This window comes from Chlorocebus sabaeus, chromosome 24 (genome assembly GCF_047675955.1).
Source record: "Chlorocebus sabaeus isolate Y175 chromosome 24, mChlSab1.0.hap1, whole genome shotgun sequence".
Taxonomy (NCBI): Eukaryota; Metazoa; Chordata; class Mammalia; order Primates; family Cercopithecidae; genus Chlorocebus; species Chlorocebus sabaeus.
The window spans coordinates 41,708,338-42,285,053 of record NC_132927.1 but is presented as its reverse complement, the minus strand read 5'-3'; the positions used below and the strand labels follow the sequence as shown (position 1 = coordinate 42,285,053).

At 39.5% G+C, this 576,716-nt stretch overlaps 1 protein-coding gene and 2 pseudogenes across 6 annotated transcripts; 2 read left to right on the top strand and 1 right to left on the bottom strand.

The window, feature by feature from the left end:
• The first annotated feature begins 25,741 nt into the window (after positions 1-25,741).
• LOC103229187 (ferritin heavy chain-like) lies at positions 25,742-26,976 on the top strand (annotated as a pseudogene).
• Positions 26,977-40,026: 13,050 nt separating this feature from the next.
• LOC103229188 (nuclear receptor coactivator 4 pseudogene) lies at positions 40,027-42,131 on the top strand (annotated as a pseudogene).
• A 137,299-nt stretch (positions 42,132-179,430) lies between these two features.
• FUT8 (fucosyltransferase 8) lies at positions 179,431-453,853 on the bottom strand. 6 transcript variants are annotated; one of them, XM_073011082.1, is made up of 11 exons: positions 453,790-453,808; positions 434,692-434,796; positions 359,050-359,479; positions 299,782-299,897; positions 299,502-299,664; positions 285,235-285,349; positions 245,038-245,275; positions 199,648-199,894; positions 197,322-197,498; positions 187,999-188,149; positions 179,431-180,566 (listed from the first exon to the last, which is right to left on the bottom strand). In XM_073011082.1, exons 3-11 carry the CDS (start codon positions 359,250-359,252, stop codon positions 180,249-180,251), a joined length of 1,728 nt encoding a protein of 575 aa, XP_072867183.1. In that variant the 5' UTR covers positions 359,253-359,479; positions 434,692-434,796; positions 453,790-453,808; the 3' UTR covers positions 179,431-180,248. The 6 variants fall into 6 exon arrangements, with proteins under 6 accessions (XP_072867183.1, XP_072867184.1, XP_072867186.1 ...); XM_073011083.1 differs by lacking the exon at positions 434,692-434,796 and having other exon boundaries at positions 453,790-453,853; XM_073011085.1 differs by lacking the exons at positions 434,692-434,796; positions 453,790-453,808 and adding an exon at positions 434,499-434,521.
• Positions 453,854-576,716: the final 122,863 nt, after the last annotated feature.

The window sequence follows — 576,716 nt, the reverse complement described above, 5'->3', positions numbered from 1 at the left end:
TGTATCTGTATTGATGAATGAATATCTTTTGTCTTTACAGATACTTTAAAAAATGCACAGTCAACAGAGAACTGCATGCTATTTGGGAAACAGATTTACCTTCTTAATTATATTTTTACTTGCCCTTGGATTAAAATTAGTTTGCCTTGCCTGAGCCAACACTGCCTTGGGTGGTGAGAGATGATTAGAGAGAGCCCTGGGGAGAGGAAACGCTGATCTGATATGAAACATCTGGGGCCAAGGTCCTGTAGGGGGATGGTCTTTGAGGACTCCAAGAGCTGAGGGTTACTTGGGGCTCCTTTCCTTTCCTTTCTTACAGAAGGTACTTCTGGCTGGCAAAGATGTCACTGATCAGTTTTCAGGGGGAATTATTGTGGCTCACTGAAGAAGATGTCTCTCCAAACTCACAGATCCTAATGATCACTTTATCAACAGAGAAATGAAATCTAGGATGGGGTCTCTGTGCTTGGCCGGAGACCTCCCATCCTCTTTAGCCAGGATTCTCTTGTGGAGATGAGGAGCTTTGTCAATAATTGTGGATCTTACCAACTCCACCCAGCTAAGACTTGAAGTTCTGGCCTAAAGGAGCAACAAACATTGAGGTTGGTGGGGTTTTACAAGCCCTCCCAGCTCTTGTGCTGGCAAAAGAGGAAGCCTGTGCATGAAAGTCGAACTTTGCCATAGCAATGATACGGCTCCGATGAGTGGAAGAACAGCAGGGTTCTTCGTCTCTAGTCGAATTAGATAAAACAACACTGACACACGTGGAGTGGTTTTAAGGATTCCGGAGTTTAATAGGCAAGAAAGAAGAGAAAAGAAACAAAGAAGCAGCTCCCCTGTACAGAGAAGGCGGAGTGGGGGGCGGTTCCAAAGCCGAGAGACCAGACCCCAAGTGCGCAGAAACCAGCCAGGTATATGGAGAGGCTGGAGGAAGCAGTGTCTGATTTGCATAGGGCTCAGAGGATTGGTTTGACCAGGCATGTCATTCACGTAGCCCTGGAAAAAACTGGCTCTCCCACCCTAGCCTTTTAATATGCAAATACAGGGCGCCATGATGTTCTACACACGTGGGGATATGTGGGGGCAGCCATATTGCCAGGAACGTGTGGGGCAAGGGGAAGAAGGCGGCAGGAATGGCCTTGTTTCCTTGGACCCAGTTTCTAATGACCAACATTTGCATATCAAAGGTTGCCTGCCCGGCTCTAAGAACCAGGGCTTTCCTGCTAGACAAGAAACGTTTCTGGAAATGCTTTAAAAGAGATGAAAACTTTCCAAGGACCCCTTTTCCTCTCTATCTGCCTAGAATAATTTTTAATAAGTCCCATCGCAGCAAGTCCCCATGTAGTGGAACAGGTTGCAGAGAGTGTGTTCAGCAAGAAAGAGGTGCTGTGCCTTACTTCCAGCCTCACCTGTGCAAACCTTCTGCTCTAGCCTTCATTCTCTCTTATCCAATGTGCTGGCCTATTAGAAGATCTAACAGGTAGAGACACTAAAGAAGGTTCTTTTGTGTATGCAAGATTGATTATGGAAAGCCTCTCGTGAAACACAAGGTGTGAGCAAAAAATAAACTTCTGTTGTGTTAAACCACTGATATTTGGGAATTTGTCTGCTACAACAGCTAGCATTACTTAACTAATAAATCTTCATATTTAAGAAGTAATACGGGACAGGTTTCTCTAAGTTATAGTTTCTTCCTCCCTTCCAATGACCCATATATTGTATATACAAAGATGTCTTTGGAATGAATGGAAATTAGTTCATTAGTTTTAGAAAACACACAAGTTAAGTGAGAGAGAAGGTTCTCTCTTCCAAGAATATGTTGAGAAAAGCAAAGCAGATGAAAAGCATCTTGAAAGAGATTTTAAGCTTCTTAGTTGGTAAGAGTGATTTTATAAGCCTCTTCTTTATAGTGCTTCCAGTATGTTTGGAAAGTGATGAGTGGTGAGAAGTGGCATTACCATCTTATAAAGGAGTAACTGAGGCATAGTGAATGCTTTGCTGAGAAATCCTTCAAATCAGGGCTGCTGGTTTTGTGACCCCCATTCTACCAGCTTAATGAGACTGTGCAAATAAGACCAGTGCTATTGCCACCGCCGGGCGTGGTGACTCACACCTGTAATCCCAGCACTTTGGGAGGCTGAGGTGGGCAGACCACGAGGTCAGGAGATCGAGACCATCCTGGCTAACACGGTGAAACACCATCTCTACGAAAAATACAAAAAAATTAGCCAGGCATTGTGGCGCGCACCTGTAGTCCCAGCTACTCGGGAGGCTGAAGCAGGAGAATCGCTTGAACCTGGGAGGTGGAGGTTGCAGTGAGCCGAGATTGCGCCACTGCACTCCAGCCTGGGTGTCAGAGCAAGACTCTGTCTAAAAAACAAAAACAAAAAAAAGGAAGTAGGTGAAAAACAAACAACAAAAAAAGAAGTAGGAATCAGGTTCTCCTCTACAGCAATCCCCCTTATCCATGGCGTATATGTTCCAAGACCCCCATATCCTGGGGGTGTGAAGTGCCTAAGTTTTAGTCTGGATGACTGAAACCATGGATAGTATTGAAACCTCTCTCTATATATAAATATATATTTTATTTATAAATATATTTATTTATTTATTTATTTGTATATAATATATAAATTAAATATATATAAATTAAATAAATATATATTTATTTAAATATATATTTATTTATAAATATATATATTTTTATATATATATATAAAATGCATGAATTTCACTTTCCTTTTTCACAATTTCAGATAGAAGATTCATTCCTATTTAATGTCTAAGCAACCCCAGGATATTATTTTTAAAATTTTAAAATTTCCTTATAAGTCAACAACCTTTTCACTTAAAGTAGGCACTTCACAGCTTCTCTTTGGCATATCCTAATTGCCAGCATCACACGTCTTGTGCTTTGAGGCCATTATTAAGTAAAATAAGGGTGATTTGAGCACAAGCTGTATGATACCTTGACACTTGATCAGATAACAGCCAGCTCCTAAGTGACTTATAGGAGGGGCATGTACAGCATGGATGTGCTAGATAAAGAAATGATTCAAGTCCCAGGCGGGACAGAGAGGGAAAGTGAGAGATTTCATCACACTCTTGGAATGGCCTGCAATTTAAAACTTATGAATTGTTTTTTTCGAGAATTTTTCATTTCATATTTTCAGACAATGACCAAAGGTAACTGAAACTTGGGAAAGTGAAACTGTGGATAAGGGGGGACTACTGTATCTTGAAACACACAAAGAGAAAAGGCACACTGAAATCACCACTTTTCCTATAATCCTTTCCTAATTTAAATTCTAATTAGATAAATCCAGAAGTAGGGGAGATTACAGAGGATGGGAACAAAGCACCACGCTGAGAGAATAATTAGAGGCGTTGTGAAGAAATGGGTAGGAGGAGTGGAAGAGGAAGAACAGGATTCCACAGAAAGAATGCTCCTTTTTCTTGCATTGACCATCCCTTGAGAATCATCATGAGGTCCAGAGACTGTGTTGGGGGCACTGGAGACATGCTCAATGCTCTGAGCAAACAGGCCTTGAGCGGGCACTTTCCATACCTGGAGCCTGCTAAGATTTAGAAGGGTTAGTGGGGAAGGTTGGAGGGTGTCAGAAGGGTAGATCCCAGGTTGGTTGTTGCCTTGTTTTACAAAATTAACCCACCATAGGCCAGGTGTGGTGGCTCATGCCTGTAATCCCAGCACTTTGGGAGGCCAAGGCAGGTGGATCACTTGAGGTCAGGAGTTCGAGACCAGCCTGACCAATGTGGTGAAACCTGGTCTGTACTAAAAATATAAAAGTTAGCCGGGTGTGGTGGCATGTGCCTGTAGTCCCAGCTACTCAGGAGGTTGAGACAGGAGAATCGCTTGAACCCCAAAGGCGGAGTTTGAAGTGAGCTGAGATCACGCCACTGCACTCCAGCCTGGGTGACACAGCAAGACTGCATCTCAAAAAAAAATAAATAACCCACTGTCATCTAGGCTGTGCTTTTAGGGCAGATTTAACCCTTCACAGGCAGTCACAGTGCTGTCCAATGACATTTGCATAATAATGGAAATGTTCTCAAATTCTGTGGTAGCCACTAGCTACATGTGGCTACAGAGCATCTGAAATGTGACTATTGCAACTAAGAAATGGAATTTTAGATTTTGCTTAATTTTAGTTAATTAAAAAAAACAATGGGTTTGGAAAAGTATCCAAACATGGCCCTTAAACCCTTTGTGCTGGCATAGGAATAAGCATTATTTAATCTTTACCAACAACCCTATGAGATAGCTAGAATTCCCATTTTCCAGATGAACAAACTAAGGTTCAGAAGTTTTAAAAACTTGCCAGAAACACTCAGCAGAAGAAAGGATTTTTACCCAGATCTATCTGATTTCATTATATCCTTAACCACACACATGAACGTTCCATAATTCAAGCCACAAATGTACTTTTCTCCTCCTGTTTCTTGCACACAAAGCATCTGGCCTCCAGATTGTTTTTTTGTTTTTGTTTTTGTTTTTCCATTTCCCTTTCATTACTGGCTTGATGTTAGAAATGCTAAGTAAAAGTGCCTGGAACCACTGAATATTAATACCTGGCATTTGCACAGCACTTTACAGTTTACAAAACATCCTGACATTTGTTATTTCATTTAATCCCCACTCCCATCAACCATATGGGAAATTATTACCATCTCTTTTTAATGAGGTGGGGGGAATGGAAACTCATAGAAGCTAAGTGAGCCCCCAGTTAGACCGAAATGGACCCAAGGTTCAGACCCAGGCCTTCTGACTGGGAGGCCTGGGCTCTGTCTTCTGCTCAAAGCTTTTGCCTCAGTTCCTAAGAGGCAGCAGATAGATGCAGACAGGCAATCTCAACCTTTCCATGCCTTGAACTCCTATGACCGCTTATAGAATAATGGGTTTTTTTGAGACAGTGTCTCGCTCTGTTACCCAGGCTGAAGTACAGTGGTGCAATCATGGCTCACTGCAGCCTCAACCTCATGGATCCAAGCCACCCTCCCACCTCAACCTCCCTAGTAGCTGGGACTACAGGCACGTGTCGCCATGCTCAGCTAATTTTATTTTTTAATTTTTTTGCGGAGACAGGGTCTCCCTATGTTGCCCAAGCTGGTCACAAACTCCTAGGCTCAAGCAATCCTCCCGCTTCAGCCTCCCACAGTGCTGGGATTATAAGCGTGAGCCACTGCACACAGCCAGAGTAATGTTTTTAGATACACAAAGTCAAATACATAGGGTTTCAATGGAAACCAATTATATTGAATTTAAAAATATTTTAAATCAAATGTGTGAAATACAGTTACACATGTGCCTCTTTATTAACCCGATCTAGCAGCTGGTCTAATAACTTTTGCAGTTTCAAAGCAGTGATTGGTGTAAATGATACTTGAAGGTATGTGCAACAATAGTAATGCCATGAAAATATCTTCAATTTCTGACAGTGAGAGAGACATAGGTACTGCTAATACTCTTGTGGGGTTTTTTTTGGCCTACATTTATAGTAACAGAAAAATACTTAATTTCAGTTAAAAGCTAGTAAAAATAAAGACATTTTTTTCCAAGTTCACAAACCATTTAATTTTATCCATAGAATCCATGGGACCACCCACGAAGACCTCTCAGTCTAGAGGCTTCAAAACTCCTCAGGACTGAATCATATCTCCCTCCTCCATGACCAATGAAGAAATTTGAGATTGCTGGCTTGGATTAAGTAAGGAAAATTAGAAACATTTTGATGGCCACGATGGTCAACTTGGGAACTCTACTTCTAGTGTGTTCTCACTACAGTGCCCTGGAGTCAGTGAGTTTTCTGTGTACCCGTGCTAATGACCATGAGCATCCCCACCATCTACCTTGTGTCTGTCTATGTGGCACTTTCCTGCCCAGGACTCAGGGGATTACATCCAGGAATATCCAAGAGAGTCAGGAACTTGTGGCTTCTTCCTTTCATTTTAAACATTCACTTCCAAAACTGATTGTCAAAACACCTCATTTTGGTTGTTCAAGAGCAGAATGATTATCCCTGTTTTATAGCTGGAAACAACAATGAAGTACCAAGTGATTGAGTGACCGTCCCAAGGTCACACAGCAATACTGCAGAGAAGGTAACTTGGTGCTCACGACATTCAAAATCCTATTCAGTATTTAGAAATTGTGGGTGAGGAGGGGTCAATGACATGGAAGGGTGCGGAAGGCAGACACACACAGAAATAAGGCCAGGTAAATCAGGCTAGTGACTGTGTTTTTAGCAGGTACGTGCTCAAAGTTCTTAAAGTAAACACTTTAATTCTATTTCCATTACTGAAAAAGAGAAAAGAGAGAAAGGTGACCCCGATGATTTGTCATCTCAAATTTCAAGGATCGCGTTGCAGATGGCGGCATGCCCAGACCTAGCAGCAGCTCTTGGCTAAAGGGAGATGTTGAATCTCTAAGCTCCTGCGGACAGATTTATAGTAATTTCTTGATGTACCCAAGCAGAGTGATTGGCTGTCGCAAATCATTCCAGAACTCACGTACAAGAACAAATAGGGGAAATGACATTTATACGGACTCACCCTCAAGTAAATAACTTTACTGTTTTTCTCGCCTATCATATGATGGCGAGAAAATCACTGAAAGCCTGTTTTTCCTTTGGTCATTAGTTTTAGCCCATTAACTGCATGATAAACAAGGATTTAATTAAAAGCCACTGTCATGTTTAAAACTCATGGCACATACCAGGAATAAGCTCATGTTGTTGAAAGGATCACAGTATAGAGTAGCAGGAGGAATTCTAAGAAAGTTATTAAACTGGAAATTCATTCGCTCCAGTGAAGAAACCCCAAACACTTGAATTTTAACCTGTCAAGGATCCTTAATTTGCTTTTCATCTAGTGAGGAATTTGGAGGTTCTTGAGTATTTGAAGCAATTTATCACTCCCTGTCCTTTTTCTTATCTCTCTGGGCATTTACCAAAGAAAGTCTGGAGCTAAAATATGAACATATAATTTGTGGGAGATATATATATATATCCCCCAAAATGTCTTTCCCATGCCTGGCACAACTGTCACCAGTGCCACTACTGAAATTTCCTCAGGATTTTACAGATCTAGGGAAGATATGCCTGTTCCTAAGCTTTAATTTTAACAAAGGACCACAAGAGGTGGGAGGGAGATGGGGTGGAAGGGATACTAAGGACTGGCCTTGCTGCCTGAGAGGCCCTTGTCATGCTTGCCGCAGTGCATAGGGGGCCAAAGTTCATGGAAATTCTTCCTCCTGGGCTGGTGGAGACAGAAATGGACACTTGTGAGTCTCGCTGTTGCTTGCCTCTTCCTGGGGGAGCAGTTTAAGAAAAGGGACTAGGGCAAGTGGAAATGGAGTTGATTAGGAAACCACCCTACACTTTGCTTATGCTTATGTCAAATACATGAGGGTGACCATCATCCTCATCAATAGATCATGATGTTCTTGCTCGTTAAGCCCAGACACAGCCCCAAAATGCCTCTCTACAGGGAGCCTCCGCCAATCAGAGTTGGTATAAGAGATAGAATCCCCTTACCATGTTCAACCTTTGCCCGTCTTTGCCCATGCAACAAATAGTTGCATTTGTTGTTGTTTTAGCCTTCTCAGTATCCTGCATAGTGAACGGTGAAATGCCTATCTTGGATCATTAGGCCTCCCTGTCCGACGGATGCTACTCACACACATCGGACACCTAGTATGCTAGTTATGACTCAACTACCCTCTCGTATGCCAGAAAGCATATTCAAATATGGGTAAATGTCAGGGGCAATATTCTAGGGACAACAAGGAAAACATTTCTTAAGTAAACAATCAACAAATTTCATTATAAATGTTATAAGAAATTAGTTGCCACACATCTTACAGCTGTGGAGCAGTGAGGTACCTTAAGCACTGCCTTAGACACTGGAAAGCAGCTTCAGGGTCCAGGACAAGATGACAGTCCAGCCCTCATCCTGCAAATCTGAGGGTGCCGGCAGGAGTCAGCCTGGCATCCATGCCACACCCTGACAGTGTTGGTCTGTTCATTTTGATCAGTTACCTGTAGGCAAACTTTCAGCCCCTGCTTCAGAGAGAAGCTGAAGGACCTAGGGGCAGCTTTGTCTACTAATGGCTCCCCATGAAGTGCCTCAAATTAGTCTTGGGGTTGTAATAAAAGAGAAGCCAGGACCTGCCAATTTGTCCCACCCTATATTCCCTCCCTAGACCTTCACACACACACCACCCACACCGAATCCCCACATCCCCACATCTAGCATTAAACATATGGAAGTCTTGAGCAAAAGTCAAAGAAACAACAAGAAAAGTTTGAAATCAGTGAATGGCTTTATTGCTCCATGTTTAACCTCAGCGTCTTCCAGGCAGGAAACTCTCCTTCCCCATTTGCTGTTTACCTTGAGGAATCTGAAGTTTAATGAACTTAATGCAAGAAATATTCATGAGACCACACTGCCCTGTGAATCCCTCCTACTGAGGGGGTGGGCAGGACAGGGAATTTGACTAGAGGCATTGCCAGAGCCCTTGGAAATAGGGAGGCTTAAGTAACCTGGCTTCCCGTCTTTGTTTCCTTTTAATGGCTCCAGTGGCCTCCTCAGTTACAGCTCTTGGTGAGTAGGGAAGCGTCCTGGATAAGGCTGCACTTTGCATGATGCAGCTCATCACTGAACTCCACCAAAGTCAGCTCTGGGATCACAACATTTCCAGGTAGTGTTCACGCAGTGAGGCCAGCTGCCCTCTAACCAGAACTGATGGAGCCTCCCAGAGGAGGCCCCCTAGAAGGTGAGAAGAAATATTAATTAGAAATTCAAAAATAAGATTTTCACCCTCCCAGTGGGCTACACTGGGCTGCAGCCCTTGCAGAATAATTGAAAAAAATATTATGTCAACAACTCCCAGGGAAGAGAGACATGACCTCTTTGAGGCCCTGAGCCTTTAGTTTTCAGAGATTCAGGAAGGCCCTCAGCTTGGCAGTGGGAGAAATTAAATCCCTTCATTGATGCCACATTTGGAGGCATGCCTGAGTTCATCACAGGGTGGTTTATTTCATGGTTAAGGATAGAGGGAGGTAAAATCAGAGATGGTAGACCCAGCAAAACATTTGACTGACTGAATTTGGGTTTCAGACTCTGCTGCTGTAGACGACCGCCAGCTCGGGTCGCCATGAGAGCTCATGAGTGCTTGCTTGGTGACTGAGGGCTTTGCTGTGGTTCCTGAGAAAAAGAGGGAGTTGGAGCCAGGGGGTGGGGGGAGGAGATTCAAGTAAAAGGAAGGCCAGGGAAAGGTGTGATGCCCTTTCTGGCTCAGAGGTTTTGTACTTAGAATGTGATACAAATCTGACAGGCCAAGAGATATTTGAGATGATCAGCATTATCTTTTTGACAGGAAAAAAAAAAAAAGAGGAAACAGAGATAGTCAGTATAGGCCCGAGAGTGCTGCTGGTGGAAGGAAAGTCTCAAACCATCAGCTGTTACTCACACAGCTGGGAATGACTCCACCACTGCCTCCAGTTCCTCCTCTCCAAGCTGGGAGATCACCCATTCACCACCCTCTTAAAACTCATTTAAAAAATCATTTCATAATGCTGACAAATACACTGGGGACCCAACTTAAAAAGAAACTTTAATTTCTATGATTAATTTTTAATAATGATTGTGATATGGAGATTTATTGAAAAAAATTAAAATGAATTACCAGCAAGCTATTAAATGCACATTTCTGACCTGGCACCTTTTTAAAAGCCTGATGTTGCAGTGCTGAGATGCACTCCTGTGACCAACAGCCTCACCCTCTCCCTCCTTGAAGTGGTGTCAAGGCCACCTGTGGTGAGCTAAGCTGGGCTTCTGTTCCGGGGATCTATTGAACTGTCACACCAGCAAGCCCACCCCAACATCATCCCTAACAAACATCAACCTCACTTTTCTTCCTATTATTCTAAGAGTTTTTATGACCAGCTTTAGGAATGCATGAAGCATTAAAAGCAATGAATGGTAAAGCAACATTTTCCCCCTACAGACATCTTGGTCTTGACATACACTGTTTTACATTAGATTCCTAAACTCTCTTTTTCTCCCCCAGATTACCATGACTCTTTCCCTTCTCTGCCACCTCATCACTTCTTTTCTTGTTCTCTCTTAATTCCACAGAATATTCTTATTATGGTCACAAATAAGATTTGGATTAGATTATACTTTGGCGGCAGCACATCAGGGCCAGATGTGTTTGTTTTGTAATTCCAGAGCCAAGGTATGTGGTTTCCTGTGTCTAAAATGATGAAGTGCCAGTGTCATAGTGGGCAGAATCTAAAAAGTGCTTGACCAGGGGGACCACATCATTCACTTGACAAATTTGGTATCCATGCAAAAGGCACTTGACCTGGGAGATTCCAGGAACCACAAGATGATAGTCATGTCTAATGGATGGCCTGGCCGTAGGACCCCCTCGCTCTGTCCTTTTGATTAGAGCAAAACATTAGGAAGAAAATACAGGAATGAATCTTTCTGGAATTCTGATAAGCACTTGTCCTTGGTCAAGTGCAGAAAGCAGAACTTAGCATAATGCTGACCTGTGGACTTTTAGCTATCGAAAAGTTGAAGAAAGCTAATGGGTTAAGGAGATGAGCCAGGACACTCTTTGCAAAACTGGTGAGAACAATGGGAAAGACTTAACAGAAGGTAATGTGAGATTTGCAGAAGACTAGTAAATAGATAGCATTTTCTATTGAATCCATCACAGTGAAGAAGCAAGGGGAAGATACCAAGAAGAAAAGGAGAAAATGTGGCTGCCTGGAGAAGGAGAACACTGTGGGTCAAAAAAGTTTACCCTGGAACTGGGGGCAAAAGGGAAACAGCAGCTTGAGAGAAAAGAGAAGTAAGATGTCAAGATAAAAAAGAGGGAGCCCATGCTAGCCTAGCCTCCCATCTCCAGTCTCCCCCAGCTCTGCAGCCTACAGAGCCACTTGGTCCTCAGATGCACACGGTTGATGCATACCTCCAGGCTTTGTTCACACTGCTCTCTCTGTCTCTCTGTCTCTCTGCAATGCCCCTTTCTTCTGTCCACCTGGCAAATGCCTACATATCCTTTTAGAATTCACCACTCTGCCATTTTCTCTGATCAGTACTCCCTCAACACCCAGCTGTCAAAAAAAGTTTACATATCCCTTATTTCTACCAAGAACATGTTTTGAGATGTCTATATCACCTCACTTTACATTGGTTAATTGGTTTCACCTGTTTCTGTTACCAGATCAACTATCTCTTGGCCAGTCAGATTTGTATCACATTTCTTGATCATAAGGAATACCAGAGATTCCTCAAGAATCTCTTCCTAAGTTTCTTTAGGAAGAGAACTATGTCCAAGTAATCTTTGTATTCCAGATACTTAGCACAGTTTCTAACACATGATAGACCTCAATAAATATTGGTAAACTAGTTAAGACAGCAGAACCCACAGCAGAGAGACATAGGCCTCAATAGATGGGTGTTTTTGCTTGATTTACATGAATCTTCAATGATGGGTAAAATCTGAGTAAGTTTACAGCAGGGATCAGCAAACTAGAGCCTACAGGTCAAATAAAGCCTGCCATCTGTTTGTTTGTTTGTTTGTGACAGCTTTTAAAATTATAATTTAGATACCACACAATTCACCATTTAAAGTATAAAATTCAGTCTTTTAGTAAATACACACAGTTGTGCAACCATCACCACAGTCTAATTTTGGTATTTTCATTGACTATACAAGAAACCTCATTAGAAGTCAGTCCCCATTTCTCTCTTTCCCCTTTCGTCCCCCCACATCCGTCCTAGGAAACCGCTAGTCTACTTTCTATCTCTATAAATTTGCCTATTCTGAAAATTTAAAAATTTGAATTGAAGAATGAACAAAAATGGAATCATACAATAGGTAGCCCTTGTTACTGACTTCTTTCATTTAGCATAATTTCTAAAAATCCACCCATGTTATACATGTATCAGTACTGCTTTTTAAAGCCAAATCATATTCCGTTATATAAAGACACTACACTTTGTTTATTCATTTATCATTTGATGGATATTGGGTGTTTTATCTTTTTGCTATTACGAATAACGCTACTATGAAATTCTATGTGCAAGTATTTGCGTGAACATATATTTTCATTTCTCTTGAGTATATATGAGTATATACCTAGAAGTGGAATTCCTAAATCATATGTAACTCTCTGTTAATTATTTGAGGAGCTGTCAGACTCTTCCAAAAAGGCTGCACCATTTTATTTTTCCACCAGCCCTGTAAGAGGATTCAAATTTCTCCATATCCTTGCCATCACTTGTTATTGTCTTTTTCAATCTAGCCATCCCAGTGGGTGTGAAATGGTATCTCATTGTGGTTTTCACCTGCATTTCCCTTAACGACTCATGATGTTAAACATCTTCTCTTGTGGTTGTTGGTCATATGTATATCTTCTATGGAGAAATGTCTATCAAATCCTTTGCCCATTTTATTCATTGGATTACTTGTCTTTTTATTGTTGACTTGTTAAGAGTTCTTCATATATTCTAGATGCAGGTTCTATATCAGATATATGATTTGCAAATATTCTGTATCCTTCTGGGGATTGTCTTTTTACTTTCTTGATAGTACCTTTTGAAGCACAAAGCTTTTAGCTTTGATGACATCCAATTTATCTTTTTTTTCCTTTGTTGCTTGTGCTTTTGGTGTCATGTCTAAGAATACACTGCTAAATCCAAGGTCATGCAGATTTACCCCTGTGTTTTCTTCTAAGAGTTTTGTAGTTTCAGCTGTGACATTTATATCTTTGATCCATTTAGTATTAACTTTTGTATATGGTTAGAGGTAAGGGTCCAACTTCAACCTTTGCATGTGGTTATCCAAGTTGTTCCAGCACCATTTGTTTAGAAGACTTTTCATTCTCTATTAATTGGTCTTGCCACTCTTGTTAAAAATTAGTTGACTATAGACACATGGTTTTATTTCTAGATTCTCAATTCTATTGTATGTCAGTACCACACTGCCTTGGTTATTATAGCTTTGTAGTAAGTTTTGAAATCAGAAAGTGTAAGTCCTCCAACTCAGTTTTTCTTCAAGATTGTTTTACCTACCTGGTATAAATTTTAAGATCACTCTTAAAATTTCCATATAAATTTTAAGATTTCCATATAAATTTTAAGATCACTCTGTCAATTTCTGAAAATAAACAAAAAAAGCTGTCTGGTATTTTGACAGAGATTGCTTTGAATCTGTAGATCAATTTGGGAAGTATTGCCATCTTCACAATATTAAGTCTTTCAATTCATACATATGAACTGTCTTTCAATTTATTTGGATCTTCTGAATTTTTTCAACAATGTTTTGCAGTTTTCAGAAGTCCTAGACTTACTTTGTTAAATTTATTCCTAAGCATTTTATCCTCTGTTATGCTGTTGTAAATGAAATTGGTTTTGGAATGTCATTGTTAGTGTATAGAAATACAGTTCATTTCTGTAAATTGATCTTGTATGCCACAACCTTGCTAAATTTATGTATTAATTCTAATCATGTTTAATTAATTCTTTAGGATATTCTATATGCAAATGTCATGTCTCTATTTACTATGTCATCTACAAATAGAGATAGTTTTATTTCTTCTTTTTTGGTCTGGATGCCTTTTACTTATTGTTCTTGCATAACTGCCCAGGCAGAATCTTCCAGTGCAATGTTGAACCAAAGTGGTGAGAACAGACATCTTACTCTGGTTTCTCATCTTTTCTGATCTTAGAAGAAAAGCATAAGCAAGATGTTAGCTGTGGTTTTTTTGTAGATGCTCGTTATCAAGTTAAAGTTTTCTTCTATCCCTGGTTTGCTGAACATTTTTATTACTACTACCTGTTTTTGTATAAAGTTTTATTGGAGCACAGCCATGTTCATGCATTACATATTGTCTACAGCTGCTTTTGCACTATTAGCAGCAGAGCTAAGCAGTTGTAACAGAATCTATACAACCACAAAACCTATATATTTACTATCTGGCCCTTTATAGAAAAAATGTAGTGGCCATTGGTTTAGAAAAGAAAGGGGTAGGCCTGCTGGAAGAAGAGCATCAATCAAGCTTGCAAAGGGATATTAAAGTAAAGAGAAATAGAGGAATCAGATTATGGAGGCTGAGGAAACCTGACACAAAAGAAATAAATAAATGAGCCATTATAGGACACCCGGAAGAGAGTGACATCAGGAATATGGAAGGCAAGGAGAGGCGTGAAGAAAAGAACAGCCTGGGAGGGTTTGGAAACCATCCTGGTGGAGGTGATGTGGGTCTGGACTGGACAGGGAGGGGAGCCTGCAGGTGACCTTCCAAGGAACCCCACAGCTGGTGCTGGGAAAGGGCTGTGGGCAAGGAGTCAGGAGCCCTGGTTCCAGTCTTGACTCAGGCTCTCCTTTGGGCAGCTCCTTCCATCAACCTGGCCTCAGCTTTCTCAGGAAGTGAAATAAGGGAGTTAGGTTCCATAACTGAAGGTTCCTTCCACCTCTGCTTTCCGTAGTTTGAAGCTGTAATTTCAAGGACAATGAGAAACAGCATTTCCTGCTTCTCCTTTCTATCCTCCTATGAAAGGCAGACTTGATATTTCCCATCACATCCTCATTTTAAGGCCAGCACACCCTCCGAGTCCCTTTCAGCTACTTTACAGGGTGGTCGTAAAAGTCACCCATGCGCTGACACATGGTTTCCCATGTTCATGGATCAGAATCCCCTGAAAAGCTTGTTGAAACAAGCTGCTGGGCCCCACACACAGAGTCTCTTGAATCAGTGGGCTGCAGTGGGGCCCAGGAATGTGCATTTCTAAGTACCCAGGTGCTGCTGATGCTGAGACCACACTCTGAGACCACTGGGCAAACACTCTTCCTCCAATCCATCCCACTGTTAAAACATGAGAGTCCGATTTTCTCTCCTTCTCTTGGCTCTTACTGTCCAGCCACATCTTCCTTCATCAACATGTATTTCATGCATAGAGGACTCCTGGAACTCTTCTTGAGATCCTCCCAAGCCAAGTAATCTTCAGAGAACCCCAGGGCTCCAGCACCTCTTTAGACCTGTTTTTAACATAGCCCTAGTGGGAGTCACTTACCCTCCACTTACTGTTTGGGAAATCAAGGTAATTCAACAACACAGGATGCCATGAGAATTGATCATTAAGAGTTTGCCAAATGCTCTAGAGGGCATTCTATAATAGATAGTGATGAGAATGGCAAAGTACTGAATTTGAAAGAATCTTGATAGAAGAGTGTGCACAGAGTAAGGAAATGGACTCATAAAATCCCTCTGACAAACATGTAAGATACAAAAATTGAGATTTAGAGATTTACAGCTATTTGGAGAGAGGAATTGAATACTTTTGCTCTGAGGCATTAGCAATATACATTTCAAAACACTCTTCAAAAACTTTTTTTACATTTTCCAGTGATGGACTGAAAGTAGCCTGCCTCTCCTCGTTGGGGACTGGCTGCTTTCCCTAGCTGTTGGCTGGGCTCATGCTCCAAGGCTCCTAATTTCAGCTTCTTTAGAGCACATCATGACCAACAGGCACATCCCAGTTTGTGTTTGTTTGTTTGTTTGTTTGTTTTATAAGTCCCCATTATTCCCCACCAGCTCTTAATGTTTCATTTGCTCAGCTCTGACCTCCCACCACTAACATTTCTGATTGTGAGGTTTCTCAGCCTAATTCCAGTCCACTCGATGCCTTAAGAAAGGAGAGCCCAGCCCAGTTTTCTATTCTCTGTGCTGGCTTCTTGGCTGATGAATAATGCCAGTATTGAAATTATTGCGTTGTTGCTGTTGGTGGCGGTGGTAGTGTTGTCACTGTTACTGAGAACCACATGATAGATCTCTATTTTTCTCCCTCCTATCTTGCTCACAACCATGTTTTCCCCCAACCTTCCTCTTAAAACAAAAGTAAAAGTTAGCCAGCTGACCCTGGGGATCTGGGAGAGCCTCAGATTTGACAGCCAAAGTTGGATGTGTACTTAGTGGGTAATAAGTACCAGGCTAAGCATGTAAGATGCATTATCTCATACAGTCCTTAAAGCCCCAGGAGCTAGAAGTAGATACTGGTATTCCCATTTTACAGAAAAGGAAATCAAGGCTTAGAGTGGGTAAGCAGCATGTCCTTAGACATACAATTTGTGAGGAACAGAGCCAGGAACACTGGTGGTCTCACTCTGGAGCCTGGGGCTCTTAGCCTCTCATCATATCACACTAGTGGGAAAGACAGATAAGTGAGATGAGATGATAGATGATAGATAGATAGATAGATAGATAGATAGATAGATAGATAGATGATAGATAGATAGATAGATAGATAGGATAGACAGATGACCTTTAAACTGTAATTAAAGAGTGGAACATACAACATTCAACCAGAAACATGTGGAGTCTACTGCCCTGGCTATACTTCCTGTCATGGGTATTTTTAACCCCCAATGCAACAGTATTGAGAGGTGGGGCCTAATAAGAGGTGTTTTGGTCATGAGGGCTCTTCCCTACTGAGTGGATCAATGTCGCTATAAAAAGGATGTATGGGAGTGAGTTCTCTCTCTCCTGCTCTCCTGCCATGTGAGGTCACAATGTCCCTCCTCCCCAGAGGGTGCAGCGATAAGGCACCATCTTGGAACTAGAGGCTGGCACCTGGATCTTGGACTTTCAAACCTCTAGAACTGAGAAAATAAAGTTCTGTTCTTTATAAATTACCCTATCTGTGGTATTCTGTTATAGCGTACAAAATGGACTAAGACAGGCATCATCTTTCATCAGCTACTAAACGATTACACCATGAGGGCAGTGATGATGTCTCGTCATCACCATGTCCCCATAGTCTAGTTCTGTGCTGGGCACATGATAAAGAATTGTTAACTGGATATACAATTGTTATCTAGGCCTCTGAAAGAACAATAAGAGAATTCTGTGGTATCACAGAGGTAGCAACTGCAGAAAGCAGTCCTGCTAGGTGCCCAACTGGCTGGGATAACCCTGATAGGAAAAAGAACCAGCAGAAAGTAAGTAAAAGCAAGTCCCCTGCCTCCTCAGCATCACAGTCTCCCTGTAGCACCCCCTGTTGCAAAGTACAGTAGAGAGCCGTCCAGCAAAGCAGAAGTGTGCTTTGCAGAATCTCACCTTCAGTATCACAAAATATTATGTAGGGAGTGGGTTTGGGGTGAGAGATAATATCTGAATAATTGGAAAGCTCATTGTAGTGGGTTAAAAGAGTATACACTTTCTACTTTTGCTAAAACAAGAAATTAATTGGGGTATTTCTCTTAGCCTATAATAGTTAGTTTATGCCTTTTTCTTTCCCCTGCAGCATCCCTTCTCAGGGATGACTCAGAAGCAACTACTCTGTAATGTTTGCCAGGGAAACCCTACAGAGACTGCCTGTTTCCATCCGGACGTGATGCAAACAATTCTAGGAGCTGCCAAAGGGAAGTCATGGAGCCTTGAGTTATGAATAAACTCTTTTTCAGGAATGGCTAGTTGAGAGAGATTTAAGCACTTGCCTCCAAACTGAAGTGTGTTTTTCCCCCTAAACATCATAACTCTTTAGTAAAACAACCAAAACAACCGTGTTGGGTATTATCTCCCGAACTCATAAGCAAAAAATTTATATCTATATCTATATCTGTCTATATGTATATATAGATCTATATATATATATATACATATAGACAGATATAGATATATATACTATTTGACTCTACTGCTGTTGACTCTCAGAACAAAGTAATATGTGAACAGGTAAATCACAGGTGCCTCCTGGAAGGAGCCCACCTTCATTCAGCAAGAGATATAAAGTCTTAACTAGAGGTTTCTGGAACCTAAATCCCTGAGCCCAAGGTTTTGTGCACATAGGTTTTTCATCCTGTTCTCCAAAGCTTTCTGGGTGTTTTTTTTTCTTTTCCCGGAGTTTATTCTTGCCTCTCTACTCAATAAAAGCTAGACAGCGAAAAAGCAATGTGTCATTTATGTAAGGCACTGCTTTTGTTTAAAAGTGAATTATACCTCAAGCCCTGGAAAACACCACCTCCTACTGCGTCGTGTTTGCTTTGTTCTATACACTGTTTTTTGTTTTTTGTTTTTTCTGTCTCTTGCAATTTTGGGTGGAGTCACACGGTGTTTTTCGCCACCTCCCTCCCTACTTCATCCTGGCTGCCCACCCTGTTCTTCCTATATGCCTTCCATAAGGTGTCACACTCTGGGCTATAAATACCTGAATTTGCATTGGCTATAAGAGGGCCGACACTGTGTACAAATATCCAAAAAGAAAATAGGCCTTAGGGAGCTTTTTTTCTTTATCACTGAAAGGGAAGTCCTGACCCAATAAAGCTTAACTTCCTCTAGAATAGTATTATGTATGCAAGATGCTGTTGGCATAAGATATTTTCTAAAATACCATGGATTGTAGGAGTTTTCCTTTTTTATAATGCAAAGACAATTTAAGCAATAAAATATGTGGTGGTGTCACATGGAAGCATACAATATACATGCCATCACTGAATACTGTCTATGCTTCTAAGGTCTGATACGAATGATTATGGAATGGAGAAAGAAGGTCCCCCAAAGGGATGCTGTGAAGAACTAAGCAATTTGTTCACTGTACTTTTCAAATTGGCCACAATTTTTTTAAAGATGAAACTCAGTGCTGGTGAGGGTGTGGAAGGACATAGACTGCTGATTGAAGTACACTATTACTGTGGTTCGAAAAAGCAACTTAGAACCATATATGACGAGACTTAACAGTGATAACATACTGTGTCCCAGTAATTCCAATTTCAAGAATCTATACTAGGAAACAATTAGTAATGCTATTAAAGATTTATATAAAAGAAAGTTTATGAAAATTACTATTGCTAATAGTAATGACTATTTAAGTAAACTAAATATAGAAAAGCTCCAATAAACCATGGCATATTCATATAATGAAATATTACTTGGTACTTAACAATCACATTATTGAGAAAAACTTAGTAACACGAAAAGGGGCTAGTGATGTAAGGCTATATTTAAAAAATAGCAGAACTCAGTACTGTGTATATAGTTTGCAACCTGTTGTTGCAAAAAATGAGTATAATATATGCAATATATGCACATATATATACATATATACATGTGTGTATCTATGTGTATTCCCTGAATGTTTGGTGGGTTACAGGTAAGTTTCACTTTTTTGTTAGATCCTATATAATTTCCAAATCATTTTTAAATGAGATAAAGACTATTTTAGAGACATATCTAAATTATTGATAATAGAAAATGATACCACCATATTTATCATATTCCTTAAAAATACAGTCTTAGTTGGGTTAGCAAGAACAATTCTCACAGCGGGCTTTCCTTTTCTTTCCTGACACCTAAAATCCACTGACTTGTGAGTTTTAGAAATGTCTCCATTTTTCTTCTTTTCCAGCGCTGATATATTATGACTGGACAAAGTTCTAGTGTCAGCAGCTAGGACAGCATGATTGATGTTAACAGTAGGTTAGGCAGTTCTGAGATGCACCTCAGAGACATTTGAAAACCTTGGAAAAGGGCTAATTTAGTTTTTGAGGTTGAAAGACAAAATTATGTGTATTAATACATGTTCCTTTTGAAAAAGGTAACTAAAGTAACATAAAAGCTATTATGTTTTTTCTCACATCTCTTGGAGTAAAATGGCTCCTTGGAATTTTTACTATAGCTCCCTTTTTTTCTTTCTATCCAGCAAACTGGACTGATGGGTGGATAGGAAGAAGAAATTATATTCTAAGACACTGCTTAGATATATTAATAACTGAAGTAAGGGGTACTTTATTTTTCCGTGGTTCTTTTATGCATAGCCATCTCATTTGACCAGCAAAACAACCCCATAAGCGTTAGAACAGAAATTATTAAACCAAGTTGTGGAAATTAAGCACAGGATGAGAACATTCACCTACAGACTCTGGTGATTGTCTCTGAAGTCCTTTAACCCGTTGTTGCCCGAGGCTTCTGCTCAGTCCTTGGCCACGCAGAAACTAGTGTTATATTAGAGTTCACTCTCAACATGCCCATGTGACTGTCCAAAGCACAAAAGCCCTCCCCAACCCACACCACACTCACCTGCAATCGCCAGAGCAGCAGGTTGACTGGGCTGTCAGTTCCAACTGTGGATCTCAACTTTCCTGGGACTCTCACATCCTACCTAGCCCTAGACTGAACTCATTTGGCTTGGGTTTCCCAGCTCTGACCCCTACCCTGCTTATGCCACACACATACACACACACACACACACACACACACACACATCACCATCACTACCACCACTGCCTCCATTAAGACACTGAATTGTTTGCAGGTTGAGTCCTTACAGGTCATCACGGATCCCAAACCCATGGAGTTGTCAAAGCTATAACAGAAGCAGTGTATGTCTCCAGATTCTTCCAGCCTTGTTTCCTCCTTTCTTCCCTCCTTCTTCCTCACTCCCTTCTTTCCTTCCTTTCTTCCTTCTCCCTCCTTCTGTCCCTCACCTTCCCTCCCTTTCTCCTTTCTATCCTTTCTTCCTTCCTTCTCTCTCCCTCTTTTCCGTCGCCCTCCCTCCCTTCCTCCCTTTCTTCTTTCCTTCCTTCTATTTTCCTCCCTTCTTTTCTCCCATCTTTCCCTCTCTCCCTCCTTCCCTTCCCTTCCTTTCCTCCTTCCTTCCTTCCTTCCCAGTTGTTACTTTGTTGTCCTTGGACCTTAGGTGCTGTCAGTTAAAGTCCTCAGTTGTTATCACTTTATCGCAGTATCTTCATCTGTCCATGAGAAGCCTCTCCATTATCTTATTTATTAATTGAGTCACTCTTAGTTCCCAAAGCCACTCCCTTTGTCTTCCCTCACAAGGCAATTTTAATGTGTTCAATGTGTATCTTTGTGCTTATAAAGTGGTATAAAAGATGCAAATTGTTGATTTGCATGCATATATTTGTAATTGACATAAATGGTTTGGCATTGTAGATCTCATTTTGTTTCCTACTTTTTTCATTCAACATTTTGTTTTTATGATCCATTCATGTAGTAGCTAGGTGTTGATCACATCAAGTGCTTCTAATTGCTGCCTCCATGGGCCTGAATCCATGACATTTTCCATCCCCTTTCACAGTGACTGCTATTCAGTTGCCCAAGAAAAGCAGATGCGGGAGGAACCTGCTCCGCCTTTAATCACTGCTGAATTGCATCATTCATTCTGCCTCGTGTGTACAGCTATAAAGCATGAGCTCTCCTAGAAAAAGTACACACTAAGTTTTGTCAAGGTTCAATCCTAAACTGGCCACCAGTCTATGTGGCCCTAAGTTTCTCCTGCCTACCAATCCCTACTGAGAAATGTTTAGTTCTGGATGTGTTCAGATGACATATTGAACCCATCCTTGCTCTATGTAAGCTCATAACAAGACTCAGTAAATTTGTTTTTGTTTTTGTTTTTGTTTGTTTGTTTGTTTGTTTTTGGGATGGAGTCTTGCTCTGTTGCACAGGCTGGAGTGCAGTGGTGCGATCTTGGCTCACTGCAAGCTCTGCCTCCTGGGTTCACGCCATTCTCCTGCCTCAGCTTCCTGAGTAGCTGGGACTACAGGCACCCGCCACCACACTCGGCTAATTTTTTGTATTTTCAGTGGAGACGGGGTTTCACCATGTTAGCCAGGATGGTCTAGATCTCCTGACCTCGTGATGCACCCACCTCGGCCTCCCAAAGTGCTGGGATTACAGGTGTGAGCCACCGCACCCAGCCAGGACTCAGTAAACTTTTTCCATCGGTGGCTAGGGAATAAATATCTTAGGCTTTGAGAGCCATACAGTTGTGATTTCAACTATTCAACTCTGCCATTTTAGTGTGAATGCAGCCATAGACAATATGTAAGCAAATGTATGTGACTGCAGTTCAATAAAATTTTATTCATAAAAGGATGCAGTGAACTAGAGTGACCATGAGCTGGATTTGTTTGTGAGTCAGATTTGGCCATAGGAGGTAGTTTGCCCATCCCTGGTTTATAATAACTGGTCTCACAGAAAAGAAATGAGAGCGATTAATTCTGGGACTCCTCCTTGTCTTACTGCCATATTGCTTGCCTACTGGTGAGAAGCTGAGGTTATAAAACTCTCTCCTCCCTGATATGCTTTTTCTTCCCATCCTTCTCCAAACACTGATAAATCAAAGCCCATGGTACTGGCTTACAGTACACAGCCACTAAAAGCTTGTTGAAGGAAAAAATTTCATATATACAGACATTTAAGTTTGGTCTTAAAGATCACCGGAGACCAACCCCTGCAAACCAGGAGCATTTCAAGCTTAAAGTAAGAGGAAGCCATTTTCTCTCTGGGTGTTTTCTGCCTGCTCTGAGGCACAGCCCACTCCTTAGTGAGGCAGCCTCCTGTGCTAAGCCACCAGGGATCAGCTACGGAAAAGCATTTCTGAGGCTGTACAGGATGTTTTCCGGTACCTGTTTGGGAAACCCTCACTTCTGTCTCCTTGTTGTCTATTTGCACACTTCTGCAGTGCTGAGTAATGCTCCCAGAGACATCATCCCAGCACAGCAGGCTCCCAACCACAGTTGCTGCTGACAGCCAGGGAAACACAGTCAACATCCTAGAAACACACAGTTGACCTTGATTGAGGGCAGCAGCTTCTGAATTCATTCCTCTGCTAATTTCTTTTCTTTTCTTTTGGAGACAGGGTCTTGCTCTGTCGCCCAGGCTGGAGTGCCATGGCACAATCATGGCTCACAGCAGCCATGACCTCCTGGGCTCAAGCAATCCTCCCACCTCAGCTCCCAAGTAGCTGGGACTACAGGTGTGTATTACCATGCCTGGCTAATTTTTGTATTTTCTGTAGAGACAGGATTTTTCCATGTTGCCTAAGCTGGTCTTCTCCACTAATTTCTTAAAGTGAAACTAGATTCTCTGGATTTCCCATTCTGTGAAGAAGGCTCCTGGGGAAGTAGGGCACTTCCTCACGCTGTGGTGGCTATGGCTAAGGTAGCCAGAGGACTGGTTTCATCATCAGTCTTCTTAGGTCTTGACAGCCAGTTCCAGGAGGTCAGAGTCTTGGAAAAATCCCTGGATGGATTCTGTTAAAGAGCCAGGGGGCCACGGCCCAGTCCAGATAAAGGGTGGAGTGTATTATGTTTCTTAAATTGCAATATTTGCTGTAAGCCATTGTAACCCCCCCATTAGGCACAAAATGTTAAAAGGAAAAAGGAAGAGAGAATTAGAAGAGAGAAAATTAGGTGGAGGGGAAAGGACCAGAAAATCTAAATATAAACCAAAAAGATAAGTCAGTTCTATGAATTTTCATATCCAGTATACTCATTCAACAAATATTTATTTTAATTAACATTTTAAAAATAGGAATGTAATACATTCACATGGTCAAAATTTCAAATAAAGGTAAATAATGAAAGAGAAGACTTCCTCTCATCTGAGCCCCTAGGGAAACACTGTATATTCTTCCAGGGATACTCACAGAATTGACAAACCTATTAAAATAATTTCTTTTTTTTTTTTTTTTTGACAGATTTATGCTCCTGTCACCCAGGCTAGAGTGCAATAGTACAACCTCGGCTCACTGCAACCTCTACCTTCTGGGTTCAATCTATCCTCCAGCCTCAGCCTCCTGTGTAGCTGGGATTACAGTTGCCACAACCATGCCCAGCAAATTTTTGTATTTTTAGTAGAGATGGGGTTTCCCCATGTTGGTCAGGCTGTTCTTGAACTCCTGCGGTGATCTGCCCACCTCAGCCTCCCAAAATGCTGGGATTATAGGCATGAGCTACCACACATGGTCTGAAATAATTTCTTAGATGATGTAGAGTTCAGCCTCTTGCTTTATTCACTTCATTCCATGTCTTGGGTTGAAATCTACCATTTTTCTAATTTTGCTACCTTTCTATTTTATCCTACCTGTTTTCTGTTTCTTTTTCTGTTCTCTTTTGCCCTCTTTAGGACTAATCAAGTTTTTGTTTGTTTGTTACCATTCCGCTGGCCTCCTTCATTAGTCTGTTAGTTATGTAATCTGTTATTTTTTATTTTTTTGAAGAGTTCCCTAAATGTGCAACATTAATTCCAAGAATGGTTGTGATTACCTTAGGCCCACACAGATAATTCAGGATAATCTCCTTATCTCAAAGGCCTTAACTTAATCGCATCTGTAAAATCCCTTTGCCGTGTAAGGTAACATGTTGATGAGAGCATGGACATCTTTGAGGAGTGGGGGACATTTTTCCATCTACCACAACTAGAAATTCAAGGATTGTAGCCTTGAATTACTAGATGTGGAAATACTGTGTAAGGAAAAGCTATCTCTTCTCTCCTATTTACTTATTCAATTATTTATTTAGATCAGTATGGACTCATGGATATTTGTTTCAGTCTATAGGTTATAACTCAATTGTACTATTATTTTTTTCTTGCTCAAATTGTTTAGATTTGACCATTGGTTGCTCCTTCAGATGGGTTCCTGTATCATTTTGACATATCCCTATCCTTTGGAAACACTTCCTTCTTTTCTGGTACCATACAATGTTCCAAGCTCATTTTGTATTTTCTACGCCCAAACCCTGGAATCTACCATTTTTCCTGTGGAACTCTGGTTCCTTTTACTGGAGAAACCAAGGTCTGGAAATCAGGCATGTTCATTGCTATTAAGTTCCACTCAGTGGACAGTTAGAATTAAACCACACACACAATCGCTTCTCGGCCTTTTGGCTAAGATCAAGTGTAAACCCCCCCCCCCCACACACACACACACATTCTATACCTGTGTATCCATTGAAAAAAACATGAGTTCACACCAATACGTCTGATTCCAGTCCAACAACACAAAGCTTATTCCAGGATTTCTCCTTTCCTTATTTGTGGCTTCTTTCACAGTGAGAAACCTGGTTCTCATTAGCCATACTTATTTGTTCCTAGTATAAACATAAAGTAGTTACAGAACCGCTCACCTATGCCCTGTGTGCAGGTTCTTGTGTCTTTGATCATATAAGATCTAGTCAAAGTAACTGTTTTTCAAAATAACTTAGGTCAGTTCTTTCCTTCCCCATCCTCTTCAATGTTTTTCATTTTTAAAGAAATTCGCAGCCGGGCGCAGTGGCTCATGCCTGTAATCCCAGCACTTTGGGAGGCCAAGGTGGGCGGATCACCTGAGATCAGGAGTTCGACACCAGCCTGACCAATATGATGAAATCCAATCTCTACTAAAAATACAAAAGTTAGCTGGATGTGGTGGCGTGTGCCTGTAGTCCCAGCTACTTGGCAGGCTGAGGCAGGAGAATCGCTTGAACCCAGGAGGTGGAGGTTGCAGTGAGCCAAGATCACACCATTGCAGTCCAGCCTGGGCAACAAGAGCGAAACTCCATCTGAAAAAAAAAAAAAAAAAAAAATCGCTTGTTCTGTTTTTATTTCATTTTGATTCTCCTTACATACTGCTTGCTTTGAAGTCTTTGTTTATATTTGGGTGTAAGTGTTAAGATGCTGATTCTAAGAGTCAAGGCTATACAAAACGGTGTACTCAACAATGTATCTAGACTTTCTTCACTGGCAGTCTACGAGGTTTCCTGCTTCACCAGTGTTTGGATGTAACCCGGTGCTGGTCCTCCACCCCCACCTCCCCACCCCACCCCCATGGCTCACAGTCAGCCCTCTGCGGCCTCCTCACCGAGCCCTCAGACAGCCCCAAGGTCCCTGCCACTCCAGTGCCACGCAGTCACCTCCACCTCTCCTTAGCCTCCATGATAACCACATCCCCCTTGCGGGTGAGCCAGCACTACCATACTGTTGGAGGGTCCTGACTGGAAGTCATTCAGATTCTTGGCATTTTGAACAAATAATTGGACAAAATGCACAAGCACAGAAACTAAAGGATGAAGCAAGGAAAGGACAGATTTACTGAGACAAAAGTACACTCCACAGAGAGCAGAAGCAGACTGGAGCAAGTGGTTCAAGAGTGCTGGTTACAGAGTTTTCTGGGGTTTAAATACTCTCTAGAGGTTTCCCATTGGCTACTTGGTTACACCCTATGTAAAGGAACATTTGGCCCCCATCCACTCTAATTGGTTGTGGAAGGGGACGAGCAGCTGAAGTGAAGTTACAAAGGTACTTTCCATTTTTCATCCGCAAGGCAGCACAAAGGGAGTAGCCTCTGATCTTTTTGTTACTTGGGCATGGAGAGGTGGGGTTTTCCTTTTGATTCAGTTCTAGTACATCAGTGCAAATCGGTCTTAGGTTCCCAGCCTCCAGACCCTATTCTCCTGCCTCACCACCAGGACACAGAGGCTGCCATCAACTGCCAGATCAACCCAGAGCTCTACGCCTCCTATCTCTTCCTGTCCATATCTTACTACTTTGACTGTGATGATGTGTCTTTGAAGAACTTTGCCAAGTACTTTCTTCACCAATCTCATGAAGAGAGGGAACATGCCGAGAAACTGAAGAAGCTACAGAACCAGCAAGGTGGCTGAATCTTCCTTCAGGATATCAAGAAACCATACTGTAATGACTGGGAGAGTGGGCTGAATGCAATGGAGGGTGCATTACATTTGACCAAAAAAAACATGAATCAGTCACTACCGGAACTGTACAAACTGGCCACTGACAAAAATGACCCCTACTGTGTTGACTTCATTGAGACACGTTGCCTGAATGAGCAGGTGAAATCCATCAAAGAATTGGGTGACCATGTTACCAACTCACACAACATGGGAGCCCCTGAATCTGGCTTGGAAGACTATCTCTTTGACAAGCTCACCCTGGGAGAGAGCAATAATGAGAGCTAAGCTTTAGGCTAATTTTCCCATAGCCATGGGTGACTTCCCTGGTCACCAAGGCAGTGCATGGATGTTGGGATTTCCTTTACCTTTTCTATGAGTTGTACCAAAACATCCACTTAAGTTCTTCGATTTGTACCATTCCTTCAAATAAGGAACTTTAGTATGCACCCCCCCCCCAAAAAAATCACTCCTCTTCATCACTATCAGCACAGCCCCATTCCCATTACTTCCCACCCACCCCTAAGATAATCTCATTTATCCTTCCTGAATTTTTTTGTGCAAACAAGCAGATATGTGTGTTTTATCCTTTTTTTCTTATATAAGGAATAGCGTACTATAGATATTCTTTTGTTCTTTGCTTTTTTTCTCTTAACAGTATATTCTGGAAATCATTCCAAGTTGGTTCTTATAGATCTTCTTTATTCTTCTATATAGCTATATAATGCTCCATTTTGTAGATGTCGTATAGTTTATTCAATCACTTCGCTATGTACGGGCATTTAGGTTGTTTCCAATACTTTGCAATTCTAAATAATGCTGCAACAAATAAACATGTACATATGCAATGTGTTAGTTTATTTGCATTGCTAAAAAGGAATACTGGAGACTGGGTAATTTATGAAGAAAAAAGATTTATTTGGTTCACAGTTCTACAGGCTGTACATGAAGCCTAGTGCCACATCTGCTTCTGGTAAGTGCGTAAGGAAGCTTACAATAATCTTGGAAGGTGAGGGGAAGAGAGAGAGCAAGAGAGAGACAAAGAAGGTGCCAGACTCTTTTAAACAACGGTATCTTACATGAACTCATAGAGTGAGAGCTAACTCATTACTGTGAGGACTGCACCAAGCCATTCATGAGTGATCCGTCTCCATGACCCAAACACCTCCCACTAGGCCCACCTCCAACGCTGGAGGGCACATTTCAACACGAAATTTGGAAGGCACAAAACATCCAAAGTATATCATGAATTTTTGTGTTCTTGGAGGTATGTCTTCAAGGTATTTCCTAGAGGTAGAATTCCTGAATCAAAAGTGAGTGAATATGTTGTTTTGCTAGGTATTGCCAAATTTTTCTCCAGAAGAGTTAGTATATTTTTAAATATTCTGTGTGACAAAATACAAAGTATACATAAAGCACTTTTGCTTCATTCCAAAGTATAATGGCTGCCTTGAAGAAAAGGCACTTGTGCAAGTATTTGAGTTGTGAGCTAAACTATCGATTTTTTAAAAAGACACAGCAGTTTGTAGTTGAAAAAACAAACTGACATCAGCAATAGTTATTCAGACTTAGGAATCTGGCAGATATTTACTCAAACATTAACAAAGTAAGCCTGGGAAAAAAAATGACAGGATTTGTTGCCAATTATGAAATCTGAGCTTTCACAAGAAAATTAGAATATTTGAAAACTGGTCCCACCACTATGAGTTTTCCAAAACTTAAAGAATCTTCAGATGAGATTGGTGGCAATTTTAACTGTTGGAATTTTTAAAATATTGCATAATAAAATATATCAACATTCAGAAGATATGTATAATTCATGAGCCAACATATTTGAAATGACCAATGCATAATGTTATAAAATCATACTTAAGTAACAAGATCCACTCAAAGAGCAAGATAGACAAAACTATATGGTTTCAGATTCCACGTTCAAAAAATTCTTAGGAAACTACGATTTATCAAATTCTGGCATAATATCAAAGAAGAATGCCCACAATTACCTTCAAAATATATTAAACTACTCCTCCCTTTTCCAGCTGCATAATTGTGTGAAACTAGATTTCCTTCAGATACTTCAACCAAACCAAAGTATTACAACACATCAATGCAAAATCCAATGTAAATTCAACTGTCTTCTCTTAAACCACACATTAAAGACATGAAAAACAATGCCACTCTTCTAATTAATTTCTTATTTTGGAAACTACAGTTATTTTTCATGAAAATATGTAACTTATTGTTGTTAAGACTAAGACAGTTCAGATCGCTTTTATAACAAAATACCATAAGTTAGGTAGCATATAAAAACAGAAACATTTCTCTGATTTCTGGAGGCTGAAAAGTCCAAGATCGAGGCGCTGGGAGATTTGGTGTCTGGTGAAGAGTTGCTTTCTGGTTCATAGACAGTGTCTTCTCCCTGAGTCCTCACATAGGGGAAGGGGCAAGGGAGCTCCCTTAAGCCCTTTTATAAGGGCATTAATCTGATTCATGAGGGCTCTGCCTCATTACTGTTAACAGTAATGGTTTTATTATCATTATTTTTGTTCCTGTTTGTTTTATTATGCTAAAATATATATAACATAAAATTTGCCATTTTAAGACTTTTTAAGTGCGCAATTCAATGGTGTCTATTTATATCACCATAAACCAAAACACTATGTTCTTGAAGTAGTAACTCCCATTCCTTCCCTCTCCTAAGTCCTGGAAACCTTTAATCTACTTTCTGTCTCTATGAATTTGCCTATTCTACACATTTTGTATAATGTAATTATACAATATTTGTCCTTTTATATCTGGCTTATTTCACCTAGCATACTGTTTTTCACATTCATCCATGTTGCAGCAGAAGTTCATTCTCGTTTATGGCTGTATAATTCTCCATTATATGTATATACCACATTTTGATGGTATTTAGCATTGCACTGATGGACATTTGGGTTGTTTGCTCCTTTTGGCTATTGTGGAAAATGCTGCAATAAACATTGGTGCATAAGCATCTGTTTGTGTTCCCACTTTCCAGGAGTGGAACTGCTGGATTATACAGTAATTCTAGATTTATCATATATCCAATACCTTTTTGAAGTATTAATGTTATTTCTAACGAATCAACAAATATTTCTAGATTTCCATTTTAATTTCTAATGCACTAAACACTGATAGATATAACCCATATAAACAAAAGGTACTTGCGCTTCCCAATAATTGTTAACAGTGCAAAGGGGTTCTGAGAGCAAAAAGTTTTGAGAACACTGCTATATAGCAATAAAACTTAGCAAATTAGTTTTGCTAAGCAAAACTTAGCAAAATTAATTTTTCCAGCAACATGAATGAATCTCACAAATACAGTGTTGAGTGAAGGAAGCAACTTAAGTTCAGAACAGCCATAACGGCAAAATTTTCAGATGAATATATAGGTGGTAAAACCCTGACGAAAAGGCTAGATGGAATTAGCACAGTATCAAGGTAGTGATTGTCTCTGGAAATAAGAAAGGGGCCACAATCAGGCAAAGACACGTGGGCAGACTGGAGGATGCTCACAATTTCCTAGTCTATTCCCTGCATGATAGTTACATGGATGGTCATTTTATTAAAAGCTGTTTTTTTGCTTTTCGTTTTGTATGCTTTTCACTGTGTGTGTGTATGTGTTTTCACAATTAATTTTAAATGAATTAATTTGTAATTAAGTTCACAATTAAACAGGTTAACAGAAAGAAAATGATTTGGAGAATGGTAACACTAAAGAGAGATATTAGTGCCAGAAACAGAGTAATTTCAGCAGTAATGGAGAGAAAGACACGGAGAATAGAATTACTGTGATGGGCTTTGACCATAGCCTGGGACTAGGGGAAGAGCCCTCCTTCCCTCACACTTTAAGCCCCTCTATACCAGAAAAAAAATTAAGAGCCAGATCTCAAAAAAGCAGTGAAGCATAGTAAGTCAGCAACCAACAATATCTTCTATACCACCTTATTTAGTCAGTTATATTTCCTCGGCACCATTCTCTTTTACTGAACTCAATTTATTTTGCTGATTGCATATCAGTACCTAACTAAAATTTTTTTTTCTTTGTTTTTGTACACCATGATGAAATGGGATGTACGTCCCATGAAGGTTTGGCCCAAATCTCCCCTCTTCTCAGTGATCCAATCACTTAACACGGTGCTATCACCTACTAAACAGCAAGGGGACCTTCATAGATTCTAGGCACTTTCACTTTCTTTTTAATATTCCATTCCACATCAAATCAAAGATAGTAAAATGTGCCTGTGGCCCACATTTAATATAACTGTTTTGCTGTAAAATTGGTGTGATTTTTATCATTATACTTTTGAGCCTTGTTTGTAAAAGACTTTGAAATGGACCAAAACAAACGAACAAAAGGACAAGAGTATATCTTCAATGGAAATCTATATGTTCTCTAAAGCACACCCCTTTAGGTTTTCTGCTCTATGGGGTTTTCATCTTTCATAGTCTTTGAGCTATTTTACAACTCCGTAAATTGTAGATAGCTGGTGGCAATGCAAATCATCCTGATCTATAAACATGAAAACACATTTTGTCAGGTGGGGAGACAATTGATTTCCCTTCCCCCTCTCACTATGGAAAAAGCAGATTTTACATTTATTTGTAAATTCTTATATGTAACTCCGAGTTCAGGGCACATTGCCCCAAAATATGCCACCCACCTTGGCATACTGAGTATTTTACAGCTGAAGGAATTTGAGAAATAGAATGTACAGAAAGATCTCTGACTTTCCCCTGCCCTGCTCCCATGAAGGAGATCATAAACCTCTCATGTGAGAGGTGCCCTCCCTACCTTCGTCTGGAGGAAAGAAGTATTCTTGCCTCTGAAGATGGAGGGACAGCGGGAGGAGTGTGAGTGAACAGGCCTTGCCAAGTTTCCCCTGATTTACTCATTCCCTTTGTCCTACCATCTTCTACAACTTTCCCTTCTTCATCAAACCTGGCATCAAAACACAGGTTCAACTGTTTCTTTAGGGTTTTCTTTCCTTAAGAAGTCCCCAGTGTTACAAAAAAGTTATATTAAATAAATGTGTTAGCATTTCTGTTGTTCCTGTCTTTTGTTACAAGGGTCCCAGCCTACAACTCTAAGACCAGTAGAAGGAAAAGCCATTTTTCCTCCCTGCATGCCTGCATGTGTCTCTGCTCTTTGAAATCTCTTTCGAATCCATCATAACATCATACTATTTCTTGTATTAAGTTAAATAAAATTATTGACATGTTCATTTTATATTTGTATAAGTTATGTTTACCTTTCTTAAAAAAATTTTTTTTTAGCAGCTTTAGACATCTTCCAGCGATGTGCAGAGTGGACTCACCTGACAGACCAAGAGAAACTGCACTCCCGGAGAAGAGAAATGCATCTCCAGGAAGCTGAAGCCCCAGTATGTAAATTCTTGGCTCCTGGAGAGGAACCTGAGGTAGTGTAATGGTTAATATTGAGTGTCAGTTTGATTGTATTGAAGAATGCAAAGTATTGTCCCCGGGTGTGTCACTGAGGCTGTTGCCAAAGGAGATTAACACTTGAATCAATGGACTGGGAGAGGCAGACCCACTCTCAATCTGGGTGGACACCATCTAATCAGCAGCCAGCACAGCTAGGATAAAAGCAGGCAGAGGAACGTGGAAGGGCTAGACTGGCTGAGTCTACTGGGCTTCATCTTTCTTCTGTGCTGGATGCTTCTTGCCCTCCAACATGGGACTCCAAGTCCCTCAGCTTTTGGACTCTTGGACTTAGACCAGTGGTTTGCCAGGGACTCTCGGTGGCCACAGACTGAAGGCTGAACTGTCGGTTTCCCAACTTTTTTTTTTTTTTTGAGAGGGAGTCTCTCTCTCTCTCACCAGGCTGGAGTGCAGTGGCACGATCTCGGCTCACTTCAAGCTCCGCCTCCCGGGTTCAAGTGATTCTCCTGCCTCAGCCTCCCGAGTAACTGGGACTACAGGCACGCGCCACGGGGTTTCACCATGTTGGCCAGGATGGTCTTGATCGCTTGACCTCGTGATCCGCCCACCTCAGCCTCCCAAAGTGTTGGGATTACAGGCGTGAGCCACCGTGCCCTGCCGGCTTCCCTCCTTTTGAGGTTTTGGGACTTGGACTGGCTTCCTTGCTCCTCAGCTTGCAGACGGCCTATTGTGGGACTTCACCTTGTGATCATGTGAGTCAATTCTCCTTAATAAACTCCCTTTCATATATACATCTATCCTATTAGTCCTGTCCCTCTAGAGAGCCCTGACTAGTACGGGTAGCAATAGAACATTGTTGACTGTTTCTCTAGTTTTTTTTCCCCCATCTCCACCAATTCTGTGTTTTGTTTTGTTTTGTTTTGTTTCGTTTCATTTGTTTCTTTTGCATGTGGCTGAGAAGTCATCCCCCAGTGGTGGCAACAACAAGCAGGAATTTGGTTTTACAGTCTGATCATTTAACGGTTTCTATAAATGGATTAATATGTTATATAAATCTGTTTTCTGTTAAATCAAAAGATGACAGAGAATCTGGTTGGTTAGTCGTATTTGTTTATCGATTTGTCTATTTTGAGCTCAAAGACGTTTGTGCCCATCGGGAAGGAGAGTAGCCCTTTGATATCTGTGCCAGTGAGTTTTTGTGTTTCTGTGCCTCCTGTCTCTTAACCTGAGGCTAAAACTGTAGAATTGAAGCTCTAAGCTCCTTTGTGGCTAGACATCTATTTCTGCAGTTCAAGCCTTTACCTCTTGTTGTGTGAATATAAAATCTTTTCCTACCTCAAGAGAGTATTAATAAATTAAATTTTGGTTTCTTAAAAAAGCTCTATTCTGATTGACTTAAAGACATAAATAAGCGCGTTTATAAATTGAGTATTCCTAAAATTTTAATAAACTGAGGAGACTGGATTTCTAATACTTTAAATGTACTACACTAAAATATGCTTGCAGAAACAAATTCAGAAACCCTTTAAGAATCCAAGTAATTTTTTTTTTTTTTTTTTTTTTTTTTTTTTTTTTTTTTTTTTGAAACAGGGTCTTGCTCTGTCCCTCAGGCTGGAGTGAGTGCAGTGGCACAACCATGGCTCACTCCAGCCTCACCCCTGGGTTCAAGTGATCTTCCCATCTCAGCCTCCTGAGTACCTGGGACTACATGTGCATGCCAACTACACCCAGTTTTGTTTTAATATTTAGTAAAAATAGGTCTCTCTGTGTTGCTTAGGCTGCTCTCAAACTCCTGGCCTCAAGCCATCCTCCTGCCTCAACTTCCCAAAGTGCTAGGATTACAGGCAGGAGCCACCCTGACCACCTTCCATCTTTTTTTTTTTTTCTTTGAGAGACAGGGTCCCATTTTGTCACCCAGGTTGGAGTTCAGTGACATAATCATAGCTCTCTGCAGACTTGAACACCTGAGCTCAAGCCATCCTTCCGTTCTGGCCTCCCAAAACACTGAGATTATAGGTGTGAGTCACTGCACCCTGCCCAAGTTCACATAATTACAGCAAATCTTTGGCAAATAAGGCTACAGACAGTTCCCGATTTACCATGGTTTGATTTGGGATTTTTCAACTTTACAATGGTGCAAAAGTGATATTCATTCAGTACACTCCTCAGTTTCAATGGAGTTACATCCAAATAAACTCATCTCAAACTGAAAATATTGGCTGAGTGCTGTGGCTCATGCCTGTATTCCAGCAGTTTGGGAGGCCAAGGTGGGCAGATTGTTTGAGCCGTAGAGCTCAAAACTAGCCTTAGCAATATGGACAAGCCCCATATCTACAAAAAATACAAAAATTAGCCAGGCATGGTGGCATGTGCCTGCAGTCCCAGCTACTCAGGAGGCTAAGGTGGGAGGATCCATTGAGCCCAGGAGGTCAAGGCTGCAGTGAGATGATTGCACCACTGCACTCAGCCTGGGCAACACAGCAAGACCCTGTCTCAAAAAAAAAAAAAAAAAAAAGAAAGAAAGAAAAAAGAAAGTATCGTACATTGGAAGTGTTTTTGGCTTACAGTACTTTCAATTTACAATGGGTTTATTAGGACATAACTCCACCATAAATCAAGGAGCACTTGTAGTTTAATATGTTTTGTTTAATAAAACAGTTATGTCTTCTCTGATATATCTGTGTTGACTATAATAGAAGCATACATTTTATTCTACTTGGCTTTGCTTTGTCCCATAGTTATCAGGTTACTGATCAAACACACAAACATTATTTGTACATAATGTAAATTGGTGTCCAACAAAATTGAATCATGATTTCCAAAACTTTATTTCAAGAATAATTATGTTTCATAGCCTGCCAACTTAAAGATAATTTCCAAGATCCTTAGGTAGCTGAAAAACCTTGAACTGGTATTAAATTGAGTTATTTATTAGATATGTAGAGAATATCCACATAATTTCTAAGCAAGATAGACTACTGTACCATATAATAAATTAATTATAAGCTCTAGAGGGGCTATATCTATGAGTAATATTAATGAACATGTTCACTTTTGCCACTTTAAGAACATGTAAAAGAGATGTCCATGGCTGTAGAAAATTGTTTCAAGCTTTTCTAGTTTGCTGTAATGCTGGTGTATTGTAGGAAGTTCTCAATTATCCATCCCACACTGACTTTTCTCTGTAAGTGAGAAGTTAGTTACTTTGTTTAAAAGTTATGATTAATGAGTGGTTGCCACTAAGAAGCAATAGTGACAGGGAGATCCAACTGCATATGTGTTTTTTTTTATTTTTTTATTTTTTTATTTTTTATTTTTTATTTTTATTTTTTTGAGACGGAGTCTCGCTCTGTCACCCAGGCTGGAGTGCAGTGACGCAATCTCGGCTCACTGCAAGCTCCGCCTCCCGGGTTCACGCCATTCTCCTACCTCAGCCTCCCGAGTAGCTGGGACTACAGGCGCCCGCCACTGCGCCCGGCTAATTTTTTTCTGTTTTTTAGTAGAGACGGGGTTTCACCATGATCTCGATCTCCTGACCTTGTGATCCACCCGCCTCGGCCTCCCAAAGTCCTGGGATTACAGGCGTGAGCCACCGCGCCCGGCTGCATATGTGTTTTGATATTTCATGGAAAAAGAGCAGCTGTCCTCAAATTTTTTGGTCTCCAAACCATTTTACACCCTTGGGACTTGTTACAGATCTCAAAGGTTATCTATGTATGTTGATTATAACTATCGATATCATGTTAGAAATTAGGCAGATCACGAGGTCAGGAGATCGAGACCATCCTGGCTAACACCGCGAAACCCCGTCTCTACTAAAAAAATACAAAAAACTAGCTGGGCGAGGTGGCGGGCACCTGTAGTCCCAGCTACTCGGGAGGCTGAGGCTGGAGAATGGCGTAAACCCGGGAGGCGGAGCTTGCAGTGAGCTGAGATACGGCCACTGCACTCCAGCCTGGGGGACAGAGCTAGACTCTGTCTCAAAAAAAAAAAAAAAAAAAAAAAAAAAAAAAAAAAAAAAAAATTAGAGCTGAGAATTTTTTAAATATTGGTTTATTGTCTGATTTGAGAATAGCAGTGATTAACAAATTGCATGTTTATATAAGTAACGTGATAGAATTATTTTAAAAATTTGTTTTGAACTTTTGGACCTGAGATTGGTCTTTATGTCGTGTGTCAGTTTGTCCCAGAATACGAAAGAGCATAAGGAAAGACCACAGTTGGAATGTGGATTCAGCTTGGCCTTTGTGGATGATAGCTCAGTCTGAAAAGAAGTGATGAAATGTGTTAAAATCTTAGGAAAGTTCATTCTATTTTGATGGGTTTGCTTCCCTGGTTTACTGATGAATGCCTTTGTTTACAATATGAATGGTAATTCTTCACTTTCTGTGAAGAATACTATGCTTACTTTACAAAATTAAAGTGAAGAATTCTTTCTGCCTAGAGAGAAAACATTCTGTGTCTTACCAGAATAATTTTCTGTCTTTTATGATGACTTTATAATGTCTTTGGTTATTTAAAGAGAAAAAAAACCTCATTTATGAAAGAGGTAAGAGTTTTTTCTTGCTGTTAGTATACATTTTTAAATGTTTTATTGTCACTTTAATTAAATAGGTAACCGAATATTGCTTCTTAGGTATCCATAGCCTCTCTTAAGCAAGTGTCTACACTTTTCTGACAACTTTTAAAAATTTTGCCTTCCCCAAATAGGATCCTAAATGTAGGAAAAAAACCCATAAAACTTTCAAGATACTTTTTACACCTGAAACCATCTTTGAGATTTCCCAGAAAGCTCCTGGGAAAAAAAAAAATGACAAGGTTTTCTCTTTTACTTTATAAAAAGAGAAGTATTAGAAATAAGTGGGTTTGTTTGATGTGAGTTTCCTGGGAAGAGATATCAGAAGAGACATTCAGCCTGCCCCAGGTGAAATCTGTATAAGTTAAATGAATACTTTAGAAATTGTATGATTTGTGGGAAGTCCCTGAGGATTTGTCAATGTTCTTACTTTTTTAGCCTATGTTTTCACCTCAGGGAAAACACTGATCAAAACTCTTAAGAAATGGTTTCTTTCAAGTTTTTCTGTATTTATTAGTATCCTGGCAATGTTTTGCCTGATATTCGACAATAGCAGTATAGCGTATAGTATTATTAGTTGTAAACTCAGTTATTATTTGAAATGCTAACTTAGCCAAAACCTTACTTCTTTAATTTGAATCTAGAGGATTCTAGATAATTAATTCTCAGCTGGAGATATACATCAGTCTTACCTATGGAGTATGTTTAAAAATATAAAATAGAAGAATTTAAGCAAGAGGACCAACTAGACCGATAAGTCAATGAAGAAATTAAGAAGGAAATTTTAAAATTTCATGAATCATGAAAATAGAAACACAACATGCCAAAGCCTATGGAATATAGCAAAAGCAGTATTAAGAGGGAAGTTTATAGCAATAAATGCCATAGATTTCAAATAAACAAGCTAATCTACATCTCAAGGAAGCAGAAAAGCAAAAACAAAGCAAACCCAAAGTTAGTAGAAGAAAAGACATAATAAAAATCAGAGGAGAAGTGAACAAAATTGAGACAAAAAAATACACAAGATCAATAAAATGAAAAGTTAATTTCTTGAAAAATAAATAAAATCAACAATCCATTAGCTAGACTATCCAAGAAAAAAAGAGAAAAGACCCAAATAAATAAATAAAATCAGGAATGAAAGAGAAGACCTCACAACTGATACCACAGAAATAACAAAGGATAACTTGAGACTATATGAACAACTATATGTCAACGAATTGGAAAACCTAGCAGAAATGGATAAATTCTGGGTCACAAGCAACCTACCAAGATTGAACCAAGAAGAAATAGAAAACTTGAACAGATCAATTAAAAGTAATGAGATTGAATCAGTAATAAAAAGTCTCCCATGAAAGCAAGCCCAGGACCTGATGGCCTCACTGCTGAATTCTACTAAACATTTAAAGAACTAATACTAATTCTTCTTAAACTCTTGCAGAAAATTGAAGAGGAGAGAATTATTTCAAACTCAATGTATGAAGTCAGCATTATCATGATACCAAAACCAGACAAATATACAATAGGAAAAGAAAACTGTAGGCCAATATCCCTGATGAACATAGATGCAGAAATTCTCAAAAAAAAAAAAAAAAAAAAAAAAAAAGAACTACCAGCACATTAAAAGATCATCCACCCTGATCAAGTGGGATTTAACCCAGGGATGCATGGATGATTCAACATACACAAATCAATAAATGTGATACAACACACGAATAGAATGAAAGACAAAAACTGATCATCTCAATTAGATGTAAAAGACACATTTGATGACCTTCAACATACCTTCATGATTAAAAAAAAAAAAACTCTCAACAAACTAGTTATAGAAGGATCATACCTCAACACAATAAAGGGCATATATGACAAGCCCATAGCTGTACAGAATGGGGAAAAGCTGAAAGCTTTTCCTCTAAGACCTAGAACAAGACAAAGATGCCCACTTCATCCTAGTAATGAAAGTCCTAATGCAATTAGGCAAGAGAAAAAAAATATTCATCACAGTAGTGAAAGTCCAGGGCAACTAGGCAAGAGAAAAAAATAACAGGCACTTTAATTGAAAAGAAAGAAGTAAAATGATCCTATTTGCAAACAACATAATTTTACATATAGAAAACCCTGAAAGTTTCACCAAGAAAACCTCTTAGAACTAATAAACAAATTCAGGAAAGTTTCAGGATACAAAATAAACACACAAAATCAGTCACATTTCTATATACCAAAAGCAAACCAACTGAGAAAGAAATTAAGAATGCAGTCACATTTAAAATAGCTATTAAAAAATTAAAATATCCAGAAATAAATTTAACCAAGGAGGTGAACTATCTCTATAAGGAAAAGTATAAAACATCAATGGAAGATATTAAAGAGAATACAAATAAATTGAAAAACGTACCATGTTCATGGACTGGAAGGATTAATGTTGTGAAAATGACCATGCTACCAAAAGTGTTCTACAGATTCAATGCAATCTCCTTCAAAATTCCAATGGCATTGTTTACAGAAATATAAAAGGCAATTTTAAAATTTATATGGAACCACAAAAGACCCCAAATAGCCAAAGCAATCCTGAGCAAAAAGAACAAAACTGGAGGCAACATGCTACTTGACTTCAAAATACACTACAAAGCTATAGTAACCAAAAGGGCATGGTGTGACATAAAAAGATACATATGGAACAAAATAGAGATCCCAGAAATAAATCCATGTATTTACAACCAACTGATTTTCAACAAAGGTGCTGAGAACATTCAGTGGGAAAAAGATAGCCTCTTCAGTAAAGAGAGAAAACTGAGTATCTATACGCAGAAAAATGAAACTAGACTCCTATCTCTCAATAAATCCATCTACAGTAAAGCAACTCAAAATTGATTAAAGATGTACATGTAAGATGAAAAACTATGAAACTACTAGAAGAAAACATGGGGGAATTGTTTCGAGACATTGATGTGTACAAAAATTTTATGGAAAATACATCAAAAGCACAAGTAACAAAAGTAAAAATAGACAAATGGAATTATATCAAACTAAAAAGATTCTGCATAGCAAAGAAAACAACCGAGTGAAAAGAGAACTTGCAGAATGGGAGAAAATATTTGCAAACTATTCACCTGACAAGGGATTAATATTCAGAATATACAAGGAACTCAGACAACTTAGCAAACAAATCAGATTTAAAAATAGATTTTAAAATGTGATGAATAGATATCTCTCAAAAGAAGACATACAAACAGCCAGTAGGTGTATGAAGAAATGTTCAACATCACTAATCATCAGAGAAATGCAAATTAAAACCACAATAAGATATCATCTCATCCCAGTTAGAATGACTGTTATCAAAGACAAAAAATAACAAATGCTGGAGATGATATGAAGAAAGGGGAACTCACATATACACACTGTTGCTGGGAATGTAAACTAGTATAGCCATTATGGAAAACAGTATGGAGATTGCTCAAAAAACTAAAAATAAAACTACCATATGAGCCAGTAATTCCACTGCTGGGTATATGTTCACAAGAAAGGAAATCAGTATATCAAAGAGATATCTGCACTACTGTGTTTATTGCAGCACTATTCACACTAACCAAAGTTTGGAAGCAAGGTAAGTATCCATCAACAGATGAATGTATAAAGAAAATGTGGTACATATACACAATGGGATATTAGTCAGCCATAAGAAATAATAAAATTCTATCATTTAAAGCAACATGGATGGAACTGGGAGACATTATGTTAAGCAAAATAGCCCAGGCACAGAAAGACAAATATTCCATGTTCTCACTCATATATGAGAGTGAAAAAAGTGGATCTCATAGCAGTAGACAGTGGAATGATGGTTGCCAGAGGCCAAGAAGAGTGGGAAGAGGAGATAAAAAGAGGTTGACTAATGGGTACAAAAATACAGTTAGATAATAGGAATAAGTTCTAGCATTTGATAGCACAGTAGGGTGACTATAATTAAGAATAATTGATTAGAGTGTACCCAAAACAAAGATCTAGCCAATCAAGTCTCTGTGTGCCTGGAGAGACTGGGCAGTTTGACCCTTAAGCCTGAATATTCAACCATCCTACTCTTTGAAGCAGACACAACTGCTCTGCATCAGACTGTCACCACATTTGGGTCTTTCAAAACCATTCAAATTCCTGAGCACTTGATGGCTCATGCTAGTTCATCAAATATTGAGCCTTTCCTGGAGAAAAGAGGCTATATCCCAATGCAAGAGCAGAATCCAGCCTCACAGCTGTCCCTCTCAGCAAATGGCTCCTTGGAATCAAATCTGCCAGTGGTTGTCTGGACTGGCTCACCCAAAAGCAGACCTTGGAGAATAGTCAGACTTCTATCAGAGCCTGCAATTTCTTCAGTAATGTCTGGGAAAACCTAAAGGGCTTAGAAAACTGGCTCCTCAAGAGTCAGCAACAGGAAGTTCCTGAAAAACCAAGTTATCAAAAGTGTAATAGCCATTCCACTACCAGTTCTTTCTCCATTGAAACTGAAGATCAAGAGCTTCCTGATCAAGATGGGACAGACCCATCAGATTGGTTGGTGACTCCCTAGGAACCCCAGAAGCTGGAGAAGCTTGAGAATGGCAGTCATGAAACCAATGAGAAGTTTAAGCACTTGTGCCAGTCCTACAATGTGAATGATTGACTTGTCAAGACCAACTCCCATACCAACTGTCAGGGCAACAAGCCCAAGGGGATGGAGATTGAAAACCTGGGCAATCTGAAGTGCCTGAATGACCACTTGGAGGCCAAGAAACCATTGTCCACCTCAGCATGGTTACTGAAGATTGGCGTGTCCAGAAGCATCAGGATCCATGTAAGGTAGAGGAGATGTGCAAAGCCAATGAGCCCTGCACAAGCTTTGCAGAGTGTGTGTGTAACGAGAATTGTGAGAAGGAAGCTCTGTGCAAGTGGCTTCTGAAGAAAGAAGGAAAAGATAAAACTGTGATGCCTGAGGAACCAAAACCTGAGCCTGAGAGGCATAAAGATTTCCTGAATATGTGGCTCTGTCCTTCTAGAAAACAAGTAACAGAACAAAGGCACTAAAGGTAATGGTTCCTTCTAGAATTTCTGATTCCTTCCAAGTTATAAAGAAGAGCTCTTTGTCAGAGTGGCTTATCTGGCCGCCATACAAAGAAGGAAGTCCCAAGGAAGACAGAGCTGGCAAACCAAAGCTTAAAAGCCCCATGACCACTTCCTGGTGTCCCTTTAACACAGCTGACTGGGTCCTGCCAGGACAGAAGATGGGCAACCTCAGCCAGTTATCCTCTGCTGAAGACAAGTGGCTGCTTGGAAAGAAGGCCCAGGAAGTATTACTTAATTCACCTCTACAGGAGGAACATAACTTCCTCCTAGACCATTTCGGCCTCCCTGCAGTTTGTGACCTTTTTGCCTGTAGGCAGCTTAAATTTGATAAAGAGAAGTGGTTACATCAAATTCCTCTGCAGATGTGAAGGAATGGACAGCAAGAGTTGAACAGCTTTCTGCCGATCATCACACATCATGAGCTGAATGACTACAGGTTGCCAAATCATTGTTTCTGGGTCTGACCAGTGAGCTCAGTTATTCTCCTGCCTAATTTTGTACTAGTGAAGTGAAGTGAGTCATGAGATTGAGTTACTGTTTAAAAGAAAAACGCCATTTAGCAATGCTGAGGTGATTCAGTTCCTTCCTTCTTACAGAAGTATTAATCCATCCTACACTAGAAATGCAGCATCTTGGTGGACTGGTCTTTTTCACAAGCCTCCAAGTCTCCTTAGATTGGGTTGTTACTAAAAGTATATTAAAGCACTCTAGTCTTAAAAATGAAATATTTCTGTAATTGAAGTATATTGATGTATTCTAAAGGTAGTAAACTTCCCTAACTTTTAATTTCCCTATAGATGCTTCTCTTGCTGTGGGTTTTCTTCTGTTAGTGGTCTAAAATAATGATTTTTCTGTTCTGTTAACATATTGTATATTTTACACAAAAAATTAACCTGGCCAATAGCAATTACCAAAAATATATATTAACAATCTTGGCAATTTTTGACATCAACTACCAAACATTTTGGCCTACACGCTAGTTCTACGTTATTTTTCATCTTCACTTGAAAGAAACTCAGCTATTGTCTTTATTTCTTTATGTAAATGTTATTAAAGTATCCAGTGAGCTCTTTTAGAAGGGCTCTGTATTATTTCAAGACTATTTTCAGGGTAGTTCTGGCCTTTCAAAATATTCTACAGACCTACAGGGTTTAAAAGAACCTCAGTACCGGGAGCAAGATGGCCAAATAGGAACAGCTCCAGTCGCCAACTCCCAGCGCGAGTGACACAGAAGACCGGTGATTTCTGCATTTTCAACTGAGGTACTGGGTTAATCTCACTAGGGAGTGCCGGACAATCGGTGCTGATCAGCTGCTGCAGCCCGACAAGCTAGAGCTGAAGCAAGGCGAGGCATCGCCTCACCTGGGAAGCGCAAGGGGAAAGGGAATCCCTTTTCCTAACCAGGGGAACTGAGACACACAACACCTGGAAAATCGGGTAATTCCCACCCCAATACTGCGCTTTAAGCAAACAGGCACACCAGGAGAATATATCCCACACCTGGCCGGGAGGGTCCCACACCCACGGAGCCTCCCTCATTGCTAGCACAGCAGTTTGCGATCTCGCAGCAAGGCAGCAGCGAGGCTGGGGGAGGGGCGCCCGCCATTGCTGAGGCTTAAGTAGGTAAACAAAGCCGCTGGGAAGCTCGAACTGGGTGGAGCTCACAGCAGCTCAAGGAAACCTGCCTGTCTCTGTAGACTCCACCTCTGGGGACAGGGCACAGTAAACAAAAGCAGCAGAAACCTCTGCAGACGCAAACGACTCTGTCTGACAGCTTTGAAGAGAGCAGTGGATCTCCCAACACGGAGGTTGAGATCTGAGAAGGGACAGACTGACTGCTCAAGTGGGTCCCTGACCCCTGAGTAGCCTAACTGGGAGACATCCCCCACTAGGGGCAGTCTGACACCCCACACCTCACAGGGTGGAGTACACCCCTGAGAGGAAGCCTCCAAAGCAAGAATCAGACAGGTACACTCGCGGTTCAGCAATATTCTATCTTCTGAAGCCTCTGCTGCTGACACCCAGGCAAACAGGGTCTGGAGTGGACCTCAAGCAATCTCCAACAGACCTACAGCTGAGGGTCCTGACTGTTAGAAGGAAAACTATCAAACAGGAAGGACACCTACACCAAAACCCCATCAGTACGTCACCATCTTTATCAAAGACCAGAGGCAGATAAAACCACAAAGATGGGGAAAAAGCAGGGCAGAAAAGCTGGAAATTCAAAAAATAAGAATGCATCTCCCCCGGCAAAGGAGCGCAGCTCATCGCCAGCATCGGATCAAAGCTTGACGGAGAATGACTTCGACGAGATGAGAGAAGAAGGCTTCAGTCCATCAAACTTCTCAGAGCTAAAGGAGGAATTACGTACCCAGCGCAAAGAAACTAAAAATCTTGAAAAAAAAGTGGAAGAATTGATGGCTAGAGTAATTAATGCAGAGAAAGTCATAAACGAAATAAAAGAGATGAAAACCATGACACGAGAAATATGTGACAAATGCACAAGCTTCAGTAACCGACTTGATCAACTGGAAGAAAGAGTATCAGCGATTGAGGATCAAATGAACGAAATGAAGCGAGAAGAGAAACCAAAAGAAAAAAGAAGAAAAAGAAATGAACAAAGCCTGCAAGAAGTATGGGATTATGTAAAAAGACCAAATCTACGTCTGATTGGGGTGCCTGAAAGTGAGGGGGAAAATGGAACCAAGTTGGAAAACACTCTTCAGGATATCATCCAGGAGAATTTCCCCAACCTAGTAGGGCAGGCCAACATTCAAATCCAGGAAATACAGAGAATGCCACAAAGATACTCCTCGAGAAAAGCAACTCCAAGACACATAATTGCTAGATTCACCAAAGTTGAAATGAAGGAAAAAATCTTATGGGCAGCCAGAGAGAAGGTCGGGTTACCCACAAATGGAAGCCCATCAGACTAACAGCAGATCTCTCGGCAGAAACTCTACAAGCCAGAAGAGAGTGGGGGCCAATATTCAACATTCTTAAAGAAAAGAATTTTAAACCCAGAATTTCATATCCAGCCAGACTAAGTTTCATAAGTGAAGGAGAAATAAAATCCTTTACAGATATGCAAATGGTTAGAGATTTTGTCACCACTAGGCCTGCCTTACAAGAGACCCTGAAGGAAGCACTAAACATGGAAAGGAACAACCGGTACCAGCCATTGCAAAAACATGCCAAAATGTAAAGACCATTTAGGCTAGGAAGAAACTGCATCAACTAACGAGCAAAATAACCAGTTAATATCATAATGGCAGGATCAAGTTCACACATAACAATCTTAACCTTAAATGTAAATGGACTAAATGCTCCAATTAAAAGACACAGACTGGCAAACTGGATAAAGAGTCAAGACCCATCAGTCTGCTGTATTCAGGAGACCCATCTCACACACAGAGACATACATAGGCTCAAAATAAAGGGATGGAGGAAGATTTACCAAGCAAATGGAGAACAAAAAAAAGCAGGGGTTGCAATACTAGTCTCTGATAAAACAGACTTTAAACCATCAAAGATCAAAAGAGACAAAGAAGGCCATTACATAATGGTAAAAGGATCAATTCAACAGGAAGAGCTAACTATCCTAAATTATATATGCACCCAATACAGGAGCACCCAGATTCATAAAGCAAGTCCTTAGAGACTTACAAAGAGACTTAGACTCCCATACAATAATCATGGGAGACTTCAACACTCCACTGTCAACATTAGACAGATCAACGAGACAGAAAGTTAACAAGGATATCCAGGAATTGAACTCATCTCTGCAGCAAGCAGACCTAATAGACATCTACAGAACTCTCCACCCCAAATCAACAGAATATACATTCTTCTCAGCACCACATCGCACTTATTCCAAAATTGACCATATAATTGGAAGTAAAGCACTCCTCAGCAAATGTACAAGAACAGAAATTGTAACAAACTGTCTCTCAGACCACAGTGCAATCAAACTAGAACTCAGGACTAAGAAACTCAATCAAAACCGCTCAACTACATGGAAACTGAACAACCTGCTCCTGAATGACTACTGGGTACATAACGAAATGAAGGCAGAAATAAAGATGTTCTTTGAAACCAATGAGAACAAAGATACAACATACCAGAATCTCTGGGACACATTTAAAGCAGTGTGTAGAGGGAAATTTATAGCACTAAATGCCCACAAGAGAAAGCAGGAAAGATCTAAAATTGACACTCTAACATCGCAGTTAAAAGAACTAGAGAAGCAAGAGCAAACACATTCAAAAGCTAGCAGAAGGCAAGAAATAACTAAGATCAGAGCAGAACTTAAGGAGATAGAAACACAAAAAACCCTCCAAAAAATCAATGAATCCAGGAGTTGGTTTTTTGAAAAGATCAACAAAATTGACAGACCGCTAGCAAGACTAATAAAGAAGAAAAGAGAGAAGAATCAAATTGACGCAATAAAAAATGATAAAGGGGATATCACCACTGACCCCACAGAAATACAAACTACCATCAGAGAATACTATAAACACCTCTATGCAAATAAACTGGAAAATCTAGAAGAAATGGATAATTTCCTGGACACTTGCACTCTTCCAAGACTAAACCAGGAAGAAGTTGAATCCCTGAATAGACCAATAGCAGGCTCTGAAATTGAGGCAATAATTAATAGCCTACCAACCAAAAAAAGTCCAGGGCCAGATGGATTCACAGCCGAATTCTACCAGAGGTACAAGGAGGAGCTGGTACCATTCCTTCTGACATTATTCCAAACAATAGAAAAAGAGGGAATCCTCCCTAACTCATTTTATGAGGCCAACATCATCCTGATACCAAAGCCTGGCAGAGACACAACAAAAAAAGAGAATTTTAGACCAATATCCCTGATGAACATCAATGCAAAAATCCTCAATAAAATACTGGCAAACCGGATTCAGCAACACATCAAAAAGCTTATCCACCATGATCAAGTGGGATTCATCCCTGGGATGCAAGGCTGGTTCAACATTTGCAAATCAATAAACATAATCCAGCATATAAACAGAACCAAAGACAAGAACCACATGATTATCTCAATAGATGCAGAAAAGGCTTTTGACAAAATTCAACAGCCCTTCATGCTAAAAACGCTCAAGAAATTCGGTATTGATGGAACGTACCTCAAAATAATAAGAGCTATTTATGACAAACCCACAGCCAATATCATACTGAATGGGCAAAAACTGGAAAAATTCCCTTTGAAAACTGGCACAAGACAGGGATGCCCTCTCTCACCACTCCTATTCAACATAGTGTTGGAAGTTCTGGCTAGGGCAATCAGGCAAGAGAAAGAAATCAAGGGGATTCAGTTAGGAAAAGAAGAAGTCAAATTGTCCCTGTTTGCAGATGACATGATTGTATATTTAGAAAACCCCATTGTCTCAGCCCAAAATCTCCTTAAGCTGATAAGCAACTTCAGCAAAGTCTCAGGATACAAAATTAATGTGCAAAAATCACAAGCATTCTTATACACCAGTAACACACAAACAGAGAGCCAAATCATGAATGAACTTCCATTCACAATTGCTTCAAAGAGAATAAAATACCTAGGAATCCAACTTACAAGGGATGTAAAGGACCTCTTCAAGGAGAACTACAAACCACTGCTCAGTGAAATCAAAGAGGACACAAACAAATGGAAGAACATACCATGCTCATGGATAGGAAGAATCAATATCGTGAAAATGGCCATACTGCCCAAGGTTATTTATAGATTCAATGCCATCCCCATCAAGCTACCAATGAGTTTCTTCACAGAATTGGAAAAAACTGCTTTAAAGTTCATATGGAATCAAAAAAGAGCCGCATCTCCAAGACAATCCTAAGTCGAAAGAACAAAGCTGGAGGCATCATGCTACCTGACTTCAAACTATACTATAAGGCTACAGTAACCAAAAAAGCATGGTACTGGTACCAAAACAGAGATATAGACCAATGGAACAGAACAGAGTCCTCAGAAATGATACCACACATCTACAGCCATCTGATCTTTGACAAACCTGAGAGAAACAAGAAATGGGGAAAGGATTCCCTATTTAATAAATGGTGCTGGGAAAATTGGCTAGCCATAAGTAGAAAGCTGAAACTGGATCCTTTCCTTACTCCTTATACGAAAATTAATTCAAGATGGATTAGAGACTTAAATGTTAGACCTAATACCATAAAAACCCTAGAGGAAAACCTAGGTAGTACCATTCAGGACATAGGCATGGGCAAAGACTTCATGTCTAAAACACCAAAAGCAACGGCAGCAAAAGCTAAAATTGACAAATGGGATCTCATTAAACTAAAGAGCTTCTGCACAGCAAAAGAAACTACCATCAGAGTGAACAGGCAACCTACAGAATGGGAGAAAATGTTTGCAATCTACTCATCTGACAAAGGGCTAATATCCAGAACCTACAAAGAACTCAAACAAATTTACAACAAAAAAACAAACAACCCCATCAAAAAGTGGGCAAAGGATATGAACAGACATTTCTCAAAAGAAGACATTCATACAGCCAACAGACACATGAAAAAATGCTCATCATCACTGGCCATCAGAGAAATGCAAATCAAAACCACAATGAGATACCATCTCACACCAGTTAGAATGGCGATCATTCAAAAGTCAGGAAACAACAGGTGCTGGAGAGGATGTGGAGAAATAGGAACACTTTTACACTGTTGGTGGGATTGTAAACTAGTTCAACCATTATGGAAAACAGTATGGCGATTCCTCAAGGATCTAGAACCAGATGTACCATATGACCCAGCCATCCCATTACTGGGTATATACCCAAATGATTCTAAATCATGCTGCTATAAAGACACATGCACACGTATGTTTATTGCAGCACTATTAACAATAGCAAAGACTTGGAATCAACCCAAATGTCCATCAGTGACAGACTGGATTAAGAAAATGTGGCACATATACACCATGGAATACTATGCAGCCATAAAAAAGGATGAGTTTGTGTCCTTTGTAGGGACATGGATGCAGCTGGAAACCATCATTCTTAGCAAACTATCACAAGAACAGAAAACCAAACACCGCATGTTCTCACTCATAGGTGGGAACTGAACAATGAGATCACTTGGACTCGGGAAGGGGAACATCACACACCGGGGCCTATCATGGGGAGGGGGGAGGGGGGAGGGATTGCATTGGGAGTTATACCTGATGTAAATGACGAGTTGATGGGTGCAGCACAGCAAGATGGCACAAGTATACATATGTAACAAACCTGCACGTTATGCACATGTACCCTAGAACTTAAAGTATAATAATAAATAAATAAATAAATAAATAAATAAATAAATAAATAAAATAAAAGAACCTCAGTACCAACTAAGCAAATAGGTAAGACGTTGGAAATGTGGTCTAGTACTTGAACCATTCACTATCGTAGGGATCTGGGGTACACCCTGTGTAAATGGAAGCTAAGCTTGACACATCTGGTGCTTTTACCTAGGAATAAAGTTGTCCTCTCACTGTAAGTACAGTATACCTGTACCTCCAAAAGTACAACACAGTGACATTTTTGTGAACAGACCATTTTCAACACTTGTGCCTTGGGGTGTTCATTGAAGCTTTATGAAAACTACTGATGTTTTTTCAATATCCTTAAAGTTATGTCCATGCTTTAAAATGTCTCTGTAAGAGAGAAGAGGGGTTTATAATGTTTTTAAATTCTCTAAGATAGTTTTGCTGCTTTCCAGACTTTGAAACTATTAAGCTTCTTAACTGTCTACGTTATTAGAAATACTCCTGGGGAAACTTCATGGTCCCACAATGTCATTGCCATACAGCTTCACTAGAGTTCTTTGAACCACAGCTGGAAAGAGCTTTGTATTATTTTTTAATCCCCTCCCCAGATATAATTTAGAACTATTATAATAAAGGTGGTGGGCAAAAACAACTTAAGGAGCCTTTCTAGTTACCTTAAGTTGCAGCTAACTCTGTAGTTTCTTTTTTGAGGCCTAACAAACATACTGTATTTTGCATTATCAAAATGTAATTTACATTACTCACTATGTTAATGAGTACATAAAACATTCTTTTGCATTGATGCATTTTGTATCTGCCTTCATTAAAAGCAAAACAGCCCTTAAAAAAAGAAAAAAAGGAAGAAATTAACCACAGCCATATGTCTTTGTTACCTACAAATGGTTTTTGTTTTACTCTAATACATCCCTGAGGTGATGCTATAAAGTGAAGGCCAGAGTTTATGTCTTAAATAAAGCTTCCCAGAAAAGGACTATACTAGGTACTTCAAACTATTGACATTTCAAAGAATAGACTCTTGGGTACAGTCTTTTGATGTAACATAACTTACACAACTTTCAGACTGCACCTGTGGGGTAAGGCATGATTTCTAGAACTCTTTTTAGTTGAGAAGCAGACAGCTTCACGAGATTGCTAACCCAAGATCCAGAGGAACAAGAATTAATTATAGGACTGAATATACTGATAAGGGAAATTTTATTGGGATTATCTGGAATATTGTTGTTTTTGTTTTAATGCTCTGTTTTCTGAGTCTATAAGAAAGCCATTTCCCTCTCTTCTCACACTTCTTTAACCCATGACAATTAAGTAAACTCTGCTTTTGTAAACTGAAATGAAACAGATTTTAGACAATTCCTGCTTACAGAGCACAGAGAAGTCACACAGACCTGTGCCCACCAGCGTCCTACCCCAAGCCAAAACCACCACCAGTGTGACTGCTCACACATTTGCCAGCAGGGTCCTCAACAGCTGCATTGCCTCTGCCACTGTGGTGAACACCTGCAGGGAGGCAGGCACCCCAGCACCTGTGAGCACCCTGCCACAGCTGCCACTACTGATGCTGCTGGCATGTGTGAATGAGGAAGGATCCTGTTGTCACTGCACTAAGAAATGCTTTGGTTGACACCACCCATTGGAGTGCAGTGACCAGCAGTGTCGGAGCACCTTGCTCCCCACCCCCAACCAGCAAAGTAGATTCCTAACCTCAAGGAGCCAGAGAACAAATTTGGGGCCCAATACAAGTCCCCCAGAGTTAGAGTGTGCAATCTCAAAGTTAGGATCTGAGTGTTGGCCACCTAAAATCTTCCAGAAACAAAGCCAGTTGTCTGAATCCACCTTACACCAAAATCAAACCCTCAATGTCATCAAATAGGATAGAGGAAAGAACAAAAATCCAAAGGTCAGCAACCTCAAAGATGGAAGGAACATAAGCCCACAAAGATGAGAAAGAATCAACACAAGAACCCTGACAACTAAAAAAGCCAGAGTGTCTTCTTTCCTCTAAACAACTATATCACCTCTCTAGTAAGGGTTTTGAACCAGGCTGAGATGATTGAAATAACAGAAATAGAATTCAGAATATGGACAGGAATGAAGATCATTGAGCTACAGGAGTACACTGAAACCTAATCCAAGGAAGCTAAGAATCATGATAAAACAATGCAGTAGCTGACAGATAAAATAGCCAGTATCGAAGAGAATGTAACTTGCTTGACAGAGTTGAAAAACACACTACAATAATTTTATAATGCAATCACAAGTGTTAATAGCAGAATAGATCAAGTAGAGAAAAGAATCTCAGTGCTTGAAGCCTGGCTTTCTGATAATAGACAATCAGACAAAAATAGAGAAAAAAGAATGAAAGGGAACAAACAAAACCTCCAATAAACATGAAATTATGTAAAGAGATCAAATCTATGACTTATTTGTGTCCCTTAAAGAAATAGGGAGAGTGTAAGCAGCTTGAAAAACGTATTTCAGGATATCATTCATGAGAACCTCCCCAACCTAGCTAGGGAGGCCAATGTTCGAATTCAGGTAATGCAGAAAGCCCCCTAAGATACTTCACAAAAAGATCATCCCCAAGATACATAATCATCAGATTCTCCAAGGCTGAAATGAAAGAAAAATTGTTAAAGACAGCTAGAGAGAAAGGTCAGGTCACCTACAAAAGGAAGTCTATCAGACTAATGGTGGACCTTTCAATAGAAACCTCCAAACCAGAAGAAATTGGAGGCCAATATTCAGCATTCCTAAAGAAAGAATGCCAACCAAGAATTTCACATCCAGTCAAATAAAGCTTCATAAGCAAGGAGAAATAAGATTTGTTAACAACTTCAGTAAAGTTTTTAAACAACTTTAGTAAAGTCTCAGGATACCAAATTAATGTACAAAAATCACTATCTTTCCTGTACAAGCAAATGCTGAGGGACAAGCAAATGTTGAGGGAATTTATTACCACCAGACCTACCTTACAAGAGCTCCTGAAGGAAGCACTGAATATGGAAAGACTGTTACAAGCCACTACAAAAACACACCGAAGTACACAGACTAGTGATACTATAAAGTAACCACATAAACAAGTCTGCAGAGTAGCCAGCTAACATCATGATGACAGGATCAAATCCACACATATCAATAATAACCTTGAATTTAAATGGGCTAAATGCCTCAATGAAAAGACATAAATGGCAAGCTGGATAAAGAACCAAGACCCATTGGTATGCTGTCTTCAAGAGCCCCACCTCACATGCAATGACAACACAGGCTAAAAATAAAGGGATGGAAACAAATCTACCAAGCAAATGGAAAACAGAAAAAGACAGGGGTTGCAGTCCTAATTTCAGACAAAACAGACTTTAAACCAACAAAGATTAAAAAAAGACAAAGAAGGGCATTACATAATGGTAAAGGGTTCAATTCAACAAGAATACCTAACTATCCTCAATATATATGCACCTAACACAGGAGTAGCCAGATTCATAAAGCAAGCTCTTAGAGGCCTTCAAAGAGACTTAGACTTCCACACAATAATAGTGGGAGACTTTAACATACCACCACCAATATTTGACATATTATTGAGACAGAAAATTAACATAGATATTCAGGACCTGAGCTCAGCACTGGATGAAATAGACCTGACAGACATCAACAGAACTCCCCAAAACAACAGAATATATATTCTTCACATCACCACATGGCACATACTCTAAAATAGATTACATTATTGGAAGTAAAACACTCCTCAGCAAATGCAAAAGAACTGAAATCACAACAAACAACCTCCCAGACCATAATACAATCAAATTAGAAATCAAGACTAAGAAATTCACTCAAAACCATACAATTACATGGAAATTGAATAACTGCCTCTGAATGACATTTAGGTAAATAATGAAATTAAAGCAGAAATCAAGAAGTTCTTTGAAACTAATGAGAACAAAGATGCAACATACCAGAATCTCTGGGACACAACTAAGGCAGTGTTAAGAGGGAAATTTATAGCACTAAAAGCCTACCTCAAAGAGTTAGGAAGATCTCTATTTAACAACCTAACATCATAACTAAAAGAACTAGAGAACAAAGAGCAAACCAATCTGAAAGCTAGCAGAAGACAAGCAATAACCAAAATCAAATCTAAACTGAAGAAGACTGAGATGCAGAAAATCATTCAAAGATCAACAAATCCAGGAGCTGTTTTTTTGAAAAAATTAATAGAATAGATAGACCACTAGCACACTAATAAAGGAGAAAAGAGAGAAGATCCAAATAAATACAATCAGAAATGAGAAAGGGGATATTACCACTGAGTCCACAGAAATATAATAATCATCAGAGAATATTATGAGCACTTCTATGCACATAAACTAGAAAATCTAGAAGAAATAAATACATTCCTGGACACATACATCCTCCCAAGACTGAGCCAGAAAGATATTAAATCCCTGAACAGACCAATAATGAGCTCTGAAATTAAGTCAGTAATGGCCCACCAACCAAAAAAAGCCCAGGACCAGATGAATTCACAACTGAATTCTACCAGATTCTACAAAGAATTCTACAAAGAAAAGCTGGTACCATTCCTACTAAAACTATTTCAAACAATTGTGGAGGAGGGACTCCTCCCTAACTTATTCTATGAGTCCAGCCTCACCTTGATTCCAAAACCTAGCAGAAACACAACAAAAAAAGAAAACTTCAGGCCAGTATCTTTGATGAACATTAATGCAAAAATCCTTAGCAAAATACTGGCAAACTAAATCTAGCAGCTCATCAAAAAGCTTATCCACCACAATCAAGTAAGCTTTATTCCTGGGATGCAAGGTTGGTTCAACATACACAAATTAATAAACGTGATTCACCACATAAATGGAACCAAAACCAAAAACCACATGATTATCTCAGATAATCAGATGCAGAAAAGGCTTTCAATAAAATTCAACACCCCTTCATGTTAAAAACTCTCAATAAATAGGTATTGAAGAAACATGTGTTGTACACATGTACCCTAGAACTTAAAGTACAATTAAAAATAGTTTTTTTGAGTGGGGGCCAGGCGCAGTGGCTCATGCCTGTAATCCCAGCACTTTGGAAGACCGAGGCGGGTGGATCATGAGGTCAGGAGTTCAAGACCAGCCTGGCCAAGATGGTGAAACCTCCTCTCTACTAAAAATACAAAAATTAGCTGGGCATTGTGGCAGATGCCTGGAATCCCAGCTACTCAGGAGGCTGAGGCAGAGAACTGCCTGAACCCAGGAGACGGAGGTTGCAGTGAGCCGGGACTGCACCACTGTAATCCAGCCTGGGTGACAGAGTAAAACTGTCTCAAAAAAAAAAAAAATTTTTTTTTCAAGAAACAGATTTGAAATATCTGATTCTCATTCAGTTCCCAGAATTCAGAAACTCTTAAAGAACCTCCTTACTTTTCATGGCAATATAGCTATTTGCATAATTTTGGTAGGAATTGGTCCTGCTTTTCACCAGAATATAATTAAACAAATTGACAGTGAAATCAAGGCCTTGTCTGAAGTGTCATATCTGAGAATGGTGCTCATTTAATCAGATATGCCCACCAGTTTGCTTTAAGAAACAGAAATTGGTTATACTTAGAGAATCAGTGCCTACAAAGCCCTCCCAGGAAAGCTGGCCTGGTACCTGGCTGACAGAGTCCCTAGCTTTCAGAGGGTTAGAGAGGTCATTTTCTAGTAGACCAGTAACTTTAGAATATTCAGGGACCGTAAGAAAAACGGATTTCACCCAAATTCATAGGTTACTGCGGTGAAATTTGGTATAGAGAGTTTCTTGGAATTGATTTCCTAGCCTCAAGATAGTAAATAGTAGAGGCTTTTAAACCCGTCTGAGATTTTTATGAAAACTCCCAGACATAAGTTAATTTTGTGGCATTAGTTGTTGCTCAGTACTATATAGCTCAAGATTTGCAAAGATTGGCAAACTTAAGAGAAATGATATGCTAATTAACATCCTTGCTGCATCTATGTAAACAATCAGGCTAAACCTAATTGAAATCAGCCTTATTTTGTGATCAAGAAGTCTTTCTTTGAGATTATGTAATCACAAGGGGGGGAAGGAGATTGTTAGAAAAAAATTGTGAAAGACTTTGAAATGTACTAAAAGCTACCAAAGCGATTACTGGATGTTTTTACTGAAAAACTATGCGTTGTCTAGAGTATACCACTTTGGCTTACCTAATGCTATGTGGTTTAGACCTCTCATATCTTTGAGCTATTTTATGACTCTGTAAGTTATAAAAATAAAATGATAACAAAGCAAACAATTTTTGTCTATAAACATGCAAATTAGTTCTGTCTGGTGGGGGAACAATTGATTCCCACTCCACCCCAACAATTATGGAAAAAGCCAATTTTGCATTTATTTGTAAGTTCATTTCATGACCTACATATAGCTCTGCTCTTTGAATTCTCCTTTGAACTACTTGTAACATCTTACTGATGTCCTCATGAATTAATAAGTTAAATAAAATATTTGACAAATGTTCACTTTGTATATGTATTTGACAGTCATGGTTTTATCTTAAAACTTTAAAAAGTATCCATTAATAAGTTAAATTTGCTTTGTTTTTGTGGTGTAAACTCTATTATATTTCTTATTTATATATAATTATAAAAGCATTGCATTGTCAACAGTTAACTGGTTGACATAATGTTAGTTTAATAGACACTCAATTGAGTATTTATGAAATTTTGCTTTCTATCTTGGAATTAATAATTTAATTTTAGGTTTCTAACACTCTTGCAGGTACTTGAAAAGTTCTTAAGCTGTAAGCACTGTAACTGTGGGGTAAAAATCAATAAAATAACTATGTAGTCACTCAATAAATACTTGTTGAATAAACGATTGGATTACGAATAATATCTATCATTTTGGCAGCATTTCCCAAGTGCCGTACATTCATATATACACCAGAAATAAAAAATACAAGATGAAAAATAAACTAGATAGTAAGATTTGTTGGAAATTATTATTGTTATTATTATTATTGCAACAATGGCAATATGGCAATAATAATGGGCTAAAACAGGTTGAATATCTTACCTGCAATTGCACAGTTCTAAGTGCCAGAAGCAATATTTGAACCCAGTTTTCTGACCATCGAGTTCATACCTTTTCACTACCCAGGATATGGTCTTGAGTCTTGTGCCTCTTTGAGGAAGTCCCATCATGGTGATTCATATTTTCTTGGTTGTTTTTGTTGTTGTTGTTCTTCTACTCTCAAGCCCCATTATCCTTGTTCTTGGCTAAGGAGACATCTCACTGGAAAGCACAGCACTCACAGGCCTTGGGTTTCCAGTTCTGCCAGCAGGAGAACGTAGCCCTTTCAGAAGCTACGTATTCTTGAGCAAGTTACTTAATATCTCTATTAAAATAAGAATATTAATAATTCTTACCCTAAGGGTATTGAGAAGGAAAATGAGACAATGAAGTAACAAGCTTGGCACCGTTCCTGGCACAGAGTAAGTGCTCAGTAAGCAGTGATCCAGGTCATAGTTGCTTCCAGATTCCTGCTCCTCTCTGGCTACTCTAAAGCCTCTGAACTTCAGCCAAGGGCGGCAGGGATTAGGTTAGGAAGGAAGAAATGGTAGTGAGAGGACACAATTTGCATAAGCCTTTACATTTTATGAAAACTCTTTTTATTCCACAATGGAACAAGTCTTTTGAAGCAAGGCAGTACAACCTAGAGACAATTTAAACAAATTCCAATTGGAGAGTTACAAGGGAGATTGCAGAAGGAAACTGGAGTCAAGCCTTAATGGGTCCAAATCCCAGTGGCCCTGAGCCAAGCAGGCTCCTGATTGCACTGAGCTCAAATCCTCCAGGCCACAGAAATAAAAGGGAAGTGAGGAGAGGAGACCACAGGGCATTTGGGGGCCCAACTTAGGCCAAGCCAAAAACTCGGATCTGGGTCCCAGTCTTTATTCTTGAGGAAGTTATTTGTCAGCAAATGGAGGAAAACCTGGGAGGGGCTTGTGTTGTTGGAAAAATACGTTAGTTTCTAATGCACACAAAGTCCCGAAATAAAGCTGAGCAAAGCAGCCACTGTGTCTCCCATTGCTTTCGGAGATCCCCATGGCCTTCATCACTGAGTTCTGCACAAAGGGGGCTCTAGGTATGTGCCGATTTCCTAAGGAAGATATACCAGACTGAAGCAAGAAAAGCAGGGTAGGTAGGGGTCTTAACTTACTTCTGAATGAGTGTGATTGTGATCTGCACTGTCAAAGCATGGGTCTTGCTCCATTCAATAACCACCTCCAAAGACAGTTTGGGGCTGTGCAGGAGGGGCTGTGGAGAGGCAGGAAAAGTCATCATTACAGGTACAGAACTGGACTCTAACTTTAATCACAACTTCCAGTGAGGTCTTCCAGACCCGCCAAATCTCACAACTTCAGTTGAGACTTGGTCTTGAAAATGTGTCCCTGGCAGCTACAGTGTGGCACAGAGAAGGAGCCTGGGCTTTGTTTGCCTTTAACAAAACACCGGGTTGAAACCAGCCACTTACCCGCAGAGTAACTTCATTTGCTTAACATCTCTAAGCCTCAGTTTCTTTGTTTCTAAATTAAGGTTAATAGCATAGATCCCATAAGGTTGTCGTAAGGATTAAATGAGATAAGTGGGAATTAAAAACACTTGCCTTGCAAGGTGTTTTAAGATTAAATAAGATGACGTATGAAAATCCAAGCCTGGCACTAACAGGCCCTTAATTGTGGCTGGGTTGGTTTGGAGGGGGGGCTATAAATCACCCCCTCTCCTTTTCATGATCTGCGCAAGTGAGATACAGAAAGAAAACGGAGTCTAAAAGATTAGCTTTGGAACCAGTAGAGACAGATAAGAGAAGAGGCATTGGCCTGCAGACAAGGGGCTTCCTAACATTTTACCTTGGAATCAGCAGTGTCTCTCCAGTGCTGTTTCCTCCTAAGGAGTAGAGCTAACATTTCTTCATGGAAGCATCAGGACTGGGGAGTTAGAGTTTTCCTGGCAATAAGTATATAATACCTCTTCAACAGATGGCACATATTATTAAAAACATCCCACTGTTATATACAGGTATGAACTTGCCTTCTTAATTCAAGTCCTAACCCTTCAGCTTGTGGTCTTGAAATATTTACATCACTTATCCATGTGTTAACATCTTAACAAGGAATTCTTCACAGATCAGATTTTCAGAGAAGCACAGGATCCCTGAGTGATCAATTTCTTTTCCCCACACTTAAGCCACATCCACAGATTTTCTATTTTCATCACAACACTATAAATATCACAGTAACATTTTAAGTATATCCTTAGGTTTTTCTCTCCTCATCTGCTATCCCTAAGGAGCAGGTGGGGTGCTAGAGAAAAGATGGAAACCACGCTCAAGGAGCCCCAGCCTCCTCTGCTCTCTTCGATAAATGCTGATGTCCTGCCCATAAGCCTGGCACTGGACTGGAACTGACTCCTGGTTCTATCAATTTCAACTTTCTACTTAATACTATATTATGTCAAATCTTCTAGGCTTCTTTTAAAACTCTGGATGAGCATGGGAGCTCAGACACACACATACACACTTGTGCATGCATATGCATGCTCACATCCACTCACATTCACCCCACAGTCTCAGCAGGTGATGTCTAGATGATGTTTCATGTTTCGTATAGACAATAGGAATCACCATCTGGAAAGTCCTTCAGAGTCACACATTCAGAGCTACAATCCACCCACATCCACGTGCATTCTCTCTTACTTTCCCTCTCCTATAATAAAGAAGTTCAATCAAAGCAATCTGAGGCAAGTTCTCTTACCTATTTTTGGACGCCATCATCCCCTCTTTCTCAGGAATCTTTACTTTCAGGGATCCTTTTTCTCTTTTGTACATGCAAGCTCTATATTTCCATTGAATTTTCATGAAGAATATACTCCCATTTAAAAAAAAAACTTTCTCACCGCATCCTCGTCAGTCAACTAGCACCCAGCCTCTCTCCTCCCTGTCGCAGCCAAGTGTCTCAAAAGTGTTGTCCAGCCACACTGACAACATCTGGTCACCACTCACTCAGTCCTCAGACCACCCCAATCTGACTCTTTGCTCCACCAAAAAAAAAAAAAAAAAAACCAAGGCTACCAATGATCTCCAAGTTGCTAAATCCAGCAATTTCCAGTCCTTGCCTCAGTTATGCTCCCAGCAGCGTTTCAGAATTTGAAGACTCCCTTGGATACCTCAAGGCAACCAATGTCACAGCCTTTTCCCTGAATTGATCCTGACTTGGTTCTCCAAGCTCAAGAGGGTTTCCATCATCTAACCAGCTACCAGAATTCATCTGGAGTCACCCACAACACCTCTTTCCCTCTTACCCTCTATATCCAATTTGCTAGCAAGTACACTGTTTTGCTTTTGAAATATTTAAGTTGATCTATTTCCCTCCATTTCACTGCTATCCCTCTCCAAGCTACCATTTTCTTTCACTTGGTCAACAACACTGACTTCTTAAGCAGTTTTCCTCACAGAGCCTTCTGTCCTGAATGAACAGAAGGTGAGTGGTATTTTTTTAATGCAAATTTGATTTCCTCTCTCTCTCTCTACTCCCTCCCATCCCACCCTTCTTAAAACTCTTCAGTGGTTTTTTTATTGCTCTTAGAATCTAGATCCAAATCCTTAACATGGCTCATAAGATCCAACAAGTTCTGGCCCCTGCAGGGCCTCCATTTGTCTCACAGTTTGTGTGGAGCTCCGCTTGAAGTTGTGCAGTGCACAGCTTGCACAGCTGTATACCTAGGATCTGGGCCCTGACCTATCTGTCGAGTCTCATTTCTACCGCTCTGGCCCTCTACTGTATACTCAGCCACATTCTCATTTCTCAAATGTGTCCTGCTCACTCCAGCCAACAATGTTCTTCATTACCTAGTACACTCTCTTCCTCTCTCCCAAATTCTTCTCTCGGATAATTTTCAACCAAAAGTCACTTCCTCAGGGTAGCTGTTAGTATTGATCACAGTCCCAGCAAGAAACAGACAGCATACTCCAAGAGGGAGAGTGAAGGGAGTTTAATGAAGGGGCATGTAACAGCGTCTGGACAGGGTCAATGGAGACCAGCAAGAGCTGGAGAAGTACCCTCAGCTGGACCCTGTTGCCACCCCTGGGTCTGAAGGAGCAAGAGGAGGACATTGCAGCTGTAGGAGAGGGGTCTTCTGACAGCAGCTGTGACCCCCAGAAGAGGAACACAACACTGCTAAACTGTAGCCCAACGGGGAGGAGGCTGGGCTAGAAACACTTCCACCCCTCCCCTTCCACTCTCTGATCTCCCGCTGGTGTCTCCCATTGGCTAAACCCACGCGAAAGCCAGAGGGCAAGGGAACCCACTGTGGCTCTCTAGGGGTCAGAGTAACTAGAAGAGGTTGCTGTGACCTGGAGAGCAAGTGGAGCATATTGTGCCTACCTTCTCTCTTCCCCCTCATTCAGCTCTCTTTGATATATGCTGCTTTAACACAGTACTGTCTTCCTTCATAGTTATTCTCTCCATTTGTAATTATGTTTCCTATGTTTCCTATTAACATCAAATTATTATCAAGTAATTCTTAATTATTTGATACAGATAGTTCTTCATATCAGATGATGGGCACGATGCGTTCATAAGCTCATGAGGGTAGGCACCACTTGGATTCCCAGTGCCTGGCACAGTGTCTAGTGTGGAGCTCTGCAAACATCTGTTGAATGAATAAACATCTTCATCAACTGCTGATTTTAGAATGTTTATATACTTTGGCCCACGTTTGTGAAGACTAAGGAAAGCCTGGTGTTAATGGGAAGGGCACGGACCTGGGCGAGGCAGACAGCACAGATGAGGATCCTCATTATAGTGTCAGGGAGGTCCAGAACCTTCACTCCACATTCAGTCAAAAGTCTTAATGAAGCCTCTGGACCAAAGCTCCGGCTTTTCTCCTGCCCCATAGACAGAAATAGTGAGAGGTTCCAACTGGACAAGGGGCCAGATGGGGCAATAAATGGAAATACAAAACAAATGAAATACATCAGAACTTAGAGTTAAGCAATCCATGTCCTCCCCTGCTCTGATGCTTACTTTGCTCTGACACTTACTTTGCTGTGTAACTTTGAGTAATCATGCAACTCCCTGGCTCTCAGTTTCCTCGACTGTCAAACAGGAATAATGACTAAACTTTCCATTATGGTTGCTGGGAGTACCATATGAGGACATGTGTTCTGTGAAACGTAGTTTATAAATTCTTAAGCACTGAACAATTCATCCCATGGTTTCAGAGGCACATAAGATGATTCTAATAAAGCTCATTTTCTAATTTTTGTTTGGGGAGGGCACTCATTCTGGAAGCAAAATATTCACCACAGATACTCCCAAGCCTCATGGAACCTCCATTCACCAGGGCGGTTCCTCAGAGTGGCCCTGCCTAGTGACAGTTGGAATAATTATTGTAAGCACATAAACCTCTCCCTCCAAAATCAGAAAAGTCTCTTGCTGCTTCTCACCCACTTCTTCAGCCTGAGAGAAGCTCCCAATGGCCAATCAGAATCATCACCCCTAGTTTTCTATAAGTACACACATGAGAAATATACACAGTGACTCATGCCTGTAATCCCAGCACTTCGGGAGGTTGAGACAGGCAGATCATGAGGTCAGGAGTCTGAGACCAGCCTGGCCAACATGGTGAAACCCCATCTCTACTAAAGACACAAAAAATTAGCCGGGCATGGTGGTACATGCCTGTAATCCCAAGTACTCAGGAGGCTGAGGCAGGAGAATCACTAGAACCCAGAAGGCAGAGGTTGCAGTGAGCTGAGATGGCACCATTGCACTCTAGCCTGGGTGATAAGAGCAAAACTCCATTGAGAAAGAAAGAAAAAAAGAAAGAAACAAAGAAAAGAAAGAAAAGAAAGAAAAGAAAGGAAGAAAGGAAGGAAAGAAGGAAGGAAGGAAGGAAACCTTGCCTCAGTTTCCCCATGGATCACTTGCTACACATTTACGAATGTGTAGTTAGGAATGTGTGATGTCATTATTTCCAATTATGTGGTTTTAGCTTGCAACAATGACACATTACCCTAATGTGTGCTTCCTTCTAATGGATAATTATCCTTGATCCCTGTAATCATGACATAATATCTCTGAGGCAGAAGTGTTCTTATTTTCCTTTTCTTCTTCCTTTTTCCTCCTTAGGTTCATCCTTCCTGTGGATTTCTGATATCTCCTAAACTCATTGTGGATTTCCTTACCTCTCCAAATGGATGGCTCAGTGCCATTAGCTTTGTAATTTCATCTTTGAAAAATCTAATCTTTATACTCCCTTCTCTGTTTTCCTTAACTTTTTAATAACACAGACTTGTCAGAACAGAAATTGCTTCTGGCCTGGAACAGGCTGTGCTATCAATGGCATGTATATTGCTGAGGCTGGGGTGGCTTCACTTTGACTTGACACAAACCCAATCAGGATATGAGACCTCTGAAGATTTTCATCTTTATCTGAGGTCTCACAGTTGTTAGGCAAGTGGGAACGATATTGATGTCTATATACCGCCTTGTCATTCACACCAAAAAGAGAGAGAAAAAGAGAGAGATTCCTGACATTTATCTCTTAAACAAGACATGTGAGCAGTCAGACACTGTCTGACAGGACAAATATTTACTGTGCCTGCAAACAGCGGGCACAGTAAATATGCCCAGATGAATATGAATATGGCTGCACTGAATGCCAGTCCAGCCAAGGCAAAGACTGACCCGAGCTGATCGACGTTCAACGGAGACACCAGGTCCCAAAGGCTGAGGATTAAGGACATTATTTAACACTGAACCATGCACAAGATTTGTCTTGTTGGCCCTAGATCAAAACTGGGCATTTTATTTTCATTTCCTGGATTCTCCGTGGGCTCATGTTCTTTAGGGCAAGTAGCTGTGGGACCTTTTCATTCCTGCAAACTCTGTCTCCAGGCCGATCTTTCACCCGGCAGTCAGAAGGATTATAGGACTGCGGAGTTCTTCTGAAGATTTGCTAGCTCTCCTCCAAAAGGAAAATTAGACTCCTGAAGATCCACATCGCCGCTAAAAGTAAGCAAGGAGATGAGAGACCCGTCTGGAGATTGTGGCTAGAAAAAGCACTCGAGGCATTTTTGCAGCAGAGTCCTGAACAAACCACTGAGGAAAAGGAGGGGCGAGAATTTCCACTAACAAGCTTGACAGTTTTTCTGTAGCTCGTAGAGAAGTCGTGCTTACTTCAGCAGCATTATTTTTTTAGACACGTCTGATTAGCAACCTCCTAGAGTGATGGTGCTTAATTGACACTGACCACAAAGGCGTTTGAGAAGTTTTATCCCCTGCCTTTCATATAAAATACTTAAAGTTCTGCTGGTGCAGGCAATATTTGGGAATAAGTCTTTATCTCTCCGCTCCGCTAGCTTCCCAGGTGACCCTTTCCAGGGAAGCCATATGCTGCTTGCTTCTGATGCTCCCTGGTTTGATTCCATTGAGTAAGCTGTTTAAACTCTCATGCCTCAGTCTCCTCAACTACCTGAGATGTTGGGGAGGAATTAAATGAGAACATGTGTCTAAAGCTTTTCTACGGCCTGAGATTTTTGAAGCAGGCACTTATTACATGTTAACTCTCATAGTTATTATCATTTTAACAAATGTCAGGCTTGTCTCAGCTAAGCTGAGGAGTTGAGGCTTTCTCCCTGCCTTGGTCAGGATAATGAGGGCTGGGTGTGGCAGACACGATAATAGCCCCCAAAAGATGTTCATGTCCTAATCCCCAGAACCTGTGAACATTACCTTATATAACAAAAGGGTCTTTGCAGATGTGATTTAGATGGGGGAGGGGGGGTGATCCTGGATTACCCGAGTGTGTCTAGCGTCATCACAGGGTCCTCACAAGAGGAGGGAGCAGGGGTCAGAGTCAGAAGACAGGATGACAAAGCAGAACTCAGAGAGGAGAGATGATCTTACACTGCTGGCTTTGAAGACAGAGCAGGGGGACACAAGCCAAGGAATGCAGGAAACCTCCAGGAACTGGAAGAGGCAAGGAAACGGAATCTCCTCTACGGCTTCCAGAAGGAACACAGCCCTGCCAAGACCTTTATTTTAGACCAGTAAGACATCTGACCTCCAGAACTGTAAGATAATAAATTTGCATTATTTTAAGACACTAAGTGTATGGCAATTTATTCCAGCAGCCCGAGGAAACCAATGCACTGGGTAACAGTAGAGACCTGTGGGTCCCATCAGGAACAGAGGCAAGAACACAAAGGAAACTCTAGAGGGATGGCCTTGGGGACATGGACTCCACCCCACAAGAGGGCTCCTTGCAGAGGCCTCAGCCCTGCAGGGAAGAGAAACTACTATCCCTCCTGGAAAGCCTTGGCATCAATGACGCTTGCCTCAAGGCCTTGAGGGGTGAACAGAGGGGCTGGAGGACACGCTCTCCATAGGGAGATTCCAAGGTGGAAGATGGGAAGTGAGAATGAATGGCTATTGGAGGACAGGGCTGCTGGCTGCTGTCTCCTCAGAGAACTGCAGAGGAAGGGGCATGATGGAAAGGTGTGGCCACAGCGGCGGGCTCGGTTTCCACAATCTGCTTAGGCCCTCCTGCAATAAGGATGCTATTTTCACACAGGGCTTATGAGACTCTGTCTCATCTTTCCATAGACTCTGTGCTTTTTTCATTTCCCCTACAGGCTGGCACTCAAAAATACATAATGGATGAATAAATGAATGAATGAATGAACCAACAAGTAAAAAGAGCCCAGATGTTATGACAAAATATCACCATTTCTCTTGGCTTGGAGGTGGGAGTAGGGGGTTGGGAATGGGAAAGAGACTGGGAAAAGATCCTTTTCTTCCTTTTAATCTTCCTAGGAAGGACCTGACTGAGCAAATCCCTTCCCTGCAGTCAGACACACTGGCAGGTGTTCTTAGGCCCAGATTAGAAAGGTGGCTCCGGGCCCTAGGTGCTGCTGCTGTCGTTGGTATGCAGGCAAACGCTCCCAGCACATTCGAAATCTGAGGGGGTGGATGCTAATAACCCATAATCAATGTTGCATTTGCCAACAGCCAAAAGAAAAATGAACCTTTAATTGAGCAAGATTTGGCATCAATCAATGATGTGACTTTAGTCAGGCAAAACCGACAGATTACTGAGCCGGACACCCAACTGTGAGAATTGCTCTCTACTGGGGTGAAGAATGCAAAATGTGGATAAACAGCCCATCTTGCCAGGCCCGGGATCATAACTCACTGGGAAAAAACACCTCTTTATATCTGTTTGTAAATCTTTTTCACTTTTCTCTTTTTTATGTTCTAAGAGCTTAACTTACTTTGTACCTCTGAGCTCCTTCACAGAAGTTTTGTGTTCTTATACACTAATGATAGTTTCTAAGAACCCATTGGACACAATGGAATCAGCAGATTCCCAGCACCCACCCAGAGAGCTGATAGAAGAGGAGCTTGAAGAAGCAACAGTCGGAGGCCAGAGAATTCTGGCAAGATGGTGGGGACGACGGCCACACAGGTTTTGGATCTTCCTAAATCCCCACCTAAAAACACAGATACTAAGTAGCAACACCAAAAAACCTGGCCATGGACAAGATTTTTCACACAGCTGATGGAGGATCCCCATGAACCCCAAATACAAGCAGGTCAGGATAAACTACCAACTAAGTCCTGAGCACCCTCAGTATCTGTGAGGGAGCAGAGGGAAGTCCTGGGCAGCTACAGACCCAGCACAGGAGAACTCCAAACACCAACAGATGGGAAGCGCTGCAGGCCTGAGACCAGCAGCTGTTATTGGGAGGGGCTTTGCTCAAGCCAGTAGGGGCGTGCAAGGGATCTGTGGTCTGCTCTGAACTATGAACTTTTGAAACTGACCAGCCAGGGTTCCCCTCCAGCACAGGGCCCCAGAACAAGAAAACTACTAGGAGGGAAATCAAAACTGAGCCGGCGTGGGCTGCAGACTGATGAAAATCAGCTTGTGTGTGTGTGTGTGTGTGTGTGTGTGTGTGTGTGTGTGTGCGCGTGTGTGTGCGTGTGTGTACATGTGCATGTGCACTGGTAGCCTCCCGCCAACCTGCTGAAATGCCTGGAAGGCTCTTTCCTTCCCAGGCCCTCCTGTTGCTCTCAGTCATTGCTTTGATGACCTGTGTGGACACAGTTCTGCAGCTCCAGCACTTCTCAATCCTTTCAGACATGGTTCTGCATTCACCCTCTGGCTTCATGCATAATTCCAATCGATTAGTCCTAATTCTGCCCCCGAGAGTTACAAAGAAATCTCCTCTCTCTTCCATATGACAGGTTTCAAATATTTGACAACTGCTATCAGGGACCCTCTAAGGAACCTCTTTTTCAGGCCAAGCATCTCCAGTTTCTTCAAAAGCTCCCTCTACAGTGTGACTTTCTGAAGCCTCAGTCCTGGCCACCTGCCTTTGGGCTTTTTGCAGTGCAGAGAAGCAGTACGGTATAGCGTAAAAAACACCAGTCCTGGTGCTAGAGAGCTTGTGTTTTAACTTCTAGAATTTCTACCTCCTGGCCTCAGTTTTTTATCCTCTCTGAACCTCAGGTTTTTTCATCTGCAATATGGGGATAATATGAAATCCTGGGTTTGTCGTGAGGCTCAGGGAGTTAATAAATGTATCTTCTTTGAGAGCCCTAGAGCATGGTAAAAACATATATATATACACACACACACACATACACACACACACACATATACATACATGTTTGTGTATTATTTCTCCAAGTTGTAACATCAGTGGCACTTCAAGAGCCTGGAATAGACCACTCCAGAAGTGATCTGTTTAGAGGAGGGCACAATGGGACTATTCTATCCCTATTCTAGTCCAAGGCTTTTCGTAATGTAGTTTAAGTTACACAAACTTGGCAGATCCTTATTGAGCCGGCAGTCAACTAAGCAAGAGCCACTCCATTTACTTTAGACTCGTAATTGTCTCAGACAAGGTTATACATAATGTTACATGTCACCTTAATAAAAAGAGCTGCTTTCAGCCCCATATAAAGGGCCTCCTATGTTGAATTAGATGGGCCCATCATTCTTTTCCCAACTTGGTCCCAAGGAATATTTTATCTGGGAGGAGAGTGCAGAGATTATCCTTTCTCATTAAAAAACTTTACAGTCATATACATCTAAAATTCATTTTCCTCAATATCCTTTCATTGATCTTCAACCCTGGAACCAATCTAAAGATTTAAGTTATTCCCATCTTCAGTATAATCTGCCTCTTCTGGATAATAAACTCCATATACCCACTGTAGGACATAGCACATCCTTTTACTCGACCTAGATTTATGTCTTTCAAGTTTCCCAGGATATCTTCACCAATATGCCAAGATTTGTTCAACAGCTTCACCACATGGCCCATGGGTTCTTGATTATCTCCTTAAATACTGCCCTAAAATCCAGCCATCTTTTAAAGTCGGCAGTAAAGTTTTAGAAAATGCATGTGATTCGCTGTTTTAATGAAAGTGTACCTTAAAAAATAAGAGGCAAAGCATGTTATTCACCTTGGGTAAGTAAGCAGAATCTCCTGGGAGCCCGGCAGCTTGGCTTGTGAGGCCTGAATCAATGAGCCTATGTCCACGTGGTGTCAGTTACCTTGGATTGCCAGCCAAGAACATAGGAAGAAATAAACAGCCTCATGGGGACTAATGTTGGAAATCAAAACATTCACACTTTATTGGAATCATTTGTCCTTTCACATGCTGTGAGTGCACATACGCTTTCAAATATATACCCTTCTCCATGCACCTACTTCCAGATATAGGACTGCCCTTACATCCAACAAGAATACTAACTTCACATACATTATTGGTGAAAGGGTGATGGCAATATATAGGTGTGTAATGATATTATCCCGTGACAGCAAGGCAAGGAATAAATTCTCACCTCATAAGACTTCAAAAGGAAAAGAAGCTGGTGACTAACCAACACCGGGCTCTGGTTAATAGTCCCACTGGTAACAATTCCCAAGTGACGTTGATCAGCCAAACCGCCATAGGCATTTGAGTAGCTAAGTACATCAAAGGCCCCTGTGATATTTACATCCATGTGGCTAGATCTGGGACTTAGTTGGATGTATATTAACAAAAAATGTGTTTGTCAAATATCCCAGACAAGATGGGTGGATTTTCACTGTTTCAGTCCCTCCCCTCCCTGGTGCCCCTTAGGCCATTTGTATTTTGTAGTTTATGATTTCCAAGAACTACCTCTAAGTTGTTGACCTCAGGATATCTCCCAGTGAGATCGCAAACTCTGTGAATACAAGAACCAGGTCTTCAGATCCCTTTCTCTCCCCACTCAGGTCTTAATCCCAAGCCTTTTATAAAGCAAACACCCAATAGGTATTGCTTCACCAAATGGCCTCATGTGGTCTCAGAGATATCAACGTGACGTCAGTCTTGAATTGCATTGCACTGCATGACAAGAACTGTAAAGAGGGAGGAACTAGGGCCAGGCGCGGTGGCTCAAGCCTGTAATCCCAGCACTTCGGGAGGCCGAGACGGGCGGATCATGAGATCAGGAGATTGAGACAATCCTGGCTAACACGGTGAAACCCCATCTCTACTAAAAAAAAAAAAAAATACAAAAAACTAACCGAGTGTGGTGGCGGGCGCCTGTAGTCCCAGCTACTCGGGAGGCTGAGGCAGGAGAATGGCGTAAACCAGGGAGGCGGAGCTTGCAGTGAGCTGAGATCCGGCCACACTCCAGCTTGGGTGACAGAGCGAGATTCTGTCTCAAAAAAAAAAAAAAAAAAAAAAGAGGGAGGAATTGGGGCTTGGAAACTGTCCTGCAAAACCATCTCTCCCCACTCCTACTACAGATCCAATGATTTGTTGGTCCTTTGATGTATTTTTGCCTTGGTTGTATTTTTTTAAATCATGCTATTAGGGTTTTGTTTTCTTTCAGGTAGTGAGTTGAAGAGATAACCCTTTCTAAATTGCCAGCATTCCAAAGAGTCACAGGTACGAGGCCAAAGGCACTCGTAACAAGAAAGGTCAAGTGTGGTCACTCACCCGAGAAGCAGAGCAGGGCAAGCCACTTGCCCCCAATCAGACAGTGCCTCCGTGTGAAATGCCAAGAAGCCTGCTTTTGATTTGTGGCAGCCTATAACCTGGCCATTGCTTGAGGTCTGAGTCTTAATACATTTTCTCCACTTTCCAAGTGTATACTTACTTAAATTTTAGAATCATCTGGTTATAAAGTCCTGGGGGTTTTGAGGAATAAAACAACAGGTCAGCATGAAGTTAAAGAAGATAAATGAACACAGACCATGGGAACAAGGGCTGATGCCTGCTGGAAACTCAGCTAACCTGGTGTCGCAGAGGCACTGGCCTGATTGCTTGAGGCAGCTGAGTCTGAATTAAAACTGGACATACCTGGAAATGATCATTTTGCGGTTTGCTTGGCCTCTTCCCTATGGGTGGACCTGGCCGCCTTGTCTTATGTAAACAACAAAGTCACACATTTCTGGCCAAAGAGGTTGATCGAACTGGCCTAGCACATTCATGGCAGGGACTTCACTGTCAGGAACAGATCACCAAGTACAGAAGGAACACACTAGACAGGGAGACAAGTTCATCACCCACAGTCAGTGTCTCCTAATGTGCCTCTGGCCAAATACAGTATGACAATAGACATGCTGCTTCACCCGAGTCCCTCTTAAGGCAGACCAGCAGCTCCCCAGTGCCCCAGTGGCCCATACAGGACTGTCTCCAAGCAGCTAACAGATAGTGGTCACTGGTTGAGCCAAGAAGAGCTTGGTCTCAGAGGTCCTAAGTCTAGAGCCTGGAATGAGGGCGAGGAGTCATGTTCCTGATCTCCCTTGCCATCCTATGTAGGGAATGTTGAAGGTCATTTTCATCAGACCCACAGAGCTAACCATCCCTTTTATAAAGACTGAGTCCAATGGGCTCCTGGCACACACTCTGGCAGGCAGGTTGGTTTGAAATTTTTGAAAAAATAAATAAGCAAAAGCAAGCAAACCAAAGAAATAAAACCAAAAGGACTGACTTCTCCAGCTGACAGGGCATATCCTATACCCACCTCCAGGAGCTCTGTGCCTGAGCCCAGCTGCCTCCTCATTGGAGGACTATCCATGTCCCAAGCTACCTCTGTTATGAGAAGCGCTGCTTCTCTCTATTTTAAACCACCTTATAGTAAAGTCAAGACAATCAAGCAGTACAGTCAGTAGCCAACCCAACTGGTATGATGACCCCAATATCGCTGACTGAATAAGCCCAAGACACAGAAGGTCAGTCTCTTCAGCATGGTCCCGTTGGCAACTGGAGGAAAAAACAATGATGTCATGGTTTTAAGACTCAAGCAACGTGATCTACGCTAGTGGGTAGAGCACAGGTGAGGGGCATCCAGATATGGTCCCACTCCATTCATGACTGAATCTGACTGTGGTGCTGGCTCAGGAATGATTTGCCTGGCACAGTGGTGGGCATCTGACATTTCAGGATTTGGCGGCTAGTTATGGTCAAGGCAGTGACATGGTTTCTGTGACTTTCCTTTAATGAAGAAAGTAGAGTAAGGGTTGCACCAGAGGGGAACCATTTTACTTACAGAAACCACTTGTGCAAATTTAAATAAAGGGATATTTATTCTAAAGATCTGGATTAAGTGGATCCAAGGAGAAGGTGACCAAGTAGACCCTGGAGCTGGGCCCATTTGGAGACCCCTGCAGCAAGCGTGCCTGGACCTTCACCCTAGCACCTGTGCATTGATCCCACTCAGCAGCCTGATTCCTTCCTCTTCATTTTCCAAGACAGGGAATCTGATTGGCTTCTGGCCAGTCAGAATTGGTCCCTTTTTAGTCAATGAGATTGGGATAGAAAGGGGACATGATGAAAGGATTCCCCTTGTCTGATTAGAGTAAATGTAAGTCCTCTAGGAAGAGGGTGCAGGGACAGGAGGAGACTGGTGGGCAGTTCTGCCGCAGAAGTCACCTCCTATTTGACCCCTTAGCAATGGGGCAGGATTCTTCTTTGTATCCCAGCATTATGACTCAGAAGAGTAGACCTGGAGCAGGGAAAACCCTTCCAACCTGGCCATCAAGGCTGATTAAAGGGAAAACAGGTGCCTTCAGCTCAGTACATAGATCATTCGGGAAAGTTGGGATGGGGGTGGGAGGGAAAGGGCAAGATGATATGCACGTTGCAGATTAATTAAATGTCTGCATAGAGTGGACTCCCCTGCCTCCCTCAGACCCTGTCTCCTCTGTGCTCCCACCCAGAGGAATGGTTAATTGGCAGAAGGTCAGTGCAGTTACCTAAACTCATTCCAATCCGTCCGAGAGGCAGGAAGGGCAAGGAAGGAGTGGCTGGATGACACACTTTTATGCAATCATCTGGAAATCTAATTTGTGGAACAAGTAGCCATCTGTTCCATGGGTGATGTGCCAAGGTACCTGCCAACAACAGAACAAGCTTTCTGCTGTTCGGGTAACTAATTGCATCTATGGGACCAACACAGCATGAAACTCAACCCGTGGAATATGATCTTCCACTAAATTACCGCTTTTGCTTTGGCTTTTTTTGGGGAGCCAGTATGCATACTACAGAGTCTCTGAAACAGCAGCAGAGAAACAGAGAGTTGGGCAGCCCCGTGACCCCCAAAACGGAATAGGACAGCAGGTGTCAAGGGTAGCACGTTCCCGGAGCTGTGCAGGAGACTGTGGCTTTGCTCTAGTTTCTTTTTCCCTTCTGAGAAACACGGAAGTTTGACTCAGTATGAAGCTGGGGAGGGTAATCAGGGCCTAGAAGTGTTAGGTTGCTATCAGTGATTCCTTTTATACCTTTTTCTTTTCTAAGATACCTCGTTTAGAAACTAGAGGGAGTAGGATGTACTGGAGGTACGAAATCTACGTCTTCACCCCTATCACCATGGATGGCATGGTGGCCAACAGTTGCCTTTTTTAAAGTTTCAATGGTAGTTTCATCCAGTGTCATAAACTCCTCATAGAAGATGACCTCTTATTGTTTGGTATCCCCTACGACAAGCATCACCCTGCAGGAAGCAAGCCAATAGCAGGTGGATTCTCTTTCACCTTCCACACCCGCTATCCCCAGAGCCCCGTCCATAGGCAAGAGAGTCTCAAAGAGCCAAAGCAGACTTGACCCTAGGTTTTTGTACTGCTTGATTAGTTATCAAGAATGGATGGCTGGATCCATATCTATTCTGCCTCAAGAAACTTAACCCCAAACTCTTAGTGACAGTACATTTTTTCATCTCTGTTTTTTTTTTTTTTAAAGAATATATCAGCATCTTCAAAAGTGTACCAAGAATACCAGTTGTCATATGGGCCTTAGTATCGGCTGCTTTGGACTTCCAGTGGACTGGGAACAGGTCTCTCATCATATACCTGGCTGTCTGCTGGGCTCTTTCCAGCCTCTCATTAAATCCATATCATGCTGGATTGGCTCTGAGCATCAGTGAAAAAAAACCTTCCTGTTTTCCTGACAAAGCAGAACCTAGCACACTGCCCTTGTGTAATGAATACTTAGCGATTATCTTAGTGCAACCAAGAGGAAAAAACAAGGGATTTAACCAGCAGGGGGGAGTATGTTTAGCACTCAAGATGCTAAGCTGCTAATAATCAGCATGAACCAAAGGTACTTCTGGCTCTCTGGTCCTCCAGGGGTGGGTGAAAGGTGTTGCATCAGAGCGGCTGCGGAAGGCAGCTCCCTAACAGGCAGAACAGCCATTCGGCTGGGCCCACTATGAAAAATAAATAAGAAGTACTCAAAAGGATGAAATCAGCCTTATAGAGATGTCTCCATTAGCCACGGGAATAGAGGTTTCAGTTGGAAACCTCAGAATAATCCCACAAAACAAAATATGATACCTAACAGTCAGTTATGAAATGCATTTTATGAGGTTTTTGGTGTTTCATTTTTTTTAATTTAAGAAGCGACTATAGAGTACCTTCTTTCTGACTGTCTTTTGCTTAGAACTGGGAACCCATGAGCCAGATGGCGGAAGGAATGTTGGCCAGGATTCACAATTCAGTGTCACCTCAGAGGTGACACGAGCCCCAGGAGCGTGTTGGTAAATGTCTAACAACTGGCTCTCCCATAAAAGCCCTGAGTTGTAGTGTTTGCCATTTTTAGTGGTGTAAATGCTCCTGCCACAGCTGGTTTCATGGTATCAACATAATGTTACCGAACAGACTGTTGGAAGAGATGCACACAGATAGTAGCATTTCCAGACAGATTCACCAGGTGTAACAAAGAAAACCCAAGAGCATAGACAGTAGTAAAATATAGCCAAATCGTTAGGAAGTCATGAATTTTGAGTACTGATTAGCTTTGTTTTAAATGTAATTTATTGAAGTGTGAGTTTATATCATTTAATTTTGAATACTCTTTCTGGTTCACAAAATGCCTGACTATTGAACAGACCTTTGCAGGCTTGTATGAGACAGACCCCACACACCACTGTATCCACTAGAACAGAGGCTGACTTCAGGTGACAGAAACCAGGAGACCCACCAACTTTGATGGGGCCTGGACTCTTATGACTATATTCAAAGAAAGTAATCACTTTTCATAAAAATTGATATATCAAAAAAAAAAAAAAAAACCCAGTGTCAAGGAACACCTAAACTGCACTTGTATGGCTTAGTCTACCATTTGAAACAAAACATTTGTCAAGCCTGTAATCCCAGCACTTTGGGAGGCCGAGGCAGGTGGATCACAAGGTCAGAAATTCAAGACCAGCCTGGTCAACATAGTGAAACCCCGTCTCTACTAAAAACAAAAAAAGTAGCCGGGTGTGGTGGCACACGCCTGTAGCCCCAGCTACTCGGGAGGCTGAGCCTGGAGAATCACTTGAACCTGGGAGGCGGAAGTTGCAGTGAGCCGAGACCGTGCCATTGCACTCCAGCCTGGGTGACACAGTGAGACTCCATCTCAAAAACAAACAAACAAACAAACAAAAAATTTGTCAGTAAATTTCTCGTATTGGCACAATATTGATATCTAAAGGCTTTCCATGAAATTCAATATGTAATAGAAATTACAGTACTGGAAAATTGTGCTCAAGTGACCAATCATTAACAAAACTCTAATCTTAATTCAACTAAACTTAAAACCTTAGGAGAGTTTAAGAATAATAAAAAAAATTTTTTAGGATCTCTTAACTTATATCTCATTCTCAATTTTATTGACTAGTTTTTTTTTTTTTAAACGATGCCTTTTCGATGCCTCAGAGGATCTGATCATTGTTTTTGTACAAAGGGGAAAGGTAGGAGGCAGTTTCCTCTCCAGGAGACACTGGGCACAGATATGTAATAATTAAACCACAAGGCAGAATTGTCTGTTGCTTTAGATTCTACGTATTTGAACTGTAAAGTGTCTTTCAACTTCAGAACTTTGGGATCTACGTTTCTATCTGAAGGGCCAAGAAATTCTTTCTGTCATGTGTGAGCTGGAAGAGTTTGCTTTGGAAACTCTTTCTGTCAGTGATGAATTGTGCTTCCTCTGTCTGGTTCTACTGGGTGCTGGAGATGTGCATATACAAGTCCATGGCAAGGTCTACAAAATTCTCATACACCAGGAGAAATTCACCCAAAAAGTTCATTTCAGCGTGTTCATAATAGCTAAAAAACGAAAACAACTTAAGTGCATGGTAAGGTACTCGAAAAGCTCAAAACAAGCCCCGCCCTGGGCCTGCTTCCCGCAATAGCCTCAAGGTCTTTCCTCTTCCGCTCAGTCATCCTCAGAGGTGGAGGAAGTGGTGAGAGATCTAGAAAGAAACGATCAGGCAAAGGCTGAGTTTTCTGTGCCAGGAAACATATGATGCACAGTCTCTTGGAGACAAAGTAGAAGCAGAAATGTCTCTGGGGACAAAGTAGAAGCTGGTGATACGAAGCAAGTCTCCAGGAATAATGTGCAAATGACAAATTTCCCAACCCTGTACCTGTAAGAACTCCAAAATGTCCTGGACCAGGTGTGGCTAGGGAATTATTCAATTCCATAATTTCCATGTAGGGTTCTGTTGTCCCCCTACCCCCACACTTTCCTTGAGTCTGTCTTTTGCCTCTTCAGTCACCACTGCCCACCACACCCCCGTCCCCCCCACTCCAGAGAAAAATTAGGTGTCCAAGTCCCTAAATCTGGTGCCACTTCCATTTCCACACATCCACCTTTGTTAAGTTCTGGTGAAGGAAACTACTTTAGATCTTTGTTCAAAAGTCATATATTTCAAATACAGTTTTATGTGGTGAAATTCTACCTTAAGCTGGCATTTATTTGACTCATTTTTCTAACAGAAAGGTCTGGTTCAAAACAGCAGAGTTAGCTGATTCTCAGCTAGTAATGGTTGCTAGGAAACCATTCTGTGGCAAATCAGAATCACAGAAACTCTGACTTCCCCATCTTGTGAACTCCTATGGAATTAATGCAGGCTCGACTCGTTCAGTGATGAATCAGTACTGCCCAGGGATATCTCTTCTCTCTTACTATTAAATTGTTATTTAATAATTAACTCTTATCTATAGTTTATGTCTTAGCTTTCCAGTTAGTTTTTAAACTTCAGAGGACAAGTCTCTTGGCCTGTGTACTTTGAGTCCTCCACTTGCAAATGCCTAGTCGGCAGGGCTTAACCAATATGCACTGATTGTATTTGAAGGCAGGTGGTCACATGGAAGAAATGCCTCCAGATTGGAAAAAGAACAGTCTGGTACTTTCTACCAATAATTGAGTTTTCAAAGCTATTTTGTTTCTTTGGCTTGTATGTCTGTTTTCTGCTCTTAAATTTGAGGCCACAGAAAACTTGGTGGAATAGTCAAGAAACAGTTATATGAATTGATGCAATTTCTTTAGAGAACAATTTGGTAATATTTGTTAAAGCTGGAGATACATGTAGGCAAGTCTATTGCTAGGTGCATAAAATTCTCATACACCAGGAGAAATTCACCAAAAGAGCTCATTTCAGCAGTGTTCATAATAGTTTTTTAAAAATGAAAACAAATGTTAATAAAGAAGAATAGATTTAAAATGGTGGGATGAGTGTGGTGGCTCACGCCTGTAATCCCAGCACTGTGGGAGACTGAGGCAAGAGAATCACTTGAGGTCAGGAGTTTGAGACCTGCTTGCCCAACATGATGAACCTCGTTTCTACTAAAAATACAAAAATTAGCCAGGTATGGTGGCATGCGCCTGTAATCCCAGCTACATGGGAGACTGAGATGGTAGAATTGCTTGAACCTGGTAGGCAGAGGTTGCAGTGAGCCAAGATCTCACCACTACACTCCAGGCTGGGCAACAGAGCAAGACTCTGTCTCAGAAAAAAAAAAAAAAAAAAATGGTGCCAGATTCCTACAACAGCACACTACACTAATATCATTCTATGCTACACAATGCTATATCACACTAGGCCATACTAACAGTTAAAATGAGCTGGAGTTACATATGTCAACATGGTAAATCATTGGACAAAACAAACCTATTTGCAGAGAAATGCATATCATATGATATTATTTAGATAAAGTTTAAGATGTGTTATACCAAATTGTGTGTATGAATATAATATATAGTAAAAACTTACAAATACTATATTATGGTAATAAAATCACTAAATTCAGTAAAGTGGTTGCCTTTGGGAAAGGGGGAAAGAGGATGCGTTTGGGGACTATACAATTTTTCCTATAATGTTTTATGAAAAAGTATATTTGAAGAAAGCATTAGCTGGGTGTATAATGGTTATATTATTCACCATAGGTTTTTTATGTTTTATGTATTCATTTTCTTTCTGGGAATTTGTTTTAGGGTAACAAAAGGCCCATGATTCTTTCACTTGGGCAGATCACTGCACAAAGCTGGCACAGGAGAAGATAGTTAATTTCGGTTCAGGTATTTGATTCCTGCCGAGTTAGATGGATTCTTTTGAAGTTCTATCTACACACTAGAAAGCTCACATGAATTAGGTCTTTTAAATATCAGTTATAAAACAAAGGAAGGTCAGACAATGAGGCATGATTTTTTAAATATAGTAAATAATAACCTTTCTTTGTTTTGTCTTGTCTGAATAAAGTTAATTATAAAAGCAGTATATCACTTTGGCAACTAACAATGCCTAGAGCGATGGCTCCAAAGCTTTAATAAGCGTAAAAATCACCTGGGACGCTTGTTAAAATGCAGATTCCCAAGTCCCACTCCCTCCCTCACCATGATGTTGAGTCAGTATAGCAGGGTTGAGGCCCTGTCATTTCCATCTTTAGCAACCTCCCCGGCTAGTTCTGGTGGGTGAACAGGGTAACCTTCGAGTAAACTGGGACTCTCTCAGGCAGATAGTCCTAACCATGAACCAGAGAACGTTAGTGATTCTGATTACAAGAACACACTGCGAGCATTGCAGGTATAATATTAATATTAGCCAATAATTATCTGCTTGAAAATTCAAATCTACAAATTATCACATACGGCATCCATTCATTCACCAAATATTTATTGAATGTCTATTATGTGCACAGTACTCCTTTGCTCTTCCTTCATTCTACTCTGTGACTCTCTTTACACATATCCATATGTATATTTTCACATAAATGTGGTCAAAAAATTCATCATCTTGGCTTTCATTTTTTTTTTTTTTTTTTTTTTTTTTTTGCCCCTAAAGTCACACTGATGTGCCAGGAATACTTTTTTCCCATGAGGTTGGCAGGTAAGTGCAGTATTTTTGTGCATAACCACCCTTTCCTATTCTCCTGCTTCTTCCATCTATATTAGCCACCCCTCACCCAGATAATCTATGTTAACACCTTAATATGTACCCTTCAATATATTTCTTTATGCTCATAACATCTTATAAATACATAAGCACAGCATATTTATGTGTGCGGATGACTCAGTGTAATAACATATACGGTCTCTCTTCTGGGAGCTGACCATATTTCGAAGGAGACAATACACATTTACAAGACAAAGCAGGGAAGCTTACACACATGGCACAGTGCCATAGCAATACAGTGAAAAACTAGATGGAAAAGACCTATCAGCATGAGAGTTGCAGCTTATGAGAGGCAGAAAATAGAAGGTGTAAGGGGTCATCAAGAAAATCCTCACTGTCATGGTCTCCACATGGACCACTTGGATCAAAATTAGCTCAAAACCCAGATGCTATGTGTACTAGAGACACGTCTGCCAAGTCAAGAAGGAAATGTCTCTCCCTCAGAGGATGGAGCTGAGGGGAGCATCCCTCCCTAAGGTGGGGTTCCTGGACCCCAGGAATATCGTGGGCCTGGAGCCAGGGGAAGGTCAGGTGAGCAGAGGCACCGTATTCAACTGAGCAAATGCCACGGTGATATTTGCGGGCACAATCATGTAAATGTTATTTACTGTGAGAAATGCCTTTCCCAGGCAGATGCTTCCCACCATCTATTCACTTGGCTGCCTCAGAAAGAAGCGAGTCTTTGCTCAGCCTCCCAGGTGGGTGTTGGTGTGTCAGGGGTCCTGTGATTGAGACTTGGCAGGCAACTTACAGGTGTAGCTAAAATCCTCCTCTTGGCTGGTGAAATGGGCTTCTGCCCCAGGAGTGGCAGGGCCTGAACTTGTAGCCTTTGAAGGACACGTCAATCTCCTCCTTCCAGGTCAGCCCTGTGACTTCACTGAGAAGGGAAGTGAGGCTTTGGGTAGAAGCTGCTGCCTTGGTGAAACCAGCATCAGAACTCAGGGATGCAGCAGGGTTACAAAAAGATGAGAAAGTGACACAGAGACAAACAAAGCAGCCAAACAACAAGCAGCCAGGGTCTGTGAGGCGAAAGGAGATTGCTGCCTGTTCAAAAGCCCTCGCTTCTCATTGCCTACTGGGCAGCCCTATTCATCCAGCATGGCTTTTATGTTTTCAGTCCTCTTGGCAGAACAGAAATGTAGGGTCAGAGGCTCTCCAGTCCTTGGCTGGACCAGGTATCAGGTGGAAAAATAAAGTCTGCTAAACAAAGAAATCCACAGCATGACTTTCAATGCTACGGGCTGGCCCCATACCACTCAATGGAAACAACCAGAACCCACTAGAATCCTCTAAGAAATAAATTTGTTGCAGTTCTACCAAAGTAAGGTGATAAAGTTTAAAAGCCACTGCACCTGGAATTGAATACCTAGAAAGGCAGCACAGTAGAAAGAAAATGAGACATCAGTGGTTGATATTCCAGCCCCACCACTTGCCTACAGGTCCCTTAACCTTGCTGAGCCTCCATTTCTTCATTTGTAGCATGAGGATATTAACATCCTCCTGCTTAACTCCCCTGATGGATGTAGGGATTGTGCGCGGCGATGACCACTACAGCATTTTTGAAATAGTAAAGGTTATATCATGCTAAGGTATTTATGGCACTGTTTCAGATCTTCTGCTACTGAAGATTTGAGAGACCCTGATCATGAGGCCTCAGGAGACATGTACAACCTAGGGACATTTAGTGAGGACACCCAGGCAGTGCCTAATTACCTGCTAAACGTGGTAGAGAAGAAATGGCCACAGCCATTCAGAAAATCAAGTGATGACTCTGGTCTATAGGGTATAGTTTCAGAGAGGGGTTGGGAGTTGAGTCAGTTCTTGCAAATTTACATAATGGTACAGTTAAGGAACCCAGGTAAACACAAAACATATAGTGGGTTTATTAGAGGGTAGAGGGAAGTTATCTGTGCCCCCAAGTTGGCAGGGTATCTGTGAAGCTAAGCCTACATCTCCCCCTTATGAAATGGCCTGTAGGTGTCCTCTGCTGACCCCACCTACCTTTTAGATGAGAGAGAATGAACTACAAAGAGCCCTCCAACCCTTCATTTCCTCATACTCCTTTCGTTACGTTTTTCCCCCAAGGCCCCAGTGTTAGGAAAAATTTTCTACAATTAAAATTTCAAGCAGTAATCCACGCACTCCAATCTACTTTGTAGGGCAGAGTGTAAATGATAGAAAAATAAGTGTATGTCCTTACCTTTTCCCTACTTATTACTTATTCAAAATATAGATGGCTGCCAATCAGCTCTTCAGATTAGCATGAGATCACCAGTGTCACTGCACTGAACTAATAGGATAATCCTTTCTTTAAAATTTTATTTTTGTAGAGACGGGGTCCCACTGTGTTGCCCAGGCTGGTCTCAAATTCCTGGGCTCAAGTGATCCCCCCACCTCGGCCTCTCGAAGTGCTGGGATTAGAGGCGTGAATCATCACACCAAATTAATAGCATAATTTTAACTAAAGAGCCGCGAAACTTGGCATTTTTGTTAGTACATACGTTATTATCTGTGTAAATGTACAATTTACAAGAGACTTTCTGAAATACTGAAAAGAGTTCAATTATCTGATGGGACCTGAAACCTCGGATTTCTAGGTTGGCAATCACTTTTCTAGAAGGTAGTTTATAATCCAACTGCCATGACAAGGAAGTTAAAAATAAATTGCCTTGATCAACTTTGAGGCTTAGAAGTGAAATGAAGGTGACCAGAAGAGCATCCACACTGTTCATCTTGGATCTTCCTCCTTATTTTCCACATACTTCAGAGCGGGACCCTCTGCCATCAGCCCAGTGGGTTTCTTCCAAACGGGACTCGGTGGTGGACCCTCGGCCACGAAAATCTCTTCACTCAGAAGCAGCCTGGACGCGTACTCGGTTGTCAGGAACTGTTCAATTCCCCCTCCCCCACCATGAGCCCTGCTCCCCTCATTCCCCAGCCACATGCCTCAGTCGTCTCTTCTTCATCCCAGCCCCAGACGGGAGTCCACGCTGAGCTTCTTCCAGGCCAGGGCATCTGGGCAGGAAGGGAAATGGCTGGACCAACCCTAGTCCAACCCGTTCACTGGGCTGACTTGCCCAAAACCACAAGGCTCACTGGGGCTGAACTGAGCCTGGCACCGGGTTTTCCTGCCTCCTAATCCATTTCCCTTTCTGTTTCTTCTTTGAAAGGCAGAATTTGTAATGTATTGGTGTGAAATAAAACTAATCTCAGAAATTCCACCATGGTTTTCACAAAGCAGTGTTGTAACAACAGAAGGTTTAAGGCCTAAGGAGGAATATTGGAAAATAAAAGTTGGTGAGTAAGAATGCATTGGACCATCTCCAATAAACATCAAAACAGAAAGTACTCGGAATTCCAAAGACTGGTATCCACAAACCAGGCAGAGAGATCTCTAGAGAAGAGAAGAGTTGTTTGCTGGTGGAAATGTCTTTTGAGCAACTTCCCTATCTGCCATGTCGGTTGGTCTCCTGGGCAGACCACCTGCCAGAAGGGATTACCATGCAGGCAGCTGGAACGAGTCCCCGTGTGCAGTAACATCTGCATGTGGAGGTCTTGAATCCTCTTGTGAGATCAATAAGCATTCTTTCCCTGGGATCAATCCCCCATACATACACCAATAACAGAGCTTCTGAATCCCCAGCACCAAGACCCAGCCCTGACGAGCAAACTCGAGAATGGGGTCAAGGCAGCCCTTCAGCCGCTGTCTTCTGCAAGCTTTGTCTGCACTGGGAGGTCCTTAGCACCAAGGACTGGGGAGGGAGGCAGCAGACTGCAGGGGGTAAGGGCGTGAGCCTTGGTGCTGGGAGCCTGGCGATAGCTGTGTGATCCAGCAAGTAGCTCAGCCTCTCTCAGTCTCGGGGTCCCCATCTACAAAGCATTGGTGGGGGTATAATAATAACACCTACTTCTGAGGGTCATTGTGAGGATTAAATGGTGCTTAGCATGGCAGCTGGCACATTGTAAACGCTCCATAAATGTTTGCTGTTGCTATTAATACCAGGCAGGCTTCCACCACGTTGCTTTGGCAAGGACGCTGCATTGTGCTTTGCAGTACTCAGAGACAGACTTCTCTTTTTAACACTCTGTCCTTCAGCACCCTGGCCTGGGACCCCTGGAGCCCCGGGGAGGTCATTTGCCTAGACTCTACAGGACAGAATCAAAGGACATCCTGCTAGCACAGTGGTATGAAACCCACATGACCAGCCCATGGGCTTGCCTGTCTCAATGGGGGACTGGAAGCTTAGAACTTCAATCACTTATAAATGGCAAAAGATCAGGAAAGAAAACCAAAGCACCCTCTGTCACTGGTTATTCCAAGAAAAGGAAGTCCTTTGATGGCCAAGGGGGAGTCCTTGATGCTAACCTCTGTTCTGCCAAATCCCAGGGTGCGGGGAATCAATGCGTTGGAGACCCAAGATGTAATGAGAGAAGAAGTGTGATTGAGGACTGACCCAGGCTCTCCCGTCTCTTCCTCTCCTCTCCCAGAGGGAATTTGGGTTGGAAAACATTGATTGAGCATCAAAACGCTGGTTTAATGAAGGTTCTTAGAGACAGCTAGGGCAGCTGTGACTCCACAGCCCTCTCATAGAAAGGGGAGCTGACAAAAGGCCCCAGAGCATTATTTCAAGTTACTTTCTGGAAGCTTCCAAAATAGTCAAGCAATAATTTATTTGCAAAACCCAGAAAAAAACAGAGAAAGAGAATGTCTGAGAAAACAGGATTCCTTCTGCAGAAAAGCAGGAACAAGATGAACTAAGAGCATGGAGGGTACAATTGGAATAGATGATCTGTACTTTACAGAGGAGGAAACTGAGGTTGAGAAAGACAAGGCATGTTTCCCAAGATCACAGCCAACCAGAGGCAGACATGAACTAATAATAGAAATAACAGCAGTCACATCTGTCCAGAGCTTCACACATTTCAGTCTTGGCATTCAGGGCTTTACACGGACCTTGAGCATGTTATTTAATCTCTCTGTGCTTCAGTTTCCCCGTCTATAAAATGGGGATGATAATAATAATGCCTATTCAACCTTGTAGGGTTATCATAAGGATTTAAAGAGTCCACCTTGTGAGGATCTTAGAATAGGGCCTGGCACATGGTGAGTACGATCTGTGTTGGTTCTTGCTATTACTATGACCATGAAAATCTTTGTCATTACTACCTGCCTAGGTCGATGCTGGGGAGGAGTGAAGATGTTGTAGTCCCTCAGAGCGCAAACCCTGTGCCTAATTCAAGGATGAAGGCAGTGCCTTCACCAGCTAAAGTAAGCGTGGTTGACATCTCTGGTGAGAAAGCCACCATGACCTCCCCAAGAGGGCAGGAATGTCACCTGCCAAGAAGCAGGGGGCCTCAGCCATGCAGCAGCCACCCCGAAGCCACTGTAGGCAGAGGAGAAGCCCTGCCTGGCCAGACGGAGCCGGCAGACAAGGAGGCGATGAATGTGAGAAAGGCCAAGGCAGATCCTGCAAAGAGCAGAGCAAAGAGGAGGAGCCAGAGGACTAAGACGTAGAAGACGGACAGTGGGGAGGAAGTGCTGGTGACCACTTCCCTCTGGAGACAGAGGGACCAGAATTCTTGCTGGGAATGTGGCCAGTGAGGAATCTGGATGCTGAAAGTTTCTGCAAAGATGGCCAAGGTGCATTTTAAAGGAAATTCGGGCATTCAGTATTGGAGTCCGCCTTTGTCTGTGAATGTATATAGTGCTATTGCGTTTATTAGGATGTTGCTTTCAGCACACATCTCTGCAGAATGTTGCTCCTGCTATCTGTTTCAGCAGCCTGCTTGGGGATGCATTGAGGTGCTAACCGGGTTAAACACTGGGTGGGGTTGATTGGTCCCTGAGACCCAAAGCACTCTGCATCTGTGGCTGTGGGAGGCCTCATGTTTCAGGATCAAGCCTGGCTGTGTGGCCCATTTCAGTCTTCAAGCCATGGAAGATGCTCTAGCAAGTAGATAAGCCCTTTGCACCAAGGTTCTGTACCAGAAACTTTCCTCTGACACTATAACACCACCTGGTCGCCTGGCAGGGACTAGGCTGGCCCTGGAGAACCCTCCCTTGCTCTTTCATCTAGGCTACATTGGCAGTTAAGGGGCATTTTAAGGAAAACAATGCACAGGGCTCCAGACCGCAGGAGGGGATTTCTTGAGCACATCTGCATAGGCCATGTTTACATGTCTGCGTCCACATACCAACAAAAAGCTAGTGTCCACAGAGATAAATCATGGATGTTTTTTAACTGGTACCTGGGTTTTAGGTCTTTTCCTGAACTTGGTAAATTGGGTTGGGGAGAGGGTCCTACATTCACCAGAGTCTTTTAATGCGTGAAAGTAGATATTTTCAAACAGTCAGGAAACAACTACACTTAGGAGGATAAAGACAAGCACCGTTTGTCCTGTGACAGGTTCAATACACAGGCTGCCCTTGTCTTCTGCCTTCCTTCCTGTGCTCTCCTCCTCTGATTCCTCTACAGACCTTCCCTGGATGATTTATCTACTCCCACCATCACCTGTAGGTCCATGACTCCCAAAGGGACATTTCTAGCTCCTCTTCTTTGCTGATCTTGGTCCCACACTTCCCAACTTCTCCTGACCATCCCCCAACATGGTGCTGGCTTCTTTAGCTCAGTATTCCAGAACTAAATTCATCCAGTACCCCTCTAAAGCCTGCTTCTCCTGAGCTCCCTTCCTCCACCGGGGCACCATCATATCTCAGCTATGAAATTCAAGCCATCTGATCTCTGCCACCCCCCAGCCGCCAATATTCCAGGAGCTTCCCAGCCCCTCCAGTTCTCCCCTCCAAGGGGCCCTTGCTTCTGTCCTCTCCTTCCTGCTCCCTCTGTCACTGCTGCCTCCCTAAGTGAGGGCTTCCTCATTTCCCACCAAACAGCTGTAATCCTCTCGTCGCTGGCCTCGCAGGCTCACCTATTCCCTGCCCCATCCCAGTTCTTTTCAGATTCTGTTGGCAGATTAACCATCCAGAAGATCTTGTTTGATTATATCACCCCTTCAAATGGGAAAAAGAAGACTGTTTTCTCCAGTCATTGTCTCCAGAATAAAATGCTAATTCTTAGCCTCCATGTGGGGGAAGGGTTTGGAGAAGGAGTTTTCCTCACGAGCCAGCTCCAAAGCATTATTGGTGGCTGTGGAGTGCGCTGTGTGGAAAAGGATCCCAAGGCTCTCTGCAGAGTGAGTGGAAAAGATGGCCAGGATCACTGGCCATGTCCAGAAGCATGGGACACCCATGCTGTCTACAGGCCACCCCACCTCTCAGCCTGCCATCCTTCAATCTCCCATTCCCCCTTTTTCACCCTGAGAGCTCTCCAATCTTCTGTGCTAAAATAACAGAATGCAGCACTGCTCTCCAAACCTATCCCACACCGCTGCGGCCGTGTGTGGTCTTTCCTCCTCCCCCGAATGTACTTGCTGTCACCTTAAGCTACACAACCAATTTCTCAAGTCTAATCTGCTCCCTAAAAATGACCTTATGTTTCCTGAGCTGAACAATATTCCCTTAAACCCCTTAACTGGTGGCCCCTCGCTGATGTTACCCCTCCCTTTCCATAAGCAACTTAAAAGCAGACGCTGTGTGGTTTGTCCAGTGTTTCGCACGTGGTAGATAAATACCTGTCAAATGAATGAATGGATATTCAGTTGTGATATGTGTCCCTAAGAAAGGCACCATCTATCAGTTATTTTTTCAACTAGGTTAATAATGCAAGTATCACAACCAAACCATTGACCAATTATCAGCAATCAAAGCTATAACAGAATTGCAATCAAGTTCTGGCTTACCTGCCCCTCCCCGTATTCGAAACCCTGGGAACTTGATTGTTGAACATTCCAGTCTCTTCTCTTGCCTGGCTCCCTAGGAGCACATGTGTGGAGGATAATTGAACCTCTCCAGGGCTTGTAATCTACTGAGGCAGAGAGCGGAGCCTTGGAGAGTTGTCTTGGCAGCACGATGCCATTTGGGGAATTTATGCTGATTTTGTTGCAGACGGCATGTTGTTTTAGTTTGCCTCCTACAAGTTCACGTTCATTGTCCTCCCTCTGGGTTTCAAAGACTCAAGAATTAGTTGACTCAGAGCGCCCCCAAAATAAAAGGAAAAAACACATATCCTGGGTGAATACACTCCAAGGCTGGTGGTGGATTTGGATTCTTGAGCACTGAGTTACGAATGAGTCACCTATTGGTGTCCTCTGCGTATGACCCTGATCGGCAGAGCCCAGTGGTCCCCTCATCTGACTGGGCATCAAAGATTACTCGAGAGTGTTTTTTGTTGTTGTTGTTGTTGTTTTTCTAAAATTACATGTTGATTTCTGGGCCCTGTCCTGTGAGATTTTGATTTAGTTAATCTGGGAGGGGGCCTTGAAATACATATTTAGGAAAAACATTTCCGGGCAATGCTGGTGTGCAGGTATGTTTGGAAGCCACTGGAAGAGAAGAGGAAACGTGTGCAGAACGGGGTGGTTTCAAGGCCCGAGGGAGCACTGTACTTGCCCTCGGGCCTTGGAGCCTGCACATGAGGCCTCCTGCTGGTCCTCCTGGGCTGGGGTAATTTCCTTCAGGGTGGTTGTTCTCCAAGTTAGTGTGCTAGAAGCATCCAGGGCAGATTGCTAGACCCGTAGATTCCCAGACCCAGGCCCCCTCGTTCTGAGGTGGTGGGTTTGCAGACCCAGGAGTCTACATGTCCAACGAGCCCCCCATGGAAACTTGATGCAGGAGGCCAAGCACCACTGAGAGGAAACCCTGCCTCTATAGACTTGAGTCCAAGCCTAGCTTTGGGGTGTCCCATACCAGCACTATGAGCCTTTGAGGATGGCCCATGTACCCCACCTCCTGCTTCAGCACACAGAGCAGCCTTCCTAACTGACGGTGTCTTGGTTTCTTGGCATTTACAGGCACCAGGCACACAGTGAGCTCTCTGTTCTGAAATGTATAGGAATTCCTTTGCCTAAAAGGACAAATAATGAGACCAGCAGCAACAGTCTCTCTCACACGCTCATCAGAGGCTGCACAGCCCATAGGCCTCACCAGGAGGTGGTGAAGATGAGGGAGTGAGGGACCAGCAATGGGACCTCCTGCGTCCTCAAAGCCAGACCAGCGCTCCCTCATCCACACGGCCAGCTCTCTTCACCACCACCACAAGTGGGCGCTCCTTACTTTGCACACCTGAAAATGAGTTATCCTCTCCTTAGAGTCTTTGCATTACCTTAATAATGGTGGGTATTCACCTAGCCAGTCAGTTTGGGGCATCACTTTAGGCAAAACCAGGCCTGTCTTGCCTGATATGCCCAGCCCTCTGCCTCGCCTCACCCTCACCCTGGGCCCGCTGTGGACAACAGTCATTGAACCCCACCACCATGAGCATCAGGTAGCACAGCGAGGGTATGCTGGTCGTCATGACAACTCTCCCCCTCCCCATTTCTAAAAGCCTGGCTGCAGTTGGAACCAGCCCATTTCAGCTATCCAAAGTGAGTTGGCTTTCCAGCGATGATGACACAGTCTCCTTTAGCTTCCATGGCCCTGCAGATGGACAAGGAATCTTGGAATCCCTAGTAACCACAGACTCCTCCAGGGACAGTGGACAGATTGTGCGTGCCCATTGCTGAGAATGCACTTGGTGTGCTTGGTGGGAAACTTAGCACTTGGTTCTATATTCCCACCAAAGTGGAAATTCCACTGATGCATGCTCCTTCTCTGTGTGCATGAGTATCTTAGCTATTGCTGTGTAACAAACCATCCCCAAACAGTGATTTGAAACAGTAAGCACTGATTATTGTTCACAAGGCTACATGTGTCTGCAGTCAGCTGAAGGTTGCAGTCAGCAGCATTTATTACCTGGGCTGGTCTCACACAGGTCAGGGGTGGCAGGCTGTAAGAGGATCTATGATGTCCTCAAGCTGGGACAGTCGGACTCACCTCCATTCTCTATTCTTCCAACTGAGAACAGCACTGTACTGGGCCTGCTCTGAGGTGGCAGGATTCTGAAAGAGTGAGAGCAGAAGTGGGCCAGGCCTCCTGAGGCCCTGGCTCCAAACCATCCTTCCTGCCATGCCTGCTGGATCCAAGAAGGTAACAAGACCAGCCTCGATTCAAAGGCAGGAGAAACAGATTCCTTCTCTTCCATGGAGAAAACTGCAAAGCCATATTTTTAAAAAGTGGATATAGGGAGGAATCATCAAGGCCACTTTTGGCCAAAAATTTATCACAGTGTGGAAAGATGAAAAGGCACAGGGTCTCACTTTGTAGTATGTTGCATTACAGGAACTAATTTTCAATTATATTAATGCCTTTTAAGTGAGTGGGTGAATGAGTGAATGAATGAATGAATTTTAGCCCCTTAGACTTGGAGTTAAGTGCTGCCATTCTGTCCCCACCCCTGCATAGTACAGGACTTCAGCTGAGAAGCCCGAGCCGCTCTGTTTCTCTGTCATAGATCTCCGTCACAATTGACAGTCGTTTGATTCAGGGCTTTCCCAAGGCCAGCAGGGTGAATTGAGGTCAGCGGAATGAGGTCCAGACATTGTAACCCAATGCCAGCAAGATGCTGCAAACAACACAGAGCCCAGCAGCATAACAGGACTCCTCCCTGGGGCTTTGTAACCCAGAAGTTGCTGAGCTTGAGAATACACAGCGATGTCCTTTTTTAAAACAAGCAGCACCAATGAGCCAACAAGGGAACATAGGATATAAATATGAATTGTACCTGGGAACATAATCCTAACGCTGGCCCCAGGAGGAACGCTGTCTTGAGTTGCCAAGCCAGCAGGTCAGGGACAGGGAGGGGCTCAGGACACTTCTGCACTCTGCCTCTCCCCTCAACCACAGAACCAGAGACTCACAGCATGTGGTTTCTAGTTTGCACGCTTTCATGCCTGACTTTTGAACGGTTCCCTCTGTATTTTGGGTTAGAACTTGAAACGTCCCTTGTTCCCAATGTGGATGAAGGTTTTTAATCCTGGGGACACAAGATGGCTCCATCTAAAAGAAACAATTTCTTAGTGTGCTGAGCGGCAGGCCTCAGGGGCCCTGCAGCCAGCACACCCTCCTGTATGCTTGGAAGCGAGCTCTTCTGCTCACCCACTGTGCTCTTTCACCCAGAGCCCAGCTCAACATCTAATGGAACCCAACAGTGGGAATCGCTTCATTGCGTGTTTCACCGGCACCCCCGTAGCTTCCTTAGGATCTACACAGCTCTGAGTCTAGGCTCCTTCTCTTTTTCCTTTCTAAAAAGCCAGCAGGGGGAGCAGCAAAGCTCCCAGCCTTGTGTTTATTTTTAACATGGGCCTCCTGCATACATTATACATAATCCCCTCACCCCCATGTTACTGTGATCAATTCGTTCTTCTCGGAAGCGAGACTGTGGAAAAAAGAAAACCTAAATACTAAATAATTAACTTGAGGACATCTTCCAAGAAAAATACAAGAATTCAAAAGAGTAAACTTCCACTTGAACGATTTGGGCCTCTATTAATTATAACTTTTATTCACTGTGATTAATGATTGCTAGGATGACATTTAGAAAAGAAAGTTGAGAAAGAATAACAAGAGGAAACTCATCCTTGTGATCAGATGTAACCATGGAATAGCCTTTCCCCAGGGACGGGGCAGGACTTCATTTCAAGATCCTTTTAAAACCAGGCCTACCAAAGCCTGGGAGAACATGCTAGAAGAAGCAATTGTCCTCCAGAGAGAGATTATAAATGACCCAAATAGCTACTTACACCTCTGCTTTCTGAAGTAATTGACAGCTTGCAATAATGAGGATGACAACAGCAATAACAAATACTGCACATGTTCTGAGAGAAGATTTAATTATTTTTAAAATAAATTATTGCTACCTGCTTAACAACCTGATAGAAAGAAGACATTGATGAGCAGGCAGTAATCGTGTTTCATGCTGGGAAGCCTTTCTTCCATATTTCTTTCCATATTTCTTTTTGTTGTTGTTTTTGTTTGTTTGTTTTGAGACGGAGTCTCGCTCTGTCGCCCAGGCTGGAGTGCAGTGGCACAATCTCAGCTCACCGCAACCTCTGCCTCCTGGGTTCAAGTGATTCTCCTGCCTCAGGCTCCTGAGTAGCTGGGATTGCAAGCATCCGCCACCATGCCTCGCTAATTTTTTGTATTTTTAGTAGAGAAGGGTTTTCACCATGTTGGCCAGGCTGGTCTCGAACTCCTGACCTCAAGTGATCCACCCACCTCGGCCTCCCAAAGTGCTGGGATTACAGGCATAAGCCACCATGACCGGCTCCATATTTCTTATTTTAATCTATTTTCTTTCTCTATGGCTACATTAATGCATAATGTGGATCACCTGCTAAACCCAATGCCAAATGTACCACATGATTCAGATAACAGCCTATAATTTAGGAGGAAATCCCCCAGACACAATCTTCGTTATCTGTTAGAACATGTTACCATTCCATGCCTTACCCAGAATGGTGAGGAACCGTTGGTATCTCAATGCCACTGAGAATGAGATGCACCAGATACATCTGGCATTTAACAACAACCATTGCAAATAAACAACAATATTTACATGACCATCCCAGTGCTCAGCAGCTCCAACTCCCACCCAGTTTCCTGCAGGGTCTCCAGGCTTCGCCTGGTTTCTGAGGGTCCCTTGCCCTACGGCAGCCTGCTGAAGAGCCAAGACCCCAGGCGGGTCCCTTAAGGATACATGCCCCAGCCCTGCACCACCAGCCCCTCCTGAGGAATTCACTTACTTAGGCACCACCCCTGCCCAGCCGGAAAAGAAGCCAGGGTGTTTGGAGACAGGAGCAGTGTTCAGGGCCATGGCTTGCTCAGAACCATGGCTTACCAGCCGCCTAGCCCAGCCTTCCCAGGTTTAGCCTCTGCCATTGCAGTCCAGGCTGCAGAAGCCTCCACCAAGGGCTCAGGATGCACCCCCATCACGCATAGCTCCTTCTACTCAACATCCGCAACCATCAGCCTGGGTCACTGAGCACGGCCACTCCAATCTGTCAATGTGGAGGGGGATCCACATTTTGGATCACCTGCTAAACTTACCATGGCACATGCCACCATTCACTAGGCTTGGCCAGTAGAGGCACCACCCCCTCCCTGGAAGGATTTCTACTCAGAGGCCTTGCTGTCATTTCCTGGTTAAGTCAGCCCAAACTGTCAGATCTGGCACTTTTTCTTTCTTGCCTTGTACTTTAGCGCGTGTGTGCACATGTGCATGTGTGTGCTCATGGTGATAGTGATGATGATGGTAAGGGAGTGAGAGCAACCAGAGCACTCTCAGGACCTTGATCTCATTTTTCCCAGGCTTCTCTGCCTGCTTGTAACCAGGTAGATGCAGAGAGAGGCACTTTCACCAAGCCCTGAATGCAAACGGGGTATGTGTGGAATAACTTACTGAGAGAGTAATTTGTGTTGGTTTTGCTTCCGTGGGAGTCAAAGAATGAGAGGCATTTATCCCTCTCTCATCCTAACAGGCCTTTGTGATGGACATCTGAGCTCCTCAGTCTTGAGGAGTTCCTGCCATTTGCAGTTCAGAGTTTAGCCAGAAGTTGCAAATGCACAGAAGATAGCCGTGCTTATGCACATGTGCCCTCATTCACCCCCAAAACACACCCCATATTGGAGGACCAGGACATTTCTGGAAGGCTGGTGCAGGGATCAAGTCAGGGGACTGGCTTATTCCAGGATGAGAGATGGGTGATTTCCTCAACGCCAGAGAGCAGGAAGGGATGACAGACAGTGTCCATAAGTGGCATGGACTTGTGCCCCCTCCCCCTCCCACACAGCACCCAGAGGTGGCTGACCCTCTCTCTGAAGGGTGCCATGTGTAGGTGGCCAGGAGATGGACACCAGACCTGGAAGTTTGGGAGCCTCTGCCAAGATCCTACTCGACCCAGAAGGAGTGGGCACGCCCTTCCTCCTGTCTTCTCAGTATCGACCCTAAGCGGGTGGCGACCAGGGGCTCTGCCCCAGAACATAATACCCCGCCTAGGTTCCCTGGGATTTCTGCAAGATCGTCAGGGAGAAGTGGGGCTAACCCATAACCAATCTTGACTTCTTATCATTGGTGCCTGGGAGCTCAGAGACGTATTTGATTTTTCTTTAGAACAAATTAAATGGTGTGACAGCCGTTATTTCTGAATGTAGTAGAGAAATTAGGGGAGATATGATACTTATTGTCATCCACCCATGGAGTCTGAATCCCAGACCTGAGTACAGTCAACACATCCCATTGCACAATGACAGATGACCTTCTCCTAGATTCTAATTATTATTTAGAACCGATACTGTTAGGGGTCAGAAACCAGTACCCCAAAATCTGGCACCATGACATGCTGAACTGAAGAAGTGGCCTCTAGGTTTCTCTGGCCTTCGCCTCCCTCCTGTCTCTCAATCCTCTGTCTCTCCCAAACCATGGGAGGAAGCTGCTCTCTGAAGTTCCCTTGTCTGCTATATTAGTCCATTTTCATGATGCCAATAAAGACATAACCGAGACTGGGAAGAAAAAGAGGTTTAATTGGACTTACAGTTCCACATGGCTAGGGAGACCTCAGAATCATGGCGGGAGGTGAAAGGTACTTCTTACATGGCAGCAGCAAGAGAAAATGAGGAAGATGCAAAAGCAGAAACCCCTGATAAACCCATCAAATCTCATGAGACTTATTCACTACCACGAGAATAGTATGGGGGAAACTGCCCCCGTGATTCAACTATCTCCCACCAGGTCCCTCCAACAACACCTGGGAATTATGGGAGTACAATTCAAGATGAGATTTGGGTGGGGACACAGAGCCAAACCATATCATCTGCCTAATGTCCAGAGCCACCAAAGAAGAAAACAGTTACTTCCAGTCCCTTCCCTGAGTCTTCATTAACTTAACTCATATCATGGGAAGAAAGACTGAAGTCTAACAGACTTGGACAGATTTGTCACAAACCACGGTCTTCTCTGTGGGTCCAACAGACTTTGTCCCAGGTCACCGCATGTTCTTCAAGCCCATTGAATTCCCCTAAAAATCATTTACTACCCCCTCTAAAATCAACCACACGTCCCCATGTCCCTTCCTCCTAAGAAAGAGGGTATACAACCATCTGTACCCCTTTGTGAGGCAGACATAGGACAGTCCCTCCGCGATTCCCCCCAATGCATGTTAATACATTTATATGTCATTTCTCCCATTGATCTGCCTTTTGTGAGTTGATTTTTCAGTGAAATTTCAGAGGATGAAGGGGAAGCTTTCTCTTGGTCACTATGGGAATCATGCAGCAGGTGAAAATTTGACTCTGCCTTCCTGACCCTGCTGCCTTCCCTCCCCACCTCCTGTCCTCCTGGGTGGTCCTCAGCTGGGTCTGGGTGATGGTGGCTGGAGAGGCCCTGTTTCGGCAGAATCAAGAGATACATTCTGGCTTGAACTCCAATCCTTCCTGCCAAGTCTTGCCCAGAGTGGGCTCTCAGTGGGTACTGAGTGATGTCTTAGCCAATTTTTCTCTTTCCATCTTTAGAACCTAAATCAAGCCCCTGCCCTACGCCCTCCAGAGGACTAGCCCAACTCCATCTTTTCTTTGTTGCGTCTGCATCTCCAACTGCCCAGGTCCCTTGTTGGGCTATCTAGGCTACATTAACTGATAGTTGCTCTTATCCCAGTTAATAGGAACATTTCTAGGTATTCTTGCCATGGTTTGTTATTTGTTGCTTGTTTGCTCCGGAAGGGCAAGAACCTGTCTTCTACTCCTCTAGCATCTCCAGCTGATGCCAGTTTAAAGGCAGGGCTCTAAAGTCCCAGGGCCACTTTATGTACACGGCAGCCCCCTTGCAAGAATATGGTATCTAGAGAATGGAGCTAAACCCTCACTGACTCCTCATGCCCTCCTCATTCCATCTGCCTTTCCACCTGCTTACAGCCAAGGTTATACCATCTCCTGATCCAGGTTTGAGAGGAGTTTGTGAAGTCAAAAGTGCTTTAAATCAGTATTTGGAGGGCAGAACCAAATTCAGGATTGGAAGCAGCCAACCAGCTTTAGTCTATTAAGGCCCGACTTGCTTGGTTTGGTTCTGTAAGTAAACAGTTTGCTCAGCTGAGATGGATTTATTGCCCTGCCAATGACTTCCACAGCTAACTAGACCAACCTCTGAATCTCTTTCTGCTTTTGGGTCCCTCCAAGGGCAAAGTTCTTCCTATGAAAAAGATGAGATTATCTCCTTTACCCCCCAGAATCATAGCTCTCCTCTGAAGCCAGGCATCTCCTTTCCCTTTAATTCAATTCTCAGACTGGGATTTCTTCCCATCCCGTTTCTCCAAGGCCACGTGCTACAGGGAGGAGAGATGAGTCTAAAGTAACACCCAGGATCCCTAAAGATGCTTTCAGTGCTTCAAACACTGGCATCGCAGGGAAGGGAGAGGCAAACTAGAAACTTCAGTAATTAGATTTCCTGGAATTAACTCACACATTCCATGCTGAGCAGTCAGGGTAAGCAATGCATCTTCAGCTCATCAGCATTAATTAACGGCCGTTCTTTTACACCTGACCCATTGATGGGAGTAAATCCCAGGTGATACCATGTAGCCACCACACACCTGTGCCTTTTTAAAAGGCTCCTAGGCCTCCAGGAAAGGCATCTACAGCTAAGTGAGCCCACCCTCCTTTCTCACAATAGTCAAACCAAGAGAAAGAGAAACACACACAAAAGGGAGAGAAAAACAAAATGCCACCAGCAAGTTTCACATCCTATGTGCTCAGGAGGACACCGCCACCCCAGCTGAGCAGATGTAGGATGGCTGGTTGGTGCTTCTCACCTCATCCTCCTCTTTGCCGTCCGCCCTAGACCACCTTGAACTGCTTTGCCAGCTGCCTGCTCTGATTCCATTTCAGGAGCTGGCTCAGCAACCAAAATGTGCGTTGCTTTGGTGCTGCCCTGCGTGCACAGCAGACGCTCTGTGCATGTCCGGTGTCTCAGCAGCCAGTGGGTTGCATGACTGACCTGTTATCTTCCGGCCGCCTCTGTTGCTGCTTCATAGTTTCTGATCTGCTTTGCCTGTTCCTTGTATTCTGCGTTCAATCTTCCCTTCATCACAAGTTTTATCTTCTCCCAAAGAGGTGGGGATTGGTAGGGGTCATCCTTCTCCCATTTCTGTGGCAAAAATCCGGCTTGTGCAGTGAGAAAGTAGCTCCACCTCCAGGTCAGGCCTAGAGCAAGTGTGACCAAGTGGAGCACCCACATCTCTGGACTCAGTGATTAGTTCACTTTGGGGGTGATGTGGATGTCAGGGCAGGAAGGGGCATTTTCCTTCTGCTTTGTGGAAACTAAGAAATTTGCAAGCTCGAAGCTCTTCAGGTGGGGTGGGGTGCCAGGCGGCAGGTATTTGCCATGTGTAGAGAGAGCCCCCCTGGGAAGAAAACTAACACTGGGGAAGACAGATGGGGCAGAGGGTTGGAGAAAAAGTGGTGCAGGGGAGCAAAAAGTAGTTTCCTTCCACCCTTCTAGGTTCATTGGCTGGGCTATGAATTAAACTGACATAAGACAGTGTAACAGGAGAAAAGCCACATTTAATTAGGTACATATGCATGGGAGTCCTGCAGAATAAACCTTGAAGACGGGCCAGGTGATTGAAGTTTATGCGGCATCCTGAGCTACAGAAAGGAATAGGGACTTGGGGCTTCTGGGGTAGTGGGGACACAAGTTATGGGAGCATGAGGGGAGGAAATGTGTGCTGAATAAAGGCTGTCTTTTTATGCAGATAAAAGTCTCTCTGGTAACAAATATGTCTCAGGAGCAGAGGTGACAATCTGCCTGGGCTGGTGCCAACCTCTGTGAGCTGAGTTAATCTTCCCCAGTTGAGAAGATTCCCAGGAGGGGATTCATGACAATAGAGTTCCTTTTGGAGGATCCGTCTTTAGGCAGATAAGGGGGCTCAGAGAAAGTCTCTGCCTGCATGGCTGTTGCCCAAGTCCCCTGACTTCAAAGTCATCAGCACACCACAGCGGCATATTTGGGGCTGGCATTTCCAAAATGCCTTCAGTGGGATCCTGAAGATATCATTTGAGTGCTGGAATCCAGGGGAACCTAAAATGAAAGGCTTTCCTGAACATTTCTGTTCCACAAGCCAATCCTTTATTTTTTATGCTTAAGCTAATTGAAGATGGAATTTTGTCACTTGCAACCGCTGCCTCACTAATGTGTCTTCCGACGTAAATCCTGGAGTCGTTTGTGTATTATTTAAGGTTCTTTCACTTGCAAGTAACAGAAACTCTATTCAAGTTAACTTATGCCAAAAAGGGGAGAAAATCCTAAGCTGCAAAGAAAGAATATGGGTGCAACTGGGGACGGCGGCACTGGGGCATTCTTTCTTAGGCAGCCACTCCTGCCTCTTCCCTTGGTCTGCACATCCTGGAAAGGCCGCTTCCTCAGCCACCAGAGAGCTGGACTTGTGCCCTTACAGACTCATGAAGAAAGCACAGTCTCAGGGAAGGACTCTGCCTTGCTTTGTGTCTGTCCCTGGACTCACCCCTGTAGCTGGGGATGAGACCAGCTGTGACTGGTCTCTTCTGGGTCACACATGCACCCAACAGGGAGGAAGGAGAGGTCTGTTGCCAGAAGAAGGTAAAGGAAAAAGTATAAGCAGTGGAAACAATACTCAGCTCCAACTTCCTATCTCAGAGGTCCAGTGAAACTCCTCCCGAAAGCATCCCTGACAAGCCCCATTCAGATTACGGGCATCTGGTCATTTCATTCATGCGGCAATAAAGCACCCTTGCAATTTGTGTCATTGAACTTTTTGGAGCATACTTTTGGAGTGTTAAAATAGGATTGACTTTCTATTGAAAACTGTAAACATTTTTATTTGTAGCTTAATTTTTATTCTTGTGTTGTTTGACAGTTTCTCCTCAAGAGGGGAAGAAGCAATAGGAGTCTGTCGGCAAAGCACTCCTTATTGCTGAGCGGCAAGTAAACCAGCAAGCATGGCGATCCCAGCTGCACACCGTCTCCTCTGAGACCCAGCTACAGCCATCCAACTGAACGACTTCTTGCCTTTTGGCCATCAGAGTGCACGTGTGCCCGTGTGTGTGCACGGGTGTGCATGGCGCCATGTGTGCATCTCTAGACAATGAGGAGTGTGGAGGGACAGGTGAAGGATCAAGGCAGGAGGTAGAGCCAACTCAAGAAATGAGGCAAGAGAACAATGCACAGTTCCCCTTCTCACTGTGCACACTGACCTATTTGTCACAGGCTGAAAAGAGCTGGGAACATGGTGGAAGGCTCTTACTTGTAAATATCATTCAGACTTTTGAATGGATCTTGTAAGATCAGGAAATGGGATCCATAGTTTACAGGCTTTGTTAGTAGCCTATTTGTTTTACTTGGTCCAGAGCATTTAGGCAACACTACCAAAGAATCTCCTACTAATGAGTTGTGAGTGTTCTTGTCAATATTTTACACATTAACAAGGGTCCTAGCTAGAATATGAAGTTAGACGCGTTTCTTTCAAGGGAACACATTACAATGACTGAGGGATAAATATAGATATATAGATATGTCTATATATTAAAGAAGGCAACATAGGACTAATTAAATATTATTTGTAATCACTATATGATTTAATGCATCAATCTATTAATAGTACCAAAATAAAATTTTAATCCTTCAAGTAATTTGGAATAATATTTAGTAATTGACAGCATTCCAAGTAAAGTAGTAATTAATTTTTTTAATGAATCATGTGTTAGTTAATTTAATAGGCCTTATACCTCAAAAATAATTATGCTTGTTTGTAATTAAAACATTTCAATTAATTACAAAGACTTCTTATGTGATTTAAGTCTATTAAAGACCATTTAATTACCAGACTTTGAATGTGTTATCATTCCAATCACAAAACGATTTTAAAGACTTTTCTTAATATCCAGGTCTTTATATTAGTCATTTACTCCTGCTGATATAAAAAGCATCCTAATTTGGTCTTGATGACAGCTGCTGATATCAAGAAATAGGGGGGTAATTAGAACAAATAATAGTGAACATGGTGGATGGTATAGTATGCATGCAGCCTTTCTGCGGGGCACACATGCAATAACTAAAGGTGGACACTAGAGGGAGGTAGACAGAGAGGGTGAGGGAAAAAAAAGATGAGCTATACAAGAGCTGGACTTGAATGAAGACTGTGTTTTGCTTGGACCTCTTTGATGCTCATTTTCTGGAGGTCACACCCAGAAACCTAATTAGAAATATGGTTGATGATTCACACACCATGAACTTACTTTATCTGGGAAGAGACCTGAGCAAATCATGCTCACCTCTGAGGAAAGCAAGCTCATTATAATTCTCTCTCCACACTCAACACCTGTGTAATGCATCTCCGTTTTCAAAGTGATTTCATATACATTATCTTATTTTGCAGTCAATATGGTGTAGCAGAAAGAAAATTAGACTTGAGTCAGGGAATCTGAATTGTAGTCTGGTCTCTTTCACTAGATGCCTGTGACCTTGGATGAGGGACTTAACCTGTCTGGCAGAAGTTTCCTCATAGGTAACATGCTGGTGTTAGAACAGATGATCTCTAAGGTCCCTTCAATTCCAAAACTCTGTGATTTTATGATGCAGCCTATACAAGAGAGACTGTGTGTGCATGTGTGTGCACTTGGAATGTGTGTGCCTTGCCTTAAATGAGAATTATTTCAAATAAAACACTATTCTAGCTTCAGTGCAAGCATTTTCTCCTTCTGCCTTGCAGGGATAATGCAAACACAAGGGAACTCCCAAGTAGTGAAACAGCCCCTCTGGGACCCAGCAAGTACCAAGATTGGGTTACAAAACCTAATGTGTATATGAAATGTTTCCATCAACTTATAAAATAAAAGTCCAATAAAAGCAGTGGCTTTTTATTATGCTTTAGATTTAAATCATCCCCTGCAGTGTTGAAAACCCAAGGGCAACCTTCCAAATTTAGTAGGATCTCAGAATGAAATGGAAATAGAATGTAGCAAGGGAAATAGATGCATCAGACATCATCGTCCTACCTAAGAGGCAATTCTTGTTCTTTGTTTCTTGTGTTTCTTTAAGCCCAGCAAACGGCACAAATGTTGAAAGCTTATTAGAATTTTAAAGAATTCTCAGCATACTGATAAATTCTAACTTTTAGAATCTCTGAATTATTTTTTGTCTTAACACTGGCTCTTCTGTGTCATTTTCATTAAATGAACACACAGCAATTTTCATCCCCAGCCTTGAAGACATTCTTACCTGGCTGTATTTAAGGCTCCTCAAATGTACTCCCTATTTCTCATCCATGCCGTTACCTCTCTGTTGCCAAGCTTCTGGCTCAGAGGGAAAAAAAGCAGAGCCACACTCTAGGAGAACTAGGAATGTGCACTCAGGGACAGGAGGGATTCCGTTTCACGGACTGTCAGGTCAGGGCTTGGGTAAGGGACCCAGGAGGCCCAGAAAGCCCATGCTAAGAGATACCATTCCAGGGTTCCCAGAGTGGCAGTATGACCTGGCTAAGGTGAGCTCCAAAGGGCAGTTCACCAGATCAGCACAACCTAATCTGGAAAGCAGAGAAAACAGGCAAGGCAGGGAATCTCAGATGCTATGGCTGCCCAAAGATTAAACGGACAGCGACCATACTGAAAGAAGGGCTAGCAAGTAGAGACATGAGACGCATCAGAAAGCACTTCGGTGAGATCCCTAGAGCTTCTTTCCCCCCAACGAATTCCAACTTAAGGGGAATATTTCATTCAACAGTATGTGTTAAGCTCCTATTGGCACTGTTTTAAATACTAGAGCTGCACCACCAGACAAGTCAGACAAAAATCTCTGCTCTCATGGAGCTTATGTCCTTGTGAGGAGAAAGAGGCTAAATGTATGTAATAAATACATGATTGGGTATGTTAGATACTGGTGGTAACTGCTGTGGAAAATATGCAGTAAGGTGAAGAGGATAAGAAGTATCAGGGATCAGGGAAGATCTGTTTGCCCTCTAGGGTGGTCAGGGTGGGCCTGGCTGAAAAGATGATGTTTCAGCAAAGATTTTTAAAACGTGAGGCAGAGAGCCACACAGATATGTAGGGAAGACGCATTCTAGCCAGAGGAGCAGCCAGTGCATGGGCCCTGAGGGGGCCACAGTATATGGGAAGACAGGAACGTAGCTGGAGCAGAGTGAATGACAGGAGTCATATAAGAAGGTGAGGTCAGAGAAGTCATCATAGCCAAAATAGGCAGAGCATGTGATGCCATTGTGAGGACTTTGGGTTTTACTTTGAGTGAAATGGGGAACCATTGGAAGGTTTTGAGCAGAGGGTTTCAGTGTAATGATCTGATTTATACTTTAATTGAACCACTCCAGCACCTGTGTTGAGATTAGCCTGCAAGGGGCAAAGGGGGAAATAGAGAACACAGTTAGGAAGCCATCGCCACATTTGCGTAGCGGCTGATGACGATGCGGACCAGGAATGGAGCAGTAGCGGTGACGAGAAGTGCCGGGAGCGCAAGTGAGATGTTGAAGGAAGCGTCAGCAGGGCGTGCCAATGTGTTAAATACGGGTGTGAGAAAGAGGAATCAAGGATGACTGACCACCAAGTCACAGAGTGGCCATCAGCTGAGATGGGGAGAGCCGCAAGTCATGTGGAGGTTTTGGGAAAAGATCAGAAGTTTCCACTGGATGTGTCAAGTTTGAGAAATCCAGTGGACATCTAGTGAGGTTGCCGAGTAGATCCAGCCTGAAGATATAACTTGGGAGTCCTCAGCAAACAGAAGGTAATCAAAGCTGTGAGACCAGAAAAGATCACCAAGGTCACCAGGGCAGTGAGTAGAGATGGAGGAGAGAAGTAAGGACAGAGCACCGGAGCACTGAGTGTTCAAATGTCTGGATTGTATGGGGACTGGATTTCAGTTAGGTCAGATTTAAGAAATTACTTAGAGACTCAAACTTGAAGAAGGTGCCTGGTGTGGTGAGAGGGAGGGCAGGTGTACCCACGGCTGACTTTTCCCTGGGGATCACTTCCCCAACCATCCTCCATTGCCATGGCCCTTGTAAATCTACATCCAGGAGACACTTTGACACCAGGGGCATCCAAGTGTCTTCTATGTGCTTAGGCATCTCAGGCAAGCATCCAATCCTAAAAAGCCTGGATTGCTAAGTCTCTTTGTTTTCACTGGGCCTCCTGTTGCTTTCAGTCAAAAGCATATAACTACTTTATGAATTTATGCAAAAGTAAATGCAGTATTCCCTGCCTAGGGCCTAGCAAGGGCTGTTTACCTACGCAGGCTTCTGAGCTGCTGTTCACTGGGGCCAGTGCATCTGCCGCCTTGAGCTATAAACCTCCCATGCTCCTGGATCCTCCAATCCACGTTCCTTCCTTTATGACTCTGTCCCTGGTGTTTCCTTCCCTGCAGCACCTCCTTAGGATGGTCAGCCACAGTTCCCGCACATACTCCCAGGTTTCATACCCAGGGCATCACTACCAGCCCATAGCTGCCCTGCACCACCCGATCAGCAGGCTGTGGGAAAGCACCCAACCTCACCACAGCTGGTTTCTCACCATGGCCCAGGAGCAGCAGGCTTAGCTGGGTCCATCCACCACCCTACCATACCATGTGGGCCCCACACCTGCCTTCTCTCTTGAGGAATGACTGATTTTCTTTAAAATTTACATGAGAAAAGACACAGGTTTCCATAGCACCTCCATGGTCAACTTCCCCTGGTACATCCTAGACAAGGTGAGGGGTTTGAATTAGCCTGATAAGCTCATACTGCATTGCATATAACTCAATGTTAAGTGTGGCTTTCTCCCCGAAATGCCCTCCCAAAGGGAGCATCTTCCTAAATCCCTCGTGCCAGTGTTGCAGTTCTACCATGGCCCACTCTTGGAGGTGTCCTCTGTGCCACAGCAGGCCCACAGAGCCTTTATGAGGTGAAGAGGGCTGCCTCCAGTCCCTTCTTGGCTGGAGCCATTGCAAGGTGGTTCAGAAGCACTGTGGTCCCTTCCCAGAGCACTTTCTGCCTACTGGACCTTTCCCAGGTCAAGCCCAGAGCAGACTATAGTCTCCAAGAGTAGCAGGCCATGAGAAAGCAGAATGACTATTACTTTAACTTACAAAGGAGAGGCTTCCTAAGCTTGAGCCTTCAAACAAAGCTTCCTTTCCCCAGATCTCCGTCTCTCTCCCTTTCTCAGTCTCTACACCTTTCATGCAGCCCCTCTCCTTCAGGGGCCCCACCCAGCCCTCCTCTTTACAGTGGAAACTCCACCCCTTTCCACAAATACAGAGGAGGGGTGCTGTCCCCTCCCTTCCCACCTCCTCCTACTCCAGCATCTCATGTCCTCTGGTTGGTTCCCAAGTAGAGTGGGAAGATTTGGAAATGGAGGGAGTGTTGGGGACAGCCACAGTGACTGAGGCACACTATTGGCATTTAGTGCTGCAGGGCCAGGAATGCCAAACATCCAGCAAGGGTTGAGACGGTCTTTTTCCAGCCAAAGCACCAACTAATCCCAATAAGAATCACTCAGGCACCGAGAGTGAGAGCAGAGACGGAGACCACAACCCAGCTTATTCCCACCAGCGAGGCTCACAGCTGATTTTCTCACTACTTTGTCTAGGAATTAATGTTCATGTTGGAGAAACTGTTCACTGGGGTTCATGTTTCTCCAACATGAACATTAATATTCCTTATAGAAAATGTAGTCCAGTCTCCTATGAAGAAGCTTATTTCTCCTGATGGTGTGTGTGTCTTTGACCTTGTCCCTTGATGACAGTAAGCCCCAGCCTCACTGTGCTGGATGGCATCCTTATACCTCAGTAGGTGGGAGCACAGGTTCTGGAGTTGAACTCCCTGGGTTTGAGTCCTGATGCTACCACGTTTAGCAGCATTACTCTGAGTACCTGAGGAGGCTACTTGACTCTGTTTTCACCTGCAAAACAGAGAGAATAACAGCATCTAATTTGTGAGGCTGTCATAAGAGAATGTGGTAAGGTGCTAAGCCCAATAGTACTCAAGAAATTAAATTCTCTCCTTGGAAAAGGGTGTGCTCCAGTTCATCCTGCCTCCACCCCAAAGATCACTACATGGGATGAAATATACCTGTAAAAAGACTGTGTGTGTTTTTTACGTTGCTGGTTAGTGACTGGTCCAAAAGCATAATTCAATACGAATCTAAACAAGTTGCTATTTTGCCAAAGCTCGTGGGGCTTAACAAGGGCAGATGACTGGCAGCTCTGACACATCCCAAGAGTTCCTCCGTCATCACATAATATACACTCAAGGCATTCTGAAGAAAAAAATGCTCATGCAGTTTGAAGGTGATGCTGCTAGTGTGTGCTTATCTCTCGCAGCAAGCCCATCCAAGGAGAACAGGAGCCAACTTGAACCTAGCTGTGAAAAGAAGAGACGAATCATCACCCCAAATCCTTACATGTTTCCAGGCAATAGTTTTGACCTGCTGTTCCCCAAGATCCTTTTGCCAGAACTACAACCAAAAAGTTGATGGATTTTTTATTAGCCTTTTTATTAATCTCTCCCCAAATTGTCACTTTGTTCTTTCCCTCCATTTACTTTCTTGAACCTCTCCAGTGGAATGGCGAAATTGCATCCCTTTTTCTCAAAGTGAAATCAACATGGCCTTTAAGATGTTCAAAGCATAGCAGAGATTCTCCTTTCTCACTAGGTCAGCTGGGAGAATGAGAAAGGAGCCTAAAGTGTGTGTGTGTGTGTGTGTGTGTGTATGTGTGTTTGTGTGTCATGTGTATATGTTTGTGTATGGTGTCACATTGTATGTTTGTGCAAGGTCTGTGATATATGTATAATGTATGTGTATGATATATGCATGTGTGTATATTTTGGCAGTGTGTGTGTGGTGTGTGTGTGGTGTATGTACATGTGTGCAGTGTGTATGTGTGTTGTGTGTCTATGTGTTTATGTGGTGTAGTGTGTGTGTGTGCATGGTGTGTGGTATGTGTGATGTGAGTCTATATGTAGTGTGTGTATTTATATGTAGTATATGTGTGTGTGGTATGAGTGCAGTATGTGTGTGTTGTGCTTATGTTTATGTTTACTGTGGCGTTGCATATGTGTGTGGCATGTGTGTACATGTGTGTTTGTGTGTATGTGTGTGATATGTGGCTGTGTGAATGTGTGTGGTGTGTGTGTGTATGTGTGTGGTATGTGTATGTGTTTGTGTGTGCGTGGTGTGTATGTGGTGTGTATGGTATATGTGTATCATGCATGTGTGTGTCGTGTGTGTATGGTGTGTGTATGTGGTCTGTGTGGTGGTGTGTGCAGTGTGTATGTGTGTGTGGTGTAGTGCTGTGTTTGAGTGTAGGGTGTGTATGGGGTGTGGGGGGTGTGTGTGTTTATGGTATGTGTTTATGGTATGTGTGTAACGTGTGTGGTGTGTATGGTGTGTGTGGTGTGTGTGTGTGGTTCGTATGCAGTATGTATGTGTATGTGTTCGTACAGTATAGTGTGTTTGTGTGGGGTGTGTGTGGGGACGGTGGGGGTATGTGTGTATAGTGTGTGTGGTGTGTGTATAGTGTGTGTGTGTGGTGTGTGTGCAGTGTGCATGTGTATGTGCTTGTATGGTATAGTGTGCTTGTGTGTTAGGTGTGGGCGTGTGTAGTATGTATAGTGTATGTGTGTGGTGTGTATGGTGTATGTGTGGGGTGTGTGCAGTGTGTGTTTGTGTGGTATAGTATTGTATTTGTGTGTGAGGGTGTGAGGTGTGTGGTGTGTGTGTGTGGTGTGTGCAGTGTGTATGGTATGTGTATGGAATGTGTGTGGTGTGTGTGCAGTGTTTATGTGTGTGTGTTTGTATAGTATAGTGTTGTGTCTGTGTGTGGGGGGTGTGTGTGGTGTGGGGGGTATGTGTGTGTGGTATGTGCATACTCTGTGCGTGTGGTGTGTGTATGGTGTGTATTGTGTGTGTGCAGTGTGCATGTGTGTGGCATAGTGTTGTGTTTGTGTGTGAAGTGTGTATGGTGTGTGTGTGGTATGTATGGTGTGTGTATGGAATGTGTAGTGTGTGTGCAGTATGTGTTTGTATGGTATAGTGTGTTTGTGTGTGCGTGTGTGAGGTGTGTGTGTGTGTGTATGGTGTGTGTATGGAATGTGTAGTGTGTGTGCAGTGTGTATGTGTTTGTATGGTATAGTGTGTGTTGTGTGTGTGTGTGTGTATGGTGTGTGTATGGAATGTGTAGTGTGTGTGCAGTGTGTATGTGTTTGTATGGTATAGTGTTGTGTGTTGTGTGTGTGTGTATGGTGTGTGTATGGAATGTGTAGTGTGTGTGCAGTGTGTATGTGTTTGTATGGTATAGTGTGTGGTGTGTGTGTGTGTGTATGGTGTGTGTATGGAATGTGTAGTGTGTGTGCAGTGTGTATGTGTTTGTATGGTATAGTGTTGTGTGGTGTGTGTGTGTGTATGGTGTGTGTATGGAATGTGTAATGTGTGTGCAGTGTGTATGTGTTTGTATGGTATAGTGTGTGGTGTGTGTGTGTGTGTATGGTGTGTGTATGGAATGTGTAGTGTGTGTGCAGTGTGTATGTGTTTGTATGGTATAGTGTTGTGTGTTGTGTGTGTGTGTATGGTGTGTGTATGGAATGTGTAGTGTGTGTGCAGTGTGTATGTGTTTGTATGGTATAGTGTTGTGTGGTGTGTGTGTGTGTATGGTGTGTGTATGGAATGTGTAGTGTGTGTGCAGTGTGTATGTGTTTGTATGGTATAGTGTTGTGTGTTGTGTGTGTGTGTATGGTGTGTGTATGGAATGTGTAGTGTGTGTGCAGTGTGTATGTGTTTGTATGGTATAGTGTTGTGTGGTGTGTGTGTGTGTATGGTGTGTGTATGGAATGTGTAGTGTGTGTGCAGTGTGTATGTGTTTGTATGGTATAGTGTTGTGTGGTGTGTGTGTGTGTATGGTGTGTGTATGGAATGTGTAGTGTGTGTGCAGTGTGTATGTGTTTGTATGGTATAGTGTTGTGTGTTGTGTGTGTGTGTGTATGGTATGTGTATGAAATGTGTAGTGTGTGTGCAGTGTGTATGTGTTTGTATGGTATAGTGTTGTGTTTGTGTGTGAGATGTGGTGTCTGTATGTATGCACTGGGCAGGGCAGTGAGCAAGGAATGGAGGGTGCCCCAAGTCAGGCCCTGTCCTAGCTTTGGTAAGAGCAGTGCCTGCTCTTTGAGTAATTTATACACATTATCTCTAAACTGCACTGCAACCCCACAAGGGTTGTTCCCAAGTGAGGAAACTCAATCTTAAACAGGTTAAGGTCAGGCAACTTGTCTGAGGACACATAGCCAGTGTGGAGGAACTGGGATTCAAATGGGCCTGGAAAATTCCACAAGCATGCATTCTTTCCATTGCATCAGGTAGTCTGCCATATAACAGTTTAGGGAAAACAAACATCAATAGATACGATCAGTATTTCTTTGCTTTTCATGGTACCTTTCTGCCAAAGTTCTCTCTACCCATTAAATGTGTTCCAGTATCAGGATTTACCTGTCAGGGTGAATTTAAGAGAAGGGAAATCGAGCTGGGTCTTACAATCCTGGTTATTCTGGGAACTAATCAACAATTCTCTACTCTGGACCTTAAGCATGAGAAAGAGAGAACAAAAGAGAAAGAGAAGAAACAATTCAAAATGGCCATCTTCAAGGAATTTGTTGGAGGAGGAATTGGGCACAAAGCCATTATGTTTGGTCTTTATTCATTTGTAAAACAGTAATCATGAAACACTGGTCCAAAAGAATATAGAATGGAGAATTTATGGGAAAGGACATAAGCGTAAGAGGTTAGGGGTTTGAAATGAAATGAAGGGATTAGAAACAGAATGGTTACAAGGTGGGAGACGCCTGCCAGGTGTTCGATGGATTCAGTTGGCCCCGCATCTCCCACAGGTGAAAAACTGAGACTATTCTGGCTCCATAACTTATCCAAATTCGAGGGCTGAGATTCCGTCCAGAACAGGACTTTGGAAGACATGCAGTTAGTGAAGGGTATTGACTGAGTGGCTCTACTCCTATCCAGCTCTGCCATGGGCTGTCATTTGGCCCCAGAGACCGTGGGACTATCTGGGCTGTGGGAATGCAGACTCCGGGGACAAGCACTGCAGCACATGTGAACAGACATTGGAAGGACTTAAAATCTCTAGGAAATACAGGGAAAAAAGGCATTAGATACAACTTCGGATTCTAAGAGGCATGAGACGTCATAATCTGTCACTATTGAATGAAAAAAACACATGCTAAAAAGTACTGAACATATTTTTGAGTTTAACAGAAATGCTAATAGGATTATCTCCCCCAAAGAAACCCATGGTAGATTGGTTCAATTCATTTACTCATCCAACAAATATTTACTGAATGCCTGCTAGGCTAAGTATGATATCAAGGCTGGAAGTACAATTGTGAACAAGGACTGGTCTTTGCTCTCTATGTAACTGATATGTTAATTGCAAGAGATAGAAAACAAGCCAGCCAATAAATAAAATAATCCTAGGCTGCGATAAGTGATGTAAGTAGAAAAAGCAGTGACGTGCAGGTGAGCCACCAGAGGTAGGAGGAGGCAAGCTCCATCTGATGGGGTCTGCAGTCAGTTGGGGTTGGGTTCAAACCCAGCTTCACCACCCGCTAGCCACATGGCCTTGGGCAAGTTACCCTCGTGTCTTGGTTTCCTCATCTCTAAAATGGCTAATACCTGCTTTGTGAAGTACTATTCAATGTCTCTGCTTAAACAGGAGTGGATTCTGTTGTTTGTGACCAACAACTCCATCCAAACTCTCACTCTTTGAGGTCTTTATATTTGCCAGTGTCTCCCACACAAATCTCTAACAAGTACTGTATAAGACCTGTAAAGCAGACATATGACATAAAACAAATTTGGAACGTGAAGAATGAGGCGCCGTGTGGGTTCTAGTCTGGAGGAGGGGTAGAGAGACATCTGCTGTATCTGCTCTTATCTCTAAGACATACTTAGAGATTGTGTGGGAAACGCTGGCAAATATAAAGACCTCAATAAAGGAGAGTTTGGATGGGGTTCTTGGTCACAAACAGAATCCACTCCAGTTTAAGCAGAAAGGTATTGAATAAAGGACAGCTCAGAGAACATCTAAGAGGGTCAGGGAAGAAGGCTTGCCTACTGGAATGGTGCACAGCTGCACTCTGGACTGCTCTGGGGAACACACCATCACAGCAGCTATCATAGCTGAGCATGGCTCCAGGATGCCACCTTCAGGAGCTCCACCACTGTGACCTCCGAAAGTAGATGTCCCTCTACCCCTTCTCCAAACAAGACCCATACAATACAGCACCTCATTCTTCATGTTCCAAATTTGCTTTATGTGGGTATGTCTGCTTGCAGGTCATAAGCTCTGCCTAAAATCCTGTTCCTTGGGCGGCTAGTGAAGTGAGTTTCTGGTTTCTACCTAGGGAGGCAGGACACATGATATGGGAAATTCTTCCAGCATAGGAGGGGTGGTCAGCAGTACTGAGTGCTATGCACCTCAAGCATCCACGGTACAGAGCAAAAAAACCACATGGCTACTCAATAAAACCTATACCCAGTGTTCCTCCTTCTCCCTTCATAGGCAACAAATCAGCACACAGAGACATCTTTGCAGACTGTGGCAGCTCTTCTGAATTCATTAAAGAAAGTAGGGGAAAGGAATGGGGAAAACACCAATGATATGCCATTTTACACCATCAAATCAGCAAAATGTAAAATTCTAACAATGTTGTGCAGTGATGAGCATGCAGAGAAATGAAAACTCATATGTGGCTAAGAGGAGTGTGGATTGATGTGGGCATTTTGGCATGCAATTCAGAAATAATCAATGAAACTGAAGATGCTTGTGCTCTATGACCCAGAAATCCCACTCCTAGAGATATTCTCAAATGTGTGTACAGAGACACACAGAAACATGTTCATTGCAGCACCATTTGTAATACTGGAAAATTGGAAATAACCAGGATGCACATCAACCAGAAAATGGATAAATAAAATGTGGCTTATCAAATAATAAAACATGATTCCGCAGTTAATAAATGAACTAGAACTAGACACACAAAGCATGGGTAAATATCTAAGACATAAAAGTTGAGTAAAACACAAGTTACAGAAGGAAAAAGAGTAAGTCACAGTCTGATACCAATTGTAAACCAAAAATAAAATTCTAAGCCTCCCAACCAATTGGATGAACCCCTCCTGTCTGCGAAGGGCATTCATTCCTAAGTTGATCTGAAATGCTAGTTCAGGCCGTGATGGGAAGTAGGGGTCAGACATGCCTCATTACACCCTCCTCCCTTTGGAATTTGGGCACAGCTGACCAGCATTTAACATTAAAACAGAGGCCTTAAGACTGACAAAGCAGACTGTTTGTAGAAGTAAGGTACCAACATGACAGATAGCAGACACTAAAAGGAAATGACCCTGCAAAGTTGTCTCTCATGAGGAAAATGTAGATTTTCCCTTTCCTTTCCAGATCTTTTTCCTGATCCAGGAGAGAATTAACTAAGAGTCTGGCACCTTTTTAAGTCTGATAAGAAACATTTACTATTTATTCTCTCTGAAGCCTGCCACCTGGAGGCTTCATCTGCATAATAAAAACCTTGGTCTCTACAACCCCTTATCTTAACCCAGATACTCCTTTCTATTGATTCTAGGTCTTTAGATAAACTCTTTCATCCAACAGCCAATCAAGAAATCTTTGAATCCACCCATAACCTGGAAGCTCTCCTCTCTCCCCACCACTTCAAGTTGTCCTGCCTTTCCAGACAGAACCAGTGTACAGCACATGTATTAATTGATGTCTTATTAAAACAAATAAAAGCAAGTTGTAGCCTGACCACCTTGGGCACACATTTTCAGGACTTCTTGAGGCTGCATCACAGGCATATCCTTAACCTTAGCAAAATAAACTTCTAAATTGATTGAGACTTGTCTCAGATACTTTTTTATTTACTCAAATAAAAGTTAAAAATGAAAAACACTGCAATCACATGTCCACGGGTACATTTACGTGGAGTAACAGTGTAAATCATGCGTGGGGCTATTGCAGACCTAAGTGGCATGGTGCATTTCTCTGGGAGAGAGGAAGTAAGGAAGACTTCAACTCTATATGAATATGATGTCTATGTATACTCTGCTTCTTTGGGTGATTAAAAATGTTACAACATTTTTAAAACTAAAGAAAAGAGTGGGACTTAGAACCACTCAACCCTGGGTAGAAACTCTGACTCTTGTACATACTAGAAAAAAATGTTAAACCTCCATGGCCAGGCATGGTGGCTCACACCTGTAATCCCAGCACTTTGGGAGACTGAGGTGGGCGAATCACTTGAGGTCGGGAGTTCGAGACCAGCCTGGCCAACACGGAGAAACCCCGTGTCTACTAAAAATACAAAATTAGCTGGGCGTAGTGGCGCACGCCTGTAGTCCCAGCTACTCGGGAGGTTGAGGCAGGAGAATCACTTGAACCTGGGAGGCAGAGGTTGCAGTGAGCTGAGATTGCGCCATTGCACTCCGGCCTAGGCAACAAAAGTGAAACTCTGGCTTAAAAAAAAGAAAAAACATTAAATCTCTCTGAGCCCTAATGCCTTCATCTGGAAAATGGGGCTAATAATACCTATTAGGTTAAACCACATAAAATTGCCTGTTTTGCAGGACACACGCATTTGCATCAGCAACTTCATGGTTCAGCCTAACTTTGCCCAGCAGAGCTGTGCTGAGAGCTCATGTTAAGAAACACTCATCTGGCACTCAATGGATAGTTGCCCTTACAAAAAGGAGAGGCTGGTATGGTGGCTCATGCCTCTAATTCCAGCACTTTAGGAGGCTGAGGCAGTGGAACACTTGAGCCCAGGAGTTCAAGACAAACCTGGGCAACATGGCAAAACCACGTCTCTACAAAAAAATGCAAAAAAATTAGCCAGGCATGGTGGCACACAACTGTAGTCCAATAACTGGGAGGCTGAGGTGGGAGGATTATTTCAGCCTGGGAGGTCAAGGCTGCAGTGAGCCATGATCCCATTACTGCACTCCAGCTTGAGCAACATAGTGAGACCCTGTCTCAAAAAAAAAAAAAAAAAAAAAAATACTGGGCACAGTGGCTCATATCTGTAATCCTAGGACTTTGGGAGGCTGAGGTGGGTGGATCACCTGAGGTCAGAATTCCAGACCAGCCTGACCAATATGGTGAAACCCTGTCTCCACTAAAAATACAAAAATTAGCCAGGCATGGTGGAGGACGCCTGTAGTCCCAGCTACTTGGGAGGCTGAGACAGAATTGCTTGAACCTGGGAGGCAGAGGTTGCAATAAACCAAGATCATGCCACTATACTCCAGCCTGGGTGACACAGCGAGACTCCATCTTAAAAAAAAGAAAAGAAAAGCAGATACGTTTCATTGGAAGGTTGAGGGTATCCCTGCCTGGAAGCAAAGGAGGAGCTGGATGACCTCTTGGGGGCTCCTCTTTCTAGGCAACCACGGTCTTACCAGGTGAGCCCAGAGTCACTCAAACCATTGGAAGAGCGGGCTCTAGGATGAGGGAAAGATACTTGCCCATGTCAATTCTTACAGCACAGCATTTCCAGTGTTATTTCAAAACAAGAGTATGGATTGGGGGAGACCTTTCAAAGACAGATGAGGCTTTCTCTGGCTCGTGTCTGATGAGAGGCCTGCAGAGATACATCTGTTTGGCTCAAGTGCAGGAGAGCACCAGCCAGAGACCAGACTGTGAGGTCAAAGCCAATCAATATGGCCAACCTGGAAAAGGGACTCTGAACAAGCTCTACACAGATCTTAAGCTGAACAGACCGGCACATTCTCCCTAGAATCAGCCTTCAAAACATTGAATGCATATCTTCATTATACTCGAGATGGAACAAATTGCCTAGTAAATGTTTGCAGTGAGTGCCAGAAATGGCAGCACATGGCTGTTGGGGTTTTTGGGGAAGGAGGGGATGGTGAGGGAAGGAAAGAGCTGAAGACGATTAATGACCAAACCCTAGAGGAAAAGACACTCTAGCCAATTTGTGCTGATTTTCTTGTCTGAAAATGGGGAAAACCGATAGATTATTCAAGTTTAATTGATGCTTTTGCAGCAAAGGAAATGAAAGGTGCTTAATTCATATATATACTCTCCGAGGTCCATTACTAAGCTGTCACCTCCATCAGCCAAGCCACTAGGTTTTCTTCTAGCTCTCCTGTCTATGCACACACAGCTGTGCACCCAGCAGTACATCAATCCCTGGCAACTGGCCGGTCGGGTTGTTTAAGAGGAGAAAGGAGAATGGGAAAGAGCTGAAAAAAATCTGGACAGAGAAGCAACACCTTTGGTCTTTGCAGTTTAACAATCTAATTTGTTCTCTTCAAGTTGCAATCTTTCTGGTCTTATCCCTGAAATAGTATTTAAGGACTTATCCAAAGTCACAGCAACTTCGCTGGCCAAACTTGAAATTGTTGGGCAAGTATTTACCCTCTCTGAGTCCGTTTGTTCATCCATACTACAGGGACATTTGTAAACTAGGAACAACATTTTCCTCACAGAGTTGTGGTGGAAGATACATGAGTGACATAGACTGGATGTTCATAAATGTTACCTCCCCCCACTGGCATTTATCAGAACAGGTGGTTTTCATGTATAGGATCCTACAGTACATAACAGGTTCAGGAAGAGGAAGAGAGTACAAGAAAATGTGTAGCATGTAATAGATTTTAACTACCTAATTTTTCCTACTTTGACCAAGTGAATATAAATGTAATACCCTCACATACTCAGAAACCTAAGAGTTAAACCAGTTAAACCAGGACACGAATGAACAAGATTTTATATAAATGAGTTAGCCCTTCAAATCACATGTCCAAAGGAAAGCATGATAGAAGTACATAGCAAAGCCCTGGTGAGACCATATTTTCTGGTAAGTGAATGCCTTTTAATTCCAGCTGTTGTTAAAAGCAGGTTGAAAAAAGAGGGGGAAAAAAAAACAATGAGAGGGGCAGGATGTTTGCACAATGAGGAGTTGTCCAGGCAGCACTCAGCTGTGAACAGTCCTTTTCCTCCGGAAACCCTTTCCCCAGCAAAGACTGCTTAGGATGCATTTGCATTCAAGGAGAGTTGCCCCTCCAGCATCTCCCAAATTGCCCAGATGGGCATTCATAGGAAATGCAAATTTAAAATAAAAGCTGGAGAAAATTAATTGAGTTCTACAATGGGCATGTATTTCTTTTGTAATCAGAAGACAATAGATCTCATAAAAAAGAAATAAAGGAAGCCAAATTGATTAAGCCTATACAATTGAGGCAGAAAGTCTGTGTACATTAAAGCCTAATCTTTGTAAACAGTTGCAGACAGAGAGATTAAGAGTATACAACAATCTGTCTATAAACTTTGAGGTAAGGGAGCAACCAATATAGTGTTGAGCAGCAGGAGCCAGCAAGGGACATGGGTCAATAGCGTTCATCAGCAAACAACAGCTAAAGAGAAGGCAAAGAAAGGAAAGGTCTGGACCCAGAATGAAACCACTTTAGCACTGCTCATACCTGTAGAGGACAGAGGAGATTGGTAGTTGTCAACAGAATTGCCTTACTGGAACAATTATAAAGCAAAATATCCCTTAGGTCCTACCATAGGAAAGTTGTTTTAATAGTTGCTCTAGATAATGTCCCCCACCTACCAAGGTGCAGGATTTCAGTCCTGCTTCCTTGTGTCTCCTTAAAAGCTCCAAAGGCTGGGTGTGGAAGCTTATGCCTGTAATCCCAACACTTTGGGAGACTGAGGCAGGAAGATCACTTGAAATCAGGAGTTTGAAACCAGCTTGGGCAACATAGCAAGACTTTGTCTCTCCAAAAATTTAAAAGTTATCTGGGTGTGGTGGCACACACCTATGATCCCAGCTACTTGAGAAGCTGAGGTGAGAAGATCACTTGAGCTCAGCAGGTTGAGGCTGCAGTGAGCCAAGATCACACCACTGCACTCCAGCCTGGGTGATAGAGTACCTGTCTCTTAAAAAAAAATCTCCAAAGGAAGGGAGGGTGATTTCCATTTACAGAGTCTCTGTCCCCACTCCAGTCTCTGTCTACAATTCTACTCCACTCTCTGCTGTTACTTTGCCAGCCCTAGTTGGTGGCCCATGCCTGGTGCACCTCATTCTCCCAGGCTACTGATCTGGATGCTTTTCTTGGCTGTTGCTTCTGCCAATTGTCTCCAGGCAGCTAGTCTCTGCTGTGCTATGTGCTACCACAGACAAACTGCTACAGTCCAAAACCATGGATGCTCCTGACACCATGCCCAGTCCACCCTTCCCAGCGCCCTAATCTTCTGTGACCTCCAAACTGCTCAGAGTCTGTGCCACCCAGTGCTGGTCCTCAGCTTACCCTCCACAGCTGCACTGCTTGCCTTTTTTTTCCACCATGTGTTCCCAGTGCTTGGTAAGTAATTGTTGACTGAATGAGTCAATGAACATGAAAGTGATAGTGGCAAGAGGCAGACAAATGCCTAGGCAGATAGGGGCAAGTACCTGGTAAAACCCCACCTCCAAGCCAAAGACAGTTTAAAGCCTGAAAGCCAAGCTACAAGTCAAATCCATGGACCAGATTAAGAACCTGTCTTCCCATTTGGCATGCTTTCCTCTGATTGATCCCCACCCTTCAACTATTTTACATATACCTACCCTTTCCTAATTGGTTTTCTACACTGCCATACTAACCTTTGAGTGGTACATTTGCTTTAGCCTTTCTCTGCATACTCACAAACCAGTCAGCATGCACTCGCCTATTCTGAGCCCATAAAAGCCCCGGACTCAGCCATACTGAGACAGAAATCGCCCGACTGTGGGAGTAGGGGACCCCCTCAGTTCTCAGTGTGCCCTGGAACAGCTCTCAGCATGCCCTCTCCACTGAGAGCTGTTTCATCGCTCAATAAAATTCTTCCCCATCCTCTTCACCCTTCAATTGTCAGCATATTCTCATTCTTCTTGGACATGGGACAAGAGCTCAGGAACCACCACACATGGGTACAAGCTATAACACAGGTAGGCTGGGGCATGCCTGGCCCAGCCACAGGCTGAGCCATTGCACAAGCTGACTCAGCATGGGTGGGCTGAGTGAACAGGGTGCCTCCTGTGTCAGGTGGTGTGCCTAAGCAAGGCCTGGGGTGGGGTGTCGTCAGCTAGAGGTCTTCAGCTGGCAAAGTGATTGAGCAAAATCCTAAGTCAAAAGGAGGAGGAAGAGATATTTCAGATGGTTCTTGAAGGACAAGGAGGTGAAACATATCGAACACTCACATAGCTACACATTGATACCAGGTTTTTCTTCAAGGGAAACAGCCCAGAGGCTGTATTTACCACTCTAGTCAATTTTCCCACAATCCAGAATCTGACCCTCAATCTTCTAAACCAGAAACCCAGTTTTCACATTCTCTGAAGAATCAGGCTCACAGTAACCAAATAATAAACTCAGAAAACCCACTTACTTCCTCATACACACACACACACACAAACGGTAAACAAAAACACCTGTTATTTGGATGAGAAGAGCCTACGAACATAAGTGATCAGTACATTTACTCCCTCTGGAAAGACCCACTTGAAAAATCAACAATAATCAGAAGGCAACTTGGTGATAATGAAATCAAGGAAAGTGAGAGGAAGCAAATGTGTAATTGCCATTAGGCTTAGATGGTCTGATGTGTGAGTGGTCATTAGAATTCTTATGTTTGCAAATGACAAAAAACCCAACCCAACTGGCTTAGGCAAAAAAGGGTTCATACAATTGAGAAAAACAGAAGCAGAGCTGATCCCAGGCATGACTTAATAAAAGAACCCAAAGGGATCTAGTTCCTCTCTTTACATCTCTTGTCCTAGTTCCTCTTGGTTAACTCTATCCCAGACAAGTTCTCTCCACCATGACAGCAATGTGGCTGCAGTAGCTCCAGCATCACACTCTAAACTCCAAAACTAGGTTAGGACATAACTTCTTTTCTAGTAGATCTGCAGAAGTCCTAAGATTCACACAGTATAGTCAGGGGAATGAAAAGTGCTTGCTAGTCTAGGCTTATCCCATGCTCCAGCCCTTGAACTGGGGGTTGGACCATGCCTAAAATATGTGGCCTTAGAATGAGGAAGGGTAAATCACAACATTAATTGGAGACTATTAATAAAAATAGGATGAACAGAAACTATGAAGAAAAATTAACATCTTTCACAGCCTACAATTTATGATGATATGCTCTTGTGAATACAGCGGGAAAACTTAGTTTGCTGTGCATACTCCTGCACCCAGTCTCCACATTATGCACACCCTCATCAGTATGCCTGGAAGTTTAGTAGTCAAGACTCTCGCCTTCCTGGTTAGTGCGTGGACATGCACTTCTTTTCCTGGGGCTCCACTGCTGACCAACTGCAGCTAATATAACACATTTACTCCATCACAGCTGAGGCCTCCTGGTTGGGAGCTCTTTATTCTCTCTCCTACAGATGCCTTCACATGCCTGTACTCTTATCCAAAGCAATTCAGATCCTTTGTGGAAAAAACAAATATGTGCCCCATAGAAAGTTGGGGGTATAGTCTAACAAAACTCCTACAGACACATTTACTTTAAAGTCTTCAGTGCCACCTTAATATGTAATATAGATTTTTTTCATTCTATGCTATACTATTTTTCCTACCTGCCAGGACAAATGGGATCCCCAGGACTATATGTCATGCTCCACACACTGAGCCCTGATTTACCCAAGTCATCAGTCCACATATAGACTTGGATGGAATGCGAGCCCATAAGGTATGGAATCTGGCTCCCTGAGTGGCCACTAAGGGGCTGGGTGATGAACCTGGAAGCACAGAGAAGCCAATTTGGTGTGGGGTAAATAACTAGGGACAGAGAGAAGGGAAGGAGTTGGGCAGGTGAGTTTCTTTGGTTCTCCTTTCCAGGGGCTGTCCTGCAATGTGGCTTCCCCTTGCTACCCTTGCCTGCCAGGTGACCTGTTGTGTCTCCATGGCTTGCAGTGCTGTTGGGTAGTGCCTCACATCACTTCCCATTCCCCCTTTTCTCACCACCATTTTTTCCCTCACCTTCATCCCCTGCCTTCTACCTCTCCCATAAAGCAGCAGCACATTAATCTTGGCTTCAGGCTCTGCTTTCTAGAGGAGCCCACGCTAAACTATGCTCCATTCTTGCATAACTCTCAAGAAAGCAATCTTGTTTCCAACTTTATGAGACATCTCAATATAGCCCGCAAGATCTGGCAACAAGCAGGGTAGAAAGAAAGGAAATACCAAGCCTAGAGAACAGCACGGCCAGAGGCACAGAGCTGCCAGAGTCCATTATGGAGTAGGATGATGAGAGGAAGTAGCAAGAAACATGTCCCAGACTCAGGAGGGGCTTATGGGCCAGGCCCTCCAGGGAGATGTTTACTATCCCTGCCTCCATCACAGATTCTGAACGCCGACCTAGGAGGCTCCCTCCCCCGATCCTCAGTAAGTATTACTAAAGTAATGAGTCACTGTTACCGATCCCTTGGGTGTCATTGGGCAAGAAAAAGGCTGAGAGACACTGGCACAGGTGGGAAATGCAGGTCAAAGTGTGACAGGCATGCTAACGGGCTTAGTCTTCCTCCTACAAACCATGGAGGGCCTTAAGAGGTTTCTGAGCAATGGAAAGATAGAAACTCTGATGGTTAATTTTGATTGTCAACTTGATTGAATTGAAGGAAGCAAAGTATTGATCTTGGGTGTATCTGTGAGGTAGTTGCCAAAGGAGATTAACATTTTCGTCAGTGGACTGGGAGAGGCAGACCCACCCTCAGTCTTGGTGGGCACCATCTAATCAGCTGCCAGAGAGGCCAAAATAAAAGCAGGCAGAAGAACGTGGAAGGACTAGACTGGCTGAGTCTTCTGGCCTCCATGTTTCTCCCATGCCAAATGCTTCCTGCCCTCGAACATCAGACTCCAAGTTCCTCAGCTTTTAGACTCTTGGACTTACATCAGTGATTTGTCAGGGGCTCTTGGGCCTTTGGCCACAGGCTGAAGGCTGCCCTGTTGATTTCTCTACTTTTGAGGTTTGGGGACTCGGATTGGCTTCTTTGCTTCTCAGCTTGCAGATGGCCTATTGTGGCACTTCACCTTGTGATCATGTGAATCAATACTCCTTAATAAACTTCCCTTCATATATTCTTCTATCCTATTAGTGCTGTCCCTTTAGAGAACTCTGACTAATAGAGAAACAGAGCTGGTTTTTAACGATACGATCCTGGTGACAATGTCGAAGATGAGTAGTAAGGAAATGAGCTTGGGGGCTTTTTTTTTCTAATCTAATGACTGGTGAGATGAGAAGGAAGTTGTTTCAAAAATGATCTCCAGTTGAGTGATGATGCTATAAAACAAGTCAGGAAATAGAGGAAAAATTGTTTTACCAAAATGTAGAATAAACAATGAGTTTGGTCTGAGATGCTCTGAGCGTGAGGTCATATGGGATATTACAATGAACCCATCTTAGCAGGCAACTGGAAATACAGACACAGAGCTCAGGAAAGAAGTGGGGATTGGAGATAGAAACTCACATAGCATCAACATGATGTGAGGGTGGAAACCAAGGCAGTGGGTGGCATTGCCTCTGGAGAGAAAGGACTGCAGTGAAGCTCTGAGTGCAGCCAACCCAGCTGAGCGATGGCGAAGGAAATGGGACCAGGAGGTGGAATCAGGATAATTTGTCAAAAGGCAGTCTCAAAGACTTCAAGCAAGCACCCAAAAGAGGGGCAAATCAAGCTTTGATGTTGGATAATTTGAAGTTTCCTGAGCCAGTGCAAAGCACTACCCAGTACTTAGGGCAATCTAACAAACAAAGATTTACTGCCTGCTCGGCACAGAACCCACGACACTAAATTACCCCATTCATCATGGAGTTCAGGGCTGGCAGGACTACTTGGCATCACCTTCAGTCCTCAGCAATGCAGCTGCTGGACCACATAGGGGCCCCCTTAGCCTGGACAGGAGCTGAGCCACGTATGGGAGGCAGATTCCTGAGGTTCCTCACTGCTGGCCTCACGCCCTTTGTCACCTACTCCCCGTTTGCCTTCAGAGGCCCAGAAAGGAGGAAGGGATGGTCAGGGTGGGCTGCTGCCTACAAACTCAGTTTGCTAAGGTGCTTGAGCTGTCTTTGTAAAGATGTCTGTCTGTTTGTGAACTGCTGGACTGAACAGGTGGACCAAAGCTGTTTTAATTCTTAGATCCTCTCCAGAGGCGACAGTTACCAGTTACCAGAGTGTTTACAATGGAGACTTTTGCTGGCAGCTTCAAATTTTCCCTACGACTGAGCTTTGTAACTTAGCAGAACCACTGGAGAAAGAGGAGGAACAAACGTGGATTCTCTAGGCTGGGAGCCTGCCACCATATTGAACACTCCACACACATCGCCTCATTTAACCTTCAAAATGCCCCTGAATGGTACGTGTTGTAATCGATTATCTCCATCTTACAGACAAGGAAACAAGGCTCAAAGAATTAGTAAGCCAGGAAGCTGCATCAGACATGTTCAGTTTTCAGTAACAACTTCAGAGTTTCAAAATTCTTCCACATAGAACATTTCTTTTTGATTCAGAAACTCACACTGACTGTGAGAATTAACCCCATTTTACAAATAAGAAAACTGAGAACCTGAAAATTTAAGTGGCTTGTCCAAGATCCAAAGCTTGGGCCATCTGGACTTTGAGTTCAGTGTGCTTTCCACAATGCCTGCTGCTTCCTGCCCATTCCAGGAGAAAGTCTGGATGATACAAATAGGTGATTTTTTCCTATCGTTGGTAAAGACTTTCCTAAACCAGAGGCCTCTTTCTTGAAAGACTTATTAGGAGATCTCAAAATCTGCCAAGTTCCCGAGTAAATCCTGCAACGTAGAGATACAAGACAGCATCAGTGTAGGGGGAGATGGCCTCTCTGTGTTTAACAAAGCCCCAACGGTCACATTCTGGAGGTGCCTAGGAAGTATGGCCTTCCCGAGAAGTATGCCGCCTCCCTTCTTCATCTGCCACCCTGGGCCTCCTCTGCTTCTGTAGGAACCAGCAAGGCTGCAGTCTTGGCCACTCACTGTGTGTTCTTAAACCTCAGACTCCATGAACTTGGCTCCCACTAATGTCTCTGTTCTAGCCCCCACAGGCCACTCTGTGCCACTCATTCACCAACTCACCTTGGAACAACCCCCGAATCGCATGTGTTTGCCCTATGTTCTCATTTAACTTACCCTTATTAAAAGCTTCAGGCGCAGATGGCCGCCTCCCCAACACAAATGCAAGGGACCTTGTCTCGCTCCTCTTTGCACCTCTCCTCAGTTCAAACTTAGAAGATTTGTTTTTTATTCTAGCCAAAAGTCAGATTAACTTTTTTATGACAATAACCTATTTCTTAGCAAAGGTATCTTTTTTGCTGTCAAATGAGTTTCAGCAACTTGTAAGAGGGAGACAGTGGCAATTTCCTTTACAATTCCCTTTGCCATGGAGTCCTCCTTTCCAAGCAGGCTGTCGTGACATTGTTCCCCAGGGAAGACGCCCTGACCAGTCATGAGTCCTGGATTGCCTCACTCCCTTCCCTAAGCACTGACCAGTGGAGAATAGCAGGCTGTTAGGTACCTTAGCACAATCTTTACTTTACCATTTGGAATAATGGTAATAATAACAAGTATAGTATTTTTATCATAATTTCTCATTTGATTTTAGAGCTGGAAGGGCTGAGAGATTGAGTCTATCTCTCACTCACAGGTGAGGAAACAGATGAAGCTCAAAGCATCTAATATCCTGGACAAACCTCACAATCCTGTTCAAGGGTAGGCCAGCACCCATCTCACCAATAAGGAAACTGAGACATAGACAGTAATTTATCCCAGTGGACTCAGCCAAACCCCCATAGAGTGGGACCAGACTTTCTGTTTCCTGATTCCAGGTCTGGCACTCTTTTCCCGCAGTTGCAGGGTCTCTCCTTTGGCCAGAAAACCATTGGAAGAGATACGAAGTAAATTGGAGCATTTGTGACACTGGACCTGACCTTGGCCCATCCCAGCTTGGAGCACTGCTTCCAAAGGCCTCCCTGCTCCTAGGGGGTCTTTCGTCCATGCTCCAAGCAGCTGTGTGTGCTCCCACTCCAACCCCCCTTCCTTCTCAGTCTGCCTTGAGTCATGAAGTGTGGAAACTCCGAATACCAAATCATCTGTTAGATAGAAATTTCAGCTGAGTGCCAAATAGCTCACTGCCATTATAATTAATGTAAAGTGCACTGTCTGAAGCTCCCTACAGCAGCAGGTCCCATTTGTTGAAAGATGTTTTAGCTCTAAGTGATGTGAATCATTATGCAGCCCTGTTTGGCTGGAACAGCTGAGGAGGATCAGGGACCACTCAGGAAGCGAGCCCAGCTAGGACTGCAGTGACAGCCCCCAATCAGAAAGACAGTGAGGGCAGCCCCTGAGAAAAAGGTACAAGGTGCTTGCTATCCTTGGGGCACAAAGAGAAAGCCAAGAAGAGGGACAAAGGTGGCTGGACTTCCAGAGCAATTCCTCAGTCTCTTCTCAGGTCAGTCTGCATTGACAGCCACTTCCCAGCTGGTCATGCACAGCAGCTGGACAGACAGGCGGCCCCTGCAGCAGGTGTTTAAGGCGGGCTACCCCTTGTTATGGGGAAGGCAAGATGAATTGAAGACCCAGGTTTCAAGTTCAAGGAACTTAGATCTTGCTGGGAATTCAGGAGGTAAAACTCTGCTATCATTTGTGCCTGCCTGGCAACCTGTTCCCTTCCTTCTGGCAACAGCATCAGATTTCCCATGAGCATCCTTTCCCTCCCTCCCAGTCTGTGTTGGCACGGCCCATCTCCAAGGGCTTTACAACCTGGACTGCCCCAGGAGCACTTAGGAGTCCCTTAAGACCAGATAAACTATCTCCATCGTCTTCTAGAATGACCCTTAAGAACAGTTATTCACTTTGTCCTGTGACATCCCTCACCTCCATCTTTGCACTTATCACACTGAACTATGACTGTGTATTCATGTGCTGGTCTTCTCTCCCAGACCCTGGGCTTTTAAGGGCTGGGGTGTCTTTTAATTATTTTCATATCAGCATGTATTAGTCTGCTCTTCACATGGCTGGGGAGGCCTCACAATCATGGTGGAAGGTGAAGCAAGAGCAAAGTCACGTCTTACATGGTGGCAGGCAAGAGAGCTTGTGCAAGGGAACTGCCCTTTATAAAACCATCAGATCTCATGAGACTTATTAACTATCACAAGAATAGCATGGGAAAAACCCACCCCCAGATTCAATTACTGCCCACCAGGTCCTTCCCACGACACATGGGGATTATGAGAGCTACAATTCAAGATGAGATTTGGGTAGGAACACAGTCAAACCATATCAAGCGGCTTCTAGGACAGTGCCTGGCACATGGTACGTTCTCAGTTGATGTTGGATAGATAGATGAGTGACAAAACACACATAAACTATAAGTAATATAAAAATACCATAAGGGCAAGCGCAGATATACAGACTTGTTGATGTTTTGTCAACCCTGAGTGCTACAAATCATGACACGCAGAGGCTTTATTGCATTTATTAGTGAGGCAAGATAAACCCCATCTGACAGAGCCTCCTAGTCATATATCAGGCAGACAGTGCAAGATTAAACAATCAGCCCTGGCAGCAACCTGGAGGTCATGCTGCATCTGGTGCTAAGAGGCTGGGCAAGAAAGCTTCCACCCCAGAACCAGAGTGTTCTTTAAAGCCATGCCTTGGATCAGAGATGGGCTGGAGGAAGGGAGCCTGCAGAGGAGAAGGTTGTACATTTGCCCTGAATTCTCCTGGTGTCTAGTTTAGAAAACCAAAATACTTAATACTTGCCTGAAGCAGCTGAGGACCACCAGGCCACGTGGAGCGAGGCTTCAAAAGAAAACATTTTGCTATAAAAAACAGTTAGGCCACAAGTCAGGTTCAGAGAAATACAGGGCATTTCTCCCCTTCTAAAATGCATGAACTTAATCAATAAACATCCTTCTTTCACAGCCCAGGTGCTCCAGGACAATCTTGCCTCAGTGGAAGAATTTTACCTTTGAAGGAAAGGAGGTGAACTTGACTATGTTCTCAAGATAAACAAATTCCAACTGAGATGCTATTTTCCTTCTCTTTTTCTCTCCACCCCCAACTTAAAAGAACTGGTATATCTGCTTGTTCCCCAAGTTAGTATTAAGGGTAAGGTAAACTAAAACTTATTTCTTCGTTGAGCCACAATATGCCTCTAAATCCAATTTTTGTTGGCCCCAAGCAAAAACCAGTTATCTGATGGAAAGAAAATGTTTCCCTTTTACAAGATTTGTATTCAGTAAACCCATGCATTCTACTGATTGTCATTATATTCCTGTCCTTCAGTTGTTTTCAGAATGAGTCTACTGACCCAGCCATCTCCCAGGTTTTGGGGCTCATGGAAAAGGACATCTCCCTTGCCTTGCCCATTCCTGCTGTTCCTGTGCACTGTCCTGGTACAGCCATGTAGAAGGGTTGCCATGCTTATTTCCTGTCCTTCCCATTCCCCTTCAGATGAGGACCAATCGCCAATAATCTTTTGATACCTTCCAGGTACAACTTCAGACACCAAGTTGGCCCCAGGGTTTGCTGAGCTGAACAAGCCTGAGTGTAACTGTCCCTCCTGCCTGCTGTTGAAGCTGTTCCCTTAAATAAATAAGTGGCCATTTCCTGGGTCCTCTCTGCACAGGCAGCAGGTACAGCAGGGCACCCTGCATTATGAACACCTCTGCTTTGTGGTTAAGCTTTACAACCTCCCAGTGAGGGTAGGAGAGCAGGTGCTACATTTCACATGGGCAAGAACTGGGCTTTGTATCCAGTGACTCTGGAGATGGCAGGGCTGGGATTAAGCCACGGCTCTAGCTCCAGACCCAGGGCTCTTTCCTTTCTGCCTCCTCCTCGTGTCCCCTTCAAGCACCATTCCACCGCAGACAGTGCAATCCCTCCATTGCTTAAGCAGAATCTTGGCTCTGCCACTCAGGCGCTGTGGTACTTTGAGAAAATTACTCTGTCATTCTAAGCCTCCATTTCTTCATCTGTTCTCTGGAGCTAAGAAGAACCCAGTTAATATTCCTCCAGGTTATTTCAAGAGAAAAATGAAATGAGGTAGATGGAGCTCCTGGCACAGCGGACACCTCAGAGTAAGTGCCCAATAGGCGTTATTGTTTTAATTATTGATATTATTGTTACTTGGCTGTAACTGTTCGGTTTCGGAGCCAAAGCAAACCACTCAACTAGTAGGTCTTAACTCAGTCTCGGTCTTGGCATCATTGTTCCTGCATCCACCTCGCTTTCTTATTCTATAAACTAATGAATCCGTCCCTTTTAACCAGAACATTTGTGGAATGTTGCTTGAACTTCTAAGATACTTAGACAGCTTCCTCCAGGGAGTATTCTTAGAGACACAGTGAGGAGAGAAAGATTCAGGCCAGACACCTATCCTCTGAGGAAGTCAGGCCTCTGGCCGGATGACCCTTCCCTTGTCCTCCCTTGTGGAGCAGAAACTTCACTAGAGGCCACGTATCAGGCTGGCTACCTGGTCCAGATGTGGCCCCAACCACCCTCTGTCTCCTCCCCATCCATTTGGGCACCGTGTCCTGCTGACTCTGCTCCAGTGACATACGCAGACTCTCTTGCCACACCCACTGCCACCATCACAAGCCAGGCACCTCTTTCATGGACAGTTGACTAGCCACTAATGAGCCTCTTTGCCTTCAGACTTTCCTCTCTGAGGAGCTCAGCAGACAGAAGTCACCTCCCAATGGTGTCCCTTCTCAGCTACCCCCGACTTCACAAAGCAAACGGCTCGGCCCCAGGTCCCAGGCCACATGCCATCTGGCTATGCCCTGCATCACCTTACTGTCCACATGGTGCCACGCTAATGCTCCAAATATCTGCCCAAGGGCCAGACTCACCCAGGTGTTTTATAAACGTGGGGATTCCCAGGCCTGACCCCGCCTTACTTACTGACCCTCTCTTGGGGCGGACACCAGAACTCTGTATTTGTAAAAAGCTCTCCAGGTGACCGAAGCACAGTGGTGTATCCTGCATGCCTGCCAAAGAGAACTTGGCCAGCCCCCCACATTCGCCACATATGTTCACCTCAGTGTCGCTCTTTCTGCCAACAGCTCCAGTCTCTGCCTACTACAGCCTCCTCATCCTCCCAGGCCCACGTCAAACATCCACTCTTCCAGTAAGTCTGTCCCAACTCCTCCAGCCAGAAGGATGCTCTCCGTCCTCATTTCCTAGCCCTTCCTCACACACCCAGCCCTCATTTCCGTATCTCCCAACCCAGGCTAACCTGAGAGGTATCCTTGCCTGGTTGCTCTCTAGCCCCTCTCTCCATCCATGCAGGGATGATAGCAGCGCTTACTTAACAGGATTATTTTAGGAATTAATGAGTTATTTCATGTGGAGTACTTGAAATTGTGCCAATAAATGTAAGCCATTGTAATTATCGTTGCCATCCTGTCATCCTTGTTTGTGTTTTTATGGTGACTTGTGTGTATGTTTCCTCCCTCGGGTCCCCGTTGAGAGCGAGGACTACACCTGTATCATCTTCATATCCCACATGGCAACTAACACAGTGTGGGCCACCTGCAGCACCTTCACTAAACATTTGCTGAACGGACAGCAAGCAGAGCCATCTCAATGCTTCCCCTCATTCCTCTGCTCTCCACCTGCCACTGCTACTGTCATTCAACCTTGAACAATCTGTCACCATCGGTATATGTAATTATTTATTTATTGTTTTGCAATTATTTGATTATCATCTGACATGTCTACCAAACTCTAAGTTCCCTGAAGGCAGGAATCTTTTTTTTTTTTGAGATGGAGTTTCACTCTTATTGCCCAGGCTGGAGTGTGATGGTGCAATCTTGGCTCACTGCAACCTCCACCTCCCAGGTTCAAGTGGTTCTACTGCCTCAGCCTCCTGAGTAGCTGGGACTACCACAACTGGCTAATTTTTGTATTTTTAGTAGAGATGGGGGTTTCACCATGTTGTCCAGGCTGGTCTTGAACTCCCGACCTCAGGTGATCCACCTGCCTCAGCCTCCCAAAGTGCTGGGATTACAGGCGTGAGCCACTGCGCCCGGCTGGGATCTTTTTTTTTTTTTTAATCTCACTATTGTGTCCACAGACCTAGCACATATGGGAAACAGCTTCCCCAAAAATATTTTCAATGAATTAATTAGCAAACTCTAATCAAAAACTGATTCATTCATTTACCAATGGATTTCTTTTTTAGTTCTTTTATTATTCTAATATAATAGACAGTTCTGAATATTACAGTGGTTCTGGTCAATAAGTGTTCCTAGCAGCTAGACCTAGTCAGGGGTCATGTCAGGGTCCAGGGCGGTGAGTATTAATAGTCGGATTGTTGCCTGCAGTCCAGTGCTAAGCAGGTATTCAGAGTGTGGGCTCTGCCATCAACTGGGCTAGTGTAGAACACCTTATCACCTGCATGACTGTAAACAGGTAACTTTTCTCAACTGTTAAGCGGAGATAATAGGAGATCTACTTCATGGGGTTACTATGCATGTAAAATGCTTACTCAAAAGTTGGTTACTATGGGGATAATAATATTGGCTTCCAAATAACATTACAGACTAGCTTAATTAAACTTTTATGAGCTAGATCATGTGCTTCAATTTTCTTATCTATAAAATACGACACTCAAGTTCTTATTTTATGATAAAAATGATGAGCTATTACAAGGGAACAATAATAATAGAAATTTAGGGCCCATCTAAGTGCATCCTAACCCCTGACCAGAAATAATTTCTAGAAAATAAAGCCATCACAGGTTCTGCTTCCTTAAGGAAAGTTCGAGCAAATTTTAAACACTCCTCAGGGAAAAACTAAAATGAGTAATTCTAGAACCAGGACAGAGAAAAGAAAGAATGGATCAACTCAACCACATTCTATAAGCCCTTACAGCCCCTCACTTCCCAAGAATGTTGATGACAAACACTAACCATCATTGTGACCCTAATAAAATGTAGGCCCTGCACGATCAGTCTGTGCACATTCAAAATTGCACAATACAGGGGCCACATGTAATTAAAGGGAACTGCTCATCTTAACTTGTAGCTCACAAAGTACATTCAAAGAGATTCCATTCCTAACTCAGCACAACACGCACCTCCTCTCTGTGCGATGCTGTCTGGGAGATCCTCCAAACTCCAAATTCTTCCTTCAGCCCCAGCACCTGAGAAGGGAGACAGACCTTTCTCGTGTCTCCTCCCCAGTCACTCTCTGTATTGACTGATTTGTTCCTCTGTCACCCCACCTCCAACTCTTTTTACTTATCCCCCTCTCTCCACTCACAAAAGATCCTGGACCAGGGCTGGCAAAATGTCTCCTTTCCTGGAGGACTGAATGGAGGCAAGTAGTCTGGGTAGAAGGCGGTCATTGTCTTCCCAGCATCCATCGCCGCCTCTTTCAGTAGCTGCAAATTTTGTTTTCCTTTGCTGACTTCGGGTCATTTTAGTGGAACTGCCAATGAGTACCTGGCCAAGGGGAGAGCGCGTGACTCAGGCAAGGTAAGGCCAACCCTCCCCATTCATTCTCATGGCAGTCCCTGGTGCTACCTCTCACTAGCTGGTTCCTGCCTCTCACTAGCTCTAGTTGCCCAGATCATTGTCATCATTTTCCCAGCCTCATTCTTCCATCTTCCCTTAGACCCTGTGAGCTGTCTGAAGTACTTCTAACAAATTTGTCTGCTTAACTTCCCCAAGTTGATTCTTATTGTTTGCAACCAAAGAACACAAGCTGATACCTAAAACTCACTTTTTAATTTTTATTTACTTATTTATTTATTTATTTATTTATTTATTTTTAGACAGGGTCTCACTCTGTCACCTAGGGTGGAGTGCAGTGGCACAATCTCAGCTCCCTTGCAGCCTTGACCTCCTCAGGCTCAGGTGATCCTCCCACTTGAGTCTCAGAAGTAGGAACTACAGGCACACGCCACCTCGCCCAGCTAATTTTTTATTTTTTGTAGAGATGGGGTTTTGCCATGTTCCCCAGGCTGGTCTCAAACTCCTGGGCTCAAGCGATCCTCCCACCTTGACCTCCCAAAGTGCTGGGATTACGGGCGTGAGCCACTGCACCTGGCCTAAAACTCACATATTAATAAATCTTGTCGTCACCTCAGTTTGGAAGAATATGGTGCAGCCTGGACCAATGAACCTAATCTTAACTGACACAGTTTATTACAACTCCAGTCAAAAGTTAGCCTTTATGAAACCTGCTTTTTACTGCGTATGTCTATCCCCCACCAAAATCATTTGGGTATGTTCAAAATTCCTAGTGAAGAAAGGAATCATGGCTACTCATTTTGTAAAACCTACATTTACCCTCTAGAGGCTACTCAGAGTAATAAAAACCACACAGGGCAAGGTGTCAACATATTTGGCTTCTCTCATTTACTGGCCGTGTATCTGCAGCTCAATCATTTAATCTCCCTGACCTTCATTTGTCTTGTGTATAAAAATACAGATAATAATATCAGCTCTTTCCACTTCTCAAGGAGGTTGTGAGGTCCAAATTAGAAAATCAAATGAAAAAAAAAAAATGCCTTGGGAATCATTAAGTTTGGGCCTGTGGCCCAGGCAAAAATTAAAGCCAACGATGGGTACTGTCTTCTCCTAACTGGTTCTTACCTCCTGGCTTGGCTATTCTCGTCACTGCTTCTTCCTCCCTTCCTGCTGTTATAGTCCCTGTAAGTTAAATTGCCCTTTCTCAGCCACCATCACAGTCTGGATGAAATACACCAGATGAAATATGGGTATGTCAGGATCAGTAGTATCATCCTTTTACAATGTGAATTCCTAATTAGACTGTGTCCATCTCAGGTTTTTAAAAAATAAATTTGTACACAGTACCTAACCTCAGACCATAGCATGGAGGCACACACTCAATACAACCCACTCAGAGTGGAGTCCCCTGGGCTTATGGGAACCGAGATCCCCTCTGAGCTTTGCTTTTGTTTTTTTCTATTAGAAATCAAGATGGAAGAAAAACGTTCCTCATTCTGCACTCTTGAAAGTAAGAAATTGTTACTTTATTGCAACGTGGTTAGCTAGAGATCTTAACCAAAACCTATAGTTACAAATGGTTTCTACTCAAATTTCTGTTAAAAACAAACCACATTCTAAGAAGAGGAGAGAAGTGCCTGATGGAGAGAAAAGCGGAGGCAGAAACCCTGAAGATGTGGACAGCAAAGGACAAGATGCCCAGAATCTAGAGGCCACGGCTGAGGAGTGTGGGGAGTTGGGGGCAGAATTCTGTGGTCACCATGGGGCTTATGTTCAGAGCAAGCCATGGGCTCCACTGCCTCTTCTGCCCCATAGTGATAGACTACTTAATGAGAGCCACTGGAGCTTTTCCTAGGGACTATCAGCAAGTTGCTTTCCAGGGCACTGTAGCCTGTTAGTAATAGGAACAGCAATCATCACTGAGCTCTCGCCAACTGCCAAGATGCCGCACTAAAGCTTTTTAAACTCTTGCAGGTAGGGACTGGGGTCGATTGTATTGTCTGAATATTTACTGCCCTTCCAAGGGAGAGGGTTATACTCTTTTCCCCATTGATTTGGACATAATCAATGATCCCCCCACCCCACCTTCTGCCACTGAAATGGCAAGGTACCCAGACAGGTGCTCCTGTGTCAGCCAGGACCAGAGAGAAGATGACAGGGAGTGGCAGAGCTGCAACTGCTCCACCATGAACATGAGCAGGAACAAGAAATAAACCTTCGTGCTTGTTTAACACCGCACAATGTATTTAAGCTGACATTATCACTGGGCTGTTGGAGGCTGAGAGAGAGTAACAGCCCAAGGTCACACTGCCAGCAGGTGGCGGTGTCCTTCTGAGTGAGCATGGCACCTTGTCCTTCCTGAACACCCTCTCCCTGTTGCCCCTCTCCAGCCACCTGCCCTCATGGGCATCTTACCTGGCTTTGGCTCTCCATGAAAGCCAACGACAAAGGCAGCCCTCACTTCTCACCTCGGCTGGCTTCTCTTTAGCACAGGCACTGCTAACCATTTCCTCTTTCCTCAAATGCTCCTGTGGGAACCTCCATGACCTTGCCTCTCTCCAGATCTCTTTTGGCATTTCTTTATCCCCCACCCCAGGCAGCCTTGACTTTGTAGTTACGGCAGAGGCTTTACAATCAGACAGACTCCTCAAGGTCAAATCTACAGTCTTTCTTCCACCAGCTGTGTGATCGCGGGCAAGTCTCTGAGCCCCAGGATCGTAAATAGAAAACTGGAATAAAAACACCTCCCTTGGCTGGGCACGGTGGCTCACGCCTGTAATCCCAGCATTGTGGGAGGCCAAGGCGGGTGGATCACCTGAGGTCAGGAGTTCAAGACCAGCCTGGCCAACATGGCAGAACCCCGTCTCTACTAAAACTACAAAAATTTAGCTGGGCCTGGTGGCAGGCACCTGGAATTCCAGCTACTTGGAAGGCTGAGGCAGGAGAATTTCTTGAACCCGGGAGGCAGAGGTTGCAGTGAGCCAAGATTGCACCACTACACTCCAGCCTGGGTGACAGAGTAAGACACTGTCTCAGGAAAAAAAAAAAAAAAATCTCCCTCGCAGGCTGTGGTGAGCATCACTAAATGGGCTGGCATGAGAATGGGAACATGCCAACCAGGGACTACCCAGGCCCTGTATGTGGGAGTCTTTCCTCACTCATTTGCCTGAGGAGCTGCTTTGTACTTCCTGACCCTACCCTTCTCCCTCTGGTCAGTCAATTCATAGGCTGTGCTGGACCCGTAAGATTCTCTTAAAGAGTCGAACTGTAAGATCCAGAAGCAAATCGGTTAGATCCATCTGCAGTTGTATCTGCGCAATCTTCAAATCTGTCCATAATCTGAACTTTTCTGTCACCTCCTCGGTTCCTGCCCTAGTCCAGATCATCACGTGTCACGCAGATGGCTGCGACAGTCTCCTACCTGCTCTCCTGGCTGCACCCTCCCTCCCAACTTCTGTCTCCACACAGTGCCCGGAGCTGTGTGGAAGTGGCACCATGTCCCTCCACCACACCTGTCTCGCTCCTCTTGTGGCTTTGCATGACTTGTTCCCGTGTTATCTCTTGGAATTCAAGTCCGATGGCTCCCTGTCGCCACTCCACCCAAAGCACATGGGTCTGCTGGCTGCTCTGTGGACACCTCAGACAATGCCCCACCTCAGGGGCTTTGCCCAGATCCTCCCGTTTCAGCTGCTGCACCCGCATCCTTCGGGTCTCTGCTCTGATGTCACTGGGGCAGAGAGGCCTCCCAGGTCAGCAGTGATCAAGACAGCCCCAGCCCACACCTCTCAGCTGCTTTCCAGACCCTCTGTTAGCTTCCTTTTTCCTCACAGCAGGATTGCAACCTGAAATATCTCTTTTTCTGTTGGATATCTGTCTCTTCCACAGGGATGTCACCTCCTGAGATCAGGGACTTAGCTTTGATATTCACTGCATCCCCAGTGCCAAAAAATACCTCCTGACATACATTTGTATTGCATGAGTGATTGGAAGAATAATGCTGAACTCTTGAACTAAAAAGCCACAGTAGGGCCATGGGGAAGCAAGGAAGGCGTCAGCAGAGAGAAGCAGGGAGAGGAAGCAGACACATTGCTCCTGGAGAGCGGAGATGCCAGAGAGAGGGGAGAAGCACTGCTTCTGATGGCCAAGGCCAAGTCCCAGGGGGTCCAGCTGTTTCCTGCCTGTGATATGACAGCACCACAGACATATACGCACCATGCACACACAGACCACACACACTTCATACACACTGTATACCCACAGACTACAGACACCGCACCCACACACAGACCACACATACTTCACACCTCACACACTATATACCCGCAGACCACACACACCTCACACATACCTCACATACCCACAGACCACACACACCTCACACACACTGTATACCCACAGACTACAGACACCGCACACACACACAGACCACACATACTTCACACCTCACACATTATATACCCACAGACCACACACACCTCACACATACCTCACATACCCACAGACCACACACACATCATACACACTGTATACCCACAGACTACAGACACCTCACACACACACAGACCACACACACCTCATACACACTGTATACCCACAGACTACAGACACCTCACACACACACAGACCACACACACCTCATACACACTGTATACCCACAGACTACAGACACCTCACACACACACAGACCACACACACCTCATACACACTGTATACCCACAGACTACAGACACCTCACACACACACAGACCACACACACTTCACACCTCACACCTCACACACTATATACCCACAGACCACACACACCTCATACACACACTATATACCCACAGACTACAGACACCTCACACACACACTATAGACACACAGACCACACACACCTCACACACACACTATAGACCCACAGACCACACACACCTCACACACACACTATAGATCCACAGACCACACACACCTCATACACACACTATAGACCCACAGACCACACACACCTCATACACACACACCACACACGCACACTATAATCCCACAGACCACACCTCACATACACACACCACACACACACAGTCTATGCATAACATGCACACATCACTCATCACACACACCACAGTCCCACACCTTACACCACACCTACATGCATACCACACAGACAACACCTCCCCACACCACACATGTACATACACGTCACACACATGCACCTTACACCCCCCATCTCCCTACCCACACACTTTCTGGAAAGCCTCGAGCAGGTTCCCGAGTCCTGCTGCTGCTGAGCCCACACAGTGGTGGTGCATCCAACGCAGACCCAGAGCACAGCAGGCTCCTTTAGTGCGAGTTCCCCCTCTCCCATCTAATGCCTTCACCATGAGCAGCTCTCACGCTTGAGAACTTACTCCAGTCTCCACTTCCCTAGAGTCTTGTTTCCTGTAGAGTCACAGCAGCAAATAGGCCCTCGCCCGGGCCCAGCCCCGCACAGCGCTTCTGGTCTATCGGTGGGTCCATGGAGCTCGGCATGTTCCAGGCTACTTGCCGTGCAAAATTGGCTCCCCACCCCATCTGTCCTGTCTGATAGCAGCGCCTTTGATTTTGTTATTCTGGTCAGAACCCGGAAAGTCATATTTAACATCTATCTCCTTCACCCCTATATCTGTCCACACAGCTTGTCGATTCTTTCCAAACACTTCCTGGGGTCAACCTTTTTTTCCATTTCCACAATTAGAGATTATAGCCCTTCACCCGGAAATCCTTCTCTAACCCCAGAAGAAATCAGGTCCCCATTTATACTCGAATAGCCCCTGTACTTTTATAGAATTGGCCATGGCTTATAACAACATACTTTTCATAGTATTTAATTAATGTCCCTCTCTCCCATTGCACTATAAACTCCCCTGTGGGAGTTTACATTCTGGTCATTTACAATAGTATTTGTAAATACATAGTTACAAATACCATCGGACCATTCCCAATAAATGCCATTGGGTGAATGAATGGTGCAATTTTATTTTTCCTCTGTTTCTTTTGCCCTCGCCCCCAGCTATAATGTAAGTTTCCCAAAGGATGGCGCTGTGTGTTGTTACTGCTTGCATCTGTGTCCCCAGCCCCTGAGCTTAGCACAAAACCAGGAGCACACTAAGTGCTCAGGAAATAAGGACTTACTGATCTCTATGTCCTGTCAATCATTCAGATGTTGAGTTTGTTTGGGGAAAGGCAAGTTCTCACTCCCAAGTGACCAGGCAGGCAGCAGCCAGGCCCTACCAGCCCCAGCTACCCGACAATCAGGAATGTCAGTGTTTCCTCAGTGGCCCACCAGGCTGGCTCCTACCTCTGCCTCCTGATAGGGCAGTAATTAGAAACAGCAGTCATCACCATGTCACATTTCCCGGAGCACCCTGCTGCAAGCACGGAACACGTGTAGCTGTGAGACCACCTGCCAGGAAGAGAATAGAAGAGTCATTTGCTGAACATGCAGAGGTGAGGGCTAAGGGGATGAGCTGCTGCATAGCAAATAGCTGCCCCCTCTTCCCTAAAGCCCTAAATAATTTCTCCACTTAAAAAAAAAAGGAAAAAAAAAACACAATTAATTTTTCATGTAGATCATCCCACTTGGAAGCTTAGGAAGGGCTGTGCATACTAACAGCCATGCTTGAAATGCCACACAGTTGGTCTGGCTTAAACAAAACCAGGGAGGGAAAGAGTGGAGAAAAATCCCAGTGGCCCTGGCCTGTGGCCCTCACTGAGGGCACTGACAGACTGGAGGGTCTCTGCTGATTCTCTCTTGTCCTTAAGGGCCTGCTTCAGGCCACGTGGGGTCACCTTCACTGCCATGTTTACCAGAATGACACTGGGAGGTAGGATTCATTGTCCTCATTTTATAGACAAGGAAACTGAGGCAAGGGGAAGTTAGGCTCCTCAGCCAAGGTCACCCAGCCGATGGGAGGCAAAAATCAGGATTCCACGTCCAGCACTCAGCCCCTCTGGCCACCCGCGCACAGCACTGTTTCCCAACAGGCATTTAGGCAGACGCTGGGTGACCATCTGTCTGCAACAGAGGCAGGCTCTTCCTTTCTGGGAGGGAGGGCGGGCTCCAGCAGAGAAGCCCAATCCAGATTTTCCTGCACACTTGTTAACTGTTTAACTCCCTGCCTTCGCCCCAGAGTGAGGGAGAGGAGAGGTGCGTAGGGGAGGAGGTGAAGAGGGGCTCCACACTCCTCGTGGCTCTTCGCTGGCAATTTGATCAGGGGCCCTTCCCACACTCCTCCAGCACTGCCACAGCGAGGGGGCCCAAAACATCACCCCTGGCCAGACTCCCCCGGCCTGCGTCCTCTCTGTCGCCCAACTGGCTGTGTGACCATGAGCACACGGCTTAACAGCTCTACATTGCTGCCTAGGGCTGCCGTCCCAAAGTACCAGAGACCGGGTGGCTGAAAACAACAGAAAAGTAATCTTTCACAGTTCAGGAGGCCAGAAGCCCGACATGCGGGTGGTTTCGGTGTTGGCTCCTTCTGAGGGCTCTGAGGGAAGCTGCCCCAGCCTCTCTCCTGGCTTCTGGGGGCTGCCAGCCATCTTTGGTGTCCTTGACTTGTAGCTGCCTCACCCAGCCTCGGCCTCTGTCCACACAGCATTCTCTGTGACTCTAACTCTCCTGTTCTCATGAGGACATCAATCACAACAGGTTATGAACCCAACTCTACTATGACCTCATTTCCACTAACTATGGCTGCAACAACCCTTTATCCAGATAAGGTCACATGCTGAGGTACTGGGGGGTTAGGACATCAACGTATCTTTTCCAGGGGACACAAGTCAACCCCTATCTATCTCTGTGTCTCTCTTTGGCCTAAAGGAAGAGAACAATAGTACATACAGTCATGCGTTGCTTAAAAACGGGCTTCCAATCTGAGCAATCTGTCATTAGGCGATTTTGTTGTTGTGCAAACATCACTGAGTGTACTTACACAAACCGAGATGGCATAGCCTACTACACACCTAGTCTATATGGTGTAGCCTATTCCTCCTAGGCTACAAACCCACACAGCATGTTACTGTCCTGAATGCTGTAGACAATTGTAACACAATAGTATTTGTGTATCTAAACACATCTGAAGATAGAAAGGGTGCAGTAAAAATGTGGTATTATAATCTTACAGGACCACTGTCATATATGCAGTCTGTCATTGACTGAAACGTTGCTATGTAGCACATGGCTGTACTTCATAGGGTGTTTGTGAGGACTGAATAATTTAGTACATGGAGAGGGCTTAGAACACTGTCTGGTGTAGAGTAAGAGCCTGATAAAGTTGTAGGTGATTAATAATGTTGTCATTATAATTGTCTGCAGAAGAGAAGGAATTGTCCCCCCCACCCCTTTTTTTTTTAAGCGCTTGCTGAAGAGACTCTATTTTCTTATAGAAACAAATGACTAGGCCCAATGTGGTGGCTCACACCTGCAATCCGAGCACTTCCGGAGGCCAAGGCAGACGGATTACCTGAGGCCAGGAGACCAGTCTGGGCAACAGGGAGAAACCCTGTCTCTACTAAAAATACAAAAATTAGCCAGGTGTGGTGGCAGGCGCCTGTAATCCCAGCAACTCAGGAGGCTGAGGCAGGAGAATGGTGTGAACCCGGGAGGTGGAGCTTGCAGTGAGCCTGATCATCCCACTTCACTCCAGCCTGGGAAACAGGGAGACGCTCCTTCTCAAAAGAGAAAAAAAAGAAAAGAAACAAGTGACTAGATGTTTAGATATTCACTCCCTAGGACTCTTGGTGGACTATAGCAGAAATCTACTCAGGCCAGCATTGGCAGAAAGAGCAAGTCAATGCTATAGACTGAATGTTTGTGTGCCCTCAAAATCCATATTTTGAAACCTAACCCCCAAGGTGATGGTATTTGGAGGTAGGGCCTTGGGGTAATTAGATTAAGAGGGTGGAGCCCGCATGAGTGAAATTGGTGATACAGTTAGGAACTCAGGGAGTTTGCTTTTCCTTCTGCCATGTGAGGACACAGCAAGAAGACAGCCACCTATGAACGAGGATGTGGGCCCTCACCAGACACCACATCTGCTAGTGCCTTGATCTTGGACTTCTCAGCCTCTAGGACTGTGAGAAATAAATTCCCATTGCTTAAAAGCCACCCAGTCTGTGGTATTCTGTTACAGCAGCCTGAATGGACTGAGACAGTGAGTAAAAGGGAGGAACAAAAGCAGGAATCCCAAGAAGCCTTGAAAACCATTATCTGGATGACTATGGGGAATTCAGGAAGCCTCATTCTCTATGTTGTCTCCCTGCACACCCACTACGCTCTTCAGCCTAACAGGATATAAATCCCCCTTACCTGTGTGATTTGGGACAAATTAACCTCTCTATACCTCAGTTTCCTTATCTGTGAATGGGGATGAGAATAGAGTTGCTGTGAGGGTAAATGAGTTAATACATATAAAGTGTGTAGCATGGCTTAGAGGAAGACAGTATGTGAGTGCTAACTGTTAGTATTAGTCTCCCTGCATGGCTTCTCCTGCTATTCTGTCCACAAGGTAGAAGACACAGCTGCTGACTACTCCAGAGTTTTCCCAAATCCTCTCTTCAAGAGAGCTACTTGGGCTGTGGCTGAACCTCTTCTTGGTGACTGCACGTTGCTGGAGAAGCATCTTCTGGCCAGACTGGGTGGGGAGCCTACCCTTGTGGCCATGTGGATAGAGGAGGAGGCCTGGGAAAGAGGCCTGAGGGGCAGCCTGACTCATGTCCAAGGCCATCGCATCCTGTTCTAGATTTTTTTCTTCTGCTGGAAAGGTCTCTATAAGCACCAGATGTAAGTTTGCTGCCTAGACTTTCAGTGAAGCCAGATCACATCCTTCCCCATTTTCACTGGTTTCCCATGACACCTAGTAAGATCCACATGTGTTAGCTTTGTTTACAAGTCCAGCCCAGATCTAGCCCCTGCCTGCTCCTCAGACCTTCCCCAGGCCTCTCACCCATGCTGACATGCTGGCTTGCTTTCTGCTTCTTAAGCATGGCAGGCTTGTGGCCTTCTCAGGACCTTTGCATGTGTCATTCTTGCTGCCCATAAAAAGTCTTCCCCCAAGATTTCCACATGACCAAATCCTTAGATCTATTTAGAGCTCTGCTCAAATGCCACTCACCTTCCGAGAGAGACCTTCCCTGACCTCCTTATCCAACAACTTCCCTGATCCCCACCTCCCATCATTCTCAGTACATCACATAATTTTCCTTCTTCCAAGCAGTGCTCACCCTCTGATTTTATCTTGTCTGTCTCTGGGCTTACTTGTTTACTTTCCATCTACCTCGCTCCATAGAACATCAGCCTCTTAATAGTAATGACCTTGTTGCTCTTGTTTACCCTGATGTCCCCTGTGTCCAATGCAAAGCCTGATAGATACTAACTTTTTATTTATTCATGGAATGAACAAGTCCATGAATAAATACATTCTGAACCTAGTAACATAGGGTCCCCTGAGGGATAGGGTCAGAAATTTCTCCCTGTGTTGCCATTAGGGAGTCATTCCGATCTTGCACCACCAGTATGCCAACATGACATCTTTAGGCTCTGCACTGCTGGCTTCTCAGACCTTCCCACAGTATGCAAGGTGTATGAACTGTCTTTTAAAAATACATACCAGGCTTTTTTCCCATTGCCCTGGATTTACTTGATTTATCCAACTGCCAGTAGTAGAGTTCTTCAGTTATGATTTTAGACATCACTAACAACATTTATTGAAGATCAAAGCCAAGCTAGCTATTTTCCCCCTTTAGTCCTTTGCAACCATTGAAGTTCTCCAATTCTACAGTTTGTCTGATTTTATTATCACCCAAGGATGCAAGATGATTTATTTGTTTACATAGGTTCAGATTATTCAAATATTCTTTTATCTACTCTGTAATAACCATTCTTTTTCTATTGCCTTAATTGTATCTTATTAGACATCTTGGTTTTGTTTTATGCTGTGTGGCCTTAGGATATACTGATGTGCTTAAACATTCTCACACATACTTTAATATATTTTAAGTCACTTAAACTCATTGTAACTTGTCTTCGCGCTAAGAAAGCATCATGGATTGCTCTCTTGGGAAGAAACACTAAACCAAGTGATCTTTTCCTGCATTCTAACGTGAATACACCCAGGCTTTGGAACACTCTTGCCTTGCTCTCCTCCACATGCTGGGCATATCCCAGCACCTTCAAGAGAAACAGAAGAGAAAGCAGAAAGCCCCTCAACTATCAAAAGAGGTTCTCAGTAGCATAGAGGCCAGAAGTGTCCAGGTACCAAAAAATACCTCAGAAAGGGTTTTATAAAATCTTTTGACTACAAAGATAAATTAGTCTCTGGTCCTCATAGCATGCAAAAAAAAGAAGCAGTCTAAGTAATGACACCGGCCTGTCCCAGTTGGACTCCAGCTTGCTTTCCTTTGCTGCTTCTTGGAGTCTGAATTCCGTGTTTGCTTAGCTAATGTTTCCTCTCTGTGACCCACAAGTTGCTGGGTAATCCATCTGCAAAGTTAGAGATTGAGCTGAGGTTGGATTGCAGCCAGCCCCACCAAAGTCTTGGAGGTCTCCAGTGTCCTCTGTCTCGATCCCTTTGTGGCTCATCAGAAGCAGTCCTGTCCCTGTGAGTTCCTCTTCACTTCTCTACAGCTGAGGGCATGGCTATGGGGCCCTTGGCTCAGAAACTCTTCAGAATGGAGTCACATCCCTGAATTACATGTGGAATGGGTGGGGCCCAGAGTAATTGCCTCATTTTATCAGAGAAGACCTGAAATTAATTCCTCTCTTTAATAAATTACCCAGGGAACTTCCCTTTTCCAATTTTCCTTCTGGTTTTAGGTTCTCTTTTGTTTCCTTTCCTTCATTGTTCCCCCAATCCCTCCTGGGGCTGGAGCTCATAAAATTGTTTCTTTTCCTGCTGAACCCTCACGGTTTATGGTCATTGGTACTGGAGCTTCCCTGTGGCTCCTGAATTCCCCAATCATTTCCTTCCTAATAGGAAGCAGCAGGTTTAGAGTGGTTGCCTTGTCTTCTTTTCAAGTCATAAAATGTTCTTTCTTCCTTGTGATTTAAGAACCTCTAGGATGCTCCATGGGTCCCCCAGCAGTCAACAGTAGTTAAACTCCTACGAGTGTCCTGCTACTAGATTCTGTGTTTATGGTGACCTGTGTGACCACAGCAGCCAAGCCATCATCAGTTGGTGGGTGAAATTTTCAGAACATTTAAAAATGTCCAGCTCCCACTACACACCAATGAGGTGTTGATTAATATAGCTAACTTTAACGTAGTCAATGAAGGCCATAAAAGCCATCTGCAGATCTGTGTGACTGACCCAGGGCCCCCTCGCAAAGCCCAAAGAGAGATCACTTGGCTGTACTAAAAGCACTGCAGGAGGAGGAAACAGAAGCTTTATGCTCTCTGTCCTTGTGCCTCATGGGGAAAACTCCCCTTGCTCCACTCCCCCCACCCACTACCCCACCTGCCCCACACACCCCATTGATATACATTTAGCAATTGTGTCTAACCAAAGAGGAACACAGACATGGATGCAGTGGTTTTTACTTGAAGACTTCTGTCCCACAAGGAATGCAAGGCCTTTTACAAAAATGGCCATTTCCTGATACAGGAGAATTGCTTATAAAAATGGAAAAACGAAGACAGATAGAAGATAGCCCAAAGTCACGTTTGAGAGTCAGGAGTGGAATGAGTGTGGCCCTTGCTCTTTTCCAGAGTCAGGAGTGGAATGAGTGTGGCCCTTGCTCGTTTCCAGAGTTGTGTTGTATGCAGCACTGTGGACAGTGACGCTCTCAGAGCAGCTGCTGCAGGGCAGGCAGTAGTTTGAGCAGTCAATGCAAGTTCCTGGCCTGGGAATCTGTGTGACTTTTTATTTTCTCAGGATTCTTGGGGCTGATGGGACCTTTTCCCAGTCCAGGTCCACACAGTCAGTTTTCAAGAATTATTCACAGATTCCTATGTGTAGACTGAACTGCCAAGTCACCACCTACCCTTGGCTCACAACACTGAAATCATAATTACACTGACACAGGCTACCATAGGGGGCCCAAACTAGGACACTTGACATTTACAGATAGGAAGAGCATGACTGCTTATGTAAATTACATCATAAAATGGAAAGGAATTTAATTATTTTCTGTTGATTTGGCAGCAAAACAAAATGACTTTTAACAAAATATTTAACAAGGATTTTTTTCATATTGACTCTTAGGAGATTTATGTTCTGGAGCAGCTATCCATTCACAAACAGTTAAAAGGCAACATATATAAATACAACCTAATACTTAGCATTAAATTGAGTTAAATGTTGAATTTTAAAATTTCCTTTTTAGTGTGTGTAAGCAATGTGTAGTGGTATGTGGAAAATAGCTTCTATGTGCCTTTTGTTGAAACTTCGCATCACAGTTGTATAATGAATGGTGTGAGGTGAAGGTGGCTTAGTGTAGTGGTATGAATCCAGGCTTTGGAGTCAGTCCAGCTTCCTGGGATCAAATCCCAATTCTGCCACTTGTTAATTATGAGATGCTGGATGGTAACGTGGCCTTTCTGAACCTTGGTTTTTCATATGTAAAATGGCAATGATCACCCTCTACTCTATAAAGTGGAGGCTGAAGCCAGTTAATTTATATGAATCTCTTAGTTCCATGCCTGCTACATAAATAAGCCCTTGAGAAACAGTAATAATTATTATGAAGGGACTGTTATAAATTTCAAACATGCCCATGTGAACCATGACAGGGCTGGAGAGTGGCTGCAGGGAGGCTCTCGAGGGAAAGATCACCAGCTATGCTTCGCTTCCACAGCTGGAAGAGGGAATATTTCACCTAGGAAAGGTAGGAGGTGAAAGCTAAAGATGGCTATTAAGTTAGAAGAAGGAGCCATTCAGTAGAGTTAGAGAGAGAAACTACTGAATTCTTTGAAAGACACAACCATAGACCTACGGAGAAGACTCTAATCATGTAAAAGTGAGAGGGAGAGAGAGTGGAAGTCATTGCTCAGATCACTCCAGCTTTTCACTGGTGCCCCCAATATTTGTGTTCTAGAGTATACTGTGTCCACTGGGGGACACTAAATGGCCCTGGGCACCACGGTTGGTATTTTGAATAAACCATCACTGAGCTGGCATCTTAGCTTAAGCAAACATTCTGGCGGAGGACTATAATCAGAGGTAAAGGCCTCAAGTAAAAAGCAGAAAGAAATGTGCAAAATGAGTTTAAATGGGGGGAAAAAACTAAAGGAAACCTGAAATCAAATATAAAGCCAGAAAGGGAAAAAGAGAATTGATTTTATGATAGACCCAAGATTTTTAAAATCTCCTCTGCCAAGAGGGACTCAGACTTCAACCCTCCTCCTACTCACTAAGCAATGGCAGCCCAGATTACGCATCCATCCTGAATGACTCAAGAATAACGCCTGATCTGACCCACATACCATCAAGGGGGCCCTGCCAGAATGAGAGCCAAAGGGACCCTTTTGAGGAGAAGCTTTGATACTGGGGGTATGAAACCCAAAGGTGGAGTTAAGGCATTGCTAAGCATCAATGGATTCTGGGAATCGCTTATCCCAGGGCTTCCGAATGCTCTGGAATCAGGTGGATATCTTGGTTAGACAGTTCTCAGACCAGAGTCTCACTATTTGCCTTCAAAGATGCAAATCTTCATGCTGGCCCAGGGATCGCACTGTTTGAAATTAAATCAGAAAATGTCAGCTCAGAGTATGGATCACTGTTTTTCAGGCAATTGAGGAACAGAATGTCCAGGTCATGCATGTTCTGCCCATTAGATCCTGAAAATGGCCAGGGGATTTCTCAGGCTCAACAGTTTCACAGGGCATATGTGGAAGACCGATGTTCATTGATCTCCTTTCTGAACCCCTTTAGGATGGTAGAATATTAGGTATTTACAAGGTCCAGCTTTGTGAAGACCAAAAAACTGGTCCAAGAGATAAGGAAACAGCTAAAGAGGTTGATGGTCTATATATTGATCAAGCTGAAGTCAAGGTCATCTTGACTGAGGAAAAGTCCCCTGTTCCTCTGCCTAAGAAAGCCCATGGGCTCTCCTGGGGCATGGGAATGGCCTAGAGGATTCCTAAGACAAGTCAGTCCTGGTCCTTAAGGACACCCACACTGTTAGGCTCAGCAGAAGAACATGCCTTCTTGGAAGAAGCAAAGCCCAGGAACCAAGTCTGCCACATAGAAGCCTGGAAGACTCCACTGTTTTATTTTTTCCATCTACACAATGAGGATAATAGCGGCACACACCTCGGAGGAGTAGTTCAAAGATTCAATGAAATGAGTATCTACAGTGCTTAGAACAGTGTCTAGCACATTCAATTAATGTCAACAAATAAATCTCAATAAATAGCACTCAATAAATGTCAGTGATGAGGACAATGAAGAAGGGGAGGAGGAGGAGGAGGAAGGACATGTCATTCAATGTCAATTAAAGCCAAATCCGTCAAGAGATCAGTCTTTTAGCATTTAGTAGGAGAAAAAAATGTTTTCTCCAAGGGAAACTGATGAGAATATATATATTTTTCCCCATGTGCAAGATTCTTAAAGTTAAGTTTTAATCTTCAGTTGCCACTATGTTAACTCTTGTGTTTAGAATATTTTCTTTTTTCTCTCCTTGGTCTTGATCTTCTATTTTATTGCTCTTGTCTTTTATGTCCTTGGTTGTAAGCTGCCTGAAATTCCTGTTGGAAAAGGTGGGATATAAACAATAAAATAAAAATAAAGAGAAGACACTCCATAAAAGTTTGCTGAATTTATTGAATTGTCAAATCTTTCCACATAAACCAGACTGCTTCTGAAAAATGAGTAAGTGCAAGAGAGAGCAATAACAGAAAAACATTCTCCTTATTTTCTTGTTTATGTATCAAAATTCTACCTGGGAGAGCAATCCCATTTCTCTTACTTCCTGGAGCCATAATGCAAATCCCCTTTCCCTTGTATGAGGATCTGAGGACCTGCGTGAGGGCAGCTGCCTCAAGAGGCTGATAGTCCAAGTTACACGCCATCTGTTCATCCTCTGCCTCGAGGCATGTGCCATTTCTTGTTGGAGTGGACAACTTCAACTGCTGATTCAAGCCCTCTCTTTTATCATCCTTCCACCTCTGCCTTGCTCTGACTCACAGAGGAAAAAAGAAAGAAAAGCACACCTGCATCCTCAAGGATCACAGATCCCATTCTTGAGGTTACTATGGTGATGGACAATTTTAAGCATCAGGGTGCAGGAGTCACTGGTGCTGAGCAAATCATTGGGTTACAGAGTTACAGATGGATGGGTGCAGAGAGCGCCCCAGAGTGCCTCCCAGTTTGAGAAAATGACTGGCTTATCCAGCTCGCTCTCCATACTCCGGCAAAGTCTTTCTGATGGAAAGGCAGCCACTTCACACACAGATTAATCACTATCTGGCCCTTCTCACACTCCTGGTGTGCTCTTGTGGAGTTCTTTTTCCATTATGCTCTAATGGGCTCTACAATAATGTGCTAAGGAGTAAGCAATTTGCTCTGAGGGCTCCAAGTCCAGGTGATGCTAAGAGAAGCCCAATTTCTCCTCTGATGAATACTTGGGAAATGGCCTTTCCCTCTGTGCCCCTAAACCTATAAGCTTCTGAGCTTGGTTCATGCCAGGACTGGCTTTCAGCAGTTTGGGAGTGACAATAATGTATTTTAGGCTGATGCAGTCCCAAGTCTGACTGCACTCTGACGGCATCCTCCTCCAAAGCTTTTTCTTGCTCAGCTTTCTTTGCACACTCCTGTCCCCTACACAACTGGGCACTTCTCTCATTTTGCAAAAGGTTAAGTCCATTGGAGAAAATCCATAGGGTCTAAAACCCAAGCTGTCTGTGCTGACTAAATGGCAAGGAGAACAATGCCCCACAGCTGACAGTCAACAGAGGATGTCTCAGACCCAAAGTTGTGGACCCTGGTGGAGACTGAAGGTGGGTGGAGACAGGACACATTTCCAGACCCCATTTTTGACAAACTCTCCTATGAGGTGGGGAAGGCAAAACTCTTGTTTTCCCAGTCTCCCGTTTTTAGGAATGGCCATATGACACCATCTTGCCAATAATGCCTGCTGGGGCCTCCAGGCAGGTTTTTGTTTTTCCCAATATAAAACTACTACTCTTTTGTTCCTTCTGCCTTCTTTTTTCCTTGAATAAAGACATGATAGCTGGAGCTCCAGCAGTCATGTGGCAACCCTGAGAGAAATGCAAAGGTCCCTAGGGCCTCAGCCCTGGTATCATTTAACCTCTGAACAAAGACTGGCAATGGCCTATCTGGAGACATCTTGTTTGAGAGAAAAACAATTATTATTTATTTAGACCATTTTTGTTAGATTTCCTTTTACTAGCAGCTCAGTGTTTTCCTCATTGATATAGGTCCTCTTGTTTCCATATTCTGACTCTTTCTCAAAATGTAGAGGTGTAGGAAGAAGCAGACACCAAAACCAAGGAAGGGACACTTCTTGGAGATTTTACACGGTCAAATTATCTGATTTAAATCATTTGGCAGTTCCCAGTGGTCTTCCATGCACCATTTCTACTATTTCTAAAAGTTGGCCAAACAGATATGAAAAAAATGCCCAACATTTCTAATCATTAGAGAAATGCAAAGTAAAACCACGGTAAGATTTCACCTCACACCTGTTGGATTGGCTACTATCAAAAAGATAAAAGATAACAAGTATGGGCGAGGATGTGGAGAAAAAGGAACTCTTGTGTACTGTTGGTGGGATTGTAAATTAGTACAGCTATTATGGAAAATGGACTGGAGCTTCCTCAAAAAACTACAAATAGAATTACCATATGATCTAGCGATCCCACTTTTGGGTATATATTCAAAGAAATTAAAATTGATATGTCAAAGAGCTGTTTGTACTCACATTCACTGCAGCATTATTCACAGTAGCCAAGAAATGGAACAACCAAAGTGCCCGTCAATGGATACATAGTTTTTGTTAATTGCTATTTATACACGATGAAATATTCTTCCATTTTTAAAAAGCAGGAAATTCTGTCATTTGCAACAACATGAATGAACTTAGAGGAGGATATTATGCTAAACGAAATAAGCGAGGCACAAAGAGACAAATACCACATGATCTCACTTAAATATAGAATCTAAAAAGTCAAGCCCATAGAAGTAGAGAAAAGAACGGTGGTTAATAGAGGCTGGGGGCAGCAGTAGATGAGGCAAGGGGAGATCACTGGCCAAAGGGTATAAAGTTTCCATTAGGAAGAATAAGTTCTGGTGATCTCTTGCACAACACGATAACTGAAGTTAATAATAATTTATATCTCAAAACAGCTAAAGAACAGACAGGCATGATGGCTAATGCCTGTAATCCCAGTACTTTGGGAGGCCAAGGGGGGAGGATTGCTTGAGCCCAGGAGTTTGAGAATAGCCTGGGCAACATGGTGAGACCCTCTTTCTACAAAAAAATTTTTTAAATAGCTGGGTCTGGTGGCATGCACCTATAGTCCTAGCTACTTGGGAGGCTGAGGTGGGAGGGTCACTTGAGCCCAGGAGTTCAAGGCTGCAGTGAACCATGATTGCACCACTGCACTCCCCCCTGGGTGACAGAGTGAGACCCTGTTTCAAATAATAATAATAATAATAATAATAATAATAATAATAATAATGAAAAGAGAGTATTTTACATGTTTTCACCACAAAGAAGTGATAAATATTTTAAGAAATTGATATGTTAATTACCCTAATTTGATTATTCCACAATGTATACATGTATCAAAAATCATATTGAACCTCATAAAATATATACAATTATTATCTATCAATTGAAAATAAAATAAAACTTAAAAAACAAAAATAAAATAGAAGTGGCCCAGGTCAGGGTTTTCTTAGAGCTTCAGAAATTCTGTATGCTATGACAAACGCAGAAATATTCCTATTTTTTCTGAGCAAACCATTTTGAAACAAAGGAAGGGAAAAGATAGCACAGCAGAATTATAAAGTAACTTAGCCCTGTAATTTTCCGCAGGCATAGATGAAAGGACTCTTCAATAAGCAAAATTTTTAAATGCCTCAAATGGGAGCACAACAATAAAGACAGAAATGGGACCCTGATTTCCTTTTTCCTTTTCATATGACAAGCCTCAATCCCAACAACTCAATCTGCTGTCCCTTTAAGAAATTTTCCCCAAAGAAGAAAACTGGAGATGGCACAAGGATAAGTCCAGCTCCTGAATATGGCAATGAACGATTTACAATATGAATTTTTCCGAATCATTTTCATTCAGTTTGTGTGTGCTAGTGATGTTAGCAAATGTTCTGAACACTCTGTTCCACCTCCTGGACTCTGTATCCATAGTTCATTCAAAAGTAGAGCCTGGCTGGGCGTGGTGGCTCATGCTTGAATCCCAGCACTTCGGGAAGCTGAGGCAGTTGGATCACCTGAGGTCAGGAGTTTGAGACTAGCCTGGCCAACATGGTGAAACCCTGTCTCTACTAAAAATATAAAAATTAGCCGGGCGTGGTGGCGGGCACCTGTAATCCCAGCTACTCAGGAGGCTGGGACATGAGAATCACTTGAACCTGGGAGGCCAAGGTTGCAGTGAGCCGAGATCGTGCCACTGCACTCCAGCCTAGGCAACAGAGTGAGACTCTGTCTCAAAAAAAGAAAAAGAAAAGAAGTAGGGACCATTTCTTCCAAAGTGGGAAGAAAGCAGGAGACCCAAGCACCTACTCTCCTCTTACATCAGGCCTCTACCAGGTCCTCAGATCATGTAAAAATAAGGTGAATAAAACTCCCATTCTCCAGGTTTGTCATCAATTTCCTGTTTCTCCAAAAGTTCTTCTTCAGCTTTCTTCCAGGGCCTTTCTCTCTCAGAAGTCACATAGGTTCCTCAGGAGACTCCAGTTTTTTTGTGGCTCTTGTTGCCCTCTATCTAATCCAAGGGTCTGAGAGAATTCCGAGAAGACACAGAGCACCTGCCAGAATCTTCTTTGTCCTCGGACCTAGAGGAAAATCTTTTAATGCATGACATCATACACATCCTTGTGCTTTAGACAAAGACTTGCTACCTTGGGACTGAAGAGCCAGAAAGCCTGAGGACTGTGGCCGCCAGGATGAACCTTCATAGAGGATCCCCAGGAACTGCTATGGACAGACTTCACTTTGTGTTGCCTCTAGATAAAGGAAAACTTTAGCCCCAAATATACTTGAGAAATTGTCCTATGACCTGTTCATAAAAGGAAAAGATAACTTTTCAAATTATTTAATAAGAGATATTAATCCATTCTTTCATTTAACAAAACATATTGAATGACGGCTGTGTGCCAGGCACTAGCATACTAATGAACAAGATGCACCCTGCTCTCATGTAGTTTACAAAATGATGCAAGACAATGTAATAGAAACATCGTAATATGGGATGATAAGCACTAAAGAAGAGCATGCAAGCCGCAAGCGTGCAGAGTAAAGTGAATTAACCAAAGGAGGGACTCCAGATGTAAGAGGGTCAGAGGGGCTCAATGTCATCACTCCAAGCATAAAAAGAATTTTAAGGGTGTGTAACACATGTTTTTCCAAAGCAGCTGCACTCCTGTGCTGCCTGACTCCTGTGTGTGGACTCACAGGTCCACGTCTTCATAGACTCCCAGAGCTAGATGGTTAGATTTCCCTCATTTGTCCTCAATCTCTTCGTGTCCTTATTCAACAGAGAAACAGGGAAGGAAATAGGCTTACCGCCTAAGAGAATGCCCCAATTTCCCTCTCTTCTTGGCAACTTCAGCTTCCTGTCCTTGGTTAATAGGTCATTCCTCCAAAATGAAAAGCTAAATTGATGTTGAAGAATGATATTTATTTATTTATTTATTTATTTATTTATTTATTTATTTTTGAGACGGCGTCTCGCTCTGTCGCCCAGGCTGAAGCGCGGTGGCCGGATCTCAGCTCACTGCAAGCTCCGCCTCCCGGGTTTACACCATTCTCCTGCCTCAGCCTTCCGAGTAGCTGGGACTACAGGTGCCCGCCACCATGCCCGGCTAATGTTTTGTATTTTTAGTAGAGACGGAGTTTCACTGTGTTAACCAGGATAGTCTCGATTTCCCAACCTCGTGATCCGCCTGTCTCGGCCTCCCAAAATGCCGGGATTACAGGCTTGAGCCACCACGCCCGGTCAAAGAATGATTTTTAAAAGGGTAAAATCATGACTCATAAAGATAAAAAACACACACATTAAAGAATTTATTTAACTTATTACTAATGCAGGAACCAGGTAGAAGGTACAACTAGTTCAAAGGAAAATGTAAAAAAACAGAGACATCAGGAATATTGAAATTTTCAAATGGAGGCAAAACTGGCTTTCTTCACATTTGAGAAATTAAATGAATCTCCATCTGATGGAATTTATTTGTATATCTATAGACAAGAGTTATCTTGCATTACTATCAGTTATCTACAACTTAGAGAGTCTGATAGCATCTTGGAGGGGAAAGTAAAGTCTGATTTGTTGAGACCTTGCCTTGAAATTTGCCATAAAGCCTGTCTTTCAATGGGGAGGAAAGGTAAAAGAAGATTAGGTGAGGTTAATGATTGGTGGACACAGCAAGATGAGGATGTTGAGGGAAGGGATATCTTGGGATATCTGTTGATGTTTTCTGTTCAAGAGTTGAAAGGCCTTCTAAGAAGTTCCCGTAATGAACTGTGTTGGTCATGCTTCTCCAGGGAAACAGAAACAGAGAGGTGTTTCTTTTTAAGGAACCATCTCATGCCATTGTGGAGGCTTGGAAGTCCACAATCTACAGAGCAGGCTGGAAGGCTGGAAATTTCAGCAGACATTCATGTTAAAGTCTTGAGTCTGCATGCAGTCTGGAAGCATTTTTTTCTCTTCAGGACCTCAGTCCTTTTTTCTTTAGGCCTTTAATGAATGAGATGAGGCAGAACCACACTATGGAGGGTAATCTGATTTTCTCAAAATCTACTGACTTAAAAGTTAATCCCATCTAAAAAGTACCTTTCACTGCAACACTAGACTGGTGTTTGACCCAACAACAAGGTACCATAACATAGCCACACTGAAACTTAACACTTATGATCACATAGACAATAAAGCCGCTTGCAGTTTTTATCTTCCTGAACATGAGTCCTCTGGAGCAGTAAAGCTATGCTAATAAAGACAATGGGATAGGAAAGTCATGCTAATATACACAGTTGGCTGTGTGCAAGTAGATGATTTTGGTTCTCAACTTTTTTTACATTACAGCTTACGTATTGTCTATCATATCTTTATTATCATGGCATCTACATTGTTTGCATCCATGTTTACAATCATTATTTAGATTAATTCTCTGATTTCATCCAGTCTTTTCTGTAATTTCAGTTGGCACATAGTGTCTCTACCCTTTCCCTCCGGGAGGCTCTCACAGCAAAGGCCTCATGTACCTATGATAAGGAGTTTGAACTTTTTCCAATAGGGATCTGTGGAAAACATCTTAGGTCGCTTTGGCCTGCAAGTAACACCAGAAGGCCCAAGTAAAAGTGGCTTACATGATAAGAACATTGAATATTCTTACATAATAAAAAGTCCAGTGGTAGAAAGCTTCAGGAACTCATCAAAATAGGGCTCTGGGTCACTGTCTCCCCATGACCACGGCTTAAGCACACAAAGCCCCAAACAAGGAAAAGGGATGTTTCTTTCGATGTGTCTTTTATATGAAGAAGGGATATATTTATCTGAAACCCTCAGAAGTCTTCCCCTCAGGTTCAGTTGGTCAGAACCAGGTCATGTCCCCATGCCCTAGCTTTAAGGGAATCTAAGAGGGCACATATTTGGCACTTTCAGCATCTTTAATGGGGGTCCAGCTCTACCACTGACCTGGATAGGATAGCACTGGGGATTGCTGAGGAACAAGCAACTAATAGTGTATGCCACAGATGGGCTTTGAGCAGGAGAATATGTGGTGAGATCTGCACTTGGAAGACATCCCTGCTGGCAACATGGAAGAAGGACTGAAGGAGGCAATAAAGAGGTGACAGAGGGTAGATGGAAAGGCAGATTAAAAGTAGGTAAGGGGAGATGGTGGAGCATTAGTGGCCCCAGATGAGCAAAGTTCTCCATGCACCCAAGTGAGACACCTCTTGAAACTCACAAAAGTAGTAGAGGGACGCTTTCAGGAGTCATGATGCTACATGAGCCAGTGACTTCTGTGTTACTACAGTGCCTAGTTACTACAGTTACTACAGTGCCAGAACCCCTTCTCAGCCTGCCAGCTGAAGAGGCCTGGGAAAGTTAGGGCTATAGCAGACACGCTGGCATTCATTTCCCTTAAACTTACAATGACAGTTAATACTGAGCTGCTTTATGTTGGAAACCTCAAAAAGGCTTCCTCAGGGCCAATTGACGTAAATATTTGAACAGGTTTATAGAACAGGATTTCCAGAAAGCCTTTCAGCCTAACCTTTCAACAGCTGTCATATCTACAAGCTACCTGGAAAGATTTTTCAAAAGACCTAGACATTAATCTCTGGCCTTTGAGAGTCTGTTCCTGGTTTGAGGAACAAGACTTATACACGTGCAGACTGTAAAAGATAATGTTCTGATTAGGGAAGTTGTGGTTGTAAGGGACTAAAGCCAATACAAATAAAGGGTAGGAGATAGGAGATTGTAAAAATCCATGCCGGCCAAGGGTAAGAAAGGAAGTTTAGCAGAGCCTCATGATACCAGAAATTGCCAGGAGCTGAAGCCCTTCTTTCCACCTCAGGGGAACATGGTGGTTTAGGCCCATATTTCTCTGTATGGATTCTACCCTCCTGCTTCTTTAAAAAGAAAAACAAAAAACAAAACAAAACAAAAAACTCCAGCCTTTTCTGCTTACTATTCCTGCACAAGGCCCAAGGTGACCACCCTAGTACCTGGATCTATGTAACACCTACTTCTATCCAGCACTCAACAGCCGACAAACCACAATGTCTGTGTCCCTGAGTTCAGCCAGGAGCTAGGCCATGTTGTTGGCAGATAATCAGCCTCTGAATGGGGCTCCCCAGGGTCAGATGCTGCTCTCTGCTGCAATCAGCTATATTTGGGGTCTCAATCAGTGCGGGCAGGGAGCGGATATCAGACATGCCTAGTTAAACAGCCAAGATGCAGTACATACTGAAACGGATACCCAGACAGCTTAAGAAACTAAGGGTGGAGGGTCTGTGGAGTCAGAGAGGGCATATGAGGGCGTTTCCTGATTATGAGACTCTGAAGTAGACATGTTACTCATTTTTTTAACATCATCTCCTTGCTTTGTGGATGTTTTTCCAAGAAGATGGAGTCAGATACCAAAAATAGAAAGGTGAAGAGCATGCAACTCTTCCCAGGCCGCAGAGGAGGAGCAGCAGGTCACTGGGAACTGGGTGTCTCAGACCATGTTTTCCGGGTGTCCTGAGGGCCCAAGTCTCCTCACCTCTCTGAACCTCATTCCCTCATCTGGAAACTGAAGGAAAAGATGTAAAGCGGCTGAATTAAATCATTTCTAACATCCCTTCCAGCTGTGTCATTCTGTGACTGTGGCCTTTTTCCTTAAAGGAGGTGTTGTAAAAATAAACAAGTGAGAAGCAAGTCTTATCCTAGAAAGAGGGCCTCATTACTTTTTGCTGTGGTACACTGTTGTCAGCATTAATCACTTCTCATTTTTAGAAAATAATGTGCGATAGAAGGAACCAAGATCTTAACTGTGAGGTATAGTTGAAAAAATAAAATAGGCTAGGCATGCTGGCTCATAACTGTAATCTCAGCACTTTGGGAGGCCAAGGCAGGAGGATCACTTGAGGACCAGGAGCTCAAGACCACCATGGACAACAAAACAAAACCCTGTCTCTACAAAAAAAAAAAAAAAAATTAAATTAAATTAGCAGGGAATGTGGGAGGGTGCACCTATGGTCCCAGATACCCAGGAGGAGGCAGAGGTGGGAGGATCACTTGAGCCCAGGAGGTCAAAGCTGTAGTGAGCTTTGATTGAGCTACTGCACTCCAGCCTGGGCTAAAGAGCAAGACCCTGTTTTTAAATAAATAAATATAAAAATAACTCACAGAAGGAGACCTCCATTCTCTGCTGCAGTCTGTTCTGACAGCAATGGAAGCAAGGACGCAGGTACACCCTTTGCTTGCCACAGCTGAAATGCCACTAGCCAGGAAAATCTGAGTGTGGCTCCAGCGAACTGCCACTAATGTGCCTGGGCTGCTCCCCAGTGACTCTGGGGGCTAATGGAAGAACTGAGGACTGAAAGGATGGGGGTGCAGTAAATTGATAATTAGGAGGTTTATGGAGGGGCCTCTGAACTTCCAACCTGACTCAATTTCTCAGCTTGAAGCAGCCGCGGCCCCCTTGGCTGCTCACCTAGAAGAGGCAGGTTCCTGCCTTGGAGTTACTGCAGCCACTTGGCATCCCTCAGAGCCCAGCTGCCGTGCGTGACCAGCATGCAGGGCTCCCTCATATGGGAATAAATTTAGCTTGACCTTTAGGAGAAAAGGGAAAAATGTCACCTTCCTAGCACAGGTGGTAGGAAGGTGGCCTCTGTGATGAAGAATAACCTCACTGTACAGCTTTTCAAGGAGGTAGAGAAAGGCTCTAAAAAAGAGCTGGGAGTGAAGAAATGAGGCCACAGCAAAGCCACACAGCATAAAGTTTAACTCCTCCCCATGATGGTCCCATAAGTCCCATTTTCTCGGGATCTGATTTCTCTCCTTTCCTTCCAACCATTTTTGGAAATCTCACTGACTTAGAAAAACAGCCAGGGCCTTTGTGTCATTAAACTGGACTTGGCAAGGAGGCTGGCAGCACTTACCAGGTGATGCCATTTTAAGGGGTGGGATCCAAAGGGATAGATTTCTGTCCAAGCAGGTGACCAGGACAGCTTCGTTGGTGGGACTTTGAGGGGATGAGGATAAGCAGGAGGGATTCAAGTGCTTTCAGTATCCTTCACCCACAAATGGGCACCATCCTTCAGAGAGAACTATGGGACCCAACGCTGGTTAGAAGCCTTGGTCCTGTTTTTAAGACATTCCCTCCAGTCTGAGAGATATCGGTTCCATTGACCTGGACAGTGCTTAGTTGATAATGACAAATGGAAAGCAATCCTCTGACCAGAAAAAAGACTGTGTCAGGTAGCTGGGTCTTGAAGCAGGTGATGTTTCAGTTAGGGCACACCACAGCTTGAGGCTTTGCTGGTCCCCTTGGTGTGTCTGATGGTGTCTTGGAGTGAGAAGGAAGGCTGGGACTCCCTGGAGAGATGTTCATCTGGCCTGAGTGGACCCAGAACAGTCACCAGCTGTCAGGTTGGAGTTTATGGGACACAGGAGCTAGAAGGTGACTTCTTCCTCCCTTCAGCCCACACAGAGCCTCCCAGGTTCACCTCTTCTATGAAACCCTCTCTGATTACTTCAATCTCCATTGATTTGTTCCCCCTTTGAACTCCTAATGGAATTATTGTTCCAACACTTAATGGGATCATAGAGTTGGGTGGATGTTACTTAGAGACCATCCATTGTATTGAGGGTTGAGATGAAGGTATTTCACAGATAAGGAAATGATATCACAATATTATGAGGGAAATACTATGTAATACCCCCATTTTATGGCTGGGAAAATTCCCTAACTCATTCTTAGGGAGGTTAAATAACTTGACCCAGAGTCCACAGGCAGTGAGAGTCACAGCCTCTGCTCTAAGCATGGCCATCGTATCCGCCTCCTCCTGAGCAGCATGCATAAGCCTGGTGGCTCGGCAGGGAGGGTGAAAAGTCCCAGAGATTCAGAACCTTCCCTCTTTCTTTCCTTTCTTTCTTTCTCTCTTTCTCTTTCTCTTTCTCTCTCTCCCTCTCTCCCTTCCCTTCCCTTCCCTTCCTTTTCCTTCCCTTCCCTTTCTTCCTTTCCTTCCTTCCTTCCTTTCTTCCTTCCTTCCTTCTTTCCTTCCTTCCTTTCTTTTTTGAGATGGAGTTTTGCTCTTGTTGCCCAGGCTGGAGTGCCATGAAATCTTGGCTCACTGCAACCTCCACCTCCCGGGTTCAAGCACTTCTCTAGCCTCAGCCTCCCAAATAGCTAGATTACAGGCACCTGCCACCATGCCCAGCTAATTTTTTGTATTTTTAATAGAGACGGGGTTTCACCATGTTGGCCAGGCTGGTCTTGAACTCCTGACCTCAGGTGATCAACCCACCTTGGCCTCCCAAAGTGCTGGGATTACAGGTGTAAGCCACTGCACCCAGCCCAGAACCATCTTTCGTAAGACCGCTGCCCTTCTCCAATTCGTTGATTTGTTCCATCCACTTTCTCATTGGTTACACAACAGGAGGTACAGTGAAGTTCAGCATCAACTATATCGGTGGGCCTCATTCCAGTCATGACTATGACCTTGGACAGCATAATGAGCCAAGAAGACAGAACTGATTCAGCAGGGATGGGCAGAGTCCAAGAGTAATTCTCTTTTGGCTGTGATTCATTGCAGGTGGGCGGAAGGGAAAGCAGCGAGGCAGGGAGTGGTGGAAAAGTACAAGGATTCTGGAGCCAGATGCCTTGGGTTCTAAACCCAGGATTCTCTACTTACTAGCTGTCTGACCTTGGGAAAATTATATAATCTCTTTATGCTTCTGTTTTCTCATTTATAACATGGAATGATAAAAATATGTACCTCATAAGATTTTTACAAGGATAAAATGATGTTGTATTTATAAAGCTTTTAAAATCATATCTGGAATACATTAAGTGCTATACTATGTTTGTTAAATAAGGATTAACAGGAGGACAGCAAGAGAAACTGTTAACAGAGTGAACAGACAACCTACAGTATGGGAGAAAATGTATGCATCTGATAAAGGTCTAATATCCAGAATTTATAAGCAATTTAAATCAATACGCAAAAGACAAATGATCCCATTTAAAAATGCGCAAACAACATGAACAGACACTTCTCGAAAGAAGACACACACGCAGCCAACAAGCATATGAAAAAATTCTCAATATCACTAATCATTAGGGAAATGCAAATCAAAAGTACCATGAGATACCATCTCATGCCAGTCAGAATGGCTATTATTCAAAAGTCAAAAAATAACAGATGCTGGTGAGGCTGTGAAAGAAAGGGAATTCCACACTACTGGCAGAAATGTAAATTAGTTCAGTCATCATGGAAAGCAGTCTGGAGATTTTTCAAAGAACTTAAAATAGAACTACCATTTGACCCAACAATCCCATTACTGGGTATATACCCAAAGGAATATAAATTGTTCTACCATAAAGACATATACATGTGTATTTTCATTGCAGTACTATTCAGAATTGTGAAGACACGGAATTAACCTACTTGCCCACCAGTGGTGGACTGGATAAAGAAAATGTGGTACATATACACCATGGAATACTACACAGCCATAGAAAAAAGAATAAGATCATGTTGTTTGCAGCACCATGGATGGAGCTAGAGGCCATTATCCTAAGCAAACTAAGACAGGAACCGAAAACCAAAAATCACATGTTCTCACTTACAAGTGGGAGGTAAACACTGAGTGCACAGGGACACAAAGAAGGGAACAACAGACACTGGGTCTTACTTGAGGGTGAAGGGTGGGAGGAGAGTGAGGATTGAAAAACTACATATCAAGTATTATACTGATTACCTGGGTGACAAAATTATTTCTACAACAAATTCCTAGGACACACAATTTATTCATGTAACAAACTTGTACATGTACCCCTTGAACCTAAAAGTTGGAAAGAAAAAAACAAAAAAACAAAAAAACAAAGGATGGACAGCAGACTACACCTTACCTTAAAACTTTAAACCTCTATCCTTGGTGGTATTGGTTGGAAGTGGGGACTGTTCACAGGTGCTGAGTTGGGGAGCAGTTGGGAGTAAACTAGCTTGTGCTTGTGCCATGAGGCCATAAAGGGCAAGTGCTCAGGAAGGACAAGCTTTCCCTTGCCTGATTCACCCCTCAAGTCATATTCCAAGCACCTAGTAGGCAAGAATTGTGTTGCTTTTGAGTTTCCACCCCCATAGCGACTGACACAACTGGGGAATAGAATAGATACATAATAAATACCTGTTGAATGACTCTCCCACACATTCCTTACACTCGTCAGCCTCTGGCCTTGCTTAATCCCACATTACGTTTTACCTAGATGGTGGCAGGTCTTCTAACTGGCCTTCTCATCTCTATCCCCTGTTGCATCTGATGCAGGCTGCACACAGCTTCTCAAATAGCCTTCCCAGGGCACATGCCACTCCAGTGCTCAGAAACCTTTGATGACTTGCCCTTATCATAAGGGTCTTGGCCTACAATTCAGGCTCTGTATAATCTGTTCTCAGGTGACAGTTCTAAAACTGTTTCCCTCTACTTTCAGTAGCTGTGCCGTCACCACTACTTCCCCACTATGGACATCTCCTACTTCTCCACGTTTGATCTGTCCCTCATCTCCATATGTTCAAATTATGCCCCACCTTGAAGATTTACTCAAATGCTCCTTGATCCCTCCAGCTAGAAGGGATTTCCCTTCCTCTGAATTCCATAGTCCTTTGTACCTACCCTGCTTATCATCATATTCTGGTCTGTCTTATAATTATTTAGGAAGACAAATTACCTTCTCTTCTGTAAGAATGCAAGCTCTTCAGGGCAAGTTGTGTGTAATCTATCTTTGTATCTACTACAGGATCTAGAAGTGTTCCTCACAAATGCTAGGCACTAAACAACTATTTTCTGGATAGATGGATGAGTGGACAGATAAGCCCGCTTGATGCTGAATAAAGTTTCCGTGGGGAATCTTTCTTCTTACTTTATCAGAAGACATATTAGTCCCAGGATCCATATTCACTCATGAAGTAAGGGATCGAACTGGGACTCTAAAGCCCTAATTTTGCTTGACTTGACAAATGTGTTAGATGACCTTCAAATTTCAAGATGGTACCCTAGAAGGCAGAGAAGTGAAAGAGGGAAAGCCCAAGTCCAAGCCCTAAAGGAAATCCCTCTCTCCTGGTCATATTCAAATTCACTCACCAGGATGCTTATGACAATATGAATTGTCCTTTGCCATTAGAAATTGGAAAATACCACTCAAGAGGCGAAATGCCCCCCAAAATTGAAATTACTTACCAGTCACTGGAGGTGCTGAGCATAGAATTCACAGCTGAGAGGAAAAGGAGGGAAATATCATCAAGTATCAGTTATGATGTTATATAAATAAATATCTGTCCACAAAAGAATTTTGTGAGATAGGCATTACTTTCCCCATTTTACATGAGAAAACTAAAAAAGATAAAGTAATTGCTCAAGATCACATAGCTGGAAGTGGTGAAGCCTGGATTTAAATCAACTCTGACATCCAAATCCCTGCTCTTTGCCCAAAGCAATAATGTCATACTCTTTGTTAATTCTCATTGCAGTGTCACCCAAGTTAGATGATGTGCTTTCTTATGTTTATGCCTTGGATGCTTCGTTGTTCTTGGTGGCCTCTTCTTTAACATCTCCACTGTATTAGTCACGGTAATTAACCCTAATTGCTGTAAAAAATCACCCTCAGAATCTTAGTGGCATGACACAGTAAAGGCTCATTTTTCACTCATATCATAGTTGGACACAGTTGGGCAATTCTCCTCCAAGCAGCAACTTAGGCATCCAAGCTTCTTCCAGCTGGAGATAATGGCAACCTTAAACATATGGCTTCCACTGTTACCATGGAAGAGGAAGAGGGTGGGCTCAAGTGCACAGGGGGTTTCATGATCAGGTTTGGAGGTGTTGTTATCATCTCATTGGCTATGACTGAGTAATACAGCCTCAACCTACTGCAAGGGAGAATGGAAAATGTAATCTTCCTGTGTGTCCAGGAAAAGGAATTAGAGTTGGTAAACATTCATCAGTCCCTGATATACCTATTGTATCAACCAGGGTTCTCCCAGAAACAGAAGGCATGTCTAGCAGGGATTTTGAATTTAATGGAGGTAATATTTACAGCCGTGTGAACAGGGTTAAGGTTGGAACCTATTAAAGATGTTGAGGCATCCAAGGACTAGAAAAACAAGAAGTTTATACCACTGCTAGTCTTAGTAGAGGGAACCATGCTATCAGAGCCCAGTAAGAGCTGGAGCCATGGAAGAAGGGCCTTCTGACAGGAACAATGGCTGTAGAGGGATACACCCACTGTCAGCACTGCAACACTTAAGCAGAAAGGGAGTGGAGGAAGAAATACCCTGACCTCTGTCTCCTTCTACCTCAGTCTCCTGCCGATGCCTCCCTACGGTTAAAGCCAACTGGAAGCCTCAGAGTAAGAGAGCCTGGGTGATGCAGTCCACAATGGTCAGCCTCTGTGGCACAGAGAATAGCAGACAATGAATCTTGGGGATGCAGAGTCAAAGAATAAACAGCACACTGAACCATTCCATCTAACCTCCCCTCCCTGAGAAGCATCATTGTCCCTTGGGTCTTTCCCTGTGTGCTAAAACTGGAACTTTCTATGAGGAGAGGTCCAGGGCTGAAACGACCCCTGTTCTGAGAGATCTTGACACGCTAGGCCCTGAATCACAGCCCTCCACTCCTTTCCAGTGTCACTCCCTCTGTCCTTCTCCACCTTCAGCAACCAGCCCCTGGAACATACATCGAGTTGGTTCTGTGTTGATTGTGATTAACTGTGCAGATACACTCACAGGAACTCAGTGCTCTTGCAGGGCCTGGAGAAGCAGCTGCAGTAATTACTGTGAATTTCTGAAATGGAGACTAATGGTGCAGGTTCACATCTAAAATGCTTTTGATCCTCTTCATCATTAAAAGGCCATTAAAGGTACAACACATATATTACCAGACACCAATCTACATTGATGTGAAAAGAAATTAGGCCAATAATTGTTCCCAAAGCCATTATCTCCAGTGAGTAAGGGCACATGGCACCCTTTGTGGTTTTACGGAAGGGCTTTCATTGACCCTGATCGGTTTAAGCTAGACAGCATTGATTAAGTACGTACTATGTGCCAGCCTAATCAGATATCTACTTCTGTGACTACCTGATTTGAACTGTGACTTTTAAGAACTTGCCCTCTGGCTTACAGGCTGAACCTGGGGGAAAAAACTCACAGACCTTGAAAGACTACAAAAGTTTGTGGCAATAGCAATGAAAAGGTCTGCATAAAATAGTGACCCCAGCAAGACAGGCAAAACCATAATGTGTAAAATGATAAAACAGAGACTGCAGAACCATCCAATAGAATGCTTTGCATGTAATAGGTATTCAATTCATATCAGTTTAATTAAGAAATTAACCAATTACTCAAAAGAGTCTTTCTTTACAGGCTTAATATAAGGATAGAAATTAAGTCATTCTTATTGGCTTAGGTCCTAACTACTTTCTCTTAACTACCACCAAAGAGATTCTCCACCCAGAAGACTTACTCTAGGGTAAGCTCTCCTCAGCTAATCCCCACATCCATATTCCTAATCATCTGTCAGCACCCGGAAGACTCATCTACCACCCCATCTGTGTCACCATTGCACCTTCGGTCTGGTTTCTCATTGTCACCACACTCCATTTGTCACCCAGGTGAGGTTAGAGGACAACAACGTGGTCCTTACGTTTCCAGGTCTTCCAAGATGGGAAAGAGGATGAGGAAAGGATTCAGACAGGAGAGGGAACTCTGGGATTCACGGGGCACTGACTTCTCCAGAGAAAAGACTGGGGGCAGAAAACAGTGCAGAAGTAAACAGTGATAGAGAAAGAGAGCCTCACAGAGGGAACATCATTAAACACGGGGCACATGGCTTATCAGCTCTTAGAGCCTTCATAAGGATATCTTTGGAACGATGGCAGACCCAGTCACTGTCAACAAAACGGGTAAAAAGAAATAGGTATGGGTTTGAGCTCAGCCTTGGTCTCCTGGAGCCCCTCAGCCTCAGAAGCTGAGGCCTAGATATGACTGGAGCCTATGGAGAGGGTGATGACTGCAGACCCAGAAGAGACCAGGGACAGAGAAGTCATTCCTAAAGTACAGATCATTCTTGTATCTGAGGCTACCTTCACTATCAATGGGCTTAAATGTCCACTAATAGGGGGCTGGTTAAGTAAATGATGGTTCAGCTATTTATTCTAATTCTGTGTATACCGATACAGAAAGATCACCCAAAAAAGGAGTATAAAAGAAAAATACAAAGGGGCACAAAAGGTAGTATAATATGTTGTACTACCATCTATGTAAAAAAGGAGTAAAAGAATACATGTTTGCTTATATAGGCACACATTTTCTCTAAAAGATATGTAAGAAGCTAATAACATTGGTTGCCTGTGGGAAAATGAAGCGAGTGGCTGGAGGTCTGAGGCAAGTGGGAGAACTTTCACTTTTATATTTTAAAAAATTTGAATGTGGCTGGGCATAGTGGCTCACGTCTGTGATCCAGGCACTTTCAGAGGCCGAGGCTGGCAGATCACGAGGTCAGGAGATCGAGACCATTCTGGCTAACACGGTGAAACCCTGTCTCTACTAAAAATACAAAAAATTAGCTGGGCGTGGTGGCACGTGCCTGTAGTCGCAGCTACTTGGCAGGCTAAGGCAGGAGAATCACTTGAACCCGGGAGGCAGAAGTGGCAGTGAGCCAAGATCGTGCCACTGCACTCCACCTGGGTGACAAGAGTGAGACTCCATCTCAAAAAAAAAAAAAAAAAAAAAAAAAAATTGAATGTGACTATTATTTATTCAAAATATAAAATGAAGTAAAATTATTTTTAAGTGACTGGGGAAAGGAACTATCATTTATTGAAAGTGTATTAGGTACTTTGCCTATGTTGTCTAGTTTACTTCTCTTAATAATCTTATGAGGTTTTTATTTGTATATAATTTTTTTAAACTCACAAAAGTAATACATAAGCAGCAAATCACACCCATTTGCAAAAAACCACTTTTAATTCCCATTACCCTCAGAAATAACTATTGTCAACATGTTGGTGTAGTCTTTTTATAGTTTTATAGTTGTTTTTATAAAAACTGATTTGCAGTGTTCATACTGTTTTTTAACTTGTTTTTCTCATTCTCCCCATATCATGAACATCTTCCCTTGTCAACGTTATTCTTCTACAAGGTAATTTTAAGAGGGTGCATGATATTATTTCATATGGATGCATCACAATTTTTCAATGAACTCAGCATTTTAAAATACCGTTATGAACATTCTTTTATACATATTTTATATAGCTCTGATTATTTTATAATCACTTTTTCCCAGAAAGATTAAATAACTGCTTAAGTTCACATGGCTAATAAGGAGTACAGCTGAGATTAGCACTTGGTATGTCTGCCCCCAAAACTGGAGTTCTTTCTACTACCTGGGCCTGCTTACTAAATGGTGAGTTTTTAAGATGTGGTTGAAGGGAAATGTTCTAAGTATTGTTGCACTGCTCCTGCAGGAAGATGTTTCAAGTGAATATGACAGCTTCCTAGAGGTGGGGAAAGTAAAGCTCACTGTTACCAGAGCTGTGCAAGCCTCCCTTCTCACAGATGAGACTTCAGGGAGGTCATCCATGCTGGGCTGTTTGTTGTTCATTTAGCATTACCATCCCCCCTCTCCTAAAATCTCTGCATTTCAGGAGAGAAGCCTGGAACTACATTTCTGAAGATCTCTCTTCCTATATGGTACTGGGTTATATTCTGTCATTGACAAGCACATATTTGAGATTTAAAGCAGAAGAGATGTCATATTTCTCTGGTGGCAACTGGGGGCAAATATATAGGCAGATGGCAGAACTGAAGTTTGCATTGATTTCTGGGTAAGATTCTGCAAATCACCTGCTTTGGTAGTGCAAGCAGCTGAGACTGAAGTGGCTTCTTTGAGATCCCAGTATGTTTCAGTTTTTTAACCCATAGCAGTGGCTTCCCTGACCTTCACTCCCCCAGCTTATCCAATGTTTGTCTAAGTCAGACTCCATATTAAATTATTTCTACTTGAAACACCAAAATGGCTTCCATCTTCTGACCATCCATTACCAATCCATTACCAAGATTTTAGATGAGAAATATTGTCTTTCTGAAAATCAGTGAAAATATTTGTTGAGCCTCCAAAAATGATTTACAAGGTCAGTGTGCTGTGTGGTTTCTTCATCTGTTCAGGTCACTTTTTTTCAGATATGCTGCACTTACTCAATAAACATTAAAGGAGCAGATATCATGTGTCAGGTATCTGGATAGTGCTGGGATCAGACATACACACACAGTCTAGTAGGAAAGGCAGCCAGAACAATCAACAATACAAGTCATTGGCCAGTGTGGTTAAAGCCAGTTGAGCTAAGTCTCATCTGTGCCCTATCTAAAGGGTATGGAAAATTGCTCATGTATAAGAAGAATCAATATCACAAAATGGTCATACTGCCCAAAGTAATTTACAGATTCAATGCTATTCCCATCAAACTACTATTGACATCCTTCATAGAATTAGAAAAAGCTATTTTAAATTTCATATGGAACCAAAAAAGAGCCCATAGAGCCAAGACAATCCTAAGCAAAAAGAACAAAGCTGCGGGCATCATGCTACCCGACTTCAAACTATACTATAACTACAGTAGTATTTGGCTACAGTAGTGGTAGTTTTGGCTACAGTAACCAAAACATCATGGTGCTGGTACAAAAACAGACACATGGACCAATGGAACAGAATAGAGAACTCAGAAATAAGACCACACATCTACAACCATCTGATCTTCAACAAACCTGACGAAAACAAGCAATAGGGAAAGGATTCCCCATTTAATAACTGTTGGTGGGAGAACTGGCTAGCCATATGCAGAAAACTGAAACTGGACCCCTTCCTTACACCTTATACAAAAATTAACTCAAGATGGATTAAAGACTTAAATGTAAAACCCAAAATTATAAAAACCCTAGAAGAAAATATAGGCAATACCATCAAGGACACAGGCACAGGCAAAGATTTCATGATGAAAATATCAAAAGCAATTGTAACAAAAGCAAAAATTGACAAATGGGATCTAATTAAACTAAAAAGGTCTGCACAGCAAAAGAAACTGTCATCAGAGCGAAGAGACAACCTACAAAGTGGGAGAAAATTTTTGCAACCTATCCATCTGACAAAGGTCTAATATCCAGAGTCTACAAGGAACTTAAACAAATTTACAAGAAAAAAAACAACCCCATTAAAAAGTTGGCTAAGGATATGAACAGATACTTCCCAAAAGGAGACATTTATGTGGCTCACAAACATATGAAAAAAAAGCTCAACATCACTGATCATTAGAGAAATGCAAATAAAAACCACAATGATTTACCATCTCACGCCAATCAGAATGGCAATTATTAGAAAGTCAAGAAACAACAGATGCTGGAGAGGCTGTGGAGAGATAAGAACGCTTTTATACTGTTGTTGGGAATGTAAATTAGTTCAACTATTGTGGAAGACAGTGTGGAGATTCCTCAGAGACCTAGAACCAGAAATACCATTTGACCCAGCAATCCCATTACTGGGTATATACCCAAAGGAGTATCAATCATTCTGTTATAAAGATACATACATGCATATGTTCATTGCAGCACTATTCACAATAGCAAAGACATGGAATCAATCCAAATGCCCATTAGTGATAGACTAGATAAAAAAAATGTGGTACATGTACACCATGGAATACTATGCAGCCATTAAAAGGAACAAGATCATGTCCTTTGCAGGGACATGGATGGAGCTGGAAACCATTATCCTTAGCAAACTAACACAGGAACAGAAAATCAAACACTGCATGTTCTTACTCATAAGAGCTGAACAATGAGAACACATGGACGCAGGGAGGCAAACAACACACACTAGGGCCTGCTGGTAGGGGTGGTGGTGTGGGGAGAGGGAGAGTATCAGGAAAAATTGCTAATGCATGCTAGGCTTAATATTAAAGTGATGGGTTGACAGCTACAGCAAACCACTATGGCACACGTTTACCTATGCAACAAACCTGCACATCCTGCACACGTACCCTGGAACTTTAAAATAAAATAAAATAAAACAAAATAAAATAAAATAAAATAAAATAAAATAAAATAAAATAAAATAAAATAAAATAAAAGGTGTGGAAAATAAGCTTCATCTGTCCAGATGTCTCTTCTCTTTGGAAGCCTCCCTATTTCCATAAGCAGAGTTAAGTGTATGCTCCATGGTGCTTCCAAGGTAACTTGTACATATATATATATATATATATATATATGTATATGTACCTCCAGTATAACTCTCAATTGTAGTGATTTGATCTGCCCCCATAAGACTGTGATCTCCTTGAAATAAGATGTGATGTACTTACCAATCTATATGGGCTCACTTGATAAAAGGACTGTATGCTTCATCTCAAAATGGGGAATTCTGTGCCCTGCTTATATCCTAGAGTATAAATGGTATTGAGCACATTAATTTCTTTAACATTTAACCAATGAGCCCTTGCTAGAGTCATGAAGTGCCATATACTTATCTTTTTTAGATTATAACATTATGTTGATGCAATTATAATTACTTACAAATCATGCATGCTATGAATAATGCTGCAATGATCATGAGAATGCTGATACCTCAAGATATTGATTTCATTTCCTTTGGAAATATACCTAGAAATGGGATTGCTAGATTATATGGTGGTCCTGTTTTTAATTTTTTGAGGAAACTCCATACTATTTTCCATAATTGCTGTACCAATTTACATTCCCAGTATACAAGGGTTTCCTTTTCTCCACATCCACACCAACACTTATGGTTTACTTTTTTGGTCATAGTCCCCTTAAAAGGTGTGAGATGACATCTCATTGTGGTTTTGATTTGCATTTCCCTGATGATTACTGATGTTGAGCACCTTTTCATATATCTGTTGGCCATTTGTATGTCTTCTTTGGAAAACGTCCTGTGTCCATTTTTAAATCGGGCTATTTGTTTTTTGACTATTGAGTCATGAGTTTCTTATGGATTTTGGATATTAGCTCTCCGTCAGACTCATGGTTTGCAAATATTTTCTCCCACTCCATAGGCTGCCTTTTCATTTTGTTGATTGCTTCCTTTGCTATGCAGAAATTCACAGCAGCATTATTCACAATAGCTCAGATACAGAATCAACGTAAGTGAATGGAAAAAGAAAATGTAGTATATATAAAAAATATATACACGATGGAATATTAGTCAGCCTTAAATATATACAATTTTTTATTTGTTAATTCTACCTCAATAAAGCTGAAAAATAAAATAGATTTTAAAAAATCATGCATGCATAAAGATAAGAACTGAAGGGAATAGATTAAAATGAAAATAGTTGATTACCTAGGGATTTGTACGTTAGACCATGAGTGGCCTTGTTCTTTGATTTCTGTTCATGTTTAGCAACAAGTACTCCTTAAAACTTATTTGTTACAATGGTGGCCTTAGCTGTGCTCAGTATCCTCAACTATAATATGAATGTGGTGCATTTAGACCCCTCTCTTTTCATTCTACACATCCAATCTGTCAGCAAATCCTGTTGGCTCTACCTTCAAAACAGTCCTCAAATATGATCACTTTTCTCCCACTATTATTGCTCTGGCCTGACTCACCATCATCTCTTACTCAGACAATAATAACAACAGTAACAATAACACCAAACACACAAACGGCCTTTGTTATGTACTAGTCTAAGTGTTTCAACTCCTCACAACAATCCTGTGTTCTAAGTGTTTCACATTTATTAACTCATTACATCATTACAAAAATCCTATGAGGTGGGCACAATTATTTTCTCCATTCAACAGATGAAGAAACAGACACAGAGAGATTGGTTATGATGTTTGCCCAAGGTGATGCTGCTAGTAAGGGCATAGCTGAGATTTGAATCCAGGCAGTCTGGCTTCAGAGACTCTGCTCTTAATACCTAAGCCTTATCACCCCTCCAGATGAGTGGAGTATCTCCTAACTAGTCCCCCTGTGTTTACCTCTAAGTTATTCTCAAGGCAGTCACCGGCATAATCACTTTTATTACATAAGTCAGATCATGTCATTCCACTGCTCCAAACCATTCAAAAACTTTTCATTTCATTTAGGTTAAGTCCTAAGGATGGTCTGCAAGGCTCTATGCTATTCAGACCTTCACGATCTCTCACCTTCTCTCCTTTCTGGTCACACCAGCCTCCTTGCTATTCTCTGAACAGCCATGCTCCTGCCTCAGGTCCTTTTGTTTGCCATTCCCTCTGTGTGGAATACTCTTCCCCTAGCTAGCTATATTCCTCATCCTCTTGTCTCCTTCAGCTCTTTGCTAACAGGCCACCTTCTAAGTGAGGCCTTCTCTGACTACCCTATTTAAAATATTAACCCTTGGTAGCACTCTTTATACCCTTCTGTCTCATTAGCAATTCTTACTGTTTCACATACCATAAATTTCATAGATTTATTCATTTTCTGTCTCCCTACTTGATCATAAGCTCCATGAAGGTAGAAACTTCTTCTGTCTTCTGCTTTAAGACTCAGAACAGTGTCTGGAAAATAAAACATGCACAGTAAGTATTTGTGGAATAAATAATCTCTAAGGTCCTTCCAGCTACCACTGTGTTCCTTGGTAACATCACAGAAAGAATCCAGTGAGCACTACTTTGCTGCTCACTGGGCATATACACTGGCAGTGGGAATTGCCAGTTACCAACTTGCTTGTATTGAAAGAAAGAGAAACAAGGGAGAGAGAAGGAGGGGAACAGTGTGACAAGCTCTGAGTATAGCCTGTCTCACCTACAGCCTTATTAATACTTGGCCCTGCATTATTTAACCACCTCAATCTATTAAGGTTTTAAGGAAGAAAAAAAAAAGACCAATTGTTCTATCAAAGCTTTTTACTTTTTTATTGAGGGCTGCTTCCACAAGATGCTTGGGATAGGTTTTCCTGAGCTACATGGCTTAGCCCAAATCTCTGAATTGGACCAGTGTTGGGTTCTGGGAGATCCTTAGAAGGAGGGACCACCTCCAGGGTAACTGACAACATTTCAGATAGCCTAAAATTTAAAAAAGAAAACAAATATATGTAAACAAAATCCAATAGCCTGGTTTTCTTAAGAATTGGCTTTGTGTCACGACTCAGAGGGAACTGTCTTGGAATACTTGTTAGAGGGGCTCCAAATTGATTTCAAATGCTTGAGCCCAGGAAGCCACGAGATTGAAATGAGAGGCTAAAGAAGGAAAAGAGGTGAGAAAGCCGATAGAAAAGAACAGTCTTGGGAGAGAACAATCAATCAGCTGGGCAGACATCGTTTTAGAGGAGCTCTTGTGGTGTCCACTGGAAAGGTAAAGTGTCTTGGTCCAGGAAGTATAAAGCATGATGGTCTTTATCCTCTTCCTGAGGATAAAGTGCCCCCGGTCCCTGAACCACCTCTGCTAGTTTGGAAGTCTCCTTGGAAGAGATGAGAGCATCAATCTTTGGGGCCCAGGGATCCTTCTTTCCCAGGTAGGCCATGAGGTGAGCTGCTGGGAGGGGGGCTTTCAGTTGTTCCCATACTCTGCCAGCTCACTTGGGCAGCTGCTCAGACAGGGGCAGCTTAAAGAGGCCTACTCTGACGTCAATTGCTCCTCACTCCAACTCCTCTTCCTTTTCAGGCCTTTCTGCCATTTCTCTTTGTTATGTCACTTGCTAGTTGTGTGAGCTTGAACGGTTACTTACACTCTCTGAGGTACAGCTTCCTCATCTATAAAATGCAGTACATTAGCATCTAGCTCATGGGATTGTTGATGGATGAGACTAAATGTGTGTAAAGCACATAGTAGGTGCTCAGGAAGTGAAGGGTTACTATTGATGCTGCTGCTGACATTAGCCATAGGAATAAGATGGAAGGGGGTTCTGTTAGAAATAACCTGAGGATTTTCCTGGAGGTTCACAGCTCCAAGTCACAAGCAGGGCAATGTCGAGTTAAGGTTAAGTAGCAAGGGAGAAGTTCCTGGTGGTGTTTTTACTCTGCTCCCCACTTTGGTCCCTCCTTTACCATGCATATGCTGCACACTGCCCTGTACTGCCCATCTCGCATCCTTTCCTCTCCACCCCATTTCCCTATGAAAGCAGCTTTCTCCATGAAGATGCAGATGTTATGGCCCCTTTGAGCTCAGTCTAACTGCAGAGCTCGTAAGTGCTCAGCACCGTGCTGGCAAACGAGGCAGTAGGGATGCATAATGTTTAAGCTCTGGTTATATTAATAAGAAGACATGGCCAAGTGATAAATAAGCCAACTCAGGAAGGAAAATAATATTAGAAGGCTAATATGGAAGAACAAAGATAAGACCAAGGAGAGAAGAGAGGTGGGGTGGAACAGGGAGGTGGGATGGGGTGCAGATCTTGGCTTGGCTTCAGTGGGAGCCAGTGAGTGGAAAGAGCACAGGCTGAGAAGGCAGACTCAGGTTTGAATTTTGCCTCAGGCAGATGTGACCTTGTGAAAATTGTTAAACTCAAGTTTCTTTATGTGTAAAAATGGGACTAACAAGAATATACCTCCACTGAACTGCTGTGAGAATTAAGTGTGATAAAGAGCCCAGCAAATGTTATTTTCTTCTGTGTGCCCTGAATTCCCATAGCCTCACAGCCAAGCCTAGGAGAGATGCCCTGCACCCAGCCCAGACTCTTCACCTCATCCTCATGTTGGGGCAGAGAAAGGAAATGAGCCTTTGGGATGCAAAGTGGATAGGAAGGCCAGGAGGAAATGGCCAAGATTCTCCCAACTAAAGACAAATGCCAATGCTTCTCATTCATTCAATCAAACTGCAGTGAGCGCTTATAGTATACCAGGTGCTTGGGATATAAAGATGAATAAAATGTGGAACATTTCCCCAAGGAGCCAGATGTTAAGAGGGAGAGACAGATATGTAACCACAAGTGCTATGATGGGAGTAAGGACTTAATTTATGATATCTATGCATCCTGATTTCAAAGAATCTGCTTTATTGAGCAAACTGCTAAAAAGTGTGGAGGAGAATACTGAATACTGCTTGGAAGAATCAGAGGAAGGCGTTTGAACAGGGTAACAACAATAATGAGGGCTAACATTTGCTAATGTTTACTGACACTAACACGGCAGGCACCAAGTAACCAAGTATTTTACATGTATTAATTTATTTAATCCTCATGACAGAAACATTATTATTCTCATTGCAAGGGTATTCATATTTATAAGAATAAGGTCACATAGTTTGAAGTGGCAGAGCCAGGATTTGAAGCCAGAGTCTGATTCTAGATCTCATATTCTCAATGTCTATGCCAAATTGCCTCTCTGCATGTTGAAGAATGAATCTTGTGGCCATTCTGAGATCTAAGGCCAATCCCGTCCCCTCTTTCCAAACCTCCAGAATGATCTAGAATAATAGAGATTGGATCATTCATCCAGTCATACTATGTTCATTTAAAAATCTACTCTATGCAAAGATATGTAAGATTCAGAACTGTAGGACTTGTTGGGGAAGGAGCAACCCACACCCCTTACTACATCCATGAGTTCTGCTTTGTTGTAATTCTCCTTGGCTCTGGAGCCTAGAAACTGGGTTGTTAGGAGTTGGGAGTGTCTGCTGGGCTGGTGTTTCCTACCTCTGCTCCTGGTGGGCAGGAATGGTGGAACCTAAGAGGTTCAAGAAATATAGGGGCTCAAAGGTTTGGCAATCCAAAGGATCTTCCAAAATAAGGGGTTTCTCTCTCTCTTTCAAGGATGGAACAATTCTCCAAATGCAATCTAATGTGAAGCAGATAAAGTGGAACTGCCATGACAGAAGTGGAGTTGGGGATGTAGAGCCCCATTCATTCAATGCTCATGTATCTTCTTCTCAGATGGTTCTCATAGCCTCTTCAGGGGATGCAGTTTGAAAAATTCTGCCCTAGGTAGTGCGCTGACAAAAAGCTTGATGGTGGCCCCCTCCTCAGCTCTACTGGCTGTTGAAGATAGGTAGCGTCTGCAGCAGGCAAGTGAGGTCAAAAAGCAAGGGAGTAATTAATCACTGTTGTCACTTGGAGGCTTTATGAGCATTTATATGACTCTCTGCCCTAATATGTGCTCTGAGTTGCTTGAAAAAGGAGAGAAATAGGCTCTGGCTTGGGATCAGGGAGGGGGGGGGGTCATGAAGGGTGGGTAAGGAAGGGGGTGTAGAAGAGTGGCAGATACAGGGGGACAAATATTTCCCCCTGCGGCAAATGCACAGGGTTGAGTGGAGAGAATCAAAGAAGAATCGGTCAGAGTGGATGACACACTCACACTTGGTTTTATCCCGGATCATACCATTGTTAAACTCTGCTCACTAGAATGCCCTTTACGGGGCAGTGGAACGGCAGACTTTGGACCTTCTCCCGTTCTGTGTATCCCTCCCTAGAATGGGAGTCCAGCACTGCTTCTGTAGGTGACATTATGTGTTCAGATATTGTTTTATGCCAGGACTCAACTCCCATGGCAAAGTCCAAAATATTGAGGAAGTATTGTGGGCTGGTGGAGGCAGAGCTTGGGAGGAAAACTTCCTGGATCTGAATCTGGACTTTGCCACTTACAGTCTGTTTGACTTAGGCAAGTTATTTAGTCTCCCAGTTTCTTCCTCTATAAAATTAGAACAATACTAGTTTCTCCCTCATAGGGTTGTTGTGAGAATGAAATTAGTTAATACATAGACAGCACTTAAAACAGTGCCTGACATATAGTGGCTATTCAAAAGATGCTAGTTTTTTATTATCATCATCTTCAGAGGTATTTAATTATAGCTCTAGATTCTCTAAAACGTCAAGTAACTACTGAGAGTCTCCTCCCATGTCTGAAATAGGTAGGCCGAAAACCTGGTTTGCAAGATTATGGGCAATTCAATACTGTACTTACAACAACAACAACAACAAGAAGAAAGGCTTATCTCAGTCACCTTATAGTCTATTATAGATTCATCAGTAGAAGACAGAAGATGGTTTTGCTCCATGAAATCATTCGGGTATCTAGGCTCTTTCACTGCCTGGGAGCTTGGAGCTCTTCACTGATTTCCTACATACAGACTGGAGGCAAGTGAAGAGAGAATGCTTAAGAGGATCATTCAGAATAATGGTCATACTTGGAAGAGGCTTACGTCAGTTCTGTCCACATTCTATTGGCCAGAACTTTAATTATGTGGCCTGACTACAAAATGCAACCCAGCTATGTGCTTAGCAAAAAGATGAGACTGTTTGGAGAGCACTAGGCCAGTCTTTGCCATATCCTTCAACATTCTGTTATACTTAATACAGATATTAATAAAAAAACCTGTTTATTGTGGAAAACATTGAACAAATACAAAACTAGAAAAAATAGTAACAAATCCCCACAACATATCACTCAGACTAAAAAGTTTTCATCTCATGGTCCATCTTGTTTCATCTATACTTACACTTAATTCCTCCTCCCACTCATATTACTTTGAAGCAAATCTGAGACACTGCATCTTTAAATCTGTAATTATTTCAGCACAGTACATTCTCAACCACTTAGTATGTGCCCGTCACTGTGTGTGCACTAGGAATACAATAAGATAGACTTTTCGTCTTTAAGGAGATGCAGCTGAGGAGCTTACAGACTACAGCTTATTGAGATATATCAGACTGAATCGTAATGACAACAGAAAACAGAACTCTTCTCTTAAACACACACACACACACACACACATCCTTGCAACAGCCAAAATGGCCATACTAATTAATAACCTTATTTTTCCTGACCTCCCTAAATCACTAATGAGCTTTCTTAAGCGTCTTCACTCTTTGAGTAGCGGCTCCTGGGAGAGCCATTTTAGCTTAGGAGCTCTATATCACAGAGGATGAGCTTACCTGTCAGTAGAGGAACCTGATAATGGAGCAGCTGCTGAGAGAGGCTAAGAGAGGCCCTTTCTGGTCTAGTCAGCTCCTGGGGCTTCTACTACGCGATGACCTAAGGCTTTAATTCTATCTTTTCTTGAAAGTGGGAGGGGTAAAATGGTCTCCAGGGGTTAAGAGGCAGCATCTCAATCAAAAAGAAACTGTTGACAGCTCTGCTGGCTCCAAGTTCTCTCTAATCAGAGCCCAGGACACCTTAATGGGTCACCAACCTTGCCTCAGATGTCCTGCCACGTATCACCACCGGCACATCAGCCATTCAGCTAGCCAGACAAAGCAACGAAAAAAAAATAACATCTGTGTATTTCTTCTACTTCCTTTGGCATTCTCTACCCTGCAGAAGCCTGGAGTGAATTTCAGACGCAAGTGGACTTGGAAATTAGACAAGCCATAATTGGGTAAAACACAAGCAATACCAGACTTCATATTAAAACAATGTGCTCTCATGTACATAAATAACTCAAATGTCAAATTCAGCCACAGAATATTAACCTGCATCAGACAGTGGATTCTCTGAAGCACACACAGGGAAATTGTTTCTGCTCTGAGATGTTATCTTGTTAAGCACAGAAGGTGCATAGAATCACACGTGGAGTTCCTCCTGCACTTAGGGGCTGGGAAAATGATAGCTTAAGTAGCCACTTACTATAATTTAGTGTCTCTATGTAAACACAACTGGCTGAGCTGGGAATGGACACTTTCAGGGCTCACCTTCCGATGGATGCAAGTAAGCAGAAGTCCAGAGAGAGAGTGTGACCAAGCAGATGACTCCAGAGCCCAGGGGCAGTCTGTTATCAATTCAAAGAATTTTCACGTGGCCCACCTGCCCACCTAGTTCCTGTTATGGATATGGGTAGAGTGAGATTGCTTTTGCAGAGCTGATAGCCTTTACAAAGCAATTATATGTCTGTTATTTCTCAAAGTAACAACTAGAAGCTACCTCCATTTTAAAGGTAAGAAAAACCGAGGCCTATCAGCAGGTCAGTTTCAGAGCTAGAAGCAGAACTTAAGTCTAAAAAAGTACAGTGTTCTTTTTAACAGATCACACCTACAGCGGTGAAACTCCTGCATGTGGTTGCACGGGGGAGTGCAATTCATATTGTAGACACTGATGATTTGTATATTTATTGAGCAATCTGGTGGATGGCAGTAAGAGTTTTACTGAATTTGTTAAAAATCAATAGATTATAGTAACTGTCTTAGGAGCATCTTTATCCAATTTTCACAAAGGCACCATACAGATTAGCGGAGGCCCTACTATACTACCCCCACTATCAAATTTTTCTCTGATGACTGTCAGTGTTTTGTGACGTTGGGCCTTTGTGGATTATCAGTTTGGATCTAAAAGACAGGACTACTTATAGCAGGGGTCAGCAATCATCTTTTGTAAAAGGCCAGACAGTAAATACTTTATGTTTTGTAGGCCATACATTTAGGCTTTGTGGTAACTACTCAAGTGTGCTGCTGTAGCCCCCAAAGTGGCCACAGTCAATATGTAAGTGAATGGGTGTGGTTATGTTTCAATAAAACTTACAAAAACAAGCAGTGGGTACAGCTCCCCAGTGGCTGACTTACAGAATGCTGGTCATTTGAATTATCAAGAGGAGTTTCTTGAACGAGCACAGCTTGTTAGAATCTGTTGAGCTCAAAAGGTGTGAAGCCAAAACTTGAAATTAGAGCTGATTTCAAACCCCTTGTTCTTTAAACTCAACACCTGTAAGATGTTCTCATTCTTGGTGGTGTGACCTGCCACTATGTGGCAATCAATTGTGCAGTATGTTTGCGAAGAAATTCCAGTGTTTTTGAATATCACTTAAAAAATAATGGAATAGACTAGATGGGATGCATCATGGTGGGTACTCATTCACACTTCTTTTGATTTCCTGAACAGTATGGGAAAGTCCGATCTGGTCCAGAGTGGGATATCGTCTCCACTCTTTGGCCTCTTAGGAGACGCTGACACCTCAGTTGTCTTGGCTTTTATGTCCACAAATCCCTCTTCTCTTAGTTGAGACAAAGCTGTGATTCTGTGAATGAAACTTTACTAGGAAACAAAGGTGGGAAAGAAAGCAAACAACAAAAAGAGTTTCTAAATATAACCAGGTGAGTTTGAACAGCCTGTTAATTAGGTCAGGAATTAAGTTACTCTATTTTTACTGAGGTCTAGAAAAAGACATAGTCAGCTGCTCTAGCAAAATGACCCTTGTTCCTCTTGCAACCAGATCCAGCCACCCAGGTTCCTAATCCAGACAGGTGCACCCTGGCACCACATATGACCTTGTTACAATCTCAGGCTCCACCATGACCGTCTTAGAAATTTAGGGCTGGAAGAGAACTTAGAAGTTATCTAACACTTGTTACACACTTGAGGTCCTCAAGGCCAAGTCTGAGAGGGGCCCAGCCTATGAGCTTCATAGAATATTGTTATGAATATGCTATGAATGGGCTATTCTGAGCCCAGGATGACAGCCAGCTAAGCAGGTATTTCTAAGGAATTGGGACACGTGCAGCAACTGAACTTGAAAGCATTATGCAGCTGTTACCCTCTTTCCAATCCTTTCCAGAGATATAATCTTAATTTTATTTAAAAAAAATTTTTAATGGGTAATTTTCATGTTATTTAACCCAATGTAACAAAAAGATATTTTACATTTTTTATACTTTTATACTAACCAACCTGATGCATAATTTATATTTACAGCACATATCAATTTGCTTTAAATTAATTTTTATCTCAATAGCTTTTAGGGTACAGTGGTTTGTTACATGGATGAATTATATAGTGGTGAATTCTGAGATTTTAGTAGGCTCATCACCCAAGTAGTGTACATTGTACCTAATATGTAGTTTTTCATCCTTAGCCCCCCTCCCACCCTCCTCTTTCTGAGTCTTGAAAGTCCATTATACCACTCCATATGCCTCTCCATACTAATCGACAACTTGAAGAATCAGGAGATTAAAGTTATTCCCCTACATTCTTTCAGTGCAGGGGAATAACTTAGCTCCCACTTTTAAGTGAGACTATATCGTTTTTGGTTTTCCGCTCCTGTGTTACTTCACTTACAATAATGACCTCCAGCTCCACTGAAGTTGCTGCAAAAGACATTATTTTGTTCTTTTTAATGGCTAAGTAGTATCCATGGTATATATATACCAAAATTTCTTTATCCACTCATTAGTCAATGGGCACTTAAGTTGGTTCCACATCTTTACAATTGTCAATTGTGTCAACTACGTATGCAAGTGTGTTTTTCATATAATGACCTCTTTTCCTTTGAGCAGATACCTAGTAGTGGAATTGCTGGATCGAATGGTAGGTCCACTTTTAGCTAGAGATATAATCTTGAACTTAGAAAAGAGCTTTCCCAATGTAGTCCAGAGGTTATAAACTAATGGGCCATGGGCCCACAGGAGCCACAGATATTTATTTGGACCCCTTAGTATTTTATATATCTTTTAATTAGTTGCTGATACTTCAAAATCTGAAGATTTTGCACAGAAAGATCCATCAGATTTTGCTTGTCTCAAAAAACATAAATATCTGTCCACATTATGTCCTTAGAACAATCAGCTGAGGCTGAGTAGAAGCTACTGCCTTGAGACATGTGAAACTGAACCAGTCAACCAAATTTGCAAACCCTGAATAAATCCAACCAATTCATTTCACTTACAAAGAAAATGAAGTTCTGAGAAAACTGGCCTGTCCCCATTTAATGACAATATCAAAATCAGAAGCCAGATACTCTGAATTTCAGTCAGTGATCTTCAATGAGAACTGTTGCTTTTCCCCTAAAGAACCTGAAATACAGGGATATTACGTGCTTGTGGGCACTATGATGAGGAAAAACAAAACTGAAAACTGGGTCTTCTGCTTCTGCACTCAATATGTTCCATTTCCTTACTGGGCCAGAAATTCTCATGCAAATCAATAGGGAGGTAAGACTAGCCAGGAACTCAAAGCCCAAACTTTCCAAGGCTTGTGATCCTGGAACAGCTCTTCCATGTGTCCATGAGAGAGATTGGTGCTAGGAACCAGTCAGTATAGAGGCAAATTCTTTTTGCTCCTTTCTGAGCAGTGCACTTTAAAAATTCCATACAGTCTGTATCTGACATAAATTAAGGTATTGTAGCCAAGTTCCCAATTTCACCAATCCTCAAGCCACATGTATTTCTGTACAGGTCTATGGAACCTACTTGCACAGTCTCCTGAGAGCATAAATGAAGTATTGGGCAATTGGCTATGGCCAAAGGGGACTTGTGTTTTTCCCCTGAGAGATTTGCTCTCACTGAGGCAGAAGAGATACTTCTAGATGCACCATTTAGACCCCAACACTTTTCCTGCTCACTGAATGTATAGTGACTGTATTCTTTCAGAACTGAATAATAAAGACAATAATCATTGTATGAAGTGGCTTTTAAAATGTGCTTTCTCTTTTAACTCTCAACTCCCTTAGAAGTTAGGGCTGTTCATCTTCTCAACTTTATGAAGAGGGAACCCAGTAAACAGGATTGGCTCTATATAGCAATAATAACAACAACCTAAAGCTTGGACAGAAAAGGAACTAGTCTGTTATTCATTTTGGTACAGTGAAACCCTGGATTAGGGCTTTCACAACAGGCATGAATTCGTTTAAGTGCCCAGCTGAGCACTAAATCAGACTTGAGTGGAAGAACTAGGAAAGCCTTGGTGAGATCTTTCGTAATTGCTTTGTCATTAATAAGCAGGATTCTGTTACCCACATTCAATGAGCCCATGCTAATAATTTAATAACAGGCAAGTCTCTCAGAAATAGGTCTTTCAACAAGGAAAAGACCCAAATCCTAACCTCGCACTGGTTACTCAATTCAAAATCATGCAGGATTTTTTAAGTACCAGGGCTTTATGGAGAAATTACAATAGTGGTAAAGAAAAATGTCAGCCTTCTCAACATGGCAACTTGTATAGAATGAATCACCATCACGTACATGATTATTTACAAAAAAAAAAAAGTGGTTCTGAAAGGCTATTCAGAAAGATGTGGTCAACAGTATTCATCAGCCCTTCACAAGTGCAGGTTTAACAGTTTGGTTACTTCATCTTCTTACATAAGGCTACTGGCTACTTGGCTATTGAGGCCAGAGTCTCGACAGGGGTTTCACAAGACTAGACCTTTCCTCTCCCTTGCTGTTTTTTTCATTTTAAGTTAATGGTGGAGTAAGCACCCCCTGAACCAATATTCCAACGAATAACAACTATAAACTCAATAAAATACAAAAAATACCATGAGGGTAGGAGACTGAATACAAACAGAGGCAAGTTCTGAAAAGAGGTTAAATTTTAAAGAAGGGAATGGCACAAGGTGAGTTTCACATTGTATAGCTTTTGGGCTGAAAGAAACCTGCAGTCTTTCTGGTCTAAGAATCAGAGCAACCACAGCTGCTGGAAAGTGAGGGGAGAAATCTCAGAAGAAATGGAGCCAAAGAAAAAGCACCACAAATTCTGTGCATAAATTCTATCCATCTCTCTGGCTGAGCCCTGAACTACACATGGCATAGACTCCAGCTAAATGAATTGAGATTTTCAGCTGCTGCCCAAGACAGTTTACAATTTGAGTCCAATAAAGTTAAATGCCTGCTAACACAAGCAAAAGAAAAATATATACACACACACATATGTATGTATATAGATATATCACATCACTTTTCAGAGTAATATAATAGAATCTACAACATAAACGTTTACAATGTTCAGGACACAATGTAAATCACTCAGTATATGAGGGACCTCCCCCAAAAATCTGACCATTCTGTAAAGATAAACAATGGAGACCAATTCTAAAATTATCCAGATGTCAAATTTACCAGAAAATAATTTTAAAGCCTGTAATCCCAGCACTTAGGGAGGCCGAGATGGGCGGATCACGAGGTCGGAGATCGAGACCATCCTGGCTAACACGGTGAAACCCCGTCTCTACTAAAAATACAAAAAACTAGCCGGGCGAGGTGGCGGGCGCCTGTAGTCCCAGCTACTCCGGAGGCTGAGGCAGGAGAATGGCGTGAACCCGGGAGGCGGAGCTTGCAGTGAGCTGAGATCCGGCCACTGCACTCCAGCCCGGGCTACAGAGCAAGACTCCGTCTCAAAAAAAAAAAAAAAAAAAAAAAAAAAAAAAAAAAAAAATAATAATAATAATAATTTTAAAGCGTAATTTAAACACGCTTGTAGTGAATAAAAAAACTCAGTAGAGAAATACAAATAATTAAGTAGAAATTCTAGAACTAAATGATAAAATGTCAAAAATTAAGTCTTCAACTCCCTTTGGGAAATATTCCTTAATTTATTTCCTTCATATCTCTGTTCTTTGGTCCTTTCACCCCTGGAACTGGGTCAATTTAGAAGGAAAAGAGACTAACTTAATTTACCTTTGGATCTTCTATAAGGGCACAAATCAGATCCACAGTTGCTGATGTTCCGATGACATGTGACATGCGAGTTGCAAAATAACTCATAATCTGAATTACCTCCACTCAGTTGGAGATTGTTTCAAATGACTTTTATTTGTACCAAAACTAAATGGAAAATTGCTTGCTGACACTGTAGGAAGTTAATTTCTTTTTTCTTTGGGAGGCTTGACTTGAGAAAAAGAATTTAGTTAAATTTGGTGGTGAGATTTTATATACAGTATTTTCATTTGGTGAAGATATGAAGGCCAGGACTAACAGTTTCTGCCTAGGATCCCTGATATTTAACATCAAGCCTGAAAGTCATTCCTACAAAGATATTTTTCTTTTAGAATGTAGTAACTCCTGCCAGGCCTCTGTAGGAGGCAGGCTACATACAATAAGGAAGTGTTTTTATGAGGACAAAAGTGATGTTCAAAGACAAAACATCAAAGTCTTATTTTCTGAAGTGATTCTAACATGGAAGTATTTGGAAGAGATAATCCCAAGACTCAATCCACTGTGGGTCTCCCACTGGTCCCTCTTCTCCCTTGGTCACCAGGTTCTACATACTATGAGACATATACTTCAGAAACAGCCAGTTTCCCAATGCCTAAGACACCTGGTACTCTCAAAAGCAGGGCATGATAGGCCAGGGCAGAAATTGGTTCCTGGATAAAACAGGACCCTACTCACAAAAAGCGATAATAAATACATTAAGAAAGACTATCAAACAAACCTGTAATCGTTTTAGAAATGGAGGTGACAGCTTCTCTGGGAGCAAGGAGTTATGATTATTTCACTCAATTAAAACAATGTCCAAAATAAGAGAATGAAAGCTCCCAAAGAGTGTTCTTAGTAATTTTGTAATGAGTACCAATGAAAATTGGTTTTCAGTATTAAAATCGACCAATGTCTCTGAGTTAAGAATTAGTTACTGTATCAGAAACAGGAAAAAAACAAAGTAAATAAGCTGAAAAACTAAAAAGCTCCTCTTTTTATCACAGTTCTTCCACATAAGGCTGATCATCATAACATCCAATGATACAAAATTCTAGAAACTTTACAAAATTCCTTTTTAAAATTTATTTTTTGTTATCAAAGAGAATGTCCAGAAACACTGAGTACTAAAGAATTTGTTCATGGCATTGTTTTACAAAATTTTCTAATGGAGAGTGAATATTTTATTTTCCGATGTATTCTTCACTTATTAATGATGAGGTCAATGAACTGATGCAATTATTTAAAAAAAAAAAACAGATAACCTTATAAAGGAAAAAAATAAAAACAAAAACAAAACCAAACGTCCATTCTCATTCTGAATCTGTTGACTGGAGTGAATGCAGTGGTCACAATACCACCACCAAATAAGAATCAACTTGGTCAGAGTAAGGAGCTGTTCAGGTCTTCTCAATAGTTCACATAGGTCTCTCAGATATAGGCACCATGTTTTAAGTCTCACACAAAATGTCTGTGTCACTTAAATTACACAATATGGCAGTGTTTGTCTTATGGGGACACACTGAAAGAAAGGGACAAAGTAGAAAACAACCTGTTTGCATGTTATATGTGAGTACATTATTGAACTGTGCATGGGTTTGAGGGCATTGCGGCCCTTGTTAAAGAGGAATTCCACCAATTGAAGCCTCTGTCAGTTCCCAGCTGCTCTTGGTGCTGAGGGTATCTACTCATATAACCTTATTTTGTTAGATCAGAGCCCTCTTCATCTACAGTTTGGCTCAAATGGTTTGAACTGAGTTTGGTTGTTTATCTCTTCCATCTGAGCTTTATTTCTCAGCCTCAGGATATGTGGGGTACTTGACCGTTTCTATCTTCTCTTGAACTTTGTAGGAGGGATATAGGCCCGTCCTTCCCAGTTTTCTGTTGACACCTTTAGAATAGCCATCCCAGTGATTTCCAGCCACACCAATGATATCACCAGGTTCCATGGGAATTTCATCTGCAGTTCGAGGTTGGTGAGCATAAATGGCAATTTGGTTGTGGGCATTCTGGCCCCCAAAATAGTAGATGTCATCTAAAGAATGGAAGTTTGCAGAGGCATCAGGATGTAGTGTTTGCATAATTTCATAAGCAACTCGACAGACCTTTGGAAAGAATTAAAAAAAAATTGTTAGTATATAAATGCTCTCCTTTCCTTCACAGCAATCTAAACGCCCTTGGCCAAAAGGATGGGGAGTAAGAAGTTGAAAAGTAGGTGGATTCTAGCCACAAGCTTTCAGTCCATTTGCTCTCAGAAGATGGTACAAGTCATTCTTCATCTCTGTGTCTGGATCCTTTTTCAAATTAAAAAAAAAAAAAAAAAACCCACGAAAGATTATTACAATTAAAATCTCTCTATAGTACAAAATAATTTAAGAATATGAATTAGTTAATTTTATCAAACATTTATTAAGAGCTACACACACGTGGTCCAAGCTAGGCACTCATGATACCAAAATGAGTAAGACATAGTTTGTGCCCTTAAAGAATTTGAAGTTTAGGATTAGGATAAAAAAAAAACACAAATGCTGATGGTCCCTTTCCTTCATACAATGTTAATCAATCACACATTCTCATCTGATAATTAGACAGTATTTTTAATTTTGCAGATAGGCAACTAAAACACAAGGAGATTAAGTGATTTGTGCAAATTTCTGTGACAGAATTTCAACTAGATCTAGAACCAAAATAATAAAAACTTTGCTTTCAGATTTAGTACTTCAACAAAGGTTATATTGGCAATGTCATTTTACAATTGAGATCATTGGTAGAATACTGAGACTATAATAAAATAGGGATCAAAAAGATTTGGAACTTTTGAACTTCAAATTCAGCCAAAGGCTCATAGAAGGCAAGCAAAATTAAGAGGGACTCAGGAAAAGAAGAAACTAAATAATTAAAGCAGCTCCAATAATAGCAAACTACAATAACAATGATAGATGCTAATATTTACTGAGATTTTGCTAACTGTCAGACATTGTTTTTAGATATTATCTAATGTAATTAGATTCCTTTCAGCATCCCCATAAAATTCTATCATTATGTTCATTTTACAGATGTCAAAGCGAAGTTAAGGCATTGCTTAAGGTTATACTGATAAGTGGTAGATTCAGGTTGGAACCCAGGCAGTCTACATATGCCTGTAACCGCTATATATATTTTCTCTTGTAAATCTTATTCTCCATGTTCATATTGTAACAGCAGAAAGATATAGCATAAGACCAAAGACAGCCTTGGGTAAACCTGACAGTCTTTTCAGAGTGTCTTCACCCACTCTTCAGTCATCCCTAGCCAGGAATGCAGGACCTTGTGTTACCCTTAGGATGACCACAACCTCTACTGTGACAATGAGCCGTGATGTGTTTCCTCCTTTCCACTCTTAAATGTCTTACTCTCATAAAAACAGTATCGCACCCCGTCCCACACCCTTAGAGACCTGTTTCTTCTGGGGATAATCCTAATAATTAGTGTATGTTTTGCTATCAAGAGTTGTTCATGTGTTAACCTTGATGGATAATGCAACTGTTTTATTAAAACAAAGAAATAACTATTATAATAGCAGAGCTTTCAGACACTGAGGTGGCCCATTATAAAAATGACAAATGTGACTGTAGGCCTCTGCAAGCATACCAGTGCCACACAGGTGTGGCACTTTATTTTTCTCGTAAGAATGACTGCTAAGGATAGCAGCTGAGCTTAATGAGCACTAATTATGTCCCAGGCAATGCTATAATAGTGTGCTCTTCCCTCACCTTGTCTCAACTCATTTAACTATTATGACAAACCTATGAAGTACTATTATTATTCATATTTTACAGATGAAGAAGCTAAGCCACAGAAAGATTAAATTTCAAAAAATAAAAATAAAAATCCAAAAGGAACTAGTTAATGGCAGAGTCGCAATTAGAACTCTTTCAGGCTCTTGAGTATATATTCCCTTAGGATAAACACCTAGAACAATGCCTGCCACATAGTAGGTGCTCAATGAGTATCTATCTGTTGAATGAATATTGCTCCAGGCATAATACCAGCCCAGTAATGGAGACATAAGTCCATGGGTGATATTTAACCCTTAAGATCCATATATAACATTAAGAGGAAGTAATTTTAAAACTATCTATATCAACCATAGGGCAATTTACTGCAAAAGGCTAAAAAGATTACGATAGTGTTAATGTTTGCATTTAGTCACTCTATGCTGCTTCTCTTCTTTCCTTACCTACCACATGGTTTACAAGTTCAAATCACATGGCAGGTAAATGAAGGCTTGTAGCTGATGTCCATACTCAGGTTTGATGCTTGACAGGTGGCATGACTGAGAGCAGTCTATGGTTTGCAAAGCAGAGGCTGGCTACATGTAGTATGTTTAACTTTATTCTGTGTTGACATGGCACTGCATCATTTTTAGTACATCGTAAAGCACAGAGTAATGGGTAACAGCAAAAATCCTGCCAAAGGATAAAACAGATATGACTGTATTAAAAAAAAATTTAAGAAGAGGGAGGAATCCATTAGTCTGAATTTCATCCCTTAGAAGTAGCCTGAGTTTACATAAGCTTCCAAAGCTTTCTCAGAGTAGATGCGATCTTATTTTTGTCAAAACAGATAAGGGCAGGAGGATCTCCTAGTGTGAGAAGTTGGAAGTGGCTGAGAGATCTGTGCACTTTTCCTGTAAACCACTTTGTTTTACTACAGAATAAGAGAATAAGAACCAGGTCTTTTCTTTGTTGTGAGAAATGCCAGAAGGATTAATGCAGTAACAGCTGCACTGTACAGCACTCAGCATTGTAAGCTAGATAGAGCCCCTGTGGATGCAAATACTTTTCTTGTCTTCTGCTCTAGGAAGTAGTCACAGAGTTCACACCTTGGGATTTCACCCTGTGCTTTCCTCCATGGTACTCTCAACAGGTATCCACTGTTGTTTCACGAGCCACATCTCAATGGAAATTCTAATCCAGAGCCTTCTGTCTAGAATAGTTAATGTAGTTTTCGGTTTTGCCCTCTGGGCTCCCAAAACCTGATTCAAAGTGTAACAAGGGGAGTAGAGTTCCATGCGGACTTGGAATGAGACCACAGAGAGGCTCATAAGAGTACTGTAATAATCGCCATAAAGCGAGGTGTCATGGGGGAAAAAAGTGATTTTGTATTATGATGACTTTCAATGGCTGAAACAACTGAGTAATGTTCACTGCTCTTTAAACAATGTCTTTAACAATGTTAGTCTTTAAAGTGAGCACCTGCAACCATTTTTGTAAGTCAGATTTCAGAATAAAAATTGATCCCAGAACCTGATAAGCAATATTTTCAGAAAACCTTTCTGATACTGTGCCTATCTACAGCTGGGCTGTCAACTGCTGTTATTCTCGAACTATAAATTCTTTGCTTCAGATTTAAGATTCAAATAAGAAAATAAGTGACAAATGACATGCTTTGCACATAGGCGATATCCAGTAACACAGAATAGGATTAATGTATTTGGTAGAATGTTTTAGAGTATGGTTGCATAGCTTTCAAAATTCACTTGATGCACTTGAAAAAATGCTAATATTGCCTCCAATTTTCATATTAAATCCTGAGGACTGTGCTATTCAATTTATGAGGCTTTTAGGACAAACTTGGCTTTGAGAAACAGATCTGATGAAGGAATTCAGAAAGCTAAGAGTAATAATCGTAACAAAATTAGAGAGCAGAGCCACAGTGTTGGCTTTTAACAACTTTTCATTGAAGAAGAGAGAATTCCCCTACCTCACTTAAGGACATAAAAGAAAGATTAGAAGCCTGAGACTGAGGGAGATGGGTATAAAAACTTCTGAGAAATCTCGATTAAGGTGCCATGACAGTTTTGCCTGCAGTTTTCCAAACACGTAGCCTTGCATTTTTCCTTCTAGTATGGCATTTCATTCCTGCAGTATTGTCTACAATAGCTCATGGTCAACAGGTCAACTCTTTCCCACTACTGTTATACGGTATTCCTCAAAGGATAGTGTATAGGAGACAGAAAGTTTACATGAATAAAACTTAAAGATTGTCAAATAATTATGAAGGGGATATTAAACTTGTATCACTTCCTAACATCTCTTGGCACATGAAATAATCATCGAAGAAGGTTGAGAGTTGGTTATCCATGTTTTTATTCTGGGCTGAACATATTCTCAATGTTTATCTTTTGTCACTCTTCTGGATGTATGGCTTTAGTCTTCCTCCATTTTCCAGAACGCTTATGACATATATAGGAAAGTCTGAAAATTAATTTCACTAAGGTCAACACACACACATTTACTTGAAATACTAGGTCTTCATTCACCTTTTGGGAATGAAGAACTTTTGTTTCTGAAAAATCACATCATATGGCAATATTCTCTTTCAATAAGCTAAACAAAATGAAGTTGAGGTGGTACACTGGCCCAGAGAAATGTACATGCTGAATGTTAACAGTTCCTCTTCTTTACGGACCCTAAGCATTGCCCATGACCACAAGTAGAGCTAATGGAGTCCTTGAAAAGCTCGTTTCATGCTCCTTCTAAAATGTGAGAGCTTTTGATATGAAAGCCATGTGAAATGAAGAAAGCCATGTCTGAAATGAAGCCATGTGAAAAAGAGCTGCAAAATAAATACTATAGAGTCTAACAGGCAGAGATATTCCTATAAGTATTCATATATATAATAATAGCAGCTAATGTGTTTAATACTGTATTGCTAGGTACTATTCACAGTGCTTTACTTTTTATAACTTTTTATAACTCCTTAATCCTTACAAAAACTTTATACTATAGGTACTATTATTTTTTCACATGTAGAAAAATAAACCAGTTAAGAGATAGGCTAAGTAATTTGTTCAAGGACACACAGCCACTAATTGGTCAAAGTTGGACTCAAATACAGATATCCCGACTCTATACCACAGGTTGTCTCTTTCTTGATCTGTGATCAGTGGTCAATGGTTTGGCATTTTATCCCATCAGTGACTTTTTCTCACCCTCTATTGGCAATGACGACAAGATATTTCTAGGGCATTTTCAAACAATTCCAATTTTGGTTTTGGTAAGGGAATCTATATAATAATCCTGCAAACAATTTCATTCACACTACAAAAACATTAAACTTTACTAAATACTTCTTTACTAAAAATATCTGAAAAAAATCCTGAGGTAAGCCCAAAGATTTATCACTGAATATGGAATTATTCTACAATTTCAAATGCTACAGTGGTTAGTCATCAAATAAGGTACATGCTAAGGAGGTAATCACATTAGGCAAACTGCTACTCACTATAAAAATGGAAGGTATTTTTACTGTTAAACTTTTATTGTGAACCCTAACATAAAATATTTTGAGTTATTCAAGTCTATTTTGGGTTATGAAATATTATTTTAATTTTGCTTAGGTTCAAATGAGTGAAATTATGCAAACTTTGACTGCCAAGAGTTTTTAGGAACAACATGATATATAAGTATGAGCCTTATTCCTTTGGATACAGAAAGTCTTCTCAGCACCACTCCTACTTCATATGAATTGCTTCTCTGGACCCAAGGTCTGAATATACTGAGGTCGACATTATGCATAAAACCAAACAAAGTCATAGAACAATATTCTCCTCAAGCCTAGACAGAATTCTACCATCATGAAGTGACAGAGATCCTGATTTCTAGGTCAAAATTGGAGTTATGAGGATCCAAAATTCTAAAGTACAACTTCAAAAAGGAAAAAAAAGAGTAAAGAAAAAAATTTTCTATTCCAGAATAAGCCTAATGGTATTACTAAGGAGGGTTGGAAGAAGAAAAGTAAAACATGAGTACAACCCTGTAAGTCTCCGTGCCTGCCTACATGTGAGACTGGTAAACATTTAGACATGTGTAAATTTATTTAATTTTAGAATCTTGTGACTAGAACAGTGACTCTCAACCAGGGCAATTTTGCTCCACAGGGGACATCTGGCAATGTCTGGAGACATTTTTGGTTGTCATAATTTGAAGTGAAGGTCTTACTGGCCAGGGAGGCTGCTAAATATCCTACAATGCACAATATGGCTCCTCACAACAAAGAATTATCGGGTCTAAAATAGTGCCTTGGTTGAGAAACCTGGACTAGAGGAGTTGACTTCAGGCAGGCCTAAAATCCAGGCCTACAAGAAGGTGGCATACCTGGGGAAGTGACTCTTGATTCACTCATTCTAACAATAAGCATCAAGAATGTTTGGAGGTTGTTACCAGTTACATGTACCTGTTGATCAGGCAGATGCATAGTCAAGACTCTCAAAAACAGTTGGAAGGAATCAAGAAGTTATAAACCTTGCACCTTTCTTGCAATAAGAATGGAAATGAGAGTTTCTTAAAAGATAGGATCCGCACCCCAATTAGGGAGAAACATCAATAGTGGATGCCTTCATGGGAACTTGAAGACATTTTCCCTTCTGATTAAGATTGCTGCTGTGTGTTCTGTGCAGCTATCTTTGGGTAGTAAGTTGTGTTCTTATTCCATATTAAAGGAATCCGTAACCTTTGCCTGGCTAGGTATCTTTCCAAAAATCGTATCGCCATCCCATGACAATGTATATTGTCATATAAGAAGAAAGTATCCGTTTCCTTTTACTCTCCGAAGTATACTCTCGTAAAAATGATGTGGCTTTCCTTTTTTCACATTTTCTTTTCTCTGCCTCTTCTCGACATTTAAGCATACACTTATCTTATACCAATTTGTATGTTCTGTTAATTATTCTCCAGTTATTTCATGTGTGTATTTTGCTTATTAGATTCTGGACCAGGGCAAGAACTGGATCTTCAATCTCCTTTGAAATCTCCTCTGCATCTAGTATAATTTTGAGTGTATTTAACAGCTGGTTGAATGAACTAACCATTAATATGTGCATAAATGAGAGAACAGAATAAAATCCACTATAAATATTGTTATTCTGATATTCCATAGGGCATATAAAGCTGGTTGGACCCTCATAAAAACACATACACCACACCCATAAAATATAATCATCTGCAACAATTAAATACAAACTGATTGTGATATTGTGTTTCTTAAATTTAACATACAGTTTCTCACTTGGTAGAAATGTAGTAGAACTTGAAAGGGAATTACATTTACTCTCTTTTCTATAAAGCAATCAACTGAGGCAAAATTTAGGACATTTAAGCCTCTCAGTATCAGTGCACTAATGTGTAGAAATGGATGGATTCTGGTTACATATTGACTATATGCAAAATTAGAAAGTATTAAGTAAGCTTAATTACTTGTTGTTTCTGTTAAATGCTGTGAACAAGCCAAGTACTTTAAACAACTCCAGTAACTGGCTTCAGTGGAGATGCAGTCAGCCATTACTTGCAAACAACTAAATATTCAGTGCACATGAATGGGTATTTTATGGGATCTTTTCATTCTTCCACAAAAGGGATCATTACTGAGTATCAGAAAAATTGCACCTGAGTCACAATAATGAACATTAACAATACACAAACACACAAATAATTTTTCTGACTCCTATACAACCAAAAAGTATTGGTTATTTTAAAATGCCCTACTGACACTTACCTGGGATGAAAAAGTACACACTAGGAAGTCTGCCTGAGAGAGAAAATGTATATCCAGGATTACTCCACGAAGTGAATTTTCTGTGTATCGGTTGTGCAGTCCAGCTGACCAGGAAATAGAGTTATCACTAATAAATTCATAATTGGGGTACCTGAAAAAATAAATTAATTTATAGATGGTCATAGATACCACAGTATCCTATCAGAAGGTAGACTTGCTGCTTGGACTAAGCGCTTTCTAACAGAAAGGAGACCTTTAATTATGGCATTTAACAGTATAGTTGATGAGACATCTTTGAAGTTCATCAGTGGGGCAGAAACCATTCTGGAATGCCCTGTATATTAAACTTTATTGGCATATCATATAAAACACATACACATATCAAAATGTTCTTTATCAACTCATGAAATAGTCGAAAATTGAAATCTCCTTTTTCTTTTTGTAATGAGTGACTTTTAAGAGTTTATTCAAACTTCTTTCATATTTGGTCACTGAGCTTTTCCTTTAGAATATAAATGTTGTGATAAAACCTCATTAAAATTTTTAATTTAGAATTTTTGATCATTCAGATTTGGATTAGACTTTGTAAATGTCTTCTTCATTGACATTACAAGTTAATAATAAAAAGAAGAGACGAATATTTTAAAAATTTGTGAGAAGTAACGGTCTCCCTTAACCTGCATCCTTCTTGAAGAATCATCTACTCTTACCTAATGACAGTAATAGCCCATTCTAATATTTATGGAAGCAAATTCCATAGATGCCCACCAAGTCATATTTTGGTAGTCTTGCTAGAGATAGAGTGTGTGTTTAAAAGTATTCATACAGGATGTCTTTTGAAGAGAATCTGGAATATAACAGAGGAGGAATAAATATTTTCTGGAGGAATAATAGTTCCTATATAGAAACCCTGAAGCATCAGGAGTCAGTTTACATGTTTGTCTTTCAAACAGTATTCCAAAAAAGGTTAGGACCATGAGTTTTTTTTTTTCTCTGCATCACAGCATCTAGCACTCCACACAATGCTGTGTGAATAAATACATGAACAAGTGAGTGCTACCTATGCCTGGGACTTTCCCTAATCCCCTAAGAGCTGTTTCAGTTTCTCTTCATTTCATGGCCACCAAGGAGCTTTCCCTCATTGCCTCTGTAATAATGATTGTAAAGGCAAAGTCTCTGAGCACTGTTTCAGACTGCTAATCAGTGTTCAAATCCATTTGGCCTCATTATTTTTGACAGTTTGCCCTCTTCAGCTCAAAATCAAGGAGATGAAGAAAATGTCACATTTGTTCTGAAAAGAAAACAACCAGAAATAGTTTTAATGTGATTCTTGTGAAGCTGCATACCCAGGCATGGAGCAGAAACAACAACAAAGAAATATGAAATGCTAGAGGGAGAAAGAAAGGGGGGAACTGATAAAACCAGTACAGGTTTTATTCTTGAATAAAGACTAACTTTGTCAGCATGGTTTGGATGTTCAGTGAAACAAAGGAGTGATCAATTTACCAAGAAGTAACACTAACATTAATGGTCTTCCTAACTAAAAGAGCCCTCTCTGGAACCAAATAAAAAGGGTACCTACGGCTGGGTGTGGTGGCTCATCCCAGAACTTTGGGAGGCTGAGGCAGGCAGACTGCTTGAGCTCAGGAGTTTGAGACCAGCCTGGGCAACACAGTGAAACCCCATCACTATTAAAATAAAAAAATTAAAAAAAAAAAAAGGTACCTAAGCTCCTCAGGCCCATCTCTACATGCAAAAGAATTCTCAGGCCTATCGCTATGGCTTCATAAATGATACCTAAGTGTAAAACAAAACAAAACACACACAAACGAAACAGTAAATAATGGAAGAAGGAAACTTTACACCTTTCATAATGCGCATGAAACTTTTTGCACAAACATGCTTCTTGTCTTTTGCCCTCAAGTATGTCAGTGGAGGAATTCTTCTACCCTGAGGTTTCAGATTCTAGGAATTTTTTTTTCTTTTTCTGCTGTATAAAAATTTATTTTTATATCATCCACGAAGGACTAGCTTCCAGTTATAAACTAATATCTGGTGTTGTTTTCTGAAGTCCTTCCCTTGACTGAGGAAGATACTTCTCTTTGTGACTTCACCGTACCTGGTACGTAAACTCCTTCAGGAGACTTATCTAACTATACTGTAATTACGTGTTACATGTATATTGTCTACCTGTTGGTTACTCCCTGAGATAAGGAGCCACACATTATATTTTGACTTTGTATTCCTAGTGCTCTGTGCTGTGTCCAGCATGTTATAGGAGTTCAACAAAATAGTGAACAAATATACCACTCATTGCTGATTCTTCATTTTACAGGGCAACCAAATACTTTACAAAAAACTTTTAACAAATGACAAGAACATTTCAATGTATCTACTTTTAGAAAGAACTCAACCAGCATTTTAAAAATAAAGAATAAACTCAATTTGTAAATATTTTACCTGGGAGACTTTTAAAGGCTTGTTTTTCTTCCTGGTTTAACCCCATCCCTAATCTCCACAATCCTTAGAATGTAATATTGGGTAGCCAACTTTAATAGTTCTTATTTCTTTGACTGTCAATGATTCTGTGATTCAAACACTGTAATACTGAACTACTTAAGAGATTGCCACAACAGCAATGGCTGCCACAGTCACTGGGATGCTGGTGGTAAAATCTTGTGGATGAACTCAATTTTTTTTTTTTTTTTTTTGAGATGGAGTCTCACTCTGTTGCCCAGACTGGAGTACAGTGGCACCATCTTGGCTCACTGCAACCTCTGCCTCCCGGGTTCACACCATTCTCCTGCCTCAGCCTCCTGAGTAGCTGGGACCACAGGCGCCCACCACTATGCCTGGCTAATTTTTTGTATTTTTAGTAGAGATGGGGTTTTACCGTGTTAGCCAGGATGGTCTCGACCTCCTGACCTAGTGATCCGCCCACCTCAGCCTCCCAAAGTGCTGGGATTACAGGCAGGAGCCACTGCGCCTGGCCAAACTCAATCTTAACATGGAGAAATCTGAAGTGTAATACCAAGCCACAAAGCATTAACTAAGCATCTTCACACAGAAGCTATATGCATAAAGCTAATTTTAACCCCTTTTCAAAGAATAAGCAACACAGAAAATGGATTCTCCTCTGACTGTGTGAACACTATACATCATTTAAGTTTAATTTTTCATCTCTTCACCCTCTTAAAGCAGAAAAGTCTTACAATGATTACCTTGCACACTATATACTTTGTTAATAGACTAATTCATGCTTTTGGTCTCCTAAAACAATGGCAGAAGTTTTATGATTTGCTTAGGTATCAAAACCAATCCTGAGTGGTTTAAAGTAGAATTAAATCAGAGTAGAAAAACATTTAAGTAAAAGAGTAAATAAAAAAACCCCATCATTTAAATCCCCAAGAAATGACTCAAGTCGAAAATAAAAATAAAAGGATTTACAAAGAGAAAAAAATTACGCATAAAAGGCTACTACTATATTTATAACAGAACATGGAGAAAATTGCTGCCTGGACCACCACTGGGAGGGGAGTTACAGCTGTTGGCTACAAGGAGGAAATTCTGGTTTTACTACTCGTGCAGTTCAAGTAGACACTGCCAACTGTACTATAAGGGTTGTTTGGTATAAAACTGTCATGCTGTGCTATGGATCAAAGCTGTAAAATGTTTATATCTAGTCGAGTGTGGTGGCATGTGCCTGTAGTCCCAGCTACTTAGGTGGCTGAGGTGGGAGGATCATTGAGCCCAGGAGGTCAAGGCTGCAGTGAGCTGAGATTGCGCTACTGCACTCCAACCTGGACCCTGTATTTAAAAAAAAAAAAAAAAAAAAAGTTTATATCCTTGCATCTAAATACTTCCAAGTCCAGAAACCTAAGGAAATAATGTGGATAATTTTAGGCATATGTCATAGCATTACTTGTAAGAATGAAACATTGGAAATAACCTGACTGCCAAATATTCGGAGAATGGTTGGTCAAAAAACAATGACATATCCGTACAATGTATATGTATGTAGTCATTAAAAAAGATGTGGCTGGGCGCAGTGGCTCATGCCTATAATCCCAGCATTTTGGGAGGCCGAGGTGGGCGGATTACCTGAGGTCGGGAGTTTGAGACCAGCCCGACCAACATGGAGAAACCCCGTCTCTACTAAAAATACAAAATTAGCCAGGAGTGGGGCCACATGCCTGTAATCCCAGCTACTAAGGAGGCTGAGGCAGGAGAATCGCTTGAACCTGGAGGGCAGAGATTTCAGTGAGCCGATATCGCGCCATGGCACTCCAGCCTGGACAACAAGAGTGAAACTCTGTCTCAAAAAAAAAAAAAGATGTTTAGGCTGGGCATGGTGGCTCACGTCAGTAATCCCAGCACTTTGGAGGACAAGGTGGGAGGACTGCTTGAGCCCAGGAGGTCAAGACCAGCCTCAGCAACATGCGATCCTGTCTCTACCCACAAAAAATTAGCTGGGCATGATGACACATGCCAATGGTCCCAGCTACTCGGGAAGCTGAGGAAGGAGGATCTCTTGAGCCCAGGAGGTTGAGGCTGCAGTGAGCCACGCTTGCACCAATGCACTCCAGCCTGGGTGACAAAGCAAAAAAAAACTAAACAAACAAACAAAAAAGATGTTTACAATGACTGTTTTAGCAACCTGGCAGAATGGATCTATTGTTGTATTAAGTGAAAAGGGTTTATATTATAAAGAATTCAATTAACTACAGTAATGCTCCAGTTAACAACGAGGATATGTTCTGAGAAATACATCATTAGGCAATGTTATCACCACGCGAACATCATAGAGTGTATTTACAAAAACCTGGATGGCACAGCCAACTATACCACACCTAAGCTATACATATATACCCACCTAGAATATATGGAATGCTTATTGCTCCCAAGCTACAAACCTGTACAGCATGTTATTATATTGAATACTGAGGGTAGCTGTAACACAATGGTAACTATTTGTGTATCTAAACATAGAAAAGGTACAGTAAAAGTACAGTTTTATAATCTGTGGGACCACCATCACACAGGTGCTTCATCACTGACTGAAATGTGGTACATGACTGTATTAAAAAATGAGACTACATAAATGGGATTGAGGATAATACTTTTTCCTTGCTTTGGTAATGATATGGTTTGGCTGGGTCCCCAAACCTTGCCTGTGCTGTTCTCATGGTAGTGAATAAGTCTTACGAGATTCGATGGTTTTAAAAACGGGAGTTTCCCTGCACCAGCTCTCTTCTCTTGTCTGCCACCACGTAAGTCACGCCTTTCACCTTCCATCATAATTGTGAGGCCTCCCCAGCTCTGTGGAACTGTAAGTCCATTAAACTTCTTTCTTTTGTAAATTGCCCAGTCTCGAGTATGTCTTAATTAGCAGTGTGAAAATGGACTAATAGGGTAAACTGGTACAAGAATTGGAGTGCTGCTGAAAAGATAACTGAAAATGTGGAAGTGACTTTGGAATTGGGTAACAGGCAGAGGGTGGAACAGTTTGGAGGGCTCAGAAGAAGACAGGAAAATGTGGGAAAGTTTGGAACTTCCTAGCGACTTGTTGAATGGCTTTGCCCAAAATGCTGATAGTGATATGGACAATAAAGTCCAGCTGAGGTGGTCTCAGATGGAGATGAGGAACTGGAACAAAGGTGATTCTTGTTATGTTTTAGCAAAAAGACTGGCAGCATTTTGTCCCTGCCCTAGAGATCTGTGGAACTTTGAACTTGACAGAGATGATTTAGGGTATCTGGATTATAGGTATCTAAGCAGCAAAGATTTCAAGAGGTGACTTGGGTGCTGTTAAAGGCATTCAGTTTTATAAGGGGAGCAGAGCATAAAAGTTTGGAAAATTTGCAGCCTGACAATGTGACAGAAAAGAAAATCCCATTTTCTAAGGAGAAATTCAAGCCAGCTGCAGAAACTTGCACAAGTCATGAGGAGCCGAGTGTTAATCACCAATACAACGGGAAAAATGTCTCCAGGACATGTCAGAGACCTTTGCAGCAGTCCCTCACATCAGATGCCCGGACATTTAGGAGGAAAAAATGATTCTGTGGGCTGGGCCCAGGGTCCCTCTGCTGTGTTCAGTCTAGGGACCTGGTACCCTGCGTCCCAGCTGCTTCTGTCATGATAAAAAGGGACTAAAGTACAGCTCAGGATATTGCTTCAGAGGGTGGAAGCCCCAAGCCTTGGCAGCTTCCATGTGGTGTTGGGCCTGTGGGTGTACAGAAGTCAGGAACTGAGGTTTGGGAATCTCTGCCTGGATTTCAGAGGATGCATAAAAACACCTGGATGCCCACGCAGAAGTTTGCTGCAGGAATGGGGCTCTCATGGAGAACCTCTGCCAGGGGAGTGCAGAAGTGAAATGTGGGGTCAAAGCCTCCACACTGAGTCCCCACTGGGGCACCACCTAGTGGAGCTGTTAGAAGAGGGCCACTGTCCTCCAGACCCCAGAATGGTAGATCCACCAACAGCTTGCATCATGCACCTGGAAAAGCCGCAGACGCTTAGTGACAGCCCATGAAAGCAGCGGGGAGGGGGGTTATACACTGCAAAGCCATAGGGGTGGAGTTGCCCAAGGCCAAGGGAGCACACCTCTTGCATCAGTGTGACCTGTATGTGAGACATGGAGTCAAAGGAGATCATTTTGCAGCTTTAAGATTTGACTGCCCCACTGGATTTTGGAATTGCATGGGGCCCGTAGCCTCTTTGTTTTGGCCAATTTCTCTCTTTTGGAATGGGTGTATTTATCCAATGCCTGTATCCCCACTGTATACAGGAAGTAACTAACTTGCTTTTGATTTTATAGGCTCATAGGTGGAAGGGACTTACCTTGTCTTGAATGAGACTTTGGACTGTGGACTTTTGAGTTAATGCTTAAATGAGTTAAGACTTTGGGGGACTGTTGTAAAAGTATGACTGGTTTTGAAATGTGAGGACATGAGATTTGGGAGTGGCCAGGGGTAGAATGATATGGTTTGGCTGTGTCTCCACCCAAATCTCATCTTGAGTTCTCACGTGTTGTGGGAAGGACCCAGTGGGAGGTAACTGAATCATGGGGGCAAATCTTTCCCCTGGTGTTCTCGTGATAGTGAATAGTCTCACAAGATCTAATGGTTTTAAAAATGGGAGTTTCCCTGCACAAGCTCTCTTCTCTTGTCTGCTGCCATGTAAAACATGCCTTTCACCTTCTACCATGATTGTGAGTGCCCCCCCCCCCCCCGCCCCACCAGGGATGTGGAACTGTAAGTCCATTAAACCTCTTCCTTTTGTAAATTGCCCATTCTGGGGCATGTCTTTATCAGCAGCATGAAAATGAATAGGGTATTTACCAACTTGCATATTTTTAAGTGAGCATGAATTAATTTGCTCACCAAGAAAACAAGAAAAAAAGCTTGTGATGCATTCAAGAACAAGTGAAAGAGCAGACAAAATTAGTATCTTTTTCTTCAACCAAGCTACAAATTCAGTTTGGTGTTTTAAATTGAAGAAACATGGCAAACCATACTTTTTTTTAAATTGTGTTTTGTGCCCAAATGTTCATTTAATCCCTCTTACATTAACTCATTCATATGCCTGGCTGATTATTTGCCCTTTGTTTACATATATACATATCTCAGTGTGTGTGTGTGTGTGTGCGCGCGCGCACACACACATGCACGCATGTGTATGGTAGTGTGTATACGTTCTCAAGAGAGGGAGCCTTGAATAAAAAAGGCAATTTTCTTCAGGTTCATTTGGATTCTTCAGAGGTAGAAAAAGGATTTAAATTATTATCTAATGACTTAGATTAATACCTGCATTATAGTCCTCATTCTAAATTTATTTATTTTCCTCACTCCCATTTGAAACATGGGGGACAATAAATACATTAATTAAATAGCCAAAAAGCTTAAATGATTAACTGTTAATGTTTCCAAACTGATGGGATTGAAATCAACACTATTTAATATTTACTGGGCATTTAACTACAGCTAGGTATTATATCCAAAGTACTTATAATCTAATGAAGGAGACAGAAGTAAGCAAGTGCTAAACACTACAACAGAGGACTGCACAGAGTGGGGGACACAGACCAGTCAAGGGTTCAGGGATGACTTCTGGAGGAGATAGTATCGGAGCAGAACTAAGACTAGAATTTTCTTCTCCTTAATTTCCTACTTTCACATACATTTAATACATCCTTCATTTATTGATAGTAAATAAAGACCAACTCCAGGTTTACCCAGATCCTATAAGAAGTATCCAATTAGGATTTGTGCTTTATCTGTGTGTTTTCAGAATACCCCATGTTAACCCTGTAATAGTGTTACTCACACTGTAGGGTAACTGCTTATTCCCCTATTAGATTTGGGAATTCCTTGACAGCAGGGTGTATCTTGTTTATCATGAAATCCCCAGCACCCAGCACAGTGCCTGAAATACAGGCAAGCTCAAAAAATAATTGTTACTGTTCCATACATACTAGTAGTCTTTATTCCTCAACTTATAAAACTTACTTTTTGATTCCTTACCTTTCTTTAGTATAACTTTCAAATTCCAGAAATTATTATGAGACAAAACTCTACATATGTGTTCAGTTGCCTGTAATTGTTAATAAAGACAGTGAAATCAAAACGGTAAGCACCTGGTTTTATTGCTAACAGTCTGTATAGCTGGCTAGTGTTACTGACTGAAAGTTTACATTTGCACAAATTCCTATGTTGAATCCCTAACCCCAATGTGATGGTGTTTGGAAATAGGACCATTGAGAAATAATTAGGCTTAGATGAGGTCATGAGAGTGGGGCCCTCATGAGATTAGTGTCCTTATACGTAGAGACATCAGAACACTTCCTCTCCTGGTCACAGAGCACAGACTGAAATAGTGGCTGCTTACAAGCCAAGAGAAAATGAAATCTACCTTGCCAGCATCTTGATCTTGAACTTCCCAGTCCCAGAACAGGGAGAAATAAATTTCTGTAATTTAAGCCACTCAGTCTATGTTATTTGTTATGATAGCTCCAACAGAGTAATGAAGATTTTAGTACCAAGAAGTAGGGTGATACTTTTAATGATGATAATGATTATTGCTGGTGACAATGCATAAGTCAGTGGTCCAGTTCATTTTAGACTTCTTATAAGGCATTATTGGATATGGCTAATAAAAATGCTTTGATTAGACTGACAGTTATACAAGTATATAGTCACTTGAATTTTTAAAACCCTAATAATTTGCAAAAATAATATACAAAAATCATAAGTCATGGGAAGTAAGAATTCTTTTAAACTGAAAGAGACAGCCCCACTCTAGAATCACCAGTTGGTCTAACTTACTTTGTTTTTGCCTCCTTTAATAAAGAAGGGTCATCTGTGGCCAAATACACTCTTTTTTTGTCCACTTGCATTCTGCGTGCAAGAAGCTGAAAATGTTCTTCAACATGCACCATGTACTCTTCAATGGGATGGAAGGCAGCTTCTGTTCCCACTTTGTCCGTGCGTCTGACATGGACTCTGGGGGAGAAATTCAGATTCTGCTGGTAATGTACGGACACTGGGTGCTTTCAGGGTACTTAGTTTATACCCCTACTTATGGTGGCATTATAGGCATTTTTAACAGCTTTTTCTTTCATTTTAACCATTAGAAAAAGTAAAACACATAGTATTTTAAAAACTCAAAAATACATATTCTAAATATATTTGCAGGCTAAACAATACAAGTGGAATTAGAAAGTAAGTAAAGCCTTTGAAGAATGATTTCTTATAGAAAAAATAATTCATATCTTAGGAATAAATGGGAGATTCCAGAGTTGCATTTCATACTAGGCAGCAACCAGCTGTCTGGAAAAAAACTGAATATAACTTAAGACTTTTGTTACCAGGATGATACCAGGATTCACAGTTGTTACTAAAGAACATTAGAGATATTATTTGTAAAGTTCTGATGCCAAGGGTTTTCCTCTTTATTTTACCCTGTAGAGTCACCATAACTGCCAGCTTGTAGAACTTAGAGTTATCCCAGGAAAACACTAACCTGGATGAACTTTTATAGCACCGTTAAGACCGGCAAACCTTTTAATATTTTAAGTAAATGAAGCCGATTCCAGCCCTTCTGTTGTGGGCATAATGAATTTCCTTTCTCTGTTTTTCACCATATCAAATGAGTGCAGATACTGATTTCATCTGTCATATTTAAGAAAAGCCCCAAAACTGTAAAATTGGGGAAACAGATTCACACTGCTCTGTACTGAATAAGGCACTGACTCCCACAGTATTCTCTCTCCTCCCATCTTAGTGTTTCCAAAGTCACTTTTTTTTTTTTTTTTTTTAAAGACAAGGTCTTGCTCTGTGGCACACATTTTCAGAACATTTTCAGCAGTGGCGTGATTACGGCTGACTACAATCTCTGCCTCCCAGGCTCAAGTGATCCTCCCACCTCAGCCTCCTGAACAGCTGGGACTACAGGCATGTGCCACCATGCCTGGCTAATTTTTGCTTTTTTTTTTTTTTTTTTGATATTGATGGGGTTTCAACCATGTTGCCTAGGTTGAGTTTTCTCAAACTTCTGGGCTCAAGTGATCCACCTGCCTCAGCCTCCCAAAGTGTTGTGATTATAGGCATGAGCCACTACGCCTGGCCCCAAAGTAATATTAATAGAAATAAAAATAATACTTTATTTTCATAAATTAAAAGATCCTCCTGAAATCTTGCCTTCCCCTCCCCAAAAATTACTAAATCACTATTCATATGTAGAAAAAGGTAGATTTATATGCCTTTAGGTCACAGTATATGGGTATGCCTTAGGCCAAGCCTAAGGCCAGTTTTTTATTATGAATCTGGAGTGAAGGTTTGATTTCACTAGAGTTACTCTGCCATCTTCATGGCTATTCTTTGCTTTGCATTCCAGACTATAACCCACATGTGGATACAATCATATGGACATCTATTCTATCATCTTTTCCTTCCCACATCCTTCATAATCACCCTTTCTCTGGGGAAACTGGAATTGTTCAGTGTGCTCTACAGAGATGAAGTGGGCAGAACAAATGATTCCACTGAATTTCAATCAAAAGTTACATGAGAAGAAATACGATTTGATATTCTGACTTCACATGTACCTTCTTTAGGTCTAACACTTAGAATGGGGTCAATAACTTCTCTACATATGAAGACTAAGACACAAGGAAAGATGTGGGGTGGGAAATATGAAAATAAAAATAAAAAGAAGCTGGACATGGTGGTACATGCCTGCAGACCCAGCTATTATACTTGCGAGGCTGAGGTAGGAGGATCACTTGAGGCCAGGGTGGTCAAGGCTGCAGTGAGCCACTACACTTCAGCCTGGGTGACAGAGTGAGACCCTATCTCAAAAATAACAACAACAAAAGCCAAAAGAGAGCTGTGATAACAGGAGAAAGAAGCAAAGGAAGAGGAGCACTGGAGACAGTAATAGAGCACTACCAAGAAACTTTCTCAGCTATTCTAAGTAAACAAACAAAACAAAAGAATAGTCTCCATGTGCCCTTAGGATAGCTCTAGAACCTCTGTTCTTTGGTGGGACTATAAAAATTGAACCATATATTGTAAAATTCACAATATGTTGTAAAGATACATAACCCTAACTACTACATATCACAGTTTGAAGAAAAAATCAGATTCTTACCCAATAACTGGGTGTTTGAAGCCAAGCTTCTTGGTGGCTTCTTCTATTTCTTTTTCTAGCCAAGGCTGTGGGCGGATCAAGTATTTGACAAACTGAGACACCCACCACACTGCAGGGTCACCATGCACTCGTATAAGTCGATCTGCGAGGTCTTCTGGTACAGCCAAGGGTAAATATGGAGGACGGGGATGAAGACTGTCTACAATAGGAAGCTCGACCACTTGAACATTTTTGTCCTTCACTTCACCTGAAAATATCAAAACACATAATTGTTACCACTTGGTATTCCTTATACATCTACCATTCAACAAGAACTTATTCTGAGTGCTTTCATCCTCATAGCAACTCTAAAGAAGTATAATCTTCACTTTACAAAGGAAGTTAAATAACTTGCTCAAAATACCAGAGCAAAAGTGACGGAGGTGAATTTCACATGCAGGTTAGTCTACCGCTCAAGTCTCTGGTCTTTTCTAAAAATTTCTATCATAACATGCTGTCATATCAACACCTCATGGTATCCAGAACTCAAAGTATCTCATCAAAGAATTACAGTAGACACAGCCAGCTAGCAAAGTTCTATTTTTTATTATTGTTTTGGAATTAGAAAATAAAGTGTTCTCAAAGCTTCTAGCTTTTCATTACAGCAAATTGCTGTTGCATTACTTTCATGACAGAACACAATGACTCTGGAAACACCTGAAGATTATAATTAAAACCCAATCATCTATATCTTTTAAAGAAAAAAATTAGATAATTCTAAAGTCTTTTTTTTTTTTAATCTATTGGAGGGAGATGAAGCAAGATGGCTGAATAGAAGCCTCAACCAATCGCTGCCCCCACCACAGAACACCAAATTTAACAACTATCTACACAAAAAAGCACCTTCACAAGAACCAAAAATCAGGTGAGTGATCACAGTACCTGGTTTTAACTTCGTATTGCTGAAAGAAGCACTGAAGAGAGTAGGAAAGACAGTTTTGGATTGTCTATGCCACCCCTTCCCCACCCCCATGCAGTGGCCATGTGGTGCAAAGAATCTGTGTGCTTGGGGGAGGGAGAGTGCAGTGATTGTGGGACTTTGCACTGAAATTCAGTGTTGCCATGTCACAGCGGAAAGCAACACCAAGCCAACTGGCAAGCAACACCCAGGCTATTAGCAAAGAACTCAGCCAATGCCTATGGAGGGAGAATTTAGATGTGCCCTCGCTAGAGGAGAAATGTCCATCCCAGTGGTTGGAGCCTGTGTTTCAACAAGCCTTACCACTATAGGCTAAAGTGTCCTGGGCCCTAAATAAACTTGAAAAGCAGTCTAGGACATAGGAACTGCAATTTCTAGGCAAGTTTTAGTACTGGGCTGGGCTCGAAAGCCAATAGACCTATGGGGCATGTAACCTAGTGAGATACCAGCTGAGGTGGCCAAGGCAGTGCTTATGCCACCATTTCCCTAATCTAAGACAGCACAGTTCACAGCTCCAAAAGAGACTCCTTCCTTCTACTTGAGCAGTGGAGAGGGAAGAGTAGAGGACTTTATCTTGCAACTTGGATACCAGCTCAGCCACAATGGAACAGAGCACCAAGTGGGCTCTTGGGGGTCCCTGATTCCAGGCCTTGGCTCTTGTAGGGTATTCCTGGACGTGCCTGGGCCAGAGGGGAGCCCAATGCCCTGAAGGGCAAGTCCCAGGCCTGGCAGCATTCACCACAAGCTGACTGAAGAGCCCTTGGGCCTTAAGTGAACATGAAAAATAGCCTGGCAATAATAACCTTGGGCCTGCAGTGGCCACAGGGAGAGACTCTTTTGCCTATGCAAAGAGGAGTGAAAAGTGGGAAGCACTTTGTCTTGTGGTTTGGGTGCCAGCTCAGCTGCAGGAGAACAGAGGACCAGGTAGGGTTCTAAGGTTATCAACTCCAGATGCTGGCTCCCAGATGGCATCTCTGGACCTGCCAGGGGCCCAGAGGAACTCGCTGTCCTAAAGCGATGGATAAAAGCCTAACTGGCTTTGCCACCTGCTCATTGTAGAGCCCTAGAACTTTGGGCCAACACAGGAGGTAGCCAGGTAGTGGTTACACTGGACCTTGGGTGAGATCCAGTGCTATGCTGGTTTCAGGTCTGACCTAGTGCAGTTCCAGTGGTGACAGCCACAGAAGGGCTTGTGTCACCACTCTCCCAGCTACAAGAGGCTTGGAGCACAGAATCAGAGACTCCATTTGTCTGGGACAACGTAAGGGAAGAGAATAAGAGTCTCTGCCTGGTAATCCAGAGAATTCTTCTAGACCTTATCTAAGACCACCAAGGTAGTACCTCTGCAAGTCTGTAAGAACCACAGCATTATTGGGCTTGGGGTGCCCCCAAATGTAGATATGGCTGCAATGACCAAAATCGGATCACAACACCCAATTCCCTTCAAATACCTAGAAAGCCTTCCCAAGACAGGTACAAAAAAGGCCAGATTGTGAAGACTACAATAAATGCCTTCAATGCCCAGACACCAGTGAACATACACAAGCATCAAGACCATCCAGGAAAACATGACCTTAAGAAACAAACTAAGTAAGGGACCAGGGACCAGAAATCCTGAGGAGACAGAGAGATATGTGACCTTTCAGACAGAGAATTCAAGAGAGCTATTTTGAGGAAATGCAAAGAAGTTCAAGATAACACAAAGAAGGAATTCAAAATTCTATCAGATAAAGTTAACAAAGAGGTTGAAACAATTAAAAGGAATCAAGCAGAAATTCTGGAGTTGAAAAATGCAACTGACATACTGAGTCTCTTAATAAAAGTCAACAAGCAGGAGAAAGAATTGGTAAGCTTAAAGACAGGCTATTTGAAAATACACTGTCAACAGAGACAAAAGAAAAAAGAATGAAAAACAATGAAGTATGCCTATAAGATCTAAATAATAGTTTCAAAAGGGCAAATCTAACAGTTATTGGCCTTAAGGAGGAGGCAGAGAGAGATAGGAACAGAACGTTTATTCAAAGGGATAATAACAGAGAACATCCCAATTCTAGATAAAGATACCAATATTCAAGTACAAGAAAGTTATACATCAACCAGAGTTAACCCAAAGAGGACTACCATTCAAGGCATTTAATAACCAAACTTCCAAGGTCAAGGATGAAGGATCCTATAAGCAGCAAAATAAATAAATAAATAAATAAATAAATAAATAAATAAATAAATAACATACCATGGAGCTCCAGTATGTCCGATGGCGCAGACTTTTCAGTGGAAACATTACAGGCCAGAAGAGAGTGGTACGACATAAACTACTGAGGGAAAAAAAACTTTTACCCTAGAATAGTATATCCAGTGAAAACATCCTTCAAGCTTTAAGAAGAAATAAAGACTTTCCCAGATGAACAAAAAATGAGACATTTCATCAACTCAGACCTGTTCTACAAGAAATGCTAAAGGGAATACTTCAATTTTAAAGAAAAAAGATGTTAATGGGCAATTAAAAAATGATCTGAAGGTACAAAACTCACTGGTAATACTAAGTACACAAAAAAACCACATAATATTATAACACTGTAATTGTGATAGGTAACCTACTGATATCTTAAGTAAAAGACTAAAAGATGAACCAATCAAAAATAACTACAGCAACTTTTCAAGACATACTTGGTACCATAAGATATAAATAGAAATAACAGAAAGTTAAAAAGTTGGGGGGACAAAGTACAGAGTATTTATTAGACTTCTTTTCAATTGCATGTTTGTTTACCCAATCAGTGCCAAATTGTCATCAGTTTAAAATAACAAGCTATAAGTTATTTGCAAGCCTCATAACCTTAAATCAAAAAACATACAATGAATACACAAAAAATAAAAAGCAAGAAATTAAAACATACCACCAGAGAAAATCACCTTCACTAAAAGGAAAATAGAAAGGAAAGAAAGAAGGAAGAGAAGACCACAAAACAACCAGAAAACAAATAACAAAATGGCAGCAGTAAGACCTTACTTATTAATAATAACACTGAATGTAAATAAGCTGAATTATCTAATCAAAAGACATAGAGTGGCTGAATAGATAAGAAACACAAAATTCAATGACCTGTTACCTACAAGAAACATACTTCACCTATAAAGACATGTGGACTAAAAATAAAGGGATGGAAAAAGATATTTCACGCCAATGAAAACCAAAAAAGAGCAGGAGTGGCTATACCTATAACAGACAAAATAGATTTCAAGAAAAAAACTACAAAAAGGGACAAAGAAGGTCATTATATAATGATAAAGGTATCAATTCATCAAGAGGATATAATAATTGTAAATATATATGTACTCAACATTGGAGCACCCAGATACATAAAGAAAATATTATTACAGCTAACAAGAGAGGTAGACCCCAATACAGTAATAGCTGGAGATTTCAACATCCCACTTTCAGAACTGGACAGACAGAAAATCCACAAAGAAACATCAGACTTAATCTGTACCACAAACCAAATGGACCTAATAAATACTTATGGAACATTTCATCCAATGGCTGCAGAATACACATTCTTCTCCTCAGCACATAGATAGTATGACAAGGACAGACCATAAATTAGGTCACAAAACAAGTCTTAAAACATTCACAAAATTGAAATACTATCAAGTTTTGTTTTTTTGTTTTTTTGGTTTTTTTTTTTGAGACAGGGTCTCACTCTTGCCTAGGCTGGAGTACAGTGGTGTGACCTCAGCTCACTGCAGCCTCTGCCTCCCAGGCTCAAGTGATCCTCCCACCTCAGCCTCCTGAGTAGTCAGGACCACAGATATGTGCCACTGCACCCAGCCTCAAGTATCTTCTCAGATCACAATGAAATAAAACAAGAAATCAGTAACAAGAGAAACTTTGGAAACTATACAAACACATGGAAATTAAACAATATGCTCCTTAAATACCAGTGGATCAATGAAGAAATTAAGAGGGAAATTTAAAAAATTTCTTGAAACAAATGATCATGGAAACACAACATACCAAGACCTATGGGATACAGTGAAAGCAGTACTGACAGAGAAGTTTATAGCAGTAAATGTCTACATCAAAAAAGCAGAAAAACTTCAAATAAATGTCCTAATGATGCATTTTAACCAGAAAACTATAGCAAATCAAACCCAAAATTAGTAAAAGAGAAGAATAAAGATCAGAGTAGAAATAAATGAAACTGAAACAATCATTCATGACCAAATGGGATTTATCCCAGAGATGCAAGGATGGTTGGGCATATGCAAATCAATCAATGAGACACATCATATCAACAGAATGAAGAACAAAAGCCATGTGATCATTTCAATTGATGCCGAAAAAGCATTTGACAAAATTCAACATCCCTTCATGATAAAAACCCTTAAAAAACTGAGTATAAAAGCAACGTATCTCAACATAATAAAAGCCATACACATAGATCCACAGCTAATATCACACTGAGTGGGGAAAAGCTGAAAACCATTTCTCTAAGATCTGGAACACAACAAAGATGCTCTCTGTCACCACTGTTATTCAACATAGTACTGGACGTTCTAGCTACAGCAATCAGACAAGAGAAAGAAATAAAGAGTGTCCAAAATGAAAAGAAAGAAATCAAATTCTTGTTGTTTGCACACGATATGACACTACATTTGGAAAAACCTAAAGATTCTACCAAAAAAAAATTTAGAACTGAAAAATTCAGTAAAGTTGCAGGATACAAAATCAACATATAAAAACCAGTAGCATTTCTATATGTCAACAGTGAACAACCTGAAAAAGAAATCCAAAACATAATCCAATTTGTAATAGTTACGAATAAAGTTAAATACCTAGGAATTAAACCAAAGATGTGAAAGATCTCTACAATGAAAACTATAAAACACTGATGAAAGAAATTGGAGAGGACACCAAAAAATGGAAAGGTATTCCACGTTCACAGACTGGAAGAATCAGTATTTTTAAAATGCCCATACTATCCAAAGCAATCTACAGATTCAATGCAATTCCTATGAAAATACCAATGACTTTTTCACAGAAATAGAAAAAAAAAAAATCCTGAAACTTAAATGGGGATGTGGTGGCTTACGCCTATAATCCTAACGCTTTGGAAGACCAAACCGGGAGGATGGCTTGAGGCCAAGGGTTTGAGGCCAACCTTGTAAAGATAATGAGACTCTGTGGCTACTAAATAAATAAATAAATAACATTTACATGGAACCACAAAAGACACAGGGTAACCAAAGTTGTCCTAGGCAGAAAGCACAAAACCAGAGAATCACATTACCTGACTTCAAATTATACTATGGAGCTACAGTAACCAAAACAGCATGGCACTAGCATAGAAACAGACACACACAGACCAATGGAATGAAATTGAGAACCCAGAAACAAATCTATACATTGACACTGACATTGACTCATTTTCAACAAAGGTGCCAAGAACATACATTGGGGAAAGGAAACTCTCTTCAATAAATGATGCTGGGAAAACTGGATATCCATATGCTCAGGAATGAAACTAGGCCCCTATCTCTCACCATATACACAAATCAAATCAAAATGGATTAAAGGCTTAAATCTAAGACCTCAAACTACGAAACCACTAAAATAATACATTGGGGAAGCTCTCCAGGACATTGGAGTGGGTAAAGATTTCTTGAATAATACTCCATAAACACAGGCAACAAAGCAAAAATGGACAAATGGGACCAACTCAAGTCTGCACAGCAAAGAAAACAATCAACAAAATGAAGAGACAACCCACAGAATGGGAGAAAATATTTGCAAACTACCCATGTGACAGGGGATGAATAACCAGAATATAAAAGAAGCTCAAACAACTCTACAGGAAAAAATTAATAATCCAATCAAAAATGGGCAAAAGATCTGAATAGACATTTCTCAAAAGAAGACATACAAATGGCAAACAGGTATATGAAGAGGTGCTCAGCATCAATGATCATCAGAGAAATGCAAATTTTAAAAACTACAATGAGGTATCATTTAACCCCAGAAAAAATGGTAAAATTCAGGCAATAACAAATGCTGGCAAGTATGTGCAGAAAAGGGAACCCTCATACACTATTGGTGGGAATGTAAATTAGTACAACCACTATGGAGAACAGTTTGGACATTCCTCAAAAAGCTAAAAATTGAGCTACCATATGATCCAGCAATCCCACTGCTGGGTATATATCCAAAAGAAAAGAAATGGGTTTATCAAAGAGATACCTGAACTCCCATGTTTACTGCAGCACTGTTCACAATAGCCAAGATTTGAAAGCAACCTAAGTGTACAGATGAATAAAGAAAATATGGTAAATATACACAATGGAGTACTATTCAGTCATAAAAAAGAATGAGAGCCTGTCATTTGCAACAACATGGATGGAACTGGAGGTCACTGTGTTAAATGAAAAAAGCCAGGCACAGAAAGACAAACTTGACATGTTCTCACTTATTTGTGGGAGCTAAAAATTAATACAATTGAAATCATGGAGATAGAGTGTATGACAGTGACCAGAGACTGGAAAAGGTAGTGGGAGGTAGGGGGTAAGGTGGGATGGTTAATGGGTACAAAAAGTTGAAAAAATAAGACCTAGCATTTCACAGCACAGCAGGGTGACTACAGTCAATGACAATTTAACTATACATTTTAAAACAAGTGAAAGTCTATAATTGGATTGCTTGTAACATAAAGGATAAATGCTTGAGGTGATGGATACCCCATTTATCCTGATGTGATTATTATGCATTGTATGGCTGAATCAAAATATTTCATGTACCCCATATATATATACCTACTATGTACCCACAAAATTTTTTCAAAAATTAAAAACAAAAAAAACCTATATTTTCACCAGGCGCAGTGGCTCATGCCTGTAATCCCAGCACTTTGGGAGGCCGAGGCAGGAGGATCACCTGAGGTCAGAAGTTTGAGACCAGCCTGACCAACGTGGAGAAACTCCGCCTCTACTAAAAATACAAAAATCAGCCGGACATGGTGGCACATGCCTGTAATCCCAGTTACTCGGGAGACTGAGGCAGCAGAATTGCTTGAACCCGGGAGGCAGAGGTTGCAGTGAGCCGAGATCATGCCACTGCACTCCAGACTGGGCAGTAAGAGCGAAACTCTGTCTCAAAAACAAAACCACCAACACCACCAGCACCAGAACACCAAAATGCAAATATGATAATAGAATGTGTATTGCTTTTTACCTTGAACTCTAAAGTTCAAACAGAGCCTAGATGCTAATTTTTGCAGATTATGATTACTTTCAGAATTAAATTTCCATAAATTAATGTTACTGATGTTCTATCACCTTTATAATCCAATAAGTATAACCCAAAATGTGATAGCCAGCACCCCTACAGTTTATTTTACATATTAAAGACCATGTAGTAGTAACTACAAGACCCTAAGATACCAGAAATATTTTGCTATCATAAAATGTACTACTGAGTTAAATTTCTGATAACAAAAAATATTAACCTGAACATACAAAATAACTCCAGTTTAGATGTCTCTGACTATAATGAATTAGAATAAAAATCACTGTACCATTAAAGAAATAATGTACTTGTAAAGAATAAACCTAGAATATGTTTGAAATGTATTCACCAGAACAAAACATAGTCTTTCAAATTCTGTTTTCCTGTATATATGCAAAATGTTTAAAATAAAAGAAATGATCTGGGAATAAAATATAGTCAATCAAGCCAACGACATGGTTATTAGAAAGTCAGTTTGGCTAATAACCTCTACTTAATATTCTCTCCCTCTGATATGTAAAACTCATTTTAAGATTCTTAGAACAAAACCTTTGAAACATGACATTTGTTGCTTGAATAAATGGTAGTAAAAAAATTCACCATCAGTACTGCAGTTCATCTAGGGTGTCAGTTGAGAGTTGGGCACCTTTATCAGACAAGAAACTATAATTAAGAGTATAAGAGTAAATAATTAGCTGCATTTTAAATTAAGCTATAATAGTCTCCCCTAAAGTAAGGAAAACTGGGGTGCTTTCCTCGAGGTGAGGATGATCAGAAATATAGTACATGCATGTAAGAAAAAGAAGAATGAAAGAGCAAGGAGGAGAATTTTTTTGTTATACAAAAGAGAGAAAGGAAGGAAAACCCTAGTCTCTTATATATGACCATAAATTCAGCTTCCTATAAGCAAAAGCAAAATTAGTAGGGCTGCCTTCCTTTTCCAACTTCTTCCTAACAAGGTTATTCTAAATGTTCAGTGTAACTAGCTCTAAATTTTACTTATATGAAAGTGTTATCCTCTGATTAACCCAAGGCCTCAGCTTCCTTACAGATTGCTCCATTAACAGCTTTCAGAAAGAAATAAAAACTGCCCACATATTCAAGACAGAGAACTCAGTTATTTTTTTATTCTTTATTCATTCATTTATTCATTCACTTGTTTAAATATTTAGTGAACATTACTGTTACAGTTTGGACATTTGCCCCCTCCTAATCTCATGTAGAAATTAGATTCCCAGTGTTGGAGGTGGGGCGTGGGGCCTGGTCCTGGTGGGAGGTGTGTGGGTTATAGGGGCAGATCCCTCATGAACGACTTGGTGCTGTTCTAGAGGTAATGAGTGAGTTCTTGCTCTATTAGTTCTCAGCAGAACTGATTGTTAAAAAGAGCCCAGCACCTTCCTCACCCCTCTCTCTCTTCCCTCCTCTCTTGCCATGCAATGCCTGTCCCCACCCCCTTCACCGTCTGCCATGAGTGGAAGCTTTCAGAAGTCGTCACCAGAGGCAGATGCTGGCATCATGCTTCTTACACAGCCTGCAGAGCCATGAACCAAATAAACCTTTTTTTGTTAAAAATGACTCAGCCTTTAGTATTACTTTATAGCAATGCAAAACGAGCTAAAACAACTACTGTGTGCTGAACACTGTGCTAGGAAGTGTATACAGTGATTCTTCACCTCTAAGTAATAACTACTCAAGACTTCCAGTTCAAAACTCTCATCCAGACTAGACTGCATTCAATGAAAGAAAAATAGATGAATTTAAAAAGACATCATCACCAACAAATATGTTATAAAAAAGATACACTCTACTGTCTAGTAAACTACTAAGAAAAAGATATTTACACTTACAGAAGAAAACTGGCATGGAACAAAAGCTTAACTTCCTCAATAACAACATATTTCAAAATGAAAGAAAATAACATAGTACATGCTATGTTAGAAAGCCCTTCTTTTACTTGGTTTACCATATAACATTTTATATTCTATTCAAATATACATGCAAAAGAATTTTAATCTAAAAGAAATCTTAGAAATAATCTTGTTCAGTATTTTTCTAAATTTTAGTCATTTGTGTACCATCTTTATGATTTTTATATCCATGTACTGTATGTATTATTTAATATTTTAAAAGCCAATTCATTTTTTAAAACTTAAATGAGTTCCCTTTATAGATGTTAACCATAAATATAAATTCACTGAAAACAAAACCATGTTATGAAATTCTATATGAATACCATTGCTTATGGAAAACTCTAAGCCCAAACTGGACTTCTGTTAAAAAGGGAGATTATTAGTGAAGTTTTAAAGGGTAATAATTGCTTTTCCTCTTACATTTCCTAAGAGTTTGAAACCAACTGAAAAACAGAGAGAGAAATAAAATGACAATCAAAATACCAGCTTGATAACCAATATCAATGAATTGCAGAAACTGGATTTATGGCTTCGTGGAGGACTTTCTAATAGTTACTGTCCTGTCCTAAGCATAGTTTCTCAACCAAAGCCTATTACATGGTGGAAGAGAAGTGCCTTGAGTATGGGCTACACCATGAGAAAAGTCGGAAAGGGCTATTCCTCACATGTTTGGTTCCTCCTCCCAAACTTGCCAGTTGGATAACACATTGATTTCATTCCAAGTTCAAGGGAAACGAGGTCAACAGAAAGAGCAAAAAAGCATTTCTGTACTTTTTCCTTCTAAGGAATGGAATTAATTTCGCATCTGTAAAACTTTTTTTTCCTACTTTCATTGTTCTGTGTGACTCTTACGTGGAAACTCTTGAGGAGTATAAAGTTCACAGTACCTGTTCACCCTCACCCCTACCCTACCCTCACAACCAAACAACTATCCAGTGTTAGAGAACTATTAAAGATATCTTAATACCAAACTGAGACTTTCTTTTTGACGTAATCAGAAAGATTTAAAAAGGAATAACTTTCTCACTATGTGATTCAATGTTTATTTTAATGTTTTATCAAGGCACTGCCTAAAGTAATCTCATATCCCACCTAAAATCATCTCTAGTAATCTTTCAGAGTTTGGGAAACAAAGATTTATTCAAACTTTCATTTTACAGAGGAAATAGACTAAGAGAGATTAAAATAAATTATCAAAGGTAATATTGTTAATAAAATGGCTGAGATCAGACCCTAGTGTTTACTCATTACTTATACTAAATCCTACTTTATGAAACCTACATATTTGTTTTAATTTATTTTGAATTGAAAATTAATAATTGTGTATGTATTTTTATGGGGTTCAATGTGGTGTTCTGATATTTGTATATGCATTGTAGAAAGATTACATCAAGCTAATTAACATATCCATTATTTCACCAACTTTTCCTTCTTTTGTAATCAGAACATTAAAAATAAATTCTTTTAGCAATTTCGAAATATACATTAACTGTGGTAACCATGCAGTACCACAGACCACTAAAACTTATTCCTACAGTTTATAACTGAAACTGTGTACCTTTTCATCAATATCTCTCCCCTTTCCCCATCCCCTCCCACACAATCCCCCCACCCCAGCAGACACTGGTTATCACCTTTCTACTCTGTTTCTATGAGACCAACATTTTTAGATATCACATGTAATTGAGATTATACAGTATTTGTTTTCCTGTGACTGGCTTATTTAACTATCAGAACTGATGAACAAATTCAGTAAAGTTGCCGGTTATAAAATCAATGTACAAAAATCAATAGTGTTTCCCTACACTAACAACAACTATCCCAAAAGGAAATTAAGGAAACAATCCCATTTACAATAGCATCAAAAAATGAAACAGGAGGAAATTTAACCAAGGAGGTGAAAATCCATACACTGAAAACTTATAAAATATTGACAAAAGATATTAAAAAGATAAATAAGTAAAAAAAGATGTACCATGTTCATGGATTGGAAGAACTAATATTATTAAGATGTCCACACTATCTGTATTAGTCCATTTTCACACTGCTATCAAGAACTGCCAAAGACTGGGTAATTTATAAAGGAAAAAGGTTTAATTGACTCACAGTTCAGCATGGCTGGGGAGGCATCAGGAAACCTATAATCCTGGAAGAACGTGAAGGGAAAGCAAGGCACCTTCTACACAAGGTGGCAGTAAAGAGAAGTGCCAAGTGAAGAGGGAAGAGCCCCTGATAAAACCATCATATCTCGTGATAACCCACTATCATTAGAACAGCATGGGGGAAACCACCCTCATGATTCAACTACATCCACCAGGACTCTTGACATGTGGGGATTATGGGAACTACAATTCAAGATGAGATTTGGGTAAGGATGCAAAGTCTAACCATATCACTATCCAAAGCAATCTACAGATTCAATACAATCCCTATCAAAATTCCAATGTCATTTTTCACAGAAATAGAAAAAACAATCCTAACGTATGTATGAATTCACTAAAAAATCCAAAAAGCCAAAGCAATCTCGAACAAAAAGAGCAAAGCTGGAGGCACCAGACTCATTTGATTTGAAAATATAAAGCTACTATAATCAAAACAGCATGGTACTGGCATAAAAACAGACATATCGACCAATGGAACAGAACTGAAAGCCCAGAAATAAACCCAAGTATTTATGGTCAATTGATTTTTGACAAAGGTGCCGACACACAATGCAAAAAGGCTCATCTCTTCAATAAATAGTATTGGGAAAACTGAATATGCAGAGGAATGAATCTTATATGGTAATCTTATACCACATACAAAAATCAACTCAAAATGTTTATAAGACTTTAAGATCTGAAGCTATACAATTATAGGAAGAAAAGATGGGAAAAGCTTCATGACAGTGGTCTGGGCAACAATTTCTTGGAAAGAACTCCAAAAGCACAGGCAGCAAAAACAAAAATAGACAAATGGAATTGCATCAAAATAAAAGGTTCTGTACAGCAAAGAAAACAAGAGTGAAGAGATAATCCATGAATTGGAAAAAAATATTTGCAAGCCATACACCCAACAAAGGGCTAATACCTATAATAATAAGGAACTCAAACAACAACAGCAAGAAAGCAAATAATCCAATTAAAAAATGGGCAAAGGATCTGAATAGATATTTCTCAAAAGAAGAGAACAATGGTTCAACATATATATGAAAAAAATGCTCTTTTATCACGAGAGAAATGCAAATTAAAACTGCAATGAGATATCACCTCACACCTGTTAGAATGGCTATTACCAAAAAGACAGTAACAAGAGGTGGCGAGGATGTGGAGGAAAGGGAACCTTTGTACACTATTGGTGGGAATGTAAATTAGTTCAGCCATTTTGAAATCTATACTTAAAAAAAAAAAAATTTAAGTATGGCCAGTTTAATCAAGAGAGCCCTGTCATTACATCAAGACTTTAAGGCTCTAAAAGAATACACTGTACCAACCTTCCAGCAAGAAAATGTTTTATATGTAAAAATCATACATAAGTTAACACTATACATTTATAAAGAATCAGTACAAACTAACCCAGTTCAACATCAATTAATATGGTTATTACTGATTATTTCAGGAACCCATTTTCAAGTCTATCTCCATGCTATGGTCTGAATGTTTATTTTCCTCTCAAATTCATATGTTGAAATCCCTACTTCCCAAGGTGATGGTATTAGGAGGTCTCTGAGAGGTGATTAAGTCATAAGAGCAGGCAAAACCCTCATGAATGGGATTAATAACCTTTTAAAGGAGATCCCAGAGAACTTGTTTGCCCCTTCTACCATGTGAGGATACAGCAAAAAGTTATCACCCATGGGGAAGCAGGCCCTCATCAGACACTGAATCTGTTGGTGCCAACATTCTTTAGAACTGCAAGAAATAAACTGTTGTTGTTTATAGGCCACCCAGTTTATAGTGTTTTGTTATAGCAGCCCAAACGGACTATGACATTCCTCTGGTTAATAATCCTGTTTTATAAGGTCATTCATTCTCTTTGCTAAGGATAGGTAACACTCTTATCTGCCCTCAGCAAAGGGGAGATCGCTGAAACCCATAGTCTTGCTGCAGGCTGGAGCAGAGAGGCACATCAAGCAAAATATTCTAAGGCAAATGCCTATGCATGCAGTCTTTGACTGTAGCATGTAGTGGCTGAGAGTATGGGCTTTGGAATAAAAAAACTGGTGTCCAAATCCTCTATCACTTACCAGTTGTGTGACCTTGAAGAAGTTATATTTAACTGGGGTTTCTTCATCTGGAAAATGGCATTAATATTAGCACCATACTCATCTATAAAATGGGACTGATAATAGTATCTTACTCATCAAGTTATTTTAAGGATGAAATAAAATGTTACATGTAGAAAGCTTAGCACAATGGCTGACACAAAGTAATTCTCAAAAAATGTTAGTTCTTTATTTTGGGGTCGATTCTGCTGAAGAATTCTCAAGAGGCCAGCTACAGTTTGATCTAGGAAGAGACTGTTCGCCAAAATGTCATATTATCTGAAAGATATATGAAAGGACCCCATTTCAGTGAGCACTTTATGCCCAAAGTATATCTAATTCATGCTGCTTACCACAGACAATAAAACAGTGAGCAGCCTTTTCAAAACATTCAACAAATGACTACAATGAAGAGGAGAGACTCCTAGCTACTGTAAAGTTCTGACATTCTGTCATCACTACCTTGATTTGACCAAAACTCTGTTCTGTACTGAAACACAGAATAGCAGCTACTTGTCTAAAACAGCAACACTTTCTGCCCATATTATAGCAAGCAATTTGTATGTTTAATTTATATCTACAAAGACTATCTGGAATTCTAGGATACACATTTTCTTTAACAGTGTATGGTCAAGTATGACTCTGATTAGGTTCTTAGAGAACTATCTAAGACTTTTTAAAAGAGGAGGCAAGAGTAAAAGGAGTTCAAGGCTGAAAGCTAACTAGCTATAGTGAGACCTTTAGAGGGATGGGGGAGCTTTTTAAATTTAACTTGGACACAAAAGACAGCCATTTAAAATGAACACAGAAATGTGTAAGGTCTATTCTTTGGGATTTCAACAACGATGACATAAATATTTATATCCTCACTTAATGACAGAGATCTTTTTTCCCTTAAAATAGGGAGGATATATGATACTATTAAAAAGTGAACATCTAGGCTACTTTCCTTTTGTTTTTCAGCCACTGTGGCCTCTAGAGATCTCGAACTTGAATGAGCAACTATGGCCTGTCATATGAATTCTATCACTGCTACTGAGGCGACAACTCGAAAGACTATTATCACTGTCAACTTGAAGCCTTCAACCAATTGAATAAAAAAATTCTAAACTGAATCATATGAAACATAGTGCAGTGTTAGCAACATTCTTAAGAATTGGCTTATGATACTCTGGGAATGACTGGGCAGCATTCTTATGAGGTACCTGCTGCTTTTACTATCAACAGACATGCCTTGCAAAGGCAACTAAACTCATGGTTAACTGATCTCAATGATATTCTGACAGACTTAACTCTGGGTTGGGAGTTAAAAGAATGGCTAATGGAAAACAGGTAATATCTTAGTGAGTTAAGAAGTTCAGGATAAGGCAGGCAGGACAGTATCAAAAGAAAAAAGACAAAAGAGGTTTGTTTGCTTCATGCTACTAAACAGAAGGCTCCCTGAAGCCACTCTTAATGTTTCTAAAACAAAGTTAGCCATTTAACTTATACATATATAAAAGTTGCTTTGTCAAGAGATTGCAGACTACAGACAACTTGCTGATAAAGGGGATACTGCCAACAGCCTCTCTGATGATTCATAAGGCCCTGTAAGTCCATGGCCAGATGTTTGAGGGAGTTTTTTTGTTTGTTCTATTTTTTTTTTAATAAGTTAGTACTTTCTCCTAACTTAGAACCTCCTTTCGGCTCAAAGGATCCCAAAGATACTAGAACAGCTTCTCTTCAGTAGCAAGAAACAAGAATATAGGAACAGAAAGCAGTAGGAAGACAAGGCTTAATTTCATCAAATTTACCCAAGAGCTAAACTCCAGCCTCACTTTCCTCCATTGCCCTATTAAAAAAAAAAAAATCACAATTCCACTCTTGTTACTCTTATTCCTTCACTACATGTCATGCCCCTTGAAAGAAATAGCCAGTGGGGAGGATCTCAAGGCCTTTTATTACTTGAGAATCCCTGAAAGAGACAACTAGAATAAGCAGGTATGCCATCAGGATCTCGCAGGATGAAGCTGTCAGTTAGTACACTGGATTCCCTTTTCTCTGGATGAATTTTACAGCTGCCTCTGTAATTAGCATACTTGAGGAGTTACGAATGAGATGTTTCACAATGGATTTAAGGCTATTTGTAATTTTTCTGCTAAATTATCATCCATTTACATTAAATCAGGGAGACCTATTGGGTTTCTTCATTATAGGGTAAAGGTCAATCCTAATACCCTAAGATACAAGAATTATTAACTAGAAATTCTGGCCACACCATAAGAGAAGAAAATGAAAATGCAGAGTCATGTTAAAGGAAGCAAAAACAAAACACTTAAGACTTCTGTGGAACATGAGGAAAGAGGGCAGTTAGTTTAACACTGTATAGCTTAATTTAGTATTGTATAGCTAAAGTGCTGTACAAATTGCTGATAGAAGAGACATATATCTTAGCCTACTAAAACAGGAACTGGAGCAGCAAATCTCCCTAGTATCATAAATTCCACCAATCTAAAAGGTACCAGTAGCTCCAATGGTCACCCTACCATCACACTCCCATCTTTTAACTCTTGTGCTGCCATCTCAGACTGCAGAATGTATCTTTTCCCCAGCTGCCCCTGCTTCCATAGTGGAGGAAAGAAGATGGGGTGTGGAGTACGGTCTTATGTGCCAAACTACAGCTGCTACTGTCGCTGCTGCTGATGATCTGACATAGGTCACTTCACTCTCCCTTCCTTTTGGGCCATGTAAAATCTCTAGAAAGAGAGCTAATTAATACTTTACAATCTATAGCTTCTGGTGGCATAGCTGAAACAAATAGTGTAAAGGTATTACTCAAAAAAAATGGCTATATTTTACCCTTTTGGGTTTAACTGGGAAGAGGAGGGGATATCCATAAATGAAGAATAAAGAACTATGAGGCAAAAGGCATGAAACCTTAACTAACAGTGCATGCAAGTGAGAAGAGGGAAGAAGATATATGTAGCAAACCGGGTAAGGAGGAGATGTCTGATATGGTGGGAAGGAGTCTTTGGCTTGTTACTGCTTTAAAAGACAATGCTTTGTACAGATTTGATACTTGATATTATGTTTCTCATATAATTTCTCATTTGAGCTTAAAACAAAGACAGTATCACCATAACTTTCTTTAGAACCTGTACTAGAATTTACAAAGGAAGACTTCTGCCACTTCCTTGTCTAGAAGGTTACTTAAAATTTTCTACCCTAAGCTGGGTGCGGTGGCTCACGCCTGTAATTACAGCACTTTGGGAGGCCAAGGCGGGCAGATCATGAGGTCAAGAGATCGAGACCATCCTAGCCAGCATGGTGAAACCCCGTTTCTACTAAAAATACAAAAATTAGCTGGGTGTGGTGGTGTGCGCCTGTAGTGCCAGCTACTTGGGAGGCTGAGGCAGCAGAATCACTTGAACCCGGGAGGCGAAGGTTGCAGTGAGCCAAGATTGTGCCACTGCACTCCAGTCTGGCGACAGACTGAGACTCTGTTAAAAAAAAAAAAAAAAAAAAAAAATTCTACCCTATGTAACATGCGTCTCAACCTGTAGACAGTTATTTACCAATAGGGCCACAACATCTTACCTGATAGCTCCAAATCATTTTACCATACTCCTATATTCATCTGAGGTCATAAAGATTCTGGCAGGGATGAAGGGCCAGACTCTTTTTTTTTCCATATACTACTTTACCTTTTCTCAATGAGCCATGCTATAAGATGCTTCTAACACAGCCACTGCATTTATATCTCCTTGTCCCCGCTCTCTATTAGTAAACTGGAATTAAGAGCTAACAGTTATTGAGAACCAACTGTATGCAAGGTACTACATACACTAAATGTTTCCAATGCATTATCTCAATTAATCCACAAAGTTGTGATGAGGTACTTTCTTGTTCCCTTTTTTTTTTTTGAGATGGAGTTTCACTCTTGCTGCCCAGGTTGGAGTGCAACGCCGCGATCTCAGCTCACAGCAACCTGTGCTTCCTGGGTTCTTCTCCTGCCTCAGCCTCCCGAGTAGCTGGGACTACAGGCGTGTGCCACCATGATCAGCCAATCCTGCATTTCTAGTAGAGACAGGGTTTCTCCATGTTGGCCAGGCTGGTCTCGAACTCCCAACCTCAGGTGATCTGCCCGCCTCAGCCTCCCAAAGTGCTGGGATTACAGGCGTGAGCCACCACGCCTAGCCTCTTGGTCCCATTTTATAGCTGAAGTTAAGCACCTTATTTAAGGTCACTTAGCTAGGAGTCAGAGACAGGAGTTGAACCCAGACATTCTGATTCCAGAATCTTTAGTCCTATTCCATTTCTACTCCATCATCATAGTTTCAGTGAGAATCAAAATGACACTTCATGGAATAACAAAGGGAGAGGTGGGGTGGTTACTCCAGGTGTGAGTTTAAATAGCATGGTAAAAGGAGGGGCTCTAGAGAAGTTCCTATGGGTAAGGTACAAATTTCTCTCTATAATGTGTACTAGATCTAGGAAATTACATAAATGATATGAACTTCAAACATGCATCATCATGTATATCCATATAAAGCAATCAGTGGATGTGAATTGTGGCTTAACAACTTCACAAGTTGTCATTTTAGGATTCCCAAAGAAAGAAAAAGAATAGTGTCAGGCCTCTGAGCCCAAGCTAAGCCTGTGACCTGTGCGTATACATCCAGATGGCCTGAAACAACTGAAGATCCACAAAAGAAGCGAAAATAGCCTTAACTAATGATATTCTATCGTTGTGATTTGCTTCTGCACCACCCTAACAGATCAATGTACTTTGTAATCTCCCCCACGCTTAAGAAGGTTCTTTATAATTCTCCCCACCCTTGAGAATGTACTTTGTGAGATCCATCCCCTGGATCAATGGAGAACATTGCTCCAAACTCTGCTGCCTATCCCAAAACCTATAAGCACTAATGATAATCCACCACCCTTTGCTGACTCTTTTTTTTAAGTTTCACTCCTCAGCCCGCCTGCACCCAGGTGAAATAAACAGCCATGTTGCTCACACAAAGCCTGTTTGGTGGTCTCTTCACATGGACATGTGAGACAAATAGCTAAAGACAGCTTATCTCAAATTTACTTTATTTGTATGACACATTTAGGGTGCATTTTAGTTATTTTGAAGTTCATGGTTAAGAGTTAATAATACCCTCAGAGAATGAGAATCAGCTATCCTGTGACAGCCCTATTTTCTAATAATTATGTAAAATTACACAATAAGCTTTCCATGAAGGAAAAATAGCCTACTTCAGAACTGAAAACCCAGGAGCAAATTTATTATAAAGAGGTTTATTAAACTTGTAAACCACTCTTCCTATTATCTATTTAAACACTTACTTCTAACTATTAAACATTAAAGCACACATATTTTGCTTCCATCTTTAAATATATTTCCTCCTTTAATTTCTTAAGTGACACAATTAGGGATAAAAAATTTCAGTTTACTCATGAAGACCTTAAAAATTAAAGTATCTACTCTTGAGGATATGATTCAAAATTTGGGATATAATAACTGATGGTATCCAAAATGAATCACAAGATGAATACAAATATTTTATGTTTTCAGAAATAAATTGATTTAGAGGAAATAAATCATACACAAGTTATGTTCTATGTAGCCCTGATTATTATTAAAATTAACATGATTCTTGTCAGTGAAATTTATAAAAGATTAAGATTAGAGAAAGAACTTTTAGAGGGGACGCGAAATCATTTTTAAGTTAATTCAACAGATCACTAAGTCGGACATACGTACATGAATAGGGACAATCATGATGTGTTATGTATAAATTTGTGTGGTTCAACCACTGCAGCTCAAAGAATGGTCTAATAAAGAAGACAAATCATTTTATTTAAGAGAGTGGGGATCTCTCAAATGACAATAGGATGATTCTCTTCTATCTAAAAAGATGAATGCTGAGAGGCAGTATGTTCAAAGCTTACAAAAATCCAAATATTTGGATGGGGGTTCAAATCTTAGAATTAGTACCCTTTCATTGCAAGGCCAGACATGGTGGCTCATGCCTGTAATCCCAAGCACTTTGGGAGGCCGAGGTGGGCAGATCACGAGGTCAGGAGATTGAGAACATCCTGGCTAACATAGTGAAGCCCCGTCTCTACTTAACAAAAAAAAAAAAAAAAAAAAAAAAAAAAAAAAAAAAAAAACTAGCCAGGTGTGGTGGCAGGTGCCTGTAGTCCCAGCTACTCGGGAGGCTGAGGCAGGAGAATGCCATGAACCCGGGAGGTGGAGCTTGCAGTGAGCCAAGATTGCACCACTGCACTCCAGCCTGGACAAGAGAGCAAGGTTCCGTCTCAAAAAAAAAGAAAAGAAAAGAAAAGAAAGCAGTTTAAGAGCATGTAAAATAAAACATAGTTTTATACAAAATGTAAAATTCTTACAGAACTAATGATCACAACAGAATATGAAAGTCTGAGATGATATGTTTGGGGGAAAATATGAATATTCAGGCCTTGATGTCATGGATGGCAACCATATGTCCTACAAAGTCACTGAGAATCACTGTTAATCAGAGTAGTGAATGGAATGAATCAGTGATATGACCCAAAATGCTCTTAGGCTTCAATGCACAGGAAACAACATATACAACATAATCAGATTATGTTACATTTTGGCTCTAAAGGATGCATTTTCTTTGTGTACCAACAAATTATTTCTTTTCCTTGCCATATTGGAGATAAGAGGTAGATACACTACAGAAACCAGAAAAGGATAAGAAGAGGAAGAACAGAATATTACTTATGCCTGATAATGCTACCTGCTGGGTTAGACCAGAATATATAACTCATAAAGAATATTGGAGTTCAGAAGTTAGTACTACATAGAACATAACTTGTGTATGATTATCTCCTCTAAACTCTATAAAAAACCAGTAAATATATTTTGAGAACGGTGTTAGTCAAGGATACTGGTTGTAAGGAATAAAAACCTAGACAAATTAGCTCAAATGAAAAGAAAGATTACTGAAAGAATACAATGGAATTGCCAAGAGATGAAGAGCAGAAAGTATAACTGATCTTTCTGCAATGAGAAATCTGCAATTCTTACCCATTTCTCTGTGGCTGTGGGGTCTGGGTGTTTCTGCTATACTCTCCTTTCTGCTAAGTGACTTATCTCTTGCTCAGAGCCCATCTTGTAGATATCAGCATCAGTCTACAAGATTTTACAGCTTAGTCTCACCTCCATGTAAACTAGAGTCCCTATCTTGTAATAATTCTAACACTAAGACCATGTGCTGAGCAGTGTGCTACGTGCTTAGAAATATTTCTTTTAATCACCAGAACAATCCTGTAGAGCAAGTACACTTATAGATGATCAGTGAAGGAGTAGTCAGAATCCAGACTAGTCAGACTCCAGAGTTGGAGAGCTCACTACCAGGTTACATTACCTCTAAACAGGGAATTTTATTGGCAGAGCCCGGCCTAAAGGTTTAGTTGCCCAGGGTTAGGAACAGCTGTGAATGGGCATGTGTTTCTGCATGGGCCCGTGTGTGTGTGTGTGTGTGTGTGTGTGTGTGTGTGTGTTTAGAAGGGAGGGAGTGTTTACATGACATACACAAGAGAGCGAGGGGTGTATTCCTCAAACAGATTCTATTAGATGGGCTGTGGAGAGTTAATAGTTTGTATCCCTGGTCCCAACATTTGATAGGCACTCCACACAGAAGTGGTACAGTAAACCTTTGGCTTTCAGGAATTAAATTTTTCAGAAATTTAACTCTTAGAGGTATCTCAATCACTGCATTTAGCAAACTGTATGTTTTTGTGTGTATCTGTCTCCCCTGTAAGTCTGGAACAAGGACATAAACATAAACCTATTCATTTTGTTGCCTTAGTAACTACCACTATTGCAGGCACACAAAAAGCACAAAATAAATGCATAATTGATTAAATGAACTTAATAATATAACGTGCCGTACCTAACAGGGATTCCACAGTTTGCTATAGGAAATAATCACTTACCTAGACAGCAGATGAACCTACCATCCAGCATCACAACTGCATCATTCTTGGTAATTTTTGAGATTTGCAAATGCCAGTTTTATTACTTTACGATGCAAAACAGTTAATATTACTCAGGTTCTACCTTTAAGAACTTTACCAGTTTCTTAGATAATAGTTTAAGACCTCAAATACCTACAAAAAGGGAATATAAATACTTGCTAAGCTACATGGACACTTCTATTCTTCTTACTGCTTGCACAATACTTCAGAAATACATAGGTCTTGTGCCTTAGACCCATCAACTATTTCATAAATATCTACTACCAAAATAGTACATGACAGGAAAAGAGATACTATTCTTGCTTTTGTTAATTTTATTATTTTACTGTGCACTTTTCCAGGCAGTTGACTCTGATTTCCTGAACCCAAAGAATGATCTTTGGGGGTTTTGATAAAGAGTATAGAATCTATATTTTAGTTATTAAATAATGTAAGAAATTATGGTTAATTTTTATATGAAGTGCAGAGCCAGATGAAATTATGCTACGCATGTATTATTGCTAGAATGTCTGTCCCTCCATTCAGAATTTTGTAGGTTTCATATTGAAATAAATAATGAAATTCATTTATAAGAATCTCACTTGGAGTACTTCTACACATTATAATAACAGAAGTTACAAAAATTAAACATTACATTTAAAACCAACTTATTTTCATATTCCCTTTTTTCTTTTTGAGATGGAGTTTCACTCTTATTGTCCAAGCTGGAATGGAATGGCATGATCTCAGAATGGCGTGATCTCAGCTCACTGCAACCTCCACCTCCTGGGTTCAAGTGATTTTCCTGCCTCAGCCTCTGGAGTAGCTGGGATTACAGGCGTGCACCACCACGCCCAGCTAATTTTTTGTATTTTTTCATAGAAATGGGGTTTCACCATGTTAGCCGGATGGTCTCGAATTCCTGACCTCAGGTGATCCACCCGCCTCACTCCTGACCTCACGTGATCTACCCACCTCGGCCTCCCAAAGTGCTGGGATTACAGGCAACAGGCGTGAGCCACCATGCCCAGCCTCATATTCCTTTTTATAGCTGTTTGTGATCATTACTATCATTATAATAAAACATAATTGTACTTTTCTTGAGTTCCAGATAATTTTCATGTAGTAGTTCAATTTATACTTCACAGAACTCTTTGTTCTCCTTAACAATGCATGGCCTAAAGGAAAACTAGTTTACCAGAGCTTAATCTACTGGGGTTTTATCAAAGCCTAACCCATCAGCGGGAAGAGAAATACCCAATTCGGGTTTACTAAAAGACTGAGAACTAATCATATTACTACAGAATACTTCCTCCTCCCCACAAACCGTACCATCATATCAATAAGGCTGATGAACAATAATGAGAAATTACAGCTAAAAGAACTGCCTATTTCAAGAATCTCTAAGAAGTCTAAAGACAAGGGAGACCAAAACAAGGATGCTAGAAGAAATTTTAGCATCTGATACCACAGCTATGGCTAACAGTAAGCACACCCCAACTCCTAGCCAGATAAACAGAAAACTTCATGCAGCCTATCTACTTCAGTTCCTTTTTATCCAATACTTCACATCTGGCTTTCAATAAAAAAATTACAAGGCATGCTAAAAGGCAAAAAATATAGTCTGAAGAGATAAACTGTCAGAACCAGACTCTGATATTGCAGAGATTTTGCAAGTAACAGACTGGGAATTTAACTATGAATAATATGTTAAAAACTCTAATAATAAACAAATGGGCAACATGCAAGAACAGATGAGTAATGTAGGCAGAGACATGGAAACTCCAAGGAAAAAAAATTTTTTTTAATGCTAGAAATAAAAAAATACCATAACAGAAATGAAGAATGCCTTTAATGGCCTCAGTAGTAGGTTGGATATGACCAAGGAAAGAATCAGCTTAAAGATATGTGAACATAAACTTACAAAACTGAATTAAAAGGATGGAACAGAATATCCAAGAACTGTGGGACAATTTACAAAAGGTGGACATACATGTAATGAGAGTACCAGAGGAGAAGAAACAAAAAGAAAAAATTTCTGAAATAATAATGCTTGAGAATTTTCCAAAATTAATGAGAGACACTAACCCACAAATCTATAAAACCTAGAGAACATCAAGTATCCATACAAAAAACAAACAAACAACAACAAAGAAACCCCAAAGAAATAAAACTACACCTAAGAATAACATATTCAAACTGTAGAAAGTCAGAAAAAAATTTTGAAAACCGCTGGGCTGGAGGAACCTTATCTAGAGAGGAACAAGAATTACGTTTCTTCTTTTCAAGAAATCATGCAAGCAAGAAGAGAGTAGAATAGAATAAAGACGTTTTAATTCTTTTGAAAGAATAAAACCACCCATTTAGAATTCTGCATTCAGCAATATTTCTCCTTCACTCTTGAAGGATAATTAAGAATTTCTCAGACAAACAAAACAGGAAATTTGTTGCTAGCTTCAGAGAGGAGGAAAATTATATAGATCATAAACTCAAATATGTATAAAGAAGAGTGTTAGGGAAGTATAAATGAAATCTTAAGTTCTTAACTTATCTACAGTGTATTCAAAATAATACTAGCAACAATGTATTTGGTGATCACAGCTTACGGATAACTGATGTGAATGACAGCAATGCTTTAAGGGATGGGAGAGAGAAATTAGGAATACTCTAAGGTTTTGGCATTATATAGCCCATGAAGAGATATATAAAGTTAAGTGAAAGTGGACTTGGATTAGTTGTAAATATATATTGCAAGCTCTGGGGCAACCACTAAAAGAAGTTATAATTGATATGCTAAGACATAATAAAAACCGGAATCATTATAAAATGGTCCATTAAAACCAGAGAAGGCAGAAAACCAGAGGAAGATTAAAAAAGGAAACAAAAATAGGGCAACAAATAGGAAACAGCCACAATTATAGAAACAATCCAACTATATCAATAATTGCTTTAAAAGTAAATAGCCCAAAATATACCAGTTAAGAGACAGAGACTGTTCAAATGGATTTAAAAAAAAAAAAAAGAAGCAAGACCCAACTACATGTTAGGTACAAAAACCCACTTTAAATATGAAGACATACCCAGGGTTAAAAGTAAAAGGCTGGAGAAAAATATAACATGCTATACAAATCAAAAGAAAGCTAGAATAGCTCTATGAATTTCAGATAAAGTAGACTTCAGAGCAAGGAAAATTATCAGCAATATCTTACCTGAGCTCTGATATTAAAAAACAAAGTTTTTTTAAAAAATGAATAAAAATCAAATTATCAGCAATAAACAGCATTATACAATGATAGAGGGTTAATTATTGAAGATGACATAACTATCTCTAATATGTATAATGCACCTAACAACTGACTGTCAAACTATATAAGGTAAAAACTTACAGAATTGCAATGAGAATATACAAATTCACTATTATACTTGGAGACTTCAATAGCTGTCTATCAGTAATTGACATAGCCAGCAGGGAGAATATTGGTAAAGATATAGTTGAACTGAGCAGCACCATCAATCTAACTTATTTATAGAATACTTCATCTGGCCACAGTAGAACGCACATTATTCTCAAGTTCACAGGGAACATTTCACCAAGATAAACAATATTCTGGCCTGCAAAACATACCTTAACAAATTTAAAAGGACAGATATCATACAAAGTATGCTCTCAGACCACAATGGAATTAACTAGAAATCATTAACAAAAAGATAGCTGAAGCACTTTGTGTTATTTATAACACAAGAATCAAAGAAATGTCAAGAAATAAAAAATATTTTAAACTAAATGAAAACAAAACATAACAATTCATGGAACATTGCAAAAGTGGTACTTTAATGTAAATTCATAGCACTGAATACATATAATGAAAAGGAAGAAAAAGCTAAACCCAATTATCTAAGTTTCCATATTAGTAAACTAGAAAAAAGTACAAATTAAATCCAAAGTAAGCAGAAGAAATCAATGAAACTGAAAATAGAAAAACAACAGAGAAAATTAACAAACTGTAAAGCTAGTTCTTTGAAAATGTCAGTAAGATGAGTAAACAGGTCCTAGTGAGGCTAACCGAGAAAGAAGGGGAGAAGACCCAAATTACTCATATTAGAAATAAAAGACAGGCCACAACAACTAATCACATGGACATTAAAACGATAATAAGGGAATATTATGGATAACACTGTACCCACAAATTCAACAGCTAACATGAATTGAACCAATTCTCTGAAAGATCCAATCTACCAAAATTCACACAAGGAGAATCTGGTAATCTGAATAGGTCTCTATATATTGATCAAATAAACCGAATGAACAATAATTTTCCAAAACAGAAAGTACCACACTGAAATTGTTTCACTGGTGAATTCTACCAAACATTTAAGGAACAAATGATGCCAATTCTGTGTAATCTCTTCCAGAAAATAGAAACAGAAGGAATCCTTCCTAAATCATTCTATGAGGCTAACATTACACTGATACCAAAACCACATAAAGACATCACAAGAAAGGAAACAAACTAATAGCTCTCATTAATGTAGATGCAAAATCCTCAACAAAATATTAGCAAATCAAACCTAACAATGTATAAAAAGAATTATACACCATGACCAGTTGGAATTTATTTCAGACATCTAGTGCTAGTTCATCATTGAAAAGTCAATTACGATAGTCCATCAAATCAACAAGCTAAAGAAGAGAAATAATTTAATAATATCAAGAGATACAAGAAAAGTAGTCCACCAATTCCAACGCCTATTCCTGATTAAAAACTCTAAGCAAGAAAAAACATCTACAAACAACCTACAGCTAACAAACTGCATAATGGTGAGAAACTGGATACCTTCTTCCTAAGTTGGGAACAACACAAGGATGGCCCCTCTCACCATTCCTATGTAACACTAAAAATAAAAGAAGCCAGTCAGTAGTGGAAGTCAATGGAATAAGACAAAAGAAGAAAGAAAAGGTACACAGATTGGGGAGGAAGACATAAAACTATTTCTGTTTACAGATGATATGGCCATTTATGTAGGAAATCCCAAGAGTTGGCAACTCGCCCCTGTCCCTGCCAACCCCCAACCCCCTCCCCCAAAAAAACAGCAAAAAAAACCCCTGCTGGAACTAATAAGTAACTATATCAAGGCTGTAGGATACAAGGTTGATATGCAAAAGTCAAATGTGCCCAACGCAGTGGCTTACGCCTGTAATCCCAACACTTTGGGAGGCCAAGGTGGGTGGATCACCTGAAGTCAGGAGTTTGAGACTAGCCTGGCCAACAGGGTGAAACCGCATCCCTACTAAAAACATGAAAATCAGTTGGGTGTGGTGGCACGCGCCTGTAATCCTAGCTACTCAGGAGGCTGAGGCAGGAGAATCGGCTTGCACCCAGGAGGCGGAGGTTGCAGTGAACCGAGATCACTCCACTCCACTCCCACCTCAGTGACAGAGCAAGACTCTGTCTCAAAAAAAAAAAAAAAACACACAAAGAGAGCATTCTACTAAATCTAAGGCCTTTTCAGTTCAACTGAAAGGCCATATGAAGAAATAGTTTTAATTAAAGCATGAGTCACAGGTTACCTAAGACTTCTCAACCTGGGAAGAAACTTGTTCTGTTTGAATGGACAGAATAACGGTCCTTCAATATAGATGTTTTCAAGTTTGTAACTAAGAATTTTCTGGTTAATATTGACATAAAGGTTCTAATTTGATAAAAGTGGAAATACAGCTTCTCTAAAGTTCTCTTTCATGGTAAATAGATACATAAAATTTGCCCTCTTAAAAAAACAGTTTCTTGTTCTTTGCTAATTGATGAACTTTTAAGACTTAAACTGACAAGCTCCTCTCCCTACCTGTATTTGATGGCATTTTCAGTTCTTTAACAAAATCAATCATTGTACAAACTGTTCTTAACAAAAAAAAAAACTCTTAACACTAACAACTTTAATCCTTCATTGAGAATGGCTTTAATGTAATAATATGGCATATCCATTAATAGGCTTCAACTATTAACCTACCTAAGTAGCTTTCAGGAACCATACTTCCATGATAATGTGTGCTTTCTTTCATTTCAGCAGAGATTTATTTCATATTGAACTTATTATTTTAAAAAGAATCGATTCAAGAACAGGTGTCTCAGGCTAGATTTGGTATTGCATAAGTAAGCTTTGTGTTAGAGGATGATAAGAATAAATTTAAAATTTTAATTGAACAATTCCAGGCACCATAGGCAAACTTAAAGCTTAAATTGCTAAATAAAGCTAGCTGCCAAAAAGGGCAAGCTGGAGGTTACAGCTGCAACAAAAATATAAAATCTCTCCATTTCTGCGGTGTCTTCTCCACATGGTAGACTGTGGCCTCTGCTCATCATTTCTGGTAGCCTCTGTTCACCATTTCTCTACTCTGGAGTTGTGAGAGGCATCTGAACCAGAGCAACTCCAACTTAAATAGGGGCTGGGTAAAATTAGGCTAAGACCTACTGGGCTGCATTCCCAGGAGGTTAGGCATTCTAAATCACAGTCTTAAGACAGAAGGTCAGCACAAGATACAGGTCATAAAGACCTTGCTGATAAAACAACTTGCCTGAAGAAGCCAGCCAAAACCCACCAAAACCAAGATGGTGAGGAAAGTAACCTCTGGCGATCCTCACTGCTTATTATATGCTAATTATAATACATTAGCATGCTAAGAGGCACTCCCACCAGCATCACTGACAGTTTACAAATGCCATGGCAACATCAAAAAGTTACCCTATATGGTCTAAAATGGGAAGGAACCCTCAGTTCCGTGAACTGCCCATCCCTTTCCCAGAAAATTCATGAACAATCTACCTTCTGTTTAGCATAAGAAATAATCATAAAAATGGGCAAGCAGCAGCCCTCGGGGCTGCTCTGCCTATGGAGTAGCCATTCTTTATTCCTTTACTTTCCTAATAAACTTGCTTTCACTTTACTCTATGGACTTGCTCCAAACTGTTGTGTGAGATCCAAGAACCCTCTCTTGGGGTCTGGATTGGGACCCCCTTTCCGGTAATAGGGTTAACCTACAATAGCATAGCATAGAACTGTCCAAAGTGAAGGAAAATTAATTTTTTGAATAATTACCATTTCAAACTATCTACAATTACATTTCTTTAAATTAATTTAGAAGAGAGTTGACTGCATTATTCTCACTGATCTACATGGCCACTGACAGAAAGCAAATTCTTCTTTCAGTGGTACCAGGGAAAACTGTCCAAATCTCCTTTTTGAATTAGGAAATGGGGTGGTACTTTGCAAAAATGTGTTGTCTCATACTCCATTGATAAAAGACTGTAAAATAAGTTTTTTTGTTTTTTTGTTTTTTTTTAAAGTCTGAGCTTTTACCTTCCTATTTCTTGTCACTGGCCTAAATATAGAGGAGGCAGGAAAGGAGACAGAGCAAGGGCCTTTAAAAATCCACAGATTCAATAATCTTTTTCTGTGAGTTTCTCTTATCTGTGGCCCCTAATACAAAATGGCATTTGATTAATTTAAATTAAACTAATTCAACATGAAACTGGATAATAACATACTGTTTTACCAAAAAAGCATGTAAGAGTCCATTTTCACGCTGCTATGAAGACATACTCGAGACTAGGTAATTTATAAAGAAAAGAGGTTTAATTGACTCACAGTTTCACATGACTAGGGAGGCCTCAGGAAACTAAAAATCATAGTGGAAGGCAAAACAGGCATGTCTTACATGGTTGCAGGTGAGAGAAGTGAGAGAGGGAAAATGCCAGATGCGCTTACCAAGCTCTTGAGAACTCACAATCACAAGAACAGCACAGGAGAAACCGCCCCCATGATTCAGTTACCTCCCCTCAGATTCTTTCCTTAACACCTGGGGGTTAGAATTCAAGATGAGGTTTGGGTGGAGACACAAAACTAAACCATATCAAAGCAATAGTTTTAAAATGCTAGTTTGCCCTTGACAATAGATAATATCTTCAAAATATAGCTTTTGGAACCATTTCTTTCCATTATTTTTAAAGAATGATATGAGTAGATAGAGGGTTCAGACTATTTTTTAGCCACAACTCAAAGACTACATTCAAATCTTTTGAGAAGGATTATTTCTTCTCTTTTTGTCATTTTTGCATATTCTAAAGACCTACTGGTAATTCATTTCCATGAAACAGAATTGCAAGCCAGTCTTTAATAAAAGATGGCAAATGTAATAATTTACAGATGTGTTTTTTTATGCATCTGTGGTTATTCCTGTTTTCACTCAATTACATAGATAATTCCAATACTAAAATACAGAGGAATATGTACTGATAAATATTTAAGGGTATATTATAGTTATTATAGAAGCCTTTTTATCAAACTGAAAATGCCATTAAATATATATTTTAATATAATATAATATCAATGCCAACCAAAATATCTGCATCAATGTATAACACAGAAACCAAAGTTGCTACTTATCATTAATGTATATTCTTTTCAGGCTAAGAAAAATGTTCCAAGAAGAGATTTCATTTATTCAAATGAGAAACATTTAATTTAAATTATATATCCACAATAGAATAGGGAACAGTGATTTGCCCACATACACATTAATTAGTTCAATGATTATATATTAATATTAATGATATTCAGAAAAAGAAATAGCTTGAAGCTATTATCAGATTTTTAAAAAATGTCACAAATATAGACATAATATTCATTACTCATACAATGGATGCTATTCTACACAAACTGTAAAATCAGGGAATCTTTATGCCTCCTCTGCTTTTATTTTTGGTGTTTGGAACATTTTTCAATCCACATAAAGTAATTTATCCTTTTTTCTCTTTGAGAATAAAATTCCTCAATATCTAAATATTTGATTATTTAACTGTCACACTCTAAATTATGCTGACAGAAAACGCATCTCCCAATGTACTTTAATATTTTTCTGTGTGCTTAATTTACAAAATATAAATCGTTCATGGTAGTGTTCATTCTATCTTTGGCACTGTTTACAACCAAGGGTTGAGTAATAACAATGCCGATCTTGTGTCATTTCCTCAATTCAATTAAAAAGTTTCCTAACAAGCAATTCTATATTAACTTGACAACTTTTGCCAATTTTCTTCAAAAGCATGGTTTCATTTTTTTCGCCCAAATTAATGCAATTATATTATAAAATTACATGCTGAATTCCTAAAAATAAGAAACTTGGCCAGGCGTAGTGGCTCACACCTGTAATCCCAGCACTTATGGAGGCCCAGGCAGGCAGATCACAAGGTCAGGAGTTCGAGACCAGTCTGGCCAACATAGTGAAACCCTATCTACACTAAAAATACAAAAAATTAGCTGGGTGTGGTGGTGGGCGCCTGTAATTCCAGCTACTCGGGAGGCTGAGGCAGGAGAATCACTTGAACCTGGGAGGCGGAGGTTGCAGTGAGCCGAGACGGTGCCATTGCACTCCAGCCTGGGCGACAAGAGTAAAACTCCGTCTCAAAAAAAAAAAAAAAAAAAAAATTAAATAAATAAATAAATTGCAATTACTGTGAATGTAAACATTGGTTTTCAGTTTTGCCAATCCAATGACAGCTAAGACGGAATACAAAATGCAAGGTTTATTTAATTAAAGCACTACTATTTTCACATTTTTACAGCTTAAAAAATACTTGCACTGAAGCACCCTCTATCAGATTTGTTTTTGATTCACTTGAAAAATACAAGATAACTATCAGAACCAATTTTTTATTCACAACTGACTAAAGGGTAAACTAAGAAGCAGATGTTTTGATGCACTCTTCTACATAATTCAGCAAATAAGAAGTAGAAGGAGAAATAATGCCCAGGAGTTCTGGTATCCTGGAATGTCACGGGCAAGTATTTTTATCATCACCTGTCAAGTACTCCAGGTGTGCAGATTTGTATACCTAAGATTTCTGGTCACTTTACAACTTTTTCAAAAGCAATTCAAATGCCATTTCTTCTAAGTTTTCTGGCTGGAATGACTACAACCTCCAATCCCTTTGGGTTCCTTTTTTTTGTTTCTGAGACAGGGTCTTGCTCTATTGCCCAGGCTGGAGGGTCTTGCTCTATTGCCCAGGCTGGAGTGCAATAGCATGATCCTAATTCACTGTAGCTTTGAACTCCTGGGCTCATGCAATCCTACCTCAGCTTCCCAAGTAGCTGGGACTACAGGCATGTGCCACCATGCCGAGCTAATTAAAAAAAAAATTTTTTTCAGAGACCAGGTCTCACTATGTTGATGAGCTGGTCTTAAACTCCTAGTCTGAAGCGATCCTCCTGCATCAACCTCCCAAAGTGTTGGGATTACAAGCGTGAGCCACCATGCCTGGCGCCTTCGGGATTCTTGTTTAAATCTTAATAATAACATCACTAACCAAATTTTGCCTCATGAGGCAGACTTTTAAAATGTTTGTGTTTATTTCCTATTTGGATTGGGAGCTTCTGGAGTTACAGGGACTCTCTTTAACCATCTTGAGGTTGGCAAACATGTTCTGTAAAGGGCCGGATAGTAAATATTTTATGCTCTGCAGGCCACATACGTCTCTGTCATATCTTCTTTTTAAAACAACCTGTTAAAAATATAGCAAGCCTTACAAAACCAGGCTGTGGGTGTTGTAGTTTGCTGATCCCCGAGCACAACACTGAAAAGTCAGATTTTGAAGTCAGACTGGGTTTCTGTATCTTAGTGGCTGTACTACCTCTGGCAAGTTACTTACCTATATAAAATGTGAATAACAAGGGTTATTGTGAATATTAAATGAGATAATATATGTAATGTTCTTAGCACCGTAACACAGTATGGTTCACTAAATATTAGCTACTACTGTAATGTGATCACGATCATAGTGCCTGAACTGAGCAGTACTCAATATGTTTATTGAATCAAAGATATCCAAAAACACACTCACATACACACATACAACTGAGATTTTATAAAGAAAATGCCTTAATTAGTCTATAGTTTTAAATGCAAAAGTATTTTTTAACTTAAGTTATTTTCAGTTTTACTGAAAACATTAGAAATAAAAATCTTTAAAGTCTTAATATTAGGATAATTTTAACCAATGCAAAAAATGAAGGTAAGGTTCCACCATAATAAAGCTTGTAAGAAACCAAGAGGATTAATTCTAGTGAAATTTTGTTATAAACAACAAGGCTATCACATTTTTAAAACATTCTTCAAACATTTCCATGCCTATTACTTCATTTGCTCTTCACCAGAAACCTTTGCATCACATAGATAAGGTGGTATGTTCTTTATTTGATAGATTCAGAAGGAGATTAAAATTTTTCAAGAACCATTCTGCTTATCATAGACTATTCAATTTAAGAAAACCAAGGAGCAAGTATTGGCCAGTATTAGGCAATGAGGAGACAAAAATAAATAGGACAAACTTCTTAAAGAACTCACAACATAGTCAAAGAAACATGTAAACAAACTGTTTAAATACAGTGAAAACATTGGGTCAACTGGAGGGAAATATCACAAAGGGAATGATACTAAAAGATAAATAGGATTTCATGGGATGAAGTGGAAGAAATATATTCTCTAGAGAGAAAGAATTACATATTCCCAGTATAGCAGTAAAAGTACACAAAACTTTCATTTCAAGGAATACAGTTGTAGGTGGACTAGTGAATTATGGAGTGCAGGGCACATTTTGAAAAGCAGGCTGTTTATGTGAAGGGGCTTATATCCTATATTCTAAGCAAGGAGTTTCTATACACTAAGCAGCCATGGAAGGCTTTAGGAAAGGACAGAAAGTCATATTTGGTTTTGAAAATATCATTCTGATGGCATTGTGGAAGACAGATTAAAAGGAGATGGATTCTGAGAGCAGAGGAGATATTGAAATAATTTTTCCATAGAGGGAATGGGCATATGTAGGCAAGTTAAAGAAATGGATACTTTCCTATGACCTAACAATACCACTTCTACGCACATGTACAGCTTTCTAATCAACATGCTGTGAAATATTTGATGGCTGATAAAAATTTAAAGTGTAAGGATAGACATAAATAGAGCAGCTAAACAGGATGGAGAAACCAGAAATAGATCCATATATTACTGATTGACTTTAGACAAAGACACCAAGGCAATTCAAATAGGAAAAGTTTTCAACAGATAAGGTTGGAACAACTGAATAAAAATATGGAAAACAATGGCCTTACCCCTTATGCGACACGTGAAAATTAACACTGGAGGGATCATAGACATATATGCAAAAGCTAAAACTATAAAGTTTCTGGAAGAAAATACAAGAGAATATCTTTAGGTAATCTATCTTCTGCCACTGGTACTCCTGGTTCTCAAGCCTTCAGACTGGAACTGGAATCTACACCATCAGCCCTCCAGCTCGCTGTCTGGCCTTTTAACTATAATACAGTACTGGCTTTCCTGGGTCTCCAGCTTGCAGATGGCAGATGGTGGAACTTCTCAGACTTGATAATTGTGTGAGCTAATGATAACGTACTGATCTTATAATAAATCTTTCAGGCTCTATCTCACTATATATCCTATTGGTTCAGTTTGTCTGAAGAACCCTGACTAATACAGTGGGCCATGTAGTCTCTGTTGCAACCATTCAACTCTGCCACTGTGGTGTAAAAGCAGCCACAGACAACACACTAACTAACTAATGGGCATGAATGTATTCTAATAAAACCGTATTTACAAACATAGGTAGGGAGCTAAATTTGGTCTGAGGACCATAGCTTGTCAAGCCCTTTTTTAGAGAATAAGATTTTACATGTAACACGCTGTCAGAGACCTCTGTAGCTTTGCCACCATCCCCCAGATGATAATATGGGCAGTAAAAATAATTTTTACATATAGTATAATGTGATAAAGTTTGTAAGCACTGCCCTAGGAAAATTAATATATATGCACAAACAGATATGCATAAAGATACTCACTGTCACTGTTTATAATGGCAAAAACTTGAAATAATTTATATGTTCATCAATGAGGCAATACATAAATCATGATACAGATGTACAAAAATTACAATAGTTGAATGAACTCAATTTCCATTATTAATGCATACATGAAACAAATGGGTGCCTCTAAGATGGTCATTTATGACAGGCCATAAAATAATAATCTTCCCTCTGAAATAGAGACATCACATAACTTTTAAAATGTAGATATCCTATTCTGAATTCAATCTAGGTATTATATTTCCAAAGAACGCAGAAAGATTGCTGTATAGATTCTAATATCTCAGTTTGGGTGGCCCCATGGTTGGTACTGGATCTAATCTAGAAAAGAAGAACATATAGTATAATGCCTATTTTTGTCAATGTCATATTATTAATTCTAAATTATATGGATCGAGATTTGCCAGATGTAGCAGCAGAGGCAGCTATTTAACCTACTCCCCAACTCCTACACTTGATTTCAGTGAACACAGCAAGATGGACAGCGGCAGCAAAGAAAGAAAAATACTGGTGATTTACTCATTCATCAACTACTTTTTTCACCATGCCTTAAAATCCCACTGAAGTGTTCTAGTTCATTCCTAGCCAGAACCTAGATGTACTATATTCTCCTAGAATAATAGCTTCAAAGATAATATACAAGACCCAAAACCTAGAGAGGACGGGATCATGCTACAGTGCTTCAATACTACGTTTTTGATTGCTTACATAATCTCTGCTGGTCTGGCATTATGTAGCTCCTTCTATTCAATAGAGAGGTACCAAGGGGATGTTTTCTCAGTCAAAGGCCCTTACTTTTATGTATTTCTAATATTCAGATCCTTAGGATTTGTACAATTCCATTGCTAGTGTTTAGAAAAAAAAAACACTTTTAACTGAAAAACCCCTCTCTACTTTTAGGTAAAAGTACTTGTAAATTCCCACCTGGGGTATGTTCAGATTCCTAAGCATTAGCTCCCACAGAATAGAGCCTTCCCAGGGGCCTATTTTTGCTTCTCTTAGTATTATACACATATTAGAGTTCCAAGACAAAATGGTTTATTCCTAGTATCCCCCTTTACTCCCAGCCATCATCCTATCAACTTGCAGACCTTAAGAAGACTAACTGAAGACTGTACTGAAGACTGTTTTGTCAGGAGAGCTCTCTGACTGGGGTCAGCGAAGGCTCTATCTAAGAAGGCAACCCTACCCCAGAAAGTAAGAGAAACTGGTCAGCTCCTTGATTAGGAGCATATTTTTGATGTCTAATCAGTCTAGACACTGAGATTTTTACAGGGCAATCTAAATAAAACCCAACAGAAGTGGAGAATGATCCTCATGTGGGCTGGGGGAGCTAGGCAGTCAAAGCTGGCTCTCCTTGAGAGGATGGCTACACAAAAAGTCATCAAGTAGCTGAGTTTCATTAATGTTGGCTGTTAAAGTCAAAAGAAGTCCTGCTGAAACTCTATAACCCAATTATGCTATTATTATAATTTTGCTTTGTTCCCATAAAACTAAAGTGGTAATAATAACATATGGTGATTTAGAATATATAAAGCACTGTAAAATATATTATCACTCTGAATGCTCGTAACAACTCTGTAACGCACACAGAACAGGGAGGTTAAGGGACACTACCCAAAGACACACAGTTAATAACTTCTGACTCCAAATCAATGACACAGATCTGTCCCGGTAGATGATGTTCTTCTTCATTCTTTAAGAGCTCAGCTCATGGATCTAGTGAAGTCTCTAATTCCTTCAGCCAGAAACAGTTTTTCAATTCTCTGGTGGCCCACAGGACTTTATACCTCTCTTATGACAGTACCTTTTTCCTTTTTTACATTTACAGATGTATGGGTCTCATGATACTCAATGACAAATTCCTGAAGAGTCATCTTTATACTCCCCATGTCATTTAGAAACATTCAAATTTTTACTGAATGACTAATGCACTTCCCTGTTTATGACAGTGATCCATTTTTTTAAAGAAACTTTGTAATTAAAAACATTATAAATATAAATGTGTCCATTACTTATACCTAATACAGTACTTGTTGGCAGCTGTACTTTTTCAAAAGTAAAGTTAGATATCAAAATCTGAACAAGAATGATAACTCTAATTGTAATATATCTTTTGGGAAAATCAATATGACTTACAGTATCACTAGTTGCAATTTCTTGCTTCCAGGGAATATAACCTGAATTAAGTTTAATGGCTACTTATAATAGGAGACTAAACTTAAATTGAATCAAAAGGAGGACCTCTTTAGGAAGAGGTGGACTCGACTCTTAATTATTTTCAATAACTGCTAAGAATATTTTTGATCTCTGTATTCTGGGAACCAAACAAAAGAAAGAAGCCCGATACCAAAGTATCATCTAAGAAGGTTTATGATTCTGTATCTGCTTCTGACCTTCTGCTAAGGCAACAAAAATGCATGTGGAATAAAGTCTATTAGTTACACACACACACACACACACACACACACACACACACAAATATGTCTTTCTTTCCAATGGAACCTAATGTATAAACCACTATAGAACTTTCTTACTGAGCAACATCCTTTTGGAGGGGAAAAACATATGTATAATTCCACTAAAGATCACGGACTTTATTATTTCCTATTCCAAGAAATTAGCCTACAATTTATATAACCCTGAGAAAGGGAGACAAAGAAATTATAGATTCACATCATACTCAGAGTTCTGGCATATAAAACTAACCAAAAGGGATAGGATGCATTCTTGACTTTCTTCAAAATTTCAACAATTACCTTGTTTGTAGAATCACTCTAATGTGATCCACATGTTTTAAGCAAATAAGACTCTGTTATCAAAATACTACTAAAAGATTGCAATCTTCTTTTTCTATACTTTGATGTTTGAGTTGAAGGTCAACTGTGACTGAGACTCAAAGATTCACATAAGTATGTCTGAGGAAAACAGAAAAACCCAAATACTTACAAAAGGAAGAAAGGAAGGCAAGGAGGGAAGGAAGAAGGAAGGAAGGATGGGGGGTGAATCAGGCAACTGACTACTAGCTCCTATTAGAAAAAAGATTATTTACTTTGTAATCTAGCTCCACTAGAATGTTTAAAACATGACTCAATTTGTAATAATTTATGCCAAACCTTTAAGGAATACACCTATCATAATAGGTATGTCAGTACTTATAAAAACATTGATAATTTCTGAGACAGTTATCAAGGCTATGTGGCCCAGACACCCCACAGGAAATTAAGAACACCTGGATTCTATCTCTAGCTCTAACAACCTTTGATAGGTTCTAACTAGACTTTAGGGGATTTTTCAGAAACTTTTCCAATGAAATAGTTTGCGCTCCACAGTGAGGTGGATGCTACTAAATAGGTATTGCTTTTTCCTAAATCACACCTCTTTTTACGTCTGAACTCATTCTGCCAGACCTTTTCCAAAAAGGGGAGAATAAATTGCTAAAAAGATTCATTCTTAGTTAACAGACTTTTTTCAAAACAAAATCTACATCTTAATAAAAGTGCCTCACACAGCGTGAAGGGTAATGTTTTGAAATTTGGATGGGGATCTGGGGAGAGAGGTTTTATTTGTTTATTACATTTATTTTTTATTTATTTATTTTTTTGAAACAGAGGCTTGCTCTGTCGCCCAGGCTGGAGTGCAGTGGCTCGATCTCTGCTCACTATAAGCTCCGCCTCTCAGGTTCAAGCGATTCTTCCGTCTCAGCCTCCTGAGTAGCTGGTATTACAGGCTTCCGCCACCACGCCCGGCTAATTTTTTTTTGTAATTTTAGTAGAAATGGGGTTTCAACACGTTGGCCAGGCTGGTCTTGAACTCCTGACTTCTGGTGATCGGCCTGCCTCAGCCTTCCAATGTGCTGGGATTACAGGCATGAGCCACCGCGCCCGGCCTCTTTTTTTACATTTAATGTGCTCTGGTCAAACGCTTAGCAGTGTAAATAACCTAGAAGGTAAACAACCTAGAAGTGCCTTGCTGCCATATGGAGTCTCTGTCAAGGTAAAACAAACAGCTAAAAAAACCTCACAGAATGGTGTTTCTTAAAATTTTCCACCAAAATGCTAACAGCAGTGGAGGGTAAACTCATACTACTGAGAATATGAAGACTGGCCTCAATCAATGGACTGGAGTTTGATCAAATTTTCATTTTATACCATTAGAGATCTTGTTTTATTGTATGAAAATGATTTAGCTTATCTACCAGTAAATAAAATTAATAGTCCAAGAAAAGGTACCATGTTTTATCCTGGTAGGTTGCAAATCTCTAATTCACTTTCCCCAGGTTTACTCACAACTCAATTTGAGCACAGGATAAATATGAAAATAAATATCTATAATTGTAAGAGTGTAGGCTCACAAGGGTCAAGGCTATAATGTGGACAAAGCTTTATTTCCCTATTCCCATATTTCCTGATGATCTCAATGAGATTTTAATGAGACACCATAGACTTCTATCTCCTCAAGTGGGAAATGAAAGAAGATGTCATGGTGAAAAGCAGTATGACTTCTTCTGAGACATAAGTATATTCTAACTGATATTTTAAATTCCTGAAACAAAGATCTTTCTTTCTTTTATGGCCCATAAGTAATAAAACAAAAAAGTTTTATAGCAGTTGAATCAAAAGTCCTATGTACCTGCAATTATACTTGTTTAGGTTAATGATTCTAAAAGGAGTCAGGTAAAGGGCAGAGAAACCTACTAGAATCTTGGAGAGGAGACATCTAGCTTTTCAACTATATGTGGTATCAACTCACTCTTCAAATTGCCTCCCTGCACAACCACATCTTTCCTGCAACAAAGCCAGTTTCACTAACTACACAGAATAACCACTACAAGCAAGAGTATACCTTCTATCTCAGGTATGTTGAGATTAAAAAAATACTCAGAACTGCTGAAGGCTTAAGGTAGCTGCAGAGAGACACTATGAGTGGCCCAGAAATTTATTTTGATTAAATGGTGGGTTTATTAAGCATAGAGATATTCTGAATGTCTAGAAGTTATTATCAGAAGTTATCTTGCTTCTATGTATTTCTTTCAACTTTTCCATTTAACTTAAAAAAAATACATATGAAGCTCTTAAAAAGGCATGATTTTCATCTCAGAATAAAAGGATAACTTTCCTATTGTTGCAGCTTATAACCCAATAACATATTCCAGGTGGACAGGGAGGTAGGTAATAATATCATGAGTTTTTTTAAAGAGCTAAATAAACTGAGGTTCAGAAGCTAAAGTTAATTCACAAAGTTCAGAAAGCTAAAAACAACAGAACCAGATCAGACTCACAGTCCAATATCCTTCCCCTCTCTCAGATCACCTAAACAGAGAAATCAAGATTTTTTGCAGCATAAGGGATCAAAAATAGTAAATGTACTTGTTTTAAGTTTCTATTAATACATTTATCAAAGACTGAAAATACTACTGTAAAAAGACTTAACAGACACATATCTATAGCCTAATACATATATTATACCTATATATTCTTAATCACATTATTGCTTAATATCAGTTTATAAATTGGCCTACCTGACGTCAATCATTATTAAGGATACAACTTGGTTAGAATATTTAGATGATTCCAATAGACATCTTAGTAGTTTTGTAAAGGTTAAAATATCAGTTTCAAAGGAAAGATTGAAAGTATAATTTCATTTGTGTTCTACTTGCTAAAGATTTTCCTTCTGACCTGAGTGAGATATTTGAATAAACAGTTTAATAGTTATGAGATAATAAAAAAAGGCACCTGAAATCAACTTCTTATAACTCTGTCTACTCTCTAAACCAAAATCAAAAAAAGAGCTTTGAATCTCAAACTAAAACCTATCAGTTTTAGTGAAGAACAAAAATATACAACCATCAAAATGGAAATCCTATTAAGTGATGCTTGTTTTTAAAATGAAACATTAGCTAGTCTCTCAGCATTCAAGCTTTACAATGAACTACTACTAGTTCCCCTAGTGACTCCATGTTCTCTTGCCTCTCTTTCTACATGTGCCCACTGACAGAAAATTCTTCCACCATGTCCCTACCTGGTTGACTCGTACGCATAATTTAGGTCTCAGATTAAAAATCATTTCTTCCAAAAGAACCCCAAATATGTATCAGATATTTGCTTCAGGATAGTCTTAACTTACCCATACTACCACATTAGCACAACATATTTTAATTGTTTATTTAGTTGTCTACCTTTCCCCCTTGACTGCCCTTTACAGGAAAGAGACTGTGTCTGTCTTCATGTAGTCCAGCATAGGTATCTAGCAAACAGCAAATACTTTAACTGAATTACTTTTATTTTAAGGCTGCCGCCACATAAACCTTCAAGATGTCAAATAAAACTCTTCGACTAAAACCTTTTGGAAATGAGGCATGGAGAGAAGGTTACCATTCAGTTTAGGTAAGTGAATATACCAAATGGTCATCTACCTAGACATGTATTTAAACCAGGCACCTCGCCTCCAGGGCATCAAACTTCATCATATTTATAAATTATTTTTTTACTAGTCATTATTTTCATTTACAAATAAAATTTTTCAATTACATTTATCATATTAAGAATTCAGTTTAACTTATTTATTTTTTAAGATAGTGGGAAAAGACAAGAGGAGGAAAGACAAAACAGTCTAGGTTAACTGTTAAGGGGAATAATTTTTAATTTTTACAAGGAAAAAGTTTGAAGTGAGGAACTGAATTTAAATGGAGTTCTCTATCACTAAACCATCTATTCAATGGTATTTACATAAGCTAGAACTGTTTTTTGAAAGCTAGTCATCATATATAGCCTAAAATAGTCAATATCTTTTTAAAAACCAAATTTTAAATTGTTGAGGCCAGGCACAGTGGCTCATGCCTATAATCCCAGCACTTTGGGAGGCTGAGGCGGAAGAACTGCTTGAGACCAGGAGTTTAAGATCAGCCTGGGCAATATAGTGAGACCTTATTTCTAACAAAAAATAAAATAACTAGCTGGGCATGATGGAGCATGCCTGTAGTCCCAGGTGCTGTGGAGGCTGAAGTGAGAGGACTGCTTAAGCCCACAAGTTTGAGGCTGCAGTGAGCTAGGATCATGTCCCTGCACTCCAGCCTGGGTGTCAGAGCAAGACTCTGTCTCTAAAAACAAAACACAACAAAACAAAAATAAATAAATAAATAAATACATAAATATTGTTGAAAGGTACTTCAAATCATTAAACATAAAGGCAAGATTCCCATTTTAAATTATCACAAGCAATCTATGTGGAAGAATTGGGTCTAGTATGCGTAGTTAGTTCAGGTTGAGGAAACATCTTGTGGTGTAAAAAACTAAATTGATCATTTCATCATCAACCTTAGGACATGTAAACTATTAGGAATAGACATGGCATGTACAGGTGATGGGAAATATTTTGATTACTTTTTACTGGAAGCATCACCTTTAGTATTTCCCTTCACTTAACCATTTTACTTGGTACAAAGGATATAGTTTCACACACAAACATAAAATAATGCAGAAGAAAAAGAGACGTCAACCTATAATAAGGTATGATATAGCTATGAAAGGATCAATGTGCAAACTAATTCCTGCACTGGTGGACAGACTTGAACAAGAATTACTAAATTCCATCTATAGGGACATCATGTCAAGTTATGTATGAACAATAATAATTTCACAGTAATGGTGACAAAGGAACTATCCCAAGATTTACAACTCAGAATGGCAACAGACATAGTTGATTTATAACTAACTAAAGGATTAATGTCAAGGAGCTTATTAAAATTCACTATTTCCTTTAATTCTTGGAAATACATTCAATAGTTTCTCTAAAGGGTACATATATAATGTAAATAAGCAGACAGAAATCTATGGCAGTTATACTCTTCATAAAAACAAAAATACTCTAATCTTAAAAGAAATCTCTTTTCAGATATAAGATTGGTATCTAAATTATTAAAATTATTTTATTTAATTTCTAGTTATTCCAGGCAGTTTCTGTGCCTCTAATCATCATTCTGCTAGGTAAAGTGTTTGGCATGAGTCTACTGATAAGGACTTAGATGGGGGGTATGGAGAAGTAATGTGCTAACCAGAGTTCTGGCATTTATAAGCTGTATGACCCTAGGTAAGTCATTTAGCCTTTACTAGGCCTTTGATTCCAGATGAATAAAGAAAGGATGATTTCTACATCCTCTTTACTTGTAACATTAAGAAATTCTGAGTGCTTGAAATTCAAGCCATTTAAAATTTTCATACCCTGTGGTTGCCACTACAGACTACAAAATGTACAAGTAAGAATTAAAAATCAAACAAACCAATAACCACTTATAGCATACAAGCAGGGCTAAACTGTATATTAAACCTGATAAATCTGGTAATTTCACTTTTCTGACTACCATCCAAAAAGTTTTCTCTCCCTAGAACCAGAGAAGCAAAGTTTGGCCCTGACTATTATTTCCACAATCAAGGAAGTTTAAACTGAACTAAGTCCATGAAATGAAAAAAGTTAGCCATAGTGGGGCTGGCAGAGTTTCTTTTCCTGAATGATAGATTTAGTATCTTCCTAACCTTTATAACTGATCTGTTGGCACTAGCTGTTAAAAGTACAGACCAGATCAGGAGAAGATGAAACTTTAAAACTAAAGCTCAACTAGGTTCTAGATAAAGAGGTTCACCTTAAAATCTGAAGTGAGTTAAAAATAAAAAATCAGTTGATATATAAAATGAGGTTTCTACCCTATAGAAGACAAAAATCACAAAATACTTTTAATCCAGACAGGACTTCTTGCAGAGCAACTCAAAAATATTTTATAGAAAGTACTCAATTAAGTTTCATGACACTTCTGCAAAGAGTCAGATATTACTGATTTTTTTTCAAAGGAGGCAAAAGAAATGAAGGAACCAAATTTACTTTGCTGATGACATAGCTCCTTATTTTGTATCTAGTGTTGTAGCTTGTGAAAAAAGGTGCTTAGCCCCATAATAAATGATATTAACTGAAATGCCTCAGTTTTTTGAAAAATGTTGGAATTCCCACAAGATGTGAGTGCAGAGGATGTATATTGTCTTGCTTAGCATTTATCCTGATTACTTAATTCAGTATCTGTCACACTGTAGGCACTCATTATACATTTGTTTAATGAATAAAGGCTATTCGTAGTAGCTAAAAATTACTAGATATGAGTTCATATATCAGGTAGTAAGTGCATTACATATATTATTTCATTTAATCTAGCAACAATTCAATAAAGTAAGTTATTACTCTTCATTTTACTGATAAGGAAACTAAGACCTAGGTTAAGTAACTTGTCCAAGATTACAAAACAATAAAGCCACAATTTAAACAAGGTAGCCCAACTTTAGATCTTAAAGATCATGATTATAGAAAGAAAAGCACTAGGCTAGCAGTAAGAAACTCTTTTCTATATTCTACACCATCACCACTTCCTTGGAGAGAAAGGAAATTTCTTAGTGATCTATCTGCTTATAATGCCTAGTATAGTACCTTAGTCACATTACTATTAATTAAATGTTTCCTGAATACAATTAAAATCACACAAATTAGGCTTCATTTGAAGATAAAGTTACCAGCAAGGTCCACCTCAGTGGTTCTCAAAGCACGGTCCCTAAACCTAAAACTTTCGTCAGAAATTAAAACTCTCAGGCTGCACCCCAGACCTTCCTTATCAGAAAATGGACTTTTATGAAGACTTCCAGGTGATTCTCATGCATGTTCATGCTACTCATATATAGTAGTCCATATAAACTGGACTACTTTATATGATGATTATTTCATATTAAAATGAGTTCAATAATGTGAAATCATCCTACAGAATGAAAGGCATATCATTATAATTAAAATATTAAATTATGCTCCCTGAAAAAAACTCAGTGATTTTTGCTAAATTCACATAAAAATGAGCATCAGAAATGAAATACATAATAAAATACTTTTAAAATAAAATACTGTTCTTCTAGATTTTATCTGGATATTGTATAGTATTCATGGATCCAGAGGAAAAGACAAGTATGTTCCATGAAGGACTACCTAGAAATCTAATAATCTGGTAATTGAGTGAATCAGCCCAGAGATCTCATATGCTGCACAAGCTCCTTACCTGACCAGTGTCCAGTGGAGATGCCAGATCTGTCTGTGCATGTCTCACTTACAGGCCTGAATACAGTCTCCCATCCACCAGTAGCATAGCGCCAATTCTGAGATTCTAAGATGAGTGTTCGCTGTGTGCCATATGCAATCATGAAGCAGTAGACCACATGATGGAGTTGACAGCCATAGCCACAGCCTTTGTTGATATTACACACCAGCTTCTTGGCTTTGCTGCAGTCCTTGGGATTCTGTCAGGGAGAAAGAGAAACAAAAATAAAGACAAGTTGTACAGAGAGGTCAATTTCTCTTTTTTTTTTTTGCTTTCAGCTTCAGGGACACATGTGCAGGTTTGTTCTATAAATTGTGTGTCGTGGGGGTTTGGTATACACCCCAAGTAATCAGCATAGTAAGTTATATGTGGTTTTTTGATCTTCACCCTCCTCCCACCTTTCACCCTCAAGTAGGCCCCAATGTCTATAATTCTCTTGTGTCCATATGTACTCAACGTTTAGCTCACACTTTTAATAAGAATATGAAGTGTTTGGTTTTCTGTTCCCGCATTAGTTTGCTTAGGATAGCGACCTCTAGCTTCATCCATGTTGCTGCAAAGGACATGGTCTCATTCTTTTTTAAGGCTTCATACTATTCCATGATATATATGTGCCACATCTTTTTTCTAGTCTACCACTGATGGGTATCTAGGTTTATTCCATGTCTTTGCAATTGCAAATAGTGCTGTGATTAACATATAAGTGCATGTGTCTTTATAGCAGAATAATTTATATTCCTTTGGTTATATACCCAATAATGGGATTGCTGGGTCAAATGGTAGCTCTCTGAGTTCTTTGAGAAACTACCAAACTACTTTCCAATGGTTGAACTAATTTACATTTCCATTGGCAATGTATAAATGTCCCTTTCTCCGTAGCCTCACCAGCATGTTATTTTTTGACTTTTTAATAACAACATTCTGACTATTATCTCATTCTGATGGTATATCACTGTGATTCTGATTTGCATTTCTCTAATGATTAGTGATGTTTCATACTTATTGACTGTGTATATGTCCTTTGAAAAGTATCTGTCATGTCCTTTGCCTTTGTAATAATGTTGCTTTTTGCTTGTTAAGTTCCTTATAGATTCTAGATATTAGACCTTTCATGGCTTGCAAATATTTTCTCCTATTCTGTTGGTTGTCTGTTTACTCTGTTGATAATTTCTTTTACTGTTCAGAAGCTCTTTAATTAGGTTCCATTTGCCAATTTTTGATTCTGTTGCAACTGTTTTTGGCATCTGCATCATGCAATCTTTCCCAGGGCCTATATCCATAATGGTATTTCCTAGGTTTTCTTCTAGAGTTTTTATGGTTTTAGGTTTTACATTTAAGTCTTTTATCTATCTTGACTTAATTTTTGTATACAGTGAAAGAAAGGGGTCCAGTTTCAATCTTCTGCATACAGCTAGCCAGTTATCCCAGCACAATTTATTGAATAGGGAGTCCTTTCTCCTTGGCTTGTTTTTGTCAGCTTTGTCAAAGATTAGAAAGTTGTAGGTGTATGACTTTATTTCCAGATTCTCCATTCTGTACCATTGGTCTATATGTCTGTTTTTGTGCCAGTACCACGCTGTTTGGTATGGTGATACATGGTATGGGTACCATGGTGTTTGGTACCAATGGTTACTGTAGCCTTGTAGTATAGTTTGAATTTGGGTAATGCGATGCTTCCAGCTTTGTTCTTTTTGCTTAGGATTGCTTGGGCTATTCAGGCTCTTTTCTGAGTCTATATGAATTTTAAATCAGTTTTCTAGTTCTGTGAAGAATGTCACTGGTAGTTTGATGGGAATAGCATAGAATCTGTAAATTGCTTTGGGCACTATGGCCATTTTAATGATATTGATTCTTCCCACCCATGAGCCTGGAGTGTTTTTCCATTTGTTTGTGTCATCTCTGATTTCTTTGAGCAGTGTTTTGTAATTCTCCTGGTAGAGATCTTGCACCTCCCTAGTTAGCAGTATTCTTAGGTATTTCATTATTTTTGTGGCAATTGTGACTAGGATGCCATTCTTGACTGAGCTCTCACCTTGGACATTACTGGTGTATAGAAATGCTACTGATTTTTGTACAGTGATTTTGTGGCATGAAACTTTGCTGAAGTTGTTTTTCAGATCTAGGAGCTTTTGGGTAGGGACTATGGGATTTTCTAGCTGTAGGATCATACTGCTTGCAAAGAGAGGTAGTTTGACTTCCTTTCTTCCTATTTGGATGCCTTTAATTTTTTTCTCTTGCCTGCCTGTCTGCTCTGGCTAGGACTTTTAGAACTATGTTAAATAGCAATGGTGAGAGTGGGCATCCTTGTCTTGTTTCAGGTCTCAAGAGAAAGGCTTCCAGCTTTTGTCCACTCAGTATGGTGTTGTCTGTGGGTTCGTCATAGATGGGTCTTACTATTTATAGGTATGTTCCTTCGATGGCTAGTCTGTTGAGGATTTTTAACATGAAGAGATTCTGAATTTTACTGAAAGCCTTTTCTGCATCTATTGAGATAATCTTTTTGTTTTTAATTCTGCCTATGTGATGAATCACATTTATGGATTTGTGTATGTTGAACCAATCTTGCATCCCAGGGATAAAGCCTATTTGATTGTGGTGAATTAGCTTTTTGATATGCTGCTGGATTTGGCTTGCTATTATTTTGTTGAGGATTTTTACTTCTATGTTCATCAAGGATATTGGCCTGATGTTTTCTTTTTGTTCTTGTGTCTTTGCCAGGTTTTGGTATCAGAATGATGCTGCCCTCATAGAATGAGTTAGGGAGGAGTCTCTCCTCAATTTTTTGGAACAGTTTCAGTAGGAATGGTGCCAGGTCTTCTTAAATGTGTGGTAGAATTTGGTTGTCTATCCCTGGGCCTTTTCTGGATGGCAGGCTTTTTATTACTGATTAAATTTCAGAACTTGTTACTGGTCTGTTCAGGGTATGAATTTCTTCCTGGTTCAGTCTTGGGAGGTTGTATGTTTCCAGGAATTATTTATTGTAGGTTTTCTAATTTGTGCTCACAGAGATGTTCATAATAGTCTCTGATGGTATTTTTGTGGAGTTGGGGTGATGTTCCCTTAACTTCTCTTTACAGGTGACAAATACCAAAATTCATAAAATAGGTCGGAACTGATCCAGTACGTTTCTTATTTAGGAAAGAATCCTGCTGGATTGGATTTCAATGAATCCAATGAAAACTATATGTACATATTTAAGGAGACTGCAGTGAAAAGCAAGTTTCTTGGGAAGAACTCTAAACAAATGTGAAATTAAGCAGTTACATTTAAAAAATTCTTTCACTTCTCATTTTTAACACTGCATTTTGTTTTTTATTTTTTAATTTTAAGTATAGGGATACATGTGCAGGTTTGTATACAGGTAAACTTGTGTCACGGGGGGTTTGTTGTACAGATTATTTAGTCACCCAGGTTTTAAGTCTAGTATTCATTAGTTATTTCTCCAGATCCTCTCCCTCCTCCCACTGTCCACCCTTTGATAGGCCCCAGTGTCTGTGGTTCCCCTCTATGTGTCCATGTGTTCTCATCATTTAGTTCCTACTTATAAGTGAAAACATGCAGCATTTGGTTTTCTGTTTCTGCATTAGTTTGCTAAGAATAATGGCCTCCATCTCCATCCATGCCCCTGCAAAGGACATGATCTCATTCTTTTTTATGGTTGCATAGTATTCATTCCATAGTATATACGTACCACACTTTCTTTACCCAGTCTACCACTGATGGGCATTTAGGTTGATTCCATGTCGTTGCTATCGTGAATAGTGCTGCAATGAACATATGCATGCATGTATCTTTATAGTAGAATGATTTATATTCCTTTGCGTACATATCCAGTAATGGGATTGCTGGGTCAAATGGTTTTTGGTTGAGTAATTTCCACACTGCTTTCTACAATGGCTGAACTAATTTACATTCCCACCAGCAGTGTATAGGTTCTTTCTTTCACTTCTTTATTACTCAGTTTCTTACTTCTTTCACTTCTTCATCACTCAGAACATGCAAATGGAATTATCTCTGAATTAAAAGTTGCATACATCAGTATCTTTATGAAAAAGGTAAAACAGTTCATTTATTCCAGCAGCACTTCAGCATTCTGAGCTTACCTTCTATGATGAAACTCAAATTATCTTAAAAGACAAATTCTAATTTCTCTGTTAATTCCATCTATCTCCACAATTTTATATATTACAACAAAATCTACTTTTTCATTATGAAGTAAAAGCCACTGAGTAAAGGGATATCTGATTTCAACAATTACAAAATATCAGGCATGGAACATTTAAAAAAATCATACTTGATGATAGCTACCAGCCATTTTTACAACGGAATGTAGAATGTGTTCTATACTGGCTAACTTGAGATGTAGTATGCCACTTTTTAATCAGGAGATCCAGAAAGCAAATGTTTAGCTAACATGATAATTTCTTTTTCTTCCATTCTAAAGTTCAACTTTGCTTTAATTTGGATGAGCTATTGCTAAATTATTCCTAGGCATCTTAGTTCTTCATATAACAAAATTAGTCTGAGAAGTTCTCCTAGCTGTTTTGTCTATGAGAGAGAGGATGAGTGACTCTAAGAACAGAATCTTTTATCCTACATAGCAAGAGGCAATGTAACCAGTTCTCAATTTATATGAGCCTTGAATAATGCAGTCACCAAACATCAACTCTAAAACCATTTTCCAGGGATATCATCGGTCCTGTCAAGCAGAGCCCTAGAAACAAAAGCTGCAGTTTGTAAAATGATTCCAAAGGAAAAACTGAGAAGGGAAAATACAAGTTACCTCCAGAAGAGGTACCTTTCATATTCAAATGTGTCACAGCAAGCTGGTCTTTTTTTAGATCAAAGCAGAAATACCATCAAGAAACTGAGGAAGAGTTAAGAGCCTTTTTGAATCTGAGAGAACCCTGATAAAATTCAGCAAGATTTGGTCAATATTGCTTCCACAATCAAGTAGTAGAGTTGGTGATTCTTTGAAACTATGAACTCATGGCAGACTCCTAAAGCAATAAGCATTCTCACACTTTTGCTATAGCCACAAAAGATCTGAGAGGAACAGAGAAGTGTGGTAACATGTGGGAATGGGAGATCTGCATCATTTAATTTCTGTGCAATATTGTATAAGGATCCTGGGAATAAATAATATTCTCAAACTGATCCAAAGGTTTATTATTGACTCCATTTATCAAAAGAATGGACAAATAACATTGACATTTGTCAGATTTTCATGAGAAATAGAATACTTGAATATCACTAAAATTCATATGAATGAAAAAGGAAATGTCCTTCATATTTTCTTCAATAAACCTTTTCTTTTAGAACAGTTTTTAGATGTACTAAATTACTGCAAGATAGCACAGAGAATTCCCATATACCTCACACCCAATTTCCCCTACTATTATATCTTACGTTAGTCGTCGTCTTTTTTTTTTTTTTTTTTAAGGAAAAAAAGAGTGAAGGAACATAATAATTGAAACATCTGACCTTTAGTATGGAAACTATAGATTTTCTATTTAAAAGAAGACTCACATCTACATTTAAGAAAGTATATTCACTGTGTTAAGAACAGAGTTTGACTAGAACCTAACGCTTTGAGCACAAGAGCTGAGACCTAAAAGGGCAATCTGTACAAGTGGTTTAATGAATGATGCTTAGTGTATCTCAAATCAAGCTGAAGACAGACTATATTAATTCTTTTCTGTTTATGTCATAGAGGACACAAAGAAAGAGGTAAAATCCATTATGCTTGATTCTGAAATGAGAAATGTCTATACATATAAGGTGATGAATGGAAGACTCGAAGGGTGATACGAGAAAATGAATGACTGTACTGATAACAGTAAATGAAACACTGAAAAAGCTCAGAGTCATAGCCCAATTTTTTTGTCCAAATATTTAGAAGTCTGGAAAATTCAAAATAACTTGCTCATGAAAGTTCCAGAAAAAGGCAGAGGACACTAAAGAAAAGGTATTTATGTTCCTAACACAAGATTAGGTTTATCAGAGTACATATCTAGAAAAAAAATAAAGCAACAACTCTGAAATGAACAGGAATTTATCCTCATGAAAAGGAATTTTATAGAAAACCCCTATTCTAAGCTAAGCCTTTGTTATCCAGCATTGTTACAGAATAGCAACAAATATAAAGAGATTTATGGGACTCTATAAAAGGGATACAGAGCCATAGTTTCGTAGTTTTCAAATTTCTTACCAAACAGCTCTTATCAGTTACCACCCATCCTAGTTTTATACTATCCAGTTGATGTCTGCAAAAGACTAGAAAATGTGTCATATCCATAAGCAAGATATATAGAAGGGTCTCATTACTAAAAGAAGCTTTACTCTAAACTATAAACACAATAAATTATGTTTTATAATATGAGATTTTTGTATATGGGATCTACTTAAAAGTCAGACTCACCAATAGGCAGATACATTCTAGCTCCTTGCAATAATGATAATTCAAGTTTTAGAAATACAAGGTACATTTGTGAAAATTACCTAAGACAACAATGAAAAGGCTTGGATAGACAGGTTAAAGATATGATTTTGGTCCAATGAAGGTTCTGCTATGAACTCAATTGTGTGATTTGGTTTCAACTGGTTAGTTTAAAATAGACACAAAAATTACCTCCCTACACAGCCTCTCCCTGTTCACTCACCCTTCTTTCTCAGAGCTACTATGAGGCTAAATAAATGAGATGGTATATGTACAAAATTAATTTGAACATACTTCTTATTTATCCTCATGGTTTCAAGAGACATTATTTCACACTGAATAAATCCAGTTTTGTGTGTGTGTGTGTTCTTTTTGAGTATTAGTTAGTGTTGCAAGGTAGCCCAATCACGGGTCTTTATATGCTAACAATGTTATGTAACATTTTTGTAATTATAATTCATCAGCAAAGCTGTCACCATAGTACATATAAATCAAGAAATAAGGATTTAAGATATAACAGGATTCTTCTGAATTCAGTTCCCTTTTTATTTTCTTCAATTATTATTTTTGAGACAAGTTCTGGCTCTATTGCCCAGGCTGGAGTGCAGTGGCACAATCATGGTTCACCACAACCTCAACCTCCTGGGCTCAAGCCATCCTCCCACCTCAGCCCCCCAAGTAGCCCAGCTAATTTTTGTATTTTTTGGTAGAGACGGGTTTTCCCATGTTGCCCAGGCTGATTTCGAACTTGTGAACTTAAGCCATCCTCCCACCTCAGGCTTCCAAAGTGCTGGGATTACAGGCATGAGCCACCACTCCTGGCCCATTATTTTCTTTTACACTATCTGAGGCATTTCATCTGACACCATTAGTTTCCAAGAATGACCCTGCTTCAACAGAGCTGAAAGCTGTGTTATTTCTCTCTGCCCTATAAATCAACAATTGGGAACAATACTTGAATTAATAAGCCTCTAACCAAAATGGTATTTGAAGGAAAACAGCAGTCCTTAGAAATAAACGATTACTAATTCAGTAAGGTGCCATCATAACGCTGACATATTTTACTTAGGTTAAAATATAAAAATAGTCACTATTAGACATATTTCAAATTAGGATACCAGGTTAATTTCCCCTTTGCAAAAAGAGAACAATTTTCAATCAACTAGTAAACCATAGGCGTTATTCTATTACTTAGGATTTATGGGTTTCCACTGACTCCACTTAGGAAATTAGTAGCATTGTGAATTATAAAATATTACCAAATAGTACTGATTTTGTGGCTTTTAATAATTTTTTTCTATGACTTTTAATAAAGATTTTTCCTACACACCAATAAAAGCAACTTCAGAGTACAAATTTTCCAGCCACAATGTAATATCCCTCACCCGCCCAGAGTTACTACTGACCAAAAACACTGCAGAAAAAGGCTAAATTAACAACAAAGAAAACATTTAGTCAATATAAACTGCACATAATATCTCCAGCCACCTCTTGCAAACAGTAAATGCTCAATAACCATTAGTTCAACTGAATTACATTTACAGAGACAAAGGTGATGTCAAGTCCATAGTCATAAAAATAAATTAACAGGTGGCAAACCCTCTCAGGTTCAAGAGACCTGCACGGTCTCTTTATCCACTGTCCACTGCCCTTATCTATTTCACCATGATATCTTCAATACGAGATGCAGCAAGAAGTCCAGGCTCAAAACACATATCTAGCTATTTCTGTAAACTGAAAATTAAGAATCAGAACCCCAGGAGATCCTTTCAACTCCTCTCTAAGAAATCCCTTCTATTGGAAGGAGTTAAGTCAAAGATAGCTCCTATTTCCAGTGAAGACAGTTCAGTAAAAACCAAAAAAATGGGTCAGGTCAGGTGAGTTAAATTGTACTGTGCTCTTTGTCTGCTCTAATAAGAAGACTAAACAGTTTTTAATTTGTTTGTTTAAAAAGATTTGCAATATCTAGCTTTGTGTTGCTAATGAAGAAAGAATTCATTAATAGGGTGTTGAAAGCATTTCATTATATTAGAAACAATCTGATTTTATTTCTCGAACATTATTTTCAAAACCAAGGAGAAAAGGTAATGAAGCAAATAAGAGAACTGAAGTATTCCATGTGGTAATTAAAATGAAGACTCTGGCATAGTTAATAACCATGAAAGAGACAGTTAAAAAGCATGCTCACTTTTAAAAGCCAAGACTGGAAATTATTGTCTCTTAACATATTAAACAAGAATATTTTCCATAGCAAAGTTAAGACTGTACTAAGGCATCCTTTCCACCCCTCTAGCAACCCAAACGATCTGTTCCAGGTAGTAAGGACAACACAATCGCTCAGGCCCAAGTAGTTTACCAAGTGCTTCGGGAAATTTCCCTATGGGTATTCTGTAAAATCTAAGAGTGGAAACTTAAGGGAGGAAAGATACCAAGATACAGAGTTTATAGACTAAAAGACTACAGTAAAGGCAGATCGTTACTATACAGTCATTAAAGAGGAAAGCTTGTCTTGGTAAGTAAAGCCACAGTTAGCTTACTTTAAATAATACATTTTAAAAACTTTTGCTCTTTACCTGTAAGTCTCTACTAAATGCTTTAAAGTCATTTTTAAAAGATGGAAATTCCGTAAATCCAATAGAAAGCAACAAGCAAATGTGGGAAATTTCTTCCATCGAGGCTTTCAAGACAGTATTCTGTTATCTCTGGGAGTTCCAGGTGGTCTCTAGAAAACCCTCAACTTAGATTCAAGAGACTTCCACGCCAGAATAACCTTGGTAATATTTTTCTGCTACCAGAAGGGCCACAAAGGAAAGACAGATAATTAATGATTCATATTCTCATTCAAGAATATAATGTAAATAAAACTATCTCCAAGGATACAGAAGAAAAGCTGAGTTATACAAGGAGCCAGAATCTGACAATCCTATATAAATGCACAGAAAATGTATCTTCTCAAGCACCTCAACTTTTCTCTGTAAGTTTATACCCTAATTCCCAGGTCTCAGAATCAATTGAGCTATTGAGGTTATAAAGAGCATGCTTACAAAAATTAAGACTGAATTTCAGAAAGGTCCTCCATCATCATTTTAGTTGACAGAATTCATTTAGGGACTCTTTCCTCAAAACATATCATCAAGTATGATATGACAGGTACTCTTTTTAAAAAGAGAGTGAGAAGGGAAAAGAGGAGAGGAGGAAGTAAGATAGAAAAAAGGGGAGTTGGGAGGAGAATAGAGGGGAAGAAAGGTGGACAAGAGAAGAGGACAGAAAGGGGAAGAGGAAGAGGAAGAGGGTAGAAGGGGGAAAGGAGTAAAAAGCATGCCTATGAATAGTCAGCCCTGTCTTATTACACAGGAGTAAAAAGATAAAGTATCAATTCTCAGCATTTTGGCTAAGATCAAGTGTAAAAGATGAAGTACTGGCAAAAGGAAAACAATGGTTGAAACTGTTCCTGTGCAAAAGCTGCTCCAAATGTTTTGTTTTAAATAAAAGTCAGGGTTTAAGTTATACAGTTTTGCTAGGTTTTCCATTCTGCAAAGTACCATTCCTCTGGGTAGTACTGGTACTTACAGCACTTGTCTATTTACTGGCTTTAAAACCAAACCATCAACAACAATTAGACCAGATGTCAAATCTGGATACCTCTTCTCCAAGACCGAGTATTTGTCTCATTTCTCCATGCAGCTAGCCATACATGAAAAATACACTGTTAGCTGAGCATGAATTTCTTTGGAATCCCCAGCTATTATTGTTTTTTTTAATGAAAAACAAAAAACAAAACAAAACAAAACCTCAAGACCACTTTTCTCAAACTACCTCAATGAACAGTACTGTAACCAGTTCACATTTTATTCTCTTTATGCCTCAAAAATTTTTAACACTGTATTTATTTTACTTTTATTTTGAAATAATTTAAGATCCATAATAAACTGCCAAAATAGTACAGAGAGCTACTGTACTTACGGTGTACCTTCCAAAAAGCTTTCCCCAAGAAGAACATATTACTTAACCATAGTACATTATCAAAATCAGGAAACTGTTTTTTAGATTTTACCAGTTTTCACATGCACTCTAACATGTATACACTCATGCAACTACCACCAAAATTAGGATACAAGCTGTACCATCAAAACAAAACAAAAACCCTTTATACTTCCAATTTAGAGGTACACTCTTCCCCAAACCTTAATCTCTGGAACCCACTGAACTGTTCTCCATCACTACAATTTACTTACTTTAAGAGCATTATAAATGGAATTTAGATAGTTGTTAATCTTTTGAGACTGGCTTTTTATCATTCAGCACAATGCTTTTGAGATCCATCCAACTTGTGTGTAATAGTTGATTTGTTCTTATTACTAGGTAGTATTCTATTATGTGGATTATATCACGGTTTATTTACTCACTGAAGGACACTTGGGTTCTTTCCACTTTTTGGTGATTACAAACTAAGATGCTATGCACATGAGTGTACAACTTTCTGTGTGGACATGGTTTTTCTCTAGGATATACAGGAATGTGATTGTTGGATCATATTGGTAATGGTACGTTTATGGGGAACTACCAAACTGTTTCCTAGAATGGCCGTACCATTTTACATTCTCATAAGCAATGCATGAAAGAGCTCGTTGTTCCACATTCCTGGCATTTTTTATTTTAGCCATTCTGACAGGTAATTGTATCTCATCATGTCTTTTGCATTTCCCTAATAACTAATGATTTTTGAACATTTTTTATGTGCTTATTTGTCATCTGTATATGTCTTTTGTATAGCTGTCTGTACAAGACTTTGCCTATTTTCTAATTAGATTGTTTCTTACTATTGAGATTAGAAAGTTCTTAATACATTCTCTATACATGCCTTTGTTGGACATGTGATTTGCAGATTTCTCCCAGTCTATGGCTTCTCTTTCATCCTCTTTAACAAGGTCGCTGGTAAATAAAAAGTTCTTTTTTTTTTTTTAGCTTTTTCTTTTTTTTTTTTTTGAGCACATAGTACGTATATATATTTATGGGATACATCAAGTATTTTTACATAGGTATACAATGCATGAAAAATCACATCAGGGTAAATGGGGTAGCCACCCTTTGTGTTACAAACAATCCAGTTATCCTCTTTTAGTTATTTTTAAATGTACAATTAAATTATTATTGACTGTTACCCTGCTGTGCTGTGAAATACTGGGACTTATTCTTTCTAACTATTTTTTGTATCCATTAACTATATCCCTTTACTCGCCCCCACAACTACATTTCCCAGCCTCTGGTAACCATCATTCTGTCTCTATCTCCATGAGTTCAATTTGTTTTAATTTTTAGCTCCCACAAATAAGTGAGAACATGCCAAGTTTGTCTTTCTGTGCCTGGTTTATTTCACTTAAGATAATGATCTGCAGTCTCATCCATGTTGTTGCAAATGACAGGATCTCATTTTTTTTTATGGCTGCATAGTACTCCATTGTGTATAGGTATTACATATTTTCTTTGTTCATTCATCTGCTGATGGGCACTTAGGTTGCTTTCAAATTCTGGCTATTGTGGAAAGTGCTGCAGTAAACATGGGAGTGCAAATATTTCTTTAATACACTGATTTCCTTTCTTTTCATTATATACCCAGCAGCTGCGTTGCTGGATCATATGGTAGTTCAATTTTTAGTTTTATGAGGAACGTCCTAACTGTTCTTCATAGTGGTTGTACTAATTTACATTCCCACTAACAGTGTATGAGGGTTCCCTTTTCTCCACATTTGTTATTTGTTTCTCAGCATTTGCTATTGCCTGTCTTTTGGGTAAAAGCCATTTTAACTGGGGTGAGATGGTATCTCATTGTCGGTTTTTAAAATTTGCATTTATCTGATATCATTGATGCTGAGCACCTTTTCATATGACTGCCATTTGTATGTCTTCTTTTGAGAAACATCTATTCAGATCTTTTGCCTACTTTTTGATCACATTTAGTCGTTTGAGCTCCTTTTATATTCTGGTTATTCATCCCTTGTCAGGTGGGCAGTTTGCAAATATTTCCTCCCATTCTGTGGGTTGTCTCTTCACTTTGTTGACTACTTCCTTTGCTGTGCAGGCAGAAGGTTTTTAACCTGATAAGATCCCATTTGTCCATTTTTGCTTTGGTTGCCTGTGCTTATCGGGTATTACTTAAGAAAACTTTACCCACTCAAACCAATGTCCTGGAGAGTTTCCCCAATGTTTCCTTTTAGTAGTTTTATAGTGTGAGGTCTCAGATTTAAGTCTTTAATCCATTTTGATTTGTGGATATGGTAAGATTGAGGTCTAGTATCATTCCTGAGCATAAGGATATTCAGTTTTCTCAGCACCATTTATTGAAGAGACTTTCCTTTCCCCAGTGTAAGTTTGTGACTTATGTAGAAAATGAGTTTACTATAGATGTACAGATTTGTTTCTGGGTTCTCTATCCTGTTCCATTGGTCTATGGTCTATATGCCAGTACCATGCTGTTTTGGTTACTATAGTTCTGTAGTATATAATTTGAAGTCAGGCAGTGTGATTCCTCCAGTTTTGATTCCTCCAGTTTTGAGGTTTGTGTTCAGGATAGCTTTGACTATTCTGTTTTTTGTGTGTGTGTGTGTGATTCCATACAAGTTTTAGATTCTTTTTTCTATTTCTGTGAAGAGTGTCATTGGTATTTTGAAAGAGATTACACTGAATCTACAGATTACTTTGGATAGTATAAACATTTTAACAATATTTATTCTTCCAATCCATGCACATACAATATCTTTCCATTTTTTACGTTCTCTTCAATTTCCTTCATTAGTGTTTTATAGTTAGCATTGTAGAGATCCTTTACTTCTTTGGATAATTTCTTGTTACTTAATTTTATCTGTAGCTATTGTAAATGGGATTACTTTTTAAAATTTCTTTGTCAGATTGCTCACTGTTGGCATATAGAAACAATACTGATATTTGTGTGTTGACTTTGTACTTGCAACTTCACTGAATTCATCACTTCTAGTTTTTTTGGTAGTCTTTAGATTTTTCCAAATATTGAACCATATAGTCTGCAAACAAGAATAAATTGATTTCTTCCTTTCTAATTTAGATGTTGGTTATTTCCTTCTCTTGTCTGATTACTCTAGCTAGAGTAATCAGCACTGCGTTGAATAACAGTGGTAAAAGTGGGCCTCCTTGCCATGCTCCAGATCTTAGAGAAAAGTCTTTCAGTTTTTCCCCATTATGATACTAGTTGTGGGTCTGCTGTATATGGCTTTTATTATGTTGAGGTGTATTCCCCCTTTATACCCAGTTTTTTGAGGGTTTTTATCATGAAGGTAAGTTAAGTTGTATTAAATGCTTTTCAGCATCAATTGAAATGACCATACAGTTTTTGTCTTTCATTCTGTTGACATAACATATCACATTGGTTGATTTGTGTATGTTGAACCATTCTTGTGTCCCAGGGATAAATCCCACTTGGTCATGATGAATGACCTTGTTTGTTTTTGGTTTAATGCTTCCATCAATTATTGAAAGAGGGGTTTTAAAGTCTCCAACTATATTTGTCTGTTCTCCTTTCAGTTCTGTCAGTTTTTGCTTCATGTATTTTGAAAACCTGTTAAGTGTACACGTTTAGAATTACATTTTTTGGTAAATTGATCATTTTATTATTATTGTATCTTCCTTTGTCTCTGCTAGTTTTCTTTGCTCTGAAGTCTATTCTGTCTGAGATTAATAGTCACTGTATTTGTTTTGTTTTGGAGACGGAGTCTTGTGCTGTTGCCCAGGCTAAAGCGCAGTGGCACAATCTCGCCTCACTGCAAGCTCCGCCTCCCGGGTTCATGCCATTCTCCTGCCTCAGCCTCCCAAGTAGCTGGGACAACAGGTGCTCACCACCATGCCCGGCTAATTTTGTTTTTGTATTTTTAGTAGAGATGGGGTTTCACTGCGTTAGCCAGAATGGTTTCGATCTCCTGACCTCGTGATCCGCCTGCCTCAGCCTCCCAAAGTGCTGAGATTACAGGCGTGAGCCACCGCACCCAGCCCAGTCACTCTTTCTTTTGATTATTGTTTGCATGGTATATCTGCCCATCATTTTACTTTTAATCTACCTATGTCGTTATATGTGAAGTTAGTTTCTTGGGGGGACAGCATATAGTTGGATCATTAAAATAAAAAACAGGCTGGGCACAGTGGCTCGCACCTGTAATCCCAGCACTTTGGGAGGCCGAGGTGGGTGCATCACCTGAGGTTGGGAGTTCGAGATCAGCCTGACCAACATGGAAAAACCCCATCTCTACTAAAAATACAAAGTTAGCCAGGCGTGGCAGCACATGCCTGTAATCCCAGTTACTTAGCAGGCTGAGGTAGAAGAATCACTTGAACCCAGGAGGCAGAGGTTGCAGTGAGCCGAGATCATGCCATTGCACTCCAGCCTGGGCAACAAGAGCGAAACTCTGTATCAAAAACAAGCAAACAAACAAACAAACAAAAAGCATTCTGCCAGTCTCTGTCCTGTATTTTTTTTTCCTCTTTCTTAACTGGTATGTTTAGGTCATTTGTATTTATATTTCATGCAATTACTGACATGTTGGGATTTAAGTATGCCACTTTATTGTTTTTTATTTGCTCCTTTTGTTTTTTGTTTCCATTTCTCCTTGCCTGTGCATACTCTGAACTTTTTTTAGTATTTAATTTTGATTTATCTATAGTGTTTTAAGGAACTACAAAAATCAGAAATGGTTCCTGTAAAGTATGGTGTTCTACAGTGTTTTAAAATATCTCTTTATAGAGCCTTTTATTTTTGAGACAGAATCTTGAGTGGCACGAACTCGGCTCACTGCAACCTCCGCCTCCCAGGTTCAAGCAATTCTCCTGCCTCAGCCTCCCGAATAGCTGGGATTACAGGCACACGCCACCATGCTCAGCTAATTTTTGTATTTTAGTAGAGATGGGGTTTCACCATGTTGGCCAGGCTGGTCTAACTCCTGACCTCAGGTGATCCCCCTGCCTCGGCCTCCCAAAGTGTGGGGGATTACAGGCGTGCTCCACTACGCCTGGCCTATAGAGCATTTTTAGTAGTTACTCTAGGGATAATTATATCTATATACAACAGTTATTACAGTCTACTCATCTCAACATTTTACCATTTGAAATGGAATGCAGAAACCTTCCTACTTTTTAGGTTCCTTTACTCTCCCCACTTTTATGATATAGTTGTTTTAAAAATCACCTTCATATACATTGAGAACCATATCGGACATTGTCAGAAATTTTATTTCTAACCAAACGTTTTAAAAACTCAACAGGAGATTAGGCAATTCCCTGTATTTATTAATTTGTACTTTCTTCATTCTGATGTTCCAGCAGAATTCTCTTGTCATCATTTTCTGTCTGAAGAACTTCCTCTTTTACACAAGTCTGCTGGCAATGAATTCTCTGAGTTTTCTTTCATCCAAAAATGTCTTTTTCTCACTTCATTGTATTTTCCCTAGGTGAAAAATTCTGGGTTGAGAATTCTTTCCTTTCAGCACCACAAAAATGTTTTAAATCTGGTTTAAAGCCTATAATCCTAGCACTTTGGGAGGCTAAGACAGGAGGATTGTTTGAGACCAGAATGGGCAAAATAGCAAGATGTTAGCTCAAAACAAACAAAACAGTTTTGCTACTTCTCTTGGCCTCCATGTTTTTTGATAAGAAACCCAGAGTCATTCAAATTGCTCCTCTATAACTAATGCGCTGCTTCTCTCTGGCTGCTCTCAAGATTTTTTTCATTGTCTTTAGTTTTTAGCAAATTACTTAAAAAGTATCTGGGAATGGATCTGAGTTTTTCCTGTTAGGAGTTTGCTCAGCTTCTTGAATATTTAGGTTTGCCAAATTTAAGAAGTTTTCTGTCATTTCTTCAATTTCTTTTCTTCAAAATAAGGTATTTATTAAACATATCTTTATAAAAGTATCACAGATACTAAAGTTAATAAATCACAGACTAAAACTTCCAGATGCTTGCATCCTTCAGTCAGAAGGATAGACATGAAAGACATGAATGACATCAAGATGGTCAATATGATAACAGAGGTGTGTATAAGGCGCTGTAGCAGACTAGATTTAAAAAAAAAAAAAAAAAAAAAAAAACAAAGCAAAAAGGCCCCGGGCAGTATTTCCAGTTCCACATGCTTTTCTACAACCAGCCCCTTCCCATCAAGAGAGGAGATCTCTACCTCTCCTCTTCCAACTAGTGGAGCTCATGACTGCTCTAACCAATACAGTAAAGCAGAAGTGATGCTATGTGACTTCTGAGGCTAGGTTACATCAAGGACACACATTCCTCCTGGCTTGTTCTCCCTCTATCTCTGCCTCTTGAAGTGACCACCTTTGGAGCCCTCAGCTGCCATGTAAAAAATCCTACTACCTTGAAGTTGCAATGCTGAAAAGACCAATACAGAGAGAGATGGCCAATGATCTCCTGCTATTCCACGTTCCAGATATTTGGCTCTTTCCAGCATCAGCCAAGTGAGGGAATGGGTTCTCAGATGATTCCAGCTCAGCCTTCAAGTATTCCAGATGAGGTCCTGTTAACAGAGACAGCTGGAGTAGAGGTAGGTATGGTAGAAGTTTCATTCATTCTTTCTCTTATTCCTTTATCCAATATTGAATCCCATTGTGTCAGGCACCTGGCTTGTACATCAGTTAGGACTGCTTTTGGCTGTATTTCCAAAAAAAAAAAAAAAAAGTGCTTAAACACTAAGAACACATTGTTTACTTAATGAGAAAACCAGAGGACAGTCCCAGGAATGTTTTGCTGTTTCCAGCCAGTCTCTTCTTCACCAGCCTCAGAATGTTAGCTTTTTATCTGAATGCCTCGTGGTCACAAGATGGCTGTAATAGCTCCAAAGCATCACATCCTCTGAAGCTTCTCACACCATATCCAAAGGCCGGAAGAAGAAGTATACTAGGAGCTTTTTTGTAATGTGCTCTCCATTTTTATCAGAAAGAAAAACATTTCTCTGACGTTCCCACCAGCCAACTTCCTCTTATATTGAATCAACCAGGTAGGTGCAAATCACACAGTCATCCTAGCAGAGGGCGTACAAGACAGGGAGGGTGCTAGGAAAGCGAGTATCTGGCCTTTCCAGCTTCTGGTCCACTGAAGGCTCTCACAAAGTGTTGATTCTCATCCTGTCTTTTGGTTTCTTGGCAGTTCTGGAAGCCAGAAATACAAAATCAAGGTGTTGGCACAGTTGGCTCCTTCTGGAGGCCCTAAGGAAGAAGTTGTTCTATGTCTCTCTCCCGGCTTCAGGTGGTTGCCAGCCATCCCTGTCATTCCTTGGCTTGTAGATACAACACTTCAATCACTACCTGACTTCACTGGCTCTTTCCCTGTGTCTCTCTGTTCTTCAAATATGTTCTTCAATCTCTCACTCCTACTTTTCTTCTTCTGGGATTTCAATGATACAAATATGAAGATGTTTCTGTAACTGTCTCAGAGGTCCCCATAAGACTCTCTTCACCTTTTTTAAATCTTTATTCTCTCTGTTGTTCAGATTGGATAATTTACATTGTTCTAAATTTAAGTGCACCATTTCTTTCCTCTGTCATCTCTATTTTACTACTGAGCTAATTTTTAATTTATTTTATTTATCAGATCTAAAATTTCCATTTGTTTCCCCCTTATATCATCTATTTCTTTGCTGAGACTTGCTATTTTTTTCATTTGTTTCAAGACTGTAATTGCGATTGGAGTATATTTATTATTATAGCTTCTTTAAAATCCTTGTCAGACAATTCCAACATCTGTGTCATCTTGGTGTAGCGTCAGCTGATTATCTTTTGTTATTTGAATTGAGATTTTCTTGGTTCTTGATAGGATGAATATTATGTTAGGAGACTTTGCTGTTTAAATTTTCTATTTTGATAGGCAATCAAATTGTTTAGATTCACAATGCACGTCTTAGTCAACTTTTATAGCCTGTGAATCAAATGTCAATTTAATTAGTGTTGTTCTGTTCTGCTCCACTGGGCTACCCAGAGGCCAGTCTGAAACCTAGGTGGTATAACACAGCAAAGCCCAATTCTAAAACCTTTTTCTGTATTGATTCTAATCAGTTTCATGCAAAGGATGCTAAGGAGTCTGCCCAGGATTTCAAACACAGATTTTTTTAAGTCTCAGTTTCTCTAACTCCCTCCTCTTTTTAATCTTCCCTCTGCACTCTAGTTGGGAGGCTTAGGGGATGGAAATGGTGGTCAGGGCTTTGCCCACAGTCTCTGTGGCTGTAACATCCATTGGGGAGGGCTGCCAACTTGTTATTGCAGTTCTATCCACAGTTTCCATGGCTGCAGTGCCCAGTGGGAGTGGCAGGAACAGTGTTCAGTCGGAGTGGGAGGGGTACCCTCATTATTGCAGGACAAACATGGGGGACAGGGCTATACGCACAATCTCCATAGCTACAGCACCTGGGGAAGGGAGGGAGGCAACTTTTAAAATGACTTGCCTTCAACTGGATATATATCATTAAAATGGGGCTTTTTTACCCCCCTCTCTGTCCACTGGGGTTTCTAGCTGCAGGCTGCTGCTAGTACCCTTGGCTGGGATATATAGGAAGTAAAACAAATAAGTAAACACACAAAAAACAGGAAATTACAAGTTTTTTGTTGTTGTTGTAATTAGCAGGAAGCACAGTGATCTGGTTTAGATCTGCGTCCCCACCCAAATCTCAAGTTGAAATGCAATCCCCAGTGCTGGAGGTGGGGCCTGGTGGAAGGTGACTGGATCATGGGGGCAGTTTTTCACAAATGGCTTAGCACCGCCCCCCCCCAGTGTTTTTCTCACAATAGAGTCCTCAGGAGATCTGATTGTTTAAAAGTGTGTAGCACCGCCCTGCCCTCTCTCTTGCTCCTGGCTCCACCATGTAAGACATCTCACATCCCCTTCTGCCATGATTGTAAGTTTCCTGAGGCCTCCCCAGAAGCCACTATGTTTCTTGCACAACCTATAGAACAGTGAACCAATTAAGCCTCCTTTCTTTATAAATTACCCAGTTTCAGGTATTTCTTTACAGTAGTACAAGAATAGACGAATATATATATAGTGTATGATGTGTTTACTACATCTTTTCCAGAAATAGAAGCCTGAAACTGTATTTTAAGCCCAATATATTCTCATTTAATGCACATTTAACTCACAACTGTAACATTACTCATTTAATGGCAAACTAATAACTATTTTCAGAGGCATTTGCTAATATGTTTCTTTTAAAAATGGTAAACCCACTTTTTTTTTCCAACAGTCTCTCGATCTTGAGAACAGTATCATTGTATCTTCTTATTTAAAAGGAAAATATAACAGTTACTTGAAATGAACTCTAGTAGTGAAAATTTAAGGAAATTATTCAAAGCCTCTGTAGTGTGTAGACTTTGAATACAGGATGGACTCTTTTAGATTTAAAAACTTTTCCTTAGAGTTCAGCTTTATTTCCATTTTCAGCCATTATTTAAGTACAAAAGGCAGGGCACTAGGTCCTTTGGTTGCAAAGCCAAACACACAGTATCTATCTTTTCCTTAGCCCTTTAAACATAATCAACCATCTCACATGGGACACAATAGCAACTTTTCTATTTCAAATGTGACTGTGGCTTCAGGATATCTTCTATCCCTGATACTCACAAACTCAGCAAGTTCGGCTACCACTTCAAGGGAAGAAGATTCAGATTAAAAATAAAATAAAACAAACCCATCCCACCAAAAAACCCCCAACTAAACAAACAAAAAATCACCAACCTCAGGTAGATGTGAGCAAGAGTATGTCCAAAACTTAGGGTTGTTTTATTGGCCGAATGTTAACTAGAATTCTAACAATCTTAGACAGCTTCTGATATGCTTCATCTTTATCTAAGAAATGGTAGTCCATGGGCATGCAAAAGTGTCAGATTTTTATAGGTGATATATTTTGTTTAACAATGAACAATGTTTATATCAATGAAAAGAAAGGAATAAAAGGTGTGAGAATTACGGAAAACACATGGAATAGTTGAGAGAAGATAAGAAGCAATGGTAAAATAATGACGTCTCTTTCCATTCAAATATAGTCAGAGACTCCCTACTTCTCCAAATTGAAATCTGTATGGTTCCTTTTGCATTTGCATCTTAATCTTTCTGGTTGTTAGACCCTAGAGCCTCTTGTGATAGTGAGAGGTGACAACGTGCTAGCAGCCCTGGCTCTCGGCGCCTCCTCGGCGTCGTCGGCGCCCACTCTGGCAGTGCTTGAGGCCCTCAGCCCACCACGGCACTGTGGGAGCCCCTCTCTGGGCTGGCTGAGGCCAAGAGTCACCTCCCTCTGCTTGCGGGGAGGTGTGGAGGGTGAGGCGCAGGCGGGAACCGGTAGTATCATAGCCCAGTGTGAGTTCCCGCAGGCGCAGGCATGGGCTTTGCGGGCCTCCCTCCTGGCAGGAGAGGCCAGCTGGCGCCCCCTGCCCAGGGCAGTGAGGGGCTTAGCACCCGGGCCAGCAGCTGCGGAGGTTGCGCCAGGTCCCCTAGCACTGCCTGCCCGCATGCACCGTGCTCGAATTCTCTCCCAGCCTCAGCAGCCTCCCCACGGGGCAGGGCAAGGGACCTGCAGCCCACCATATCCGAGGCCCCGCTCCACAGTGGGCTCCCGCGTGGCCCAAGCCTCCTGGACGGGTGCCGCCCACTGTTCCATGGCACCCGGTCCCGTCAACCGCCCAAGGGCTGAGGAGTGCAGGCCCGGCTGGGGACTGGCGGGCAGCTCCGCCCGCAGCCCAGATGCAGGGTCCACTGGGAGAAGCCAGCTGGGCTCCTGAGTCTAGTGGGGACTTGGAGAACCTTTATGTCTAGCTAAGGGATTATAAATACACCAATCAGCACTCTGTGTCTAGCTCAGGGTTTGTAAATACTGACCAATCAGTACTCCGTATCTAGCTAACCTAGTGGGGACTTGGAGAACTTTTCTGTCTAGCACTCTGTGTCTAGCTCAAGAATTGTAAACGCACCAATCAGCACTCTGTGTCTAGCTCAGGGTTTGTAAATACACCACTCAGTACTCTGTGTCTAGCTCAAGAATTGTAAACGCACCAATCAGCACTCTGTGTCTAGCTCAGGGTTTATAAATACACCAATCAGTACTCTGTGTCTAGCTCAAGAATTGTAAATGCACCAATCAGCACTCTGTGTCTAGCTCAGGGTTTGTAAATACACCAATCAGTACTCTGTGTCTAGCTCAAGGTTTGTAAATACACCAATTGGTACTCTGTATCTAGCTAACCTAGTGAGGACTTGGAGAACTTTTCTGACCAGCACTCTGCGTCTAGCTCAAGGATTGTAAACGCACCAATCAGCACTCTGTCAAAACAGACCAATCAGCTCTCTGTAAAATGGACCAATCAGTAGGATGTGGGTGGGGTCAGATAAGGGAATAAAAGCAGGCTGCCGGAGCAAGAAGTGGCAACCCATTCCGGACCCCTTCCATGCTGTAGAAGCTTTGTTTTTTCGCCCTTTGCAATAAACCTTGCTGCCAGTCACTCTTTGGGTCCACGCAACCTTTATGAGCCCTGACACTCACCACGAAGGTCTGCAGCTTCACTCCTGCCAGCGAGACCACGAACCCACCGGGAAGAACGAACAACTCCAGACACACCGCCTTTAAGAGCTGTAACACTCACCACAAAGGTCTGCAACTTCACTCCTGACAGCGAGACCACGAACCCACCAGAAGGAAGAAGCTCCAGACACATCTGAACGTCTGAAGGAACAATCTTTAAGGAACAGCATCTTTAAGGACTGTAACACTCAGCACGAGCGTCCACAGCTTCATTCTTTAAGTCAGTAAGACCAAGAACCCACCAATTCCGGACACAATAGCATGACCATAATAGCTCCAATATACCATTAGAATTTTATTGTAGAGTAGAACAGAAGAAAATTAAGAACTAAATGAAAAGTGTTACCCTAATTCCCTCCTCACCTCCAACATGCAAAAAAATCAAAGATAAATTAAAATGAAAACTGATTTCATTAGCAGAGATGCTTCAAATTCCCTCTTGTGGAACCTGATATTAGTCAGAATAAATTGGGATTTGGTCCCAATATTTAAAAAGACATCACTGTACACATTTGAAATCTTTATCATCGGTAACACTACTACATTTTAAGAAGATCACCGTGGGCTGGGTGCGGTGGCTCACGCCTGTAATCCCAGCACTTTGGGAGGCCAAGGCGGGCAGATCACAAGGTCAGGAGATCGAGACCATCCTGGCTAACACGGTGAAACTCTGTCTCTACTAAAAATACAGAAAAATTAGCTGGGCATGGTGGCGGTCGCCTGTAGCCCCAGCTACTTGGGAGGCTGAGGCAGGAGAATGGCATGAACCCGGAAGGCAGAGCTTGCAGTGAGCCAAGATCACGCCACTGCACTCCCGCCTGGGTGACAGAGCGAGACTCCATCTCAAAAAAATATCACTGTGCTCTTCAAAAGGCAAACAAAATGGTGGTCAATCTGTAACATAGCAAGGGGTATACTCTTGAGTACTTACATAACTCCTGATGTCTAGTCCTGTCACTCTAACCAGGAAAAATCCTTAGCCTCAAAAATGGAAAAAAATAACTGTTGGAGGTGGGAACCTCAACAGGAGGCAGACAAAGGCATATGCTCAGAAAGCTGACACCTGGAATACCGACAAGAGTTCATATATAGCTAAAGGAATAGAAGGAACAGGAAGAGGAAGAAAAGGAAAATAGGAGGAAAAACATTTAAGAATTATTTTCATCACTGTCTAGGCCATGGTCAGTAAAGTTCTTCTGTAAAAGAGGAGACAGTAAATATCTTTGGCTTTGCAGGCTGTACATTTTCTGTAAAAATTATTCAACTTTGCAACTATAGCCTGAAAGTAGGTGATATATAAACAAATGAGCATAGTTATGCTCCAACAAAACTTTATGTACAAGAACAGTTGGGTGGATTTGGCCTAAGGGTAGTAGTTTGCTGACCTCTGGTCTAGGCCAATAAAATCCGTAAAAACATGGTGGCAAAGAGGAAAAGCAACCTCCAACTAAGTGGGCAGAAATATATGCTCCCTAAGCAAAGCCCCAGGGTCTTGTTCCATTTTGTATTTTGCTTTAATATAACCTCTGAGACTTCTTTTTTTATTTTTTTCTTTTACGTTTAATGAGACACATAGATTTAGGTCCTCAGTAAACCTAAGGAAATTCTCCAATGTCCACATTACTTTCTATTCATACTAGTAGCAATATTTTCCTAATGTCTGATCTGCTAAAACTGACATTTTCCTGACAACATTTACTTAGTCCATAAATATATTTTGAATCTTCCAGGATACTTCTAGTATACATGGAACAAAATTTAAGAGCAACTATTACTCATTTCCTACAAGCTGGAAAGAAGATGTCCCATAGATGTAATGGACAGGTTAGGATGTGTTTAATATTTCAACTGTAAAATGTCAGGCTTTTTACCCATACTTCTGATTATCAGAGTTTTAATCTACTTAGCACATAATTCTACATTCTATCACTATTAAGTTCAAGTTTTTATAATCTAGAGAAAGAAGAATCACCTCTCATACTATCATTAAAGACAAAGATAAGTACAAACCTCTCTAAGTCTCAATTTACTCTCCTGCACATTGAACATTACAACACCTGCATCATAAGAGTTACTTTGCATAGTACTAAGCATACAGAAAGTGCTCAGAAATGGCAGCTTACAAATGTTCTTCAATCTCATAGCTTCCTTTAATGTACTTTAACGTACTAGAGGAACAAGAAGAAACACCTGCTCCCTATCACAATCAAAGGACTTTAATAAAACCTTGAGTTATCTGGGTATTTTATCATCTATTAAATACCATTGACCTAAGCCTTGAGCCTAGTATAAGATCACTGTAATGACATTTTCTATAGAAATGTGCAAACCTTTCACAGAGAGGTCAAGTGACATAAGCTATGCAAATCACATACATCACTCCTGTTAAAATTTTTTATCACAATTGGTATTTTAGGTTTAGATAGGTCAAATTTATGATACATGAATTTGCATAATCCAAGTACACAAACATCCAAATACTTTTTTAGACAACCTACCACAGAACAATATTTAATGTGTGAGAACTATCATGTTCATTTTTCAGGGTCAGAGCATATCCATATGTTTTAATTGATTGCAAAGATATGTAATTGTATGCATATATGACTTATCAATGAGCCATATCTACGACTTACCTGATCTTGGATTCTCATTTGGTAATCTATCATTAGCTAAGCAATCAGAGGGGAGGGGGTAGAGGAAGAGGAGGCAGTGAAGGTTACTGAACAGAGACCAAAAAAAAAAGTCATTGGAAAGGCTGCTCAGTTATGGTCTGCCATCACCAAGACTCACACCTAGGGTATGGCTGACTTACACAAAGGTTCTTGGCAGTTAGTAAACAAGCAGTTGATACACAATTGTAGGCTGGTCAATTTGAGAAAGTGTTGCAGGTTCTAAGGAGAGATGGCAAGTGAGTCCTAGTCAGAGGCTAGCACTTTTTAATGGAAAGCTGCTGTTCTAATATTAAAGTAAAACAAAATTTTAACTAGAGGCAATCTGGACATTCTCTTATATCTGTGTATTAGAGATAGAACTCACTCAGTCTTAAAGGGTCAGCATCTGTTACTTTTCATCTAATTTTGCAGTATATCTTTCTCTATTTCAGGTTTCTTAATGCTGGTTTCTCAAGAATCTCCTATCTTGGAAGCAGGACTGAGAATCCCTTAGGAACTTGGGGTGCCCTCCTAGTTTAATGAGAAGAGCTTCCTTAGGAGTAGATTTGCTGAAATGTAAGCTTAAGGGACCCTTGCTTGCACAGATCCCTTCAAAGTCCCTGGGAGAGGCTTGTGCTATGTTACCTGGATGCGTTTTTGTAAAATTTCACCAACATGAGTTAAATGAGTTAAGTTAAATAAGTTAAGATATCTGTCTCTCAGAATTCGGTGCCATCTCACTTTCCCAGGGTTGGTATTAGTGTTGGGTAGCAAACAAAGTGGCCATCTGCATTTCTGGGATCCTGTGATGGAGAAATTAAGCTGGGAATTATTTAGTTTGGATTTAGAGATATATTTATGTAGTTCACAGTCGCTTTTGTGCACAGATATTTTTGTGACATAAATAGGTACAGGGTAAGAGAATGCACTGTGATATCAATGTGTCCCATGGTTCCTAGCATGACAAGTACAAAGTACTAACAGAATTGAAGAAGGCATTTCTCAATGATGCCTAGTCAAAACAGAAGTTCTCTTCTGTCACTAATAGTCTTGAAACTGTAGTATACACAATTAAAAATGTAGCATAAGCAATTATATGAACCATTTTTTCCTTTTCTGATGAAAATCACATAAAATAAAATTATCTGAATTCTTCTGTCTATAAGGCACAAGCTTGTAGCAGTACTACAAATATGAAGTATGTATGTGAAGTTGCAAATGTTACGTACCACAAATATTAATAACTTTAAAACATTTTAAATCAACCATGCTAGAGAAAAAAATCTATTCAGATTTTCCATTCTCTTTATAGACAATATTAATATTACAAAATCACTCTCAATTCTCTTTTCAGGAAACATTACAGATCACTGTCATACAAACAAAGGGTATGCAGCTAAGAAATGTAAGGGAAAACAGTATTACAAAGAGTATCAAGCAGTTAATTAAAAAATTATTTTTCTGGGGTTTAGTATTTGTGGCATTTGTCAGCTTTACACAATTGTAATTTGTTAGTTCTTTTTTCAACGTGGAGTCAATCCTCACTATTCAGAGATTCCATGTGAATTTACCTACTAAAATTTATTTGTAATGCCCAAATCAGTACTTGTGGTGCTTTCACGGTCATTCATGGACAAATGCAATGAAAATTTTGAGTTCTCCAAGGCACATAATTTCAGCCAAGGTGATTTTCTGCCTTCTTGTTTCAAATCTCTTACAATAAACAAATGTCCTTTCTGCAGTATATTTAGTGTTGTTTTTCCCATTTTTGTGCTTTTTTTCCCAGTGGTTTCACTGTGGAAAATGGCCCCCAAACACAGTAGTGAAGTGCTGTCCAGTGTTCCTAAGGGCAAGAAAGCTGTGTGTGCTTTACAGAGAAAGTATGTATGTTGGATAAGCTTTGTTCACATATGAGTTATCAATGTTAAGGAATCAACAATATAAATTAAATAAGGTTTCTTTAAATAGAAACACACATAAAACAAGGTGATATATGTTAATCAGCTGATGAAAATGTTGATCTCACAGGAACCTAACTCTGTATTTCCCCTAGAATAGTGGTTCACTATTGCTAATTCAGTGTTTGTGATGACATTAAAGAATATAACTGGCCAGGCGCGGTGGCTCACGCTTGTAATCCCAGCACCTTGGGAGGCAGAGGCGGGGGCATCACGAGGTCAGAAGATCGAGACCATCCTGGCTAACATGATGAAACCCTATCTCTACTAAAAAATACAAAAAAATTAGCCAGGTGTGGTGGCGGGCATCTGTAGTCCCAGCTACTCGGGAGGCTGATGCAGGAGAATGGCGTGAACCCGGGAGGCGGTGGCAGGCACCTGTAGTCCCAGCTACTCGGGAGGTTGAGGCAGGAGAACGGCTTGAACCCGGGAAGCAGAGCTTGCAGTGAGTGGAGAGCGCGACACTGCACTCCAGACGGGGGCAGAGCGAGACTCCATCTCACAAAAAAAAAAAAAAAAAACAACGAATACAATGAATAATAATTGTAAACATTTAATATTTTGTATTCCTTTTCATAAAGACAGCACCAGAAGTTGAATAGGTTTCAGGTGTATCCCCCAAACCTGAATCTGCCTCTGCTCAAGAGCCTACATATTCCCCTTATAGGCATCTTGCTACTCCACAATTCTTGCTTCCCTGGAACTCATACCAGGATTGTGGAAGAAGAACTTTCATCTTGAGACTTGGTAGTTACAATCAGAACTCCCATTATTACTCTACTTATATGTGGAAATCAGACCTGCTTTAAGATTTGGAAAATTGTTTTTGGATCTGTATTGTGACTTAGGTCAGAGTCAAACTATAGCGAAACCCGCCATTTCTTGAAAAAAATGAGGCGTATTTCTAGAAAGAGAAAATTACTTTAGAAATAACTTTAAAACAAGTACACATTGGGCTGATACACCTAAGTTAAAGAAATTATAATTTAAGTTCAATGTATATTCAAGAAAGTTGAAAGGATAAAACCTCTCTTCTACTAGGTGTTGCTACTCTCAAAGATTAAATGAGTTAGGGAGTAGCATCTATAATGGAATCTGTTTTATTTTATTTATTTATTTAAGACGGAGTCTCGCTCTGTCGCCCAGGCTGGAGTGCAGTGGCGCGATCTTGGCTCATTGTAAGCTCCGCCTCCCAGGTTCACGCCATTCTCCTGCCTCAGCCTCTGGAGTAGCTGGGACTACAGGCACCCGCCACCACGCCCAGCTAAGTTTTTGTATTTTTAGTAGAGACGGAGTTTCACCGTGTTAGCCAGGATGGTCTCGATTTCCTGACCTTGTGATCCCCCTGCCTCAGCCTTCCAAAGTGCTGGGATTACAGGCGTGAGCCGACGCGCCCTGCTGGAATCTATTAATTTTATTTCCAGGTCACAGATGTTAATTACCTAAATATGTATTCCCTTATATACTCTTAATAAGGAATGATGTTGTGAAAGCCTTTTATTATTGATAATTAGGAGAATTTGAATATATAAAAATATGTAAACTGAAAAATGTCAAAATGCTGGCAGTTTAGTGAGTGTACTCTAAGGAATTTAAAAAATTCCTTCATTACCATTAGGAATCTAAAAATGTTTTAAAACTCTTGCTAAGAAAACCTAAAAGCTGAAATTTGGACTTCGGTAAGGATTTTAGTTTTAAATGAAGGACGAATTAATTTGTGGCTTACTGTAAGTTATCCTAATAGTAAATTGTACTATTTAATTAAGATTAATGACTCAAAGAGACTACTGCCAACTGGAATCCATATTGGAAATGAAGAAGTAAGTGTATCTATTTGGAGATAACATGAAACTTTATGTAGAAATTCTGATGAAATCTACAAAAAAGCACCAAGTGAGTTTGGCAAAGTGGCAAGATGCAAGATCAATATACAAAAAATCAATTGCATTTCTATGTGCTAGCAACACTCAGACAAGTTGATTCTAAAATTTAAATGAAAAAGGAAAGAACATATAATGAACAACATTTCAAAAAAAGAAGGATAAGTCACACTACCTAGTTGGAACACTTACTACAAAGCCAGTAACCAAGACAGTGTGGTACTAACAGAAAGACAGACACACATGTATGGTCTATTTATTTATTTATTTATTTATTTATTTAGAGACAGAGTCTCACTCCGTCACCCAGGCTGGAGTGCAGTGGCACCATCTTGGCTCACTGCAGCCTCTGCCTCCTGGGTTCAAGGGATTCTCCTGCCTCAGCCTCCCAAGTAGCTGGGATTATAGGTGTGCACCACCATGCCTGGCTAATTTTTGTGTTTTTAGTAGAGATGGGGTTTTACCATGTTGGCCGGGCTGGTCTCGAACTCCTGGCCTCAAGTGATCTGCCCACTTGGGACTCCCAAAATGCTGGGATTACAGGCATGAGCCACTGCGCCCAGCAGTCAGTTGATTTTTGATAAAAGTTCTAAAGCAATTAATAGGAAAGAGATAATCTTTGAAAAAATGATTCTAGATCAATTGAATAGCTATATGCAAAAAAATGAACCTCAACTTTTAGCTTACATCCTTCTTAAAAATGGATCATAGTCCTAAATGTAAGAGCTAAAATTATAAAATTCCTAGAAGAAACCAGAAAAAAATTCCAGTCACCTTAGGCTTCATAAAAATTTCGTAAATACAAAATACAAAAGCATAAATTTAAAATTTAATAAACTGGACTTTATCAAAATTAAAAACTTTTGCCCTTCAAAAGGCACTGTTAAGAAAATTAAAAGGCAAGCTGCAAACTAGAATTTCCAAACAAAAATTTCCAAAACACGTATCAGACAAAGGACTCATATCTAGAATACATATAAAGAACCTTAACTCCGTAAGAAAGCAAACATCCCAATTAAAAAATAGGCAGAAGATTTAAGTAGACATTTCACCAAAGACGATATGCCAATGAAAATATGCATATGAAAAGATATTCAACAATACTTACAGGGAAATGAAAAAAACAACCACATACACACACAAAAAACCATGACATACCCCTACACATACACTAAAATAGCTAAAATTTAAAAGATAACCATACCAAGTGTTACTGAGGGTATATGAGAACTAAAACTCTCAAACAATGCTGGTTGTAAATATAAAATGGTACAATCACTTTTGAAAACAGTTCAGTTTCTTAAAAAGTTAAACCTACACTGTTATATGACCCAGTCATTCCACTCCTAGGTATTTACCCAAGAAAAATGGAAGTATATGCTCACAGAAAGAGTTGTACATAGATATTCACAACAGTTTATTTATAACAGCCCCAAAGTGGAAACAACCAAGTGTTCATCAACAGGCACATAAATAAATTTTGGCATAACCATATAATAGAATACCAATTAGTAATTAAGAATAACAAATTATTAACACATACACTATAGATGTCAGAATAATTATGCTGAGTAAAAGAAGCCAGACAAAATAGTACGTACTATATGACTCCATTTATATACAATTCTATGAAACACAAACTAATCTATAATGATAGAAAGCAGATCTGTGTTAAACCTGGGGATGAAGGTGGGGAGTGGTGGAAGAAACACAAAGGGACATAAGCACACTTCAGAGTATTGAATAAGTTCACTATCTTGATTGTGGTGATGGTTTCATGGGTGTATGTACATGTCAAAACAACAAATTGTATACTCTAAATATGTGCAGTTTATTATATGTCAACTATATTTCAATAAGGCTATAAAAGAAAAAAAGAAAAAGAAACTACTGCCAAACAATAAAGAGATTACCCTTGAATTTAAGTCATCAGTAAGCCTTCCTATTTGTGTTAAACATCTGGTTCTATTTTTCTTTTGTTTTAAATTCTTTTCTATAGTCAATTCAGGCTAGGTTTTTAATTTATTCATACAAAAATATTTATGGAGTATTTATAATTATGGTAGGCACTGTTCCAGGCTCTGGAGTATAGCACAGAACCAAAGGTACCATAATATATCAGTTCTCTTAGTGTTACACTGATAATTCACTTACTCATTAACTCATTTATTTATATCCATTCTACGTTAATATTCTCTAATGCAGCACTTTGTTTTGGAGGAAATTCTTCAAAGCTAAATGAAATATTATGTTAGAGAACACAGATATGATATGTTATTCTTTCAAGCTCTTATCTTCAAATTAAATAAAATAATATGAGTAAATACTGTTGACAGATTCTACTTTTGTATGAAGGTCAATAAAGAGTTTAAGTTCACATTATCATTATTTAGGAAGGCAATAAGCAACAATTACATTAAAAAATGTTCCAAAAATATTGTGTATTTTGACCAAGAATGTTAAACGCTTAAGAGAAATAGAAGCTGTTAGTTGCAGAAATTCAACCAAGAAATGATTTAAAAAACCAATATGATAACTATAATTTTATAAAATTGGCTCTACTATTTACCATCTGCTTTCTCACTTGAGATGACGTAGCAATTTTTTCTTTTCTTCTTAGATCCATTGGTTTGGTCCTTTTATTTTTCTTCATCTTAATTTTGCTTTTAGTTTTTGCATTCTTCTAAGTTATTCTATCATCATTTGCTTATATTTATTTCTTTATTACTTTATTTTCTTTATTTCAAGTCAGGCCACACTCATTTTTCTTCTGACCATTTACTTCTCTCATTTTTCCATTCCAGGAAGAAAAAGTATATGCAGAGCTTAAAATCAAATTGCTTTTGTGATGACTGATAATCATTTTTTAAATGGCACATTAAAATGTATTTGGCAGTTGGGGAAACTTGATCAACAACTGGTTATTTGATGATTTTAAACAATGATTCTTAATGTACTTAGGTGTAAAATAGAATGTGGTTATGTTTTGAAAAACTATCTTTTAGAAATTCATACTGAAATAAATACAAATGAAATTATAAAATGTCTGGGATTTGCTTCAAAATGAACCTGGAGATGGTAAGGAGCACTGGTAGTACAGATGACACAAAACTGATCATAAAGCTGGGTGATGAGGACAAAAGGGGCCACCAGCTCTTATTTTTATATATGTTAAAGTTTTTCATAATAAAAGTTTTCTAAAAGGGAATGATGAAGGAGCCCATAGGAAAACTTAGTGTACCAGAGATATGGGAAATAGCAGAAAGATCCAAAAAAAGGATCAGAAATATAACTTATCAAAACAAAGAATTGTAAGGAGTTTCAAAAGTGTGTGTGTGTGTGTGTGTGTGTGTGTGTGTGTGTGTATGTGTGTGTGTGTGTGTGTGTGTCTGGATTTGAAGACAATCCAGGAATACTCTCAGGAAGTTTAAGTTACTAGGACTTTAAACTTCCTAAGGGCAGACACCATGTCTATTTGATTTATGACTATATCCCCAGCAATGTACCTAATGCCCAGCACATCCAAATACTTAAGGAATGAATGCACCAATGAACTATTCAATTGCACCCTAAGCTCCCACAAGCAAGGGCTCTGTAAAATCTGTGAGAATTCAAAATAAAGTTGTTTTTAATAATGCTTAGAAAACTTCCTTCAATAAATTTTCTTTACTTCCTATCACCAGCCTATGTCCTTAGTCAGCTTCCAGTACAGCAATCCCCTCTGTTACTTCATGAAATCTACCCATGCCACCATATCCACTACCACTTCTTGTTCTGTCCTTAGTCAAGTTCATTTTTTTTTTTTTATCTTGGAAAACGTATTTTCTTTCTCAGTATACTCTTAGGTTTTAGTTCTGAGAAACTGTCTTCTTTTTCCTAGATGGTCTCTTCTTAAACTAAAAATTTCTTTCAAATAGGGAAAAGCTCTGAAAGTTTCTGCCCATCCCAGTTGTATTAAATATTTAGCAAATATTTTAATGTAGTTAAGCTGACAACTTTTTCTAATGAGTTACAGATATTACCACTTCTGGCTTTATTCTGGTTAGGCAGAAATACAAATGCAATCTGAATTACTTGGTAGAACACAATTCACAACTCTAAAAACATGATGATTAATTTGATCTCAGAGTCAGTATACAAGCGAATAAATAATGTCTATAGTTATATTCTGGCTTTAAATCTATCTTAATGAATTAGTCCTCTCAAAGAAAAATGGGATCAAGAAAATCCTGTGTCAGAGTGAGCGGTGCCATAAGCTGAAATGTATGTTTAATAGCCTCAATAATGCATCCCCAGCATTAATATTCCCCTTTTTCCAAAGGATCATATACTGTCACTGGAGTTTTCTATTTCACCAACAAAACTTATTTTTGAATGGAAAAAAAACTCTATCTTCATTTAGAAAGTGAAATAGTAATTTTCCATTTTCATACCTTTTTTCCTCTCTCTCTCAAAAAAAAAGAAAAATAATCTACCAATTTCCAGTAAGAGTCCTATTCAAAACATAAACCAATGCAAGCAAAACATGGAAGCAAACCAAAAATTCTTTTTGGCCGGACACAGTGGCTCATGCCTGTGATTCTGACACACTGGGAGGCCGAGGCAGGAGGACTGCTTGAGCGCACGAGTTTGAGACCAGTATGGGCAACACAGTGAGAGAGGAGGCAGTTAGGGGCTGGTTAGGTAGACAGAGAGGGAGGGTCTTGGGAGAAGGACAATGTTCACAGGAACAACTGTAGGACAGCACCTACACTGCTTCTGCAGCTAACAGGAAGAAATGTGGTTAAAAACTTCCCCTTGTGCCAGGGTGTTGCTCAGAAACAACTGTCCCAACTTAGGCACAGGTGCAATAAATCAACCTAAATATTCTTAACTTGACGGAGCTCATTATGTCATTAACATGACATTAACATTGTGGTTTTACCACCTGTCAGTTTGGCTTAGGCACACATGAGTAATAACCAAGATGGAGTCACTCTGGCCAACCCCAAGCATGTGCAGATGCAACACCCCTAGGAGGGAGCTTTGCCTCTCCTATTTGGGCAAAACCCACAGACAACTTACTGGCTTCTGCCACATAAAAGACCCAGAAGTCAGTCCCGCTTCTGGCAACCTGCTTTCAGGGCACCTCTCTTTGCCAAGAGCTTTCCTTTTGCTTAATAAATCCTACTCTACTCACTCTCCACATGTCCACATGCCTCATTCTTCTTGGTTGTGGAACAAGAACTCAGACCTAGCTGAACTAGGGACTAAGCGGACAGCAACAATAGGGAGATCCCATCTTCACAAAATAAATAAATAAATATAAATAAATCTTTACTGTTGTTTCTTTTTACATACTTTATTCACCTGAAATGGGCTTAATTTTGCTTAAAATATCAACTTTGGGGCTACGCAGAAAACAAAATCCATTTTTATATACCAGAAGACCGATAATTTCAAGTTAAACTGGGAGATATCCTTCCCCAGAAGCTATTTGCCCTAACTAGCAGCACTTTTCATGAGAACTGCCAACTTCCAACCGCTCCAAACAAGTTAAAAAACTAAGGCATTGAAGTATACAGATCTCACTCATCGTGCCTATTTAATATAAGTTGATGAGAAATCACAACATAAATTTTCTAAAGATAATCTTTTCCATGTAAAATCACCCAAAAGTCTAGGAAAATGACTTACATTATGGCAAAATGTGGACTCATAATGAATATATATCAGCAACATGCAGTTTTAAAAATGGACTTCATCAGAAACTACAGAAATAGAAACAATAGCATTTTTTCAATGTTATGATTTATGTAACACAAGAGTAAGACCAGGACAAAATGGCATTTAATACAACCCAATATTATATGTTCATTTTGTGAGAAAAAACTTTTTAGATAAACATATGTAGTAAAAGGCTAAAGTCCTTAGGAGATTTGCTTGATCCATTCTATTTGAGCCTAATAGCATACTTGGGGTTGTCTTCAATCCGATTATTATAATCTTTTCATCAGTTTAATCTTTGTAAACCATGCCATACAGCCTTCAACTCTGAAGAGAAAATGATTTTGACAACCATGGACTTTGTCCCACTAAACTCTAGTTGCCCAAAGTGCCTTTTTAATTTTCCATTATGTCCTGTGAAATTGCTCCTCTCAAGTAAACCAATATACAGGTTACTAAAATTGAGACCAAACTTCTTGTCATAACTGAGCTATATATTACTATAAACTAGAAATCAACTCCAACTGGAACCTTTAAAACCAGGCAAACACATGAAAATTAAATTACCTGCTCCTGAATGCACTGGACCAAAAACAAAATCAAGATGGAAATTAAAAAATTATTCGAACTGAAAGACAGTAACGACAAATCCTATCATAACCTCTGGGATATGGCAAAGGTGGTGCTAAGAGGAAAGTTCATAGCCCTAAACGCCCACATCAAAAAGACTGAAAGAGCACAAACTGACATTCTAACGTCACACCTCAAGGAACTAGAGAAACAAGAACAAACCAAACCCAAACCCAGCAGAAAAAACTAAATAACCAAAATCAGAGCAAAACTAAATGACATTGAAACAAACAAACAAACAAAATACAAAAGATAAACAAAAAGCAGGTTCTTTGAAAAGATAAATAAAATTGATAGCTCACTGGCAAGATTAGCCAAAAAAAGAAGAGAAAAAAATCCAAATAACCTCAATAAGAAACGAAAGAGGAGATATTAAAACTGACACCACAGAAATACAAAAGATCATTCAAGGCTACTATGAGCACCTTTATGCATATAAACTAGAAAACCTAGAGGAGATGGATAAATTCCTGGAAAAATACAACCCTCCTAGCTTAAATCAGAAAGAATTAGATACCCTGAACAGAATAATAACAAGCAGCGAGATTGAAATGGTAATTAAACAAGTTAACAACAAACAAAAAAAGAGTCCAGGACCAAATGGATTCACAGCTGAATTCTATAAGACATTCAAAGGAAGAATTGGTACCAATCCTTTTGATACTAGTCTACAAGACAGAGAAAGAGGGAACCCTCCCTAATTCATTCTATGAAGCCAGCATCACCCTAATACCAAACCGGAAAGGACATAACCGAAAAAGAAAACTACAGACTGATATCTCTGATGAAAATAGACACTACAATCCTTAACAAAATACTAGCTAACCAAATCCAAAAACATATCAAAAAGATAATCCACCATGTTCAAGTAGGTTTCATACCAGGGATGCAGGGATGGTTTAACATACACAAGTCAATACATGTCACACAGCACATAAACAGAATTGAAAACAAAAATCGCTTGACCATTTCAACAGATGCAGAAAAGGCATTCAACGAAATCCAGCATCCCTTTATGATTAAAACTCTCAGCAAAGTTGGCATGCAAGGGACATACCTCAATGTAATAAAAGCTATGACAAACCCACAGCCAATATAATACTAAATGGGCAAAAGTTGAAAGCATTCCCTCTGATAACTAGTATAAGACAAGGATGCCCACCCTCACCACTCCTCTTTGGCACAGTACTGGAAGACCTAGCCAGAGCAATCAGACAAGAGAAAGAAATAAAGGGCATCCAAACAGGTAAAGAGGAAGTCGAACTGTTGCTGACACTATGATCGTTCACCTCAAAAACCCTAAAGACTCCTCCAAAAAGCTGCTAGAAACTGATAAAGAATTCAGTAAAGTTTACGGAAACAACATTAACATACCCAAATCAATAGCTCTTCTCTATATACCAACAGCGACCAAGCAGAGACTCAATTCAAGAACTCAACCCCTTTTACAATAGCCGCAAAAAATAAAAATAAAATAACTTAGGAATATACCTAACCAAGGAGGCAAAAGACCTCTACAAGGAAAACTACAAAATAGTGCTGAAAGAAATCATAGATGACACAAACAAATGGAAACTCATCCCATGTTCATGGATGGGTAGAATCAACACTGTGAAAATGACCATATTGCTAAACACAATCTACAAATTCAACGCAATCCCCATCAAAATACCACCATCATTCATCACAGAATTAGCAAAAAACAATTCTAAAATTCATATGGAACCAAAAAAGTGTCCACATGGCCAAAGCAACACTAAGCAAAAAGAATAAATCCGGAGGTATCACACTACCTGATTTCAAACTATACTATCTGGCCATAGTCACAAAAACGGCATGGTACTGGTATAAAAATAGGCACATAGACCAATGCAACAGAATACAGAACCCAGACATTTATTTACAGCCAAAAGCTTACAGCCAACTGATCTTCAACAAAGCAAAGAAGTGGGGAAAGGACACCCTTTTCAACAAATGGTGCCGGGATAACTGGCTAGCCACATGTAGGAGAATGAAACTGGATCCTCATCTCTCACCCTATACAAAAATCAACTCAAGATGGAATAAGGACTTAGCTAAAACCTGAAACTATATAAATTCTAGAAGATAACACTGGAAGAACCCTTTTAGACACTGACATAGCCAAAGATTTCATAACCAAGAACCCAAAAGCAAATGCAATAAAAACAAAGATAAATAGTTCAGACGTAATTAAACTAAAGAGCTTTTGCACAGCAAAAGGAACAGTCAGCAGAGTAAACACACAACCCACAGAGCAGGAGAAAATCTTTGCAAAGTTTACATCTGACAAAGGACTAATACACAGAATCTACAAAGAACTCAAACCAGTAAGAAAAAAAAAATCCCATCAAAAAGTGGGCTAAGGATATGAATAAACAACTCTCAAAAGAAGATATACAAATGGCCAACAAACATGAAAAAAATGCTCAACATCACTAATAATCAGGGAAATGCAAATCAAAACCACAGAGCAATACCACCTTACTCCTGCAAGAATGGCTGTTATCAAAAAAATCAAAAAACAGTAGATGTTGGCCTGGATGCGGTGATCAGGGAACATTTTTACACTGCTGGTGGGAATGTAATTAGTACAGCCACTAGGGAAAACAGTGTGGAGATTCCTTGAAGAACTAAAAGTAGAGCTATCATTTGATCCAGCAATCCCACTACTGGGTATCTACCCAGTAAAAGGAGTTGTTACATGAAAAAAGATACTTGCACATGCATGTTTATAGCAGCACAGTTCGCAATTGCAAAATTGTGGAACCAACCTAAATGCCCGTCAACCAACGAGTGAATAAAGAAACTATGGTACATGTGTATGTATATGCAGAGTGGAATACTATTCAGCCATAAAAAGGAATGAATTAACGGCATTTGCAGTGACTTGGATGAGATTGGAGACTATTATTCTAAGTGAAGTAACTCAGGAATAGAAAACCAAACACCATATGTTCTCACTGATATGTGGGAACTAAGCTAATGAGCACACAAAGGCATAAGAATGGATAAAATGGACTTTGGGGACTTGGAGGAATGGGTGGGAGGGGAGTGAGCGATGAAAGACTACAAATAGGGTGCAGTGTATACTGCTCAGGTGATGAGCGCACAGAAATCTCACAAAGCACCACTAAAGAAATGTAATCAAATACCACCTGTACCCCAATAACCTATGAAAAAAAAAGAAAAATATTTTTCCAAAGCATTTTTTCTCTACTGAGATTGTCCCCATCTCCTTGAATATTAAAATCACCTTTTTCTCCCAATGCGGGGGGAGGGGGGGGTGGGGGGGGAGGAAAAGCATTAAAGTAATAACTTGTTAAATAGCAATATCTGAAACTGAAGGTAAGGTCCAAGTAAAGTGCTAGATTTTGCTATACTTTAAAAAGCCAGTGTAGCTTTACATTATTAGCATGATTTGCAGATGAAATTCTCTAATACAGAACCACAAAAATCGGCATATGGAGGATCAAATTAGCACTACAGGTGAAAGCACTTGGCCACCTAAAAACCACGCGGGGGGGGGGGGAAGAAACTAAAACAGGTGGCAGGTACTTGTTACAGTTTAGGGGTAGCTGAACTATCACCAGATCATAGTTTAGAACTATCACCAGATATAGTTGGTGAAAATTTAATGAATATGAGGAAATGAAGGAAGCTCAGAAACCACAGTTATTTCCATTTTAAATAAGGATGATAGTTCTGCACCACCAGCTGTTTATAGTTCACTGAGTGAGGTTCTAGTTGATAGGAGATAATGACCTCTTCCCTACAGGAGGTGAAGTGTTTCTCATTCTACAGACACCTCTGATGAATGGCCATGTGGGTATGAGACCAAGATAGCATGCCAAGATCAGTTTGGTTTTTAATGATCTCTTTAAACACTTGATTTTCTATTTTTTCCTATTTAAGTGTAGAAAAATATGCAACTTAAAATATATAGAACCATATTACTGGCTGTCATTTTGCTTTTACACAACACTTTAACTTTACAGGGAAAGTAGAGCATACACAGATAGCATGCCATCCACAGCATTAGAAAAGATGAGGGTGGAGGATGTTCCATGGTCATTTCAACTTCAAACATTTTGAGATTTGAAGACTCTACTGATTCATTGTTTTCCCCTGAAAATGATTCTCTCTCAGTGCCTTATCAGGTAAGGATGTTCCCACTATCCCAGCCATTTCAGTTCTTTCATCTACTTGGAAAGGCCTATCAATTTTATCTTCCCAATCTCTCTCAAATTTGTCTCTTCACTTCCAATGCAAACTGCCACATACCTTAATACTTCTTACCTGCACTATGGCCCTCTTATCTTGTCTCCCTGCTTCTAATCTCTTCAAATAATCAAGTTCAACTAAAATACTACTTTCAGATTAATATCACTTAAGTACCACTCTCATCATACCACTTTTGTATGTAAAACCTTTCAAAAGCAGGTTGTGACTCCAAAACAGAAAAATGCTTATGGCACATTAAGCAGAAAAACAAAATCAAAAATAAATTATTTCCTTACAAATATGTAAGACGGTGTGTACATATTAATAAGAACTAGAAAAGAACACAAAAAGTTAAGAGAAATTAGTTTTAAAGGGGCTGAGAATTGATGTTTACCAATACTTTCTGTTACAGTAACATTTGTAAAACAAATAAGTAAAATCTTTCAGTGACCACTTACTGCTTATGTACGATAAAACTTAACCTCTGTAATCTGTAATTCCAAGCCTACCTTTCCAACTTATTTTCCATCCCTCCTTTCACACAATCTAAAATTCCAGACAAACTGAACTGCCACACTTATCATATTTTCCTGTACTGTTCTTTCCCAGTTACGAGCCACAGCTTACATGATAACCTCCAGCTGGTACATTCTTTTCCTTCATTTCTGTGTGTCCAAATCCTATTTAACTATCTTTTATAATTCAGTTCAAACAATACATTCTCCACAAAACTATCCCTGATGTCTCCTTACTCAAAACCCCAATAAGCATTTCATCTATTTCTCTCCTATAAATGTAACATGCTATATTTGTATTGTATTGCGTGTGTGTGTGTGTACATGTGTAAGAAGTAGCTCCCTTTAGGACAGGGTCTTTCTTTTAGCCATCTTTGTATTCCACTCAAGGAGTAACATAGTGTTTTTCTGAATAAATATGTAAAATATGTGAGTACTTATTTTCAAAAGGCAAGGGCCAGGAAGACTAAAAACTAACTGAAATTATTACTCTTAGTTATATCATGATCCTTTTTTTCACTCAAATTTATTCTTAACTCAACCTTCTTACCTGAAGATATGTTATTCTCCGCTGGACCAGTTCTGTCAGATCTTTGGCCTCTTTTTCCCGCCAATCACCTGCTCCATCTGTTTGACTGAGGTAGTATAGATCTGTCATTATAGACCTGTTAAAACAAACAACATTGGAGGTCTTATTAGTACTGCTACACTGGATTACACAAAGTCTTAAGATGAATGCCAAATTCCTCATAAAGATTGATGCTCATATCGATGCTGGTACTCATCTTTTATTTTCTATCAAGGTTGTGCAATTCAAAAATTAGTCTCTTAAAATCCAATATTCATTCCTATAGTAAATTTTCACTGTTGAGAAAATACACTTTTTTTGTTCAAGCTAGTCAGCTGCAGTTGTTTCCTAACATAAAGCACTACAGAGATCTGGAGGAAAGTGAATGCGCAAAGCAAACAAATGAGTAAATTAACATAGAGAAAGAAGTTGATGTTAGTATTTGTTAGTACCTCTTGGTTCTCTCTACTATCATTTCATGTCACCTTTTAATTTTTCTCTTCAAAGGTAAACACTCTGAGTGACTGGAAAAAGATCAGAGGAAAATTTTTACACAACTCTTAACAGTATAAACCAAGGGTCAGCAAACTTTTTCATTAAAGGCCCAGATAGTAAATATTTTCGTCTCTATGGATCTCTAAGATCCTTTGCCTTTGTAGCAGAAAGCCGCCATAGATAACACGCAAATGAATAGGTGTGGCTGTGTTTGAATAAAACTTTATTTACAAAAACAGGCAATGAGTCAGCTTTGGTCTCTGGGCCATAATTTGCTGAGTCCTGGTCTAAACTAATAAAATGACTGTTTAGCATCAGAATTCCCACTCTGTTTAGCATCAGTAATTTCAATTACAACATGCTGGATTACCTGCAGAGTAAAGTAAAATCTCCAGTAAGCTAAAAAGAGAAACTTTAGGGCTGCTACAAATGGTTTTATTTATATTGCATTAAATAAAAATTATGACTTGCATTTAGCAAGAAAGAAAAGTAAAAAGCAAGAGTCTCTGTTTGTCTAACATCCTCTACAAATCTGTCGGCAAATTTATAGCTAATTTCTAATTTTTCACATATCACCACCAGCACTTTTACCAACTGAGACACCATCTTCTCTCACCTGGATTACAACAACCTCCTAACAAGGTCTCCCTGCTTCCACGATTGCCTATGTCTAAAGTCTATTCTCAATATATCAGACAGATCCTGTTACAACATCAGGCAAATAATGTTACTACTTTGTTCTTACCATGAATTGGCTCCTCAGCTCACGCAGAGTCAAAGCCAAAATTACTACTTTGACCTAGAAGACCCCACCCAATATGGCTCACTTTGATCTCATCCTTGTGTTTGATCTCATCTCCCACTACCATCCTCTTTGATTTTTCTATTTCAGTCACACTGGTCTTGTTGCTAACCCCTGACAGTGTCAGGTATATTCCTACTCCAGAGCTTTTCTATTTGTTCTTCCCTGCCCTGGAATGCTCTTTTGTCAGGTATCTATTCACATGGCTCACCTAAATGACCTTGAAATCTTTGCTCAAATGTCACCATCTTCATAAGGTATTCCCAGGTTATCCCACTTAAAAATCCAACACTCTCTCCCGTCACCCTCATCCCTTGGTTTTCCCTCTCCTTCTGTTTGAGTAGGTAACTAGGCAGACATGAGAGGGCAGGGGAAGGCACCCTCTTAACCCCCAAGCAATGTCAGGTGACTATCAGATGATGGTCAGGCAGTTGTTAAACTCTCTCTCTAAAATAATTTAACTGGTCGCAGCTGGTGCCAGGGAAAGGCAGTCTCCTAAATAGACAGAAAACAACTGAAGCTGATCATCAGCAGCTTCTTGATAAGTTTTCAAGAGTTGTGTGAGCTGGCTCAAGCATGTGTACTAAGAAGCAAAATGGCAGACTTTAACTGTTATATGACCTTCCTCTAGGATCACTCAACTGGTAAGGAAAAAAAGCCTCAAATGAGCGTGTGCACAACTTCAGTAAACAGACTGCATAAGCGATCTCTCCCAAGTGCTGGCAGGCCACTGCTCCTGCAGACAGCCTGCCCCAAGGAAAAATCAGGTAAGAAGAAATGCAAACCCTGGAACCACAGCAATATATACAGGCACATGTCAATGGTCAGACAGCGCACTTGATCCTCTCAAGTCGCCTGCTTGGCCCTCTTACAAGTGTACTTTACTTCCTTTCATTCCTGCTCTAAAACATTTTAATGAACTCTCATTCCTGCTCTAAAACTTGCCTCGATCTCTCACTCTGCCTTATGTTCCCCCGGCCAAATTCTTTCCTCCAAGGAGGCAAGAATCGAGTTGCTGCAGGCCTGTGTGGATTCACTGCTGCTAACACTCCTTCCCTGCTTATTATATATTTTTCTAAGCAGTTATCATTTTCCAATATACAATATCACTTACTTCTTATCTTTCATGCCCTACTAGAATTTAAGCTCCAAAAGAGTGAACTTTTTTTTGGTTGCTTATTTTATTTTTTTTGTTTTCTTTTTGTTTAAAATGGAACAGCACATGTCACAGACAAAATATTCAATAAGTATCTTTAGATGAATGAAAAAGTAGGAAAAGAAAAACTTTCAAGAGTTTATATAATGAGATAACGGTGATAATTTTTATCTTTTACAAATCCAGTTTGATGGTAGAGAGGTTTGGGGAATAATCCTCACCCAGGTGTAGCTCCAGCTTCATCCCTTCTCAACACTTTGTATTAACTCCTCTGTTCAAGGCATGCTTAAGAGTATGGATTATTTGCTTATGAAAATTATAAAGTTAGAAACGTATATTGTCAGAAAAATTACACATCTAGAAATCACTTACAATGATTGTATTAACTAAAAACATAAAGCATTATCTGGAGATTCCAAGAGTACTTAGAGAAAACTGATGTATTACAATAAATAAAAAACAACAACAATAAATAGGTACACCTATTCTAAGTGCTTTACATTATTTCACTTAATTCTCACAATAATCTTACAAACTAGGTAAGAAATGGCAGGCATTGAGAGGTTAAATAATTTGCTCAAAGTCACAAACCTGAGAAATGTCAGAGTAGGAAATCAAATCCAAGCAATAAATTTTAAAGTCGAGGCTTCTAACTACTACACTAACAAATATCAAAGTAGGAGGTTCAGAGCACAATAATGTGTACTCTGCTCAATGTAAATATCCAAAAATTAAAGTCTGAATCAGAGGAGAGAGCTTTGGGAGCCAGACATACCAATTTCTCAATTTTGGTTCTACCTCCTACTTTGTGTCCTAGGAAAATTATTTTGACATCTCTGAGACAAAGTATCAAAATACCTTCCATATAGCTCTTTAAAAAAATGCATAGTGATAAGACACACGAACCACATGTTACTGTTACCCACATCTAATGGCTCCTTCCTCTTGGTAGTAGAATTATTAGTAGATGCTCTTCAGACACAATGGAAAAGCTCAGAAACAACTCTCTGAGGGTCTCTAGCTTTTAAAAAAAAAAAAAAAAAAAAAAGCAGCTACCACATGTATTACTATTTTGTGTGTCTTGGCCGGGCGCGGTGGCTCAAGCCTGTAATCCCAGCACTTTGGGAGGCCGAGACGGGCGGATCACGACGTCAGGAGATCAAGACCATCCTGGCTAACACGGTGAAACCCCGTCTCTACTAAAAAAAAAACAACAAAAAGCTAGCTGGGCGAGGTGGCGGGCGCCTGTAGTCCCAGCTACTCGGGAGGCTGAGGCAGGAGAATGGCGTGAACCCGGGAGGCGGAGCTTGCAGTGAGCTGAGATCCGGCCACTGCACTCCAGCCTGGGCGACAGAGCGAGACTCCGTCTCAAAAAAAAAAAAAAAAAAAAAAAAATGATCCAATACTGAGTTCCCTATAACACCCTGAAGAAGGGGATTGATCAATGAGAAGAAATCACTTAAGAGACAGAGAAACATGCCCTCAACAATTGTAATTTGCCTAAGAGTATGTGACACAGTCTTAGTACTCTTTTATTCCTGATTCTTAACTAGATGCTAAACTATTTAGTAAAAATGCAATGGCAGCCCACAGGAAAGTCTTATTTACTATCACAGAAAGCCATTAGAAGTACACATGATTAACAGAGAATCCGTGATAATAGCCCTATTCATCCTAAATTAATAGTGGAACAACTTTGAACCATGCTTTGGAACAACAGTTCCATTTGTGAAGCACTTTAGACATCTGTTTCATGTGTCAACATTAATCACATACAGGACATTTTGCAGCTTATCTACTTCCATTTTCACCCTTTTAAAACAGGGCAAGAGGCCAATATGTAATGCCTTGTCCATTTTCTTATTTGTTATTCTCATCTAGGATTCAAAACATTTTCTTTTCATTAAAGAGATTTTGGCTGCAAAAACCAAACCTACAATGCCAGAAATTAACCTGAAGTCTTATAGACTAGGCAAAGTTTCAACTTTTAAGTTTTTTCATACTATAAAACTGAGTCCTCTATGGACTATTATGTAGACTACAGTATTTTTTTTTTTTTTTTTTTTTTTTTTTTTTTTGAGGCAGAGTCTCTCTCTGTCACCCAGGCTGGAGTGCAGTGACCGGATCTCAGCTCACTGTAAGCTCCGCCTCCTGGGTTCACGCCATTCTCCTGCCTCAGCCTCCCGAGTAGCTGGGACTACAGGCGCCCGCCACCTCGCCCGGCTAATTTTTTGTATTTTTTAGTAGAGACGGGGTTTCACCGTGTTAGCCAGGATGGTCTCGATCTCCTAACCTCGTGATCGCCCGTCTCGGCCTCCCAAAGTGCTGGGATTACAGGCTTGAGCCACGGCGCCCGGCCCCAGTATTTTTTTTTTATAGTTACTGAGGGGGAAAGTCACTATCTGTATGAAACTGTGAGTTGCTTATGGAAACACAGAAGTCTTTAACTATAATAGGGTTACGGGGCTCAGCTAAAAGTTCAATTTTTTTTTTTTTTTTTTTTTTTTTAAGATGGAGTCTTGCTCATCGCCCAGGCTGGAGTGCAGTGGCACCATCTCGGCTCACTGCAAGCTCCGCCTCCCAGGTTCACGCCATTTTCCTGTCTCAGCCTCCGAGTTAGCTCTACAGGCGCCCACCACCACACCCGGCTAATTTTTTGTATTTTCAGCAGAGACAGGGCTTCACCGTGTTAGCCAGGATGGTCTTGATCTCCTGACCTCGTGATCCGCCCGCCTCAGCCTCCCAAAGTGCTGGGATTGTGAGCCACCGCGCCCGGCCTAAAAGTTCATTTAAAACATATTCTCAGTTTCATAAGCCTCTTTCCCATCACCCTCATCACACTTATTATTCTTTATATTTCATAGGTTTCATCATAATAGAATGTGGTCATTTGTTTTTTCCTACCTATCAAATAGGAGTAATCACAAAACTTGTTGCAAGTCTCAACTTCACATTATTTATTTATTTATTTATTTATTTATTTATTTATTTGAGACAGAGTTTCACTCTTGTTGCCCAGGCTGGAGTGCAGTGGCACAATCTCAGCTCACTGCAACCTCCGCCTCCTCCCAGGTTCAAGCGATTCTCCTGCCTCAGCCTCCCAAGTAGCTAAGATTACAAGCATGCACCACCACACCTGGCTAATTTTTTGTATTTATAGTATTGACAGTGTTTCACCATGTTGGTCAGGCTTGTCTTGAACTCCTGACCTCAGGTGATCAGCCTTCCAAAGTGCTATGATTACAGGTGTGAGCCACTGCACCGGCACAAGTCTGTTTTAAATAACAGTATCGTTCTGGAGATGTCATACAGTGGAATAACCAGTTTATCAGCAAATATCTGTCGAAGGAAAAAAGGAAATTCAATATGCTCTTAGTTTTATGTTAAACATGTCACTACACATATGCACATGGGTGCATGCATGCACATGAACACATAGAGAAACAAAAAGCATTACATTTCATTGACAACCATCATATAGCCTCAAGGAGGTAAAAACGGCATTAGGTCTAATTTAAAGAGAAGAGTCCCTTGAAATATAAGCATTAGCATGGTTTATACTTTCTTGTCATAAGAATCAAGACATTCCTTTACCATTGAGAATGAAAACTGATCTCTACTTTTTAAAATAAATTAGTTTATGTCAATGTTTTTACCAAGTTTACATCAGTACTAAGTCTTGGCAATTAATTAATCACATTCATCTGTCTCTATCTAGAAAGCAGAATAACCAAGCAACTAGAAAACCAAACATCAAAGAAAAAAAAAAAGAGTACACTAATTTTTTGTGATAATGCAGTCAGGGTATCAATATAAGTTACTGTAACTTCATGGTCCACTAAAATTAAGCTTGTTTTTAAAAACTTTTGTTTCTTGGCCTCTCTGTTGGAGACCATGGAGGGAAGACAATGAAGTCCAGGATACAACCTTAAATTCAAACTAGTTCTTTACTGTTTCAATTATTTTTGAAAGTTATCATCCTGCAGTATGTATTTTTTGGCCACAGACAAGAGGACAATCAAAGCAGCAAGGGAATCATGGTGACTCAAAACCATTCTGCAGAAGCCCTGGGTTTTCAGTAACTGTACCCTGAAACCAAATCTCCTAGAAGAGTCCCAGAAATCAGGGAATCTGGCTGTTGTGGTTTTGACTATGAACATATCAAGAAATCTAGTAAGTGGGCATACTAAAGATCTAGTATGAGAACAGGTCAAGGTTTGGGAAATAACAAACTTAGGCAAGGGACCAGCAAAATAGTCCTGGCCATTTGAGGATACAATAAAGTTGCCTGAAGACACTGAGTAGAATAGAATTTTGTTTGTTTGCTTTTTGTTTTTTGAGATAGAGTCTCGCTCTGTCACCCAGACTGGAGTGCAGTGGCGCGATCTCAGCTCACTGCAACCTCCACCTCCTGGGTTGAAGCAGTTCTCCTGTCTCAGCTTCCTGAGTAGCTGGGATTATAGACATGAGCTATATGCCTGATGAGTTTTCTTTTTTTGTACTTTTGTAGAGATGGGATTTCACCATGTTGGCCAGGGTGATCTCAAACTCCCGGCCTCATGTGATCCACCCTCATCGGCCTCCCAAAGTGCTAGGATTATAGGCGTGAGCCACCGTGCCCAGCCGAGTAGAATAGAATTTATGACTCTGAAAGCAAGTCACCTATGGCAGGTATTAAGACCTCTATTTCAAAAATTGGTTATGTTTTATGTTCTTTGTATTTTCTGCTAATTTCTCTATTTTTCTATTTTAATAGTCACAAAACTATTTTTTTAAAAAAAGACTTCTAGTCTGCCTCTATGCCACTGAGGAACGAAACACAAAGAGGGCTTTTTGTTTACACCTGATTCAAAATGTTAAAGAGAGAAGTTCGGTCCGGCGTGGTGGCTCACGCCTATAATCCCAGCAATTTGGGAAGCTAAGGCAGAAGGATCACTTGAGCACAGGAGTTCAAGACCGAGTTGGGCACCATAGCAAGTCCTCCTCTCCACAAAAATAAAAAATCTAGCTGGGCGTAGGGACACATGCCTATAGTCCCAGCTACTCAGGAGGCCGAGGCAGGAGGATCGCTTTAGCCCAGGTCGTTTTTGCACCACTGTGCTCCAGCCTGGGTAACGGAGAGAGACCTTGACTCAAAAAAAAAAAAAAAAGAGAGAGAGAGAGAGAGAAGTTCCCTCTAAGGGCCAGCACAGAGATGGAATCCAGGCAAGAAGGTGAAGGAATTAACACTTATGAGGGTAAATGTGACTAAGATTTACTCTCAAAGTCAAATCCATGGGCAAATCTGCATCATGGGCAAGAAAAATTACTTGAGTTTTGTCCAAAACTGTTTTTACTTCAGTTTGCTCCTGCAGCAAAAATAAGCAATGCTAAGGATGAAAACATGACCAGGAGAGAGGCAAGAAAACAAAGCTCCTTGCTGTCTCCCTTATCTGGAGGAGGAACTTTAGGATGCCACCATCTTGACCACTGACACGGGTGGGGAAAATTCCAGACAGATGACAACAAAAATAGCTTATACTGTCATATATAAGACAACAATTATGCTACTTTGGTGAGTGATGTCCACTAGGCTTACATTTAGTTTCCAGGCCTTAACATTTTTCCTACTGAGTCTTTCAATAATCTGCCTTTATCTCTGCCAGTTCTGCAGAGTCTAAGAGTTAAGTTTTCCTAATGTATTAATAGGTCTGACCAGAGCCTACTAGAATCTACAGTGTGTCAAGCACTATGTGAAGTATTTTATATATTTTCCCTCATGTAATCATCACAATGCTGTGCTACAGGAATTATATCCCAGTATGTGGAAGAGAAAAAGCTCAGAAAAGCTAAGTATTTAGCAATTAAGAGAAAGGATTTTGGAGTAAAACCATTCTGCTACTTGGCCTGTGTTAAGCCACCTAATTTCTCTAGAACTGAATATAACTTTAGTTATAAAAAAGGAAATAAGCCAGGTGCAGTGGCTCACGCCTGTAATCCCAGCAATTTGGGAGGCCGGAGTGGGCAGATCATTGAGGTCAGGAGTTTGAGACCAGCCTGGCCAACATGGTGAAATCCCATCTCTACTAAAAATATGAAAATTAGCCGGGTGTGGTGGCACATGTCTGTAGTACCAGCTACCCGGAGGCTGTGGCATGAGAATCACTTGAACCTGGGAGGCGGAGGTTGCAGTGAGCCAAGATCGTGCCACTGCACTTCAGCCTGGATGACAGAGCGAGACTCTGTCTCAAAAATAAAAAGGAACAACTTTGGGAGGCCAAGGTAGGCGGATCACCTGAGGTCAGGAGTTCGAGACCAGCCCGGCCAACATGGAGAAACCCCGTCTCTACTAAAAATACAAAATTAGCCAGGTGTAGTGACGGGCGACTGTAATCCCAGCTACTCAGGAGGCTGAGACAGGATAACAGCTTGAACTCGGGAGGCGGAGGTTGCAGCGAGCCGAGATCATGCCATGGAACTCAGGAGGCGAAGGTTGCAGTGAGCTGAGATTGTGCCATTGCACTCTAGCCTGGGTAACAAGAGCGAAACTCTATCTCAAAAAAATAAATAAATAAATAAATAAATAAAGGAACAAATAGCCCAGGCATGGTGGCTCACGCCTGTCATCCTAGCACTTTGGGAGGCCGAGGTGGACGGATCACGAGGTTAAAAGATCAAAACCATCCTGGCCAACATGGTGAAACCCCGTCTGTACTAAAAATACAAAAATTAGCTGGGCATGGTGGCATGCGCCTGTAGTCCCAGTTACTAGGGAGGCTGAGGCAGGAGAATCGCTTGAATCCAGGAGGCGGAGGTTGCAGTAAGCCGAGATCGCACCACTGCACTCCAGCCTGGCAACAGAGCGAGACTCTGTCTCAAACAAGCAAGCAAACAAACAAACAAAAGGAACAAATAATGTATACCTTGTAGGACTACTGTGCTGATAAAATAACATAATGAATGCAGAACCTTTATCATAGTGACTGGCATATAAGAAATCCTTAGTAAGTGATTATTTTTAATGTAAAATCATTCCTAAGTTTGGAAATCACACCCAAAAGATGTGTGGTAGTAGGAAGCAAAACAGGATTAGAGCCAGTAGATGAAAAACACCCTTTTCCACCTGGAGATTCTTCTTCTAATGCAAACTTTATTTTAGGAGACAGTGTTCCATTACAGGAGATGAAAAATCATTATCTGGCTGATAGAGACTACGTGATGAGCAGAATAAGGATGACTTCATAAAGATATGTATCCCTTTGCACATGAATATTAGGATTAATGTTCTAGCACCACTTGAAAATAGCTTGGATTCCTTAGAAGAAAGACAATCATACAAAAACATTTTGTTCAAAGAAATCCAAAATTCAAGAAAGAATATCCACATTCCAACTTAATATAATCTCAACTTAGTAAGATCTTCCTTCCTCCCTTCCTCTCTCTCTTTCTCTGTGTGTTTGTGTGTGTATAAAACAAAACACAAAGAATAGAAGGTTTGAAGGTTCACCAAACTCAACTTTTCAAGAGTGGGAATATCAATTATTGGACCTTCCAAAGAGAATGAAAATACAAGCTATTGGGCAACAACAACTATGATCATAAACTTAAAAAAATCATAAACTTAAAAAAATCTGTAAGCTATTAACCTATCAATCTTTCCTACTGTACCCCTTATTTGAGTCAAAGTCATTTCCTTTGTTACATAATCCCCCACAATGTTTTTTTGGACATTAGCAAATCAGCATAATTAACATAAGTATCGTTCACTTTTTGGAGAACACCATTTAGTCTAAGCAAAGCTGCCCTATATGTTACTGATAATGAGATGATGCAAACTAGGTAGGGGAGATGAGATTGCTACTTTATCAGATTGTTTTTTAATAGTTTCGGTCAACACAGTTGAAAAATGGCTCATCTCCTGTATTTTAGTTTGAAGTTTTATAATTGTTATAAATTACCATAAACAGGACTTGGTAAAAGAAATAATAAAATAAATGAATAAATTTTTTAAAACTGTGGTAATTTAAAAAGCAGAAAGCAGCAGCTTTGGTACCCTTTTCATAAACTGGTATCTGGTAATATGAAGATGACAAAAATAATCAGAGCAGCAGTGATTAAGTTAAACATGTGTCTCTCTGCATCGGCCTGAAAGGTTGATAAGACTCCATGATATGCTTAGAGGTTGAGGTACACATCTAAACTGCCATAAATCCAAGCACTGAACCTACAATACTACATAAATAATAAAACCACAATGGCAAAAATACTTACTCTAAACCACTTAATTCTCTCTACTGCAAAGAGGTAGGCTAGGGTCAATTCATGGTCAATGATATCAAAAGCTACAAATATATTTAACTGTATTACTGGGAAGAATGGTCATATGCAATCACTAGAATGAAATCATCATTTAAAAATCTAGTGATGCTAAAAATTGATATCAATATAGCAGACAATAATTACTATGCTACTCTATATTTATTATACCATCAACACCTCTAAATTCTTAAACAGCCTGTAAAAGCTTATAAAAGCCCAAGAATATTACTAATTACTATGAGTTGATTAACCAACTGTGGTTGCAGGCAGATAAGGCTCTACTAGTTATTAGCTATCAAGGTCAATCAGGGAAATAAAGTGTTTTGCTAAAAATCTCAGGTGAGTTGAATCTTAGAACCAATATGATATTTGGCCCCCAGGCTGCATTTTAATGCCCGGTAATGCAAGTGATGAACAACAGGAGCCAGATTCCAGAAGAGAAAACATGGTGCCCTGACTACCAGGAAACAGCTTCAAGTGGGCAACAAAGGAGTCGTCTTCCCCCCACAGCTCACTGATGGGGTCACTAACCTACAGAGAAATGTGATTTTTTACCAGGAAACACAGGCATCGGTAGTGAACTCACAAACAGAAACAGGGAGTCTGTAGTTGTAGTTCTCAAAGACCAGCAACTTTGGCATCACTTAGTATTACTACTACTATTATGATCCATTTTTCACCACAGAACACTTCTGACACCAAATGCATGCGTTTTCCACATCAGATAATTCTCCAAATCTCTGTGGACACCTACTAGGTAGTGACACGAACTACCCAGAATTAGCCCAGACCTCTCAGTTCCATAATACTACACCCTACTTCAGATGCCATCGCAAGTACAAAGTGGCCAGGGTACCCACACTCTGTCAAATTTGGCTACAAACCAGGGGCTCCCACAACGAACTACTCAAGTTCAATAATCTGCTAATAATCTTCTAACATAGGTAGAAGGCTGCAAAACCCTAATAGAGCCCAAGACTCAGGAGGGCTCTTTAAGAAGGCAGGCCCATACCCAGGTGGCAGCCTCACTGACTATGGTCCCAGCTACAGACCTAGAAACCTATACACTATAATTTGAGCCCATGTAAAAATAAAATGGACTTTTGTATCATATAAAAATTAACAGAGGCGAACACAAAAGTTTGTTTTAATTCTTATACTTAAGTATCTTGAAAATCCTCAGTAAAAGGGTATATTCTACATAATAAAAATCCTTTCTATTTGTACATCCATCAGTTTAAGGGTTATTTCTCTAATGTTTGATTGTGTTTTGCTCATTATTTGTATTACTGGATTCTAATCTGGCTTCCTGGAGTTAAATTACTACCCTATGAAGTTATGTCCCAGGTTGATTGTCATTTCTGTTTAAGACAGGAAAATAAACTGACTTGGGTACCTTTACTTACCATTTTTGTTTTCAATGAACTACCATTATTTAACATATGCTAAATGGCACTGTAAGGAATCATAATAATTCAACAAGAACAAAAAAAAATGGAAAATTGATTTATATCAGTTTCTCAGGGGCCCACTTACTATATTCATTTTTCATTTGTACATATGGTCACAAAACATATGCGAGTTATAAACACAAATTATATTAATATTTACAAAATAATTCCTTAAAGAATTATTTCAATTCAGCTGGACATGGTAGCCCATGCCTGTAATCCCAGCTACTTAGGAGGCTGAGGAAGGAGGATCACTGGAGACCAGGAGTTCAAGACTGGCCTGGGCAACGTAGAAAGACCTCCACATCTTAAAAAATATATATATATACACACATACACACACACACACACACATATATATACACACACATATATATACACACACATATGAATTATGTTAGTTTTTAAAAAGACTGGAAAATTGAATTCTCAAGTTATCTGATTACTCAAATCTTTTTTTTGGGACAGACTCTTGCTCTGTTGCCCAGGTTGGAGTACAGTGGCATGATCTCCGCTCACCACAACCTCTGCCTCCCAGGTTCAAGTGATTCTCGAGCCTCAGCCTCCCGAGTAGCTGGGCTCACAGGTATGCGCCACCATGCCTGGCTAATTTTTGTATTTTTAGTAGAGACAGGGTTTTTGGTAGACATGGGGTATCGCCATGTTGGCCAGGCTGGTCTCAAACTCCTGGCCTCAAGAGATCTGCTTATCTCAGCCTCCCAAAGTGCTGGGATTACAGGCATGAGCCACCACGCCCAGCCCAATTGCTCAAATCTTAAAATTAAAGTTTCCATCAGAAGTCAGTGGCCAAAATTCTCCTTTACATACAGCATAGTCCACCTAAGTCAAATGCTCTTCAGATCTGAATTGTCCTACAAAACTGTGATAAGCAAAGAACACAAGCACAAAATTCCTTTTAAGAGAAGCTTCATGCCTAGAATCAGCTTTAGGGTAGAGAAATATTAAGGACAGAGTTAGTCAGCATTTGGTTTAGTGGTCTAAGTATGGCGTGACTGCAAGCGGGGCTAAATGTATCAAAGAGTCTGTCCAATGTGTGGCCTAATAATTCACTGCCCCTTGAAATCCATGCTATCATATTTCTGTAGATTCATTAATGCTAAAATGATTCCAATAGACAGATTTTTATTCATAATTTCACCTAAAACAACCAAGCAATTTTTCAAAATCATTATAATATTGCTGCTGCTGTTAATAAATATGAAATCTCTTACTTGTATGGGGTAATTCTTTTCCTCTTCACAGTAGTAGGTTGTGCTAATACAACAATTTTTCTTTTATTGTTCACTAATGAGACAGTAATTGCCATCAGAATCCTACTGGGAACACAGACTTTAAATATAATAGGCCTAAAGACAGGTTTCACTGTATTTATAATGATTTTCAGATATATTTTGTTCTGCATGAACACAACACCACCAAAATGTTTTCTTTTCTGTGGAAGATAAACTTCGTATTATTTAGCAATGTGTGCATAGGAGAAACAAATTTAACCAGGCAGATCTCAGGTTCCTCTTTCCAGCAACTAATGAATAAACAATGAACAGAATGCTCCTTTTTACTTAAAGAAAAAAACAAAAAAACCCGTTAACCTTTCATTAGAATAATGCTATTTTAAAGTTTTTTATGTTTGAATTAGAAATGTAACCATTGGACTCACTCAGTATGAGTTCCAACGTACCGGAATGCAAAACTGCATACTCCACTTCAAATACTGATTATATATAAAGAACATTTATAGAAAGATGTTTTAATGTATTGTTGGCTGGCATCACTACCTTCAGAATTTATTTAGAATATAAAGATTTCTAGAAATACATTTTAATTAATACTTTCTGGTGGTATATTTTGGTTGATGAACTGCACGTGGCAATTACCATCCTTTGGGACCTCAGGTACTCTTCTCCTCTTAAATATTGTAGGTGCTATTAATATTTACCACTCAACAGATGGATTAACAAGTCTGTTTCTCATTCTTAGATTATAATCTTTTCTAAAGCCCAAATAAAATGTGAAAGGAGAATTGTACCTTTCATGATGTCCTAAATCCAAAAGAAATTCATCTGCATGTCTTTGGAGTTCATTTCCTTCTAAGTTCTTTAATTTCTTCAATTCACTCTGTAGGAAAAACCAGAGCTCTTTAGCTCCATTTTCAATCCTCCTCCTCAGGATTTCATGATCCTTCCCCAGACCTGCAGTCAAAGAACAGAGGGTCGTAGCATTTCCAACATTTTGATAAAAGGAAACTTTCGATTATTTGTGCTAAAGCCTATATACTGAGGAGGGAAAAACAATGTATAATCACTTACCATTTCTGGTCTGTTTCTTGTAATTTTCAATCTGTTCTTTGGCCTTAACAAGCTGCTCTTCTAAAACGCGTACTCTTCCTATAGCTGGCCCCTGATCAATGGGGCCTTCTGGTATCCTGTAGTTTAGGCAAGAAAATGTAAACATTTAGCTTTTAAACAAACTGTGCAACAAAATACAAGCTCACTTTGCTAAAACATTTATACTGTAAACTCCGTAAGTTGCTGAGCCATACAGCACAAAAGAAGTACCAAATGGATTTTTTTCTTCAAAGGTATAGGATTAACCAATGAAATGACAATAAAGAAAAACAGAAAATAATAATCTACGATCTTCTAGGAGTTAACAAACCTCTAGAGCTGTTTCCTAGAATCTTTCATCCCATTACTTAGAGTACCACCATCAGTGGCAAAGCAGTCAATTTTTCATTAGCATTGAGAGTAACAAAAGTGAAGGAAAACATACAGAAAAGGCTTAAAGGGAATAAGGAAGCATATCTGAACACATATCTAAGGACATGCTGAAACATCAAATATAATGTATTTCTAAATTACTTACAATATCAGACTATGTAAATATGTCTTTCTATTCATGACATTAGACTACTAAGCATTGGTCTTATATAGAAAAAAGAAAGACAAGAGTAGAAGATAAAACATATCAGAAAAAAAATTGGGCCAGGTGTAGTAGCTCATGCCTGTAATCCCAGCACTTTGGGAGGCCCAGGTAGGAGGATCACTTGAGCCCAGGAGTTCATGGCCAGCCTGGGCAACACAGCAATCCCCTGTCGTTACAAAAATTAAAAACATTAGCTGGGCACATGGTGGTGTGTGCCTGTAATCCCAGCTACTCAGGAGGCTAAGGCAGGAGGATGGCTTGAACCATCCTTGAACCATAGTTCAAGATTACAATGAACTATGATCATGTCACTGCATTCTAGCATAGGCAGCAGAGTGAAACCCTGTCTCAAAAAAATAAAAATAAAAAAAAAATAAAAATAAAAAATTGAAGATTATTGTTCATTTCCATCAGCAACAAAAACAATCAGTCAATAATATAAAGTGTTGGAACACGGAACAGCAACCCAAGATCTTTTACATAATTATCGACCTCTCTGTTCAACTTAATTCCAAACTGTGCTTGTTCCTGTTTTGTTTTTATGTGACTTACGGCAGTATATCGTACTCCACTTTGATGTACATAATACAATTTTGTGCTAGACTAAACAAAGGTCTCCTAAAGATATCCATAACCTAATCATGAAACCTGTGAATATTACTTCGTATGGCAAAAAAAAAAAAAAAAAAAAAAAAAAACTCTGAACATGTAATTAAGGATTTTGAGATCGGATTATCTAGGTGAGCCATTTTGTAATAACAAATGTCTTCATAAGAGGAAGGTAGAAGAAGATTTTACTACAAAAGAGGAAAAGGTTATGTGGCTGTTAGCTTTGAAGATGGAAGAAGCAACCATGAGCAACGAACTCATTTTCAGAAACTGGAAAAGGCAAACAAACCAACAAACGAACGAAAAAAAAAACCCTAGATGCTCCTCTAGAGCTTCTCTAGGGAATCCAGCCCTCCTGACATCTTGGTTTCTGCCCAGTGAAACTCATTTCAGATCTCTGGCCTCCAAAACTCTAAGAGAATAAATTTATGTTGTTTTAAGTCATAAAGTTTGTGGTATTTGTCAAAGTAGCAGTAGGAAATTAATACATACATATATTGATCCTTTTACAAAATTGTCCTAAAGATTAAATCACTGATTTTTCTTTCAAAGTCTGTTTAAATGAGGAAACGTCTGTAAAAGTATTTAGCACAGTGTCTGGTAATAAATTTTATGAAGGCTACTATTATATCTGAGCTTTGTCATTTTAGAGATGAGCTGTAATCTCAAAAAGTCTGGGCTATCTATTCTTACCATCATGACCAGTTTAAGGGAACTTAAGTTTTAAATTATAGTTGGCAGAACCTAAATTCAGATGTCAACAGAGTCTTTTTTTTTTTTTTTTTTTTTTTTTTTTGACAGTCTCAATTTGTCACCCAGGCTGGAGTATGGTGATGGGATCTTGGCTTGCCACAACCTCTGCCTCCCAGATTCAAATGCTTCTCGTGCCTCAGTCTCCTGAGCAGATGGGATTACAGGCATGTACCACCATCCCTGGCTAATTTTTTTACATTTTTAGTAGAGACAGGGTTTCATTAGGTTGGCCAGGCTGGTCTCAAACTCCTGGCCTCAAGTGATCCGCCCACCTCAGCCTCACAAAGTGCTGGGATTACAGGCATGAGCCACCGCGCCCAGCCAACATAGCCTTTTGATGCAAACACTCTGATACAAAAGGTTTTTTTAATAGCTTCTTTAACATTTTTTATATAACCTGATAAAGCCAAATTAACTGTCAATTACCTACACTACTTCAGAAAACATGTTTAATAAAGTAGCTATTGTTACAGCTATACCAAAGTAAGTGGAGACATTTTATAATTTCCTGTAAAATTGTATGCATTAACACTGAACAGGAGCATAAAAAGTAACTATCTTCCAATCAGGAGTGTACAAGGCTACAGAATATGAATGAAAAAGCCTTCATTTGTATAAGCACAAAGTGAATAATAAAATGAATACAGTAGTTAGGTGCACAATTACCCAATTTATGAGCACGCATACATACACAAATGAGGCATGTCCTGGATATAGTTTTTAAAAGTTATGTTGCTAAGATTTGGCTCTTAATCTCTTTCTGAATTAGGTGGCTGGTTTCTAGGAAACAATTTGAAACTAGAATAAAACTTCAATCTCTTGGGATTTATTTTGGCAGCAATATGCCATAGGACAGGAATGTCCTTTTTCAGAACATATTTTAGTGATAGAAAAATTGACAATAGAAAGATTATGTCTAGGTTCTCCTTTTTATCTCTTTCTTCAAATATTGGTGGAATAAACATCAGAGGCAAAACAGTCATGAAAAAAATGGCATATGATCTTCTCAGTAGCTTTCCACAAAGATTTCCGATCTAATTCTAATAAAACATAACAGAATTAGTAATCTATATTACCTAATAATCTAATCCAACTGTGAAAAAAAAAACTGTACAAAAGAAAAGTACTGGAAAAATCACTCTAAAAAAAAAACAATACAGAAGAACTATTCTTTCCAAACTCCATCCAGAAAAGAGTTAATAGGCACGAACAGTCTCTTTTCTGAATACTTAGGGAACAGAATGCTTTCTTATCATATTCACCATGCCAAAGATACAGATACATCCACTTCTAGCCAAGATATTTACTATCCTGCCTGAAACAAGTCAAAATCCAGATGAAATGTATTAAACAATGACCTAACAAAACTGCAATCAAGCAACAAAGGGCAGTGATCGCCAGAGAAGGAAAACAAATGATGACAACCCTATGACTGTTCCAGCTTACTGCATTCAGAGAGTTTCCAGACCACAGTGTATGGAGGGGAAATGCAGATGGAGCCAGTACATTCACTGAGTTGAAGAAATGGAGCTAAGAGTCTAAAAAGACCAACACAGAGTTTGAATAAGAGAACCGTAGAGGAGAGAGAACTCCAGAAATCTGCAAAGGTTCCATTTTGGAATCAGCAGAGTACTCATCAGCACACACATATAAGGAACTACTCAGGCTGGGGAAAGAACTCTCTAAAAGGATTAGATGAAGTAGTACCTGGCATTCATACAGATTAGGTAGAAACAGTTCCTGATCCTACCAAACTAGAAAACCGTAATTCATGGGATGCTGGGTAAAATGCTCAGAAAGATTTGGCCTCAAAAGTAGGAAAATGTGCCCCAGACCAAATATTGCTTAGGTCCTGCTTAACAATCATTAAAAAACAAAATAGGATAAAATTATTTTTAAATAACATAACTACATCCCATAACAAAATTTAAGAATATTTGCAAATTATACAAAAGCTTCTAGTAACCAACAAAGTAAAATTCATGATGTCTGGAATCCACTTACCAGGCTTGCAAAAAAAACAAGAAAAGATGACCCATAAAGAAGAGTGAAATCAATCTATCAAAACCAACTCAAAACTGACACAGATGTTAGAATCACCATAGAAATAACAGTTATTATGACTGTATTTCACATGTTGAAAAGTTAGAGACAGGGAAGATACAAAAAAGATGTTAAAATTTTAATAGATAGGCTGGGTGCGGTGGCTCACACCTGTAATCCCAGCACTTTGGGAGGCTGAGGCAGGCGGATCACCTGAGGTCGGGAGTTCAAGACTAGCCTGGCCAAAATGGTGAAATCCCGTCTCTATGAAAAACACGAAAATTAGCCAGGCATGGTGGCAGACGTCTAGGTTCTCCTTTTTATCTCTTTCTTCAAATATTCGTGGAATAAACATCAGAGGCAAAACAGCCATGGAAAAAAATAGCATATGATCTTTTCAGTAGCTTTGCACAAAGATTTCCAATTTAATTCTAATAAAACATAATAGAATTAGTAATCTACATTACCTAATAATCTAATCCAACTGTGGAAAAAAAAAAAAAATCCCAGCTACTCAGGAGGCTGAGGCAGGAGAACTGCTTGAACCCAAGAGGCAGAGATTGCAGTGAGCCAAGATCACACCTCTGCACTCCAGCCTGGGGGGCAAAGTGAGACAGAAAGAAAAGAAAGAAAAGAGAGGGGAGGGAAGGGGAGGGGAGGGGAGGGGAGGGGAGGAAAAAATTTTAATAGATACCCAAGTTGAACTACTACAGATGAAAACTATAATGTCTGAAACGAAAAATATAAAGAATGAGATTTACTGCAGATTATATATTGTAGCATCTACTCTAAGAAACTAAGAAACAAACAGCAATGACACTCCAATTAAGTGGAAGAAACAAAGTAATAAAGATCAGAGAGGACATCAATGAAATGGAGAAAAAGAAAAATAGATAAAAACCAATGAAAACTAAAATATGGTTCTTTTAAAAAAAAAAGTCAATTAAACTGGCAAACTTTCTCCTAATAAATATTTTCAGTTTTATGGTCCAACCAGCAAAATCAAGGCTATTACTTAGGTGTATATATATATACACACAACACTTAAAATGTAACAACTTAACAATGGAAAATCATTCTTAGCTTGCGGGCCATGAAAAAAAGAGGTGGTTGGTAGAATGTGACCCATGAGCTATAGTTTGCCAATCTCTATTCTAGCCACACTAAGCAAAAAACATGGAGGGACTAAAAGCTAGTATTATCCAGATATCAAAACCAGAGAAAGATATAGTAAGAAAAAAATTACAGAACAGTATCTTTCATGAACACCAATATAATAATTATAAAAAATTTTAGCAAACCAAACCCAACCATATGTAATGTAGACAGTAAATCATGATTAATTAAGGTATCCTAGAAATGCAACATTGGCTTACCATTAAAAAATAAATCAACGTAATTCTTCCTATAAACAAAAAATTTTTTTTAAACAAAATTTTACAGAACACATTATCTGAATATACTCAGAAAAAGGACTTAAGAAAAGTCTAATGTAAATTCCTGATAAAAAGTGTCAGAAATGGCCGGGTGCAGTGGTTCACGCCTGCAATCCCAGCACTTTGGGAGGCCGAGGCGGGTGGATCACCTGAGGTCAGGAGCTCGAGACCAACCTGACCAACATGGAGAAACCCTGTCTCTACTAAAAATACAAAATTAGCCAGGCGTGGTGGTGCATGCCTGTAATCCCAGCTACTCGGGAAGCTGAGGCAGGAGAATTGCTTGAACCTGGGAGGCAGAGGTTGTGGTGAGCTGAGATTGTGCCATTGCATTCCAGCCGGGGCAACAAGAGCAAAACTTTGTCTCAAAAAAAAAAAAAAAGGGTCAGAAACTAGGAAATTAAGGAAATTTCCTCAACCTGATATCAATCATCTATTAAAAACTTACTGTTAACACCATAGGTTAATGGTGAAAGCATATTTTCCCTAAATCAGAAACAAAACAAGGATGTGTCTCTCACCACTTCTATTCACCACTATATTGAAAATTCTAGCCAGTAGACCAAGGCAAGAAAAAGAAACAAAGGCATTCAAATTGGAATGAAAGAAGCAAAGCTATCCTTGTTCACATGACATGATAATCTATGTTGAAAATCTGATGTTGTTTAACAAGGTTACAGAATGTAACATCAACATACAAAATTCAATTATATTTCTATATTCCTGCAAAAAACAATTGGAAATTAATATTTAAAACCACATTATTAGTTACAATAGCGTCAAAAAAAATGAAAAAAATTAAGTATCAATCTGGCAAAAGATGGGCATGACTTATAAATTTAAAATTATAAAACAACATTGAATTTGTTTAGAAATTGACAAGCCAGTACTAAAATTCATATGGAAATACAAACATCTAGAACACTCAATATAAATCAGAAAAAGATAAAACTAAAAGGCAAACACCATCTGATATCAAGACCTATTGTATCTGGCGTGAGTTGGTGTTTGAATGACTGACTGAACGAACGAATGAATGAATGAATGAACAAAAATTTTAAAAATAAAAAAATGTTTTTAAAGGCCTATTATAAAACTACATACAATAATCAAGACAGTGAGGTACTGGTATAAAGACAGATGACAAAGAGCATAATGAAATAGAAGAGAGTCCAAGAATAAGCCCACACATAAATGGACACTCAATTCATTTTTTTAATAAAGTCACAAAGATAATTTATCAGACAAAGGACAGTTTTTACAAGAGGAAAGCAAGAAATTACCTTTCTGACCCTCAGTTCAGCAAAGTTATCTTAGCTATGACAGAAAGGTGTGATCCATAAAAGAAAAAATTGATAAACTGGATTTCACTAAAATTGAAAGCTCTTCTTTTAGAAAGACACAGTTAAGAGAATGAAAATATAATCCACAGACTAGAGGGAAAAAAAATTTTTTTTTTGAGACAGAGTCTCACTCTGTCGCCCAGGCTGGAGTGCAGTGGCGCGATCTCGGCTCACCACAACCTCCACCTCCCGGGTTCAAGTGATTCTTCCGCCTGAGCCTCCCAAGTAGCTGGGATTACAGAAGCGCGTCACCACGCCCGGCTAATTTTTATATTTTTAGTAGAGACGGAGTTTCGCCATGTTGGCCAGGCTGGTCTTCAACTCCTGACCTCAGGTGATTCACCCACCTTGGCCTCCGAAAGTGCTGGGATTACAGGCATGAGCCACCGCACCTGGCCAAGAAAATATTTTTAAATCCTACATCTGTTAAAGGACTTGTATCCAGACTACACAAAGAACCAAATCATCAGGAAAAAAAGAAAAAAAACTCCTAAGCAAAAAGATTCAAATAAATGTTTGAACAAAAAAGACAAATAGGCGAATTAAGCACATTAAAAGATATTAGACATCATTAGTTATTAGGTAAATCCAAGAAAGCTCGACTGTGTAGCTGCAGCAATAGCTATATAGGCTGGCCTGGTTTACTGCTTGCATCTGACATCACAAAACAGGAAACAGCAAATCACTAGGGTTTCCTGTAGATGATCCTCATTCCTATTTTAAAAGCCTTTAAGGATGCCTATATGTTAGGTTTTTCTGAGATTTGACATATATTTCAAAAATTATTCTCTTGAATAAAAATTTGATGAAAATCTTTATTCAAACAAGAAGGTACCCTTTTAATACCCAAACATTAGCCCCACTCTAAAGGAATTCAACGCTTATAAAACATAACATGAAAACCAGTAAATTACTGGTTTGCAATCAGAATATGAAAAAATAGTGAGTTGCAGCCTAAATGAAATGATTACACAGCTCTCTGAGAAATTAAACTTTTCTCATTAAAAATGCACTTAATAATTCATGTAAAACAGGTTGCCTTTCTTAAACACTTTCAACAATTATGCCATGAATATTGGAAAGAATAAAGATCTTAATTAAGAAAAAGAACGTAGGCACAAATAAACAATATTAGGAAAGAACAGAGAATCATAAACACAGATAAAGAATTTTAAAACATATCAAAAAATACTATGAATATTTTCAGGCACTTGCTTTAAAAACATGAAAAAAATAACTTCTAGAGGAATTAAACTACAAAATGAACTCAAAAATATACAGAAATTTTCAGCGGTCAAAAATCGATTGAATTTTTTGAAACTTTACATTCAAGTATTTTTTTTTCTTTGTTTTGAGATGGAGTCTCAAATGAAAATACAAACAATACATTAATAAATATAGCAATGTATTTTAAAATACATTCGTCACCAGGCTGGAGTGCAGTGGCACAATCTCGGCTCACTGCAACCTTCACCTCCCGGGTTCAACTGACTCTCCTGCCTCAGCCTCCCAAGTAGTTAGCATTACAGGCACGCGCCACCACGCCCAACTACTTTTTTTAAATTTTTAGAAGAGACGGGATTTCACCATGTTGGCCAGAATGGTCTCGATCTCCTGACCTCATGATCTGCCCACCACAGCCTCCCAAAGTGCTGGGATTACAGGCATGAGCTACCGTGGCTGGCCAGGTTCAAGTATTTTTATACGAGTTTTACAAATATTCATAAAACATCTGAATCAAAATCTAGGAAATATAAAAAGAGAGGAAATTCTAAAATTCCATTCTTGAGATTAGTATAAGATCAATATAAAAGTAGACTAGGATAACAAAAAAAGACTAATTCAAATATAAGCTTATTTTCAAACTCTCAAATGACACATTAGTAAATATAGCAATATATTTAAAAATACATGACTATCTCAACTTTATCCTAAGAATACTACATTGGTTTACGATTAGAAAAGCTATTAATTTAAATTGATTGCATTAACAAATTAAAGCAAAATAAAATTACAATCTCAATTGAAACAAAAAGTCATTAGATAAAATTTACCACTTATTCATTATGAACACCTTAGCAAGAAAGAATGAATGGAAGGTAAACTCTTTAATTCAGTAAGCAATATTAGAAATTCATAAATAAATACCACATTCTATGGACCAACTCATCAGTAGCATTCCTTTAAAGCTAAGAACAATAGAAGACAGGCCTGCCATCTATGCTTCTATTCATCACAGTACTGAAGGCCTTAGACAAGGCAATAAGATAAAGAAGAAGACTTACAAGTGTAGAAAATGAAGAAACAAATGTTATTCAGATAATATAAACTTTTAATACAGAAAATCCAAGATAATCTACAAATTGTACTAATAAGAAAGTTCAGGGGCATTACTATATACAATATCAATGTACAGAAATTAAAGTTCCTATACAACGACTACCAGAAATTACTAAATGTGTTTTTTAAAAATATCACATTTACAATAGTAACGACAGAATCATAATCTTTCAAGGAATAAATCTAACAAAGAGCAATATACTTAATACATTAAAAAATTATAAATTTTCTGAAGTAGTTGTTTCCCAAATTGATCTATAAATTAAATGCACTTCTAATAAAAATTCCAAAAGGATTTTTTACTTAAATTTAGCAAAGTGATCCTAAAATACGTATGAAAAAGCAAACTCTCCAAAATAAGCGAGTTCATTTTGCAAAATAAGGGAAAAAAATAGGATTTCTCTCCCATCAGAAAACAAAACAAAGTTTTAGTAATGGAAATAGTGTGGTATTGGCACAAAGTCAGATAAGTAAGACTAACAGAACAGAATTAAGCACCTAGAAAGAGATCTCAGCATATATGACACAGGTATCATTCTAAATTACTATGGAAAGGATAAATAATTCAACAAACTAAGAGATAGTTTCACAAAAAATTCAAACAATCTTACAACTAAAATTTTAAAATTTTAGAAGAAATTCGGCATTCTTCACGATCTTGGGAGAGAAAAGAATTTCTTAGAAGTTTAGAGAAAAAAAGTAAAAAGAAACGAACAAAGCCTCCAAGAAATATGGGACTATGTGAAAAGACCAAATCTACATCTGATTCGTGTACTTGAAAGTGATGGGGAGAATGGAACCAAGATGGAAAACACTCTTCAGGATATTATCCAGGAAAACTTCCCCAACCTAGCAAGGCAGGCCAACATTCAAATTCAGGAAATATAGAGAATGCCACAAAGATACTCCTCGAGAAGAGCAACTCCAAGACACATAATTGTCAGATTCACCAAAGTTGAAAAGAAGGAAAAATGTTAACGGCAGCCAGAGAAAATGTTGGGTTAGCCACAAAGGGAAACCCATCAGACTAACAACAGATCTCTGGGCAGAAACTCTACAAGCCAGAAGAGAGTGGGGGCCAATATTCAACATTCTTAAAGAAAAGAATTTTCAACCCAGAATTTCATATCCAGCCAAACTAAGCTTCATAAGTGAAGGAAAAATAAAATCCTTTACAAACAAGAAAATGCTGAGAGATTTTGTCACCACCAGGTCTGCCCTACAAGAGCTCCTGAAGGAAGCATTAAACATGGAAAGGAACAACTGGTACCAGCCACTGCAAAAACATGACAAATTGTAAAGAGCATCAATGCTAGGAAGAAACTGCATCAACTAACGAGCAAAATAACCAGCTAACATCATAATGACAGGATCAAATTCACACATAACAATATTAACCTTAAATGTAAATGAGCTAAATGCTCCTTGCTAGGAAGAAACTGCATCAATTAACGAGTAAAATAACCAGCTAACATCATAATGACAGCATCGAATTCACACATAACAGTATTAACCTTAAATGTAAATGGGCTAAATGCACCAATTAAAAGACACAGACTGGCAAATTGGATAAAAAGTCAAGACCCATCAGTGTGCTGTATTCAAGAGACCCAGCTCACATGCAGAGATACACATAGGTTCAAAATAAAGGGATGGAGGAAGATCTACCAAGCAAACGGAAAACAAAAAAAGGCAGGGGTTGCAATCCTAGTCTCTGATAAAACAGACTTTAAACCATCAACGATCAAAAGAGACAAAGAAGGCCATTACATAATATTAAAGGGATCAATTCTACAAGAAGAGCTAACTATCCTAAATATATATGCACCCAATACAGAAGAACCCAGATTCATAAAGCAAGTCCTTACAGACTTACAAAGAGACTTAGACTCCCATACAATAATAATGGGAGACTTCAACACCCCACTGTCAACATTAGACAGATCAACAAGACAAAGTTAACAAGAATATCCAGGAATTGAACTCAGCTCTGCACCAAGCAGACCTAATAGACATCTACAGAACTCTCCACTCCAAATCAACAGAATATATATTCTTCTCAGCTCCACATTGCACTTATTCCAAAACTGACCACATAGTTGGAAATAAAGCATTCCTCAGCAAATGTAAAAGAACAGAAATTATAACAAACTGTCTCTCAGACCACAGTGCAATCAAACCAGAACTCAGGATTAGGAAACTCACTCAAAACCGCTCAACTACATGGAAACTGAACAACCTGCTCCTGAATGACTACTGGGTACCTAACGAAATGAAGGCAGAAATAAAGACGTTCTTTGAAACCAATGAGAATGAAGACACAACATACCACAATCTCTGGGACACATTTAAAGTAGTGTGTAGAGGGAAATTTGTAGCACTAAATGCCCACAAGAGAAAGCAGGAAAGATCTAAAATCGACACCCTAACATCACAATTAAAAGAACTAGAGAAGCAAGAGCAAACACATTCAAAAGCTAGCAGAAGGCAAGAAATATGTAAGATCAGAGCAGAACTGAAGGAGATAAGAGACACAAAAAATCCTTCAAAAAAAATCAATGAATCCAGGAGCTGGTTTTTTGAAAAGATCAACAAAAATTGATAGACCACTAACAAGACTAATAAAGAAGAAAAGAGAGAAGAATCAAATAGATGCGATAAAAAATGATAAGGGGATATCACCACGGATCCCACAGAAATACAAACTACCATCAGAGAATAAACACCTCAATGCAAATAAACTACAAAATCTAGAAGAAATGGATAAATTCCTGAACACATACACCCTTCCAAGACTAAACCAGGAAGAAGTTGAATCCCTGAATTGATCAGTAACAGGTTCTGAAATTGAGGCAATAATTAATAGCCTACCAACCAAAAAAAGTCCAGTACCAGACGGATTCACAGCCAAATTCTACCAGACGTACAAGGAGGAGCTGGTACGATTCCTTCTGAAACTATTCCAATCAATAGAAAAAGAGGGAATCCTCCCTAACTCATTTTATGAGGCCAGCATCATCCTGATACCAAAGCCTAACAGAAACACAATAAAAAAAGAGAACTTTAGACCAGTATCCCTGATGAACATCGATGCAAAAATCCTCAATAAAATACTGGCAAACCAAATCCAGCTGCACATCAAAAAGCTTATCCACCATGATCAAGTGGGCTTCATCCCTGGGATGCAAGGCTGGTTCAACATACGCAAATCAATAAACGTAACCCAGCATATAAACAGAACCAAAGACAAAAACCACATGATTATCTCAATAGATAAAGAAAAGGCCTTTGACAAAATTCAACAGCCAGTCACACTAAAAACTCTCAATAAATTAGTATTGATGGGACGTATCTCAAAATAATAACAGCTATTTATGACAAACCCACAGCCAATATCATACTGAATGGGCAAAAACTGGAAGCATTCCCTTTGAAAACTGGTGCAAGACAAGGATGTCCTCCTCTCACCACTCCCATTCAACATAGTGTTGGAAGTTCTGGCCAGGGCAATCAGGTGGGAGAAACAAATAAAGGGTATTCCATTAGGAAAAGGGGAAGTCAAATTGTCCCTGTTTGCAGATGACATGATTGTATATTTAGAAAACCCCATCATCTCAGCCCAAAACCTCCTTAAGCTGATAAGAAACTTCAGCAAAGTCTCAGGATACAAAATCAATGTGCAAAAATCACAAGCATTCTTATACACCAAAAACAGACAAACAGAGAGCCAAATCATGAATGAACTCCCATTCACAATTGCTTCAAAGAGAATAAAATACCTAGGAATCCACCTTACAAGGGATGTGAAGGACCTCTTCAAGGAGAACTATAAACCACTGTTCAATGAAATAAAAGAGGACACAAACAAATGGAAGAACATTCCATGCTCGTGGATAGGAAGAATCAATTATCATGAAAATGGCCATACTGCCCAAGGTAATTTATAGATTCAATGCCATCGCCATCAAGCTACCAATGACTTTCTTCACATAATTGGAAAAAAATACTTTAAAGTTCACATGGAACCAAAAAAGAGCCCGCATTGCCAAGTTAATCCTAAGCCAAAAGTACAAAGCTGGAGGCATCACGCTACCTGACTTCAAACTATACTACAAGGCTACAGTAACCAAAACAGCATGATACTGGTACCAAAACAGAGATATAGACCAATGGAACAGAACAGAGCCCTCAGAAATAATATCACACATCTACAACCATTTGGTCTTTGACAAACCTAACAAAAACAAGAAATGGGGAAAGGATTCCCTATTTAATAAATGGTGCTGGGAAAACTGGCTAGCCATATGTAGAAAGCTGAAACTGGATCCCTTCCTTACACCTTATATAAAAATTAATTCAAGATGGATTAAAGACTTAAATGTTAGACCTAAAACCATAAAAACCCTAGCAGAAAACCTAGGCAATACCATTCAGGACATAGGCATGGGCAAGGACTTCATGTCTAAAACACCAAAAGCAATGGCAACAAAAGCCAAAATTGACAAATGGGATCTAATTAAAGAGCTTCTGCACAGCAAAAGAAACTACTATCAGAGTGAACAGGCAACCTACAGAATGGGAGAAAATTTTTGCAATCTACTCATCTGACAAAGGGCTAATATCGAGAATCTACAAACAACTCAAATCAATTTTCAAGAAAAAAACAACCCCATCAAAAAGTGGGCAAAGGATATGAACAGACACTTCTCAAAAGAAGACATTTATGCAGCCAACAGACACATGAAAAAATGCTCATCATCACTTGCCATCAGAGAAATGCAAATCAAAACCACAAATGAGATATCATCTCACACCAGTTAGAATGGCAATCATTAAAAAGTCAGGACACAACAGGTGCTGGAGAGGATGTGGAGAAATAGGAACACTTGTACACTGTTGGTGGGAGTGTAAACTAGTTCAACCATGGTGGAAGACAGTGTGGCGATTCCTCAAGGATCTAGAACTAGAAATACCAGTTGATCCAGCCATTCCATTCATTACTGGGTATATACCCAAAGGATTATAAATCATGCTACTATAAAGACAAATGCACACGTATGTTTATTGCAGCACTATTCACAATAGCAAAGACTTGGAACCAACCCAAATGTCCATCAATGACAGAGTGGATTAAGCAAATGTGCCACATATACACCATGGAATATTATGCAGCCACAAAAAAGGATGAGTTCATGTCCTTTGCAGGGACACGAATGAAGCTGGAAACCATCATTCTCAGCAAACTATCCCAAGGACGAAAAACCAAACACTGCATGTTCTCACTCATATGTGGGAACTGAACAATGAGAACACTTGGACACAGGAAGGGGAACATCACACACCGGGGCCTGTTGTGTGGTGGGGGAGAGGGATAGCATTAGGAGATATACCTAATGTGAATGACGAGTTAATGGGTGCAGCACACCAACATGGCACATGTATACAAATGTAACAAACCTGCACGTTGTGCACATGTACCCTAGAACTTAAAGTATAACAAAACAAAAACTAAAAAACTTAAAAGTTATAGAAAACTGTGGTAGGACTGAAAAAACATAATTATCTTCTCCCAGGTAAAATAAAATCATTTTGTTACTCTAGAATTTCAAACAGATATTATGTAATTGTGAAACAATGCCAGTTACCTCACAACCTGTACCTGCGTATTTAACTGTGAAGAGTTACTCATAACCAACCATAATATTCAATCATTATTTACCATTTATTTGTTATATCAGTCAAGTTTTAGCCATAATTTTTATTGTATATGCACACAGGTAGAAAATTTTAAAAAGTAAAGCCGTTATGGGAAAATGACACACACAAAAAAGAATTTCTTAAATAAGATTTTTTTTAAAAGCCCAAAACATAAAAAGAAAGACTAATAAATCTGACTGCCTTAAAAGTTAAAAATTTGGGGGCCAGGCGCAGTGGCTCACGCCTGTAATCCCAGCAATTTGGGAGGCTGAGGGGGGGCGGATCACAAGGTCAAGAGATCGAGAGCATCCTGGCTAACACAGTGAAACCCCGTTTCTACTAAAAATACAAAAAAAAAAAAAAAAGAAATTAGCCGGGGTTGGTGGCAGGAGCCTGTAGTCCTAGCTACTTGGGAGGTTGAGGCAGGAGAATCACTTGAACCTGGGAGGTGGAGGTTGCAGTGAGCTGAGATTGCACCACTGCACTCCAACCTGGGCGACAGAGCAAGACATTGTCTCAAAAAAAAAAAAAAAAATTAAAAATTTTTGTGCAATAAAATCAATAGACAAGTCACAGGTGGAGAGAAGAGAATGGAAATATATACAATTAATATACGATTATTATATAGATTTTATAAAGAACTCCTTCAAATCTATAAGAAAAGGCACGGCAATGTAATAGAAAAATGTACAAAGTATATGAACTAGCAGTTCATAGAGGAGGACTTTATTCATCAGTAATCCTGAGAAATGATCAGCATTTTTTGGTAACCAGGATATTCAAATTGAAACAGAGATACTCTCTCCTCTATTAGAACACTGACAACTAAAAAGTGTGATACTGAGTGAGGTGAGGATGCACAGAAACTGGAACTCTCACATATTAAATTAGTTTTTAAGGGCTGCCATAACAGAATACCATAAAACGGGTGGCTTAAACAATAGAAATTTATTTTGTCACAGTTCTGGAGGCTAGAGGTCCATGATTAAGATATTGGCAGGTTTGGTTTCTTCTGAGGACTCACTCATTGGGTTGCAGAAGTCTGCCTCTTCTCACTGTATCCTCAATATGTCTTTCATCTGTTTGCAAGCCTCCCCTCTTGTTTGCCCAAATTCCCCCTTCTTAAAAGGATACCATCAGATTGGATTAGGGTCCACCTTAATGACCTGGTTTTAACTTCATCATCTATTTAAAGGCACTATCTCCAAATATAATCACATCTGAGGGACTGGGGGTTAGGGCTTCAACATATGAATTTGGATGGGTGGGGGAAGCAATTAAGCCCGTAACATACATTAAAGGTAGCCCATACATACATTAAAGGTAGGAACGTAATATTAGAATAATTTGTTTAGAAAATATTGCTGAATTGTTCCAAAGTTGAAAATGCACATATAAGAAGACCCAGAATGTATCCTTCTAAGATTACCCTGAATAAATGTTAGCACATTTCCACAAAGAGACACTAGATGTCCATTAATAGAGAATAGATAGTAAATCGTGGTTATTCACATATAGTAATTTATTCTACAGGTAAAATGAACAAAGTATACCTATGAGTATCAATCATGTATAATCTTACATGAATTTCACAATGTTGAGTGAAAAAAGTTGCAAAACATACATATATGTAGTATGATACACTCTTACAAATTTTAAAGATATAAAAACATACTTTCATGCACACTTATTTACATAATATAAGAATAAAAATGTGGACAGGAGGTATACACAACACTCAGAATAAAAATTCCTCTGGAAAGTGATGAAGGAAAGTGGGAATAAGAAGTTATATATGCTTCATTTATCTTTTGTGTTGTTTTTGTTTCCATTTCATTTAGTTCTGCTCTAATCTTGGTCATTTCCTTTCTTCTGCTGGGTTTGGGTCTGGTTTGTTCTTGTTCTTGTCTGTTCTTGTTTCTCTAGTTCCTTGAGGTGTGACCTTAGATTGTCTATTTGTGCTCTTTCAGACTTTTTGATGTAGGCATGTAAGGCTAAGAACTTTCCTCTTTGTGCTGCCTTTGCTGTATCCCAGAGGTTTTGATAGGCTGTATCACTATTATTGTTCAGTCTGAAGAATTTTTTAGTTTTCATTTGATTTCACTGTTGACCCAATGATCATTCAGGAGCAGGTTATTTAATTTCCATACACTTGCATGGTTTTAAAGGTACCTTTTGGAGTTGATTTCCAGTGTTATCCCACTGTTGTCTAAGAGAGTACTTGATATAATTTCAGTTTTCTTAAATTTATTGAGACTTGTTTTGTGGACTATCAAATGGTCTGTCTTGGAGAAAGTTCCATGCGCTGAGGAATAGAATGTATACTCTGTGGTAGCTGGGTAGAATGTTCTATAAATACCTGTTAAGTTCATTTGCTCCAGAGTAGAGTTTAAATCCATTGTTTCTTTGTTGACTTTCTGTGTTGATGACCTGTCTAGTGCTGTCAGTGGAGTTATTATTATTATTTATTTTGTTGCTGTCTATCTCATTACTTAGGTCTAGTAGTAATTGTTTTATAAATTTGGGAGCTCCAGTGTTAGGTGTGTATATGTTTAGGACTGTTACAATGCCTTGTATATATTTAGGATAGTAAAAGGCCTTGTCCAACAAGGCCTTTTGTCTTTTTTAATTGCTGTTGCTTTTTGTTTTGTCTGATGTAAGAATAGCTACTCCTCCTCGCTTTGGGTGTCCATTTGCAAGGAATGTCTTTTTCCACCCCTGTACCTTAAGTTTATGTCAGTCCTTATGTTTTAGGTGAGTCTCTCAAAAGCAGCAGATGCTTGGTTTGTGAATTCAAATCCATTCTGCAATTCTGTATCTTTTAAGTGGAGCATTTATTTACATTCAACATTAACACTGAGATGTGAGGTACTATTCCATTTATCGTTCTATCAGTTGCCTGTATACCTTGGATTTTTTTTTTAACTGTATTTTTGTTCTTTTGAAAAGATAAATAAAATTGATAGACCATTAGCAAGATTCACCAAGAAAAGAAGAGAGAAGATCCAAAGAAGCTCAATTAGAAAACGAGCTTATGGTCATTGTGAAAATTACCATACTGCCAAAAGCAATCTACAAATTCAGTGCAATCCCCATCAAAATACTGCCATCATTCTTCACAGAATTAGGAAAAAAAAAAATTCTAAAATTCACATGGAACCAAAAAAGAGCCCGCACAGCCAAAGCCATGACTGAGCAAAAAGAACAAATCTGGAGGCATCACACTACCTGATTTCAAACTACAAGGCCATAAGTCATCAAAACAGTATGGTACTGGTATAAAAATAGCCACACAGACCAACTGAACAGAATAGGGAACCCAGAAATAAACACAAATACTTACAGCCAACTGATCTTCGACAAAGCAAACAAAAACATAAAAGTGGGGAAAGGACACCCTTTTCAATATGGTGCCGGGATAATTGGCTAGCCACATGTAGGAGAATAAAACCTCATCTTTCACCTTACACAAAAATCAACTCAAGATGGATCAAGGACTTAAATCTAAGACCTGAAACTATAAAAAAATCTAGAAAATAACATTGGAAAAAAACCCTTCTAGACACTGGCTTAGGCAAAGACTTCAAAAGCAAACGTAACAAAAACAAAGATAAACAGGTGGGACTTAATTAAACCAAAAAGCTTTTGCACAGCAAAAGGAACAGTCAGCAGAGTAAACACAACCCAGAGTGGGAAAAAAATCTTTGCAAACTATGCATCTGACGAAGGACTAATATACAGAATCCACATGGAACTCAAACAAACCAGCCAGAAAAAAAACAATCTCATCAAAAAATGGGCTCAGGACATGAATAGACAATTCTCAAAAGAAGATATACAAATGACCAAAAGGCATATGAAAAAATGCTCAACATCACTAATAACCAGGAAAATGCAAATCAAAACCACAATGTGATACCATCTTACTCCCACAAGAATGGCCATTATCAAAAAATAAAAAAATAATAGATGTTGGCGTGCATGTGGTGATCAGGGAACACTTCTACACTGCTGGTGGGAATGTAAACTAGTACAGCCACCATGGAAAACAGTGTGGAGATTTCTTAAAGAACTAAAAGTAGAACTACCATTTGATCCAGCAATCCCACTACTGGGTATCTGCACAGAGGAAAAGAAGTCATTATATGAAAAAGATACTTGCACATGCATGTTTATAGCAGCACAATTCGCAATTGCAAAAATGTGGAACCAAATGCCCATCAATCAATGAGTGGATAAAGAAACTGTATGTGTGTGTCTGTGTGTATGATGGAACACTACTCAGCCATAAAAAGGAATGAATTAATGGCATTCACAGCATCTTGGATGGGATTGGAGACTATTATTCTAAGTGAAGTAACTCAGAAATGGAAAACCAAACATCCTATGCTCTCATTCATAAGTGGGAGCTAAGCTATGAGGATACAAAGGCATAGGAAGGATACTAGACTTTGGGGACTTGGGGGAAATGGCGGGAAGCGGGTGAGGGATAAAATAGTACAAATTGGGTTCAGTGAATACTGCTCAGGTGATGAGTATATCAAAATCTATAAATCACCACTAAAGAACTTATATAACGGAATACCACCTGTCCTCCAAAAACTTACGGAAGTAAAAACTTTTGGGAAAAAACCATCAAAACTTCAAAAGATAAAAACAAAAAGTTGCATCTGTATTTTATTCTAGCAATCTGAAGCAAATATGGCAAAATATCAATACTTGTTCAATCTGAGTGAGATACATGGGGTTATATTATTTTCTGAGCTTTGCATATATATTTGAAGTATTCTTTAACAGCAGAAACATGCTTTAATAACGTTAAATAAAAAATAAGTAGTTGCTCATCATTAATATTTGATTCTGATCTTCTGGCATCATATAGTACTACATTATTAGAATGTTGCTATAAAAATATCATATAGAATATCTTTTATTCAGAAGAAATTAACCAACACCATTGCCTATCACCTACTAAATTTTTAGTCATTGTTACATAGTAGTTGAGCTGCTAAAATAAGATCATTTTGTTTCACACAATAAGAAAAAATTTTTAAACAATCTATAAAGAAAATCTGTAATAGTGGCATTAACAAACTACTAAGATTAACATAATTTGGACAACTTCTAAATATAAACTAAAATGGCTGAAAGGTGGAGTTATACTCAGTAACCATAGGACTAAAATATTCCCAGCAAAAGCACAAGAAATAATTGTATTTATTCAAATGTCAAGCTTTGCAAGAGTTTGTCAGATTCGATACATGGAGAAGCCAGTTTCCCTACTGAAAGAAAATATCACTTTGTTCAAACAAACAGCTTCTTATGACTATACATATCCATTTTACCTAATGTGCAAAAGTGTGAATTTATTTATTTATAATTTTCAAAATTGACTATAACTTTCAGACTCAAACGCAAACCAAGAAGGGGTAAACAAGTCAAGCAACAATATCAGTTTTAACAGAATAATCACATAGGATAATCTGTATCTAAATTCAGCTCTAAGATACTATGATATCAACATTAAAAAGGTTTCTGGCTCAATTCTCCAAGGAAATCTGTGTCCATATTTACTTTGACAAGTGTATACTAGACTACTGTTGTATCATCCAGCAGCTAACAACAGAACAATGTAGAATGAATAGTTGTCTGTGTTCAATTCAAATGTGTTAAAAGAGGGGAATTTGGAGAAAATATACAAATCAGGGCAATGAGTGATTAATAATTCAATGTTTTGTCTCCAGATTTTTTTAATAGAAATATAATTGCTTATTTCCTCATTCCATATGCTGCTAATTTTCTTTAAACCTTATTAGAGTTCAGTTGAAAATACATGAATAAATTTTTTTAAGGTACAAGATTATACATAATAACAAGTCTAGTCCCCATGAACCCCATGTTACTACTGATAATGTCTTAGGCATTATTATTTACAAATGTTTTATATATTTTAACAGCTGCAGAATATTCATCCCATGGAGACATCATAATCTCTTAACCCATCCCCTACTGATATTTAAATTTGTTTCTGTAACTACTTATTTAAAGTAAGTGCTTATTTGTCACTCTTCCCTGCCACAATCAAATCTGTGAGGGTACTATTCTATACCTAGCATATGACACATTCTCTGACACATAGTAGTTGCTTCATTAATATTTTTTGCATAAATGAAATAACACAAACAAATCACTGACTACTTAGAGCCAGGAGGAAAAAGAAGTATGAAGTGGTAAAGGCAGGACAAAATAACAAAGCTCTGTCACATGAACCAGCTACAGATCAGTAAAGTGAAAATAGAGCATTTGTAAACTGAAATACAAGTAAATGGAAAATTCAATTGACACACCTTTTACAAAGAGGTTTTGCATTAAGAGATGAGTATCTTTAAAGAAAGAAAACATCCAAAATATGGACTGTTGTGGGGAATTTAGACACATTATTCTAAGTTCACTTGGTTAAAGTATACAATACTAATCCTGTTTACCAAGTTACCCTACTATTAAAATCTATCAGTTTTCTGAAAAAATTTTCTAGACTACAACATTTCTCTCAACAGTAATATTTACTTTTCTTCATGTACTCAAAAGAGCAAGAATTTTTGGTGAGAATATCTTATGGCACTGGATTTACAGGAGATTACTGAATTTTTGTTAGAGCATATGTATTAAGCAGACCTAATAAAATTAACGATTATTGTAAATCTCTTTTTCCAAATAAAGACGGCAGTTAATGGCTTTATTAAGAAATGGAAAGACCTTGGTTATGTGCCAATTCACACTACTGCAAGTCTTTTAAATATAAGGTTCAAAGGTAGGGTAAACGATAATAACACTACAATTACTAGTTTATGAAGTGAAGCAGAATACTTAGGACAAAATGTTGAAAACAGACTTGTAAACCTTGCATACAAAAGAGTATCTCTAGATGTCCGGCCCAGGAATGTATCCTGGAATTCTAAGTATGGGCTTCCTGAAACAGAGCTGTAAAGTCTTTATATGACATAGGTCCAAACTCAAGCAGCTTCCTTATCACCCTGTACCAGCCATTCCCTAGCATAAGTAAGAATTTAAAATATTTCTAAAAATACTCATACCTAAACCAAGAAATAAATCAATTTCCAAAAAGGAACTTTTGCCTCCTTTCAAGCACGTCTTCAATTTTTAAGAAATTCTTTAAGATAAAGATGAAGAAGAGGTGAACCACTGTTAAAAGTGTGGGGAGATGGGGGGAAACATGGTAATGCTCAATGAGTTTCAGTTTTCTCCTCTTTCTTTTCAGAAAAATAATTACCTTATTTATATGCCTGATACTGATACTATATTCTGAAAATAATTTTTTTGTTTACTTTAAAGCCGATGACTGAGGCTGTTTGCTTATTTCTCATTTATAAAGTAGGAAACAAGTTTCAGGCAGAAATTAAATTTTATGTTCAGAGACTTATTAAAAAATGTTCTGGGCTGGGCACAGTGACTCACGCCTGTAATTCTAGCACTTTGGGAGGCCAAGGTGAGCAGATCACGAGGTCAGGAGATAAGACCATCCTGGCCAACATGGTGAAACCCTGTCTTCACTAAAATACAAAAAATTAGCCAGGTGTAGTGGCATGTGCCTGTAGTCCCAGCTACTCGGGAGGGTGAGGCAGGGCAATTGCTTGAACCCCAGAGGCAGAGGTTGCACTGAGCCAAGATTGTGCCACTGCACTCCAGCCTGGCAACAGACAGAGACTCCACCTCAGGCAAAAAAAAAAAAAAAAAAAAGGTTCTAAGAACCATCAAAGTATTTGTAAATTTTTACTTAATTTCAGTCTTTGGAATAGTAATTATACTACTATGAAAACACATTATTTTCCTCCACAACTCAGTAATTAAAACAAACTAAGTTGAACTGGAGAAATGAGAAAAGTCAAAAAACACTCAAAGCTAAATTAGTAAATAGATGTATACAGAGTAAATAGAGTCAAACCACATCGCTATTACTTAACAGAATAAAAAAAGTGTGGCCAGGTGCAGTGGCTCACGCCTATAATCCCAGCACTTTGGGAGGCTGAGGCAGGTGGATCACAAGGTCAGGAGCTCGAGACCAGCCTGGCCAATATGGCAAAACCCCGTCTCTACTAAAAATACAAAACTTAGCTGGGGGTGGTGGCATGCGCCTGTAGTCCCAGCTACTCAGGAGGCTGAGGCAGGAGAATCGCTTGAACCTGGGAGGCAGAAGTTGCAGTGAGCCGAGATCACACCACTACACTCCAGCCTGGGCGACAGACTGAGACTCTGTCTCAAAAAAAAAAAATTTTTTTTTTAGTAAATAGAGCAAAACCCTATCACTATTATATAATAGAATAATAAAATTTTTGAGACAGGGTCTCTTTCTGTTGCCCAGGCGGCTGCAAATACAGCTTAATGTGTACCCTTGACTTCTTGGCTCAAGCCGTCCTCCTACCTCAGCTTCCAGAGTAGCTGGAAACTACATGTGGACACCATCATGCCCGGTTAATTGTATTTTTTACTTTTTGTAGAAACAAGATCTCACTACGTAGACCAGACTGGTTTCCAACTTCTGCGCTCAAGCAATCCTCTCATCTCAGCCTCCCAAAGTGCTGGGATTACAGGCATGAGCCACCATGTCTGGCCAACAGTTTAAATTAAAACACATTAAGAACAAATTCATTGTGAGATGGCATGAGCCACAAATACCTGGCTCAATGTTAAACTGATTTAGTTGTCCATATTAGTCAGTGTTACTAGAGCTACTGTCCTCAGTGTTATATGACAGATATTTAGAGTTTCCAAGCCTCCAAAAAAAAAAATTCTGTTACACTATCATGGACTTTATTCCAAGTCAAGCCATTCTGTGATATGCACCATTCTTCTGTGGATAAATCAGATTAATTCACTACCATCACTGAAAAGATCATTCAAATCAGCGCCTTTTAAACTGCTGGTTAGGTGCATTATCTAGAAAAACAGTATAGAAATTTAAACTATAGTTTTTTTACAGAAGACAGATTTTAGTAAGAGTTTTACCATTTCTTAGCTGTGTGACTCTGGGCAAGTTATTTAACCTATCTAAGGTCTGTTTCCTTATTTGTACCATGAAAATAACAATAGTACCACCAAGACTTATTTTGAGGACTAAATGTTCCGAAATAGTAGGGGCTCAATAAATGTTACCTGTCAACATTATTTAACACAATAATAAATAATGGAATGGAATAATGTTCTATTGTGGAACAGCACAGATTACTGGTAAACAATTTCATGGTATAGCCCTCAAATTTTAAAAGGATTATAAAGAATATGATGACAGCTTACTGTTATGAATCAGGCTGCTGAGCTAACTAGGATGTCTACAGTCTCGAGAAAATTTAAGAAAATTCTACGTATCACAGTAAGTGTTTAAATAGACCAGGCTTGGAAAACTCAATAGACTAGAATACAGCAAGTCCTATGAGAGAAAACAACCATGCATTTTAAACTATTATTTCATTTTTTAAAAAAAAAATGTGTTATATCATCAAAGAATTCTGCAGTTGATATTCTTGAGGTTGGACATGTGTATATTTGGTTTCTTATTATGCTACCCTAAAGGTATGAGTTGAAAATTATCTAAAAAATAACTCCCCTAACTTTTTCGTAAATCCATACCATCATCTCCTTCAAAAACCTGAAGAATGAAAGAAAAATGGCTCTTAAAAACTTCAGTAACATTAAAATAGCTGATCATGTAAGAAAGGAAGACATTCCTCCTACAGAACAATAGTTTGGATAACTGCTATAAATGAATTAACAATTTTGGAAAGAATACTGTAAAAATTATATGACAATATCAAGAGTTCTAAGTGAATATTGCTGCTATCAAAGCAATGATTAATAAGTATGTTTAATCTTCAAACTATGCACATTCACATCCAAGTAAAAAGATGTAGTTTTTATTATAGCAAATCTATATTTAAAATCAAAACACATCAAAATTACAACTTTCCATTTTGCATATGTATGTGCATGTGTTCATCTCCGTGTGTACTTTCTCTAACCCAGTTAAAATAATCATTCCAAAAGGGTTAAAAAAAAACCCAGAGCCTGAAGAGGACAAAAATTAATCTTCAATTCTACTGACAAAGGATTCAGAATCCAGATTACCAGTTTGTCAGCTCATTTTACAAACTTCATTTCTACTGTTATTAAATAAATTTATATTTTCTAGCCCAGGTGATACTATTTATGCTGATACTTTCAGAAACAAAGGCAGTCATAGTAACTATTTGTCAGCCACAGCAGAATGTTTTAGGCTAGAAATAATATAAGAGAATGGTGTGGAAAATAAATCGTCAAGTTATTTGATAAAAAATATATGTCAATTCTACTTAATTCAAAGTGAACTTTCTTCTCAAAATCAAGTAAGTGGTTTTAGTTCTAATCCAGACTGAGGTATATATCACCAGAGTGAGGAAATAAAATACTTTACTTTTAAAGAGGATGAAGTGAACCCTGGAAACAAGTTTTCTTTATTATTTCACCTCAAACAAGAAATGCTAATATTTTAGTTCATATTAAAATAGTCAAATAGACACAACAGGATTCAAGAAAACATTTCTGAAATTATGCTAGTTAATGGCATTCTGATTATTACATCCTTTCAGGAGACTTAGGAATCGTTAATTAATAAATACAATAAATATAAGGTGCCAGATAAATGCCATTTACAAAGATTAAATATTCTAGTGCATAAGATGAAACTTTAAGAATACACATTTGAAAGTGGTTTTGATAGCAATAGGAGGCAGAGGAGGCAGAGAAATGCTAGGCAGACAGGGGCGAGTCCCTGGCAAAATCCCACCTTCAAGCAGAAAAGTCTGAAACCGAGGCCCAAAGTGAAAACTTCTATCCCTGTGTGCTCGCTCTCTCCCAGTTGGTTGTTTCTCAATAATATCTTTTTACCAATCAAATGCTGCCTTTTCCAAAACTACCTACAGCCCGTCCCAACCCCCATCCTGTGCCTATAAAGACCTCAGACTCAGCCAGCAGAGGGGAGACATGGCTGGATATCGAAGAGAGGGGACTTAACTTCAGAGGAGACAGCAGCTGGATGAGGCAACTTGACTTCAGAAGACAGAGGCAGAGAGGTGGCTTGACTTCAGGGGAGAGCAACCTGCCCTTCCCATCCCCTTTCTTGCTCCCCTTTCCACTGAGAACTACTTTCATGACTCAATAAAATTCTCTACATTTACCATCCTTCAGTCCATCTGCATGACCTCATTCCTCTTGGGTACCAGACAAGAATTTGGGATGTACCACATGCGAGTACCCAAAAAGTCTGTCATACTGGCCCTCTGCCCTCGCTGGCAGAGGGCAGCCACCCAACACGATGAGGCAAAGGACACACTGAGCTGATAACACACTGGATGTCTGCAGACAATGGAGCTAAGACAGCATTGCAACATGCCCCCTGGGGCCTTGGGGTCGCAGACACCCCTACCTGGATGCTGCCGCAGGGCCTGCAGGGAGTTTGCTCCTGCCATCGCTGAAGCAGCTGGCAGTCCCTGAACTCACTCACTTGCATGCTCCCTCCTGCGAGGGGTGGAGCCTGGCAGACCCAAGTAAACAGTAAGTTTACCCAAGTAAACTGCCCGGCCGCAGGCCAGTTCCTGCTGGTACTGACTCAGGTTCCTGCACTTGTTCGTACACTCCCTCCCCTTAAGGGGGGCACACTGAGTAAATGAGGTACCCCTGTCGTACACCCTGCAAAGGGGTCAAGAAAATACCCTGCATCAGTTTTTCACTATTTTCTGACTAGTTTTAATGGAGATTTACTAAAAGTCAAATTTGGCACTGTGAAATTTGTTAGAAAAGCACATCTTAGGCCAGGAGCGGTGGCACATGCCTGTAATCCCAGCACTTTGGGAGGCCAAGGCGGTGGATCACCTGAGGTTGGGAGTTTGAGACCAGCCTGACCAACATGGCAAAACCCCATCTCTACTAAAAATACAAAATTAGCTGGATGTGGTGGCGCATGCCTGTAATCCCAGCTACTCAGGAAGGCTAAGGCAGGAGAATTGCTTGAACCCAGGAGGTGGAGGTTGCGATGAGCCGAGATAGCACCACTGCACTCCAGCCTGGGCGAAAAGTGGAAGGAAGGAATGGAGGGGAGGGGAGGGGAGGGGAGGGGAGGAAGGAGGGAAGGAAAGGAAGGAAGGAAGGAAGGAAGGAAGGAAGGAAGGAAGGAAGGAAGGAAGGAAGGAAGGAAGGAAGGAAGGAAGGAAGGAAGGAGAAAGAAAGAGAAAGAAAGAAAGAAAAGAAAGAAAGAAAAAGAAAGAAAGAAAGAAAGAAAGAAAGAAAGAAAGAAAGAAAGAAAGAAAGAAAGAGAAAAAAGAAAAGCACATCTTAGAGAAGCTCATCATTTCACAGCTATTTTAATTTCTGTATTAATATCACATTACCTTACATGGGTATTCTACAGACAATATTAATCTGTATCTATACACTAGGAAACATAGAATCTGTAATGTTCATGATAAATTTTGAACATATGAAGAACAAAAGAAAATCTGGTTTGATTGCTATTGAAATTTTTCCTATTTCAAAATGAATGCAGTAGATTCCCCTCTTAACTTTATATTCATTTAAGTTATATTATTCTTTTTTACAACTATTAAACTACTCTTTATCACTTAAAGTAAGTAAAAGGCATAAAAATACTGACACAAAGACTCACAAAAGGAGTGAGGTGCAAGTGATTATGTTGTACAGTGATTCAAGGAAATAATTCAGAAAATAAGGTAAAATCAACAATCTAGGATTATACTGGAAATCCTATAGAATTATGTTGGGGATTATAAACATTACTGGAGCCTAGAAGGACTGACTAATTGCCTAAAGACTAATACTATAGAAAGAAACTAAACTGGATACATTACATGATCTCAGAGGATGTGAAGAAAATGTAAAAGAAATTACCAAATTACCAAAACCACACCAATACCATGTATAGAACATGCCTTGGTCCAGCCCAGATGCTGACATATAGTGAGTATCCAAGAAATATCTACTGATTGAATGATGCATTAAAGAATGACTTGAGATAGTAGTTTCCCAACAAGTAGAACAGAAGAATATCTTCCACAAAAGACAGAAATACATGAGATGCACTGTTTCCAATGCTGACAACACATGCCGGTTCAAATAAACTTTCAATAACTCAACAGACTGCAGATCAATAGGGATTATTTTAAGGGGAGAAGGAGATTGAATATGCATGAAAACTTCTAAGGATATTCTAGAAGATAAACTGTCCTACTCAGAATGAAATGTCTTTTAGTATCATTAGACAGAACTAGGCTATTTACTTAAAAGAATAAAATACCTTAAATGTAAGCTTAGTATCAGATCCTCTGGTAGAGTCCTCTTTGGTCTTCCACCAACGGCTGAAGTTTGAACAGCTCCTTTAATATATCTGTCTATCTAATACAGATAAATAGATATGAAGGTAGGTAGATAGGAAGGTAGGTAGGTAGGTAGCAAGCAGACCTCACCACTTAGGTATTCTCTGAGAGAACACAATTAATTCCTCTATAAGAAGCCACTTTTTGAATGAAGGAAAAAAAAATAGATGATAGGTCAGTTCTCCCCCACCACCTAAATATAGTCATTCTTTTGTACAGAATTTACAAATATATACTTTATTTCAAGTAACACTCAAACAACAATTTTTTCATGAACTACTTTACACCAGAGGAACAATTATAACACAAAACCAAAGTGAAAGCTCTCATATATATCCAAAGGGATTCAGTGCCTGTTTTAAAAATGAAACTGACAAAAAACTAATTGTATATACAGCCGCAAATGCAAAGTTGCAGAAAAATCTTCATAATCCCTCAGTTAATAAGAAACTTCCTGAAGAACTAGGAGGTGAGATCTAGAAGCAATGTCTTTTTGTTTATTCTTAGTTTTTTTAAAAAAAATCTTGCAATAGAGTTTACTTTTTTTTTTAGTTACAACAAACTCATACAAAGAATTGTTACAATATGTGACTTGCCTGTGGTGTTAATCACATCAGTAAAGTATGCTGTTACTAGATTATATATGACATACACCCCCCCAAAAAAAAAAAGTCTGCTTAAATGCTTCAATAGTGCACATTTCTCTTGGTTTATATGCCACAATACTTTTAAGAGAAAGGTAACAACTAATTTTCAGCTGAGATATTAAACATGGAGCTCCTTCATAAAGCATTCTAGCTTCAAACTATACTACCTGAGATCCAAGATAAAGATTCTCTTCAGCTTCCCCTCATGTCACCAATGAAAAACAAGATTATCTGTTTGCAAAAGCACAATCATAACTCTATTTTACCTCTAATAACTGCCTTTCATCCAACAGTATCAAGCTGCTTTGCCAATGCTAATTAAGCTACACAAAACCCCAGGGAGGTAAGTTACCAACTGAAAGTTAATCCTTTCAAAGAAAGACTTGGATTTTTCTTGTATATTATCTTGCTGCCTGGCTGATGTGTAACATACTTGTCAGAACAAGGGAGTTGAATTTCAAAGATACAATGTCTTATAAGCTTTCAGAAGTAGAATCTCATGCCCCTTTCATGTTCTTAAATACTTCAATCTAAACCTGAACTACTGCTTTTGCCTTTTATTGAAAACATTGACAAGTGACAGGCCAAGAGAAACCCATACCGACCATTAATACCAACTCCAAGAGTAAATCCGAGTTTCTCCATATTAAAATGGAAAAATTTTAAACTAACTTCACATTCATTTAAGTAACTTAAATGTATTCACACTATTTTTTGTGTGAGGGAAGAATTAACCTTTTGCACAAATACTTCTAGGCTTTGTTTCCAAAGTGTTGACAAAGTAGTTTCTGTTTTCTTCCATTACTGTAGAAAAACATATGTTTTATATGTGTGTGTATGTGTATTTCTCAAATAAAGTATAGGTAAAAGAACACAAACTAAAGGCCATAACATTTTGCCAAGTCAAAACCAGAAATCTTGTTTTTCCCCAACAATGAAATGACAAATGTCTAAAATTCCCAAAATACAGAAATACCACCACCTACTTTCCCCATGGAGAATTTTATCCAGGGAGATGGAGTGCCAGAAGGTGAAAGAACACTACTATCCTTCGCCCTTAGACATATATCACCTTGAAGTATGAAGCCTATTTCCAATAAATACCAGGAGACTAGAAAAACAATTGTTTATCCAGGATTTCTCTAAGTTACTGAATCCTTAAGTTATATGGTAGTATTTTAGAACCCTTTATTTTCTACGGAGGTAAGAATCACCCTGTATTGTGATTCTTACCTAATGTATTCCAGATACTAATCCACATTTAGGTAATAGATGAATGGCACATTGGGTTCTATCACACTCCCATCTAGGCAATTAAACCTTTTTCATTATTAGTATCCCCCATAGTGTGGTCAAGAGGAGAAACAGTGAGGTATCATAAGGGATTTTCCCAATGGTACCTACTCTTTAGCTCCATGATGCAAAGGCATAAAAACAATTCTGCAGGTTAAGTCAAGATGTTTGGATTTCAGCATAAACTCATCCCCTTCCATTAAGTTTCTTTTTATACAATGTGATAAATGAACTGGATATGCTGGGTGAAAACATACTCATTGCAAAGTTTCTAATTTCAAAGATTGAGAACGAATGTTTTTCCTGTTTTAAACAGTTATTAAAATACTTGATTTTCCGCCATGAACTCATGGTCATCAAATGATTCTTATTTTGTACAAGGTTATGAAGAAAAAAAATGTTAACTTATAAGGACAAAATCAAGTAATCAGAGCTCTCAACAACAACAAAAAAATGCTAGGAAATTAGCATTGGTAATTTCCTATGGGTAACAGATGGAGTTACCCATTAGTATGTCATATCTTTCTGTTTCTTCCCCCCAAGATAGGGAGGATATCTTTGAAAGGAAGCATAAGAAAGTAATAGAAGATGCTGCCTCTAGAAAGAAGAACTGAGGGGCTGGGTTTGTGGCAGAAATATCATGCCAATGTATACCCCTTTTTTACTCTTTGGATGCTTTACCATGTCTATATATCATCATTTAAAAAATGAAAATCTCTTGTTGTGTCAAAAATTTAATTAAAGTAAGTTTATTACTGTGAAGAGAAAGAAATGAGAAGAGAGGTCTTTAAACTGAGTGAGTGAAGTTGAACCAGTTTGAATCAAAACATTTAAGGCAAGGTCCTTAACAAGCAAAGGGTGAATATCAAAGCAAAGGTCTGGGAAGTGCCATGGTGTTCTCTGTAGAATTCTAAGTCTCTATGCCAAGTTCTTATTTTCAAGTTTACATAGGCCCATGATCCTTTATTTCTTCTATATGGATTTCATTAAATAATGCTATTGTAGATTTTGATATTTAAAAGAGAAGTTTCTACTGAAATCAGAATTCCTTTCCTAAATATTTCATCATAAATAAATCTACCTAGATTATAAGTGAAAACAAAGAAACTGCACCCGTTGGATTTTTTTTTTTTGAGATGGAGTCTCGCTCTGTCGCCCAGACTGGAGTGCAGTGGCACAATCTCGGCTTACTGCAAGCTCCGCCTCCCGGGTTCACGCCATTCTCCTGCCTCAGCCTCCCGAGTAGCTGGGACTATAGGCGCCGGCCACCAAGCCCAGCCAATTTTTTGTATTTTTAGTAGAGACGGGATTTCACTGTGTTAGCCAGGATGGTCTCGATCTCCTGACCTCGTGATCTGCCCGCCTCTGTTGGTGGATTTTATAACACTCTTTTCCTGGCAAACACTTCTAAAAATGCCTGTCTTTTGTGTAACACTGAAGAAAAGAACTAAGTTGAAAAGGAGGGAGTAGGGGAAAGAGGAGAGAAGTAAAAGAGATTGAGAGCGACAAGAAAAAGGAGCGAAATAAAGGGACTAGGAAAGAAAAGGAAAATGTGACATAGTAGTTCCCTCTTATTTGTGGGGATACTTTTCAAGACCCCTAGTGGATGCCTGAATTGCAGATAGTACTGAATCCTACATATACTGTTTTCTCCTATACATACATACTTACTATAAAGATGACTTTATAAATTAGGCACAGCTAAGAGATTAACAAGAATAATAATAGAATAAAATATAACAAGATAATGTAAAAGATGTTATGTGAATGTGGTCTGTCTTTCTGTTGCATTCTCTCTCTCTCAAAATATCTTATTTTCAGACCACAAGTATACTGAAACTGCAGAAAGCAAAACCATGGATAAAGGGGACCATGGTAATATGATCTCTGTGGGACTAAGAGTCACAACTCATGTTTAAAAAATTGCCAAGTACTTGTTATGTGCCAAGTACTTAAGGACACAAACATGAAACAAACACAGCCACTATCCTCAAATACTTTACAATCTGGAAATGTCAGATTCATAATTTGTGGAAAAGTCAAACACAAATTATGAATTGCAGCACATGTAATAATAACAGCGATAATTTGGTATGAGAGTTTAGACCATAGCAAGAAGAGACAATAAATGCTTAATATAATTAAGAACTTTAAAAAGACAGCCACAGTGAACCATGTCACGGAAAAGTCTGCTGGGTGATGAAGGAAAAGACATTTCAAACAGAAGGAAGAGCATGTGCAAAGGAATGAAAGTGTGAAAGAGCACGCCACATTCAGTAAAGATGAACTTATTTTATATGGCTAGAGCATAGGGTACAGGGGAGAATAGGAAGTGAGGATGAAAAGGGAGGTTAAGGTGGGAGGAGGAGTAGTGGAAAATGAAGCTAAAACAATGAGTAGCGTCAGTTTTCTTAAACTCTAAAATAATGTTTGTTTTAAAAGTAAATTGTGTAAATATTTGCTGGGGTGAAGGTTGGTGGCAGTGTTATAAAAGCAAATTTCTTCACAACACAAATAAATACATTAATTATCAGTAAAAATGGATGGCACTATTTACCAATTACCCTCATCTATTAATTATATCAGGTTCAGTGGGCTGTCCACTTGGAAACAGTGAAGCATTATTTTGGTTTACATGAACCTGAAAGCCACAAAGCTGTATTTATTATCAAATGCTACAGAATTCACATTTGTCATTAATTCAGATTGATTACCAACCACACAACTAATATGTGGATGCATTTGCCTTTATAAAATCAGGCATGCATACATTCAAAGTAATTGTGCAACTCTAAGCCCCAGAAATATTTATATTTAGCAATATTTTAATAGTCCAAGTGTCCCTGAGATTCAGTGTCCTGAATCTCAGATTGACTGTGTTGCCATCTTTATGCCTAAAAGTTACCTAGACAATATAAGTGTATTCATAAAATACTAATAGCACAGGTACTATATAGACGTTTGTCTTGGTAAAATTTTTCAGCCTACACACACACACACACGTACTATTAGTTCTCTTTGTGACACACTGTGGCTACTACATATGGCACTGCTCTAGAAACATATTAATTCCTAACTATTACCAGTTGTATAACGCAGTTAACAGATCAGTAACCAAAGATTCAAAAGACTTGGACTACTGGCCTGCTTATAAAACTAACTAAATATTTGACTTAAGTCGTATCATTTCTGAACTTCACTTTTTCTCATCTGTGAGGATCATAACTATTTCCTGGATATAGAAAAATTGTCTTTTACAGTGAATAATATTTTCCTAAACGTACAAAAAATTTGCTATTTTTGTAAAAATTAGTACATACTCTTTTTTTTTTTTTTGAGACACAGTCTCACTCTGTCACCCAGGCTGGAGTGCAGTGGCGCGATCTCGGCTCACTGCAAGCTCCGCCTCCCGGGTTCACACCATTCTCCTGCCTCAGCCTCCCGAGTAGCTGGGACCACAGTTGCCCGCCACCACTCCCGACTAACTTTTTGTTCTTTAGTAGAGACAGGGTTTCACCGCGCTAGCCAGGATGGTCTCCATCTCCTGACCTCATGATCCGCCCGCCTCCGCCTCCGCCTCCCAAAGTGCTGGGATTACAGGCGTGACTCACCGCACCTGGCACATGCTCTTTAAAAGAATAAAAGAGATGAAAACATGTAAAAGAATAAAAGAGATGAAAACATGTAGGGGGAAAAACCCCTCAAATATGTCAAAATAGGTTTAAAAGCTTTTACAAAATTAGAGGAAATTATTTGTCCTTTTAAAATATAGTACATTTAATTTTACTTTTATTTAATAGAAGCACAAATTCAGTGAAAGTGCATGAATTCCTCAATTTCAAATGGATATTTTTAAAAAGATCTAAGGTTAAAAAACTGTCAAAAACATTAATAGACTGGACTGTCTTTATAAATATATTTTAAATTTTAGATGTTATTAACAGAAACATGAAAATACTTCCAACTCCAAATTTTGTTGGCATGTTATTCTTCACAGTGAAACTTTATATCAAATACATTAGATTCCAAAATCATAACTTACATAAATGTCTAGCATTAAATGATGTCATTGCCAATTTTATCAATTTATCTTTTAAATGGTTCAATATCCTAATCAAATGGTATGTTTTTCAAGAGAGACTGAGGGTATTTGGGAATGTCTGCCTGTTGAATCTACACTTGGCTGGTGTCTTAGCTAAGAACAGCATTCCTAGATCACATTTTCTTTATTTCAAAAGAGTAAAAAGATTGCTACATTCATCTCCAGCACTGACTGTTCCTAGGAAGAAGCTTAGCAAGAGCCTGATTTCCCCCTTTGAAATGATATATTCTTCTTTCTGGATACCTGGAGAAATATCAGTTTTATCATTTAACCTAGATATGTCAAGCAATCAAAATCCACAGGACCCAAAATATTATTTTGACCCAAGGATGTGTTTCTTCTTTTCAGGGAAAGTGTCTTTATTATATTTTTGAATAATTTCTCTCTTTCATTATTTTCTATTCTCTATGCAATTATTTTAATGCTGGATCTTCACTGGTTATTCATATCTATTTCATTCTCTAAGTTTTAATCTCTTGTCTATATTCTCTCTGATTATGTCAAGTCTTTCTTCAATTTCAATATTTAATTTTTAGGCAAGTTTCCTTCTGGGCAAGGCAGCCTGACTTCCACATTCTGAGTTGTGTCAGCTCTGAGGAAATCAAACGCCAATATTTCCAAAGGAAACTATGCTAATTAGACATGCCCACCAATCTCCAATCTTCACTGTTGTTTAACAATTTATGAAAAAACATTTTATTTATATATACTTTTTTTATTCCTTGTCTAAAATTATATTTTAAAACACAAGTAATCATAGTTGCATCGAAAGAGCAAACAGCTTAAAATATCCATACTTTTAGAAGTACATGTTTATGTTACTTCCTGTTATTTCATATTACATATAGACAGAACTTTACCCTGGCTATCATTTCAAATCAATCATTCCAGCTGGGTGCAGTGGCTCACACCTGTAATCCCAACACTTTGGGAGGTCAAGTTGGGAGGACTGCTTGAGACTAGCAGCTTGAGACCAGCCTGAGCGACATGGCAAGACCTTGCCTGTACAAAAAATTTAAAAATTAGCCAGCCATGGTGGCTCAATGCCTGTCCTCCAGCTGCTTGGGAGGCTGAGATGGGAGGATCACTTGAGCCCAGGAGGCTGCAGTGAGCCATGTTCATGCCACTGCACTCCAGCCTGGGCAACAGAGTGAAACCCTGTCTTTAAAGAAAACTTTTTAATTTAAAAATTAAAAATAAATAAATGATATAGAAATCAATCATTCTGCAGGTTAGAGAATTATAAAATGGGGAGGGGGCAAATGCAAACCCATGAAAGCGTGCATGAGCAACATCCTAACAGTTGAGCTGGGAGGTAAATGAAACAGATCTGTTTGTAAATAAATTAGTTTAATCAAAAAATGTATAAAAAATTAGGAATATCTATTTAAAAAGTATTTAGGTTACTTATATTTCCAAAATGCAGTATGTACTACTGTCTTATTTTAAGAAATTGTCACAGCCAATATAGAATATAAATTAGATCTGTCTGACTACAAAGCCTGAATGAAGAACTACACGAATGTGGCCGGGCGCGGTGGCTCAAGCCTGTAATCCCAGCACTTTGGGAGGCTGAGACGGGCGGATCACGAGGTCAGGAGATCGAGACCATCCTGGCTAACACGGTGAAACCCCGTCTCTACTAAAAATACAAAAAACTAGCCGGGCGAGGTGGCGGGCGCCTGTAGTCCCAGCTACTCGGGAGGCTGAGGCAGGAGAATGGCGTAAACCCGGGAGGCGGAGCTTGCAGTGAGCTGAGATCCGGCCACTGCAGTCCAGCCCGGGATACAGAGCAAGACTCCGTCTCAAAAAAAAAAAAAAAAAAAAAAAAAGAACTACACGAATGTATGAAGTCTTACAAACCAGTATGCGAAACACAAACATATACAAACTAAGGAGTTAAATACTGAAAGATGTGAAAGAAGAACCTAAGGCAAAACAAACTAATTTTCACTTGATATTAAATTACAAGTAATATATGTGAAAGTACTTGGATCCTAACACAGACACATTAAAATATTAGAACTTGACTCTGAATCTACATGTCTTCAATCTCTTGAATTTCTCTACTTCCCTCTGTTACCAACTGATCTATTTCTATCTTTATCCTATTTTTTATGTCCCTAATAAGCAAACAGCAACAGTGAAGAACAGTAATTCACTTTCTTTAATCTTTTAAATAAAGAGTTTCAAAGTTTGACGTTAAGAGGTAAACAGACAGGGTGCAGTGGCTCACGCTTGTAATCCCAGCACTTCGGGAGGCCGGGGTGGGCAGATGAACTGAGGTCAGGAGTTTGAGACCAGCCTGGCCAACATGGCAAAATCCTGTCTCTACTAAAAATATGAAAAATCAGCTAGGCGTGGTGGTGGGTGCCTGTAATCCCAGCTACTCAGGAGGCTGAGGCAGGAGAATCGCTTGAACCTGGGAGGCGGAGGCTGCAGTGAGCCAAGATCGTGCCACCGCACTCCAGCCTAGGTGACCAGAGTGAAATTCTGTCTCAAACAAACAAAAAAAAGGGCCAAGTGCGGTGACTCACACCTGTAATCCCAGCACTTTGGGAGGTGGAGGCAGAGGCGGGCAGATCACAAGGTCAGGAGATTGAGACCATCCTGGCTAACATGGTGAAATCCTAACTCTACTAAAAATACAAAAACTTAGCCAGGCGTGGTGGCATGCTCCTGTAGTCCCAGCTACTCTGGAAGCTGAGGCAAGAGAATGGCCTGAATCCAGGAGGCGGAGCTTGCAGTGAGCTGAGAGTGCACCATTGCACTTCAGCCTGTGAACAAAGAGAGACTCCGTCTCACAAAAAAAAAAAAAAAAAAGTAAACAGACTCTTAGCTGGCTAATTCAGATATTTTAATGGAAATAAATGCTGTCTTCCTAAACATTTGCCTACTCTACACAACAAAGATGAGATCCTTAATATCAAAATATAGCGTTGGGAAGAGCAAACAGCTTCCATGCACTTTCTAATTAATCATTAAAATTACTAAAACCAAGTTATTATAGATGCTAAATTAATTGTATTTGACTCAGCATTCTCCTTTTATTTTTTGCTTATTACTTTCAGCAATCTAAATAAATTGTCGCTTATGTTGCCCAAAGCCCATAAGGTACTTATCAGTTTTACCAGATCTTCCTGTTTATGAATGGCAGTGTACACTTTTATATTTTATCACAGTGGTAACTGTGATTGTGGCCTGACCTACAAAAAAAATTATCTCTAATACCTTTCACAATGACATGAAAATGCAAAATTTCAGACGAAACTACTGTATAATATTGACAAGAATTATATGGCTGGACAACAACAAAAAAAGTCAAATGTTATGCAATGAAACCCAAAAATTTGCCAGGCTGGATGGCATGTGCCTGTGGTCTCAGCTGGCTTAGGAGGCTGAGCCAAGAGGATCACTTGAGCCCAGGTGGTCAAGGCTGCAGTGAGCATGCCAGTGATTACACCACTGCACTCAGCCTGGGTAACAGAGTGAGATCCTGTCTAAAAACAAAAAAACAAAAGAAAAGGAAATAAAATCATGAATCCAAAAGGTGTACTTTGATCAAAGTGGTAAAAGGCAGATCAATAAAATCTTTTTTTTAAAAAAAGATGGCATCTAAAGATATTGAGTTTTAATTATAAAATAATTAAATCCACAGATGAAAATGTTTATGATTTATATAAAATACAATCCTTAATTCCAATACATTCATGCAGCATTCACTATGCCAAAGGTACTGGACTAAGTAATAGGTGGGATCAAAGACATAACAGGCATAGATCAGCATATCTAAGATGACCATTATCTGCTGAGAATACAAAGAATGATTTTTAATCAGGTAAGATGCTCCCCAAATCAATTGGGCTCATTCATTCATTCATTCAATGAGCATTTTATTAAAGACGCCAGATTCTAAACACTATGATACAAAGATGAATAAGATATAATCCGTTCCATCAAGATACTCACTTAAGATTCAGTTAAAAGACAAACGCATTAAAAGTTATCACACTGTGGAGAGTACAAGGACAGGAGCAGGCCATAGCTGCTAGGTGAACATACAGAAAGGGCACCTAATTCAGATGAATGAGGTCAAGAAAGAAATCTCAGAGGAAGACATGCTTGGGTTGAGTTTTAAAGAACCACCAACACTTACTAAAAATGCTTAGGACAGCTGGGGATGGAGCTGAATCAGTAAAATAGTAAAATATATAAAGGCATAGACAGGAAGCACAGTGGGTTGTTCAGCATAAAGGCTTAAGTTTAGGATGCAAATTAGAAAGTATTAAGAGCAAACATTAATGAGGTGAAGAGAGATTACGAAATGCCAACATTATAAATTTGTCTAAACACAATGAAGTAAATAAATTTTTATATCTAAATATTTCAGAATAGTATAACATTTCCAGGAAAAAATAAACAAACACATAAATTTAAAATGAAAGAAATCATGTGTTCATCACAAATAGAATATGGATATACAACCACAACTGGATATTCGTGACCTTATATATTATTTTAATTGGATGGAAAAAAAAATGCTGGCTCAACTCATCATGCTGACACTTATCCTCCTTTCAAGCTATGTCTCTATGCTGCAGAGTATATTCAAGTACACTGTTCTACTTTCTGTATCTCAAAGGCAAATTCAACACCGTGACTTACAGTTATAGCAACAAGATTCTACTGTCTTCATCCAGATGTAATAAGACAAAATAAGTTGCATCCTGCCAGGACTAAGAAAATTAAAATCTGTCAAAATGTCGATGTGTATCTTTCTTAAACCACAATTTATACGCAAATATGCAAAAGTCCTCTTAGAAAATAGAAAAGTCATAAATATCTTCTTGCTAATTTGGCAATAGTGGTATCATTCGAGGCAGAAAATTATGGGTAGAACAAAAAAGGTAAAAATGGTTGACATCTATTAAAAATAAAATATACTAACTCATGTATTACACATGGATAAACTATGAAAAAAAAAAAGATTCCAGTAGGTTTTAACTGGACAAGACTGGAATGGATAAAGTTATATTTAAAATTTACATGTGTCAGTTTATATTCTTTGACACAAACAAGCATAGCAATATTCTATTTATATTCTTCTTTCAAGGCTCTTGTGACCAAAAGCTCTGGCTGTATAAATGAGTTAAGTCTTACAAAAGCAACAGTATCCTAAAATGAATAAATAGAAGGTGCTAAATAGTTTTTGAACTGAACCTCACTCCCATCATAATGCATGATATTCTATACTTAACAGGACACAAGATATAAATGTTTACTTCACGGGTGAATACCAGGTACCTGAGACTAACTGGTTATAATAAAATCCCAAAGATGACTCATTGTTAGTAACAGTTTTCTTTTTCTGTTATGTATTTTCTCTGTCGGTAATTTAAATATCAAAATGTTATTATACTTTAGGACAGTGGTTCTCAAATTTTAGTGTGCATCAGATGCACATTGAGGGCTTGTTAAAATACAGATTACTGAGCCTCATCACCGAGTTTATGACTCAATGGGTCTGGGAATTAACACTTTGGGATTAATTATTACATCATCGAACGCCTACATCCCAAAGGCAGCAGCAATATCAAGCTGTTCAGTAAGCTTTATTTCCTATCAAAACCAGGAAGTTTATTATAAGCTAAATAGACTCTAGAAATACTATTTTGCTGGGTAAAATTAACTTCTGTGAAGTACCTTGAAATATTATAGAAGCACTACCAACTTTGAGAACAACATGTAAGAATTTAGTAAATCCAGTAGCCAATACTCTTTGGAATGATGTCCTAGGCTTAGATTCCAATCCACACTGTGTCTAGGGGCTGATTCAGATTATTATCTGATGCCTGAACAGAAGGATGATCAAATCCTGTTGTTGGAATAATGCTACAAGTTTCTCAAGAGAATCTTTAATATAAGATTGCAGGAACACCTAAAAAGATGGAGTACGAACTTCCCCTTTAAGTCTTATCTTCACTGTAAGACATTAAATGTTAGAATTATGGGGGAGGAAGCCTATATTTTTCACTGACCTCTAGTTATTGGAAGCTACCAATAGCTATCAAAAACAATCAAATAATAATGAGTGATCAGCCGACTTAAGTTGGTTTTCAACAAGCTTCCATGTGTGTTTATATGTGCGTGTCTGTGTATACACAGTGTGTGTATATACACACACATAACATATATTTTCTACAAGATAGATGCACCACATAACAATGGACCACATATACAATAGTAAGTCCATAAGATTATATTTTTACTGTACCTTTTTCTATGTTTAGATATGTTTAGATACACAAATACTTAACCATCATGTTACAACTGCCTACAGTATTCAGTACAGTAACATGCTGTATAAGTTTGTAGCCGAGGAGCAACAGCCTATATCATATACCCCAGGTATGTAGTACACACTAGCCTAGCCTAGCCTACTACACTCTATGATGTAAGTATACTCTATGATGTTCATAGTCACAAAAAATCACCTAATGATGTATTTCTCAGAATGTAACCCCTCCCTTAAGCAACACATGACTATATATATATATATATATATATGGCACTATCAGTATTTTGAAGAGATGCACTTTTCATAGTGCAGGGAAGCCAAAGGTGTTTTTATTATTGAGATACCTTGAAATGACTTTTGCTTTCTTCTCAAGGATCAGAATAGGGTTATTACTGACACAGGTTTGATTTAAGAACTAATAGATCCTAGAAGCCTGTACACATTCCTTTAAATGGAAGTATATAAATTGTGCATATTTTTGTAGAAAGGTGAAATTAGCTCCAGGTATAAAAGGATTACAGCACAGCAAGAAATGAGCTTAAATCTGGCAAGAAGTTACCTTGTGTGGACAACTGCATAGGCAGTTTATGACCCCACTGGGGACTCTAAAGGACCACAGGAAGCTATTTTTAGATATACTACATCTGTTTCTACTCCATATGGCATTACCATGTCCAATAAGCTTTTGTATTACTGATCAAATAAACTGGGGACTTAATTTTAACTTACAGTATGTGGTTTCTTCCCACAGACCCATGACCCACATGGAAAACAGCAATTACCTAATCTAGCAAACTTCTGTATTTAATGTGCCATTTCTATTTATTTATACAGACACTAACCTATCATTATGGTTAATCTCAATAAACACTAAACAAGGTCTCTATATGCTTATACAGGTATATCTATATAACAAAGATGTAATGATTCAAGTGGCCATCTTTTTAATACTGTTACATGGGGATCTCTGATCACACACAACAAATACCAAAAGTAACTGTAATATAAAATTGGATATTCTGTTATTATCTATAGGCTAATAAACCATACTGTCCTAAGTTAATTCTAAAAGGAAGGGAAACTTAAAGTATAAAGGAGGACAGTGTTGGCAGTATACTGAAAATCAGATACAACTTCATAATTCTTTGGAAGATTTTTATTTCTTCTTCTGCCACTGACTTGCAGAAAAATAAGTCTCAGCTTCTGCACATAACAAATGGTAAAATAGATAATATTTCTGAAGTGCTATTAAGTAAAACTGAGAATTAACATTACACTTTTGAAAATGTAAAATACCTCTGCCACGCCACAGCTTTTCAATACAGTTTTTAAAAAAGAACAAAAAGACTATGTTAAATCAAATTCACTCTATTTGAACAAGCAACAATAACAAGAAAAGCATAGTGTGCTATTTTACATTACATCTCCATGTATCCATTGTAATTCACAGGCTAGCTCTAATACATACATTGAAATCTATTTATATTTGTTCTCCTTCAGACAGCTTTGCCTAGAATACTGATCTCCAAACTAAACAACCATTTTGTTTCATTATTTTATCTAAATCAGGGGTTTCCAATCTTTTGGCTTCCTGTGGCCACATTGGAAGATGAAGAATTGTCTTAGGCCACACATAAAATACACTAACAATAGCTGATGAGTTTAAAAACAAATCGCAACAAAATCTCATTATGTTTAAGGAAGTATATGAATTTGTGTTCAAAGCTTGCGAGTTGGACAAGCTTGAGCTAAATGAATTAAAAGACATCAATAAAACAATTTCAAAAACAAACAAAAGAAATCATACTAAAATACAAATTTGCCTAAAAGAAACGTAAGAAATAGCCCAGGGTAATTTTTTTCTAAAGAATTTGTAGCAGATGTGTGCCATCTATAAATCAAGTGTTACTGAAATCAATATGCCACAATGGCTGTATTTCCTGCTATTATTTATCTTCAATTATCAAGAAGTTATTGAAGTCATCATCAGCTCAGTATAGTAGAATAAAAGAATAAAACATAAAGAATGTTTAATCAAGCCCCTTAGCTCAACTATTCATACATTATATTAAATAAAATACTTAATGAAAATTTACTTTGCCTATGTAGCATTTATATATGGGAGAAAAACATTCAAATACAAAGTTTAAATTTTTACAATTTAGTTATTTAAGATTTTAACATTTTTTTCATATGACACCTTTCTCCAAGAATGGTGTGTTCTTCCCTACAGGTCTGGGTAGTGATAATGAATAATTAAAATTTCTATATTCTAAATAAAGCTTGGGGTGGGCAATTATAATTCCCATATTTAGAAGCATCAAACAGTTTTAAAAATCATATTGTCCACTTATGAGAGCAGAATCACGAGAAATAAAGTCCATTCTATCCTTCTATTTAACCTAGTATATATTTAACTATTCTGTTCCAATAAACACATTTGTTGAATGTGATCACCTACCCCAATTTACTTTTCTACAATTGTAAATCCTAGACCCAAAGAGGTTAAGTGATTTATCTCAGGGTGAGCAATCACTCTAAAGAATGTGTAAGTTTTCTAAATTACCTCATCCATTGTGTTAACTATTTTACATTAGAAAAAATGAAAACATATTCTCTAGTTCTATGAAAGTATGTAAAATCATGCATTTTGGATTATCAGCTACCATTATCAGCTAAAAATCTATTTATTGAGGACCTACTAATAAAAATTATTCTGCATATTTTTAAATTTCATTTTAAACTTATTGCAAAATGGATATTATTGCCATTTTTAAAGTGAAGAAACTGAAGATCAAAAAGCCCCCTTACATGACTTTGTTAAGATCACTAAGTTAGTAAGTGGTCGACTTGGGATCCAAACCCAAATTTGAGAAGCCCAGGTCCTTCATTTCACTAGATTGTTCCTTTCTAAGCATACCAGATCAGATCTCCTTCACCTAAGAGCCACTTCAGCACTAAATGCAAGGTGCCTCTAGTAGGCAGAGACACAAAAACATTAGAATAATTGAACATATAATAAAAGCAAGAAGAAATAAGAGGTAAAATGTAAGCTTATAAAGATATATACAGTAAGACCAGGAGCAATGGCTCACATCTGTAATCCCAGCACTTTGGAAAGCTGAGGCAAGAGGACTGCTTGAGCCCAAGAGTTCCAGACCACCCTGGGCAACATAGGGAGAGCTCATCTATACAAAAAAAAAATTTTTTTTTTAATTAGCTGGGCATAGGCTTGGCATGGTGGCTCATGCCTGTAGTCCCAGCACTTTGGGAGGCCTAGGTGGACAGATCATGAGGTCAGGAGATAACGTGGTAAAACCCCATCTCTACTAAAAATACAAAAATTAGCTGGGTGTAGCGATGCATGCCTGTAATCCTAGCTACTTAGGAGGCTGAGGAAGGAGAATCACTTGAACCTGGGACGTGGAGGTTGCAGTGAGCCGAGATCACGCCACTGCACTCTATCCTGGTGACAAAAGCTAGACTCCACCTCCACAAAAAAAAAAAAAAAAAAATAGCTGGGCATCATGGCGCAAACCTGTGTTCCCAGCTACTCAGGAGGCTGAAGTAGGAGGATCGCTTGAGCCCAGCAGATCGAAGCTGCAGTGAGCCATGATTGCACCACTACACTCCAGCCTTAGAAACAGAGCAAGACCCTGTCTCAGAAAAAAAAAAAAAAAAAAAAAAAAAAAAACAGAAACAAGCACAAAAGATGTATAGTAAAACAAGAGCCTAAGAATAATATCAATATTTGGACCTTTATTTCAGAGCATGTCCATATCAACATGTAACATGCCTAACAATTCAGAGACTACAAAAGACAAGACTTAATGATGAAAACATCCTGGTTCACACAAACCTTTGTTTTTCTATAAAAGGTAGGAGAGCAAACTATGTAGGTTTTGCGGCTACAAATGGCCTCTTACATGTTCTGCTTTTAATTTGTTTTTGATTCAACCATTTAAAAATGTAAAACCATTCTTAGCCTGGAAGCCATTAAGAAAGAAAGAAACAAACAAACAAACAAAACAGAGAAGGGTAGACTTGTCACACTGGCCATACTTTGTCAACTCCTGTTAAAGCTAAGCAAACCAAAAAAAGCAGACAACTATCTGCAGCAAGTGAGCTATTATAAGGATCTGTAGTGAGGAGAAAGTCAAATTTAATTTACATTTGAATAGTTGTGATTATTTATATAAAAGCTATACTTACTTGTGGCTGTTAACTAATTCCATTTGTATTTTTATCTATATTTTGAAAACTGAATTATAAAGTATTCATCAAAAATATCTGCTTCTGGCTCATACCTGTAATCTTAGCACTTGGGGAGGCCAAGGCGAGCAGATCAATTGAGCCAGGAGTTCGAGATCAGCCTGGCCAACATGGCAAACACCCGTCTCTATTAAAAATAGAAAAATTAGCCAGGCACAGCAGTGTGCACCTGTAATCCCAGCTACTTGAGAGGTTGAGGCAGGAGAATTGCTTGAACCCAGGAGGTGGAGGTTGCAGTGAGCAGAGAACGTGCCACTGCACTCCAGTCTGGGCAACAGAGCAAGAGTGTGGGGGGGAAAAAAAAAAAAAAGAGGGAGGAAGGAAGGAAGGAAGCGAAGGAGGGAGGGAAGGAGGCAGGAGCTTCTAAGTGAATAGAGATAATCAGCTTGTCATTAAATGAACAAAAGGTCAGACTATCCAAAAAGTACACTATTTGGATATCCTATCAAAATGGGATTTTCTGTACTCATAGCTATGAAATTAATGCCCATGTATGAAAGATTACATACGTACTGTATACATATAATTACAGGAAAAAGTCACACATAAATGAAATTAAAGGCAAGTTCAAAATAATCCGAGTACAATAATTTAAAGTCTTGCCATATGCAATCACTCTAAATCGGAAGGAGAGAGAAAAGGAAGGAAGAAAGGAGGGAGAGAGAGGAAAGGAACTTCACAACGAAGGTAAATGATTTTTAAGTACTGGTAAATTTCTTTACTACTTGCAAATTTATACCCTTGGACATAGCCATCCAGAGGCACTCCTAGACTATTATAAGAAATAAAATAAAATAAAATAAAATAAATACAGGAATGAAGAGAAAAAAGAATTAGCTTTATATGAATTAGAAAACATTTCATAGAAAAAAACACTGGCCTTTGGAATCCAGTAACCAAAGCCATCATCCAGAAAACGAGTATAAAATATTAATCTGGCAACATCTATGAAATAAATGAAGTATCCGTTCAGCAACCCTGCCTTCAAGCCACGCTTATGATTCCTCCTCAGAGGACATGTTTCACAGAATCTGCTCATTATTTGCCCCTTCAGTCTTTGTACTAGGAATCAAGGGAAGCAAGACATTGAGCCACAAACAATGAAGTTCACTGTGATTGAAATGTTTAGTCTGAAATCGTGTGGTAACAATTAATAACCAGAATAGCATTCTTATTGCTATAAAAATGCTACCCACCTCAATTCTAGAACATTTTAAAACAGACAAGAAGCACTATTTAAAGCTTTTCATGTTTAATTGAAAATAAATTATTCTGTAATACCTAGAGTCAGACTCTTTCAGTTCTTACTGGTTTTAGCACTTACTATGTGGTGTGAGGCAAATCACTTAACTTCTAAATAAGATAATTTATGTAAAGTGTTGGTACACAATGAAACTTTGATGCTATTACCGAGCACAATGAAACATGTTAAAAACACATGATCCCTGCTGTGGTGGTTGACTGTAGGATGCCCCCACTGATTTTTATCTTCTGGTGTTCAAGACCTTGGAAAATCCCCTCCCCAAGTATAAATAGGACCTGTGATTTGCTCTAATTAATAGAATATTGCAAAGATGATGGAATGCACCTTCCACGATTGTGTTTAAAAAGACTGAAACTTTATCTTGCTAGCAGATTCTCTTTCTTGCTGGTTTTGATGAAGCAAGCTATGGTGTGAGCTGCCCTCTGGAGAGGTCCACTTGGAAAGGAACTGAGGGCAGCCTCTGGCAGAGAGCAAAAAACTGAGGCTCTTAGTCCAAACGACACCAAGAAAGTGAATTCTGCCAACAACCATATGATTTTAGAACTGTATCCTTCTTCAATTGAGCCTTAAAATGAAACTGCAGAGCCAGTCAACACCTTTTGTACCTTTGTGAGAGAACCCAAAGCAGAGATGCCACCTAAACTGTGCAAGAACTCCTAATCCACAGAAACTGTGTGATAGTAAGTTTGTGTTGTTTTATACCACTAGGTTGGTAATTTGTTGCACAGCAAAAGATAACTAATATACCATTTAACAGGCTAGATATAAACAATCAGATGCATTTTATTCTCTAATAGTTCTAAAGAACCTCAAATAAATAATTAAAAGAATAAATGAATGAATCACTAAACCTGATTCCCTATTTTTCTTTTAGACATGGGGTCTCACTGTGTTGCCCAGGCTGGAGTACAGTGGCTATTCACAAACACAATCATTGGGTACAACAGCCTGGAACTCCTGGACTCAAGTGATCTTCCTGCCTGAGCTTCCCTAGTAGTTAGGACTACAGGCTTGTGCCACTGTATCCAACTTGGACTCCCTTTTTTATGCCACAGTTTATCCAGTGCTTTTTGCTAAGCTTTGCAATTTCCCTCCTATTGGTAATATTAATGGTTTATACTTTTTGATTTATAAAAAATTTTACTTTCTCTTCAAAATCATATAGCTATCTCCAGAAGTCTTGCACATGTATTATTTTCCAAATATTGAAAGTTTCCTTACTCTAATTTTCTTTTCTTGGTGGTGATTTTTATATTATATATGAATACATTAATATGAATGAGGAAAGTGATTATGACTCCTAATGAGAAGACATGATCTTACCTTACATTCCACATAACCGGTTTCTACTGAACCATCTTTGTTGTCGGTAGGGAGTAGGCAAAGCTTGAAATGAAGGAGAAAAGAAATTTTTCTCGCCGGGCGCAGTGGCTCACGCCTGTAATCCCAGCACTTTGGGAGGCCGAGGTGGGCGGATCATGAGGTCAGGAAATCGAGACCATCCTGGCTAACACTGTGAAACCCCGTCTCTACTAAAAACACAAAAAATTAGCCGGGTGTGGTGGCAGGCGCCTGTAGTCCCAGCTACTCGGGAGGCTGAGGCAGAAGAATGGCATGAACCTGGGAGGCAGAGCTTGCAGTGTGCCAAGATCGGCCACTGCACTCCAGTCTGGGCAACAGAGCGAGACTCCGTCCCAAAAAAAAAAAAAGAAATTTTTCTCTACATGCTAGACTTCTAGCTGATACTATAAATAAGAATAAATTTCTACAGCCCTATCCCTCCCCACTGACCCAACTCCAAATACACAGACTTCCCTATTCATTATGACAAGATAACCTTTTACAAGACACTCCCCAATCCAAGTAACAGACAGTCCATTGGGACAGACAGGTTTTCAATGGTAAATGTGTATTCTGCTGTTGTTGAAAAGAGTATTCTGTAAATGTCAATTAGGTCAAGCTGACTGAAGAAAATGCTATACACATCAGCTATATCTTCACTGATTTTCTGCCTGCTTAATCTTTCAATTACTGTAAGAGGGGTGCTGAAGTCTCTAGCTACAATAGTGAATTTATCTTTTCTCCTTGCCTCACATATTTTGCCTCAGGTATTTCACACTTTGTTGTTATGTGCATACATGTTAAGGACTATTATGTCCTCATTACTCCTTTATCACTACAGAATGACCCATCTTTATCACTGATAATTTTCCTTGCTAAGTTTGCTTAATGATAAATGGGGAAGAAAGGAATCTGGTAGAAAAAGAATGTACATTATAGCCTATGCTCTAGTCTACTGGACCCATATACAAAACATGCAAAGGGTGTTAGGAAAAAAAGGATTGTTGCACATTTTCTGTGAAAAAGCAGTGACGTTTAGAGCCACCATACCAACACGATTAAGAATGTGGAATATGGAGCAAAAGAGCCTATATTTGAACTCCAGATTCATCACTCACAGTTGTATACATTTCAGCAAGCTATTTGACTGTACTTCTCTGTCTACATCTATAAAATGGGGATAATGTGAGTACTTACTCATAGGTCTGCGTTAGGGATTAAATGAGTTCATATATATACAAAGCTTAGAATGTGACCTGCTACATAGTAACACATATTAACAGCTGTTGTTTTTGTTGTCTTGCTGTTCCTGCTTGCTGCTAATGTTACTGTTAGGACAATTGAGATGCTAAGAGTAAAAGAAGCTAACAGCTTTTCTTGCGTTGTTTCCCACTGCAATCCAACACCTAGTTGATGGGGTGCCACGTGAGACCTTGAGAAAAGTGTCATAAAATTATGATTATGAGTTGCAACTCTCCTATGAATAGGATTATAAGCCATTCACTGTGCCTATACACTGGTAGGCCTAGCTTTACAAAAAACTTATAAAGACTATGGGCAAAGTGGATTGTTAAATGTTGAATCCAAATTCACTAAGTCTGCTATTTTATAAAGACTATTTTACCTTTTATCTTCTGTGTAAACCTAGATTTTCATATATTGAGTTTAAGTGGGGTTATACTTTTCAGTACACATGAAAAGGCAGGTAACAATGCTATATATCACAGTGCTCTAAATAGAACAACTGATATAATACTTTTGTTGCCTGAAAACTCCTTCCTTGGCATTTTTCCATGTAAACTTTACTTCCATGTAAATATGTGTGTGTGTGTGTGTGTTTGTGTGTATTCAACTCTTGGTTGTGAAGAAGAAAATTAAGACAACATAACAAATGATGATGAAAGTAGCATTATATTCTAAATGTGCTTTTATTCTACCAAAGTTCTGTCCCTAATAAAACCTAGTAATGACAATAGTATGTAAAAATACATGTGATCCTATGCTTCTCTACATATAACCAATTGCTGTATTCACAGAACAGGTGTAGTGGTTGAAAAATGAGTTTTCCTACCATGTGAGATTCTTGCTGGTCCTGTACCTAAGAATATGTTGATGCTGTTCCCACACTTCCTTCTCTGCAAGTCCACAGTGTTTAGGGAAACTATGGATCATCTGAAGTGCATGGAGAAATTTTTACTTTGTGCCACCATTTTCTGGCAATCACTTCTATGTGCATGATTCCCAAAGGCATATTTCTCTCTCACCCTGGCTTTTTTCCTGAGTTCTAGACTCACTTTTCAACTTTCTTTTGGATAAGTTCAGCAAGCACATTAAGTTCAACCTATCTAAATCTCATCCTGGTCTTTCTCCTAACAGGTTCATTATATCAGTCATTGAAAAAGATTACTGACAGTTACTGGTTAAAAAGAAAAACTTCAGCCAAATTAAATTTAAAGGAGTTTAATTGAGCAATGAACGATTCACAAATCCGGCAGCACCCAGAATCACAGCAGATTCAGAGAGACTCCAGTGCAGCCACATGGTAGAAGAAGATTTATAGACAAAAAAAGGGGAGTGATATACAGAACTCAGAAGTGAGGTACAGAAACAACTGGATTGGTTACAGATCAGCAGTTGCCTTACTTGAACACAGTTTGAACGCTCAGCAGTATGTGAATGGTTGAAATATGGCTGCTGGGATTGGGAAAGACTCAGCTGTTGTTACGGGAGCATATTCCTAAATCAGGTTTTCAATCTTGTCTACCTATTAAGTTAGGTTACAGTTTATCCAGTAGAACTCAAATATAGAAGTACGAAGTCCTTCTCGGACCGTATTTAATTTGCTTTAACATGACAAACTTCGAATCCACTTAAACTCTTCCTTTGCTTTACCACACAATTAAGATATATAATAGAAGGTTAAAAGGGAATCAAAGGAAAGCCTGAAGAACCAGGTCATTAAAAGGGCAAGAACCAGAAGGCTCTAGAGATCTGGGCACAGGAACAAATGGAAATCTTGTATGTCAGCAACAGTGGGATAAATGGACTCCACTTTTAATACAGGTCGAGTATATGTAGTTATAAGTAGAATACAGTGTAACAACGGCAAATCCTATTCTCATACTCATTGTAATAATGACAATAAGCACTCTCCCCCACCCCCAGAAAAAAAAAAAAAAAAACTTGCAAATATAATCCTTTTAAAGCATTAGAGAGCTGTGGAAGTGAGGGATTAAATTAACTAAAATTCCAGTGCAGGCTGAACTAGCTATGTTCTTACTTGGGAAGCATTTGCTGATTCTGGGTAGGGGTCACACAGAAGAGTGGTGTGAAAATTTGGAAACTGCAAGAGCAGTAAACACGTAGCCAGTTTTCTCCATGATTGATCTGCTGGATTCTATAGCTCCAAGGCTAGACAGTAATTTTAACACAGAATGAAATTTCTCATAGTCTTATGATATTTACAAGACAAAGTCCTGCTTGAGGCCTACCTTAAACTCACAGCTAGTTTTCTCTTCAATGCATTTCAAATTTAGATGCTGCATGGAGCAAGAGACCAAAGAGCAAAGCTCAAAACCTCTGAAGGGCAGAAGAAATGTCCTATACTTCAAATCTGAAGAGAAATCTACAAAATTGTCAATAAAAAGTCTAGAGAATTATACTTGAGGAACAAGGAAGAAACAAAGTGGGCTAGGTTTTACTAAAACTACAACATAGCCATATTCAGTCACTGACTGTACCAGATTGAAATATTAAGCCCACTCTCCAACAGAGAGAAAAGCCTCTGTAGCCTCCACAGTGCCATTATACACAACATATAAAATTTAAAATTACAAGACATGCAAAGAGGCAGAAAATTTGACTAATAATCAAAATAAGTATCAAAAGAAATCAACCAAATGGTGATCCATGAAACTGAAATTAGCAGAAAATATAACAGTTATATTAGAATAACTATTTAAGAAATTAAAGGAAACATGGACAAGACAGATGAAAAATGGAGAATTCCAAAGAAATGTGAAATTATCAAAAAGAATCAAGTGAATATTCTAGAATCAAAATATATAAAAAATTGCTAACTGTGTGTGTTTAACAGCACAATAAACAAAACAGAAGATAGGGGATATAAGTTGGAAGCCATTTCAATAGAAAAAATACAAAATAAAGTGCAAAGAGAAATTAGATTATGAAAGACGCATAAAGGCATGTGAGATACCATAAAAATAAATTTAATATACATATAATTGGAATTCCATAAGGAAAAAATAGAAAACAATGGTTTCAGAAGCAGTATTTGAAGAACTAATAGCTGAGGGTTTTCCAAAACTGATAAAATACATCAACTCCCAGATTTAAGCAGCTCAGTGAACTTCGAGCTGAATAAAAACAAATAAAGCCATATCTAGGCACTCATAGTCAACTGCTTAACACCAAAGGCAAAAAAAAAAAAAAAAAAGTAAACACAGTCAAAGAGAAAGATACACTTCTTAAAATTGCAGACTTCTCAGAGATGTGAAAGGCAGAAATCAACGAAATGACATACTTAAAATGCTTTTAAAAATAATTGCTAAACTAAATTCTACACTCAATAGAAATATCTAACAAAATGAAAGTTAAAGTTTTTAAAAGAAGAGAATCTGAATTTATTGCTATCAAACCTGCACTATAAATACTATAGGATATTATTAAGGCTGAAGAAAATGATTCAACATTAAAGAACTGAATAACAGCAAGGAATAAAGAACACTAGAAAGGATAAATATGTGACCAATTATAAAAATATGAATATTTATAAAAATATATCTGAATAACTTAATCAACCTAACTTAAATGACATATATACTAGATCAGACTCAGCAACAAGAGAATACATGTTTCTTAAGCATTCAACAACGTAAGTCATTTGCTGAGCCATTAAATAAATTTCAAAGAACTGAAATACAGAATGTAATTCTATCTGGTTGAAGAACAAACTAGAAATCAAAATTTGAAAGATAAACAGAATAGCCCAATTTGGAAATTAAGTAACAACTACTAAATAACCTATGGTCATAGAAAAAAAAATCACGATACAAATTTTAAAATATTTTAAATTAATGACAAAAATAGAACATCATCAAAACTTATGGAATACAACTCAAAGCTGTGCTTAGAGAAACTTAAAGCTTTCCAGGACATAAAAGAAAATAAAATAGAAAACAGATATACAATAAAGAAAAAAAAAAAAAGCACAGAGGTTGGTTCTTTGAAAAAGCAAATAATTAAATTGATAAACTGTTAGCAAGATAAAAGGAGAAAACACAACCAATATTAAGAATGAAAAAGGAGACATTACTATAGATATACGAGTATGGAGAAGAAAATAAAATGGCACTAAGAACAATTTTATGCTAGAACATTTGAACATGGTGATAAAATGAACACAGGCTTTGAAAAACACATCTCACCAAAATTGACATAAGAAAAAAAAAATAGAAAAGCTGAACAGTCCAATTTCCATTAAAGACATGAAATCCAGAATCTAAAACCTTCCCATATGTTCTCCTTCTTTGCCACCACCCTTCCCCACAAAAAGACTCCAGGCCCAGATAACTTCACTGGTAGAATTATAATATTTAAAAGAGAATGAATATCAATTTTACATAAACTTTTCCAGAGAACAGAATTGGCTTGCATAATATTGATAACCTGGAAAGACATCACAAGAAGGAAAAATTATAAATAAATATCTCATTAATATAGAAAAAATCCAAAACAAAATGTTAGCAAATTTAATCCAGTAAATACTAAAAAGTTACAAGAAATTCCAGGGAGAGAATATCTGCTTTATCAGCCCGATCAGGATAGGAATGTTGTTCCCACTGAAATGTTCTCAGGGAAGGAGTATCTTTCATTATATGTTAAAAATAAGATATTCTTGATAACATGAGGAAGAATGGATACAAGATTGAAAAAGCAAAAGGTAGATATAATGAAAGGTTTTAATTAGATAGCAGGTGTTGTACACATTTCAATCCATCTCACTTGCTTTAAGAATATATGTGTACTTCTTACATGAGAGACTAGCAGTTATAGAGAAGAGGGTCTAGAGCAAAATCTTCCAACCAACCAACCAACTAGAACGAAGACAGCCCACTTTTTAATACAATGTTCTCAAACAACAGTAAAATATGACCTGTGAAGAACCACTTCAGTTTCCTTCCTACCCAACTCAGTATACTTCTGTTGCCTGGGACAAATTTTTCCACCAGAAGATTTATGCTTTGTCGGTAATCCATATTGGCAGATGATACATAGCTCAGAAAAACAGGTAATCAGAAACTAATCATACATTCTTTGTGGTTTTTAAATTTACAGTTTTACAGCTAGCATCTAAATTCCAGAAGAAATCTTTTTTCCTAGACCAAACAAACAAAAAAAACTTTATTAATCGGTCAAAAGGCCAAAAGCCACATTTGAATTTTTTTAAGTTCTGTTCTCAAAAATAAATATCCCTAGAATAACAAGAATTAGGTTAAAAGGAAAGTTGTCAATCACATTTTAGATTTTACAACTCCATGAGATTGACACCCAACCAGGTTGAGGTTCACTGCTCAAGGGGGTTGCTGCAGAAACCAACAATTTTCGGGTGTTTTCTGGTAAATTTCAACTCTGGGAAGCAATGTGGCTGGTTCAAATCCCAAGGAGCAAAAATTCTGTGAGCAAATAGCTATTTCACATTACTAAACGTTGAAACAAAACAAACATGAAGCATAAAAGGACTGAGAAAGTGATAATTTCTAAATTTTTTAAAGGCCCACTACATGTGTCCTAACATGATATCAATGAACAAGAAAGAAAGAGATGTCTGGGAAAATCCAAATACAAGCATGTTGAAAACCTAAGCATCAAAGTCAACAGATTCAATCATTAATTTCAGTATCTAGATTAATACTTTAAGAGTTTCCCAAGAAATATCTTAACTCCAGTCTGGCACATGCACCAAATCCACCTGAAAATCTAAATCTTCCTCAACCATTTTTACTGTGTCATTCCTCTGCTGAAAAACAACTATGGTTCTCTATTACCTATCAATCGGGTCTATACATAACTCTTGCTATATAAGCCCACCATGATTTGACCTAATCCAATTACGCATTCTTTGTAGTTTCATCAACTAAGATGCGGTATCTATTTCTTCCATTTTTGAATATGGGTAGGCCTCTCGACTTGCAATGAAGAGAATGTGACAGAATTGACACTGTATTACTTCTGATGCTCAGTCTCATGAGGCCATGCAATTTCTGCTGTTTTCCTCTTGGAACACTACCATGTAAGAAATCTGGGCTATCCTTCCAGAAAAGAAATATGGAAGCGAGCCAGTTAATGGTCAACCTAATTGCCAAATATGTAAGTGAGGTCATCTTGGACTGCCCAACCACAACCAAGCCACCAGATGACTGCAGCCACACGAGTGACCCTGTTTATAATTAGAAAAAAAGCCTAGCTGAAGTTAACCCAAATTGTAAAAATCAAGGGCAAATAAATGACTGTTTTATGCCACTATGTTTTTTTTTATTATATTATACCATATTTTATATTACTAATACATATAATTTTGTTTATATATTTTTAAAAAATGATTTTTTCAAAGAACTTATTAAAAGAAAACAGTTCCATTATTTAAAATAGGCAACAGATTCTTTGATGAAGTGAATAAATACTCCACCAAAGTTGACATATGAATGGCAAATAAACACATTAAAAAATGGCCAGTATCATTCATTACAGAAATACAAATTGAAACCTCAATGAGATAGTATTACATATCTATTATAATGGCTAAAATAAAAAAAACTGACAATTGCAAAATGCTGGGTAGGAGGAGAGCAAGTAGAACCCTCAGGAATTTCTGGTAAGAATTTCAAAATGGTACAGGTACTCTCGAAAAACAACTGAGCTGTTTCTTATAAAGTTAAATATGCAGTTAACATATGACCAGCAGTCCCACGCCTAATGGGAGTGCCCAAGAGAAATAAAACTATGGTCATACAAAAGTTTATGGAACAAAGGTTAATAGTGACTTTGTTCACAACTGCCCCAAAATGGAAATAACCTCACATTCTTGAATTGGTGAATGGATCAAAAAAAAAAAAAAAGTGATAGATCGTGCTATGATTTGGATGTGGTTTGTCCTCAACAAAACTCACGTTGAAATTTGATCCCCAACATGGCAGTGTTGGGAGGTGGGACCTAGTGGGAGGTATCTGGGTTATGGAGCTAGATCCCTCATGAATACATTAATGCTCCTCCTTCAGAGATGACTGAGTTCTCCTTCTCATGGGAATGGAATAGTTACCAAAAGAGCAGGTTGTTTAAAAAAGTCTGGCTTCCTCGGTTTCTGTCTTGCTTCGTCTCTTATCATGTGATCTCTTTATACATGCTTACTCTCCTTCCACTTCCTACCATGAATTGAAGCTGCCTCAGGCCCTCATCAGATGCAGCTGTTCAATCTTGGACTTTTCAGCCACCAGAAGCATAAGCCAAATAACTTCTTTCTCTATGAACTATCCAGTGTCGGGTATTCTGTGATAGCAACGCTAAATGGGCTAAGACACATCGATATAATGGAATACTACTCAACATTTAAAAAGAATAAAAATACTACTCAGCAATAAAAAAGAATGAACTACTAATACAGACAATAATATTGATGAATCTCAGAAACATTATGGTAAGTGAAAAAAGACTCAAAAGGCTACATACTACGTAATTCAATTTATATGACATTCTGAAACAGTAAAAAAGTGTGACAGAAAGCAGATCAGGAAGTGCCAGGGACAGGAGGTGGGGACAGAATTTGATCATAAGAGGGAACAACAGAATTCTAGAGAGAGGTAAAATTCATCTATAATTTTTGTGGTGGTTATGTGACTAAGTATTTGCCAAAACTCACAGACATCTATGATAAAGTGAGTGAATTTTATGTACGGACATTACTCATCAATAGATCACATTTACAAAAACACACTGCAACCTCCTATATATTGTGCTTGTACATTTGCATCCCTCTGAGATATATTTAAATTATTTTCCTAAATTTCTAACACTATCAACAAAATCCAGAAAATTCTACTGAAAGATTTGTTAATTGCTTTTCAAATTATTGTCTTGAATCTACAAAATCTAAAAAATTGTAGTTCCAAGCTTCTGTGTTGCTTTCCAACTCCAATCCATATGCCTTATCGCAAAGAAATGACCTAGTTATAAACATCTGAACTAATCCTTTGTAGTCTGACTTGTGAACACATTTTCTTAGAAGAAAAAGACATAACAAATTAAGTACAAAATATTAACTTAATTACTATAAGGGGAAAAAAAATTCCAACGCTAGTAGCACCTCCATTTCTCTTCCTTTCATGCCAGAGGGCCCTAAAACGACATCCCTTTGGAAGAAACACAAACGGCCCCAGCAGTGAAGTCAGTGAAAGGGCACAAGAAGGCTTTCTTCCCTAATGAGGGAAAATAACTATAAACTATTTTCCTGAAATTATATTCCCTTATATAAACACGAGCTCATTGGCTTAGTCTGTTTTCAGACTGTAATTACATGGTAATACCATATGACTTAGGTGATTCAGCTCTTAGAAGTAGTCTCTACATTTAAATGTAGTAGTTAAGAAATTAATTTCAACATATAAAAATATAAAGAAAGTGACTTAATAGACCTAAAGATTATTTTGCAGAAAGAAAAACCCATACTAAAGGCAAGCTTTCCCTTCATGCAACAAAAACAAGACATTTGGCAATCAGAAATAAACAAACTGAAATATCAGTATTGAAGATGGAACCATAAGAAAAGTGAGCAATTATTTATGAGCCTAAATTGTTAAGGGGAAAAATATTTTTAGGAGCAAAATTCCCATGATATAGAAGGAGATTTTACTACAATCAAAGCAAACCCCAAAATCAACTAGAATAGTAGCTATTCTTGGTGATCTCATACGTCTCATACTAAGACGTTTAGGTCACTGGTTTCTCTGTTTTCTGCTCAGGAAGGCAATACAGTTATCCAGAGTTTAGGTTTTGGAGTCATACTACTAGGATTCAAAGTAGGCTCTACCACTTGTGAAAAGTGTGACCTTCAGCAAATTAAATTACTTAACATCTCTATAATTCTTAATCTGTAAAACGGTTACAAAAATGGTACTAACATCTCAGAAAGACAGTGTGAAATTCAATGAGATGATCCATGCAAAGTCCTTGGCACAGTACCCGGCATGTAATAAATGACAGCTATTATTACTAACCCCTAAATTATCAATCTTTAGAATGAATAAGACTCTACTGAAAGATCACCTTTCTCTATGATGTTCCCTGAGTACCCCAAGTAGGAAAGAAAATAACAGACAAATTCAAGAAGTTCTATCCACTTTCTAATCCCTGACCGCTTGCTATCTTCTTGAATGGTACTACAACAACAAATGACAAGAATAATGTTTCATTCATTTTTGTCTTAACACCTAGCACTGCCTTTCAAAGGACATAAAAGGACCCAAATAATGTTATGGTGAAGAAAAAGTTATGACTCTAGACAAAGGGAAAAATCTGAGTTCTAAACAAAGAGTGAAGGGCAGTGAGAGTAGAAAATGAGAGGACGATGGGTATCCTCTCTATAGCATCAAGGGTAATTTAACACTGCCAACTACATTCTTCCCTCACAGAATGTTCCTCAGTTTCCGTAACAGCTCTCTCCCTCTATTCTTCCCCAACTATTCTAAAAGCTTTCTGCACAACTGGATGTTTCCACTTTCTACTCCTTAATTTATGTGTTTCTCAAAGAGAAATGAAATTCAGCTCTTTTTCTCTATACCACTTCCCTTAGGGTTAATTACCACCTCTGAAGTAATGACTCTCAAATCTTCATTTCTAGCTTGTCTAGTTTGAGAGAGCAAGTACTACATGATCATCTTTGCATATAAGATATTAGGTAATGTTTTACCTCAATAACTTTGCAAAAAAATTCAGAGATCACCTATGTAATATTATGTTTACTTGCTCCCTGAAAATATATAGGAGACTTTGGTTTTCCAAACAGTTGATGCCTTCTAATAGATATATGTCACATTTTTTACAGACTAGAAATAGCAATGATAATCATTCTCCGCATTCCAGATCCAGTTGTTTAACGATAAACTTTTGTGTCTACATTTTAATAAGTTATAGTTAGACTACCTCAGCCTCCCAGTTATTAGAATATCTTTGTTACAGTTCATATAAAATTTTTACTATACACTAGTTTAAATCATAGTTTGGATTTAATACATCAATTTTTTAATATGTAACTGTAAATGAAATATAAGTACATAAATTAAATGGCATAGTTTTCTACATTAAAATTCATATGCAAAATAATGATGCCACTATGGAGAAATTATCTTGGGGTGTCCCTGGGCCACACTGGAAGAAAAATTGTCTTGGGCCACATATAAAGCACACTAACACTAATGATAGCTGATGAGCTTAAAAATAAAATTTAAAAATCTCAGAATGTTTTAAGAAAGTTTATAAGTTTGTGTTGGGCCTCATTCAAAGCTGTCCTGGGCCACCTGTGGCCCATGGGCTGTGGGTTGCACAAACTTGCTCTGTATTAAATATACGGAGATAGAAAACTGTCTTTTGGCAAAGACAGCAGGTTATAAAAATAATTAACTATTTTTCCTAGCGGAATGAAGCCCTACACCTAAAAACAAAGTACAATATTCATCATTCTTCCTTCAGTATTTTAGGACCTACCGGAGAGATTCGGCCATTCTCCTCAAGTCTTCATTCTGCTGTTTTAAGCGTTCAAGCTTTGCCAGAATCTTGGACAGTTCTCGGCTAGAGTGATCAGGATGGTCATTATCTCGTACCAAGTGACCACCTATATAAAATAGCAAGGTCCCCCAGGCAAAAAGAATGAGCATAATCCAACGCCAGGAACCAGTCCATGGCCGCATTTTCAGATTTTCAACTCACTTCCCTGGAGTCCTGGAGCTCAAAGAATTGAAAACATTGTCACTCTGTTTCTAGTTAGTGCACAGGTGAATAGACTTCTGTTGTTTCAACACATGATGCTTCAGACAAATTATTCTCTCTGGTAGTCCTGTGGTGAATCTTTCAAAGAGATCCTTCTGGTGATATGTGTAGGAAGCTTTATTGTCCTGTACTTCATGGACTCTACATGCTGTGGAAAGAGTAAGAAATGTATTTAAATTATTTAAGATATATAAAACAGCATATGCTGAGATTCTTGGAGTTAAAGGAAACACATTGGTGTTGACTGGCCAACAAGCTGGAAGATAACCTAACTGCCTAATAACAAGTAAAGGGTAAAAGCTTTAAATCTGTTAATCTGTATATTAAATCAGCCATGTACATTAGTGCTCTACCAGATAACAGACTAATTAGCTCTAAGCCTGAAAGTCCTCAAAGTGCCATCATCACTTTCTTTTCCTTCTTACATAATTATACAATAGCTTATATATGAAGACTTAAAAATTGTATCTTTGAACAATCAATCAAAAACAAAATATACTCAACCACGTATTTTGGGCTAGTATATTCATTATCTCAAGAAAAAACATGTTCCCTGTATGAGTGATTTCATTTCTACCAGTTCTCAACTCCACTCTCCTCCCTCATTGTTCAGCTGCCATCATACCACTTAACTCTGCAGGTGACAGGCAAACTGTCACTTTTAGGATGAATTCTAAAACTGACATGCATATTAGCCAAGTAAAGGTTATCATAGGCATTAACCAGCTGGCAGTCATTCCAAATATCAGAAGCAAAGGTTCAAATGAACCAGGCTAGACTACTGCTTCTTCAAATTTATTAAAAATACCAACAATTACAACAAACATCTAGTACCAGTTACATCCTAGTTACTGTGCATCTTAAACTACAAATGCACATTCTTTTCCAGGCTTGGTTACAGGTATCATTTGTCATTTCTCCATCATTAGGCTTAAAATTCCCTTGGAAACCAAACTATTTTCTCCCCAAAGAGAGAATCTGTAGGCAAAAATATAATTTAAAACCTTTTGACAGGCCAGCCGCCGTGGCTGACATCTGTAATCCCTGCACTTTGGAAAGAGTCAAGGCGGGAGGATTGCTTGGACCCAGAGTTCAAGACCAACCTGGCAAGATGGTGAAACCCCATCTCTATAAAAATTTTTAATTTTAAAAATGTTTTGATAATTTTAAAGCTATAGAAGAGAAATTATATGTCTAGACAGAGTTCCATATAAAAAAAGAAGATAGAAAAAACAAGAAATAGTTTCTGTATACAAGATTGAATGTGAGGGCACTTGACCACCAATTAGTGGTAAAAAGATTAGCAGAAAACATGGAGAAGAGGCTTCAAAAATCAGAGCACAGGGCCACTATTTTTCCACTTTTACACCTTAAATCTCAATTGTTTTTAAAACACCAAATATTCAAAGAGAAGAAAATCTCTTCAAATGGTTGTCCTAGAAACACTCTACTTCCTTCCCATTTACTCCTACACCATTTACCTTAATGTTACTGATTTACAATGGCAAAAACATACAATGAAAAAGATTGTACTTGCTGAGAACTGTTTGAAAACCAAATTAAAAAGGAATAATCCAAGTAAAAAGTTGTCTGTTGTTTTAATAACTATTCTTAAATCTATCAAAAACACTCTTTTTATTGACTCCATTTTTCATCCCATTCCTTTCTTAAAACTCTCAAATCCCCACTCCTCTAAACTCAGGTATCCCCTACTTTTCATCTTATGTTTAAAAAAAAACCAGATATCCAGGGCTCTGTGACTTAAAAACCAAATAAAAAATAAATTCATTCTGATGGCATAAGAAATTGATTCAATTCAGTAAGTCAGCCAAAAAATGTAAGTATTAATATTTCAATTAATAATTTTGTAACAACATATGCAACACTGTAAAATGTTACTATACTTATGTGCTGAAACTATACTATATCCTAGTTAATTCCAAGCTATTAAGATATGCAGTTGTCCCTCCGTACCCTCACAGACACCAAAATCCACAGACGTTTGGGTTTCTTACATAAAATGGCATAGTATTTACATATAACCTACACACATCCTCCCAAATACATTAAGTCATCTCTAGATTACTTATAACACTTAATACAATTGAAATGCTATGCAGACAGTTGATTTTGGGGGGTCATTTTGGGCAAATATTTTGATCTGTAGCTGGCTGAATCAAGAATACGAAAACTGCAGCTACAGAGGGTAAACTGTGTATCAGATATTAAAATTTTTTTCTTTCCCTTCACTGTAAAAGTAACACAGAAAACAGACAACTGTGATAAACAACCAAAGCAAAGGTAGCTTTCTTAAAAAGAGTAATTTAAACAATAAAAAGACATGCTGAAACATTTTCCTTGGGATTACAATAAAAATTGTAATATTTAAAGCCAGCATAACTTGAACAGTAACAAAAGTTTACAGAAACAAATTTTGAAAAACAAAATTTGTATAACAAAAAATACTTTCCATTTTTTATAAACCATTACCAAAATATCTAAGACATTAAATTACTACATTATACATCAATATTGATAATACTTGAGTTGTAAAAAGCAATACATTATTATAGCAGCAAAACATGGTCATTTTCTAAATTAATAGCATCATTTGAACTATGTTTTTGGAGAGACTGTTTCCCATGATTTTTTTTTGTCTTTGCCAGTATTCTTTAAATCCCCGGTTTTGGGGTCAACAAAACCAAGTTAAGCTGAAAAACAAGTAGTTTTCTATGCAATTTTCCTCTGCAAGGTTTAAAAGAACAAGGTTTAAAAGAACAAGTACAGAATTTTTTCCCTATCTACTAACTACAATGCTTACTTACTTATGGTTACTTACTTATGGTTACTGTTTATTGTCTGAACCATGCTTGCTAAAATATAAACGCCATAATTTTTGTTCATTGTGTTCACTGTTGTATCCCAGGCACTAAGAACGGTATTTGACACTTAGTTGGCACTAATGAATACAGCTTAAACTGCATTTATGCCCTACTTAAGACGGTAAATGGCAATGCAGAAAGTGAGAGAATGCAATTATAAGGAAATGGTTCAAAAATAAGGTCATTAATAAACTTTCATATTTATTATTGTCAACATATATCTTATAAAGACATTCCTTGGTTGATTAAATTTAATTGGCCTAAAAGACCAAGAGAGTCCTTTTTTTTTTTTTTTTTTTTTCTGAATCTCGCTCTGTCTCCAGGCTGGAGTGCAGTGGCACAATCTTGGCTCACTGCAACCTCCACCTCCAGGGTTCAAGAAATTCTCCTGTCTCAGCCTCCTGAGTAGCTGGGATTACAGGTGTCTGCCGTGGTGCCTGGCTCATTTTTTATATATTTAGTAAAGATGGAATGTCACCATTTTGTCAGGCTGGTCTCAAACTCCTGACCTCAGGTGATCCGCCTGCCTCAGCCTCCCAAAGTGTAGGGATTACAAGTATGAGCCACCACATCCAGCCAAAAGAGTCTTATGGTTTGCCTTTTAACCATGAAAAACTAATGTATCTTATTTTCTTCATTTAGAAGACTCACTTTGCAAAGACAACGATATGACTGAAGAAAGTATGTACAGCCTTTGATATGAAAGCCAATCAACTTACTTGTGAAAGTATTAGTAAAAATAGTTCAAATTAGTAAAAAAATTTAAAAATTAATTACATATATCAGCTAATTTCTGACTAAAATTTATATAGCAGTGTTGAGATTTGTTCTCAGAGTGGGCTTTCTTTTCAAGAATTTATAAATTTATTACTACTAAAGACTCACATAGTACTCTTCTTCTGCAAAATACCAAATGAACTGAAATGTGCCAGGATTCTTTTTGCAAATTTATTTAATTAGTGGTATCACCTTTTGTTTTTTTTAAGAGAAAAGTTGGCTGGGCACAGTGGCTCACGCCTGTAATCCCAGCACTTCGGGAGGCTGAGGCGGGTGGATCACAAGGTCAGGAGTTCAAGACCAGCCTGGCCAAGATGGTGAAACCCTATCTCTACTAAAAATACAAAAATTAGCCAGGCATGGTGGTGGGTGCCTGTAATCCCAACTACTCGGGAGGCTGAGGCAGAGAACTGCTTGAACCTGGGAGGCAGAGGTTGCAGTGAGCAGAGATCTCAACACCGCACTCCACCCTGGGCGACAGAGCAAGGCTCTGTCTCAAAAAAAAAAAAAAAAAAGAGAGAGAGGGAGACAAAATCTCAGCATGTTGCCTACGCTACATTGATACCAGTTTCTTAAGGTACTAAGGTATTTAAATGTTTCATTTCTTTTGGTATTTACAGAGATTCTTTGGATAATATTTGTTTAATGTCTCTGGAACAATAAATATATTTGATTTTTCAAAGTACTTTTTCTGAATCTGGAAGCTAGAGTGAAATATCAGTAAGATAAGGAGACTTAATAGAGTTGCTATGAGCCTTAAATAAGGTTAACATTATATAAACCACTTACAATGCTTGGCACATAAGAAGTGCTCCAAAAAAAGTAATTTTATTTTAATGGTGACAAGACATAGAAATTAAAAGTATAGGTGCTAGAATCAGCAGTGTCTAGACTGGAGTCTCAGTTCTGCTACATCACAGCTAGGTAACCTCACTGAACAATCTGTAAACTGGAGAAAATAAATACCACCTCTCCTAGAGAATACTGGAAAAGGCTTAAATAAAATAATCATCAACAGGGAAGCACCTCAGCACACGATGCAGCAAATTATTATGTGGTATATATTGATGTTGTTACATTATTTTACAGACCCATTTATGATTATTTATATAATTAATATGCCACATGCTGTTGTAGGCAGCTTCTGAAATGGCTGCCAACTATCTCCGTGTCCACTATTCATATCCTTGTATCATCTCCTCCTCTGGAGTGTTGGCTGGACCTAGTGACTTGTTTCTTACATAGAATACGGTAAAAGTGACAGAATTTCACTTCCAAGATAAGGTTACAAAAGACTGGAGCTTCTGTGTCTTGCTCACATTGTCCCTGCTTGCTTATTCTGACGATACAAGCTACCATACTGTGAGCCATCATGCAGAGAGGCCCATGTGGAAAGGAACTGAGGGCAGCCTTTAGACAACAGTCAACAAAGATTTAAAGCGCTCAGTCCTAAGACCACAAGCACCTCACAAGGTTGTTGAATCCCGCCAATGACCATGTGAATGTGAGCAAGCTTAGAAATGCACCCTCACCAGTCAAGCCTCAACACAGCTGTAGCTTTGGTCCACATCTTGAATGCAGGCTTTTTAAAGACCCTCACCTAGGAGATGGAGCTTAGCCAGAGGATCCAGCTAAACCATCCCTAAATTCTGACCAACAGATAATAAATTGTTGCTTTAAGTCACTGAGTCTAAAGGTAATTTGTTATGTAGCAATAAATAATTAATACATACGTCTACCTTCACTAGAAGGTTAAAAGCCTGATCTTCACTTCATGTGTTATTTTCCGTCTCTAGCAAGTTGTAGAACGCCTTGGGCACAGAATAGGCATTCAAGATGTAGGACAGAACTGAATCTTAATCACGTTTCCTTATGTATTCTGCTAATACCTCTTATACATATCATAAAACAAAACTCAATTTACAGCAAATAAGAGATTTAACAGATACAATTACAATTATTGGTTTATACTAATACCAGAGGTAAAAAAGGATATTTATTAATAGCTGCTAAACAGAGTTCCATCTCCAACCATGAAAGAATAACTACTACTAGATTAGCCTCATATATAAACTAGAAAACTTTAAAAAACATATTTAGAAAAACTGTTTTCAGATATTGGGCAAAGGTCAAAGAAGACTGATGTCTGAGAGAAAGTTAACAACAAAAGTAAGCCCTATAATCACTTCACCCTTCTGCCTAGAAGCATTTGCTGAACACCAGCACAGAAAGAAAGAACCCAAACAAATCACAGCCATCTTCCTCAGGTGAGAAGACAAAGACCAAAGTGCAGGGAATTTAAGGTAGGTGGAATTTGCAGGTCATTATACTAAAGAGGAGGTAGATACTCAAAAGGAAAGCTCCAAATTTTGCATAGGAGATCCTTTGAGTCTTTGGTAGGAAACTAAGTTATAGTAATAATTCATGAAGCTTGCAAAGGACAATTATCAGAAAGAGAAAAATTAAATACTGGGTAGCTAAAAGCTGAACACACCTCAAAGATTAGGCAAAGTTGGGAGACCTATGAGTTCCAACCAGGTACAATAAAAATACCACAGAGAAAACCTGCAGCATTCAGTAAAAATCCAAGAAATAGAACACCTTAGAAATGAGAATTAAGCAAGCAGGAATCAGAAAATGTTTTCTGTAAAGGGCAAGATAAATATCTTAGGCTATGAGAGGCATATACTGTCTCTGCCATAGATACTTCTTAATTTTTATTTTTGTTTCTTTATAACCTTTTAAAAATGTAAAATCCATTCTTAGCTCATGGACTATACAAAAACGGGCTGTGGACCAGATATGGCTCATAAACCAAAGTCTACTGACTCCAGTTATAGAATAAAAGCTATGCCAACAAGAGCCCTAACAAAGCTTAAAAACAAGCTACAAAAGGATCAGTGTAATCCAAAAGTAAATTATCTGCCTGTCAAAATAAAACTCTAACAATCTTCAAAGAAAGATAAGAAAATACAAACAATCAAAAATAGAAGGTACATATTATCAAAAGTTACAAAGAATACGAAGAGAGGTCATGCTGTGATGCAGGCATCCAAAGACCTGCTAAAAGCTAAGGATGGAGCTGGAACACTGAGGAAACACTCCAGCACCCCAGTCTCCAAACCAAGAATGAAAAAGCAGCAAGCAGTCCACTACTGCAGGAATTTCAAGTTTCTGATTCAGTGAATTTAACTATTACAATGACAACAAAAAAACAAATCCAACTCAAGTCACTGTTGGACTGACTCAATCTCTGCCCCATCCCAATCCACACATGCACAAACATCATCAAAGAAGAAGGGTACCCATTTCTGAGCATAAATACTATCCACCTCAATCTTTGTTGCCCTTTACCTAAAATGTCTGGCATGCAACAAAAAACAATTTTTTATGTGTATATATAGATACACACACACATACACATACACACATATATATATATATTTTAAAGTTAAAAACAAACCCAAACCATAGTCAAAAGACATGGCAAACACCAGAACCAGACTTATAAATGAATCAGATATTTGAACTATCAGACAGAAAACTTAGAATAATTGTAATTTATGTATTAAAGGATCTCATGGTAAATATGAACAAAATACAAAAACAGATAAGAGATTCAGCAAAGAAGAAATGCTAAATGAACATAAAAATGAAATGTCAGAAAAATCTTCAACAGAATTATCAGAAGATTAGACAAAGCTAAAAACAAATCAGTGAGCTTGAAGAGAGGTAAACAGATATTATTCAAAATGAAACCCAAAAAGAAGAAACAGACTGAAATTAAAAAAAAAAAAAAAAAAACAGAACAGGAATTTTAAAGCTGTAGTATAATATCCAATGATCTAGTGCAGGTGTAACTGGAGTTTTGTGAAAAAAACAAGAATAGAGAAGAAAATATACTTAAAGAGATGTTAGCTGGGAATTTTCCAAAGTAAAAAAATGATAAAACACAGTAAAAAAATGATTTAAAAAATGAAAAAAATGATAAGCTCAAAGAAATGCAGAGAATTGCTAGTAGGGCAAACTTAAAATGTAGACAAAAACCTGCTTAAAAAAAAAAACAAGCTGAAAGAGAAAAATTTTTCAGGTAGTTAGAAAAAAAGGAATATTACATACAGAGAAAAAAAAAAGGGAACACACTACATGTAATACAAAAAGCCAGTCAAAAAAACAATGGGGCATCATCTTTAAAATACCAAAGGGGAAAAACGGCAACTGAGCATTCTAGATCCAGTGAAAATACCTTTCACTGGATAAAATGAAGGCAAAACAAAGGCAAATAAAGACAAAATCAACACTCTTCCAGAAAAAAAAAAAAAAGTTAAAAAATATTCTGTGCCAGCAAAACTGTACTATAAAAAATGTTAAATGAAATTTTTCAAGGAGTATGATACCAGATAAAAATGCAGATCTGCACACACAAAAATAGCACCAGAAATGGTGAAATCTAAAAATTCAGAGATATTTTCGCTTAATTTAACCACATTAAAAGTTAAAAAGCTGTTAAACTCAAAATGGCAATAATGTATCACTGGGTTTATAATATATGTAGATGTAAAACATATGACAAAATATAAAAAAGATGAGAGGGAGGAAATGGAAGTGCACAGAAGTCAAGTTCTCACTACACATGAACTGATATATTATTTGAAGGTAGACTAATAATTATGTATATAGTAAGACCCAGAGCTACACTGTCTGCTTTAATAGCTACTATATGGAACTATTTAAATTAGAATTAAAATTAAAAATTTATTTCCCCAGCCTGAGCAACACAGTGAGACCCTGTCTCTATAAATAAATTAAAAACTGGTGGTGCACGCCTACAGTCCCAACTCCTTGGGAGGCTGAGGTGGGAGGATCACTAGAGCCCAGGAGGCTGAGGCTGCAGGGAGCCGTGATTGCACCATTCTTCTCCAGCATGGGAGACAGAGCAAGACCCTGTCTGGGGAAAAAAGAAACAAAATGTATTTCCTCAGGCACAATAGGCCACATTTTGATTGCTCAATAGCCACCTGTGTCTAGTGGTTACCATTATGAATGGTGTAGATACAGAGCATTTCCAACATCAGATGGCATTTCCTCAAAGCGACAAGTAGTTTTTATTAAATAAAATCAAAAGGTATAGCAAAGAAAAAGCCAGTGGTGAAGATAAAATGGAATTAAAAAATGAAAGTATAATTCACAACAGAAAACAGAGAAAGTTCCTGAGAAGACCAGGAAAAGTTTCACAGCTGCAGGAGAGAAGGGAGCATATTTGAAGTATTAATAAAATAAATGACAATGAGCTGCAGTCTCTATTCTTCAGGATGGTCACTTTGGAAGCATTCTCTACTATGCCACCAGTAAGTAACTGACCTCCTAAATAATATACTTCATTTAGTGCAGTCATTCATGTTATATAAGTTTTATTTATTTTTTAAATATGCGGCACGGTTCTTATCAACATTTATAATGGAAAGCAACTGGAAGAAATCTACCACACATTTTACCTAAATCTACACAACACGAAGATCCATTCACTTATATGTTCAAAAACTACGCATTCAGTTTCTATTACATAAAATACACTACATATCCTAGGCATTGAGGATGTAGCAGTGAACAAGACAGACACAAATCCCTGCCTTCAATAGGTATTATAGTAGATTCTAATTGCAAAGTGAAGTAATGCCACTAAAACAAACAACGAAAAAAGAAAAAAAGCCTCTTCTTACAGCAACTAACATTCTGAGTGATGCAGCAGAAACTGAATATAAACTATTCCACAAATAATTGCATTTTTTGCTATCATTTTATTGTTTAAGTATAAAATTGAACACTGCCACCTGCACACCACAAAATGTTATAATACTATAATTTGAAAATCAAAATGTATGTACAGTGTCAGAATAAAACATGGCAAATTTATTGTTGTAATCTTCAAATCCTTATGTATTACAGAATGTTTAAAATTATATATATAAACAGATGATCATTACGTCAAGATTTTACCGCAGAGTTGAAACTAAGCTACTTTCAAAGTTTTATCACAAACATTTAGCATCTTTGTAAGATCCAACCATACTAAAAAAAAATCTTCAGAAGTGGAACCAAGTCTCTACAGTCTCTATTAAATTTACAATGATTACAATAACTGTGTTGCCACTGTTGTGACCATTACCATCATCACAACTCCCCCAAAATATAAGCAGGCTAGGATGTGTTGTCTTTTTCTTTTTTAAAATTCAACATTCTTTTAAACATTTTTACATACAAGAAGTTTGTGTATATACATATATAATATATACAACTTGATGAGCTTGCAAAGTAGACACCTGTGAACTCATCACCACAATCTATGCCATAAACCTATTCATCATCTGCAAGAGTTTTCTCCCACTCTCTTATTTACTATTACTAATTTGCGTGTTTGTAGTAAGAATGCTTTACATAAGACCTATCCTCTTAGGAAATTTTTAACCATACAATACAGTACTGTTAACTATAGGCACCATGCTGTACAACAGATTTCTGAGACTTATCTTTAAAACCAAAACTCTGTACCCTTTGACTAATACTTCCTCATTTCTCCCTCCCACATTTCCTAAAGACAGATATAGCTCAATTATTCCATTAGACATAACAAAAAATGCAGTAACATTTGTAATATGATCAAACTGACACTTCTTAAGTCTAACAAGAAAATGAACAATGGCCACATTTGGCATATGACTGTGTGAAAAGGATGTCTCCAAGAATCACATTCAAGTAGCATGACTTTGATGCTGAGGCCAGAAGATGAGTATGTGACAATCTGCTGAAGAACCAAACAACTAAAAGCCTGGCCTGTTGTGCTATGAGCCATGTCAAAGGAGGGTTGTCTTTTAAACTCAAAAATAATTCAACACTTATTTAAATAATATAAATATGTGTACTCTATGCAAAGGGTAATATGGCATTATATATCAAATATTTACATATATATGCCCTTTGACAAGAAATTCCACTCGCAAGAATTTGTGCTAAGATGCATTTTAATATGTAAACAAAACGCATTCACATATTCATTGCATCATTGTCTGCAATAGCACTAAACTGGAAAAACAACATAATTGCCCATCAACAGAAGTATGGTGGAATAAATTATTAATTATTTTGCCAAAAATATATATTTTATACTATGATGCCAACAAGAAGGAAAATGTAACCCATAACCAGGAAGAAAATCAGTCCATCTAAACAGATCCAGAAAACAGCAATAACAATGATGACAGCAGACAAAACAAGTAGCAAAATGTGTGCAAGGATTTAAAAGAAAAAATGTTGAAAACAGAAAACTACAACAAAAATATATAACTTGTAGAACAAAAAATACCATGTAGATGATCCTCAAATTAACAATGGCTCAACTTAATTTTTCAACTTTATGACTGTACAAAAGCAATATATATTCAGTAGAAACCATTCTCTGAGTAACACTACAACCATTTTCTTCTTCACTTTCAGTAAAGTATTCAATAAATGATGAAATATTCAACACTTTATTATAAAATAGTTTTTGTGTTAAGTGATTTTTGTCCAACTGTAGGCTAATATAATTGTTCTGGGCACATTTAAGGTAGGCTACGCTATGATGTTCGGATTAGGAGTATTAAACATATTGCAACTCACGATATTTTCAACTTTTGATGGGTTCATCAGGACACACAATGATCTTGTTAAAAAGAGCCTGGTATCACTACTGCCTTCTCTTGCCCCCTTTCTCTTGTTCCCTCTCTTGCCATGTGATATACTGCTCCCCCTTTGCCTTCCACCATGACAGGAAGTTTCCTGAGGCTCTCAGCCAGAAGTAGATGCTGGCACCATGCTTCTCCTACAGACTGCAAAGCTGGGAACCAAGTAAATCTTTTTGTGTGTGTGTGTGTGTGTGTGACAGAGTCTCGCTCTGTCACCCAGGTTGAAGTGCAGCGGCGAGATCTCAGCTCGCTGCAACCTCCACCTGCCGGGTTCAAGCGATTCTCCTGCCTCAGCCTCCCAAGTAGCTTGGACTATAGGCATGCACCACCATGCCCAGCTAATTTTCTGTGGTTTTAGTACAGACGGGTTTTCACTGTGTGAATCTCTTTTCTTTATAAAGCACCCAGTCTCAGGAATTCCTTTAGAGCAACGCAAAACAGACTAATCCAGTTAGTCACTGTTGATAGGACTTATTGCCAGACACTACAGTGTTTTACAGCTTCACCACAGCTGCATCACCTTACAGTAACTATTATTATGAACAAAAAACTGTTCAAATGATAAAAGGCAAATGAAAGTCATCCATCATCATTAGTTAGGCAAAAAGCCATTTACAATATCCTTTTTGGGGCCAGTTGGAAATCTGTAAGCATCTCCCCATTTTTGAGTTTGGCTTCAGAAAAGGACTTCTCGGAAAAAAAATTTATCATCAAATTTGAAGTAATGTACATTGAAAATATGTTTAACTATGGGTATATATAGAATTTGCAATCTATTTTTAAATACAAATAAAACCATAATTTAGAGGGTAAAACAGCCACAAGATTAGGGGTGAACAATACATACATGGTAACAAAGAAGCGCAGGGGGCTTCTCATCCGAAAAAAATGCGATCTAGTAAGACAATGAGACAACATCTTTTTAAAATGCTGAAAAAAAAAAAGAAATGACAAAACTACACTACGTTATTCAGTAAAAATATATTCAAAAATAAAAGTAGGTTTCTGTGAATGTGAACTTTCAGCTAACTTGGGTCAAATAGCTAGGAGTAGGATTGCTGGGTCACATGAAAAATTTATGTTTACAAGAAAATGCCAAACTCTATTCCAAAGTGGCTGCACCATTCTGAGTTGTCAGAAGCAATGAATAAGAAGAACTCCTGTTGATTCACAATCTCCCTAGCATTTGGTACTGTCAGTTTGTTTAAAGGCAATTCTAGTAGCTGTGTAATGCAGTGGTATCAAAGTATGGTTTCAATGTGTATTTTTCTAGTAACAAATGACACTGAACATCTGGCCATCTTTTCATGTGCTTATTTTCTACCCATGTATCTTCTCTGGTAAAGTGTCTTTTGAGATCTTTCGCCCATTTTTTAGATTGTTTGTTTTCTTACAGCTGAGACTTGAGTTCTTTATATATTCTGAACATAAATCTTTTAACAAATACATGATTTTCAAATATTTTCTCCCAGTCTGTGGCTTATCTTTTTATTCTCTTAACAGTATCTTGCACACAGCAAAATTTTTAAATTTTTAAAATATAATACAATATACTGACTTCTTTTCTTTCATAGACTGTGGTTTTGGTACTAAGTCTATGAATTCAATGCCAAACCCAAAATCCAATATATTTTCCCCTATGATTTCTTTAAGAAGTTTTGGTTTGAAGTTTCAAAGTTAATCCACCCAAGAAAAACAAAAGCATATTTTTCCACAAAAAATTAATCTCAAATGTTTGCAGCAGCTTTATTCACAACAGACAAGAAACTACAAAAAAAATCAAGATAGCTTTCATCAGGTGAACAGATTAACAAACATGATACATAGAAAACAAAGGAATACTGGTTAGTAATAAAAAGAAGCCACTGATTTACTCAACAAAATGAATCTTAAACGTATGTTGTAAGTGAAGGAAGACAAAACCAAAGACTACATATTGTGTTCCATATATGATTATAAAGTGCCTTCCAGAGTAACTTTTATAGTGATGAAACTATTCTAAATGATACTAAAAAAGCACACACCAATTCTGTGGTACTCATTCTCCAAAACCATGAATCCAGTCTAATAATAAAAGAAAATATCAGACAAATCCTCATTTAGAGACATTCAACAAAATACTTGACCAGTACTCTTCAAAAGTATTGAACTATTAAAGTTATAAAAACAAACAACTGAGAAACTGCCATAGATTAGAGAAGTCTAAGGGGACACAATGACTAAATGTAATGTGGTATCCTGAAATGAATCTTAGAACAAGGCAGGGACACTATGGAAAAACTGCTGAAATTCAAATGTAGTCTGTAGTTTAGAGTATTTCACTACTGTTAATTTAATAGTTTAGACGAATGTACCATGGCTACGTAAGATGTTAACATTAGGGGAACATGGGCAAAGAGTATACAGTGACTGTACTCTCTTTGCTAATTTTCTATAATTCTAAAATTATTCTGAAATAAAAAGCTTTTAAAAGATAAATGCAAAATAAGTATATTTTTGGAAAACAAAAAATGGAAAGAATTTGTTGCCAGCTGATACACACTACAAGATATATTTAAAAAGATACTTTTCAGGCTGAACGAAATGATAGTGGATAGAAACTTGAATGTAAACGATGGATTTAAACAGACATGTTAAATATATGGGTAAATACAAATAAAATTTTTTCTCATTTCTAATGTCTCTTTTTTTCACCCTGCCCCCTCCTCATTTCTAATTTCTTTCAAAATAAATTTGACTCAAAGCTAAAATAATAAAGTATTATGGGGTTTACAACACACATAATAGTAAAATACATGACAATACTTACACAAAACATAACAAGCAAAAAAAAGGAAGGACACTGTTTTAAAGTCCCTACATTATACCTCAAGAGATATAAAAGTATTTGAAAGTTTGGTGAAAGAGGTAAAAGGTTCACAGCGTAAACTCTATGAACGTAATATAAAACATAAACAACAAAGAAAAATCAATAAAAACAAAAAAATGGGTTTCCTGAAATGATCAATAAAATTAAAAATCTTCCAGCTGGACTAATCAAGGGCACAAGGACACAAGCTGAAAAAAAAAAGAACGTAAGTTGCTAATATTAGGAATGAAACAGGCACTATTTGTAGTATCACTACAGATACCACAGAAGAGTAATAAGGAAATATTACAAATAATTTTCAGTCAATAAATGTGACATCATACCTGAAATGGACAGATTTCCTAAAAGAAACAAACGACTGAAGCTCAATAAAGAATAGATTACTTGAACAGCTTAATGACTTAAAAACTTAAATTCATAAAATTATGAAGTTCTACAACAAAGAAACGAACAGATAGTGATGGAAATCAGACTAGTACTTGCCAGCAAGTACGAAGATGACTGATTTAGAAAGGAAATGACAGTTACATGAGGATACAGATTTAAGAAATATCATCTAACTATATACTTAATATGGATTCGCTGATATAAATTATGTTCCAATAAGGTTGACAAAAATTTTAAGAGAAAGTTTCAATTACCCCTATTTTGTGACTATAATTGAAAATGTCAATAATTGAAAGTTATTTCATTAAATGCCTAAATTATGTCCTTGCATTTAAGTTTCAATGAGACATTTTTTTTTCAGCAAATCACCATCCTAGTACATTCTTACTTTTAATGAAAAAAATTTCAACAGTGTTTATTATATAGATGTAATCAACTTTCCAAATGTTAATATGAACACTATATTTTTCACAAATTTCAGAGAGTAAGAATCAACTTAAATAATTAGTAATACAATTAACAAACCAGATAAATTGTACTGAACCTTCTTAGTAGCCGAACCTTTTCTCAGAATAAAAGGAATCAGCATAAATTATTCAAATAATAGTGATTTTCTAAATCACAATAAACATACACTGTGGTTATAAGAGTTATCAATTTACTTTTTTAACAACTGAAAAGAGTAAAAACCAAAATCATTACAAAGTGTTTCTTGAAGTAATTCAATATAATAGAATAAACTGAAAAATTTAACAGAAAAGTGAAGTCATTTATTTAACAAATTTAACGAATGACTGTTACAAGGTAACAGGTTGAGCATGACATATTTTAAACTCATTTTCTTCATTAATGAACTACTAGAAAACAAATTTTTTAAGTTGATAAAGAGAATTATAAATAAAACTTTTAAAGAAAAGCTAATTATCAATTATATTGTACATTTTAAGAGCCATATATAGTACATACATAATCCAATCCAATTCAGGATTAATACGTGCCCAAGACTAAATATCTTCTCCTTTGATCGCAATTCATTTTTTAATTATTGTTACAGAATTTATTAAAATCTTTCTGTTTTGCTCCCTATATGGGAAAAGGGTAATCTATAAGTGATGTGTTTATTAATGTAAGAAAGAAGTAGAAAGGAACAAGTAAAAATAGTGTTGTAAATTAAAATGGTCCTTTAAAGCTAGTTGAAATAAATTTTTACTTTATGTAAAAGCACTTAGTAAAACCAACCAAACTGAAATGAAGAAAACAAAAGAAAAAGAGGGAGAGAAGGGAAAAGGCAGGGGAAGAAAGAGGAGAGGATGAAAAGAGAGAAGAAGAGGGTAAGATGGGGAGGAAAAGAGGGCAGGGCAGGAGAGAGAAAAGAAAATTTTCATATAACTCCTACCAAGATTATAAAATTTGATTTTCATTCATTAGTTATACTCATCTATCATACTTCATATTTCTTATCAGTAGTGTCATATACATATATGAATTTAAAATGCCAGCATCATAAATACAAGAATACAAAATACTAATTTGCTGAAATCAGCCAATATCTTAGAAATTAATCTTCCTAGTTACAAAGTACAAACACAAAATCACATTTATAAGGTTCCTATCAAGAATATCTCACTCACCTTAACAATTACACACAATAACACACCAGGTTGTGTTTACTGATACAATTAACTATTCAAATGAGTCCAGAAATCTGGACTTGTCATCTGTACCTTCAGCCCTAAATAAATTAATACTGCTGAAAAATGGTAATACTAATAAATTCACATGAAACGTGTATATATCACCATTTTCTCTGATTGTGTGTGTGTATGCACATAAATAATACACACTTCATTGGCACCATGATGTGTTAATAGAAGAGCAACCATTTCAAATCAATCACATATGGACAGTTTACCCTGCTATAAACTAGTAGTCATAATCATAGAAACTCATGTAATTGTGAAGATTATATGATAATATGCATAAAAGTGATTTGTACACAGTAAAACAATCTATAAATATTAGTTATTATCTTTCCCTTGCTTAGAAACCAAGTAGACCAGCCTTCTGCCAGTTTCTGGAATATGCCAAGTTCTTACCTAACATGCAGCCTTTGTTCTTGCTATTCCTTCCACCTTTGGCTCATTCTTATAATTCAGATCTCTACTTAAATTATACTTCTTTTCCAAAAAAGTCCCTGACAACCAGTATCAATTATGACACATTAGGATACAAGAGAAATTGCAACTCTAGGTGACTTTAAAAATAAGAAAATTTTAGTTTCTCAATAGCAAAAAGGCTAATTCAATGGGGTTCAATGAAACTGTGAAAAATCCCTTTTCACCTTTCTATTCTACCTAGGCATTATCAGTTTTTGTCCTCTAGCTAACTTTCTTCCTGGTAGCAAGTTAGCTGCCTCAATTCCAGCCATATGCAATTATGTGCAAAAGAACAACTGGGAATCTGTCTCATTTTGAGAGGAAACCACTGATAGACGGTCTCCCCTGAAGATTTACACATCTCATTAGCCAAGATTGAGTCACCTGTCCCTTGTAAAATTAATCACTGACAAGTGAGATTCCCATTACCAGCTTGGACTAATCAGAATTTATCCCTGAGGGTGGGCTCCAAAAAAAACTGGTACCCTGAAAACAAGAAAGAACGAAAGAATGACTGTAATACCCTACAAGAATGCTACATACAACACTCTATGTTTTTTTAATAAAAAACTCACCCTCCTTCATTATTCTCTATTATAACACACATTGGCTTATTTATTTCCTATACTAAAAGATATACATCAGGAGAGCGAGAGCTAAGAGTATACATAGCACCTAAAACAGAGCAAGCTCTTTAATAATATTTGTTGAATAAGCCCATACATATTATCCAAATGTATTTAATACCTATATTCAAAATCCTAAGCAAAATAAATTAAATCAGGCCTTAGAAGAATTAGAACTAAGATTCAAAGTCATTTTCCTATGTTTACTCATTTATTTTTATGTGCATAAAATGTCAAACGTAGATGTTCAGAAATACGTGCAAATGTAATTTCAAAGAAATAACTTGCATTCAAGTCAACTCTTGATAAGCTGCACGGTCCTTAAACACAACATGTAATAGTTATAAGGAGAGATAAATGGATTGCAAAAAAAATTCCTAGTCATGGCCGGGCGTGGTGGCTCACGCCTGTAATTCCAGCACTTTGGGAGGCCAAAGCGGGCAGATCACCTGAGGCAGGAGTTTGAGACCACCCTGACCAACATGGTGAAACCCCATCTCTACTAAAAATACAAAATTAGCGGGGCATAGTGGTGCATGCCTGTAACCCCAGCTACTCAGGACGCTGAGGCTGGATAATCGCTTGAACCTGGGAGGCGGATGTTGCAGTGAGCCGAGATCGCGCCACTGCACTCCAGCCTAGGTAACAAGAGCAAAACTCCGTTTCAAAAAAAATAAAAAATTCCTAGTTATATACAACACAAATAATGAATAAACATTAACAATCTTTCCAGAGGACAGTTTCTGAAGAACAGTACAAAGGTGCAAATTCAAACATATTCAAAACTGTTTCTACAGAATAGTAGGGATTCAAAAGTGCAGTAAACATGCACTCTTCATACAAGAGGCATGAAAGTCCTTTAAAGGCTAATCTTTACTACTGCATATAAGAAGAATCATAAAGGTATCACTGGCTGGTATTCAATTCATTAATACATAGGCCAGATTAGTGGCATAGAGTATATATCTCACAAAATAAGGGAAACAAATAAATTATGCAACAACTATTGTGGGATACTATGGCTCAGTTTTATATGCTAAAGACAAATACACATAATATGTTAGGTGAACAGTAGGACACAGAAGGAGCTGAAATTTTGGATGATGGTATGAGATCTTGGAAAGTACAGGCTCTAAGGTTAGACAGAACAAGGTCTAAATCATGGCACTGCTAATATAGAAATGGGACAGTAAAGAATCAAGCAGGACATCTCTGAACCTGCATTACTTTGTCTTTAAAATGACTGTAATAATTCCTATTATGCTGGTCTCTCATTAAGTATAATAATGATTACATTTATATAGTGTTTCCTGAATGCAAAGCCCTTTTCTAATTGCTTCACAGATATCATAACATTTAATCCTCTCAACACCCTTACGAAGTAAGTAGGTACTATTAACCCGATTTTACAGTGAAGAAAATTAAGGTACATTGAATTTAAATAACTTCCCCAAGGTCATAAAGCCAGTAAGTAGCAGAACCAGAATCAATGGCAGTTTTTTTCTATTATTAAGAAGAATCTGCTGACTTTAAGAATTGCAAGAGAAAACTAGAATATCTCCTATATGTATACTTTTAACACAAGGCCAGGCAACCCCACAATTATTTTTATATTTGTGAGTGAAAACGTCAAATATTTTTTATGATTTGTGAGTGAAAACCAAAATATCTTATAATGATTAGTTTTTTATATCAATGTTGGGTTAAGGGATACCCAGATCACTGGTAAAACATTTTATTTCTAGGTGTGTCAGGGAGGGTGTTCCCAGAAGAGATTAGCATTTGAAAAAGTAGACTGAGTAAAGAAAATGTGCCCTCACCAATGTGAGCAGGCATCATTCAGTCCTTTCAGGGACCACCTGAATTGAACAAAAAGACTGAGGTTGGGTGAATGCTCACACACTTCTTGAGCTGGTATTTTCACCTCCTGCTCTCAAAGATCAGAGCTCCTAATTCTTGGGCCTTCAGATCCCAAGACTTATCCAGCAGCAGCAATCCCCTCCAAAGGCCTTCCGCCTTAAACTCAGACCTTGGACTCCCCTGGTTTTCTGGCCTTTGGAGCTTGGACTAATTTACATCACTGGCTTTCCTGTTCTCCAGCTTGCAGATGGCATATGGTAGGACTTCTTAAATGACTATAATCCCATGATAAATCTCCTCTTATGTATCTATTTATTTATATCCTATTGGTTCTGTTTCTCTACAGAACCCTGAAAATTATGCACCCTTATATTAACAAGTAAAAGAATATCAATATTTGTTGTAAAGGCTCCACCTCTCCCTCAGGAAATAGCTACCGTTTTCTAACATTTTTTTCAAATTTATTAATCCAACATTTTGAGATAAGACACTTGAAGTGTCATTGATAAGATATGATTTACCAGAAAAAAAAGGTTATAAATATTTAATTTAACAATGGCATAACAGACTAAGAATCACATGAAAAACCATTATTCTATATTCCAAAGACCAGAGTGATTGGTGCTCCCTAGCTTTCTTAACCATCCCCTATAACCAACAAAATATGACTTGATAACTAGTTGTACAAATGTCATTGAATTATTACATATTTCCTTTTTTCCAAAGTTTCACATTTTCCTTTAATACAATTTTCCAGTTTCACCAGCATGATCAAAGTAGATCTACAATCTTCTCACTTCATTAGTTATTTACGCTACTCTCCTTCAGCTCTCCTTACACAACATACGCTCCTGTGTACATAAACCATTATATCTCAACAGTGTTTTATTATTTACACTTCTTCCTCTTGGTACAGGGATACAATTCTGAACATTACACAGTATCTCAACATAGCAATAGCTTAAGCAATATTGAGATTTGTTTTTTTCTTTTGTAAAAGAAGTATGGAGATAGGTGATATAGAGATGATGGTTGCACAAAGTCCTCAGGGACCCAAGCTTCTAGCTTTCTCTTCCACCACTCTAGGTGCCTGGCTTCCATCTTCAAGATTGCCTCATGGTACAAAATGATTGTTAATGCTCCAGTTATTACACTTTCAATAAAGCGGAAGAAAACCGAATAGTAAAAAGGGATGCCTTCCCAGCTGAGTCAGTGCCTTTTAGAAGCACACACATAATACTTCTGCTTTCATCTCTTTTTTGCCAGAATTTAATAACACGGCTGGGAAATACAGCCTTTTCTTCCAGGCATCAATGTACCCAGTTAAAACAAAGAAAAAAATCAGGGTTCTATTACTATAGAGGAAAAGGGAAATGTACTTTAGGGGCATCATGACTCCCTATCTATTTTTGACAGCTTCAGAATCACTACTGATGTTGAGAGAAGTTTTATATCATATCTTTAATATAATACAGCTGGTGTCAAAGCTATCCCCAGTAAGTGCTTTTACTTCCCTGGACATCTGTGGAGTGTGGCCAATTCTAAGCAATACTTTTAACGCAACAGGTATACTAAGGTTACAATTTTGAAGTATCATTGGATAGGATTCTTGGATCTACCATATCTTACGCATCATATGGGAGAGAAAAGTTAGTATGTTTTATACAGGTTACCTAACACAATGTTAGGATTCATTCTGTGTGTCTCCACCAATTAGCCCAATCAATGGAGTTACACAGTGTGGTCTTTATCTGCCACAAACATTGGATCCATACTTAATCCACAGACATATATGCTTCATTATAATTATCACAACCCCATTTTATACATAATTGGCTGAAAATGTACTAGGACCCTGTGCAAAGTGTTTTACTTATTTTATTCAGTCAGGCCTCACAACAACCTTATTATGTTACTTTTACCCAGGTTTAAATCTGGCACATAGTAAACACTCAATAAACATTCTCTATTATCTCTATTAGTACATAAATAAGTACCCATATTATCCTTAATTTACAGATAAGAAAGAAGAAACAGAAAATTTAGTAACTTGCCCAGAGTCGTATATACTTTTAAGTAGCAGAGCCAGGATTCAAATTCCTACAAGCTAGCTCTAGAGTCCACTCAACTACTAAACTATGCTAATATCAGATAAAACCCAAAAGGTTAATTAATTTGCCTAAGATCACAAAACCAGGAAGAGCAAAGATTCACAGACAGATCTATTTAATGATGAAGCCCTTGTTCTCAACTTCAAATGAATCAAAGAAACATGGTTTGCCTAACCAAGGGATTATTACTCTTCAGGGGCAGAGTTACAAGGGAACATACTACCAAAGTAACAAACATAATCTATGAATTTCAATGGTAAGCAATGTAGGAGGATGAAATACAGTGTACATCTATATTGCCTAGGTAACACTACAGGTAGACACATCTCTTTTAGCCATCATAGAACAAAAACAAAAGCAGCTCTGGCAAATGTATGTAGTGACTACCAGGTATCAATGTGAGTTTTCTCAGAAGTGAATAATAATTAATATCTAAAAGATCTTGAATAATTAAATGTCTTCATTTTATATCAGCTAGCAAAAAATTAAAGGGTAATAATTTTTTGCTACACCAAACTCAATGGATTTATCTAGAAGCAGCTTTGTTTGTTTTATTTTGTTTTGTTTTGCTTTTTGAGACAGAGTCTTGCTCTGTCACCCAGGCTGGAATGCAATGGCATGATATTGGCTCACTGCCAACCTCTGCCTCCAGGGTTCAAGTGATTCTCCTGCCTCACCCTCCTGAGTAGCTGGGATTACAGGTGCATGCCACCACGCCCACCTAATTTTTGTATTTTTAGTAGGGACAGGGTTTCATCATGTTGGCCAGGCTGGTCTCAAACTCCTGACCTCAGGTAATCTACCTGCCTTGGCCACCCAAAGTACTGGGATTACAGGCATGAGCCACCATGCCTGGCCTAGAAGCAGCAAATTTTAAAGATATCAGTAGCGACTTCCAGGGATGTGGTGAGGTCTCTGTCTCACTCCAGCCAGAGCTTGGGGTCCTGTATTCACCGCTCCGTGTCCTCAGTTTCAGGAGCCATAGATGGTCTACTAGATGCAGCCAGGAGGAACATCTCCCACTGAGGGACCAGGACATCAGGAAGACTGGCACACTCCTAGCAGATCTTCAGAGGGAAGGCACGGAAAGAACAGAGGCTGATCTGAAGAAAGAGGAAGCTGGAAGGGGCTACCGCACACTGAGGCTCATTACTGGTCCCCAACGACTCCAGCAGAAGGGGTGAGTTGAACAGGCAAGGAGCAACCCACTCTCACCAGAGGCCTCTGGAATCCCAGCAGGAGGAGACCCCTCAACCACCATGGACACTTGAGTTGGCAGGGAAAGCTGCTTCAAGAAGTGGTAAGGATAGAGCCCAGAGGGTTTGGTGTGGGAGCATCTGTAGTGGAGCACAGCCAAAGACACCTAACCCACTAGGCTTGACTTGCTCCCATAGGAGACTTTGGCCCTAGGGGACTAAAGAGTCAAACCTGAACTCATTGCTCCGAATGCCTGCAGGGAGGCCAGCACCCACTAACACCCTGCTACAGCCAAAGAACATGCACCCCACCACATTGCCACTGCCACTGCCACTGGCACATGCAAACAAGGATAGATCCCGCTGCTATTACCCTATGAAGTGCTTTGGCTGGCACCACCTATCAAAGTGTTGTGACTAGCAGTCTGAGGGCACCTCAGCCACTCCAGCCCAACAGTTTACAGAATTCATGTTATACAACAATCAAAGCCCCAAGGTCGTCAAACAGGATAAAAGAAAAAACATCCATTCTTATGACAGCAACTTCAAAGACTGAAGAAACATTAGCCCACAAAGATGAGAAACAACCAGCACAAGAACTCTAACAACTCAGCCAGGCATGGTGGCTCACACCTGTAATTCCAGTACTTCAGGAGGCCGAGGCAGACGGATCACGAGGTCAGGAGATCAAGACCATCCTGGCTAACACAGTGAAACCCAGTCTCTACTAAAACTACAAAAAATTACCCAGGTGTGGTGGCGGGCGCCTGTAGTCCCAGCTACTCAGGAGAATGAGGCAGGAGAAAGGGGTGAACCAGGGAGGCGAAGTTTGCAGTGAGCCGAGATCATGCCACTGTACTCGGTTCTGGGCAACAGAGTGAGACTCTGTCAAAAATAATAATAACAATAATAACTCCAACAACTCAAAAAACCAGAGTGTCTTCTTTCCTCCCAATGACTACACTAGTTCTCCAGCAACTGGGCCGACATGGCTGAAACAACAGAAATAAAATTCAGAATATGGATGAGAAAAAAGATCATCAAGATTCAGGAGAACACTAAAAACCAATCTAGGCAAGCTAAGAAGCACAATAAAATGATACAAGAGCTGAAAGACAAAATAGCCAGAATAGAAAAAAAGACAACTGATCTGATAGAGCTGAAAAACCCTCTATAAGAATCTCAAGTATTAACAACAAAACAGACGAAGCTGAGGAAAAAAAAAATCATAGAACTTCAAGACTAGCTTTCTGAAATAAGACAGCCAGACGAAAAAAAAAAAAAGAAGATGATGATGATGAAGAAGAACAAAAAGGAATGGCAAAACCTCCAGGAAATAGGGATTATGTAAAGAGAGCAAATCTACTACTCATTGGCATCCTTGAAAGAAACGGGGAGAATGGAAGCAACTTGGAAAACATATTTCAGGATATCATCCATGAGAACTTTCTGAACGTATATAGAGAGGCCAACATTCACAGGAAATGCAGAGAATCCCTGCAAAATACTTTACAAGAAGATTATGCCTGAAATATATAATCATCAGATTCCATGAGGCTGAAATGAAAGAAAACATGCTAAAGGCAGCTAGAGAGACAGAACAGGCCACTTACAAAGGGAAGCCCAAAAGACTAACAGCAAACCTCTCAGAAGAAACCGTATAAGTCAGAAGAGATTGGGGGTCTATATTCGATATTCTTGAAGAAATGAAATTTCAACCAAGAACTTAATAACTGGCCAAACTAAGCTTCATAAGTGAAGGAGAAATAAGATCCTTTTCAGACAAGCAAATGCTGAAGGAATTCATTACCACCAGCCTTGCCTTACAAGAACCCCTTAGAGCAGCACTAAATATGGAAAGGAAAGACCATTAGCAACCACTACAAAAACACACTGAAGCACACTGACGAAGTGACACTGTAAAGCAACCACACAAACAAGCAGGCATAATAACAGCTAACAACACAATAACAGGATCAAATCCACACATATCAATACTAACCTTGAATGTAAATGGTCTAAATGCCCCAATTTAAAGGCACAGAATGGCAAGCTAAATAAAGAAGCACAACTCAATGGTATGCTGTCTTCAAGAGACACATCTCACATGCAATGACACCCACAGGCTAAAAAATAAAGAGATGGAGAAAAATCTACCAAGAAAATGGAAGGCAGAAAAAAGCAGGGGTTATAATCCTAATTTCAGACAAAACAGATTTTAAGCCAACAAAGATCAAAACAGACAAAAAAGGGCATGACATAATGGTAAAGGGTTTAATTTAACAAGAAGACCTAACTATCCTAAATATATATGTACCCAACACAAGAGTATCCAGATTCATAAATCAAGTTCCTAGGAACCTTCAAAGAGACTGAGACTCCTACACAATAACAGTGGGAGACTTCAACACCTCACCAACAGTATTAGACAGATCACTGAGGCAGAAAATTAACAAAGATATTTAGGAACTGAACTCAACACTGGGCGAAATAGATCCAAATGGATCTGAAAGACATCTACAGAACTCTACCCCAAAACAAAAGAATATACATTCTTCTCATCTGCACATGGCACATACTCTAAAACTGACCACCCAGTCAGACATAAAACAATTCTCAGCAAATGCAAAAGAGCTGAAATCATACCAACTACTCTCTTGGAACACAGCATAATAAAAATAGAAGTGAGGACTAAGAAAATCACCCACAACTATACAATTACATGGAAATAAAACAACCTACTCCTGAATGACTTTTGAGTAAGGCAGAAATCAAAGAAATTCTTTGAAATTAGTGAGAATGAAGATACAACATACCAGCATCTCTGGGACACAGCTAAAGCAGTGTTATGGGAGAAATATATAGCACTAAACACCCTCATCAAAAAGTTAGAAAGAGCTGGGCACAGTGCCTCATGCCTGTAATCCCAGTACTTTGGGAGGCGAAGGCAAGGCAGATCACTTGAGGCCAGGAGTTCGAGACCAGACTGGCCAACATAGTGAAACCCCATCTCTACCAAAAATTCAAAAAATTAGCTGGGTGTGGTGGTGCACGTCAGTAATCCTAGCTACTAATGACACTGAGGCATGAGAATTGCTCGAACCTGGGAAGCAGAGACTGCAGTGGGCCAAAATCGTGCCACAGCATTCCAGCCTGGGCAACTGAGTGAGACTGCCCCAAAAAAATAAAAAATAAAAAATAAAAAACATATATTTATATATGTATATATAATGTATGTACCTATATATTAGATCTCAATTTAACAACCTAGTATCACAACTAAAAGAACTAGAGATGCAAGAGCAAATCAATCCCAAAGCTAGCAGAAGGCAAAAAATAACCAAAATCAGGGCTGAACTGAAGGAGACTGAAACACAAAAAAAAATCATTCAAAAGATCAATGAAGCCTGGAGTTTGTTTTTTGAAAAAATTAACAAGATAGACCACTAGCTAGACTAATAAAGAAAAAAAGAGAAGATCCAAATAAACACAACTGCAAACAACAAAGGGGGATATTATTACAGATTGGACAGAAACACAAATAACCAAACTATTATGAACACCTCTATGTACAAAAAACTAGAAAGTCTAGGAAAAAAATGGAAAAATTCCTGAACACATACACCCTCCCATGACTGGACCAGGAGGAAACTGAATCCCTGAACAGACCAATAATGAGCTCTGAAATTTAATCAGTAATAAATAGCCTACCAATCCAAAAAAAAAAAAAAAGCCCTGAACCAGACAGATTCACAGTCTGATTCCACCAGATGTACAAAGAAGAGCTAGTACCATACCTACCAAAACTATTACAAAAAAATTGAGGGGAAAGGAGTCCTCCCTAAATGATTCTATGAGGTCAGCATCATGATGATATAAAACTTGGAAGAGATACAACAAAGAAAGACAACTCCAGCCTGGGCAACATGGTGAAACCCTGTCTCTACAAATAAAATAAAAAATAAAATAAAAAGAAAACTAGCCAGGCATGGTAGCACGTGCCTGTAGTCTCAGCTATTCAAGAGGTTGAAGTGGGAGGATCACTTGAGTCTGGGAGGTTAAGGCTGCAGTGAGCCATATTTGCACACTGTACCCCAGCCTGGGTGACAAAGTGAGATCCTGGCTCAAAAAACAAAGAAAAAAAAAAAGTACCTTTTTTTCCTCAAGGAAAAAAAAGAGAAGAAAACTTCAAGTCAATATCCTTGATGGACACTGATGCAAAAATCCTCAACAAAATACTAGCAAAACAAATCCAGCAGCATATCAAAAAGCTAATTCACCACAATCAAGTAGGGTTTATCCCTGGGATGCAAGGTTGGTTCAACTTACGCAAATCAATAAGTATGATTCATCGCACAACTAGAACTAAAGACAAAAAACACATGATCATCTCAATACATACAGAAAAGGCTTTCAGTAAAAGTCATCATCCCTTCACGTTAAAAACTCTCAACAAACTAGGTATTGAAGGAACACACATCAAAATAGTAAGAGCTGGCCATGCGCGGTGGCTCATGCCTGTAATCCCAGCACTTTGGGAGTCCAAGGCAGGAGGATCACGAGGTCAGGAGATCGAGACCATACTGACTAACACAGTGAAACCCCGCCTCTACTAAAAATACAAAAAAATTAGCCAGGCGTGGTGGTGGGCACTTGTAGTCCCAGCTACTCAGGAGGCTGAGGCAGGAGAATGGCGTGAACCCGGGAGGCAGAGCTTGCAGTGAGCCCAGATTGCACCACTGCACTCCAGCCTGGGCAACAGAGCGAGACTCCATCTCAAAAAAAAAAAAATAGTAAGAGCCACCTATGACAAACCCACAGTCAACATCATACTGAATGGGCAAAAGCTGGAAGCACTCTCCTTGAAAACTGGCACAAGACAAAGATGCCCTCTCTCACCAATTACTATTCAACATAGTATTGGAAGTCTTTTCAAGAGCAATCAGGCAAGAGAAAAAAAAAATAAAGGGCCTATAGTCAAACTATCACTGCTTGGAGATGACATGATTCTACACCAAATAAACCCCAATGTCTCAGCCCAAAAGCACTTTAAGCTAATAAACAATTTGAGCAAAGTTTCATGACACAAATTAAATGTACAAAAATCACTAGCATTCCTATACAGCAACAACGGGCAAGCCAAGAGCCAAATTAGGAAAACAATCCCATTCGCAACTGCCACAAAAAGAATAAAATACCTAGGAATACTGCTAACCACAGAGGTGAAAGATCTTTACAATGAGAATTACAAAACACTGCTCAAAGAAATCAGAGATGACACAAATGAATGCGAAAACACTCCACGCTTGTGGATAGGAAAAATCAATGTCATTAAAATTAAAATTGCCATACTGCCCAGAGCAATTTACAAATTCAATGCTATTCCTATCAAACTACCACCAACATTTTACAGAATTAGGCAAACTATTTTAAAATTCATATGAAACCAAAAAAGAGCCCAAATAGCCAAGGTAATCCTAAGCAAAAAGAACAATGCAGGAGGCATCACGCTACCCAACTTTAAACTAGATTATAGGACTATAGTAACCAAAACAGCATGGTACTGGCAAACAAAACAACAACAAAAACACAGACACACAGACCAATGGAACAGAACAGACAGCCCAGAAATAAGACTGCATACCTATAACCATCTGATCTTCAACAAAACCTACCAAAACAAGCAATGGAGAAAGGATTTCCTATTCAATAAAATTATGCTGGGATAACTGGCTAGCCATATGCAGAAGATTGAAACTGGACACATTCTTATACTATATACAAAAATCAACTCAAGACAGATTAAAGACTTAAAACCCAAAACTATGAAAAAGTCTAGAATACAACCTAGGCAATACCATTCTGAAAATATGACCTGGGAAAGATTTCACGACAAAGACACCAAAAGCAAATGCAACAAAAGTAAAAACTGACAAATGGGATCTAACTAAACTAAAGAGGTTCTCCACAGCAAAAGAAACTATCAACAGAGAAAACAACCTACAGAATGAGAGAAAATTTTGCAACTGTAAAGGTCCATGCATCTGACAAAGGTCTGATTTCCAGTATCTATAAGGAACTTAAGCAAATTCACAAGAAAAAAATGAACACATTAAAAAGTGGGTAAAGGATGTGATCACTTTTCAAAAGAAGACATATATACAGCCAACAAGCATATGAAAAAAAGCCCAACATTGATCAATACTCAACATCACTAATCATTAAAGAAATGCAAATCAAAACCACAATGACATACCATCTCACACCAATCAGAACGGCTATTACTAAAAAGTAAAAAAATATCAGATGCTGGCAATGTTGCAGAGAAAAGTGAATGCTTATACACTGTTGGTGGGAATGTAAAATTAGTTCAACCATTGCGGAAAGCAGTGTGGCCATTTCTCAAAGAGCTAAAAATCAAACTACCATTCGATCCAGGAATCCCATTACTGGGTATATAACCAAAAGAATATAAATCATTCTATCATAAAGACACATGCATGCATATGTTCACTGAAGCACTATTCGCAATAGCAAAGACATGAAATCAACCTAAATGCCTATCAAGGGTAGACTGGATAAAGAAAATGTGGTACATATACACCACAGAACACTATGCAGTCATAAAAAAGAATGAGATCATGTACTTTGCAGTAACATGGATAGAACTAGAGGCCATTATCCTTAGCAAACTAACGCAGGAACAGAAAACCAAATGTTTTCTGTTTCATGTTCTCACTTACAAGTGGGAGCTAAATGATGAGAACACATAAACACAATGAAAGGAACAATAGACACTGGAGCCTACCAGAGGGTGGAGAGTGGAAGCAGGGAGAGGAACAGAAAACATAACTATTGGGAACTAGGCTTAGTACCTGGGTGATGAAATAATCTATACGTCAAACCCCATAAGTTTACCTACATAACAAACCTCTACAGGTACCTCCGAATCTAAACTAATAGTTTAAAAATAATAAAAGGTAATGAAATTAAATTTTGTGGCCATTTGTCAGAATTAATGCATTTGTAGTTTTCTCACCTAAAATTACAACCCTGACCCTCATCTCTTCAGAGGTATCCCAATTATGGCTAAACATTTCTTCAGAGTTTTTTAAGACTCACAACGTACAATTCTGATGCCCTGGGCACACAACACATAAATCACAATGCTAATTAACTGGCTCATCTTCAAATATTCCCCTAAGATTTTCAAGTTCCTCTTCTAAGAATGGCATAGATATATAATAATCAGATATGGTACACTTCATACCTGGTACAGGAACTGAAACATTGTAAGCACTAAATAATAAAGAATGAAGCTCATGTCACCAAATGAGTCAATCATAAGCATAAGAGGCAGTAATTTAAATCTTTCATGAGTACTTCATATCTTTTCTTAAAAAATTTTTAAACGTCCTTTTTATAATGTCATATTTAATGAGACATTCTCAATTACTTCCCACCAACTTATATCTGCATTCTACTCACAGTTTCCAATGCTTTTAAGCTACCTGAACGAATCTAAAAGAATAAGTAGTAAACTTACACCATATTTTACTGTATCGCAACAGATAGATATAAGACCAACTTTTTTTATTGGTAAAAAGTTCCTATACTAAGAGTCATGGGGTTTTCGTTGTTGTTACATCAAATTCTGGGGAGAGAGGGGGAGAGAGAGAGTGGCGGGGGGAGACAGAGAGAGAGAGAGAGAGAGAGCGTGCGTGAGAGCAAATGTGAGAGCATGCACGCAAGAGCACCATAAAACAGGCAATGATCTTCAGTGGGGCATAAAAGTACCAAAAAGATTCAGCTCTTATAAATCATTACAGTTGTATCAACTTTAACACATCATTACAGTTGTATCAACTTTAACACATCAGTTGACTGGTAACTAATATTAGATGAAAAGAAGCCAAAGCAGGCTTTACTTACAGCTATGTATGAAAGAATAACACAAACGTTGTTACTAAAATTAATTTAAACAACATTTAAAAATGAAATTTTACATATAACAGCATTTGAACTCACTTTGAAATGTGTGAGACATATCACTGGCTAAGGATGTTCTCAATTTTAGAAGTATTAAGAGACTTCTACTTTCACCCACGCAGCAGGAGTAGGATCCAGAACTACACTCCAAATGTAAACACTAGAAAATCGGACAAACAACGTATCTGACATTACAATCGATGATCTGACATTGAAAATCAGCTCAAAACTGATTTCTGAAATAAGGGAAACAAACAAACAAAAAGGTGAGCCCCATAATAGCCTGGGATTTCTTTCTGAAAGTACTTTTGTGACTGTAGTATGCAGGAGGTGAAACCCTAACAGAATCTAGTACCATTGCTGAGTTGAAAAATACAAGAGGTCATAATACAGAAAGGCCAATGCAACAAGAATTTTGGGGAAAAGCTCCTGAAGTGAGAGAGTTACAGAAAAACCTAATTTAAAAAAAAAAAAAAAAAGATCTCCTTAAATTACCTGAATATCAATACTAATCTACATGTGCATAGGGTGAAAACTAATGATATAGAGTAAAAACAATTTCCAGGAAGAGAAAAATCACCACATAGTTAGTGCTAAGTAATTTCCAGAGCTCACAAAGGGCCAGGAATCATTTAAGTTCTCACAAGCAAGACAGAGTCCTCAATGAATCCTTGGGACAGTCAACAGACAGTCACTCAATAGAGGTTCATCTTAGTAATGAGGGTAAGAATGCACACGATTAAATGTTACTCTAGACTGTCCTAGAAAACCTTAAAAATGTTAGCACAAAAAATAAAAGATGAAAAAAGAAGTTAAAGATTTGCTGCCACTGAGCATGCCTCTAAAGACCTTGGTTGCAAAACTTCCCCTCCAGGTGACCAAGCCTCCTGAGACTACATACTCATGCATACCCCTCAAAATAGCAGCCACCACAGCCAACATCAGCACCAGAAAGGAGCCCAGGACACTGCAAGGCTGCCTTCGCTGCCATGCTCAAGAGTAAGGTAAGGGAGGTAAAAACAGATGCAGGAGGTCAGGCATGGTGGCTCATGCCTGTAATCCCAGCACTTTGGAAGGCGAGACGGGTGGATCACCTGAGGTCAGGAGTTCAAGACTTCCTGACTAACATGGTGAAACCCCATCTCTACTAAAAATACAAAATATTAGGAGGGTGTGGTGGTACGCACCTGTAATCCCAGCTCCTCCAGAGGCTGAGGTAGGAGAATCGCTTGAACCCAGGACGCAGAGGTTGCAGTGAACCGAAATCGTGCCACTGTACTCCAGCCTGGGCAACAAGAGTGAAACTCTGTGCCAAAAAAAATAAAATTAAATTAAAAATAGATGCAGGAGTGAAAATAAGAACCCCAAAAAAGGAGAGTTGGTATGTAAAGGGAATAGACAGAGTAGGCAATCAAAATGAAGGGAAACAGACGATTAGGATCAATGTGCTTTGATGGTGTAAAGAGGTTATGTCATATGAGAGGAAAATTGAGAAAAAAGAGGTAAATAAATACCTCAGACATCATATTGGTCGGTGAGACTACCAGGATAACAAAGCTGATGTTATTTTAAAATATAATCCACATGAAGCTAGAAGTCTAAAGGCAGATGGCAAGATTCTAGAATCTGCTAAAATCAATAAAACCAATATACTTGGTCCTATAGATGATAAAATCCAATGTCTTATGATATTGGAGATGATGATAAAGATCTTGATGATACCTAAATTAAATTCAATGTTTTACAACCAAGTTTCCTTTTGGATTGCTAACCCTGAAGTTATATGGCTTCATTATCATACAGAAAGTTAACCAGCCTTCTATGTATCTAAACAATTTTATTTTGACATCCCTTTCCTAAATGAATACATGAACTCCTGATGCTCAAATACTCTTGAAAGCAGTTCTTTTGCCTTCCTGATGTTTTCCTCATTCATTAAAGTTTGATACATACTAACAAATAACCTTAAGAATTAAATTTTTATACAACCCAAGAACAACTAATTTCAAACTCCTGTTCTCTTCATCATCACTCCCTTTAAAACAAAGAAGTAACACTCTGAGTTGGTAAATTTGAAGATTAATGAGAAAATGTTTATGGTGTAAAGAATACTGGAATGAGAATAATAATATCTGGGCCGGGCGCAGTGGCTCATGCCTGTAATCCCAGCACTTTGGGAGGCTGAGGCAGGCGGATCACGAAGTCAGGAGATCGAGACCATCCTGGCTAACACGGTGAAATCCCGTCTCCACTAAAAATACAAAAAATTAGCCGGGTGTGGTGGTGGGCGCCTGTAGTCCCAGCTACCAGGAGGCTGAGGCAGAAGAATGGCATGAACCTGGGAGGCGGAGCTTGCAGTGAGCCGAGATGGTGCCACTGCACTCCAGCCTGGGCAACAGAGCGAGATTCCATCTCAAAAACAAAAAAAAAGGAGAGACAGAGAATAACAATATCTGTCTAACAGACAAGAAAACCAGGGCACCAAAAGGAAAAGTCGGGAGAGGGACAGAATCACAAAGCTAGCAGTGTCAAACAGGAATTTCAACCAAGCAATCTGATTCCAGATGCAAGGAGGTCTTCCATAGCAAGGAGGTTTTCTATAGCAAGTATCTTCCCATGCATAGATGAGACAACGGAAACAAAGTATCTCCCCATCAATGGACTAAAGTTAGACTAAGAAACTAAAAATCTTTGCTAACTCAAGATTGCTACTAATTAATGGTGACTTTTGAAAGTCACTCTAATGATGTGTCTTCTCATGCATAACATCCAAGACTTATCTAAATGATCTCTAAAGACCTCTGCAGCTTGAAATAATTTAGTAGTATGATTTTTATTTTTTTTAAAAAAGAAGATTCCTCCAAAATTCTTTCTCACCATCCATAACACATTGCCTGCCATGTGTTTGGCATTGTAGTGGGTGCCAAAGATACAATAAGCAAGACAAGTAAATCCCAATTTCAGCATATCTTAGAATGTATTAGGAAAGCAAAAATGAAACCAAAAAATTGTGTGTTTTTTAACACATAAGACCACTTTGTGCCATGCACAATTAAATTTCTTATGTTTCTAAATATGCAGAGCCTGCACTCAACACAGGGCTTTTGATCTTGTCAGAAACACACTTGTCCAAATATCACCACAGCTATGTACCTCACCAAATTCAGGGCATCACTCAACTACCACCTTCTTAGTGAAACCTTCCCTGACCATTCTATATGAAAATGGCATCCTCCCAACTCCAACATTCCCTATTACCATCCCTAATGTACCTACTTTTCTCTAGAACACTTATCAACACCTAATATACTTAAAGTATAAATATTGTGAGTGTATAAAAGAAGCCATTAATTTCATTTATACTAATGTATATGTTTTTATCCATACTCATACATGTCTTTATGTAACAATTTAAAATATCAATTATAAATGCTAACTTCACGTTTACAGTATTAATTCAAGCATTTTGTTTTTCTATAATTCTCTTCTTATAAATTATTTAAACATATAAAGCATTTAAAATAGAATGATATCACTATATAAGATTCATACTTTTATACTACAAGAGTCAACATCTAACAACATGATTTATTCTCTATTTTATAAACTATCTCACCTTTAAAAATGAGGACAAAAATGAGATATATTATTCTACCTGGATTTCAAATTATCACACTCATTAAACTGGAACAGGCTTATTTTTCTCGAAAATAAAAAGTAAAAAAGAGAAAGAAATCTAAAATCATCCTCTAAGGTTTACAGTCTTATATCTGTGCTCACAGTTTCTGAAGATTTTCATAGCTGAATATACAATTTCTGGAGATCTCATAGGTAAGTATCCCCCAAAACAAAAAAATTGTTTGAAACTTGGTACGTCAGAATTCAAAGGACTATGTGGTCTGAAAAATAAAACTTTTCTTTTGAAAGAATAATGGTAACTTTATCTAAGCAATGTTAACCTTTTTTAATATCATCACTTAAAATGTTACTAAACAGAACCATAGACACAGTTTTCAAACTGAATTACATATAATTTGAAACTCCAATAACTACACTAAAATGATCTTGTGGAGGATAAAAAAAATAAAGGTGCTATAACATTTCTAATAAAATGAGTTTGTTATGAGCAAACTATGTATAGAATCGAACATTTTGATTAGTCTATTAATGTTTCCTGATAAAAACAGCAAGTTATTGAAATAAATTAAGAAAATAGGTAGTAATAATTTAAAATTCCCTACTATCCTGTGAAAACTAAGACTACTGACTAGACATAACCAGGACTCCCAAAGAACATGTCTTCTCTCCTCTCATTAAGAAAACGAGAAGCCATAATAAGCAAAAAAGAGTGCCAAAATAAATCTTTAGATTAAAAACGTAGTTCAACCTAATATTTATTAATAACTAAATCCAAATTAAGTTTTTAAGTATACAAAAAAGCTTAAGAACTTCAGTTCTTTTCCATTTAATAATGTAGACACACCTCCCTCAAAGTACCTCCAAAACAAAATTAAAATTATTATTAAATATATTTCTGCTACTACACATTTGTAAATGTTATTGTTTATTTTAAAACTACACTCTATGAGTGTTACAGGTAAATACTGTTAAATGTTAAAGGTAGGCTGGGCATGGTGGTTCATGCCTGTAATTTCAGCACTTTGGGAGGCCAAGGCAGCCAGATTGCTTGAGCCCAGGAGTTTGAGACCAGCTGGGCAACATGGCAAATCCTGGCCTCTACAAAAACTACAAAAATTAGCCAGGCGTAGTGGCACGCTCCTGTAGCCCCAGCTATTTGGGAGGCTGAAGTGGAAGGATCGCTTGAGCCCAGAGGGTGGAGGTTGGAGTGAGCCAAGATCATGCCACTGCACCCAAGCCTCAGTGAAAGAGGAGGACCCTGTCTCAAAAAAATATATATTAAAAAACAAATAATAAATAATAAACATTAAAGGTAAATGTTGAGCATTAAAAGTGAACTCTGGTTAACTATATTTCTTTAGAAAGAAAATGAAGAATTCTTTAATGACACATTTTACATTTACAGGACAACAGACCATCAACTAATAACTCTATTTATAGATACAGATACTATGTTTTAAAAAAAATTATCCAGAAACATTTTTAAGCAGCTTTATTATTTTTAAACAGCAGCACATGATCACGGTAAAACAATCACAGAAGTACATAAAAAATAGAGCAAAGATCAGCGAAAAACTTATCTCCTGTTAGAATTATTCATTGTTATTTCTCCACCATATATTGTGACATTTTATAGAAATATAAAGTAACCTTACATTAAAGAAATCATTCCATACATCCTATTCAATAACTCTGTTTAATTCAACATTAGGTAAATTAGAGTATCTTTCTGTGTCAGCCAATATATATCTCATTATTTTTAAGGGCTTTTCTGTATTACATTCTATGTATTACCATAACCAACTTAAGTATTTTCTGTATTAATAAACAGTTTGTTTCCACTTTTTTAATGAATTATCTCTAATACGATGGGATATGTTCCATTTCCTCACTAAAATGTTCCATACCCTAAATCATTTTCTACAAAACAGACATTCATGTATTCAAATATTTTTAAGTGCCTATTACATGCTATTCACTGTTCCAGACAACCTAAATTCCCTAAGTGTAGAAAATGAGTCTAATTTATCATTGTTGTATTTCCAGTACTTAGTGGAGTGTTTGATACATAGTAGACCTTCATTAGGTGTTGAATGAATGGATGGCCATCCTTGTTCATTCATCTTTCTTCGCTTCTGCAATTATCTCCTTTTTTTAAGTTTTCATTTTTTATGTGGAATCATAACCTCAGAAGATCATTTTATTATGTGCAAGGCACCAACTCTAAAAGTTTTACAAAAATGAAACCACAAGCCTGGCACAGTAGTTCATGCCTACAATCCCAGAACTTTGGGAGGCCAAAGCAGGTGGATCACTAGAGGAGAGGAGTTTGAGACAGGCCCATGGCAAAACACCATCTCTACAAAAAAATACAAAAATTAGCCAGGCATGGTGGTGCACATCTGTAATCCCAGCTACTTGGGTGGTGGAGGCATGAGATGCACTTGAACCCAGGAGGCAGAGATTGCAGTGAGCCGAGATCAAGCCACTACACTCCAGCCTGGGCAAGACAGTGAGACTCTGTCTCATAAATAAATAAATACGAAAAATAAAATAAATAAAAATGAAGCCACAGTCCCTGTTCTTAAGAGGCTTACAGAATCATCACATTCATAGGCCAAAGGCTTTGAGAAAGAAGTTTTATTTTTAGGGCCAGGATACCCTACAAAGTAATGAGTCTTTACCACTCACAGTTCAAGCTCACTATGGGGAGCCAAGTAGATTAATACGGAGGAAAAAAATACTACTACAGTATTACCTTTTAGAAGCTCTGCTTAGCTGTGTTTTTTAAAGTTCATCTTGAGCTTCAAAACATCATTCAAAGAAAATATGAATCTAAAATACATGTTTTCCTTTGGTCTAGCTCAGTGGAAATTAAGAGTAGGAACACTCTCATGCTAGTATTCCAGTGTTAAACTTCAAAAGGTCCAGCTTACACACATAGAAAAACCCTAAATGTCCAATTAAACTGCAAAGGTATAACTAAATTCATAAAAGATTTATTCTGCTTTTCCAGGAAAACTACTCTGAAAGAGGAGAAAAAGAGACCACTGAAACACACCAAACTGCTTTTATTTCAAAGTTTGAGCCTTTAAAATCACCACAAAGCAGATCTGCTGTGAAACCTCTAAGGATGCTAACTCTGTTTTCTTTCATTGGCAACACACAGGTACCACAGGGATTAAATTAGAATCACAAAGCTGGAAAGAACCTTGAAACCCATATGTAGTTCCTCCTTATGCCTTTTACGTCATTTGCACTTAAGCCAGTTTACATACATAAGAAATGTATCCACAACAAAAAATTACCCAGAGCAAGGTGGGAGTGGGCGATAGGAGATGAGGTCAGAGTTAAGGTGGCAGTTTGGGAGAAGGAAAGTAAGTCACCTAAAGATAAGGTCCATGGAGACGATTGTTTAAAGAAATGTCATGATCTAATTTCCATGTTGATATGATCACCCCAAAATTCATCCTTGAAGGTTAAATGCTATGCTTGAATGGAATATGCATATGTTGATTATGGCCATGTATTCTGCCTCCTAACTGTTCAGGATAACAAACAAAAATCTTGGCAAGAAAGGATGTTGGTTTGCATCAGAGCTTAGATATCTCTTCAGCTTCAAAAAGCATATGGTACCAGGTTGTGCGTCTTTATAAACATGCCCTATTACTGTTATTAGACTGTAAATTCTTTAAAACAATAGTTTCATGATATTGTAACTCTTTATATCCCCACAATACTTACAATATACAAGGTATTCAATAAATATTCACTGATAACACTGAAAATTCAGATATTTATCTAGCCTATTTAAGTAAAAATATTTAAAGTAACAAATTTATGTTAAAATATATAGAAAAATATATTACCACACAAAACAGATACTTGCATACCAATGTTCAAGGCAGAATTATTCACAATAGCCAAAAGGTAGAAACATTGTAAATGTCCACTGACAGATAAACGGATAAGCAAAATGTGGTATATACATGTAATGGAGTATTAATCAGCATGAAATAGAACTGAAATTCTGATACATGCTACAATATGGATGAACCTTGAAGACATTATGCTAAATGCAATAAGCCAGTCCTAGGACATACCTTGTGTGGTTCCACTCATATGAGATACTTATATGAGATATAAGTATACCTTGTGTGGTTCCACTCATATGAGATACTCTGTCAAAATCACAGAGAAAGTGAAGAGTGATTCACACAGAATAGTGATTAAAGGGGAGATAGTGAGTAACAGGGGATTACTGTGTAATGGGCACAGAGTTTCACTTCGGGATGATGAAAGCATTCTGGAGATGGATAGTGATGATGGTTGCATAACAATGAACTGTATACTTAAAAATGATTAAATGTCAAATTTTGTTATGTATATTTTACCACAATAAAGGGGGGGATGTATATCACTATGATATTATTTTAATAATCATTTGCCAAATACTTTGTATATTAAATGTAAAATTATAGACTTCTAGTAGTTAACATTAAATTATTAATAAAATAGTTACAAAAATAATTACCCAGTTTTATATTTAAGTATCTGGTTTCCTGAAAAAACAAACATAATACCAAAAAAACTTGAAAAATAAAGTTATTTTAATTTCAGCAATACCTTTAATCCATTTACTCTAACTCTGCAAACCATTTGCCTATAACAAAAACACTTAAAAGATGGCTATAATCAACATATCCATATGTCTTTAACATTTACACATAAATTCATCTCCATTTTCTCAGAAGAAGCTTGTCCGCACTTACTGATTTTCAACTAGGTTTTTATTTTATTTTCTTTTATCCTTTTCTTCAGGGTTAAGGACTACACATGCAAAGGCTATTCTAGGTGCAACATTTTCAGGGTCAAATAAAGAGCTGTAATACGTCAAATAAAATTATAAACTGAGATTTCTTTTTCTTTTTTGCTTTTTTTATAAGAGACAAGGTCTTGCGATGTTGCCTAATAGAGTACCATGCTGTGGTTATTCACAAGCGTAACGATAGCACACAACATCTTCAAATTCCTAGGCTCAAGTGATCCTCCCACCTCAGCCTCCAGAGTAGTTGCGACTACAGGCACACATGACCACAGCCAGCTAAACTGAGATTACTTAAAAGTGATTAGCAAACAATATGCTAAATTATCTCATAAACTTTAGTCAAAATAAAATAAATTAAAATTTATAATTATCTGAATATATACAAAAGCTGACTCACCTGCTACAAAATACAAAGGCAATGATATTTTGCTGTTGCTTATAAAAGTGATTCACATTTAAACAAATATAATTGAAATTCATAGGTCTATCACATCCTTAAAAACACAAACTCACCAGGTTCATCACTTTGTAACCCTTTGTAATACAATGTACCACACATACATTGATTTCTATACTGTGATTATGTCAAAGATATTATATTGATTTGGCACACAGTTAAACTCAACAATAACATTCATTTAATTCATAACTCATTTAACATGATTTGTTTATGAGTCCTGACTTTAATTTTGTAACTAAACTTTAGTATTGGTTTATTAGTTCTTTGGTAATTACTAAACTGGGAAATTTTCAGTAGATTTATTTTCCAATATCTAGCCACAAAACATTATATAGTGAAATCTTATTAAAATCTAAAGTTACCTAAGATTTAAAAAAAAAAGAAAGAAAGAAAGAAAGAAAGAAAGAAAAAGGTATGTTCAAGTGCTTCACTTCCTAAATTACTGCTCTACGAATACCCCTTCTAGAGGTGCTATTTCAAGTAAATAAATCCTTTGGATGCATAATTTCCCTATTATCTCAATGAATTACAGAAACTGTAATGCAGTAAGCTACTGTAGAGTCCCCATGAAAACACTCTAGAGACTTACTTTCCCTTAGTATATTTCTCCTACTATTTAATTCTTAAAAAGATATTGTCATTTTCATGTCCAAAAGATCTACACAGCAAAACTCACAAATTCATACAAGTTTTCAGCAATTTGACATTCAGATTCAAGAAAAACTTCCTAGACTACACTAGGAACTGAATTTCAACCACTTCTTCATAAAGTGTGTATTACTGATTTTATGTTAGAGAAAAATGAGGTTTGGAAAGACAAAATAATTTGATTCCACAACCAAGTAACCACTGAATTTGAACACTGAAATCCAAATATTACTTATGCCAAAGGAAGGAGGAAAACACAAAGTTGCATGCCAAAGAGGTACCAGGCACACAACACATTTTTGCACACATTTCCTCATTTAATTCTCACCATTAATTTGTAAGGTAGGTATTATCTCCATTTTGAAGAGGAGAAAACTGAGGTAAAGAAGTGATTTGACTTGACTAAGTTTTGTATACCTACTCAATGTCAAGACAAGACAGAAACTATTGATACATTGATACATTCTGTCCTCAAACCACTACTAGCTGTGATCCAAGTGTCAACAATGATAGGTAAGATGGACTTTCTATAGCTCAGATAAGACCCTCAAAAGAGAAAATTAAATGGCCATAGCAGGAACAAGGGTTTAGTCATACATACGTACATTGCTACCAAAGGGTTTGTTAACAGCCATGAAGTTTTCCTCATCTATTAGGCAGAAATCTGTTCTAGAGAAACACTGCCCAACTGACCTTGGTAGACTGCCTGATAAAGACAACTGGGACAACCTTGCCTTGAGAGTCCTGTCAGCAGCACTGACGGGACAGAAGGCCAGCCTTACAAACATTCTTTCCTGGTAAAATGCTACAGACCCTAAGCCAGTTTCAGCCAGCTTACAGAGACTACATACGAAATATCTTTGTGCTCTATAGTTCACCTGTTGACATAAAGCGCTGAATTCCACCTCATTTTAAAGCTAAAATTGTGCCCTGAAGCGAAGATGGGATGTATGTTACTTATATGTTAACTCACTGTGCAAGCACTAGACTTCCCCATATATATTCACAGATCCCATGGTCGTTTTGTTAACAAAAGGAGAGAAGTTTGACTGATTTTTTATTTTGTTTTTGTTTTTGATTTTGTTTTTATATTCTACAGAGAAGGGAACACTTTCACTGCCCTAATTTTAATAAGATTTCCAACTCCTTGAGAAAATCATATCTATGTTGGTAATTCCCTGTAGGGTCACTATCATGAATCTGTCTGGCAGTTGTTTTTAAGGCCCTGCTTTACACGACTGCCATTTCCTATCTTAACCACTCAAAGAATGACTTTCCAATGCTTAAAGGTCTTTAGAGGAAAGCTCCCAGGCAGCTTCGTATGTGAGAAAAGCCTCCATTTCCCACAATTAGCTCCCTTTTAGGATATTTCCTCTAGAGCAGGGACTAAAACATCTATAAATGCCAACTAATGCACAGTATATCAAGGCTAGTTAATAAATGCCAAATGATAACGATACAGAACTTAACATGCAAATAGATGTCAACCCAATATTAGTCCACTATTAAAATACTGTGAATGCTTTTTGTCAATAGAATAGCTTTGCAAAGAATCAGACACCCTCTTGAACCAAGTGATTAAAACACCACTTTAAGTACCCAAGAATGAAAATTAAAGTTTAAAGAAGCTGAAACACTTCTCCCCATGCCACCCAATGTCCACACATTCCACTAATTTAAGCTCATGATTCTGCTCCCCACTAGCCTAGCTCTAAAGGAAAGAAAGAATAGTAAGAAAAGGATGGTCTTGAAATGGGAAAGAAACATCACAATTTCTTTTTCTTTTTTCTTTTTTTTTTTTTTTGAGACGGAGTCTCACTCTGTCGCCCAGGCTGGAGTGCAGTGGCGTGATCCTGGCTCACTACAACCTCCGCCTCACAGGTTCAAGCAACTGCCTCAGCCTCCTGAGTAGCTGGGATTACAGGTGCCCGCCACCCAGCCCAGCTAATTTTTGTATTTTTAGTAGAGACAAGGTTTCACCATCTTGGCCAGGCTGGTCTTGAACTCCTGACCTCGTGATCCACTCGCCTCAGCCTCCCAAAGTCCTGGGATTACAGGTGTGAGCCACCGCGGCCGACAAAAACATCACAATTTCTAACAAAAATCAATCCTAAGTTACTTTCATATCTCCTTTAGAATGTTCAGCAACTTGTCATACAAAGTAAAGTCATGCACTGCATAATGATGTTTTTAGTGAACAACGAACTGCATATATGAGTATTCCCATAAGATTATAAATAACCCCCAGCCAAGCACAAAGGCTTGTGCCTATAATTCCAGCACTTTGGGAGGCCAAGGCAAGGGATCTCTTGAGACTAGGAGTTCAAGACCAGCCTGGACAATATGGTGAAATCCCATCTCTACTAAAAATACAAAACTTAGCTGGGCATGGTGGTGCACACCTGTAATCTCAGCTACTACCTGGGAGGCTGAGGCATGAGAATTGCTTGAACCAGGAGGCGGAGGTTGCGGTGAGCTGAGATTGCGCCACCGCACTGCAGCCTGGGCAACAGAGCAAGACTGTCTACAAAAATAAAGATTATAAATACCATAAATGTACTGTACCTTTTCTATGTTTAGATATGTTTAGGTACACAAATACTTACCACTGTGTTAGAATTGCCTACAATATTCAGTACAGTAACATGCTGTACAGGTTTGTAGCCTAGAAGCAATAGGCTATACCATATACCCTAGGTGTGTAGTAGGCTGTAACATCCATGAAGACACGAAGGAAAGAAAGATGTAAGGGAACACCATAAAACATCCAGAAAAAAATTACAAAATGGCAGGAATAAGTCCTTGTTTGTCAATCGTAACACTGAGTGTAAGTGGACTAAACTCTCTCAAATCACAAGACTCAGGATAGCTGAATGGATTAAAAAAAAAAAAGAAGACCCATTAATCTGTTGCTTACAAGAAATACACTTCACCTATAAAGACACACACAGATTGAAAATAAAGAAATGCAAAAGACATTCCATGCCAATGGAAACCAAAACAGAGTAGGAGAAGCTATATTTCTATCAGACAAAATAGATTTCAAGACAAAAACTGTAAGAAGAAACAAAGAAGGTCACTATGTAATAATAAAGAAGTCAATTCAGCAAGAGGATATAAAAATTGTAAGTATTTTAATATATATGCACCCAACAGTGGAGCACCCAGACATATAAAGCAAATATTATTAGAGCTAAAGAGAGAAAGACTCCAATACAATAATAGCTGGAGACTTCAACACCCCACTTTCAGCACTGAACAGATCTTCTAGGCAGAGAATCAACAAAGAAAGAGACCAAATGGATCTAATAGATATTTAAAGAATATTTCTTCCAACAGCTACAGAATACACATTCTTTTCTTTAGCACATGGATCATTCTCAAGGATAGACTATATGTTAGGTCACAAAACAAGTCTTAAAACGCTTAAAGAAAAAAAAAAACACATAATATCAAACATCTCTGACCACAATAGAATAAAAATAGAAATCAACACCAAATAATAATAATAAAAAATAAAATAAATAAAATATATAGAGGGTCGGGGGAAAAAAAAAAAAAAGAAATCAACACCAAGAGGAATTTTGGAAACTATACAAATACATGTAAATTAAACGATGTGCCCCTGAATGACAAGTGGGTCAATGAAGAAATTAAGAAGAAAATTGAAAATTTTCTTGAAACAAATGATAATGGAAAAATAATATACCAAAACCTTTGGAATACAGTAAAAGCTGTACTAAGAGGGAAGTTTATGGCTACAAGTGCCTACATCAAAAAAAGGAAGAAAAACTTTAAATATACAAGCTAACAATGCATTTTAAGGACTAAAAAAGCAAGAGGAAAACAAACTCAAAAGTAGTAGAAGAAAATAAATAATAAAGATGAGAGAAGAAATACAGGAAATTGAAATAAAGAAAATACAAAAGATGAATCAAAAAGTTGGTTGCTGAAAAAGTTAAAACAGACAAACCTTAAGTCAGACTAAAAAAAAAAAGAAGATCCAAATAAATCAGAGATGACAAAGGAGACACTACAACTGACACCACAGAAATCCGAAGAATCATTAGTGGCTACTATTAGCAAATATATGCCAATAAATTGGAAAACTTAGAAAAAATGGACAAATTCCTAGACACATACAACCTACCAAGATTTAAACATGAAGAAATCCAAAACCCAAACAGATCAATAATAATGAAATTGAAGCCATAATTAAAAGTCTGACAGTAAAGAAAAGCCTGTGACCCAATGGTTACACTGTTAAATTCTACTAAACATTTAACAAAGAACTAATACCAATCCTACTCAAACTATTCCGAAAAACAGAGGAGGGGGGAGTACTTCCAAACTCATTCTGCAAGGCCACTATTATTACCCTGGTACCAAAACCATAAACAGACACATCAAAAGAAGAAAACTAAGGGCCAATATCCCTGATGAATATTCATACAAAAATCCAAAATACTACCAAATTGAACTCAACAACACATTAAAAATATCATCCATCATGACCAAGTGAGATTTATCCCTGGGACACCAGAATGGTTCAACATATACAAATCAATCAAAGTGATACACCATATCACACAAAATGATGGACAAAAAACCATATGGCCATTTCAATTAATGCTGAAAAAACATTTGATAAAATTCAGCATCCCTTCATTAATAAAAACCCTCAAAAACATGAGTATAGAAGAAACACACAACAACATAATAAAAGCCATACACAACAGACCCACAACTAGTATCACACTGAATGGGGAAAAACTGAAAGCCTGTCTTTTATGATCTGGAACATAACAAGGATGCCCACTTTCACCACTGTTATTCATTATAGTACTGGGAGTCCTAGCGAGAGCAATTAGACAAGAGAAAGATATACAGGGCATATAAATTGTAAAGGAAGAAGTCAAGTTATCCTTGTTTGCAGATGATATGATCTTTTTTATTATTATTATTATACTTCAAGTTCTAGGGTACACGTGCACAACGTGCAGGTTTGTTACATATGTATACTTGTGCCATGTTGGTGTGCTGCATCCATCAACTCATCAGCACCCATCAACTCGTCATTTACATCAGGTATAACTCTCAATGCAATCCCTCCCCGCTCCCCCTTCCCCATAATAGGCTCCAGTGTGTGATGTTTCCCTTCCTGAGTCCAAGTGATCTCATTGTTCAGTTCCCACCTATGAGTGAGAACATGCAGTGTTTGGTTTTCTGTTCTTGCAATAGTTTGCTGAGAATGATGGTTTCCAGCTGCATCCATGTCCCTACAAAGGACACAAACTCATCCTTTTTTAATGGCTGCATAGTATTCCATGGTATGTACGTGCCACATTTTCTTAATCCAGTCTGTCACTGATGGACATTTGGGTTGCTTCCAAGTCTTTGCTATTGTGAACAGTGCCGCAATGAACATATATGTGCATGTGTCTTTATAGCAGCATGATTTATAATCCTTTGGGCATATACCCAGTAATGGGATGGCTGGGTCAACTGGTATTTCTAGTTCTAGATCCTTGAGGAATCACCATACTGTTTTCCATAATGGTTGAACTAGTTTACAACCCCACTAACAGTGTAAAAGTTTTCCTGTTTCTCCACATCCTCTCCAGCACCTGTTGTTTCCTGACTTTTTAATGATTGCCATTCTAACTGGTGTGAGATGGTATCTCATTGTGGTTTTGATTTGCATTTCTCTGATGGCCAGTGATGACGAGCTCAGTGAAATAAAAGAGGACACAAACAAATGGAAGAACATACCATGCTCATGGATAGGAAGAATCAATATCGTGAAAATGGCCATACTGCCCAAGGTAATTTATAGATTCAATGCCATTCCCATCAAGCTACCAATGAGTTTCTTCACAGAATTGGAAAAAACTGCTTCAAAGTTCATATAGAACCAAAAAAGAGCCCACATTGCCAAGACAATCCTAAGCCAAAAGAACAAAGCTGGAGGCATCACACTACCTGACTTCAAACTATACTACAAGGCTACAGTAACAAAACAGCATGGTACTGGTACCAAAACAGAGATACAGACCAACAGAACAGAACGGAGTCCTCAGAAATAAAACCACACATCTATAGCCATCTGATCTTTGACAAACCTGAGAAAAACAAGAAATGGGGAAAGGATTCCCTATTTAATAAATGGTGCTGGGAAAAATGGCTAGCCCTAAGTAGAAAGCTGAAACTGGATCCTTTCCTTACTCCTTATACGAAAATTAATTCAAGATGGATTAGAGACTTAAATGTCAGACCCAATGCCATAAAAATCCTAGAAGAAAACCTAGGTAATGCCATTCAGGACATAGGCATGGGCAAGGACTTCATGTCTAAAACACCAAAAGCAATAGCAACAAAAGCCAAAATTGACAAATGGGATCTAATTAAATTAAAGAGCTTCTGCATAGCAAAAGAAACTACCATCAGAGTGAACAGGCAACCTACAGAATGGGAGAAAATTTTTGCGATCTGCTCATCTGACAAAGGGCTAATATCCAGAACGTACAAAGAGCTCAAACAAATTTACGAGAAAAAAACAAACAACCCCATCAAAAAGTGGGCAAAGGATATGAATAGACATTTCTCAAAAGAAGACATGCATACAGCCAACAGACACATGAAAAAATGATACGATCTTATACTTGGAAAAACCTAAAAAATCCACCAAAAACCTATTAGAACTGATACTATTAAGAACTGGCAAACTAATTCAGTAAAGTTGCAAGATACAAAATCAACATACAAAAATAAGTAGCATTTCTATATGCAAAATGTGAACAAATTGAAAAATTTAAAAAGTAGTCCCATTTACAATAGCCACCAAAATAAATAAATACATACATACCTAGGAATTAACCAAATAAGTGAAAGATCTCTGTAACAGAAACTGTACTATACTGATGAAAGAAATTGAAGAGGATACCAAAAATGGAAAGATGTTCCATGTTTATGGATTGGAAGAATCAATATTGTTAAAATGTCCATACTACCCAAACCAATCCACAGATTCAATGCAATCCCTATCAAAATACCAATGACATTCTTTACAGAGATATTAAAAACAAAATCCTAAAATTTATAGGGAACCACAAAAGACTCAGAATAACCAAAGCCATCCTAAGCAGAAAGAACCAAAGTAGAGGAATCACATTAACTGACTTCAAACTGTATTAAGAGCTATAGTAAACAAAACAACATGGTACTGGCATAAAAACAGACACAGAGACCAATAGAACCGAGAAACCCAGAAAAAAATCCACACACCTACAGTGAACTCATTTTTGGCAAAGGTGCCAAAAACATACATGGCAGAAAAGACAGTTTCTTCAATAAATGGTGCTTAGAAACTGGATATCCATATGCAGAAGAATGAAATTAAACTCCTATCTCTCACCATATACAAAAATCAAACCAAAATATTGATTAAAGACAAAAATCTAAGACCTCAAACTATGAAATGATTAAAAGAAAACACTGGGGACACTCTCCAGGATATTAGCCTGGGCAAAGATTTCTTAAGTAACACCTCACAAGCACAGGCAACCAAAGCCAAAATGGACAAATGGCATCACATCAAGTTAAAAGCTTCTCCAGGGCAAAGTAAACAACCAACAAAGAGACAACCCACACAATGGAAGAAAATATTTGCAAACTACCCATCTGACAAAGGATTAATAACCAGAATACAAAAGAAGCTCGGCCAAGCACAGTGGCTCATGCCTGTAATCCCAACACTTTGGGAGGCGGAAGCAGATAGACTATCTGAGGTTAGGAGTTCAAGACCACCCTGGCCAACATGGTGAAACCCCATCTCTACTAAATATACAAAAAATTAGCTGGGCGTGGTGGCAGGCTGGTGGGATTTTTCAGGCTGGTGGAAAAAATATTAAAGATAGTTTTAGAGATAGACACAATCTTCTCGGAAAGTCAAGAAGTTTGCATAACTTCAGGAATAGATATGGTTGAAGGCAACCTGATCTTTACCTCTAAACAAATTAAAGTAGTAATAAAGGAAGGCAGAGTAGTTTACCTAGCTAGCTTGTTTACTCATATAATCTTAAGACTCACCTTTGATGTACCATGGGTGCTTAAGTGCTTTTTACTTGGAAAGTCCACAATGTCAACTAACCTCTAATGGTGTTGACTCAAGCTTTTGTTCATTGATCTTACTGCATAAATGCCAGTCTCACTTGCTGATCAAGGTCATGGTCACAATTGTTTACAGAACTCTCCAGGGAGTCTGTAAGCAGTTGAGACACCCTGGGCTGGACTGGCAAAACAGAGTATCTGTGTGTCATTGTACTTTATTCATCCGTGGCCTGGTCAGAGTCTGTGGGCAGACCCCCACAGCTGGTGCCCCTGTGTGAGGGGCGTTGCTGCAATCAATAATTTAATTGTACATTTTTAAATAACTAAGAGTGTATTTGGATTGTTTGTAACACAGAGGATAAATGCTTGAGGGGAGGGACAGTGCATTGTCCATGATGTGACTTTTACACATTGTACACCTATATCAAAACATCTCATGTATCCCATAAATACATATACCTACTATGAACCCACAAAAATTAAAAATAATTGTTTTTAAAAAAATCAATAAGTAGTATAATTCACTGGTTGTCCTTACTACCCAATTTTCAAAATAACAAATCCTGTTTATTAAAACAGCATTATCATACCTTCTACACAAATTTAAGATTTACAGTTCTTCCTCCTAAGGAAAAAAAAACAGTAGAAAACTAAATTTTTATGTGAAATTTGACATATGGATGCCAATCCCCAACATTTGCTATCAACATGGAATTAACTTTGATCAAAATTAATTTACTTAGAAAATCTTAGTCCACTGTATAGTGTTCTTTGCTGCTTTTTTATAGCAAGAAATACAGCTAAATTGTTTTTCAAATCACACTGAAAAATGGCTTACTACTTTTTATATTGCTGGCTTAACTTTTATTCCATGGACTTTTAACCTACTTAACTAAAAGCATACCAATTAAAATTTAAGATAAACATAATATCTAATTCACCTTAAGAAATCCAAAAGAACCATTATAAAATAAGCCTCCAAACTTAGCAAGCATATCAGAATGGCCAGACCCGAGGGAAGTATTAGCAATATCTTCACGTTACATATATGTAAATTTTATTATCACTTCCACATCTGTGGGGCATTAGGTACAACAGTCACCTGTGAACCCTTTACACAGTGAACACATGGTAGACTATTACAAAATTAGTAGCTAGGGTAATACCTTAAGGAATTATTAATAATTTTGTTATCCAGCCAGAGGATAGCTACAGAGTTGGAAAAGTAAGTTTTCCTAGGAAGAGAATAAGGAATTAGGGTGAGATACAAGGGAAATGACTTGGAGATGGTCACAAAAAGAATAGGCGAAAGTAATAACAAGGAAAAGACTACATAAAATTTTCTAGAAAAAAATAATATAGCAAAAACAATCAAATGAGAATGAAGATGGATGATTGTGAAAGACAGAAAATACTATAAAATTCCACTCTTAATTTTCTAAATACAAAATACATTCCTGAGACCCCATATTCCTGAAACTCCAAAACAAAGTCTAAATAAAACTGAGATGTAGGTCGGGCACGGTGGCTCACAACTGTAATCCCAGCACTGTAGGAGGCTGAGGCAGGCAGATCACAAGGTCAGGAGATTGAGACCATCCTGGTTAACACGGTGAAACTCCGTCTCTACTAAAAATACAAAAAATTAGCCGAGTGTGATGGCGGGCGCCTGTAGTCCCAGCTACTTGGGAGGCTGAGGCTGGAGCGTGGCGTGAACCCGGGAGGTGGAGGTTGCAGTGAGCCAAGATCGTGCCACTGCACTCCAGCCTGGGCGACAGTGAGACTCTGTCTCAAAAAGAAAACACACACACTGAAATGCTGACATGTAATACGTGACATACTTTCTAGCTAAAGTCATAACCAACAAAACTGATTCAATTGCGTCAGTTTCTAAGAGATAAAGAAATAAAGACAATTAAGACTAGTCAGGTCAAGTGGTTATACATGTAAAACTAAACTATTCAGGTAACAGTGGCTAGTTATATGAGACAAGATAGCTTAGCACATGGGGCACAGAATACAGCCCTGCTCCCAAAAAAAGGTCATATGACTTTGAGAAAGCCACTATATATCATCTCTAAAGCTAAAATAATGTCTTCTCAGTAGGAATAGTGCTACTGCATCAATAAGTAATACAATGTGTTGGGCTTTTTTTTTTTTACTTTCTTTCTTTTTTTGAGATGGAGTTTTGCTCATGTTGCCCAGACTGGTGTGCCAATGGCATGATCTCAGCTCACTGCAACCTCTGCCTCCCAGGTTCAAGCCATTCTCCTGCGCAGTGGCTCATGCCAATAATCCCAGCACTTTGGGAGGCCAAGGCAGGCAGATCACCTGAAGTCAGGAGTTTGAGACCAGCCTGGCCAACAAGGTGAAACCCTGTGTCTACTAAATATACAAAAAAAAATTAGCCAGGCATGGTGGCAGGCGCCTGTAATCCCAGCTACTCATGAGGCTGAGGTTGGAGAATACAATGTTTTCTGAGTGAGGAGACGCTACGGAAAGAGGACAGGGTTCCTGGCTTCTAAAAAGAGAAAAAAAGTATTTATTAACTAAGTTATTTCAATATATATAAAAAAAAGTCTTTCCTTCCTTCCCCTAGAACATAAGAAGCTGACAAAACCACATGACAATTATGAAGACAGGAATTATTGCTTGAATCTGGGTCACTAAAATTATTAGCTGTTCAAATGAGATAAAAGAAAGGGGAAACATTAATTATCTAGCAGTCTACATTTTCTTTGTTGTTAATGTGAAACATATCTCACACAAAACCATTCAAATAAGATAAACATCCCTATGGGTCCTTTGAAGCAAAGATTGGACAAATAGTAAAAATTATTTAAACAATTCCTGATCACCAAATGTCAACAAATTTAGTTTCAAAAAATGTTTTAATCCATACAGTTAACATCCTACTTTAATATCTTTTCCTAAAAAAGAACATGAAAGTTCACATAATACAAAAAAGCCTCACAGTTTTAAAGAAGGGGGTATGGGTGGGAGAAGTAAGAAATTCAAACAGCTTCAAGGACAAAAACCATGTCCCACACCAGAACATATTTACAACTCTTCATCTTGAATTCAACTAACATCCAACTGCGGCAATCAGCCAAGCTTGGCAAATTAAAATAACAGTAATTCTGACAGATTATCTTCTATAAATATTCAAATATGAACATTTGTGTTCATGCAAAGGTCTACATATGCCAATCAAAATGCTTTGTTAAGGATCCTAACAATGAGCTTTTTTTTTTTAACCCATCTGTAGGAATCCCCTGAATCCTTAACTTTCATTTTAACTCACCCCAGCTAATTATGAGACACATTATCTGTCTAGTTGTAGCTTGAATTAAAAACTTAAGGATAACATTCACATAGTATCAACAGAAAAAAGGAACCTAGAACCTTTCAAAATCTAGGTCTGTAAAGACAAAAGGAAAGATCCAGGAAGGGAGGGAGGGAAGGGCAGAGAGAGTCTCTTGAAGGATGGCAACCAAATAAAAGATTACCTTTCTATTTGCGTTAGCAGATAGGTATTACTTTACTGAAAGTAAAATCTAGATATAAAGAGCAATTAACGATTTCATAAATTTGGGCTCTATTCAAAGTTTCATTAAGGAAGACTACTATTTATGTGGCTCAAGACAGGATGCTATGTTTTGATGACAAGTTTAAGTATATGAAACTGTCAAAAGCAGAAAAATGCCATCAGTATGAAATTCACACCAAACACACTTTTTGAAATCTACAGATGTCCTATCATCAGGAACAATCAATAAATAAGAGTAACAATGGCTTTAATGAAAGCAAATTATCTGATGCGTGAATTTGTTAATTGTTCCCTCCTGTCCTCCATTACTCAGTTTCCCTTAAACATGTACACAGTTACCAAACAGCCTCACGCCTTCCAGGAAAATTACAAGTGATAGGCACGTTTCTGCATTCAGGGCAGCATTATATTATGAAGAAAATTTAACCTATTCAGAAGCATATACTTCTCTGATCCCACCTGGAAAGAAACAGCTATAAATAGCTCTACTAAAATTGCTCAAAATATTTCTAGACAGGCAGGCTTACAACAGAAACTCCTACTTTATGATCACTCACTACTCAGCCATCCAAGTTCAACAGTGGATCTAAGCCAAACGAGTAGTTCTCAAGTGAGGGAAGGGAGAAAAAAAGTCTGGTCTAGGGACCAGTAGCTTCAGCCTCCCCTGGGAGCTTGTCAGAAATGCACAATCTCAGGCCTTACCCAGGGACATACTGAATCAGAATCAGTATTTTACCAAGATCCTCAAGTGATTTATATACACATTAAAATTGAAGAAGCTCTGCAGGAGGGGGAATATTTGAATGAGAAAAAAGGTATAATCTTTTCAGAGGTTGGTTACCACTGTAGGCCACTGTTTGGCTAATAGGCAACCAATTTTAAAACTTTGTTTATGGGTAACATCATTACTTTAACCATAATTTTTTTTACATTTTAAATAAGGGCTTTTAAAAAACAGAAATATCTCAAGAGGCAAAGAATGAGTATCTAATGATTAAATGTAAGTTCCTAAAAAAAGCTGTGACAGAGTTACCTTAGAATAAGTGGACCCAGGCTGGGCATGGTGGCTCACGCCTGTAATCCCAGCACTTTGGGAGCCTAAGGCAGGTGGATCACTTGAGGTCTGGAGTTCGAGACCAGCCTGGGCAACATGGTGAAACTCCATCTCTACTAAAAATACAAAACTTAGCCAGGCATGGTGGTGGGTGCCTATAACCTCAGCTACTCGGGAGGCTGAGGCAGGAGAATCACTTGAACCTGGGAGGTGGAGATTGCAGTGAGCTGAGATCCCACCACTGCACTCCAGCCTAGGTCACAGAGTGAGATTCTGTCTCAAAAAATAATAATAAATAAGTGGATCCATCCGGGCATGGTGGCTCACACCTGTAATTCCAGACCACTTGGAGGTCAACATGAGTGAATCACTAGAGGTCAGGAGTTCGAGACCAGCCTGGCCCACACAGCAAAACCTCATTTCTACAAAAAACACAAAAATTAGCTGGGTGTGGTGGTGGGCGCCCGTAATCCCAGCTACTTGGGTGGCTGAGGTAAGAAGGCTGCTTCAGCTCGGGAGCTCGGGGCTCCAGAGAGCCAAGATCACACCACTATACTCCAGCCGGGGCATCAGAGCAAGACACTGTCTCAAAGAGAAGAGAAGAAAACAAAAGAGGAGAGGGAGAGGGGAGGAGAGGAGGGGAGGAGGGGAGAAGAGGAGGGGAGTAGGGGAGGGGAGGAGGGGAGAAGAGGAGGGGAGAAGGGGAGAAGAGACAAAGTAGACCCGTCTCATGCCACCACCACATTAACTAGACCCACCAATCACATTAACTAGACAAATTAATTTTTAAAATAATAACAACTCCTTTCCTTCCAAACCCTCAGCATTAAGAATATCTGGGACTGGGGTCCAAGAAGCTAGGAAAGAGACCAACAGACCAAAGGCCTATGGCCTCCTGTGACCAGAAAAGAAGGCTATATATACTGGTTATTCAGCTACTTTCTCTCAGATCCAAATCTACCCTTTAATACTCATCTCTGTAACACTGAAAATAAAACTCTGAAAACTACTTTTCTCTTCTGCAGCTAGCTTCCTCATACTGCCAATAAGGACACTAGAGGGAGAATGCAGTCCATGCTTTTTCCAGTCAGCATTGCCCAGCATAGGTCCTCCACCCCAGCAGTAGCAGTGATAACCACCAGCTTTTTCTGGCACTCTCAGAAATTCCCCTCAGACATACCAACAGCTGTCAGGAAGTACCCCCTCCAGAGGTTTTGAATCCCAATTCTATGAGGTCCCAAATCCAAGTTCTTATTTCCCCCCAACCATATGAATAGTGGTTGATTCCTGCAAATACTGTCTCTGTGTTACCCCTGTGTTCCCTGTTTGCTTTTTCAGTCCTCCAATACCTGTATAATCCATTCCCTATATTAAATTTTCTGGGCTGAAATTTTTTTGTTTGTAATTCTGTAGAGAGAGGGGTTACTATATTACCCAGGCTGGTCTCAAACTCCTGGTCTCAAGAAATCCTCCTGCCTCGAGTATTTAGTGTGGACTGTTTTCCTGACCTGATCCTAATTGAGCCATCACGGCTAGATGGAATAAAATTCAACATGATCTTGATCATTTGGAAAACAGTCTTCCCAAACATGATAGTCCATAAGAAAATATTTACTGCCTCTCCTCCAAAATAGGTGCAAGATAGGAAATGGACACAAAAAGCACAGTTGAGGAAGAAAGAAGAAGAAACATAACCTAGGAAAGCAATATACTGAAACAAGTATCATGGTATAAAACACATTTTAACCCTGAAAAACAAAAAAGAAAGGCCAATAAAAAGTTTGAAACAAATACAAGTTTTCAATGCTAATGAAAACCACAGACTTTTAGATATATGATTCTTCTGCCTCTGCCATTGTTCAGTTTTGTTACAGCAGTTTTATATCTAGTTTGGGTTATTACACTTTAAGGAGGCTATTGAGAAATTAGGGAAAGTCCAAAGAAGATTATACAAATGATGAAAGGGGATAGGAAATAGGATCTATAAAGAAAGGTTCAACAGTCAAACCTTTTAGTCTAGCGAAAAGAAAACTTCAGGCCAACATATTAACTGCCTTCCAGTTTAACAGTTCTAACCAGCTGCCCACCATCATCTCTACAGAGGATATGAGCTTAAAATGGAAGACAACAAAGTAAGTGAAGACCTAAAATGTAGCTTCTTAGCTTATGACTCTCCTTCAAATAACTAAAGTGGTGGCTCTCAATGCTGGTTTCACGAGAGAATGATCCAGGATATTTTTACCAAAAGATGATGATGATGACGACAACGATGACGACGACGACAATGATGCCCAGAACCCCAAAGGCAAAGGTCTAATTTAACTGGTATGACACAGAGCCTAGGCATAAAGAACAAAAAGTATCCAAGTGTTTATAATATACTGAAAGCGGGAATGAGAACCACTTAATGGAACACTGCATAACTGTGCTACTCAAAGTATGTTGTAAAGAGGAGAGGGAGAGGGAGAGGGAGAGGGAGAGGGAGAGGGGAGGAGAAGAGGGGAGGAGGGGATGAGCTACATCCAGATCACCAACAGGAGCTTGTTGGAAAGGCAACATCTCATCCCATTCCAAAACTACTGAATAAGAATCTACACGTTATTATGATCCCTACACAATCCCATATGCCCATTAAAGTTTGAAAAGCATTGTTCTATAATAGTTTGAAAGGGGCATGAGTGTGTGAGACCAAACACCAGCCTAAAAATAACTAAGCTGAATTTTTCTGAACTTTTAAATATAAAAATTTTTTTACCCTAAGGTCATTTAGAGTTTACTAAGAATACTATTTTAGAGAGTGAATAATAATTATAACTAAATATTCAACACATACTGTTTGCTGGCATTATTATTATTATTATTTTTTTTGAGACAGGGTCTTGCTGTGTTGCTCAGGCTGGAGTGCAATGTTACAATCACAGATCACTGCAGCCTGGATGGACCTCCTGGACTCAAGCAATCCTCCTGCCTCAGCCTCCCATGTAGCTGAGACTACAGGCACACACCACCGCACCAGCCTAAGTTTTTCATTTTTTGAAAAAACTCCCAAAGTGTTGGGATTACAGGCACAAGCCACTGCACACAGCCCATTATTCTTTACAAATTGATTTAATCATCAACCCATCTATAAAATAGATATTTAATAATAATTAGTTATGGCAAAATAAGGTATTAAATAATCTGCCCCATGTACTACTTAAAAAAAAAGTCATAAACCTGAGACTTGAGCTGTAGTCTGTTTAAGGGCCTATACTTAACCCCAAAATAATACTAGTTTATCAACACCATTCCCAAACATTCTGAAATCATTCACAACAAAAGTATAATAACTGGTAATGAAAACGCTATAAAGAGTAAAGAAAAAAGTAGTGTGCTCTTCTCTGGTTTAAAAAAAAAAAAATTCAGCCAGGTATGGTGGTGTGTGTCTATAGTCCCAGCAACTTGGGAGGTTGAGGAAGGAGAATCACTTGAGCCTAGGAGTTTGAGGCCAGCCTGGGCAACATAGTGAGATCCCTGTCTCTTGAAAAATTTTGGTAATAACCACTTATATTTGGGAATATTATTTATATTTGGGAAGTAACTGAAACCCTATGTTGGGGGACACATTCTTCCCCAATGCCTCCTTAATTCATCCCTACAACTATTACTACTTCCACAACCATTACTACCACTACAACCCTCAGAAAAGTAATGTACATGAGGCTATAATTAGTTTTCACAATGAAATAGGCATGACATAAATTTAGCCTGATTTTTCTCCTCTGTATCTCACTGCTTCCAACCTCTAAAAAAGTCTACTGCTTCCATCTGTTACTATAGAAGCAAAAATTACCATTTCAGTAAGACCCAAATGGTACTTCTGGAAATATTGAGGAAAACTTCTAAAGGAGAGGTCAGACAGAGACTGTCAGTAAAAAGCCTACTAGAAGCTTTAACAATTCATTTAATTCTAAATCACACAAAAGAATAGTCAAAATTCTCAGAGATAAATAACATTGTTGTACTGGCAGATAGACTGAATTTAAAATATGCAAAATTATATTCTATGAGTATTTAAAGCAGAGCATTACTAAGATATTTTAGCTTCATTCAACAAGCACGTTCCATTAAAAAAAAAAAAAAAGCATACAATACCTTTTTAATTAACAATGACAAACCAACCCTGGTGACCTAGTTTCTGATAATGAACAAAACTACAGATATTAAAAATACAGTTGCTTAACCCATAAGAATTATTAAAGTCGATACAGGAGCCAAAAAGATTTGCAGGCTAAAGATATCAATGCAAAGACTCACTGAAATATAGTCTTCCAAACACCTAAGTTTAAAATTACAACCAGGCAATTTATTGGTTCCTTTGAGTAAGATTTCACTTGAAGAATCTAAAAAAGATAAGGTCATGTGAAACACTGTAGGGATGCAACTTGATTTCCTAAAAAGTCGAGTGAGACTTCCCAGGAAGGCAAAGATACAACTCAAAAGAATAGACAGATAAAACTCAAAAGAGTGTTCTTAAGGAGGAAAGCAATAAGTCGAAAACACAGAGGCTGAGCATTCCTGATTATCCTTTCATTAAATAATATGACTAATAAAATGACCCTGACCAAAACTCCCTGAAAATTTCTATCAGCTTTGAAATCTTCATATTATATAAATTATCCGTAGTTATGCTTTTCTTCTAGTTAGCAGCAGAAAAGTGCTCCCTTTCCCTCTCCACCTAGCTTCATAACAGCACATTCTCAATCTGCTTTCCTTTCCCACCCTATCCGGAGACTATAAATTGAGTAAAATATGACATATTTTATACTAAATTGAGACTACTTTACTCATAGTGTCAACAATTATTTTGTTTGAATAACTGAATAAAATATGATATATTCATTTTTAAATACTCCAAATAAGTAAATTGTATTTTATAAATTTTAATATTTATAATACTTTAATATTTACTAAACATTAGCTGAATGAATAAATGTCACCATCCATTAAACTCTTATAACCCAGAAAAATCACATATATGTAAACATTTAAACGGAAAAAATTTACCACCTCCATTACCAATAAAATGAAAAGCTTATTACATCAAAGAAAAACATTTAAAAATCATTAGAATCATTTTTTAATCATCAGGAAGAATAAATTTAAAAGATGATTCTCAAACTTCATAGAGAATAAGAATTATGATTAAGCTTATAAAACTGCAGGGTCTGGGCTCCATGGCCAGAGATCCTGATTCAGACTCAGTTTCAGACGACAAACACAAAACTCTGCATTTTAACAAGCTTCCAAGGTAATTACCATGCAGATTATCCTTGAACCACACTTTAGTAAATATTTCACTTTCAAACCATTGTCAACTTCCAAAGAAGTCCTTCAGGTCTGATCAAAATGCCCATTCCCATCTTTCATCTTAGGAACATCAACTTCTGATTAAGGAATCAACATACAGAAAAAGTAATAGCAACCAGTTACTGGACATGTATTACTGTTGGAAATGAACTTTTACATACTCTAACATACACATACAAATTAAATTATATACTGCATATGAAGTATGTAACACAGTATCTGGCTGGAATAAATAAATGCTCAATAAAAGGAGCAACGATTATACTTAAAATTTATCACAACCTTAGGAGGTGGTTGCTATTATTGCCAATTTGCAGTTGAGGAAACTGAGGTCTAGTAACTTGCCCAAAGTCACAGGGGTAGTTAAGGGTCAGAAACAGAATTCAACACAACCTATTTGACTCCAAAACCTGAACTCTTTAATCTAGGCTAACTTCCTGAGGCACCAGGGCAACAACCGCAGGTACAAAACCACTCCACAGTCATACCCACTAGAAGAATTTTCCTGAGTCATACCACGAAAATCATGGCCAAAGTCCATTCTCACACTGGGGGCTATGAAGAACTGCCCAAAATTGGGTAATTTATAAAGAAAAGAAGTTTAATTGACTCACAGTTCTGCATGGCTGGGGAGGACTCAGGAAACTTACAATCATGGCAGAAGGGGAAGAGGCATGTCTGACATGGTGGCAAGCAAGAGAGAGTGAATGTGTGAAGGAGGAACTGTCAGACATGTATAAAACCATCAGATCTCATGAGAACTCACTCACTAACATGAGAACAGCATGGGGGACACCACCCCCATGATCCAGTCATTCCCCACCAGGTCTCCCTTGACACGTGGGGATTGTGGGGATTACAATTCAAGATGAGATCTGGGTGAGGAGACAAAGTGTAACCATATCACATACTCTTACAAATATTCCTATATGATTAAGCGAGAAAGAAGGGCAGTCATAGGACTATGATGAATTGAGGTTGCTAAAAATGTTTAATGTTTTACAGCACTTGAGAATTACAAATTAGGTAATCTATGTAATAATAACTCTAAAAGGAATATGACTGAAAATATGTCAAAGGAATCTATTCCGAAATCACTCGGGGTTAGCTGTTTAACTCAAAGACAGTACAAACTCAGTCTTACGGTTCTCCACATCTAGGCAGCCTCGGGGGGCCAACTAACAGACTTATTTCCTCCCTTGAAAATACAAACATAATTAGTATTTACTTCAAAGTTCTCTATTTAAAGTGATTTTTTTCTACTTAAATTTTTCTAAAATCTGATTATATTCCTAATGATTTTTTGTGTCTAAATTTTTTATTTTTTAAAAAACTAACTTTCCTAAAAATGTCTGTTTCTCCCATCATCTCAAGTTCCTACTAAATGGTTTTCTTTCTTCCAAGTGTATTTCTAGCTTGTCTATTCCCACCACCTATCCCCAAAATGGTAAGCACTGGTTTCCAAAATACCTCCTTACCTCTACTTGAACCAAGACTACATTCACAACAAATAAAACACAATTAGTCATAGCAAAAAATATTATATACTGATAACATTAGCATATTACAAATTCAGAAAATGGAAAAAAGATAAAAGTGTTTTATTCTGCTAAATTATATTTTAAAAACTTGTATTTTAACCTGGTATCTCTCAATAAGCAATACAAATCCTATAGCTGTTGTTTAGCTTTTCAAACCCTACAAATAGCTAAGATTTTTAAAAATTAAATCTATTAAAATTAGGCTCTTAGTCAAATAAAATATGATACATAGATAAAGAGCAATATACAAATGGACCGTAGCCTGCAGGAAAACATAACTCCCATTTGTTCACACTCTCCTTAAAGGAAACAAAATCTCCAGTACTACCACATCCAAACCAGAGGTGATGATTCACTAGAGTGCTCCTGCCCAAGGAACCCCAGTGCAAGAAGAAGCCAAAGTGAAAATCCTGCTTGAGACCTGTTCATTTAATATGTAAAAGCAGGTATCTCAATTACCTAAATTTTCACAAAGAATACATAACTTTTTTTTAACTATCATAGTTAGAAAAGATTTGCTAGTTTTTAAAATGTGATTAATTTACTGTTTTGTTTGTTTGTTTTTTGTTTTTTTTGTTTTTGGGAAAAGCGAACTTTAGTAATTCCTACCTGAGGAATGAAACTATAAACATATTAAATCCTATAAAAAGAAAGAAAAGAAAGGTTCTGAAAGGTTCCAGAAAGAGGCACAAAGTCCCGAAACCAACAAACACCATGTTTCACACTAAGTAAGAACTTTGTGCCTCTCCTACAGAGCTCTGTAGAGAAAAAAAAAAAAAAAAAATTGAGAGATCTTTAGGTAAAACCAGAGACCAGAACTATGACAGCAGAAATTCTGGAGTCTCTTGGAAGTCCTTCTAACTATACAACAAAGCCTCAATCAGTAGGAAACCTAAATATTTGGTAAAACCTTCCTCCCCACTTCCTTAAGTATAAAAAATATCCTTTCTCTTCCTTCTCCTGAATTCTGGAATCCTTCAGAACCTCACTTGTTTTTCTTTTTATAGGATTTAATATGTTTATAGTTTCATTCCTCAGACAAATACCTAATGCATGCAGGGCTTAAAACCTAGATGATGGGTTGACAGGTGCAGCAAAGCACCATGGCACATGTATACTTATGCAACGATCCTGCATGTTCTGCACATGTATCCCAGAACTTAAAAGTAAAATTTTAAAAAATAAAAAATAAAAAAATATGTTGCCCCTCCTGAGCAGATTCTCTGGATACAACTAGAGAGTGACGCTTTGCAGCCCCAGATTCCTCTTCACTCCTTGTTTGTTACACACAGAGGGAGAATAAGCCATCTACTTGTAATTCAATCAGAAACTTTTTATGAACATAGCAACTACAATAAACCTTTTCTCTTCTAATGGTATGTAAATGCACTGTCTGGTAAGGTATTCAGTAGCCAAATGTAGCCATATAAAATGTGGTTAGTTTGAACTGAGATGTGCTGTAAGTGTACAATACACATGGATTTCAAAGACTTAATATGAATAAAAGAATGTAAAAATCTAATTGATATTTTTATATTGATTAGTTGTTGAAATATTTTACATACATTATGGTAAATAACTGAAACCAATTTTAACTGCTTCTTTTTGCTTTTTTAAATGTAGCTAACAAAAAGTTAAAAAATTACAGGTGTGGTTCACTCTACATTTCTAATGGACAGCACTGGGGTATAAATTAATGACCATAGTTTTTACTAAACTATACCTAGATCAAACTTGCGCGTTTATATAGTATGATAAAATGTAGTCATTACAACAGCTAAACCAAAATTTTCTTTCCCCCTGACTTACAAAGTATACTACATTCACTTATCTGTTTCCAGGTTCCTTCCTTTTGTATCTCTTCATCTAAACTTAAAATATTGAATAAATTTTGTTTCTTCACCTCCTGCTCACTTCCACCCAAATTACCGGCCTTGAAATATTAATCTTTTATCTCCAAAGACTATCATACTTAGAAAAAAAATAGGAGAAAATTTTTCCCAAAGAGGCCTCCAAGGTTATCCCTAAGAGACAATACATGGCAATGTTAAAGGTTTGGTCTCTAGAATCAATAGCCCAGTGAGAACTCTACCTTTCACTAGGCAAATTATTGTAGCTCAGTTTCTTTGTCTGTAACAGAGGGTAAATACTATCATTTACTATCAAACTAATCTTTCATTTAATTAATATTTAATATTAAAATATCAATTCTATAGGTTATGAGATAATATAAGAAAAGCATTTAGCACAGTACCTGAGACTTTAGTGCTAAGAAGTATTAACCATTATTACTACCATTATTTCCTTTTTTGTCAAGCTTCCTGAACCTATCCCTTCTCTTTCTATTCCTAGCTTCCCCATCAACAGGTTCTCTCTTCAGTCAAGCCTAAAGTCCATCTAATAAAATGGAAAGAATACAGAGTAACAGAGAGAGAAGGTGGTCATTTGGGACTGACAAAAACAAAGAATTCCAAACACTGGAGCCCATAATAAAGTGGTCTGCATTACATGACAGAAAGATTCCTCACTATAAAAAGCAGTCAAGCTAAGTCTGGGATTCTGTAAAAAGTATCTTCACAGGTGACTGAAACAGTTGTTTCTAAAGTCCCCCTTTAATCCTCTATGCCCTGGAAAGGTATACAATGCAGATATTAAAATCTAGAAGCTATCTCATTGGCAATACTCATCAAAGTCTAAAAATTGTACATTCCTTATGGCACTCTGACTTGGCCATTGATTCATGCCTGTACACAAAAAAAACCAACAAGCTCCTATCTGCAACTATTGGAGAGCCCAATTTTAAACTTTCACCTTATGGCACGGAGAGAGAGGGGAAGACAGAGAGGGAGGGGGGAGATAAAGGGGAGGAGAGGAGGGAAGCAGGTGGGGAGGGAGAGAGAGAGAGACACGAAATGGTCAAAATTCCTACTTTGCCACTTGTGGTAAACCAAGCCTCATGGACTTGGAGCAGATTCAGGTGGGTAACTCTTTAGCCTAAGCCAAAATATAGGTAAGCTGAATCTCTTATTACCCTTTTCATGTTCTTTCATATATTATAGACATTTACATTATGTTTTATTTCCTTTCTCTTCCTTCTGAATTCTAAAGTCTACAACACTGCGTCTGACATATTAGGTACTTGATAAAAGAAAAACTTCCGCAGAATTAAATTTTAACTGAACAATTAACGATTTGCAAATCGGGCACCCTCCTAAGCCAGAGTAGGCACTGAGACTCCAGCACAGCTACACGGTGGAAGATTTAAGGACAGAAAAAAGCAAGCAATGTACAGAAAAAGGAAGTGACATACAGAAAAAGGAAGTGACGTACAAAAACAGTTGGACTGGTTACAGGTTGGTGTTTGCCTTATTTGAACACAGTTCGAACAGCTGACTACATTTGATTGGCCAACACTTAGTGACTGGCACAAGTGTGACTACAGTCGGTTTCTGCCTCCACTTGTTACAGTTCACAGTGTACAGAAAAACCTTTAGGCTAAACTGAAGTAAGAAGGCAGCTTTTGTCTAAACTTAACATACTCATAAATATTTGTCATATTGGATTGAATCTATAGCGGCAATATGAAAAAAAAATATTACTTACCTTCAGTTTTTAAAACATTTTCACGATTTCACTTGATTGTCCCAAAAATTGTATAATTAAGCATATTGAAGACATAGTCTTATTTTTTGCTAAGTTACTGAAGCTCACAAGTCTAAGTAACTAATTCAAAATTATTCATTTTTTTATGTCTTCATAAGCAAACTTTTGTTCCAAGACCAGGCTGGTTGTAAGTGACAAAATAAGAACTTTACAGCACTATATTACATCACACCACATGACACCAGAGCTTCTCTTAGAGAGAACCAGTGGGGTAAGGGAGAAGGCAAAAGAAGACTGTGATGATGACAAGTTTTTAACAATGAGTTAAATCTATAGCCTCCCTATATAAAATTGTTTTTCACATTTCACTTTCCCTATCTTACTGAAGTCTCAAAGTTCTATTTACTTTCCTAAAAGATTTTCTGTTAATTCCTTTTTCCTTACATAATTAAGTTATGCTTAATCATCAAAATTATATTCCATATCACATTTTACCTATCTTTCCTCATATCTATAAATCAATTCATGCTTTAAAAACTATGTGATTTTATATAGTTCCCTTATTTTGTCTTAATGAATGTTTTATTACTCTTTTCAGTTCTCCAGTATTCTCTGAAATGGCTTCTGTTCAATTTTATCCAGTCTGAAAATAACCTATTGTCCCCACGCTGCGATATTCCCACTGGACTCACATGAGAAAAGGACCAGAAATTTCTCTGTAAAAATACTTGAAACAAGCAATCAGTCAACATTAGCTGACATTTAAGATACAAAAAGCAAAGTTAACTTGCTACCTACTGTCATTCCTGAGCCCATATTTAGAATGACCTATAAATCTCCTTTGATTAAAGACAATTCACTGCTCTTCTCTGAATATGTTTCCTCATCTGTAAGAAAGTTGGTCTCGATGTTTAGAATTCAAGATTTAAAGAGGTGCTGAGTCTGGGGATTTAAAGCTAAGTTTATTTACCCTAATCATTGATGTATTATTTTAATGCATATATTTGCACCTTGTCTACCCACTGTACTCTGAGGTAAGAACCATGTCCTATACAATTTTATATGCTTACCACTTTTAATATGGTGCTATGCAAATACAGGCAAGTTTCACTTGGTTTTCTAACTAAAAGTGTTAAATTGTTGGCTTTAGCAGAAGGTTCTTCATATTTTCCTATGTGCAATTCAACAAGTCACTACAATTTTGAACCAGATTCTAAGCAGATAACACTGTAAAATTGTGGTGAGAATCCAAGATATTTTATTATATCTTATGATCAATATTCAGCAAAACTGCCATCTGCAAAAGAAATGGTAATTAACTGGGAAAGGCAAAAAGGCTCTAAACCTTGCTTTTAGCCACAGTCTTCCATAACCCTTATATATAATCCCTGACTGATTAACTAAAAACCAGACCCCTAGAATGCCATCAACTCCGTAGATCAAAGCTCTGGGAGGGGGGAGGGATGTGACATACATGTGTATTTAGTTTTTGATTTATCATAGGAGTTCTTTCTCTAAAAATTAAGAGGTTTGCCAAATTTGTTTTCAGATGAGGTCAAAGGCAATTTCCTAGTAGAGTAAAATCTGAAGAAATATAGTTTTTTAACACAGATACAGGCTTTTGTAAATGTTTCCAGTCAACCTGTAATAATGTCAACATTAGCTAAAATTTAGATTGAAAACTATTACCCTACTCAGCAGTTTGAGCAGATGCCTGGGCCTTGATAAAAATCACTAAACTGTGTTTAAAATATATGTGTATCTGTAAAATTCAATACAGACACAGCTGACAAGAATCACTTAACTGTGCATACAGCAATAGAAGAACTAAAAGGTTATGAGAACCTTAAAAGTCACATGTAATCATCACATCTGCATGCAGTTAAATACACAGCACTCCAGTTTCAGAAATCCTGAGCTTACCAAAAACTTTTACAACTAAATTTGGGTTATTTGGGGTGGGGGTGAAAGAGATGAGAAAGGAGAGTAAAGAGCCTTTTACAGTCCCTATTTTGACTAAATCTGCAGCTGTAATTACAGCTGTTCTGAAGCTTTTCTTGGAACTGCCCAATTACATTTAAATAATAACCAAAAGTAGGTTTAATGAACAGAAGAATTTGACAGGAAGACTTCTTCATAGTTAAAAGCTATTTTTGACTATATAATTAATATTTTATTATTTTTGCCCTGCAACTAATCGATAAGAATTGTTACATAAACGCAAGAAAGTTTTTCTTCCTAGGGTTTTGGAGTTTTTAATGTTTTTCTGAAAAGAAAGTACACTGAATTTCTTTGGTACTTGTGCAAAAACTTGCATTTTAGGTTTCTTCTCCCTTGCCATGCCATCTGTTTTACTATGAAACAAGTCTATTACCCACATGACATAAATGTGTGATACCAATAAACAAAACATAATCCTTTTAAATATCATTCCAAATATATTTTTTAATGATGCATTTTACTCAAAAAAAGTTACAACACGAATCAACACAAATGAAGCTATACACATTTTAAGACTCATTTTTATGTTATATTTTAAATATAATCAACAGTTAATTTCCTGGACAATTATTCAAATAGGGAATTTTTTTTATCACAAATCTATAGAACTTTTTAAGTAACTGATCTGTCCGTTTATAAAAACATGCTCAATGGCTGAAATTTTTTTAATCGCATGTTATGTTTTATCCCTGGATAGCAGAGATTCCTATAAAAACATCAATACTTTCTTAGGGAGAAATAAAAAAGGCTAATAAAGAAGCCTTTCAGATTCGCTAAGATTTAATATACAGAGACTAAAAGAAATACGTCCCAGAAAATTAAAGAAAGCTAGGATACTGAACACTTGCTTCATATTCACCATTATTACGGGTGAAGGAGAATGAAGTTAGGAAGCAAAGTAACATGTTACAAAGAAAAGGTTCTTGCCAGTGACAGTTTAGTGTTAGATAAATCTGTTCTCTAACTTCCTCTGGCTATCAAAAAGAAAAGGCAACGTTATTGAAATTTTCATATTTTGCTGAACAACAAAAAATCATAACTTTCTAATCATTGACGGAAAAATACTTAATACTACCTGACAATACTAAAATACTGACATCTGACACATTTACCCCGAGAGCCTCATGTAACTAATCTATTTTCCATAGTTATAGTCAGTATATTCATGTAGAAATAGTAAATATATTATTCTTCATGTTGTTTTTTTAAGTTGGTTCCAAAAGTACAACAAGGTCAATGGTGAACTTGATTAGGAAGGAACAGGAAACTCACCTTTTTCTGTATTCTGAAAAATTGGAAAGAAATGCCCCAATAATCCTAAATATGGTGGCCAAATAGTCACACTTTCCTGAATAGGCCTATATCTTCTATGGATGCTAACCAAACAGTCTGGTATTTAAATTAAAAGCTAAGCAAGCATTACAAGAGGAACACAAGGAGCCACAAAGCAAGAGGCAAACTAGCAGATAATAAGAGGATTTACATATTTAAAGAGGATAAAGATAATTTAATTTCAAGGCATAGATTATATTCACAGGAAACTGGCTCACCTGTAGTCAAAATGTACCTCATAAAGACAAAGAAATCACATGGAGCACAGAAAACAATTCACCAAACTCAAGAATGAACAGTGTTAAGCAGCAGCTGCTAGAAACCAGTAGTGCATTAAAAAGATAGAAGAGAATAGCTGATCCTTTCAGTCACAAAACTGAGTTCTCTGAAAAGCACAGGCAGGCTTTGAAAGGTTGGGTGCATACACCAAAGCCTGCAAACCAACTATCAAAAATGATCTCATTTGACTTCTACTAGGATCATCACAGAAGGATGAAGCAAAATGAAAACCGGCAATTGCAATTTAAGTTGAAGATGTGTCCTCAACTAAAATAGCTGCTGCAAAACTCTATTCAAATCTCCCTTCCAGCCACATGTCTACTTCAAAGCTTTTCATTATCATATATTACTGTTTCCTCTACTACAGAGCACCTACACAGCAGGATCCAAGACACAGTGCAGGCTGGGTGAGGTAGCTCACGCCTGTAATCTCAGCACTTTGGGAGGCAGAGGTAGGAGGACTGCTTGAGGCCAGGAGTTTCAGATCAGTCTGGGCAACATAGCAAGATCCATTTCTACAAAAAACTTTTACCCAGATGTGGTGGCACACACTTGTAGTCCTAGCTACTCAGGAGGCTTAGGCAAGAAGATTACTTGAGCTCAGAAATTCAAGGCTGCAGTGAGTTATGAACACACCACTGTACTCCAGCCTGGGCAACAGAGCAAGACCCTGTCTCTAAAACAAACAAAGAAAAAACTGCACAAAGAATTCAAGGAGCAAAGACTGAGAGAAATTTCCTGCACCACAAAATATTTAACTCCTTCATCTCTGAAATTTCACAAAGACAGTACCTTCCAAAATCAAGTTAGGAATCTAAAATTATGAGCAAGATAATGGGTCCTTCTATTTGGGGGGCTGGAACTGAGAAGACAAAGAGAAAGGCTGCAAGAGCCAATGACAAAAAAATCTACTGTGAAGACACTAAAAACTGAGAACTTTTTTTTTTTTTTTTTTTGAGACAGAGTCTCGCTCTGCTGCCCACGCTTGAGTGTGCAGTGGCACGATCTCGGGTCACTGCAACCTCCGCCTCCCAGGTTCAAGAGATTCTCCTGCCTCAGCCTCCCGAGTAGCTGGAATTACAGGCACCCACTACCTCACCTGGCTAATTTTTGTATTTTTAGTAGAGATGGGGTCTCACCATGTTGGCCAGGCTGATCTCGAACTCCTGATCTCAAGTTATCCACCTGCCTCAGCCTCCCAAAGTGCTGGGATTATAGGCATGAGCCACCACGCCCAGCCCCAACATTCTTAATAAAACTCAAATTGCCCAATAATTGCTAATCTACATGATCAATTCTCCACTCCTCTGAGACCTATCCTTGACTAATTACTCCTCAAAGTGAACTTTGTCTGACCCCTCCTGTCAAAGTCCTATAAAAAAATTCCACCATCCTTCTCCAAGTTAGAACTCTCCTTCAGGGCCTTCTCATGCCCACTATCTTTTTTTTTGTTGTTGTTTTTGAGACAGAGTCTCGCTCTGTTGCCCCGGCTGGAGTGTAGTGGCACAATATCGGCTCACTGCAACCTCTACCTCCTGGGTGCAAGGGATTCTCCTGCCTCAGCCTCCTGAGTAGCAAGGACTACAGGCACATGCCACCATGCCCGGCTAATTTTTGTATTTTTAATAGAGATGAGGTTTCACTATGTTGGCCAGGCTGGTCTCAAACTCCTGACCTTGTGATCTGCCTGTCTTGGCCTCCCAAAGTGCTGGGATTACAGGTGTGAGCCAACGCGCCCGGTCCATGCCCACTATTTTCTAACATAGTCTTATGCTAATAGAGTCTAACAGTGCTCTGGCTGATTTTCATCCAAACTATGTAATGTTCCAGGAGGGCAACAGGGCAGGAATTTGCATCATTTTTTCTTGATGGGTTCCAAGGTAATTGTAAGCACTGCTTCTATGTCCATATAATGACTAGGGAAATATACAATAGAAAAGTAAAGCTTTCTCTGGTCATTTCTTTAAAATAATAAAGACAAAGACAAACACTTATTAAGCACATAAATATACTGCTATATACTTCTATGTAATTGATTCTATTTAATGCTCACTACAACCCTCGAGATAAATATGCTTATCCTTATTTTACACATGCAAAATCAGAAATTTAGTTTAAGAAACTTACCCAGTTAGCTACTGGTAAATAGAGGGTTTAAATCCAATTATCCCAAGTCAACTCTTTCCACTCAAGCAAAGCCATAAGCTACACTGCCCTAGCTCCAACTACCATCTATAAGAAACAAATGCATTCTTTTGAGACCCCTCTGTCTTGTTAGGTCTACTTATTTGCTTTTCTCAATATCTCAGTAAGCCTCCATGACTTAAAAACTTCTTCATGTAATTCATCTCTTATTTCAACCTCTTCCTATATGTTCACCAATAAGACCTAAGTATCCTATAGCTGTCTCTCATCCAGTAATGCCAAGCTTTACAGTTAAAACAATTGTACTCCTAACAGATTTCATCAGGATGCGTTCTCTAAACATTTCTAAGTATTTTTCTATATTCTTCACATCATTTAATTAGACTCCACTAGTATGTACTGTAGTTTATTTTAACCAACTGAAAATGATATTGGAAATAAAATACTTTTTAAAACCTAGGTATTACTATATATGCAGAATAACAGTCTGGGGGGATTTCTTAGAAAGAAAATTGCCAATACAATTTGTATATAATAGATACTTGCATTAGCTAGTGCCAAAACATAAAGAAATTGTAATTCTCAAACCAGAATTATTTTTACCACTGAAAATAATGGGAAAAAAAGTTTTAAAAAATGGAAAATAATGGGGTTAAAAATACACTATATATGGAGGTCAGGATGCAGTAAAACAACTAAAACAAGTGAGTTTGTCCTCTCACTTAAAACGAAACAAAAACGATCATAATATAGAAAACAACATTTTTCAAGAAACTGGACATCAAGCAACAAAGAACAGTGATTCTAGATAGACAGGAAATAAACAATACCTTCAACAGTCCCAGCTTACAACCTTTAGAGACTTTTCAGGCTAAGGCCCAGGGAAGAGAAAGAAATCCAAGGGGAGCTAGGTACGTGGAGAAACGAACTTGAGTTGATGAAACAGAAGAGCTTAGAGTCCATGAAGACCAAGGCAGCTAGCCCTGGGAAAGTAGCAGGGTGGCTACGTAGAGAACAAAACCCAGAGATCTGCAGCAGGGCCTCTCAAATATTCAACACAGTACTGATGAGCTCAAAGTGTGAGACAACTACTGGAGGCTGGGGGAAAAAACATCTGAAAGAATTTGAGAGAACAGTGATGGATAATCATGCAGACTTAGGAATACTGCCTGTTCCTACCAGCCAAACTGGTAAAGCTCTTAATTCACAGGACATTGAGTGGAGTGCTTAAGAAGGTCTTGCCTCAGTAGTGAAGAGTAATTAGCCCTGGATTGAGCATTGCTCCAGGCCTTCTAAAAAAAATCATAAAAGCAAGCTTCAAATTGTCTCTAACTACATATCCAGAACAAAATTCAACAGAATTTCTAATAATAAAAGAATATCTAACACTCAAAAAAGGTAAAATTCACAGTGTCTATCATTTAAAGATTACCAGATATGCAAAGAGGCATGAAAACATGAATAAAGCAATCAATTGACTGAAACCAACCCAGATGTTAGCAAACAAGGACATTAAAAATTACTATAGTTTTTAAATAGAGACAAGGTATTACTGTGTTGCCCAGGCTGGTCCTAAATACCTGGGCTCAAGCAATTCTCCTACCTCAGACTCCCAAAGTGCTGGAATTACAGGCATGAGCCACCATGCCTAGTCTAAAAGTTATTCTAAATGTATTTCACATAGCCAAAACATTAAGGGACATGGAAGATATAAAAAAGATCTAAATCAAAACTCTAAAGATGAAAACTATAATATCTAACATAAAAAAAAACTACATAGAACAACAGATTAGACACTGTAGAAGCAAAGATTCATGAACTTGGAAAAATACCAATAAAGATGATCCAAAAATGTAACACAAAAAGAGAAAAGAACACAAAAAGAATATAAAGAGCATCAGTGAACTGTGGGGCCACATAAAGAAGCCAAATACACATCATAACCCAGTGGGTTTATTTCAGAAACATAGAGTTGGATTGACCTTTAAAAATCAAGCAATGTAATACACCATATTAACAAACTTTTTTTATTTTTTTGAGACAGGGTCTCAAACTCTGTCACTCAGGCTGAAGTGCAGTGGCATGATCTCGGCTTGCTGAAGCCTCCACCACCCAGGTTCAAGCAATCAATCTTCCCACCTCAGACTCCCGAGTAACTGGGACTACAGGTGTCCGCCACCACGCCTGGCTAATAAAAAACTTAAAAAACACAAACAAACATGGAATCACTTCAACACATTAAAAAAAAATGACGAAATTCAAAATCCATTCCTAATTTTTTTTTTAAACTTTACCAAAACTAGGAATGGAAAAAAAACTTCCTCAGCCCAATAAAGTGCATCCTGAAAAATCTACAATATCATACTTAATTGTGAAAGAATAGATGCTTTCCGCCTAAGATTAGAAACAAGACTAACATGTCCACTCTATTTCTATTCAACATCATACCAGAGATTTTAGCCAGTGAAATCAGGCAAGAAAAAGAAATAAAAGGATTGTCTTTTTATTAGAATGGAAGAAATAAAGTCTCTTTACTCACAAAAGACATGCTTTGTCTATGCAGAAAAGCCAATGTAAGCTACAAAAAAGCTACGAGAATGAGTACAGCAGGTTTTCAGGATACAATGCCACTACACAAAAATCAACTGCATTCTTATGCATTAGTAATGAATAATTTAAAATTGTATGTTATTGGCTGGGTGTGGTGGCTCACGCCTTTAATCTCAGCACTTTGGGAGGCTGAGGAGGGCAGATCACTTGAGATCAGGAGTTCGAGACCAGGTGAAATCCCATCTCTACTAAAAATACAAAACTTAGCTGGGTGTGGTAGCTGAGCAATCTCAGCTACTCGGGAGGCTTAGTCAGAAGAATCGCTTGAACCCAGGAGGTGAAGGTTGCAGTGAGCCAATATCATGCCACCGCACTCCAGCCTGGGTGACAGTAATTGACCACACCTGGCCAATAACTCTGTCTCAAAAAAAAAAGTTGATATGTTATTAAAATATTTATAAAAGCATCAAAAAATATAAAATACTTAAAGATAAACCTAATATGGGTAAGATCAGTAGATTGAAAACAATAAAATACTGCTGAAAGAAATTAAACATCCAAATAAATGGAGATATCTTATTCATGAGTCAGAAGATTTGATATTGTTAAGATGTCAATTGTCCCTCAAATTCATCTATAGATTTTGATGCAATTCCAATCAAATATTTACATACTGTTTCTAAAATTCATATGAAAATGTAAAGCCATTCAGGAGAGAAAAGCCACATAGTAATTTGAAAAGTGAAAGCTTAATAAAAAGGATCACTAACTATTTAACCTGGGGTTGGAGAAACAGCCAATTAACTAATGAGAAATAAAGAGAACTCTAAGAGTGGCCAATGCTCCCTAGGTTGACACAGAACACTAAGGCAAGAGCTTCCTCCAACCCTAAACTATCCCAGGGCTGAGATCCAGACCTTGTTGGAGAGAACACAGTCCTCTCACTGAATAGCAGAGAAGCTGCTGTAGTGCTGCACCAGCAGAACTTACTGGAAATCTACCTTGAGGAACTTGCCAAAAATCCATTCTTTAGGGTGCTAGTAAAATCTCTTCACAAAGATACTCTGTTACAAATCCACCTGAGGGGGAAGTAAAAGAAGTTGCTGGCCTTGGGTCACTGGTGCTGGGTACTGCTGCCCTCTGAGCACTGCAGAAGCCTGATAATGGTGAAAACATACACCCTACAGAAACTGTAGAGTGGGGAAGCCAATGTGGGTTGACACTGAAGAAGCTGAGTGTGTTGCTACAGTCCACTAAGCAAGTACACAGAAATGAAGAAGCAAAACTTTTCTACAGTGTTTCTCCAACACTCTGTACTGGCAAAGCTTAACATTGTCAGCTGACAAAAGAAAAATATTTAAAGGGCCTGATATATTTTCACAGAGCAGGCAAAAAGGGTGCATTTGAAGATGAGAGGCAACAGATTGGTAACCAGCACAACGGCCAAAATTGCTCTGAAAAGGAACAAGAAGTTGTATGGGTTAACGTGACCCGATTTCACGACATAAAGCCATAGTAGTCAATATTGTAGTGGCATCGAGAAAGACAAAGAAATCACAGCACAGAAACAATATCATGGAGTTGTGGTCCATTTATAAGTTGATTTTCACATAGGCTTAGTTGGTTTTATGTCTATCCTTAATTGGTTTTATGTCTATTCTGAGCTACTGTTTAGTATAGACCAAAATTACGTTCAGCTCCTTCTTATCATGTAAGAGGAATTTGGAGGGTGTTGCTTAAAATTTCATTCCACCTGTACATTTGTCACTTTAAAATTAAAATTGAGCTGGTATGAGACCAAAAAAAAAAAAAAAAAAAAAAGAAAGACAAAGTGATCAGTGGAACAAAATAGAATCAGAAATAAACCCACACATATACAATCAAATGATTTTTGACAAAAGTCAAAAGGACAAACCACTTCAGTAAATGATGCTGACACAACGGCATGTTCCCCACCCCCAAAAAAGAATTTCTATCCACTTTTTACTCCATATAAAAAAAATTAACTCAAATTGCATCATAGGTCTAAATACAAAACCAAAAAACTTCCAGGAGAGAACTTCTATGCCCTTGCATTAGGCAAATATATCTTAGATACATAAACAAAAACACAATCCATATGAGAACAAACTGATAGCCTGGACTTCATCAAAATTAAAACTGTGTGTTCTTCAAAGATACTATTAAGAGAAAGAAAAGACAAGTTACAGTCCAGGAAAAATACATATGCAAAGCATGTATCTTATAAACAACTTTGATCAAGAATATAAACCGCTCTCAAAACTCAATAATAAGAAAACAAACAACTCAATTTATATAATGGGCAAAATATTTAAACAGACATTTTACCAAAGAAAATATACAAATGGTAAATAAACACAGGAATGGACAGCCCCTGACCAAAAGTATATACTATAAGTTCCATTTTTTAAAAAAACTTTAGAAAATGCACTAAATGTATAGTGACCAAAAGCAATTCAGGATTTTCCTGGAGGCAACGAAGGATGGGCAGTAGTGGGGGAAAAGATTACAAGGGGGCAAGAAGAAATCTGTGGAGGTAATGAGTATGTTTACTATCTTAATTGTGGTAACGGATTCAGAGATGTATACATATGTCAAAACTAATCAAATTGTTCATTTCAGATGTGTGCAGTATTTTTTATTGCCAATCATACCTCAGCAAAGCTATTTAAAAAAAAAAATCACACTCCATCGACCCACTAGAATACAAACTATATAGAAGTCTCAGAAAAAAAAGTATACGTTACGGAATTATAAATCACTTAAAATGGAGTTCATGTGATTAGTATCTTTTAAAAGTATCCCTAAAACTCAACAACAAAAAATCTGATTCAAGAATGGGCAAAGGACTTAAATAGGCATTTCTCCAAAGAAAATATGCAAATGAACAATAAGCATAAGAAAAGATGCTCAACATCACTAATCATTTCAAAAATGCAAATCAAAATCTCAATGAGATACCACTTCACACCCATTAAGATGATGATTATGAAAAAAATAATAATAATAAAAGAAAGTAAGGGTTGGTAAGAACGTGCTGAAATTAGAACCCTGTGCCCTGCTGGTGGAAATGTAAAATGGTGTAGCCACTGTGAAAAACAGTATGATGTTTCCTCAAAATGTTAAAAAAAGAATTACAGAGGCTGGGCACAATGGCTCACACCTATAATTCTAGCACTTTGGGAGGCCAAGGCAGGCAGATCACTTGAGGTCAGCAGTTCAAGACCAGCCTAGCCAACATGGTGAAACCCCATCTCTACTAAAAATACCAAAAAAATTAGCCAGTGTGGTGGCACACACCTGTAATCCCAACTACTTGGAAGACTGAGGTAGGAGAATCGTTTGAACCAGGGAGGCAGTGGTTGCAGTGAGCCAAGATAGTACCACTACACTCCAGCCTAGGTGACAGAGCAAGACTCCATCCCCCCACCAAAAAAAACAGAATTACTGTATGATACCAGCAATTCCACTTCTGGATACATACCCAAAAGAATCAAAAGCAGTGTCTGAAAAAGATATTTGTGCCAGGTACAGTGGCTGACACCTGTAATCCCAATACTTTGGGAGGCCGAGGTGGGCAGATCTCTTGAGACCAGGAGATTGAAACCAGCCTAGGCAACATGATGAAACCCGTCTCCAAAAAAATACAAAAATTAGCTGGGCATGATGGAGTGTACCTGTAGTCCCAGCTACTCTGGTGGCTGAGGTGGGAGGATCATCTGAGCTTGGGAAGGTCGAGGCTGCAGTGAGCTATTAAGATGATCATGCCACTGTACTCCAGTCTGGGTGGGAAGAAAAAAAAAAAAAACACTGTCTCAAAAAAAAAAAAAATCACAGTTCATTTCTGCAGTTTGCAACAGTTTTACTACTCCCAAGATGGATGTTATCATAATGATGGGATAGAAAGGGCAGATTCAGATAAAAAAGCAATCACAGTCAATAAGCACTTCTAAAGCTCCTAATCAGGGCCAGATACTATGAGGCACTAGGGACACAAAGATAAAGAATCCCTATTATTAAGGGATTTCTGTTCTAATCACATTTACCCATAGTCAAGAAATCAAAACGTGGTCATTAACGGCATCGTTTCAAACTGATTCCAATACCACCCAGAACCAATCATAATAAGAAGTTTCCAAATGATGGTTGCAAAATATTTGGTTTCTTCATATAAGAAAATTTTAATCCAATTCCCCCATTCTCAAACTGAAAAGAACCATTTCTCAAAGATAACATTAATGAGACGATAGATTAAAATATGTATTAAAAAAACTTGCAGATCTATGATACATTTAACATCTTGCTCATATCTGCAACAGGCACAGTAATCAAAATTACCCCACTTTTCTGGACACCAATTCTTGTTTTTAGTCCTTATCTTCTAGCCCCATGATTCAACTTACTGCTGGTCAAAACAGAATCTTCATATGTGAGAGAACAGAGATCAAAAACAAGTAAAGAAGGAAAAACAGGAGGGGAGGGGGATAGAAGGGGAAGAAAAATGGGGAGCAGGGCAAAGGGAGGACAGGACAGGGGAAAGTGGAAGTAGGAGAAGGAGAAAGGAAAGAAGAAAGGGAGGGAGAAAGGAAGAAATGCAGACATCAGTAAATTATGGAAAATGCTGAATCTCACTCATAATCAAAGAGATCCCAACAAAGAGATCCTTTCCACCAAACTGAGAAATACTAAAAGCTCAAGAACACCCAGTGTTAAAGAAAATGTGAGGAAAAGGTAACTGGGTAAACTGGTACGACCTTTTTGCAGGGGATTTGTTTCTAAGAATCAACAATCTCAAAAACAATTAAATCATTTGAGCCAACCATTCTATCTGAAGGAGTTAATGTTAAGGAAAAAGTAGATAAAATCGTTTGTGTACATCTACATACATGTATTAATACAGATGCCATATATTATAATATATGCCATAGACATCTGTAGCTTTTCAAAGCTTCTCAGAGAATTCTTATGATAATCTACTTTTGGAACCATGTCCCAGGGAATGAATATCTGTACTGAAGGAACTAACATTTAGTTAGCAACTTTTGTGAGCCTGGCATTATACTGACACATACATCACCTTGTTTAACCAAAACACATTAAAAGCTAAAGGGGATGTTTTAAAAAGATCTATATTCCTAAAATACTGATAACCAAAGCCTTACAGGGAATTTTCACTGCTCTATTCATATAATCAATTAACAGAATTTATGTTCCTCTGTTGTTTAAAGCAGAAACAGACAAAATAAAAGAGTTTATCTGGGCAAAGAATGAGTCATCAATCAGGCAGAGGTTTGAAGAGTTTCATTTGCAGCAGTGTCGGCTGCAAGCTTTACATGCTGAACACAGAAGGAAGACAAAGAAAACATCTCATTGGTTAGAGTGCAAAGACGCTAGTTCGAGATTAGTTAGGTGGTTTCTAGTTGGCAAAATATCTAGTTTCCTTTTACCTTCTAAGTTGGGCTTTGGTTTGCTTAGATAGGAACTTAAACAGCTAGAGCCACCCAGCCTAGTAGCCTCCCAACTATAAATTTAACACTGCAAGACAATTTCTAGTTACCATCTCAAGATTTCCCATTAATTTCTCTCATAAAAATAGGAGCTATCCCCAAATTTGGAAAAAAAAAAAATCACACTTAAGAATTCAGAATATCAAGTAAAAACTAATGGGAATAGGGAGTTTTTCCTACTGGGGATATTTGTTTTATACTTAACAGTCAAGCATCTCAAATCCACAAATCCAAAATGCTCCAGTGAGCATTTCTTTTGAGTGTCACGTCGGTTTCAGATTTTGGAACATTTTGGATTTCAGATTTGGGATGCCTGCCCTGTATAAATAGGGTTCAGTACTATCCATGGTTTCAGGTATCCACTGGGGGGGCCTTGGGGACTCCTGTGTATCAAATTCCGTCAAGTCAGCAACTCAGAACCTAAAGCACAAGAATACTACTGTTCTCAAAACCCCAAAGATAGATACTATCTGGGGTAGAGGGGGGAATACTCTCTTTAAAGAACAGTATGTCCAAGAAGAAAGAAAAGAAAAATCAATTACACGACAATAATGGAGTTTACTTAGAGGGCTCTCAACATTTTACAGACCTGGTTCTAGAACCTGGAATCTTCTCACTAAAAAGATTATAACAGATATAATCTAGACTTAGCTATATTAGTTTCTGACTTTTCTGCTGCCTTCACTGATGCCTAGTAACTTTTAAACCATGATGCTTTTTACAGCTAGAACTCCTTTGAGGGGGGGAAAATAAAAGACATCACGAACCCTTAGTCATCTTTCCCTACAATTTGGTTCTATAGTTCAGATTCCTCTGACTTGATACCAAGTGAGACAAACTTACCCAGGCCAGAAGCTATAAGAAAAGTTATCTCATCAACTCTTGCTATATGATTTGCTCTTAGGCAAATCTAACCTGTGCCAGAATTTAGAAGTTGACCAACAGCTTATTTCCTCTGTACTACTCTTTTACAATATTAGAGTTTTTCAAAAAAAATTAGCAAAGCTGTAGTCACTTGATTAGCTGCAGGTCAGAAAGACACACCCAGAATAGGACATCCTATAGAAAATCTCCTCTATATAGAAATATATGTATAGAAATAAAATTGACTGATTTAGGTATTTTGCAAAGTTAAAACAATGCAAAAATATATGCTCAATGAATAAATGACTAATCAAAACGGTGCTCCTGAGCATCTAGTCTTAGCTCAAGGTGGCCCCAAGGTATTCATAATCTCCAACATCTCATATGTTTGAAACCAGAGACCTAGGGAACTCTTATTTAGTTAACAATAGTAATAATTAACATTTATTGAGCCACTACTTCATGCCAGGAACTGTGGTAAAGACTCTGCATTTTTTATCCATATTTTACAGATGTGGAAAATTAGCATCAAAGTTACTATTCGAGGTTGCACAGATCTTAAGTGACAGTCAGACCACATACCTGCTTTACTCCACAGTTTATGTGCTCGCTAGGGCAACTCCAGAATTCAAACAAACACCCTGATGGCCATAACTGTCCACAGAAATACTCAGAATCTTCAAGAATGCCAAAAAAGCTTATATTTAAGTAGAGAAAAACTTTATATTTAGGTTGACTTATACTTGGAATAAATCTAATTCTAAAAATTCAATCATCCAGTATATAATTTACAGTGAAAATTTACTAGTGGTAGCTTAGAAGTTGTTGAAGTTTATGCATAGAGAATTAAGGGATAAGGACATTTAGAAGAGCTTAGTCCCATATAATGTATTCAGACCAGAGCCATTTCTGAAATGAGTAAGGTTCCAAGATCTCAGTATTATTGGGCAGAGACTTCCACTATGAGATCTGTTTCTACGCTTGAGCCCAGAAGTTTAGAGACTGCAGTGAGCTATGACAGCACCACTGCACTCCAGCCTGGGAGACCTACAGCAAAACCCTGTCTCAAAAACAAAAAATCTACTTCTTCAAATCTACCACTTGAACAAAGAATTCAAGGATACTCTCCTTTGTGAGATCTCTCCTGACCCTCCAGACACAATTCATTACTCCTTTCTGTGTGATACTGCTGAGTTTTACACATACTTCAGCTGTACTTACCACACTAAGCAAAACTGAGTTTCACACAGCTCAAAACATTTCACACATTGACAGACTAACATCCTCACACTAACTTCTGAATACCAAATTCAATCTTTTAGATATCACCTTATTAACAATGATTTTGAGTTACTGCGTGAAGCCTTGTCATTTCACAATGCTAGGAAATTGGGAGAAGAGGTATGAAGCTACGCTTCCCTGAAGTTTAGGGGGACATGACACTATCCTGACCTATGATGAAAAAAGAATAATTCTTCCGACCCCATACTCTAGTCCTGCTCTGGACAAAGCCTTAGTCACATATACTTGGAAGCTGGGAGGGGGAGAAGGATGAGTGTGAAGGAGTAATTGGAGTTATAGTTCTAATATCCTATAGTGTAGATGTTCTCTTATCTCGTCTCTTACCCTTGACTTATCACCAAAAGTCTCTGATTTCTCTCTTGGGACAGTGCAGGCCTACAAGTATTGCTGGGTTCTAAGCAGAAATCCTAGGTGATCAAATAAGTGAAAGGCACCCATTTAGCACCAAGCTTTTACTACCACGGCAGGGTGAGAAAGACCCTTTCCCCCTTAACTTCCTATACCTACAATCCCAGTAGTAGGCCTCAAATTCCACAGGTTGCCACCTCACCCCCTACAAGGAGGTTGGGCCCAGGACTGATTTGCTCAGTGCCAAAGATGCCTAAAAATCCCATCCTTACACTTTTTCCGCCCCCCAAGACGAGGTCTCACTCTGTTGCAGAGGCTGGAGTGCAGTGGCTCTAGAATAGTTCACAGCAGCCTCAAACACCTGAGCTCAAGCGATCCTCTGCCTCAGCCTCCTAAGTACCTAGGACTACATGCACACACCACCATGCCTGGCTAATTTTTTTTTAATTTTTTGGTAGAGACAAGGTCTCACTATGTTGCCCAGGCTGGTCTCGAACTCCTGGCCTCAAGCAATGCTCTGCCTCTACCTTCCAAAGTGCTGGGATTATAGGCATCATCCTGACACTTTAATGTTATGCAGCAACGAAGATTTCTATTTCCAAAGGAGATAACACTCCCAGGAATTAGAATTGAATATTTTATAATAATAAATTTTAGCTCTGTGAAATGACTCTCCATACAAACACCCAAATACCTCCTACGCCTATGACAAGTGGAATTTTTATTTTCAATCAGATTTTGGGAGACATGTTATTATAGAGGAAATTAGGGGAGTTCCTGTACTGTAATTATTAACTTATATTTCTAATTCACCTTCTAAATTATTTCTAAAGGTAGGGTCGTTATCATTTTGTATTCCAAATTCATAGTAGTTGTTAACTACACTTGTTGAGAAAAAGGTAAGACAAGATTAGGGGGAAAGACTGGGAAACAAGATACAAAGAAATATGTGAGCATCCTTATATGCTTAACTTTAGATCCCATACTAGTGGATATTCTTAAGTGATATTTACTCTTTTAAAAAAATCCTGTCTTCCAGCCAGGTGTGGTGGCTCACACCTATAATCCCAACACTTTGGAAGGCTGAGGCAGGAGGACTGCTTGAGCTCAGAAGTTCCAGAGCAGCCTGGCAATACAGCAAAATTTCATCTCTACTAAAAAATAAAAATAAAAAATAAATCCTATCTTCCCTGAAAAAATCCACAAAAATGAAGAACAAGTATCAGTTGAGAAATTTTACTGCTTTTACAATAAAATGAACTGTGTCTGTCAGGTTCACCAAGGTATTAGGAGAAAGATGGTTATTTTTCAATCTTGGCAAATAACTTGAAGATGACAAGAGTAAAAAAGCTGCATGCATTTATAACATCTCTAAGAAATAATAAGGCTAGAAGATTAGGTACAATAGAAACTCTTTTTTAAATTTTTTTCTTTTTTTTTTTGAGACAGAGTTTTGCTCTGTTGCCCAGGCTAGAGTGCAGTGGCACAATCTCGGCTCAGTGCAACCTCTGCCTCCCAGGTTCAAGCAATTCGCCCGCCTCAGACCCCTGAGTAGCTGGGATTACAGGCATGAGCCAGCACACCTGGCTCTTTTTTTTTTTTTTTTTTTTTTTAAGTAGAGACAGGGTTTCACCATGTTGGTCAGGCTGGTCTCGAACTCCTGACCTCAAGTGATCTGCCTGCCTCAGCCTTCCAAAGTGCTGGGATTACAGGCATAAGTCACCCTACCTGACCTCTTTTTTTTTTTTTAATATCTTTTTAATTTCAATAGCTTTTGGAGTACAAGTGGTTTTGGGTTACATGGATGAAATGTATAGTGGTGAAGTCTGAGAGTTTACTACACCCATCACCAAAGTTGCATACATTGTACCCAATATATCTTTTTTTATCCCTCATCCTCTTCCTAACCTCCCCGTGTCTCAGTCTCCAAAGTCTATTTTACTATTCTGTATGCCTTTGCGTATCCAAGGTTTAGCTCCCACTTTTGAGAACATACAGTATTTGGTTTTGTATTCCTGAGTTACTTCACTTAGAATAATGGCCTACAGCTCCATTCAAATTGCTGCAAAAATGTTATTTTGTTCTTTTTTATGGCTGAGTGGTATTACATGGTGTATATATACCTGTATAGAATATAAACTCTTAAAACAATCCTCTAATAGCTTTTACAGATGAGCAAGTAGGGTCAGAATCATCAAATTCAGCATCTCAGTGACACAAGAAGTTTCTAGAAGTCTCTAGTCATACTGATTTTCCACTTAAATTGCTAAACCCAATTCTTCTAAACATTAGTTTAGGGAGAAGTCACAAGAATGCAGAGAAATCTAATAAGTAATCCTAAGAAAGACACCAAATTAAGCCTACAAACATTAAATTGGTAGGGAAAATTTCAATTTGTGAGTAAAATATTACAAGAATTAAACATAAGGTATTAAATTATTGGACTACAATTTACATCCTAAGTATGAATGTCTAGAATACCAACTTTGGCACATAAACAGGAGATCATTTTTATCACCTAGTCACAAAACTACAATTTTTGGGAATAAAACTTGGCAATGTAAGTCCAAAAGCATTGTTTCCTAATTATATAAGTAACAAAAAAATTTATAATCCCATTTTTCAAGATCCAATAAAAATTAGTCCTGTGAAAGAGAACACAAAATGCTCCCCAAATGAAGGCGAGAGATAGAAAAGACACACAAAAAGAGAAACAGAGAGAGACACAGATTTCTGAAAACCCAAAGATAAGGTACAAACATGGAAAACCTAAATGCACAAAGATATTACAGCAATACGTACAATGAACTATCAGTCTGACCAACCGAACAGTACCTCACTCAACGAGAAATGGGAAACATTTACACTGTTAACTGAAAAAAGGCACAAATTTGAAAAGAAATTATTATTACAACTTTGTAAAAAAAAATTCTGTATGAAAAAGGACTAAAAGGCACATATACCAACATGGTAACCACAGTTATGTTAAGATCATGGGACTGCGTGTAATTCTTTTACATTCAATAATAATAAATAAAAGTTATAAATAAGTTGTCTAAATTATCTATAATGTGATATTTTCAAAGTAAAGTTTTCTAAAGAAAATAAAATTATATCTTACATTTAATTTATAACAATCTGTCTCTACTTCAATTTCTACTAAGATATTTGAGCACTAAATTCATTATATGAACTAAGTTTTTTACCATATCAGAAAAAAGTAAGAATTAACATTACCTTATTCTCTGCTCATAAAAATAATTAGTGGGAAATCTACTAATTAAGACATTCAATGTAAATGAGTCATCAAATTAATTGGTTCCATAAATCCAAAGTATTGGCACAGGGTTTTAATAACCATCCTCAGCATCATCAATATACTTATCAGAAGTGCAATTAGTAAAACCTGACATGACCCTACACTCAAAAAGGCTATAAAAATAAAGTATATTTTTTTTATAGTATAAGAGTATAAAAATAAACCTTTGGCCCTCAACATAGAAAACAAAGGTTGCTGTTGCCCTCAATCTATACTTAAAAACAGAATAGTAAATAGCCTGAGTCTATGTTATCACTAGATGATTGTCCCTCTTGTTGAAATTTGATCTCAATGTTGAAGGTGGGACCTAATGGGAGTTGTTGTTGGCGTAGGGGGAGGGGTCAGAACCCTCATGAATAAATTAATGCTCTTCCTCAGGCATGCTTGAGGTCTCACTCTATTTGTTCCCCCAAAAGCTGGTTGTTTAAAAGAGTCAGGGTCCCTCCTCCCACCCTTTTCTCCTTTCTCATTATGTGCACAAGCTGGCTCCTCTTTGCCTTCTGCTATCAGCGAAAGTAGCCTAAGGCACCCACTAGAAGCACATCCCGGTGCCATACTTCTTGTACAGCCTGCAGAACTGTGTGGTAAATCAAACTCTTTATAAATTACCAGCCTCAGGTATTCCTATATAGCAACATAAAACAAGGTAGTCAACTCATCAATAATAATAATAATCGGTCCTATGATCAACTTCCCTCTGGAGGAGTTTTTTAATCTTTCTTGCAAATTAGAATACATTATCCCCAAAATGTGCAGACCTGATGTCAGGAAGAAATAAAATTCTTAATGAACAATACGCCAAATCAGATAAAGGATACTGTAATAAATATTTTGACTAATTACAAAAGCATCAAAAATTGTCAAAAAAATAACCTTAAGTATGGTTGTAAAAAGCTTTTAATTCATCACTCCCAACCTCACAACAAGAAAAAAAGCTGGGAGGAAAAAAACTGATAATCAACAACTCTTCTTAGAGCCATCAGAGAATTGAGGTCCAGAGGGCAAACTGCTGCTCTAAAACCTGGAGAGACAGGCAGGCAGATACAGAGAATCACAGTGTGCGGGAAGCAGAAGCCCAGTAATACAAGCTCTCAACTGAAGCCAGCATCAGTAGGAACACTTGAAACAGTAATTGTGGACTAGCTTGAGAGTTAAAAACTGCAAGCAGACCAGTCTTAGAGGGGTCCCCATACTTTCCTGAGTTTTACCTGCAGAAGCCCTACCAGGTTCTCATGGCAAAGATCTGAAAAAATCCCCTCCTGCCGGCAGCAGGGTAAGAAGAAAAACATTTTGAAATATGCCACGGACTTTGTTTCTATCAAAAGGCATTCCAGTAAAGGAAACTATTTTACCAGAACCTAACCAACTGGGCTTTTAGATTGCCTAACCTACTAGGGTTTTACAGTGCCTAACCAACCTGAGGGAAGGGCAATACCCAACTCTAGCCCCATATATCCTTTGACAGGGAAAAAGAGAAAGATACCCAACTCAGGCTCACAGTTGGTAGAGGGCAGAGATGAGGGGGAAAGTTCTACAGTCCTGAGATCTAATTACAGGCCTGTAGAACTTTCCCCCTTATACCTCTACCCTTACCACTACATCAATACAGCTCTTGTACAACACAGGATTACAACTTAAAAACCTGCAAGCCTCAGACCCCTTTTAAGGATTCTTGACAAAAACCCAAAGACTACAGGGCAGATAAAAGCAACGATACTAGAAGAAATTTTAGCCTCTGATAGTGACGGCAGTGGCTTTCTGGTACAGGGAAGGCACAGGGAGAGGCAGACAGACCCCCTCTCTCAACAGCCCGCCGCCCTCAGTGCAGCACAGTCAAGCAGACAGGGGCCCGATGCAGAGCTGAATCTGAGCCTCAGGGGCCTGAGGCGGGAAGTAGGAGCGGTGCTCACTTCAGGGACCGGCCAGTGACACAGCCACTGCACCCACCCCGCTGAAGGTGCCAGGTTTCTGGGCCTCAGGAGGAGGCTCTGTGCAGGGCTGCCTGGGGCCACATCCCTAGGGTCCACCCCACGTCAGGCAACTGCTGAGCCTGCCACTCCCAACAACCAGGCCGGACAGTGATCTGCTCTGCCTGGGCCACTCGAGTGCCAGGGCAACTGGGGTAGCTCCCGGCGATGTCACCCCTGCCCCAGATCCCAGCCCAGGCCCAGCAAGGATCTGGAGCCCCTGCCCCAGGATGAAAGGGGGTGGAGCCAGGGCTGCATGCTCCACAGTGCCAGTGGGAGCCAGGAGCAGGCAGCAGCCCAAGCCACCCAAGCCTGGGTGGTAGACCCAGGCCTCCATGTGCTCTTGGGGACTGGAAACAGGCAGGAGCCCTGTCTCCCAACCCCATACAGCTGCAGCTACCCAAGTCAGGGTTGTGGACCGAGGCCTCCTTGTGCTCTTGTGGGCTCGGGAAGGCCCCCGCCGCTTGCCTTCACAGGCTCGGAAATGCCTGTTCCCGCTGCCACTTCCTGTACCGGCTCCAATCTGGCAGGTTCTCCGAGCAGGGTTGGAGCCAAGCCTGGACACCATCACAGCCCAACAGGATATGCGCATGCTCAGACCCTGCCGCCTAGGCCCCCTCTGGGAAAGCTGAGGTGGAGAGCTGCTCCATGCTGGCGGGCAGGTGCCCCTTGGCACAAGCAGCCTGGGAACCATGGAAGGTGGCAGGAGGCAGACAGGCTCCTGGGTGGAAGGGGGCAGGTCCCCAGTAAGACCCCACCTTCAGGCCAGGGAGGGCCTGATGGTTGGGGACCGGGCTGCCAAACCCGCAGACTGCAGTGGGGGCTTGTGGTGCCTTTTCCAGCCCACCCATAGCCACCGATGTACCAACTGGCGCACACTTCCTCCCCACTGAGGTCCATAAAAGCCCCGGCATCAGCCAGGGCAGGGCAGAGGACCTCTCCTCTCTGCTGAGAGCTGGGAAGTCAATGGGGACCTGCTTGCAGAGAGGAGCCACTCACTCCAGGGCCTTCTCTCTTCTGACAGCTGAACACTGGATGAGAGGACCTGCCTACAGAGAGGGGCTGCCCTCTGCAGCTCTCGTCTGAGCTGTTCTAACACTCAGTAAAGCTTCTCTTTGTCTTGCTCACCCTCCACTTGCCTGCATACCTCATTCTTCCTGGACACAGGACAAGAACTCAGGCAAAGGCGCCACCGGCCACAGAGGTTTCTAGCCAGAAAAGCAACACCTTAAAGATCCTGTAACATTTGCCTCTGATACCACAGCCAGAGCAAACACTAAACACAGCCTGACTTCTAAACAGACAAACATAAAACCTCACCCTAAAGGCCTATTTACCTCAGTTCCTTTTACCTGATACATTCGGTCTGGCTATGAAAAAAAATTTATGAGGCACTGTAAAGGCAAAAAATACAATCTGAAGAAACAAAGCAAGCCTCGAAAACAGACTCGGATGTGGCAGGAATTTTTACCAGGAATTATCAAATTATCACCAGGAATTTTTTTTTTTAATATGTTTTGAGACAGGGTCTCACTGTTACCCAGTCTGGAGTACAGTGGTGATCCACAGCTCCCTGTAGCCTTGAACTCCTAGGCACAAGCAATCTTCCTGCCACAGCTTCCCAAGCAGGTAGGACTACAGGTGCATGCCACCATGCCCAGCTAAGTTCTTTTTTCTATGACCGGCCTGGGCAACACTGGAGACCCTGTCTCTATGATTTTTTTTTTTAATTGCCAGGCATGGTGGCACACACCTGTAGTCCTAGCTACTTGAGAAGCTGAGGAGGGAGAATCACTTGAGCCTAGGAGTTCAAGAATGCAGTTATGATGACGCCACTACTGCACTCCAGCCAGGGTGACAGAGTGAGATCCTGTGGAAAGAAAGGAAGAGGAAAGAGTAGGAGAAAACAGTGAAGGGGGGAGGTGAGGAAGGAGAGTGTACAAATCAATAACACTGTAACAGGAAAGAATGTCTTTAGTAAGAGACACCAAACCAGGAAGTTCAAAGAATACCAAGCAAGATAAATACCAAAATATTTCCACAGACAAATGATAGTGAAGCTGCAGAAAATCAGACAGAGGAAACTAAATCAAAAGCAAACTTTAATTTTTTACTTATTAACTTCCAGACCAATAAGGTATCTCGAAAGCAGCAAGAGGTAAAGGAAAAAAAAACAACACACACACAAAACATCTTATCCACAGAGAAATAAAGATAAGAATTAGATCAAACTTTCTCTTCAGAAATCACGCAAGCAAAAAGAGTGAAGTGAAATATTTAGCGTTTAAAAAAAAAAAAAAAATTCCAACCTTTCGGCAGGAACCACCATTTTTCAGTAATTCGCCAAAACGACGAACACAAAGGGAAAGAGAAGAGATACCCAATATATGTTCTCTAGGCCTTTTACTAAACATGGAGTTGTTCCTTTGGCTACATGTATGCGAATCTGTAAGAAAGGTGATATTGTAGACATCAAGGGAATGGGTACTGTTCAAAAAGGAATGCTCCACAAGTGTTATCATGGCAAAACTGGAAGAGTCTGTAGTGCTGCTCAGCATGTTGTTGGCATTGTAAACAAGTTGTAAACAAATACGTTACCCAGCATGCTGTTGGTATTATAAAAAACTTGCAAACAAACAAGGGCAAGATTCTTGCCAAGAGAATTAATGTGCATATTGAGCACATTAAGCACTCTAAGAGCCAAGACAGCTTCCTGAAACGCATAAAGGAAAATGATTGGAAAAACAAAGAAGCCAAAGAGAAAGGTACCTGGGTTCAACTGAAGCACCAGCCTGCTCCATCCAGAGAAGCACACTTTGTGAGAACCAGTGGGAAGTAGCCTAAGCTGCTGGAACCTATTCCCTATGAATTCACAGCATAACAGGTGTAAAAAAATAAATAAAAGACCTCTGGACTGGCTGGGCATAGTGGCTCACACCTGTAATCCCAGCACTTTGGGAAGCCGAGGCGGGCGAACATGAGGTCAGGAGTTCAAGACCAGTCTGGCCAACATAGTCAAACCCCATCTCTACTAAAAATACAAAAAATTAGCCAAGCGTGGTGGTGGGCACCTATAATTCCAGCTACTCAAGAGGCTGAGGCAGGAGAATCGCTTCAACCCAGGAGGCGGAGGTTGCAATCAGCCAAGATCACACCACTGCACTCCAGACCGGGCGACAGTGCAAGACTCTGTCTCAAAAAAAAAAAAAAAAGAAATACAAAAAATTAGCCAGGCATAGTGGCGCACACCAGTAGTCCCAGCTACTTAGGAGGCTGAGGCAGGACAATCACTTGAAACCGGGAGTCGGTGGTTGCAGTTAGCCAAGACAGTATCACTGCACTCCAGCCTGGGTGACAGAGTGAGACTCCGTCTCAAAAAAATAAAATGAAATAATAAAATAAAATAAAATAAAATAAGAATAAACCTCTGGACTGTTTTAAAAAACACCAAACTAGAATTCCCGTAGAATCCCAGCAAAATTATCCTTCGAAAGTGAAGAAGAAATAAAGACTTTCTCAAATAAAAACTGGGGGAAATGAAATCCAATAAACATGACTTGCAAAAAATGTTAACAGAAGTTATTCACAAAGAAGGAAAATTATATAGATCAGAAATATGGATTACAAAAAGAAAGGAAGAGTGTAGAGAAAAAAATAAAGGTAAAATTAAATCTTTTGTTTTTCTGATCCTTAATTCATCTAACGGATAACAACTTGTTCAAAATAATCATAGCAACAATATTATTTTGTGACCATAAATTATAGAAAAGCGAAACAAATAAAAATAACGTTATAAGGAATGGGAAAAAGGAACTGACACTGTTACAAGGTATTTGCACTACCCATGAAGTGGTATAGTGTTATTTCAAAAGTGAACTTGGATTAGTTTAACTGTGCAATTATTGCAAACTCTGGGGCAACCACTAAAATAATTTCATTTTATTCTTTTTTTTTTTTTTTTTTTTTTGAGACAGATTTGGGTGCAGTAGTGTGATCTTGGCTCATTGCAACCTCCACCTCCTGGGTTCAAGCAATTCTCCTGCCTCAGCCTCCTGAGTAGCTGGGATTACAGGCGCCTGCCACCACACCTGGCTAATTTTTTAATTTTTAGTAGAGACAGGGTTCACCATGTTGGCCAGGCTAGTCTCGAACTCCTGACCTCAGTGATCCACCCACCTTGGCCTCCCCAAAGTGCTGGGATTACAGGCATGAACCATCATGCCGAGCCTAAAAAATAATTTTAAATAAGTATAATATATATTTTAAAACAGGAGACAAAATGGAATTATATAAAATGGTCAATTACAATGAAGAAGGCAGAGACAAAGTGAAAGACAAACAGAGAACAAGGACAATGAGTAGAAAACACTTATAAATACAGTAGATATTAATCCAACTATATGAATAATTACTTTAAACATCTGTGTTCTAAATACACCAGTTAAGAGACACGTGCTGTCAAGAGTAAATCAAATGACAAGACTCTACTATATGATGTCTACAAAAATCCCACTCTAAATACAAAGATGAAAACAGATTAAAAGTAAAGGGATGCAGAAAGATAGGCTACACTAAACCTAATCAAAAGAAACCTGGAATGGCTATATAAATTTCAGAAAGAGCAAGCTTCAGGCCAAGAAAAATTATCAGTGATAGAGGTGCATTACATAACAACAGATGATCAATCTGTTATTATTCACCAAGAAGACATAATTATCTTTATATGTATGTAACTAACAAAAGAGTGTCAAAATACAGAGGGTATAATAAAAACTGATAGAACTACAAGGAGAAACACATGAATTCAATATTACAGTTGGAGCTTCAGCAACCCTCTACCAGCAATTGACAGAAGCAGAAAATCAGGAAGGTGTGGTAGAACTGATGACACCATCAATCAGCTGGATCTAACCAACATTTATAGAACACTTCATCCCGCAACAGCAGTATACACATTCTTCTCAAATCCACAGGGAACATTTCACAAAGACAGACTACAAAATATACCTTAGCAAATTTTAAAGAATAGACACCATACAACTAGACACACCACAATGGAATTAAACTAGCCAAACAAAAACATAGCTGGAAAATTTTTAGAGATGTTTAAACAGCTCACTTACACCTAACTCATAGGTCAAAAAAATAGTCTTGAGAAATTATAAAATATTTTAAACTAAGTGTACATGAAAATAAAACACCAAAATTTATGGCCGGGTGCCGTGGCTCATGCATGTAATCCCAGCACTTTGGGAGGCTAAGACAGGAGGATCACTTGAGGCTAGGAGTTCCAGACCAGCCTAGGCAACATAATGAGACCCCATTTCACAAATAAGTAAATAAATAAATAAATAAATACGGAATGCAGCAAAGCAGGATGAAGAGATTAATTTTTAGCATTGAATGTATATGTTAAAAAAGAAGAAAGGTAAAATTAATCATCTAAGCTTTTAATTTAGGAAACTAGAAAATGAACAAATTAAATCCAAAGGAAGCAGAAGAAAGTAAAAATCAGAGCAAAATGGAAAACAGGGAAACAAAATCAACAAGACTCGAAACTGGTTCGATGCCCTTAAATTTGATAACTTAAGTGAAATGGACTAATCCCTTAAAAGACACAATCTACCAAAATTCACACAAGAAGAAACAAATAATCTGAATAAACCTAAATCAATTTATAAAAACTGAATAAATAATTAATAATCTTCCAAAACAGAAAGCAACACACTCAGATAATTCACTCACGAATTCTATCAACTATTTAAGGAACAAATGATACCAATATTCTACAATCTGTAGAAGCAGAGTGAGCACTTCCTAACTCATTCTCAGAGGCCAACATTACCCTGATAATAAGCCCAGGCAACAGCCTTACAAGAAAGGAAAATTACAGAACAGTATCTTTCATGAACACAGAGGCAAATGTTCTCAAAAATCTTAGCAAATCACATTATACACCACAACCAAGTAGAGTATATTCCAAGTATACAAGGTAGGTTCAACATCTAAAAATCAATTAATGTAATACAGGAAACAGAAAAAAAATATTACAATCAGATCATATCAATAGATGCACTAAAAGTATTTGATAAAATTCTACATCAATTAATCACATGTTCTCAGCAAACTAGAAATAGAGGAGGGTTTCCTCCACTTGATAAATAACATTTACAAAAAACTTACAGCAAACACCATACTTAATGGTGAGAAACCAGATGCTTTCTCCCTAGGATCAGGAACAAAGCAAGGACTTTCCTTCTTACCACTCCTATTCAACATCATATTGGGCATCTTAGTTAATGCAACGAGACAAGAAAAGGATATAAAAGGTACACAAATTGGGAAGGAAGAAATAAAACTCTCTGTTTGCAGATGACATGATCATCTACGTTTTTGGGAAAAAAAAAAAAAAAACCCAAAGTACTGACCAACAAACTCCTGGAAATAATAAGCAATTATTACAGATTGTAAGATAAAGGGGGGGGATATTTGGGAACTCTCTGTACTTTCCGTTCCATTTCTCTAAAACTGCCCTAAGAAATAAAATCTATTTTTTAAAAACTCCAATTCATTATAGGTGCTTAAGAAAAAATGTGTTCAACATGGTTTTCCTCCTTTGTTTCCTTTTTTCCCCAACAGGGCTGCAGGGGTGGCTGGGGGAGCCAGGGAGAATCTCTTTAATTTCTCAAGCATCTTTGAGTCCAAGAAAACACAACATGAAAAGTGAAGAGTACACATCATAAAAGTGAATAATTCAAACACATCCATACCATCTTTTTCAATCTTTACCAACTCATAATTCTCTGAAACTAAAAAATATTTCTTGTAAGTTGGAGGAACATTATTTTCTTGGTAATATAAGTATACCAACTCCAAAGCCTAAAATGAGAAGGAAAAGCACAAGGAACAGAGTTTAATCCAAGCTTGGATGATCAGCCACCATGGCCCCAGGAATGAAGAAAAAAAGAAAATCTTCCCAAGAATCATCAAAATAGCCCGCACCAAAAGGTCAAGTTACTCTTTCTGAGTAACTCCTTAACATTCTTTTCTTTAACGTTAAGAAAATATATTAGCCAGGCACGGTGGCTCCCAGCACTTTGGGAGACTGAGGTGGGGAAATTGCTTGAGCACAGGAGTTCAAGATCAGCCTGGGCAACATGGCAAAACTCCATCTCCACAAAAAATATAAAAAATTAGCCAGGCATGGTGGTGTGTGCATGTGCACCTGCAATCACAGCAACTCAGGAGGCTGAGGTGGGAGAATCACCTGAGCCAAGGAGGTCAAGGCTGCAGTGAGCCATGACTGCGCCAATGTACGCCAACCTGGGCGATGGAGTGAGGCCCTGTCTCAAAAAAATAAAGAAAGACAGAAAGATAAAAAATTCTCCTACTCTTTTAATTGACTAGAATATAAATGTAAATAGAAATATGATAGAGGTATATCTTTTTATTATTGTAATTATAGTGTCTATTTAATTTCTATATTCTGTCTATTTTAATACATTTTATTTCAGGTATTGCTGGAGTGTTACTGCTAATTCTATATTCTAATGTATCTTCTAAAATTAATTAAATACATTACCATTGTTACAAGATCTAGTGAGAGTCTCTGAATTGCCCAAATATCCACTATGAAAACATTCAGTACAACTTGTGTGTGATGGAAGGGCTACATACAGGAAGTGGTGAGAGAATCCCATCACCCCCTAGTATATGGTTTTGAATTTCTTCCATATGGAATGAATAAAAATCCCTCTTTTCTCCTACTTCAGTAACTTTTGTCCAGATCTAAAAATACTGGTTCAACCTGTACTTATACTTATCATCAATAGCTAGTCATTGTTCATTTGTAACTTCAAAGAACAAGCACATACACGACCACAGGGGATTTTGGTGGTACCAAAGAATTTTTTAGTGCCCACAATATCTCTATGAAGTAATTATTACATACTTTCAACATGATTCAAAGAAAGAATTCAAATACCATACTACAGTGACCTATTTAAAACATAAAGAAAACTCAATAGCATATGAATAACTTACACCTAGAATTCTAACACCATGCGCCACCTCACAGTACTATTACCATTCTCTAGTAAAAATTTTTCTAAAATCTCTCAACCACAAGAATGACATGAGAGACAAACGTGGGCAACGAAGGCAGGACCACATTCTCATATTCACTTCAGGAAAGGTTACTTCATTTTGTGAACTCAGCCTGAGGGTGCAGCATTTTTCTAACTTTAAGTGACCTGCAGAATGCTCCTCTTCCAAATACACTATTCAAGTTGAAAACCAAAATGGTAAGTCAGAGAGATCAGGGCAAACAGCATGTTTACCTAATATCTTCATGAATTAGCTTCACCCAAATAAACAAAACAAATTAATTTATGCATGCTACATTCACAAGTTAGAGTCTGATTAGCACTTAACGCATTTTCTATTCCCTTTTTATTTTGTGACTCCAGCAAGACTAATATTAATATGGTATATAGCAGGCACTCAACAATTATAAAACTTCAGAATCTGAGAACTAGATATGTCTTAAAGATCATTTGGTTTACTCTTCTTCTCTTCCTCAGGCCTCAAATTTTATCTATAAGGAAACTGAAATGAACCCAGTAGTCTCACAGACAGTTGTTTTGGCAGAAAAAGTATCAAAGAACTGAATCCAAATCACCCCACCAGATGCCAGACCCCTCATTCACCAATATTGCTTCCTTGCCCCTCCCAAGTTCCTGTTTTCTTACACATTGTTATATTTCTTCCCTGCTATATAAACCTTGGTTTTAGTCAGTCAGGGAGATGAAATTGAGCTCCCATCTTCTCAGCTGCTGCACCTGATTAAAGCCTTCTTCCTTGGCAATACTCGTCGTCTCAGTCATTGGCTTTCTATGCAGCAAGCAGCAGGACCTAGACTGAACTCCTGGTGTATCAGTAACAACCTAATAGCTGAAGAAGACAGTAACTTTCTAAAGCTAGTTAATAACAGAGCAGAACTAAGGTACTTTGATGTCCAGACTGATTTTCTTTCTCCTATACCATGCGGTTGTCAAGAACTCTGAAGAACCTAAGATTTTACCCTACATGCAAGCTAACATCAGTCTACCATAGTTTCATGGACACTGAGAGCAAACACCATGTACCTACATACAGTTTGGACACTGAAGACTGAAACTACATGTCCCCCATACTGAGTTGAATAAGTGTCCTCCCAAAATTTATAACTGCTGGAAATAGGGTCTTTGCAGATATAATCAAGTTGGTATAATGTCATTTTGGATTAGGACGGACCCTAATACATGACTGGAATTCTTATAAGAAGGAAATTTGAACACAAACATCCACAGAGGGAAGATGTCATGTGAATACTGAGGTAGATATTGGAGTTATGCTACCACAAGTCAAGAAACACTAAGGATTTCTGGCATCCACCATAAGCTAAAAGAAGAAGAAAAGGATTCTTACCTAGAGCCTTCAGAGAGAGTGTGGCCCTGCCAACACCTTGATTTCAGACTGCTAACCTCCAAAACTGTGAAAGAATAAATTTCTGTTATATTAAGCCACCCAGTTTACGGTGCTTTGTTATAGCAGCCCTAGAAAACTAATACACTCACACACACAACTTTCTAGGTACATTAACATGACTTTACCAGTCCACTGTCTTAATTAGCATAACTGCTATTCTAGGAGACTCTTGCAGAAATATAAAGTGATTGTTCACTACAGACCTTCTGGAAAGATCCATCAACTCTCCGGCAGTTTTCAAAATCTTTATCTTACTGTTTCGACCGAACCTAAACTGTTCTATCATGACACCTACCTAATCCTAATCAAGCCTCATCGCCACCACTGAAAGATCCAACTTAAACCGAACTTCAAATTCTCAAATTTTGACCTAAGACACTACCAAAGATCTTTTAAGGTGGTGTTCTCCCTTACCACAATAAGCAATAAACTCAGCTTTGTTTTATCAATAGGTTGTGTTAGTGGTATCTCATAAACTAGCATCAGATAATCCTGGCAGAAGTTATAACACTCCTAGGTCAGAAACAAAGAACAGTTTACTACTCACAAACAACAACATAGACAGAGTACCATATTTTGTACTGGTTCCTCAAGCTCTAATTCCTAAAGGCCAATGAAAGGAAAACCAAGTGCACATACTGTGGGTTGCATTGCAGGACAAGAAAACCTAAGCTTACGAAACTCCAATCTTTAAAAGGAGCTACAAGCAAAAATGCCCAACCTTTTCCCAGAGAGATTATCTTAATTATCCCGGACAGCAAAGAAATGTGCCATCTGTCCTAATGGAAGCACTATTTCTATCTTCCTAGGCTGTTTGCTAAATAGATTTCTTTGAAAAAGATAGCCCCCAACAAAAGCTATCAGTACTCTGCTCAGCAAATGTGCAGAAACAGAAGAGACCCATAAGATTGAAGAGAAATGTCTCTCAATACCTATTTTCCTTTGTCCTAAAAGACTAAAAAGATTCTTACAGAATCAAGATGAAATTGGTACAATACAATGAGAAGATGTTTCCAAAGAAAACATATAGAGCAAAAAGGTACACTTTCTTCTCTCAAAAATCTGTATAAACTAAAACCACTTCAGCAGAGTCACAATCTTATAACAAGCCTATATATCAAATATCAAAAGTAAATACTTAGATGTTTGGATCCTATTTTCATTTTAAAATGTTCCATTTCTAGAAAAGTCTCTCAAACAAGTTTTTATCTTTATTTTATTATTTTTTAACTTTAAAATAAAATGCTATTTTTTTAAATTATTTTTTGGCTGTTTCTCACAGTGAATCAAGTTTTATCACTAATTTCCAATGCCTGGCAGTGTTCATGAAATAAATGAGACTAGTAGTTTTAAACTTCACCAGTAATACCTGACTTTAATGTGGACCTTAACGCCTTTTTTTAAAATAAGAAAATAAAGACCCAGAGAGGTAAGATAGTAAGCTTTTACTCATACACCTATCTGGAGACATTGCAGTGTAGCGTTCATTTTACTCATCATTCTGTCTCTCTCTCTTTATCCTGGGATCACTGCTTAACCTAATGGATGGGATAAAGTTAAATTACTCAATTTAATATTCTTTACAAAAACTCAGTTTTTGTTTATTTCTTTTGCAGTTAATTTTAAGTTAAATGGGCTACTATTTAAACAGTGCAAGACAGGATCTCAATTTTCAAATATTAAAAAAAATGCTTATATTGAATATATAGCTAGAAAAATCTAGACTTTATTTTTTAACAACCTCAAAATATTTTATGTGAATTAAAGCATATTAAATTTAAATTTAAATATGGCTTTTATTTTCATAAATACTTTACATAAATATTGACCTCAGAATTGTGGTTTAAAATCTAAATATCCTAAAATCCTGAAGAAATCATGACTTCTGAGCACAGCATTATCTTTGAGTCTGTGTTGCATTTGCCCACTGAATAGATAACTATTCTCTTTCAGAAGTATCTCTAAAATGCTCTAACTCTGCCTAAAATGTTTTGTCTATTTAAGAAATGCTCTCTGACCACGGTGCCTCACATCTATAATCCTAGCACTTCAGGAGGCTGAGGCAGGCAGACTGCTTGAGCCAAGAAGTTCAAGACTAGCCTAGCCAACATAGCAAAACCCCATCTCTTCTAAAAATACAAAACTTAGCTGAACATGGTGGCACACATTTGTAATCCCAGCTACTCGGGAGGCTGAGGCAGGAGAATGGCGTGAACCCGGGAGGCGGAGCTTGCAGTGAGCTGAGATCCGGCCACTGCACTCCAGCCTGGGCGACAGAGCGAGACTCCGTCTCAAAAAAAAAAAAAAATGTTTTCGGAGAACACAATACGGCAGGCCACTTATCTATAGAGATACTATGAAAGTTACATAATTCATCTAAACATGTTCAGAAACAAGAAAACAGTTTAAAGTTGCAGTAAGTCTTTTAGTGTCCAGGCTTAGAAGCCACAGTCTAAACCATCCAACATTTTCTCAGTCAGAACATAATACTTTCTCAAGACCTTTTTATTTCTATAACAAATAATGAACTACAGTTTCCTTATAAATATTCAAATAGGGTTTCAAGCTACTTTTTGAGGTCATTAATTTCCCCAAGGCAGAAAGACAGTTTCTATCACTTTCATCCTACATATTCATTCAAGAAAGTTTAAATTGACTTTTGCATGCCCAACCTTTACCCTCTTTAAGTATGTTTTTAATATAGGAGAATTCTAATGTACTTGACTTTTATAGATGACTTTTGAAGCTACCTATATGAGGTTTAATGATATTAATCTATCTGTATATTTCTGATCTACCATATATTCAAGAAGGCTACCTATTATCTCCAAAATCAGGAAACACCACAAGTTCCAATAGATCCCCTTTCTAATAATTTTACATCATTTCTCTTTCTGTACTCAAAATGACCATAAATTGCAAGTTTCTTCCCATAGCCACGATGTCCATTGTGTTATCCTTACGTTTTAATAACATTTTTAAAAAGAAATGCAACCACAGCCTAAAAGGCAATAGTTAAATCATTACCGCTCTTTAACATTAGCAACAACAAAAAGTAACTTCTATTAGTAAAAAGTATATGGGGTCGGGGGATGAAGAAAGGTTGATTAATGGGTACAAACATACACTTAGAAGAAATAAGACCTGGTGCTCAATAGATCAATAGGGTGATTATAGTTAACCTTAGTTGACTGTACCTTTCAAAATAGCTAGGAAAGAGAATAATTAAAATGTTCTTAATATAAAGAAAAAATGAATATTTAAGTTAATGGATATTCCAATTACTCTGATTTGATTACATAAAGGTATTAAATTATCACATGTACCCTGAAAATAAATACATACATCTAATATATATCAATGCAAAAAAAAAAATTTTTTTTTAAGACAGAGTCTCACTCTGTCACCAGGCTGGAGTGCAATGGCGCAATCTCACCTCACCACAACCTCTGCCTCCTGGGTTCAAGCGATTCTCCTGCCTCAGCCTACCAAGTAGCTGGGACTACAGGCATGCAACACCATACCCAACTAATTTTTGTGTTTTTAGTAGAGACAAGGTTTCACCATGTTGGCCAGGATGGTCTCGATCTCTTGACCTCATGATCTGCCCACCTCACCCTCCCAAAGTGCTGGGATTACAGGTTTGAGCCACCACGCCCGGCCAAATTTTTTAAAGAACATAGAATCACATTTTTATTTTTTTAATGTATGACTGCAGCAGTTTTATGATCATCAAAAACTACAAACAGCCTAAATATCCATAAACAGGTAAATGAATAAACTAATTATGGTATCCATAAAGTGGAACACTACTCAGCAATAAAAAAAAAAAAACAAACTACTGATACACAACTACTGATGCACACAGCAACATGAATAAATCTCAAATATATTATTCTAAGTGAAAGAAGCCAGGATTTAAAACTACATATTAGATTATTCCAATTAAATGACATATTGGAAAAGGCAAACTATAGGGATAGAAAGCGATCGGCGATTGCTGGGGATTGAGGTATAAGGAGAGGTTAACTACAAATGGGCAACATGAGCAAATTTGGAAGGTTTGGAAAATGCTTTAATTGTGGTGACATATATTTGTCAAAATTAATAGAATGAACGCTAAAAATAAATAAAAATGTTAATGTAGGACTGAAATCTGGACAAGAATACCTTTAAAAGTCAGCTACTAAAAATGTCAGAAATGTTTAAGATGAGTTGCTTATTTTTAGCACCAAAAAATGCTACACAACGATGCCAAAAGTTAATGTATCGCGTTCAACCACAACTTTTTATCCAGCCCCATAATTTAAACTACAAAACTATTTAAAAGGAAGTAAAATATTTTTCAATGTATGCAGTGAATATTGTACACAGTAGGCAGTAAGAAAATGTTTCTTAACTAATACACAATTTAACAGAGTTTAGACTGACTTGGCCTTTCTACTTTACTGGTACGTAACATGTAGCTTTAACCACAAAATTATCTATTTCTCAAAAATATTAACATATAATTAGAAACGGGAAGTGCTGTCCACAAAATACACTAACCTGAATTTGTCCAGTTCATCAACAAAGGCAATAAGTCACTTTATCTTGAACAAAAAGACCAGTAGGGTCATTGATATCCTCTGAGCAAAAGCAGCAACCTGGAACAAAATAAAAATACATGAAATTCAGCCCTTGACTCAAGCTTCAGTTAGTATTATTTTTTTTATATATATATATATATATATTTTTATTTTTTTTATTTTTTTCTTTTTTTGACACGGAGTCTTGCTCCGTCGCCCAGGCTGGAGTGCAGTGGCCCGATCTCAGCTCACTGCAAGCTCCGCCTCCCGGGTTTTACGCCATTCTCCTGCCTCAGCCTCCCGAGTAGCTGGGACTACAGGCGCCCGCCACCTCGCTCGGTTAGTTTTTTTTGTATTTTTTTTTTTTAGTAGAGACAGGGTTTCACCATGTTAGCCAGGATGGTCTCGATCTCCTGACCTCGTGATCCACCTGTCTCGGCCTCCCAAAGTGCTGGGATTACGGGCTTGAGCCACCGCGCACGGCCTATTACATATATTTTTAAATCCCTGTAACTTTTCCTTACATAGCCAATCATAATGAGAGGTGACAATGTGCTAGCAGCCCTCACTCTCAGAGCCTCCTCAGCCTTGGTGTCCACTCTGGCAGGCGGCGCTTGAGGAACCCTTTAGCCCGCCACCGCACAGTAGGAGCCTCTCTCTGGGCTGGCTGAAGCCAGAGCCTCCTCCCTCTGCTTGCGGGGAGGTGTGGAGGGAGAGGCGCGGGCGGGAACCGGGGTTGCGTGTGGCGCTCGCGGGCCAGTGCAAGTTACAGCTGGCACCGGCACAGGTATGGGTTCAGCCCGCCGGCACATGGAGCAGCCAGCTGGCGGCGCCAGCCCAGGGCAGTGGGGGGCTTAGCACCTGGGGCACCAGCTGTGGAGGTTGCGCCAGGTCCCCTAGCAGTGCCGGCCCGCCGGTGCTGCACTCAAATTCTCCCCGGGCCCTAGTTGCCTCCCCGTGGGGCAGGGCTTGGGACCTGCAGCCCACCATGTCTAAGCTCCCCATCTGTGGCCAGAGCCTCCCGGACAGGCACTGTCCCCTGCTCCATGGCGCTCGGTCCCATCGACAGCCCAAGGGCTGAGGAATGCAGGCACCGCTCAGGACCCGCGGGCAACTCCGCCTGCAGCCCCGCTGCAGGATCCACTAGGTGAAGCCAGCTGGGCTCCTGAGCCAGATGGGGACTTGGAGAACTTTTATATCTAGCTGGAGGATTGCATGTGCACCAATCAGCACTCTGTATCTAGCTAATCTGGTGGGGACTTGGAGAACTTTTATGTCTAGCTAAGGGATCATAAACGCACCAACCAGCACTCTGTGTCTAGCTCAGGGTTTCTAAATACACCAATCAGTACTCTGTGTCTAGCTCAAGGTTTGTAAACACACCAATTGGTACCCTGTAACTAGCTAACTCTGTATCTAGCTAACCTAGTGGGGACTTGGAGAACTTTTCCCTCTAGTACTCTGTGTCTAGCTCAAGGATTGTAAACACACCAATCAGCACTCTGTCAAAACGGACCAATCAGCTCTCTGTAAAACAGACCAATCAGCAGGATGTGGGTGGGGTCAGATAAGGGAATAAAAGCAGGATGCCCCAGTCAGCCAGCGGCAACCCGCTGAGGTCCCCTTCTGCACTGTAGCAGCTTTGTTCTTTCTCTCTTTGCAATAAATTTTGCTGCTACTCACTCTTTGGGTCCATGCTGCCTTTACCAGCTGTAACACTCTCCACAAAGGTCTGCAGCTTCACTCCTGAAGCCAATGAGACCACAAACCCACTAGGAAGAATGAACAACTCCAGATGCGCTGCCTTTAAGAGCTGTAACACTCACCACGAAGGTCTGCAGCTTCACTCCTGACAGTGAGACCACGAACCCACCACAAGAAGGTCCAGACACATCTGAACGTCTGGAGGAACAAACTCCGGACACGCCATCATCAAGAACTGTAACACCACGAGGATCCGCGGCTTCATTCTGGAAGTCAGTGAGACCAAGAACCCACCAATTCCGGAAACAATAACATGCAAATTCACTTATTTTGTACACTGACTTATTCTGTAAGTAGCCCTTTCCAAATGTCAACAAAAAATGGGTTTTCATTTTGCAAATTATACCCAAACTCAGTATCACTCAGTGGCTTAATTTGCTCCATAGTTCAACTTAAAATAAGTTAGCACTCATATAACTTGCTTTGTGAATATAAAATTCTTTAACTTTGTCTTTTAACATAAAAGGCATTCAGAAGTATACCTCTTTTCAGACCAAAGCTCAAAATCTTTTCTCCTCGATTTTGTATGACACCTCGATTAGCTCTGTAACCTAGTTTCTTACTATCTTCTACACAAACTTCCACTAAAGCCAATTTAATTTTCTTTCTTTCCACAGAACAATCTGTTTATTCTCAGCTGTCACCCCGCAATACACCATTCCTTTTTTTAAAAAACAGGGATTTTTTTCTCCTTTATCAATCAATGCATATCCATCAGCTTTCTCAAAATCCATCCCCTCTATATCTCCCTGCCTAACAGCTGACATAATCATTCTATACTCCATTAATCTTCACTAGAATATTTTGCTACCTCATACATGCACCATCTCATGCAGTCTTTTGTTCAGGGACCCTTCCTCTCCCTCATCCAGTATCATGTTTGGCACACAGTAATCAATATGATTAACTGAAAAGTGAAATGGCCTTAATAAAGATTCACACATCAAATGTTCACTGAGGGTGTAGTATGTGCAGGTCACCAAGTACAAAAACCCAAGAACAGTACAAAGACACAATACAATCTATAGAAATGTGTCTTTCTGCCAGTCGCTTTACTCTTACGTCAACAACATGAGATTTTTCTCTGATTGACATTATTAATTGTGAGAAGTAGTTTTTCTCCAATGACATCAAAGTCTACTGAAAACAATTTTAGGCAATTACAACTAACATAAAAGCAATATCACCAACTTAAACTCCTCCCACCACGAAGGTAATACAACTATTTTCTTTCATTAAAGATTTTAAAATTTATTTTGTTTTACTTTATTGTAGAGACTGGGTCTTTCTATTTTGCCCAGGCTGGTATCAAACTCCCAGGCTCAAGTAATCCTCCTACCTCAGCCTCCCAAAATGCTGGAATTGCAAACATGAGCCACCTTGGAGTGCAAAAAAACAAGAATAATAATGCTTTACTATTTACATTACCTCATAGATCTATTTGAAGAAAACATAGTCAACTACTCCCAAAGCCCATAAACATACAATTACCAAATAGTCATTAAGTCTAAAATCAGCAAAGGTTTATTGTAATTCTTTCCTGTAACTTCACCCAAAAGTCTTTGCCAAACTCCACAATAATCCAATGGTATGAAATGTATGCCTCCAGCCATTATGGAATAACTGGTAACAGATTTACCCTCAGATGGTAAACAACTGCAAAACCACACAAAAATACATGACCGTTTCCAGAGAGTGAACAATTAGTATAGATCTGTGTTCCCTGAAACAAGAAAACAAACTACATAAGGCCTATGACCACACTGGCTTTCTGCCTAGAGACATGTTCCAGATACCCTTGCCAACAGGGAAATTCAAAGCAGAATACAGCAGTTCTGCTAACTTGAAAAGAACGGAGTTTGGAACAGTGGAGGTGGCAAGAATTACTAGAATAATATACCAGAAAGGAGAAACTTAAGCAGAAAAAAGCTACAGATACGTACATTGGGGTCTACTTGAGTCGTCAACTAAATACTAATCTACACATGCTTAGGGTGAAATTCCATAAAGTCAGACAAAAACATCTGCCAGGAGGTAAAATATGAACAACTCCGGGTTGACACTGAGCTCGGAGACATCTGAGTTCCATCCAGCCACAGTAGAGACATCTCTTTACACTCTAGGCAATAGGTACAGACCTCAGGAGGGCTAAATTTGTCCTAGAATAAAGATTACTCTGTAATGATCCCAACAGAGCTTAAAAACAAGTCTTGAATGGACAATATGATCCTCAGTTTAACATCTGTAACCGACAGCCAGAATGGAAAAGTCTCTTAATTCATGAAGCATAAACTATTCAGAAGGGTTTTGCCTCAGTAGTCGGGAAAATTAAATTAAGTGGTTACACTTAACAAAGATTAAAAGCAATACCTAAAAGTTAAAAAACACTTTCAAAGAATTTCAATACAGACCAGGAAAAAGTTCAAAAATCTACAGGCACCGGGGCTGGTGGTACGCACCTGCAGTCCCAGCTACTCTGGAGGCTGCAACAGGAGGATCACTTGAGCCCAAGAGTTGAATACTGCCATGGGCTATGATCATGCTACTGCACTATTGCCCAGGCAACAGAGCAAGACCCCATCTCTTAATAAAAAAATAAAAATAAAAAAAAAGAATATAGGAATATAAAAATGTCCAGCACCCAACAAGGTACAACTTACAATGTTTTATTTTACATGCCTGATACGCATCAATTAATTAATAAGCAGGTTAAAAAAATTAAGGCAAGAAAATAGAGCCAGAAGGAAAGCTATCAATCAATCAATCATAACCAACCCAGAAATGACAGGGTTGGTAGAATTAGGAGACTAGGACATTAAAAGTTATTATATATCTGTTCCATGTGTACTAAAAGCCAGAAGAAAGGTTAAGTATATTAAGTAAAGACACAGAACAAAAAAGACCCAAGTTGAACATCTAGAAATAAAAAGTAGAAGGTTGGAGGTCCTCTACCTGACACACCTGTTGAATTATGAAGTTTTTTTGTCTGATGGATTCAGGCCCTATTCCTAGCCATGTCTGAGCTGACTATTGTATTATTCCCTTCAATTCATTTTCGGTGGTTCTTCCGCAGCTTCCTGTAGTTTCCTTACAGGCATATATTGATCACTAGTCAACTGAATTCTTGAAAGGAATTTCTACAGATCTGTGAAGTTCTGCCTCTTACAGCTTTCTCCTCTCTCGTACTCTACCTTGTGAACTCTAGCTGCCTTGGCCCCCCAGTCTCCCAGCTAGCTCCACCTCTTCAATACAGAGAAATCTCTAGGCCCCTTCTGGGTTCCACTGCTTTGTTCCACCCCTACAAACTCTCTCTAGGTGGGAGCTAGAGCAACTGCATGATCTCACCTAATTTGTTTCCCATCCCTTGGGGATCAACGTCTTTTGCTGCTTGATGGCAAATGTCTTGAGAACTGTTGTTTCATTATTTTGTCCCATTCTTTAGTTGTCTTAGGTGCAAAGACCATCCCTGTTAGTCCATCTTATCTGGAAACACTGTATTTTTAAAGGGGAACTATGAACTAAATTAACTTTGTGACAGCACTAAATGCTGAAATTTCCTAAATATTAGATGTATTCAATAAATACCACTTATATGTCAATATGTTATCCTAAAGCAAAGAAGCATAAATAGGATCTAAGATCAGAAGGAACTCATATGAAAACAAAGTATTACCACAGGAGAAACAAAGTATTTAAGAAATGCATATTATTGACAGGAATGGGGGACAGAGAAATTCTAGGTAGAAAATGGCAGGTCCCCAGTAAAACCTCACCCTCAAGCCAAAAAGTCTAAAACCGTGGCCTAAAGTGAGAATTTATATCCCTGTTTTCCGGCTCAAATGTTGCCTTTTCCTAAACCACCCACAGCCCTGCCCCATCCCATCCTGTGCCTATGAAAGCTCCAGACTCAGCTGGTAGACAAGACCACAGCTGGACATCGGAGACAGGCGGCTTGACTTCAGAAGGACAGCTTGATGGCATTACTACACAGAAGAATCTGGCCGGAGGTGGTTCAACTTCCCAGGGGAAGATTACCTACCCACCAGTCCCCTTTCTTCCATTTCCGCTGAGAGCCACTTTCATTTGCAATAAAATCCCCTGCATTTACCATCCTTCAATTCATTCATGCAACCCCATTTTTCCTGGGCACCAGATAAGAGCTCAGGAGCCACAAGTGTGGATACAAAAGGCTTTCACACTGGCCCTTTGCCCTCACTGGCAAAGGGCAGCCACCTCACACAAAAAGGCAAAGGGTCCACTAAGCTGTTAACACTTAAGCTGTCCACAGACAGCAGAGCTAAAAGAGCACTGTAACACACCCTCTGGGGCTTCAATAGTCACAGTTACCCACTTCTGGACACTGCTGTGGGGCCTGCACGGAGTTCACTCCTGCTGTGGCTAAAGCATCTGGCCGGTTCTGGCACCCACTGATATGCACACTCCCTCCTGCAAGGGGTAGAACACAGTGGGTTCAAGTGAGTGGAGGTTGAGCCCTCTGACGCCAAAGTGGCCGGCTGGTTCCAGCACTCATTCACTCCAATTCCCACACCCGTTCACTTGCGCGCTCCCTTCCACAAAGAGTTAAGAGTGGTGGGCTGGGGCCAGGCACAGTGGCTCACGCCTGTAATCCCAGCACTTCGGGAGGCCAAGGTGGGTGGATCACGAAGTCAGGAGATCAAGACCATTCTGGCTAACATGGTGAAACCCCGTCTCTACTAAAAATACAAAATATTAGCTGGGCGTGGTAGCAGGCCCCTGTAGTCCCAGCTACTCGGGAGGCTGAGGCAGGAGAATGGCATGAACCCAGGAGGCAGAGCTTGCAGTGAGCGCCACTGCACTCCAGTCTGGGCAACAGAGTGAGACTTTGTCTCAAAAAAAAACCAAAACAAAACAAAAACTGGTGGGCTGGGTAAACGAGGCACCCCTGTTGTGAGCCCCACAAAGGAGTCAGGGAAATATCCTGCTTCATTATGTAATAGAAAAAAATGATCAACCAAAAAAGTTTACTTTCATGATAGCTGAATATCAACAGCATCCAAAGAATAAACAATATCCAGTAATCAGCAATAAAAACCCAATGTAAGAAAAATCCCATTTTAGAAAAGATACAAACTGAAAGATTTCTCTGAGAAAAAATAAATATACCCGAAAAGATATAACCAAGAGTGCAGCACATAATAACATATCCATGTCAAATATATGGAAGAAATTATTCACTTAAGAAGAAATGCTATACTTGCTTATCATTAGTGGCACTAGAATTCATTCAAACATTACAAGATTTGCTGTAGATTGTACATGAACATAATAAAGGAAGAGAAGCAGAACAATAAGTAGAAGTCTTCAGGAGAAACAGAATACCTATAGAACTAAATAAACATGTTATCTCCATGATGGAAAAAAGAAAGTATAGAGAAGGAAAGATCTGTTAGATTTTAAAATAAAGAAGTACAAAAAAAGAGGCTAGGAATCACAGATTTTATTTTCAATCTGTAATGTTGAACAGAGTCAGTCATTTTTATCCACACTGTTAGGAAGAAAGAAGACTGTGAGCTAAACTGAACATACCCTAGGTGAAGAAAAACAGTAAATGGCCCATTGAGTCTCATCTTTAAAGAAATACATCTTGTTCTAAAAAAGGAAACCACACACACATGCATACAAATACACACAAAAATCACATATGAAATGAAGAAGAAAACCAAAGTCATGGGAAAACATTTTTAACAGATGACAAAAACAAACTTTCATCAGTAGTGAAATTGGTCACTTTTAAGAAAAAGAGGAAAGTACTGTGTTGATAATAAAAGGGCTATTTACCCATAAAAAGTGAAAGCTATAAACATGTTTAAAAAGCTAAGTATGACTCAGGCACTACTGAGTCTCGTAACACTGATTGTCCTAAGGTCATTCTAGGTTTCCCCAAAGCTGGACTTCAAACAGGGAGATGCTTCAACCAAGAAAGTGAGCTTTCCACAGTGAAATAGGGTAAGGTAGGGGTGGGGACAGCCTGGAAGAGGCTGCTCACCATAGTATGGGGTATGCTGCTCATGGCTAAGGTAAAAAAGCAGTAAGGCAGGACCTCAATGTCTTCTAGCTATGGGCCAATGTTAAGAGAGAAAACACAAGAAGGATGAAAGCCTCAGAGGAGAAAAGCACACTGACAATGGCATATTGCTTCCTTTCCTTCTTTCTCTGTAGTGTTGATATTCTAAGTGACTCCAGTATACCAACAGAAGCTGCATTCTTTCTATTTCAGCAAAAAGAAAAATAGTTAAGGTAGGTGATAAATACTAACAAAAACTAGAGACTAAAATGGATTCTAGGAATAAGTGAAAAAAACAAAAAAGTCTGTTTTGTCCACTATTTCAACAAAAATGAATTCATCATTGTAAGACTGTCAAACTCGTATTTATTGGTAAGCAAATGTTTCCTATAATTATTCTGACAATTAACATTACAGTAAAATAAGTTATAACTAATTTATTCACTACTCCCCCTCCTTTGGTGAAGTTGTCTACATCATCCACATAAACTAGTACGAAATCAACTATGTTAAATTTTGTCTAGTTTCTTACCAATTAAAAGGGTCTATTTATTTATTCATAATGGTCTAGGTAAATCTGTCCTAAATTTGTAAGTTCTATTTGACATTTCAAAATCAATTACCTTGTTTTCTTCCTCCTTCTTGAACCAGGCTAATATGCCAAAAATCACTAAAACAATTTAAGTGATTTCTGTCATCCTTAATTCATAAATTTATTCATATAAATAGCTGTGTAAAATCACCAAAAATAAAAAATAATCTGAAAATTATAAAGGAAAATTGTATCAGTATATATTACAATCAAGATGCTTTTATAGTCATTATCCTTTCAGTTAGTCTGAATTAAGAAGGTAAAATACCAAAATTTCTGTTACAATACCATCACTCTTTCTAAATTCCCATGGGACACAGTTTGAATTTATAAATCCTTTTCAACTTCCTATACATTGTAACTGGTTGTTTTTCCCACCCCATCCCCAAAAGATTGGGCACACTATGAGAACAGAGCCTGTATCTATTCACCCTTATATCCCTTAGTGGTTTCTAGCACACTACATTAACACATATTATATTTAGTATTTTCTACTCACCAATATCCCTTCTACCTATCTCACAAGGATATTGCAAGGATCAAATAGTACAATATTTATGAGAATATTGTGCTTGAAATATTGTGCGGATATCAGATGTATTTTATTTCATTATTGTCTATGATTATTCTAAATCTTAGCTGGCAAGTAGTGATATGCTATAGGGAATGAGAACAGAACAAATGATCCTCCTGATAAGCATGAGTTTGATGGTCGTTCCATTGCCTCCTTCATTCTGCCCCCCATTCTATAGGTTCTAGACCCACTTAACTCATGACCAAAGCTTTCATCACCCTCTACCCACATCATCCCAGCACTCTTCACCACACCACAAACATCATCTGGTGTTTTTATGGTTTCTAGTACCAGCTGCACTTCCAGCTCCCAATCTATAGTTCATAACCATTGGATTTTTTAGCTACTATCTCTAAGCTATTTCTTAGTGGGTAAGATAAAGAGGTAGAATCAACAGGTCAGGGGTCTTATGACCTAACACTATCCCTGTGATACTGAATAAATCATATCTGTTTCTGTGCCTTTATAAAAACACCAATATAAACACGTCACACTGCCTTAGTTGCACTAATTTAGGTAGGATATGAGGAGCCCAGGATCTGGTTATCGTGCCTTTCAAGAACACATTCTGGCATTGAGAAACTAATCCTGGAACAGAAATGGAAGAGGCTTAGTACTAGTCCCAGCTCTAAACAGTAATTTACTATGTGATCTCGGAAATAACATATCATGTCCCTAGAATTCTAGATATTCTCCTATAATGAAGGAACTGGAATAAATTTTAAAGGTCTCCTCCAGATCTAAAATTCTGAGATGAGAAGCCTACACTGCCACCTTCCAGGGGCCATTAGAATTTTTCAGCTTGTATTTCAATCGACCTTTACCACTTGCTACTAAACGTGCCAAAAACATTCTAATAATTCAATCAGACAAGATACCATTTGAAAAAGTGGTATCTTACCTAGCTTTGAAAAAATGGTATCTTGTCTGGTTGAAGAAAAAGAATTTTTAGAAGAAAATATTTTATATAATCTTTGTCAAAACATTCCTTTCCAATCCAAAAGTCCTTTTCCTTCATTATTATAAAATAAAGGTGTTTTCCTATAACGCTTCAACATAAAATGTACAACGATTACACTGCACCTTGATTTACTGGAAACTAAAAAATACAGCTTATATTCACCAACAAACTCAAACAAAATTTACTTTCTTTTGTTTCTTTGTTTGGTTTTTTTTTTTTTTTTTTTTTTGAGACAGAGTCTCCTTCACTGTCACCCAGGCTGTAGTGCAGTGTGGTACATCAGCTCTCTACAACCTCTGCCTCCCAGAAGCAAGTGACTCTTCTGCCTCAGCCTCCCAAGTAGCTAGGATTACAGGCATGCACCACCATGCCTGGCTTATTTTTTGGTATTTTTAGTAGAGACCAGATTTCACCATGTTGGTCAGGCTGGTCTTGAACTCCTGACCTCAAGTGATCCACCCACCTTGGCCTCCCAAAGTGCTGGGATTACAGGCAAGAACCACCATGCTCAGTGCAAAGTTTACTTTCTAACACCGGTCCAGGACACCTACAGCACTTTATATTTAATATTTTTCTTAATTTAAAAATGGTTTCAGATTAACAGAAAAGTTGCAAATGGTATAGACAGTTTCTATACACCGTGTACCCAGATTCCCCTATTGTTAAAACCTCACACTGCCCTGGTACATTTGTCACAATTAACAAAACAATGTTATTATTCATTAAACTCCATAATTTATTCAAATAAATATACTAAACATCCAAAAATAACTTCCAGCCAGGTGCAGTGGTGTTCACACCTGCAATCCCAGCAATTTGAGAGGCCAAGGCAGGAGGACTGCCGGAGCCCAGGAGTTTGAGACCAGCCTGGGCCACGCAGGGAGACTCTATATCAACAAAAATTAAAAAATTAGCCGGTCATGGTGGCACATATCTGTGGTCCCAACTACTCGGAAGGCTGAGGTGAGAGGATTGCTTGAGCCTGTGAGGTTAAGGCTGCAATGAGCCAAGATTTCAGCCCCGCAGTGAGCCAAAATTGCACCACTGCACTCCAGCCTGGGCAACAGAGCAAGACTCTGTCTCCCCACAAAAAAAAAAAAAAAAAAAATTCCAAAACAAAAAGCAAAACTTTTTTTAAAAAAGATGAGAACATACAACATAATGAAAGATACATAAATAGAATATATGCAGAAGATATAATAATTGTCTGAAGTAAGATTAAGTATATCAATGTCAATAATCAATTCAAAGAGCTTAACTCTTCTATTGAAACAAGATTTGCAGATTGGCTCAGAAAGTAAAACCAATAGTATGCTATATACAAGGGCATATACCTAAAACAAAGTAATTAAGAAATATAAAAGGGAAAAAAGAGGAACAAAGGTACAACAGGCAAATATGGCCAGGTACGGTGGTTCACGCCTGTAATTACGACATTTTGGGAGGCCAAGGCGGGCAGATCACTTGAGGTCAGGAGTTTGAGACCATCCTGGCCAACACGGTGAAACCCTGTCTCTACCAAAAATATAAAAATTAACTGGGTGTGGTGGTGGGTGCCTGTAACCCCAGCTACTCGGAAGACTGAGGCAGGAGAATCACTTGAACCTGGGAGGCGGAGGTTGCAGTGAGCCAAGATCGCGACATTGCACTTAGGCCTGGGAGACACAACAACAATCCGTCTCCAAAAAAAAAAAAGAAAACAGGAAAATACAATCAAAAAGAAAACACAGGTTATGATCTTAATACCTCACTATGTAAAATTCAGGCCAAAAAGCATCTAACAAGACAAAGGAGGACACTTCTTTATGCTGAAGGCCAAATTAACAATGAGGAAGAAAAATCAGTTATGAATATCTATTAACCAAAGAACATGGTCACAACCTTGCAAAGCAAAAATCTATAGTAGATGCATGGAGAATTAATGGAAACAGAGTAACAGCAGGTAAAGCAATAGACGACCTAAGTAACACAATCAATAAGGTAGATTTTACTATATTGTATTTATTATATTGAGTTTTATATTCTGATAGAGAATACAACCCCATTTCAAGTAGACACAGGCTAATTCACAAAAATTGGCCATATATATGGTCATAAATCTCAATAAGTTCAAGAGTAGAAATAACACAAACTACCTATGAATATACACACAATGCAATGCATCCAGAACTGTAAGAAAATAAATTTCTGTTGTTTAATATCATCCAATCTGTTGTATCTTGTTATGGAAGACTAATACAATTACAGACCAGTATCTTCCATGAACAAACATACAAAAATACTTTAACAAAATATCAGCTAATAATAATATAATAAAATCTGGCAATATAGTAGTTCCCCCTTATTCACAGGGGTCCAAGACCCCCAGTGAATGCCCGAAACTGTAGATACTTCCAAACTCTATACACCATGTTTCGTTTCGTTTTGTTTTTTTGAGACGGAGTTTCGCTCTTGTTGCCCAGACTGGAGTACAATGGTGTGATCTTGGCTCACTGCAACCTCTGCCGCCCAGGTTCAAGCGATTCTCCTGCCTCAGCCTCCTGAGTAGCTGGGATTACAGGAGTACGCCACCACGCCTGAATAATTTTTGTATTTTTAGTAGAAACGCGGTTTCACCATGTTAGCCAGGCTGGTCTCGAACTCCTGATGTCAGGTGATCCACTTGCCTCGGCCTCCCAAAGTGCTGGGATTATAGGCATGAGCCACCACACCCAGCCCACCATGTTTTTTTCTATATATACACACTGTACAATATGCATACAACGGACAAAGGGATAATTCAATCCTGGGCAGGGCGGCACGAAATTTCATCATGCTACTCAGAATAGAGTGAAATTTAAATTTAAAATGTATGAATGGTTTATTTCTGAAAGTTTCCATGTCATATTTTCAGACTTCAGCTGATTACAGGTAACTAAAACCATGGAAAGCAAAACTGCACATGAGAAGAGACTACTGTATTAAGCATTTATCCTGGCTTTTTAGAAGGAGCTGTAATATACTCTCAATTGACAAGGAAAAGCTACTTATTATAGAAGAATAATAAATACTGAAGAAAATATTACAATTTTTAAAATCATCATTTTGTAACTCCCAATTAATTAATTCAAGCAAGTATCATCAATGAATGTTCAAAACATTATGTAATGGATAGTTAGGGAACAGACTTTTAGGAGACTGTCAAAGTAGCCTCCCATAATTTTACTTGCTAAATTGCAGAGATAAATGTTCCTTTACAATGGAGAGATCTAGTGGGTCACCATAGTAACCAAGTTATCAAACTTAACATCCCCACCAGTGGAGAAATGACTTTATGTGCTTTGTAATACCACAATATTATCTACAAAGTGTCTTGCCCAAAACTGTTTAATGCACATGAAGCAAGCCTACCTTCCATCTACAAGTATATAAGAAACAGAAAAACCACAAGAAAACAAATCCAGAATGTGTGACATTAATATGAAACAATCAGCCTGGTCTCTTCGGAAAATAAATCTCATGAGTTACAAAAATTAGGGTGACTTCTCCAGAGCACAATAAACTGAAGATCCTTAACGACCAAATGCAATGTATGAGACTTGATCAGATACTGTTTGAAAAATACACATTTAAAAGATGTTCAGGGAGGCTGGGTGGCTCACGCCTGTAATGCCCACACTTTGAAAGGCCAAGACAGACGGATCACCTGAGGTCAGGAGTTTGAGACCCGCCTGGCTGACATTGCGAAACCCTGTCTCTACTAAAAATATAAAACTTAGCTGGGCGTGATGGCACATACCTATAATCCCAGCCACTCGGGAGGCTGAGGCAGGAGAATCACTTGAACCTGGGAAGCAGAGGTTGTGGCGAGCCAAGATCATGCCACTGCACTTCAGCCTGGGCAACAGAGCAAGACTCTGTCTCAAAAAATATAAATAAATAAATATATATAAAAAGATGTTCAGGGATAACTAAAGAAATCTGAATTACTGTTCAATGATATTAGGAAATTATTACTTTTCTTAGCTGTGATGATGATATCCTGGTTACAAAAGAATGTCCTATTTTCAAGTGATGTATGCTGGAGTATTTAGGGATGAATCACATTTTCGACTTTTTTCAAATAGTTCAGCAAAAAAAAGTGTGACACATACATACAAAGAGACAGACATAAAGACAATAAAGTGGCTGGGTGCCATGGCTCATGACTGTAATCCCAGCATTTGAGAGGCCAAGGCGGGTGGATCACTTGAGGTCAAGAGTTTGAGACTAGCCTGACCAACATGGTGAAACCCCATCTCTACTAAATACAAAAAATAAGTCAGGCGTGGTGGTGCATGCCTGTAATCCCAGCTACTTGGGAAGCTGAGGCAGAAAAATCACTTGAACCCGGAGTCGGAGGTTGTAGTGAGCCGAGATTGCGCAATTGCACTCCAGCCTGGGCAACAAGAACAAAACTCCACCCAGAAGAGGAGAGAGCAGACAGAGAAGAGAGGAGAGAAGAGAACTTGGTACACAGTTACTACTCTTTCCATTTTTCTTTCAGAGGAGGGGAGGGGAGGGGAGGGAAGGAGGAGGAGGCGGGGGAAGAGACAACTGGGTATACAGTTACTACTCTTTCCATTTTTCTTTCCTCATTTCATCCTGGTCTGAAAAATAATGTCCTTATTTTATAGTTGAGAAAACTGAGGATCAGTGAGATAAGTAACTTCTCTCACATAGTTCAATGTCAAAACCAAGACCAAGATCCAAATCCACTGCGCTACAGCCTGGGCAACAAAGCAAGACCACATCTTAAAAGAAAAAAAAAAAATCTCCTATCTTTCATTCATAGCTCTGGGTTTTCTTTACGCCATGAAGTTACTGGCCAATCTTACATAAATTATATTATAAAACAAGCACCCTCAGGAAGAAAGGTTAAACTGAGGAAAGAAATAACAAAGTTAGTTCAAATAATTAGGAAAACAGTTTTTAAGCCTACATAACATACAGTAAGAAAATATCCTTTAGATATATTTCAGTTTTTTGGTTTTTCAGTTTTCTTGAGACAGAGTCTCACTGTCACCCAGGCGAGAGTGTAGTGGCACGAACACAGCTCACTGCAACTTCTAACTCCTGGGCTCAAGTGGTCCTCCCACCTCAGACTCCAGAGGACTTAGGACTACAGGCCCATGTCACCACACCAAGTTTTTAATTTTTGGTGGAGACAGGATCTTACTCTATTGTCCTAGCTAGAATACTGTGGCGTGGTCATGGTTCACTGCAATCTCAAATTACTGGCCTCAAGTGATCCTCCCATCCTGGCCTCCCAAAGTGCTGGGATTATAGGCATGAGCTACTGAGCCCAGTATAGTCGTTCTTAAAAGTGTTGAAAAATCATTTTATAACCAAGTATATATTCCATTTATACAATCTTTTTAAGTAGAATATATCCCAATGAATGCCACAGCTTCTTTGATTTGCAAACAGAATATCAAAGTAAAGTCCTTAAGGCTGAAGTTACTACTAGTTGCTAACCAATTTTCCTTTTGTAGGACCCAGATACTCAATCTCACATATACTGTTTTTAAGTTGATTTCAAGTTGTTGTTGCCTATGATAAAATAAGAGATATGTAAGTCATATTCTACTAAAAATATCCTGGATTATATGTGAATCATAACTTTGCCATTCAATTTTTATTATACCCTGAACTTTAACCCCACCAAGCCAGAAATAATAAAACTAAAGTTCATCTTGGGAGAGGGGAGAGACAGCTAAGATGATACTCATTTCTCCCCCTTTCTTAATCAGCCCTCAAACTAAATGATCAAACACAGTATTCCCCAATATTTTTGGCACGAGGGACCAGATTCGTAGAAGACAATTTTTCCACAGACCTGGGGGACAGGAGTAGGGGTGGTTTTGGGATGATTCAAGCACATTCCATTTATTGTATACTTTATTTTTTATTATTACATTGTAATATGTAATGAAATAATTTTACAACTCACCATAATGGAGAATCAGTGGGAGCCCTGAGCTTATTTTCCTGCAACTAGATGGTCCCATCTGGGGATGACAGGAGACAGTAACACATCATCAGACTTTTAGATTCTCATAAGGAGTGCACAGTCTGGATCCCTTGCATGTGTGTTTCACAACAGGGTTCATGCTCCTATGAGAATCTGATGCCATCATTGATAACAGGAGGCAGAGCTCGGGCAGTAATGCAAGCAATGGGGAGCGACTGTAAATACAGATGAAGCTATGCTTGTTCACCCACTGCTCACTTCCTGCTGTACAGCTCAGTTCCTAATAGGCCATGGACTGTGATACCAGAATTAGGGACCCCGATCTAGCACATACTATTAAAATTCTACTGTTGGTGAAACATACAACGTCCTTTATTTTTACTTTTCCCAAACTGGCAAAACACTTTTTCTTAAAGCTAATTCACAAAATGTTCAAATGCAAAAGAAGAAAAAAAGGTTAAAATTCCAAGAGTTGGTAAAATAGTTTCTACTGAATGACAGCTTAAGATTATAGACAATATTCTATTTTTGTGACGATGTTCATCTCTCATGACTCATGATCCAAATTAATAAATTCTCTATCTTCTTTACCCTACACTACCACAAACTTTGAAAACAATACCACCACATCAACTAAAAAGACATTCATACCATTTCTCATTTATTTCCTTTCAGGCTAAGCGATTCATTCAATTTTTATAATTTTAAGTTGTTTCTTTTAAAAGACTAAAATATGCTTGTATCACGTCTTTGTCAGGGCAAATCTCAGGTGAGACAAAAAGATTTAATTCATAAAATTAGCTACAATTCAATATTGTAAGAGATGCTTACCTTAGATGCTAAGACCACATTCAGGGTTCATGGCCTGGGAAGACCACAATAAAAATCTTAACCATGATTCTTCTAGTGCCTCAATATACTCAAAGGTCAAAGAATTTTTACTAAATGTGCCTCTATGGAAAAAAAAAAAAAAAAAAAAAGGATGGTTCTTAGGTGTGTCTCAGAGCAGAAGACCAGTCAATTCTTGAAAGACGGAACAGGAGGAATGTATCCTTTCTAAAGAAGCCCACATACACTTTCTTTGCCCTTGCTTAGTCAGAGTCCCATAAGATACGCACTTAAAACCAAACGATAATTCAAACCCCAAAACTAAAACTCTTTTAGATAAGGGACAGAACACCTATGGGAAGTGGGTTTACAACCCAGTTAACAATGATCTTACAAGCACACACTGGTCAAGTCTAGCAGGCAGTATGACCTTAAGTTTGTGCTGTAACTTCCTAAATCATTATTTGATCTCAGATTCCTAAAATAACATAATAGTAATTTTCCAGAGGTGATGTCACCAAGATGGCAAAGTAAGACATACCAGCCTTCATTTCTCCATTAAGAAAAAAGAGAGAGAGAACTATCCACACAAACCAAACAGCCCAGAGAGAACTTACCGGCCCATTAAAGAATCTACAGAAACACAATGCAGCAACAAAACAGAGACATAGAAAGGATCACTGGTAAGTTCAACACATCTGAGATGCCATGAGATAGCTAGGAACAAAGAAGAAAGGTAGAGGCTACTGGTATAAGACACATGGCAGGAACCACTGTGGTTCTCAGTGGGATACTCTGCAGAGGATACTAGCATCTCTTGCAACTGAGGAACCAACAGCCATTTCCACTTGGGAAGAGAAAGAAGTGGTTGGTTACACACCTCACCTCACCCAAGAAGGGGCCAAAGTTGAGCCACTTCACAAAAGAAGCCACCGCTTTTCCCAACCCCTGCACATGCCCCGAACTCAGAAACACAGCTTCCTCATAAATATCCACAATCCAGACCCAGGTTCTGTGGTTGCAATGTGACCACCAACATCTCTAACACTCATACTATTGCCATAACAAGGTGGTTCACACTCTGGAACCCTAGAGCCAAGCTCTCACTGCATGTGCCCATGCTCTGCATACCAGCCCAGCTGCCATAAAGAACTAAGCCCTGCCACAGCCCAGAGCTCCACTAACTCTGAGCAAGCCTATGCTCCTGTTCTTTGCTCCCCAGCTGAATTACAAGCACACAAGCATCTACATCTCACACAGTGTTAATAACACAGGAGCAGGGATACCTGCAACCCAGGCAACAGTGTCTTACTGCTCCAGATCCCAGAGCCACAGACCCTTCACTCACACTTGTGCTTCAGGCCTCAGCTCCATGACTGATCCATTAAATATAAGGCAATAAGAAACATGAAAAAACAAAGAGACTGCATTAGTCCGTTTTCACACTGCTACAAAGATCCTACCTGAGACTGGGTAATTTATAAAAGAAAGAGGTTTAATTGTCTTACAGTTCCTCATGGCTGGGGAGGCTTCAGGGAACTTACAATCATGGCAGAAGGCAAAGAGGAAGCAAGGCACATCTTCATAAGGCAGAAGGAGAGAGAGAGAGTGTGTGCGCTCAAGGGAAACTGCCACTTTCAAACCATCAGATCTCATGAGAACTCCCTCATCATCAAGAGAACAGAAATCGCCCCCATGATCCAATCACCTCCACCAGGTCCTTCCCTCGACACATAAGGATTACAATTCAAAATTAAATTTGAGTGGGGACATAGAGCCAAACCATGTCACAGACATACCACCACCAAAAGAATGTAAGAATGTTGAGATATTACTATATCCAGCTCCAAAGAAATACTAGTATAGGCCAGGCACAGGGGCTCACACCTGTAATCCCAACACTTTGGGAAGTCAAGGCAGGCCAATCGCTTGAGCTCAGGAGTTTGAGACCAGCCTGGGCAACACAGTGAAACCCCGTCTGTGCTAAAGATAACAAAAATTAGCCAGGAGTGGTGGCACATGCCTGTAGTCTCAGCTACTTGGGAAGCTGAGGTGGGAGGATTGCTTGAACCCAGGAGGTCAAGGCTGCAGTGAGCCATGGGCATGCCACCGTGCTCTAGCTGAGGCAACAGAACCAGACACTGACAAAAAAAAGAAGGAAGGAAGGAAGGAGGGAAGGAAGGAGGGAAGGAAAGAGGGAAGGAAGGAAAGGGGAAGGAAGGGGAGAGAAGAGGAGAGGAGAGGAGAGAGGAGAGAAGAGAAAGGAAATATAAAAACTGCCCAACAACACATTTAAAATAATTGCTTTAAAGTTCAGCAAACTTCAAAGTAGAACTGACCAAATATAAGAAAAAAATCCATGAACTTGCAAACAGGTTATTTGAAAATATACACCCAGAAGGGAAAAAAGGGAAAAACATGAAAAAAAAATAAAGAAAGGTTACAAGATTTATAGGATAGCATAGAGAAAATTTTCAGATTATAAGAGTTGAAGAAAGAGAAGAGACAGACAAAGGGGCAGAAAGTTTATTTAAAGAAACAATAGCAGAGTCAGGTGTGGTAGTATGTGCCTGCAGTCCCAGTTACTCAAGAAGCTGAGGCTGGAGGATTGCTTGAGCACAGGAGTTCAAGTCCAGCTTGGGCAACATAGCAAAACTCTGCCTGAAAGGTAAAGAAAGGAAAGGGAAACAGAAAGGAAAGAAAAGTAGAAAACTTTCCAAATCTGGGGAAAGATATAAACATTGGCAGGACATAGTGGAACATAATCCCGGCACTTTGGGAGGCCAAAGTGAGAGCAACATACTAAGACCTCATCTCTACAGAAAAAAAAAAAAATTTGCCAAGTGTGGTGACATGTGTCTGTAGTCCCGGCTACTCGGGAGGAAGTGGGAAAACTGCTTGAACACAGGAGTTGGAGGCTTCAGTAAGCTATGACTGCACCACTGCACTCCAGCCTGAGTGACAGAGTGAGACCCTGTCTCTTTACAGAAAAAAAGTAAATATCCAGGTACAGGAAAGTCAAAGTTCTGTAATCAAATTCAATCCAACCAAAACTACAAAATACACTGAACTCAAACTGTCAAAAATCAAAGACAAACAGGTTCCTGAAAGCAGCAAGAGAAAAGAAGCAAATTCCATATGAGCGAGCTTCAATATGGCTAGCAGCAGATTTCTCTGCAAAAATGTACAGGTCAGGAGACAGTGGGATGATATACTCAAAGGGCCGATGGGGGGAAGAAACTGCTAACCAAGAATACTTTACCTGGCAAAGCTGTCCAGAAATAAGAGAATTTAACAAACAAAAGCTCTTTGCTGTTAGGTTCTTTTGGTGGTGGTATGTCTCATCACCACTAGACTTGTCTTATAAGAAATGCTAAAAGGAGTTGTTCAAAAAGAAAGAAAAATATTAGTAACACGAAAACACATGAAAGAAAAAAATTTACTGGTAAAAGTAAGCACAGCGTCAAAATAAGAATACGCAAATACTATAATGATGCTGGGTAAATCACTTATGTCATTAGTGTGAGGTTAAAAGACAAAACTACGGCCGGGTGCGGTGGCTCACTCCTGTAATCCCAGCACTTTGGCAGGCTGAGGCGGGCAGATCACCTGAGGTCAGGAGATCAAGACCATCCTGGCTAACAAGGTGAAACAACATCTCTACTAAAAATACAAAAAATTAGCCGGGCATGGTGGCACGCGCCTGTAGTCCCTGATACTCGGGAGGCTGAGGCAGGAGAACTGCTTGAACCCAGGAAGCGGAAGTTGCAGTAAGCCGAGATCACGCCACTGCACCCTCCAGCCTGGGCCACAGAGAGAAACTCCATCTAAAAAAAAAAAGAATTAAAAAAAAAAAGACAAAACTATTATAATAGCTACAAGAATTGTTAAGAGATAAACAATATAAAAAGATGTAAACTGTGACATCAAAAACATTAAATGGAGGTATTAAAAGCAGAGGGTTTTTGTATGTGATCAAAGTTAAGTTGTTATTAGCTTCAACTAGCCAGTTATGAATACAAGGTGTTCCATGTAAGCCTCATGGTAACCAAATAACAAAAACCTATAGTAGATATACAAAAGACAAGAAGTAAAGCATCAAAGCATACCATAGAGGAAAGCATCTAATCACAAAGGAAGACAGCAGGAGAGGAAGAAACAAAGGCTCTACAGGGCAAACAGAAAACAATTAACAAAGTAACAGTAGTACGTTCTTACCTATCAGTAATTACCATGAATGTAAATGTATTAAATTATCCAATCAAAAGACACAGAGTAGCTGAATAGATTTAAAAAGAACAGGACCCAACAATAGTTGTCTCATGGTATCCATAGGGGTTTAGTTCCAGGATTACCTACAGATAACCAAAATCTATGGCTACTCAAATCTCTAACATAAAATGGCACTGCACTTGCATGCAACTATGTAAATCCTCCCAAATACTTAAAATTATCCTCACATTACTTAAAATACCTAAAGCAATCTCAATGTTATGTAATAGGTGTTATACTCTATTAGTTTTTATTTGTGGATATTTTCAATCTGCAATGGGTTAAATATGGATGCAGCACCCATCTATCCACATATATGAGGAGCCAACTTTAGACTACAAGAGAATCATTTACTCTTTAAGAACCCACATAGACTGTAAGTAAAGTAAAAGAAAAAGATATTTCATGCAAATAACAACCAAACCTACTCCAATAAGCAGCGGTAGCTATACTTAGGAAAAACAGACTTTCAGAAAAAGACTATAAAAATAATGAATGTCAGTATTTATTTATTCATTTATTATTTTTTGAGACAGGGTCTTACTCTGTCACTCAGGCTGGAGTGCAGTGGTGCGATCTTGGCTCATCGCAACCTCTGTCTCCCAGGTTCATGCCATCTTCCCACCTCAGTTTCCCAAACAGCTGGAACCACAGGCATGCACCACCATGCTTGGGTAATTTTTGTATTTTTTGAAGAGACAGGGGTCTCTCCCTGCTGCTCAGGCTGGTCTCAAACTTCTGGGCTCAAGCCAATCTGCCTGCCTCAGCCTCTTAAAGCGCTGGGATTACAGAAGTGAGCCACCACACCCAGTCAGAATGTCAATATTTAATAATAAAGGGATCGATTAATCAAGAAGCTGTAACAATTATAAGTATATACAGACCCAATATCAAAGCACTTAAATATACAAAGAGAATATTAGTAGATCTGAAGAGAGAGATTGCAATAGAATAATAGTAGGAAACCTCAATATCCCATTTTCAACAATGAACAGACACAGACAGAAAATCAATAAAAAAACATTGGAGTTTAATGGCACTTTAGACTAAATAGATGGACCTAATAGGCATATACCAAACATTCTATCCAACAGCAGTATAACACACATTCTCCCCAGGAGTTCACAAAATATACTAACGACACATAATATGTTAGCCCACATAAGAAGTTTTAACAAGTTTAAGAAGATAATAAATCATTCCAACCACAGTGGTATGAAATCAGAAATCAGCAACAGGAAAAATTCTGAAAAATTCAAAGATACTGGCATACCTTGTTTTATTGTTTTTTACTTGATTGCAATTCACAGATACTATGTTTACTACAAATTGAAAGTTTGTGGCAACCCTGTGTCAAGCAAGTCTGTCAGTGCCATTTCTCCAACAGCATGTGCTCACTTCATGTCTCTGTGTCACATTTTGGTGATTCTCACAATATTTCAAACTTTGCAATTATTATTATATCTGTTATGGTGATCTCTGATCAGTAATCTCTGATATTCCAACTGTAATTGTTTGGGGGCACCACAAACTGTAACCATTTAAGACAACAAACCTAATGTGTAAATGTTGTGTATGTTTTGACTGCTCCACTGACTGGCCATCTCTCTCAATTTCTCTCCTCTCCTCAGGCCTCCCTATTCCCTGAAATACAACAATATTGAAACGAAGCCAATTAATAACCCTCCAATGGACTCTAAGCGTTCAATGAAAGGAAAAGCCACACATCAAAAGCGAGAAATTATTAAGCAAGGCAGGTTAAAAGCCAATAGGTCAAAAGCTACGCCTGTTGGGGCAAACAGCCAAGTTGTAAATGCAAAGAAAAAGTTCTTGAAGCATATTATAAGCGCTACTCCAGTGAACACATGAATGATAAGTGAAATAGCGTTATTACTGATAATAGAGAAAGTCTGAGAGGTCTGAACAGAAAGATCAAACCAGGTAAGCCAATGTCTAATCCAGGGCAAGACCCTAACTCTCTTCCGTTGTATGAAGGCTAAAAGAGGTGAATAAACTACAAAAGAAAAGCTGGAAGCTAGCAGAGATTGCTTCATGAAGTTTAAGAAGCTGTATCCAGAACAAAAAAGTACAAAGTGAAGCAGCCAGTGCTGATGTAAAAGCTGCAGCAAGTTATTCAAAAACATCTAGCTAAAATCATTGATGAAGGTGGCCACACTAAACAACAGATTTTCCATGAAGACTAAAGAGCCTTCTACTGGAAAAAGATGCCATCTAAGACTTCACAGCTAGAGAAGAGAAGTCAATGCTGGCTTCACAGCTTCAAAGTACAGGCTCTCTTGATAGAGGCTAATGCGGCTGGTGACTTAAACTTGAAGCCAGTGCTCATTTATCATTCCAAAAATTCTAGGGTCCTTAAGAATTACACTAAATCTACTCCACCTGTGCTCTATAAATGGCCCCTATCTGTTTACAACATGGTTTACTGAATAGTTTAAGCCCACTATTAAGACCTACCGCTCAGTAAAAAAGATTTCTTTCAAAGTATTACTGCTCATTGACAATGCACTTGGTCACCCAAGAGCTCTGATAGAGATGTACAAGGAATGAATTGTTTAGGTTGTTTCTGCATTGCTATAAAGAAATACCTGAGGCTGGATAATTTATAAAGAAAAGAGGTTTAGTTGGCTTATGGTTCTGCAGGTTTTGCAAGAAGCATGGTGCTGACGTCTGCTCGGTTTCTAGAGGTTTACAATCATAGCAGAAAGCGAAGGGGGAACAGGAATGTCACACGGCAAAAGCAAAGCAAGAGACAAGAGAACAACGTGTCACACTTTTAAACAGCCAGATCTCATCACTATCATAAGGACAGCACCAAGGGGATGGTGCTAAATCATTCATGAGAAATCGACCCCCATGATCCAATCACCTCCCACCACGCCCCACCTCCAATACTGGGGATTACAACTCAACATGAGATTTGGGAAGGGGACACAAATCCACACTGTATCATAAATGTTGCTGTCATGCCTGCTAACAAAACATCTATTCTGCAGCCTATGAATCGATGAGTAATTTCAACTTTCAAGTCTCAATACATTCATGAAGCCATAGCTGCCACAAATAGTGATTCCTCTGATGGACATGGGCAAAGTTAACTGAAAACCTTCTGTAAAGGATTCACCATTCTAGATGTCACTAGGAACATTCATGATTCATGAGAGGAAGTCAAAATATCAACATTAACAGTTTAGAAGAAGCTGATGCTAACTCTAATGGGTTACTTTAAGGTGTTCAAGACTGCAGTGAAGGAAGTAACTGCAGATATGGAAAGAGCAAGAGAAGTAGAATTTAAAGTGGAGCCTGAAGATGTGACTGAATTGCTGCAATCACGTGATCAAACTTGAATAAAAGAGGAGTTGCTCCTCATGGATAAGTAAATAAAGTGGTTTCTCGAGATGGAATTGACTCCTGGTGAAGATGCTGCAAACACTACTGAAATGACAGATGATTTAGAAGATTACATTAACTTAGTTGATAAAGCAGTGGCAGGGTTTCAGAGGACTGACATCAAATTTGAAAAGAAGTTCTTCTGTAGCTAAAATGCTGTCAAACAGCACATGCTACAGAGAAATCTTTGTGAAAGGAAAGAGTCCATAGATATGGCAAACTTCATTGTTGTGTTATTTTTAAAAGTGACAGAGGACTTGGTGGTGTGCACCTGTAGTCCCACTACTAGGGAGGCTGAAGTAGGAGGATCACTTGAACCCAAGAATTCAAGACGCAGCCTGAGCAACACAGTGAAAGCCCAACTCTTAAAACACACACACACACACACACACACACACACACACAAATTGCCACAGCCACCCCAATCTTCAGCGACCTCTACCCTGATCAGTCAATAGCCATCAATATCACAGCAAGACCCTTCACCAGCAAAAACACTATACTCAGATTAGCTATTTTTAGCAATTAGCTATTTTTAGCAATAAAGTATTTTTTAATTAAGGTATGTACATTATTTTAGACATAATGCTATTGCACACTGAACTAAATAAAATTTTTATATACTACTGGGAAACCAAGAAAATTTGTGTGACTCACTTTATTTGCTTTATTCAGGTAGTCTGAAACCCAACCAGCAGTATCTCTGAGGTATGCCTATATATGCCTAATAAAACCTAGCTATAATTATTATTCCTGTTATTATAAGGTTTATTATCTGTTTTCTTCAACTGCTAGTCTAATTTAATTATATTTTATTTAATAAGTGTAAAACCAACTGCATGGAGTATACATACAGTATAATGTCAGCAACTACATCGATGCTTTAAATTACTTCAATCTCCTGACAACCCTATGAGCTAGTTATTAACCCATTTTGTAGATAATGAAATAGAAGTGTGGTAAAGTAACTTCTTTCTTCCAAGTCACACAATTAATATATAGCAGAATAAGTCTGCTATCAAAGGCCATGATCTTACTCATTTCACTTTACTTACTGGGAAGTTAAGAGCCAGGCATTCTGAGGGGGTAAAAAAAGTAGTATAAGTAATGGACCTTAACCTAAAGATATCCACATCCTAAAATCCACTCAGCAAATATTTATTGAACTACTATTACGTTCCAGATACTGTTTTAAGCTAAATCAAAGCTGTTTTTATTGGTGGCACTAGTCAGGGCTCTCTCCAACTAGTACTAATTCTATTACATGATAATCTCCATTGCCAGTGAATTTTGGAGAAATGGCTGTTTCCACAGCATCAACAGAAAATTTCCAAAATAAGCCTGGAACAACTTGACATACCAGTAAGAAAAAAGTTATCAAAGAGTAGTAGCATCACGTTAAAAGGATTCAGAAGCTCTTAAAGTGGCTCTTACTGATGGCTGGGTATGATGGCTCACATCTGTAACCCCAGCACTTTGGGAGGTTGAGGCAGGGCTGCTTGAGCCCAGGAGTTCTAGACCAGCCTGGACAACATAGCAAGACCCTGTCTTTAGAAAACAAAAAAAGAGAGAGAGGGTGAGGGGCAGGCTCCCACTGGTCAAAGATGTAACAACAATTTGAGTTTCATTAAGCATATTAATTGCAATGAATGAAAATCCAAACATGTTTAAAAAAAAAAAAAAAAAAAAAGGCCCTAAAACACCTTCACAGGTTTAGATGTAACAGTTCAGTATCTCGAAAACTGGTAAATAAAAATAAAGAATCAAGTATTTATCCTGCTTTTCTTGTGAATTATACTATTTAATAACCAGTGGTGAAGAGAGTATTCTATGGAAGTATGTTAAGTAATACATTAAAAAGAAATAATTTAGAATATCACTATCACTATTTTGCAATCTCGAATGAATTAATCCATCTAAGTAGTGAGTATCAATGGCTGCTAATGTCACAAAGAGAGTCATCCAAATAGCCAAGTGCTTTCTGATGACACACTTCCTACTGCCTTGCCAAAGGGATCACACTTAATTAGGATCAAGCCTCTGAATCCAGTTGAAAATCTACAGGGCATACAGAGAACAGAGAAAAGTGCTAAACTGCACTATTAGTATGCAATCAGCAGAATGCAAACTGTGGGAAACTCTACAAGTCAAATGGCCCAGGGTTCAATAGCTAACTTGTAAGAAAAAGAGACAGATGAGAGGGGGGACCTGTAGATTAAAAGGCTTAAAAGGCATATCAAATTCAAAAAATATATACACATAGTATTACAATGTCTAAGCATATAGTATCACTTGGGTGATAAAACCAATGAACAGCATTATTTCAATAAATAGTAGTTGTTAACCTATTTAAAAATGTGAAGTTATACTAGGTGACCATCCCAATTCTTTGCACATGATTACAGTGCTAATTAATTTAATACGAAAGGTTTTCTAGCTAGGCACGGTTGCTCACACCTGTAATCCTAACACTTTGGGAGACGAAGGCAGGAGGATCACCTGAGCCCAGGAGTTCAAAGCAGCCTGAGCAACATAGTGAGACTCTGTTTCTACTTTTTAAAAAATAAAAAAAAAAGGTTTTCTGTGCATCAGTCACTTTTCATACAAATCCTTGAGACTTAAAAAAAAACTAATAGAGGAAACATTAGACAGTATTTATATAAGTTTGACCAGTAGTTAGACCAAATGCCTTATAAAATAGACACACATTCAGTTTCTTTGTATGTCTTCAATTTTATTTCTTAAGTTAACATATAGTAAAACAGACTTTTGGGAAGAAGTAGGAGTATACAGTTCTACGAATTTCAACACACGTATATCCATACTCACGATACAGAACAGTTCTATCACCCCAAAAACTCCCTCATGTTATCTCTCCATAGTCACACACCCTTCCCATCCATAACCCCAGGTATCCTAGTCCATTTTGTGCTGCCATAACAGAATACCTGAGAGAGGGTAATTTATAAACAACAGAAATGTGTTTCTCACAGCTCTGGAGGCCGGTAAGTCTAAGATCAAGGTGCCAGCACCTGGTGAGGATCTTTCTGGCTGTAAACACTCATGGTAAAAGCTGGAGGACAAAAGGAGACAAATGCTACATCCTCACATGGCAGAAAAGCACAAGAAAGCAAGCCCTTTTTATTTTTTTATCTATTACTTATTTTTGAGATGAAGTTTCGCTCTGTCACCCAAGCTGTAGTGCAGTGGCGTGATCTCAGCTCACAGCATCCTCCGCCTCCCGGGTTTAAGCAATTCTCTGCCTCAGCCTCCCGAGTAGCTGGGATTACAAGCATCCACCACCACGCCCATCTAATTTTTTTTGTATTTTTAGCAGCGACAAGGTTTAACCATCTTGGCCAGGCTGATCTTGAACTCCTGACCTCATGATCCACCCACCTCAGCCTCTCAAAGTGCTGGGATTACAGGCGTGAGCCACCATGCCCCGCCACAAGCCCTTTTTATAACATTAATCCATTTGTGAGTGCTCCCCCATATGAACCAATACATACACCTTCATTGGGTCCCCCTCCCAACACTGTTGCATTGGCGATTAAGTTTCAACATGAATTTTCAGAGGGGACAAAACATTCAAACCATAGCATTGGATAACCAGTACACATTCTCTATCACTAGAGTTTTGTATTTTTGAAAATACATGTAAATGGAATCATGAGACTAGCTTTTTTAAAAAAGTATAATGCTTTGGAGATTCCTCCAAATTGCTACACTACACATACCAACAGTTCATTCCTTTTTATAATTGGTACATCATCCATTGTATGATGTACCAGTTTGTCCATTCACACATTAATATTTGTCTACTTGTACATTACCATTTGGGTTGTTTCCAGTTTTTGGCAATTATGAACAGAGCATTACTGGTTTTTGCAGGAACATGTTTCATTTCCTTGGGTAAATACTTAGGAGTGGGACTGCCAGCTCATATGGTAACTTTTTAAGAAACCACCAAATTGTTATCTGAAGTAGCTGTATACTTTTTTGTATTTCCATCTGCAAGGCAGGAGAGTTCTAGTTGCTCTATATCTCTGTCAGCTTGCTATTGTCTGGGTTTGTTGGTTTGTTTTGGTTTTGCTTTTCTAATAGGTAAGTAATGGTATCTCATGATTTCTATTTGCATTTCCTACTGGCTAAATAGGTTTACGTACTTAGTTTTTTAAAAGAAATATTACATTTAACTCTACTTGTCAAAAGACTATGTTTACTATTTAGCATCCAGTCTGCTAATGAAAAGAAATGCTTTTATAAACTAAACCAAAGCTTGATGTCTTTTCAGAACCATGTATATTAAGAGTTTCAAACTGGCCTCTCAAGCAGTAAGAGAAAGTTTATGCAAATATTTTCAATTTGTTTTACTAATTTTTTTTTTTTTTTTTTTTTTTTTTGAGACGGAGTCTCGCTCTGTCGCCCAGGCTGGAGTGCAATGGCGCAATCTCAGCTCACTGCAAGCTCCACCTCCAGGGTTCATGACCTTCTCCTGCCTCAGCCTCCTGAGGAGCTGGGACCACAGGTGCGTGCCACTACGCCCGGCTAATTTTTTGTATTTTTAGTAGAGACGGGGTTTCAACATGTTAGCCAGGATGGTCTCAATCTCCTGACCTAGTGATCTACCCGTCTCAGCCTCCCAAAGTGCTGGGATTAGAGGCCGCGCCCGGCCCAAAACTCTTCATTTTTTAAAACAGTTTCGGGTTTACAGAAACATTCTGAAGATAATTCAGTGAGTTTCCACATACTACTCCCCTATCCAGTTTTCTCTACTATTAATATCTTAGGTTAGTACGGTAAATTTTCTATACTTAATGAATACTGATATATTAACTAAAGCCCATCGTTTTAAGTTCCTCCTGTCTGTGACACTTTTACAGATTTCTCTGTTTTTGATGACCAGTTTTGTGGTGCAGTAGTTAGGTTTCCTTGTAGGATGCCCTTCTATAATATATATATATATATTTTTTTTTTTTTTTTTTTTAAATGAGATGAGGTCTCACTCTGTCACCCAGGCTAGAGGGCAGCTGGCCCAACTTGGCTCACTGCAACCTCTGCCCAAGGAGAGGCTCAAGCAATCCTCTCATCTCAGCTCCCAAGTAGCTGGGACCACAGGCATGTACCACCATGCCCAGCTAATTTTTTGTATTTTTTGGTAAAGACAGGCTGGTCTTAAACTCCTAAACTCAAGTAATCCACTTGCCTTGGCCTCCCAAAGTGCTGCGATTACAGGTGTGAGTCACCGCACCCGGCCTATACTGTTTGTATGTATGTATGTATGTATGTATGACGGTCAGTACCTCAAATGTCTGTGTCCTCAAATGTCCACCCCTGGCTGGGCACAGTGGCTCACTCCTGTAATCCCAGCACTTTGGGAGGCTGAAGCAGGCAGATCACAAGGTCAGGAGATCAAGACCATCCTGGCCAACATGTCTCTACTAAAAATACAAAATACAAAAATTGGCTGGGTGTGATGGCACGTGCTTGTTATCCCAGCTACTTGGGAGGCTGAAGCAGGAGAATCAGTTGAACCCGGGAGGTGGAGACTGCAGTGAGCCAAGATCATGCCACTGTACTCTAGCCTGGCGACAGAGCAAGACTTAGTCTCAAAAAAAAAAACAAAACGTGTCCACTCTTAGCTGTTTCTGTTTTGCTCTGGATTCATGCTTCTCAATCTGGATGCATCTAAGAATTATCTAGACAGCCCTTTGAAAACCCAGATTAAACCCCATTAAATCTGAGTAAACACAGGTGGGAACTGAACAATGAGAACACTTGGACACAGGGTAGGGAAAATGACACCCTGGGGGCTGTCGTGGGGTGAGGGGAGGGAGGAGGGATAGCATTAGGAGATATACCTAACGTAAATGACAAGTTAACGGGTGCAGCACACCAACATGGCACATGTATACATATGTAACAAATGTGCACGTTGTGCACATGTGCCCTAGAACTTAAATTATTTTTTTAAAAAAAAAAAAAAAAACTGAGTAAATACAAACTGATTTTTTTTTTTTTTTTGAGATGGAGTCTCACTCTGTCACCCAGGTTGGAGTACAGTGTCACGATCTCAGCTTACTGCAACCTCTGCCTCCTGGATTCAGGTAATTCTTATGCTTCAGCCTCCCAAGTAGCTGGGACTTACAGGCATGTGCCACCACACCAGGCTAATTTTTTTTTTTTTTTTTTTTTTTGTATTTTTAGTAGAGACGGGATTTCACCACATTGGCCAGGCTGGTCTTGAACTCCCAACCTCAGGTGATCCACCTGCCTCAGCCTCCCAAAGTGTTGGGATTAAAGGTGTAAACTACCATGCCCAGACATGTACTTACTTTTAAACATAAAATAATTTACCTACTAAACAAATCCATTGTGAACCAAAGCTTGGTTCGAATTTTTTAATAATTATCAACATATATGCCTATTTTTCTAAAATTTGTGAAGACAGAAAATGGTCACTATTCTAAAGTTCAGTACTACGAATTAGAATTAAACTGACATCTGTATTATGACAACCCTAATCTCTTCTAACTCCACAAACATACTATACAGTAGATCTCCATATATCAAGTAGGGACATAAATTCTAAAAGTTACAAAGAAAATTAAAAGTTACCTGCCCCTCTTTAAAACTTTATATATCTTTCCACTTATCCTTCCATCTAAGTAAGAAATTAACTACTAAAAAAAACTGTGTAAAATATACTTCAACATAACCAGCTTATATTTATTCATTTTTTTTCCTCTTTTAAGTGGCAGACACAGTTTCGAGCATAAAATGTAGCTCTAGTTTTGCTAGCTTGAATCTAAATTCTAATTCCACAGCTATAAATTGTTGCAGAGGTAAGGAAGTTTCTACTCAACCTCATTTAGGTGAAGGGTACTCCTCACTTACAATAAATGAGATCTTTGGACTATGCTTTAGCTTTTCACTCATTCTTGGTGTGTTTTATTGCCTTTATTGGTTCTTCATGGGCCCAAATAAAATTCTCACTAATACTTGTGACTTACCAATTATACCAACTATACATGTCTAAAATTTAAGAGTTTAAAAAAAAACGACCTTAAGTGGCCAAAGAAGTCATTTTCCCACAAGAGGAACTCCAGATGGATACAATTTTTAAACTTTAATTGATAAATAAAAGTTATACATATGTATTGTGTACAACTGGATGTTTTCATATATGTGTATGTTGTGGAATGATTAAATCAAGCTAATTAACATACCTATTATCTCATATATCCAACCTTTTTTTGTTTTAATGGGTAAGGATACTTAAAATCTACTCTCTAGCTGGCAGGGTGGCACATGTCTGTAATCCCAGTTACTCAGTAGGCTGAGGCAGGAAGATTGCTTGTGCCCAGGAATTCTAGATAAGCCTGCGCAACACAGTGAGACCCCATTTCAATTAAAAAAAAAAAAAAACTACTTTCTAAGCAATTTTCAAGTATACAACACTTTATTATTAACTACAGTCAACCATGCTGTACACTGGATCTCCAGAACTTATTCCTTTATATACCTGAAACTGTACCCTTTAACCACATCTCCCCATCTCTCCCCAGCTGACAGCCCCTGGTAATCACCATTATGTTCTCTGCTTCTGTGAGTCTAACTTTGTTAGATTCTACATATAAGTGAGATCATGCAGTATTTGTCTTTCTGTGCCTGGCTTATTTCACTTAGCATAATGTCCTCCAAATTCTTCCATGTTGTTATAAATGTCAAGGCTTCCTTCTCCTGAAAAGCTGAATAGTATTCCATTGTGTGTATATATATACACACATTTTCTTTATCCATTCATGTGTTGATGAACACTTAGGATGATTCCATATCTTAGCTACGGCAAATAATGCTTCAACAAACTTATATAAGAGATAAAATAATTTTCTATTTGTAAAGAGATCCACGAGCAGAACCAGAGTGCTCAGCACTTACATGATGGTTTCTCAACACTAGGAGGCTTTTGTGCGTATTTTATTGTTGCTATTGGTGTTTAAGGGAGCATTTATTTTCCTTTAAAAGTATTCCACATCCATAGAGAAAAAACTTGTAGTTTCTTTTCCTCTCCATGAAACGCTTTATTAAATGAGTAATTTGTTTGAATAACAGACAGTATGGATTACGTACCAGGTAGGAACCCCCTTCAAAGTAAGAAAGAATATAGTTTCTATCACCCTTTAAAATTTGTTAAATATGTTTATTACATTTAGGAGTATGGCTTTAAAGAAACTTCTGTCCTTCACATGACCTTCCAGTTCAAGTGTCCAGCAGAGTCTGACTTGAAATTATCAGAAGTTACTAAACAAAAGATTCTAATTAGCCTATATGAGGTACGTGTCCATTCTCTGAGGAAGACTGACTTGTTTCCCTCCATCTCTACTTCTGTTCTGAGTATTAGTATGATCCTCCTAAACCAGTTTGTCCATATCCTTATAGCCTCTTCCCCTACATGCAGTTCTAAAAACCCAGGACAGAGCTGGTATTTTTGCTTACATATCCATCCTTGAACCAATAACTGTGACAGAAATAAGCTTCCATTTGGATCGTGTTACTAGGGTAGGGTAGGATGAGTTTTCCAAAACAGGCAAGTAAAAAGGGGTCTGTTAGTGATCTAGACATATTCCCTGGAGGAATTGCTGGCCGCCAATTAGCCAAACAAATCTGTATCAACTACAATTGGAGGGCAGGAAAGACTTAATGGATACACTGTTCTTTAGAAATTATATTTTTCATTAGGAAATAAAATATGGGTAACGGTGCTTACACATTCCTTCATATTCCTGTTGAAGTTTCTTTTAAAAAAAATTAAAATTTCAGGTGCTACACAACTAGCAATGCATAGCAGCTTCTAACTGCAACACTGTGCCTGTGAACAAATATCATGGAAAATGCGGAGAGCAAGAGGATTCAGGGATTTAGCAGTGGAGAGGTGAAACAGCACCAAGAGTTCAACCACAGAACAGGAGGCAGAAGGGAAGATTCCTTAGATGTAGGTGTGAAGGATCGTGGATTCAGCAATGCATAATAAGAAAACCCAAAATAACTATGGCATAAACAAAACAGAAGTTTATTTCTCTCACACATAAAATAATCTGATAATACTCCAGAGCTGCTCTACCATGACATAAATATACAGGGTCTTTCCAGCTTTCTATTCTACCATCCTTATAGTATAGCCCCTATCCTCATGATCTAAGTTGGCAGCTGGAAAAAAAATGATAAAGGGCAAAGCTCTTCCTTTAAATAGACTTCTGGGAAATATCAAACACTACTGACATCTAACTGACCAGAATTTAGTCACAAGGTAATACCTTGCTACAAGAGAACTTCAGAAAGTTGTTCTTTCAGCAAGTGGCAACTGGGCCCTCTATCTAGGTTTTGTTAACTTGAGAGAAGTAGACAATGAATATTTGAGGAAAGGAAAAAAAACCTGCCAATTTCTGTCATAATAGGTCAAAGATAAGAAAGGCAGATGAAAGTAATGTGTGAATGTAAACCCTCCTTCTCTAATCTCAAGTTACAAAATGGCTAGACTGAAATATTCTTGATATATTCTTACTTGAGAGAAGAAACAGACAAAGAACCTTTGATTTTACTTTAGACAATTTCTTATCCCCTCTCTCCATATTATTGTAAAAGCCCATATGAGAAGTAAAAGTGTGAGCCAAAATAGTTTGGGCCAAAGTTTTAAAACCTCCTTACTACACAGAGGTATGAAACCAACATGTACAACAAACAGAAAACACCAAAGCAGAAACAATTTAAAACCAAACAAACAAAAAAAAAAATCACTATCAGTGTAAAGACTCTTCTACCGTTAAGACTTCTAAATTACCTCCTAGATCCAGAAACTCAGGCTAAACTCCTCTTCTTCACTCCCTACTCCATTGCTTGCTAAACCTCTCTCCTTGCATCTATAAAGCGTATCTAATCTCCTTGGTTCTCCTTCCTTGCTGTTTTAAGGATTTTATTGTAAACACTCTGGGTAATAACAAAAAAAATCATTAAGAAATTATGAAGTTTTTAAAATCCTATAAAATACCCTGGGACCTCAAATATTCTCATTTTACTGGGAAGAGCTAATGATGTCAACTAATATGAATTCATGTACTCTAGTCTCAAGCCAGTAAACTGCATTTCGAAGACCCTAAACATCAGGTGACATGTTTCAAAGAGTCTTTCTTTAACACAAGCATCATATGAAGATGGCCATGGTGGTAGTAGTAGTGGTAAGACCAAATTAAGACCTTTGGAGGTCCCAAGAACAGAAAATATAATAGTATAGCCCTGTATTCTCTCCCTACTAAATACAAAATAAAAACAGTACTGAACTGCTAACATTTAGTCCAATAAATTCTTATTTCTTTCCTAATTCTGCTTCAGTTTTTTTTTAAATGTTAGATAGTAAATGCTTTCAATTGTTTTTCAAATTCTTTTTCTTCTGCTTTGCTGATACCCTAAGCTTTTTTCAATACGCTGTTTGGCTAATCAGTACTAAGTGCTAAGAAATAGAAGTAAAAGCAGTTGCAACTTGAAGAGGTCTACTCTACATCAGATATTTTACATGCATTATTTATAATTCTTGTCACATCTACAAAAAGGAGAGATTATCAACCCTGTTTTGCTGATAAAGAATGAACTCAAAGAAACTACACAAGATGCCCAAGGTCACTCATGCAGTAAATGGCAGAGTTAAGCATCTGAAATAGGCCTTTATGTCTCCCAAGTCTGATCCATTAGACATACTGCCTATAGGGCATTTCTTCAGAACCAGCTCCTGGACAAAAATTTCATTTCAGAGAAACATTGAAAAATGCTTTTTAAATGCATCATTTGGTAGTACTCAAATTTTCCATGGCATCTAATCGCTGATAATCCTAAATAAATGTAAATATACAGCCTAGACTGCTACACTGCACAACTCCAGTGGGAAAAAAGAAAAAAAAATTTTATGTGAATGATGTCCCCTGGAATTGTGTGATACAGTTGAGTGTGTAACCCCAATGCTTGTCAAAGACCCCTTCAGGGCCCTTTACTATTCCATTTTGGAAAAAAAAACTATCATTGTTTTTTCAGTTTTTTTTGGTTTTTTTTTGAGAGGGAGTCTCACTCTGTCACCCAGGCTGGAGTACAGTGGCGCGATCTTGACTCACTGCAAGCTCTGCCTCCCGGGTTCACGCCATTCTCCTGCCTCAGCCTCCCCAGTAGCTGGACTACAGGTACCCGCCACCATATCTGGCTAATTTTTGTATTTTTAGTAGAGACAAGGTTTCACTGTGTTAGCCAGGATGGTCTCGATCTCCTGACCTCGTGATCTGCCTGCCTCGGCCTCCCAAAGTACTGGGGTTACAGGTGTGAGCCACTGCGCCCGGCCACTATCATTGTTTTTTAAATCCAATAAGCATTCTCAGAATGTTAAAGAAAAGTTTTTGTTGTTGTTGTTTTGAGACAGGGTCTTGCTATGTTGCCCAGGGTGATCTCCTGCCTCAGCCTCCTGAGTAGCTGGGATTACACTTGTGCCACCAGGACCAGCTCAAGAAAGGACTAGCCAGACATGGTGACACACACCTGTGGTCCCAGCTTCTCGGGAGACTGAGGTAGAAGAACTGCTTGACCTCAGAGTCATCTGAGGCTGCAGTGAGTGATGATCACACCACTGCACTCCAGTCTGGGTAACACAGCAAGACTGTCTTTTAAAAAAAAAAAGGGGGGGGGGGGGAAGATATCTTAAAGCACATGAAAATAAAAATACACCAAAAGTCAATCGTAAGAAAATGCAAACTAAAACCACAAGGATATACAACTATACACCTATTATAAGGGCTAAAATTAAAAAAAAAAAAAAAAAAAAAAAACAGCAGATACTACCAAGTGCTAGCAAGGATGTAACTCTCAAACATTGTTGGTGGAAATGCAAAATGGTACAATCACTTTGGAAAACAGTTTGGAAGTTTCATACAAAATTACACATATGCTTACCATATGATCAATCTGCTCCTAGGTATTTACCCAAGTGAAATGAAAACTTATGATCACACACAAAGCTATACATGAATGTCTATAGCAGTTTTATTCATAATTGCCAAAAACTAGCAACAAGCCAAATGTCTTTCAACAGATAAATGGATAAACTAACCATAGTACATTCATACCATAGATTACTACTCAGCAATGTAAAGGAACAAACTATTGAAACTCGCAACATGAGTGAATCTCAATGAATTTTCTAAGTATAAGAGGCTGATCCAAAAGTCTATATAACCACAATGTCACTTACGGTTGGCCCTCCATATCCACTAGTTCCATATCTGAGAATTCAACTAATATGGATAGAATATATTGTAGTAAAAACAAAATGCAACAAAAAATAATACAAATAAACAATATAACAATGATGTACATAGTATTTATACTGTATAAGGTATTATATTTAGAGATTATTGGAGTACCAGGAGGATGTGTGTGTACATGTAAACACTAGGTCATTTTACATAAGGGACCTGAGCATCTGTGAATTTTAGTATCTGAAGGGGTTTTGGAACTAATCTCCCTCAGATAAGAAGGGAACACTGTGTATGACATTCTGGAAAAGTAAAACAGTAGCCACAGAAAATAGATCAGCATTTTCCAAGGAGATGAACTTAGGGGGAGAGGTTAACTACAACGGGGCAGCAGAAGTTCTGTGTCTTCATTATGAGGATAGATACATATTCTATGCATTTGCCAAAATCCATAGAACTGTGTATCACAAAGTGTGAATTTCAATGTATTAATGCACAATTTAAAAATGAAAAAAGTTGTATAAAAAATAGAGGAAATATTCCAAATTGGGAAAAAAGAAAAAAAAAAGGGAGGGGCTTTTCACTACCAAATCTAGAAATGGTTATCCTCTGGAGATAATACAACTGCCTCCACTGAGCTGTAAAGATAAAATGTAAAATGCTTAACACAGGCTTAACACACAGTAAATTCTTAGTTTAGAATTCTTAAATTCTAGTTCCCTTCCCTTTCCCTGCTTCTCTCTCTCATGGAAGTATTTCTCTTTCACTGTGTCTACTACTCCCTCTTCTTTTTTCTGCCTCTGTTATGACTTTACATTGTTTTTGCTACTTCAAATTCCTTTTCCCTATTTCTTTGGTTAACATTATCTATCCTTTGGGGAACTGACACTACTCCCATTTATGTGGTTCTGATGTTAATGTCAACGACAATTCCCCACAGTGATTAGCCCAGAGATAAGCCTGTTAGATAGAGGCCATCCTAGGAAACTAAGTTCTCAGCTGTCTGAGGCCATGCATCCTTGCCATGAAAGAAGTTTTCTAACATAAGCAGAAAATGAGGCCAACAGGTGAAAAAATAAAATGAAGCTAGGATACTCTGAAGACAGCATCTAAGTTCCCAGATCTGTGGACTTCTCCATCTCTATTCTTCCTATTTACATAGCCAATATATCACCTTTCTGTTTAATCCATTTTAGAATCGTCGTTTTTCATGCTTCCCATTTTAAAATCACAAAATATTTGGCTTCTCTAAGGAAACAAAAATAGTAAATTATCTCTTTATTTGCTGTGGCCTTCAGTTATTTTCAGTATTAGTGGCTACTAATATCAAGATATTACCCAATCCCACTAATATCAAGATATTACCTAATCACACACATTTGAAGGAGGTAGAAATAGCTGGGCCTGGTGGCACACATTTTTAGCCCTAGCTACTCAGGAGGCTGAGGCAGGAGGACGGCTTGAGGCCAGGAGTTTGAGGTTGCGGTGCTCTATGATCACATCTGTGAAGAGCCACTACATTCCAACCTGGGCAACACAGCGAAAGAGAGAGAGAAAAAAAAAAATAGAGGTAGAAATAAAAGACAAAGCCACATATAACAGTAGACTGAAAACAGCTGCCTACTGAAGATTTACATTACAAGTAGTTAAAAACCTTCAAGACAGTTTTTAATGCACATTACATCAGGTTTTAAATCTTCAGTGCAGGCAGTGCTCACTTTTCATTACCTTACATTTTACCACTCTGCTCACTCAAAGTTAGGTAATAAAGATATATGTTACTTTGTGTCATTCTGCCTTTGCAAGCTCATTCACAAATTTTAATCAGTATCTGAAGAAAGGCAATAGCATATGCAAATAGGAAAAGCATACAACTGCAGTAAGGATTAAAGAAAAAGTCTCACAAGTTGACAACACATAGCACACTTCTAATAAGCCATTCTTCAGTTTGTCTTCCTGGAATGCCCCTACTTGTTTTTGATGCTAAGCTAATCATAACTATGTACCATAGCCTACGAGAACGTCCTCTGCCACCTCACCCTGTATCATAGCAATTACCAAATTATAATTATATATTTATATTGTAGTGGTAATGAGAACCTAAACTGTTATTAAAAAAAAAAAAATCAAACAGAAAAAAGCAGATGAATGAGACAAACACTGTAGTGATAGAAGTCGCAGTTTTGTTACAGGGTACCAACACTTACTCAAAGGTAACCGCTGGGTCAGGGTTTCTGCACTATAGTCTCTTCTGTGGTTGCCAGAAATAGGTTACAGGACAGAGAAATAAGTTACAGGAAAAGGGTCCCAATCCAGATCCCAAGAGAGGGTTTTGGATTTCACACAACAAAGAATTCAGGGTGAGTCCACAGTGCAAAGTGAAAGTAAGTTTATTAAGAAAGTAAAGGGATAAAAGAATGGCCACTCCATGGGCAGAGCAGCCCCGGGGGCTGTTGGTTGCCTTTTTTTTTTTTTTTTTTTTTTTTTTTGAGACGGAGTCTCGCTCTGTCGCCCAGGGTGGAGTGCAGTGGCCGGATCTCAGCTCACTGCAAGCTCCGCCTCCCGGGTTCACGCCATTCTCCTGCCTCAGCCTCCCGAGCAGCTGGGACTACGGGCGCCCGCCACCTCGCCCGGCTAGTTTTTTGTATTTTTTAGTGGAGACGGGGTTTCACCATGTTAGCCCATGTTGGGATGGTCTCGATCTCCTGACCTCGTGATCCGCCCATCTCGGCCTCCCAAAGTGCTGGGATTACAGGCTTGAGCCACCGCGCCCGGCCGGTTGCCTATTTTTAAGGCTATTTCTTAATGATACACTAAACAAGGGGTGGATTATTTATGTCTCCCATTTTTAGAGCATATAGGGTAACTTCCTGACTGCCACGGCATTCGTAAACTGTCATGGAGCGGCGCTGATGGAAGCGTAGTAGTGAGGATGACCAGAGGTCACTCTCATTGCCATTTTGGTTTTGGTGGGTTTTGGCTGGCTCCTTAACTGCAACCTGTTTTATTAGCAAGGTCTTTATGACCTCTACTTTGTGCCGACCTCCTATCTCATCCTGTGACTTAGAATGTCTTAACTGTCTGGGAATGCAGTCCAGTAGGTTTTAGCCTCATTTTACCCAGCTCCTGTTTAAGATGGAATTGCTCTGGTTCACATACCTCTGACAGTTTGACAAGCAAATGAATCTGATGGGGAATACAAAGATGATTCACAATTCAAGTTTGGATAATGGGAAGGAAAAGCCAATAATTTAAAAAAAAAGAAAGTAGGGGCCGGGCGCGGTGGCTCACACCTGTAATCCCAGCACTTTGGGAGGCCGAGACGGGCGGATCACGAGGTCAGGAGATCGAGACCATCCTGGCTAACATGGTGAAACCCCGTCTCTACTAAAAAATACAAAAAACTAGCCGGGCGCGGTGGCGGGCGCCTGTAGTCCCAGCTACTCGGGAGGCTGAGGCAGGAGAATGGCGTAAACCTGGGAGGCGGAGCTTGCAGTGAGCTGAGATCCGGCCACTGCACTCCAGCCTGGGCGACAGAGCAAGACTCTGTCTCAAAAAAAACAACAACAACAAAGAAAGTAGGAAAAAAAATACATTTTAAAGGAAAAGAAAATTCAAATTTGAGTGAGTTAAGCATGATGGCATGACAACTAGGTGACAATCTCCAGCTGGAAACTGACGTTCAGAAACTTACAGTATAGGGGTCACGTGGAAGAGATTCTCACTAAAGCCAAAAGAACAGGTAACATTTCAAGAAAAAGAATCTAGAGAATGAAAAACATGTACGGCAAATACTTGAGAAATAAGTTGACTTTGTAAATGAGCCAGGAAGACAGCAAAGTTATAAGGAGAAGGGAGGAGGAAAAGTGGTACACAGTGTTAAATCTGAAGCAACAAGACTGAAGAGCCCCCATTTGGCAATTCAGAAGAACAGTTTTAGTGAAAAAGAAGGTAACCAAATTGAAACAACAGACACAAATTGTTTTTTTTCCTTTGGCCTGCTGCACAGTATTTTTTTTTTTTAAAAAAAAAGGGAAAAAGAAGAAAAAAAAAGGAAAGGTTTCTGTTTAAGCCATTAAATTGTTGCTAGGGAAGATTAAAATAAAAATAATAAAAGAGTTAATTAATGGTCCTATACATTCTAACAGTAGAAGGGATAAAACAGGTAGCCATGAAAGCCTAAAGGGTATATCCCTGACACCAAATGGGGGACAGAACTTACATAATTTAGAGAGAAAGAAAAGCAAAGCTGAAGAAGTTTCTGTTGGATGGTCTTGGTCTTCTTACATTTAAAAAAAAAAAAGTAAGTGAACCTACAAAGTCTGAGAGCAGTACACTGGAATCAGGCCCTAGAAAGAAGTAGAGTGGTGGCTCGCGCCTGTAATCCCAACACCTTAAGAGCCTGAGGCAGGCAAATTACTTGAGGCCAGGTGTTCAAGACCAGCCTGGGCAACGTGGCAAAACCCAGCCTCTATAAAAAAAAAAAACCAAAAAAAAAAGCCGGGCATGGTGGCGCACACCTGTAGTCCTAGCTACTCCAGAGGTTAAGGCAGGAGGAATCACCTGAGCCCAGGAGGTTGAGGCTGCAGCGAGCTGGGATTGCGCCACTCCCCTTAGTCTGGCCAACAGATCATGACCCTGTCTCTTTTAAAAAAAAAAAAAAAAAAAAGGCCGGTGCAGTTACTCACACCTATAATCCCAGCACTTCGGGAGGCTGAGGCGGGCAGATCACCTGAGGTCGGGAGTTCGAGACCAGCCTGACCAACATGGAGAAACCTCGTCTCTACTAAAAAAATATATCTAAAATTAGTAGGGTGTGGTGGCGCATGCCTGTAATCCCAGCTACTCCAGAGGCTGAGGCAGGAGAATCACTTGAACCCGGGAGCGGGAGGTTGCGGTCAGCCGAGATCGAGCCATTGCACTCCAGACTGGGCAACAAGAGTGAAACTCTGTCTCAAAAAAAAAAAAAAAAATAGTAGAAAAGGTCTGAAATAGCCCCTATAGGAAGTGGAAAAGAATTGCCAATCAATGCAACCAAGTATTTTAGAGCACATTTTCTCATTAATTGCTCATCTCATTTTTTACTTAACTTGTAGAAGGATACAAATTCTTCAGTCTATTTGATCTGATATTCCTTTTTTAAAGAGAGCCTTCTATATCCCATCTAATGATGTTCTGTATGTCTACTTTTCCATTTAAATTACCCCCCATCTAGTCTTTGCTATGTTACAAAACTTTTAATTATTCTTCCTGCTTTAATGTGGTTCTAGTCTTGCTCTCATGCTCTGTACAAATATCAAAGTAGTATTTGATTACTCAAGAAATCCTTAATGTCTATTTTCTTAAAGACAAGTATTTAAGAGAACTATATAAAGAATAGAAATTCTAAACCCAGAAATGGCTATATCTTCTGACAGCTACTCATTTACTATTATCACTGAAAATAAAAATTCCCCAGGAAAATATGAATGATGATCTTTAACACTTTGAAGCTTCAGAAGTAATAGGAAAAGTGTCTCTTTTCATTTACATTGACATTTTTCCAATTATACAACTCATATTTCGATATTTTATATGTATTAAAAATTCAGTGGGACTTTTAAAATAAATATGGCATAACATATTTTCAAAAGAACATTCTTGGCTGGTGCAGTGGCTTACGCCTGTAATCTCAACATTTTGGGTGGCCGAGGTGGGCAGGTCACTGGAGCTCAGAGTTCGAGACCAGCCTGGGCAACACAGAGAAACCCTGTCTCTACAGAAAAATATTTAAAAAAAAAAAAAATTAGCTGGGTGTGGTGGTATGTGTCTACAGTGCCAGATACTCAGGAGGCTGAGCTGGAAGGATAGACTCCATCCCAGAGGTCGAGGCTGCAGTAAGCCATGAAAGCCCTACTGCACTCCAGCCTGGGCAACAGAGTGATACCCTGTCTCAATTAAAAAAAAAAAAAAAATTCTTGTGATAAAAACAGTCGCCTTGGAGAACTCTACATTTATTTCCATAATGCTGACACTGACATTTCATAAAAAGCTTTGGGATTCAACTTTTGTAACTGTTTTAAAGTCCTTTTTAAGTCTTTTCTTTTTTCTTCTTTTTTTTTTTTTTGAGACAGTCTCACTCTATTAGCCAGGCTGGAACACAGTGGTACAAGCTCAGCTTACCTGTAGCCTTGACCTCCTGTGCTCAAGTGAACCTCCCATCTCAGCCTCACAAACAGCTGGGCCTACAGGTACACACCACCACACCCGACTAATTTTTTAATTTTTTGTAAAGATGGGGTCTCACCACATTGCCCAAGCTGATCTCAAATTCCTGGGCTCAAGCGATCCTCCCATCTCAGCCTCCAAAGTGCTGGGATTACGGGCATGAGGCACCTCGCCTGGCCTGCTTTAAAGTCTTAATATAATGTTTATAATATTGTCAGAAGTGACAAATCTTCATATAATAAACATAGTTCTGATTTGAAGATATTCCTTGTTATCAAAAAGTGGTTTACCTACATTAGAAATGCTACTTTTGAATAAAATCTGTGACTCTAAAACATGAAACAAATTTTCTTATGCTGTTGTAATGACACCATCATTAAAATATATTTATAGCTACATTATAGCTACATTCCCCTCCTCCAGTGTCTGCTCTGTGGGTTATCACTCACATGCTCTAGCACGTTGGGTAAAAATAAGGTTCAGTCATTTAATAGCCATACTTCCTACTACTGTAGGTAAAATAACAAGGCCTGAAGGTTCCTAAAAGTCAAATTATTGATTATTTGAAAGCAGTTACAACACTGATTTTTAAATTTAGACAGTTGTGATTCAATTCTCTTTTTTTATACTATACTGAAAATGAACATTACTCTTTTAGCATATACCTGACACCAGCCTACTCAGTCAGTTGTCTACTCCCGTTACAAACACACACATATACACATGTACACTCCTATTTTTTAAATCCTCTATACATGTACCATTTTCCTAGTTTATAACCTGAATGTTACCTGTCAGCTTTGCCTCTAAGACAATCTTCCCAATGACAGTCATGCACTTCCTTTTGTTCTTCTTGAAAAACAATCTAATCCCACTTGACTATCTTGAGTGCGGCTTGGCACAAACTTCACTAAAATTGTTCCACCCTACTTTCTACTCCCAAAACAAAAAACTAAAGCAGCAAGCAGCATAGTCTTGTACCTCTCCTCATAACAAGTTTCAATCACTTTTGAAGCTCTACCTCACATAATTATTCAACTGGCTTTGTTCTCTTCAAAAATGTTTATTAACTCAGCATTTAAGATTACCCCACCCTCAGAGTTGTATGCATGAACTAAGAAATGCCCAAGAAAATGTTTAATCATCCATCTTGATTCTTCCAGACAATCCCAAATTTGTTCATTGCTGAATCATCCATTAGACCATGTCTTAGTCTGTTTGGGCTGCTATAACAAAATACCTTAGACTGGGTAACTTATAAATGATGGAAACTTATTGCTTACAGTTCTGGAAGCTAGGAAGTGCAAGATCAAGATTTGGTGTCTGGTGAGGGCTCACTCTGCTTCATAGATGGCATCTTCTCACTGAGTCATCACATGGCAGGAGTGGGGATTCAAGCTCCCTCAGGCCTCTTTAATAATAAAGGCACTAATCCCACTCCTGAGAGCTCTGCTCTCATGACCTAAGTACCTCCTAAAAGCCCCACCTCATAAAACCATCAAAGTGAAGGTTAGGTCTCAACATAAGAATTCTGAAGAGACATTCAGACCACAATTGACATAAGCCTCATTTTTTTGATCCAGAAAAACACACACACACACAGTGGCTACACTTAAGAGGAAAAGTTAATATATCTTTTAAGAAAAGGTCAGTGAATGTCTACCCAGCTGTGAAAAGTGGGATATAAGAAAGTCAAAATAATTCATTTTATGGAGGAAAAAAACAGAGGCCGAGAGGGGACAAGTGGTTAACCCATGTTTATATATTTGGTGGCAGAGCCAACACTAGTATCCAAGTCTCCTGATTACAAGTTCAAAGCTTTTGTACTTTATCCATTCAGTCCCATTACTAACCAGAATTATGCTAAATAAAAGGAGTACACAAAAGACTACATATTGTATGATTCTATTAATATTAAAATCAAGAAATGGCAAAACTATGGAGACAAAAATCAGATTCAGTGGTTGCCTGGGGCTGGGGATAGGTGTAGGGAGTGACTGCAAATGGACAAGAATGAGCTTTTGGAAAGATGAAAGTTTTCTAAAACTGGATTGTGATAATTGTTGCACAACTGTATAAATTTACTAAAACTTGAACTATGAACGTTATGGTATATAAATTATACCTTAATGCTATTTTTTAAATTACTAAGAAGGAATTCGGTATATAAGGAACTCAACTCAATAGCAAGAAAACAAATAACGCAATTAAAAAATGGGCTACAGACCTAAACAGACATTTCTCTTAAGAAGACATATAAATGGCCAACAGGTATATGAAAAAATACTGATTAACCATCACAAAAATGCTAATCAAAACCACAATTTTATATCACCTCACACCTGTTAGAATGGCTATTCACATAAAGACAAAAGATAAGTATTGATGAGGACGTGGAGAAAAGGGAATCTCGTACACTGTTAGTGGGAATGTAAATCGGGACAGCCATTATAAGAGAACAGTGTGAAGATTCCTCAAAATATTAAAAATAGAACTACCATATGCTCCAGCAATTCCACTTCTGGGTACACATCCAAAGGAAATGAAATCAGTATGTCAAGGAGGTATCTGCACTCCAATGTTCGTGAAAGCATTATTCATATACATAAGATATGGAGTCACTGTAAGTGTCCACCAATGGATAAATGCGTAAAGAAAATGTATTATGTAGGCCAGGCGCGGTGGCTCACACCTGTAACCTCAGCACTTTGGGAGGCCAAGGCAGAAGGATCACGAGGTCAGGAAATTGAGACCATCTTGGCTAACACAGTGAAACCCCGTCTCTACTAAAAATATAAAAACAAAATTAGCTGGGCGAGGTGGCGGGCGCCTGCAGTCCCAGCTACTCGGGAGGCTGACGCAGGAGAATGGCCTGAATCCAGGAGGCGAGCTTGCAGTGAGCTGAGGTCGCGTCATGCACTCCAGCCTGGACGATAGAGCAAGACTCTGTCTCAACAAAAAAAGAAAGAAAATGTGTTATGTGTGCATGTGTATGTGCATGCATATACACACAGGATTTACATTCAGCTTTTAAAAAGTAAGACAATCCTGTTGGAGTTTAAATACGCCATTCTGACATATTGACTATTTTGAGTCAAAGGCTTCTGAAAAACAGCAGGTGTAAGATCACTCTGACCTTCCTTCTATTTCTTAAAAGCAGATGAAATTCCCATGTGAAAGATGTCCTCCTTAACCTAAAAGGAAGGCAACATTTTTATCATCAAGGACGGGATATGGAGACCAAGAGAATTCCATAAAAACTTTGTTAAAATAACTTCTATCTTTTAAGCCTCCCCATATAATCCAGTTTATTTTTCATAAGTTACTACCCTTTGTCCAATTCAGTATGTAAGTATTCAATTCTAAGTGGATCTTTGGGTCTTTGTTTCCTTATGAGGGTTCCTGTGCCACATAAAACTTGTATTGAATAAATTTGTGTGCTTTTCTGATAATCTATCTTATGTTAATTTAATTCTGAGGCCAAGCCAAAAAAAAAAAAACTTTAAAAAGGTGGAGGTAAAGTTTGCCTCCCCTTTACACTGTTATGTGCAAATAACATGGATGAACCCAAAGGACATTATGCTAAGTAAAATAGGACTGGCAAAAAAAGACAAATACACATACTACATGATCTTACTTATATATGGAATCTAAAAAAGGTGAACTCATAGAAGCAGAGAACAGAATGGTGGTTGCCAAGGGCTGGGCTTAGGAGGAAATGGGGAGATATTGGCCAAAGAGTTATTCAGGATGAGTAAGTTCTAGAGATCTAATGTACAGCATGGTGACTACAGTTAGTAATACTTACTGTACACATTAAATATGCTAAGAAAGTAGATTTTTTTTTTTTTTTTGAGACAGAATCTTGCACTTTCACCCAGGCCAGAGTGCAGCGGCATGATCTCGGCTCACTGCAACCTCTGTCTTTCAGGTTCAAGCAATTCTCCTGCCTCAGCCTCCCAAATACCTGGGATTACAGGGGGCCGCCACCACATCCAGCTAATTTTTTGTATTCTTAGCAGAGATGGGGTTTCACTATGTTGGCCAGGCTGGTCTTAAACTCCTGACCTCGTGATCTGTCTGCCTCGACCTCCCAAAGTGTTGGGATTACAGGCATGAGCTACCGCACCCAGCCAGAAAGTAGATTTTAAATGTTCTCACCACACACACACAAAAAAAATAACTATGTGAGGTGATGGATGTGTTAACTAGCATGATTGTGGTAAACATTTCACAATCTATACATATACCAAAACATCAAGTTGTATGCCTTAAATATACACAATTTTTATTTGCAGCACTTTGGGAGGCCGAGGTGGGCAGATCACCTGACATCGGGAGTTCGAGACTAGGCTGACCAACAGGATTTAGTGGAGAAATCCTGTCTCTACTAAAAACACAAAAAAAATTAGCTGAGTGTGATGGTGCATGCCTGTAATCTCAGCTACTCGGGAGGCTGAGGCAGGAGAATCGCTTGAACCCAGGAGGCGGAGGTTGTGGTGAGCTGAGATCGTGCCATTGTACTCCAGCCTGAGCAACAAGAGTGAAACTCCGTCTCAAAAAAAAAAAAAGAAACTCTAATTTTTTTTTAGCTCTAAACTCTTAGAGCTCTCAGGGCTTAAAACTTGAACAACACAGGTTTGAACTGTGAGGGTCCACTCATATATGCTAATGTTTTTCAATAAACATATTGATAAATTTGGGGGAGGTTTGTGACAATTTGAAAAAATTCATAGATGAACCATATAACCTAGAAATATCAAAAAAGTAGACCATGTGCAGTGGTTCACACCTGTAATCCCAGCACTCTGGGAGGTCGAGGCAGGAGGATCACAAGCACTGGTGTTTGAAACCACCCTGGGCAAGGGCAACATGGCAAAACCCCGTCTCTACAAAAAACACAAAAATGAGTCAAGTGTGGTAGCATGCACCTGCAGTCCCAGCTACTCGGCAGGCTGAAATGGGAGAATCGCTTGAGTCAGGAGGCAGAGGCTGCAGTGAGCTATGATTTAATCGCGACATTCCAGCCTAAGTGACAGAGTGAGACCCTGGGTCAAAAAAAGAAAAAGATGGGAGGCTGAGATAGGAGAATAACCTGAACACCGGAGATGGAGGTTGCAGTGAGCCAAGATCATGCCACCGCATTCCAGCCTGGGTCACAGAATGAGACTTCATCAAAAAAAAGAAAAAAAGAAAGAGGTATGTCATGAGTGTTTAAAATATATGTAGATACCAGTCTATTTTATCATTTACTACTACAAAATAGATACAAATCTATTTAAAAAGTTAAAAATTGTCCCAAATTATACCACACACTTAGCCATACATGGTGCCATTTGAAACTGAGAGAAACCATGTCTCAAAAAAGCACAGATACAGTATTAAATCATAACTAAAATCATAACTACATAAATTTAACTGTACTACACCCTGTACTACTGAAATAATTTTGTAGCCACCTCCTGTTAATGAGGTGAGCTCAAGTGTGAATATTTGCTTAAAGTACCATGTGACATTAATCATCTCCAAGCAAGCAGTTCATCTTTCCGATAAATTGTATATTCCAGTAAAAAGTGATCTCTCGCGGTTTCTTCATGTTTAGTACAATACTATAAACCTCTACTATAAACCTTGAATGACACCTAAGTGCCACTAGTGATGCCGGAAGTGCTCCCAAGAAGCAGAGAAAAATCATGGTATTACAAGAAAAAGTTGACTTGCTTGATACATACTGTAGATTGAGGTCTGCAGCTGCAATTGCCCGTCACTTCAAGATAAATGAATCCAGCTTAAGGGCCATTGTAAAAAAAGAATTCATGAAGCCATTGCTGAAGGTACACCAGCAGATGCAAATATCGTGCATGTTTTGTGAAATATTTTTTTTATCTCATATGGAAAATGTAGTTTTTATAGGGGTACAGGATTGCTATAAAGAAAGGCATCCCTATAAACTTTGGTAAGTTTCAAGAAAAAGTAGTCATTATACAACAACTTAAAACAAGTGGAAGGTGAAGGCTCTAAAGCTGAAGAATATAATGCCAGCCAAGGATGGCTTGATAATTTTAGAAATGGGTTTGGCTTTAGAAACGTCACAATAACAGGAGAAGCAGCTTCTGCCAACCAAGAGGCAGCAGACGACTTTCCAGATGCCATTAAGAAAATCATTCACTTCGGGAGGCCAAGGTGGGCAGATCACAAGGTCAGGAGTTTGAGACCAGCCTGGCCAATATGGTGAAACACCGTCTCTACAAAAAATACAAAAATTAGCCAGGCATGGTGGTGCACACCTGTAGTCCCAGCTACTCAGGAGGTTGAAGCAGAAGAATCACTTGAACTCGGGAGGCGGAGGTTGCAGTGAGCCAAGATCTCACCACTGCACTCCAGCTTGGGCGACAAAGCGAGACCCAGTCTCAAAAAAAAAAAAAAGAAAGAAAATCACTGAGGAGGCCGGGTGCAGTGGCTCATTCCTGTAATCCCAGCACTTTGGGAGGATGAGGCAGAAGGATCGTTTGAGGCCAGGAGTTCAAGACCAGCCTGAGCAACACAGCAAGACCCTGCCTCTACAAAAAATATTTTTTTAATTAGGTGGGAGAAGGCATAATGGCTCACACCTGTAATCCCAACACTTTGGAAGGCCCGGGTGGGAGGATCACCTGAGGCCAGGAGTTTAAGACCAGAGTAGGCAACACAGTGAAACCCTATCTCTACAAAAAAATAAAAAATATTTAAAAATTACCCAGGCATAGTGGTGCACACCTGCATCCTAGCTATTCAGGAGGCTGAGGCAGGAGTACTGCTTAAGTCCAGAAATTTGAGGCCGCGGTGAGCTATGATCATGCCATTTGCACGTCAGCCTGGGCGATAGAGCAAGACCTCATCTCTTAAAAAAAAAAAGAAATATGGAGAAAGAATATCCGCCTAAACAAGTTTTTAATGCAGACAAAAGTGCCCTATTCTGGAAAACAATGCCATAAAAAACATTCACTAGTAAGGAAGAGAAAAAGCACCAGTATTTAAGGCAGGAAGGGATGGGCTAAGTCTACTGTTTTGTGAAAATGCAGTGGGGTTTATGATCAGGTCTGCCCTTATCTATAATGCTACAAACTCCCAAGCCTTGAAGAGAAAAGATAAACACCAGTTCCCAGTCTTTCGGTAATGCAACGAAAAGGCCTGGGCAATGAGAACCCTTTTTCTAGATTGGTTCCATTGATGCTTTGTCCGTGAAGTCAGGAAGTATCTTGCCTGTACGTTCTTTTATTATTGAACAATACCCCTGGCCACCCGGAACCCCATGAGTTCAACACCAAAGGTGCTGAAGTAGTCTACTTGCCCCCAAACACAATGTTTCTAATTCAGCTTCTAAATCAGGGGGTCATGAGGATCACTGGACACAGTACACTACAGAAAGTACTGTCAACTCTATGAAAGAGAATGCCAATAAAGAGACGTCATGAAAGTCTGGAAGGATTACACCACTGAAGAAGCCATCATTGTTATGGAAAAAGCCATGAAAGCCATCAAGCCTGAAATAATAAATTCCTGCTGGAGAAGACTGTGTCCAGATGTTGTGCATGACTTCACAGGATTTCTCACAGGGTCAATCAAGGAAATCATGAAAAAGACTGTGGATATGGCAAAAAAAAAAAAAAAAAAAAGTGGGTTAAAGGGTTTCAAGATACAAATCTTGGAGAAATTCAAGAAATAGACATCACACAAGAGGAATTTAAAAAGATGATTCGATGAGTGCTTCCAATCCAGTACCAGGTGATGCAGAAGGAATGCCAGAAAACAAAATGACATTAGACAGTCTGGTAGAAGATTGTCTGATTGTTCAAGACTGCTTTTGACTGTTCATGACATGGATCCTTCTCTGATATGGGCACTGAAACTAAAGCAAATGGTGGAAGAAGGATTGGTACCATATGGAAATGTTTTTAGAGAAATGAAAAAGCAAAAAAGACAGAAGTAAGACGTATTGTCATAAAGTTATACCACGTGTGCCTGCCTCTCCTGCCTCTCCTTCCCCCTTCCACCTCTACCATGCTGAGACCAACAAGAGCAATTCCTCTGCTTCCTTTTCCTCCTCAGCCTACTCAATGTGGAGACAATGAGGATAAAGACCTTTGTGACGATCCACTTCCACTTAATGAACGGTAAATATACTCTCTCTTTCTTATGATTTTCTTTTTTTTTTTTTTTTTTTTTTTCTGAGATGGAGTCTAACTCTGTCACCAGGCTGGAGTGCAGTGGTGCAACCTTGGATCAATGCAACCTCCACCTTCTGGGTTCAAGCAACTCTCCTGCCTCAGTCTCCCTAGTAGCTGAGACTACAGGCACATGCAACCATGCCCAGGTAATTTTTGTATTTTTAGTAGAGACGGGGTCTCACCATGTTGGCCAGGATGGTCTCAATCTCTTAACCTCAAGATCTGCCCGCTTTGGCCTCCCAAAGTGCTGGTGTGAGCCACCATGCCCGGCCTCTGTTTTTCTTAATAACATTTTCTTTTCTCTAGCTTACTTTAAGAACATAGTATATAATACATATAAGGTACAATGTGTTAGTTGACTATGTCATCGGTAAGGCTGGAAGTCAATAGTAAGTTTACTAAATTTTTGAGGAGTCAAAAGTTACATGTGGATTTTCAACTTGATAGGGGTCTGTGCCCCAAACCCCGTGCTGTTCAAGGGTGAACTATATATGCTGAAAAGTGTCACTAAAATATGAAGAAACCAACTTTTCTGTAAACTTTAGATGCACTTCCCTGAATGATTTCCAAAAGTTGGGTACCTTATTTTCCAACTGTGCATTTACGCACGGACACAGCAAATGACAGGTACTATACAAATACACATGCAGAAATGAACACATGATCCCTATTAAAACATTTTAGTTATTTATCATCATTTCTTTTTAGGTACTTCTGTACTATTCTAAGTAAGCCTCTGTAGAGAGTCATATAGAGGATGTGTTCTGGCCAAGCTTGGTGGCTCACACTTGTAATCCCAGCATTTTACGAGGCCAAGTGAGGAAGATCACTTGAGCCTAGGAGTTCGACACCAACCTGGGGAACAGATCAAGACCCCATCTCTAAAATAAAATAAAAAATAAAAATAAAAAAAGGATGTGTTCTTTTCTTTGTTATCTAGTCTGACAAAAATTTCTCCAAAATAGACTTCTTTGGTAATTTTATTTTCATTACATCTTTATGCCATTATAACCCAAACACTAATTTCTTTTATTATTAAGAAGAACTATTCCTAATTGCACATTACCAGGTTTCTTTAGTTCATTATTTGGTGCATCCTCAGTAGGTATACATCTTTTCAGCTTACTCAGCATTGAGAACATAATATTGTTTGTTTACTTACAAATTAAAAGTAGCATATCTCTCATCCTATGTACACTTGACAACCTGAGAGGTATCAAGCAGATACTTCTAATATTTGAACCTTAAAAATAAGCAGAATTTTAATTGATACAGGGCTGGATGTCTGTAATTATGTCAGGAAGCAATCGGGATTATCAGTAAACCTACATTTCTCATGCTGTTGAGGGGGTCAGTTTACCAAGGACAAGACAGGATCTTTTGGCCTCAAGAATTTCAGTTACAACCTGCCTAACCCCTAGAGTTTCGCTAAACTTCCTAAGACAAAAAGAAAAACCTAAAACTTATAAAAAGAAAGCAAATTGTTTACCCTGGCTTAGTTCTAATTGTAAAGAATCAACTTTCTCAAAATTACAATCTTTTGACATTTGGCAACTGAACGAATTAAAGTTATTCAAAGAGCTCAAGACATAAAACCTAATACAACTTCTATTATATATTTTCTCCTTCAGGTGCCAGTACAATTCCATGTATTGGAGAAATTGAGTAAGTCAGATCCCAATTGATTAGGCCCTAATTATCAAACACACTTTCACCTTGTAAACTCACAGTAACTGTCTTAAACCTGCTAACAGCACTCTCATGAGCGGAGAACACTGTGTCTCATTTTTAGTTTAATACGTTAGTTCTCTTCAATGGACACAATTTTTTTTTATAGTAAGAGGCACATGATTTACATATTTTTTACAGTAAGAGGCACATGAAGGTTAGAATTTGTTTTTGTTTTTGTTTTGTTTTTTGAGACAGAGTTTCACTCTTGTCCAGGCTGGAGTGCAATGGCACGATCTCGGCTCACCACAACCTCCACCTTCTGGGTTCAAGTGATTCTCCTGCCTCAGCCTCCCAAGTAGCTAGGATTACAGGCATATACCACCACGCCCGGCTAATTTTGTATTTTTAGTAGAGACCAGGTTTCTCCATGTTGGTCAGGTTGGTCTCCAACTCCTGACCTCAGGTGATCCACCTGCCTCAGCCTCCCAAAGTGCTGGGATTACAGGCATGAGCCACCACACCTGGCCTATAAAATCATTTTTAATAAATATTAAACGCTATGAAACTGAAGTTCTTCTAGTCTCTTGCCTACCACCTCAAAAGGAAATGAAATCATTATAATAAACTTAATATAACATAAAAACTAATGTTTTACCTGGAAATGTTCTATGAACTCTACGAAAAAAGGATACTGTAAAGATGGTCAATTCCCTCATTTCTTACCATTGCTAGAAGAGGATGACAAACAAAGAGAAAAAAGGAGGGAAAGAAAAGAACTGAATAAATCTCCTTCATCTCCAAATAAGGCAAGCTCATCAACCAGTACGCTCCTCTCTCTCTATCTCCCTCTCTTCACTGACTGCCCCAAGGTCCCAGACAACACAGAATCTACAAATTATATTTCTCCACTATACCACTAATTAAGATATTACTATCAATTGTATTAAACAATTATAAAAATGATTATTTAGATTAACTTACGGAATGTTGACTTAAGTCATTAAATAACATTGCAATGCTTTTATTATAGTTTTGATCATTTGTAAATATTGTTTATACTCTAAGCAAATTTATTCTGGTTCTAGATATTATTAGAATTTGATATCTCATTTAAGGGATATTATAGAAAAATCAGTCACAACACTGATAAAAATTTAAAACCCATTCATTGTGCATTGAAAGTCTTGATCAAATAAGACTTAGACAGATATACAGGTTCATTTTAGTTACATGTTTAAGGTAATTAAGAGGTCTCTCCCATTTTCATTTTACTTTTGTTCAAGTTTACAATCAGAAAGTTATAGCATTTACGCACTTTCAAGTTTATATCATGAAGTTTATTAATTAGAAAAACTAATTCTAACTTTCTTCATGTGCCTCATCGCTACATGATATAAACTCATTACTCAGATTCTAAAGTAAACATTAGCTTAATTTTCCATTTTCATCTAAGAGTAATATCAATGTTTTATTACTTTATAATGTGAACTTTATACTGACCAGTCATCAAGGCTGTAACAAAATCTTTCAAGTTCATTTTCATATTTATTTGGTTTATGGAAAAATAAATTTTAAAAATCCAAGTTATAAAATACAACAAATACAGTGAGCATTTCAGTAGTGATCTTTAAAAGTTTTTCTTTTATTCCAGTGCTTCGATGAACAAGTTATACTACAGAATGACTACAGAAGAAAAGGCAGAATAGCAAAGGCAAAATTTGAACCACCTTAGCACTACCGTTATATTTGGTATAATTTGTCAATTAAAAGAAGATTTATAAATTCAAAACATATTTCTCCTTCACATTGTCATTTTCTGACCAAAAAAAAGACTACCACAAAGAGATACTTTTTTTTAAGTAGATGGGTATGAAAATTTAAAATGAAATTTGCCCTATAACTCTGCTTTCAGTAAGAGTACAAAAGTAAGCCTTATATTGACAAATATGGCATAATTCATAGGTCCTATTTGCTCTTCCTCCATTAAAAGGAAAATGTGTAGTATCATATAAAGTTTATATGGGTTTTATGTTCAGAATATTGTAGATATCAAGAAAAACCTTTGCCTGGTGGGTGGTAAGGTTAATTTTATTGGTTTGATTTCCCATTATTCCAAATGGAAGACTGTTGGATGATGGTGGGTAGCTGGGGAAAGGAAATAATGACAGGAGATTAGAATGAGAAGAGAAAGTTGGGATTTGAAACTAATCAATTTTTTAAAAATCTTATGACCAAGCATGGTAGCTCACGCCTGGGGGAGGCCAAGGTGGGATGATCACTTGAGGCCAGTTCAAGACCAGCCTGGACAACATGGCAAGACCCTGTCTGTTTTAAACTTTAAAAAAAAAAAAAAAAAAATCTTTTTGATAAAATAAAGGGGCCAGGTACAGTGACTCACGCCTGTAATCCCAGCATTTTGGGAGGCCAAGGTGTGAGGATCACTTGACCCCAGGAGTTCAAGACAAACCTGGGCAACATACCAAGGTCTTGTCTCTACAAATAATAAAAAATAATTACCCAGGCATGGTGGCATGCACTCTAGTCCCAGCTACTCCAGAGGCTAAGGTGGGAGAATGGCTTGAACCAGCGAGGTCAAGGTTGCAGTGAGCTGTGATCACACCAATGCACTCTAGCCTGGGCAACACAGTGAGACAACACCCCACCCCAATCTCAAAAAAAAAAAAAAAAAACTAAAGAAAATAAAATCTTAAATCTACATGCACCCATATAATATTCTTCTGTTGGGGATTTTTTTAAAGGTTCTTTAAAAATCAGTTGTAAATATCTTTTACTTTTAAATATGTTTAATTGTTTCACTATAACAAGCTACGATGTGAAAACAATTCAAACCCCAAGAAAGAAACTCTATACTACATGGTAGTGAAATATAAGCCAGAGAATCAATAAGAGGATGCTACACTACTGTTGAAGACCAGAAGTTGATACCTCCTTTAAAAAGGATCAACAGAAGCAGTATCGATGCAGGGTACAAAAACTATAATAAAGCCGGATGTGGTAGCACATGCCTATAGTCCCAGCTACTCAAGAGGCTGAGGCAGAACTGTTTGAGCCCAGGAGTTCACGGTCAACCTGGACAAAATAGCAAGATCCCATCTCTTTTGGAAAAAAAAAAGGGTAGCATAATAGTAATACTTTTAGTTTCAGAGTTGTTTAAAAATCTTAGTTTTATGTTTAGTAAAGTAACTACTCAAGTTTTTTTAAGTATTTACTCTCACGATTGTAAAAACTTTCTTTTACATTTATCAATGTGCTATAATACGAAATGATGTATCCACCATTTAACTAAATCAAGAGATTTAAATGTAGATTATCATAAATCAAAAATAACCATTAATGAAATGGAAGAGTCTATTTACTTTATCAGCCTTGAGATTCTATTTACATAATGAAGAGCTATTGATAACAAACAGCCCAAACACTATCTGCAAAAAAACTAATATTCCAATGATTTTAATATACATATGATTATCAGTTTCTAGGCTTGGATTTAAAGAATACCTGAACGGTCAGAAGTAAATTAACATACCTAATTTATTACAGTTTAGAAATCTAAATGAAATGCCACAGGCCACAAAACAACTGCTTCATATTCAAAGGCACACATTCAATTTGGTAGATCAGCTGGACTCACTGCATTATATTGCAGGAGATAAGGGTTAAGTGACCTGGGGATACTGTTCTCCAGATGTCTAAAGGGTCCATTTTTTTTATTGGAGTTATCTCTACTTTAAAAAAAAAAAAAAAGGAATTATATCTACTTTTGATAAATACCTAGCTTACCACACAATTAATACCTTCGCCCACATAAGATTCTACTTAAAGCTTTGTTTTTGAAATTTTAGGATTACAGCTATTATAAAAACAAAATTTAAGAACACACAACACGCACAATGGGTCAAGAATACATGTCTTCTCTTCTGATGAATAGCACAAGAAGGTTAAGAAAATACCATAACATACTCTAAGTTTGGGGATACATTTTAGAGATTTTTAAATGAGAAATCCAATAAATCTTTCAGCATTCAGCTTTCCATTATTGCGGCTCATGAAAAGATTTTTTAAACTAATTTGTAATACAAAATATATTCACTCCACAAATAACTATATACATATATATGCCCACATCAATGTCTTACTCTTTTAATTAAAAATTTATGTTTCTCTTGGTCATAAAAATCTGGTTTTAGGTGTTTTAAAAGTTCAAACAGCTATTAAACTATACTTTGCTTTGGCACTAGCTCCCCCTCCAGACCAACGTACTAATATAACTGCATTTTAAAAAATAATAAGTAACAAGCTTTTCCAATTCACCAGCAAATTTTAAGATTCACCACTTTTAAGGACACTCTAATTTCGTCAAAATAACTGGTAAGAATTTGCAACAAAACAATGCAGGATGTAATCAGAATTACTGTTTTTTTTTTTTTTCAATTCTATACATCTTAAACAGAACTGATTTGTAGGAAAACAACTCCAGGTGACTTTCTAGTTAAATTCAAAAATATCCTCAAAATATAACCTATATAATGTCATATTTTATGGAAATTATTTTGAATCACTATCCTATTAAACAAGATACTCTTCAAGTTAATTCACAACTTGACCAAAGATACGTTTTTGCATGTTTCTGCAATCCATGCAAGTTTCATTCCAGCTGTTCAGCTCTTGAATTCAAATAGAATTCTCAATTTATAAAGCAGCAAAAAGAAAATCCATGTCTTGGAACTACCTTTGTATGTTCCTTATAGCCTATTCATCTCTAACTCTCGGCATTTTTTACACAATGAACCTGTAAAATCACAATTACAAATGCTTGAATTCCCACCTTCTCACTAGTACTGTAATATTTATAAATCAAGTAATTAAGATTTTCTATACACATAGCAGATCTCACAAGGACAGCAATGTACAAGGCCTTATTATTTGGCATAGGGTTTTAAGATGTTTTTACAGCTATTTTAAAGAGCAAAGACTACAACTCTATTATTTCTTATATATCTGATATACTGTAGTGGTTAAATAGTAATTTCTCTCCTAAAATACTTTATATATGATGCACCTATTTAAAGAATTAGCCATAAAACATGGAATGTAAATTTAATCAAGAAAATAAATATTCACCTAACGGCAGGAATAACAAGAAAAAAAAACTATAATGAAACCTGCCAACAGTTTTCAGAGGCAAGTCAGTTAAGTCAGTTACTTCAGATGCGTTTAACTCTAAACTGACACAAAAGTTGTGTTGAATTTGTTCCGCAAAACCTTGAAATTTGGGGTTATCTACTGGAGAATTTGGCTTTTCTGGGTCCACCTTCCTGAGTGGGTTTAAATAAACTGTAAATAATTCAAACACAGGAAGGAAAAAACCACCACCTCTCCGTGCCTTTAACCAAGGCCTCAATCTATATTAAACTGCAAAACGCTAAAATAAAAGCTCATCAGGGACAAACCCTAAGCATGACACTGCCACTTAAGAAATACACTGCGTCTCTGAAGATTGCAATCCCCACTGTGAAGAAAGAACAGGTGCTGCACCCGACAACCCACTCAATCCTGCAGGACAAACCTCCGAAAACGGATAAATACGGACTCATTTAACCTTCCCAAATAAGTTTAGACACTCAAAAGCCGCCAGCTCGTCATTTGCACATCAAAAGGGAGTACAGCTGCACTCAAGCCTTTAACTGCCCAGCACGGTCCCTCGCGGATCTTTGTGCGGGTCCACTCCCTGCTTTCTAGCCCAAGCAGCACTCAGAGAGCCCATAACGCACGGGCATCTTCCTCCCCACAGACCGCGACTCCAGGGACCGAGCTGCTGGCGAACGTGAGAAAGGTGTGGAGGGGAGACGACGAACACCTCCCACCCCCGCCCCCATCCCTTCTCCTCCTCTAGGTTTTGGCCCCTGCCCTAGGCAAGGATGCGCGACGCCGAGGGCAGCGGCGCCGCAGCTCCGCGTCCCGGCTGGAGAGGCAAGCGCCCCTCACCCTCTGCCTGCGCCCCCGGGGCTGCGCCAAGGCATCCGCCAGAGCGTCCTGGGGGCTCCCTCCCCACTTTTCCGAAAGCCGCTGGTTAACCGGCAGCAGTTGCAGCAACAGGCCCAGGGGTCGCCTGGGGAAACGAGCAGGGACAGCCGCGGAGCCTCCTCAGATCCCGCGCGCAGCCCAGCCCAAGACCCCGAGGCGCGCGGGGCCCGGCTCTCAAAACGCCCCCTTACCCGAGGCGGGAGCAGAGGCGGTCTTCGCCGTTCCCCGTCGCAGCTGCCAAAGCCACAGCCCTCAGTTGCAGCTGCCCCACGCTGGGGGAGTGGTAAGGGTGGCTGGGTGGAGGATGCTACTCCCGACTGAACAGAGAGGAAGAAACGGAAACAGGAACCGCCGCCGCCGCTTAACGGAGCCTTCGGCGCCACTGACTGAGGCAGAGCGCGAGGCGGCGCGAGCCGGGCAGTCGCTGACAGCGCGAGACCGAGAGCGAGCCAGGTCCAGGGCGCGCGACCCCAAATAGTGCCGGCCCCATTCCGCGGGGAGACGAAGGGACGGGTCGACTGGGGCCGGGAGGAGGGGGCGGGATGGGGAGGGGGCCTGGAGCGGAGGGAACCGGCTCCTCCGGTCGGCCGGAGATAACGCGCGCACGCGCCGGAGCGGCTCTGACAACGAGCGCAGGCGGGGAAGCCTCGGCCAGCGCCGGCGTGCGCGCGCGAATGGGGGCGCGCGCCCCTCGGCGTTCCTGGCTTCTGGGAGAGGGCGCGCATGCGCCGGCCGCTGCCACCTACGGCGACCCTGGCATGTGCCAGGGCTTCTCCCCGCCCCCTTCCTCGCTGCACCCGTGGAGAGCGTAGCAGCAGCATCCACCGCCTAGCAGAGCCGCGGGCCACAGCGGGACGGCACAGTTCCAGCAGGGCAGCGGCTGCGCACGCGGGCGCCGGCTCGCACACAGGCGTAGGCCGCCCTCTACCGCCTGAAGGCCGGAGGCTGAGCGGGGCGCGAGCGGCTCCCGGATCCCGGGAGGAGAGCCGCCTCCTGAGAATGCTGTGCTCCCTACAGCGCTGGGAACGGACCGGCCCGTGCCAGCTCAGTCGGCTGCCCTAGGGGGCACCCGCACTAGAGGTTTTGAAGCTGGCTCCTTGCTACTTTAGGGGTGGGAGCTGCTGCTGCTCAGCCCCTGCAGCCCGCGTTTGGCCGCTTGGCTGCAGCTTCCAGCGCGATCCTACAATGGCATCGCTCCCCCAGGAGACTCAGCGAAGCCCTACTTTATCTTGTGAGAGCTGTTTCCACATTCACTCTAAGAGAAAGACCGCCCCCCCACGAGGGCCTGAGTTCGATGCCCGGCCTCTCCCGACCCGCGGCTGCGACAGTCCCTCTGAGGCGGAAGTTTATTCAGTACGGGAAAGAGAACAGCACGGGGAGAGGGGAGAGGCTTTGCCCTAGGATGTGTCCTACCCGCTCGGACTCGGAAAATTCCCGGCGCCCGCGATGCAGAGCAGTGGGCCGAAGGGCTGCCTCAGAGCAGCCCAGACCGCCAGCTGAGCGGGAGGACCTGAGCGCGCCGCCCCAGCACACAAAGTAGTCGCGGGCCGAGGGGTGCCGCCGAGGCCAATCAGAGCCGCGCGCCGCGTGAGTGGAGTGCGAGCCGGCCAATCAGAGGGCCGGAAGATGAGCTTCCCGTTCCAAACTCTTCCCTGTAGCCTTGGGACCCAGATCCCAAGCCTGGGGCGCTTTACGGTGGGAAAGCGAAATGGTGCCCTGAAGACAAGAATCATTTCTCAAGGCTTGGGCATTTTAAAGTACGTACCGGGGACACTTATCCCAAAACAAGTAGCGGCGGCCTTTTAGATGTTAAATATTAAAAGATCACAGAAAAGAGATTTAAGAGGCAGTGGCCTGTCAAGATTGCAATCTGCCTAATAGTCAATAAATTCACATATTTTTTGAGAATATGTACCAGGAACTCTATCTTCTTATGTACCAGGAACTCTATCACAGATACACAAATAAGGTACTGCTGATTCCGAACAAGAAAATCCCTTGTCCTCAAGCAGCTCAGGTTCTGAGGGAGGTTTTGCTAGACCCTGTGACTCGTATTTATTGTCAGCTCTTTAAACAAAAAGCACTCTATGAAGTGCTGTACTTTACAGTCGTTTTTATGATTTTTATCTCCCTGTGAGAAAAGAAAATTGAAAGGAAAGTAGAGTGACTTATCCAAGATCACACAAAAGATGTTCTAGCTCAGTTTGGGTGTCATCATTCAATAAAATTATTCAATAACAATTTATAAATGCATGGATGCTCTCTCCCATGAGAGGTCTGTAGTAAGCGTACAAGAAGGACAAAATTCTGGTATAAAAGTGACACACTTTGGTTGTTGGAAATGAACACAAATGTTAGGCTTATGTGGGATTAAAGGTAAAAATCTTATCAGTCATACTCTAGATAATTTTTAGAAGTCAGAGGTGGGGCGGTTATTTACGTTTTAGTTTAAACACAGCATTTTAAAAATATTTTAACAAGCAAGCGTAACTTTTTTTTTTTTTCTAAGATAGAAGTAGCAGGAAGGATCACTTAAGCCCAAGAGTTCCAGGCTGCAGTGCCACATCATGCCTGTCAGTAGCCACTGCACTCCAGCCTGGACAACATAGCAAGACCCTTATCTCTAAAATTAAAAATAAAATTTTAAAAAAGAAAAGAACTATTTACAGTTGGTTAATAATCATGATAGTTTACACTGTATAATACTTTGAGATATCCAAGTTCAAAGCTTTACATTTGCCTCAAAATTCCATTTTTGTCTGGCCTTCCATTTTTACTTCCAAAATCCTAGGAATTAAAGCACTTATTTTCCCTGCCTGCTTACAATTGGAAAAAAAAAAACAAAAAAACAAAAAAACCTAGGAATGTTTTGCCCAGGATTTGCTGCATTTGTATAGAGCAGTATAGTGTATGTTAAAATAACAAATAACTTTGGGCCGGGCCCAGTGGCTCATGCCTGTAATCCCCAGCACTTTGGGAGGCTAAGGCGGGTGGATCACCAGAAGTCAGGAGTTCAAGACCAGCCTGGCCAACATGGCAAGACTCCATCTCTACTAAAAATACAAAAATTAGCTGGGTGTGGTGGCGGGTGCCTGTAATCACAGCTACCCGGGAAGCTGAGGCAGGAGAATCGCTTGAACCAGGGAGGTGGAGGTTGCGGTGAGCCGAGATCGCACCATTGCACTCCAGCCTGGGCAACAAGAGTGAAACTCCGTCTCAAAAAAAATAAATAAATAAATAACAAATAATTTGGTATCTCTTGAATACACTCAGAAACTAATTCTTCAGTGATTTTGAAGTCTGCTTTGTTGAATCAGTATGCTTCTCCACCTGTGACGGAACATTATTATCAAAACCCTTTCCAAGGCAGGCTCAGGATTTAGCTGCTATCCCAAAACTGGAGATCTCTGTCAAGCAACTGATATCTGAGAGCAAGTCTTTACACATTAAGTTCCAAGCCAATCATGAATTTCCAGGAAATTCACTTATAAAAGGTATGATTACCCTGCCTCTTCTCAGTGTGGACAACAGTCCCAGCTTTTTAAAAATGCATTTATTTTACTCTCTCCAGAGAAGAAAATTCCTAGAACTCAGTCTTTCTCTTGCCAGGTTAAATTCTGAGAGAGAAGGAATCCCCCAAAAGGTTCTAAACATCACTGGCCATCAGAAAGTGTCTGTGTCAAAAGCGTTTTTCCACAAGCTGCAGGTCCCCCACTGTTGCTGGGCTCTCTTATTCTCTTCTCCCAACTGCTTGCCTCTGCTGCTCATCACTCCCAGTTTGTGATATTAGATTAAGTAAGTATAGGTACTCCACCTCTTACTCCACCCCTCCCTCACCAAACTAGGTTTTGGACCCATCTTTGCTTATCCCAAAAGTTAAAGACAAGTTCTGTTCAACAAAAGATTAGACAGAATAATCTTTATGATCTGTTATACTGAGAACTAACAGGGCCTTGTCAGTGCATTGTTCTCTTTTACATAGCCTCAGTCAAATTCTTACCCATCAGCTAGAGCTATGTGGACTTGGGTGTGGGGCAAGAAGGAGTCAACCCTTAGACAATGGAAAAGATCAAAATGAAAGTTAAAGTGAGCACATGAGTGGCCATTTTATTGAGAGATTAGCTAGATCAAAGTTAATGAAATTGAATGCTATCACATTTCCTAAGTTGTGAACATTCATGTAGAAACTGGTTTGAAATTTACTACCATTTTATTATGACTGTAATAAAAATAATAGCCAAAGTGTAATAGTGCTGAGCACCAGGCCCCATGCAAAACTCTTTACCTCTACCGTTTAATTCTCAAATCAAACCTTTGAGGTGGATCCTATTATTACGGTGGGGAGATCTGTGGAGTTCCAGCAAGGGGCTGAGGCACTCAGAAGGCTTAGCATAAGCTACTTACCACATAGTTTAGAAATTTTTCTATCTCTACCAATGTGTACCAACTGACTGTCAGCCATGGAAGCATTCTGAATAATTGTTAATTGTTCTCGTTGTTTTATAATTGTTGCTCTAGCTACACTTCACTTATAGGATCCGATTTTCCAGGAAGTCATCCAAAGGTCAGCATTGTTATTGCCAAGAGCAAGAAGGGGTGACCTTGAGATAATCATTTTACCCATCTGGGCCTCAGTTTTCTCATTTGTAAAATAAAAGGGTTGGACTAGGTAAGTTTTAGTTGTTCATCAGTTCTAAAACTACAAATCTAGCCAACCTGACACACCATTGACAATAACTACAAAAATGAAATATGGGGGGGAAGTCTATATTTTCATTTTTGTTTTTTAGAGACAAAGTCGCAGAATGTTGCCAAGGCTGGTCTTGAACTCCTGGCCTCAAGCTGTACTCTCACCTCAGCCTCCTGAGTAGCTAAGAATCTGTATTTTCAAATTCAATGTGTTTTAAGTCACTTTTGAGCCAGCTCCTTAAACAAACTTTATACCTAATCATTAAAAAGCCAGAGCAAATCTTTCCCATTAGAAGAGTAAATGAAGTAATTGATTTAAAGACTGATGAAACTAGCCAGACTATGCCTCCCTATGACTTGCCTCCATGGCTGAAATTTCTGTCTTCTTCATTGGGATAAAGCAGCATATAGTTCACACTATTGATTTCTTATTCAACATTCACTCTTGTCCTTCCTTATTAATAAGGCTCTTTATTTTTGTTTTCATTAGCCAATTTTTTATGTAACCACCCAAACTCCAACTACAGAAGGGCAACTCAATTAGCCAGTAAATGGATTCCCTAATATGGTAGGAGATTTATCATGCTTACTCTCTCCTTCCAGACATACAAAAAGATTACATTTTTTCACACCCACCCCAGATACCCCCCTCCCCTTGCAGTTGGGCTGGACCATGTGACTGACTAGCTATAGCCACCAGTCTGTAGTGAGTTGTGGGTAGAAGTGGTATGTGTCAATTCCAGGTAGAACAGTTCATTGCCAGCATAAGTCCTTACAATGTTTACTCTTCCCCAGACTCAAGACCAGTATTATCTTGAGAGTATTGGTAAAGCCTCTCTCGGCTTAAGTTCCAAAAAATAAAGGACAAGGTAGAGCAGCCTGCCTCCCATTTTCATCTGGTTTTAATAAGAAATACACCTTTGTAGTTTAAGCCACTGAGATTTGGGGGTATTTTTCACTGCAGTATGACCTAGCATCTAGGTTATGCTAGACTAGAATATGCTAGAATTAGAATAGTCCTAGACTATTCTAATTAATATACTTGAAAACCATTAGGACCAGGACAAACTGGCCCAATCAGACCGAAGGAAAGGATTTTCAGTCCATACCTGGGGGAAGGAGTTCTCTCTTTCCTGCCAGATATGAGCAAGTCAACCTGTAACCCAGATTGCCATTGGCAGCAATCTTGCAAGAGGAATTAACCTGAAAATGAAGTCAACCTACTGGGGATGGCAGACAGATAGAAAACCCTTGAAGATATGGTTGAGCTGTGGTCATACCACTCCTGAAAACTGCTCTTTCCTGGACCATTAATTCTACAAAATAATAATTCTGTTTGTTTGTTTCCACCATAACACTGTAAGCAAAAACTCTATCTTGTATGTCTTTAATTTCATCTCAGTTCCTAACACAGATATGTCTCAAGAAGCACTAAAAAATATTGGATATAGGCAGGAATGATGGCTCATACCTGTTACCTCAACACTTTGGGAAGTCAAAGTGGGAGGATCACTTGAGGCCAGGAGTTCAAGACCAGCCTGGGCAACCATAGCAAGACCCCTGTCTTTATTTTTTATAATATATTGGACACATTAAAAATTTTTAATGTAATAGATCATACTCGTGCCTTCAGAAATAAAATATTATCTGCATTAACAAAGAGAAAGAATAATTTGATTCAATCCAACCTTTTTACAGATGAAAAGATTAAAACCTTGTAAGACACTACAAGGTTTATCAAGTTCATATGCTTTGGTATGGCAAAATTGAAGTAGGGAAATAGCTAATAATTTCTTCATCAAAATTGACCATAGTTTCCAACTTAGGATAGAGAAGTATTGAGCCAGTATATTACCCTCAGACTTAGGAGCTATTTTGTAACCACATCACACCAACCTGGTTCAACTTTTATGTTAACAAAGTTGTGAGTTGTTTTTCAGTTACCATGGGCCTCCAGTTTGAAGGTCACCTAACCTGAACATGCCCAGATGAACCGAGTCTGCAACCACAACAGGAACCTAAGTGCTCTGACTGAGGAGTGGGGAATGAATTAAGAAGGGGACACCACATGGCAGGATCCAAGATCTAATCATTATCATCACCCCATGGCAGGATCCAATCAAATCATACCTCCCAGCATCACCTCACTGCAAGATCCAATCAGATCACATCTCATTACTTTATGCTTATAAAACCTGGCCCAGGCCAGGCACTGTGGCTCACGCTGTAATCCCAGCACTTTGGGAGGCCAATGTGGGCAGATCACTTGAGGCCAGGAGTTCGAGACCAGCCTGACCAACATAGTGAAACCCCATCTCTACTAAAAAGTAGAAAAATTAGCCAGGCATGGTTGTGGGCACCTGTAATCTCAGCTATTTAGGAGGAGGCTCAGGCAGGAGAATCATTTGAACCCAGGAGGCGGAGGTTGCACTGAGCCGAGATTATGCCACTACACTCCATCCTGGGCAACAGAGCGAGACTCCATCTCAAAAAAAAAAAGAAAAGAAAACGTAATCCCAGCACTTTGGGAGGCCGAGGCGGGTGGATCACAAGGTCAGGAGATCGAGACCATCCTGGCTAACATGGTGAAACCCTGTCTCTACTAAAAATACAAAAAAAATTAGCCGGGCGTGGTGGCGGACACCTGTAGTCCCAGCTACTCAGGAGGCTGAGGCAGGAGAATGGCGTGAACCTGGGAGGCGGAGCTTGCAGTGAGCCGAGATTGCACCACTGCACTCCAGCCTGGGCGACAGAGAGGAAAGAAGAAAGAAAGAGAGAAAGAGAGAGAGAGAGACAGAGAGGAAAAAAAGGAAAGGAAAGGAAGGGAAGAGAAGGGGAGGGGAGGGGAGGGGAGGGGAGGGAAGGGGAGGGAAGGGAAGGGGAGGGAAGGGAAAAAAAGAAAAACAAGCCCTGCACAGGGAGACAGAGTTGAGCATATCCTCCAGTCTCCTTGTGATTGACTTACAATAAAGCTTTTATTTTCTCAAAAGCCATGGTATTGGCCATTGGTCTCTATGCACATTAAACAGTGCTCAGTAACAATCTGACCTTGGGCAAGTTACTTAACCTCTCTGAACCTTGGTTTTTACATCTATAAGAAGGGATGATGACCCCTAGCTCATGGGGTTGTATAGAATAAATGACTCAACATACAAAAAGCACTTAGTATAATTTTTGACATATAGTATATGTTGTACACATTACAGCCCTATTAAATGATGTTTATTAATAGCTAAACCATTTTTATGTATTAGGGTAGACATGGTTCTCATTTACCATTCATTTAATTTAGACCACTGACCTGTGTTTTTTCATCTCATATAATTGTAGCATATACCTATATTAGTGTCTGGCCAGCACTCACCTTTTGTATAGGAACTACTGCTCTCATGCCCACAGTTTTATCATGATGGCAGCAAGAAGAGCTGTGTTACTGCTGTCCATTGCCCACACCTAATTGGTCAAGAGGTGGACACCTGACCCAAGATGGGCCAATGAACCCATTCCTCCAGGATGTTTAGACGTGAGAAGAGAATTATCTCAAGCCTCCCTAGATATAAAATCTGAGAGAAGTCATTAGTCATTTGCCAAGTGCAGAAACTCATTCTGCATTAGAGAATAAAGTCAATGGACATAGGAAGCAGAGAAGACAGAAGTATCCTTATTATAGTGTTCTCAGTTCCAGGTTTTCCTGACCAGTAGTTGAATTTCTGCCTTTTCTTCTGCTTAGGCTCCTCTCTTTCTAGGCTTTCCCTGTATCCTTCCAATATTGTTTCCATCTTGCCTAAGCTGTTTCCAGGTGGGTTTATTGTAGATGCAATTAATGCAATAATATGCTCTATTATCATAAAGTGAAAAAATAAGAGAAAAATTCTTAGATATATTACCTTTCTTTCATTAATGACCTGGATGATACTGCTAAGAATATGACCGTCAAATTTATGAAAGTGAATCAATAAATTTTTATAAGATACTAACTATATGTAAGCTCCCAGTAGAAGACACTTCAGATTACCTTCCTATATCTTTTCTCTCATTTTTCCATAGTAACAAATCCCCATTTCTGGATGGTCCTATTTCAACTCAACTAAAATCTCACTTTTCCTAGTCTCCCCTGCAGTGGATGTGGCTGCATGAGTAAATTCTGCCTATTGAGATCTAAGCAGAAATACTGTGCAGTGCTTATATTTTTTAAAAAATACCATTAAAATGAAGGAGATATACCCTTCGTATCGCTTCTCTCCATCCTATTACCTGAGGCATGATGATGTGATGACTGGAGCCCTTTCAGCCATCTTGGACCATGAGGAGGATAGCTGGACCCTGGGAATAACGTAATAGTGACTGGGAGGGAGCTGAGTCCTTCACAACTTTGTCAAGCCTCCACACCAATCCTGGATTGCTCATTTCCAAAATTATTTTATGTGAAAAATAAATAAGCTGCTGTTTTATTTAAGCCACTATTATCTAGGTTTTACTGTTGCATGCCACTAATTCTGATACTATTGATAAAATACCATTGCAATTTAATAAATTATATTGAGTTAGGCTGGATCAATAAGGCTGTATAAAAAGAAGCAAGGCTGGGACTGGGCGCAGTGACTCACACCTGTAATCCCAGCACTTTGGGAGGCCGAGGCCGGTAGATCACGAGGTCAGGAGATCGAGACCGTCTTGGCCAACATGGTGAAACCCTATCTCTACTAAAATACAAAAAATTAGCCAGGCGTGGTGGCACGTGCCTGTAATCCCAGCTACTTGGGAGGCTGAGGCAGAGAAATCACTTGAACATGGGAGGCAGAGGTTGCAGTGAGCTGAGACTGCACCACTGCACTCCAGCCTGGCAACAGAGCAAGACTCTGTCTCAAAAAAAAAAAAAAAAAAAAGGAAATAAATAAACAAGGCTGGGCGTGGTGGCTCACACCTTTAATCCCAGCATTTTGGGAGGCCAAGGTGGGTGGATCACAAGGTCAGGAGTTCGAGACCAGTCTAGCCAAGATGGCAAAACCCCATCTCTACTAAAAATACAAAAAAAATTAGCTGGGCTCAATGGCAGGCACCTGTAATCTCAGCTACTCGGGAGGCTGAGACAGGAGGATCACTTGAACCCAGGAGGCAGAGGTTGCAGTGAGCCGAGATCACACCACTGTACTCCAGCCTGGGTGACAGAGTGAGACTCTGTCTCAAAGAAAAACAAACAAATCTGGCCCAGTGCAGTGGATCATGCCTGTAATCCTTGCACTTTGGGAGGCCAAGGCGGGTGGATCACCTGAGGTCAGGATTTCGAGACCAGCCTGACCAACATGGTGAAACCCCATCTCTACTAAAAATACAAAAAATTAGCTGGGCATGGTGGTGGGCGCCTGTAACCCCAGCTACTCAAGAGGTTGAGGCAAAAGAATCACTTGAACCCAGGAGGTAGAGGTTGCACTGAGCCGAGATCATGCCATTGCAGTCCAGCCTGGGCAACAAGAGCAAAACTCCATCTCATAAAAAAAAAAAAAAAAAAAAAAAGAAACAAATCTAAAAAGGATCTTGAAAGAACTGTTACAGAAACAAGTACATATTATTATACTTTAAAAATTAAAAATCCAAAAATAGAGATACAATCTGGGGAAAGATGGGTAGGAGCAAGATCAGAGAGAAAAATTACAGCCAAAAAAAAAAAAATTAACCACTATCAGTATGATATAAATACTTGCTCCAGCAAGAATAAACCTTGCTAAAGTCACTAAAGTTCCAATGTTCAGCTTTTCAGAGGCAAAAATTCTGCCTTGTATGTTAACCCAGGGGCAAATTAGATTCTGATGGGAAAACGCTAATGCTAACCAAACTGACAAAAGTCTGAAAAACCAGAAGGCCCTCTTGAGAGCAGAGATCCTGCCTATCTGTCTTGATCACCACCATGTAGCATATTTATTGAATGAGTTAATTAATTTTCATTGCAATATAACTGCCAACAGGATTGAGAAACATAACCTCTGGTTAGTCAGGATCTTCTAGTTTCCATGGGAACAAGGCCATATAAAATCATGGTTCAGAATGTAGATTCTAACTATATTTGAATCCTTGCTCGCCACTTAATAGCTGTGAGACCTTGGGAAACTTTAAAACTCTCTCTGTCTCATTTTTTCATATCTGTAATGTAGGAATCATAATATTATCCACATCATAGTGTTGTTGTTAGTATAAAATAAGTTATTACATATAACGCTCCTAAGAACAGAGCCCAACACTGAATAAGTACACCATAAATATTAGCCATTTATAGCTCTACAAAAATCCTAAACTAAAGCAAGCCTTTGCAGACCCTATAATTATCTAATCTAAATCCAAAGTCAAGATAACATGAAAACAGAATCTAAGGAAGCGGAAGAAGTGATTGACAAGATTTCCTACACCAAAGTCTGAATGTCATTTCAGTCAAGATTTCCTAGACCAAAGTCTGAATGTCATTTCAGTTCTGCAGTACATGCTATAACACAACTGTTGGTATTTAAAGCAAGGAGTAAATGTTCTAAAAACAACTCCCTATAAATTGTGCAGGTGTGATTTACAAGTAGACTTATAAACCTACATAGATAGAGGTCAAGTGGGGTTAACTTGTATTTATTTCAAGACTGATCATTTAGTTTAAAATACACTCCAGACGGGCACAGTGGCTCACACCTAAAATCCCAGCACTTTGGGAGGCTGAGGCAGGAGATTGCTTGAGCCCAGGAGTTCGAGACCAGCCTAGGCAACATGGCAAGAACCCCTTCTCTACAAATTTGTTTGTTTGTTTGTTTTTGAGACCGAGTCTCGCTCTGTCACCCAGGCTGGAGTGCAGTGGCGTGATCTCAGCTCACTGCAAGCTCCGCCTCCCGGGTTCACACCATTCTCCTGCCTCAGCCTCCCGAGTACTTGGGACTACAGGCGCCCGCCACCATGCCCAGCTAATTTTTTGTATTTTTAGTAGAGACGGGGTTTCACCGCGTTAGCCAGGATGGTCTCCATCTCTTGACCTCATGATCCACCCGCCTCAGCCTCCCAAAGTGCAGGGATTACAGGTGTGAGCCACTGCGCCCGGTCCAAATTTTGTTGTTTTTTAATTAGCTGGGCATGATGGTGCATGCCTGTGGTCCTAGCTACTTTGGAGGCTGAGATGGGAGGATAACTTGAGCCCTAGGTTAAGGCTGCAGAGAGCTGTGTTCATGCACAGCACTCCAGCCTGGGCGACAGAACAAGACCCATTCTCAAAAGAAAAAAAAAAAAATCACACTCCATCTTTTGAGCTCCTACACTCACATATCAAATGGCTGAGAAGATTGTGCAGCTTACTTGAGCTCTTTAAAGTGCAAGGACCCAGGAATCACTCAGTTTACTTCAAAGAAGATGGGCTTGTTTGAAAACACAAGAACTGAGACTTACCCCAGAGCTGAAACACTGTTGGATACTGAGGCACCTAGAGAGCTGCCCCTCCATGTCTCTCACGTTTCTGCATTCCCCATGGCATTCCTTTTCCTGCTCTTCTCTCAGCACCAACTCACTTCCATTCTTTTTTTTTTTTTTTAGACAGGGTCTCACTCTGTCACCCAGGTTGGAGTGCCATGGCACAATCTTGGCTCACTGCAACCTGTCTCCTAAGTTCAAGCGATTCTCGTATCTCAACTTCCCCAGTAGCTGTGATTACAGGTGTACACCACCACAATTTTTTTTGTATTTTTAGCAGACATGAGGTTTCACCATGTTGGCCAGGCTGGTCTCGAACTCCTGGCCTCAAGTGATCTGCCCGCCTTCGCCTTCCAAAGTGTTGGGATTACAGGTGTGAGCCACTGTGCCCAGCCTTTTCATTCTTTATTCTACCTTTTGGTTGCTGCTTCCTTATAATTTTGGATCCCTTATAACTTAATCTCCCTTACAGCATAGATACTATCTTAACTTGTAAATTCTCAGTTTCCTATTACACATTCTCCAGAGAAGGAAGTCTCATTGGGCCTGCATGTCTCTTTCAACCAAATCATGTCATAAGTCTTCTGGCCTTGAGTCAGGTGTTACTTGTGGCCCAAACTACTTCAAGGTGGTGGTGGCTACCCCTTCAGCAAGGGCTAACACAGGAACTGGCTGACATCTTTGGTATCCTGCTATACTCCTTTCCCTTGCTTTCTCTTTCAATTTTCTGCAATTCTCCTAATCTCTCCAATATTCACACATAGATCTTACCATTCCCTCCTTCTCTCCTCAGTACTTAGCAATTCAGTTCAGCGTCAGTCCTCAAATTGGTTTTTGCAAATTCCCCAGTGTGTTGTTTCCAAGAATTGTTGGATTTGGTTCTGTTTATGAAGTCAAGTGGGCTTTTGGAGCTTGTCTTTACACCATGTAGCTTCTCACCAACTGACTCAGCCTTCCTTACATTGGTCTGGTAAAAGGTGGGCTCAGAGGCTGGGCGCGGTGGCTCACGCCTATAATCCCAACACTTTGGGAGGCCAAGGCAGGCAGATCACCTGAGGTCAGGAGTCCGAGACCAGCCTGACCAACATGGAGAAACCCTGTCTCTACTAAAAAATACAAAATTAGCCGGGCATGGTGGTGCATGCCTGTAATCCCAGCTACTTGGGAGGCTGAGGCGGGAGAAGTGCTTGAACCCGGGAGGCGGAGGTTGTGGTGAGACGAGATCACGCTACTGTACTCCAGCCTGGGCAGCAGGAGTGAAACTCTGTCTCAAAAAAAAAAAAAAAAAAAAAAAAAAAAAAAAAAAAAAAAAAAGGTGGGCTTCTTTTTTAAAAAAAAGCAAAAAGGTGAAAGCTGTATGATAATGGTACAAAACTGTCTTCATATAAGAAAGACAGCCTTTTTTTTTTGAGACAGGGTCTCCCACTGTTGCCCAGGCTGGAATGCAGTGGCATGATCCTAGCTCACTGCAGCCTCAACCTCCCAGGCTCAAGCAATCCTCTCACCTAAGCCTTCCAAGTGGCTGGAACCACAGGTGCACACCACCAAGCTTGGCTAATTTTTTAATTTTTTATAGAGACAGGGTCTCTCTATGTTGCCCAGGCTGGTCTTGAACTCCTAGGCTCAAGCGATCCTCCTTCCCAAACCTCCCAAAGTGCTGGGATTATAGGTGTGAGGTACCACACCCATTCTTGAGACAGCCATTTGGAAAGCTAATCTCCAGAGTAGGTTTATCAAAAGCTAATGCTATCATATGTTAAAGTAAAAAGTTTATGTAAATAATGGCAACAGAAGTCATATAGCCCTGAACCAAGAGGGAAGACTAACAGGGAATTAACAGGGAAATATAGAGGAGTATATGGATATTTGATGGGCACTAATGTCTCTGCCACATGTGGTACATGACATACGCAACCATATGTGGCATGGCTCTGGATAACAACTTAAACAAGAAATAGCAAGAATAATGGAATGGATAGCAGAAGGCAAATTTCGAAAATTTTGAAGGATTTGATGATTGGGTAAAAAACTGACATTATGAGATTTGGAGCATAGTTATTTGATACCATTGATATAGTTTATGGTTGATCGGATGCCACATGCAGGTATGAAAACAAAAGAAAAAGAAAAATAGTTTATGCTTGTGCATAACTGTATTTAGAATTCAGGTCTTCCACTCCTAAACCCTATGTTGTATTCACTCTTTCAGGCTCCATATTTCATGTACAAAATAGCAAAATATAGTTTTAAAAATTCTGGAATCAGATGGATTGACCATGATATCCCCAGTGTCTAGAACAGTGCTTGGCCTGTGGGAAATGTTCAATGAACAGTTATTGAATAAGTGGATGAGTGAATGAATGAATACAGAAAGTAGATTTTATTACAACAGATTAAATAAAAGAAGTTTTGTCTTTACATGTTATTAGATCTTGCAAATGGTTTCCAATGAAGTTTTAATAGCTTTTAAAATAGCTGTTTTTAAAATATCATAGGAAACCGCCGGGCGCGGTGGCTCACGCCTGTAATCCCAGCACTTTGGGAGGCCGAGGCGGGCGGATCACAAGGTCAGGAGATCGAGACCATGGTGAAACCCCGTCTCTACTAAAAATAGAAAAAATTAGCCGGGCGCAGTGGCGGGCGCCTGTAGTCCCAGCTACTCGGGAGGCTGAGGCAGGAGAATGGCGTGAACCCGGGGGGCGGAGCTTGCAGTGAGCCGAGATTGCGCCACTGCACTCCAGCCTGGGCGACAGAGCGAGACTCCGTCTCAAAAAAAAAAAAAAAAAAAAAAAAAAATCATAGGAAACCTTATACATGCTTATGCCCCCATTCCTAAATAATAGAAGAAATCTAATTAACTTTTTCCTTCCTTGGTCTTATTTTAAAGTGAAGAATATTCTTACCCTAATAAAATAATCCATGCAGTCCTTTCACCTTTAATATTCTATGTGCCTCTAAGACAAAACTATGCATGATTAAGTTTCCTCTGCAACTTACAAAGAATGCATTTGCCAGCTCCTCCCATGTAACTATGCCTGTGATGACCATATTTTTTTCACCAAATGGCAAGTGATTCAACAACTAAGTCTAATATTAAAAATCTGGATTTTCCTGAAAGTCTAAGACCTATGAACATTCATGGCCTTGGATTTCAAGTGTCCTGGGCTGTTTGTCAGGGCTGATGTTCACCAATATGGCAAAATTCTCATTGGTCAGCAGTCTGTTTTGATTGTCTGAGCCTATGCAATAGTATTCAAAAAATATCTTTTTTTTTTTTTTTTGAGATGGAGTCTCGCTCTGGGCCCTGGCTGGAGTGCAGTGGTGCAATCTCGGCTCACTGCAACCTCCACCTCTTGGGTTCAAGCAATTCTCCTGCCTCAGCCTCCTGAGTAGCTGGGATTACAGGCAAGCGTCATCACACCTGGCTAATTTTTGTATTTTTACTAGAGACGGGTTTCACTATGTTGGCCAGGATAGTCTCAAACTCCCGACCTCGTGATCCACCCACCTCGGCCTCCCAAAGTGCTGGGATTACAGGCGTGAGCCACTGCACCTGGCCCAAAAATTGTCTTTATCCTCCATGAGCTTAACTTAGTAACAGAGAGGCTAACTGAAGTTATGATAAACAGGTTTGAACTCAGATAATTTTGATTTTGTGGTGGGGAAATTTTTATCCTTCCTTGACTGTCTCCCAATCACAATTTACCACTTTGCTCACCAAAGGAACTGGGATAAATTCTACATACATCACAGTAAATCTAGAACTCTAGCATCACATGCAGATGAAACCAGAACATTTTTACACGTAGATGCCAACTTGGGTATTTTCTTGTTTATTTGTTGTTGTTGTTGTTGTTGTTTGAGACGGAGTCTGCTCTGTCACCCAGGCTGGAGTACAGTGGTGCGATCTCAGCTCACTGCAATCTCCTGGGTTCAAGCGATTCCCCTGCCTCAGCCTCCCGAGTAGCTGTGACTATAGGCATGCACCACCACACCCAGCTAATTTGTTTGTGTTTTTAGTAAAGATGGGGTTTCGCCATGTTGACCAGAATGATCTTGATCTCTTGACCTTGTGATCCACCCGCCTCGGCCTCCCAAAGTGCTGGGATTACAGGCATGGGCCACCACGCCTAGCCCTAAAAAAAATTTTTTTTAATAAGCAGAGTGTTGGCAGTGTCTCGGTCTTCTAATAAATACACACATAAAATTAGTAGGGTTTGGTGACACACACCACTTGGGAGGCTGAGACAGGAGGCTCACCTAACCCCAGAGGTCAAGGCTGCAGTGAGCTGATTGTGCCACTATACTCCAGCCTGGATGACAGAATGAGACCCTGTCTCAAAATAAATAAATAAACAAATATATAATAAATAAATAAATAAATAAAATGTCTAGAGGTCCTTCTGTATTTGTGACTCAATTTTCCATATGTACAGTTCCAGAAAAACTAAATTGCGAGGCATGGATGCTCATTAAATCTCTACAGTGATTTGTATAAGAAAAAGCATATTACACTTTTATTATAGTCAAAATGAAAATTGAATAAACAGCAGCAAGTCCTTATTTAAGTCATCAATAGACTTTTGGGAACTGCAACTTTAAGCAAAATGCCATATAAGGAAACCAATTATACCACAGGCTAATTGACATAAACAAGAGTTAAGTTCCTATGGCATATTTGTGGTCACGAAAAATCACCAAACTTCTAAATAAAAACCAAAACACTTCTAATATCTAACCATTGAAATAAATGTGACCTATACATACATTTAAGAAGGATTAATAAAAACAAGGAAGATAATTATTTACTCATTTATTCCAGTTCAGGATCACAGGTGGCTGCAGCCTGTCCTAGCAGCTCAGGGGTCAAGGCAGGACCCAGCCCTGAACAGTATGCTGTCCCATCACAGGGCGCACATGTGCGCGCGCGCACACACACACACACACACACACTCAGACTGGAACAGTGTAGACATGACAACCCACCTAATATGCACATCTTTGGGATGTAAGTGGAAACCAGAGTACCCAGAGAAAACCCACACAGACATGGGGATAATATACAAACTCTGCAGACAGTGGCCCCTGGTTGTGTTGGAAACTGTTTTCTCTCATCATCATTACAATGAAATGACATTGAACCACATGACATTATTCAAGGATCTGCTGTACACCAGATTTCCCCTAATATTCCTATAATCCTCTCGAACTACTAGAATCCTCCTCTAGTGCTTTCTAGCCATAGAATATTACAAGTTACTGTGCTCCTTTATATTTCCAAGCCACCATGGTAGTCAGGTTCACGCCACACTCTAGCCAATGAAATGTGGGCAGAAGTGATGTGAGTCACTTCCAAGCCTGGTCTTAAGTGCCCCTTCAAGAACTTACAGCTCTTTCTTCCTCTGCCTTGGTGATCTTGGAGGATACATATTCCAATCATCCCACTATAAGATAGAGGTAACCTACATCCTTAAGTATCCCCTAGGAGGAGAACAACCCTATAGGCATTGGACTGTGACATGAGCAATAAATAAATATTAGCCAGGCCTGGTGGCATGGGCCTGTAGTACCAGCTGCTCAGGAGGCTGAGGTGGGAAGATCATTTGAGCCCAGGAGTTCAAGGCTGCAGTGAGCTATGATCACGCCTATAAATAGCCGCTGCACTCCAGCCTGGGCAAACTAGCAAGATTCCATCTCTTAAAAAAACTAAAACTAAAACGAAATAAATTTTTATCGCATTAAACCACTAATGTTAATTAACCAAGTATTATACTGGCTAAGAGAATAATGGAGAACTAAAATCCAGCCTGATTTAGTCACCGAACCATGTGCCTTGGCATAGCCTTTTGCCAAACTGAGTGCCCTAGGCTGCATCTTCCCAGTCTCTTCTAATTTACACACAGATGCTGATATGGTCTGGCTGTGTCCCAAACCAAATCTCATCTTGAACTATAGCTCCCATCATTCCCATATGTTGTGGGAAGGACCAGTGGGAGATAATTGAATCATGAAGGTGGTTTCTCCCATACTGTTCTCATGGTAGTGAAGAAGTCTCATGAGATCTGATGGTTTTATAAGGGGAAAACCCGTTTTGTTTGGCTCTCATTCTGTCTTACCTGCTTCCATATAAGACATGCCTTTCGCCTTCTGCCATGATTGTGAGGCCTCCCAGTCACATGGAACTCTGAGTCCATTAAATCTCTTTTTCTTTATAAATTACCCAGTCTCAGGTATGTCTTTTTTAGCAGGATGAGAACAGACTAATACAGTAAGTTGGTACCAAGAGTGGGGTGCGGCTGTAAAGATAACTGAAAATGTGGAAGTGACTTTGGAATTGGGTAACAGGCAGAGGTTGGAACAGTTTGGAGGGCTCAGAAGAAGATGAAAATATGGGAAAGTTTGGAACTTCCTAGAGACTTGTTGAATGGCTATGACCAAAATGCTGATAGTGATGTGGATAATGAAACCCAGGCTGTGGTGGTCTCAGATAGAGATGAGAAACTTGTTGGGAACTGAAATAAAGATGACTCTTGCTGTGTTTTAGCAAAGAGATGGATGACATTTTGCCCCTGCCCTCGAGATTTGTGGAACTTTGAACTTCAGGAAGATGATTTAAGGTACCTGGCAGAAGAAATTTCTAAGCAGCAAAGCATTCAAGAGATACTTTGGTGATGTTAAAAGCATTCAGTTTTAAAAGGGAAACAGAGCATAAAAGTTCAGAAAATTTGCAGCCTGACAATGTCATAGAAAAGAAAAACCCATTTTCTGGGGAGAAATTCAAGCTGGCTGCAGAAATTTGCATAAGTAACCAGGAGCCAAATGTTAATGCTTCCAGGGCATGTCAGAGCCGTCTGCAGCAGCCCCTCCCATCACAGCCACAGAGGCCCCCTGCTGTGTGCAGCCTAAGAACTTGGTGTCCTGCGTCCCAGCTGCTCTAGCCATGGCTAAAAGGAGACAGGTATGGCTTGGGCTATGGCTTCAGAGGGTGCAAGCCCCAACCCTTGGCAGCTTCCACATGGTATTGAGCCTGCAGATGCACAGAAATCAAGAATTGAGGTTTGAGAACTTTCACCTAGATTTTAGAGGATGTATGGAAATGTGTGGATGTCCAGGCAGAAGTTTGCGGCAGGGGAGGGGCCCACATGGAGAACCTCTGCTAGGGCAGTGCAGAAGGGAAATGTGGGGTTGAAGCCCCCACACAGAGTCCCCACTGGGGTACTGCTTAGTGGAGCTGTGACAAGAGAGCCACTATCCTCCAGACTCCAGAATGGTAGATCCACCAACAGCTTGTACCATGTGCCTGGAAAAGCTGCAGACACTCAATGTCAGCCTATGAAAGCAGCCAGGAGGGAGGCTGTACCATGCAAAGCCATAGAGGCACAGCTACCCAAGACCATGGAAGTCTATGTCTTGCATCAGCGTGACCTGGATGTGAGATATGGAGTCAAAGGAGATCATTTTGGAGCATTAAGGTTTGACTATAGCCGGGCACGGTGGCTCACACCTATAATCCCAGCACTTTGGGAGGCTGAGGCAGGTGGATCATGAGGTCAGGCATTCAAGACCAGCCTGGACAACACAGTGAAACCCTGTCTCTACTAAAAATACAAAAATTAGTCTGGCATGGTGGCGCATGCCTGTAGTCCCAGCTACTCAGGAGGCTGAGGCAGAAGAATCGCTTGAACCTAGGAGGCAGAGGTTGTGGTAAGCCAAGATCATGCCACTGCAATCCCACCTGGGCAACAGAGCAAGACTCTGTCTCAAAAAAAAAAAAAAAAGATCTGACTGCCCCCTGGATTTTGGACTTGCATGGGGCCTTTAGCCCCTTTGTTTTGGCCAGTTTTTCCCATTTGGAATGGGTGTAGTTATCCAATGCATGTAACTTATTATATCTAGGAAGTAACTAACTTGCTTTTGATTTTACAGGCTCATAGGTGGAAGGGACTTGCCTTGTCTCAGATGAGACTTTGGACTATAAACTTCTGAGTTAATGCTGAAATGAGTTAAGACTTTGGGGGACTGTTGGGAAGGCATGATTGGTTTTGAAATGGGAGGACATGAGATTTGGGGGGAGCCAAGGGCAGAATGATAGGGTTTGGCAGTGCCCCCACCCAAATATCATCTTGAATTGTAGCTCCCATAATTCCCATGTGTTGTGAGAGGGACCCAGTGAGAAATACTTGAATCATGGTGGTGGTTTCCCCCATACTGTTATCATGGTAGTAAATAAGTCTCAGGAGATCTGATGGTTTTATGAGGGTAAACCCCAGGCCAGGCGCGGTGGCTCATGCCTGTAATCCCAGCACTTTGGGAGGCCAAGGTGGGTGGATCACCTGAGGTTGGGAGTTCGAGACCAGCCTGACCAACATGGAGAAATCCTGTCTCTACTAAAAATAAAAAAAAAATTAGCTGAGTGTAGTGGTGTATGCCTGTAATCCCAGCTATGTGGGAGGCTGAGGCAGGAGAATCACTTGAATCCAGGAGGTGGAGGTTGTGGTGAGCCAAGATTGCACCATTGCACTTCAGCCTGGGCAGCAAGAGCGAAAGTCCGTCTCAAAAATAATAATAACAATAATAATAATAATAAGGGGAAACCCCCGTTCACTTGGCTCTCATTCTGTCTTGCCTGCTGCCATATAAGACATACCTTTTGCCTTTTGCCAGGATTGTAAGGCCTCCCCAGCCACATGGAACTGTGACTCCATTAAATCTCTCTTTCTTTATAAATTATCCAGTCTCAGGTATGTCTTTATGAGCAGTGTGAGAACAGACTAATACAGATGCCACACAGACTAGCAGTAGCCCTGAGTAGTTCCCTCCCACATGATCACTCTGTCTCCACTCTGTTTCCCCTTTAATCCCTCTATAAAGAGCTGCCAGATTCTTTTTTTTTTTTTTTTTTTTTTTTTTTTGAGACAGAGTCTCACTGTCGCCCAGGCTGGAGTGCAATGGCATGATCTCGGCTTACTGCAAGCTCCACCTCCCAGGTTCACGCCATTCTCCTGCCTCAGCCTCCTGAGTAGCTGGGACTACAGGTGGCCGCCACCACATCCAGCTAATTTTTTGTGCTTTTTTTTAGTAGAGACCGGGTTTCACCATGTTACCCAGGATGGTCTCAATCTCCTGACCTCATGATCTGCCCGCCTTGGGCTCCCAAAGTGCTGGGATTACAGGCATGAGCCACCGTGCCCAGCCAAGAGCTGCCAGATTCTAAAGCAAGCTCTGCTAAGGCCATTTCCTGCTCAGAAGCCCTCAGAAAGGCCCCATGGCTTCATGGATTAACACTCAAATCCTTAACATGGTCTCCAAGATCCTCCACAATTCATTGAAAAAAAATCCACCTATGCAGCCTACTCACTATCTTCGTCTTCTCACACCTGTGTTCTCCAGCTCTAGAATCTAGCTGGCATGAGGCAAAGAGCTCCCTCAGCCTGACTCCACATAGCAGATGCACCCCATCTCACATCCTCCTAGTTTATGGAATCTCTACCATCACTTACTCCACAATTTCCACAGCACAGAATCTATTTGGGTCCTTCTACCTTGTTGAGCCACCCTTCCCTTTAGTATTGAAATTAAAGGGCTAAATTTCCATCTTATATATTATAAGGGAACCTCCATCTAGGTTATCTGGGGGCAAAATGAAGCTATGTCTCACAGTTGTTTCTTAGTTAGTTCACTCTACACCTGTTCTTCCACCCTGGCTGTGCAGAATAGCAAGAACTCTCAGCTGTGTTCTCACCCCTAGTTGCATCCTACTTGTGTGGAGGGTGTCAGTAGCGCCCACCTTGTCACAAAGGAACCAAAAGGCAAGGAAAGACAGCATACAATACATCCACTCCTACTCTGTAGACACTAACATTGCCAGATAAAATACAGATGCTCATTAAATTTGACTTTCAAATAAACAGCGAATCATTTTTTAGTATGCCCCAAGTATCGCCTGAGACATATTTATGCTAAAAAATCATTTGTTGTTCTCTAAAACTCACATTTAACTGGATGTTCTGCATTTTTATTTACTAAATCTGGCAACCCTGAGAGTGGGCCCCTTTTTGTTAAATTCTTAATCTTTTGCTCAGATTAGGGGAAGAAGCAGGACACTTCCAGCCAATGCACAATTCACCAAAAACACTGCCATTTTAAATAACATTTTTCTCCCTGAACAGCAATGTTTTCCCTCCTATTATTCATTTTATAGTGATTTCTACACAATAATAAGCCTCTCATGTGACAAAATAAACTTTGTGAAGTCAGGAATCTTATTCTTCATATTCTTTCATTGACTGGCTGGATCTCGAAGGCATTTTTCATGAACTGACTACCTGCTTGCTGCATTGGTATTTCAGGAAGTCAAAACCAACAAAAGCACCAGAAATTTTAAAGCAGATAAGAGTCAAAAGAAAATATACAGTGCACAGCAATTTTCTGACTTGCATAATGAGCCACTGATTTTATAATTTTGGACTTGCATACATGTTTCCAAATATTTCTCCATATCTTCCAGGGAATACTTAGCTGGGTTTTACCTGAGGGGTATCAGACACTCAAAGGAACACAGGTTATGTCTAGAAGTCCTTCTTTTAAGTTAGCTTGCCAGAGGAGTAATTCTTCCCTATAACAAAAAAGTCAGCTGGGTGCGGTGGCTCATCCCTGTAATCCCAGCACTTTGGGAGGCCAAGGCAGGCAGATCACCTGAGGTCGGGAGTTCAAGACCAGCCTGGCCAACACGGAGAAACCCCATCTCTACTAAAAATACAAAACTAGTCAGGCGTGGTGGCACATGCCTGTAATCACAGCTACTCAGAAGGCTGAGGCAGGAGAATCGCCTGAACCCAAGAGGTGGAGGTTGCAGTGAGCCGAGATCATACCATTGCGCTCCAGCCTGGGCAACAAGAGCAAAACTCCGTCTCAAAACAAAACAAAACAAAAGTTGGCTGACCAGGCGCAGTGTCTCACACCTGTAATTCCAGCACTTTGGGAGGCTGAGGCAGGTGGTTCACTTGAGGTCAGGAGTTCGAGACCAGCCTGGCCAACATGGTGAAACCCCATCTCTAATAAAAATACAAAATTAGCCAGGTGCAGTGGCTCATGCCTGTAATCCCAGCACTTTGGGAGGCCAAGGCAGCTGGATCAGGTCAGGAGTTCGAGATCAGCCTGGCCAATATGGTGAAACTCCGTCTCTCCTAAAAACACAAAAAATAGCTGGGTGTGGTGGCGTGCCTATAGTCCCAGCTACTCTTGAGGCTGAGGCAGGAGACTTGCTTGAACCCGGGAGGCAGAGGTTTCAGTGACCCAAGATTGCGCCATTGCACTCCAGCCCGGGCAACAAGAGTGAAATTCCATCTCACAAAAAAAGAAAAAGTTAGCATCTCCACTGGGTAGGTATAATTTTATTCTCTTTCAAACAGCTACATCATCTGTAGAATACGAAAGTAGCAAACTGGCCAAAAGTTAACATCTTGTAAATCACACAGCCTCACTGTCCAGCTCTCACACCCTGTGCTTTCTTGGTAGCCCCTCTGGAAGCCAGAAATATGGTGGGTTAGATTATAAAGATTAACTAAATAGTATACAAATGTACATAGGACCATGGGAAACAAATGGTCTTGTTCTTTCCCTCATAGCATCCATGTTCCAGATGCCAGTAGGCATCACTAGCATGACAATTATTTTCATAAAGAATAGAAAAGTAGGCCGGGCACGGTGGCTCATGCCTGTAATCCCAACACTTTGGGAGGCCAAGGCGGGCCAATTACGAGATCAGGAGATCGAGACCATCTTGGTTAACACGGTGAAACCCTGTCTTTACTAAAAATACAAAAAATCAGCCGGGCGTTGGGGCATGTGCCTGTAGTCCCAGCTACTCAGGAGGCTGAGGCAGGAGAATCATTTGAACCTAGGAGGCGGAGGTTGCAGTGAGCCAAGATCGTGCCACTGCACTCCAGCCAGGGCGACAGAGCAAGACTCCATCTCAAAAAAAAAAAAAAAGGAAATTAATCATAGATTTGGCAGTGCTATGTACTTTCCTGGGGTAATAGTAGTAAAAGTGGGTGTGGTTTGGCTCCTTTAAATACATCATCTAGTCTAGAGATGTGGAAATTTTCTCAAACTGATATATAGGAATATAATAACCCTTTTAGAAAACTTTAATTACTTCATTGAAAAAAGTGAATTTATGTGTATCTAGTAGATGCATTTTTTGAAAACTAGACAACATGCACATGATAAAAAATTCAAAAATTATATAAAAAGGCATAAAAGGAAAAATGAACCTCTCTTCCACCCTATCCCCTAGTCCTCTTCCCCTGAAGCACCAGTGTCACCAATTTGTTTACCCTTCTAGATGTATTCTCTTAATTACAAGCATGTACTTTTTTTTTTTTTGAGACGAAGTCTCGCTCTGTCGCCAGGCTGGAGTGCAGTGGCGCAATCTCAGCTCAATGACACTTCCATCACCTGGATTCAGGCCATTCTCCTGCCTCAGCCTCCCAAGTAGCTGGGATTACAAGCACATGCCACCATGCCCAGCTAATTTTTGTATTTTTAGTAGAGACGGGGTTTCACCATGTTGGCCAGGATGGTCTCGATCTCCTGACCTCGTGATCCGCCCACCTCAGCCTCCCAAATGTACTAATATATCGTCTTTAAACATATTTTTATGTATAGTGCGTATATACTATTATGCACATTGCTTTTTCCTTTTTAAATCTTTTTTATTATAAAAGTATTATATAAATTAAAGAGAACAAAAATGTATGTAGTATGCCATTGCTGTGCATGGTGGCTCACACCTGTAATCCCAACACTTTAGAATGCTGAGGCAGGCGGATCACATGAGCTCAGGAGTTCGAGACCAACCTGGGCAATATGGCAAAAACCCCACCTCTACTAAAAATACAAAAATTAGCCAGGGCTGGGCACAGTGGCTCAAGCCTGTCATCCTAGAACTTTGGGAGGCCAAGGTAGGTGGATCACTTGAGGTCAGGAGTTCAAGACCAGCCTGGCCAATATGGTGAAACCCCATCTCTACTAAAAATACAAAAAATTAGCCAGGCATGTTGGCACGTGCCTATAACCCCAGCTACTTGGGAGGCTGAGGCACTCCAGCCAGGGCAACAGAGTGAGACTCTGTCTCAAAAAAAAAAAAAAACACCAGGTGTGGTGGCACATACTTGTGGTCCCAGCTACTTGGGAGGCTGAGGCGGGAGGATCACTTGAGCCCAGGGAGGTTTAGGCTGCAGGCAGCCATGATCACACATACCACTGCACTTCAGCCTGGGTGACAGAATGAGACCCTGTCTCAAAAAGAAAATAAAAAATAAAAATAAATTTTTTTTTTACATATATATGTATATATATAGTATGCCAGGCACAGTGGCTTGCACCTGTAATCCCAGCACTTTGGGAGATCAAGGCAGTAGGATCACTTGAGTCCAAGGCAACAGTGAGCTAGGATCATGCCACTGCACTCCAGCCTGGGTGACAGAGTAAGCCCCTGTCTCAAATATATATGTATGTATGTATTCATTTATATATGTATATATACATGTATATATTTTAATATATTCATTTATATATATAAAATGTAGTGATCTTGTTTTTTATTTTACAAAATTTAACAATTTTTCTTTGAAACTATTCCATATTACTGCATACCACTCAGCTGCAGTATGTTTGCTGCACAATATTCCATCATGTGGATGTACCACTAGCAAATCTGATATTGATGGATTTTTTTTATTTTTTTTATTTTTTTGAGATGGAATCTCGCTTAGTTGCCCAGGCTGGAGTGCAGTGGTGCGATCTCAGTTCCCTGCAGCCTCCGCCTCCTGGGTTCAAGCAATTCTCCTGCCTCAGCCTCCCAAGTAGATGGGACTACAGGTGCCCGCCACCACTCCCAGCTAATTTTTTGTATTTTAGTAGAGACAGGGTTTCACTATGTTGCCCAGGCTAGTCTTGAACTCCGGAGCTCAGTAAATCTACCCGCCTTGGCCTCCCAAAGTGCTGGGATTACAGGCGTGAGCCACCATGCCTAACCAATATTGATAAATTTTTACTTTTGCTATAGTGGAAGTTTTTTCGATTAGTTTTCCTTATTAGGTAAACAGATTCATATGCCACTGAGATAGTCAACAGATACATACTGAACACTTACTATATATCTAATACAGTTTGCTTAGGCCCAATAATGCAACAAAGAATATTCCTATACATTTCCTCATCTTCAGATTGTTTGGTCAGTTTTCATGTGTGTACTGTAGGATTGGTATTGTCCATTTCAAGCTTTTAACTAAAGACTCCTTCTTTATCTATTAAGACACAAATCTTCTCTCCTAAATTTGCTCAACGATGACAAAATGGGAGTTCCATACTGCTGAAACTTTAATCTATCACTTTGGGAAGATATAGCAATTTCTCTATAAAGATACCCCTGTGCTTACATATAAAATCACAGAATTTAAGAGGCAGAGAAGAACTTTATAATCATATAGACAAACCTCTTCATTTTATAAATAAAGACAGTAAGGCTAAGAAGAAGATAAATAACTAGGCCATAATCATACTCCAGCTTCTTTCTCTGACGCAAAATTGGTTAAACATACCTCCTCATCCCCTATTTAAAAACCAAAACTGCAACTTCTACTTGTGGTCATGATGGAATAACATGGGCCTGATTTACTCTGTACATTAAGCAACTGAAACTGAGATAAAATATACAAAAGAGTTTTCAGATGTTGTACAACATGCAACATGGGACGATGCTCTTTGAAAGAAGAGAAACAAATCAGGTGAACCTATAACTGCCTGGAAAGATAAACCTGCCCAGGCAAGAGAAGCCCCAACACAGCCTGGCAGATATTCTGAACCGAACAGATGAAGTTGAGAATCCAGAGAGGTGGAGTCCCGAATTTACAGGTACTTAACAACTGTTGATAACTGTGCCTGTTACCATTTTGAATTCGTAGGGTAGATTACCAGATAGGAGAAAGCTGCTCAAAAAGAGCTAGTTCTAGAGTTGTGCAGGGGCTTCCTCTTGAGTCTTCAGCTGAGTACGTGTCAGCGCACATGTGTGAGGAAACTACCTTTGACCAGGGAAAGAGACACCTGAATGGAGTGGTTACTGGCAATCACATAGGAATGGAAATAGCTCACATTCCCTGAATGGAAAAACTTGGCGATACATGGAGTATCAGGTTGAGGTTTCAGAAAGGTGAGGCCAAATTAGCCTTAGACTAAATGTTGCTCTGCACTTGCCTATCAAAGTTTACATGCAAGCCTCAGAAGGCTCAAACTGTTTCCAAGTCACTTAAATGTAAGTGTCAAAATACTTAAAGGATCTTTAAATATTTAACTCAAAACTATTTAGCCGGGCACGGTGGCTCACCTCTGTAATCCCAGGCCAAGGCAGGTGGATCACCTTAGGTCAGAAGTTCAAGACCAACCTGACCAACATGGTGAAACCCTGTCTCTACTAAAAATATAAAAATTAGCCAGGCATACTGGCAGGCGCCTGTAATCCCAGCTACTGGGGAGGCTGAGGCAGGAGAATCACTTGAACCCAGAAGGCAGAGGTTGCAGTGAGCTGAGATCGAACCACTGCACTCCAGCCTGGGCAAGAGAGTGAGACTGTGTCTCAAAAAAAAAAAAAAAATTTAAAGGAAGACAAAAACAAATAAAAATTCAGCATCCAACAATGTGAAATTCACAATACTGGAATACAAGAAAAAATTACCAGGCATATAAAGAATCAGAAAAATATAACCCATAATAAAGAAAAAATAAATGAATGGAAACATATCCAGATATGACATAGGTAATAAGTAAAATTGGTAGAGAAAGACATTGAAACAGCAATTATAACTATGTTCCATATGTTCCAGAAAATAGAGAAAGGCATGAGCATGTTAAGAAAAGATATTAAAAAACAAAGACCCAAAATGAACTTCCTTTTTTTTTTTTTTCGAGACAAGGTCTCACTCTGTGGCCCAGGCTAGAGGGCAGTGGCGTGATCACAGCTAACTGCAGCCTCTGCCTCCCTGGGCTCGGACATCCTCCCACCTCAGCCTCCTGAGTAGCTAAAACTATAAGCACACACCACCACGCCCAGCTCATTTTTTTTGCAGAAACAGAGTTTCACTATGTTTCCCAGGCTGGTCTCAAATGCCTATGCTCAAGCCATCCACCCCGGCTGGAGTACAATGGCACGATCTCGACTCACTGCAAGCTCTGCTTCCCAGGTTCAAGAAATTCTCCTGCCATAGCCTCCTGAGTAGCTGGGATACAGGCGCACACCACTGAACTTCTTTTTTTTTTTTTAGACAGAGTCTTACTCTGTCGCCCAGGCTGGAGTGCAATGGCACAATCTCTGCTCACTGCAACCTCCGCCTCCTGGGCTCAAGCGATTCTCCCACCTCAGCCTCCTAAGTAGCTGGGATTACAGGCATGTACCACCATGCCCAGCTAATTTTTGTATTTTTAGTACAGACAGGGTTTCACCATGTTGACCAGGCTGGTCTCAAATTCCTGACCTCAGGTGATCTACCCGCCTCGGCCTCCCAAAATGCTGGGATTACAGGCATGAGCCACGGTGACTGGACTGAACTTCTTAAAATGCAAAATATAATAGGCTGGGTGCCGTGGCTCATGCCTGTAATCCCAGCATTTTGGGAGACTGAGGTGGATGGATCACTTGAGCCCAGGAGTTTGAGACCAGCCTGGGCAACATGGCGAGACACTGTCTCTACAAAAAAGACAAAGAAAAATACAATAGTTGACATGAAAACTCAGAACTGCTATGACAATTATAACTTCTGCCATTATTTTATCATTTTCAATATCACAAATGTAAAAATAATATTTTCATTGGGCCTCAAAACAGCCATTTTCATATAAAAAATCTAAAAGCCACAATCAAATGTGAATCAAAACCATTAATGTACAATAATGTTTGCATAGTAAAAATATGTTGTCTGCATTTGGTGTTGGTATTTATAAAGAATAGGAGCATCACACAGCCTTTTCTATATGCAAAACATGTTAAGCCAAGCATAACTTCTATTCAGAAGAGTTCAGAGTTTAAGGGAGAATAAAAATTAGTTTCCGTGACTTCATTTTTAAGCATAGTGCATGCGAAAATTAAAGAAAAGTATTTTTATATGCAACACTTTGGATATAGAAAAAGCTAGTGATTTTTAGACCCTTGCCAGGATCAGTAAGGGCTTATTCCCAACAAACTGTTAATGAGCTACAGTTAAGAATGTAACCTAAGGCTGGGCACGGTGGCTCACGCCTGTAATCCCAACACCTTGGGAGGCCGAGGCAGGTGGATTACCTGAGGTCAGGAGTTCGAGACCAGCCTGACCAACATAAAGAAACCCTATCTCTACTAAAAATACAAAAAAAAGAAAAAGAAAAAACATTAGCCGGGCATGGTGGCACATGTCTGTAATCCCAGCTACTCGGGAGACTGAGGCAGGAGAATTGCTTGAACCCGGGTGGTGGAGGTTGCAGTGAGCTGAGATCATGCCATTGCACTCCAGCCTGGGCAACAAGAGTGAAACTCTGTCTCAAAAAAAAAAAAAAAAAAAAGAATCTAACCTAAGAAATGTAGGTAAAGAGAAGGGAAAAGTCCAGCGAGAAGCCGAAGTAGAACCAAGAAAGTCATATGAAAAGTAGAAATATTTTAAAATGTGAGGACAATGGTTTACAAGTATATACAAATCGGCCGGGCGCGGTGGCTCAAGCCTGTAATCCCAGCACTTTGGGAGGCGGAGACGGGTGGATCACGAGGTCAGGAGATCGAGACCATCCTGGCTAACACGGTGAAACCCCGTCTCTACTAAATATTACAAAAAACTAGCCGGGCGAGGTGGCGGGTGCCTGTAGTCCCAGCTACTCGGGAGGCTGAGGCAGGAGAATGGCGTGAACCCGGGAGGCGGAGCTTGCAGTGAGCCGAGATCTGGCCACTGCACTCCAGCCTGGGCAACAGAGCAAGACTCCGTCTCAAAAAAAAAAAAAAAAAAAAAAAAAACAAGTATATACAAATCTTCCCAACAGAGGCTGAGAAGGTGATAACATGAAAATGCATTTAAATTCAACCGACAGTTATTGAGTGCCTGTTACCTGTAAGACACTGCACCAAATGAAGCACTATCCCTTTCATCCAAAATCACAAAATATTATACAAGAGATGGATGCAGATCTCATAAATAATTGTATCATAAATCTGACTGATAGCTTCAATAATGAAGGCATTACAACAGCTAAAGGAACATAGAGAATTGAAATAACTGGATCTTGGGGCGACAAAAGTGGTGGAAGACTCTACATAAAAGGTGACATTTGAACTGTGTCCTAGAAGAGAAAGGAATTTTACTATATATAAAAGAGAACTGTAGTCAGGCATGGTGGTACATGCCTGTAGTCCCCCTGCTCGGGAGGCTGAAGCAGGAGGATCACTTGAGCCCAGGAGATGGAGGCTGTTGTAAGCTATGATTGCACCACTGCACTCCACCCTGGGTGACAGAGCAAGACCCTATCTCAAAATTAATAAATTTAATTTAATTTTAATAAGAGAATTTTGTGGTTATTCTCCATTTAATTTCTCATCCTTTGCACCACCATCTATTCCCCACCTCTCACTGCCCTGCTTCCTAACTAAGTAGCCTGCCTTACCTGACTATCCTTGGTGGTTCATTGGCTTCTGGTTGAGTTTGGCCAGTGAAAGACACTGGCTGGAGATTAGAGGGCAGGAGGACAGAGAAGTTGGGATATTTCTTCACTGTGCCCATTCTGTTTCGACACTGTGATTCTTACAGTGGCTGCCACCCTCTCTGCCTACATTTCCTACCGATGGCCCCTTTCCCATGGCTCCAACTTGCACTGAGCTATGATGGCAGTGTTTCATCCCGTGGGACCTTTGGGCCTAGGGAAGATAAGAGGTTCCCACTTTGCTAGTCTTTGGTTACCTCAACCACTCTTATGGTTTCCCTTTACCCTGACTATATCTCTGTAAATTATCCCTTCATTTGAACCATCTGAGCTGAAACCAGTCCTGATCAAAGAGAATAGTATAAGCAAAGACAAGAAGGAACTCATGACTGGGGAAACACAACTGCAATTTAGGTAACATTATAGAGATGGGAATCTAGGAATGATTTTAGAGAATTGGGGCCAGATAATGAGGGCCTTACTATGGAATTTGTATTTTATTCTTGGGTAAAAGAAATCCAATGGGGCCAGGCGCAGTGGCTCATGCCTGTAATCCCAGCACTTTGGGAGGCTGAGGCAGGCAGATCACAAGGTCAGGAGTTCACCAGCCTGGCCAACATGGTGAAACCACATCTCTACTAAAAATATAAAAATTAGCTGGGCGTGGTGGCACATGCCTGTAGTCCCAGCCACTCGAGAGGCTGAGGCAGGAGAATCGCTTGAACCTGGGAGGCGGCGGTTGCAGTAAGCCGATATCATGCCACTGTACTCCAGCCTGGGCAACAGAGCAAGACTTCATCTCAAAAAAAAAAAAAATCCAGTGGTGGTTATTGAGTAGGAATCAACAGAACTGTGTTCCAGAAAGATCTCTCTACTAACATGTGTAAGATGGAATGAAGAGGAAAGAGCCTGAAGGCAGGGAGGCCAGGTAAGAAGTGATTGCAATAAGATTCTAAAATGGAGCATAGGTTGGTGGTAGGGAGAATGGATTTCAAAAGGGTCTGCAATAAAATCTACAGGATATGGCAACTAAGTAAGAGAAGGGGCAAAGCAGAAGGGATTTTTAAAGATGACTTCCAGGTCTCCAGCTTGGCAGCATGAGAAAATGGTGACCCTATAACACAGAAGAAGAAGTTCTTAGAATTGGGGCAAAAAAAAAAACCACAACAGAACATTTGGGGCATAATGAATTTGATCTGGACTACATAGAAAGTGAGATACTACAGAGCATTTAGACTGAGATGCTCAGAAAAGAGCTAGACAATAGAGTCTATGTGTCAGGAATGAGGCAAGAACTAAGGATAAAAGCAGCCATTCTAGAGCTGTGGTTCTCATTCCTAGCTGCACTGAGAAGTATTATAAAAAAGAGATGTCAGGGCCTGACCCCAGATCAATTAAACAGAATTTCTGGGTGAAGCTAGAAATCAGATGTAATTGGCCAGGCGCAGTGACTCACACCAGTAATCCCCGCATTTTGGGAGGTCCAGGTGGGCAGATCACCTGAGGTCAGGAGTTCGAGACCAGCCTGGCCAATGTGGCGAAATTCTCTCTCTACTAAAAACATTTTAAAAAATTAGCGAGGCCTAAGGCTGGGCGCAGTGGCTCAAGCCTGTAATCCCAGCACTTTGGGAGGCCGAGATAGGCGGATCACGAGGTCAGGAGATCGAGACCATCCTGGCTAACACGGTGAAACCCCATCTCTACTAAAAAGTACAAAAAACTAGCCAGGCGAGGTGGCGGGCGCCTGTAGTCCCCGCTACTCGGGAGGCTGAGGCAGGAGAATGGCTTAAACCCAGGAGGCGGAGCTTGCAGTGAGCTGAGATTCGGCCACTGCACCCCAGCCTGGGCGACAGAGCGAGACTCCGTCTCAAAAAAAAAAAAAAAATTTAGCGAGGCCTAGTGGTGCGCACCTATAGTCCCAGCTACTCAGAGGCTGAGGCACGAGAATCACTGGAATTCGGGAGGCAAAGGTTTCAGTGAGCTGAGATCACACCACTGCACTCCAACCTGGGTGACAGAGCGAGACTCCATCTCAGAAATAAAGAAATATCAGTGTATATTTACTCAGATTTAATGGGATTTCATCTGGGTTTTCCAAGAGTTCCCTAGATAATTCTTAGATGCATCCAGATTGAGAAGGACTAATCCAGAGCAAAACAGAAGCAGCCAAGGGTGGACGTTTGAGAACACAAACATTTAAGGTACGACAGAGAGGTGATAAAGAGCACAAATGATAAAGAACAGCAGATAAAAGCAGCAAAGAGAGTTTCATCAAAGGAGTGGACAAGCACATCACATGCCACGGAGAAGTGAAAGAAGAATAGGAAGAGGCCTCTACATTTGGTAAATAGGAGGTCATTACTGATTTCTGGGAACACAGTTTCAGTAGTTACAAAAGCCAAGTTGACAGACAAGGGGTAGATTTTAGATGAGGACCTGGAGGGAGAGAGTGTAGACTACTCTTTCAAGAAGTTTGGTGCAATAGGTAGGAGAGAACAGCCAGTAACTTACATATTAAAAAGGTGGAGAGAAAGTGTTGCTGGATTTTAAGCTACAGCATATGAGTTGACTATGGGTAAGTAGATAAAGAAGAGAGAATGAAGATATACAGTAGAGAAGAAGTTATTGGAAGAACACGGCCCTAGAGCAGCCTGGGGTGGGTGGCATCAAAATTATCAGTGTAGTAGTCAACCTGGGAAAGGAATACCAAAAAGACAAGCTTTAAGTTGAGTAAAGTTGAGTGAGCTCAAGCCATTATTTTCATTATGAGATGGAAGGTATGAATGACTGCTGAGAGCAAAGACGGTAGAAGGCAAAGGGGCAAGAGGCCCGGAATAGTTACTGACGCTTTCCCTGTGCCAGGCACCATACTGAAAGTCTACCACATTACCTCATTTCGTAATTAAATGTGCTTTTCAAGGACAAATGCTGTCAGATGGAATAAGAAGCAAAAATTTTAGGCTCACTTTGTCCAATTTCAGCCATCTAGTCACCTTGCCCCTCTGGTACCATTACTAATTAATGGCCCTTTAAAGCCTAGCCTGCAATTTGTTTTAAGTTAAATGCTCATTTCTAGCTGAATAGGAAAATATTTCAGTTATGATAATATTCCTTTAGTTTAGTTTAAAGGAAAGAACCGTAGAAGATCATTTAAGAAAGAGAAAAAACCTATTATTGAGAACACTCCATTAGTGAGAGCAAAGGGAGATGGGGCTTCAAAAAAATAGTATTTAATGGTCCAAGTTAATGGCAATCAATAAATATTTAGGAAGTGGATTTAACCTGCATATTTTTAAGTTCTTCTTTTAAATGTAAAAAAAAAATGTAACTTTAGATTCCAAATCTATCAAGGGCTAGGACTGTGCCACCTCTTTCTACAATGCCTAGGCAATTGTGGAGGCTCAGTGGACGGCAGCTGAGGTTGAGCCATCCTGCATTGCCTGACCCTCCTATTATTATCTATGCCATGTGGTACAGGCAAGCAGACCAGCAAGCTAGAAGGCTTCTAATTTTCCAGATGGTAAATGGGAACCTCTAAATGGGAAACTTGTGACACTGGCTGTCCCTTTCTCTGGGAAACATCCTTTCCAAAATTGGGATCAATACATTCAGAAGTAGCTGCCAAGAGTTTCCTTCATTGACATCCAAGTGAACCAAGTTGAGATTGGGGGTAGCTGCAAGAAAAGGCAAGAAACATGACCAGCCTGCCTGAAAGAGCCTGGAGAACCCCAGAGGGATGACCCTTCAAGTAGGAGTAAAGTTGGGGATGAGGTTGCAGAAAGCTGGGAGAGGTTGGGATAAAATCACATTAGCACCCCTACTTGACTCTCCATGGCTTGAATACTGAACCACTAGAAATTGTTTCCAAAGACCCCTTGCCATAGGCTGCTGAACCATGCCTCTAAAATACTACATTATTCTATCCCTATCCATTTACTATTTTTGTCTAACCTTCTACTATGGTTTTAATGTGTGATACAGTTTGGCTGTGTCCCCACCCAAATCCCAACCTGAATTGTATCTCCCAGAATTCCCTCATGTTGTGGAGGGACCCAGGGGGAGGTAATTGCATCACAGGGGCTTGTCTTCCTGTGCTATTCTAGAAATAGTGAATAAGTCTCCTGAGATCTAATGAGTTTCTGCTTTTGCTCCTTCCTCATTTTTCTCTTGCCACTGCCATGTAAGAAGTGCCTTTCACCTCCTGCCATGATTCTGACGCCTCCCCAGCCATGTGGAAATGTAAGTCCAATTAAACCTCTTTTTCTTCCCAGTCTCTTGTATGTCTTTATCAGCAGCACAAGAACGGACTACTACAATGTGTCTCCTCCAAAATTCCTGTTAAAACTTAATCCCTGTTGTGCTGGTATTAAGAGGTGGAGCCTTTGGGGAAGTGATTCAGTCACTAGGGCAGAGACCTCCTGAATAGATTAGTGCCTTATAAAAGGGCTAGGGAACTAGCTCAGGCCCTTTTTGCCCTTTTGCCTTATTCCAGGTGAGGACCCAGTGTTCACCCCTCCTGCCACGTGAGGATGCCCAGCAAGATGGCCCTCACCAGATATCAAATGCCAGAACTTGATCTTGGACTTCCCAGCCTCTACAACTATGAGAAATAAATTTCAATTGTTCATACATTACTCAGTCCATAGTATTTTGTTATAGCAGCACAAACAGACTAAGACACCTACTTACAAAAAACAGACTCAAAATAATCAGGCCCCCTTTTCTTGAACCCAGAACAGCATGCAGTGCTGTGGAGACTGGATCCTGGTTTGTATCACTCACCCACTACAATTTCAGCTCCAAGCACATAAGGTAATTAATACTCACTACATTTTTTTGTTTTTTGTTTTGAGACAGAGTCTCCCTCTGTTGCCCAGGCTGGAGTGCAGTGGTGCTATCTCGGCTCATTGCAACCTCCACCTCCCAGGATCAAGCGATTCTCCTGCCTCAGCCTCCTGAGTAGCTGGGACCATGGCGTGCACCACCATGCCCAGCTAGTTTTTTTCTATTTTTAGTAGAGACAGGGTTTCACCATGATGACCAGGCTGGTCTCAAACTCCTGACCTCAAGTGATCTGCTTGCCTCAGTCCCCCAAAGTGCTGGGATTATAGGCGTGAGCCACCATACCTGGCCACTCACTAGATATTTACGGAATGTTTGAACCTTGCTTATATGATGCTGCTTTCTTGTATTTCTGCATGTTATTTTTATTTGTTTAAAAAGCTTCTTGTGTTGCCAGAGTGAGGTGGCTCACTCATGTAATCCCAGCACTTTGCGAGGCCGAGGCAGGCAGATCACCTGAGGTTAGGAGTTCGAGACCAGCCTGACCAATATGATGAAATCCCATCTCTACTAAAAATACAAAAATTAGCCAGGCATGGTGGAATGTGCCTGTAAATCCCAGCTACTACGGAGGCTGAGACAGGAGAATCGCTTGAACCCAGGAGGTGGAGGTCGCAGTGACCTGAGATCGTGCCACTGCACTCCAGCCTGGGCAACAAGAGTGAAACTCCATCTAAAACAAAACAAAACAAAACAAACAAACAAAAAACACTTCTTGTGAAAATTTTTTAAAAGTATTACTATATTTTTCATAATTCTTTACATGGAATAGTCAAAGAAAAATTTTGATGCTGTAAGGGTCACTATGTAGATGTTTGGCTAATCTTCTAGTAGACCTATCTCACCTATAGTCCTGGAAGTATTCTAACATCGGCAAACTGAGGGAGTATTAATGTGAAACAGACAGGGCTTTCTGTCGGTTTCCAAAATAAATAGCTTTCAGGTGAAATTATTATGGCTGGAAGACTTTATGGGTGACATCACCTGACATTTACTTGTGTTTTTTTAGGGAAGCCTCTATTTCTCCCCTAGAGTCTTGTTCTTCCCTCTTACTTACATCCTGGGCAGGTAGATACAAAGCAAACATTTTCATCTCATTTCCACTCCAAAAATCCAAAATAATGACAAGATCAGCAATAGAACCCACACATTTGGGTTTATTGCAGATTCCATCCTACTTAATCTTTACCCACTGGCCCTCTGCTCCTGGTGCCTGGGGTTGAAGAAGATTGGCTTGAAACAAACATCAGCTGTCTCTCAACCTCTTTTTTTTTTTTTTTTTTTTTTTTTTTTTTGAGACGGAGTCTCGCTCTGTCACCCAGGCTGGAGTCTTTCTTAGCAGCTCACCTTCATCATCATACCCACTTGGTAGGGTGACTCCTAAACTATAATAACAGGAATAGTAAAGTTAATCTTATATAGACTCTTTCATACAGCTAGCTCCATTACAACATGTTTGCCAAGTTAAGAGTTGTAGAATTACAGGGCAGCACTACTGAGTTAAAAATAAGTAACAGCTGATACTAATAATTAGCTTAATTTGTGGTCTGGTAGAACTGTCACAACTGAGGCAGCTCTCCCTCTGCCCCTCATCTCTCTGTCCTTTCCTTCTCCCTCCTTTGGAAACAGCCACCAAGTGAAGTGCTGAGATTGTCATATGACTCACCATAAATTCAAGTCACTTATTCTTATAACCTGTAGCTTTATAACCTTATTATATCAAAAATTTCCAACTTGTTTGAAGTTGCATCATCCTATCATTGTTTAATTTCACAACTGGCTCTCCTGATGTCATGCACTCGGTGGGAGGGGCATACTAGGCTAGATTCAGACCTCTTGAGAGTTTGCAACATCCTCAGAAAGATTCTTGCTTTTTACAAAATTGAAGTTGACAGTTACTACTCTGCACAGTAACACTGTAAAGAGGATCCTCCTTTCCACTTAAACCAAGGAATTAGAAAGCAAACAAATCAGCAAGGCCATACTGGGATCACATAGCAGAAATTGGGAATGACTATTTTTCCAGTGTCTATGGATGGTGACTTTCCATGAACACTCTGATCTCACTATAATTGGAAAGAATTCCAAAATATTATTACATAAATATGATTTTAAAACCCATGAAGCTTTGATTTAACACAGAACGCCCATTTTATCACATTTGGGTTTTTAAAATTTTTTTTTATTTTTACCACCAGGCAAGAATATCACATTTGTCAATCACTTATCTCCCCATTTACTGACCTTAGTCTCTTAAGTCCTGGAGCACAATATGGACTTTTCCTACAATCAAATAACCTGGTGACCAAACTCTCCAGTTCCACCAAAGCTGCACCTTTTGCAAAATATACTCTAGGAAGCCAGAGGGAGTTTGGACCTAGAGGCTTTTCATATTGTCTGCTGCAGCATGTAGGATAATTGTCAGGGTGTCCTCTATGCTCTGATAAAACTGCCAACTTATCTGAATGAAATGTATCTCAATAACACTCCATGCTGGAGAGGGGGGCCTGAGCAGGAAGCAGCAGTAACATTTTATGCACCTTTTATTATTGCATAAAAGTGATTAACTGACAATTTATTACTAGGTTAAGACATCAAAACAATTAAAAGGAACATAAAAATCTAACATTGCCAGGCTCTTCCGGGCTACCTGAGAGTAACTGACGTATCCATCTTTTTCTCCCTCACATGAAACTCTTCACAGGAACTCACCTTGCTCTCCAATACCTCCCTACCTAGAGGTGACAGAAGAGCCCAGGTCTGAGTCCCATCAAATGTGGAGTTGTTTTTTGTCAGGGGAAGAGATCTCTGAGTTTTCTTGAAGATGAACTTGTCTGCTATGAAAGAAAAAAAAAATCAGCACTTTTAATAACTGTGGCCAGGGCACAGTGGCTCACGCCTGTAATTCCAGCACTTTGGGAGGCCAAGCGGGGCAGATCACTTGAGGTCAGGAGTTCGAGACCAGCCTGGCCAACATGGTGAAATCCCATCTCTACTAAAAATACAAAAACTAGCAGGGCATGGTGGTGGGCACCTATAATCCCAGCTACTTGGGAGGCTGAGGCAAGAGAATCACTTGAAACCAGGAGGTAGAGGTTACAATGCAAACCAAGATTGCACCACTGCACTCCAGCCTAGGTGACAGAAAGAGACTCTGTCTCAAAAAAAAGAAAAACAAAACAAAACAAAACTGTGGATGAAACGAGAGATTTTCATTTCTTGCCTCTACCACCACCACATATTCTTCTTGATTTTGTTTGGCTGATACTAAAATCAGGTTCACAATATTGTATTTGCTCCATCTCTCTCCACCAAAACAGAAGACTTTCTGCCAGCTGTCTTCCTAGTCTCACTGCTCTGTAATATTTGCTAGGATAATAATCATGGAAAACTATACTTGACAAATAGAAATTTTCTTCTGCAGAAAGTTCTTTGGTTTTACTCTATGCTTTCCAGAATACACACCTTTTCTTATTATTTTATTTTATTATTATTTTTGTTTGAGACAGGGTCTCACTCTGACTCCCAGGCTGGAGTGCAGTGGCGTGATCTCGGCTTGCTGCAACCTCCACTTCCTTGGTTCAAGCGATTCTCTGGCCTCAGCTTCCTGAGTAGCTGGGATTACAGGTGTGCGCCAACATGCCTGGCTAGTTTTTGTGTTTTTTGTAGAGACGGGGCTCACCATGTTGGTCAGGCTGGTCTTGAACCCCTGGCCTCAAGTGATCTGCCCACCTCGGCCTCCCAGAGTGCTGGGATTACAGGCATGAGCCACTGCACCCAGCCACAGAATACAAACCTTTTAGATTCTGAATTCAAAATATTCCTCTCTAAGAGGTAATGTCTGACAAACATCAGTTTGAATACCAGTGACACCACTTACTTGCTACAAGGCTCTCTGAGCCGATTTCATCCATAAAATGGAGCCAAGTCAAGTGAGAGCAATTAGTACTCCCACCCTATTCTTTTCATTTTAGACAGGGTCTTGCTCTGTCACCTAGGCTGGAGTGCAGTGGCACAACCGTGGCTCACTGCAGCCTCAACATTCTGGGCTCAAGTGATCCTCCCACCTTAGCCTCCCAAGTAGCTGGAACCACAGGCACGCACCACCACAACCAGCTAATTTTTAAACTTTTTTTGTAAAGATGGGGTCTTGCTGTGTTACCCAGGCTGATCTCAAACTCCCAGTCTCAAACGATCCTCCCTCCTCAGCCTTCCAAACCCACCCCTCCTGGTCCTCCCACCCTATTCTTGGTATTTATGTCCATGTCTTAATAATGGTGATCAGCCTGAGTTTTATTGCCTACAATATTTGCCACATGTGGCAACTAGTTTAATTACGATGACATGAGTTGGCAGAAAATAATTTTTTGGAAGTAAGCAGATATCTGAAATTTCCTGGGCTCATCTTAAAGGGTATATCAAGGAACTAAACAAAGACAGGGGTTCTTAGACCTCATATACCCTTAGGATTTCTCACCTTCCACTTAAGAAATGACCACCCCACCCCTGTGTTTATTAGTGACTCAAGAGCGGAATAGTTAGGTTTACAACACAACTCACCCTTGGTAAACCGGTGCGGTGGCTCACACCTGTAATCCCAGCACTTTGGGAGGCAGAGGCCAGCAGATCACGAGGTCAGGAGTTTGAGACCAGCCTGGCCAATATGGTGAAATCCCGTCTCTACTAAAAATTAAAAAAAAAAAAAAAAAAAAAAAAAATAGCCAGGCATGGTGGCACACACTTGTAGTCCCAGCTACTTGGGAGGCTGAGGCAGAAGAATCACTTGAACCCAGGAGGTAGAGATTGCAATGATCCAAGATTGCACCACTGCACTGCAGCCTGGGTGACAGAGAAAGACTCCGTCTAAAAAAAAAAAAAAAAAAAAAAAAAAAAAACTCACTGTTGGTTAAGATTGAAGATTTATAGGCACACTAGTCCAGTTGTCTTTGGGGAACTTGAGGAACCAATAGTGCCAAAACACCAAGTATCGCAAGCCAAAGAACTCATATCAATCAGAGTCACCTTTGGTCTTTCATGGTGTGGGCAGGGGCAGGGGGAGTGGAGGTATAGAGGAAAGAGAGAATCAGAGAAAAACCCATGTTTATCTAAATCTTTTTTTCCCAGGACATTTGAGTATGTAGTACATTATAGACAATTTCTCCTCTAGGTATATAAACCAATAAAATAAATGGAAAAATCATTATCATCCAGTGAAACATGGCAGATTGTACACTCACATTTATCTCTACTCTCACAAAAACAAATTCAGCAAAGAAATTTTTAAATGACATAAACCCAGAAAGACAAACAGAGCATTAGACAAAGACACAGCAAATGAGAGAAATAAACAATATTAACAGAAAGTTGAAACCCTAAACCTACAGGAAAAACAGATCAATGAGTCTGAGAATCCCAGAAAGACTCAGTCTTTGCGGACAACTTGTTCCTCCGAAGGCGGGAGTGCTGGGCAGGCCTGAAAACAGGAGGACTGGTTGACAGTTTATATAAAACCAAGTTAGACCCCTTCCGGTTCTCCTCCTCTTAACCCTCCTTGCCAGGCAGCTGTCCCTGCCCAATTACTCCAGGATTCCGCCTGGGAGAGGGAGATCTGGTACAGCTGGAAGAAAGACCGAGGGACGGTGGCACGGAAGACCATCTCTACACTGTTCCCCTCCTGCAATTGACTTTTGGCGCATTAGCAGCTAGGCTTATAGCCCCCAGGGGCGAATGGAAGAATTTTTCTCTGAGAAAACTGATAAACCTATGAAAAATCGGGATCCCACACAATTGAAATGGGAGAGTTCCCTGACCCGCCGTGGTACATGCAACAGGGGTGTGGTTCATTTATTTGGCTGCTGCACGCTGGAACCCCTTACGGGAGGGGAAGCACGCAGGTGAGCAGGTGCAGGAGCCAGGGTGAGCACTTTTGGGCTCTGGCCCCACAGCAGTGTCTAGTGGTATTACAATGCTCTTTTAGCCCGGCTGTTCCCCTGGAGTTCAGTCTTTCTGCATTCTATCTCCTCTCTGGCTGCCCCAGCCGAACTCCTCTCATCATTCAGACACTTCCTTTCTTCTGTCCTTCTCTGCCGTGCCACTCTGCTGCTCTATCACTCTGCCACTCTTCTGCTTGTGGAGCCTAGGGTTTGGAGTTTATATGGCCACAGGATAGGGGAACATGCCATGCCAGAAGGCAACATTTGGGTGCAAAAACAGGAATGCCTGTTCTCATTTAGGGCTGCAGGTCCAAGCTTAAGGGTGGAGCCCATGCCAGGGGCCCCACACTCCCGCATCCTGTCCATATCACAATCACCCTGAAGGAATTCAATAGTTGACTAAGATCCCAGGTAGAATGGCCAGATAAATTCAGATTTCAGATAAACAATGAATAATTTCTTATTATTAATATGTTCATAGTAATATTTGGGACACACATATATTTTTAAATTATTTACTACTTATCTGAAATTCAAAGTTAACTGGGCATCCCGTATTTTATCTGGCATCTCTACTCCCTACCCTGAATTCTATTCTAGTTGGCTCCTTAGTGCCTCATTCTCACACAGGAACAGAAAGCTAGGAACACACCAGGCATGTGAGGAAAGCCTCCAACTGGAAAGACAGAGACCAAAAGCAAATAACAATACAAAGGAACTCAGAAGAAATGAACAATGAAGGAAGCAGAAGAGGCTAAACAAACTGAAATTATTATCAGAGAGATAGGGGAAAAATTGCTCCATGAAACAGGAACAGCATTCTACTAAAGAAAGAAGGAGGCCGGGCACGGTGGCTCACGTCTGTAAGCCCAGCACTTTGGAAGGGCCAAGGTGGGCGGATTGCCTGAGCTCAGGAGTTCGAAACCAGCCTGGGCAACATGGTGAAACCCCATCTCTACTAAAAATGCAAAAAATTAGCCAGGCATGGTGGCGGGCGCCTGTAATCCCAGCTAGGGAGGCTGAGGCAGGAGAATCACTTGAACCCAGGAGACAGAAGTTGCAGTGAGCCAAGATCGCACCATTGTACTTCAGCCTGGGTGACAGAGCAAGACTCTGTCTCAAAAGAAAAAAAAAAAATAGAAGAAGAAGAACGGGAAAGAAGTTATGAAACTAAGATAGCTTAAAAATATAGAAATCATATTTTCAATTATCTCAGTTACAGAAATCCGTTTTCTCAGTTTTCTTAAAAATTCACTAGAAGTGTTGGAAGATACATAGAGGAGTTCTGGTCTGAGATGCTGAAGGCCAAGGTGGGTGAGGATCTCCAAGTGGGGAATGCCCCAGCACGAGGCATCAAATGGGGAGAGAAAAGAATTGTGCAGGGGAGGAGGTGGCAGTGGGAACAGGAGCTTCATTACATAGGGGGGATTGATCAAATATGTAAATAAATTACAGATAATGAGTCATGGTCAGGTTTCTACTGCCAGAGAAGGAAGGTACAAATACAGAAAGAGAGAAAATGAAGATGTGCTCTGTGATATTGAATTAGAACTCATGTTTCCAACACAGGAGAGATAAATAGAACACTAGAGAAAACTAGAGATGTAAATGTATGCATTTGTATATATTTGTATACATTTTGTATATGTTTGTATATATTTACATATATTCCTTAGCTCTGCTCACTGAGCAGCCCTGGGCAACAGTGATGCCTCAATAGCAGCAAGCACACCTAGCACCCAGATCTTGGCTTCTAAACTTAATTGTTCACCAGGGCTCTTTGGAGAAATGGCTCACTCCTGGGGCAAGGAAAGCACAAAATAAGCCTGGAAAATGTGTTGTGCCAGAAAACAAGAAAGTGCTTAAAGAATGATGGTAACGGCCGGGCGCGGTGGCTCAAGCCTGTAATCCCAGCACTGTGGGAGGCCGAGACGGGAGGATCACGAGGTCAGGAGATCGAGACCATCCTGGCTAACACGGTGAAACCCCGTCTCTACTAAAAATACAAAAAACTAGCCGGGCGAGGTGGCGGGCGCCTGTAGTCCCAGCTACTCCGGAGGCTGAGGCAGGAGAATGGCGTAAACCCGGGAGGCGGAGCTTGCAGTGAGCTGAGATCTGGCCACTGCACTCCAGCCTGGGCAACAGAGCGAGACTCCGTCTCAAAAAAAAAAAAAAAAAAAAAAGAATGATGGTAACATGTCAAAGGACATGGAAGTCAGCTTGAAGGACTCCTAATGGCTAAGCTGGAAACAATTTGAGCATCAAAATATGTAACTAATAAGTTAAAAGTCTGATGAGGAATGGAGTATTTGCAGTTTCTAAGTAAATCCCTCATAATTACTTATTAATTATGAAATAACTGGTCTGTAATTTTCAAAAGTGCCAAGGTCATATAAATCAAAGAGACTGACCAACTCTTCTAGACTGAAGGAGGATAAAGACATTATTGAGACAACTACTAAAACTTGAATGGGATCTAAATATTGAATGATAGTAGTGCATCAACATTAATTTCCTAATTTTCACAGATTTATTATAATGGTTTTTGTAGGTTGCATCCTTGTTTGTAGGAAATATACATCAAAATTTGTAGGGTGATAGGGCGTCAGATCAACAATTAACTCTCAAATAGTTCAGGAAGAAAAGTTCTGTGCACTGTACTTGAAACTTTCTGGAAGTGTGTGATCGTTTTGCAGGGGACTAGAATGGGCCACCCCCAAATATGCCCTTTTGACACAGGATTATTTTAAGCTGAAGATAACTGAGAAACAGAAAAAAGCTCTCTGCCCACCCTTCCCACACTCCCATTTGACTAAAAGAAGATTTAGATTTTTAATCATCTGAAACTCTTATTGGCCCGGAGATGGCACTAAGAGAAATCTACATGACAAACATTACTAAACCAACTTTTAACTTCCAGGAGTTTTGCCCATATATTTAGCATCCCACAGTTTGCTGCCCCGAAAAGCCTAAACCCCTTTTCCTCTGTCTTATCACTTCTCAACATATTGTTCTTTGTTCAGATGCTATAAAGTCCCAAGTTTTAGCCACCCACTTTGCATTACTCATCACTGCTCATCACTGAGTTTCTATTGCATGCTGCACATGTGAATAAACGATCTGTTTTTTCCTTGCTAATCTGTTTTTTGTCAGCTTAATTCCCAGAGCTCCAGCTGGAGACCTTAGGAGAATAGAGGAAAAAGTTTTTTCTTCCTCTACAGTTTCAAGACAAATTATATACATAATACATAATTTATATACAGACAAATTATACATAACTATATATATAGTTATACATGTAATTATATATATTTTTGATTATATATATGTGTCTCATATAAGTTGTTGTGATAATTAAATGGGCCGATGTGTTTTTAAAAAGACTATGTGTGGCCAGGTGCGATGGTTCACGCCTGTAATCCCAGCACTTTGGGAGGCCGAGGCGGGCAGATCACAAGGTCAGGAGATCGAGACCATCCTGACTAACATGGTGAAACCCCATCTCTACAAAAAAATACAAAACGTTAGCCAGGCATGGTGATGGGCGCCTGTAGTCCCAGCTACTTGGGAGCCTGAGGCAGGAGAATGGTGTGAACCCGGGAGGCAGAGCTTGCAGTGAGTGGAGATAGTGCCACTGCACTCCAGCCTGGGCGACAGAGCGAGACTCCATCTCAAAAAAAAAAAAAAAAGACTGTGTGCTACAAAGCAGTGACTTCCTGCCATTTGGATTTCATGGTCCTATAAAACATTTTTTTTAATGGGAGAAACACTGTAGTTACCATTTTTTTATTTAGCCACATGATGACATGAAGAAGAGTAATACTGGCATCTATCATTATTATAATTTCATAAATGACTATTTCTGTGAGGAGCATCTCACCTTTGTTACCGGAAAGGGGTCCTGATTCAGACCCAAAGAGAGAGTTTTTGGACCTCGAGCAAGAAAGAATTTGGGGTGAGTTCATAAAGTGAGAGCAAGTTTATGAAAAAAGTAAAGAATAAAGAATGGCTACTCCACAGACAGAGCAGTGGCATGGGCTGCTCAACTGAGTATACTTATAGTTGTTTCTTGATTATATGCCAGACAAGGGGTAGATTATTCAGAGTTTCCTGGGAAAGGGGTAGGCATTTCCTGGAACTAAGGGTTCCTCTCCCTTTTAGACCATATAGGGTAACTTCCTGACATTGCCATGGCATTTATAAACTGTCATAGCTCTGGTAGGAGAGTCTTAGCATGTAATGCATTAAAATTAGTGTATAATGAGCAGTGAGGAGGACCAGAGGTCACTTTTGTCACCATCTTGGTTTTGGTGAGTTTTGGCCAGCTTCCCTACCACATCCTTTTATCAGCAGGGTCTTTTGTGACCTGTATCTTGTGCTGACCTCCTATCTCATCCTGGAACTTAGAATGTCTAACCTCCTGGGAATGCAGCTGAGTAGGTCTCATCCTTATTTTACCTAGCCCCTATATAAGATGAAGTCACTCTGGTTTAAACATCTCTGACATGTTGGCAGAGACACAATCTCAAAATTTAAAAATTGAATATATTTGCCTCTAAGAAAAACTCAGTGCCTTCTCCTTATTCTTATCATTTTACCATTGCACTAACTTGTGACAATTTCTTCATGAAGCAGGCCATGTCCCCATATTTGGGGCCCAGTCTTTCCTCTTTTCCTGCCCATTCACCTAATCTGTAAGGCTTTACTCTCCCACAGGGTAGCCACTTGTGGCTATTAGGCACTTAAAATGTGGTTAGTTCATTTTAAGTGTTCTACATGTAAAATATTTGCTGACTTTCAGACACAGTATAAAAAATGTAAAATATCTCAATAATTTTGTATATTGATTACATGTAGAAACAATAGTATTTCGGACATACTGAGTTAAACATAATATATCATTAAAAGTAATTTTGCGGCCGGGCATAGTGGCTCACGCCTGTAATCCCAGCACTTTGGGAGGCCAAGGCGGGTGGATTGCCTGAGGTCAGGAGTTCGAGACCAGCCTGGCCAAGATGGTGAAACCCCATCTCTAATAAAAATACAAAAAATAGCCAGGCGTGGTGGCAGGTGCCTGTAATCCCAGCTACTCAAGTGGCTGAGGCAGGAGAATCGCTTGAACCCAGGAGGCAGAGGTTGCAGTAAGCCGAGATCATACCATTGCACTCCAGCCTGGGCAACAAGAACAAAACTCTGTCTCCAAAAAGAAAAAGTAATTTTGCCTATGTTCTTTTACTTTTTTAAAGTGGTTACTAGAAATTTTTAAATTATTTATGTGGCTCACATTATATTTCCATCAAACAGCACTGCTATAAAGATACTTTCTTTTCCAAAACAGTTTGCCAGCTTTTCTTATGAAGAAAGAGTTGGGAGAGACAAAGAAATGAAATTGGAGAGGTGGGAGTAAAGAGATGGGGGAATGAAGGGAGGGAATAAACACAAGGCCTGGGTATTGGGGACAATTTGCAGGATTTGTCAGATGTGGCTTAAGAAGAGAAAAGAGAATTTCAGAAGTGTTCTCTGGGTTCTGAATCAAATTCCCTGTAGTGTTCTTTTAGAGATTTGCATCTCTAAAGACTGGAGTGCATGTTAAATTTCTTCTTGGTTTCTGGATTACCTTCTTCGATTATGATTTGGGGAAACTGAGCCTCCTGAGGGCTTCAGAATTTATTCAGGTTACTTTATTATTCTAAATAGTCCTTAAATCACTCCCCAGAGCTTTTTAGGACTTTTCTTTCCATCCTTTTCTTCCATGCTTACCACCCTTCCAAATGGGGCCCAGGGTTACAAAATAAGGGTAGTTTCTCAGTGCTAGAAGGATCCCTCTAAATTTCCCATCCTACCCCATCTCCTGCCCTATTAGAATTCACAGCATTCCTGTGGAACTGACTCTAATAGTGGTCCCTTTCTAATGGAGATCTCATCCCACTGAAGGTTTCTTATGCTCTAGACTCTAAAGAAGACTCATTTCCTTAATGAGATACCACTTTCTTATCCTCCTCATAAATTAATGACTCAGGCCTGCCTTTTAAACTTCCCCCAAGGCAAAATGGTCCAGGATACACACTGCTCCATCCCATGGGGAAATCCACTTTCTGTAATATAGAAACGAGTCTTCAGGATGGGGACAGGAGAAGAGAGCCCACCACTAACCCTTCTGGCCAGCTCCAAGTACACCTGACTTCTTAGAGCTCTGGAGAAATCTGGAGATTTTGCAGTCCTTAGGGAATCAGTTGCTTAAGGACACAGAGTCTTTTCTCTCTTCCATTTCCCCTTTCTCAGCTCTTCGCTTTTCTCTACATTCCCTTTTCCAGTAGTCTCTAGCACGTGTCTCTTCCTCTACCCTCCCTTCTTACAGAAAGAATCTGTAGCCTCTTCAGAACCATGGCATGTGCACAGGACCAATTTGCCACTTCTCCTGAGGGTATTGCATTTTAAACCTTTTAACTGACTGTACAATGAAAAACTGGTTTAAAAGAATTTCAATCTCCAGAGCGTAGCTGGAAAGTCTAGGATATTTAGAGAGGCGGGAGCCATTTCCCGGGGCTCTAAGATACAACACTATAGTAAGCTGCTTAATTTAATTAGATGAGGTAGGCCTTTTAAGAGTCTATTCTGAGGGATCCTTTGGATCATCTTGCCACTACTAACCAAAGTGATGCTTTGAAAAGCACAAAGCTGTGCTAGGGTATAGGCTGAATACTCATTCTCGTGGGCTGTTGGGTACATATCCTAGCAATAACATATAATGTCATTGTGATCAAAGCATAAGACAGGATTTCTTTTCTCTGCCAACAAACAAGCAAACAAACCCCACAGAAGCCATCAGGGGAAAAACTAGTGTAATTGTTTTCCAATGTCCAATCTTTCCAAATCTGATCCATTTAGGTCTCAGCTCAAATCTCACTTCTTCAGAGATGCGTTTCCCCGACTACCCACTCTATAGTAGCAACTTCCCTACCCCGTTCACTCTGCACAACATTATAGTGTCTCATTTTCTTCATAATATTTACTGTTACCTTAAATTTTCTCATTCAACTACTTACTGTTTTCTCTATTAGAACATAAACTCCATAAGGGTAGAAACTTTCGTCTGTCTTGCACTCTCTCTCCAGTGCTAAACACATACTGTTACAGGAAAGGTCCCTGGATCCAGACCCCAAGAGAGGGTTCTTGGATCTTGTGCAAGAAAGCATTCAGGGTGAGTCCATAAAGTGAGAGCAAGTTTATTTTTAAAAAATACAAAAATTAGCTGGGCATGGTGGCACACGCCTATTAGTCTGAGCTACTTAGGAGGCTGAGGCAGGAGAATCGCTTGAACCCAGGAGGCAGAGGTTACAGTGAGCCAAGATTGCACCACAGCCTGGGTGACAAAACAAGACTCTGTCTCAAAAAAAAAAAGAAAGTAAGTAAAGGAATATTAGAATGGCTACTCCATAGGCAGAGCAGCACCAAGGGCTGCTGGTTGCCCGTTTATATGGTTATTTATTGATTGCATGCTAAACAAGGGGTGGATTACTGATACCTCCCCTTTTTAGACCACATAGGGTAACCTCTTGTCATTGTCATAGCATTTGACATAGAACCTGTCTTTTGTCCACCTGGTCCAGACAGGCTCACATAAGTTTATGCCCTTCCAAACAGAGTACGACAGTACCACACACATTTGTCAACTGTCATGGTGCTGGTGGGAGTGTAGCAGTGAGGACGACGAGAGGTCACTCTCATCACCATCTCGGTTTTGGTGCGTTTTAGCCAGCTTCCTTACTGCAACCTGTTTTATCAGCAAGCTCTTTATGACCTGTATCTTGTGCCGACCTCCTAGCTCATCCTGTGACTTAGAATGCCTTAACCGTCTGGGAAGGCAGCCCAGTAGGTCTCAGCCTCATTTTACCCAGCTCCTATTCAAGATGGAGTTGCTCTGGTTCACATGCCTCTTACAATACTAGATGCTCAATAATTATTTGTTAAATGAGTGAGAGAGAGAGAGAGAGACAAAGAATTTATTAGGTCTTAGGAGGGGAATCATGCCCCTCTTTGCTCTTTAGGAGGGCAGGGTAATTGCAAATACTCAGACACTCATCAGACATTGCAGAGTATTTAATGAAGTTACAAAGCAGCTGAGGGCCTAGCGGTAGGCTGCCCAATATATCTAAAAGAAAATAGCAGTGTGCTTCAACTGGAAGTGATACTCTGATCATTCTGTTTCAAGCTGAATAGGCCAAAAAAGGGGAGAATATTTTGGAACAGGTTCTTGCCAAAAGGATTAGGATAGAGTGAGGGAGAATAGATTAATGTGAAGTTGATCACTCAAAACTTCAAAAAGTATATACTGTACCTGGGAACACAGCCAAAGCATGAGGGTTGTGTGTGGACTGCAAGCCCTCAAGTGTAAGCCCCGGCTCACAGAGAAGACACATGTGCAATCGAGTGTGGCCCAGGAATGATGTGACATTGTGGAAAATGAAGTTAATGGGATCATTAAAGATGCAGATGTGCCTAGATTTCAAGGAAGACTTAGGCCTATTAGGAGAGTCATCTCAGATTCTACCTTGGCAAGATTTCAGGCGGAAATGTGTGTGGTTCTGTCATACTCTGTTTAGAAGGGCATAAACTTATGTGAGCCTGTCTGGACCAGATGGACAAAAGGCAGGTTCTTGAAGCTTTCATCCCTTCAAGCGAATACCTAGAAGTGTCTGTGGGGGTCAGAGCAAGATGGGTTGTTGACTGGGGTCTGCTCCATTGATGCAAAAGAATGCTGAGAAGGATAAGGGTGTCTTGCATTAGCACGAGCTCTTTACTTTTCAAAATGAGGCCAGGCACGGTGGCTCACACCTGTAATCCCAGCACTTTGGGAGGCCAAGGCGGGCAGATCATCTGAGGTCAGGAGTTTGAGACCAGCCTGGACAACATGGTAAAACCCCATCTCTACTAAAAATACAAAATTAGCCAGGCATGGTGGCGGGTGCCTGTAATCCCAGCTACTTGGGAGTCTGGGACAGGAGAATTGCTTGAACCCAGGAGGTGGAGGTTGCAGTGAGCCGAGATCTTGCCATTGCACTCCAGTCTGGGCGACAGAGCAAGACTCCATCTCAAAATAAACAAACAAACAAACAAACAAACAAACAAAGGTTTTGGATCTGTTATCTCATTGTACTCCTATTTTAAACCTGTGAGGAAGGAAAGATGGTTACTGCTTTTATAGCCATTTGTGAGTGTGGAGACTGAAGCAAAGTAAATTTGTGGTCTGTCCAGAGTCAACTTACTTACAATCACAGGAGAACCAGTGTTCTCCACCAAGTTTCTAAAAATGTGGACCCCTGCATCAGAATCACCCAGGAGCATGTGTAAAATGACCCCACTGTAGGGGAGGGAAAATAGCTTTTCTCTACCCTTCTGAGTTCTTGGCTGGGGACCCTGTAACAAAAGACAGGTTAACAAGAGGAAAGCATACACATATATTTAATAAGTGTAAAGTTTTAGAAAGCATGACAGCCTTCATAAAGAAATGGAGATTCAAAGAAGTGGTAAAACTTGAGTTGTTTTATGCTACGTTTGGTGAAGAGTGGGGAGTGGTGGAGATAAGACAAAAGTGGTGGAGATAAGCTAAGCATGGTAAACTGAGGGAAACAGCAAGGCCTATGAGTTCAGATTCTTCTCTGTGTCCCTTTGTCTTTAGAGACAAGGATGCTCATTTCTTGCCAGTATAGAGAGGGCATCTCTCAGATGAGGGTTTTATGACCTCCTTCAGGGGATGGTCAGAAAGTCCTTCCTGGCCAAGCACAGTGGCTCACACCTGTAATCTCGGCACTTTGGAAGGCCGAGGTGGGCAGATCACCTGAGGTCAGGAGTTCGAGACCAGCCTAACCAACATGGTGAAAGCCTGTCGTTACTAAAAATACAAAAATTAGGCTGGATGTGGTGGCTCATGCCTGTAATCCCAGCACTTTGAAAGGCCAAGGCCGGTGGGTCACCTGAGATCGGGAGTTAGAGACCAGCTTGGCCAACATGGTGAAACCTCATCTCTACTAAAAATACAAAAATTAGCTGGGCGTGGTGGCGCACACCTGTAAACCCAGCTACACAGGAGACTGAGGCATGAGAATCACTTGAACTCGAAAGGCAGGGGTTGCAGTAAGCCGAAGTCACGCCACTGCACTACAGCCTGGGCGACAGAGCGAGGCTCTGTCTTTTTCTCAAAAAGAAAAGAAAGTCCTTTCTGCACCTGCCATATCTCATATTCCTTCAGTTTAAAATGTCTGATATGCTAAGGTAGCGTGTCTGAACCTCATTACCCACTCCAGAAGTTCTTTTTCTTTTCTTTTCTTTTCTTTTTAGTCTCATTTATGAGGACAGAATTTCTTTTTTTTTTTTTTTTTTGAGATGGAGTCTCGCTCTGTCTCCCAGGCTGGAGTGCTGTGGCCGGATCTCAGCTCACTGCAAGCTCCGCCTCCTGGGTTCCCACCATTCTCCTGCCTCAGCCTCCCGAGTAGCTGGGACTACAGGCGCCCGCCACCTCGCCCGGCTAGTTTTTTGTATATTTTAGTAGAGACAGGGTTTCACCATGTCAGCCAGGATGGTCTCGATCTCCTGACCTCGTGATCCGCCCGTCTCGGCCTGAGGACAAAATTTCTTAATCAGAGGATATCTGGGGTCAGGTCCAGAAATCTGCACTTCCATTTTGAATTCCAGGTGATTCCTAGGCATACTAATTGTTTAGCATTGCGTATCACCCTTGACCCTAAAACAATTTGGGCTTTTTGTTTGTTTGCTTGAGATGGGGGTCTTGCTATATAACCCAGGCTGGCCTCGAACTTCTGGGCTCAAGTAATCTTCCAACCTCAGCCACCTGAGTAGCTGGGACTACAGCCACCACACCCAGCTTCTAAAGCAATCTGTCATCCATTGAGTCATTAGCTCAATCCTGAGCTCATCACTTCCTGTATTCTTTCCCTCAAATAGTCCCCATTGAACTGAAAACACAGCATGTTCCTTCAAAGAGAGGGTTGTGCTACTGGAAAGAGTAGAGGGAACAACTGTTGACAGGGACTATTTGAAGCTCTGGCAGGGAGCACTTGTTAAAACAGTCACAGCTAAATCACAGATTGTAAAACACAGCAAAGCCTGGGAACCTGCTCTTCAGGGGTTAAAACAACATGCAACCCAACTAGCTGATCAAGTGTTCCAGGAATAAAAAGAACTGACAAAGAGCTTCAGAGTCATCACAACTGGCAAAACCAAAGCTCCATTGGCAGGCTGGAGGGTTGTTGAAACAAGATATGCTGCAACAAGTTCTGGAGTGAAAGCAAGCAAGCATTTCAAACAGCCGATGAAAGTTTATAAAATAGAGGTGGGGAGGATCTGCCACAATATTCCCAGCAATTTCAGGAAATACCCAAGGCCACTAAAAATGGATTCTTGGGAAGAGGAGAATGTGAGTTATAATCTATCTATTTTTTATTTTTTATTTATTTATTTTTTTCTTTGAGACTGCGTCTTGCTCTGTCGCCCAGGCTGGAGTGCACTGGCACAGTCTCTGCTCACTGCAACTTCCACCTCTCGGATTCAAGCAATTCTCCTGCCTCAGCCTCCCCAGCAGCTGGGATTACAGGCACATGCCACCACGCCCAGCTAATTTTTGTATTTTCAGTGGAGACGGGGTTTCGCCATGTTGGCCAAGCTGGTCTCGAACTCCTGACCTCAGGTGATCCGCTGGCCGCGGCCTCCCAAAGTGCTGGGATTACAGGCATGAGCCACCGTACCCGGCCATAGTCTATTTTTAATGTAAAATGCTGAGTTTGTATGAGTCTGTAAGGTTAGTGTCTTTACTTAGGAGAATAGTAATTTAGTCCTAGTAAGTATCCTTACAAGGTCTCTAGTAGTTCCTTACATTTATAGAGGTCTTTACAGTTTAAAATCACCATGTAATCACTCTCATGTGATTGTATAGCACCTTAAAAGTTTCCAAAGCTCTTTCATCATACCTGATGACTTACCATCTCCATCACTGCTCTGCAGCATTTATCATCCCCATTTTGCAGAACAATTTTTTTAGAAAATATGGGCTCATAAAATCACAGAATCTCTACAAGGTCACCCAACTAATTTGTGTGCACTAAGTTGTGAACTCAACTTCAGTGCTTCCCCATTTCCACACCTGACTTCCTATTACAGACTTCTGCAAACAATAATAACAAAAAATAAAATGTAGCTCAGCCCATCATAGCATTTGAGGGCTATAAGCCAACTTCCCATTTGACAGATGAAAAAATCCAGGCACAAAAAAGTTGAGGCTTTGCCCCAGGTCACACGGTTATCAACAGAGTCCAGATACTGGATCCCTATCTCCTCATTATCCAGTTCAGAGCTCATCCTACTTTGCCCTGCTTCCTCTCATACTTTGTGGATAGCTAGATATAAATCACATGTGTACATTTGGAATCTTGGAGTAAGTGCCTTTAATAGGCTTGTCCTCTGAAGTATGGGAGCCTAACAGATTTAAAATGCTTTAGGTTGATTTAAAAAGGCATCTCTGGCCTTTGAATTTAGCTTTAAAAGCTTGGAATGTTTGTCTTCTTACTCCATAATAGTATAATCAGTATACTTACCACATTAAGCAATGCAGAAACACCTGCTGAGAGTCGTGCCCACATTTCTCTTGTTGGTATAGATGGCTGTAAACCCAGATAATGGCAAGACTGACAGAGTTGTTTCATGTTAGATTTTGAAGGGAGAGAATCATGCAGATTTGAAACATGATTTCTAAAATTACCAGTTATCAGAGGATGCATGAGGGCTAGCTCCACAACATAAGGTAAAAATGAGCATGCCTGGCCAGGTGCAGCGGCTCACATCTGTAATCCCAGCACTTTGGGAGGCCAAGGCAGACAGATCATGAGATCAGGAGATTGAGACCATCCTGGCCAACATGGTGTATGTCTCTACTGAAAATACAAAAATTAGCTGGGTGTGGCAGTGCTTGCCTGTAATCCCAGCTACTCAGGAGGCTGAGGCAGGAGAATGACTTGAACCCGGGAGGCGGGAGGCAGAGATTGCAATGAGCCGAGATCGCACCACTGCACTCCAGCCTGGCGACAAAGCAAGACTCCGTCTCAAAAAAGCAAAACAACAAAAAAAAAGAGTGTGCCTTGCAGGGATGCAATCAGAAAATTGTAAACCCATGTTCATAGCTGTATTATTCACATTAGCCAAAAGGTGGGAGCAACCCAAGTGTCAGTCAACAGATGAATGGATAAACAAAATGTGTTCCATGCACATAATGGATTATTATTCAGCCTTAAAAAGAAAGGAAATGCTGACCACGGTGTAACATGGATGAACTCTGAAGACATCATGCTAAGTGAAATAAGCCAATCACAAAAAGACAAGTAACGTGTAAGATACTTGGAGTAGTGAAATTCACAAAGACAAAAAGTAGAATAGTGGTTACCAGAGCTGAGGGAAGGGGAGAATGGAGAGTTCGTGTTGAACAGGCTCAGAGGGTCAGCTGGGGAAGATGAAAAAGTTCTGGAGATGTATATGGTGGTGATGGTTGCACAACAACGTGAATGTACCTAATGCCACTGAACTGTATAGTACACTTAAAAATGGTTAAAATGATGAATTTTATGTTATGTACGGGTTTTTTGTTTTTTGTTTTTTTTTGAGACAGAGTCTCACTCTGTCGCCCAGGCTGGAGTGCAGTGGCCGGATCTCGGCTCACTGCAAGCTCTGCCTCCCGGGTTCACGCCATTCTCCTGCCTCAGCCTCCCGAGTAGCTGGGATTACAGGCGCCTGCCACCTCGCCCGGCTAGTTGTTTGTATTTTTTAGTAGAGATGGGGTTTCACCGTGTTAGCCAGGATGGTTTCGATCTCCTGACCTCGTGATCCACCCGTCTAGGCCTCCCAAAGTGCTGGGATTACAGGCTTGAGCCACCGCGCCTGGCCTGTTATGTATGTTTTGCTGCAATAAAGAAGGAAATGAATGCTCCCTGTTTATTGGTTTCTTCCCTCATTTTCAACAGGCAGCAGAGCATGTGTCCTTGGGGCAGCCCAGGGATTCCAGCTCAAGCTCCAGAGTGTTTTCATCCTTCTTCAAAAACTCCACCACAAGAAACCAGTAAGACAAACCCCACAAGTGAAACAGATGGCCTGGTCTCTTCAAAAGACAGTGCCCCTAAAAAAGAAAAGATTGGTTCTTAATAGGAAAAAAACAGTTCTAAAGGACATTTTGGGAGCAATTGAAAAAGTGTGAATATGGACTCAGTATTAAATAATATTAAAGAATAATTATCAGTTATTGTAGATGTGGTGATAGTGTTTTGGTTATGTAGGATAATGTCCTCATTTGGGGTAACCATATGCTGAAGTATTTAAAGTGTCATGATGCTTGGCAACTTATTTTCAAATTATTAAGGGGAAAATATATGTACTCACCAAACAGTAAAATAATAGCACAAAAACCCCACAAATAATGCAGAAAACAAAATGGCAAAGACATAGATAAAACAATCATTCAGTGTAAATGATGCTGGGCGTGGTAGCTCACACCTGCAATCCCAGCACTTTGGGAGGCCAAAGTGGGGCTGTCCGCTTGAGCACAGGAGTTCAAGACCAGCCTGTGCAACATGGAGAAACCTCATCTCTACCAAAAACACAAAAATTAGCTGGGCATGCACCTGTAGTCCCAGCTACTCTGTAGACTGAAGTAGGAGGATCGCTTGAGCCTGGGGAGGTCGTACTACTGCACTCCAGCCTGGGCAACAAAGTAAGACCCTATCTTAAAAAGTGATAACAATCATAATGGAAAAAAGTAAATGATGTATTTAAAGGTGTTACTTGTATTAGTTTTTCAACATTTTTGTACATGTGATAATTGTTATTATAAAGTGTTTAAAAATTGGGTATCTGTGGTTTAGTAAATATTTTTATTAATTTTTTTGTTTAAAATTGACACAAAATAATTGTACATATTTACGGGGTACAATGTGATGTTTCAATGCATGTATATACATACTGTATAATGATCAACTCAAGGTAATTACTATACCCATCACTTTAAACATTTATCATTTCTTTGTAATAACACTCAAAATCTTCCAACTATCTTGAAACATAGACTGCTTTGCTATTAGTTACAGTCACCCTACCATGTAATAGAACACTAGAACTTATTCTTCCTAACTGTAACTTTTTACCTGTTGACCAATCTCTCCTGTTCTCCTCCCCTCCCTACCCTCCCCAGCCTCTGGTAACCACTATTCTACTCTCTGCTTCTATGAAATCAACTCTTTTGGATTTCACATATGTGTGGAGCTCATGTGGTGTTTGTCTTTCTGTGCCTGGTTTACTTCACTTAACATCATGTCCTCCAAGTTCATCCAGTAGTCACTATTAAATTGCAAATTTATGCCTTCTCTAGTCAAACCACCATTACCACCAGTTCAGGGTGTACCCAGCACTTTGCTAAACCTTCACACACACTATTTTATGTGATTCGCACTCTGCCTCTATCAAGAGACTATTGTCATTACCCTCACTTTTGCAGATGAGAAACTGAGGTGCAGACATTAAGTAACTTCTCCAAGATTATGCAGCTAGTGAGTGACAGAGCCAGGGTTTACACACAGACAGTCTGGCAGTCTGGCTGTAGAATAGGTTACATCTTCCAAACTGGAAGTCCTGAAGAAAATTTTAGATACTGAGGCAAGCCTATGATGGAGATGTGTTGGGGACCCTCGAATCATGGCCATTAAGTGGGTATCTCAACCACCTAAGGGGAGGGTCTGCTTAGGCTGCAGAGCCCAAAAGAAATAACCTCTGTTGGTATATTCTAGCAGTGAATCTGGGTATCTTGCCCCTCCCAGGGAAGCTGAGATTGTTTTACAGCTATTATCTCATCTATAGCCCTAGGCAGGATGGGAACTGTTATAAATAACTCTTTCTAGTTTCAGCTCCGGAGACTTGCCTGAGGCTTCTGGCTCTGTGGTCCACATCTGGCTTCTGTAGACAGCAACAACAGTAACTACACAGTGGACATTTATATAATACTTGCTATGTGACAAGCACTCTTCCAAGTGCTTTAAATACACTAACAAATCCCTGCAACACTTCTATGAAGGAGACATATTATCCCCATTTTAGAGATAAGAACACTGAGTCACAGAACATAAGTAAATGCCCAAGGTCACACACCTAGTAAGCAAAGGAACTTGGCTCCCACCAGAGTCAATACTCATGGCTTCTATTAATCCAGATGAGACCCAGGAGCTCCCTTCTGGTTCTTACCTCTCCTGGGGAGAACTTTGTCCCAGTGCTTGCCCCTGACCATATGAGTTGAATGAAATCATTGCTGACCCCCACCCAGGTGGCACTGAAAGAGGCCAGCAGTAGTGGCCTCAGTGCCTCTGCCAGATACGTGAGCCAGTGTTCCAGTACTCTGCTGTCTCCAAATTTTACCTTTGGGCCTTTGTTTTTTACAAAGCAGCAGTAACTCCCAAGTGGTTTGATATCAGAAGTCATTGCCCCACCTTGCTGCCTGCTAAGGATGTGGTTGCCCAGCCCTAACAAACCACAGAAAACTTGGATGCTTGTCTTCAAGGGAAAGAAGAGAAGGCTTCCTGGTGGGCCCTACCTGATGGAGCCACCCACAAAACCAGCCATTGGACAGGACTAACAGGACTATAAAGTAAGGAAAGGCAGTCCCCTCCCAATTCCCCACCCACACTCTCTCACCTGCCACGTCAGGAAGTGTAGGGTGAACCTCTTTACACTCAGGTGTTAGTCATGCTTCCTCACCCCTCCCAAGGGGGCATCATAATATGGGATCCCTTGGAGGCAGCAATGACTCACCCAAAGGAATGACGCTGGTAACAGAACGATAATCAAATGATGATAATCAAATGAGGCTTTTTATTGTTTTTTTCCTTTCTGCTATAGGAAAAAAAGAAAAAAAAATCTTTTTCTTTTCTTTTTTTTTTTTTCTAAGATAGAATTTCACTCCTGTCACCCAGGCTGGAGTGCAATGGCGCGATCTTGGCTCACTGCAACCTCTGCCTCCAAGGTTCAAGCAATTCTCCTCCCTCAGACTCCTGAGTAGCTGGGATTACGGGCATCTACCACCACGGCTGGATAATTTTTGTATTTTTAGTAGAGACGGGGTTTCACCATGTTGGCCAGGCTGGTCTTGAACTCCTGACCTCAAGTGATCCACCCACTTCAGCCTCCCGAAGTGCTGGGATTACAGGCGTGAGCCACTACACCTGGCGGAAAAAAAAAAATTCTGTTCCTCTTCACTGACCTCCTAGCTCCCCAGTTGGCCAAGGCTTCATGTTCAGTGGTCAGTCTTAGTTCCTCATTTTGTCTTGGGGGTAGTGGTGGCAGCAGTTAGCTAACAGTTTCTCTGTAATTCAAGGGTCAAGCCCAAGAAGGAATTAGATGGCAGTACCCCAAAAGATGAGGTGGGGACTGGGTAGAGAGAAGCTAGAGCTTTGTGGATGAGAGACAGAATCGGATTCTACGAGTCTGGGAGGACATAAGGAGAGGCATCCTCAAATAATGGCGCCTTGTGCCTTTTCTGTAAAGGGCTCTGGAGGTTGCTGGTGTCTAGGGGAGCAGTTGGTGCCTGGAAGTCAGAATGTCTTTGTAGGAGGGGTTTAGGGGCAGCAATTTGATTGACAGGCCGGGAGGGGAAGAGGATGCTCTAAGCTGTTTACATGGCTACATACATGAAAATGAGAAAATATTAATTACCTAAAACAAAGAACAGGGGATGCTGACCTAGATTATGGGGAGAAGATCTAAAGTTCCCTCAACACTCCTTCTACCACCACCA

Coding starts and splice junctions, on each gene's coding strand:
- FUT8 (XM_073011083.1), bottom strand. CDS start 359,252: ATGCGGCCATGGACTGGTTCCTGGCGTTGGATTATGCTCATTCTTTTT. Junction 245,276..285,234: donor GGAGAATAACATATCTTCAG/GTAAGAAGGTTG, acceptor TCTCCCTGACAG/AATCCCAAGGACTGCAGCAA. Junction 180,567..187,998: donor TGTGTACTTTTTCATCCCAG/GTAAGTGTCAGT, acceptor TTCTTTCCAAAG/GTCTGTCGAGTTGCTTATGA.